Below are 576,716 nucleotides of genomic sequence, written 5' to 3' on the forward strand. Positions count from 1 at the left end.
TCAGCGAACACGACTGGGCGAGCCTGTGGTGTCTGTCATTCAGCATGGCAGCCTTTAACTCGTTTCAGCAATCACGAGAAAATGTAGAGTAACATGGAAAGGACACATGCTCCCACGTGCACTGCATGTAGAAGTGTACTATATTGCAGCACGTCTGTAAATACCCAACTTCAAATTTCGATTTAAAGCTTTCGTGACTGCAGGGATTCATCTCTTGGTTCTTTCGGTAAAGTCACGTAGAATGGAAATAATAAAATAAATAAAATAAAACATGATAAAATAATTCTCACGACGTTTCGGCCACAACGCAAGCAGCCGTCCTCAGGTGAAGAAAAGGTCTGTCGAGAAGACAGGGTCATTCAGACAGACATGTTCTTCACCTGAGGACGGCTGCTCAGGTGAAGAACAGGTCTGTCGAGAAGACAGAGTCATTCAGACAGACCTGTTCTTCACCTGAGGACGGCTGATTGCGCTGTGGCCGAAACGTCGTGAGAATTATTTTATTATGTTTATTTTTATTATGTTACCCTACTTCAATTGCAATGATAGTATTTCTCTAAGACATGCTTTATATAAGTCCAAGCAACCAATACTTATACAACGTGACCATCCTCTCCTTGTAGGTGGAAGTAATGCAAGTGTTTGTGGTGGTGGTGGTACTAGTGTGATACACAGTGGTTAGAGTATTGTCCTGTGATCCTTACAACGCTGGTTAAATTTCCGGTCCTGGATAACACCAGCAGCAAGTGATATGCAAATCTGGCATTGTGCACCCTTTCGGTCATGGATCGGCAACCAAAGTAAAAAAGAGCCATTCTTTGGAATTCGGTTTAAAAAAAAGTGATATTTAAAAAGCCGCAGTGCACGTGAATACGAGACGGTGGCCATTGAATAAGTAACGTCACGAGGCAGCAGCAGTCCCTGAAGAGCCGCATGCAACTCCGGAGCCACAGGGTCACCGACCCTTGCTCGAGGTTGACTGAGCATTATGCGAATGTCTGGCGGGGCATGTAAAACAAACATCAGCAATGGGGAAACAAAGACTGTTGGGCGTAGTGTTGGAGACACTGCACCACCTTGGGGTGCTGTGCTAATCCATACAGGATCTTGCAAACAGCACTTGCTCCATTCCTCTGGCTACACATGTGTTCTCTGCGGTGTGGAGAAGTCACCTGGCCTGTGTGGAATCTAAAAAACCCAACGATGCGGAAACTATTTTAGCTCACACCCTTGCAGCTTGCTATGGTAAACATTTCCACTTGTAGTTATTTTAATATAAAGGTGACAATTTGCAAATATTTGTTGGGCGGATATTTCTTCACGTTGAACGTAATTGCAAAGCACAATATTGACTCACTTGTTATTGAGAACAACTCAACCGTAAGCTCTGCTCGCCCTGTGCCCTTTAGAAACTTCACAAAGGTAAGTCACTTGTAAGCTGCTGATTTATAGGGCCAACGGATACCCATTGACATGTTTATGGTTTCTGAGTCATTCACGTTTATATTTGCACATACATGCACTTTTTTTCGGTGCGAGTCTTGCAACTTAGCTTTTGTTTATATACATAAAACTGCAAGCCTGCAATTTACATTCAAGTTTTCTTACACTTACCCTCATGTCACTCCACCAAAATAACTGCATTTCCATGGTCGACTTGTTTTCCACCTTAGTATGGCTATAATCTTCTCATGTGAATGCATTCTCACCTTTATCTGCGTTTGTTTCTATTGGAATTCCCGCATTTACATGATCAGATCTTTAAATTATCACTTTGTGGTAAATCAAGAATGGTCGTCTAATTAATGAACTCAACCGCACCAGAGCAATATAAAATTCACATGGCTGGATCAGAGGTGCCCCACCCCACGCTTGTTTAAAGAAGAAACCCAGACCTATCTCTTATTCAGTCCCTTAAAATGTCTAAAGCTTTATGTGACCCTATGAGATATAAGCAATGATATGAAACACGCTCGCACAATTCACACACATTTACGAGAATGCGTACACGTGTACAACTGCATCGCGAACTACTGTGCGATAACAAACACAACAGGGATATTAAAAGCGAGTGAAACGTCGATGCATCGTAACTACTCGTAGCAACAAACTAACTGAGATGAATGTTGACTTAAAGCTTTCGTGACTGCAGAAATTCCTATTCTTTGGGTCTTTCGGCAAAGTCACGCCGATAGGTTCAAAGAAAATAAAAAATATATTTATTGATAATTTTGTAAAAATGTATTTATATTTATAAATATTTCTTTATTTTGTGTTATTTTCTTTGAACATATCTATATATTTTTTTGTTGAACCTATCTACGTGACCTTGCCGAAAGACGCAAAGAATAACCGAGACGAGCTTGCACTGTTTGCAGGAGCTCGGTGGATTGTTGCATCGCGTGACAGTGATGGGCGGCGGCTGCTGAAAGGAGGGGCTTCATCCAACAGTGGAGAGATGATGGCCGATGATAATGATGATGAATCATAGCGAAGCAATCTTAGGGGAAGCATGCTTAGAGAGGTAAACAAATGCATGTGTCTGTGTCATGCCTCATGAGACGTGACGATATAAAAGTTGCCATGGGTTGGGAGGCGGTCGTCAATTTAACAACGTTGTTAAAGAGTAAACACTTTGCCAACATATATAAAACGAACCAAGCAAAGTATGGTCATGGTTGCTAAAATAAAACAAAGGCTTTTGTCCGTGCGCATGTTCTCCTGGGAGGGTATTGGCAGCTAAGTAAGTTCACATTGTGAAATAACTCGAAACGATTATTCTGAAGACATTGGGCATTGACGTGCAGTGGTAAGACGAGGTTTCAGGTTTATGCAAAATAGTACCATTGTGCATTATATACCTAAAAGGGACTCAGTGTTGTCAATGTGAATTTGGTGTCGTGTCGAAGCGACTGTATGTGTAGTCCACTAAATGAATTATGTGTTTGATACTCTTGTTAAGAGGTTCACGGACGTTTTAGCTTCAGCTCAAGAGTTTTATTGGAATTGGACTCACCAACTATTAAGCTTGCTATATTCACGTAACTCTATTGCATTATCCTCTGATACAATATATTAAAAGCATTAGCTGTCAGGTAAGGCTTGCATTTGAAATCCCTACTTTGTAGGGTCAGATAATTCCCCGGAAGAGTTCATCAGGATACAATTGTGTTGAGCCACGGTGCAAACGCCTACTCATGCACATTTACCAGTTTTTCACGATTATACTGCCCATTGCATTCCAGATACGTGTGTGGTTCAAAGTAATCTGATTGTGAAGCAATGCCTACGAAAAGCCAAAATTGCTGATGCTTCATTTAAAATATATATATATATGTGTTCATAGGCGTAGCCCTCCATGGCTCATGGCATCTCAAATGTTATCTTAAAAAATGTGAGGTTGTATTTTCCATTAAACAATACCGAATGGCATTCTTAAGCTGACTCACGCAAGGGCATACCGAACAAAGGGTCGTTCACTTGTGGTGCAAAACAGACTCGCTAGTTTTGCATATGTATTTAACTCTAATGAATAAAGACATAGCTGCAATTGTTGGATTGTGAAATTATACAAATGAGCGAAGACAATAACAGCACACCATTCTATTGCAACACAATGCATTACAACGAGAGTACATTTCCAACAGATCCGGTTCTCATCTTGAATTAGGAGCTTGGTGTCCATTCAATGCCATTTAGCAGAGTTTGTTTAAATTAAATACACAGCAAAACGTATTTTTTTGGTCCAGAAATAAATGCGCGGTGGGTTAACACACTGCACTTAGAACCAGCCGATCTTAGTTTGATACCTGGCCACTGATCACGTCATTGGGGAATGATATCTGAACTGGTCCTGAACTCCACCCTATCAACCTGCATGAACGAGTGTGCTACAGCATGCTTTACAACAACAGCCGCCAGTCGCCACGAAGTGGCGGTGACATCACCACGGCGCTTGTGCCAGGCTATGTGCACTTTAAGGACACGTGAAGTGTCGAACGCCCGCTGGCAGGAGGTCACGAGAGAGACCCAGGTACCATGGGGTTGATTGACTGAGACGACTGGCTGTTGCACAACCTGTGCCCCCTACTGTGCCAACTTGCTGTGCTTTAGGCGCCCGGCGCTCGTTGTTGTGAGCGTCGCTCCTCTCTCCTCCGTTGTTGCTGGAGGGCGACTGCCTCCAACTGCACAGGAACGTCATTCACGAACCTTCTGCACACAAGCCCCATGATGGACATGGCACGAGGAAGTATTTATCAAGCAATTATTTCACAATGGAAAAGGAGATGGGTGGGCCAGGGGGGTTGGAGTAAGTGGGGTTATCACCGGGTGATGAACCTGCACGTCTCAGTTACTTTCCTGGTCGAGGCCAGCGTGTGGAAGTATGGCCAAACAACCTCAACAGTTGACACGATGCGGGGGGAGGGGGGGGGCATTAATCCAGCAATGAATTAAAATAGAAATGTCAATTATCACCACAAAATTACATTATTACTATTACCCAAACGGTATAGGCAGCCGTTGCCTGTCTCGCGATCCAGATGTTGCTGTTATCCAGGCGTGCTGTCTTTTCAGCGTGCAAAGATGTATTTGATGACGTGCTTTGGTCTCTCTCTCCCAGTGCCCCCTCTGCCAGTGCCCCCTCTGCAAGTGCTCCCTCTGCAAGTGCTCTCTCTCAATTTTAGTTTTACATTCGCACCAGACACCAGTGTTGGGCCACCCAGTGAAGTCCAGCCTTCCACCTCTGCTTCATGTTGACGATCAATGACTAGGCTTAAACTAAACAGTGGATATGCTAAAGTGATATTATCCTGTTAATTGTGATTAAATTATAAATATTTAGTTACAGCAATTGTTATTACGTGTTTACACATTAGTTAGCGGCAGGTGTTATTTTTTTCCAAATTGAATTTTTATTTAATAATCATGTATGGTTGGATGGTTCATAAATACGGTCTTTAACAAAGATAAATTACTTAAAACTTAAAAATGTGCAAAGAAACGTGGCGAAATGCACGCTTGGAATTACATTGCGAGAAAAAAAGTGGAACACGTGGATTAGAAGATCCGTAGGATAAGAAGAGTGGGCATGGGCAGGATATGCTATGAGAAGGAATGATGGCAAATGTACGTATGTTCAACTTCTTTTGCACCGTATGTAGCCAACCGTGTTAATTGGAGGTGTGGGGGAAGGACATCAAACTAAAAAAGCAGTTTAAAAAATTAGTTTTCAATTTAGATTTAAAAGTGCATAGCTCCAATGGATTCCGAATAGTGTAAAGAAGAGCGTTCCAGACTGCTGCAGAACTGCATCTGAAAGTGCGCGATGCAGTGACCGTTTTTCTTCGATGGCCAGCCAAAAGCCGCTGCGAGGACGACCGGAGTTTGCGTGATGATTTTATGCTCCTTGACGAGATCAGCAAGGTATTGTGGTTCGTTTGCGGCAAGCACTTTGTGTGTAATGAGTGCGACCTTCAATGGTCAAGAATTATAACAGTGGCAAGCCAAGGAAAATAATGCACTCACCAAAGGGATGGAGCGATGAAATCAGCTAATGTGCAGGTACTTGTTGGATTATTACATCCCTGGATCATGAGAGATGGTGGCATATTACAGAGGCCTTCATACAGCAGTGGCTTTACCATGATGCATTATTGATGATGAAGAATTTGCATTATTTAATTACTTGCAGTATGCCAGACATCCCCTGTGACGAGTGCTTTCCCAAGAACTTTTTGCGGGACAAGATCCACGATGTTTCAAGTTGTTTTTTTGTTGCACGACGGGGTGCGTGTGTTAGATTTTAATTTTTGGAGTAAAAATGCCATCATGGGCATTGCATACTATATCTCAGTTACTATATCAACACAACATATTCGTGTTCCATAATACAAATGCCATACCTACAAGAAAAACACGTTACCTTCTTATTCTTAGGTTTTTGTTCGGTAAAGTCACGTAGGTAAAACATTAAAATTAAAAAAAGTAAAACAAAATAAAAAAAATAAAATCACGACGTTTCGGAGGCAACACAAGCTTCCGTCTTCAGGTGGAACCGTCACAGCCACGACAGCTGTATCAAGTAAATGAGAGATTGCAAGAGCTACCACTCCGTATATATAATGGTTGTAGAACTCATTCTGACAATAAACATCATTCCCGAAGTTACAGGTCATACGTGGCGTTAATTGCAGAGCCTATGGGTAGAATATTACACGGATGGTTATGGGTAAAAAAATGAACCCAGGAGCGTTGAGGTAGACGAAAGGAAAGTGTTGGAAGTAGCCAACAGATGAGTGGGGGTTGAGAGGGGTCTCATACAATTGACGAGGTGGGGAACGCATTAATATATTTGTTTTAACATCCCTTGCATGTACTGCATTCCCATTGACAGGAGACGCCAACCAACGGGGAAGCTAATCAATGAGAAACTTTCTATGATGGCACTTTGCCTGCAATTACGTTTTGATTTTCCTGACAGTTCGCTTTTGTGTTGCACCTATCATTAACTCTCAACAGCCTTCATAAATGCAGACTTGGACGTAGTTATTCTCGTGAATTAGTTTCAAGATGAATTAATGTTCATGGTGCTTGATATGAAGTATATTCAGTGACTCACGGTGCACACATCTTTAGTGAAATACTCTCTGCTTCTGTTACCTCTATCTCAAAGAGATTAGAATTGTATAAAATGTAAATGCGTTGTTGTTGTTGTAATCATAAAGGCTGATATGACAGCATGGCCTATTAAATATCATCATCATAATCATCATCATCATCCACTTTCAAATCACGGCTAAATGAAAAGTTTAATATAGGTTACTTATTAAACATTTATCTTTAACTTTAAAAGTGTGTGAGCTACCGTATGTGTAATACTTTAAACTGAGTAGCATATAAACTGCATGCTTGATAGTACGCTTTCCAACGAGTCACTCATGCACATTATTTATATTTTTTTTCTTCAAGGTTATGTTAAACATGTGAATGTTACGCTAAACCCATTAGAATGTATTTAAACAAATAGAGTAACAGGGTTTGGTGCAGTTCTATCATGAAAGAAATATACAAAAAATATCCATGGTTGACAACAAACACGTTATGACGTGCTCTTTATTTAATGGTAAAGTTCTCCGTAGCAAAACATTACGTGATTTAAATCGGCTAAAACTTGTGCAAGGCACATTATTTTTACGTAGAATTGTTGAATGAATACACAAAAAAACTCAAAAATGCTAGCAAGTCCATTCATTGTGACTGTATACAGGGGGATGTAAAAAAAAAGTTCAGTAAACATAAACCCTTGTAGCCTAGATGGGAAAAAAAATCTATGTTAATAGAGACATAATGCCATAGAAATTCATCGACGCATATCTGCAGCCCTGTCAATCTGTTAGCTTGTGTTGAGATGTTAAAAGTTCCCAATTTCAGCTTTTCCTTTGATTTAAAAAAAGTAATTTTCGATTTCCCTATGAGTTTATGTATATATCCCTTTAAGTGCAATTTTATAATCTACGGCTAAAGATCAGTATGCAGAGCTAGTATGTTCAAATGGTGAAAACCCCCCACCAATTATGCTATGTGTTAACGTCAATTGCACAACAAGTTCGTAATCTGATCTAACTTTTGAAAAACAATGTGCCGTCTGTCTATATAAAGGGGATTCCTTCTCTGCTCACAACACCCTCTTGCAGTGACCGGCCGTCACCAGAGTGCTGTGGCAAAGGGTGTGATCTCAGAGGCTTGAGTAAGTCCCTCGGTGGTGCGGAGAAGATGAAGCAAATCTACTTGCTGGTTTGTTGTCTTTCATTCATCCAAGCTGCCAGCACAAATGAAGGTGGGCAGAAAATGTCTCAAATCTGAGAATTCGTATTTTTGCAATATTTACATGGTAAACATCTTTCTCATAATTGTGATTAAGTTACTTGTTTTAATGGTAACAACGGTTAACAGTTTGAGTTGTGGGATTTCACAGCCGAACAATACAGACATTAGCAATTGCTATATTCATGTATATAACACCGTTCACTTGCATTTGTGGGGAAATTAAAGAGCCGAATCGGTGTTGAGCAATTGTTGAATTGTGATTATAGCGATTGATAGAAAGTTTAAAAATGCAACTTCTGCTAGAATGCAAATGAAAAAAAAGCAATTACTGTAAGTGTAATACCTCTACAATTTAGAATTTCTGCAGGTAGAATAATATCGGTCAGTATTTTTTTAATCAAAGTTTATCTTTTCAAACAATGGCGTTTTGTATATATATATAAAGCGATTGTTATACTTATTGAGAATGTGAGAATTTTTGTTAATATGAACATCTTGGCATACATACGTACATACATACATTTATAATTAAAACAATGGAAAAAATAAAAAAAAACTAACACAGTTTTGGGTTTCCATCAGTTTTATTTTTCAGTATTTACCGGTACTTTTTCTATTTTTATTGTTATTCTGGATATTGTTAAATAATTCCTGGTAATACAATTTGCATAATGTTAAATGTAAAGTATACCTTAAACAAATAATTATATTAAGTATGCGGGCTTATGCATCAATATGACTAACATCACACAATTATCACATTTCATTGATACATTTAAATGAGTAATATCACATATTCCAGCAATGACTCTTGAAAATACATTTTGCATATACTACTTTTTCCAATAATGTCCAAGATGCTTACCTACAAAGGTTATATTTGTCTGAGGATTTACCTTGACACAATGCAATGCCAAAAGTAGGTTATGGATGCCTTGGCTCAACAGTTTCACTTATCCATCTCCAAGCAGGGCTCAGCATTGTGACTCTTCACTCATCTGAGACGTACCTAACAACATAGTGTTGCAGGCAAAACTGAAATACATTCGATTTTTTTAAGGCAGTCAAGTGCTTTCTTTTTTTTAAATAGACCATGCTCGTCCTATAAAGGGGCTTTTAGAATATATTAAATAATGAATTTGCAAGAAACATGAGGAAGATTCCTTGACAGGATTAGGGCTCACTCACACTGCATAACTGACGGTTAATCGGGCGTTCAGTCTAAGCAGGTAGAACAAGTTCTCTCCAGCTCAATCTGCCCATTGAAATATATCTATCTGCAGGTTATTTTTTAAAAAATCGTATTTCAGCTTTGGTTCAAATATGTAAATGGCGAGAAAAGCCATCACAACATGAAAACAACAAATGTCAACTTTGTGTACACGCAGTGCATACTTTAATTCATGGTTGAAACCTTTAGCTTTGCCGTCGCAATAAATTGTGCAACGATTTGTGCGACTGACCGTATTAACTCGAGGTCCCGACTGACCGCAAGATTTGCAATCTGCTCCTGAGGTTCCATAAAACCTCAATAAAACTGCGTTTTAACGGGGGGACGAAACAAACAAAAGTTAACATGGTTTAGACCGCACCCAGGCATCAGATACCCACATTACCAGCACGGTGGGCTTTTGAGGGCATTTTTGTGAATGGAAGAAACATTCTAGATTTGAAGCTTTCGTGACTTCAAGGATTCATATTCTTGGGTTTTTTCGGTAAAGTCACGTAGGTTAAAATTTTTAATAAATAAAAGTTTTTTTGTAAAATTACTTTACTTTGATTAATTTTAATTTTTTACCTACGTGACTTTACCGAAAAAAACCTAAGAATATGGAAGAAACATGTTGAGGTGAGGAGCACAAGTCACCTGTTGTTGAGCCACCCTGACCCAATAATCTCCCTTGCAAAATATAAAAATAAGACAATGTTCACATTAGTTAGCAGAACACCGTTCAGTTAAGCAAATATGCTACCACACATTGCACTATATGGTACCTTATTTATTTCCTTATTTTACTTACATTTAAGCTTCATTTTGTTTTCACCTACGTGACTTTACTGAGAAAAAAAACCAAAGAGTATGGATCCTTGCAGTCAGGAAAACTTCAAATCTAGAATTATCATTTCATCCTTAGTCTCAACCAGTGACCATCATCTCTCCAAGAGACTTGCCCTACCCATCCTGCTTGCTCTCCTTAAAATTAAAACATATTGATTATTCCCTGATCCACGTGTTTCCACTTTGAATGTGAATGGAAATTGCAGCTAGAAACAATTAATAGCAGAAATGAAAACTTTTATTTATGTGACAAGAAGCTAATGGGTCTGTAATTATTCAAGTTAGTTGCATCACCATTGTTTATCCTCATGGTTACATTTGATTTTGCAGAACATGCCACAAAAATTAAGAAAACATTACTTGCTACTGTTCATTTGCATTTATAACATACCCATTTAATGTTGTCGACAAAGTATTGATTATGTTATTAACCATGGACATCAATGCTATTTTGTTTTTTCTAGATGATATATCATCCGAAGAGCTTATTCCTCAACAACGTAAGTGAGCAAATGATGTATTTGTGTATGTAACACTTGGTAATGCTAATTTATGAAATCATCAAAAGTTTTTAACTTAAAGTGTGTTATAAATTAGTTCTGCGAAGGAATGCCTGTTTCACGTGAAATTCTGGTGTGCGGAAAAATTACTTTTACACACAAAGTTTTTAGTAAACATGGTCATATCTTAATAATAGGGTTTTTCCCCTTTTTTCTGGCAACAAAACTGAAACCTTTTTACAAGGATTCATGTCTGCATTAACCATAATACTTGCAGTCAAAATGCAAAAAAACCACTATGATAATATATGCACGGTCAGTTTCAAGGACAATGCATATTTTATCATAGTGTGTTTTTTGTTTGCATTTTGACTGCAAGTATTGTGGTTAATGCAGACGTGAATCCTCGTAAAAATGTTTCAGTTTTGTTGCCAGAAAAAAGGGGAAAACCCCTATTATTATATTTTGGTACTGGGAAAGGAGGTCTAATGATGGTCATATCTATTGTATGTTTAACGACTACATTTGAGCTAACTCAGCATAAATGCAGCACGTGTTATACTCATGTATCTTTATTAGCTATTTCCATCACCAGAAAATAATGTGCATATTGGTATTTTACTATTTTCTGTGTCACAGTTCAAGCACACGCTGCTAAAAAAATAATTGTCTGGCTAGTTATTTTTGTATTATTTTTTGAGCAACCACAGCTTTCAATGATTAAAATGTACAAAGCAATTTATTCAGAAAGCCAATTAGAAAGATACAATGTACTTAATTATCCAGTAAGTGGTAATGTCATGCTGTTTAGAGTTCACTCACTTGAAAAGCAATCACTAAAGGGGCACTGCTTGAAGTCACGTAAACTTAATAATCTATTTAAATGACTCATGTGAAGTGCTGATTTTGGTTCATTATCAAATCTGAACACAATTGTTATCCCTATTTACTTTTTTCAGCTTTTGTGGCACAAGGGAAACGATCTATACTGGGATATCAGAAAGCACGTTCTCAATCCGACTTTATTGACCCCGATAAATTGGAATCCGATTTAAAGCGGTTGAGCCTCTATGTCATGTCGCGAACAACAACAACCCCTGTTAGAGTTGTGCCACCAAAGCCACACCTTGTGGTCCAGAGCTCGGAGAAAAACAAGAAAGAACCCCACGAATCCAAGGAAGAGTCTGATGAGCAGTCCGGCAAAGGTAGAAAAGATAAAAAGCCCAAGAACAAAGGCCCTGGCAAAGAGGACTCGTCTGAAGAGGTCAAGCAATCCCACGAATCCAAGGAAGAGTCTGATGAGCCATCCGGCAAAGGTAGAAAAGATAAAAAGCCCAAGAACAAAGGCCCTGGCAAAGAGGACTCGTCTGAAGAGGTCAAGCAATCCCACGAATCCAAGGAAGAGTCTGATGAGCCATCCGGCAAAGGTAGAAAAGATAAAAAGCCCAAGAACAAAGGCCCTGGCAAAGGGCACTCATCTGAAGAGTCCAAGCAATCCCACGAATCCAAGGAAGAATCTGGTGAGTCGGCAAGCAAAGGCAGCAAGAAGAAAATGAAGGACTCCAATGAATCTACCGGTACAGGCTCCAAGAACGATCCAGCGAAAGAAGACAGCAGCTCTGATAAAGATGATAATGATGTTGATGCGGTTGAAGGATCGGGACATTACACTCCAGCTCCAGACGGCTTTGGTGAATTTGATGGTTCTGGCAGTGGTCACTATGATGGATTGAGCACAGTTCGTCCGACAACAGAAGGAAGCGGTGAAGACGGGGGTTCTGGTGATTTTTTCACAACACATTCTCCTTCAAGAACTACAACAGCAACTCCCGTGGTGACACCACCGATAATAATCCGTGAGTTATGCTCACCCACAATTAACATGTTGTTCTTATTTCTGCTGCAGCATTAAAATTATGGACATTTTAGCCGTTGTTGCTTGGCAACAAGAGTGATTTTTTTAAATCGTAAAATTATGGAATTGAGATTAAAATATTTACTATCATAGAGGAGCGGTGCTACAGTGATTCGTGTACTGTGTTACGACCCCAGAAACTTGAGTTTGATTTCTGACCATGGCTAACAACAGTGGCGAGTGATATCTAAACTGGTGATGCTCCCTCCCTTCACCACATTCACCAACTTGCACTGACCATTGTGGTGAAGTATGGTTAAAACAACACCCATGACTGACACGTCGTGGGGGAGATCTTCATGCAGCAGTGGATTGCCAAAGGCTGTTCGAAAGAATATTTAGAATGTTTACTCTTAGTAACCACCTTAATTGCTGCATATCATCTCCGTCATTGTGATGTTCGTACTATGCAATTCTGTTAACTTGCTTGTATTTAGGCATTTAAACCTATAAACGAACATATACACATTTCCAAAACAATTACATTTTCTGAAAAGCTTATATTTCTGTGCTTCTGTCTTGTTTGAAGATGAGGTCGCTTATCATTGTAGTGCACAATCATCTGATGATGTTGTTGTTGTTTGTCTGCAGCTCCGATACAGACCCCTGTCTGCAGTACCTGGGGACAAAATCACTTCAAAACATTTGATGGGAAGTTTTTTGACCTCGGCATTAGCTGCAACTACCTCTTCGCTTCGAACTGCAAGGACAACACGCCAAATTTCAACGTTATAATTCGGCGATCCGTGAACAACCCTCAAATAATTAGCAGCATCAACATATCGATCATTGATATCAACATTGATTTGTCTGCAGAGGGGGCGGCTGTAAACAAAGAGAGGTAATCAGTGCAGTTGTGGGATGCTGTTGGCATGAATTACGCTATATAACACGAAAGTAGTATAATTAGTTATAACCATTAAAGATGTTACATGCAATTCAGGAGTTTAAGTTCGATTGGTAATAGCTCACAGTGCCCACATAATATCCATTAAGAGTCACCCCATGATCACCATCAGTGATCATGATCTGTCCACTGGTAGATGAAGGCCCCCCTACACTGTCCCCATCTCTCACGGTCGTGTATTGGCATGATTCAACCTTCTAACTGCACATTAGCTAATCTCATCATTCTATTTCGGTGGCAGTCACCCTCTTAGGCGTATTCTCTCCTTTGGGTGCCATTCCATCAGCAATCTCGTCCATCAAAGAAGATGCATTGCAGTGATGCATCCAGCACGAGCCCTCCCCCCTCCCTTTCCTTCACTGTCAAGTCTCTAATTGTACTTCATCTCTGATTTATGTTCCTTTTTCTATCAGTGTCCCCTTTTTTGCCAGTGTCCTGTTTCTAATCCATGTCATTTCCCTTTTGCTTTTTATTATAAAATATAATTTTACAAACTCTGTTCTCCCTCACCTCTTTGTTTCTTTATTTTGATCTCCGCCCTGCCTCAATAACTACCCTAGGTATTCATACTCTGCTGTGTTTTCCAGGGGAGCCACTCCAACAATACTTTTGTTCAGCAGACATGTTGTACCTTACTTTCGTTTTGCGCATATTTATCCCGAGTCCAGCTTTTCATCTTGGTTTTGTAAAGTTTTTCCTGCAGTTAATTTACATCGATCTAAACAAATCCAAGACAGTTCATACTTTCTCCATATATTTTAATGCCTTTATTTCTTCAATAAGATTTTCCAAAATTATATCTTATACTATTGCTATGAATAGTTCATTTTGTGCTCTCACTGGCAATGTTGAAGGTAGCAAGCATGACAACAGTAATACAGTCACCCGGGACTCCTTGTTATGCAAGCCCATTGTAACTGACATTTTATGTACAGATACATTAGTTGCGTTTGAACTGCTCATGTTTTGAATGTATTACATTATTTTTCTCCATATTCTATTTCAGACAAGAACTTCCTTTTAACCAGTATGGAATTCAAATAATAGCGCTGGGTGATGACGTTAAAATAGCAGCTACCAATATTGGCTTCAAACTTTTTTGGAACAAGAAAGATTCTCTACTGGTACGAGCACATCATGCCTTTTGCACATTCATACTGTATCCACATATATGATTTCATGTTCACGCATCGGTGTGTGTCTTTGTTCGGACAGTTACAGATTTTACAATAAAAATATAATTTCCCAGTTGTCTGTATAGGAATTGGCAAGTCATACCGTAAATATAATGTTTTTGTAATAAATCACTTTAAATAAATGCACGTTTAGAGAAGGCAAAACACAACTGCGATAAAATATCTACTCTACATGGATGCAATGCTAAAATAAGTAATTTATAAAAAAAAATAAACACTCATATTTTAAAATATTTTATTTGTGTTTGTTTTACACGTAGTAAAAACAAGTTATGAGGACGACGTAAAAATTCCATTTCACACAAACAGTAAAAAGTGGCATGTTGTTGCTGGTTTATTAGTTGACACATTCCCCCGCCCTGTGCCTTTGCTGCAAATGCAATAAATAGGTGGAGGAGAGCAACATTTAAATTTAACGTTTGGCATTTTATGTTTTAGCTACAAGTCACGGAGTCCTACAGAAACAAAACATGCGGGCTGTGCGGAGACTACAACGGCGATGCAGAATATCACGAATTTAAAGGTGAGAATCATTTTAATCTGTCCCTTCAACCACCAGCGAATTGATGATGGTTGATGATGATGATCGTTTTTACAAACGTGATTTCCTCCCCTGAAAAGTCCATGTTTACAGACACAAATTTTATGAAGCATTGTGGTGGTTTTCATGCTCTTTTTTTTGTTCAGGTGGAATTCTCTCCGTGGCTGAATATGCACTGAATAATAAATACTATGATCCAATGGTGCAGTGCGACCAAGTAGAACAGCCGCCAACTCCTGATGACTGCAGCATGCACGTACGTCTGGCGTCAATCGCTTAGCTAACATTTTACTGTTTAAAGTGTGGGGGTACCTGGAAAATCCAGGCTCTTCAAACCCCAACCTCCCAAATCCCTCCCCCCGCGCATTCCTGCTGACCAGCTTCAAATAAAATGAAGCCAGAAGAAGAAGAATATTATGATTACAGCTTTGTAGTAATTGTGAAATAATAATGCACAGCCCTCTGTCAAGCCAGTGCTGCATAAATGTTTATTCATGCCATGTCATTAATACGGGTTGAATTTCGATTTAAAGCTTTCGTGACTGCAGGGATTCATCTTCTTGGTTCTTTCGGTAAAGGCAAGTAGAAGGGAAATAATAAAATAAAATAAATTAAACATAATAAAATAATTCTCACGACGTTTCGGAGGCAACACAAGCTTCCGTCTTCAGGTGGAACCGTCACAGCACGATATCTGTATCAAGTAAGTACTTGATCAAGCAAGTACTTGATACAGCTATCGTGCTGTGACAGTTCCTCCTGAAGACGAAAGCTTGTGTTGCCTCCGAAACGTCGTGGGAATTATTTATTATGTTAATTAAAATAAAACATAATAAAATCATTCTCACGACGTTTCGGAGGCAACACAAGCTTCCGTCTTCAGGTGTGTGACGGTTCCACCTGAAGACGGAAGCTTGTGTTGCCTCCGAAACGTCGTGAGAATTATTTTATTATGTTTTATTTTTATTATTTTATTATTTCCCTTCTACGTGACTTTACCGAAAGAACCAAGAAGATAATACGGGTTGCTTAACCAATCTTCCACCATGCAGGTTAGCACAGGTTATAACTTTCCACTTGTGTTATCCATGGCCAGGAATTAAACTCCAGTCCTCGGCTTCATAGTGCAGTGTGCTAACAACCGTGCCACTATTCCCTCCTTGTATACATATCTGTAATTATTGTATAAATATTACGTTATTATTATAATTTTAAAAATACAGAAGGGCAATTATGCCCTTCGTCGAGTGAAGATCTGTTAACAGATGTGTACAACGTTTATTATCCAATTTCCAAGTTAATGGAGAAGAGTGGTTAATGTGGAAGATTGTTCGTATCATGGGGCTTCAAAGTGACCATGTAATGAACATGTATCTGCAGGAAATGTACGATATTATACACATTTTTGTACATCTTTTTACTTTTATTTTTAAAAAGCAACTGTAAGTTTTCATTCCTTGGCAAATATATTTGGCTTCAATAATATTACATATTACGTGCTTTTGTCATTGCCAAAATATCGTCAAGTTGCTAAGCCGGAGGCGACCTTAAGAGCAGCGATCAGTGGCATACCATATTTCACGTGATATTATCTCTGAATTTCAAACCAAAGCAGTGTGCACCAAGGGGAAATTTCACTTGGGGAATGTTGTACAATTGGCCAGAGGCCTTGGAGGACAGGTGTCAACTTGCAACAGCTGTGGAATCTTGCGCGGGGATCTTTGCAGGAAGTGATGGCTGGGTGTGTGGTGGCATCAACGGTGACATCTCGACTGGACCTGTTACTCGACTGTGCACCTTTATTTTTTGTTGTTAGGAATCTCTGTGCGAGTTAGTCCTGAACACGCCAGAGTTCGCTGACTGCCATGCACGGCTTGACGTTCGCCCGTACATCGGGGCATGCATCGTCGATCAGTGCAGCTGCACATCTGATTGCCCAGACTTTGGCACAGTGGAGGAGTACTCCAGAGAGTGCAGGAGCATCGGCGGGACACCTGGGAACTGGAGAAACACAAGTGAGTTACGTTTCTGTGCAGCGCAACTTTGCGCTGTGAAAACAAGCTGGCATAAGTGAGTATTTCTGTAGGATACATTTGGACGTCTCTATAACCTTAGCAACATCTATGTTTTCCAGGAAATGTGGTTTTCATTCGGCCAAACATGCCAAAAGCAGAACCCTTTAGAGTTTAGAGCCAAGAAACTCAGTGTGGTTTATATATAATTGTATATATATTTAAACCACACTAATACATTACTACATCGTCATATATATAGTTACGTGCAATTAATGCACACATTAAGAATATTAATTTGTGATCATTTCCCCTAAAGTTTAAAGAAGCCCACAGGTTATTAAAGAATTGTTCTCTTGACCCAACTGTGTCTTACTGAACGAACAACTAACCTAAAAAATTTATTGCATTGCTTGGGATGGAGTTTATCCATTTGAGTCATCACAGTTATTTATCCAACTAAAATAGACATGTACATCGCAATGTACATACGCACCATATTTCACATCATAAATGGCCTGTAAGTAATGCAAATGTAAAATCACTGGGATCTTTGTTGCTTGTCTGACTTGTGGTGCAGCACCTGAGTGTCTTCCTGGGAAGATCTACCAGGAGTGTGGCATTCCATGTCCCAACAGCTGCTCTCAGCCAAGCCTAAGCAACATGTGCTTCGACGAATGTGTGCCAGGCTGCTTCTGTCCAAGAGGTATGCTTCCCTGCACGTTCATTCATTTATGTATTGTTTCCCATTCAGTTAATATGCGGTGAATAGCACGGACGTTTCAGATATTTTCTGCTATAAAAAGTATGCATGCAACGTAAGACAGTTTGTGAGTTATTGTGTAATTGGTTAGTTATTCACACATGATCGCAATGTTAAAATATCAATCTTCTTATTAAATGAGCTCCCTATGATGGTGAAAACTGAAATTAATGCCAACTACTTGAAATGTATCTGAATTTTTTACGCAATAAAATAACTAACATCTTATGAAATGGCAACAATGCCCCAACAGATCCACAGCATTGATATTAACTTTAAACTTTATTACATAACAGCATAGTTCACAAAGCAAAGAGTAATTATTTTACATTTTCCAATTACAGGATATTACGATTTCCAAAAAAAGACTTCCCACTTAAAAAAACAAGCACGTAAGCTAGTTCTAAAGAATTCTCAAGAGGTATATAATACATTTCGAAGACAAAATTAAATGACAATCTTGATATGACCTCTCCAGGACTCGAGGTGACTGCCTATTATTATGACACAATGACAAATTGTTTACCTTCGTTTTCTATGCAAGGAACAATATGGGATGACTTGACTGGCAAGGGCTGCATACCACTGGAAGAATGTTCCTGTGTGTTTAACAAACACACCTATAATGCTGGTGAAATACTGCACCAGGATTGCCAGGACTGGTGAGTGAGATCATTTTGTCTTTTCCCAAAATGCATCGGTGTCAAGTCTCGAGATGCAATAACCATTTCTAACTCTCGCAGAGCAAGCATCACCGCCCATGTGTTAGGGAACAGCATGCAGAACCAGATTTTCTAGAATGGCTTCTGAGATCCCTTCCAGTGACATTTATTTCATCGAAACAAGATGTGGCTGCAGTTGTCTTTGTGCCCTGCTGCAGAGATAACTTTATTTCATGACAGTGAATCCTTTCATAACACCAAATAATACATATAATTTGAAATTAGGAAGGCTGGAACGTTATAAAAATGTAGTCTAAAATCTAAATCAATGTATTGGTTTGTTTTGTATAGTTCTGTTTGACTAGGCTGATGCGATTGAAGCACGTTATTAAATATCCCAGTTTAATCAGTGGTGACGGCACAGACTTGAATGTAGGATCTCAGCAGTTCTGTCTCAATGCTATGACCCCTGAGCCATCCAACCACCTATTATATCTATTTTCCATCAACCCTAAATGTATATTTGAGAATGTGAAGATTTTACAGTACGGCAATTGGTTCACAAAACACATGTACGTGAAGATTTGTTTTAAAAAAACCTGCACTATTTAATACATCTAATCTTTCCAACATGTTAAATTAATAAATTGTTAACGCCTTACTTCTACATTAATGTATTGTCTGTGTTTTTCTTTCCTTAAAGCGTCTGCCGCGGAGGAGTTTGGAACTGCGAGGAGCAGCCTTGTCCACGAACGTGTGCATTGGAAGGAGGCTCACACATCAAAACGTTTGATCAAAATCATTTCACATTCCACGGAGACTGCTACTACTTCATGGCAATGGTGAGTAGGACTTGTCAACAACCTTCGGCATTCTACTTTGTATGTTTTCACAGTTGTGCTGTGTAGCTGTCCGATGTAATTTGCTGTTATGCTGCGTATTGTTCAGTGTGATGTTCTGAATTTTTTCTCCACATGCTTGGAGATTATCTAGGACCTGATTCAGTTCCAAATTGTAAGGATATTTTTTCAGGGAAATTTGAGTGTAATGTGAGAAGCGTCTTGCCAAACAACACACCCGCCTGAAAACAAATCAGAGAGGCTGTGACAACAGTTCCCAAAATAAACACGTTCTCTTCGGGAACATGTGTCACAATGTGTTGGTACCTGACAATGATGATATATCACTTAGCAAAGTTAAACACTCTTGATGATGACCATGCCTTCCAAAAATTAAAACATCAGAAAGTAAAAACATAAATTAACTGTTTCCTTTTTGAAAACCGTCGAAGGGGTTCAATCAGAAACTATAAACGACCCTGATCATAGGTTTACAAGCACAACGTAACGTCTTTTTACCTCTTTGTATTCATGCTGTCGACAACGCTCTGTCATTTGTTTCCAGGACTGTAGAACACATCTCTTCAATCTGATGGTCAAACTCAAACCCTGTGAAACCAAGAACACCTGTTTGAAGTCACTGGCCCTGATTCTGGGGAGAAATGACCTGGTGAGAGAATCTCTAGTCACTATTATAAGTGCACATTTTTCTTATTTTAGCTATAGAGCAGTTCATGTAAAATGTTTTTTTAAACGTACTCGTGGTTTATTTTGTTATATACAAATGTACAAATGAGTCGACGTAATGCTCATGCAATTTGTTATTATTTCTTTATTTTAGAAAATAATGATCTCCGATTCCGGAGAGGTTTCTGTAAATGATGTTGAAGTCAATCTGCCGTATGATTCCAGTAAGTAATGCCATGGCTAATAAAACACACACACTACGATATATATATACAATTATTATGTATGCATAATGCTATTATAGGGAAGGTAGTGGCATAGTAGTTGGTACACTGTTATGAACTCCCCCCTCTGAGTAGCACGGTTGGCTACGTACTGTGCGAAAGAAATTAATACTGTACAACCCGACAACCTGAGTTTGTTTTCCTTCCACGGCTAGCATCGGTGGAAAGTGACATCTAAACAGTCCTAGGACTCCTTCACAAACCTACACCACGACCAGTGGGGTGAAGTATGGTCAAACAACCTTTCCATAGCCAACATGTCCTGGAGAGGGCCTTATCCAACATTGGATTGACAAAGGTCCATCGATTGTTATAGTTATTAATTTCACTCCATCATACTGACAGTAAGGGATACTTAGCCAGTAGATTCACTCATTTATTCCTGGCAAGAAAGCATAAACTAGTGAAGTAAATAGTTTAATAAATGTACAAATGTGTGCCAGTCAGAATTCAATATGTTCATCAAGTGAAGCACAGTACATCCATGTAGCAACGTCAAAACTAGTTTGAAATTGAATACTGCACATTAAACTCTGCTTATTAAACTCTGCATATTAAAATGATGCACGAACAACTATTGCCTGATGTCATTTGCTTTGTTTATTCACAAATATGTTCCTCTGCATCACAGTATTTTAACAAACGTTTATGCATAATTTTCTTTCCATTTTAAATGTGTAAATGTTACCTGATATTAAGAACTTGCAATATAATTTATTAGTGATAATGTGCAAATGTTTATATATATATGTTTTGGTACAACAGGTGCATGTACATGTTATATCTGTTTAAGAATAACATAAAATGTTAAAATGTGGGATTGCAGGCAACAGTGACCTACTTTTCTATTCAAACAACATGTTTTATACGGTGTACATTGTGACAGTTCTGAATATTTTCATACCAATTTTGTTGCTAACAAATAACTTACTCTGTATATATAATTATCGTTTTTCTTTGTGCCAGACGCCATCACAATATTTTATCAATCGTCATTCTACATCCATCTGCACACGAGTATCGGGGTGAATTTGCTCGTTCAGCTTTCTCCAGTGATGCAGGTGTATCTCACACTGGATCCTTCATTCCAGACGGCCACCTGTGGTACGCACGAAGAATGCTTCAGCAACACTGAGAACACTTTGTCGTGCGCAAAAAACCCCTCCCGGATGACTTCGAACGCTATGTGGAACATCTTGTACTGGGCTTTAACCTGCAGAAACAGCTGCGAACACTTAGTTTTTCAAAGTAGCCTTTTAAATGCTTTTTAACTAAGCTTGAAAGCGTTCACGCATTAGCTCTGTCCACCCCGTCTGTAACACGGGGTAACAATAACTTTTTTTAAATTATGATCCAATATAAATGTAATTTCAGCATAACTTTGTTCTGACACCTTATAGACAACTGGCCAAATTGATAAAAGGATTGTCTTACATTTTACAGTCACAAACTAGTACAAGTACTCTATGCAAATATGCAAATGATTTTTACACTGATTGCTTAGCCAATGGCTTACTTATTGATAATAATAATACAAATTCCGAGGACAAACGTATGCTGGAAGGCATTACAGAACCCATATATATGCGTGATTGTTGCCCCTTGTTCATTTTAACTTTGGCTGCTAGCTACGATAAAGAGACCAGGACTGAGCATTGTATTGCAAATATTCACACGATGATGTGCATGGCAAACATATCCGTGTAACAGTTGTGGCGTTTCAGGTCTCTGTGGAGATTACAATGGCATACAATGCGACGACTTCAAGACGAGCAATGGGTTGATTGAAGGCACAGCCATTTCTTTTGCAAACTCATGGAAAGCCCAGAACACTTGCCCATCCCCGACTGAGAGCACAGAGGAACCCTGCATGCTCAGCCTAAACCACAGTGAGTAAACCACACCTAGAAAAGTCAATCCTACGTTGTTGATGTTTTGGACAGCTGACTTTGCGCGTATTCACACGTTGCTAATGACCCGTGTCCTGCTGGACTCAGTGCATTCTTTAAAAAAACGTTGTTGTTTACTTTAAAAAGTGAAAAATTCAGTCCAGTCTATTTGTTTGAGTTATTTTTTTCTCAACTCGTTTATTTTAACTTGACGTACAAGCCAGCCGTGAACCAAGGGTATTTGTGCAACACCTTGATTTACTGGATTCTGCAGAATTACGATTACTCATGCACACAGTGAACAATTGTTGGTCAGTACAGATAATAGTGGTTGTGAAACCAGTGTCCTAATGTGCCACACCAGTATCCAAAGCCATACGATATGGTATTTACAAAAAAGGCTGGGTACAGCTGGTTCAACCAGTGATAGTAATTTGATAAATGGATGATATTTGGTTGCTTTAACTGACCAATACTTTCATTTAAAAAAAAACGGTGTTGCCTCATGTAGAACATTTGTTTCACATTGTGCACTTTCCTTTAAGTGAAAATAGGCTTCACATTAGGCCAACTTCCACCACTTCATGCAATTTGTAAAATGTACGTATGAATTAAGTATAAGTTACACAAATCCATTGCACAAAGGAAGAAGAGTAGGGGTTATTAAAATCGGCTGATTACAGTATTGTCATTACTCATTTGAATGTGTTTTATTTCTCCTTTCATCAGAGCAATATGCTGAAGACATGTGCTCAAATATGAAGACACCTGATGGGCCCTTCTCTGCATGCCATGGGACGGTCAGCCCTGAAGCCTTCTACAAGGTCAGACACACATCTGAATTCAGGGGGGCTGATGTAAGTTAACGAGGCATTAGAGTTTGTCCAGTCTCATTAAACGAAAAGCACACAAGTTGTATGCATTGGAAAATGTTACCCAAACAAGGATAATAACTGGCGGTGCGTCATCCGGTTCAGTTTGGAAATCAGATCTACTCACTTTTTCCAAAATATCAGAAGCCAACAAATTATATAATCGGACCAAATTAGCATGGTTCAGAATGTAAGCCAAACAAAATCGAGTCACGTCCTTATTGCCAGATCAGATAGTTACTTTTTTTTTTTATTGAAATCAGATTCTGTAGAATTCTGAGTGGCTGTAGGAGTTATGAGGTTTTGTAACATCAGACTCAATAGCAATTGGAGCAATCATGATTCGATTGATGAATAATAGTTTTTCTTTAACCATATTTTACCGAGTAGATTCTGGAATAATTGCAATAGTCATCGTTTTATTCACGATTAAAATATTATCAATATAAGACAGTGGTGCACGCCTGTGATCCAGTGCTTTTGGCAGCAAGTGTTAATGGACCACGTGCATTGTGAATTTCTGAAACCCACTGGACTGTGAAGTGGTGAAAAGTAATTGCAGTTGGTAGCTTTAGTGTCCCTATGTTTGTGGACCATTGAGTGTTACCTCCCTCCATGTATCGGCTTTCTGCAGGTACTCCAATTTCTTCCCACATGCCAAACCCTCCTTAAAAGAATTTGGCTAAACCTCACAATGCAGCACCCACCTGAAATAAACATATCTTTTTTCTCTGCATACATTACTTCATTACTTTTATAACAGCAAATGTATCTCATGCGAGTCTATGGTTGTTTATTGTTACTTAAGTTCATAAGTATTACATAATGGTGATTTTGCAATTATTAAAATCCGATTTAATTTTATACAGATTAGATCCATGGAAATGTTCGCGTCTATGTAATATGCATCGTAGCATAATACTATTAAGCTAATTAAACAACATAACTGCTGATGCAAACAAAAAGCATAAGCTTATTTACACAGCTTTCAACAATGTTTAATTCTTGCAAAATCTTTATGCTTAGTTATTCAGTCTGGTTTTGTTCCAATATGACCAAGCTCTTTACATGTTTCACATGTTTAAGCATCTCCCTATAGACACGACTCACACATGTGTAAACCAAAAATATGTTGACTACAATTAGTTATACTTAATGGGTCTTTCGGTAAAGTACCGTAGATAGATAATTAAAAAAACAAGTACAATTATTTACACAATAGTGAATTTTAGGAACTCACAATGGAAATTTTAAAAACGTTCAAGAGCAAAGGACATCAATCATGGCAGAACATAAAGCGTGAAAAAAAAATCTAATTACCATTTTGATTTCAATACTCTTATTCATATCCATCGCAAATGCACAGGCAGTGCTACTGCTAAGACACTCGCCAACCTAAATAATGAGATATTTGTAGCGTAAAAATGGTCGACAATGTTTACAAAGTGCGATGGAAAAGGAGGATGATTTCTTGTGTTGCAATCGAAACGTCGTGAGAATTCTATTGTTTTATTATTTATTATTTTTTTATTTCCCTTCTACGTGACTTTACCGAAAGAAACAAGAATATGAATATTAAAATATATACTTTAAATAATATTTAGAGCATTTGTTAAATGACAGTGGAGCAAGTATACATTTACAATTTTGCCGAATGAATGTTAACAACTATTATTGTAAGTAAAACATTTAATTTTTCTATAACATACGAAGAAATGTTATCTTTACGTGCAGTTGTATTACTAACTCAGAACACTGAACTGGGTTCTCAAATGTAGTGACTTAATGGTCTCAGCCTAATGACGATAGACTGCACACACACACACAAAACCCCATTCATATTAAACTAGGATTTCCACTTTATTAGAAAACATTCAAATTTAGAAACATTTTTTAAATACTCTTTGGTTCTTTCGGTAAAGTCACGTAGGTAGAAAAATAATAGATCACGACGTTTCGATCGCAACACAAGCAATCGTCATCAGGTGGGACAACTACAGCAATAAAAAAAACTGCTGAAGTAGGCGAGATATCTGCCGTGGCACGAGGTTATATAGGTATCGGCGGTCGGGGGGAGAGAGAGGGCGGGGCAGAAAGTAGGACCCCGCAGCAGCACCTGAGTCACTGGGTGAGAGATCTGCCGAGAGACGCTGCAGTAGCACTTCATGTTGGATGTCATACACTAAATGTGTCTATGACAAGGCGTATTGGAAAGTACATTTCCCAAGCACGTCACTTCAATGCAGCTTAGAAGCAATTCTATAATATCACCTTCCACAGCTGGTCGTCAAACACAGCACGATGCACTTCTCTGTTCCGAAAGGACACTTAATCTCATGACACGATGCCAATAGCACAATGCCATTGATTAAGTAAAAAATATTACATACCGATTTTTTTAAATTTATCTTGACAATTTAGTCACTAATGGAACATTTGTCATTCCTCGGAGGGAAAGGCTATTTCTAACATTTACAACTGTATTAAATATTCTCGTAAATTTTATTACAAATCTTCTGCGAATATGTTCCCGTAAAATCCTGCTCCCTGCAGCACTGGAACTGAAAGTGCTCACCCATCCGCGTATCTCCACAGAGATGCCTCTACGACACGTGCAGCTGCCAGGATAGCGAGGCGTGCCTGTGCGCTGCACTGTCCTCTTATGCTCTGGCCTGTGCCTCCAAGCACGTTGTCCTGGAGGGATGGAGGGAGCACTTGTGCGGTACGTTTCCCTTCACGTTTGCATGCTCAGAGCCGCGTGGCCGTTGTTCCTCTGACCGGGCTTGCGAAGCAGAGTGCTGTGCTGGCTTAAGAAAGTAACATGCCAGCGATGTGATTTTTATTTTTATTTTATTTTTATTAATTTAATTTTTTTACCTACGTGACTTTACCGAAAAAAACCTAAGAATATGCCAGCAATGTTAAGATCTTCATGCAGCACCTCATCAGTATATGCTATTCATATACCACGTAGCAATACATTCGTATAAGTGAATATTTAAATCTCAAGTATAGCAGTATGTGTAAGCAATGACAGATTCTATATCAGTTTAACACGTAGCCTTTCGCGACCAATATTATCCATAAGTACGACGTTTTGCCAGTAATTACAACCAGCCTTTTCAGGCGACAGCCAGAATTGTAAATGTTGTGGGTTTACTTTCCATCACACCGGTGTGCTGAACTAACAACTAATTGGCATGTTTTGTTTACGTTACAAACATTACTATTGGCTGTGTCGGGTCGTAGTGGGTTTAACAACACAGTTTATTTATGCGATCTAACCCAACAAAAACATAGCCACCTCGGCACGCTCGCCGTGGAGGATCTTACATGAAGATGCTCATTTTTACCTGGCAGCCCTTTGATTGGTGGAAAACCCACCACTGCCGCAGTCACTGCCCACCACTTACATTAACATTGGCTGCTGAAATTTGGGCTACGCACATTTCAAACCTTTATAAGCAGTTTGTCTTTAGAAGCTAACCCCCCTTTTCCTGATGATGACCGCTTGTGTTGCAATCGAAACGTCGTAGTTTTTTTGTTATTTTTTGTTATTTTCTTTAAACCTATCTAAGTGAATATGAATTCCTGCAGTCACGAAAGCTTTAAGTCAAGAGTCAATAAAGATGTTATAAAACACCGGAGGAAATTAAACGTACTTTAGCTTGGGGAATTACATTGGTTTATTATTATTTTTGAGTTTACCAACCCAAAAAAACTCGATTGCACAACAGAATACAAAACTATATTACGGTGCACATTCCTCGGGAATCTACTTCATCTGGCTTTGTGCGAAACCATCCAACTGTTCAATGCAAGCGATCAGCATGATGGAAAGCACTGATAAACCTGACAAGTTTCTTAATCATTCTTGTATCACATTTCATCGCATCATTTACGCAACATCATGGGTGGAATCCTGGCTACCCGGTTTTATATACCATTTTGTACCAGGAAACATTATGAACGATAAGGCTGTTCTACAAGACTGAGTACTTTCTATTGTTACCACTTGTGAGTCTTATGATCATAAATGTCAGATAACATTGATCACCCTCAGATTCCAAAGAACACAGGATGAGATGTTACTATCCTTTGTGCAAGCACTTCCAAGAGTTCATGAACAGTGAGCCTGGTGAAATTTGGGGAGCGCATCGTCAGTAGTGACCCTTTGGTTCCTAGGGTGTTTCGGCCTTTCATACTATACACCCTCCCCAAAGGCGGCCAGCGACAGGGTGATCAATCCTACGCTTGCATCCCATTCCCAATTAGTCATAGGAGTTGCCTTGTTGTTGGTAGCCAACATCCCATGGGACTATGCATGGCAGGGGCGTCCTCCTCCCTGAGTCAAGCATTGTTGACTGCATACCTCCTGGCCCTCTCACTTTGGGGCCCAGCTGGGGTCTTTCCTCTTCATCCAGAGCCACTGACTGCTGCCTTCTGCCGCCTCCGATACAGCTTTGATTGCCGAACGCTGGCTCTGGCCCTTAATTCCCAGGTCTCTAAGCAGTCTGGTTGTAGATGTTGCCACAAAACCTCTGCAGCCCACCTCCACTGGTCGGACTTCTGTGTTCCAGCCATGATGCCGTGCTTCGGCAGCTAGATCGGCATAGCGCAGATGTTTTCGCTCATAAGCCTCATCTACTGAGTCCTCCCAGGGTACTGTGAGCTCAATGATGAAGACCTTCTTGAGCGAACGGGACCAGAGCACCATGTCAGGTCTTAGGGTGGTGGTTGCGATCTCCGGAGGAAACACAAGTTGCCGGCCAATGTCAGCTAGCATTTTCCAGTCGCGGGCCAAGCGCAGCTGGTCTCGCTCTATTGGTGTAGAACCGCTCTTCGGTGGTTTAGCCCCTTCGCGGACAAAGGTCGTCCGTAAGGGGTGTGATGCTGCTGGGGGTGGTAGGGAGTTGGTGGCAGCTCGCTTGTCCTCCAGGGCGGACGCAAGGTTTTTAAGGACTTGGTTGTGACGCCAAGTGTAGCGTCCTTGGGTGAGGCTTGTTTTACACCCTGTGAGAATGTGCCTGAGGTTGGCTGGCATGGAACAGAGGGCACAGTCCGGATCTTCACCATACCATTGGTGAAGATTAACTGGTGTTTGAAGGATGTCATATGTTGCTCTGATGGAAAAGCTCAACCGCCTCGCTTCCATGGCCCACAGATCCTTCCAGCTGATCTTCCTCTTCTCCACACTGTCCCATCGAGTCCACTGTCCTTGTTTGGCAAGAGAGACTGCCTTGGCCCACCTTGCAGCCTCCTCCTGATGGCGTACTTCCTGCACTACCATCTTCCGCCGCTCTGGTGCAGTGGCCTTACTCCAAGCAGCACGGCTAGTTAGCCCAAGGCCTCCTCTTCCTTGCTGAACATGACCCACAATGTCAGCATGTCTGAGGGCTGCTGTTGCCTCCTGGACTGCTTTTCCTGGCCTCCATTTGCGCCCAGTTGCCAAGGTCGGCGCGTTGTTGCTCACCACTAGGTCTCGAGATTCATTCAGTGTCATCTGGAGCCTGGTTTTTGCACACTTGAATTCCTCGGTTAGACTGGTGAGGGGCAGCTTGAGGACACCATCTCCATAGAGGCCTATGGTGGTAAGGCATCGTGGAACTCCGAGCCACTTCTTTAAGTAGCTCGTGGCTCCTCTTTCCATCTTCTCTACTGTTGAGATTGGAACCTCATACACTGCTAGGGGCCACAACACCCGGGGTAGGAGACCAAACTGCAGACACCAGGCCTTTAACTTTCCAGGTAGCTGGGTGTTGTCGATGGACTGTAGGCTACTACTGATGTCTTTGCGCAGCTGTTGCACCTGGTCTTTGTCCTTCAGGCTTGCATCATACCACCTTCCAAGGCTTTTTACCGGCTGCTCAGACACTGTAGGGATTTGGTCATCTCCGATGAAGAATTTCAGGTCACAGAGTACTCCCTTCACAATCGAGATGCTGCGTGACTTGGATGGTTTAATCTTCATACGGGCCCAGCTGATGTTCTCCTCGAGTTTTCTGAGCAGTCTCCTGGTGCATGGGACAGTGGTGGTCAATGTTGTAATGTCGTCCATGTAGGCTCTGAGTGGAGGGAGGCGAAAACCAGAGTCGACTCGCTGTCCACCAGCAACCCATTTTGAGGATCTGATGATAACCTCCATTGCCATTATGAATGCCAATGGAGAAATGGTACATCCCGCCATTATACCTACATTCAGGCATTGCCATGAGGTGGTGAACTCTGAGGTGGTGAAGCAGAACTGCAGATCCTGAAAGTACCTGAAAGTACGACTTCACCAGGGTTGTCAATGTATTGATCGAATTATACTCTATATATGTGGCATCCATATGTATATTATTATATAAAGCACAATATATATTGGCCAAATATTAAAAAGGTAAACTATTCTATTTAGCAGGTAAAGCCCACTGAGATATGAGCTCTTTTTCAGAGGCGACCTGGCCACGCATGCTAGCTCATCCAAGTGACTTGTCAAGTGGAAATTTATAGTATCAGCCAAATAATCGAAATGCGTATTTCGAAATGTGGACGAGAAACCCAGAGGACCCAGAGAAAAATCCATTCGGAGAGAGAGAACACGCAAACTCCAAATATACAGGCATCAGGGTCTGGAATTGAACCCACGGGCTCCTGCATACAAGGCTAGGGAGATAGCATCTCCCCAAGGCAGCGCCCCAAAGCCAAACACATTTTCGACTTTCTAACTTTGTATCCTCAGTCACCTCTTAGTTGTAATTGGTGATGGTACATTGAATGGATGGATTATAAAAAACAAACATTCACGACTTTATAACAGTACCATATTTGTATAACTCTCTGTGAACAAATGACCTGGAATGAATCCAATCTCGTCAAGAGCTCAGAAACTAAGCAGGCTTTGAGCATGAAGAGTGTATGAATGGCTGTGGCCACCATGTACGCCTGGTTGTCATAGGCTGTGGGGCTATTCTATATTGCGGGCAGCAGAGTGCAACAAAAATCCATTGTTTTACTGCGCTTCTGTGCTCCCTCGACTCTGCTCCCCGCCTTCACCAACCTGCGATAACCAGCATTGTCAAAGACACTCAAGACCCGTACGGCAGGGGAGGCCCTCATCCAGCAGTGGAATGACAAAAGGGCTGTGCACGTATATGCTTGCGTAATTATGGGGTGCAGCGGTGACGAGATGTTAACTACCACACTGGGTATGCAGGAGGTTTGTGAGTTCGATCCCGACCCTGATGCCTATATATTTGGAGTTTGCATGTTCTCCCCATGATCGCGTGGATTTTTATCTGGGTCCTCCGGTTTATCTCTCCACATTTAGAAAAATGCGTTTAGAGTATTTAGCTGCGACACGTTTCCGCGTGATAGGCTACTTCAGTGGGCTATCGTTTGTGGCCAGGTCGCTTCTAAAAAAGAGCTACATCAAATTATTTGTTTTCGTTGACATTCTAGCCACATGAATTCCTCTCGAGAAATGCTCGGTGGCTTTAAAACCTTCTCACCCTGTGCCAATGAAACAATTGCCACTATCAGTTTGTCCAAAAAGTGCTTTTGAAGCTCTAAACCAATATTTGGAAGACTTTAATTACTACAACAAGCACAACAAGAACAACAAAATCACCTTTGTGCCACTCGTGTGCTGTGCAGCAAAGTACACGGAGAACTGCCCTGGAAGCCAGGTGTACAGCTACAACGCTCTGCCCTGCGTGAACACCTGCCGAGTCCTGCAGGAGACGGGCTCGCAGTGCTTCTCGAACAGGGTGGCTGTGGACGGCTGCACCTGCCCCAAAGGAACCTACGACAGTGGCGGTGGCTTCTGCATGGCCCCCGAGGAGTGCCCGTGCTACTACAGAGGAAATGTCCTGCCTCTGGGGAACAGCGTTCAGCAGGGCAAGTACATCTGGTGAGTGGATGCAACGGCGGTGACGCCGGACCGAGTGAACGGCGGCGGAGGTGGTGGTGTGGCATTTTCACGCCGCTGCGCCGTAAACACATGGTAACTTTGTCTGAAATTAAGCCCTACGTATATATGCGGTAATAATTTGTTTGCCCATGTAACTGCAATTCGCCACCAGGCCTGTTACGCTTTAATAAATAAGACATCTCAATGACGTATAGCATAGATAAAGGACTGAATATACACGTGCTGGATGAGTTTATACTGATCAGTTTGATACATTGTTAAAATGCCACTTTAAACTGCTTTTTATTTTATATGATAGAATTACATTGCTGTCATATTGAATGTGTCACGCACGCAAATTGCTTCAATGCAATGTCCATGCTTCAATGTTCGTTTGTTCTTCATTCACAGTGAATGCCGCGCTGGGACCATGCTGTGCGCGAACCCACAGGGCCCAACACGTACGGTTCACAGCTACCGCACACGAGCACGCAGTTCATCACCTCGCCGGGGCATCACGTGCAACGAAATTGCAATGAACAATGCCTGTGATGAACGGCATTTTCCTTATCTCTGTGTGCATCATTTTCTGCCCACAGCGCAGCCGTGCCCACATCCAATGGTTTACTTTAACTGCAACCAATCCACCGCCAACGCCAATAGTTTCCCGTGCCATCAGACGTGTTCACTGCAGGAGTGTGTGAGTACTTCACCAGACACTGCCCCTGGTCGCAGTTTTTTTTTATTTACTTACGTTGCATCCAGCGTCTCACTTTGCAGCTTTTAAAGAATTGGATCAGAACGACTTTTTCTCCTGCCCGTGATACATCTGTTACTGCTGCATTGGCTCTGTCCCGTGATGTTCTCAACAGTACAACCCAGAGTGCAACTCGGGCTGCGTGTGCCCCGAAGGGCTGGTGTACTCAGACGATGGGACCTGTATTCAACCTGAGGCTTGTCCCTGTGAGCACAATGGTCAGAAAACGGCACCAGGAGAGAGCATTGAGGTTGACTGCAACACCTGGTAAATCCTGGAACGATGCGCAAAGGGACAGTTCCATGATATTGGACGTACATTTGTAATTGTGAAGTGGCTTTGTACTTGGGCATACTATTTCAACGAATTAGGACTGTAATTCAGATCGAACTAATTTGTGCACCTTTCTTGATAAGAGAAAGAATGCTCATAAATACCATCGTGTCTGCAGACATCCACGCTGGGATGGTGATTGGTGCATTCAGTCTCGCGTGTTTATCCACAAATTTATTACATAAACAAGCCATATTTTATATTTAAAAAATGACAGGCAATTGTCTTCAAAAGAACATGACATACGCATTACAATGATCATTTAAAAAATATGACTGTGAGGTCACCTAATTTTTGCAGCTCTGCCAAAGTAGTTTCTTTGCCCCAGATGTACATTTTGCAGAGCTGTGTGAATCCTCTCTTTCCTGGCAGGTGTACTACTCTAGAGGAGTAATGTTGGCAATTTTTTTTAAATGCATCTATACGTAATTTTTATTCTCTTTCATATATTTTTTCAGCACGTGCGTGAACAGGAATTGGGAGTGCACCAACAATACTTGTTTGAGCACATGCTCTCTCTATGGCCAAGGACATTATCGGACCTTTGATGGACAGCGCTTTTTGTTTGAGGGAAGCTGTACGTACGTCATTGCCCAGGTATGGAGCAGTTTGGATTTTCCGAAGCACCAACAGAATTTACAAAACAACATACACGTTCCTCTCCCTCCAGTGGCGGCCCTGCTACCAGTCGTGGTGTGTGAGCAAGCAAATGTTATGGCCGCACCATTACCTTTAACCACGTCCTGAAAATGCAGCATGGAACAATTGAAATCACATCTTGATTCGATGAATTGTCACAATTCAGTGTGTCATGATACCGTTCAAGAAACTTAGTTTTCACATAAATTTTGTTGTGAATGCATCACGTCCGATAAGCACGGGTGGCTATGTACAGGTGTGAAAGAAGTTCAACATACATACCCATATTGGCTGCACGGATCATGTGAACCAATAATATATAATATATGTAAATCAAACACCTAATCTGAGAAGCATGATTTGGTGCATGTATCATAAACTAAGAATATGTTTTAATCGATGCATCTGTGCATGCCTACTCAGCTTGTTCTTTATTATTAACTTCGTGTCGAAGCAATATTTCAGAGGCATGCAATGGAGTGACTTTTAAAGGCAGTGTGTTTGTGTTTATATTTTTCGCAGGACAACTGCCAAAATCCTAACCACGAAGGGACATTCAACATCACGACAGAAAATGTGCCCTGCGGTACCACTGGCACGACCTGTTCCCGCTCAATAAATGTGCAAGTCGGAGTGAGTACCTTTGTCTAATTATAGCTCAAGAATTATTTGATCAAATGCTGGATTTTCTCTGCAGGGAGAAGGTCCCCGTGTCAAATCTTACCTCGTGCTTTTGTTCTTTCTTGCAAAACAACGAGGCATTGCACCACGGTAGACTCGAACCTACAACAAAATGTGCTGAATAAAAGGCTGGAAGATATCCAATTACGTGTACAGCCGTTGGAATTTACAGAGCTATTATAAACGTGTGATTTCACAACAGTAAAACATACATTTTCTCTGCAAAATGACCAATAGTTGCAATTAACCATTTCACTTATCCATCGCTAAAAATATCGAAGGTCAATTGTTGACAGCACAATTGTGTCCGATTTACATGATATGTTGCCAAATTTTGGAATACAATATAACATGTAAAATTACACCACATAAGACTTAGCAGCATTTTGTTTAACATTTTCTGTAGGTACAATAATTAAAGTTATGCTCCTTTCATAATTGGCATTGCATCCATTATACGACTAAATGCTATATCTGCTTTGAACGATGCAAAAATATATATGCACATCCTCAAATAAAGTGTTTTTTTATGGAAGGAAATTGAATTATATAACTGCAAATAAATGACAATGTCGGTTTGTACGTGTAAATTAATCGTGCTCAATTTTCCTTCTTTCAGAACTGGGTAATCAAGCTTTTCCAGAAGAGCTACTCCATTGACTTCCTGGGCTCTGGTCCAGAAACAATAAATCCATTCCAGATTAAGCACAGGGGTCTGTACCTTGTTGTTGAGACGAGCAATCGCATCACTCTGACATGGGACAAGAACACAGGCGTATATGTCAGCTTGGGCCCAGAGTACAAGGTAACTTGAGATTCGTTTTCAACACTGAATGAACACAGCATGATCCATCTCCACTCTTTGGTTTTTTCGGTAAAGTCACGTAGGTAAAACATTTAAATAAATAAAATCACGACGTTTCGGGCGCAACACAAGCGTCCTTCTTCAGGTGGGTACAACTTAGCGATAGCACACCGCTTAAGCGGTGCGCCCGAAACGTCGTGATTTAATTTATTTTTATTTTTTACCTACGTGACTTTACCGAAAAAACCAAAGAGTATGAATCCTTGCAGTCACGAAAAACTTCAAATCTAGAATTGATCCATCTCTGTTTTTGTAACGTGCACATGTACCCTTTTCTTTAAGTGTATCTTACAATCTGTTATTAGTTGGGATATATTAACAGAGTGGATATTAATTTGCAGTCTTGCGTGTACATTTTCTTCACTTCGTCGAATTATTGGTATAAGGTACTTGCTATGAGACAAAGGCAGATACCACCCCTGTAGCTTTTCTACACGACTGGGGCAAGTTCTGTTAGCAAGCACATTTCTATTAAAACACAACCCTGCACACGCGTATGCAAAGCAGATGATGACATTCACATGCCCAGCCACAAATAATCCAGCTAGCTCACGGTAAGGGGCCCCCTATGCCAAGAGTGATGTCAGATCTGCCTTTGTGTGGGCCACTCGCCACCCCCCAGGGAACGGTGTGTGGGCTGTGCGGCAACTACGATGGCCGGGCAGCAAACGACCTCACGACGCGCACCCACATGGTGGTGGAGGACCCGCTGGAGTTCGGCAACAGCTGGAAGCTAAGCGGGCTGTGTGCCGATGCCAAGGAAACCAGCAGCCCCTGCGCACTCATGTCTCACCGCCTGCCCTGGGCACAGCAACGCTGTGGGATCCTCAAGAGCGACACCTTCGCATCATGCCACGCATTGGCAAGTACCCATTTCTTGTTTTCTTATGATTTTACCAAGTGTCACTCACTTGGTAGATTGTAGGGGTCTCCGTAGGCGCTCCCATAATGCAGGAATTCATTATATTACTTTCATTACATTGGTGAACTGGGAAAAAAACATCTCGTAACATCGGCCCCTGACTGACAAGACTAATGCCCATTTTCTGGCCGGTGATGCGAACAACTCGTAGCCGCAGAGAGACCGTTGTAAAAGTGCGTCCCCTCGGATAGACTACGCTAGGGGCATTGGAATTGTTGAATTGAGATCAAATGCAGGCGCATTCAGCTACTGAAGCATTTAAACATCCAATATATACGCACATCTTTATCCTTCGATGATTTGCTGATAGCCACCATGATAGAACGACGAATTGATGTAGAAACTTACTTAGCACATTATATTTTCATGAAAATAGACACGATGAGAAATGTATGGTTACACTCATTATTATACCTACTTTAATCACCCAGGAATGTCCTGGAGGTCGTCCTCCGATCTTACATTAACGTGCTAATTTCTCACATTAACATCAATAGCCCCGCCCACTTCGTTTATGACCCTTGGGCTAGACCCATTTCAAACCTTTACAACAGTCTGCCTCAGCAGCTTTCCTCTCTTTTTTCTTCCTGATGCGATCGAAACGTCGTTGTTATTTTATTTGAACCTATTTACGTGACTTTACCGAAAGACCCAAAGAATTTGAATTCCTGCAGTCACGAAAGCTTTAAGTCATCACGATTATTACTGGTATTTCTTCCTATTTTAATTCCTGACAATATATATATTTATGTATTAATAAATAAATATTTACTTATATTTATAGGTTACGTCCTCCACATGGACCTCCCCCCCCTCATTAATAATCATGAGCAGCTGACGTCCCTCCACATGGAGCACCCTCCCCCCTCATTAATAATCATGAGCAGGTGACATAACTCCACATCGAACAGCGCCCCTCATTAATAATCATTATAAGGTGACTTCCCCCTGCCATTCATAATAACTAGCGTCTGACATCACTCCACATGGGGGGGGCGAGGCGCCTCCTCCCCCCTCCTCAGCGTCAACTCACAACCCTCACTACAAAGGCAGAACCCTCACGTCATCACGCGATCTCCGCTATTGAGACATCAAAGTAAAAAGGACGTCATGATGAACAAGGGATTATAACCTTTAAATGAAATAAGTCTGTGTCACCGTGCCCTTACAAACTGCACACGCATTGATTCAATGGATATCACCTTGCGGTCTGCTTTTCACTTGAAAGTTTCAGATTTACTGCAATACACCCGTCCTTGGACGGGCAAAATTCTAGTGAATACATATTCTTCATTCAGGTACCTTCATTATGTGCCTAAATAATGATAAGATTTAATGAATAAATAAATAAATAACCCGTGCTAGATTATGTTTTACCATTAATGTTTAACATAAATGTTAGCTACCACAGTAACACAATTACAATTTGCAGCCCTTTGTCAATCCACTGCTGGATTAACGCCTCCTCGTGCCGTGTCAGTCATGGGAGATTGTTTCACCATGCTTAACCACACTGGTCAAGACGAATTGGTGAACGTAGTGGTACCAAAGTCAATTCAGACATCACTTGCCACTGACGTTAGCCATGGTTGGGAATCAATCTCGTTGCCAGGTTCATCTTGCAGTGCACTCATCACTGCTCAACAGTTACACACCTACTGACAGTAACTAGGAAACATTGCCATCGTAATTCATTACGTATTCAAACAGACAATTGTAAAGAATTGTAATGCAAATGTGTTACGGGAATGAACAATAAATGAGACGTGATATTTTTAGCATTTCCGTTTAAATGTTCCAAGGTTTGTCTTCAAGTAGAAAAGCAGCATTAATTTAAATGAACAAATATTTTGCACCCTGCTTCTCGTCTGTATGATTTGAACCTCGCAAAATTGTACCCAATTCGGTTGAATCATCAAAGCATGAAGCTCTAATTGATTTCAACGCATGAATTCCTTTGTGTGCCTTGCAGAAGGCAATTGCCCCTTTACGTTCGCAGTCTATCGTTCTCGGGAACATCAAGTCAATGCTAATCAACATTAAACACCAGTGGTGTGGAATAGACACGTCGCAATGCACTTTGATTAACAACTTAGAATTCTGGAGGCGAGAATGCATTCATTACGATTCGTGTGAATCGTATGCACAAGAATGTGCTAATAACCCACCTCGACTGGACATCTGTGAAAAAAAGCTCAATAGCTCATCGGATTCCTCCAGTATTAATAAAGATTCTAAATCAGAAAAAAATGCGTTTAGGCTAATGGAGCACACTGAACCGTACAAAATGAAATTATTATTTTTTTAAACAAAAGAGAGGGTAAAATGCGTCACTATTTAATTCAGTCTGAAAAAAAATCGCAACCTGAAAATGCAACATTTTGCCTGGGTGGTTACTGATTCATTGCCTGCCGAGTATAGAGAAGTGATTTCCATTCGTGTGCGTGGTTGCAGGTTGACGTGCTGCCCTTCCACGAGGCTTGCGTGCACGACGCTTGCGGCTGTGACACGGGCGGCGACTGCGAGTGCCTCTGCAACGCCGTGGCCGTCTACGCCAAGGCCTGCAATGAGGCCGGCCAGTGCATCAAGTGGCGCACGCCCGACCTGTGCCGTGAGTAAACGACAGTCGAGACGCGCGCACACGCACGCATGCCCGCACGCACGTACGCACACAGTTCAAGTTCATTTATTAGGTATAGCCCTGTGAGCCATTCGGCTCTTGAATCGGGTGCAACTGCAACAAACAAAGAACATGAACTAAAGACATCTTAAAGTGAATATGTGACTAAGTGCAAACAGAAAATCCAAGAAAAGACAGCAAAATATTGCAGAAAAAAATCACCGTACACCAACGCTGTGTGCAAATCCCAGTGGGATGCACAGGCTTGGCAGGTGTCACTCAAGGGGCAGCCTGCGTGTGTATAGTGTGTGTGGTGTGTGTGTGTGGTGGTGGAGTGTGTGTGGTGTGTGTGGTGGTGTGTGTCTTTGTTGACTGCCGTGGAGGCACACCGCGACCTGTGCCGTACGCAATGACAATCAAGACAAAGCTCCCCGTGTAGCCTTTATCGACTTCTGGGGGCAAGTGCTGTTAGCGAGCACCTATGAAAGCCGACAAGAAACACAAACACGCAATGCTGCAGCTTTAGCAACATCTTCCAAGTCTCTCTTAACGCTCACACCTTCACATTCTTGGTTCTTTCGGTAAAGTCACGTAGAAGGGAAACAATAAAATTATAAAAATATAAAAAATTCAATTCTCACGACGTTTCGACTACAACACAAGCAACCAAGAATATGAATCCCTGCGGTCACGAAAAGCTTTAAATCAAAAGCCCACACCTTCATTTATAATTCCACGATATTTAATGTTGAGGTTTCTTAAATACCCCCCTCCCACTTCCCCCCTGACTTTGTCCACCCGGCAGTATGAATGGGTATAGCGCAGTTAGTCGACTGGCAGGTTGCGTGTGGTGGGGTAAAATGTGGGTACTTCTACCGCTTTCAAGTGGAGGCAGCAGTGGGCCTGAGCAAGCAATTGCATGGCTCCGCTTGTGCCTCATTGCATGGTATTTGCAGCTCCCGCAGAAACTGACCGTAACGTAATTCTGGCAGATTTTAATTTCGGGAATGCTATTATACTAACCTTGTTTAAATACAGTAATCCATTATGCAAATGCGTTCAAGAGAATTTTAATTCGACAATATGTTTTTTGTATCGTACATTATTGTGTATTCAGCACCAAAGGTCAAAGATGTAGCCAGGACAACGTTGTAAAATAAGCACAGAGTCACGGTTGCTCAATCCCATTTTAATAAAATGATGAACTTGAATTTGATTTCCCGAGAGGGATATAAATGCTTGTCTAAAATTCCTGAGATGAGTACTATATGTTCATCATTTATTCAACTACTGGCTCAAGAACATATATTATTTCAACATGTATAAAATAACATTTTCACGTGGGTATTCAATTCACGTAACATTAATATATAAAATGGAATGTTAAACAGTTTTAATATAATGCAAAATGCAACAGATTTTAGTTTTTATTTGGTTTTTATCTTTCATCCGGTCTCCACAGCCCTATTTTGCGAGTATTACGACGCTCCGGACGACTGCACATGGCACTACCGCCCTTGTGGCCAAAGCTGCCCCAAGACCTGCCGGGATCCGCACGCGGAATGTCGCGAGGGAGTGCTACGATTCGAGGGTGAGCCCTCTCTCTCCGCCCTGTACCCAACTCCGCGTCTTCCCGAAGGCAACCACTCTGCAAGCCTTTAACTGTGATTTGTTTTGCATGTTGGTATTTTACCAAAATTCACGTAGACAACCACAAATGCGTTGACGAGCGACTTCACAGGCAAGTGATTTTCTGATTTGTGAAACCGATTTCAGCTACAATGCAATGGATGATTGTAATGCACACAAAAGTTCCTTTATAGACAGTTAAACGCATGACTATGACAATTATATCAGTCGTCCTTTTATCATATGGTGACAATTCCCCCTTTTTCTATCTAGAAATTACCTTCGTGGTGTATTGCTCCTCATTACTTTCCGACCTGCACACATTCTCGTCCGTCTGATAATTTAGTATTCTCATTGTCACCGTGTAACAATTGATTTGCGTTTGCTCAACGCTGCATGGATGCGCCGTAAACCATCGTGAAATATCTGTGGCACGTGTGGTGGGAACGTTCGTGTGTCTCCGTGCGATTGTGCTCCAGGATGCTACCCGAGATGCACGGAGTCCAAGCCTTACTTTGACGAGGACAACATGCTGTGCGTGAGCTGGGACTCCTGCGGCTGCTTCGACAACAGAGGCCAACGATACCAATTGGACCAACCAGTGCCCAGCGAGCATAAGTGTTACACTTGGTGAGACTCGTGGTGACTGTTTTGAAGTACTGTTAAGGACTGCCTATGACCAAATCACCTCGCATACCCCCCATCTGACAAGATCTCAGAAGCTTACGCATAGTTCAGCCTCGATGGTGCTCTGATGGGTGACCGCGATGTACAAACAGGTTGTCATAGTGCTGCACGGCGATGTGGTGGGCAGCCGAAAGATCCATTGTTGTACCGTACCTCTATGATGCGATTTCTAATATGTGCTTTTGTGTGTATTTAGCACGTGCTCTGAATCTGGAATCTCTTGCCATTACAATCGATCAGGTAAGCAGCAGTATTTTTTTCGAACATTATTCACTCAACATTATAACATCTTGTAGTGGTTAAGATACACTCACCATTATCTAATCTTTAAAAATGCACAATGTAAAATATAATGAAGTACGTTTCAAGAGACCTCACACTTTTCTTGAAATGATGCCTTGTTAACAGCTTCCTGAAAGATCACTCTTTTTCTTTTGTTGCAGTCTGCTTTTGCACGCACAACGGAATCAAGTATGCAGTCGGGGCACATATTGACCTGGGAGATGGCTGTAGCACCGCCATCTGTGAAGACGAAGCAGAGATTCTGTATCACTATGCCACCTGCCCGTCATCCCCAATCACCACCACGTCATCCCCAATCACCACCACGTCATCCCCAATCACCACCACCACCACCACAGTAACAACCACGACCCCTGTAATAACAACCAGCAGTCTCACCACAACAAGCAGTAGCCCTACTACAACATTTACCACCCCTCAACCAACAACCACCACTACCGTGAAACCTGTGATAACAACCACTTCACCATCAACGCCCCCATCTGATTGCATATACTTAAATCCCCCCCGAAAGGTAAAACCAAAAAGTGTGTTAAAAAAAACACACACACATTATTGACGTTTTTTGTTTGTTTTTGTTATCATTCAATAGTGCTGTTGTTGTTAATATTGAATTGCGGTGTTTAATTATAACAGGTTAACAGTTTGTCAACAAAGATAGCATTAATTTAAATATATATTGCATTTAATTGCAACCGTAACTTCAGACGCTTTACAAAGGTGAGGGTAGAAGGCAGGAGAGAAGGAAGGGTTGGGGGGGCGGTCAGGGCAGGGAAACACGGGAGGGAGACAATGCAGCACAGTCCAGGACCAAGCAATTGAGGCCCAGCAACAACAACGAGCCCCAGGTACAGGCAGGGCATGCGGGGCAGCCAGGGCAGCACTAACGAGTCCCAGAGCATCATAGTGAAGGGATGGAGCCCTTTACCAACGAAATTGGGTTTGAGGCTGTGCTCAGAAAACCCATGGGTATTTCCATCCATAGGGTTAGCACGGTTGGCTATGTATGGTGCGAAGGGATTTCAACATACGTACATACGTAGGGTTGGGAACCCATGCCCATGTATCTGACTGGCTCGAATTCATGCATTGGATTTAGGTAATTCAAAAAATGTTCACGAAGGCACTGAATGCATTTTGGACTTGATAGTTTGCGTTAGATGAATGCTGTATAAATACATCGATAATAGCTTTTGATTTATTAAGTAGCCTGATGTACTGTACATGTTAATTGTTTAACTTCCAAATGTTAAATGTGTTCATACATCGTAAGGCTCTGATATTCCCCACAAAATAGTGTTCGTAAATGTAGCAGAATATTCTACAAAGTGTTCATAAAAATTATATGTTCTTCCTTGTGTGTTGCAAAACACAATTTTATCATTTGAAATACATTGTACTCGAACAGCTTTATTTTTATCGTATATAAGTTCAGCACTAAACATGTGGTATAATAACTTTTCAAAACCCCCCTTGCTTTCCAGTATCTGGAGACTTGGAAAGTTGAATCCTGCACAATCGCAACGTGCAGGGGCGGCAGTAACGTTGAGATGGTGGCAGTCCCATGTCCAAGACAAATTAAGCCGCAATGTGTGAATGGTCACGAGCCAAAGCAGATCCGTGACGATGACGGCTGCTGCATCCGTTACGAATGTGAATGTAAGTTTGCAGCCAGGAAACAAACGTACATGTTATCATCATTACGAAGCCGTGCCCTATCTACTGCTGGATGAAGGCTTTCCCCCTCGCCATCGCTGTCCATCACGACAGTCTCGTAATGTCGCAATCCACCTTACTGAATCTCCACGGTGGCCGTGCTTCTGGGCATGTTCACTCGTTTGGCTGCCATTCCGTCACAAAGCTCATCTATTGGACGGCGTCCCATCGAGTGATGCATCCTCTGCCCAAGCCAAATTTCTTTTCTGACGAGTCAATCTGATCTCTCGAATTTTAGTTTGTTCTCTGCTCCATGTGTTTCCACTCAATATAATTTGCTGCAAGAAATAAATAATAAGTATTTTAACGTGCATTTGATTGCTTTTATGTACTGCAACCATCTGATAATTCTGTACAGAAACAACCATGTGAACATTAACGGAACTTATAGGCAAAATACGTTGGTAAAGGTGCAGTTCTGAAATGTCTTGCTCATGCCACTGCTGGAAGAACAGCCCCTCTAGAAAATGGCTACTTTTTACATTGGCTAGACAAATTTAAATCGGTGGTAGCACCTACACATTACCCCACTCGATGCAACGTGTTGAGCCGCTAAACTGTGGTATATCCATTTCTAACTGATTGGTGAACAGAATGCGGAGATTTAAGAAACTTGCCCATTGTTTCAGCTCTCATACAGCGTGGCAGCTTTTTTTGTATCAGTATAATACTTCCTGTGGCTGCTTCACATATTTATCAATTGATCTGATTAAAATGTCTGAAATGGATGAGCTCAATTCCACGTGCTTGCTCTCCTTCAGGCATCTGCTCAGCGTGGGGTGACCCACACTACACGACATTCGACGGCACGTACTACACCTTTACGGACGACTGCACGTACGTGCTGGTCGAACAGATCGTTCCCGTGCTGCCAGACTTCCGTGTCACCGTGAACAACTTCAGGGACTGCAGCGGGGGTGGGCCAGCCTGTCCTCGGAGCATCACGATCACCTACAACGGCACCAATGTCACCACGGAGACCGTGGAACGAAAAAAGCCCACGGTGAGCCCCCTACTTTCACAAATGCAGCGGTTAAGTTACTGTCCTTGCTGAGATGCGGCTCGTTGCCTTAAAGGGAGGGATGTGGGGGTGGTGGAATGTGATTTTGTTGTTCCTATTGCACAGGGGCACACGTTAGAAGTTGGGGAGGTGTCTGGCCAGCCAATACATTGTGGTGGTTATTGGTTAGAGCAGTGTTATTCACTAATTTTCAAAGGGGGACCACTTTTGCCCATAAGACATCAGTATGAAGGCCACCACACATTTCAAACCATTGGGGTTTGACAGCACGATGGGGGGTGTTGTCACGTGTTGCGTTTTGACGGGGGCCGCACTAAAGGCCACCAGGGGGACCGCCATTGGCCCGCGGGCCTTGCAATGAAGAACACTGGGTTCAAGGATGGTACCATGGGTTATAGAGGTCGTGGGCAATAGGGCCACAGACAAGTAGAGTTCTAGTGTCATATAATTTTGCTAAATCTACACAAATGATTGGTGTTGACTGAGCACTGAGCCTCCTGCACATGTTTGACTATGTATTTAAAGTTACATCACAAGTGTAATCGGCATTTGTGTCACCCTATTAAAAGAAAATCACAGGTCCAACATTTTGTGGGAATCTTTTGGCCAAATATAAACACGTGGTGCGTGTCCGGACATCCACAAACGCTGCACACCTGTGACAGCAGAGTGTAGCATTGACAACATTTACTTTAAAATAACCTTCATAAACTAAAGCATTCTCTCACTGGACGCTTGCCGTAATTATACATATAAAAATCATTCTAATTGTTATGTTACGTCTTGTCCTTCCCTTGTGTCATCCTTGAAGCGCATTTCCTCCGCTGCATTTAAGATAGTTTTTCGTTGATGTTCTAAACATCGGTTCTGGTCTCATGTAGCAACACTGTGCATTCTATCAAGGACATTTTACATATTAGTCTTACAGAAGTATTGATTTGTAAGAAATTGTGGAACTTGTTTCATAAATTGTTGATGATAAGCAATCGATTTACGAGTACGCCTGATTGCCCAACCTGAGTTGCGTTGTTCAGACCACGTGTGATTGTTTGAATTATGACAGTGTTATTAATTATGACAGTGTTAGTAATTAGCTGACCAAGATGTATGCCACTTGCGCAACGAAGCATATTGTCAGATTGTAAAGGAAGTTTGGCTCATCTTATCAGCATGTTCTGCATTTTCAAATGTCATTGAGGTTCATGATTTTGCGTGAATTATACCAATATATAAAATAAAATTATATTTTAGGCTATGCAATGCTTACTCATGGAGTTTCTCAACATTGGGTTTAGCAATCCAAAGGCACGGACATGAGCGATATGTTAACTTAGTACATTTTACTTTGCCTCATGGGTCTCACAGAAGGAAGAAGCTGAATTTAATCTCTTCACGAAATCTTCAAAAATGTACTCTTGCAACACAACATGAAAAGGAAGTGCTGCAATGATATGTTCTCATTCAATGAAGCCACAATCTTATTATCCTCACAGCAGTAGATCACACCCAGAAATGTGATGTTATGACATGTACGCTGAATCCTTTGCTTTGTCTTCAAAATATGCAAACACGAATCTATAAAAAGTGCAAAACCACACGCACAATCGCGGGACGTCTGGACGCAATTGTGTGTGCGTAGATATTCTGTTGTGTTCGTGAAAGCGAAATACAGCAAAATAGTGAATTTTCAATAAGACACACAATTATTTATACACGAAATATAGCCGCTTTAAATTAACATTTTTCATCAGTCGCATGAATTCAACTTGGTGATCAGAAAGAAGAAATATATCCGGAAATCTGCACTAAACAGTGGGGTGCAGTGGTGGCTATCCATTCCTAAAAATGATGTGAAGTGGGATGTGGACTTGTCTCTGAAGCTCTTGCAAAAACATGTGACAAAGACCTAATTTACAAAGGACATCTATGCATTAAAATACAACACAAATCAATATCTATACATGTAAAAACTATAACGTTGGAGTATTTTGACAACCTTGACGAAAGATAACCTGATAAGTATTGCACACTCGAAATGAAGGACTTGGGCAGATGCTCCAAATCGAGGGCAAACACATCTATTGTGGTAAATCTGTAAAATGCAACAGCACGTGTGTCACACACAGCAATCTTCACCGAGTCGCCATTAACCACGTGACTGATGTATAAGTCTGGTTAATCGATAACCCTGCCAGCCACCCACAGGCCCAACTCAGTCATCACATGCTGGTGTACACACGTGCATTGATGTATTGCACAGCACATAAGGACTTGTTAAAAGAGTAGTCCATTCCTAACGTGCCACGTAAGGAACTTAGATCAGATTTGCATAAAAGTAGCCATATTTATGCGGTGTTGAGGATCAGTTTACATGGTCATGGTCAGCCAATCACAGAACTGCTACCTTCTCACAAAAGTAAAAATGCAGTGTTATTTTTTTATATCTATAAATGTTATTTTAAAAATCAGGCTAGATTTTTATTTTTATATACATATGTGGAAAATATGTTTTGCTGCAAATGCAGATCAATTGCAAACTCGTGTTCGTAGGTCATTGGACTAAACATATTAAAACATCCTGTCTATTAGCCTATATGTAGTAAGAACATGCATACCTAGTTCACCAATGTAATGCGATCACCAGCAAATCTTCTTGATGCGTGTTAATAGCTGTTCTTCATTTTACATAGAGTAAGTAAACTGTCGTTGAAATATTTCATCATATCTTTTTTTTGCAGGTGACATTTAACGGAGTTGGTGTCACTCCTGTGTACTCTGAAAATGGAATGACTGTGACAAGCTCTGGCATATCGACTCGGGTAGATATCCCAGAAATCGAAGCTGTCATCACGTTTGAGTACTTGCGATTTTCTATCACACTCCCATACAAGATCTTCTTCAACAACACCCAGGGGCAGTGTGGTAGGTGTTTTTGTTGTTGTTATTGTTGTAATTCAGTGAATATTAAGTAGATTTTAAATATATTTTTCAAATGTGTTCATTCTAATTAGTCATAATGTGTAATGAAATATGAAATACATCATTTTTTCTTCATGCAACATTTTGAGTCATTACAAAATGTACAATACGATAATTTTGAGGAGTGGAATGGTTAGCGCACTGTGCTTTGAAACACGTGACTTGGGACACGTTTCTGGCCAAGGAAAACATTAGTGGCATGTGATAGTTGAACCCGTCTTACCTGCCAATCCCTCTACTCTCACCTTGCCTGCACTGACCAGTGTGGTGAAGTATGGTCAAACAATCCCCATGACCAACAGATGTGGGTAGGCCATCATCCAGCAGTCGATTGACAAAGGGCTGTACATTATTATTCGTTTATCTGTCCACGTGTACTTTTTCATGCTAGCTCAAACAATAAATGATTGTACACTTGAATGCGTAAACTAAGGGAATGTGAAAAATATCCAATAACATATTGTATTTCATTTTATTCGACACAGGAACATGCACCAACAACAGGCAGGACGATTGCAGAATGCGCAACGGAGTCGTCGACGCGTCTTGCATAAATATGGCACAGGATTGGAAAGTGCAATATCCTCCCTGCAAGACAAAGCCGAGCTCTTCACCTCCACCGGACGTTACCTGCCCTCCTCACCCACTCTGCAATCTCATCGGCAGCGAGTGAGTGCGCGAGTGTGCGCTGCGACGTGTAGTGGGGAATGCGAGGTAGAAGGGCTTGAGGAATGCCGCACGCATCAGATGCATGTTAGGGAGGAGAACCGCTCAAAAGGAAAGGGCAGAAAAGTCCGACGTGGCATAGTCATATATATATATATCTCTTTGGTTCTTTCGGTAAAGTCACGTAGGTATAAAATAAAATAAATCACGACGTTTCGGGCGCAACACAGGCGTCCATCATCAGGTGGGAAAGCATGGTCTGCTGTTGAGGCAGACTGTTTTAAAAGGTTTGAAATGGGTGTAGCTCAAGGGTTACAACAGTCTGCCTCAGCAGCAGACCACTGCTTTCCCACCTGATGATGGACGCTTGTGTTGCGCCCGAAACTTCGTGATTTATTTTTGTTTATACCTACGTGACTTAACCGAAAGAACCAAAGAGTATGGATTCCTGCAGTCACGAAAGATTAAAATCAAGATAGTCATATATGGTCACTTAGACTGGTGCATACTCAGTCCATATGTTTATGTATTTATATAAATACCAAGATAGTTATCTGAGTTTCAGACAGAGGAAGGAGACCAAGGGGAAAGCACCTCGGATTGGCACGGTTGGCTACATACGGTGCAAAAAGAAGTTCAATATACATACAAGAGAAGGAAGAGGTGGAAAGTTGATGTCCAAGGGTGGAATTAAATGTAGGGGTATTATGATATTCTCCCCTCCTGCAAAACTGGAAATTTTAATAATTATCAGTATTCTGGGTTTCCATTTGATTCAAGAATCCATTCTTTTTGGGCGCTACAGTGAGAAGCGGTGCTCTCGGTAGCACCACCTCTCACTGATGTGCGACTTATGACCTCAAAAATCGATAGTAAGTTTATATTCTATTCTCGCGAATGGCAATATGCTCAGGAGCGAAATGCCAATGTCGAGGCCAGCTAGCCACGAGAGGGTTTCATAATATAGTGTGTGTGGTTTTGATTTTCCTTAATTGAAGGAGTGGAGATTACAGCGGTTTACTATAGGGTACATAGTAGTAAGATAGTAAGTGATGCATCGACGCATAATTTTACCCATACATATATTTCAATATGTTTCCATGAAACATATTGTGTCTCTTATTCTTAAGCATACTTTTTGATGAAATGACATTGGCTTGCATCTGGTTATCCATTGCCAAGGAAATCGTTTTGCAGGGTTATGTAACACATCATCAATCTACAGCAATCATTGGAATGTAATAAAACTTAACAACACACAAACAAACACCCACATTCAGTGAATGGTAGCCAACTTTCTACGGTAACAAGAAACACAACTGTTTGCTTAAATGAGATAACATTTAGCCGTAACTTGACCTGTTTCTATTTATTTATTAAGATGCAGGCTGCTCCACACAGCAGCAATGCAGGCATTTTTCAGATAATGTTCAATGAATTCCTACATTGTACACACACATTGCCTATGGAGGCATCATTTGCCAATGATCTCGATGGTGCCCAGATATCAGTTTGACTTTATTGATATGAGTTTGAGATATTGATATCAGTATAGCATACACATTGACATGCAGTGAAGGCTCCGCCGCATTGCCCTGCAGATGGACGTATCAGGCGCACATTTTTTCACTCTGCGCGTAATCTGTTCATCCCCTTGCCCTTTCTCCGACATTGCAGCGTGTTTGCGGAATGCAAGCGAGTGATTGACCCACAACCGTTCATGATGGGATGTCAGTTCGACTGGTGTGCAACACGCAAGGACGACATTCCATGCCAGAGCATCCAGGCGTACGCCAGCCAGTGTCTTGACCGTGGCATCTGCATCCACTGGAGGAATTTCACCAACAACCGCTGCTGTCAGTATCCATGCTACGTGGTGTGCTGTTGATAGAACCCTTTCGGGTTATACCGCGCGTGGTCTGGCACGACGTCTGACGTTTTGTTCTATGAGCTCCCAGCACACGGGAGTTTTTTTACGTGGGGTATCACATAACTCTAACACTCACCCGAAAACGCGTCCAAAAATTATACAACACAACTGCGACAACATTTTGAGTAGCTGAACTGTTTCACGCAAAACTCCTAATCTTTGGAACATCTTCCACCCTAAGTAAAACCTGCCAATCCAGTGTACATTTTTAAACCACGCCTTAAGACAGATCCATTCCATAAGGCTTTTACTCACATATGTGTCAGCAAAGAATGTGGTTTTATTTGTCGATTTTCTCCTCTATTTGTTTTAAAGTTAATACATATATATTGAGGTATCTGGTAAGGCTTTTGTCCTGAAAGGTGCAATATAAATACATGTTGTTGTTGTGTCGAATGTGGTGTTCACTCACTCAGTATTTGGCTTTCCAGCCCATCCTCCGTGAAGTGGATATTTGTCTGGCAAGGAAGGGTATTGTGTGTGTTTGTGTGAACATGTGGGCCGGTGGTTCATTTGTTAGTGCACTGTGCTAAGAACCTGCTATTGATTCCCAGGTATGAGTGTATACTGAGGTATGGGCCTTCCATAATTTGACTGCCTTCAAGACGTGCCTGGTGAAGCTAAGCATTGGACCTTTGTGTGTGTGTGGGTGTGTCTACAATTAATATTCATCCCAGTTCATGTTCTCATCAGGATAGAATGTAGAATATCTCTGAGCTAACATTGTATATTTGAAATGGGTCAGGCCACTAAAGAGATATTTGTCTTTGCAGCCTACACGTGCCCCAAAGGGAAGGTGTACAATGCTTGTGGGCCCTCAATTCCACCCACTTGTGATACAAGGTAAGGTTTTATCCTTCATCCCTTTACCGCTACCACTAATACAATGTCTCACTTCCTAATATTTCCACCACGGTGTATGATTTGTACTTTGTAAACTCAGTATGTACATATTCTTGGATCTTTCGGTAAAGTCACGTAGAAGGGAAATAATAAAATAATAAAAGAAAACAATGTACGGTTAGCATGTTTGGCTACGTATGGTGCGAAAGAAGTTCATAGTGTGCACCCGTTTAAGTGTGCACATATTATTAAACACTGGACAGTTTTCTAAACATGATAATTATTGTTTTAAGTATGCATTCATTTATTTTGTAAGTAATATAGTAATTATTAGACATTTAAAATTGTTATTACAAGATATTGTACACTTACATATTGGGAATATTTGTATATCTCAGATTGGTATGGCAATCGTATTTGTGCTATTATAAAAAAAACTTTGTTTACTGGCTCACATGATTACCTAGAGACATAAATACAATTTGAGTAATGTGTTTTTTTTACCGGTTTTGTTTGTGATTTTACAAAAATAACATGGTGTACTTAGGTACAACATGGAGCTTAAGGATCTTAATAGGATGCAGGACGAGGGCTGCTATTGTCCAGAGGGAACGATACTCCACAACAGCCAGACGGGCATCTGCACGGCTAGCTGCGGTGAGGATATCACACCAAGAACTCCATAGGAGCAAACACGCCAACACAGTATAGCATCGGACCAGAGGTCACTTTAAGAGGATCTCAGAGGGAGCTCTGTGATGTTCACGACCGTGAGCTGTTCTCTCACATGAAGGAGTCTACTAATCTGTGAGAGATCCGAATGGATACTCTGTCTCATTAGACAATAGGGAAAAATATACAACAAATCTTTCAAACCCACATTATCCACATTTGAGGGAGTGTCCTGGGAAAACTTGATAAACCACAAAATGGAATGTCCACAAAGTATGCTTTTGTTCAGAGTAGGCAGATTAAATGGATGAAAGAAGTGAAATATCAAGTATGTCGTGTAGCCATCTGTGATGAGAAACAATAAAAAATAATATATAAATTTAAAAGGTGGAATTATATAGTGTTCCAACGAAGCTCGTTTGGGATATATTAAACATACATGCGGGTTATCAATTGGAGGACTCTCCTCACTGAATAATGTTGAGTGTTCACAGCAAGCATGGCATTGAAACAGATGAAACGCAACAGGCTAACTGTATCAGCGGAACAGGTGAATGTGCGCTTCCAAATGCTTAGCAACTGTAGTGTAAATTGTGTGCTATTTACATGCTGAAACGTAAAATAAATGTCATTACATAGAGACATATTTCATGGAGTGCACATGAGCAGTGTGATATTTATGAAGCCAATGATATAGAGAAATGAATGTCCAATGCAGCATGCATATGCAGATCACGTTGAACTATTGTAAATGTAATGGAAAATATCACATTGGGTTGCCATCTGGCCCTTAAGTGCTTGACTGAGAAAGATGGTGTACATTCTTAAGTTTGTTTTATTTTCTTGTGCTATGATTATCCTTGATAGGATGTACCGGTCCAAATGGATATCCGAAGCAGGTAATAAATGCAACTTCAATCGGCTATGCACTCACCGATTACAACATTACTTATTTATCACGGTCACGTGATCATCTCTAAACACAGATAATTGATGAGCAATGCAAAACAAAACCTTGAGGTTTTCATCCATCTGCAATATGGACGCACACACACAGCATTCCAAATAAAGCGTTAGGGTTTAATGTATGCTTCAAATATGACACGATGTGAGTAAATTGTACATTCAGGCGGTAAACTTTAACATGACCTTGAAGACATAAGTAATTTGAATAAATGCTATAGTATACTTACTTGTAACTTTTGGAGCATGATTTAACTAGCGCCTTACCTTTTATTTGCAACGTTACTTTGAAACGTAGTCTTATAATTACAAAAAACTGACCGTAGGTATTCTTTGTCATTTTAACTCAAGCTGTGCAGCAATATTGCTCTGTACATTTTAATGCATTAAGCTCGACACATCATTGATATGTTTCATGCATACAATTTCAAGGGGCAGCTTACGTAAAGTGCTGCATAAATGCATACGAAGAAACATGCATACATCCATATTCGTTCAACAAAGATGCAATCTATTACGTGCATAGGCGTATCAAGACACCGATAGAATGTAAATGTGCAGCTCTGCAATTGATCGCTGATACCAACTGCTTGTAGAAAGGGCCTCCATTTTAAGGAGCTGTAGAAGAAGAAAAAAACTCCTTCAACGTCCCCTCTCGAGCATATTTTGGGCCTACTCTTCCACGCTGGTGAGATGTCTCAAAGACGCATACCGTCCAATGAATCTGTACGCTAACACAATGCCGGGCGCACGCGGTGTGCACCACAGTACGGCGACAGGTGGATCAGCAACTGCCTGGACTGCGCTTGCGACGAGCACAGCAGCTCTGTGGTTTGCGTCAACCACAGCTGCCCGCCGGCGCACAAACCGCCGTGCAAGGGACAGGGGATGCACCTGGCGGAGGTGCAGGATCCCAGCGACGCCTGCTGCACACGCCTGCAATGCCGTACGAGACACCAGCAAACACGGTGTAGTCACAGGCCCTGCAGGGCAAATGGCGCGTGAACCCAGTTTGACCGCCGAGATTCCGTCCCGTCGAATTTGCCGGAGACACCGTGATCTGCGCCTCCTCAGAAGCCACTGATTCTGTTGTTGTTGTTGTTGTTGATTTGTCATTCTCAATAATTGCCAGACATGTAAATTAAATTGTAACAAATAATTTATATTTAACTAATGAGATATAGCATAAATTATGTAATTTCCATATTTTGATAAATACGCAAAGAGTATGCAGCAAATGCTTTTTTTAAAAAGAATTCGTTCCTATGCTGTCATCGGGGGTTGTTTGACCATACTTTACCGCCGTGAGCGGGAATCAAACTCGGGTGGTCGGGTTTATAGTGCAGCGTGCTAACCCCTACACTACCGCTCCCCATACATAGATAGAATACACACATGTACACACATTAAAATTTGTGTGAACACTACAACTGTCAAATGCAATGCATATTTCATATTTATTTTTAAATGCTTTACAAATGCTATAAAAAATATTGATTGAGTACTAAACATTGTATTTATTTTTTCATATCCAGAATGCAACAGTAATCTCTGCATTATTGAAGACATCGTATGTCCAGTGGGCTACAAGACAGTGGTGAAGATGGATAAGGAAGATTGCTGTCCTCTGACTGAGTGTGGTAAGTTGGTTGCGTTATCACAAGTGTCAACCAAGTGTGGATTAAGCACAATGGTGAAATTGACAATATTAGGGTGTAGGCGGTGTAATGGTTTCCATGGTCTCTAATCAGTGTCTTTATGTTATACGTGTCTATATTTTTAAATATATGAATTATCACAATAATTTTGTAAAATTTTTGACGACTGCTTCTCTCTTGCAGTGCAATTAAATGTTTGCGTGCTTCACTCATCAACCTACGAGGTAAGTGTCACACGAGGATTTCCCTAGTGCTCTAACAGTCCAGACGTAATAATTCTGGGTGCCCACAGAGGCATTATATCCAGTCTTGAAGACGTGTAATTAGATTGCGAAGATTGAAATGCGTGGTTGGAATGTTGGAGTTATGTGAAAGGTAAAGTATTTGCCAAAAAACTAAAATCTTGAGTAGATATCTACGCAAGAGAATAAATCAAAACAGCGACACCTAACATGTTAACGAAAGCCTGACATTCTTTGGGTCTTTCGGTAAAGTCACGTAGATAGGTTGAAAGAAAATAACAAAAAACTACGACGTTTCGATAACAACACAAGCGATTTTTTTTCCTCCTGATGACGATCGCGTGTGTTGTAATTTTTTGTTATTTTCTTTCAACCTACCTATGTGACTTTACCGAAAGATCCAAAGAATAGGAATTCCTGCAGTCACGAAAGCTTTAGGTCAAGAAAGCCTGACACTCTCTGAAATATGATACGACCTGAATCAACAACGACTTGGCAAATATATGGTCGTTGACAAATTAAGCTCATAGGATACAATGTTCTCTCAACTAAGCGTTTGCATCGTGTTATCAAACAAAGATCAAACTGCCGTCGATAAATATCCAATAATGTATGACGTCTCGTTAGACACCATGTAATAATGACCTTTATTTACTTACTGAATCTCAATACATATTCTGGTTGGAGGAGATTTAGAAACACTGAGGTATTTCTGGTCGTAGGTCATTTCCTCTTAATTCTTGCCTTTGGCCTCAGTCCATCCAGTGGTACAATTGTTTATAGTCCTTGGTGTTATAAGATACTGAGTGCCCCTTGCCCATCCAATACTTCACATGACATTACTTTTAACAAACAAAAAATTACTTTAAAATGACCGCAAACCTTTTCTATTGCGTCCAAATAATACCATATCACACATCTCACGTGAAGCGGAATGAGACACCTGGCTTTACCTCTGGCATAGAATTGTGTTTTAGAATTGAATATAATGTCTTTATCATTGCAGCAGCAGCAGCCACATCCCCCCCCCCCCCTTGGATAAGCATTTGGACGAGAAGCTGTACCACTTTGTGACACATTAAATAGCAATGCTGAAAGAATACTACAGGGGAGATGGTGCCGCGTGCAATGGTTGGCACATTGGACTTGCAATCCACAGGTCCTCGGTTTGATCTCCCATCGTGGCAGTTTCAACAATGGGCACGTTAGCTAATTTTCTCCCCATTTCTGTTCACTCAGCAGTGTAACTGCACCATGGTCAATCGATAGGTCAAATGTGGTGGGGTAAAGCGTGGGTACTCCCCCGTCTTCCAAAACATCTGGTCAGCATGGAAGAGTAGACTAAAATACCCTCTAAAGCGGCTCTCTATAGCAATGCATTGCAGGTCTGCCACCTTTTACCTTTTGTCTTTCATTACTGAAATGAAAGGTCTGCCCATTGGCGCGCGTTGCCCTGTTTGCGCAGGTTGGGGAGAGCATGCCGTCTGCCGATAAGTGCGAGACGTGCGTTTGTGGACACGGGAAGGACGTCACCAAATTTCACATTCCGGAGTGCACGCCCGTGCCCTGCAACACGCAGTGTGCGCTGGTAAGGACCTCTGCAAGTCTCACGGGCAACTTCTCTGCGGGGTTTATTTCACTCCCACAAGTAAAGAACAACGTCTGTGGGGACCACATGCTAAAACTGTCTCTCAAATTCTAGATTTGAAGCTTTCGTGACTGCAAGGATTCATATTCTTAGGTTTTTTTCGGTAAAGTCACGTAGGTTAAAAATAAAAATGAATAAAAGTAAAATAAAATAAAAATTAAATAAAAATCACGACGTTTCGGAGGCAACATAAGCTTCCGTCTTCAGGTGGGACCCTCACAGCACTGCTTGCTGTATCAAGTAAATGAGAAATTCCAAGAGATACTACCCCGTATCTATACTGGTTGAGGGGGGGGATGAGCCAGGACAGGCCCCCTTTTTTATTATGATGGTAAAGTTAGTGCGGCTTGAGACTACGGCTAGTCTACATAACACAGGACTGAGCCTTTGTTATGTAGACTGGCTGAGAGGGGGGGGGGGGGGTGCCAGAGTTGTTAAACCTAAGAATATGTCTCTCAAATATTTTGTTTCAAGATGGGTCAAAGTGGTTCTCTCCGTCCAGTCAGCAGAAAGTGGTAGTGCCTTCCTCCCCACTGTGGTATTGGCTGAGATCAGACAATTTATTTTGACAGAATAAGGACTTAACAGCTGGAAACTCATTTAAAGGCATCATCCACGGAGATGGGGAAAAAACACAAAACAAGTTGATGTTGCTGGCTTAAAACATAAATCTATAAAAAAATATATAAGTAGAACAATCCATCCGGTAATGACTGTTCTGTAAAGTGGAGAGAGAGGTTAGAAATATTGACCGACTCATAGTTGGAGGCCAAACTTTATCATGAAAACACTGGGAACCGAGTAATGTTGTTATATTGACATGTTTCTTTAATAGGTGAGCTGTTTTCAGTGTCCACACATATTGAATAGCAAACAAAAAACTTAAACCATTAAAATGAATGCGTTAACTTATATAAAAAGAAATATATATCAATTCTAGATTTGAAGTTTTCGTGACTGCAATTATTCATACTCTTTGTTTTTTTCGGTAAAGTCACGTAGGTAAATAATTTTTATTTAAATTAAATCACGACGTTTTGGGCGCAACACAAGCGTCCTTCTTCAGGTGGGGACAACTTAGCGAAAGCACAACCACTTAAGTGTGTTGCACTTAAGCGGTTGCGCCCGAAACTTCGTGATTTAATTTATTTTTATTTTTTTTACCTACGTGACTTTACCGAAAAAACCAAAGGGTATAAAATATCAATTGGACATTAGAGATCTGTATCATGTGGAGGCCAAAAGATAAGACCTATTTCGTTGGGTTGCATCACAATGGGATTTCATAACCCACATAGACAGCCTCGTCAAGTCGACAGCCATGCCAATATCATTTACCAAGATGATTTATTGCTCATCTGAGCACTGAGACAATGCTCATCTCCTGTTTTGTGGCCCTGAGTCAATGGTGGAAATTCCACATTTTTCTGGTAGGGGTGAGTCTAATGCATAGGACAACCACAGTTGAATTCCCCACAGTGGTACCGAGTTTATTGACCCCGGAGGGGTGATGGGCTGAGCTAACCCCCATCCAGGAATTGAACTCGCCAGTGTTCCAATTAAATGATACAATACCGGGTTCAGATTGCATCATTCGTTGTTTTGCTCAAAAAGCAAGTACTGTCCAAACCCAGTCATAGATTTATTCATAGATCCAGTCAAAGATGTATTTGAGTAATTTCTGGTTTAAATTGAGATCCCTTCCCTTAAAAACTCACTAATCCTCTGCCATTCCCAAGTCAAGGGTCGTATACACTGACCCAGCCGTATATCTGGAAAACTAGAGCCAATCAACAATTTTAAGCATCATTTTAATTTTCAGTGACCCAGAATTAGTAAAGTTGGACTACATTTATTTCAGAAGCATTTTGGCTGAAGCCATCTGTAGATCGAATTAAAGTTTGTATTGAGTCGCCCTTTTAAACACGCACCATCGATGTATTGTCCAAGTAATGTGGCCTAACAACACAACTTCATATTCTTGGTTCTTTCGGTAAAGTCACGTAGAAGGGAAATAATAAAAGAACGAAGAATATGAATCCCTGCAGTCACGAAAGCTTTTAATCGAAACACAACTTCAGTTCAAACAAAGTACATTATTTCTGTGTCTTGATATATTGGAGCATATGAAATTGTTTCAAATCTTATACATATCAACTTGACAGCCAGTATGTGAAACGGTTTGCATATTACTTAAGTCTTGTATACAACGACATTGCACATTTAAGACTTATGCTTTAAGGCTGACAGAGCTGGGATGTTTTTTTCCCTATTCCCTCAAAGTGATTAATTATGTATTGTTTTTCTCTTCAGGGCTATGAATATGTGGAAAATAGCGGAACGTGCTGTGGAACCTGCAACCAGACGAAATGCATTATTAATCTTCCTCAGCAGTCCAACATCATCCTGCAGGTGCTTGGCCATTAACCTTGTAATCTGCTCACCTGTTACATTCTGCAGAGACAGATGAAGGGAAGTGATTTATAGCAGGGTCCGTTTAAGTTGTCTTTCATTATAAACGAGGGAGATATTTAATGCACCGTCTCTGACAATTTCATGAGAACAGGCAACGTAATGAAAGCCCGTGTTACTACTGTAGCTTCTCTTTGTGAATATATTTGTGTTTTCAGGCATATCTAGTGAGAATATGAGTTTAAGAACACTGCTTGAATCTAAATAAATCAATAGGTTAATAGTTCACGTGTACACGTGACATTCTATTTCTGATGGTATACCAGAAAAAATAAATTTGGATGCTTAAAAGGGAAAGACCGCTTCTAACATATCAACGTCCCAAAAAATGTCACGTGTTATCCACATCGAAATTCCCCTACAGTTTGAGGAGATCTAAAGATGTTCACTGCTTTAAGCTTTGGTAGCATTTTAAATGTGTAACCATCAAGGAATGCAGTTTTAGTGTCACTGAGGGCGAGTGGCTTTAGATGCTTCAAAGGTCCCTTTCAGCGAATATTGCAAAAGACCCCAGTCAACCTCCGTTTAACGGGGCATTGCCCTTCACCAGATACTCCATATTATCTCTCTCTTCAAGTCGAGACGTAAGATTTAGTTTATGACCTACAATATCTGTCCATCGAACTTATCAGTAATTCAATTATTTTCACGCACCCCCATCTATTCCAATGTTCCTCAATCACGTTCGTAAAAAAACATTGTTTACCTTTTAACGTGATCTAATATCACACATGGCTTGCTCTTCTATGTGCAGCAACTCGAGGTGTGGTTGTAATTAAATGCTTTATCCATTCACATTGTAATCGTTACAATTGTAAATTATTCGGATTGGGACGGTGGTCTTCTCTGGAAAGTGCCGTATCTAGGAAAAGGTGGTAAGCCATAAGCTCTGTGTACCCCGTGGACAGTTTAAAGATCCCGTGATGCTCTTTGATAAGAGCTTTGTAATGTTCACCCTGGGATCCTGGCAAAACTCCCACTACCATTTATTCATGAGAAATATGACCCAGCCAAATTGCCCCCACATTGATAATTCATGTAATGCATTTAGCCATTCAGGGGACTCGAATTCTCTGTAAAAGACATTTAATTGATAATAACATTGATGACTCACTAAAATTACTGTTTTACAAGATCCCTTTTTTTATGTCATGCAGCCTTCAGAAAGTTGGTCTCCAGACAACTGCACGAAGTACACGTGTGAACGTATGTATACCGGGATTCTAATGACGACTGTGGCAAGCATCACGTGCCCAGACTTCGACCCCGACACATGTAAAGATGTAAGTGAAGCCAAGGTGTCGTATTCCTCACCTGATCTACATTGTGGGTTAACAATGTGGGCATTGCAAAATAACCTCCCGTTTTCTTTTACTGAGGATGCCTGTGATTAAATCATCTGGAATGCCCCTGATCTCATGACATCTCATAAGCAAAGTAGAATTAACCCAGGATATTGCTCGGATTGGAGTCCGCCATGCGTGAAGAACGGGTGTAATAGGTGCTATGGGCAGCAAAATACTTTGTCCTACACCCACTCTGCCTACACCAAGCTGCACTGACCGGCACAAAGCATGGGGAGGCTCTCATCCAGCAGTGGATTAACAAAAAAGGCCGTTCATGTACTGAGGAAACTAATAAATACATATATCAAACTTTTATTATTATTTTAGCAGGTAAGGCACACTGAGCTATATAGATATATATTTTTTCAGAAGCGACCTGGCCACAAATGATAGCTCAACGAAGTGGTTTACCATGTGGACATTTATAGCAGCCAAATACTCGAAACGCACTGTTTCTAAATGCATGTAATTGTAGCGCGCTCAGTTTTCATGAGATTCAGAGGTGCAGGAAACCTTCTACTAACAATTGCCCGTGCTTGGTGACTCTATACTTGAAATATTATGCCCTGTCCATCCATATATATATAAACTTCATATGCTATAACAAAATCTGCAAAACTCATAAGCCAGTTATGACCAAACTTACCACACAGCTTACAATCACCAATTTCTCAGATCTGTATAGTTCTGGGAAACATTGGCAACAAAATACTTTTCACATTATGTTACACAATGTATCGTTTAAATTAATCCCTGTTCCAAAGTGTGTGTTGTTGGAAGATTTGCGTGGCTAATCTGTATGCCAATTTGTGTATTTATGTATTTATGTGGACACATTTATTTTGCTAGAGCAAATTCCTCTGGCTTATATTGAAAATGTAACAAATGTTACATTTGCTGTTCCTTGCAGGGTACAATACGCCCGACTAAAGATGGCTGCTGTAAAGAATGTAAGTACCAAGTTATTATTAGCATGAGCTTCCATTGTTTTCCATGTTTCTACTCCGATAAAATAAATGCTCTCTTATTCTACTGTGTTTTTCACGTAATTTGTGTTTGTTTTCCTTTCCCAGGTGAAGCATCAAGTGGTGTTTGCAAAGCAATCGTTTCCAACGAGACGATCGAACGCGACGGCTGCAGGAGTATGGAGCCGATGCCGGTGATCGTGTGTGAGGGGGCATGCCCAACATCTTCTGTGTAAGGCCGCAGATACATATCACGTACACATACATCATCAGCGAGGAGTGATTGTACTTTCACGGACGCTGCCGTGGTCTAACGGCCAGCACACTAGACGTGTGATCCAGCCGCCGGTGCGATCTCCCAGCGTGGCGGATTAAATAACGGGAAAGTTTCTTAAACCTCTCCTGCCAATTCTCATCCAGCGGTGTAAATTGTTACACCATGGTTCAGTTGATCGGCAGGTCATGTGTGATGGGTTAAAGTGTGGGTACACTCACGTCTTCAAAGACGTCTCGGCATCGTTGAAGAGCAAGCTAAATGCCCATTAATGGGACTCTAGAGCTCCATCTGGTTGAGGGCCTACTACCAGCAGTTTACATTTACACACCACAAATAGGAGTGATCCAAAAGCCCGTAGAAAAATTAGGCATTTTCACTTGCTAATGTCTGTCAATGATGTAATTTTTTTTTGTTTGTTGGTGTATGCATTTTTGTTTGTGTTTCCATCAGCTACTCATCTAAGACCAACTCGATGATGCACACGTGCAACTGCTGTCAGGAGGCGAACACGGAGCATAGGGATGTGACCCTGATCTGCGGCGATAACACTGAGATTAATATTGCCTACCCATTCGTGACAAAATGCGCCTGCAAAGTCACCCGCTGCAGCCGCCCTTAGACCGCTGTGCATGCAGCTTCCACGCGCCCATTGGCATACAACTGATACAGATTACCTGGTGTATATACGACTAGTCCAGCGGTTCTCAATCTTTTTTGTATAGCAACCCCCCCCCCCCCAATTAAGGCCTCTGATCCTTATGTCCCCTGCCCATCCAGTCTCCATGACCCCCTCCCCCCAACCTGCCCAGGTTACTAAGGCCACAATACACAGATTGATCACATGTCACAATACACAGATTGATCACATGTCCATGCCTCTTAGTCACCGTGGTGTTAATGTATATTCATGTTCTGTGGCTCGCATGAGAATATTTTTTTCCTGCACGGTATCCATGCCGCAGGATGCAATTATCTCCTTCTCTCCTCCGCCACGCCCCGTGGAAGGCCGGGGGGGGGGGGGGTCCAGCTCATGGGTTGAGAACCACTGCACTAGACCATGGGAATATGATAGATGCTGGATTTAGAAGGCTTTGGATTATGTAGGTAGCTCATAGGTGACAAAATGACAATGCACTCTCACTTTGGGGCCAACAAAATTGTGCTTTACTTAACTTTTTTGGGGGGAAATTCATCGGAAATATTGCATAATAACAGGTGATTTTAGTGTTTAATTGCATTGGGTAATGATACATAAATGGCGATCTTAGAAGTGGAAAACATATTTTAATTATGCAATTGATATTGGGAATTGTGTGGAAATTTAATGGAAGTACTGTGTCATGTGAAACGTTTCAAAGCGATGCACAAATAAAGGTGTCGATTTAAGCAATTAAACGTGTATGAGATTTGTATTAATTGTGTTGACTCCATACATGTGATGTGAATCACCCTGCAATCCCTCATTCAACTCATATGTCCTAAGAGTCACACCTGGCTCTTTATAGTACAGAGTTAGACTGATGGCCTTAATCTAAGTTGTCTCGTGGTTGTTGTTGTTGTTTGACTTGCATCCCACTGGGATTTTTGCACACAGCGTTGGTGTACGGTGTTTTTTTCTGCAATATTTTGCTGTCTTTTCTCGGATGTTCTGTTTGCACTCAGTCACATATTCACTTTAAGATGTTTTTTTGTTCATGTTTTAGTTTTGCACCCTATTCAAGAGCCGAATGGCTCACCGGGCTATACCTAATAAATGAACTTGAACTATAAAGTACCCAATTCAGGGCAGTTCCAAGAATTAGGCAACCTCAGTCAACATTTCAAACATTATCCTAACACGTTTTGAAATACAATTTTTAAGGTAATTATTTTTAGTTTGTCAAATACAGCTTTTATACAATAATTAAAAACACGTTCCTTCGGAATGGGCAGTGAATTGGTTGGACAGCGCATTCGTGCACGACAGACAGACAAATAATCCCTGGTGGGCAGTGTGGAACCTGTTGTTCCTACCTGTACAATCAACATCCGAGTGTGGGATGAATCAGTTAATCTGAGTACATCCAATACGACAGCGTTTATGAGCATTTCTGCCATATAAATAATTAATACTACGCCCAAGTAAAGAAGTCACTGCATCATTTCACCATAAATCTTTCAAGTGTCTGTTTATGCATTAATTGCCTCAGTACACCCAGAACCATGGAACCGCCCACATGCAGGTTGTTCTTCCATCTGAACATTGCATGCCTTGACAGCTTTGAGTCTCGATTTAAAGCTTTCGTAACTGCAGGGATTCATCTTCTTGGTTCTTTCGGTAAAGTCACGTAGAATGGAAATAATAAATAATACAAATAAAACATAATAAAATAATTCTCACGACGTTTCGGCTGCTTGCGTTGTGGCCGAAACGTCGTGAGAATTATATAATATTTTTATTATTTTATTATTTCCATTCTACGTGACTTTACCGAAAGAACCAAGAAGAAAAAAAAGCTTTGAGTCTATAAAAAACTGCGGTTTCCACTCAGTGTGACAGACAGGACTTGGTCTGCACTTTGGCTCGTGACCAATATGTGGGAGGAGTCCATTCGATTTTGCAAGGGCGGTGGCAACTGTTGTGCAGTTTACCAACACACAAGTATTCTGCAACGTTCGTTATACGGTAAAAGCCCAATTCTAACGGGGCTCATTATGGGGCCGTCCATAAATGACGTCACGTGATTTTGGACGATTTTTGACCCCCCCCCCTCGTCACACGGCGTTACAAAAAGTCAGAACCCCCCTCAAATATTACGCCACAAATTTTTTTACATGCTTCAAACCGCTTTAAACTATTGACATTGTAGTGCGTATTTAATGTGCCGCTGCACTCTGATGTTGTAGGAGGAAACATTTATTAAAAAAAAGTATATTTAATTAAGTAGAACGTGTTGTCTATATTTATTTAAAGTTGTGCATTTTGATGTGACGTCACATTTCTCAACCCCCCCCCCGTCACACATCGTCACAAATGTCTGACCCCCCCCCCCCTAGGTGCGTGACGTCATTTATGGACGGCCCCTATGACCACGGGTCAAGGCATGTCCCCCAACAAACCCTTTAACTTCATGCTAACCAGGTGGCGATGATCGAAGCTGCATGCGAGGCAACGTGGTGACGAATTGCGCAGCATTGGGACAAAGATCCGAAGCAGGGCTTTTCTGATGACGCTCTTACTACGTTGTTGAATGTTTAAGATTACATTCGCAGCAGAGTAATACTTATTATTATTATCGCCACAGCATTGTTGTATAATATGCCTGCAGAGGAAAGCACGGCCAGGATTTCACTTGTGAGTTTGCGTTACCGGACCTATTGATAACTAAAGTACACGTCTCGTGCCATTTTTTCGACCACGCATCTCACAAATTGGTTACGTATTGGGGGCTATGGCGCTGTGCTGTAAATAACACTCGTGCAGTTCAGAAATCTTCCAGAGTGCATGTTGATATAACGTGGGTATGGCCTATAACGTGGGTGTTATTCATGTCCGCTGACGTTCTCGTTCTATCGGGCTTTAACTCTAACATTTTGGACAAAGCCAACTGTGTCCACCAGTCCCAGTGGGTCTGTGTGGGTTTTTTTTTAAAGGCTGATTTTTTTTGTTCATTAATCCTGGGCTTGAAATTTAAATGTCAACATTTTGTCAACCATGAATCCACGATTCATTCACACCTGAAAACACATTGCTCTGGTATTCCATGAATTATAAACAATCTTGAAGGCTTAACACACCCTTTTTGACATACTTTCTCGTGAACCAACTGGTTTTAAAGGGAAGAATGCATTTTGGCAAATATTCAAACATTAAAAAGACCTCTGGGGCAATCAGTGTAAATAAACAACCACTACAATGAGCACTTTCTTTTTAGTTATTTACTACTATATTTACCCAATAATGTCAGTGTGTAACGCGCGTGACGGCACTCCACGTCGACCAGCCCCCCTCATCAATAATCATGAACAGGTGATGCTCTCCACATGGACCCGCCCCTCATTAATAATCATGAGCGGGTGACGTCACTCCGCATGGAGAACCCCCCTCATTAATATTCATTAGAATGTGACGTCACTCCACATCGAACAGCCCCCCTCATTAATATTCATTAGAAGGTGACGTCACTCCACATCGAACAGCCCCCCTCATTAATAATCATGACCAGGTGACGTCACTCCACATCGAACAGCCCCCCTCATTAATAATCATGATCAGGTGACGTCACTCCACATCGAACAGCCCCCCTCATTAATAATCATGACCAGGTGACGTCACTCCACATCGAACAGCCCCCCTCATTAATATTCATTAGAAGGTGACGTCACTCCACATCGAACAGCCCCCCTCATTAATAATCATGACCAGGTGACGTCACTCCACATCGAACAGCCCCCCTCATTAATAATCATGACCAGGTGACGTCACTCCACATCGAACAGCCCCCCTCATTAATAATCATGACCAGGTGACGTCACTCCACATCGAACAGTCCCCCTCATTAATAATCATGACCAGGTTACGTCACTCCACATCGAACAGCCCCCCTCATTAATAATCATGACCAGGTGACGTCACTCCACATCGAACAGCCCCCCTCATTAATAATCATGACCAGGTGACGTCACTCCACATCGAACAGTCCCCCTCATTAATAATCATGACCAGGTGACGTCACTCCACATCGAACAGCCCCCCTCATTAATAATCATGACCAGGTGACGTCACTCCACATCGAACAGCCCCCCTCATTAATAATCATGATCAGGTGACGTCACTCCACATCGAACAGCCCCCCTCATTAATAATCATGACCAGGTGACGTCACTCCACATCGAACAGCCCCCCTCATTAATATTCATTAGAAGGTGACGTCACTCCACATCGAACAGCCCCCCTCATTAATAATCATGACCAGGTGACGTCACTCCACATCGAACAGCCCCCCTCAATAATCATGACCAGGTGACGTCACTCCACATCGAACAGCCCCCCTCATTAATAATCATGACCAGGTGACGTCACTCCACATCGAACAGTCCCCCTCATTAATAATCATGACCAGGTTACGTCACTCCACATCGAACAGCCCCCCTCATTAATAATCATGACCAGGTGACGTCACTCCACATCGAACAGCCCCCCTCATTAATAATCATGACCAGGTGACGTCACTCCACATCGAACAGTCCCCCTCATTAATAATCATGACCAGGTGACGTCACTCCACATCGAACAGCCCCCCTCATTAATAATCATGACCAGGTGACGTCACTCCACATCGAACAGCCCCCCTCATTAATAATCATGACCAGGTGACGTCACTCCACATCGAACAGCCCCCCTCATTAATAATCATGACCAGGTGACGTCACTCCACATCGAACAGCCCCCCTCATTAATAATCATGACCAGGTGACGTCACTCCACATCGAACAGCCCCCCTCATTAATAATCATGAGCAGGTGACGTCACTCCACATGGGGGGCCGAGGCGCCTCCTCCCCCCTCCTCAGTGTCAACTCACAACCCGCACTGCAAAGGCAGAACCCTCACGTCACGTGATCTCCGTCACGCTGTTGAGACATATTCTTGGGTTTTTCGGTAAAGTCACGTAGATAGGTTCAAAGAAAAAAATAACAAAAAGCTACGACGTTTTGATCGCAACACAAGCAATCGTCATCAGGAGAAAAAAAGAGTGGGAAAGCTGCTGAGGCAGGCTGTTTTAAAAGGTTTGAAATAGGTGTAGCCCAAGGGTCATAAACGAAGTGGGTGGGGCTAGTGACGTTAAAGTGAGAAATTTGCATGTCAATGTAAGATTGGAGAGCTACCTCCACGACGACGGTGCGGAGGTGGCCATTGTATTGTGAGAGATTAGCATGTCAATGTAAGAGATTAGCATGTCAATGTAAGATCGCAGAGCCACCACCGCCACATCGAGGACACGAGCGACGGTGGCTGTGTTAGTGAGACATTTAACCTGTTCACGTAAAACCAGCGAGTCGAAAATAACTACTAACATCGGAAGGTAGGATGGAAACAAAACAGCCAGTTAGGACTTATTGACGTCCTTCCAATGATTGCTCAGTGTGTACCCATCTTCTCGGTGGAAATTGTGTCCGTGTCTATGTATATGGATGGCTTCATGGACGAATATTTGTTGGTAGCCAGTGGGCTGTCATTGTGTGTTTATTCTCATTAGATAATGAACACAAACAATTATTTACGACCGTATAGGTATTCATATCGCATCCTAAAATGTAATTCTGAAATATGTATTGGATAAATGAGAACAGGGGTGGCATGGCAGCCACAGTGGTGAACACACTGCGCTATGAACCTGGTGACTTGAGTTGGATCCCCAGCCATGGATAACGTCAGTGGTGACTGATATCTGAACCGAAACGGCACTCTGCCCCTTTCACAAACCCAGCGTGGTAAATGATAGTCAAATACATCCTTTGACAAACACGTTATGGGAGGCCTTCATCCAGCAATGGATTAGCAATGAGCTCTACATTACTATTGTTCAGCATCATTCAGTCCTTGCAATGTGGTCACCATACTCGCTCCATTTTCCTTTGATATTGTGCGACTACTTTAGCCAGTGAATTGTTTTACAAAATCTAACAACAAAACAAGAGAGTTTAAATCCCATTTGGGGGTCAGTGCAGCCCTTAATTACCACGGGGTTCATAAAACGAGTACCAATCTGTGCATACAGCCAAATAGACATTTTGACCTCAAGGAAACATTTCTTCCAAAACATTTGGTTCCAAAGGGATAAAACGCAAACATGATTTCGATACCAAAAAAAAAACATATTATGGATGATTTCTATGTTGTGCGTAATTGTACATGCCCTTGTGCGGCTGTTTCGTCTTTCCATTGGCAAATAAAGTGGAGCTTTGCACTGCCACGGGAAAAAACGAACACACTGGGGACGAGTGTACACACTGTCAGTGGCTTTGTCCACTTTCTATAAAATTGTTCAATAAATCAACTACTGATCACCGTAATATGCAAACAGCATTTGCAACCTGCCAACTTAACTCATGCAGCTTTGACAGAAGGTCAGGTTTACATAATTGTGGTTAATGTGACTTTTGGGTGGTTGTACACATTTTATTCAACGTGGTGGAAATTTAGTCACGTGAATTTACTTTGAGGGCCGCATGCTGGGCCATGGCACCATAGTTGCCCTATTTGATCATTTTCTGTCATAAGTCAATCATTTGGAAATTGTAGTGAAGTATATTCGTATCTTATTGTAACCGTTTTTTTTACATTTTGTCTGTGAACTAAAATGTAACATTTGGCATTATTTTACACCGAGCAATTACCAGAAGCCACATGTTATAATACTTGGGTGGTAAAACGTGGTCTTCCATCCAAGAATCCTCAAAGTCCATTAGATAGAATCTGTTGAATTGCAACACAAACCTGTGCTTTGTTTTTATTTTACTTATCAAATGTGAAATGCAGAGATAGAAAAAAGTTAGGTTAAGTGAGTCAGTCAGTTCACTTGGACAGACGGCATCTGTTTTGTTGATCAGCAATGACTTCTGCATATGGCCTCCTCCAAAGTGATGGAAGTGCAAGCGATCGGTGATGCAAAGGGTTCAAGTTAAATGGAGGGCGACCGCAGTTCATCAGCCTGATCTTAGAGATGGCTGCCTGATATCCATGGCAAGCTCTAAGGCTTTACAAACAGGGGTGGATTCATTGAAGTGTCCAAGCTCTCCGAGGAGTACAATTCATTTATATCAGCTCAACACAACAAGATCCTTAAACCCCGTGACATGCTTGACATTTGTATTCCATAAATAAAATAAAGCCATATGACTTTATACCAAGCCAACATCATTGGCAATCCATGTGGAAAGTCTCAAATTTCTGTAAGTCACTTTTTAAATAAAATGTGAGCTTGCATATATAAACAAAATGTGTACCACAGTATATTTAAATAACAACACTAAACAAATCGGAACTGGCGATGCAAGTGTACAGGCGCCACCTGGTGTTCTGCTCCTGGTAATAACAATAACAATTGGCATCATCATTCATTATTCAAGAATACAAATTTAGACAGCAGTTTTACCTGGTGCTTGCATGCTGGGTCATGTGAACGATTAAAATGTACGCCAATATGTTTTGGAAACAATCGCCGCACCTCCGATTGTCATGTTTGACCGCGTACGGTGCGAAAGAAGTTGAACATACGAACATACACGAAAGATCAGATCTCAATGCGATGTGCGTCGCTCGCCACGGCGAACCTGTGGCGCATTTGACGGATGAGACTAATAAACACATCTTCATTCCACCGAGTGTGTGAGTGAGTGTCTGTGCTGTTTTGTCAACCGAGCTCACACTCTAGATTTGAAGTTTTCGTGACTGCAAGGATTCATACTCTTTGGTTTTTTCGGTAAAGTCACGTAGGTAAAAATTTTAATAAATTAACTCACGACGTTTCAGAAGCAACACAAGCCTAAAATTGCTGTAGCAATTTTACTGGAGCAGTTACACCTGATGACGGAGGCTTGTGTTGCTTCCGAAACGTCGTGAGTGAATTCATTTAATTTTTTTACCTACGTGACTTTACCGAAAAAACCAACGAGTACTAGCTCACACTGCTAACTGTTGATAATTGTTTAACCGAGTGTGTGAGTGAGTGTGCTGTTTTGTTAACCGAGCTCACACTGATAATTATTTGTAATTATTTAACCGAGTGTGTGAGTGAGTGGGCTGTTTTGTCAGCCTAGCTCACACTGCTAACTGTTTACAATTATTTAACAGCAGGCGACACAAACCACTCTGTACTTTCGATTGCTGCACATCGTGACCAATTTACACAGTGTGGTCAGAGCTCTCTGACTGCAAGTGCCGGTGCTGTCGAGTTACATTCAGCCTGAGCCAGAAAACACACCGTCTGTCCATGTCGACCAAGTAACCAGACCAGATTAGTTGTGTATTTCACATCCTTGCAATAGCTTTGGTCTAATTTGCACTTGAATAGAGCAGGATGGTTGACGTGGAGACATTGTGTCTGATCCAAAGAGTCTGAAGCTGCCCGCTTCCATATGTAACACCGAGTGTTTTGTACAGATTTGTGCAGGGTGGGATTAAACGGTCAAAACATGTAATGTATGTAATCGTTCCCTTGACAGACAGCCTCATTATGTTTTTTGCAGGAAAGCCTCAATGGGTCTCAAGACACTTATTCAAGAGGATCGTGCATTGGGGTTTTTGGCCAGTTACAATTATGAGTGGCATGCAGGAGCAGATCGTCATTCTCGGAGAAATCCCACACATACGGGGGGTTAACACTGAAAGCTCCACACGGATAGATTCAATGATTCATTACTGGACTTCTATCTTCTGGACACTCGCAGCCCAAGCATACAATACCTGTACAAGCCAGGAAATCTCCCATATTATAACCAAAAGCCAGACTCAACGCTGCTTAGCTTATGTGACCTAACAATAGTGGGCATGTTTAAGCTAGTTTGGTCATAGACAATTAGCCTAAGTTGTAGATTCCTGTGTTAGAAAAAGGATACATTGCAGAAAAAAATACATATTAAGATGCAACAGGCTGGCATTTGATGGGATTGTTTTCCTCATCACAATTGTATAAAAAAAAGAGTCATACTTAGATTTTTGATGCAACAATCATGAGAAACGCTTCTTCTTCGACTTCAGACAGACCAGCAAACCTGAATTGCACTCTCAGGAGAAAAATGTGCGTAACAAGCTGCAGTCAACCACCTTGGGAAGCATACAGCATCCATAATGCAATGTGTGTGATCCCCATTGAGTGTAATGCAGCTAATTACGTACGTGCAACAGCAGCACTTGAAAATCTAAAATGAATTGGTAATGCATTTTTCTTTCAATTAGAGTCACTTTAAGCTTCAAAATGAGACTGCATAAATTAGTTATGAAACCATGAGTTAAGGTCCTTTAAAAAAAAACCTTTGATGCCATTTTGAGATGTTTTTCGGGGCAAAAATGTAAAATATAATACCAGTTGTGATTTATTTGAAGTGCAAAATGTATGCAGCCACTTTTTGCAGTCTATAAAATGCCGACTACTCTTTGATAAAATACAGTGAATAATATATCTGTGTCACACACGAGTTTGGTATTTAGTATTTGATGTGAATTAAATTGGTCACACAGCGTTTCTGTTCTCACCTTGTCAACGCCATCGGTTGACACGGCTCAGCCGCTTTTTTGCAGACCTCCATGGTTCGATTTCGGTGGCCACCCCTGGTTATTCCTGCGGGAGTATTAGCAACAAGTAGGCACCATCCGCTTCTTCGCAGTGAACATTTAATATCCCCCCATGTCTCTTGAAAGAGTGCGCCATTGTGTGACCGTGTCATGGTCTAAATTGTCGCGTGAATCAAATGAGATTGTACTTGGGAAGTATCGTTTCCTGGAGCTGGGGGAACATTTCGCTCCGGTTTCACCTTGCAGCTTCTCTGTGGTTTCCCTTGCGTGCATTTGAAGACCCTGGGTATCACACATTTCTTGGTGAGCGTTGTGAGATGCAAATTAGCATGAATGATGCCGCTATATATACAAAAAATAAGACATTACATTGATGAGCAATGTTGTTCTAACCCATCAGTGTATTCAGTTAAACAAGATGTAATTAAATTAGACGCGGGGTTTTTGTGTATCCAGCAAGACACTTTATGTATGTATGTTGTATGTATGTTGTATGTATGTTGTATGTATGTTGAACTTATTTCACACCGTACGTAGCCAACCGTGCTAATCGGAGGTGCGGGGAAGGACAACAAACTAAACACAAAAACTCGATTTATTGATTTTATGAAACATTCTGCTGCACATAACCTAAAGCTCTTTGTGGTCAGCAAGTCATCTGTCTGGGCGCTTCTGTGCAAGTGAACTTTTGATTTCATATACCTTGAGTCTGTAGCCAGAATGCGACAACCTTAAACTTGTTTTCTGTGTGGATTTGACCAGAATGATAGCAGTCGGCTTTAACATACCCATATTTGCAATCCATGGCATCCAATTTCATGCACATGCAAATAAGCGAGGCTTTTTCACCTGTATTTCACAGAACATCTGCTGACTTTTTAAAGCCCCTGCTTTCAATAAAATAATGAATGCGCTGAAGAGGATTATCTGATATGCACGGCATTTTTCATAGCTAGATTGTGCACTCCAAAATGAAAAATGAGGGGAATGCATATTCATAATGCAGTATACATATTGTGGAAAAGGCATGTTTATCAAGTATGCGTTTTAGCACAGTGCATCAGTGTCTAGACCTGCACATAACCAGAATGGTTGAGAAGAGAGTCTCATCATTTCTTCATCATCATCATCATCATAATCTGCATTGATCTATCAACCCTGTTGCACGAATGCCTTTCAAGCCATTTTACTCTAATGGTCTCATATCTCTCTCCCGAATACAAGTTTATTGTATCGCTCCCTCTCCACAGTGGCCATGCTCTTGGGACTGTTCCCTTCTTCAACTGCCACTTAATTTGACCTTTTGACCGCTGGTTTTCACCCCTCCTCGCGTCGTGTTCTGCCCAAGCCCACTTACCTTGATTCATAGTCAATACGTCTCTAACCTGTGTATGTTGTCTCATTCATGTTTTTTTGTTTAAACCAAGATACCTTCGTGACTTTTACCGATGATACATGCAACCTGAAAAAATGTCAAACTGGAGACAAAACCGATCGATATACATTAGTTGGCCTCGGTGAAGTGAAAAGAATAAGAGGATAACTGCATACTTCAGAGAGTAGAAACCCTTTTATGTAATAGAGGAAGGCATGACAGTAATTGTAGATGAGTGGGATTTTGAGCCTCTGGGAATAAAACATAGAGTTTAAGTTTCAAGACTGTATCGAATAAGGTGTCCAGCTAACACAAAGGCTCTCAAACCACGACAAGTTGTAGATGATTTAAATACACGCTTCAGCAACAAGCTGTGACGATCAAGTAGTAGATGGAATATTTAAAGAAATTGACCAACTACTGAATGAGAATAATGTGGATCATCCCCATGCACAACTTTCATGCAAAAGTAGACAGTCTGCAGAGAAATTCATAAGTTTGGCATTGGCACGATGAATGAAAGGTGAGTGTCCACTCAAATTCACAGCCAGTAAAGACGTGAAAATAAATCCACTTTTTAAAAAAATAAGAAAGCTAGGAAATGGACATAGAGGAGGCCAAATGGTGAAATTAAAAAATACTTCAATTGATTCTCGTGGACAAACCCCAGATTGTCGGAGACGTCTCTTTATCCTCGACGTAATTATTGAATGCAGTGATTAGAGGCTATGGTGATGCAAGGTGCACTTCAGCATCGTCAAAGTAATGGCCAAAGCTAATTACATCAAACATCTAGGTCAAAAGGTATCGATATTTTGTACTGAGTCGAGGCAACATGCAATTGTCTAGGGGAGTAAAATGATGAAATTTATGTAATCACATTAAATAATGCAATAAAACTAGCATAGTAATGGGTACTTAATTGAAAGTGTGTGGAAATGTTTAAAACAAATGCAAAACCAATTATTTGAAACCACAAGACACGTTAAAAAAGAGGAGAGATATTAAATGACAGAGTTGATAAAAACAAATGGAATGCAGAAAGCTCTGAGACATGGTTAGGAATTAATAAAAAAAATACATTTCGATTTAAAGCTTTCGTGACTGCAGGGTTTCATCTTCTTGGTTCTTTCGGTAAAGTCACGTAGAAGGGAAATAATAAAATAATAAAAATAAAACATTATAAAATAAAATTCTCACAAATTATTATGTTTTATTTTTATTATTTTATTATTTCCCTTCTACGTGACTTTACCGAAAGAACCAAGAAGAAGAAAATAATCTTAAGAGGACAATAACCATGTATATGGACAGAGCAGGCAGTTCTCACGAGTTGGCCGAATTAGAGGCATAGATACTGGGACTTCAAAGGGCACCCTGGGGCTCTGGCTTAGCAAACATTTAATTGCCATGCCACATTGGTCTGATGCAGTGTCCTTTATTAGTAGCATTCTTGGGCACCACCAGACTCCAAAATTTCGTCTTGTTTGGAAAACCAGTCACGGCAAATAATTCGCATGCAGAATTCCCAATGTCTATTTTTCACACAACGAACTTTGCACATCAATGCCAAAGCCAAAGGCCGTTTGGCTTTGCTATATTTACACTGTTGGACATGTACATATGTATAGTATGACCTATGTCGACCTATGTTATTTACTATAAGGTTGCTATCTGCTTCACTTTTGGACCGAACTTTCCTTATCGTTAATAACATTGTTCCTACAACAGTACAACAGTACTGCTCGTTTTTTAGTGGCCCACTCCAAATTGTGTGTTCAACTTTTAAGCAATAAGAACAAAGTAAAATACAAATGTCAAGCCATGCTTTCAAACAACAGTGTCTAAGTCTACAGTTTGCAAAACACGCCGGCAAAAGTGCTTCATGGCAAAAAAAGGACAAGGGAAAAAAGGACAAAATCCATGCTTTGCTCATTCAGTATGCGAAACTTCATTTTGAATGTAAAATATAGTACAGCTACAAAAATTAGCTTATAGTTTACACAAACCAGAACTTTAAAGCGTGTTCTTTGTTCCAAGTGCCTATTGAGACCTCCACGAGTTACATTACACTCGGTTACGTCGTCTCGAATGAATTCAAAATTACACCAAAGTTGCCGCAATGAAGTCACCCAACAAAACTTAAACAAAAGTGACCGTTTGCCTTTCCAAATTGTCGCTAAAACGAAGGAAACAATTATCAGACCAATTATTGTACCGTTGCCACTGCAGACTGTCAGAGCAGTGTGCGTATGTGTGTTTGCGCGCGTGTGTGCACGTGCCTGTGTGCGTGCGTGTGCCGTAACGCCCTTCTTGCCAAAATGTGTGGCCGAAGGGGTTTTGTTTTTGTTCCAGCTGCCGGACTGCAGAGCCTTTAGCCTGACTCACTCGACGAATCCATCCGCCCAGTCTCTCCTCATCGCTCACAGAGACCAAATCAATATCAAGGTGGCGCCAGTGTTGTTTTGCTAAATAAAGGCAGCGGTCTCTACTGAGAGCAACAACAAAAAAAGGACTCAAGAACAGATGACTTACATGGAATGATAATTACAGGATTGGAAACAATCATACAATACATTCAAAGGGCTAGATATAGCTGGAGGGCATTCCCGGATGCAGCTTGGCTTTGAAATAAAGTGTAAATGCCCGCGATTTGTAATGCCACGGACTTAGATCTAGTGCTGAAAATGAAGTACGTGAGTGTCAATTGAAGAGATGCTCCTCTGATGTGCGTAACACGCACAGATGTCAATTACAGTTGGGGAAAATCGTGCGATTTCAAAGAGACTGATGTCAAAAATAACCACCACGTAGGACGATTGGATGCGACCGAGGCTCGGCTACGCATCTGCACAAATAATTTCACATCAACCTTTAAATTTTGAACCAACGTCAAAAGAATGTATAATCAGTTTGTCGGCAACAGATGAATGACAATTAAAGCGTAAAGGACCTACATGTCGTTGAAGTGTCTCTTTAAAAAAAAAGAAGTGCCTGGTCTGAATGGGCTCTCTTCTGGCAGTATGAAGGTTACTGAACTTTGTTATGCTGCGTATTTCCATGACGTCAATGTTTCAAAAATACATCAAATAGGGGGGGGGGGAGGAGGACTTACATGCGATTTTCTTTTTTGTTGTTTGAATTATTCGTGTTTTAAAGCGTAACTTTAAGAAGATACAGCATTTGTTTTATTGTATTCTTTGTTTGGAATCAGTATTCGTATGATAATGACTAAACTGTGACGTTTTCTACGGATGCTGATGAAGACACTGAAGGACAAAGTAATGATCACTCCCAAGAGTTGGTGGCCCTCGTGTGCCAGAGTGAGAACCCAACACCACACATTTAAACACTTAAAGTACAGTAATTTGTAAAATAAAGTACAGGTCTCCCTTAACAAAGCAAGTATCATTGGTGTCTCACGTTGTTTTATAAATAAAATCTGTCAAATTTCGATTTAAAGCTTTCGTGACTGCAGGGATTCATCATCTTGGTTCTTTCGGTAAAGTCACGTAGAAGGGAATAATAAATTAATAAAAATAAAACATAATAAAATAATTCTCACGACGTTTCGGCCACAACGCAAGCAGCCGTCCTCAGGTGAAGAACAGCGTCATTCAGACGCTGTCTTTCCGACAGACCTGTTCTTCACCTGAGGACGGCTGCTTGCGTTGTGGCCAAAACGTCGTGAGAATAATTTTCCTATGTTTTATTTTTATTATTTTAATATTTCCCTTCTACGCGACTTTACCGAAAGAACCAAGAGAGAAAAATCTGTCAAGTTGACATTAATGCACTGCTCTCTATCAACCAACTGCAGGATGAAGACCTCTTTCCGCTGTCAATCGTGGGGATTACTTGGCCATACCTCACCATCTTGGTGAAGGCAGGTAGGGGACCAGGAGCATCTCACTCGCCACCGGTGTTAGCCATGGCTGAGAATCCAATGATGATCGCCATGCCCAAACCGCTGTACCCGCCACTCTTAATGCATCTTACATTGTGTCCGTGTTGCTGTGATGTACGTTCATTTAACGTGAGAATACCCATGAGATAGTGAATATGTTTTTTCTGGCCAATTGATGCAGCTCTTCAAAATCGGTACACCACGCAAAAACAAGGTCTTGCTACTAAATGCAAACGCGATGAGACATAATAAATGTATCTCTGTTGAGCAGAGTTTTTGTGCATGCATCATCAGTCTGCCATGGCCAGTCAGCAACCAGTTTTATCTGCACAAATTTACTGTTACTGAGCACGGCAGAGGCTGCTCAGCCACTCGGCCCAAGCGGGTTGTAGCTCACATCTCATACAAACATAAGACTTAACACAGGCGATTGTGAAACATCTCATTTGAGAACGTGTACAAATGCCTTTGAAGGCAATTTTATTGACGCATTTCAGCCCCTCTGTTGCAGCATCACCGAACAATTCGCTTCATTTTAGAATAGGCAGCTCAAAAACGAAACAAGCTCAGATAGTAAAGTCACGTAAATAGATAGAAAAAACAATAAAAATAAAGTGAATACAAATATCACGACGTTTCGATCGCAACACAAGCGGTCGTCAGTAGTGTGGTGTGTGGAGCGGGGTGATTTCCTGGTGGCCCTTTTGCTGCATTGGCATTGCTGCTGCATTGGCATTGCTGCTGCATTGGCATTGCTGCTGCATTGGCATTGCTGCTGCATTGGCATTGCTGCTGCATTGGCATTGCTGCTGCATTGGCATTGTTGCTGCATTGGCATTGTTGCTGCATTGTTGCTGCATTGGCATTGCTGCTGCATTGGCATTGCTGCTGCATTGGCATTGCTGCTGCATTGGCATTGTTGCTGCATTGGCATTGTAACCTCGCCCATGCTGCTGGTGCTGCTGATACACTTGGGCTAGGCCCATCTCCAAACCTTTATAAACAGTTTGCCTTTAGAGGATAACCTCTTTTCCTGATGGTTACCGCTTGTGTTGCGATCGAAACGTCGTGATATTTTTATTCACTTTATTTTCATTTTTTTTCCTATCTATTTACGTGACTTTACCGAAAGAACCAAAGAATGTGAATTCCTGCAGTCACGAAAGTTTTCAATCAAAATTTAAGCTCAGATAGCTGTATGTATGTACGTTGAACTTCTTTCGCATCATACACAGCTCACCGTGCTCATCGTAGGTGCGGGGGAAAGACAACAAACTGAACACAAAAAACAGTTCGAAAGAAACGAGTTTTCAATGTAGATGCATAGCTCAGTGGCTTTCTAATATCGGAAGGAAGAGCATTCCAGACGGCTGCAAAAGCGCACATCTGAAAGCATGTGATGCAGTGACCGTCTTTGTAATGACACATTGACGCAATATTATAAATGTTCAAACAATCGTTTTGTTAAGTAAATTTAAGACAAAAATGCTCTTCACTATCCACAGTATGCCACATTAATAAGTATAATTTTCAACGCCGAGCCTGTAATTTGAATGTATGAATGTTTTGTATGCTTGCATTACGTCTACTTTAAAATAGACTATAAAATAAATATATACTTGATTAATGTGCATAGTGCATACAGCAGAGGTACATTTATTTATACAGGGATGTAACAAAAAGAGTAAGGAACGAAAAAGAAACGTGCTAACCCAATGTCACATCTGAATATAAATTTACAATCTCACCCTCAATTATTTTGACCACTCTTCCTACATTTATACCTCTTAAGGTCCCTCCTGTTGACACAATTTCCTGCACAAATGGCACATTCATTTTACTTGTCGGTGGCCAAATGAAAAGACTTCGTACAATGACTTGGGTTATAAAGAGGTCGTGAGTAAAAAAAAAATATTAGTAAGCGTGCCTGTAATAAGATGTATTCTCCCAGCCGCCCTTGGATTGTATGTGTCCAAGGTGAGTTAGGGACCATGCTATTAGACGGGGCTGTGTCTGTGACGATCCAACTGAACATTATGCTCCTGGCAGTGTCGTAAGAAAACCGGCCAGAGCTCAATCAATCAAATCCCCGTAAAGACACCACTTACAATTTATAGAGACACCAAGCTGCTCTTACGCAATTTGCATGCAGAGCATACTGAGATGGAATCACAAAATCAATTCGAAGTTTAAACCGAGGTCACATTAAAATATGTTCTCAGTCCAGGCTTGCTCCTTGCAACGAAAAAAAAAACATTTTTGCTGGTTATGGATTCAAATATAGATTACCATATTTTGTTTCTTTATTATTGGGAACGCGCCTGATGAATTATACATTAGACTTATTCAAGGAAACATTGTCTTATAAATAAGTAAATGATTGTGTATTTATATATTCTGTATTTCCAAAACACGTGCTCTACGTAAACAATAAGAAACAATTCACCGTTATCGTAAGAGCGTACTCTTAGTTTTTTCGGTAAAGTCACGTAGGTAAAAAATGAAATTAAAGTTAATAAAAATAAAATAATAAAAATCACGACGTTTCGGAGGCAAGACAAGTCTCTGTCATCAGGTGGGACCGTCATAGCCAGATTTGCTGTATGTATGTAATCCTTGCAGTCACGAAAGCTTCAAATCTAGAATCGTAAGAGCGGTTTGTTGTGTTTGCTAAAATATTGCTCCGCATGAATGCAGTGCGGCAATGGCACTAGTGCACGTGCTTTATTGTGCCGTACTGATGCCACTGTTACTATAGTCCACCTCCTCCGTCCACAAACTTCGGCTTCTATTCTCAGAGATGGGGGAACAAAACGGGGGCACAAAGGCAGTTGTGCCCAGGGGAAACCATATGTTCTGCTCCCCCCACCACCCCGATCCTCATAACCATTATGGGACCTCTACGGCTACTTGCCTCCTCTTTGTCGAAATCATTCCCCAAAACCAACCGTAACCACTTCCACCACCACATCAACCACCGCTGGGTGGGCATCAATTATTTGCCATATAGCGGCAGTGATATCCTCGAGCGTATGGCTCCACCATAATAATGTGGAATTGCCACCACTGTCGGCAGTGGTGCTCATTTGGACGCAGATACATAGTTGATGTTTACCTTCACAGGAGCAACCCCACTTCTTATTATGCTTCTCTTAACCGATTTGGTAGAGGATACTATTTTATTTACACCTCATACTGTTCAAAAACAGTTTTCTATCCCTTGCAAAAATTTATCTTTGCAGTAATCTCTTCCTCCTCTTCTATATTTATTTTGCCTTTCATTGGGGTCTGCGCCCTCTATTAATTTTGCATGGACATTCCTAATGTTTAAGCTTCGTCGTTGTTCAAGTATATGCCGCGGTATTCTATTCTGGACCTTTGCGCCCCTTTCATTTCAAGCCTTTATACAGTAAAACTGAAGATATAATTCAGGCATTAGCAGATGTTTCAACCATTTGCTCAGCTTAAGCACCATCTGCAAGTCCACTGGAATGCAATTAAATGCACCATCCCTAAAAACGAATAAAAAAACATCACACGGGATAAAATTATTAACCCCAAACCTTTGTGCTTTTTACTAAGATATAATAATGGAGGGGACGTGCAGCACACATATACAGTACCTGCAGTCATGAAATAAGCATGTGCAGTGAGCTCCCCCTACAGAGATAATTTACAAGGGATGCAGCCAATGTTGAAATGTCCTTCAAAAAATATTATTTCATTTGAAAGCTCTTTTCATAAATAACACTGAAAACGTATGGTGCAGAGCTTTCTCTGACGATTGGGACGTTTAAAAACGCGACATACAGAACTCTGCGAATGCACGATTTATTTACCAATCCCACGGATGAGATTCCGTGACAACTGTGCACAATTCCCAATGTATACGTGTAAACTCAACATAATTTTTCTATTTTTCGCTCGCAATTGATACGTATTTTATTAACACACCTGCTAAAATGATCATAACTGTGGCCATTCATTATGGAATTATTTTCCACATACTCTAGACGATGCTGGTAAGTTTGCTGAATATATATTTTTGGGAGGCACTTAATCAATTTAAGACCATCATTTTTAGAATAACATTTAATAATGTATGCTTAGTTTATAACTAGACTGTATTCATAAGGCATGTGATTTACACCGTGTGTTTGCATTGGCATGATGGCATCATTAAGTCATCATTCACAGCACCGTCCAGCCTGGAAATGGAATTGATGACAAGATTAACGACCTCATTGTAAAGTATAATTACCCGAGTGACCAGACTTGGATATTTAGGTCCCGGCCAGGGTTTGTGAATTCCCAAATAACAGTTCAACATTCAACGGCATGTGAGCAGCATCTTGAATGTAACACGTGGAAGGCAGCCATGTGGATAATTTCGTGAAACTCGTAGTGCAAGGGCATGTCTTCCCATCTGGAATCCCATAGGTTTGACAGCCCTAAAAGCAGCACAATTCTGGACCTTGGTGCCCCATCAGGATTTACTGTTGATGATGAAATCGGGGGGGGGGGGCGGCTGAATCAATTCCAAAAGGAATCCCCTCAACGAGAAGGCACGACGGTTGGGAATTTACATCATAAATGTAAAAAGAGCCTCTGTCAAAATGGAATGTATGGGTGATATACTCACATAGACTATACGTGGTAGTTTTGTCGGGCAGGACCGCTTCTGTGAGTTTCTTATTAAGAGATAAGATTTTGTAATGTAACTACACAACTTTACAAACATGTAAACTGCAATCTCTGCCACCAGAGGCTCTTAATAATTGCACGGCTAACCGTTTCCATTTTGTCAGGCAGGTGCTGCCAAGTGCATTTTTGGATTATTATTTAATTGTATCTACATTAACTGTCGATACGCAACGAAACGGCTCCAGCAAAATTACTCCAGGTCAATAACGGACGTGTGCGATGCATCATAAGTACGGGTGCACGTGAATGTTCACATTATCCTTGCTCACAATTATTTTCTCTACTCTTTCATGCAAACAAAAAATCGGTTGCCAATGTATTCGTAACAGCTGGCAGGGGAGACTGAAATGCATTGGTATTCACGAAAGTCAGAAATGCAAAGGTGACAATTGTGAGTAAATATTATTATTATTAATGAAAACCCATCCCCTGTTTCTGTCCTGTGTAGCATCCCTTTGTATATTTCTGTGCAAGTGAACTCCAGGGTCAATTAAGGACTCCCACTGTCAGTTAGGTTTATTTATGTTATGCTGTGGAGTGAAGATGGCAAGACCATGCAGCAAAGAAAGTAGACTATTTCAAAATGCTTTTGATCGAGAAGCATACATATACATTTTTTCATGGGTTACATATAGCTTACACAATTTATTTACGATACATGTAGAATAAAAAGCAAAACATGTATGTGAGATATGAATCAAATTCACTTTTCCAAATGTGTGCCAGTCCATCAAACTAAAGTAATAGATTATGTTAATTTAACCATAATGAGAGTTTGAAAAACACACCTCCAGCACACGTATTTATTAATTATTTAAGCTTGTGCATGTTAATCTGGCGATATGGGTTTTTTCTGCGAAATGTGATTCTACCACCAGAGAGTTGTTTAATCGGTTTTGAAATCTGTGTAATTAATCTAGATGCAATTATCAAGGCAGCTGGCATCAAATGTGGGCACATTTTCTTATAGCTGCCATGTGGTACCTGCTGATGAATGTGCACAAATAGAAACTGATGGACGGTGATCCAATGTGCGGCAAAAATATTTACGCATTATGCACAAGGTTAATAATGTTGGAAATATAAGAGTTCTTCGAAAAATGAAACTTCATTTTTAAGTCGTAATGTATAATTACTCTAATTAGGCACAGAATGCAGACACGCGCACACATATTTTTTGTTTACTCACTTTTAAATATTAATGTGCCGGAGAGCTAGTGCGATACTGTAAATGCACTGTGAGCGGAAAACAAGTTTATACACCGGGAACATTGGCGCCGTAAAAATATATAAACCAATTATTTGGTGATGCTGCATTGGTAGTGGTGCAAAAGCACACGTCTTGAGCAATGGCTCTTCTCAATAGCACACATCTTGGGCAATGTCTCTTCTCCATGGTACACGTCTTGGGCAATGTCTCTTCTCAATAGCACACATCTTGGGCAATGTCTCTTCTCAATAGCACACATCTTGGGCAATGTCTCTTCTCCATGGCACACGTCTGGGGCAATGGTTCTTCTCCATGGCACACGTCTTGAGCAATGGTTCTTCCCCATGGCACGCGTCTTGAGCAATGGTTCTTCCCCATGGCACACGTCTTGAGCAATGGTTCTTCCCCATGGCACGTGTCTTGGGCAATGGTTCTTTTCCATGGCACACGTCTGGGGCAATGTCTCTTCTCCATGGCACGTGTCTTGAGCAATGTCTCTTCTCCATGGCACACATCTTGAACAATGTCTCTTCCCCATGGCACACGTCTTGGGCAATGGTTCTTCTCCATGCCATGCGTCTTGGGCAATGTCTCTTCTCCATGGCACACGTCTGGGGCTATGGTTCTTCTCCATGGCACGCATCTTGAGCAATGGTTCTTCCCCATGGCACGTGTCTTGGGCAATGGTTCTTTTCCATGGCACACGTCTGGGGCAATGTCTCTTCTCCATGGCACGTGTCTTGAGCAATGTCTCTTCTCCATGGCACACATCTTGAACAATGTCTCTTCCCCTTGGCACACGTCTTCGGGAAATGGTTCTTCTCCATGCCATGCGTCTTGGGCAATGTCTCTTCTCCATGGCACACGTCTGGGGCTATGGTTCTTCTCCATGGCACGCATCTTGAGCAATGGTTCTTCTCCATGGCACACGTCTGGGGCAATGTCTCTTCTCCATGGCACACGTCTGGGGCAATGTCTCTTCTCCATGGCACACGTCTGGGGCTATGGTTCTTTGGACATTGCCCAAAACGTCCTATTGAGAAGACCATTGCCCCAAACATCGCGGATGATGTATATTTATATTAAACCGGTGTTGTTGACGAGTGTGTCGGACTTTTAAAAAAAATAAAAGTATATCTATGATAATTAAATGAATAAATAACATGGCATACCATCATATGGATATTTCAATGAATTACAGCACAGGGTTGTGCAATGAGCCATTGAGGTTATGCAGATTTTGTTTAAAAGCGGGGTAGACCTGAAGCGAATGCCTCCACGCACACACCGACGCATTTCACGGAGACCTGCATTGCAGGTCCACGGGATGATTTATCGCGAAGGAGTGTGGAGCCTTGCATTGACGACGTGTGGAGGGAATATAGGAGGCAAGCGGCTGAAGTGGGGGTGATGGGGGGGGGGGCAATGTGCAGTGAAAAAAAATCAACGATTTGCTGAGCTCATCAAGAGCCTGCCATGGTAGGGTTATTCATCACATCTCTTAATACCAATACTGCTCCTCTAGATACTATATGCACAGTGCATTGAGCTGTGTTATGGCAACAGTCCAACGTGGGCTCTTTCAAATGCCTTTTCCATTACAATCCAATCTTGTTCAAGTGTAAATTCGAGCACCATTTCATAGTTTGGAATGTTACGTGCTCAACGTTAATAATTAATGGTATAATTATTAATTCAACAACCCCTACAGGCTTTAGTTGAATAAGACTTATATGCTACTGGATGATAATAAAAAAAACCCCAAGCCTTCAATTTCAAGTCGATAATTGATGTATCATCTGGGTTCCTTAATAGAATGGAATTTTTGTTCATCTTACTTTACTACGCTGGTCAGTGTGGACTGGCAAAGGAGAGGAGAGGGCAGGACCCGTTCTGATATCACTTCCCACCAGAGGTGGGACAAAGTCATTGTTATGCAAGTCCAAGTCGAGTCTGAAGTCATCAAATTCATGACTCGAGTCTGACTCGAGTCCAAGTCACATGACTCGAGTCCACACCTCAGAGGTGGGACAAAGTCATTGTTATGCAAGTCCAAGTCGAGTCTGAAGTCATCAAATTCATGACTCGAGTCTGACTCGAGTCCAAGTCACATGACTCGAGTCCACACCAGTCAGAGGTGGGACAAAGTCATTGTTATGCAAGTCCAAGTCGAGTCTGAAGTCATCAAATTCATGACTCGAGTCTGACTCGAGTCCAAGTCACATGACTCGAGTCCACACCTCAGAGGTGGGACAAAGTCATTGTTATGCAAGTCCAAGTCGAGTCTGAAGTCATCAAATTCATGACTCGAGTCTGACTCGAGTCCAAGTCACATGACTCGAGTCCACACCAGTCAGAGGTGGGACAAAGTCATTGTTATGCAAGTCCAAGTCGAGTCTGAAGTCATCAAATTCATGACTCGAGTCTGACTCGAGTCCAAGTCACATGACTCGAGTCCACACCTCAGAGGTGGGACAAAGTCATTGTTATGCAAGTCCAAGTCGAGTCTGAAGTCATCAAATTCATGACTCGAGTCTGACTCGAGTCCAAGTCACATGACTCGAGTCCACACCAGTCAGAGGTGGGACAAAGTCATTGTTATGCAAGTCCAAGTCGAGTCTGAAGTCATCAAATTCATGACTCGAGTCTGACTCGAGTCCAAGTCACATGACTCGAGTCCACACCTCTGCTTCCCACCCACATTAGCAGTGGCCGGGATTGAACGCGGGTGACCGCGGGTCACCGCGTTCAAAGCGTCGTGTGCCAACCGTTTTTCCACCGTTTCACCCCTCACCAACTGTTTAGTGCGTGTAACATTCTGCCCGACCAGTATGATAGATGCATCGTAATTTAAGAGGAATGAAATTTAAACTTTGGTAGACATATGACAGACATAACACAAAGTGGTAATAGTGACAGGACCGAATTAAAGAGGCTAATATAACAATCCACGCACTGATTATATTAAACTTAAACAGAAGTGCCAGAGCATGTCAAAGAAAGACCGTTATTAAATTGAAGTTCTTCTCGTGAAGGATGTAGCAATGACAATACGATGCTGTGCATTACAGGTTAATTCAGTGTTTTAACCGATAAAACCCCAACACGAATGTTTTAAGTGGATCATCATAGGGTGAGCGATCGCGCAGTTGTTAGGGCACTGCGCTACGAATCCGAAAAGCCCAGTTAGATGTATGGACATGCCCCACCCCCCTCTCCACCCCCTCTCCACCCCCCCTTCTCCACCTCCCCCTCTCCATCCCCCCCCCTCTCCACCCCCCCCCCCTTTCAACCCCCCTCACCATCCCCCCTCCACCCCCCAACACCCCTCTTCTCCCCCCCCCCTCTCCACCCCCCTCCACCCCCCTCTCCACCCCCCCCCCTCTCCACCTCTCCACCCCCCCTTCCACCCACCTCTCCACCCCCCTCTCCACCCCCCCTCTCCACCGCCCACCTTCTCCACCCCCTCTCCACTCCCCTCTCCACCCCCCCCCTCCACCCCCGACCCTCCAGTGGGCTTTGCCTGCGAGGATGGGGATGCATATTCTATGGGGATGGTTGTGTTTTGTTTGTATATGTTTGGGTAATTTGTTTACCTTTCTTGTACTTTGCACTCCTAGCATGTGTATTGCACTGTTTTCTTGTTTTAACGTTCTTACCCGCCCCTACAGTACATCTGTGATCAAAAAAGTTTTATAGCTAATCGGATTCCTCCAGTATAATTAATTATTGATTCACCAACCTGACCAGCCTGGTGAATTATGATTAAACAACTCCCATGACTGACAGTGTGTGGAGGCCTTCATCCAGCAGCAGATTGAGAAAGGGCTGTACAGCTGCGTGCTAATGCATATTGATAAGAAACATGGACACTGATAAGTCAATTGAAACAAAATATTAAAGATGTGCAAAGAAGTTTAGCACGTGTGCCGAGATCCCACATGGACTCGCCCCTTCCTACTTCAGTGCCTCGTATCTCTCTGCTACAGGAACCAACAACGCCTTCCACTCAGTTGTTGCTCCCTGAGAGGTTGCTCCTTCTTCTCTGCTGCCTCTGTAATTCAAAACGTTCTCACTGGCCATCCATGTTATTTGCCCCCTGCCCCTGTTCAAGCCCAGGCCCAAGACCTTCATCTTCTCCTTTGGCTACAACTGTGCCGTCCCTTAAAATATACACATCTCAACCCCCACACAGATGCCTTCTTTTTCCTCACGATATGCCTCTTCCCATTGTTTTGGAGTGCGCATTGAGATGCCGTTGCATTCATAATTTACACACATTGCTGTCAATGCAACCTAGGGGTTGTTTTAGACTGGGAGAGAAGAGCACGTGGATTAGAGAGCTCAAATTAAAGGCATCAACACTGGCTCTCAAAGGACAATTAAGGGAGCTTGGGTGGAGTACATCACGAGGAAGGATGACGAAAGCCGATGAAAGAGACGGTTGATGCAATGGCAGTCAAATGAGGCAACGCCACCGAGATAGAGCTATGAAATTGGATGATGTGCAGGAGTGAACAATAGTGTTGCATCGCAAGCCTCAGGGACAGCAACGACGTGAAGAGGCTTTCATCCAGCCATAAATCATGCTAAATACGATGATGGAAATAATGTAGTGAAAATGCTCTATTTTAAGCTGGCAAGGTCCCCCCTAAAACGTTGCGGTATCTGTTGCACGTCTAAATATGCTTTGGAGAAAGTTTATGAAAGCATTTCCGTTCATGTACTTCCTCTGGTAATTATTCCCGTGATTTACAAGCGTCGTTATTTTCCATAAATTGACTCCTCTTGTTTATTGCGCCTTGTTATAATCGCGGTGGGTTTCAAGGAAATAAATAAATGCTCCTCTCTCTCATTAATTGCCCACATTGATATCTTCAGTAATAGCCTCTATACAGACACAACCGCATATTTCTCACACACCTCGGCCACATGCGGCTACACAAGCCAGCACGAGGGCCCATGATGCCGCATTTGAAATATGCAACATTCATGCCACCTCTTTTTTGCCAGTCCACTCGAGTAAAATAGGATCGCTGAGAGTCCTCCACAAGGGATTTGTAAGAGCTAATGCTCCATAGCTTCCATTTCGTGGTTCCTCTCACTTGGCACGGTGAGGATTTCTCCAGCAGAATGGGTGCCTTGGGAGGAATTGCACTACCACTGAGTGTTCTAATGAGCCACAGAGTGCTCAGGGAGAAAATGAGTGGGATGAAAAATGCATGCATTGCAACAGGAAACTCATCAAATGTGATGATTCCTCAGGGTTGCCCGTCTTCCTGCCGGCGAAGAATGTGAGCAGAACTGTCCTGAGATCTGGGTGGCATTTAATTAATTATTTTCCAAACGGAAAATGACTCCCTAGAAGAGCATGAGAGGGAAAAAAGTGCTCTCAACTGCTTTGGAATGTACATGCCATGCCAGCGAAAATATATGCGAAAATATTAATCAGTCCTCATGCATGAGATGGCTACATGTAAGCGGCCATCTATTTAGTACGTACGCATGGAGGGGGGAGGGGGGGTTAACCCAAATGCGTACGGTGGCGTATGTATGGGGGGGGGGGGTCTACTGACAATGTACGCATAGCAAACGGGGGAGGAGGGGGGGTGTAGCCTCGATAATAATTTGTCTACATTGGCCTTCAAATGAGCCATAGTTCAGTTTCTTCAGCTGTCAGACAACAAGTACTGCCGGGAGAAGTGGCACTGTGGCACTGTGGGAGAGGTGTCACTCGTGTGCCACCGTGCCCCTGACTGCAGCTATCACGCAGCTCAGTGGCCAAGGTACGCAACTTAATTATTTAATGCAGCAGGCGGTGGACTGTCCGTTTGCTTCAACACGTTAATAGTATTAATCCTTGATCGTTTCTGCGTGGATTAAATGTCGGCCGTTCTATAGGATTCGGTGGGTGGGGGGGTGCGTCAAGAGTACGTACGCAGGTGGGGGTGGGTGGGTGTAAAAAGTCCGCGTGCGTACAGGGAGGGGGGGAGGGGTCAAGTTTTGACAGATTTTTGCGTACCTACTAAATGGATGGCCCCTAAGGGGGAAAACATGCTTTGGGACATGATTAGTTATGAAGCTTTGGTTTAATATTCCAGAGGATAGTACATTCACTTTCGTTTGAAGCAAAGGCAGTGCCTTGCGAGTGTTCATTCCCAACAGCGTGTCTGCCTCCCCGGACAATACTATATAACCAGCAGCAGTTGTTTAACGGGAGGTAGTGGATTATACAAGTGTAATGATACATCGATTAACATTGACTCTTAAGGCTCACAAAGAGAGGGCTGAGTAGCTTCGAGGTCAGAGTGCTGAACTGGCACTAATGAGATCCTGGGTTTGAATCTGGGCAGACAACCGATGGTGAGTTCAAACAAAAACTATGCAACTAAACTATTTTTATTTTACCAGGTAAGGCACACTGAGCTATATATCTGATTTTCAGAAGCGATCTGGCCCCAAATGATAATTCAACGAAGTGGCTTATCATGCGGAATCATTTTTAGCAGCCAAATACTCGAAACGCATGTTTCTCAATGTGGAGGGAAAAACCAGAGAGCCCGGAGAACTTGCAAACTCCAAATATACGGGAGTCAGGGTCGGGATCGAACCAATAACTTCCTGTATACCAGGCGAGGGAGTTAACATCTCGCCACCGAGTTGATGGATTCAGCCTTGTCACCGATAACTGCCCCAAAAACCCGCCATAATATTACTTATTTTTCTTTACGAAGTTAGAATTATTTCTAGATATGTGAATATGAGTGTTGGATTAAATGACATACATTATACATCTTTGTACATTTGTACGTTGAACTTCTTTCGCACCGTATGTAGCCAACCGTGCAGATCGGAGGTGCGGGGCATCGAACAAATGCATCACTCTTGTAAATTGATAGGCCTATTGAAGTGACTTCATAACAAATTGGTGACCTCATCTTCTTATGCTGTTCTCTACACAGGGTGATGCACTGCTAGCTGTTGAATTCCGAATGGAAATCCCCTCAACTCATGATTCCAACCACAATGGGAAAATATAATTGGGAAAAAATATTTTAAAATGTCAGTGACGAGTGTTGGATACATGAATTATAATGTGTATGTTCTCGTTAAATGTAGGCTAGGAGACACAGAAAACAAGAAACAATACAATGGATTCTTAAATCGTAGTCCGGAATTGAAACAATAGATTACATCTTTAGTATCGGGGTGGTGGGGTTGGTGAGGGATGGTCTTTTGGCATCATCTGGTCCAACACCATGTGAGACTAGGCTCTAAGAAAAGCTGTCTCGGGTGTGGACCAATCAATTTCAAGGACAGTGCACACATTATCAGAGTTGTGTTTTTTGTTTGCGTTCCGACCGCAGGTATTGTGATCAATGCAAACGCGACTCCTTGTAAAAAAAATTTGTCAGTTTTGTTGGCAGATAAAAGGGTAAAAAATAAACAATTATCATATTTTGTTACCGTCAAAGGAGGTTCCAATGGTGATGGTGAGTTGTTACATCCAGAATTGATTATGGACAATTGGAAAGGGCGGTGGAGGGGTTGGCAGATAGGAACGCTCTCCGTCCGCTACTGGAATCTCACCAGCAACAGTGCAGCTCATCATCATATCTGGCTCAGTGGAGCAGACGAGTGCCAAACCATCACACGCCATAGGTCACGTTGATATGCGGGTTTTGACCAAACTTCTGCCCCACACCATTTTATATTTCACACCAGCGCGACACATACATCTCTGCTCTTGCTGCAGAAACACAATAAGCACCGCTGTAAATTAACTGCTGCAAAAAATAGCCATTTTTTTCACACATTCAATAAAATTTAAGCAGTTATATATAACAGCTCATGTCACATATTATTTTAGCACCTTAACAGATGAATTTTTTGTTCATCAAAATAACACCGATACATATAAACTATCGACGTAAAGATAAACCATGAATTGTTGAGCTGCTTGGCCATTGTTTATGGTGTAATTTTTCATTGGTATGAGACGAGGCTCAAAAGAAAGCTGTCTCTGGTGTGGACCAATCAATTTGAAGGACAATGCATATATTTTCAGAGTATGTTTTTGTTTGCATTCTGACCACAAGCATTGTTGTTAATGCAGACATGATTCCTCGTAAAAGGTTTCAGTTTGGTGTTCTAACATCTTCACACCTGTTTTGTTGCCAGAAAAAAACGGGAAAACCTATTATCAACAGAAATAATGTATTTATAGTTGTCTTCTGGAAGAGAAAATTACTTATTCACTTCCTTATTTAATAACATTTTAGGGGCTATCCACAAGGGAACAGAATTCAGACGCCCACACACAAACACCAACAAGGGCATTTAAAGGACAGATTATAGATAGGCTCTCTGAGACTTTATGCACAAAACACAAGACACCCAACATTCATCAATCTTGCAGATTGTATAACCAGGACAAAGCAAACGACCAAGATGGAAATGTGAGCAATTGACCAATTTGTCCAAACACGGCATCCCAAAGGGCAAGCCTTCACTTTCAGCCTCAAGACAAATGCAGATCACAATCAGATGCGCACATTGACGTTTGCATTGGAGGCTTTACAAAAGGATCGTAAACTTCTATGGCATTAATAATGAGGGAGAGTTGCTCACGATTTTTTTTTCCACAGGAGCCAAATTTATATTTTATATTGGGACATTTATAGATGGGAGTTTAATTGAACCATTGTTGGGGGGGAAGGGAGAGCAGAGGGCGGAGAGTTTATACTGTATATCCTTATCGAACTTTAAAACATGCTCTTTCAAAACAAAAATATAGTAATGTTGTATCATATTTTCTTCATTGGCATTATTTATGCCTAGATACATTCCAAATGAGACATTTTCATTTACAATTCATATGTTTTATTTTTCACCAGCTGTAAGCCCCAATAAAGATTTCACAACTGTCCCATAGACCCACAGTTAATTGACTGGCAGGTCACGTGGTTAGGGTAAAGTGTGGGTACCTCCAACCTCTGCAAAGATGTCTCACCAGAATGGAAATACCCTCCACGGTTCTTCTCCAGAGCAGCCACTCGTGCAAGCCCTTCTGCCAGCAGTGGCATGAGAAATAAATTGCAGGGCTGCACCAATCACCCTTAAATTTATGTTTCCAACGTTTGCTTTTGACCTGATTTCTGGATACCGGATTATAAGTCGCACGGGGAAACAAGGTTCGCGTCGTCAATTGAGTAATCGGGATTGGGTAGAAAAATGTGCTTCTCGGAAAGCAGCAACAACAATAGGAACATTAAAAGTGTGTTGTTCGGGAAAAATAGAAGGAACTGGAAAGACAGGAAGACCTAAAATAGAATGGCGACATAAGATATCAGTGCTAGAAAGATGTTGCACTACTTGAGCATACGGCCACGAGACAGAGGAGTGTGGAAACAAATGACGAAATGTGCAGTGAGGGCACCTACGGGCTGTCTGCCCATGGGTGGTGATGATCATGATGCTGCTTACTTAGCATTAGCAGTGAGTTTTTACCTCTCCACACGTAGAGGAACTCACTTCACAGCAAAGAGTGGGGTGGAGGTAGTGGGGTGGAGGTAGTGGGGTGGGGGGTAAAAAGAGGGCAGCTGCATTCACCCAGAGAAAATTCCTCCTATCTTCCTCCCCCTTGCACCCTCTGGACCTCCACTCCTCGTGCCGCTGCCCACAAGAGATTTCAGCGGCGAGGTTGAGATTTAATGCAGTGTTTACCGGAGTAAAGAGGGGTTATGCCCCACATAAAATTAGCTCTGCCCCTTGGCCTCTTTCAAATGGAGATTTTAGATAGGGGGTTTAATGTTTTGGTGGAAAGGCTAATCCACGTCCCAAAAATTACGCGCAAATTTTCAACCGTTCGTACACATGAACATCTCTTAGGGTGACATTCCGCATGGCAAAATAGGGCCAGAATTCTGCCTGAATCTTGATTTCGTCAGTCTGTGAGCAGCATCAAAGCATTAATTTGGCCCAATGCACGATGACCACCCTGGGTGCGAGAGATGGTTATTGCTTGATACATGATGATAAATTGCAGGGATAAATGTAAACAAAACTCACCTTTGTATCTAAGCGCTGCACTAATTGATAGCAGTACAGGTAGACGGATACAAGTAAACATAACAGTGACTGAAATATACGACGATGGTTAATAGAACGGCGATGAGGAGGATGAGGAAAATGAGGACCTTTTATATTTATTTCTCAGCAGTGTCAGTAACTGTTCGTGTGAACCACCCATCAACCTAGGGATGCGTGGGAGATGGCTAAATCATGTTTAGTTCCTCCCCAGTGGCTTGGGCAGCTTGCTGGATTGCAGCCAGAGAATGAAATAGTAACAGCCATGTCGCGGCAGCTGATAGGATCCATCTCACGAAGGCGTTGTGTTATCCCGGCGATTGCAGCCTGCCTGGAAATGTCCCACGAGAATTTCAGATCCATGCAAATCCTGCAGGGGAAGTCAGAAATCCGCACCGTGTACACAAATGTACACAATATTTTAAGTTTTACACAAAAGCACTTTTAAAAATGCCATTGAAAAGCAAACTATGATTATGCTCGAGCACTCTCACCAAAGTCTACGTGATTATCTGCATCCCTCTCATCCTATTATAGAAATAAACAAGTTATTCCTCACATAGGTTCTAAAACTTTGGTCCTGTGGGTCCGCTGTGATCCGTATTTGCACATTCATATGCAAATGAAGTTTCATATGCACGCGCAGAGGCCTGAAAAGCATACGATTTGCATATCTCAAAGTCAGGAGTGATATGTAGGCCTACAACATGTAATAGGCGGGGGGGGGGGGGATAAGATCTGTATGTGGTGTCCAGTTTGTTTAATTTATCATGCCGGGTGTGGACAATAAAGTGCATGAGCAATAAAGAGTTTAGTTCGACTCTTTTAGTAGCGATTAATGTTGACTCGTATTGTACCTATGCCAACAAAAAGCATCGTATTTAGGCATGAAATGGCACATTGTGGGTGAAGCTGTCAAATGACGATGACAAAACTTTGGCTGTGGAGGGCACCGATAGCCAATGATTTCGGTGTAGGGCACTTCTAATAAACGTACTCATAATCATCACCATTGGGCTGAGTGCTTTTTTTCACGTAATTTTAAAGGAGAGATGCGTTACAATCCAATCATGGGGAATCAAGCCCTTGTAAGAATTCAGCAAGGGATTATTGAAATCTCAATAGTATTTTTTGGATAATTCAACAAATTTGACCAAAGCACCCAACCAAAAGATATTTTTCGTGTCCACAAAAAAATAGCAGATGGTGCACTTCGACACGGATAATTGTAGCATATTATTACTAGGAAAATGATTAAAAACTGGTTAACCCTGAACTTGAATGCAATCATACTGAAAACTAAGTAATTGATAACGGACATATCAGCTACGTTATTGATTCTCTAATGTTGGTTCAGCGAGACGGTGGTGGGACACCCCTGTAATCGAGCACCACTGTGGAGGCGAGGGTTAGTGGATCGCACAAATGCTGTGATAATGCCCTTTTCATGAGTGTCAAGGTGTCATACTCTGGATTGCCAGTGGAAGGCAGTACATCGAGTGTTGACTCCACCTGTCCCTTCTGTGTGGGATAGCATTGCCCCCCCCCCCCCCCAAGCACGCGCTGGTTTTCTCTGGGTGCTCCGATTTTCTTCCACTCATTCATTGACCGATTACACCTTAATATATCGAGGACGACAGAGCTTGGGGAGGAATTTGGCGCCCGCTCACTGCCCGACAGATGCCTCGTGTCCTCTGGGTCGATCTCTATCTCACATTGTGTTCATTGGACATGGCGATGAATTTGATCACTGTTCATGGAGAAGCTTCCAGCACGTGGAGTGAAACGTCAGGTGTTGTGCCAAACAACAGCAATGCAGTACAACCTGAAACCATGTCAGAACGCTTAACAGCACGAACGCATGAAGGCATGCCTTAGTGAACACTCTCAGTATTTGAGAATATCAAACAAATCTTTGTTGTACACGCTGAATTGTGTAGCTGCAGTTAAAAAAAAATTCAAATCGACATTCAGGCCATTCTCATTAGGATATTTTTATCTTTCACAGATTGTTACCAAACTTGTGTTATTTTGTATGACCACACAGATGAATTCAACCAATTTTTGTTCTTTCTTCATCATTACATTCTATCAGCTAATTTTGTACTTTCTAGTGCTAGAAGCACACCATGGGCGAATTGATGTTTTATTGGAAACCAGAGGGCTCCATTTAATACATATTCCTCTATAATCGCCCCAAAAAGGTGCTTTTTATTTAATGTCTGATAAATTTAATATGACATATCAATCTTTTTTTACCCCATTATCTGTATTTCTTGTTCTGATAATAGGCAATTTTCAGCTAGATGTGTCATGTTGGATTTTTAGAAGCTTCAAATATGAACCCCTGTAAGATTTGCACGGGTTATTATTCAGGGTTTCGCACTACTCTGCTGTTGTGAGGTTTTATTTCTTTTTTAAATTGTCAGTGCACTGAACATCTTTAAATACTTTATAGGCATGCATCAGCCTCTCTTGTGTCCTACAGAATTATTACTAAAATTTAGTAATGTTGATTAAATCTAACACATTATCAATTGTTTGTTACATGCAAACGCAGCTTCTGTTTACCATCCTGCGTGTCAGAAATTTTAGGGTGCTGCATCATTGTAATGTAAAAATATACCCATAAGAAATGCTACATTGTTAAACATGAACAAAGGATACCTTATAGGATTAGACATTGTGTGCAATGAATTGATACAGACATTATCACACCACATTCATTTTCAATTGCAGCAACGAGCCTATTCTAAAAATGACTGAGACACGATGGTAAAGCTTCTGCGGTTATTAAAATACCGTGCAAATGTCCTTACATGTACAGTTGATCTGATTTAAACGAAGTTTCTTACAGAAGAAAATGCCTGTCCTGAAAAAAAAAATTGGGCATTTTAACGTACACTTCACTGTACCAGTAAAGCATGTGCAAGACATTTTTGCGTTGAAAAATGAAAATCAATTCCAGAATTTGCCCAAGCAGCCTCGCAGAGAGGTCTTCTGCTTGCCCCTTTGTCCAGATTTTTAAAAGAAATTGTGCCACAACTTGGAAATCGTCCACTTGAATGTGGCAGCTGGACCAGCAGTGCATACAGAAAAGGCTGCAATTATCCAATGGGCTAATGCGATAACCCAACCGAAGGGTTATCTAATCTTCTTTTAAAAAAAGAACATCCCTCCATGCCAAATTTGTAGAATTGTGATTACGCTCAAATAATTTTAGATTACACGATGGTGCTGTTTATGCAGCGCCTGACAGCTCTACAGCTCACACGGCCTTTGCTAGCAATGTCAATAACAAGTGAACATTACCAGTTTATATGTATATTAGTAGCCCAGGGGAAAAAAGGCTATAAAATGCAAACATTAAGAATTACAACCATGAGAAGCAACATCTGAGTTGGAGTACTGTGGCATATGATGGATGGCTTTCGATGGCTTATTTCCATATATTTTTTACAACATAAAATACATTTACATGAAATACAAGTACGTTTGCCTACAACTGTAATTAAGAACGTGTTTAGTTGTTAAAAGATGCTTAAACAAAATGACATCTTACTTCAGCCATTGGGTTGTAAACATATTTGCATGATGAACAAAAATATACACGTTTTATTTCTTTGTCATTGAGATAGATGTTATTTGCGTTAAGATAGTAACTTTATAATTTTTACTGCAAAGATTTTGTACTGTGCAGCTCCCGCATGTTTATCGGCATGACGTCTGACGTTTTGCACTGCTGGAAAGAAGCTTCTTCAGGAGCTTGACATTTCAGTTGCTGAAGAAGCTTCCAGCAACTGCACACTTAATTTCCATAAGAGGAATATCAATGAGCTTGATGAATACTATTTTGAAAAAATAAACACGATGAAACATTTAAGATATGACTAGAGTGTTCCATATCCGTGAATGTGTCTGATGGCACAAACATTATACAATCTAAGAAGTACAAATCATCTTGACCGCAAGTGTCAAATTCGATACAAGGTCACGTCACACTGATGCCATTAGACCTTTCTGCGTGTGCTGCTATTAAACAGCAGGCATGGCCTTTCATACAAATGATGCGACTACGTCTCTGCTGAAAAACAGACGTAAGAATAATGCAGTTTCTCCAAAAATTGTGTTCTTAAAGATAATAAACTGATAAAGTATTAGCAGAATCCGTTGAACAATAAACAAGCAACATTCGCTTTTTTTTTTCTTAATGAATTTATTGAACATAAAAAAGGAATGCGAGTGGTATGGACCAAAGGCTCGCGTCATGCCGGGCCAGTAAAACAGCACACATTGATGCACAGTACTTTACTCACTTACCCATGGCTGCATTTTCAAACATGCCTGCCTAATTCTTTAGATAAGCAAGTCCACTGCCTCAGTGCATTTCTCCTAACTTCGCTAATTGCAATACTAGCCGAACTCAAAACACAAGTGATAATAACGCATACCGCAGCATGCAAGATGGTATACAGTGCATCCCACCAGTCCGTCGGAATTCCAAAGGGGCTTGCGGAATACCCAAAAAGGCGGTAGTTGACAAAACGTAATCTCAAAATGACTGTAGCGGGAATGCAAACTGCAACCAAAGGGGATTGGCAGTAGCCCAGAATATGGCAACGCCATTTGCATTTTGTGGTTTTGTCATTTCAAGGTCATCTTTAATCGACTCAATTGTGATGATCCCATGAGATGTTGCATAACCTAGAAATGCCAAGGCATGCAACAATCCAAACACCGAGCGAAGCTCACAACGATAGCAAAAAAAAACGTGGAAGGTGCTGTGGTTTGCAAACGTTGAGCCATTTATGCTCGATTAAGTTGTTAGGATAATAAGAAATGCATTGCTTAAAAAAATAGAATAAAGCAATGAGGGTAACAAAAACACGTTGTTTTAAGACATCTATTGTATTGTACACTGCTTTGTGAAACAAAATACTTTACATACATGTCAAATTTGGATTTCATAGTACAGTACTATTTACAGCATGGATTTACATTGGATAATACACAAGGGGAATGCGCTCTTTAATTCATGCTTAAGTTCATGCTTAAGCTCTCGATCTATGTGCTATTTTACCTTTAGTCATCATTTGAACTTTACAAAAACAAGTATTGCAGTAAAACATTAAAGTGAATGCTAAATATAAGCAAATGTGAAATACTGCTAAATGTAAATATGTTTAAATGCTGACCAGAAATGTACAGGGTTTAATTTCACCTATCAGCAAGATTTCACAATCATACCAAATGTCAAAAAACATCGCTTTAAGGAGCCAAATAAGTAAAGATCGTTCACAACGTTTCCAATTCAATTTAATTATGCTTAAATGCTGTTAAATATCATGACAAGGAAACTAAACATTCTATTATATTAGCAATATAAAAAAATAACATTTTATTTTAAGCAAATAATGCTATAAATACATCAAAACTGCTGTTTATTACATTTGGGTTGGGTAATATTAATCGGCTGCAATTAATTCTGATTCTATAGCATTCTCCCAGGCAAGGTGTGTTCAACAGAGTTAATTGAAACTGATACTTAATTATCGTGCATTTAAATTAACTCTATCGTCAACACATGGCAAAAGCCACTTCAATTGATGATTCGGTCCAATTAACCAATAAGCATACACTATGGTGGAATAACATAACAGAGGGGTCACACACCTCAATGTCGCAAGCCTAACAAGGCTCAATCATATTTGTCAAGTTATAAGCAGCCTCGATGGACAGTTGTGCTGTAAATTACATAAACATGTCAAATGTCTACGACAGGTGCCCAAGAAGGACATGAGCGTTTTCAGTTGAGGCTTCAATTTGCCTTGCACCAGGAATAACAAGATCAAAAGTTGAGGGCCCGTCACTGTCTGTCTCTTTGGGTGTTATCCCGAGCAGAGATGTGATTCCATCATATCATTGCCATGGCAGGCGGATCGCACTACCCAACATCCAAGCTTTTTGCAGAGAAGGGGGCAGAAGGGTGTGAAAAGAACTAGAAGCAAAACTGCTCATTGACTGTGGATGTTGCCAGACCACAAGCAGCAGAATGTGAAGGCAAACTGATTCAGTCGTCTTTTAACTCCACCGTTTATTCGTGGGAAATGAAAAGTTGTGTTTGCAAATCACGTAATTGTACCATAACCGATTTAAAACTGAAAACCAACCATGGGGAAACGTGTTCTACGATATATATATATATATTTTATGCAAGACACGTGTGTACACTTAAAGAAGATGCTAGCAAAAAGCCAAAGCCACGTGTTGCAACACTGTCTCAATTCAACTGACCATGTGCATAAAACGAACAGCAATGGTTGTACAACCAGCATGGCACTAATATTTAAAATAAACGAAGCCCTGCAAAAATGTGTGCGAGCGTGGGACGTTTCTACTTGTCCTAACAAACTCACTTAAAAGTCCTAAAATTCCAAAGCCACCGTATTACAAGAGGTTAATTTGGCATGAACTAATACAATGGATAACCAGATAACTTTAATATACTGTATATGCTATTGCACAATGCACATCACAATCTAATTCTGCATTTCGGCTGAAAATATGCAAGAAACAACATTTAAAAGAGCTGACCTATTTTACATTTTAAAAGCGTGACTTGAGTCTGTTTTTAATTACTCAGTGCAGGGTTAGTTGTACTTTGTTGATAAGGTGCTTCATGAAGTAATGTTGGCGTCCCGAAGACAGTGAGTCCGTAACGAGCCAAATCAAGTTGAAGCCATGCAGCATGGTTGCGACTTAACGCATCGAAGCATTATCGGGCAGACTGATGGACATTACAGCCAAAACAACAAAATCAGCGTGCCTGTCAAAACACCGACCGGCGTGTGATGTGTACACACCGATACACACTCAAGTGGCAGCTTTCTAGAAAGCACTCCCCCATGATGCACAGATTTGTCACGAGGGAATAAGTGAGATATAATGGTTGGGGGGGGGGGCGGGGGAGGGGGTGTTTGATGGAGGCTTGCTCAGAATTTAAAAAAGGCTCCCGTCTCCACTTCACGCCACGATTTTTCCTCCCGAGCAAAAAAAACATTGCTGGACCTGCTCAGTCTTTGGCGGTGGCGACGTATGTGTGTGCTTCAAAAAAATGTCTCGGTCGCAGCATTTATAGTTGGGGGATCAAGCATTATCTTTTTTTACACAAGGAAAAGTGTCCGTGGTCTTGGAAAGCGTACGTAAGTAAGCAGTATATTGAAGAAGAGAAGAGGGAATACAGCTGAACGCTACTCTGAACACGCTGCGGCCCTCTTGAAAGCAGAGCTGTTTGGGAAGGGCACATCAGTCGTAGAACTTGCTCTCACTCCTCAGTTGGCAGTACATGATCATGGCAAATGCCATGCCAAGGACCTAAAATGCACAAATACACATTGGACAATTAGAATGGAACAGTCTGAAAATGTTGTTTAAATATGTATTTCGTCAACGCAGTCATGTATAGCTGGGCAAAGTCCTGTAATGATTCTACCATTCCACCCAAACCCTACCATTCATGCAGGAAACATGGTTCTTCTATGGGTGATTTAATGTAAAAAAAATCTCCATCTGAATGATATTATAATCGGGATTCTGCCATGGAAACTTCATATCACAGAATTAAATATCGAAAATTGAGCTTAGGTTATGTTGGGTTATTCTCAGCACAGCTAGCTTAACTAAGCACACCAGATTCCAGCCAGCCATAATGCTGAATCTGGCAGATTCCATGTGGTTAGAATTGGTCAGGATTGCCATTCATATGTATTGCCGATACCTTTCCATTGAATTAACAGCTTTGTGTAAAGCCAATGCTTTACGTACAAATAGCCGCATCATGTATTTGCCCAGCCATATACAAGCACTACGTGTCAGCTATTCGTTTCAATGGAAATTCTTCTAGGATGGGCAGGCCCCAAAGGCCCTCTCTTGTTGCCTAAACACCACCAATGGGCTTCACACAGTCTGGCCCCCACAGTTCTATAATTTTGCTGACTCCATCCTGTTAGGAATCGTATTCAGTTCAAATCAGAAATTATGATTCATAATAAAAGCCCAGCTCTACAGCAATTTAAGCTGACAATTTATGGATTACACTTCACAATAACAGAACAAGAGGCCTGCATTTTTTATTTTTAAAAAGTCAGGCAATTAAATATATCTGCATTAGGATAACGTTTGGTTATTTTTCACTCGTTTAGTGAGTAAATCCTCAGTCTCAAAAACTCTTTTTCGGGAGGGTCTGATGAAGTTTTTGCAGTCAGTGTTAGTTTGCGGGTAGTTTTCAGCATTGGCATGTTTGGCCTACACTAGTTATAGCGCATGTTTTGAAAAATATCCCTACCTGAATCAAAGCGATGCACAGGCCAAATATGCCAACAACCATGAGGTGCTCCTGCAGCCACACTTTCACTTTGTCGTAACAACCCTGGACACACGCACACAGAAAACATCCGAGTAAATTAGCTTGGAAATCCTCTTTTGGTGCAAGCCAATTGCCTGCCAGCCAGTAAGTCGGTCATTCACAGAGTGCTGACACATGACCCACGTGGCTTGCTGTGGACAGAACAGCATGAACAGATGCTTGCGATTTTCATGAAGCTCATCAAGTACCCGGGATCAAAGGGCTGGCATCTGGCCGTCTCATGCCGCTGCCCAAGAGATGAACGCTTTATCAAAGGAGGCATGCGCACGGCTGGCTCGGCAATGATGGATGATGCTCACTGACGAAGATCCTCATGACGTGTTCATTAGGGCTTCCAAAGGGACACCAGCTGAGAAAAGCAGAGCGCTGATCCAAAACTAATCACCATGTGCCGCGACAAAAAATAAAAGAAAATCATCAAAAGGTTAGCAAGGCAATGCCAATATATCTTTCTACTGTAACATAAAAGGCATGTATAGTGTTAAAAATATCAATGAGAATCTTTAACCAGAAGGTATCAAGTAATTTAAAAACCTACATGAAATGTAAGTGACACAAATCACGTTCAACAGAGGGCATTTGCAGTGTCCTTGACTGATGAAAATGCCAGCCACAGACAGTTGAGGCTTTTTGCTTTGTCTTTTGAATATAAAACTTTTTTTTATGTTAAAGACTACTAGATATTAGGCTTTTATTGATGCCATAAAGCCATGCGTTAAAATAAATTATTATGCCCAGAATAGATGCATTAACTCATTTGCGCAAGAATAAATTTGCGATTCATCTAAATAATATCATATTTAGGCCAACGGACCAAACAACTCTAAACAAACAAAGAACATGAGAAACAATACAAACGAGATGGTAAAAATGAGGAAAAAATAATCAACTCTTGAATCAAATCATAACCAGGCATTGTGGAAAATAATCCAATCACTGGTGGAGGAGGGTGGGGGGGGGGGGGCGCAGAGGGAGAATCATTTACATTCCCATTAAACGTACCATACATGCATACGGTGACAAAAATAGGACAATGGAGTCACCTCTCTTAACTTCCTGTTAAAACATTTGACCTTTTTGGGAGAAAATTACAAGCTTTGCTGAGCGAAAATCAATGACCGAGGAGTTGGTCCTCTCTCCATCATGTGACACCCAGGGTCATGTTGAATAGCTCACGCAATCAATCAATAGGGCTGCACTTTTCTGCAGCAGCCAGCGCTGTTTCCAGACTCCCATTTATATCCAAGCAGGATGCCCTCAATAATTATGAGCCCTTTGTCAATCCACCGTCAGTGATTGGGGGTTGTTTTGACCATACTTCACCACTCTTGGTTAATGGATTTTAGTGAATGGAGGGAGGCTGGGGGAGGGGAAAGACCAGTTCAGATGAAACTCATCGCTGGGATGTGAAATGCTAAAGTATGGCCTGAAAAGAGTTTTGTTATTTGAAATGTTTAACATTTGTTCAAGGCAATATTTGAGAAATGTAACGTAATGTATGACATTCAAACGGGCTTACGGAGAACTACTGCAATTGCATACTAGCGAATTTACAGTAAAAAAAAACGGCAAGATACTTGCACATTGAGGTCTTGAAACAATTTATACGGCCGTACTGGATATGCGGACTTTTTTCAAATAATCAGAAAACAGTAAAAATATATGTGTATTATAAAAATAATCTATTCTGGTTAGAGACCATTTTTTTAGATTGCAGTTGAGAATGAAAATCAATGACTGTCGAAGTAAGTCCTCTTGGCTCTGTCACCAGTTCCATTTTTCACAGGAATGCATGCCCAGCAAATGAGATTGATCAGAATTCCATCACAGTTAGACAAATACTGCATGCCCTCGCTGATTTTTTCAATCGTATTCACAACAGTTGTGGCCAATATAGTTAATTGGACTATTGAAGGTATCCTGTGCACATCACGTTATTTTGCCATTTTTTGTAAAGACTTCCATAGTCCTGTCACTGATAGTATTACATATGTTTGTATGGTGGGTGTATGTGCAGATAGGGTAGAGCAGTAGACAGTGGCTAGCTCAGAGAGCAGGGTTTTATTCCCACTAATGACCAATAACAGTGGTGAATATTTTAATCGGTCCCACGCCTCCCCCAAGTCGACTCAGCCATAAATGAGTTCCTGGTACAGTATGTAAACATCAGCACTGTGAAAACAAAGGCGGCCAGGCGTGGTGTTGGACCACCAACCCCCTTGTGTGCCATGCAGATCTACAAAGGTGTTCGCTAAGGGCGCTTGCACCAACAGTCTGTTGGTGTACGTGCAGATATACGGTACAGTGGTGCACCTTATGAGTGCATTACACTTGTAAATCGTTGTTGGTGATGGAGTGGTTTGCACAATGCAATGCAAACCCTGCAACCTCAGTTCAATTCCCTGTCACAATTATCAGGCCTGGGGGCCTGCCTTAGATCCTCAAATGAGAACCCGGTGTAGCATGCACACATCAGTACTCGGGTAGACAAAGGCAGTTTGGTGTCATGCTGGCTATGCCATCCTCTCTTTCGCTATGCAGGCCTTAATAGGTGCTCGCTAACAGCATTTTCCCCAACACTCTGTTAAAGGCTATACAGGGAACCTCTGTATAATGTGGAGATAAACCACACGCACGGGTAGAGATGATCATTCTTTTCAAAGTGGCTCTATTCGTTGAGGGGTGCCTACTTATTTATTTATAGTGCAATAGTCACATGAAGCGCAAGCACACAGGTTGCGGAGACGCGTTTCCAGTGTGAGTGAACCGAAAGATGTTGCAAAATGGAGTGGGGGAATTGGGTCTGAAGCTTCGGTCCTCACCGAGTTGATGTTGGTGATGGAGGTTAAGATGCTCCCACAGCCGTTGCTGTACTCCAGGCAGCAGGAGTCAGGGACCTGTTTTTTCTTAAAAACGTCGAACCAGTCCGTGTAGTTGCCCACGCCACAGCAATGGAACTGCGAGAGAAACACGGTCCATGTGAGGGCATGTTGGGAGGGGAGAAGACGAATAGTGAATCGAGAAGGTGATGAGGGTGGGGGGAAGGTGAAGGAAGAGGTTGATGATAGGGTTGCCAACTATATTGGTTTTCTGAGGACGTCCTCCTTGTGACATAGCCGTCCTGGGAAATCTGCGACTCTTCCCGGGACATTAAAGGCCCCATTTTTCTGTGAGTTGCGTAACAATAAACCACTCAATACAACACCATTCGTACATTTAACACGTAGGCGTTCACGACCAATATTATCCATAATAGGGGTTTTTGTTGGTTAGATTGTGTAAATATTAATGTGTCGTTAAATCCGCTACCACCCGACAGCCAATCAGTGTGTCAGGTAAACAAAACATGCCAATTCGTTATTAGCTCAGCACACTGGTGTGTGGGAGAAAAAACCCACAACATTTACAATTCGAGTACAACGTTTTATCGAAATACGCCTGATCAGGCGTAGTTCGTAGTTCCTCCTTATTCTGGTATTGTGAGAGACTCTTATTCCTCATGATATGTCCCAGCTTTTTGTTTGTGCCTTGAGAGGTGAAAATGGCTTGGTGTGCTTTTTTTTGTGCAAGCAGACTGGATGGGTTTGGTTGCCTCGCCTGGATGACCACATTGTTCTGTAAATTGAAATGTGTACACTTTATGCTTACATCAAGTTTTCAAAGTGCTTTCCTATTTATAACTAGCAGACCCGCCCATCTCTCGGACGTAACGATTGTCCCTCCATCCCTCCCGCCTGATGTCACGTCTTGCTAGCCAGCAAAAAAAAATCTAAAATAGTATATGAAATAGTCAGGCTTCTTAATTACTTTATGCATTCACCTTTACGTAACATTTACACATGATTGATTTAACTCCATACATCCCGCACCTCCGATTATCACAGTCGGCTGCGTATGGTGCAAAAGAAGTTCGACATACATACGTACAGCACCGGCCGCACGTCTGCGTGGGATACAAAGCCAAGGAGTTGGGGGGCGTGACGTCGGTGAAACGCACGAACCCGGCTCAACGCTGAGAGATGCATCCATCTACCATGCACGGACACTTGCGAGCCAGCCAGCCAGGAACCCAGGGAGGCAGCAACGTTTTTTTTTCTTTCAAATATGGTTTAATGTTACGCTGGAAATGCCAAACTAGAACCAGCATGATGCGGAATGTTCAAAGGTTGCAAAAAAGAAATGAATTTGCAATTCATGTCACACATTCAAAGTTTATCGACAGTTAACACAAATTTACGGTGGAAAGTTAAAACCTAAGGCAGTCATTTATTATTTTAAAAAATCGTTGCTATAACTTATTTGTGCTTAATGATCTAACGGCTGCTCATGTGCAAGTGTTAAATGGCCTATTAAGCCCCATTCACTCTGCAGTGTCCCTCAGCAGCGTCTGCATAAAGGCCCGTGTAAGTGAATTGAGACTGGAGTGGAATGGGAGTTGGCTAATGCAATATGCTTAGCGAGTCACATTAAAAACGTCACAAATTTGGTTCCACGCCAGCGAGTGTAACAACAAGTATCACCCTAGTAAGTTTACATGACCAGCATGTTAACGTGCTATTATAGCTTTTTTTTTTACAAATTATTTATGACGGAGAGCTTAATTGATAAACTGCCTTGGTGTGATCGTTAGCACACTTGGATATGCAATCCAGAGGTGGCCAGTCCAATCACCCAGCGCGGCAGTGAAAACAATGAGGCAAGCCGCGTTTTGTCTCCCCAGTACTAATTTTGACATCGCATCAGGTCATGTACACAATGTACTCACTTCAGGCTAAGTCGACCTAGAGGAGTCTCAGGATCGGTTCAGACATTCGCCACTGGTGTCAGCCATGAGTGGGAATGGAACACAGGCCCCACTGGGTTCGCAGTGCAGTGTGCTAACAACTGCGCTACTGCAACACGCATGCCACACACACGTTCCATTCTTAAACTAAGAATTAACTTAATAATTAAATGTCTTATATCCATACTATATAGTATTTTTTGGATACAGTACATGGACGATATATACTCTACTTTAGTATTTACTGCACATGCATAATATGTACTATACATTCAATATGCAGAACACATAATAGTGCAGTATATATATTAAACCTGCAGTCGATACTATACAGAGGATATGCTCTACATATACTCTTGGTATACCCTGTATATCAAGATCAAGATGGTGTCATGCGTAAAGTCATTGATGCCGCCACACCTCGCCAATGCGTTCTAACCTCTGCCAAATCCCGCAACGGCTGCACAGTGGATACACGACCTCCAAGATCTGCTCTAGTAGTATCCCAACATCTACTCTTAAGACTGACAGAGAAACCAACAGGCCCACACAGAGGCCCAAAGATCTGCCCTAACAATATCCCACCATCTGATCTGAGGTTTTCCCTTTCGTCGCCACCTGTCTCGGCAATTGACTCTCCCCCAGACCCTGCACACCCACATCTGCTCAATAATATCACACTGTATAGGAAGCGTTCTATCCGTCACGTATGTAGAGCTATATATAGATAAGTCCTGAGCCCCGTAAATCTCGCAAGATTTCGCCAGTGACATTGGGCGAGGGCGACGGTATTTCACGGCGACGTGAACGTGAGCCTCTGCACACACGAGTGCCTGAGCCGATATCGGCCCGCGTCTACCGTTTTCTGGACATCTGTGAAAAACAGCTTCACAGCTCATCGGATTTCTTCCAGGATAAATAAAGATTCCGATTCAGAATTTTCCTCCGCCTCTCTTGAGCAGGAGGCACGCGTCGACAAGTCACGTCGACAAAGCCTTTTCGCGTGGCAGTTAAGGAGACAGAAATCGTCTCGACACTCATGTTGACATTAAACCTGCATGAGAAAAACCGCCATTGAGTGATTCGCGAACATCACAAAAAGCTATTAGCAAGGTGCTGTTAATGCTATAATGTGATGTAGTAATGACCTTGGCTGAAAGCCATTGCAATAACCAAGAGGGTATAAAAAATATACAAGTCCATCCAATATAAAATGAAATGAAAATGTTAATTCTGTACGTTCTTTCGCCACATTGTAATCACAAAACTGTAATTCAATACATTTAAAGTTTTATCATTTTTCTCCTGCCATCTTTTGGCACGTATTAATTTTAAATATGCATATAATACATTTAATATTTATGTCTTCTTCGCTTAAAATACGTTTCAAATTGATATTTTTCACTCTTTCGGGTAACAGAATTGAAAATGCAAATACGGTTTATTTTGAATACTCAAGCACGAGATTAAAAATCCCAGGTGGATGCTTACATGATGTAACTGAACGTTCCAGCTAAATAATAATAATAAAAATACTTGGATAGCCTGTAGCCACATGCTGTATCATTTTAATAGCAAAGCAATAATCCCTAGAACCACTTTCCAATTACTCTGGCATGAATTTTTGAAGGGTGAAAAATTAAACTGGGACGCATAACATCCACCTGCCAATTGCCCGAGATACTCACATCCGTCTGCACGATGTTCCATGCGTTGGTGAGCCCAACGTTGCCTTGTTGGCCGTACAGCTTAAGGCCATGAATCAGGTCCTTTTGTGCATACGAGTCAATCTGTAGAAGAGAAAATATACAAATCAGTCAACAAATAAATAAAGAGATGGGTAATTGCTATCGCTCTATCGGTTTTTTGTGAGCCACGCACAGTCCATCCTTCCACATCACCCGATCCTATGCATTCACTCGTTAACTTGACGATAAGTAATACACGTGTGTTGATGAGTTTGATGGTGAAGGAGTGGGTCTAGCCAACAGTGGGGTCTGGAATGCTTGACATTGATGTAAATGGTGATGCCTTGCAGGATATGGCAAAAAAAAATCCCCAATGACATCTCTGTGACATAAATATTTCACTTTAATGTGTATTATTTGACATTTCGGAGCCCTGCACATCGCTCATCCCATAAAGATGCAGGACAGCGAAGTGGAGTCGGACATTGCCCATGCTTGATGTATATCGTGCAGAGCCTATGCAGGATTGTGCCATCAATGTTTATAGGTATTGGGGTTGTGGGCAACCTGACCTTTATATTGGGGTTGTCGAGACAACACGAATAACTTAGGAATCACCCCCTGGTGATAAAGAAGCCAAGAGCAGGCTGGCTATTTATTATTCATGATCTGTAAACCTATAAGTCTTAATTGTACAGTGTAAAATATCAACTCGATGAGTCTACTATACTTCGGCAAAGTTTAATTTTTTTACAATAAGGCAAGAATGGGAAAACAGAAGTTAGGTTTGGAATGTAATCATTACCATGCAAAGTTTGTGTTGAAAGTGTAGCATGAGTCGATATAAAAAGTGTAACCAATATTAAACACTTTAAGAAATGCTAATCTCTGAACAGATTTTAATTCAGAAAACGCCACAACTCGGTTTCAATGTTTTGAGAACATTCCAATTGTTTATTAATTCTGCTGTGACCTTAACATTGATTCCTAAGGCCAGTACACACTGCTAAATCTGATTGCGCTGGTATTATATTCTTAAAGGTCAAAATAAGGAGATAATTTTTTTACTTAAAATGCCTATATGCTACTGCTTTATTTTCTCTTCTCGTGTGGCACATTTTTCAAGGCTTAGTCACATAGACCATTGCCATTTTTATTGAAATATTAGCATAGGTTGTAATAATATTTTGATTTAAAGCTTTCGTGACTGCAGGGATTCATCTTCTTGGTTCTTTCGGTAAAGTCACGTAGAAGGGAAGTAATAAAATAATAAAAAATAAATTTAATTTTATTATGTTTTATTTTTATTATTTTATTACTTCGCTTCTACGTGACTTTACCGAAAGAACCAAGAAGTTGTAATAATATTTTAAGTCTTTGCTGCGCATGAGCACATACTACATGGACACGCTAGCCTTGCAAATTAGACAATGTACCTTGCACACGACTAGCAAATTGGCAGGTGGAAGTACTGTACGTCTGTGTGTGGAGCTGTGAAGGACAGGCTTTGAGTGACTCATCAGAGGTGAGTCACCGTAAACTAACAAAACCTGGATGTGGGACACATTTAGGTGAGATGGGATGATATCAAGATTGGCTTATTAGTATGGGCCGATTAATTACAATCATCATCGCTACTATAGTTATGTCATACTCCCAATATATCTTCTTTAGAATTAAGCATGCAAGCTAATGTTATGCAGATACAGTAATAGGAATTCAATGCAGGATTCACTACACCGGCAACATTATTGCTAATTATTTTGATGTAATATAACCCTCAATATATAACTGCATCATAAACTGCTGCCCCATTTAAATAAAAAAACGTATACGTTGTTGCATTTTATTTTTAATTTCCTAATATCACAAGCTATATTTATTCATGTGTTCTATTGTAGCTTAATTTAGCTTCGTTTTGCTTGCACTTTGAATCTGCAAAGCTTAATGTGTTATTTTATTATAGGATTCGTCCTCTTTAAGTTTGTCCAAATATGCGTCTATGTGTTGTAAAAATCGGCTCGATCTCAACGGGCTCTTAGTTACAACATACAGCTGGCGGCCTCCATACACCACGTCAGCCACGTAGGGTTGTGTGCCCATACTTCACAATGCTGGTCAATGCGGTGTGAGCCTTCCCGGTTGTAAATAAAAGTTTCCGTCTATACGTCTGTCTGTCCGTAATGCATTGGTAATGTGCCTGCCTGGATTTCAGTCTTTTTTCACAGCTGTTGCCAATGTATTAAGAGTATTCGATCACATTCGATGGGCAATAGCTAGTCATCATTACTTCAGAATTCATTCAAATAAGAAAAACAAGTAAAGTGGATACAAATCATCGTCTGCAATAAATAAAATTAGCGTAGTTTTGCACAGTCATTTCAGAATCGTGTTTACCTTAAAAGTTGACAATGCCTTTCATTATCTTGTGTACTCATGTAGAAACCGTTGCTTGTAATGGTTTAAATCAAGGAACCTCAACGGCCCATCCAAAATTCTCCTGCAATCGATCCCTGCAATCAACCTGCCAACTAATCCTTCAGGCTCACAATCCCCAGTGGCTTCAGTGTTTGCTATTAGCACTTGTTTATTGGGAGATAACAGAGGTAAAGTGTGGTCAATTGCTATTGGGAGACATGTTATTTGCTAAATTGAAAACCAAATTAAAACTGCCGGTCATTTGTCTACAGTGTTGGCTCCATGGCCCTTAATTAGGCATGACACACACGCACACACAGAGAGTGCAGTCAGGTAAGGGACACTGTGTTCCATTCTTTAGTCAATGCTGACCAGGCCACGTTCAACATGCTGGTGTTTCTGGAAGCGAGAGTAAATCTCTTGGACTCGGCCCAGCGGAAGCACGTTCACCGCTTGTTGCAGAAGTTCCCGATTCGAATCCGGTAGCTGCTCTGGTATTTACCGCGAGTTTATTAAACACATTCCTGCGGAGGGAGCTGGTAGGAACGTTAGGTTCCTCGGTCAATGGCCAGGGTCAACGGCGGCGTGGTGTATTCCGCAAATATGCCCGACTGCGAGGGCGGGCACAAGCCGGCGTGAGTAGGTTAAACGTTGAGTTTTATAAGGGCACCACGGGGTGACCAGCCCCTCCCCACCCAGCACCACTCCTCCCACCACCCACCCAGCCACACCCTCCCCACCCAGCCCCTCCCTGCACGACGGACGGACACAATAATCCCCTGTGGGCTGGTGTAACCAGGAGGTTCCTACCAGTATCATAATAATGCACACAGTCTGCTTCAGAGTGGACGTTAACGATCCCGTGATGTGGTTCGCGAGAGAAAGCCGTTGTATCCAGCATCACGTGCCCAGATTTACCAAACTATGGAAATTATCTTCTTGGTTCTTTCGGTAAAGTCACGTAGAAGGGAAGTAATAAAATAATAAAAATAAAACATAATAAAATTATTCTCACGACGTTTTGGCCACAACGCAAGCAGCCAAGCTCGTGTGCTGTTTCATTCAGACTCTGTCGCCTCGACGGACCTGGTTTTCACCTGAGGACGGCTGCTTGCGTTGTGGCCGAAACGTCGTGAGAATAATTTTATGATGTTTTATTTTTATTTTTTTATTACTTCCCTTCTACGTGACTTTACCGAAAGAACCAAGAAGATGAATCCCTGCAGTCACGAAAGCTTTAAATCATATGGAAATTACTTCAATTGCACGTTACACAAGCGTTGCCGAACTGCTGGACCATCCTGAAAAAGTATTCATGGGACTCAGCGAGGCATTTCTGGGTAAGGAATCGCAATAATAATAATCGTGACCTCCTTTATGGGACAAAGCAGGTCAAACCAGCAAGTTTGTAGTTTATTTGGACAAGCCAATAAGTGGGATCTACTATTTCATGGGTTATTGCCGTTGTTCCGATGCTTTTTGGATTGTACCCATGTGTTGTTCGGCACGATGTCTGATGTTTTGCTCCACGTGCCCTTTCTAAAGAAGCTTCCAGCAAGCAAAACATCAGCCATCATGCCAGACAATATGCAGTAAAACAAAAATCAAGCCATGGATCCATAGAATGGGATCTGACACAATGAATCAACCACCTACAATTGGACATCGGGCTTCGCAAATAATAAGGCTTCGTGGACTCTGGTGGGAAGCACCCTGCTGAGAAAACAATTACTGGATGCCATTTAATTTACAACAGTCAGATCTCTTATTAATTGCAGACATTCGTGGCTGTCTACTTAATTAAGCTGTTACCACTTTCTCAGTGAAGAGAGCTGTAATGTGTGCAGGATGTACTTCGTATAGGAAAACTGTTACATCATTGTGTGCAGATTTCAAAGTCATGAATTAAAAGAATTTTTTGCAATAGCACTAATGATTTTATATATAATACATGTACTAACATACTTTTTGTATGTTTATATTGACAATTATTCTTCATCAAAAGCGTGCTTAATCTTTCAGCAAATGTGTTACCGACTTGTTATAAAACGGCAATGTTGTGACACACTGATAGGCAAAAAAATACACTTTATAGTGCAAGATTAGTGAGTAAAACTCGTGCATGCTAATGATGCAATACGCTCTATTTAAAACCGGGTACGTTTCCTTCATTTTTCCTTTTGTGTTTTTTGTGAGATGATGTGCCGCCAACGATGTCCGCGAGCCATTTATTTGTGAACACTCCTCGGAGAAGCTGGCATTCGAAGTAAAAAAAGACTGCGGCTGTGATTTTTCACACGCGTGGCATACTGACAAAAAACATACGCGTGTTTGTTTGCTGCCAGTGTGGGGCCATTGGGAATATTGACGGCAGAGCACAATAGGAAACTGGTTTGCACCGGCCGCTTCAGTCATACTTTGTCAAACAGATATCACAGCATTCCCCTTGGATTAATTATTTGTAATTATTTAAGCAGCGCAACATGCCAGGTTTTTAGCAGCGGGAGAAGTTCGGAGCTTACTTTCAAACAATGACTGTACCACTCACAACATTCATTTGTTAGTTATAAGCTGTGGTTTGAAGCCAAGGTCAATACATTCAGAAATGTAATGCATTCTAGTTTATTGTAAAACTGCGTGCAATATAATACGTGCTTCATGATTATTTATTATTTCCCACTTGCGTGAAAATTATATGTAATACCATAGTGACAATGCACGTTCCTCATACGTATCATGGTAAAATATTCTGTAGCTAACACGGCATGCTCATGAGCTTAGAAATATATTGCATTCAATACCACACTTGTCATTTGATATACAAGGATTCTCAGTTGACCACAACTAAGCCTTGATTATCAACAATGCGGGCAAGTCCTCACACTCACATCAAATAATTATATAAAATATTTCACTTGACTGTTGCAACATTCCACTATTCATATATGTCGCGACAAATTGTATATTTTTTACTTTCAGTGTGACAATACAGTTTTTGCTACCAGAGCACTCACCCCACCAATGTGTTCCACTGCTGACATGAAGCAGAGTTACAGAAATCAAACCCTCCCACGGGACATGTGTTGGCAATACAAGACTAAGAAGATAAAGGGGGAAATTGCCAGCAGTGAACAAAACAGTCACCTTGAATTTCCAAGGTGAGGCGGCCTCCTCCGAGGCTGAATGGACAACTTAGATAAAAAAAACGTACAAAATGCAGTTTTCAACTGAAACACCCCATTCTTTTGCAACCGTGGGAAATGTCACTGTTTTATAGAGAGTGACAGAGGCAATAACAAAGCGATTGATGAACAAACAAAAAAGATGCGTAACATACCACATCCTCGTAAACGATGAACAAGATGCCCCCAATCAGCTGCAGCGTGAAGATGATCAGGAGCAGGATGAAAAACTGTGGAGATTGGAAGACAACATTCAACAAATATACAAGGTGTAAATAAAGGCATTTTCGATTAATAAGGAATTATAATTAGACAGTAGTTTTAAAAGCATGGTTGAAACATCACCGATGTATTCATTCTCTGTTTTGAAGTGTATGCCAAAAAGCTGAAATGCTTGAGTGAACTTTAACAGCAGATAAAGTGGAAGTTTTCAAAATAATTGTGCTCAAGAAGTTGAACATCTGGGACTCCCTTCAACGTCAATACTACGTGTGTCATTGACACCATGGTGGATATGTGTCAGTTTAGAGGGATGAATTTCATACGATGAAACCCTCATACGAAAGAGAGTGTGGATGTGTGTGCGTGTATAGTTCTATATACTATACAGTGGTTAGCGCGCTGTGTAACGAATCTGGTGAATTCCTGCTCACGGCAAACACCAGTGACAATTATATGAATAGGTCCTGCGCCTCCCCTAGATCGACGCAGCCTCAAATGAGTACCTGGTTTCGTGTGTAAAAATCGCCACTAATAAAACAAAGGCGGCCGGGCGTGGTGGTGGCCACCCGCCCCTTGTGTACCGTGCCAGCCTTCTTCGGTGCCCTAAAAAGTGTGTAAGGTTTTACGTGGGATCTTTGTATAGTTGTATCAACCAAGCTAAAACTGCAAATTGTAATTCTTTAATATTGCACGGTACCTTTATGGATATGCTGTAAGTTATGTTTATAATTACTGAGCAAAACAAAAAAAGGCTTAATTTGGATTCTTGTACGTTTCTGGTCGATAATTTTTATTACCAGACAAATCCGAGGCTCTAATTTTCTACAAAATTGCCGAAAAACATACGAGTAAGTGTGTTGACTAATAGGCATGTGGCCCACGTGCATATTTATAGAGCATGGCTGAAAGCATTAAAAGTGTATCCACGCAGGCTGAGATAATATGCAATAGGAGCTAAGATGGTAATGCGGCAAGGAGAAATGAGCTATTTGTATGGTCTCATTGAGTGAATATGTTTACACATTAAGCAAGGTACTTTCTCATTGCTGAATAAGCGAGCCTGTCGTGATGAATTAAATTTACAATCCTGAACTAATTTCTTTTTCGAAATATTGCTGGAGCTCAAACACCTTGAAGCACATTTTTCTCTCATTCATTTAGTTTATATTCTAGTACTTTACGTGAATTTTTGTAAAGCGGTCATTGCACCCAGCGTCTAATTTCTCATGGAATATTTTCTGAGGCACCCCCACATAACTGAAATTAAGCCCCAATTATACATTTTACCACAAATGTTTTTAATCTCATTTTAAAACATGACAACCGTGTTGAGTAATTACATAGTTTCGGTGAAAATTACATCCAGAAAATATGTAAACTAGGATTCGTAAAAAATACTGCCAATTTAAAATAAAGAGCTTGACATCATTGTCTCTAAAGCCTTTATTGTGCACGAGTGTGCATATTTTACAGGCCCTTAATTCCCACAATTATTTCAAATTGAATGCGATTCCGTTGGAGGGGCGTTCACTCTTTCCGCAAACAAGCGCCCTTTGCAGAGCCGTCATTTGGGCCGTCGTTTTGGTGGTCTCCTTCGAGAATCAAAATCCATGCGAGCGACAGAAGGTGAGTGCGTTTACAAGCGTGGCACCGGGGGCGCGAGGGGAAAGGGCGTACTGTGAGCAGCAGGGCACGGTTTTCTTTGATGGCTCCCAGGCAGCCGAGAAAGCCCACAATCATCATGATGGTTCCACCAGCAATAAGAAGGTTGGCAGCCGTGAGGAGTGGGAAGGCCGGCGAGAGGGTCGCAAAATTCCCTTGAGTGACCGACAGCCAAATGCCCACACCCAGGATGCCACAGCCACCGAGCTGCAAGAGAGACGTGCACAAAAGCACCACATTTTATTGTATCCACCTCCTTTCATGACCGGAAGAGGCTCATTAGTTTGGTGACATTGTGAACGTTAATTAATAACCACTGTACCACAATGTGTCCCGCTGAGAGCGAGACGGAGCAATATATTACGTGTAAACAGCTCACGTTATTATTCCTCGAACACGTGAATGTAGTTTGCCATCAACAAATACAGATTACACTGATAAAGAGCACAACTTGCACTGTAAGTTGTGTGTGGCTGCTGATGACGATTGCAAATATGTGGCACTGATGATGCTCACGTTGATGCAATGAAAATAACATCAATGTGATAAAACATTTGCAATTCATATCCATGATTACAACGTCCACAAGATGTGCTGTTACCCTTCAATTACCCATTTGAAATTATGAAGACATGAACCAAATTGGAAGTCATCCGTGTATATAAACAGTGTTTGTGCCTGGCACATATAAATTCTGGTCATTGGAGATGACCTAAACTCACAAATTATGGTTTAAATTTAACTGCATTGCCAACTAGAGATGCTCACTGTTCATAACAGATGGGCAGGACATATACCATGAAGCATATTACACCATTTTCAGGAGCGTAGATGACAAAATTAATCTCTTTTTATTCGAAAGTAATAAAATCAGGTCGTTTTTACTTTGTTCCAAAGTCAGTGGGAGCAGGAAACTCCCCTTGGCAGAGCTAAAGAGCTCCGCAGAGTGCAAGACCCATTCACACTGGGTCCACGCTTCTCCTTTGCCCATAACAGCCTCCATATTGCGGAATGTTTGCTAACGGCAGACACAGGCGAGAGAAAGAAGGGCCCCTCCCTCCCCGTGCGAGGGCTGCCTGACACGGATGACGCGAACGATCAAAAAAAAAACACCACCCCATGCATCCTCGTCGCAATTAACGCCAAGGTCGCAGAGGCACAGATCGGCTACCTGGGCGGCAAACAAGCAGACGTGCACCACCACCACAATTCCCATTCTCGTACCGCCACCACACTCTTCAGTGCCATTTCTAGCCCACGGGAAGTGCAATCGTTTTTTTTGCTTTTACTGCACAGCTGGAGTCCTAAGTCACGCGTTAACGATAAATGCAATTAAGACTTCCTTGAGTGATAACAGGTGCGGTGAAGTGAGTTGATATTCGGAAAGCAGGTGGCAAGCAGAGTTTGAGGTCCCCCGCCCCCCAAACCACCCCTCTTCTTCGAGCCTGTCCATCCACCATGGGAAAGGGGGCCTTGAGCCTGCGATAACGCGAATTCACGCCGGCACAGACGTGGCATAAACGCAGCGCCTGAGCCATTTGTCCCGTTGATAGCAGTGGATGTAATCGACAGGTCTTGACCAAAATCACATGCAAATTCACTTTCGTCAAGATTTTGACTAAAAACTTTCGTGACGGCAAGAATTCATATTCTTGGTTCTTTCGGTAAAGTCACGTAGATAGAAAATAAAAATAATAAAATACAATTTAAAATAATTAAATAAAAAATACTATTCTATATAATTTTAAATTTTTTTCTTTTTATTTTCTATCTACGTGACTTTACCGAAAGACCCAAGAATATTTCGTCAAGATGTGGAGTGGGCGCGATGTGTGGGATATTCCCTTATTTGTTTGTTTTTTTACAACAGAATTAAGGATGCTGTCGCAGTGTAATGGTAGGCACACACTCAACCTGAAATCATGGTCACCAGCTCGATCTCCCAACGTGGCATTTAACACAATGGCCAGGTGAATTAAATCCGCCCTCGCCTCTGTCCACCCAGCAGTATGAATGACTACACCACAGTTAGTTGATCGGCAGGCCATGTGTAGTGGGCATAGAGTATGTGTATTCCCACCTCTTCCAATCTATCTGGTCAGCGTGGAAGAGTTGGCCAAGTACTTCAACAGGGGCTCTCTAGAGCTCCCTCGAGTGGAGGCCCTTCAGCGAACAGTGGCGTGAACTACAAATTGCAGAACTGCGCCTCTACCTTTTACACAAGGATTGTGGGGGGTGAAAGGACATAAGGCATGGCTATGTGATATCTAGCTCCACACAATCCCTGCAGGGATTATTAGTGCAAACTGCCAAGGGGTGGCCAAATGGTTAGGTTCCTCTGTCCTTTATTTATGAGCCAGCCAGAATACCATTATAATACATCAGTGTGAGCTACCACTGCACTCTCCATGTTGCCAGACTTTGATAATGCTGATTTACCATGACAGCTAAAATACGCACAAAGGAAAACAAAATCCTTAAAAATTCCAAAGAAATAAAATTAGGTTCCAAACATGACAAGAATAATGATTTTTCTGCATATATATTTTTTGCGGCAAAAAGACCATCGCAGAAGACATTACTGTAGTTGAAACAAAAAAACCTCACATTTAAATGCTAAAAAGACCGAAATTCAGTGTGAATTAAATTAAAGACAAACAGGTACATTAAGTAATCTTAAAAAGTTGACTATTTTTTCACTTAGCAACTCCACATTGAAGTGGACAACCAAGTTTATTTGAAAACTTCCTTGGTGCACCTTCAAAATTGTACAAAACTATAAATCAGATAGAAAGCACACAAGCAATTCCACAAAATGCCTCTGTTAAAGAGATTTGTTAGGGAGCCCATGGCAGTCCCAGACAAATGGATTAGAAGCTGAACTGAACTAGGTAACATTCTGGCAATCGGTGAACAAGCAGCAAGTCAAGATGTCATCGATCGACGCGGCCAAAATTTCAGACCGCCACTGTGTGACTGGATGGACAAAAGAGGTGTCTGAGAAGCGAGTGCCATTTTTTGTTGTCATTCATTGCACAAATTGGCAGCTGTGAACATTTGAATAATCCGAGCTTTTCTTCCTTCCCTTCAAGTTTATTGCAAATAGAATGTATATATGTGTATGTATGCTGAACTCCTTTCGCATGGTGCGTTGCCAACCATGATCATTTACTCAGAGGTGTGGGGGAAGGACAACAAACTAAACCAAAATGCACTTAAAAAAAAAAGAACCGGGTTATCAATTTAGTTTGCATGGAACAATATTAACGATATTAACATTGACGGTTCTGCAATCACTTTTAATCTGAGCAAAAAACTCCCGAAGATTCCTGCAGCAGTAGCGTGTGGTGAAAGCTGGAGGGAATAAATGTTCAACACGCAGCCCAAGCCCAACAAAATACGCTTGGAATATTAACGTGTAGCAATGTATAAGCTCTACCTCCTAAATCCATTTCCTAATTTGTGCGTATTGACCTATCAAAAAGGTATTATGCATATTTTAGTGGGCTCATTACCGAGACCTATATTATTAAATAACATGGTGGATGACAGCAGCTTGGATTAATAAAATTATGTTTCAGGAAATAAAACTAATATACGTACAACTATAACATTACCGAATAGAAAATTGCGCATTCAACAACTGGTGCAAGCCCTCCGCACCATAAAAACAATTTATAATAATGTCATTTATCACCATCAGCATGCTGTCCATTACTGATAACATTTCACCAAACTTTTCACTGTGAAAAAAAACACGAGCAATGTAATAACAAAGCCGTAATGTTATTCTGCATCAAAAGAGCAAACAAAAAAGAGATGAGGGGAAGATACGTTTGGGGAGTGAAGCAGAGAAATATGAAAGAGGAAAAGTAAAAAAGGATAAAAATGATATGGATCGAAACAAACACAAGCAAATATTGAGATAGTGAGAAAGTGAAAGATCCTTCATATCGTAACACACTGCAGCTTATTACTGGGATATGAGAAAGAGATATAGATAAAGAGATTTAAAAAATATGATACACAAATAAACCAGGATTCATAAGAACATGTATTACCTCTGTTTAACACGTAGGCTTTCGCGACCAATATTATTCCTAATCAACGTTTTTGGGTTTAGATCGCGTTATTTATAAATGTGTCATAACCCTCCACCACCCTACACGGCCAATCAGTAAAAAAGTGTCACGTTGACAAAAGACAGTGAACTATTTGTCTTTTGTCAACGTGACACTTTTTTACTGATTGGCCGTGTCGGGTGGTGGAGGGTTACGACACATTTATAAATAACGCGATCTAAACCCAAAAACGTTGATTATGAATGTATTACCTCTACATGTGAGCACAGTAGGAGAAAAAGCTACGGAACTTCACAGAAAAACACTGAAAATCTATTACATAAAATACAGATATATAAATACAGGGTTATAAAAAAGCTCAATAATACATTTAACAATGAAAATAGATAAATATGTACAAAGCAAAAAATGGAATGACACGAACGCATACAGATCAAGACAGAGGGACCTGACACCAGCGATAAACAAAAGCGGTCCTGAGAATGACAAGGCGTGAGTGCAAGCGATAAACACAGAGCACGGGTCTCTCCAAGGTGACTTCCTCCAAACAAAGCACACAGCATGCAGAGTGAGTGGAGCTCTTCTCACAACTCCAGCTGTGAGACAAGGCACCGAGGATCAAACAACTCGCTCTACCGCACCTCCTAATGACGCCTGCAAAGGACGACACTGGAGTTCAACAAAGGCGCATGAGCAAAACCCCTTGTGAATCAAGGCTTGGGGGGGGGGGACGCACATTTTGATAAAAAACAGAAGTCACGATCCCAGTTAAAAAAAAAAAGTTTACACACGCAAAAAAGGACCAGCATAATTGCTTCTCAGCACCCAAACTGCATATAGTTAATTGCCAATGCGGTAAAACTGCTATGCTGTAAAATACTTGACGTTGGTGATGTTGGCAAGTGTGCATGCAACTACTCAAAGAAGTAGCTCTAATTAAATAAAACAGAACACAAATGGGAAGCTGCAGTAATCCTCTGGACTACGTAATTTCATAGACGGCCATCGACCCTATTACATACGAGTAACACGATGTGGATAAATACCTGATGAATGTTAACATCATTGTGCCTAGCCTTTACGTGGCCTCAACGTGCACATAGGCTGGCACAAGCGTCGTGGTGTTGTCACCGCCACTTAGTGGCGAATGGCGGTTGTTGTTGTAATTGCCTAGCCTTTGTAGACTATGAAATCGCATTCAATACTGACAGTCATCCAAGCTCTCAAAAACCAAGGCCTAAATAATATATTTTCCAAATGGAGACAATATTAACCATCCTAGATTTGCTGATGGAATCGTGATTGTAACATCGAAAATGGGGAGAACCTACAGGAAATGTCAGAGGAACTTAATAGGGAAGGCTGTAAAGCTGGGCTCAGGATAAATGAGCAAAAACAAAGATCATTTACAACAAGTTCGCGAAATAATTGTGTCAGAGGGACACGGCTGAAGCTCACAGCAGCATATGTACATATCTAGGGCAGCCTTTGAAGGTGGAGCCAGACGTAAATTAGAAAATAGAAAGGTGGATTAGAGCAGATTGGATATCTTCCAAAAAGCCAAACTTATATGCTTAGTTATTTCGGGAAAGTCACATAGAAGGGAAATAATAAAATATAAAACAATAAAAATTCTCACGACGTTTCGACTGCAACACAGGCAATCATCATCAACTTCGACTGTGTTTCAGTCGAAACGTCGTGAGAATTTTTATTATTTTATATTTTATTATTTCCCTTCTACGTGACTTTACAGAAATAACCAAGAATATGAATCCCTGCAGTCACGAAAGCTTTAAATTGTTTATGCAAAGCAACAGACGAATATGTCTAAGTAACATTATTATTGTTGTATTGAATATACTACCGGCTATGACATGAAGATAAGAGAAAATATTTTAAAATAAATTATTTAAATAAGCTTTTTTGTGTTACGTTTGTTGTCCTTTCCCCACGCCTCCAATTAGCACGGTTGTCTCCGTACGTTGTGAAAGATGTTCAACATACATGTCAAATTGGGCAGGATACGTCACTTGGAATGATGATGGCCAATTGTCAAGAATAGCCAAGGCAGGGAAGGTGCCCGAGAGGATGTCCACTGCTGATATGGAGCAATGCAATCGCTCAAGTGCAGTTGTCATGAGGATTGTTGTGGTACAGGACCATGCGAGATGGTGGGGGCTTAGGAAGGGCCCTCATCAAACGCTGGGCTGATTATGGCTGATGATGATGATGGTCATGATGATCTCGGGTCATTCAAGAAAACCAATGTTTAACTGCAAAATTTCCGAATCAACTTAGAATAAAGGAGTTGTGCGAATTCATAACAATTCCACAAAATGCCTCCAATTATTTATTTTGTTACAGATTCCTTTGCAATGTTTCCACTTTCAATCGGAATGAAAATGGCAGATTTTTTTCGATTCACTATGTGTTTACATATATGTTTCTATTAAAACATTGTGTTAAGCAACAGTAATGAAAATTATGGCGTTACATTTCTGCAACCCCTAGCCTTATAAATATTAATGAACTTTCGACGAAGTTTACCCACTGAAATGTGTTGACAGCAACAAAATATGCTTGGCTGAAAGTTTAATTAGTAAGTAACACATCATCTATAGCATTATAATCTGTGGGATGTTCTTTTTTTATCCACACTGGTTAGAGAGTGTTTTTTCATTAAAGATGACCTATCTTCTCTCTGGTACCAAGCTTACACACTAGAAACTGCTGAGAACCACATTGAGTGTAATACCCGAGGATCCTGAATTTACATTAGACCTCAGCTACTTGATAAATGTCTCGATTAATGCTGACAAAAAGTAAGGCCTGCAAATATTATACAAGTTAAGACCAAAATGCATTTGTAGATGTGTATTTTGTAATCCATGTCTAGGAAAGGTAAATACAATTGTGTGATGGCTGTAATTAAATTCATTTCCAATGTTGCATTTTCATGACATACAATACAATGACAATATACACGATACGAGAAATGATATGATTTATAAAGAATGGCAAAAAATGGTATTGCAATGAGTGTGCTTAATTTTCGACATTATTCTTAAATGTCATAGCTTTTGCAAAATCAAAGGTGACAAGCCCAAGAAGATCACGGATATTCTTTGCTTGCCCAGCCTTGGGGCTTGAACCCATGATCAGACCTAACTCTAAGTGACGAGCAACACCCTGTCATGGAGAGTTGGATACTGCGCCCCAACAGCATATCAAAGAGCCCTGAAGGATACGTGTCCTGGTTTACCAGCTTTATCTCATCAGTGATAAATTCACTGCCCACCGACTTCGGCAACTTTTGACCAGTTCATAATGCATTGTATGCTGTATACCTTATAGAAATTATTTAATTTTGATGCCATGCAATGTAACATCTTTAAATGCTAATTGGTGTGGTAGCCCAACAAACAGATGGATTGAGTTAAATTATGCAGAGTTCAGTCTGCACGTGAACAAAAACCAGCAGCTTGCTTATCTGTGACTAATTCATCAAAACAATTGCACTCGTTCTAGGGATTTTCCTCAATTCTAAGACAACATTCTCAAAAAAAGAAGTGTAATGATAGATTAAATGATTGATACAGAGGCATTTTTTATTTGACGCAGACCTTTTGAACATTATTCATAAACGGTCCACAGTTAAGGAAAAGTGGCATTCAAAACGAGTGCAAAGAAGCTCACAGTGATTTAGTAAACACCACATTGCAATTCAAGTAAGAGTACAATATTTTTATTTTCACTGGCTCCAATGCAGTATGAGATGTTGTAAATTAATTTATCATTGCCACAAAAATTAGATTTACCCTGCTAATGAGCATTGTATTCCAACAGCAAGTGACCTGAGACTCCGGTGTAGGTTACATGGAATCCCAGTGGACATTTGATTACACGCACTGCTGCCTTTTTGGGGAAAAATGCGAGAGTTGCATTGTCAATTCCATTTGCATGAGACAAAGAATTGCCCAGTGTAAATACTGTAAAAGTCATTATTCTTACGATTCGTTTAATTTTGTTCATTGTAGGCAAGAGGGGCAAATGTTTCTGTATTCTTGTGTGTATTATATGCGGCACACGAAGCATTTTAAAACATTTTACCTGTTCAATTAAATACGCAATTAATTAGAGAGACGATGACCGCTACATTTTTAGTTGTTGTAGTGTATGTATTGTACAGGGAAAATTTGAGTTAACGCACACGACATACAATTTTACTATCAAATTAATCATCGCAATTATGGACATTAATACTAAATGCATTTGGCAAGCGAATGAGATTTACAACCTGGTAAAATAGGGCTAGACTTCAGTATACTCACTGGTACTATATATAATTAATGCACAATATTAAATACACTGCAATTAAATTGCATTGTGAGAAATGAATTCGCATAACCAAATTGTGCTTTCAATTGTAATGCAAAATTACACCACAGTGCAAAAGGCAACACTAAATGATACATATTAGCAATATTTCAAGTGGGAGATTTTTTTTAATTGGAAAGATATGATTACAACCATGTTAATGTAACACTTTGAAATGGCAGATGACAGAAACAGACTGTAATGCAAACATCAAGGGGTAGTTATTATAATTGTATGTTCGATATTTTGCTTGCATTAAACACATTTCTGTAAAATTTTCGTGGATTACCAATTCAAATATTAATCTTTTTAATTATCACCAGCATCTGCTTTTAATTAATGAAACCCAACTGGAAGTATGGAAAATTGTTTTAAAATATTGCCAGCAACTAATGAGTCATTGTAAAACATTTATCATGTTATAGAGGTCTCATAATCATGCACTGTTTCTGACAACCATCAATTAAGTTCATATTTATGGGACATCTGTGCACTAATTATAAAACATCAAATTCAAATTTAGTTAATGCATCCCTGCATAGAAACCATGTACTTGCAAGCTGTATTTAAGAAGCATTTAAAATACAAAGGAAAAAGCCAATGTTCTAAGCTGACTGAAAATATAGATTGGACACTGTGGATGTAATTTGTTTTGGTTCTCACAGACAACAGCTGGGCCAGAATTTTAGGAGACAACTCTACGGCAATGTCCCAAGCTTTACAGCAATTTATATCAGCTTAAGACTTTATCATAATAAGCATCGCAAATGGCCTGCTGAAGGATTGACAAGTGAGAATCAATCAAAATCTGGGCTCACGCACGAACTAAGCAGATGCCAATGAATGAATATGTGGGAGCAGCTCAGAGGCAGCTGTGGAAGGCGAGAACAGGGTCCCGTAGGGAAGGTGGTTAGAGGCATCGATAGCCCCCCCACTCCTAACCCAACAGACCGTGGTATGACCCTCAGCTAATTACCCACATAATCAGACCTTCCGAAGCATGGCTGGCTTGGACGTGCACATGTGAGCAATGATTACACGACAATTCACATGTTGGCGACGTTTGTTCTGCTTGGAGCCATTCCCCACCCCCCTGCGGACCTTTCCTGCTGTGTAAAGTGCACAGGGTGTGCACGTCAGAGCGGCCAGTTTTCACACGCCGCCGCCGCAGTGCAACACGCGGCATCAATTCCGTACGATCAATTCCCTGACATTTTCCAAAGCAACCATACATTCGTTGACATCCACCGCCTTCATTTATTGAGCCTGAATGTCTAATTTGCCACGCTCCCGTGGGATTCCCTGCAAAAAAACTAATCCAGGGGCCTTTGGAGATGTTTGTCCAATATTGAGCACTTGAATGTTGGTCTTAATACCAACACAAACATTTTTTCCCCACGTATTTATTTAATACAAGAGAAAATGCTTCAGGTATACACCATAGTGCAAACATTAGCAACCCCCTTCACAATAGTTACTGCTTTTTTGAAGGGGCTCTGCCACTGATTCACTTGTTTAATGAGAGTTCAAGGAGCTTGTATTTAAGGAAAAGGTTAAATCAATCAACTGCAACAATCTTAATAGTGTTCATAAATAGGTTACTGACTGCAATGGAGAGAATTTTGTTTTACAATCGGTGCAAAAGTTCAATTATATTTCAAATGGCCACTAAATTCGCATTATTTATTTTCTATAAATTACTTTATATCGTCTTAATAAAGTGAGGAAAATGAAAAAAATTAATGGTATTTCTAAGCTTCAGTGTGTTTTTAAGAATTGCATCAGTTCAGGTTTGGTAATCAAGCAAGGTAATGTTTTCAGTGCAAACGGTAGCTGCCTTCAGTAATTTAAATGTATCATCTGTATACAAGAAGTGCTATTATAAATATTTAATTTCCACCACACCTCTGCGAGGTTTAATGTCTAGAAGTACATCATTACGTGCAGCATGTGCGAGGGCAGGTACATTTCAGAGAAGAGTTGACATTCAGCGGAAGCTGGTCCTTCATTTCACCGATCAAATAGGCGCAGATTCTTCTGTTTAACGGACATTGAGGTAGAACACAGAGAAAGGTGAACAGGACAATGACTCTTCCCTCCTTTTCTCATCTGCAGTTCACACCAGCCACTGTATTCCCCAAACCCTTAATCTCATTCAGGGCTAGTTGCAATTTTGGGTCACTAAATCCCTGTCGTGTGCCGACTGCAGAGACAGAAATTAACCAGCAAGCACAGAATGAACAAAACCTGCTGCGTGATTTTACTGAGAGAGAGAGTTGGAGTTATGGGACCCACACATGCGAAAGTGTTTATGGCGAGTCTCTTAAGCCTATTTTTTCATGTCGCTTCACTGTATAATTCATGGGGCTTGTAGGCAGTGGATATTGTATAGGGCACAGCGGGGAAAAGCGAGGAAACAAGAGCAGTGGCACCACATCATTATGTGGGTGGGAAAGGCAAATCTACACGGCACGCGTTGATTCACGCCGATGCAATTCAGTGAATCGGCTTCATTTGGGGTCGCCATTTGATTCAATAATCGATTCCATGTTTTTGTTGTTTTAATCGTCTCGTACACAAATGGTTTCACGTTTGAACAGCTTTTTGTTCGCTCCGCCAGTCTGCACGCAACGTGGACACGTAATTTGCGCGATTTGTAAACACTGTAATCGAGTCTTACAGTTTGATGTATGTATTGTGCGAGTTACGATCGATTCCAATATTCGAATCGTTTAATTGTTAACTATCTCAAGGTAAAACTCCACCAGACCAAACATTACTTGTATATATCAGTAAAGACTAAAGAGCACTGTATTAAACGTTATAAAGAGAAGACTGTGCGATGGAGAAGTAGTATCAGCATCACTATGCGGGTCAGAGAGCTGAAATTGAACAAAAGAACTGAAACAATTCACGTATATTTTGAATTAGATATATGAAGATGCCAATGAAAATATCACCGCATTCGAAATGCAAGCAGTAGTGGAAAGCGAGCGTTGTAGATGCAATTGCGCCTCAGGGAAGCTGCCTTCGGGCAAGTGAAAATTGTGCGCGTTACAAATTAGCATCATTATTATTAATCAGGAGGAAGAGGCGGATAGGACAGTGGGTTACGTGTGCCCAGAGAGACAGGTCACTGAGACGGGCACCACTGGATGATACATTCAGGGGTCAACGACCAAAGGGACTAAATATGAGGCCAGATGTTGGGACGCTGTCAAGAAGTCTTTGGAGGCTGGCTGTTGACTTTGCAATAGCTGTGTGACCCAGCAGAAATAAGGAAGCGACCGCGATGGCTGGGTGTGGGTGACACCAACAGCATTTGCTGCGATGACCTCAATAGCCTAAACACGCGTTCATCCTCCCCAGCCATTCAGAGGCACTGTCTCCGAATTGAAGGGACTCTGGGTGGTGGGGGAGGAGACTGCTGGTCATTGCAGAAGCACGGGCTTTCGCAGTCTCCCACAAGAAATGTGAATACGTCAATAGCTTGCATACGCCAAATATAAGCTATCAACACCTTGTGCGTTAGAGTTAAAAGTTAACACGTGATTGGGGACATATCTCTTGTTATGATCGAAACACTTGGATGGATGTTATTAAGGACTGAACCTCGATAAAAAAAACACATTGCATTGAGAGTCATGTTAAAATTCACTTTGTTCCCACTTTCACAGCTATGCAATTAAGGAAATAATAAAATGATTTTCGGAGTCCTTTGTCAATCCATTGGAGGATGAACCCTACGAAAAGCTTTGCGGTCATGGGAGTTGTTTGACCATACCTCACCATGCTGGTCAGTATGGGTTGGTGACTGGAGAGCCCAGGACCGTTTCAGATTTGACTCATTACTGACTCATGCTAGTCATGGCTGGAAATCAAACTCAGGTCACTGGGTTCGTAGTCCAGTGAACTAACTATTGCACCAGAATTGACAATGCTGCTGGAATTCGGCAGACATTGCGAACATTTAAAATCTCAGCTATGCCTCCTTTCCAAAAGGTGTAATTTACAAAAGTAATTTGGTGGATAATGTACATATTTATTTGTTTGTTATTTTATCATTTGTATTTCAGTATCCAATAATTTTGACCAGCTAGTTAAGCACACATATTAATCTATAAAGACATATAGGAAACTCTCTCACCACACACACATAGCTATTGTCATGAGGCTATACTGCTTGATACATTGAACATGACAGGAAAAACAATCTGAAATTATTTGTACAAGAATGATTTAAATAGCTGTTGAAACTCTTAGAGAAAATCAAAAGTCACAAAATCACCAGAAACATACATCTTATGTTACGTGTAAGGCAAGGGGTACAATTTACACGTCAAAGATGACAGTTACCAGCATTACGCGTATGTGCGACACCATGTCATACAGACATAAAAGACAATTGGGTATCCAATAATAATAAAAAGCAATTCCATTTAAATCCCTCGTGTTTCTCAGGCTGCATTGAGAAGCGTAAATACCATTGTTAATTGTTTTTTTTTTACTCGAAACACTAATGAAGATGTCCCTTGAATTTTAATTACAAAATAATATTGTCATGCTGTGGGGGAAAATTCGCAATCGAGCTTGTGGTTGGGGGTTCTGTTGCGAGCATTCTGTAGGTAATGGAGCATGATAACAGTGCTGTTGTTTTAGCTCAGGAGGGCATACTCGCGCAGCCACAGACGCGCACAGCACGCACGCTGCCTCTGCACTCGACAGTGGCACGGCTTGCCGCGAGCTATAAACTCCGATCCTCTCCTCGTCCCCGAGCATAAAAAAAACAAGCATGCGAACAAATATATCTCAAATGAAGCAGAGACGAGCAGAGACCAATGATCAAATAGCATTGCCATCCCTCTGTCAAGATGCCAAATGCGCTTGAGAGCAAATCGAACGTCTGTGGAATTTTATTTGGGTCGGGGAATGCGCTCCGAGTCTAGAGCAGAAAATCAGAATTCATCCACTGCCATGCTGGAGACAAAAATCTTTGACGGAATACGAATAAAAAAAAGATCACTCAGGGAGTATCTTCCACGCTCGATGGCAAATTGATCAACAGGACACAAACAAGCTGGCGCGTTGATTTGAAGCGATGGCTGGCATGGCATCAAGACGCCCATTAGTTGGCCCCTAAACATCCGCAGTGTTGCCGAATGGAGGAGGACGACCGTGAAACCCTTCCACTGGTCAGACACACGGGCGTGAGCGGCCCACAGTCACTTCCAATCGCTCACTCCAAATAAAGCAAGAGCCCCCCCCCTTAGCTAAATTACTTTCCCTCCCCTTTTCTGTAGCCCTCAATCCAAGCTCAATCAAATAGTAAGGTCTCATATTGAATAATTATTTATCGTGACAAATTGCAACATAAAAAATATGACGTCAATATTATGTCTTACAGTAAGCGGTTTTTATAATTCATAATAAAGTTGTTTGGGTTAGATCGCGTAAGTATAAATGTGTCGTAAACCTCCACCACCCGGCACGGCCAATAAGGAAGGGATTTGTCACGTAAACAAAACGCCAATTAGTTATTACTTCTGCCCCACCGGTTTGTTGGAGAGTAAATCCACAACATTTACAATTTAAGTACGATGTTTCGCTGGTAATTACATCAACCAGCATCATCGGGCGATTTGCCAGAAGTAGAAGTAACTAATTGGCGTTTTGTTGACGTGACAAATCCCTTACTTATTGGCCGTGTCGCGTGGGAGGGTTACGACGCATTTATATCTTCTTGGTTCTTTCGGTAAAGTCACGTAGAAGGGAAGTGATAAAATAATAAAAATAAAACATAATAAAATCAAATAAATTCTCACGACGTTTCGGCTACAACGCAAGCTGCCAAAACGTCGTGAGAATTTATTTGATTTTATTATGTTTTATTTTTATTATTTTATCACTTCCCTTCTACGTGACTTTACCGAAAGAACCAAGAAGATGAATCCCTGCAGTCACGAAAGCTTTAAATCGAGACGCATTTATACTTACGCGATCTAACCCAAAAACCTTTATTATGAATAATATTGGTCGCGAAAGCCTACGTGTTAAACTGGTTTTAATAATCTGCCCCAAAGTTTGAACACATCAGCGGTGGTCTAAGATACTGTAGACCCCTGAAGCCTCTCAGCTGAAAGCTATTAACTATGACACAATTCATTATTACACAATATGATATATGTACTGTAGTGCGGTCGAAGCCGGATATTAGGAATCTCCACTTGGGAGCAAGGCCAAAAGTAGGATGTTTGTATTTTACGTTTCCCTTCTCTTTCCCCCTACCGAGGTAATGTGTTGCTTAAATCAGAACTGTGCTTTTTTTACGGTATGCTCATAATCCAGCTTCCGTTGTAGTTTGCAAAATGATCAATATTTGGGATATTCCGTACTGTGATCGCTAAAATCGCAAATTGTAAAACACATACTAGTGATGGAAAGTATTGTGAAAGTTTAACCTATGCAGTGAAAAGGATTACACAAGTCTGTGCTTTGTAGGTTACAATGTTCATACAGCCACATGAAGGCTTTGATGATATATGAATTTGAGGCTACTTGTTAGTCATGTAAGCTCACATAAAAGCCCACTGGCTCGGCATAAAGTGCTTTCCTTTTTTCAACCTGAGCACACATGCCTTATGATTTACTTATGACACGATACCCTTGCTGCTGTATTTATCAGTGTTTAATTACACAATTCCAAATTATGAGAAGATTCAAACAAGCCCTTGGGATAAGTGAGTGCGAGGAGATTATTTAAGAAGAAGCTGCAAGTCTATCGGACTTAACAAGTGCCTCTAATACAGGAAAGCATTAAACAACATTCACCGTTCATATCCACCCACATGAAAGCTTCACATTTTGCTGGACTGGAAAAAATGCTTTGTAGTTCTGCATCAATGTTAAAAATTAGTCGTGGATTCAGCACAAAAAAAACACAAAGGTATGTTTTAGTAGAAGAATAATTTAAAATTGATAGCGCATTTAAACATGGATACTTAACTATGCTGATCAGAGCAGGTTGGTTAAGGAGGGGGGGGGGGGGAGTCTAGGACTCGTTTATATATCACTCGCCACTGATATTAGCCATGGCCAGGAATAGAACCCAGGTCATCGGGTTCGTGGCTTAGTGTGGTAACAACTGTGCCATTGCTCCCTTCTCAGAACATAAATGGGTTTGAAAGATTTGGTTCAAACAGACTCAAAGTTGGGCAGATATTTGTCATGCCATCTTTATGGAATAATCATATACTGTGTTACATTATAATGCATGAACATGAGCATTACATCTATTGACGAAACACTTGGAATGTCAGCCTTATATGTTTTTTCATTGCCAAGCATGTACATATATAAAATAAAAAGATTATCATAAGACCAAAAGATGAGTCATCTTTGAGCATTATCGATAAAAACTCTCTACATTGCCTTTCTCTCATTTTGCAAGTATAGCTCTGCGCTTATACAGCTGATGACAATCTATAGTGTACGATGTATGAGAAATCTTAAAAGAGACATTAAACTGACATAGTGGAGAAATGTGCGACACTCCATCATGCTGTTTCTTGACAAGGTCCCTGCTTGTCAACAAACTGTGTCCAAGTTGAGCACACAGCCTGAAATCATGAGACATCGCTGGAATACATCATCTCTTTCAAACAGGTCACTGCAGGTCACAGGGTAACCTGCCCAGAAATGGATCATTGCCGGCAGCTGAACATGTATTCCTCGGTACGCTTCATATTTTTTTATATTCCACACAAAGGATGTCAGTCCTGCAGGTTTATGTGTCGCTACGTCAATGTGTACACAAATGTGCAATGGCCGTTAAACGGACAATGTATGAATGTTTCTTTAAGGATAAGGATTGTCATTCACAGGGCACAAAGTGCCTTACATAACTTCACGTGAAATTTTATAAATCGAATGGGATGCTCTTCGTGTGTGGTAACACAAATTATAACCATCCACTAACAGGTGTTTGCATATGCAATAGCTGTTTGCGGCTTCTTCTTTGTAACCCAAACAGAAAATGGTAAACATGGCCTTGAGCGTCTAGCAATGTTCATTGATTGACTTTTTTTCACTGGACCTAAACACACAACTCGAGTGAGTTTTCTGGGAGGGCAGACAGCATGATGTTTAATTGAACTGCGCCTTTATTTAGACATGAAGTGTCCGTTCTGTTCTAGCAGCCCACTTCCAGGTTATCCATCCATTACATTCAATGCCCGTTTTATCACTTCCTCAGGCCAAGACTCAGCTGTTATTACCGAGATCTAGCCGAGTGGCTGGGTCCTGGCCTTGAAAAAATCCAACAACAGTGAATGAATGCCAGCTCCGTTGATCGGAATAAGTATGAACGGCTGGCTGTAACTTACCACGTCTGTATGTTGCCACGGCTGACACATTTTCAAGCAACTTAGAATTCTGCACGAGGGCATCACACGGCGGTGCGTATTCATTATAATGACAGAAACGCTTCAAAAACACAATGTACTATTGATAAGCACATTGAAAAAAAACTCTGTTTCTTATCATTGTGTTCCAAAGAATTTAGTATAATGGTTCAGTAAACACACCAAAACAGAAAGTTGTTTTTGTATAAGTTTAGAAAGAAGCAGAAACCAAAATTGATTTACTGTATCTGAAAAAGTAGCAAGTTTGTTTTATATAAATAATGTATTTAGTATGTCTTCAATTTGTGACAGAAAAATGACATTACTTCCAATGCCATTCCGTTTACATATCAGGCGTGTCTAGTTTTAAAAAGCACGTTTTAAAAATGTTTAGTTTTGGCTCCGTTCTGAAAAAAATGCTCGCTTTCTAAATATACATTTTTATTTTTTAACACGGTGCTAACGACACAATGCTAGGCATATTTCTGATGATGTTTATTGGCTTGTGGACATTATAGAGTGCTGCTTATTTTTAATAAGCATTATCGCCATGAAATCGTTTAAAATGTTTAAAATGTTACCAATTTTCCATAGAGCTCATAAATTAAGAAATGCCCAGTGTCTGCAACTGGCCAATAGAGAAGTGCTTTGGTTAAACAGATGCTAGTATATTGATCGTATACTGAGGAATGTTGAGAATTCAGGCATTTTTTTAACTGATTTGAATGCAAAATCCTGGTCATAAAAATGCTTGAGATTTTACTCGGCTATTGTGAGATCATGATAAATGTGCCGAAATTAAATCAATTGAGTTCCAAATGTGTGAGGCTTGAGAGCTTCGCATTCTTGATGGAAAACCTTGCAGTGGAGTTTACCCCTTGACTGTTGGCAATGAACAGCACAAACATACTTCATTTAAAGCTAGCATATGGTAGGATTTATTATGGCAAGTATAATCACTCAACTTCTTGGGACACAATTATATTTATACGCTATATGAATCCAAATTCCATGGCACTCACAAGTGTTCAAAAAAAACCTGACAAGATGCCAAAAAACACGGCAACAAATGCACCAAACGACAATATGAACAACAGTTATGAGAGCAAACAAAAGACCACCTTGCTCAGTTTCATTTCTGAATACGTAGCGGGAAGTCTTTTGAGATTCGAAGGCAAAAAAAAACTTTTCACTAGGAGCATTTGTCTATGTTTGCGGTGTGAGAGGAAGTGATACGATGTGCACATTCACGATGATTTCACTGCACATGTTCGTGGAAGATATGTACGTGTTCGCAAGCAATAGGCGTGTGCGGGGATACATCTGTACGTATGTATATAGCACCGTACGTTGCCAACAGTACTAATTGGAGGTGCAATACATTGTATGATATCGAAAGAGAGCTCGTTCAATACAGATGGTTATTGTAAATATGCTAGAGCAGATAAGCAGTACCCAGTCCAATAATTATCTGAACTGACTGAATTTGAAGACGAAAGGTTTTTTTTCTTCATAATTGCAACTGTTGCTTTAAAATAACGCCTCATTCATCGAAATTTCCGTAAACATTTTCGAGGATATTTTGGATATGTATGAATTACAGACTAGCAATGCAATCTGCATAACGTTGTAGGTATATTAAACTTCTTTTGCACCGTATGCAGCCAACCATGCTAATCACATATGCAGCATGTCTTTTTGTTTCAGCAATGACAGAATACTGTTCCGTTATTCATTTCAATAATACGTTCTGAATCCCTTCTGATATGACCAATCCCATTGCATCCCAATTTACGTCACTTAAACCATTTTCCAATTCCATTCCCGTGTCTTCATTTGACAGTGATCTCACACTTAGCATTTCAACATGCATTAGAATTTCTGTCGGAATACCATGTTTAGCACAGTCGCTCCCCACGTCAATTGTGCTCGTGTCTCCTGGCAGTATTAGGCCTTTGTACACAGAATATTGATGGCACATATTTTCGTGTCTGTCCATGGGATTGGGGAGGGGGGGAGGGGAAGATTTGGGACTTCTTCATCAGGAGTGGACAAAGGCACGTCCACTACACCCCCACACACCGGAGGGGCAATGGCAGCCGTTATGCCCCATTAGGGTCCCTGCCAGCGTAACCCAATAAAGATCAAGATTCTCTCCCATGGTGACCCAAACCAGATTGGGAGACAGCAATCTTAAATCAGAGCAGGGAAAATCCTATCACGTGGCTTTCGGAGATCGTCTTATGATTAGCAGAGATTCAACATTTAGCCGTGCAATAGAAGTGAGGAGCTGAACTGTATTACCCACCCCAGAACCCACACCAGGCTGCTTTGAAAAATTCTGATTTATAGCACCGGGACTTGGGGGAGCTGCAGCGGCGGTGCAAAGGGCCAGATAGAGGTGGTACGCCATCTGCGCCGGAGTCCTGTTGAGTGTGCAGCAAGACTACACAGTATAAATTCATCACGTAAAAATGTTCGGATTAAAAGGGAGCTTTGTGTTTTTTTTTCTGTATCGGGATCATGGCTACGTGGAGGCAGGCTTCCGTTGAACAAAGCTAAAGGCACATTTTGGACTCAAGATACGTAAGAAAAAAGGGATCACAGAAACTATAGAGTTAAAGCTGACATTACAGAGTTTTGCCTTGATAAGCCATCATGTTTTCTCAGACGCATGGCCGCAATTTGAAAGGAGCCAGTGCTTGTGATTAATGGCATGTTGGGGCATTGGGGAACATGGAAAGACACAAGGTTACTTCTGGGGTCACAAAATAACATGTTCGGTCACAATTCCCACTGTTATTGTATAATGCCATATGCTGTGGTGCAAGTGTACAAGTTAGATAACAAAGCTGTATATCACAACATAACAGGCAAATTATGGCATATAATCACACCACAAGGCATAATGGCCAACAGCAATTGGAAAGTAAGGTAAAAGAGCTGAAATCCAGTGCCCATGAGTTTGAAATTCAGTAAGCATGCTTAGTAAGCAGGCTGAGAGTGGCTGTGCAAGATTTCAAGGTAAGGTTTAGAGGATTAGGTACATTTGCAAACCTCGCAAACCCACTGGCTTGCGAGGTGGCCAGGAGATGACGGTACAGAAAATAGGTTCATTAATGTGTGTGTGTCACATATAATCACAGGATAAAAACAAAACAACCCTTAAATTTCGATTTAAAGCTTTCGTGACTGCAGGGATTCATTTTCTTGGTTCTTTCGGTATTTCCATTCTATGTGACTTTACCGAAAGAACCAAGAAGATGAAAACAACCCTTGAGAACTTTGTGTCAGCTTTGCTTTAAAAACAAAAGGCCGTGGCTTAAAACGTGAACAAGCTCTATTATGGTACAATATTCTATCTACGATCCGAAAAAAATTTTAGCATGCAAAAGCCCTGTAATGGTGCAGCCTCCAATAAGGTCATTAGCAATGTATTCACAGGCATTGAAACTTTTTCTGAGAACACTCACGTATGCATTTATGGATAAGTGAAAATAAAATGCCCTTGGTTGGCAATGTGCAAAATGAAAGGTTATCGTGAACAAAAATAAGCCATCAAAGTAAATGTTTATTTATGATAGCTGTGGGGCGCAGGAAGAAGGGTCATATCAGAGCTATCACGCATGGAGGCATAATGCAATTTGACATACATCTCACCATCCAAGGTCACAAAAGAGGTGCTGAGAACATCTGAGGATGGCATAGCAAAGGGTCACTGAAGGCAACACTGTAATTAGAGACATCTGCAATGGCAACACTCACTGTTATGCAAGTGCGAGCACTGAAAAGGTGTCAGAGATAAAGTAATGTCTCGTATGCCTCGTCTGCCAAGGAGACAGATGCTACACATTGATTTTTTTCTTGAATAATTATTTTGCAGCCTTGCAGGACATCAGCCAAGGAACAACAGTCAACCCTCTCACATCAACAGGGTGTACTTTCCATCCATCACATCATATCAAGCTATGGAGAAATCCTACCAGCCCATTGTATAGCACATGTATTTTCACATAAAGCCTGGAGAATATAATGTGTCTATTTTAACGTGCGGTAAACAATATACCTGTAAAAATGTTTCGAGACACATTTTTCATAACACTATATTCTTTCTTTGTTGCGTATTTTGTGATAACCAAACACGTAGAGACAATAAACAGCAAAATTAAAGGTTCATTAAATTTATGTTTTAATGTTGCACTATAGAGAATACATGCCGCATTTTGATGTGGTTTAACGTTGGTCCTCTAAGGTCATGTTCGTGACCAAGGTCACTAGCTAATGAGACTATGCTGATCACTTGGGTTCTCACAAGGTTAAACAAATATATACTTGATGACTAATATCCAGATGCAGGCAATATGCTCAACATGAAAAGTAAACTAAAGCAGACCATAATGTCAATTAGAGTTTAAGAATATGACCACTTTCCACAAAATCCATTAAGCGGTCAGATATTAAATGCAGTGTACAGCCGGATTACATCAGAACATGCAGAGGAAAGCACCCTCAATTTGCGGGGGGATGAAGATAACACCGTTTAACTGAAGCAACGCTTAGAGGGAGCTCTTTAACAAGCTGCAAAATGGTGAGTTGCCACAAGCACGTGCACATCCATGTCCATACGCAGGTGCGTGAGCGTGCCACACACACAGACAGACGTCCGTTTTCCATTTAAGCTGCTTACTTTCCAGGCTTGAACCGAGTGCTGAAAGCAAAGCATTAAACATGTCCCCCAATAATGCCTGTGCAATAAGGCGTACTGCTCTAAGAAGAGTACAGCTATGAAATCATGTAACTGTTCTCAAATGGAATTTCTACGGATTTCCATGAACCCTTAAATCTACAAAAGCACGAACAGGCGGATTATGTAAAATTGTGCACATAAAAGATGTACCCTTTGCTTTTCCTCTGCTTAATTTGTCTGGATCTTCAAGCTGAAATGCAACTATTATCACATTCAGTATAGTAGTGCAATAATTTACAGCCCTTTGCCAATCCACTGCTGGATGAAGGCCTACACTGTTGGTCATGGGGGTTGTTTGGCCACAGTTCACCATGCTGGTCAGTGTGGATTGGGGAAGGGGGGCCAGGACACGTCCAGATCTCACTCGCCACTGGTGTTAGCAGTGCACTAACCACTGTGCCATCACTCTCCTCGTAGTTGTAGAATAAGTTAATATCTTTTCCATTTTCTTAAAAAAAAAAATCAAATTTACCAAAAAATGCAACACGTGAAGTATTTGATGCATACGTTCTGTTACATCACACCCTAAAGGGAAAGGTTATGAGGCCATTACTTAACTCGTGCCAAGATACAGAGAAACGGGTAACACTAGCCAATAAGAACAAGAGAGAGAGAGCAACATAAGCAACCCTGTGCAATGTGATGAACATCTCGCTTCAAGGTAAATTCCATCTTTATGCTGAGCACATTACACGTACTGCTTTTTTTGTCACAGATCTATGGTCGTGAGTGAGCCGGTGAATTTAAATTTACCATTCTTTTTTTCTTACACCAAGTTAATATATGTGGGACAGATATTCTCGTTTTAGTAAAGTACAGAATCATTTTAAAACAAAATATGCCATGGATTTTAGAATATATTTTTTGTACTGAATAATCTTGTCACTTAGACTAGAGATTGCTCATTTCTAAATCATATACCTATTGGATTATGTTAAACTTTACCATGTTAGCATTGTGTTCTCATGTTTAACATTTTAGCTAAATTTGGATTTAAATACATTCATTAAAAACATAACCACAATATACTCCGTGAATGAGTGTTGTATACAGGACATGTACATACCCACACATGGCAATATTAGGAGCACGTTGAAAACAAGTTAGTCCCCAATAAGACAAATAATGAAATGTCAATGAACACTTTCCCCGAAGACGTTTTAGTGACATTATCAATACTTCAAATTAAATGATTATTTAATGAACAATTTACGGCATATTTAATTTGAATTGGCAAGCCTTTACACAAAATAGCATGTCCGTACTGCAGGTTAGCCAATAGAGTGAGTCAACGCACACTTAACAAGACTTCATTGGCTGCTAAACATATGAAAGATGGGGTTATTAACTGAAATACTTTGCCAAGTTCGTACATTATAGCACAAATACAATTCGCTATCTTCACATAACAAAATCACTTATTCACTGTGACTTATGAACTGTCTTTATATTGTATGTACAAAGATGTGCACTTAAAATCCATTTGACCAAAAGAACACGAGCTTAGTGTCAGAGTCTATGCGGTAATTTTGTACATGTTGGACAAATGTAAATAGACACAATGTCAAACTGCATCTTAATATGCAGCATTTGTAAATGATAAAAGCAAAACAACTTGAATACTACAATATTTATGTTCATAAATATATAATTATTTAATCTATCTTTCGGGAATCAAATGCCTCAAAGTCAAAACATGCACACTTTTTTTGTTAAACAGTGCCACGCTTACCCAGAAGACCAGGTTGAAGATGAACATGAGATACTTGAGGCAGTAGATACAGCTCTGAGCCATGTTGCAGCGCTTGAACTCTAGGAGAAACACAAAGGAGAGGTCCAGGTAAAAGACGACGTACTTGCTGGGTCCCTTCGCGAGGCCACGGCCGGTCTCCTTTGCCCCAGCACCCGTGCCAGCTCTGACCCCGGCGAAAGTGGAGCCCGCCGGGCACTGTGCACCGGCCGCGTAGAAGCCGCTGTATCGGTGGAACGAGCCTCCGTCCCCGTCCACTTCCCCATCGCCGCCTCCCCCGCGCTCATCAAAGTCCTGGCTGTCCAGGGAAGGGCTATCACTTGGCGTGCCGGCAGAGTCGGCGCTATCCGAGTGATTCATGCCTCGACCGCCGTTCCCACTGCTCCCTCAAGCCTCGCACCAGAGAGCTGGTTCCATCATCATCACCATCATCGTGGGTCAAGCGGCCACACGAACCCCTCCTCAGCCTCCAGCTGGGGTCGCCTTCACGGCCGGCCCCGAGGACGCTCGGGACCGGCGGCACCTGGCGTGAAAATGCGGATGGCACGGCGATTCGGCACTCCGCATTCCTCCCCTCCCCCCCCGGCTCCCGGAGCAGCACCTACAGCCCCTTAAACACAGCACACACTTGGCCACTCCTGATGTCACTTTGCAGAAGTGCACACGACGAGCAGATAATCCATCGCAGCGGACCTCCACAGATAGACAGTCTCACGTCCCATTCTTGGTCATTCCGTTTGCTTCTGCTTTAGGTAGACCACCGCGGCTTGCGCAAACGTGGGAAAGATAACACCGCTACATCAGTGAGCAGCATATCCGCGCCAGCAAAGCGAGCATCGCTGCATGTGTCCTTTCACAGCGCCAGAGGGCCACCACTAAAGAGCTCGCAGCTTTTGCTCATTACTAAGTCTGCGTCTCCACCGATCCACTGCTCAGCCGGCGAGGCAAGCATCACTCCCAGAAGGGGGATCTCACTCGCAGGCGCAGAGGATTCTCTCGTGCCTCCCTCCCCCCTCCCCTCCCCTACCTTTTCACACAGTCCTCCTCCTCCTCCCCACCCACTACCCACACCCAATTCATCCCACGCTCTCCTCCTTGCTCCTGCCTCTGGTGCTTCACACAAGAGCGAGCGCGCGCGCGCGCGCAGAGCGGAGCGGAGCTGCGCTGCTCCGCTCCGTCGCGGCTCCTCCCTCGCCTTGCGCAGAGCCAACCGGTGACACATCGACCAAGGGCGGTCGACCCAAGGGTGGCACAGTCGGTTTTTTTTTTACAATCGGGTTTAATCGTCTTTTTTATATTAAACCCGATCATCTGAGATTGGGAGAAATCCGGGTTAATTGGTTCTAATTGCAGAACCGCACTTCGCCAACTTCTCAACGATGGGCTTCTCATCCATTCCAAGCGAAGGAACTCATTGGCGCCCACGATTGTGGAGAAGCTCGTGTTCATCACGACCAACCTGCCCGCCGCATTCTACGACTATCCCGTGCCCGACGGCCCCGAGTACGATAGCAGCACCGACGAGGAAGCAGCCTAAGCCTATCAGAGTTTCGTATTCATTAAACCAGGTTTTAATTCCCCGAAATCGGGTTTAATTGTATTAAAGAAAAAACCCGATGCCTGCCGCTGGAAATAATCGGGTTTTTTCCACTCATGGGCCGACCTAATCGTCCCGAAACTGTCTCGTTGCCCACCACCTTCGGTTGGGAAGTCGTTCCATGCGGCCGCCGTTTATCACAGGATGAGGTTGAGAGACATTCTGGCCACGTTGATTATTAAGTGTTGCGTAAACCTACCCGAAAGTTACATTTCCATTTTTCGTTCATCCCACGCAGTGGTTTAATGTTTGCCGATTTATTACAATTAGAGGGCATGTGAGGTTTATTGTACGGTAATATATCATGATTAAATTAATGTTTAACTTTATTTGATATATTTTAGACGATACGAGGTTCGTTGCTGAAGTGTGCTTTTCATAGAGCATATGTCTGAACACTGAAATGAAATACGAAATTGCTAGAAATCTATAACAGAATGACCTTTTACGAAAACAGTACTGTACGAGCAGATTCCAGTGAAGTATTTTTTTTTTACCACGGCTATATAAATCCATTTAAACTCATTTGAAATGCGTTTGCTCAGTACTTTCCAATATAACGGATCGTAAGATGGTACATTGGCTTTTCTTCTGTCTAAATATTTGATCACTAATTTTTAAATCGATGCAATGTTTCTAGGTTGAGTTTTTGCTTGTATACGTCTGTAGACACAAGGTTATCTGTAAAGCACACTTAAGCCACACAGATCAATGGTTCAATCCACCCACTGAGGGTCCCAGAACTACTGTGTTCAGAATGAAATATCCAGGTAAGCCTCTATTTGTATTAGAAAAAAGTATTTTATAAGAAAAGAATATAGCCCAGTGTTGTCTGCTCTTGTTAATCCACTGCTGGGTAAAGGTCTCCCTTCTCACAATATTCTGGTTATGAGGTTTTTATTTATTAACAAACTTCACAATGGTTGTAGTAGTAGGTTTTTACCCTTTCAACTGGTACAAAAACTGACACCTTTATACAAGGCATCATGTTTGCAATAACCACAACACAAGCAGTCAAAATGCAAACAAAAAGAAACAACTCTGATAATGATAATAATATGCACTGTCCTTGAAGTTGATTGGTCCACACCCGAGACAGCTTTCCTTAGAGCCTAGTCTCCATTGGTGTTGGACCAGATGACGCCAAAAGGCGTACAACTCAAAAATAGCGCAATATCAGAGTATTGAGAGCTCGGAGTAAGCATTTACACTATGAGACCTCCTTTACCAGTGGCAAAATATAGTAGTAGGTTTTTACCCTTTCAACTGGTACAAAAACTGACACCTTTAAAGGAGGTCTCATAGTGTTCACAATGGTTGTCAGTGCAGGTTGGTGAAATGATACGACTCTCCGCTGATGTTAGTCGTAGCCAGGAATCAACTCAGGCCACCAGATGCAGGCCACTAATGCCATCACTCCAACCCCAGGATGTATTTCATTGGTAGAAATTTTACTTTGTTCTAATCGCATGAAAAATAAAACAATGCATGCACGTACGTATGTATATGTATGTTGAACTTATTTTGCACCGTACGTAGCCAACCGTGCTAATCGGAGGTGCGTGCATTGAGGATTCTCCCTGTTTCTGTGTGTGCATATACATGTGTTGGAGCCAACATTTTATAGTTCCTCACATACGAATTGCAAACGAGACAGTAATTGCCCCTACATTGTTATGAACTTCATTGCAAAATGGGTAATATAATTTAATTGGTCCTTGAATGCCATTGCATCACAATTCATATAAGAATGTATAAACTGCACATAACGGTTTGTCATCAGGCTATGATAATGATAACACATACTAAGAAGGCTACAATGATCTAATGCTAGGCTTGTTATGAAGACAAATGTTATAATCTATCATAGGCGTCAATATTGATGTATTACCATGTATAGTTAATATATGGTAATTAATCGACATGGGTGCCTCTGTTGAAAACAAATGAGTACATTTGGAATTCAATTCTTGCCATTTTTTTTATTTCCCCATGTGACTAGATTGTGTTACCCCAACATAACATTCCTCTAAAATGTTCCAAAGAGTACTAAAAAAAAATGGGTACAGTTTTAATATTGCTTGTATGAAGGCATCAACCTTTTTAACACAAGAATAATTAATAGCAAATTAGAAAGAGAATGCCATCAGCTGCCATTATGCAGCAACCATTCATGTACAGCTTCTCTTGCAGAATCCGATGACGAATGCTCATCGCTGTCATTATCCTCAAGGACTTTGTCCTCCCAGGTGCAAGAATGCGCACCGTGACATATCCTGCAAATACCCCCCTTTGTCTTTGTCTGTGGTCGCACTGTATTCATATTGAGACAATGCCAAAGCTGGGGGTTGGCAGTTGACTGTCATTTTGCACCTAAGTCCTTCATTTCAAATCAGCAATTTCTATTAGTGTACTTTTTCATTCCCATTTCCCCATAAAAAAAGAGATACATTTATTTTAAATAAAAATGGCAATATTCCTTATTGTGCTCTTTTCTGACTGCATAGGGATTGATCATGAATGGCATGGAATCATAAAATCATGGTTACGCGCAATAGAGTACAATAAAGTCTTATTTTAAAATGTTCATGACAAAACAAGAACGCTGCTGAAATGCAGATAATAACAAATTGTAGCCCTTTCGTCAGTCCCACTGCTGTGTAAAGGTCTCTCCATGACATTAACTTGTAACGCTGTTCCGCTGTTGTATACCAGCCAAGTTGCCCTTGAATAAGAGCTGGGTAGCTCAATGGGCTTCACTCGGGAAATACACTTCTGACATTTTAGGCATGGGGGGGTTTCACCCACAATTCACCACACTGGTCAGTGTGAGTTGCTGGGGTGGAGGGGTAGAACTCTAATTGCCACTTATGTCAGCCACGGCCAGGAAAATAACTCAGGTTTCCAGGGTCGTACTGCAGTGCTCCCTCAAGATATATGTTTAAGCAAAGGGCAATTAGCCTACCGAACATAGTCCAGAAGGAGAGGATGACATACATTTGTCAACATCAGTTAATTTGTCCCCATTCTCAAGTGATCAAGAATCACATCATATCCATATTGTCAACCTATACAAAACAATGATACATCAGTCCTCGCGACTTACGATCACAATTAGTTCCTGAGATTTGAAGTTTTCGTGACTGCAAGGATCCATACTCTTTGGTTCTTTCGGTAAAGTCACGAAGGTAAAAAAAAAATATTTTTTATTTTATTTTCTTTACCTACGTGACTTTACCAAAAGAACCAAAGAGTATAGTTCCTGAGACCCGTTCGTAAGCCGGAACACGGTAATCCACTGTATATTTAAATGCAGACACGCACAAAACACTCACTCCCAGCACGAGATTGACTCATTACATCTCGCGGAGGATTGATCATCGGAACAAAATAGTGCTGTGGTTTAATTTGCGTGAGAGTTCGCGTTTTAAGTCAATGTAAAAAAAAACAAATCTTTCATGGAAGCAGGTTCGTAAGTGCGGTTAGTCGAGTGTTCGTAAGTCGAAGACTGCCTTACAATACAATTTGGCTTTATAAAATGTCTAAATGCAACCGCATCTCAAGACGCTTATGATGAATCATACTTGCAGTGTATGGGCATTTAATGTATGAAACAAAACACCTCTGCTAAAAACATGGACAACATATGAGCAATTGTAAATTTTATTATCTTCTGAGCCTCAACAGAATGTACATAGAAACAAGTATAAATGGATATGATGTATTAACTTAAGGCCCCCACAGTTGGTGGCCACTGCATGGCTCTATATTCCAATGCATTGTATTTGAGCACAATTCTCTGAATGAAATATTTGTAATTGTGTGTTTTCATGGTTGGCATGCATAATTTCATCTCGAACATCATGGACACCGTTCCGGAAATTATCTTGGCACGCAACATCCATCTGACTGTCTCTTGTCCTTTTGGATACTGCAGTGGTGTGTGTGGTGATTTAACAACAAGAAATGTACATGGGTACTGTTTCGCATTACCAGATGTTCTTAGGGACAGTATGGGGATTATTATGGATAGGCGTAACTTTTATTCTCGTGGTAGTAGTGCCTTACGCAGATAATCCCTACTCGAAACCATCCTAGCAACATCCGAGAAATTGTTAGGTGAGAAATTAAGCCTTGACGTGATAACTCATGCCTGTCCAGCTAAGGTATGAAAATACTGGATGAAACTGTGCCAATGGACGGTCATAGAGTGCAGCTTACAGAATTGAAATCATTTTGGATTACGTTTGGCACAACAGCACAGATTTTATATTTCCCTTGAGTACACCACAAAGGTCCCTGCTTTCATTTGGTGTAATTGCAGGCTCAATGACTGGCAATTTTTACCTACATTCAAGAACAATGCTTGTGAATATTAATGCACAGACTGTTCTTATTAACATCAGCAAATCAGCTCTACCTTTGATTCGTTGTGATATAAATGCAATTTAAGTTTACATTTATACTCGTTGAAGAGATCAAATATGATTTTAAAGGCCTAAAATACAATTATGTAATTGCAAATACTGTATTACAAATGCAGTAGCTTATATTCCCCGTAATTTCAATTCGCTAAAACAACATTACAATTTGTTTAAAGACAATTAAAACAAATGTACAATTAGCACACGGTATGCACTGGTGGATACAAACCATTCTACAAGAATTTCATTTCGCTTATACAGGTCACCTGCTGAGAACACAATGAAGGCACTAATGAAGTTGCCTGCTGGCTTAATATGCTGTAGGCAATGAAAAGTTGATCAATGTGCACTTTCAAATGTGAAGAAGTTATATTTACAAATGGTGTAAAGCATCACTGAAAGAATCAGTGGCACCAATACTACAGTTTTAAAGAGTTTCGTTGTTTACTTTGTGCTTTTTCTATCTCAATCATATACCAATTATACCAGTGCATCGTATCAAGAGGTGAAAACACATCTTCTGTACAACTCGTGTAGCAAACAGGACAGCACCTCTGATCAAAATGGTTCTCGAATATGACATCAGAAGTACTTTGAAGTTACCTCAAGACTCGTAATTAGCTACACTGGGAGCAAACCCTTTTATACTAGCCTTTTGCCCGTCCAATGACGGGTGTATTGCAGTAAATCTGAAACTTGCAAGCGAAAAGCAGACCGCGACGTGATATTCATTGAATCAATTTGTGTGCAATTTGTAAGGGCGCGGTGACACAGACTTATTTCATTTAACGGTTATAATCCCTTGTTCACCATGACGTCCTTTTTACTTTGATGTCTCAACAGCGTTACGGAGATCACGTGACGTGAGGGTTCTGCCTTTGTAGTGAGGGTTGTAAGTTGACGCCGAGGAGGGGGGAGGAGGCGCCTCGCCCCCCCCAATGTGGAGTGACGTCATCCGCTAATTATTATGAATGGGGGGGGGGATGTCCATTTGGAGGACGTCACCTGCTCATGATTATTAATGAGGGGGGCTGTTCGATGTGGAGTGACGTCACTTGCTCATGATTATTAGTTAGGGCGGGGGGGGGGTAACTCCATATTGAGTGACGTGTCCCGCTCATGATTATGAATGAGGATGGGTGGGGAGGTGGCAATTTGGAGGACGTCACCTGCTCATGAATATTAATGAGGGGGGCTGGTCGATGTGGAGTGACGTCACCTGCTCATGAATATTAATTAGGGGGGCTGGTCGATGTGGAGTGACGTCACGAGCGTTAAGGACAGACATTCCTGGGTGATTATAGTCGGTATGCAGTACCCTACAAATGATTATCGCATAGCAACACAACTGCTTCGTTATCACTCTCAGAATTGGAAGCAGCCTAATCTGATGGTACATTTGAGCCCGGATGCAAACCCATGTTCTCAGGAGTTAGTGGCTAAGTGATCTGACATGGTATTATTCTTCTGAGCCACCAGGCCACTTATTTAATTAAATACTGTGGTTGTTTTAAACAATTAACAAATGCAAATTGCAATAATGTAAATGCAATTACGTTACAGCAATTCAGTTACAGTACAGCACTCATATGAAACAAATCATTCCGCTAGATTGTTTTTATTTATAACATGGGCATATGCAAATCATTCGATGGTTGGGTAATTCTATTTTTATTGGAATTTTTCTGTTGCTTATAAGGACCTATGCGATTGAAGACACTTACTTGTATGTGATATCGATTCCATTTCAATTTGCAGGGCGATGTATATCACTGCTTGCATTACACTTAAACAAGCAGCAGCAGCAGCCTGATTCAATTATGCATAGAGAAAATAATCCGGAAATGTGCCCGCAGGAGCTAAACTCTGAATTTGAAGCAGCTGCTTTGGGTTAGCTGCGATATCCAAAAACTTCCAGACATATTGGAGCACACATGTATGGACAATGCAATCATGATCCTCCCATATATCACAAATTAACATGAAGACGACTGCTTGGTGTCACCAAAAAATTGCCGCTGACAATTTTTGTCACTGACAATTTTTGTTCAGTGAACGCCATTCGAATGTTCGGCACGGTTTGTATGTTGTGTGTGTTTTTTTTACGCAGTAAATTTTGATCATGCCATCGTGGTGGTCACAGAGGTAATTTAAATTTGTGACAGGGTCATGAATTCTGTCAGGAACCCATTTTCTATGGCAGTATGAATTCCGGATTCCCAATATAATCAACTACACAGAAACACATTCTCACTCTTCCTAACACTGCTTCCACAGTTCCCTAAACTAGAGATGCCTCCTTGTGTGTTTTATTATTGGGTACTGCTACAATAAATAGCACAACCACACACAATTTAAACCCATATTTATTTTACTTTTGTTTGCAAATAGTTTATGTTTTGTGTTGTATCTTGTTACATTATCACACATTGCTTTTCAGTGACACAGCAAAGTTTGAAATCTATATAATGAACTGTTTTACTTGCCATCATTTCATGCATTCACATTTTGAATGCAATATATATTACACGAGTAAAATGAAACACGAGAATATAACCATGTTTAAGTCGTGACACGTATTTCATTAAAATGTGATCGTTTTCAGTTTGCCGTGTTTTTAAAAGTGCAGCATGACCCAATTCGGGGGGAAAAAAACTGGACAGCTAGCTTTCTTCGCTGTATATAATGCTAGCGTGGTATAGATTTTGTTGGCCACATAAGCCTGTGGAAAGCATTTACTCCTTGGGCTGCCTGCACCTATCACTGCAAGTTTTTATAATAATCCTTTCCATGGCGGGTCTCAGAAGTGCATCCCAGTGACAATGCATCTGCACCAATTCAATTTCCTCGGGGCAGTCACTCATGAAGGTCTCACTGAGTGCTAGCACAGTAAGCCTGCAATACTCTATCCCACCCCCCAGTTCATCCTCAACTCTGTGTTGCATGAGGATGATCAATGCAAACAATAATTAAATGATGAATATTCATACGTACATCACAAAGCTTTGAGGTAAAAAAATAAATCACAAATGGCATAAACTTTTAAATAAACCCCAGAGATGGTCCTGTCTGCATGCTACTTGATGTGTTGTTATGGATTTAATAATTTAGTCTTTTTTTTCATGTGTTCGACCAGGTAAGCATTTATTTATTTATAGGCATTTAGCAATTTCCCACTTCCCCACTTCCGAGTTCGAAGACTTGCACAGAATTCGGGGTCGCAACTCGATTTAAGAATTGATTCCCTTTTCTCATATTGTTTCCATCCTGCTTTTATTGTTTAACATTTTCTCTCTCCTTTGTGTTGACTCTTTCATGCATCTAGATTAGCATGTTATTTACATAAATCGAAAATATTGATTATTGTATGCATGACTCCACATACGTACCATGGACGTAAAAAACGTTATTGTTCCACTCACATTGTATGCACACTCAGTGCAGGCATACAACAATTATTTTAAAACTAAAACCATTTGCATTCATGAAGAACAAACAAAACAATAAAGCACTTTGTAAGTACATCATAAACTTTGCAAGAGGCGGTTGGGACAGCATTTGAATTCGAATTTTTGAAATTGCTCTGCATTAGATATAAATTTAGCGGTGTATATTGGCAGATGGTATCTTAGTTTTGGAATTTTTTTAGACAACTAATTCAGTGGATATATAATTTACTAAATTGCTCAGATGTATATTGTTCAATTCAAAAGATGTTTGGAAAATTGATTTAGAGTGATACATAATTATACGTAATTTTAAAACATCTATCCTGCTGAAGATGAACATTCAAACCTACTTTTTTTAGTAAATGTGTAGTGACATCGTTGGATGTCACTGTGTGTGTTACTGTGTGCGATGTACTGACATCGCAAACACCACTGAGGGTGGATGCAGTACCGGCCCTAGCGGGCACTGACTGGCAGCAGTTTCAGTTTTTCAGTTTCAGTTTTCAGTTTATTTGGTATAGTCCTGTGAGCTATTCGGCTCTTGAATCAGGTGCAACCGCAACAAAACAAAAAACAAAAACATGAACAAGAAAACATCTTAAAGTGATTATGCACAAACAGAAAAATCCAGCAATGGATGGCACCACACGCTGCGTGCAGTGCGAGCCCCTACAGGATAGGGTATGAGGGTGCTGGCACAATAAGCGATATAACTCTTTTTCAGAAGCGACCTGGCCACAAATGATAGCTCAGTGGAGTGGGTTATCATGTGGACATCTACAGCAGTCAAATACTTCAAAACGAATGTTTCTAAATGTGGAGGGAAAAACCGGAGGACCCGGAAAAAAATCCACACAACCACAGGGAGAACATGCAAACTCCAAACATACAATAGGTGTCAGGGTCGGGGATCGAGGCAGATGACATCTCACCACCGATGGAGACTGACAAAGAAAATGGAACATAAACCTGCAAGTACACAAAGAAGAATGGAGAGATGCACATTTGGGTTTGCATTGACAAACAGAAACAGCAATATGTGGATCAAGGAACAAGTACAAAGTAGAGAAACATTATCAATTGTTAAGCGTAGTAAGTGGACCTGGGCAGGACATATTGCTAGCAATGATGATGGCCATTTGATGAGACTGGTGATGAAATGGCAGCCAAGGAATAGAAAGCTCCTCAGAGGACAATCACCACAAGAGATTGAGCAATGAGGTTATCTAATGTGCAGCAGTGAAATGGATTCTGGCATCACCAGACGGTAAGCGATGGCTATGACAGGGGGAGGCCTTAATTTAGCAGTGGACAGAAACTGACTGAAGGGAGAAATGATGATCGTGGAAAACCCAAGATATGAATAATTTAAGTATGCCTAGACAAACAAATATTTACATACAAGCATAATGTATGTACATAGGCTTGTACCTACATACGGACTGATATTTTCACTTCCTGCCCATGTGATAATAATCAAACTGAAAAAAATGTATATACAGTACAATAGTTTAAATTTATGTCCAAAAACGACAGATTAAAACTCAACGGCCGTGGTGCCCTTTATGCCCAAATGCGAGCACAAGCAGGGTGGACTGTCAGTGTTCAGTGTTTATTTGCAGCAATAATCATGGGCATGAAATCATCATTTGTGTCGCTGCCCAAGTTGTCAGAATCCAGATGTAACTTTCAATTATCCAGTGAGGTTACCAAAGTCCTCTTCACAGAGTACACAACAAACAAGAATTAAAAACGCTGTACAATACTTTGATTTACCAGCAGTAGCATATACGGACCATAGTTTCTAATCGTCAAAATATAACATGTGTGTCCGTACATGTGCACGGCACTAACACTTTAACCTTACCGAACGCACTTGCACAGAAGTATTATTATTGTATTATACAAATAAAAATATTCTGCTTACATTATCATGTACTGCAATAAGTTTTACCGCGTGCCGCTAATAATGCAGAATCTTCAAATATTTTACAAATATCGTCAAATATGTTATTTCTGCAGCTGAAAACATACCATGTACACACGGTATAATCTGCAGTTCTGAAAAACAATTTTACGCACGAACAAGCTGTGTGCATTTCACCGCACAAGTTATACAGAGTGCAATGGAAGTTATATTTAAACTATAAAGGGCAATAACTTTCTCTGTGAATGATAACTTGCAAAGAGGCACAATGACACAACAAATATAATTACAGATCTCTAATCCACCCCCCTATTACCCGCGACTACTATTCTCCTCTGGAACTGTAGGGTCCGTGCAAACTCTTATTATTGGTGACCCTATTCCTCCTATTATCCACAATTATCTGTGCTTTTTCCTATCCTATTTTTCAGAACCGCTTCCTATTATATACGACACCTTCATGGACAAAGAGGTGTTCATCAGCAAAATCATCTTATTATCCGCAATTATCCGTGATAATTTTTTTCGCCACGGATAAGTGGCATATATTTAGGAATACAGTAATAAGATCCTTGATGTTTGCGTCCCACATTAACACACAATAAGGAGATCTCCACTACAGAATGCAGCTCTGTTCAAACACATGTGATGCCACGACCACGACCATTCACAGTGGCAACATTCTACATCGCAATTGGAAAGTTGACGCAGCACTTTCATGTCATTAATAACATTGAGGGAAACATAGGAAGATTGCTGCACATGGAGAAATCTAATTGAGTGTAATAAATGTCACGAGAGTATGGGTGCAGTTTCTATAAATGATCACCATTCCTCTAACAATAACTTTCACCAATACCAATGCAATGTTGGCACATTTTATGATAAAGAGCAAGTCTAACTTATCCCGAGGCTTGAAAATGACACGAAGTAAAATAACGTATAATTAAAATGTATCCATTCACAATATTTTTTATCCGGTAACTTCAAACAACTGCTGCATTGCCCTCAAGCCACCTTGGCGCTGTGCATATGGATGTCTCACGTGCACGATATCTGTGTGATCCATAAACATTTCCTCCATCATCATCATCCTCATCAGCCATAACTAGTACACTGCTCGATTAAGACTTCCCCAAGCCTCCGCCATCTCTCTCAACTATTCATCTCATACCACCACATGAGCGGAATGCATCACTCCTTCTCCACAGCCTTATGGGCACGTTCCTTACCTTAGCTACCACTCCTTTGTTAGCTTCGACCACCAGCCATTCTCCTTTCCACCAACCACCTCCTCCACGGCTCCGAATTACAGGCTTGCACCACCAGACCATGTCGTCTGGAATGCTCTTCCGATATTAGGAAGCCACTGAAGCTATGCACTTTTAAATCATTGAGATTTAAAACTAATTTCTTTCAAATTACTTTTGTGTTCAGTTTGTTGTCCTTCCCCCGCACATCCAATTACCACGGTTGGCTACGTACAGTGCAAAAGAAGTTCAACATACATACATACACACAGTGTTAAAATACTGGCCATATAAAATCTGGACGACGCTCCAGAAAACAGCAATTAAATATCCGACTGCATGGGCAACGACTTCTTCAACGACATATACCGCCCCCCTCCCCCCACTGCACCATGTCTCCATTAGTTTAACATTGCCTTCCCATGGCGTGAACACAAGCTTGACCCTCCATGAACAAAGTGTCATCGAATGACAAGAGACAAAAAATTGCATAAACGGAACATGTCAACCTGAGCCCTCTTTCATAACCTGGACCCCAATGCTGGACTGCGGAGAGAATTTGTACAGCACTTAATGTATAAAACTAGCCAAGTAAATGTGCGGCATTTCATTTGACACCAACAACGTTAACTGTTTCCGTGCATTGTGACTCGCAAAATGCCTCATCATATCCTCGCCCGTGACTCGATGCTGACAAATGTTATGGGTTATGCGTCAATTTTTTTAAATTAAAGCCAAATAAACAAGCATGGAGTTATGGTAATTAATAAATAGGCCTCCATCTGTCAGCCTATCCAACCTCCTGCATTCCCTGGCAACTGCTAATTCCCCACATCAGACATGGCCAAAATGCAAATGATTAAAGTACGCTCACTCCTGTTTCGCAGTTGGCAGCTAAATGAAACACCACATGTGAATACATCCGGAATCCTTCTTTTCTAAGCAGCATGCCCGTCTTTATTACACGCGTGGTTGGCAGCCACATCCAAACCTCTTTCTGGCACGAGAGAATAAGAAATGCTATATGCATCCATGCGCAATTTGATGACTTAACATGAAAATTACAGTGTGCCGGGAAATGCTTTATCGTTTGGTTTTAATCTTGTTGTAATTATAGTATTTTAAAATGTGAAGTAGTTTTATTACAGTGCATAAAACACTAATTTGTACATTTGTACTTTTTTTCCTCGTGCAGCGTATTTATCTTAGGAGGCATAGAGTCATATTTGAAATACACACGAGATAAATATTGCAGTTTGCTGCACCCTCTGTTTCAAAGTATAGATGTAATGTACTTGCATGCACATGGATTATTGGCTTGCGTGTGATATTAATATCCTGCTCTTAAAGCACTTAGGATGCAATTATGTATTAATCAAAGTGCAGTCTGATGCTCAGTGCCAATCAAATACAGTTATATCCCAAATTGTACTCAAAAATTTCAAATCCGAAATGTCAAATGTAGCTAGAAAATGCATAGTAAGTATTAATATCCACACCTATGTTAACACAATGAACAAGTCATATTCTTCAACAGAATCTAACCTCTTTCACTTCTGAAATAGATACACCGTCAAACTCTGTTTATCTGTGACCGGGTTATCCGTGAATTTATTTTCCAGATGACGGTTAAACGGAGTTAATTTGGCAAATTCTTCCAAATATCCGAGTTAGCATACCCTCGGATTGTCTCCTGCTACCAAAGCAAGTGTGGGTGCAAATGCCGATGCAGCCCTTTCTGCAACGCACTGTTGAGGTCCTCGTTCTTCGGCGTCTCTCCCTAACACGATGGCAATCGAGCTCCCTTGTCATACCCATCCCTGGGAAGCAATTTTCCACTTGCAGCAGCAGCAGCGCTTGCATAGCATTGCATGCAGTGCTGCATTCACTCGACATGAAATGCGAGAGCTGCTGCAATTGGGTATTGACTTCCGATGGATGGGTATGGGAAGGGAGCTCGCTTGCCATCGTGTTCGGGAGAGACATCCCTTGAGATTGGTGCCCCGGGAGTAAACAGCTGGCGAATGTGACCTCGTTCTGTGACGTAAGCTTCGTCGTTCTGTGACGTACACTTCGTCACAGAATGCGCTCGAGGATCACGTGCAGCTTTGAAATCTGGACACGCCCCATTTGGTGACGTTTTTGTTGACGTCACAGGTGGGCGGGTTCTCTTCCAATTATCTCGGCTGTGGATAAAAGGAGTCCAATTATCAAGGGTTATCCGTGATCATCCCACTCCCTTGGACATTTGTAACCGGGGTACCCATCCTCCCATTTGCCCAGAATAAATGGAGCTTGACTATGGGTCAATCCTTCAACATGGACATTATACAATAGAAGCACTGTCTGATAATTTATGAGAACATGAAACAAAATCACACGGCACTGTTCACATGAGCAGGTCACTGCGTATATTCTATTGAAATGCCGTGCTTACATATATAAACCACTCTTCACAGTTTACACATAAGCATGACCCATCTTTTCACTTGACTTGGGTAAGTGGAAGTAGGAGTTCTCGAATGCACGGGAGCTCAAGTGGAACAATGGATTATCGCAACATTTTGGCGGCGCGGTTTTAAGGCACTGACAAGCAGTGGCTTTCGTGTACAGCTGCAAGAGGCATAAGATAATCGCTTTGCGATTCAACTCTGTTGGAATGGTCCAGGTGATAGCTAAAAAGGCAGGTGTGAATTGCACATCGTCACGCATCCTACGCAAGCAGTGGTAACCGTGACAAAACACAGCACACTCAGCGTGTGTGGAATTCTTTCCGTCAAATTGAACCACTGTGGCGCCAAGAAGATTGACAAAACGGCAAAGTTTTATCGGCACTCTCAACCCCCAAGCAACGAATATTCTAGGCATGTCCAAAGACGAATTAAAAACCACACACACACACCGCTGAAGCATGCTCATGCAATAATGTAGGAGCATATATCGCACGGTATGGCCTGTGATGTGACACTGGGTTCACAATCACACTCTCGATCAAGGCGTCCCTTGCTGCTGGCAGCATGCATAATCCCTGTCGGAAAAAACAAAGATCCAGCCACTAATTGGCAAAGTGATGACAACTTTTCTTTGAACCTTCATCGTGTTACAAAAAGCAATATTTAGAGTCAAATCATTTGAAATGACACTGGACAATTACAGTGCTAGAACAGAATTTTACTCAGTGTGGCAACGCTTTGTGATTACGTGCTGATGTGTTTCACAGTCATCAAATATGAAAGATAAATTAGTTAATTAAAACATCAATGTGTTTTGTTTTTATCCACAATTTTATCCTGATTATGCTACCAGCGTCATGTCACGAGACAAATAATCCGTTCCCAAATCTTGCAGAGAAGTACATATCCAATGTTAGAGAATCGCTTGAAAAAATGAGGCATCGAATTAAATTCTGAACTCTCTGCAAGAGACGTCTTATCCACACGAGCGGACAGCAATTTCTCATACACTCTACTTCACAGAGTAATGCTCATCTACCACAATCATGACAAGTGGCATTTGAGAACTTGGTCTAATCGTGGGTGGGCTGCCAGGATTCCATACCAGGATCTCAGCGGTATCAACTCAGTGTGAGGACCTCTAAGCCACCCAGCACCTTCTGGAAATGGATACATTTAGAACATCAACGTCTCTCAATCTCTTAATGCCAGAGACGATTATGTATACTCAGTTTGATCTTGACACGCCAAAGACATGCATTCAGCCCAACATACAGACAACCAAAATCTGTGTCACACGTGAAACATCAGATCACATATTCCTATTTTTATCAGCTGATAAAGCTATGATACCTCACCCTTATTGTATACCAATGCCTGAGGAGATATTTTAATCCATGTGATGCCCAGGTACAAAGTACATTCCAACCACTTTTTTTCATGAGAATATTGTTAAGAGCCATTGTCTACCCACTGCTGGATGAAGGCCTCCATCCAATAGCACCATCTTTTAAATCCGAAATTGCCTTTTAAAAGTAACCCACAAATTACTCAATTGGGATAATACGTAACAAGCATCACCCTGTATTGGCAGGCTAATGCCCCAGGTCACTCTTGCATATGAAACATCCTGGTCTCTTGAGTTCTAACCTGATTAAACAAAAATAAACTTAAACTTGAAAGGCATTGTCTTATGGTGCCCTAATTAATTTCATTCCTGCCCATGAGATGATCCTACTGATCCATCTCCACGGTGGTTGTCCTCTTCAGCCCATTCTCTCCTTTGGGTTACATTCCATCATCACTTTTAACAATATATGCCCCTGCCCAAGTGAACTTATATTACGTAACAGTTGATATGATGTCTGTAATTTGCATTTATCACTGATCTGTGTGCTCCTCTTTGTGTCTCCCAGTGCAATCCCAAACACACATCTCTCTCCATGCTTATGTTTGCACTTTCAGCCTTTTAATATTCTTTGTCAGTGCCCATGCTTCTGATCCATGCATCATGGTGGATAATATACACCGATTGAAAACTTTCTTATTCACACAAGGCAGTGTGTTGGTTTTCATTCTCAAATTGAGTTGACAAAAGCACCCATCCAGTTCCCATTCGCTTCTTTATTTGATAATTTTGTTCCTGAACTCTATTAACGAAATGTCCTCTGAATATATGGTGTTTGTGATTCGCATGAAACACAAACATTATTAGAGATAGAATGACTTGGCCCATGAGAAATTAAAATATCCGCTATCTGATGCAGGTCCATCTTAAACAAATTATTGTCAGAGCAGCAGTTATATGAGATTGGCCATTTGAAGCCAAATTCCCAAAAATAGCTATCACTCTAAAACGCATCCTTATGAAAGCTGTCCTCTGGCTTATGTCAAGATTGAATGAGTGGATGTACATGTCTTTGTCTCTGCAAAAGTTGTGTGTTACATACATAATTAGAAAACTGTTCCATCAAACATATTGCCTAAGTGTGTCATTAATTTAGTCTGAGTTTCACTTGGCCTCGTCTTGCAAATAACGTCACTTCCTTCAACTCCAACTGGGTTGGTTTGTTCTAAGCATAAAAATTGGCTGGGCAAGTCGGTTGCCTGCAACATGCCTCCCAGCTGCTGACAAATTGGGTCACATCTCACCAACTGTGTTTATGTGACTGCTCTACGAGGCTGCCTTGCCAGTTCGTGCAGTGGGAAGACGACTCTGCCTCTTTGACGACACACGAACACTGTCCGTCACGATTGCTATCAGGCACGTCAAGAGGCCAGTTCCATCACCGCCGCGAGCAGGAGAGATCCAGCTTGATGTCCCTGGAGCTCAATATTGCATGAACAGCATGTCACAATTATAATTTTGTACTGCCAGGCTACCTTTAGTTGGCTCTCCGAGCTCACTGCCGTCTTTGATGTATTCTAATATTAATATAAATATTAAATTACATAAGACTTCAATGACAGATGGCCTCCTCTATCCAATTTACATAGCAGTTCATCATTCCTAGCACAGAATGATAATTATTAATAAAAGGAATTAATTAAAAAATATTAGGATATTGACCATTTGAATCGGTAACACACAGATATTAATTGGGATAATCCAAGCTTGTTACGCACAATTGCGATGCTTACATTGTGTAAAATCGCAACACAAGTGAGATATTTCTTTCTTTCCGTACAGCATATCCATGTTTATAGATCCTTTTTTTTCATTCACGAGTGTGTAAAACGTTAATAACATTTCCTCTAATAACTTACAAAACAATAAAACAGTGATCAATATCGGCCTAAGGTGCACTGCATGATATTGAGCAGTTTACATTTTTTTTTAAGTTATCTAATTTACAAGTTTGTGAAATATGTTTTAGACATTCGATACAATCAAACGGTGCTTTTTGACAAGGTCACTCACTTTTCATACATTCAGGCAACAGACTCTTGTGATGTAAACACACTGCATGGATCTTGCATGGGGAAACCCTATGAAGGTAAACTACAGACAGCTACAGTGTACGTGCTCTGAATGTGTAACACATTTATCTATTGTGCACATATTTATTAATTTGCAATAGAAAATGTTCAATATCGAATTTGCAATTTTAAGATATTCAAAACACCCATTCAATTGTGAACTAAACTCTGACTCAGCCAAAATCAGCAGTTGTTAACAATACGATCCAACATGAACATCTTACAAAACGTGCACTGCAGGAGATGAAACTACCTGCCTGATAGAACAAAGAGCTTTTATATATTTAAATTTAACATTGTACTGTGCATATATATAGACTAGTCTTCATCCGTCGCTGTGAGCCATCTATGTTTACCATTGCTCCCCGTTCCATTGTAAATTGTGTGATCGTACAGCGTGTTGATCTGACGAAGAGTAAAAATGATAATGTGGACCACAGGGAAGCAAAGGGTCTGGACATCATGAACCCCTCTGCCTTGGAAAGAGAATTGGTTATAGAGCTTGCTAATGTTTTCAGGGATTCATCACTGCCCTTCCAAGGCCCCTTTAGAATCTGCCAGAGTGGTATTGAATCCAGGATTTGGTGTCACGCTCTCCAGGATCCCATCACACGATGCAATGGGGAAGTTCATAAAATGTCCACATACCAGGTGTTGTTTACTTTTGTGGGTTCATGCAGATTGCTCTGTCTGACCCCTCTTTAGTTCCAGATGATAACGCTGATATAACCCCATTTGATTTCACATATCCTGTGCAACAAATGAACAACTGACCCACCAGTTGTGAATATAAGCAGCGTATTTTTTTTATGTATTTCCCGTTTCACAAGTACTGCAGAATACGTGGATTGTGCCCTCTAGTGGATATAAGTCAACGTTAAGCGAAACAACTGACAAATGGGCATTGCTGGCTTTGTGTCTCTTGGAAAGAACATTACTGTAGTTACACACTCCGTATGGCAGAGCACTTTATAACACGTCGAAAATACATGCGGATATATGTATAGTTATATTCATAGTGTTTTGTTCATGAAGATATCCTCCGAGTAAACATGGCACGTTGGTCTAACGGTTCAAACCACGAGCGAAAGTTTGCCCCCAAGTTACATATTTATTGGGCTATATTATTAAAGGCAATACAATGAAAAATGTAGTTCTGTGTTGCTACATTAAATATATGTTGTAGTCTAACAGCCTATTGGCTACGTGTGTGTCTCTCTCTGTGTGTCTCTCTCTGCTTGAGTGTCTGTCTGTGTGTCTCCGTGTCTGTGTTTTGTCTCTCTCAAATTTAGCAATCTTTGGAAGAACGTACAGTAATCATTCAGGTAGGGTGTTGACTGTTGTGTTAGCCGACTCTCTGTGTTGTATTGCATTATATTTCTAAGTTTACTGTGTTTGTTTTCTCATTCATTCTTGCTTGTGTTGCAATCGAATCGTCGTATTCTATTATTATTTAATGTATTTTCCTCATACGTGACTTTACCGAAAGAACCAAAGGCTCTTATAGACTTATCTGAACCAGCAGAATGTATTGTTTTCGATGTAAAGCTTTCGTGACTGCAGGGATTCATCTTCTTGGTTCTTTCGGTAAAGTCACGTAGAATGGAAATAATAGAATAATAAAATAAAACATAATAAAATAATTATCACGACGTTTTGGCCACAACGCAAGCAGCCGTCCTCAGGTGGTGACTGTCATTCAGACGCTGTCTTCCCGACAGACCTGTTCTCCACCTGAGGACGGCTGCTTGCGTTGTGGCCGAAACGTCGTGATACTTATTTTATTATGTTTTATTTTTATTATTTTATTATTTCCATTCTACGTGACTTTACCGAAAGAACCAAGAAGATGTATTGTTTTGTTAAGGAAACTCTAGACTGTTTAACATGTAGGCTTTCGCAACCAATATTACCCAAAAAAAACCTATATTACACAGACTCTAAACTGGTAACAGCCTTATGGGTCTCACTAGCAGTCCGATTGGCTAAATACTGCTGGTTTATCAGATGTTATTGATAAGAGCATTCCCTATAAACAATGGGGGCTGGTCAGCACACAAAACAGAATTGTATAACACCTCACAATGCAAGAATTATTATTGTAACTGGGACGCATTGATCAAATACACTGAGGCTTTAAAAGCAACGTTACATAATAGGTTGATGATTTGCACAATGGCCCTTCCTCATAGTACACACATAGAGAGGCTCGAGAGAGGGGATAATATGAGTTATTTTATTTTATACCTACGTGACTTTACCGAAAGAACCAAAGAGTATGGATTCCTGCAGTCACGAAAGCTTCAAATCAAGATGGATAATATCGAGTCGGAGGCCACACTCTCCACCATGTGGTCAGATGGGAAAATATTGTTGTTGTTATTATTATAGGTTATTATAAGTATCATTATCATAATACGTATATTACTTTAAGTATTGTTAAAGTTGTGTGATTACATTGTGCCATTTGCGAATGTTGTTTAAAGTTACCCAGGGCGTCGATAGACACACCGGAGTAGAGTCCTGCATGTCTCTTTTGACGACACACATTCACTATTTATTGCACAGCTGCATCGAGCATGATTTAACATTACAAGTACAAAGAACACTTCTTAAAGCACACGTACGTGCCAACACGTGTTATTTTCTTTAAAATTACACGTTTTTATTATGCTGCTTTGGCAGTCGTGCAATAAGAAAAAACTCACATTCATTGATAACCCTGCCCTAAAAAGGGAACCAAGGAGGAATCCATACTCTTTGATTCTTTCAGGAAAGTCACGTAGGTATAAAATAAAATAAATTACGACGTTTCGGGCGCAACACAAGCGTCCGTCATCCCACCTGATGACGGTATGGATTCCTGCAGTCACGAAAGCTTCAAATCAAGATTGAAGGAGGATACCATAGGCCCCGCACCTCCAATTCGCACAGTTGGCTACGTGCAAAAGAAATTCAACATACATTGGGGACATTTCGGAAAATATATTTTTTAGGGTAGTTTTATTGCCAGATGCATCTAACCTATGTTATTCTATACATCGCAACACATTAGTCAGTAATATAACAAAGGGTACATATATGATAGGTGACGTTTCAGGCAACGAGCCTTCTTCATAGCACATAATGAAGAAAGTCCATCACCTGAAACGTCACCTATTATGCAGTGTTATTGACAAATGTGTGGAGGTTTTAGCTAGTTTTGCTTGTGCACAACTTCCTATGCAGCATTACCAAGTCATGTTAGTTATTTTATGGAGGCTTGGATAAATTAAAAACAATGATTTTTACGATTATAATGCAGTTTACTTGTTAATCACCAGGTGGCAGAACGCACCCACTACTTAAAATCATGCTATGGTACCGTAATTCCTCCCATTTACGATCTTCAATGTTATAAAGTCCCATCCAAGAAATGTGATTACGGTATAAACAAAATGGTGTGCCTGCCATCATAATGAATTTACCACAATATTAACAATACTACATTGGGCAAATATTTGTATTCTGCTGACGTATCTAACTAAAAGATATCTTAGCAAAGCATAATTACATTATTAGCATTTGTTTGGATACCAAATGAAACAAATTATTAACAAATACCGCCCAATACATCCCATGGGGTGGGGTGGAGTGAGGGCGCAGAAGTTAGCGCACTCCACGCTGAACCTGGTGACCTGTGAGTGCAATTCTCGGCCATGACGAACATTAGTGTGGCTAGTGCCATCTCAACTGGTCTGCCTTCACCAACCCGCCCTGACCAGCATGGTCACACTCATTACACACACAAATTGACCACAATACGTGACCGATCTCGTCAAGGAATATGAACTATCAAGTGAACTCCGGTCATCCTCGTAAGCAGCAGCGGTTTTTAGCAAGCCTTCGAACAAAAACGGTGACTGCATCGCACGCATTCAGATGTACTTCTGCGGCAGTCTGGAATGCTCTTCCATCCGATATTAGGAAGCCAATGGAGCTATGCACTTTTAAATCTAGATTGAAAACAAATGTATTTAGAACAGTTTTTTTGTGTTTAGCTTGTCGTCCTTCCTCCACACCTCCGATTAGCACAGTTGGCTATGTACTGTGCAAAAGAAATTCAACATAATTATGACCGAAAGGCATGGGGAGGTCTTCATCCAGCACCAAACTGGCCAAATTAATAATACATTCCCCATGTACTATTCCAGGCATAGAACCATGTTTCTATTTTATATATATATATACCGTACATTCAACGTTTCAGTGTAAATACTTGCACATGTGAATTGCAATTGTCAGTTGAAGATTGTTGAACAGCAGATAACACACATTTAAAATGTATAAACAGCCATGAATAATTATCAGCATAGCGTATATAACTGCTGACAAATTAGTGGCTAAACATGGGAATGGAAAAACGAGTCTGGATTATTTCTCATTGTGAACAGATTTTTAACTGTTACTTTTGCCATTTTCTCCAGTGTACCGGATAATGAAACGTGGGAGACATTTGTGACTCACATACATTGTGCCCTGCTCAGTGCTAAACTTTAAACGCCATTTCCTGCCCTCCCTCGGATATTTTCCAAACAGCCATCATGTGAAAAAAGACACTCATTGAGTTATGTTTACAGTGAAAATAATGAATGCTTTGAAACGTATCTCTTGTGGGCAGTGGTTGCTTTTCATGGCTGTTTGTTCCATTCGCGGTTACCCTACAAACGTCATATCCCTGAAGCAATGGAAATACCACCAGTCAAGCTACGTCCACGAAAAAATAAAACTTACCCATCTTTTAACATTTACGAGACTTGCGTTTGTAAGCCCTAAACTGATGGATATCGTTTGGCTTTTTTATCCAAAACCATAAATTTAATCAAATGTGCCTTTGTTTCCAATTTCATAAACTATCCTTGTGTTGTAAGCATTTAAGAAACAAGGCCTTGCCTTCATGTTTTAGCATTGAGACAAATGTGTTTTTTGTATCTTCAACCCGTGTGCGGTTTGCCGATTTGGAAAATCAGCCATAAACATCTTAAACAGGACCCCTTATAGCCATGAATGGAACGTTCTGCATTATTTTCTACCTACGTGACTTTACCGAAAGAACCAAAGAGTATGGATCCCTGCAGTCACGAAAACTTCAAATCTAGAATGGATGGAATGGGTGGAAGAAAGTGGATGGTGGAAGAGAGATGTCTCCGTTGGATAGCGTCAACGATAACACATTATCTCTCCCAAAACGGACATGCAACTGTTTGCATGCAGCAGAAGATGAAGGTAAATGCTGTGACTTTGCACAAAAACAAACACCAGTGACACTGGGTACTCACTCATTCCATGCTGATTAAATAAATATCAACACATTCGTCACTTGAACTGCCTCAACATGAAAACATTCATAATAGCACAATGTATAATTCGAATACATCATATATAATGGCCCTTCTTCATAGCACATCTGCTATGAAAGAAGGCCATTGCCTGAAATATGATGCGCAGAAATGTTTTTCCTTTTAAGGCAGTGTTATTGAAGAATGTGTTGATTTTGTTTTGTTATTTTTGGTTGTGTACCACTACCCGCACAGCATCATCAAATAATCTGTTTGATGCAGATTCAGCGTAATTAATCCATGATGGCACGGTATGCTGAACTTCTTTTGCACCGTACGTTGCCAACCGTGCTAATCGGAGGTGATGGAAGTCAAAGGTGAAAAAGTTAATCCGTGCAATTGACATTTTTTTTAGAATCTTAGGACATCCGGAGAACACAAAGTACACGAACCTGAATGCTAAGACCCTAAGTACCACGCACTTGACTGTGAGTATAGAGTAGTAATTATCGTCCTCGGTGTGGTGGCGCGGCATTTAGGACACTGCCGGCTTGAGTTCTATTCAATGCGACGGATAATATCAGTGGCGAGTGATAACAGGTCCCAATTCCACCCCACCACCAACAACCCTCCACCACCTCCCCGATGCCTTCACCAAGCCATACTGACCAGCGTCGCGAAGTAATCTAAATCAAATACCATGACCGACATGGCATGGAAATACATTCATCCAGCAGTGGATTTATAATGGGCTGCAAAGGTCATGATCAGAGGGTGCTGCATAGCTGAATAAATACGAAACAATGGCTAAATATTTGCACAAAGAACTGCTTTGTATGGACTACAGTGGGGTCATGTGTGTCAATGTCATGTTACACAAATGTGTCCAGATAGCTTAACGTGCTTTAAATTCCTCATTAAAAACATAACAAATGTACTTTGACTCTTCTTGCCATGTTGTGTAGACATGAAAACTAAAATAATGAACTGCTTTGCATGTAATGGCATAAAAATGTCAACATATTCCTCAAGTCTGGTAATTACTAAGCGTTAATACAGCTGCAAATGTTATACTCGACGTGAGATTTATGTTCATATATAAACACTCGTGTTGCTATTTACTATTCATTTGTAAACCAAAAAAAATCTGTGTATATGTATTGTTCCACCCATAATTTCAAAATCTGCGTGTCAAACCACAAGACCTCCACTATTAAGAACGTTCTGCATAAAAAAAACATTTAAAAATAAATATGGTCAGCACACTGCTCGCTTTAAGAAATTCGGCTGAATGACATCATCAGCAAAACATTCCCTAAAAAGTTGCTTTGAATATAGGGCGTAAATGGTTAAAAATAGTCAATCTTGCTTTGACTGCCTCTGATGTTTCCATAACGGTCAAATGCATTTTCTATCCGTACATTTATTTTAAAACATTGTTACATAGGCTTCTTGAGCTAATATGTGTAGTTTTTTTTTATTTGCTGCGTAGTTGTAGGGTGTGCCTATATGCTATATTTAAACGAGTGATGGCAACTCTGCCCATAGGATGGGCAACGGCTTCTTTCTATAGCAGTCAGATCTTTTAAATACAATTCAATTTTTTGTCAATCTGATGTTAAGAGCAAAAAGTAGCACTTTTATTTTTACCCTACTCTCACGTATAAACCTCTTCGGATGCTTTTGTATAGTTGTAAGAGTACACCAACCGTCAAAAAATGTGTTCATACCATTTAGTGCGATTCCTTCAATAATATCCTGAGTGGGCTTTCATTGTGACGTCACGAGATGAAGTATCCATTCAAATCTCTTGCAGAGCAGTGCAACCCTTTGTTAGAAACTGTCTGTGGAAGTGGACAGAGTCACCTCCAAGATCCCTTTCAGTGACCCCTGGTCCACACGTTACAGAGCAGGACTTCCCTACATACTATACGATACATATACGTGTAATGTTGTTGTGATGCTTTCGTGATTGCAGGAAATCTTTCCAAAGAATATACGTGTAATGTTGTAATGTTGTTGCATGACATTCAAAGTGATATTTTACATTCTCAGAGCTGTAATTTAACCAAATTCATTTCAGAACCAAATCTAACGTTATTTTCTTTGTACAGTTACTGGTTACCAGGATGATAATATCAGAGCTCTGACCTCTGAGCCGCTCAACATTATACAATATAAATGCAATTTTTTATTTAAATTGTTAATTCCGTTAACAAGCAATTATATCAGCATTCTCGTTAAATTGTCGACCCTGGGAAGTTGGCCGAGAAACTTTACCAATGTAATTCATGAAGGCATGGTACCAGCTGAACGAGCAATTATATATAGTGCTAAAACACTGTAATTTAGACACAGCATAGGCTGTATTTAATTTAGTTAAACCTTGTACAAATAACAATACAACCATGGGTGCATGGAAATGCACAATACGAACCCCAAGCGAGGGACAAACACAAGCGTCAAACTTCAGGCATTGCTGCTGTTTTTTCGACGTTTTGTCGTGTGCTCAGTGTTGGTCGTGACATCATTATTCCACAGACCTCATTAACTCCATTTTCACACGGGAAGGAAGTCCCCCCCCCCCCCCCCCCCCATGAAACTTTCCACAGCCATCTTATGCACAGCAACATTCTGGATTGAGGCACATCTAATTGAGATATGATCTTACGCAGAGTACGCCTGGTTCTGGAAGTTTAAAAAAACCGCCTTGTTTTTGGTGCGTTTGAGCTTGTGTTCTCAAATAAAGTACTAAATCCAAACTACAGTACACAACATTTCAAACATTTGTAAAAATGCAAGATAAAGTAATACACTACACTATTGTTATTTCTCGGAGGAACTTTGAAAAGGGAAGAAATATTTTGACTATATAATACACTACAGTACACCATTTAAAATTACTGTATTATAATGGGGAGCAGTGGCATACTGGTCACTGTTTTATGTTAATCTAGTGCCCACTCCATATCATCAACCCGCACCGACCCATCGTGGGGAAGTATGGTCAAAACAACCCTTATGACGACACGGCGTGGGGAGACCTCCACATCCAACAGTGGCTTGATGAAGGGATAACACCGTTTGTAGTCACAGTATTTTATTATCAAGCACTTCACCTACTTGATGATAGTCAGTGGGTAGTTGGGGGAGAGCAATATATTTACACACAAAAAGCCCACAATTTGCAAGTGTACTGTGTAATAAGATATTTTTCTTATCCAGATTTTGTATGCATTCCACAAAACCCAACTACAAAGCAGAAAATGTACGTTCCAAGGAACTCAAGGCACATTCTGAGAAGTTTGGCAAGGCATCTGGGCACAACGTGGGCCTCACAACGCAGGCAGTTAACTTTTGCAGGCGTGGCTCTGAGGCTCGTGATCTTTCGAGAGAAAATTACTTTCAGATGCGCTCTAAATGCAATTGTGCTCCGTGATGCTATATACAAGGGCAATTTAGCTGACGCTACAACAGATACCTACAAATTGGGATGCTGCCGCGGTGCAATTGTGAGCACGCTGGATTTGCAGTTGGAACGATGGGGCAAATATCTTGCCTCTTCACGTCTCCTCTGTGTGTAGTTGATGGACAGGTCGAGTGTGGTGGAGTGAGGCGTGGGTATTCTCATCATCATCCCCAAGTCTGCTGGCCAGTGTGGCTGAGCAGACACACACACCCTCGAGAGAGGGCTCTCTAGAGCTCCCTCTAGTGGGAGCCCTTCCGCAAGCTGTGGCGTGAGCAAGAACTTGCAGGGGCTGCGCCTTCACACATACTCTTGTAAAGTGTTGCGATCGAAACGTCGTGGGTTTTTTGCTTTTACTTTAGATTTTTTTTTCTATCTACGTGACTTTAACGAAAGAACCAAGAATATAGCAAGATACAAAGTTGGGGTTTTACGTTTTGCTAATACAGTAGTTTAATTACATGTTCCGGACGTACCGCATAGTACTTTACACATCAAACATATACTGCTTATATATAAATATAAGTGTCGAGACAGTATTTTATTTACTGCATATACATTGTTTTGCTGTGATGAATGAGTAACATATACAAAGGTTGTGTAAAGTTACAGAAAGTTAAACTAAAGTCAGACTCTACAGTATAAAAAAAACAACTTTGACATAATTCCAACATAACGGAACAAATATTACAGCTTGTCTCGGCAGCCAACTTAAACCATATGTCTGCTGCACCGTAGGTGCACTCCGTGGTAAACAATTCACTCCACACTATAAGCATCTCACCTGGCTGACAGAGGAGCAGTGTTGCTAACTGAGATCTGAGCGAAGTTTTGGGTTTCCCGAGTGATTTTTTTCTTCTGTACAAAAGATACCTACGGATAATCTAACTTACGGTACTGTACTCTTTGCAACGAGGGCATTGTACAGATTTAGGATCGATTCCAGTTATGCATTACGTACCCTGTATCATGTTACTGTGTAAATTGGGATATTTTTGACTTTAGAAAAGGCTATCTTGTGACTTTTAAAGTTAGTTTGACGACTTTTCACTTTCCGAAGTTGGGACATCGCAAGATACCATCTCACTACACAGGATAAATAATTCCCAGTGTAAACTATCTCGTAGATGGAGTAACCGTATGAATACGACAGCCTTCGTTGACACATTCTTGAGCCAAACATTTTTGTAGTTTTTTACAGAACTGTACATGGTGGTCCAGATGTCTTGTGACCCCAACTTAATTTACTCCTAAGCTTTTTTTCCCTCCTTTACATATTCACTTATGTTTTGAATAAACCTTACTTACATTTTAATTATTACGTTTTGGAGAATTAAATGGGGGGGGGGGGGGGTCACAAGACTATCTGGACCACCCTCTAACTCCCGTTACGTGCGACAGCATTCACTCTGCAGTGACGATGGCTCAGGACGACGATGCTGACTCGTTATGTCCAATAAGCCGCGATCGCACTCGGCTGCTAATGTCTATTCCCGACATTAAATTTATCGGGAAATCGTTCAAATAACTGAACCGCACGCACCACACGGGACAACATCACGTGACAACAATGAACAATGGGCACTCACAATCACGGTGATGATGAAGATTGTGCTGCTCGCTCGCTCTCTCTCTCGCTCGCTGTCCACACCGGCGTAGAGTGAATTCACGCAGTTTTCTGGCTCTGCGCTACGAGGACTCTTCTTGGCTTCGGGACTCGGGGTTGTGGGGGCCTCTTCTAGGTAGACGCAACTCGTGCCGGACGGGCGGAGCCCCAAGCCGCCCCCTCGCTCGCCCCGGGCTGGTGGGGGACGTAACCCAGGCAGGGGGCTGCTCCTCCTCATCCGTGCTGCCAGGAGGAGGAAGGGAACTTTCCTCGACTTTCCACGCAACACGGATTTTTATTACGCACTATCAGTTTCAGTTTCGAGTGTCTGTTAATGCCCTGCAGGGTCCAGCTGGACGCTTCTAATGACTGCACCTCATTGATCACCTGATTGATGAGACAATTGCCGTACACAGCAGCACTCTTAAAGGAGCGGTTAAGGGTGTCGTCTTGATTTTTGTCGAATTCTTTCTCCGTGTCACGCTGTGTCTCTCTCCATGTCGCTCCATGTCTGTGTGTCTCTGTCGCCTCTGCGAAGACTGTCTTCTATGAATCTCATGGTCTGTGCTTGACCTCCCTATTGCCACTGAGCATCGCCCTTTAAAGTCGTGTCGTTCCCGCGTGTCACTTCAACTTCACTGGATTGCTGCATTCTAACAACATGCAGCATTCTAATAATAATGTCAAAAGTGCAGTCGGCACATATATGGCATTATAGTGATCAGTGCAAGCGGCATACGAATGGCATTGTGGTGATCAACAGTGCAATGGCCAAAAAGATGGGATTGTTATCAATAGTGCAATAGGCATACGAATTGGATTGTGATGATTATTAGTGCAATAGGCACATAGATGGGATTTTTGTGATCAACAATACACTAGGCATACGGATGGGATTGTGTGTTCATCAACAGTGCAATCGGCACGTGGATGGGATTGTGTGTTCATCAACAATACACTCGGCACCTGGATGGGATTGTATGTTCATCAACAGTACACTAGGCAAAAACATTAAAAAGTAAAATAAGATAAAATACTTTTTAATGTTTTTACCTACGTGACTTTACCGAAAAAACCTAAGAATATGAATCATTGCAGTCACGAAAGCTTTAAATCTAGAAGTACACTAGGCACCTGGATGGGATTGTGTGTTTATCAACAGTACACTAGGCACCTGGATGGGATTGTGTTCATCAACAGTACACTAGGCACCTGGATGGGTCTGTGTTCATCAACAGTGCAATCGGCACCTGGATGGGTCTGTGTGTTCATCAACAGTGCAATCGGCACCTGGATGGGTCTGTGTGTTCATCAACAGTGCAATCGGCACCTGGATGGGTTTGTGTGTTCATCAACAGTGCAATCGGCACCTGGATGGGATTATTGTTATCAATAGTGCAATATGCATACGAATTGGATTGTGGTGGTCAACAGTGTAATAGGCATACTAATTAGATTGTGATGATTATTAGTGCAATATGCACATAGATGGGATTTTTGTGATCGGCATACGGATGTGATTGTGTGTTCATCAGCAGTGCAATCGGCACGTGGCTGTGACTGCGGTGATCGATGGACATCGATGTGGCCACGTGCGAGGCTGCCCGCTGCACGTGGGCGGGGCGAGCGCTCGCGCGTCGCTAAGTTTCCGATGACGGATCCCGCGTGAGCGCAGCCCCAGCCAGCAGCCAGCCTCTGAGCGTGTGGCGAAGCGTTTCGCCGGTAAACGTATTCAATTGTATTTAGTTTTTAGTTAACCCTGTAAAGTTTGTTGTTGTCTGATGGGGGGTTTGCTGCTGCTGCTTGTTCTTCGTGGTCGTTATTTTTGTAATATGATAATAGTAACGTTAACTTTGCCGCGAAGTTTGTTGTTGCTATTGCAGCCTGCGGAGCTAGGCCCGGGTTGGTGCGGCCTAGGCCTCGTGTCGCTGCGAGATGAGAGAATTGTTACTCCTTAGACTCGTACAGAGCTACTTTGTTACTCCTTAGACTCATACAGAGCGAGATGAGAGAATTGTTACTCCTTAGACTTACAGAGCGACATGAGAGAATTGTTACTGCTTAGACTCGTACAGAGCTACATTGTTACTCCTTAGACTCGTACAGAACGAGATGAGAGAACTGTTACTACTTAGACTCTTACAGAGCGAGATGATAATTGTTACTGCTTAGACTCGTACAGAGCGAGATGAGAGAAGTGTTACTCCTTAGACTCGTACAGAGCGAGATTAGATAATTGTTACTCCTTAGACTCGTACAGAGCGAGATGAGAGAATTGTTACTCCTTAGACTCGTACAGAGCGAGATGAGAGAATTGTTACTCCTTAGACTCGTACAGAGCGAGATGATAATTGTTACTCCTTAGACTCGTACAGAGCGAGATGAGAGAATTGTTACTCCTTAGACTCTTACAGAGCGAGATGAGAGAATTGTTACTCCTTAGACTCGTACAGAGCTACATTGTTACTCCTTAGACTCGTACAGAGCGAGATGAGAGAATTGTTACTCCTTAGACTCGTACAGAGCGAGATGAGAGAATTGTTACTCCTTAGACTCGTACAGAGCGAGATGAGAGAATTGTTACTCCTTAGACACGTGCAGAGCGAGGAGAGACAGACTGACAAATACATAGACCGACAGGGGAGAAACGGTGAGAGACGAGATAACGACACGTACAACTGGAACGAGAGCGAGACAGACGAGGGGGTTACACTCTGATACATGGACAGCAGGGCACGGACACTGAGACATACACGGAGACTTGAGACAACAGCTAGACAGAGACCACGAGTGAGACAACAGGCGAGGAGACTAGGGCCCAATGCGACAGGGAACGAGACGGCGAGACGAGGACGTGTACATGTACAAGCAGAGAGAGAGAGAGACGAGGAGATGCAATCACAGAGGCAGGCATCTATGGGATAGATACAGAGACAAGAAAGGACATACACAGGACACGTGGAATTATACGCAGACTGAGAAAAAGGCAGATCTTGTACAGAGGCAGGTATTCCAGATATAGTTTAACACGTAGGCTTTCGCGACCAATGTTATTCATAATCAACGATTTTTGGGTTTAGATCGCGTTTATTTATAAATGTGTCGTAACCCTCCACCACCCGACACGGCCAATCAGTAAAAAATGTGTCACGTTGACAAAGACAAATAGTTCACTGCTTTAGCCCACCGGTGTGTTGAAGCAACAACATTCACAATTTGAGTAACGTAATACTCAAATTGTGCATGTTGTTGCTTCAACACACCGGTGGGCTAAAGCAGTGAACTATTTGTCTTTGTCAACGTGACACATTTTTTACTGATTGGCCGTGTCGGGTGGTGGAGGGTTACGACACATTTATAAATAAACGCGATCTAAACCCAAAAATCGTTGATTATGTATTCCAGATATAGACAGTGCGCTACAAAGACTTGGAATGTAGATACGTAGACATGGACATTGAATACAAAGACATTGAGTACAAAGACGTGGTCTCATATGGCCCCTGAATTCCTGCTTCGGGAGCACCCTTGCAAAGGTTTAAATATTACAAAACTGCGCTGTGTAAAACGGTTCATAGTACAACTGCACCTTTCTTAATTTTCCATGTGAAATGAATGAAACTATGTTTCGAGTTATTCTCCTGAAACACGTACGCATTTTCTCCATCGGCCTTGTTAACACCTTGATGTCGTGGACTTTTGTTTGAGGATTACGATAACCTCTGTTACAACGCGTTTTCTGTATAACGCGGTTCACTCATTAGAGAACACTTCGCACAACGCGGAACGCGCCTGTTATAACGCGGCTTCTGAGTCGACTCCGAACTTTCTTGGGCTCTGCGGCTAAGCAGTATGATACAGTACTCGGCAGCGTATCCTCGATTATTTGTCTTGCCATCTTACTGTGTGAGTACAGTACATCTTATCTCGCCAGACTTTATCGTTACATTATTTTTCGGAGGAAATCTAAAATGGCTTAACGCATAACTTTTCAGGAAAGCATTAACCACGTTAAACAATGACTTACACCGCTGTTGCAGGGCTTATTATATTCATGTCATCACTTTCAACTTTTATTTTTATATTTTGCACTAGATATGGCGTCAAACTTTATTGCAAACTTGTACATTTCGGTTGGTTTAATTTTTTTGCACTGGAAATTAATTGCGCAAAGCTGTCATTGTACATAACACACTATTTGCCCCCATGTTGGAAATACCCAGAATGCGTTGTGCATCTCTACCATACCTTCACACGGGCATTGCAAGATCTTGACCCCACCATGCCAAACGTTTCGCGATTATCTAGAATAGAGTGGCAGGTTTGGATGCTGTTATGGTGTTCCACATTTAACTCCTGTAGTGTCCGTGAGCTTATTACTCAATTATATCACACTAATTACTTTTTTCCAAGTCAAGGTGTGCCAATTTAACTCCCGCCTCCCCTAGCATAACTGCAATACCATTTAATTCCAAGCACGATAGTGCATTCTCATGTGGTGTCCGTCTAACCTACCCAGCGATGATGGTGACGGTGATTGGGCTGGTGACCCTTGGCCGATATGTAAACCCGCATATTTGTGTTGTGGTAGCGACCCCAGTACACTTGTAGTGGGTTCAACTGAGTCACAGACGTACTCTTTGGAGGCAACACATTAGCACCAACACACGGGGTAAATGCCCCTTAACAGGATAACAACTTGTGGTGGGGACCACCAGGCTAACTACACTAATTACACCGTAACTAGCTACAACGAACCAGACCACAGCTTGGGTCCAGGTCCATGTGTTGGAGACTCTGTAGGACGTAGGCGAAGGTATCTTCAGGTTGAACAACAGCGCCGGGCTCTCTGGGGGACCCGGCTTATATCCTCTGGTGTGGCTGGCTCCGCCCTTGGCCACGACCACCTTCTAGAATCCTTGAGCAGGATCTCGACCCTGACACGTGACCACCCCTTGCCCCCACTTGGAGCCCCTGTGTAGACTTAACTGGTCACGTGTCCTCTGGGGTCAACCAGAGTGCCATGGCCTATAGTAACCCCATTTCCATGGCCAGGACTCCCACACCCTATCCTGTAGGGGCCGGAACTGCACGCCAAGCATGGTACCATCCAGCGCTATCGATCAGAGCTCACCGAGTCCCTTTAGGGCCGGTACTGCACCCACATCCAAGTGGTGTCCGCGATGTCAATACACGGCACGCTGTGCGTCTCTAGGGCCGGCACCGCACAGTGACATCGTGCGATGTCACTACATACTTAACAGATATCCTTTGATGTTTTCAATAAAACAGGAATTTGTACTGCACTTAAATGCAACGACTGTACATTTAAATTTGCTATATAAATTGGGATATGCACATTTTGAGGCAAGGTGGATTTTTAAGGTTGTTTATGGGCAGGTGGTGAGTCGTAAGTTAAGAGAAAACAGCCCCCATCAGAGGTAAAACTATATGTACCATCTATTTATGAACATGAAGTGCTATTACCCTGTCATACCAACTCTTGCACTTTAGTGATATTTAAAGTTGAGCAGCTCTGATAAAAAATAGTTTATCTTGTAGTACTGCAGGGCATCTTTAAACATGAGCCACGTTTTTATTTCCCTTGGAATGGCAGCAGCAGCAGCAGAACAAGATGATTATCCCGGTGCGGTGCTTCACGTGCGGGAAGGTGGTCGGCAATAAGTGGGAAGCCTACTTGGGTCTGTTGCAGGCCGAATACACAGAAGGGTACGTTGACTAAGTGTTGTGCGTTCATATATGATCCATGGTTAAATGTATTCATACATCATTTGGTTTTCACTTTGTGCAAGTCATCTCGTGACCGTGCCTTCCTGACTCGTGTGTGCAGAGATGCGCTGGATGCCCTGGGACTGAAGAGATACTGCTGTCGCCGCATGCTGCTCTCTCATGTCGACCTGATTGAAAAACTACTCAACTACGCACCTTTGGAGAAATAACTTTGCTACACAAGGCCTGAACGTTTTTTCCCCATGGCAAAGAATGATAAAAGATTGGGCATATATTCGGCCACATTTTCATTACTTTCCTCAATCGGCTGAAAAATTACATGAGCGAAAATGGCAACCGCAATCATTGCATTACAGAATACAAAATCTCTTTTTTTGTTTTCCGTGAGAATTATTACATGTTCATTCCACCAGTATTTAAGTTAAAGTTTTGCATTGTACATTTAAAGTTTAATAAAATGTTTGTTGCTCATTTTGTTGATTTCCTATATTTGCTGTAACATGCTTTGTTTAAAAGTATATGGTCATATGCAAATACTTTTAAAAAACTTTATTAAATGAATATGCAGTTTAACAGTTAATTGTATCCATCTCTATGCTGCTGGATATTATTTGGTGACATCTACCAATGATTAAGGCACATTTAAACGATGTAGCTTTAACCTTTGCATTGTCCTGTTTTAATACAATCATGGTATATTAACATTAAACACAAACTACGAGTATAAACACAAAACTGACTGTAAATATACATTAAGTCAATGTTAATGTTTCAAATAGCTATTTCCTATGCAAGTTTTATAGTATACAGTGTGCTTAGTAGATTAATACTATAGGTACAGTTCAGTGGGTAAGAATTATGACATGTTTGATTCACAAAAATGTGTTATCAAAATGCAGGTTCCTGTCATTCTTTTAATAGTAGGGGTCTAACTTGATACTTCTGTATAAGCAGCAAGTCAGTATCATCCCCAGCACCTGAAAGAATATGTTGTGAGAATAGCAAACAGGTTATTATTTTGCTTGAGCAAAGCAATCTGGTTTCTTAAATCCGTTCAAGCAATATATAATCTATACAATTTAAGACACATGGTAACATCATTTGGCTATATACATTATTTGTTCTAGAGGTAGTATAGGCTGCTAAACAATAAGGGTTGTATCTTGACTTAAAGCTTTCGTGACTGCAGGAATTCATATTCTTGGGTCTTTCGGTAAAGTCACATAGATGGGTTCAAAGAAAACAAAACTGACGTTTCGATCGCAACACAAGCAATCGTCATGATGACGTTTTTATTATTTTCTTTGAACCTATCTACGTGACTTTACCGAAAGACCCAAGAGTATGAATAAAAGTTGTGATTCATATCGTTGTAGAGGGCTATTTAGACCCCAAGAGCAATTCAGTGAATAACCAAAACAATTATAGAATGTAATGTCTTGAACCTGCCAGTAGGGATTGTAATGCAAATTCACATAATGGACACATTTGTCTGCATAAGCAGCCTGAGATTTTTTTTATAATCTTGCCGCTGTGGGAGTGAAGGTTATGCTGTTGCTATATCCAAATACCATTTTCGATAAAGGCGAGTACACATTTTAGTTAAAACATGTTAAAGTATAATAAGCATGGAGAGTGCATGTTTGGAATTGCACGAATAATTAAAATCTAAATAATCAGAAAACCCTTCAACAATGCAGGATGGAAACCGGTTTAACAACTACAAAAGCTACAAGTCTTTTGAGTTGGTGGTCCAAGTAAGACTGGGTGATTTTGTACATCTCTGTATTGTTAAATCTATTGCACTAAGGAAGAGGAAGATTAATATTGAGAATCAAGAAATCGGACAAAATACTGTATAAACTTAAGCGAAAGAGGTGGGCTTGGCAGAACACAACTAGAAGGGATGGTGGACAAGACTAGTGATGACATGGAAGCCAAAGAAGGGAAAAAAACACCGATGTGGACCACCGCCGTAGAAATTGAGCACTCAGATCCGTTCATTTGCAGGATTGAGTTGACGGTGACCTCATGGAGAGGTTAAGCAGTTGAGAGAAAAAGATGGATTTAAAGCATCATTGGCAAAATGAAGGTTCCCCGCATGCAGCGATGTAGCTTCACATTCGGAAACCTGCTGATATCACTGCCACATGTAATTGGTGGATCCAGGAGTCTAGCTGCAAAGTGGCTTCGTGATATATGCAGAGTTAAGACCAATGAGAGAGAGCAGAGCTCTGGGGATCGGAGAGCAGATAGGCAGAGAGCAGACAGCGAAGCAGAGGAAAAATGGACACATTGGTATAAATAACGGCAACAGCAGCAAAATATGATTAGTGATGTGAAACGTATCTAAAGCATTAGCGTTCATGAGGTTAGGAGTAAATGTATCTGATATTGGGAAATTAAAATGCCTTAATAGGCAAATGCACCACCCCACTGGTGGTGCTATGCCACACATTGATACACGACAATATAATGAACTTAATTTGATATACTGTAGCTGACAAAGCCAATGCTGTCTCGCCAATGGCTCCTTATTGGTTGCAGCTACATTAGAAGACCTCTGCTGAACCTACCGAGTCTGCCCTAAATGTAAAAAAATGCGAATTTTACGCAGCAAACTTGGCAAATAGTCACTTTATGGAAAGTTACTTTAAAACACTGCTAATAAATATATGACTCGCAACCTCTTTAATACTTAGATTGGTTAATGTTGCACAGTTTGAAATTATGCACACTCATCAGTTTAATGGCGTTCCTCTTTAAAGCATTTATGCATTTTCTTGGTTCTTTCGGTAAAGTCACGTAGACGCTGTCTCCCCGACAGACCTGGTCTTCACCTGAGGACGGCTGCTTGCGTTGTGGCCGAAACGTCGTGAGAATTATTTTATTATGTTTTATTTTATTATTTCCATTCTACGTGACTTTACCGAAAGAACCAAGAAGATGAATCCCTGCAGTCACGAAAGCTTTAAATCGAAACATGCATTGTTGTGTTTTTATTTACGGAAAGTTGATGTTGGCCATTCTAACATGTAATAATGCAATGTTAATTATAAGAAATGCAAAGTTTTAACCTACTTAAAACCAATGTACAACAGCAAGTCGTATAAGTTACATTAAAGTACACATTTGAATACACTTGATAGCACATCACACCAAACGGGTAAGACATACAGTAATCTGTAAAAGGGAAATTGTTTAATGGTTAAAAATATTTTATGGGAGAAGATACTCTTCTGTGCTCACATATATTTTATGTTTGTAGTTTTATAAATACACAAGTAATACCCACCCCAACTAACTAGTCAGGGTGATGGGATATCGAGAGCAAAAGTTAAGAATAAACAGCAAACTTGCTACTGTAAAGCAATTTGGTAAAAATCACAAAAAGGTTTAACTTGAGTGCGTGCAGCCATATAAACTGGCAACCTGCCTTGCCCATCCTCCTAAAGCCCACATGGGACTTTCTGAAAGAACATTCCCGAATTAGGGAAGGAAGCAGCATGTGGGGCTGGGTCAGGAAATGGCTGTGTTTAAAGCACAACACAACCTACAGTAGAGGTTACAATGTAACCTGCTTTTTAGCTGTCAATTCATTTTCAGTTCCACTGCTACAGAAGTGACAAATACATATGGCAGCATTGTTCATATTTACTAGCATTTTACTGTCATTGTGGATAGTTATTGTGAATTTTCTATTTACGGTCAGGCATTGAACCATCAGCATTCTCCAACACGTTTTTGAACCTCGTGTTAACAGTCATAGTTTTAAACTTTCAATTATCCCAGTTTTATTAAGAAAAAAAATGTTGCTTTAATACTTATAGATTTTAAATTTTCTAAATGAAAGTTAACACATGGAATTGGTTTTATCTTATTGCCCTTAACTTTACATAAATATTGCGAACAGCAACAAAAATACAATTATATAATACTTGTTACTTGAAAATATGTCATACAATGATAAACACTGTCATTCTGCAATGATAAAACCATAAACAGGCAAAATATGCTTTATAAAAAAATATTGCATTGCTGTGAATATATTTTTCATAGACTAGCAATTATAATCTGAGGAAGAATTCTGAATTATTTTTCATACTGACCAGCATGGATAGGAATATTAAACAATATTCAAAAATCCTGTTAGGCCTGTCTTTTTTATTTATATACCCTTACACCATTATGGCACCAATCGAGAAGCACACCTTAAGGCTGGAAACAATAAGTGTGTTTATCAAATATGGTATTACTGCAATACTACTTTGTATCGCAATTAATGAGTTTTTTTAGTTAAAACACTTCTGGAGCCAGTAAGACAAACCATACTTTTCCTGTTTTTAACATTTGAATGTCAGGTTTTTGGAAAAAAATTATAATACGTTTAATATTTCATAAAGATAGCATTTAAAATAACTTGTACAATCTGACAAGGTAGGTTGGTTTGTAAAGAAAATATATTCCAACTGCTATTTTGATTATTCTCTAATAAAAGTGATTTATTAAAATGGCACTCACATTTTGACCATTTAATTTTTGGCCGTAGATGTTTGATAAAATTGCAAGAGTTTTTCCAATCCGAAGTTATTCATTATAAGTCTGAGAATGTTTTACATTACACATTCCTGCGGAGGGAGCTGGTAGGAACGTTGGGTTGCTCGGTCAATGGCCAGGGTCAATGGCGGCGTGGTGTATTCCGCAAATATGCCCGACTGTGAGGGTGGGCACAAGCCGGCGTGAGTAGGTTAAACGTTGAGTTTTATAAGGGCACCACGGGGTGACTAGCCCCTCCCCACCCAGCCCCACCCCTCCCACCCCCCACCCAGCCCCACCCAGCCCCTCCCTGCACGACGGACGGACACAATAATCCCCTGTGGGCTGGTGTAACCAGGAGGTTCCTACCAGTACAAGTGTGCAATGAACCACCCAGTCATACCCCTTTCCAGCTAACAACTGCTGTAACACTACGTATTTTTTAAACCACTTATAAAAAGCAATATACTCTGAACATCAATAAAAAACATACAAAACTTAAAAAACAAACAAAATATTGTATAGCTTTGGTTAACATTGAAGTCATTTGAAACAGATAAACTTACAATGCAATGCAACACCAGACTGTTCAAGTTGAATATTGATATATCTTTTTGTTATGGTAGCTATTTGCCTTTTTCATCACAGTAAAACGTAGAAAGAAAATGCGTATGAAATGAGCAAAATATGTAAAGCTATCTCAACTGAATATGAACCTGTATTACACAAATAACTGACACTATCCATCTCAAATGATCAAATAAAGGCTGGTCATACCTGCAGGCAGGCCACACAAATTCCCACCGCACCAATGAGCAGCAGATGTTCCTGCAATATCACTTCCAACTTCGTGATGCACCCACCCTGCAGCAGAGGCACAACACTTTTATATAAAAATCTAATAAAGGTACACAAAGGATCTGGTGCACTCAGATCATGTTCATTCAAACTCAAAGGACTCAAGTGTACCACAAAACTGAAACATGTGCATTGTTCAACCCTTGGCCAGACTTCTGTATTTCTTCTAAAATTATATGCCACTCATTCACATATTCCTTCTGTAACTGAAGCAATGCTCCAATATGATGCTGATTATTAAAAGTATATTCCCATAGAGTGAAAAACAAAAAGGAAAAAAAACTTAGTTCAGCCCAATGTCCATTTATTGCTGAATGAAGGCCTCTGCATATGGTATTAATCATGGGGGTTATTTGCCGATACTTCACCTCGCTGGTGAAAAGATGCACAGAACCGGTTCAGATATCAAATTCCATTCACGGTAATGTTGGTCAGGAATCAAACTCGAATGAATTAGTTATCACCACTGCACCACCATTCCCTTCATTATCCAAGAAGTAAACAAATACAGTATTAATAAAATAAATAGGCAAAAGCAATGTCATCGACAAAAGTATACTTAGAACATTTTCTACAAGCAATTCATTTAACTTCAATTGGTTTTGAGGATAAAAGTTGCGAATCACATTTACATATAATGTACACGTGTACATGTGTATTATAGCTGTTGAAATCAAATGGTAGATTAAAACTCCAAAACAGGTCATTAATGTGTAATTAAAATTACCCAAAAAAATCTACCAAAAGCAGCAGAGGTACACATGGAGTATCTTTTAAGACCAAACACTGCACACATGAGTGATCATTGCCATGTTGCTCACCTGGCTATAGCAACCCAATCCTGTAATGGCCACATTGTTGTCAGATCCACCATGCACGAAAGGATATTTGTTGTTGAAAATTTTAACCAAGTAAAACTATAATTTACTTTTGAAATAATCGATCTACCCATTGTTGTTTTGACTGAGCGTATACAATCGCGGGTTGAATGACACATATATGTACGCGATCTAACCCAAAAAAAACCTGTATTATATTGGTCGCGAAAGCCTACGTTAAACCAAAAATCTTCATATAGTTGAAATAAATTATTTCAACACGAGGCTAAGAGCATGTGTTTGAAGTACAGCCTTATTTTATTGATAATGGAACTGTCGTCATCACTAGTCATCACTGTTACTGTGCCACACGGGGTATGCACTATGTTGGGAGTTTCCCACGTTTCAAGGTGGATGCCCAGCGTCTACCATTTTCAAATGAATGCTGATTATTTAATAATGTATATAACCCTTTCATGGGTTATGCATTACAATCAAGTGTCGGAAAAAGATAAAGTGTGCAAAAGGGCCACCTCCACCCTGTTGATATTGGAGGGATGGTCACGGCGGCCACAATGTGTCGTCGGGGATTTGCAGCAACTGTCTGGCACCAGACGGCCTTCTGCTGCGGCCACCTTCACCCAGTCACTCCGCTGCCAATCATTCCAGTCGTGGCTCCCGCAGCACTTAAACTACCAGGGTTAATTAATAAACAAAACAAACAAAACATGACCATTCTCGGAATACATACATTTCTTTGTAAAATGTATATTTTTGTTATGTACTGTATACACAGTTTTTCTAAAGATTTTATAGTGAGAAGCGGACTAAATGCTGCATGCAAATTCTCTGTACCCGATTGCAATCTGAATGAGATTTAGAAACCTGAATTAAAGGCAGATTGTTTGCATGTGTAATCATAGATTTAGTTTGTAATGTGTAATGTTCTTCCAATGGCATATTATTGCTAGCCACATCAGCTTCTTTGTGAATTTTACGTAGGGAAACTCATTGGCCACTTTTCATGCATCATAGGTTACATTTACGAATATCATATGCACTTTTCAGTTTATATATGAAGGCAGTTTTTCAGGCTCTGTAAAGGGAGGCATAATCTGCCCATGAGTTGGGGGTCTTAGTGTTGATTATCGTCATTAAACTTTCCCAGAAAATTAAACGCTCCCGATGATCCAGGCGTTGTGAGCAAGCCGACTCTTGGAACGCCACGAATTATTGTCCAGCTGCTTTCACATACCCAGTCCATCCTCGTGGGATTGAAGAAAATATTTTCCTCCTCCAATGAAAACATTCCCTTTATTATACTGCCACCAACTGACCACGCATTTACAAGAATTTAGGAATTTCCTGTTTCATTCCATACAGATTGCACATGGTTGTTTTGTAACTAATGATCCTGATTTTTGCAAAGTATCAAATCGTAGATTCTTGCACAGTACTTTTTTCCTTCCCATAAACTTTGAAATAAACAGTATGTTAGAAAAAAGGAGCAAATGGAAACTTACACGGGTTGAGGAAACTGCCAGGGATTTGCGGAATTTATTGATATTCAGTTGTATATTTTTACAATGACGTGTTTTGAAGCAAAAGTTGAGATTACTTCTCTTAAATTAGGTGGCCATGTGCATCAGCTTGACTTTGGAGGGGGGGGGGGCTGAGTCAAGAATAGACCATATAGTCCTGCCAAACACATGATGGGTTTTCCATTTATATAACTCATGGGAGCCGTTAGCATGGTGTAATTAAATATACAAAAAATAAAAATCATAGAAGTCGGCCAAAAGCCAACATAAATGTAACCTATATACAGGATGAAATACATTTGTTTTATTTAAACTGGTTTCCTTTGTATTTTGCATTGTATATTGCAATGTACTAACATTGCAACTTTATATTTATAGCAGTGTTATGAATATGAATTTATCACCCTTCAGACTGAAGTAGCACAACTTTGTATGACGTCAACTGTGTCTTAAGGAGAGATTATTCTCTGCCTTTGGAATGTGGAATGTCTACCACTAACTCAGGACAGCCAATGCTGCAAAGCATGGCCCAATACTCAATTGAATATGGGACACAATTTAACACATTGCAGTACTATGTGTGTAATATGTAGATACACATTTAATATAAGAATGTTCCCAAACGTTCTGCACTGGTGCGTATAAAACTACAGCTTGAATAGTCTGTACAACAAAAAATAATTACTGAGAATACTTCCACATTTTGTATTATTTACTTAGCCAGAGAGCTTGGCATGCAGTCGAGGTTAAAGGGTCCTACCTCCTGTTGAAGTTTATCCATGGCATCAGTTACCCTCTGCTGGTCAGGCTGCCCATAGCTCTCCACAATTGTTTTGTTCATGTGGCTCTTTAACTCTTCACTCAACTAAAACAGCAGGATATAAAAACAATATTAGAACGTTACATTTTTGTTATTCAGTTAATAGTTGAAACCCAAAAAGTGGCAATAAAGCATATTATCACCCTCCACTCATTAAAGCAAGTGACCTTATTAAACTATTTAATGGTCCAAAAATATGAACATTCGTGGGATAAAAAGAAAACCCAAAAGTATTTTAATTCAAATAATACAGCTATTTAAGAATGTGTCAGTATTAAACCGACAGTGCTGTCACTTGTTATACTGGAAAATATGTAATGTCTATTCACTACAATTTTCAGATCTTGCTCTAATACAGAAATCCTCAATTATCAAGGACTGCCTTCATTTTATAAGATAATAGCGAAAATTCAGCATACAATTAGTACACAGATGCTGATGCCTAAAATATAAAGTACCCACATTAACAAGAATGACAAAATGTAAAAGTAAATTCAAAGGAAATAACAATTTAATTATAATGAAAAGCAGAGAATGACCAATGTGTGGTCCCTCAGGCAAATGCTGGACGATATTCTGTTACAAGCCATCATTTTGACTATTCTGGCCAATGCAAATCCTTGTTTTGTTAATCTTTCCCTTAACTGGAATGCTGGGAATTCAGTCCGATTAGTAGAATTTGCTTCAGGGCTACGTAAATGTATATGTAATGCTAAAATGAAACCAGATGTGATTTAAATCACCGTTGCATGCACAACTGCGTAACAACTGAGAAGCTTCTTCTTGGTTCTTTCGGTAAAGTCACGTAGAAGGGAAGTAATAAAATAATAAAAATAAAACATAATAAAATATAAAATAATTCTCACAACTGAGAAGCTGCTCTGAGCTACATTGTCAGCGATTGCTTTCACTATTGTAAGCATACCTGTTGCCTGTACAGGTAAGCAAGAATCCCGGCAATGACTTCCAGAAGGAAGATGAGCAACAGGAGGCCACAGTACTGAAAAAAAAAGAACGTTAATTCTCCTATGTTGCAGCAATACTTTTCTACATTTCTACATGCTTATCCAAACAAGAACCTGAAAACAACACACACGTTTGGTGATGTTAGGTTTACCAAATGAGGCTGCTGTGAACAATCTGTGAATGTTATTAATAGGCACAACCTATGAACAAATCACCCGGGATCTGCCCTATCTTACCAAATCTCAAAAGCTAAGCAAGCTGGAACCTGGATCATGCTCGAATGGGCCGATCGACATTCAGGAGCTATGCTGTCAGTGGTCAAGCAGGGTAGCAAAATCCATTGTTGTATTGTGTCATGCTACATTTCGTATCATGCCTTCACCAGCCCACACTGATCAGAGTGGTTGAAGTATGGTCAACACTCCCACAACTTTCACAACATGGGAATGCCCTCGTCCAGCAGTGGATTGACAAAAATGTACATTAACACACGCAACGTTATTAACAGGCTCAACAAAACCAAGGATTAGGAAGTGGGGCAGAGTGTGTGGCTTGAGTGTAGCATGCAAACAACTGCAGGACTGACGGCGGCAAGGCATCCGCGTCGTTCGCGCACCACCGCGCAGCATCCCAGCAGCCCCGTGAGCATGACCACGCTGCCAGCCAGAATGAGGATATAGGCAGTCGCCGCAAACGTGCTGGAGGCCAGCAGGCTGAGATAGTCACCCTTCTCCACCAATGTCCACACGCCCACCGCCATCACTCCAGCACCAGTCAACTGACCAGTCACACGAAATGTGATGCATTAACGCCATGGCAACATCTGTAACTACATTGTATATTGTACCGTGAATTAAAGCTTGGGCCGATTTGTCAAGTAAATCAATTAATCGACTAAACATTTTAATTCACGATATTTTGTGGTTGATAGCTTGGTGGCTTGCACATCCTGCATACCGAAGGCTGGAAACCTCCTTCACGCAATGCCCAGTGTGACGTGACCAATATCGACGACGTCACCAAACCCAACCCATCACCTCCCGTCCAGCGGCACAAGTGGGAAGAGGGGTGCGAATGTATTGTCAATGTTATGGAATTAGTTGCGCGTAATCAAACCGATAATTATCAGTGTAGTAATTTATTACAGCACATTTATTTATAAAAATAGCCCAGTCCTACTGTGAATCATATTAAGTTATTATTAAGTAGAAGTATTAGGAGTATAATAAACCATAAGTTTCCCACCCCAAAAAAACTTTTACGACGTGACTTTCAGCTAATTGTGAAGTTTGCTATTACCATTTTGAGTTATATAATTACGATTTTCAAATACAGAATGTCTCCAAGCGAATCTTGGCAGCCTTTGGTTGAGAAATGTCACCCTCATGACCAGAATGATTCTCCCCACCGCTGAACGTTTGCTCTTGACTTCTTCACATGGAGTGGTCGTAGACGATGCCAATAAACAAAATGCCACAACGAAAGGCCACAACCAACCCACCCAAAAGATTAAGTTGAACACGAGGAGCACGTATTTGAGACAGATGGTCCCACAGGCGTTGGGATGCTCATCCTCGTACATTCTGAAGCTTCCACTCATATTGCTGCCGAAGGAAAGGAAATAAAGCACAGCGTCATTTTATAGTTTGTGTTTATGTCACGGGGGAAACTAAAACAATAACTTTTAAAATACAACGGTACTGCAAGCAGCAATATAACGGAATTCACATCACCTGTTAACACAGTGGACAAAGCGAGCGTGTATTGTATAGACACCGTAAACAATGCATCAATGTGTTTACACAACAGAGCCGTTTGTGTGTTTTTTAAGTAAATTATGGAGCTGCGAGGTTAAAAACTTCGTTACAACATACATCAGCCGTTTTACAAAGTTGCATTTCGCAAACGTGAGCTGACCCAGACCGGCTGCGGCCTAGTGCACCCTGCCGGGTAAAGCATCAGGGAGCCCGTAGGAGCAACTAGTCGAGACCGCCCTAGCGAACGACGTCGTTCTATCATAATGGCACTTACTCCAGTTTAAAGGTCACAGTCCGTTTAAATTAACCAACATTTTTGTTTAACCAGTTAAGAGAGAATATGAACTAATTCTAAAACTCAAGACGAAAACATAGTCACACGTAAAATGCCACTAAAGTTCTTACTTGCTGCTGCGCTTGGGATGCAGAAGTCCAAAAAGCCGTGCCGGAGGAAGCACGGAGCGCGTCACGGTTTTAAATAACAAAAAAATTTGTGTTATAACGTCTCTGGCTCGTGTGATGAGTTAAACATGTGTTTCCTTTAGCCTTACAATTAATATATATATTTTAAAAGACTTCTTTTTGTGGCCTGGGTAAACAAATAAAAAACAGTTGCATGCCAATGGTTTTCCTCTTTGTCTGCATTGAGTGAATAAGTCAATGGCCCCCGTATGTATTGCAAAAGGTCAGTGAAACGACAACGTTTTAAGTTGTCCATTGTGGATCATTGTGGATCAGCTCTCCGGAATGATTGACCGAAACCGAGGTCCCTCGTTCACGACAAATCCGGGGAAATATTTTCCGGAGCACAGCACCGGGCAGCTCCGGGTGAACTGAAGCCCTGAATGTGAATTTTAAACGCAAAACGCCACTCACTTGTGCACTGCAAGTAATGTGGGGCTTCAATGTCCATGCACACAATGAGGTTCGATTTTTCGGAGTTGCTTCTGGACTTGTGCCCTTGGACGTGAGAAGAAATGTTCACTGCAGTGGGCTACACTCATTTACAAGGCCCTTGTTGGTGGATGTGCTCTTTATTTGTCTGACCTGCTATTACCATTAAACAATCGTAAAAGTCTGCGACGATCGTCTAATTGTCTATTCATCGTGTTAATATTTCCCTGATTTCGTCCAGAATTTAGAGCAAAGCATTTTATGTAGCTGCCCCAAAAGTTTTGTAACCATCTAGTTTCGTTAGCTTGGCTACTCCATTCTGCCCTCTCTGTCCTCATTTAAACTATTACAATCACTCAAGTTCAAGTATGAATGTCATTTTACAACATACATCTATAATTGTGGAATACTTTGATGTTTTATGCAGGCCCCAGTCAACCTTTAAAAATAACTTCTTAGCTCAAAGGGCTTTACTCGGGAAATATACTTCTAATTCTGACCACACGTGCTTTCACCTGAAGCCTATTCCACCATGATAGATATGGTAGACTTTACTGTTGCACTGATATATCATAACCCCACATGGCGTCGCTTACTCAGAATCAGAACAGAATCTGTATTTGCAGAATCTGTATTTGTGCTGGAGAAATCCGATGAGCTTCAAAACTCTCTTTCACAGATGTCCATTAATGCAGGTCAGAACGTCACAACAACAAGGAATACAAAAACGCAATAGGAGTGCGAAGTATAGGAAATGTAAGAAAATCACAAAAAAGCACATAAATTTTTTTTATTTTGCGAGGTAAAGCTTATTTTTCAGAATATATCTGGCCACAAATTATAGCTCAACACAGTGGCTTATCGTGTGGAAATGTATAGCAGCTAAATTATCTATACACACGTTTAGAGAGAGGCATGCAAACTCCAAATATACAGCCGCCCTGGTCGGGATCAAACCCATGACCACCTGCATCCCAGGCGAGGAAAAATACATCACACCACCGTGGTTTGCTCCATGAGTACATATTCTAGCGATGTGTATGGCAATGTGTTCAGGAGCAAAATGGCAATGTTGATTTGTTCCTGTAGTCGCAGTGCGAACATGGCAGATGGCCTGAAGGTATGCGTGTGTTTGATTTAGACAGCTCTGTTCTACACACGGCAGGATGAATTACATGGTGTAGATTAGAGATGGGCGCCCACACAACGCACACGGTTAGTTTTGTGCATAGCAGCATTGGCACGCACCTCTGATTAGCACGGTTGGCTAGGTAAGGTGCGAAAGAAGTTCAACATACGGTGCTTACATACAACCCATTGGCTACATTCAAAATGCTGTTGATGAGCACAAAGACTGACTAATGCTATGGGTATAGCAGATAGTGCATTGATTGTGCTGTGAACAGTTCATTGGAATGATGTGAATAATGAAGTAGTATTTGCACATGATAGATGATTGGCAAAGGAAAACTAATACTTTACTCATTCAAAGTTGGCCAACAGTTTTCTCCAAAGTAACATATAATGGTGTTCTCATGTTTGAACATGAATTGGCTGATTAATGATTGCGCCTATTTTCTTTCATAAGTATCTTGTGCAGTATCACAAAAGTGAATATGTTAAAGCAGTTAATGTTACCCTGTTGTAGTGTTTGTACTGTATTTATATCAATCGTCTTGACTGTTTGTCTATACTAAAGTACTTTCAGAATTTGTTTTGTGAAATACCAAAATTGTAATATGTGTACTAAATTTCGTTATTAACCCTGTGTTGTGACATTTATACATCTAATTTATTATCTGATATGCCATAAACACCTGGCAGCTTCATTTTGTAAGATTGGGCAACACTGTAGATCACTGCCATAGAAGATGATACATATAAATTCATAAATACCAATTGCAAGCAAACCTCACTGGCGATGGTGCAGTAAATGTGTATTTTCAAATTTCACGTATAATACACGTGAACACTTGTCAGTCGTGCACTTTCACATGGCTTACTGCCTCGTGTGTTATCAGCCACATTATCACATGCGAGAAGTGGGCATGTGGTTAGGTCCTCTTGCCCCTTTGAAATGTCGCCTCGTTTTATGAGTGGTGACGTACAGGCCGGCCACCCTTGTGTTGGTGACACATAAGTTATTCACGTGGGTGGGTATGGTTTTGACATTTCGTGTGTATTGGTGATAACACCATAAACGTCTCTCCTGAACGTTGTCGACCCCAACTCGTGCATGATGAAGGTGAGGTCCCTTTGTAATCAACATTGATTCAAGGCAGTAAATGTGCAGCCCTGCAATTACTTATGACGCTGCTGGCAGAAAGACCATCAATTAGACGAAACTCTGGAGAACCCATCTAGAGGATATGTTTTGCCTATTTATTCTCGCTGGGCAGATGTCTTAAAAGAAGTGAGAATACTCACACTTTACCCCACTACACGTGACCTACCAATCAAATAAGTTGTCCATCTCTGAACACTACTGGGTGGACAGAGACGGGGGCTGGGAAGGGTTAAGAGAATTGTCAATTGTTTCAACTGTAAATCCGAGAGATCGAATCGAGCTGGCAACCTCTGCATTGCCCAGTGTGATAACCATTCGTCACACAACAAAATCATCATCGTACTGCACCTTTATGTCAATAAATGAAAGTGTAATTGCCGAATAACAAACGTGTTATTGCTGTGTGCTCGTTACTAAAAGCCTGACTTTCCCAATTGTGATGCTTTTAGGAGATTGACTTACAAACAGTCAAGGTGAACAATTTGTCCTTCACCTCGCCATTTTGCCTGCTGCTGTTTACATCTATACCTCGTGGTGAGAAATATTTTAAAAAATGTACCCCGCGAAGTTGTACAAATCATATTTTAGCAATCAGACCTGACAGGATCTGGGATGATAAAGAGGCAGTGTAGCAAGCTTAAAAGTTCTACGAGTTAGCCTACCTGCTTATCAAAATATTACCTAATTTATTTGAATAGTACGTTGTACTTAAAAACGAATTGCAACATGTTACGTATAAAAAAAATGTAATTAAGTAATTTAGTACTGTATATCAACAAGCTGGCTTTCTTGCTTATGAGAGAATGTAATTCTTGAAACAGCTTAGGTTACCTGCAAAGTGCTGTGATTTAATGCCTCATAACGTTGCTTAACCGTGCATGCTGACAAATTGCTTTTGGCCAGCATATCACTCTCTTGAAACCCATTTCTTGTTAAAAGTCATGTTAAAGTTATCACACATTTGAGCCTACATATTTGAAGGGCAGAGGTAAAAGTGCAGCCCTGCAATTGCATGCTCACACCCCGGACGGGCCTACACCAGATGGACCTCTCAAGAGTGCCTCGAGACTATGTTGGCCTGATCTCGTGAACCTGGCCAGACGACTTGGAAGAGGTGCGTGTTCCAATATTTGACCCCACCACATGCAACTTTCCAAATGAACAACTGGTGTACCCCGTGGTGGTGGTCGCGACTAGCATGTAGGGCATCCAAGACATGGTTTTCTTGGAGCGTCAGGACATCAATATTATGGGTTTTCATTACGATGGCGAGATACTCTCACTTCGCCCGGAAAGAGTCCCTCAATGTTCATTTTGGAGGATCCTTGTCCCAGGGCCTTTCTGGCGTGTTGTTTGGTCCTGAAAAGGGCCGTTGTGGCTTGGCTTGTGTTGTTGCTCCGGAGACCGAGAGATCGATGTTTTTGGTCTCCGCATTGCCAGCATTCGTCGTGTCTTCTCACTTAACAGAATGGGCTGCGTGAAAGCTGTCATCTTCGACTCCAAGTTTATACTGCTGGGTGGACAGAGGCTGGGACATTAATAATTAAAAAAAACGTGGTCATTGTTTCAACTGCCGTTGAGTGTTTCATGTGTGTGTTTTGAATGTATACATGTTGTAGATGTGTTTACTCTAAGCTACCTTAAACAAGCCATCGCTAAGTAAACAGATTCAAAGGAAAAAGTAATGGCATGCGTGTACAAAACGCTACATCACGAAATGATGTGCAGCAGATGGCGCTATGGTATTAGACTCAATATTTTATATACATTTTATTGAATCTCTTGTGACTATTGCAATGTCTGCATATACGTATGTTTTATATTTGAACAGTACAGCGTATAATCCGTAATTGCAGTGACCAAGTTATGGAAACTGCAATGCAACGCAAGAGGAAGGTACAGATTTCAAACCATACGGCTTTTACACTATTCTATTGTTGCGTATGATGGCAACATGTTCAGGAGCTAAATGCCAATGTTGAGATGTGAGAGCTACGGGAGGGATTCAGGAAAGAGTTCCTCTAGTTTTGCTATCCCTCCTCCTGCTTTGAGTGCAGACTGCAGTGGTTTAATATATTGTCCATGGTTTGAGTTACATGGCCACAGTCGTACTGTGGCGTGCCTTTGATTGTCCATTTATGAAGATGTGCACAGCAGCCTGTTGATGTTCTATTGCGGTTGATGGTTACACCAGTGTCTTTGAGAAATCTCAAACCTTAGAAGGTGCGATGTTCGGGTTTGGAATGAGGGGTTTATTCTGGGTGTTATTCCACTCTGTTCGCCGGAGTTCTACCTGATCTGGGTGAGACTATTGGATGGTGACAGTACTGGAGTTGGGAGAGGGACATTGTTGAGGTCTTGGTTGATGGGTAGGTAGTTGTCACGTGTAAACTCCCTTTACAGTTTGCATGTCTCTGTGGATTTTTGGTGGTCGAATGTTCGCCGGAACAGGGAGTCAGGAGATTGATGTCAGTGTTCCAATAATGATGTGCATTGCGTTAATGAATTGTGCATCTCGCAGTTTTGTGTACGAGCTCTCAGATCAGGCAGGGGAACGATATTCTGAGTAGAGCAGTTTGCAGCACATCAGCTGAGATGCCCTAGGTCGTTCCTACAAGTTTTTTTTTTATATACCAAGGACATTATTGATTTGTTCTTTTTACAGATCTGTTTTATGTGGGGCTTGAAGATCAGGGTTCTATCCATGATAACCTATAGATATCTTGGGAGTGGGGTTATAGCAAACTGAGCTACCACAGAAGCACACATCAAGGGTGGAATTTGCTGTACGATTGTTCGTGTGGAAAGCGCGTATGGTGGTTTTAGAGGGATTTGGTTAGTATCCAGCAATAGAAGTATATGCCTTATACAAGATGCATTACAACGAGCTTTCTCAATGTTTATTGGCTAATGGTTTGGAGTGTGAGCAAAATATGGAAAATAAATTGTAACATGGACATACTTTCTCGCCAGAAATTGTATAATTCATGTTTCACATGGCTAAGAGTTATTTTTGTGAACTTTAAAATTGTTAATAATTTCATTGTTTAAATTTTTGTTCACGATGACTACATATAACCCATAATTTTTTGATAGTCTTGGATGGGTTCGTCGGGAGAGTGCTTAGATGGGTGACCACCAAACAGGTGTATGGTGGTCACTACCTCAATAACATCTCTCGTTATTGCTTGAAGTCACGCAAGCCCATTTGCACCCATGCGCTGAACCTTAAACAATGTGAATTCAACCCTGATTTAGCCTGGAGAACTGAATGGAGTTCAAAACAACTATACTCTTAGGATTTTTCGGTAAAGTCACGTAGGTAAAATAATAATAAAATAATGATAATAAATGAAAATAACTAAATTAAATCACGACGTTTCGGAAGCAACACAAGCCTCCGTCATCAGGTGTAACTGCTCCAGTAAAATTACTGTAACGTATTATTATTTTATTTGCATTATTTTACCTACGTGACTTTACCGAAAAAACCTAAGAGTATGAATCCTTGCGTCACGAAAGCTTCAAATCTAGAATTCAAAATAACTCACAAACACCTCTTGACAGAACAAACACAAAAGATCCTTGGGTTTAGGTCCACCCAAAATCGCATGTGCACTAACCAATGACAGATGCGGATACTTGATGCACAAATGGACATTTTAAAACTCTCCATTGTGCGACTGTGATCATCCAGAACAGACCATACAACATTAAACAACGCAATGCCCGATCTGCAAATACGATGGAGATACATTCCGCTGCTCCTGAAACAAATACTGTAATAGGCATTGTGGGCAGTAGGGGTCACTATATAAAAATCCACTGTTCTGCACTATCCCCACCGTCGCCAACCAACACTGACCAGCATGAACTATGGTGGTCAAACACCCCTCACGGCTGGCCCGCAAGGAATGGGGAGGCCCTCGTCTTAAAGTGGATTTTACAAAACAGGCTGAACATGTACAAAATTTGTTCAAGTAGATTTTAAACAAATATACACAAACACTGGTTACAACGCAAACCGGTAACATTGAGACAACAATATATCAACAAAATAGCAATTTGCAGTAATTTTCAGTCTCGATTTTTTAAAAATACATCTTGAATTTATCGTGCTGTTTTAGAGGAGAAACATTTTTTTTGTATTACATTGCATTGGACAAAACAACATTGACTTGAACCAGCAAGGCATGTGAATTAATACTGTGAGCAAACTACGTACAGTCCTGCACTAGCTGTGACTTCAGATGAATGCGAAACCGACTGTAAAGCGATACTTAACAAGCTTAATTTTAGTCAAAAAAATAAGTTAAACCTATGCTCAAACATTGCTTGCAGCAGAAATATGTTCTTTCTTGATCCTATGGCAAATATCAAAGGGTGTAACGATTCTCTCCCTTTACCCAGAAATTAAATTCATTGCAATCTCATAATTTAATTTAAGGATCAATTTGTTTTTGAAGAGTGCTATTAATGTAAATGCCTCGAGTGATTGCAGAGGTTCGCAATAACTAATTTAAGCATATACAAATAAAAATACTGTACAGTAAAACTGCTGTCTGCAGACCTGTTACCCTCTGTAAAGTTGCCAGTAGCTCCTATAATTGGAACGCCTTCCAATTAACATTTTCATGGATGGAGTCATACAGCAGATTTATAATATTGTTCATACATCGTTACAACCCTATCACGTACTGCACCGGCGCACGCCACCAATACTTGAGCGGTATTTGTTCCATTATTGACACATGCATATGTGCGCTATCATATGACATTATACGTACCTTGCACTTAAACACCCGTAGCTAGAACATTTGCGTTTAATTTACTGTTAACCCCATGAATAAACAGCAGCTGCACACACTGGGGGTTTGTTCAGCCACATTTTCACGCCGGATGCAACTGCCAGAGTTGCTTGCTAAGCACAGCACTGGTTTTTCCTCTCACTTTGCCTCCTCACTCCGGAAAACTTTTCTGGCAGGTGCAGCACCTTCTCCTTGTGCCTGTCCTCCTGTTCCGTAAGTAACCTGTAGGGAGAGCAAGGCACATAATGAATCAAACAAAAATAATTTAAAAGGCATGGACTGAGAACCATCTGAAGAAATGTATGAAATAAAGTGTTGAAACTACCGTGTGTATCTTTGTGTAACACATCGATATACATGAAAGGAAAATGTAAAATGCTCTGCGATAGAGATTTTGTATTCACAGATTTGAAGCTCCAACGCACACCTGTTTACCCATAGCAAAATTTGATTAGGCTCTGAATCATTTGCGTCATGATCCCATTTATATAAGAATATTAATAATGATAAAATATTAATTTACAGTGCGTTGTCAAAACACTTGCAGGAATACTTCCACGCACGGCGTCGCTCAAGGAGGTTGTTTGACCCCCATACTTCCAGTTGGTCAGTGTGGGTTGGTGAAGCAAGAGGAGAGAGCCAGAGCCAGTTCAAATATCATTGATTGTAGCCATGGACATGAATTGAGCTAAGATCGCCGTTCCCCGAAATGTCACCTATTATATAATTTTATTTTTAAGGCAGCGCCAAATGACCAATGTGTTTCGATCGCAGAGTTTGTGGTAGAGTGCGCAAACCACTGTGCCACCACTCCACCCTAATGCACATGTCCTATGTTTATCACAAAGGACAACCTCTGGGCCAGTGTTATGTACTATAAAGGGTAATTGCTAAGGGCCAGACTAATGCTGAATCTTTTCTATTGCAAGAACAAGCCAAGGCCATAACTGTTCAATTAATCGGGACAGAGCCGCAATTTGGTCTTCATATAATTGGCTTGTGGCTTTGGCAATCCAAGTAGTCATGACATTGGAACCTTTAAATAATGAAGGTAGGTTTTTAAAACTGGTATAGAAACGGGGGTTAATATTTATTATTTTACGTGACATTCTGCCAATTTCCCAATGGCAAGCAGTTAAATTTATGTCACTATTGTAATAGTAATAGGCTTCACAAAGCCTACTCTTTGCAATGGCAATGATGATTGATATTGGTTATTCAGTGATCACCATTGTCTCGTTAATGGGGCTATGTGAAAATTCCACTGCAGTGTGTGTGTGTGTGCATATGGCTAATTTCAGGTTAACATATTTTAACAACGTAGGAAATATGAATCATTATTTTTTTTTATTCATGTATAATTACTCAGGAAAGCCTCAAAAGTATCTGAGCTGCTTGGGAATTTACCAAACTTAGCGACAAAGAGATATCACTCGAATTCTCAAGGCTGACAACCGACTTACTGTACTTCCCTCTATGCATGCCACCTTGTAGCATGCAATTGTAGGACCACCTCAGCACATTATCGTCTATACAGTACAAGCCATGTTCATGCCTGTTAGTTTGTTTCACCTGGCCATGTGCGCGATGGGTTCCTCTATGTTCAGTGCCAGTCTCGCGCTGCACTCGTAAAACACTGCTCCGTACTCCTGGAAGGTAAACGGATTCAACAAGAACCCACGATCGGCATTGGACAGGGAAATTGCACACTCAGCTACTGCGGCATCCCATAAAACATGCAACGTTGGGCCAACATTGGTAATGTGGTTTAATTGTTGGGCCACCATTGGTCCAACGTTAATCCAATGGTCCACGTTCACTAAATACCATCTAAAGCGCTTCCCAAGTTTTAAATACCATGTCAGAAGGGTGAACCACAGTGTTCTAGAACAGGCCTAAGAGGAGGAAAGACTAATTATAACACTGCATAAAAGGAACTGTATGTGGATTGGGCACATTTTTAGAGGTGAAAGTTTAAAGAAGGGGCTTCTGGGAGAACGGATGACGTGAAAGAGGCCAAATGTAAAAAAGGCAAAAGGCTGTTCTATGACTTGAAGGAATGGAGTACGTACAGTGAAATTAATAAGGAAGCTCAAGATCAGAGAAGTGCATCTGAGCCCTGCCAATATTGACCACGAGTCCCCACCATCAGTAATCATCATTTCAGTGTAAAATCATGCAGAGTATGAAAAAATAAGCATGGACAAATTTCTACGTGTTAAATGGACAAATTTCATTAATGTCAGTTAACAGTCTCTCTCAATGTGGACTTTTATATTCTTGCAATTCAACATGAGGGGTAAAAGTGACCATGCTCTGTTTAAAAAAGATGTTTTTTTACGTATAATTACCATTTGCCCTCAACATTGTTTTACATCAAGAACATAAATAAATGAAGTGACAGCATACATCTTCATGAGGGCAAGGTGACATTGGTGCTTGACATCGAGAGTAGGCTAAGATATATATAACTCTTGCTTGTAAGTCATTGGCTGGTTATAAATAATGCCCTCAATTATACGTACACAATAAATTGGATAATTGGTTCTTTACCCTTCTATCTGGCAACAAAACTGACACCTTTTTGCAAGGAGTCATGTTTGCATAGACCGCAATACCTGCAGTCATAATACAAACAAAAGAACATAACTCTGATAATGTGCACTGTCCTTGAAGTTGATTGGTCCACACCCGAGACAGCTTTCCTTCGAGCCTAGTCTCATATGGGTTGGACCAGATGACGCCAAAAGGCGCACAACTCAAGGACAATGCACCATCAGAGTATGAGAGCTCGGGGCAAGCATCTACACTATGGGGACCTCATTTGCCAGTAAAAATATGATAATTGGTTCTTTACCCTTCTATCTGGCAACAAAACTGACACCTTTTTGCAAGGAGTCATGTTTGCATAGACCGCAATACCTGCAGTCATAATACAAACAAAAGAACATAACTCTGATAATGTGCACTGTCCTTGAAGTTGATTGGTCCACACCCGAGACAGCTTTCCTTCGAGCCTAGTCTCATATGGGTTGGACCAGATGACGCCAAAAGGCGCACAACTCAAGGACAATGCACCATCAGAGTATGAGAGCTCGGGGCAAGCATCTACACTATGGGGACCTCATTTGCCAGTAAAAATATGATAATTGGTTCTTTACCCTTCTATCTGGCAACAAAACTGACACCTTTTTGCAAGGAGTCATGTTTGCATAGACCGCAATACCTGCAGTCATAATACAAACAAAAGAACATAACTCTGATAATGTGCACTGTCCTTGAAGTTGATTGGTCCACACCCGAGACAGCTTTCCTTCGAGCCTAGTCTCATATGGGTTGGACCAGATGACGCCAAAAGGCGCACAACTCAAGGGCAATGCACCATCAGAGTATGAGAGCTCGGGGCAAGCATCTACACTATGGGGACCTCATTTTCCAGTAAAAATATGATAATTGGTTCTTTACCCTTCTATCTGGCAACAAAACTGACACCTTTTTGCAAGGAGTCATGTTTGCATAGACCGCAATACCTGCAGTCATAATACAAACAAAAGAACATAACTCTGATAATGTGCACTGTCCTTGAAGTTGATTGGTCCACACCCGAGACAGCTTTCCTTCGAGCCTAGTCTCATATGGGTTGGACCAGATGACGCCAAAAGGCGCACAACTCAAGGACAATGCACCATCAGAGTATGAGAGCTCGGGGCAAGCATCTACACTATGGGGACCTCATTTGCCAGTAAAAATATGATAATTGGTTCTTTACCCTTCTATCTGGCAACAAAACTGACACCTTTTTGCAAGGAGTCATGTTTGCATAGACCACAATACCTGCAGTCATAATACAAACAAAAGAACATAACTCTGATAATGTGCACTGTCCTTGAAGTTGATTGGTCCACACCCGAGACAGCTTTCCTTCGAGCCTAGTCTCATATGGGTTGGACCAGATGACGCCAAAAGGCGCACAACTCAAGGACAATGCACCATCAGAGTATGAGAGCTCGGGGCAAGCATCTACACTATGGGGACCTCATTTGCCAGTAAAAATATGATAATTGGTTCTTTACCCTTCTATCTGGCAACAAAACTGACACTTTTTTGCAAGGAGTCATGTTTGCATAGACCGCAATACCTGCAGTCATAATACAAACAAAAGAACATAACTCTGATAATGTGCACTGTCCTTGAAGTTGATTGGTCCACACCCGAGACAGCTTTCCTTCGAGCCTAGTCTCATATGGGTTGGACCAGATGACGCCAAAAGGCGCACAACTCAAGGGCAATGCACCATCAGAGTATGAGAGCTCGGGGCAAGCATCTACACTATGGGGACCTCATTTTCCAGTAAAAATATGATAATTGGTTCTTTACCCTTCTATCTGGCAACAAAACTGACACCTTTTTGCAAGGAGTCATGTTTGCATAGACCGCAATACCTGCAGTCATAATACAAACAAAATAACATAACTCTGATAATGTGCACTGTCCTTGAAGTTGATTGGTCCACACCCGAGACAGCTTTCCTTCGAGCCTAGTCTCATATGGGTTGGACCAGATGACGCCAAAAGGCGCACAACTCAAGGACAATGCACCATCAGAGTATGAGAGCTCGGGGCAAGCATCTACACTATGAGGACCTCATTTGCCAGTAAAAATATGATAATTGGTTCTTTACCCTTCTATCTGGCAACAAAACTGACACTTTTTTGCAAGGAGTCATGTTTGCATAGACCGCAATACCTGCAGTCATAATACAAACAAAAGAACATAACTCTGATAATGTGCACTGTCCTTGAAGTTGATTGGTCCACACCCGAGACAGCTTTCCTTCGAGCCTAGTCTCATATGGGTTGGACCAGATGACGCCAAAAGGCGCACAACTCAAGGACAATGCACCATCAGAGTATGAGAGCTCGGGGCAAGCATCTACACTATGGGGACCTCATTTGCCAGTAAAAATATGATAATTGGTTCTTTACCCTTCTATCTGGCAACAAAACTGACACCTTTTTGCAAGGAGTCATGTTTGCATAGACCGCAATACCTGCAGTCATAATACAAACAAAAGAACATAACTCTGATAATGTGCACTGTCCTTGAAGTTGATTGGTCCACACCCGAGACAGCTTTCCTTCGAGCCTAGTCTCATATGGGTTGGACCAGATGACGCCAAAAGGCGCACAACTCAAGGACAATGCACCATCAGAGTATGAGAGCTCGGGGCAAGCATCTACACTATGGGGACCTCATTTGCCAGTAAAAATATGATAATTGGTTCTTTACCCTTCTATCTGGCAACAAAACTGACACCTTTTTGCAAGGAGTCATGTTTGCATAGACCGCAATACCTGCAGTCATAATACAAACAAAAGAACATAACTCTGATAATGTGCACTGTCCTTGAAGTTGATTGGTCCACACCCGAGACAGCTTTCCTTCGAGCCTAGTCTCATATGGGTTGGACCAGATGACGCCAAAAGGCGCACAACTCAAGGACAATGCACCATCAGAGTATGAGAGCTCGGGGCAAGCATCTACACTATGGGGACCTCATTTGCCAGTAAAAATATGATAATTGGTTCTTTACCCTTCTATCTGGCAACAAAACTGACACCTTTTTGCAAGGAGTCATGTTTGCATAGACCGCAATACCTGCAGTCATAATACAAACAAAAGAACATAACTCTGATAATGTGCACTGTCCTTGAAGTTGATTGGTCCACACCCGAGACAGCTTTCCTTCGAGCCTAGTCTCATATGGGTTGGACCAGATGACGCCAAAAGGCGCACAACTCAAGGGCAATGCACCATCAGAGTATGAGAGCTCGGGGCAAGCATCTACACTATGGGGACCTCATTTGCCAGTAAAAATATGATAATTGGTTCTTTACCCTTCTATCTGGCAACAAAACTGACACCTTTTTGCAAGGAGTCATGTTTGCATAGACCGCAATACCTGCAGTCATAATACAAACAAAATAACATAACTCTGATAATGTGCACTGTCCTTGAAGTTGATTGGTCCACACCCGAGACAGCTTTCCTTCGAGCCTAGTCTCATATGGGTTGGACCAGATGACGCCAAAAGGCGCACAACTCAAGGACAATGCACCATCAGAGTATGAGAGCTCGGGGCAAGCATCTACACTATGAGGACCTCATTTGCCAGTAAAAATATGATAATTGGTTCTTTACCCTTCTATCTGGCAACAAAACTGACACTTTTTTGCAAGGAGTCATGTTTGCATAGACCGCAATACCTGCAGTCATAATACAAACAAAAGAACATAACTCTGATAATGTGCACTGTCCTTGAAGTTGATTGGTCCACACCCGAGACAGCTTTCCTTCGAGCCTAGTCTCATATGGGTTGGACCAGATGACGCCAAAAGGCGCACAACTCAAGGACAATGCACCATCAGAGTATGAGAGCTCGGGGCAAGCATCTACACTATGGGGACCTCATTTGCCAGTAAAAAATATGATAATTGGTTCTTTACCCTTCTATCTGGCAACAAAACTGACACCTTTTTGCAAGGAGTCATGTTTGCATAGACCGCAATACCTGCAGTCATAATACAAACAAAAGAACATAACTCTGATAATGTGCACTGTCCTTGAAGTTGATTGGTCCACACCCGAGACAGCTTTCCTTCGAGCCTAGTCTCATATGGGTTGGACCAGATGACGCCAAAAGGCGCACAACTCAAGGACAATGCACCATCAGAGTATGAGAGCTCGGGGCAAGCATCTACACTATGGGGACCTCATTTGCCAGTAAAAATATGATAATTGGTTCTTTACCCTTCTATCTGGCAACAAAACTGACACCTTTTTGCAAGGAGTCATGTTTGCATAGACCGCAATACCTGCAGTCATAATACAAACAAAAGAACATAACTCTGATAATGTGCACTGTCCTTGAAGTTGATTGGTCCACACCCGAGACAGCTTTCCTTCGAGCCTAGTCTCATATGGGTTGGACCAGATGACGCCAAAAGGCGCACAACTCAAGGACAATGCACCATCAGAGTATGAGAGCTCGGGGCAAGCATCTACACTATGGGGACCTCATTTGCCAGTAAAAATATGATAATTGGTTCTTTACCCTTCTATCTGGCAACAAAACTGACACCTTTTTGCAAGGAGTCATGTTTGCATAGACCGCAATACCTGCAGTCATAATACAAACAAAAGAACATAACTCTGATAATGTGCACTGTCCTTGAAGTTGATTGGTCCACACCCGAGACAGCTTTCCTTCGAGCCTAGTCTCATATGGGTTGGACCAGATGACGCCAAAAGGCGCACAACTCAAGGGCAATGCACCATCAGAGTATGAGAGCTCGGGGCAAGCATCTACACTATGAGGACCTCATTTGCCAGTAAAAATATGATAATTGGTTCTTTACCCTTCTATCTGGCAACAAAACTGACACTTTTTTGCAAGGAGTCATGTTTGCATAGACCGCAATACCTGCAGTCATAATACAAACAAAAGAACATAACTCTGATAATGTGCACTGTCCTTGAAGTTGATTGGTCCACACCCGAGACAGCTTTCCTTCGAGCCTAGTCTCATATGGGTTGGACCAGATGACGCCAAAAGGCGCACAACTCAAGGACAATGCACCATCAGAGTATGAGAGCTCGGGGCAAGCATCTACACTATGGGGACCTCATTTTCCAGTAAAAATATGATAATTGGTTCTTTACCCTTCTATCTGGCAACAAAACTGACACCTTTTTGCAAGGAGTCATGTTTGCATAGACCGCAATACCTGCAGTCATAATACAAACAAAAGAACATAACTCTGATAATGTGCACTGTCCTTGAAGTTGATTGGTCCACACCCGAGACAGCTTTCCTTCGAGCCTAGTCTCATATGGGTTGGACCAGATGACGCCAAAAGGCGCACAACTCAAGGGCAATGCACCATCAGAGTATGAGAGCTCGGGGCAAGCATCTACACTATGGGGACCTAATTTTCCAGTAAAAATATGATAATTGGTTCTTTACCCTTCTATCTGGCAACAAAACTGACACCTTTTTGCAAGGAGTCATGTTTGCATAGACCGCAATACCTGCAGTCATAATACAAACAAAATAACATAACTCTGATAATGTGCACTGTCCTTGAAGTTGATTGGTCCACACCCGAGACAGCTTTCCTTCGAGCCTAGTCTCATATGGGTTGGACCAGATGACTGCCAAAAGGCGCACAACTCAAGGACAATGCACCATCAGAGTATGAGAGCTCGGGGCAAGCATCTACACTATGAGGACCTCATTTGCCAGTAAAAATATGATAATTGGTTCTTTACCCTTCTATCTGGCAACAAAACTGACACCTTTTTGCAAGGAGTCATGTTTGCATAGACCGCAATACCTGCAGTCATAATACAAACAAAAGAACATAACTCTGATAATGTGCACTGTCCTTGAAGTTGATTGGTCCACACCCGAGACAGCTTTCCTTCGAGCCTAGTCTCATATGGGTTGGACCAGATGACGCCAAAAGGCGCACAACTCAAGGACAATGCACCATCAGAGTATGAGAGCTCGGGGCAAGCATCTACACTATGGGGACCTCATTTTCCAGTAAAAATATGATAATTGGTTCTTTACCCTTCTATCTGGCAACAAAACTGACACCTTTTTGCAAGGAGTCATGTTTGCATAGACCGCAATACCTGCAGTCATAATACAAACAAAATAACATAACTCTGATAATGTGCACTGTCCTTGAAGTTGATTGGTCCACACCCGAGACAGCTTTCCTTCGAGCCTAGTCTCATATGGGTTGGACCAGATGACGCCAAAAGGCGCACAACTCAAGGACAATGCACCATCAGAGTATGAGAGCTCGGGGCAAGCATCTACACTATGGGGACCTCATTTGCCAGTAAAAATATGATAATTGGTTCTTTACCCTTCTATCTGGCAACAAAACTGACACCTTTTTGCAAGGAGTCATGTTTGCATAGACCGCAATACCTGCAGTCATAATACAAACAAAAGAACATAACTCTGATAATGTGCACTGTCCTTGAAGTTGATTGGTCCACACCCGAGACAGCTTTCCTTCGAGCCTAGTCTCATATGGGTTGGACCAGATGACGCCAAAAGGCGCACAACTCAAGGACAATGCACCATCAGAGTATGAGAGCTCGGGGCAAGCATCTACACTATGGGGACCTCATTTTCCAGTAAAAATATGATAATTGGTTCTTTACCCTTCTATCTGGCAACAAAACTGACACCTTTTTGCAAGGAGTCATGTTTGCATAGACCGCAATACCTGCAGTCATAATACAAACAAAAGAACATAACTCTGATAATGTGCACTGTCCTTGAAGTTGATTGGTCCACACCCGAGACAGCTTTCCTTCGAGCCTAGTCTCATATGGGTTGGACCAGATGACGCCAAAAGGCGCACAACTCAAGGGCAATGCACCATCAGAGTATGAGAGCTCGGGGCAAGCATCTACACTATGAGGACCTCATTTGCCAGTAAAAATATGATAATTGGTTCTTTACCCTTCTATCTGGCAACAAAACTGACACTTTTTTGCAAGGAGTCATGTTTGCATAGACCGCAATACCTGCAGTCATAATACAAACAAAAGAACATAACTCTGATAATGTGCACTGTCCTTGAAGTTGATTGGTCCACACCCGAGACAGCTTTCCTTCGAGCCTAGTCTCATATGGGTTGGACCAGATGACGCCAAAAGGCGCACAACTCAAGGACAATGCACCATCAGAGTATGAGAGCTCGGGGCAAGCATCTACACTATGGGGACCTCATTTTCCAGTAAAAATATGATAATTGGTTCTTTACCCTTCTATCTGGCAACAAAACTGACACCTTTTTGCAAGGAGTCATGTTTGCATAGACCGCAATACCTGCAGTCATAATACAAACAAAATAACATAACTCTGATAATGTGCACTGTCCTTGAAGTTGATTGGTCCACACCCGAGACAGCTTTCCTTCGAGCCTAGTCTCATATGGGTTGGACCAGATGACGCCAAAAGGCGCACAACTCAAGGGCAATGCACCATCAGAGTATGAGAGCTCGGGGCAAGCATCTACACTATGGGGACCTAATTTTCCAGTAAAAATATGATAATTGGTTCTTTACCCTTCTATCTGGCAACAAAACTGACACCTTTTTGCAAGGAGTCATGTTTGCATAGACCGCAATACCTGCAGTCATAATACAAACAAAATAACATAACTCTGATAATGTGCACTGTCCTTGAAGTTGATTGGTCCACACCCGAGACAGCTTTCCTTCGAGCCTAGTCTCATATGGGTTGGACCAGATGATGCCAAAAGGCGCACAACTCAAGGACAATGCACCATCAGAGTATGAGAGCTCGGGGCAAGCATCTACACTATGAGGACCTCATTTGCCAGTAAAAATATGATAATTGGTTCTTTACCCTTCTATCTGGCAACAAAACTGACACTTTTTTGCAAGGAGTCATGTTTGCATAGACCGCAATACCTGCAGTCATAATACAAACAAAAGAACATAACTCTGATAATGTGCACTGTCCTTGAAGTTGATTGGTCCACACCCGAGACAGCTTTCCTTCGAGCCTAGTCTCATATGGGTTGGACCAGATGACGCCAAAAGGCGCACAACTCAAGGACAATGCACCATCAGAGTATGAGAGCTCGGGGCAAGCATCTACACTATGGGGACCTCATTTTCCAGTAAAAATATGATAATTGGTTCTTTACCCTTCTATCTGGCAACAAAACTGACACCTTTTTGCAAGGAGTCATGTTTGCATAGACCGCAATACCTGCAGTCATAATACAAACAAAATAACATAACTCTGATAATGTGCACTGTCCTTGAAGTTGATTGGTCCACACCCGAGACAGCTTTCCTTCGAGCCTAGTCTCATATGGGTTGGACCAGATGACGCCAAAAGGCGCACAACTCAAGGACAATGCACCATCAGAGTATGAGAGCTCGGGGCAAGCATCTACACTATGGGGACCTCATTTGCCAGTAAAAATATGATAATTGGTTCTTTACCCTTCTATCTGGCAACAAAACTGACACCTTTTTGCAAGGAGTCATGTTTGCATAGACCGCAATACCTGCAGTCATAATACAAACAAAAGAACATAACTCTGATAATGTGCACTGTCCTTGAAGTTGATTGGTCCACACCCGAGACAGCTTTCCTTCGAGCCTAGTCTCATATGGGTTGGACCAGATGACGCCAAAAGGCGCACAACTCAAGGACAATGCACCATCAGAGTATGAGAGCTCGGGGTAAGCATCTACACTATGGGGACCTCATTTTCCAGTAAAAATATGATAATTGGTTCTTTACCCTTCTATCTGGCAACAAAACTGACACCTTTTTGCAAGGAGTCATGTTTGCATAGACCGCAATACCTGCAGTCATAATACAAACAAAATAACATAACTCTGATAATGTGCACTGTCCTTGAAGTTGATTGGTCCACACCCGAGACAGCTTTCCTTCGAGCCTAGTCTCATATGGGTTGGACCAGATGACGCCAAAAGGCGCACAACTCAAGGACAATGCACCATCAGAGTATGAGAGCTCGGGGCAAGCATCTACACATTATCAGAGTTATGTTCTTTTGTTTGTATTATGACTGCAGGTATTGCGGTCTATGCAAACATGACTCCTTGCAAAAAGGTGTCAGTTTTGTTGCCAGATAGAAGGGTAAAGAACCAATTATCATATTTTTACTGGCAAATGAGGTCCCCATAGTGTAGATGCTTGCCCCGAGCTCTCATACTCTGATGGTGCATTGTCCTTGAGTTGTGCGCCTTTTGGCGTCATCTGGTCCAACCCATATGAGACTAGGCTCGAAGGAAAGCTGTCTCGGGTGTGGACCAATCAACTTCAAGGACAGTGCACATTATCAGAGTTATGTTCTTTTGTTTGTATTATGACTGCAGGTATTGCGGTCTATGCAAACATGACTCCTTGCAAAAAGGTGTCAGTTTTGTTGCCAGATAGAAGGGTAAAGAACCAATTATCATATTTTTACTGGCAAATGAGGTCCCTATAGTGTAGATGCTTGCCCCGAGCTCTCATACTCTGATGGTGCATTGTCCTTGAGTTGTGCGCCTTTTGGCGTCATCTGGTCCAACCCATATGAGACTAGGCTCGAAGGAAAGCTGTCTCGGGTGTGGACCAATCAACTTCAAGGACAGTGCACATTATCAGAGTTATGTTCTTTTGTTTGTATTATGACTGCAGGTATTGCGGTCTATGCAAACATGACTCCTTGCAAAAAGGTGTCAGTTTTGTTGCCAGATAGAAGGGTAAAGAACCAATTATCATATTTTTTACTGGCAAATGAGGTCCCCATAGTGTAGATGCTTGCCCCGAGCTCTCATACTCTGATGGTGCATTGTCCTTGAGTTGTGCGCCTTTTGGCGTCATCTGGTCCAACCCATATGAGACTAGGCTCGAAGGAAAGCTGTCTCGGGTGTGGACCAATCAACTTCAAGGACAGTGCACATTATCAGAGTTATGTTCTTTTGTTTGTATTATGACTGCAGGTATTGCGGTCTATGCAAACATGACTCCTTGCAAAAAGGTGTCAGTTTTGTTGCCAGATAGAAGGGTAAAGAACCAATTATCATATTTTTACTGGCAAATGAGGTCCCCATAGAATAAATTGGATACTTTTTCGTCAATTTAATACAAAAATAACAATGATAATTGATCGTGTACAACATTTTTTTAAACAAAGATACAGACGTTGAACTAAGTCAGGAGAGACTGAATGTGCACTCGGGTTTCAGTTAGTGTTTGTGATTTGCACTCTGGTTGTGTAAGAAGCGATCGAATTTTCGCTGTTTTGGCAGATTGAGCATCTACCTACCTCAGCGAGCCTCTTGCCCTCCGCGGTGCTTACGAGACGGCCCTCATCCTCCACCGCGTCCGTTTTGTTGCCGAGCAAAAACACGACCACGTCATCCTCCACCTTCTCCTGCAAGACGCAAGGTAAAGGTGTCACTCAGCTGGCGATCGAGCACCAGCAGCACGGACTGAGCTCACCAGTAAACATGGAACGTTGTACCAACGTTGGCCCAATGGAATTGAGTGCTAAAGTCGATGAAGCAGGGTCCATTTATTCCAACTGTTGCACACTCAAAATGAAGGACATGGGCAGGTACTCCAAATCGGGGGCAAACACAGTTATTGTGGTAATCTGTATAATGCAACAGCACGTGTGTCACACAGCAATCCTCAACCGAGTCGCCATTAACCACGTGACTGGTGTACAAGTCAGGTTACTCAATAACCCTGCCAGCCACCTACAGGCCCTACTCAGTATCGCATGCTAGTGAACACACGTGCATTGATGTACTGCACAGTCATAAGGACCTTCACAAAAGCACACTTTATTTCTGCATCAGGAAATAATTAAAAGAGTGTTTTAATGAGATACACATCCAGCATGGACGGAGGGTGGGTGGGGAGGTGGTGTGTGACGTCAACATGATGCACAAACCCGCTCAAGCCTGTGGGATGCTGGTGACATCATCATGCAGGTGTGAGCAGTGACGTCACCCATGCATCAGCCAGCCAGGTAACCAGGCAACCAGGAAACCAGCAAAACTTTTGTTGTAATATAGTACTATAGTCTTTGTATACTCAACGACAACCTGTGGAATTTTTGTCACATTTTAAATCTGTGGCTTTAATTTAGTCATTCAGTCTTTCTCTTCATGTCGTCGAAGAAAACGGGCGAAGAAAGGTCCACTTCATGAAATGTTTGTGTGAGGGACACACAGTTCACCACCTCTCCCACAGTACTACCAAGTAAACCACTCAGTGAATTTGGAAAATCTGTGGTTGTAACTGCACCGTGTAGCTACTTTTCCCACTTCCTTAGCCTGCATCTTCATCCAGTATTACGCAAGTAGCTGGAATTTAAAATGTGTTCTACGCATTTTTCATGCAACATTTTAACAGTTGAAATACAGAAAATGGCCAATTAAAAAGGAAAACATCTTCTATATTTGACTTGTAAAATTCGACAAGAGCTAAAAATAATTGTACATGTTAACTCATATTAGCTTTTTACGCAATGAAGGTGAATTACATGTCACTTGAAGGGATCTCAGAGGTAGCTCTGTGATGTCCACTTCTGCAGACCGTTCTCTAACACATGGCCTGCACTCCTCTTTGAGAAATCTGAGTGGATAATTAGTCTTGTGACGTGACACCGATAGCTGGGGAAATGACAAAATGTGCAACTAAAACGTACCTGAAGGCTGATGATCCAGTTCCGTACGGATTTAAAGGTAAACTCGTTGGTGATGTCGTACATCACCAGCACACCATCTGCTTTGCGGAAGTACTGCTTGGTGATACTGCGGAACCTGCAAAGAGCAACAACAAATAATGGGCAGATGAAGATAAAAGAGCTCAAGTGACTCACAGTAAGTGGCAGAAAAGAGGCACAAAAGAGAAAGAACCCCAGAAGGGCAGTTACCCGACGTTATTATGGAAGGGGACTCCCCTTCCAAACAATAACACCACCACCTCCTCCTCACCACCTTCCACTCAAGCCATCAACTCTCCTTACTAGAGGTAAAGTGACGTTCAATGGTAATTTATTTCATTTATTCCATATATGTATTCATATATTCCATTTATTTCTTGTGTTTCTTGTTTTTTGTATGATTTTATGCATGTAATCACTGTAAACTTCGTGTAAAATGCTTTATAATGAGAGATTTCTTGAGTCTGGAACCAATTAATGTCATTTACATTAATTCTTATGAGGAAAATTAATTCGGTGTTCGAACAAATCGGTGTTCGAATGGCCTTCTGGAACGAATTAAGTTCGATCTCCGAGGTACCACTGCAGTGCTAAAAGGTACAGCCCTGCAAATTTGCGAGCTCTCGCCACAAGTCGCAGAAGGGCCTCCATTAAACTGAGCTATTGAGAACCCCTCTTGAGGTTATCGTGGCCTAATCTTCCACACTGGTTAGACATCTTGGAAGAAGTCGCAGTATCCATACTTTACCTCACCACACGCACGTGCTGCCGATCGACTCTGGTGTATTAATTGAAACAACTGCATGGACAGAGGTGCGAGGATTCGTTTTAATTTCTGAGCTGGGAGATCGAATCAGCGACTTCTGGAATGCAAATCTTGAGTGCTAACAATTACACTCTGTCAGATTCCATCACCTTTTCATAGCCTGTGTAAATATTTAAAAATGTGAGGCTATTAAAGTAATGATTGTTCCGACTCGCGAGGGACTGGGATATAGGCGGATGTGTGTCAAAAGGTTCAATAATTGAACATCCATAGAAAATTACAGTTAGACCATGCGGAAATAGGTTACTGGACTAAAATAAACTGCTTTAAACATGAGACAAATGCTCTCCTATATGTTAGACGTAAGTTAATGTATGCAAGATTAAGATTACATTACTGCATGTGAAGGGGCCCGATGTGTAAAGATCTGTAGAAATTGGCAATTGCACTATACAAAAATACCGTACCGGGCGGTTAAATTGGTCACGGTGGATATGTGACAGTCGGATATGCGACGTTGTATTGAGCTGGCAGAGCCATCGACTTACCTCTCCTGCCCTGCTGTGTCCCAAAGCTGCAAAGCGATACGAAAATCTCCCACAGTGAGGGTCTTGATGTGGTAATCCACTCCTGCCGAGCACGAGGAATGTTTTTGGCATGAAAAATTAACCAAAGTCGGTTAGTGGCCAACGTAACATCGTCTAAACAAGCACTATCCACTAAAAAAAATTCCCTGTGACAATGTAAAACAAGGAGAGCATACATTTTCCCAAAAATTTACAATTGAGTGAAATTTGCTGTGAAATTAAATTGACAAGGCATGTTTATTACAGTTTAAATGAAGATCAAAAGGGTAATTAGTCATTCGTTTGCTCATAATATGCGTAGCACATCGTATGCATACACGTACCCACATGTTCATTTTTATTTGAATTGATTTATTTTTAAACGACAGTTTCAAACACTTCACATCTATGGCAACAAAAACATAAATCAATATGTATTGATGTTCACACAGAATTTTACATGGTCCTGTCAGCATTTATTTTAGAGAAAATGACTGTAATACTACTGAAATATATCCAACTGAAAGCCCTTCTCTTTTTCAAAATATCTCAGCTTGATAAATGTACAAGCCCTTGTCAATCCACTGCTGGATGCAGACCTCCCCAAGCACTCTTCGTCATAGGGGTTGTTTGACGATACGTCGCGACTGTGTGATTGGTAAGGGAAAGTTGGGCCACTACCAGTCCAAATATCGCTCACCACTGATATCAGCCATGGCTGGCAATGAAACCCGGGTCGCTGGGTTCACTGCATGGTGCACTAACCACTGCGTCACAACCTCACCTTCAAGTCAAAAAAAAATTAACCCGTAAAAACAACATTTTTCACTATAAATCCTTTATATGCGTGGCATCGGTTTTATTTTATTATTCATTTCTGTTTTTCTTGAGTAAGAGTTTCATTTTTATCACATTGGTATTTTAAATTAAATATGAAAAAAAAAATTCCTAAAAAGTGGAACATTTAGGGAAAATTTTTTCACGATACTAAATTGTCACGCACAACGAGTCTGTGTGCAAAATGTCAGCTCGATTGGATCACGGGAAGTGGGTTAAAAAACGACCGAAAGATTTGCACGGTCGTAAGCACGCAAGCAAGCAAGCAAGTGAACTTAATATAAAGGATTTAAAAATGCAATGAATCAGGCTGCTGAACTTTACGTTTGAGCAATTTTATATTAACATCTGATAACGTTCGCAAGTGTTTTATGGAGTTATCGTATTTATTTTATTATTTCTTTACCATGCATGAGGGTGATTTCGAAATCCATTTAAAGTAACACTCCAATTGCTCTAAAAGCCCCTTCATGTCTGCCCTGCATGTGGAATGCGTAGGGCAATGGGTTCAGCAGAGTAGCAGTGAGCTCAAAATCCATACACAGGCTTCTGTGCTGACATGAAAAGGACTCTTTGACCCGTTGTAAAGTTTTTGAAGTAAAGCTTTCCATAGGAGGCTGGTAAGCAGCAAATATACGGTGATAGCATAAATACATGAATAAACACTTTTGTTTTCTAACAGTGAAGGTCTACTATTTAAATCTTGACTTAAAGCTTTCGTGACTGCAGGAATTCATATTCTTTGGGTCTTTCGGTAAAGCCATGTAGATAGAAAAAATTACAAAAATCTAAATCACGACGTTTTGATCGCAACACAAGCAATCGTCTTCAGGTGAAAAAAAACAAAACGGTGGTTGTGTTGCGATCGAAACGTCGTGATTTAGATTTTTGTAATTGTTTCTATCTACGTGGCTTTACCGACAGACCCAATGAATATGGTCTACTATTCAGTTGCGTCAGTTGGCAATCGATAGCATTCAGTAAGTGGCGTGACATCAGAATGTTTATTGATGCAGATGGCCTTACCAATAGTGGCACAGATGCCGGGAAGAAAGCGCTTCTGGCAGAGCTGCTGGATGAAGCAACTCTTCCCGACGCCAGACTCACCAACAAGAACAACCTTGAAAATCCGGTCGGGTGGCATCTGTCCACACCCCAATTCCTGTGAAACCGAAGGATTGCACCTTTTGTTTACTATTTGACGTTTCAATTAATCCTTGTGCGTGTGTTTTCGTTATACTTTTTTTTGTTACGTATGTAGTAACATAGAATCGGTCACGTAGCAGCATAGCGCTGGCTGCTGGCAGGGAAGGGGATCTGCAGATTAAAGCAGCCCTGACTGACAGCAGGCCACGTGATAGACCAGCGAGGGATCTAGGGAAAGTTACGGAAGGGGCCCATTGGGAACCCGCTCGTAGGTTCCAGAAGGGGGCGTGGCCGGGGCGGAGCCAGGCCACGCTGAGAGTATAAGAGGGGTCCCGGGAGGGGACCTCAGGGCTGTCGTTTGGAGTGGGATCTCCGTCGTTGCTGCTGAAGATCATCACCGTCATCGCTGTCGTCTCGCCGCCTTCGTCGCTGTCGTCATCTGATATTGCGCTGCTAGATGGTAGTTGGCTGCCTTAGTTCAGCGCCGTCAATGTCAGACGGCTAGCGTTGTGTGTAGGCTAGAAACCAGCGTAGAGTTGTGTATAAGCGAGAGACAGAGGAGAGTGTGTAACAGTGTCGGGTGTGTATTGTACAAAGTGTGCACGGTGTTAATTAGAGAACTGCCTCCAAGAACTTACATCTCCAAGCCAGTCACTACACATATACTGTACAGTATACGAGATGTTTGATCTTGTTTTTATATTATTTAAAGATGCTAAGAGGAGTGTAATGTTGTTAAAACATAAACATGTGTTTGTTGGTCTATCTCTCATTGTCTAAAATGTTTTATTATATTTACGACATCTATTGAGTCCTGCAGTTTCGCTATTTTTGTGAGTGTGTGTGTACATTTCAAGGCCTGTGGACACATGGTGCCTAAAGACAGCCTAGTTTTGCCACCTCTGAGGTACAAAAAAAACAACAATTATCACATCAAGATAATCTCACAATAATACCAGAACATGGCGATAACTACACCAACATGGGTTGTCTTGAGTGGCAATGTCCTGTTTAACTGCCAAAAAACGGAGGCATTTCATTTTTCCCAGGTCAGCTACCGGAAAGAGTGTTGATGCGAGAACAACCAGGACAAGTGAGCTTTTGTGGCACCTGGTGTTCTTTGCCTGCTGGACATCCGCGCGGTGTCCCTGGCAGGCCTCCAGTGTACTCCACGTCATCTTCCTCCTCCTCATCGTCCTCTACCTGGACCTGAGACTCAATGGCAGCTGTAGATGAATCTTCACTGCACTGGTTAACATTCTGCGCCGCTGTTTGTCGGCAAAGAATGCTTCTGTGGAGATGGACAAGGTGCGGTGATGGCACAGGAGAAATGTCATTGGCATGAGTTGGCTGCATCAATTCGTGAGCAGGCAAGGTTGTTATGGTTGACAGTCTGGCCAAACTTGGGATATACATGATTAAAGAATGTGTTGAATATGATAGCGTTTTAACCAAGTCTTGCCTTGGCAAGTTTTCTATTGGAAATTGGTGCTGGCAACAAAAGTGCTTGAAGAACAAAAACATTACAATGTTAACAAAACGCACAGGATTGCACCAAAAACAAATGAGGTAATAAATGGTTGCTGTGCCTCCCTTAGTTGGTGCTTAAAGCATTTCCCAAAGTCTATAACTTGACATTTCTGAAGAATAAAAATTACACTATATTCTTGGGTCTTTCGGTAAAGTCATGTAGATAGGTTCAAAGAAAATAACAAAAAGTGACAAAAAACTACGACGTTTCGATCGCAACACAAGCGGTCATCTTCAGGAAAAGGGGGGTTAGTTTCCAAGGCAAACTGTTTATAAGGGTTTGAAATGGGGGAAACCCAAATGTCAGCAGCCAATGACAATGTAAGTGGTGGACAGCCAACCCGACGGTGGTTGTTTTTCCACCAATCAAAGGGCTGCCAGGTGACAATTAGCATGTTAAAGAGAGGGGAGGGAAGTGTGTTTAAGAGACTACGGGGACTACTTAATGTAAAGCTTATGTCCCTGATTATTCAAATTCTGGATTTATAAGGACAGACTCAAAGGGCCAAAATACCAAACGATCAGCAGCAAACAGCACTATTGAGGGTGTAATAGATTAATTAAATACGTTTCTTGAATATACCAAGGTTAAAACAGCTTGGGAAAAGAGATAAAGGTGCCGTGCTGGCTTTTAAAGGTGCTTGCTAACAGCACTTGCCCCAACAGTCTGGTGCAGGCTATAGGGGGGATCTTCGTCTTTATATATGTATAATTGTATGTAATTGGGGTGTGTTTTGGGTTGGTTTTGTGTGTATATGTAATGTGGTTAACATTAGCCTGTGACTTAAAGTTAATTCCTTGCCATGGCTACCATTGGCTCAGGGTTCCCATCATCGGTGGTGATGGGAACACCGAGCCTCTCCTAGGGAAACTCAGCCTTAAATTGGTACCTGATGCAGTGTACACATGTAGGCCAAAATAGTTATGTCAATTTGCATTAAATCATACATCCCAGCACTGTGACAAACGATATAATGTGACAGTGCGTCCAAATGCGTTATAAATAGTCGTGACAAGACAGGCACAGGGCATGATTCATGGGCCATCGATTAGAAATCTTTAATTGCCAAAGGTGAAAGGAGTTAGCTCCATGAGTCAACGTGAACATGATGTCTTTACGAAGCTCAAAGAGTACATGTGATACAGCCCCTCTTATGTTCCAACAATGCTATCTTGAAAAAGCAGCACTGAACAGCTGATTTCCATTAAAGGGTTGTGATGAAGACATGATAGAACATCATGTTGTTCACTTTTGCATTGTGTGGCTGGGTAATGGCTTCGTATCATGATGCCCAAGGCACTGTGCATTATTTACTGCATTGCTAGAAAAGTTAAGTAATAGATGGATTGGGATTATTTAAACACATATTTGAATTGTGCATGATTAAAATTGATGTTCGGATTTACTTATGTGAAAAGTATTTTTCTTCAGAATTGAGTACATCAGCGACGAAAATACAATAAGTGGCGAGGCATGGTGCTAATTGCACCATGCCTTCGTGCGTCGCGCGTGCAGCACTTTCCACCAGAAAGCTCTGTGGTTATCTGCATGTGTGTGTGCTCACCTCTGAGTGCATGCGAGCACACATGTTACACACACTCTCAGCCAGTTAGTCTATAAAACCTGGCTCTGTCCCACGACCTTCAGCCAGCAAGCCTGCGGCACTTTACGTCGCATCAGAGAGCACCTACATACTGGCAAGATATCCAGATGTTCACTGCACTGTACATTATCTACTGTATTGCTTGAAGAAGGTGAAGTAATACATGGACTAAATACTCTTTGGTTCTTTCGGTAAAGTCACGTAGATAGAAAAATAAAACAAAATAAAAATTATATATCACGACGTTTCGATCGCAACGCAAGCGGTCGTCCTTAGGAGGGAAAAATAATCCAGCAGTGGAACTGCTGAACCTACCTACGTGACTTTACCGAAAGAACCAAAGAGTATGGATTCCTACAGTCACGCAAGCTTCAAATCAAGATTAATACATGGATTGACATTTGTTCCAACATATTTGAATTGTACATTATTGAAACTGACATTTGGGATTCGTGCGCCATGGCGACATCGCGTAATTTTGTATAGAATGGCGTTTGTTGTTTGTTATTGCGCAGGGATTGGTGGTTGTTAAGTTTCTCACCTTCGTGGAGACTTGCTGTCTTGCAGGTAGTCTCCAATGACGGAGCCCTCGCGCACAAGAGGAGCATGGTTTCCCATGGGTGCGGCAGGTTTGGTCCCTGATTGGCACGTGCAGCGGCCCTGCTTTGGGATAAAACAAGTATAACCCGTAAAAACAAAGTTTTTCACTATAAATCCTTTATATGCGTGGCGGCTAGAGTCCTCTCGTCCTCTGGCTTGAGATGGCTGCCACCTATGGGTCAGATGATTGCATGGCAGCATTAAGCAATTGGTAATTAAATATAATATTTTTGTCCTAAAAAGTGTAAAATTTTGGGAAAAAAATTACACGAACATTAATTGTCACACACAACGAGTCTGTGTGGAAGATGTCAGCTCGATTGGATCACGGGAAGTGGGTTAAAAAACGACCGAAAGATTTGCACGGTCCTAAACAAGCAATGCAAGCGAACTTAATATAAAGGATTTAAAAACATCGTGGTCCAGCACTTTCTGATCACATAATTTACTCTATTCAGATAAATCTAACCCATTCACTGCATGCCACTTAGCCAACCCAAATCGGCCCAAGCAAACCTTTCTACTTCCATCTATTGATCCAACGTACGCATTACCCGACCCGTCTAAAGCATGGGATCAGTGTCTTTCCACAGGTTAATTTGAAAAATATATTTCTTCAATGAAAGCTGTTTCTTTACAGTTATATAGGGCACTTTTTTGTGAATGGGATTTTAATGTGTGTATTGTGCGATACAATAGCAGACAATTGTTTTTTCTTACCTTGCAATTTTCAAAAGAATCCTTTTCATCTCTCAGATATCTATTCATGTCTCTGTTAAATAAAAAATAGTCACAGAGTAAAGTCTTGACAAAAGATTGATAACGATGTTGCAAAGCAAAAGCCACTCATCATCGAGGTATTGACCTGCCGTTGACTCAAATAATGCCCTTCACATTGAACATTTGTACGCACCACAAATAACCGCTGATTTTGAACAATAAACGTGATGCTCATGGAAGATAGCGGCCGGTGCCAAAAATAGCACATGGGATGTGAGCCTATGGAAGGGTAGTATTGATTTGTTGTTTTCGTTTTGTTGAGGTGACGAGAGGGGAGTGATCAATTGAATTTGTTTTTTTTTAATTCACGTGTTAATCAACGATCGAACGCATCCCTTCCTTGGCACAAATGAATAATTAAAATACTATACGCACGTAAAGTCGTACAGATCAGTGAGGCCGATTTGAAAACTTGCATTTTGAAGCATGGGTTTGCATTTGTCTTTTAAGCAAGCCAATAAAAGGAGCTTGTTTTTAGCGATTGGTGCCTTGACTAAAACAAAGTAACAATAAAAATATATGATTGCTGCTATCTACGATGTCAGTTATATTGAATGCTTGCTATTTTCTTCATGGTTCTTTCAGTAAAGTCACGTAGAAGGGAAGTAATAAAATAATAAAACATAATAAAGGGAAGTAATAAAATAATAAAACATAATAAAATAATTCTCACGACGTTTCGGCTACAACACAAGCAGCCATCCTCAGGTCTATCGAGGCGACAGACCTGGTCTTCACCTACGTGACGTTACCGAAAGAACCAAGAAGATGAATCCCTGCAGTCACGAAAGCTTTAAATCGAAATGCTTGCTATTTGGCTGGCATACCATTTCAGCAACATATACTCTAAAGTACCTACATAGCACATGAAAGCAATACCGTATTTAATCTTGATTTGACACGTATATAACCTCTTGTTGTAACAGCTCTCTCGCTGTGTTCTTCCTGGTTCAGCAGTTCCACTGCTGGATTATTTTTCCGCCTGATGACGACCGCTTGTGTTGCGATCTGAACGTCGTGAAAAATTATTTTGTATTTTATTTTATTTTTCTACCTACGTGACTTTACCGAAAGAACCAAAGAGTAATGCAGTATTTCTTCATCTCAAACTCTACAATAATAGCCATACCTATTTAATTGTAACGGAAATGCATATTCTTTGACGTAATGCTTTTATTTATTGCATGTCGGGATTTTCAAGCGGCAAAGGTAAAATGTGCAGCCCTGCAATTGCTTGCTCAAACCACTGCTGGTGGATGGGCCTTGACGAGAGCGAGCTCTCCACAGCCCCTCGGAGAAGCTATGTTAGTCTACTCCAGACTGGCCAGAAGTCTTGGAAGTTGTGAAAGTACCCGCAGCTTACCGCACCACCTTACAATTAAATACATTTTATATATTTCAGTTAGGTAACCGTTGTGTATCCATTTATACTCCTAGGTGCATAGAGAGAGACGGGAAGGTTTAAGAAGTGTGGACATTGTTTTAACTGCTTCGTCAGGGTATCGAACCGGCAACCTCTGGATTGCAAAGTTCACTGTCCGAGCCGTCACACCATGGCAGCATCCCATTTCACACAGCGACGTGTGCTTAATTCTGCAGGCATAGATGGCATCAGCTTGTATAATAGACGACGTTTGACATCGGCTGTGTCACTCGCACGTCAGCAATCATTCATTCGCATGCGCTGTTTGCGTAATAAATTATCCAGCGAGTGATGTGCTGTCATGGAAACGTGGTGGGCAGAGTAAAAAATATTACGCACTTAATTACATTTTAATCAATATGCCATTTAGCTAGCACTTCAAAGAAAAAGATAAATGTAACAGGCAGACTGGAGTCGGCAGTGTTGTTAAACATAATGTGGAACACAGGAATACATTAGCAGTGAATTGCGTTTGCCTGTGTGAATTAATGTAAAGGTTTTGGAGCTGAGCTTTTCTGCTGGCTTCTGTGTGCAACTGGAGTGGTTTTCCAATAAGTCCCGGTGTGCAGTATTAGATGGTGAAGAGGTCCAGCACAATACTGGACCTCTGTTAATATCAGTAATGGGAACGACATAAATCCTTCCAATGTGTGCTATGAGCAAAAGGCTGGGCGTTAGGAGAAAGGGAGTTTGCATGATGTTCCCTCCTATTTTTAAATCCTTTATATTAAGTTCGCTTGCTTGCTTGCTTGCGTGCTTGCTTGCTTGCTTACGACCATGCAAATCTTTCGGTCGTTTTTTAACCCACTTCCCGTGATCCAATGGAGCTGACATTTTCCACACAGACTCGTTGTGCGTGACAATAAATTTTCGTGAAATTTTTTTTTCAAAATTTTACACTGTTTAGAGAATTTTTTAAAAATATTTAATTACCAATTGCTTAATGCTGGCAGACAATCATCTGACCCATAGGTGGCAGCCATCTCAAGCCAGAGGACGAGAGGACTCTAGCCGCCACGCATATAAAGGATTTAGAGTGAAAAACTTTGTTTTTACGGGTTAATTTTTTACATTGCCAATTACAAATAACATCAGTTATTTCTGTATTAGGAGGAGCGGTGGTGCAGTGGTTAGCACACAGCGCAATTAACGTTCAAGGAGCTTCTTCGGTTGATGAAGAATTCATAATAATCATGCCGAACATCACGTGGTACAACTACTGGCAAGATGTTAACTACCTCACCTAGTATGGAGGAGATCGTGGGTTCGATCCCGACTCTGACGCTTGTATATTTGGAGTTTGCTTGTTCTCCCCCGTGGTTGCATGGATTTTTCTAGGGGTCCTCAGGTTTTTTCCCCCTCCACATTTAGAAACAAGCGTTGAAGAGTATTTGGCTGCTATCAATTTCCACATGATAAGCCACTTCCATGAGCTGCCATTTGTGATAGCCAGGTTGCTTCTGAAAAAGAGCTAGATAGCTCAGTGGGCCTCAACTGATGAGCAATATCTTAACTGGTTCTGGGCGCCCCCCCCAATCCACATTCACAACACCACAAACCGACCGGGCATGGGGAGGCCTCCATGCTTCAGGCAACTGACAACGAGTTCGAAGTTGTGATCGTCATTCTTTAATGCTAACAACATTTTAAAAATGTGAGATCTCTAAAACCTATAGGGTTTTGATGAAAAATAAACGTTTCTCAAGGAATACTGGTGCTCCAAGTACGTAAGAGCTGGAGCAAAATAAATGATTAATCGGCTCCATGGCAGATTCATTAGGAAAGCGCATAGACAATTGTAAAAAAAATACGGTCTGAACATCGTAATTAGAAATGATGCTGAATCAGTAGTTCAACAAATTATAAATGCATTCACCGAGTGCCATAGCAACTTCATAATAGAAGTGCTTTTTACGTATGAAAGCCGTATCACCCGACAATGACATTTTCATAATTTATAAAGAACAGCAAGCGGTAGTGAAGTGTCAGCTCAAGCATTGATTTTACATTCTCTTTGCAAACCCAGAATAGTACATTATGTATGCGCATGCGCATTTTGTACGTTGACTCATTAACCCCCCCCCCCCCACCACTTTGCGCAAGAGCGCAGAAGTGTGGTCACCACATCTGCGCCTCTATATATAAGGAACGAAACAGGTGGACTTCTCCACAAATCTGGCTGTCGCCTGATGAAGCTAGTTGTAATTACTGGCGAAACGTCGTACTCAGTTTGTAAATGTTGTGGCTTGGCTCTCCATCACACCGTTGTGCTGTACTAGTGACGAATTGGCACGTTCTGTTTACGTGACAACCCTTGCTAGTTGGCTGTGTCGGGTGGTGGCGGGTTTTAATGACACATTTATATATTTACGCGATCTAACCCAAAAAAAACTTTTATTATGGACTAACCACGTATTTTTTGGCATTACAATGAGTATGTACATAGATACGTATACAAGTCTATGGTGCATCCCTCAAAATTTGAGCTCACAGCGCCTAAAGCCCCTGTATTAAATCTGGGCCTGTCCACATGGGCCAACATCACCGCAGGGTAGATCCATGAGACGACTCTCCACAGGTCTTACCGGAGCATGTCAAGCTGCTTGAGGAGAATGGACGTCTCGCTCTGCACTGTCACGGAAGCGGACGAGCTCGCCTCCCTGCGGAGACACCAACAATCACTTTGACGGCGGCTTGAAAGATGACATTTCAGAGAGACCAAAGCAAGAATATGAATGGTGTTTTACAGTTGAACGTTTCCTGTTTACTCTGGTGTCGATTATTTGGTCAAAGTTGAGAAGTGACATGAAAACATACGCATTACACTTTTTATTTCACCAGGTTAGGCCCACTGAGCTATATAAATATTTTTTTCAGACAAGGCCCACTGAACTCAAGGAAGCGGCTTATCATGTGTACATTTATAGCAGTCAAAATACTCTCAACGCATGTTGATTCTAAATGTGGAAGGAAAACCTGAAGTACCCGGAGAAAAATCCACGCGACTACGGGGAGAACATGCAAACTCCAAATATACAGGCATCAGGTTCCGGATCGAAACCACGACCTCCTGAAAAGCAGGCAAGGTAGTTAATTTTAAAAAAATAGGTTTTTGGGTTAGATCGCGTAAGTATAAATGTGTCGTAACCCTCTACCACCCGACAGAGACAATTAGGGATTTGTAACGTAAACAAAAGCCAATTAGTTACTACTTCAGCCCACCGGTGTGTTGGAGAGTAAATCCACAACATGTACAATTTGAGTACGCCGTTTCGTGGGGAATTACATCCAGCATCATCAGGCGATTTGCCAGAATATTCTGGCGTGATCTAACCCAAAAACCTTTATTATGAATAATATTGGTCATGAAAACCTATGTGTTAAAAGGTAGTTAATATCTAGTCATTATGGTTAACATCTAGTTACCATGGCGCCCCTCATGACTTTGAGGATGATAGGAATTGCACAATCCAGTGTCGTAAATAGGTATTCAAATGTAAATAGGTTTACAATTAACTTAAATAATTACAACTAGGCGAAAATATAACGTGTCTGTTTTGAACGGCAAAGTGACCAGTGGATATCAGAAAAGTAATGGATTCTTGAATCCATCTGTACAGAGTTATGAGTGTTATTTCTTCATATGTGTGATTTTCTCTCGGTGCTCTAGTTTTCAGCCCACATTCCAAACATTCAGTCATGGAATTGACAACACATCTCAATGTAGGACCATCTTGAAGAGAGTTGAGAGACTCGGTGAGGCTTTACTGGACAAAGGGCGTGACGGTATTATTATTATTATTGATCTAAACTTAATTTATATTGATGGTTCACCTTCGCTCGAGGCACTTGCCAATGCCTCCAAAATGGCGACGGAATAAAATGATTTAGATGGTAGGGGCGTACAAGTGTAGAGGTGATACGCGCTGGGATTAGGGATCGTATGCCAGCGCGTAATGATTGGCTGTGTAGGTGGTGACGCGCGCTGACGGTGGAGGATCAGGGGTCAGCGCGGGGTCGTGGGTTACGGGGTACTGATTGGCTGTGGGCCCGTGCCGCGCTGAGAGGGAGTGATCGGGTGGCAGCGCGGTGTGATTGGTAGAGTGTTAACACGCGCTGGGGAAAACGGATCGTAGAGAGAGTGCGTCGTGATTGGTTCACTAGGGAACGATGCTCACGTCGACGTCCGGATCAGCTCCGTCTCTCGTGAGCAGGATCTATAAAAGGGGATGCACACAGGCGTAAGGGCAGTATGTAACCAGCGAAGAATGAAGACGGGGATGAAGACCTAGGGCCCTGCGGTACCTAGTCCCGCTGTCCTAACGGGACCGGGACTCTGTGTAACCCAGAGGCGAGTGTAGTGTGTGTAGCCATAGGCATAGAGTCTACACGAGCCGAATGTATTGTGTGTAGCCAGAGGCATAGGGTCTACACGAGTCAAGTGTATTGTGTGTAGCCAGAGGCATAGGGTCTACACGAGTCAAGTGTATTGTGTGTAGCCAGAGGCATAGGGTCTACACGAGTCAAGTGTATTGTGTGTAGCCAGAGGCATAGGGTCTACACGAGTCAAGTGTATTGGGTGTAGTCAGAACCATAGAGTCTACACGAGTTAAGTGGAGTGTGTAGTCGGAAGAAAAGAGACCACACGTTGTATTGTGAACGTAAAGATTTAATAAAAGTGTGTTACCCGTCAAGAAGTTCCTGCCGTCAATTCCAATACTTCAACTGGCGTCAGAAGTGAAACGGTCTTCCAAGCATGGAGACAAGGAAGACCCGTCGGACCCACGGGATTGACCGCGGGGACAACCTCGACGACTCAGGCCAGCTGGCATCGGGGGGTGAGGACGAGGAATTGCCCACGCTGCAGGATCCGCCGACGGCGCCGGACGAGCGACGGGGGACCGACGCCGTGCTCCGCGAGGCGCACTCCCGCCTGAAGGAGCTGCTGCTCGCCGCCGCGTCCATCCTGGCGGAGATCAGCTCGTCGGGAGGAGCGGGGACGGCGGCGGACGTTCTACAGGGTCGCCCCGCAGATTCCCGCCAAAACGACTTGGCGATTCCCGCCATTTCATCTGCGCCGACTTTTGGCGGGAACGGCCATCACCACGTGGCAGCGGTTCTCCAAGCGCGCCCGCTTACGTCACCAACGCGCGCTGCGGACCGCCATCAGACACCCGCCACTGGGGCCGCCATCTTACACACCGACGGGGCGGCGGAGAGGAAGCACGAGGAGGAGGACGACTTCATCTTTCAACAGCGCCTTCCCACGTTGTCAGCCTTCAAGGCGGAAGGCGGGGATTGGAGCCAATTTCAGCGCAGGTTTTTGGCGCATCAGGAGATGTCTGCCTGGTCCGACGCTACGGCACTGCGGGCACTGCCTGCCATGCTGGACGACAACGCGCTCGCGGCCTTCACGTCCGCACGCAGGTCGGACCGCTCCACGCTCAAGGATGCGCTGGCTCTCATGGCCAAGGTCTATGGTCCTCCCTCGGCGTGCCGCCATCATTTTTATGCAAGACGGAAGGCGGACACGGAGACCGTGCTCGCCTACCGCACGGCGTTGCTTGCTCTCGCCGACGCCGCGTTCCCTCGTATGGACGAGGAGGGCCAAATGCGATGGTTTTGGAGCAACTGCTCAAGTTGGCGCATGACCTGGGGGTCCCCATCAACACGGCCGACGAGACCGATATTTCTTCCTTACGGGTCGCTACGAGCATACAAGCGCACGAGGTCCTCCAACGTAAACAGGGGGTCGTCTGCAACGCTGCCGTGGCCTCAGCTCCGGGCCCGGTAGTCACCGTGCCCCAAGTCGTCAGCCCACGAGAGGAGGCGTTCATCGCGGGACGACTGGGGGACTGGAGGTCGGGGGGTCGTTCGCCTCTGCGATCGGCCCGCAAGCTGGAGCAACCGAGATCTCCGACGACCCTCATCACGTGTTATAACTGCGGCCTCCGGGGCCACGTGGCGTCTGGCTGCCGCGCCCCACGTCAGCGCACCATGGGACCTCGGCTGGACGACGAACAAGGCCCCAAGTCATCCCTACAAACCCCGGCGAGTCGCGGCACCTCACATGCTCGGCCTGCATACTCGACACGCATGGTCCGTCGTGTTGCGGCGGAGGAGAGCCGGTTAGGGTTCGGGGATTCGGTTCGGCGAGGGGGGTTCAGCCGGGTCCGGGGAGACATTAAATGGTCGGAGTTGGGGCACAGAATAGTGGCTGCCAGAGCGGGTTCATCCGTCGTTACGGGATCTATTGATGGGGTCGAGGTCAGGGTGTTAGTGGACACGGGGGCATCGGCGACTATTATATCGGACCTCATTTATAACATTCTCCCTGTACAATGTCGTCCGCTTCTTCCGGTGGATGTGCCATTTTACGCCGCTAACGGGGGATCGTTGGGCATTATCGGTCAGATTAGGGCGTCCATTTGCATTGGTGATATCAAATTGTCGGGACCCGTTTTCGTTTCGTCCTCCCTGGCGGTTCCTTGTCTATTGGGCACTGATTTTTTGGCAAAAATGCCCATCAAAATTCTCATTGATCAGCGTTGCATTGAACTACCATCGGGTCGCCGTATTTCATTTTTGACGAACCCTACTGAAATTCGGACGGCGTGCGCTACGATACAAGCGTTAGCAACACAGACCGTGCACGTGCCCCCGGGTTCACAAATGTTAATTCCCCTCCGGTTGCGGAAACCATGGGTGAGGGAGACCTCGGATCAAGGCACGCTTTTGGGTCCTTCAAATAGGGCTGTTGGAGGTCTCGATTTGTCGGTGGCTCACCCTTTGGTTGGGGCTGACAGGGATCCGTTTGCCATGGGTTTACACGCTGGGTCGCGGCCGGCCGTCATTCAGCAGGGCACCGTGCTAGCTCACGCGGCACGGGTCCCTGCGGAAGAGCGGCTGGTTGCGCAGGCTGATCCGAGCCCCACGCAAAACGTTAATCCGAAGGAGGACCTCGAAGGGGTCGATTCGCTGTGCGTGCGACACACAAATGCCGATGCCCTGTCGCGGTTGTTGCCTTGTCACAAATGTGCGTGCTTGTCGGGATCGGCGCGCTGTAAACCGCCAGTTACGGAAGGTATGGAGGAGTTGGTTGCGACCGCGGGCACACCAATTGGGGATGTTCCCGCTACCCCAGGGGGTCAGGACTCGCTGCTCTCACTGTCGTTGATTGAGTGGGGCCGTCTCCAAATGGCGGACAGCTCCCTGCTAGCATTGCGCCGCAAGACGGGGGGTTCCGAAGGGGACCATGAACGAACTGGCTCCTACGTGCTTAAGCAGGGCCTGTTAATGAGATGGGACAGTTTGTCCCGGCGGCACGCGATTGTGGTGCCTTCTGCTGTGAGGGGGAAGGTTGTCTTGGCCGCACACGAACGCCTCTTGCATTTGGGAGTTAACAAAACGCTTGCCCTGCTTCAGCGTGACTATTATTGGCCGGGAATGGGGGGTGACGTGGTGAATATTCTGAAGGGTTGTGTTGAGTGCGCCAGACGGAAACCACCGCCTGTGGCAGCTAATCCACCGCTGCAATCTATTCAGGTCTCGCGCACTAACGAGCTCGTTGCACTCGATATTCTGGGGCCTTTTCCAGTCACGCCTAGGGGTAATAAGTACCTGTTGGTGGGGGTCGAATATTTCACCCGGTGGCCTATGGCGTGGCCACTCGCCAACCAGTCGGTGGCGGCTGTGACGGACGCCTTTGTCCAGGGCTACGTCCTGGACAAGGGGGCTCCCGAACGCTTGCTGACCGACCAAGGGAAAAATTTTTCGAGTAAATTACTGCAAGAGGTGTGCGACCTGTTGGGTACTAAGAAGGTGCGTACCTCCCCGTACCACCCGCAGATGGACGGGATGGTTGAGAGGCTCAACAGGACATTGACTTCTATGCTGTGCCAGCAGGTGTGTGAGGCACATGTTGATTGGGACCTGCAGGTTCCTGGGGTCCTCGCCGCGTATAGAATGGCCCCCCATGCAGCTACGGGATTTTCCCCGTTTTATCTGATGTACGGTCGGGAAGCCGACCCGCCCATGGAAACGCAGCTGGGTCTGCCCGCACCACGGACTAATTCGAAATTGGCAGAGCATATTAAATTTAACATTCATAAGCTGACAGAGGCAAGGGAGGCCGCATGGCTTAATTCGCGGGCTCGCCAAATTGCAAACGAGCGGTTGCGTGCACGGAAGGTGTCCGTGCACAACTGGGAACCAGGTGACAGGGCCTGGCTGCATTGCCCTCAGGCACCTTTGGCTACGTCGCCTAAATTGTTGAAGCCATGGCGGGGACCCGTGGAGGTCGTGCGGGTTGCACGCCCCCAGTGCGTTCAGATAAAATGGGGAAAACGCCGTTGGTACGTCCACCCCTCCTGACTGAAACCGTTCTCGCCTCCATATGGCCTCCCCTTGTGTCGTGAGGGCCGAGCATGTGACGTGACCGACGACCCTAAGGGGGAATTGTCTTTGCCTGCTCCTCACATGTCTCCGCCTGATCCGCTCCCAGGTGTCTCGGAACTGACAGCTGCCGACCACCGGCGGCCGGATCTTCGCGGCGGGGCCGGTCCTTCCAGGCCCGATCCGCGCCGTCTAGAGCTGCCGGAACCACCGGACGTATGCCAGCGTCCCGTCCCATACGACGGACCGGCCAGACGGACTCGCGCTAGGTCGCGCTACTTTGTGTGACCTACCATGTGAGGAGTCGAGGCAGACGGAGCGCCTCGGCACTGCGTTTAGTCACAGAGACACGTGGCGCGTTCGTTTTCGGGTGTTCGCTCTTATTGTGTTGTTCGTCGGGCTGTATATTGCTTCATATTTAAGTGTTGTGTTGTGTTGTTGTTGTTGCGTTACGGGGCACACTGGGAGGTGGAGTTTCTTTATTACTGCGTTGACGTTAGGTTGTGTTGTTGGTTAACAGCCGGGCCGGCTGCAAGCTATGTGGGAGGGGGTGATGTAGAGGTGATACGCGCTGGGATTAGGGATCGTATGCCAGCGCGTAATGATTGGCTGTGTAGGTGGTGACGCGCGCTGACGGTGGAGGATCAGGGGTCAGCGCGGGGTCGTGGGTTACGGGGTACTGATTGGCTGTGGGCCCGTGACGCGCTGAGAGGGAGTGATCGGGTGGCAGCGCGGTGTGATTGGTAGAGGAGTGTTAACACGCGCTGGGGAAAACGGATCGTAGAGAGAGTGCGTCGTGATTGGTTCACTAGGGAACGATGCTCACGTCGACGTCCGGATCAGCTCCGTCTCTCGTGAGCAGGGGCTATAAAAGGGGATGCACACAGGCGTAAGGGCAGTATGTAACCAGCGAAGAATGAAGACGGGGATGAAGACCTAGGGCCCTGCGGTACCTAGTCCCGCTGTCCTAACGGGACCGGGACTCTGTGTAACCCAGAGGCGAGTGTAGTGTGTGTAGCCATAGGCATAGAGTCTACACGAGCCGAATGTATTGTGTGTAGCCAGAGGCATAGGGTCTACACGAGTCAAGTGTATTGTGTGTAGCCAGAGGCATAGGGTCTACACGAGTCAAGTGTATTGTGTGTAGCCAGAGGCATAGGGTCTACACGAGTCAAGTGTATTGTGTGTAGCCAGAGGCATAGGGTCTACACGAGTCAAGTGTATTGGGTGTAGTCAGAACCATATAGTCTACACGAGTTAAGTGGAGTGTGTAGTCGGAAGAAAGGAGACCACACGTTGTATTGTGAACGTAAAGATTTAATAAAAGTGTGTTACCCGTCAAGAAGTTCCTGCCGTCAATTCCAATACTTCACAAGGATTGAGAAACGAGGGACAGGGATGAGGGTAGAAAATGTATAGATCACGACGTTTCTCCTGCTGTGTTTGTTTCACCTGATGACGGTTGCTTGGTGTTGCAATTGAAACGTCGTGATCTATTGATTTTCTATCTACTTGACTTTACCAAAAGAACCAAAGAGTAGGGATAAGGGTGTACTCAGGGATCACAAAAGGGCAGGGGAAGGACGGGAAATGGTGGATGGGGCGAGGGGAGGGAAGAGGAAGAAAATGGGCAATAGAGAAGAGGGGAAGCTTCACGAGAGGGACTGAAGGAGGTTAAAGAGGGGGACTGCCTATTAACAAGAACGCACCTATTTCCGTCTGAAGATTTCTGACCGACAGAACATGCTTTGTTTTGCACAAACACATGTACGTGTGCTGTTTTTGTGTCATTTATTAATTTACTCACTCGCAAGGGAGCAGCTGTGCATTGCTTGTTTTTGCCACAATGGGTCCGGATTGAATGAGAAAATGAAATTAAAGGTGAGATTGGGGTTACTTTGTTGTTTCACTTCCAGATGGAAAAATTGAGCATTTATGTAAACAAATGCCATGGCACCAGCCACGTGTCCAGGTGTGTAGTTAAATTACCTTTGGACGTTGCTGTTTATGGTTCACAATCAGATAGTACACATTCGGAATGTGTTTCCAATACGGTTTCTGCAATATGGAAATGCTAGCATACACCGAGCAATGTAAGAACGACGAGGTCTTATATTCCTTTCCTACGCTCCTTCTCACCCGCTCCGTTCACAATCCCAGCTGCCGCTCTGTCTCTATCCCCCCTCCTCCTTGTGCTCAATCACGATTCAGCTCTTTGTCGCTTCTGGCCCCCTACACGTCAAACAATCAGCTTTCACCGTCCAGTTTTAGTTCTACCCTTAAAACTCACTTGTGACCCTGCACAGCATGCGCCACATGCCCTTCTTTACTGTGACACCATCGTAACGTCCGCATGTCACCAAAACACCCGGCATGCGTTTAGATTTAAAGCTGTCGTGACTGCAGGGATTCATCTTCTTGGTTCTTTCGGTAAAGTCACGTAGAAGGGAAATAATAAAATAATAAAAATAAAACGTAATAAAATAATTCTCACGACTTTTCGGCCACAACGCAAGCAGCCGTCCTCAGTTGAAGAACAGGTCTGTCGGAAAGACAGCGTCTGAAGACCTGTTCTTCATCTGATGACAGCTGCTTGCGTTGTGGCCGAAACGTCGTGAGAATTATTTTATTATGTTTTATTTTTATTATTTTATTATTTCCATTCTACGTGACTTTACCAAAAGAACCAAGAAGATGAACCCGGCATGTGGCCAAACTCGTCGGTTTTGGAAGCTAAGCGGGGTTTTAGCCTTGCGTTCTGTGACCACCATGCACGCCAGGTCGTCATTCGGTGGCTGTGCGGCTGTGCTACATCGTGGGGCAGCGGGGCAAACAACATTGTTGTACTGTGCTTCTACGCTCTCACGCCTACGCTTCCCCGCCTTCACCAACCCCGCACCGACCAGCGTAGTGAAGAATGGTCAAATAACCCCCGTCACCTGCACAGTGTGGGGAGGCCCTCATCCAGCAGGGAATTGACAAAAAGGTTGTATGCATGCATGTGTACGTAGAGTAGTACGTAGCAATACTGCGTTTTACAAGTGATGGTGGCATTATCAGAGTGCTGCTTTGAATATACTTGATGGTGCTAATGACACTACTCCCATTGTTCTAATGAACTTTGGGTTCAGTCCAAGCAAAGCTTAATCAGGTCAGCTTCCCCACTGAGCGTGTTGTCTGTGTTTAGGCAGCCAGTTAATATTTTACAGAGAATCCTCAATGTTACACTGTATATTCTAAGTAATTAAAATGTATATCAAATATCAAATGCTCGTTCAGGGAAGGATAAATGTGTACTGGGTTTGTGGGAGACAAACATTTAATTGGTAGTCTGGTCCTATCAGAGGAAAATGAAATATCCATCATGGTCACAGGACCCCCAATTGTAATAAACACGATTTAATGTTCATTTCAGCACGACGGTGTATATTATGGACAGGAAGATGTCTCATAAACCACAATCATTTATCAGACTGCCGAACATCTGTGACCAGCTGCCTTGTTAGGCTCTACCCTTCACTGCCCGGTCACATTGTTCATTGAGTGTCACTCATTGCGACTAACTGGCAAACACTTTGAGACACATTTTTAACCAATGCGGTCATAGCGTCATAAAGAGCTCTTCATCAATACTTTATATCCCTAGGTCTTTCCGCTAAAACTGATCTCTGATTCAACTCTGTACGACAAGAAACGTGCTGTGACTGGCTGACATACGGACAGATCACTAAAGTTTGCGATAGCTCTCTGATATCGACTAAAACGAAACGAAACTATTTTTTTCATTTTACTCGGTAAGACCCACTGAGCTATTTAGCTATTTTTCAGAAGTGACTTGGCCACAAATGATAGCTCAACGTAGTGCCTTAACATGTGGGAATTTATCGCAGCCAAATATTCTAAACGCGTGTCGCTAAATGTGGAGGGAAAAACCGGGGAAACTGGAGAAAAATCCACGCGACCACGGGGAGAACTCGCAAACTCCAAATATCCAGGCGTCAGGGTCGGAATCGAACCCACGACCTTCTGCATATCAGGCGAGGTAGTTAACATCTCGACAGTAGTTAACATCTTAAGTTGTACCCGCATGATGTTCGGCGTGATTATTATGAACTATGAATTCTTCAGTAATCAAAGAAGCTCCTGGAAGCGTGGTGTCGAATGTGGAGTGAAACGTCGGACAACATGTGGGTCAACCCGACAACACGCTGGAGTGCTGTGCGGTACGAACCACAAAAAAACCGACGCAGAAACTAAGTTTCTTAGAAATAACTATTTAAATTTAATTTTTTCTTCGTAATTGCTATACTCTCTTTAACCTTTAAATTGTTTACATACAAAAACATTAAATATAAATGACTATGAGCCTTTAGGAGCAGAACACAATAGTACATTGTTAAAGGGTTAAGGTGTTTGGAATAGATAGTCCATGCACGCCTACACCCAATGCTCATTCCCTTTGCAAGGATAGCTGCTCATGAAAGACTCACTAGAATCCCCATTATTAAATTCAGCATAACCCCCCCCCTACATTAATGGCTGCAAATGCAGTGATGACATCTCAATGAAAAACGAGTTGTCAAGGAGACGCACAATGAAAAGAGACCCCTATGCAATTTTTTTTCTCTGAAACTGCACGATCGAGTGCATTGCTGTAAGCTGCTGGGCACGTCTCATTAAATGTGCAAAAAATAAATGTGCGTGTTTCACCGGCACGCACGGAACGGGTTTGTTTTTACGGGTAGCCGGTCGTGTTGGCTCCCCGCGATTCTGTCGCTTTTGCGCAAAAGCGGTCGTGCTCTTCCGACGTCGCAATCCATCCCCCCCACCACCCCCCCAGGCTCACGTCCAGATTTGTATGACATCAAAAACAGTGTGCTTAAGTACATTGCTAAATCAATTAAATAGCACTTCACTATATTCACGCAATAATGGTGCATAACCATAACCTGATGCAACTTAGCAGGTGGGGGAAGGGGTCTGATAGTGATTAGCGCACTGCACTCTAAATCGATCATCCACAATTAAATTCCCAGCGACGGCTAACGTCATCTCATCGCATAAACAGCTTGTTGTTGTTGCGTTTAGTTTGTTGTCCTTCCCCCGCAACTCCGATCAGCACGGTTGGCCAACGTACGGTGCGAAAGAAGTTCATCGTACATGCAGTACACAATGGCGAGTAATAATCTGGAGTGGTCCTGGCACCCCCCCCCACCCCCTTCACCAACCCATAACGACCGGCGTGGTGAAGTATGGTCAAACAACTCCCATGGCAAGACACCGCATGGCAAAGCTCTCATCCCTCAGTCAATTGACTAATGGCTATAAAAAATAATAATGATATCGACGTAGCGTTTAAGTCTACGTTTCAAGGCACGTGTGACTTTGCACGTTCAGCATGCGCTACTCACGTGTAATACGTATAACCCGTAAAAACAAAGTTTTTCACTATAAATCCTTTATATGCGTGGCGGCTCGAGTGCTCTCGTCCTCTGGCTTGAGATGGCTGCCACCTATGGGTCAGATGATTGTCTGCCAATATTAAACAATTGGTAATTAAATATTGAATTTGTTTTCCCTAAACAGTGTAAAATCTTGGAAATGTTTTTTTCACGAACATTAATTGTCTCGCACAACGAGTCTGTGTGCAAAATGTCAGCTCGATTGGATCACGGGAAGTGGGTTAAAAAACGACCGAAAGATTTGCACGGTCGTAAGCAAGCACGCAAGCAAGCAAGCGAACTTAATATAAAGGATTTAAAAACAATAAATTTCTAACACCATTCTCACGTGCACAATTTGTAGCATAAATAACAGAGATTATATCATGTCGGTCGCGCGTGAGGTTTAAGTGAGATAAATGTCGCCACGATGTATTTATATATATAAAAACATTCTTATATAACTAAGTGAAAATAAACCATATTGAGATGCAACAGCCCTTCGAGATAAACATCTTCATTTCCAAAGAGACCTGCATAAAGTGAATCCCATCAAGGACAGACATTGTCAAGGCAGCCGCTAGCTTTTTTAAAATACACAAAGGAAGCCCGCATGTGTAACAATGGATCTCTCCAGCTGAGCAGCATTCACTGGGGTATGAATCACAAAGCCTCACATATGCACACAAGTGTTCATGCTGCAATGGCCCTTTGCTCAACCACCGAGATACCAAATTCAACGTCCTTTTTGTCATTAATGTATTTGGTTAATGAAATATTTCTCATTCCTGCTGCTCTACATATCCGAAGACCAGATCTCTCAACTCGATGTGTATTTATATATATACTATACTAGCAGAAGTACCCGGCGTTGCCTGGGTGAAAAATATATTTCTTAATAACCTTACATATATACACAGATGGGCTGCTACCCCTGCCCCCCCCCCCCCCCAGCCACGATCTCCTCGGCCGCTGTGCAGTAATATGTACGGCCTATAGTGTGGTGGGGTGTCGAGGCCTAGTACCGTGCAGAGCCTCCGGCCTCGCCTAAATTGCCCACCCGGCTGAGGCTGGGTACTGGGGTCGTTACCCCCCCCCCCCCCCGCGCTACAATAATACTGTCTAATCGCTATAATTTTATTATCTACCGACCCTATAATAGTAATTGCACACATTGGGGTGGGGGGGGAGTGAAGAGGACGTGAAACTTTGATGAATTTACCTCAGAGTCGCGTGTTAATGCGTGCGCATATTTTTAACGGGAATTAAAAATGGCGTCCACCCCGCAGCGAATGCGTCGCTACCCGTTGCCAGGGGCAACCGCCGTGGAAAACCAAACGGACCAATCGTGTCTCGCAAATCCCTCACATTTCGTCCAATGAATGGAAACATTCCTATGTTCGTCCACTCCACAAAGGGGGCCCTAAAGATGATCCAAATAACTACCAAACCTATCTCAATTTTATCCCCGTTGATGAAAGATTTGGAAAAAAATTTGAACTACCAAATTAGCAGTTTCCTGTCCGATAACAATCTCTTACATCTAAACCAATCTGGGTTACGAAAAAATACAGTACCACATCTGCTGCATTTAACTCTATAAATCACATTTACAGTAGCCTTGATAATAAGCAGTACTGCGCCAGTCTTTTTCTTGACTTGTCCAAAGCCTTTGATACAGTCGACCACAACACACTGCTTAGTAAACTAAATTGCCTCCATTTCTCCAAACACGCAGTGGAATGGTTAAAAAATTACCTCTCAAACTGTAATCATAGATGGTTGGAGGTCAAACAGCGTTAAGATAACAAAAGGGGTTCCACAGGGTTCCATCCTCGGCCCCCTCTTGTTCTCTCTTTATGTCAATGACTTGGGCACTGACCTGGATCATTCCAGGGTAAATCTATTTGCAGATGACACGATACTGATTACTGCTGGCCGCTCTCCGGATGGCGTGATTGCTAAGCTCCAGGCTGATTTCAACAAACTACACCATCAGCTAGATGCTCTTAAACTAGTCCTGAATACCTCCAAAACCAAGGTGCTATGCTTCTCACCAGGCCTAAAGCAGGACGTTATTTTCCCCCAATTACATTTCTTAAATAATTATCAAATAGAGCAAGTCAAGATCTATAAGTATCTTGGGGTCATCTTTGATTCAAAACTGAATTTTCAAGATCACATTGATTATATTGGTAAACATACAAAATTAAAATTTTGTTTTCTGTATCGACACAAGCACTGCTTCCCCCCTATGTTCCGTTTGGAATTGATAAAAGCTGCCATACTGCCTCTACTTGATTACTGTGACATCGTATATAAATCAGCCCCCAGTACTATACTGAAGAAGCTTGACTCAATTTATCACTCGGCCTTAAGATTTGCATTGAACTGCCCATATAGGACCCACCACTGCGATCTCTACATTGGGTCAAACTTAACATATTTTAATGATCGACGGCTTGTGCATCAGATCTTATTTATTCACGATGTACTTACAAAAAAATCAGCAGACTACCTGCTGGATCTCCTCATTGTTTCGAAGAACAAAAGACCTAAGGTCTTCATGAGTTTTGATAATAGTGTGCTGATCTTAAAATGTGCATTGAAAATTTTTTATACTCCTACTGATACTCCTGCTGTTATGGAGTGACTCATGCTGCCAGCTATGGCTGCAAAGATTGGTCGCACATGTTATGTATATCGTTTATTGTAAAATTTTAATCACAGTTCTTATGATCACTATTACATTGTTTTTATAGCTTTATTTTGGTGATTTCGAAAACGTTTGGTTTAGCCATGTTTGTTTGTTGAAGTACAGAGTTAGCCTGATAACTTTTTTTTTATTGTCTTATGGTTATTGTTTGACTTGCATCCCACTGGGTTTTTTGCACACAGCGTGGAAATACGGTGTTTTTTCTGAAGACTTTGTTGTTTTTTCCTGGATTTTTCTGTTGTGCGTAGTCACTTTAAGATGTTCTTTGTTCATGTTTTTGTTTGTTGCGGTTGCACCCGAGTCAAGAGCCGCATGGCTCACAGGGCTATACCTAATAAATGAAACTGAAAAAAAAACTGATTCCAGGGCCCTGTGAGCAGTCTTGGCTGGGTGCTTGCCTTAGTTCACCAGTCTCAATTGGGCTCATTAAATTTTTATTATTCCTCCCCTCATGTCACAAGACGAATGGATTGGCAATGATTTTGTTTTACTTTGGAACTCTGCAGCTAGCAGTGCATGTATGTACGTTTGTTGAACATAGCCACCCACACTAATTGGAGGTGCGGGGGAAGGACAACTGCATAAACACAAAAAGGCTGTTGAATGTTTTTCAGAGGTAGCTCTGTGATGTAATTCTATCCATCGAACAAAGAGGGTCACTCCATCGCGCACTTTCAGATGCGCTTCTGCGGCCGTCTGGAATGCTCTTCCTTCCGATATTAGGAAGCCACTGGAGCTATGCACTTGAAAATCTAGATTGAAAACTAATTTCTTTAGAACTGCTTTTCGTGTTAACTTTATTGTGCTTCTCCCGCACCGGTTAGTGCGGTTGGCTGCGTATGGTGTGAAAGAAGTTCAACACAAATACGTATATTGTTGGAAGCAGGCACACGACGGGACGGGGGACAAAGACGCGCGCTTGCTCCCCGCGTGCCTCCCGCACTCACTGGGTGTCGCGTGGAGCCACAGGTGGCGATGCGACCGTCGAAGGCTTTGCCGGTAGCTGCTCCATGAGGGTCAGGGCGTCACTCAGCTCCCGCCGCACCTGCGCCAGCCGCTCCTCCAGCTCCTCGTTGCTCTGCCGCAAGCGATCGTTCTGCTGCCGCGTCTCCGACTGCTCCGAGTTCAGCTCGGTCAGCGCCCGTTCCAGCTGCAAGCACTCGGTGTGGGAGCCACGGCGCCTGGTCAACAGCAGCGCCCAGCGGTGATCGCTGCGACGGCTTGATTTCTCATTGACTATATTCCGGGTCGCTGGTAGACTGCAGTCGACCCGTAAGTAGTAAGCACAGCCATAACCAGATGTATACTGGATGTGGTGTGCTGAGCGCAGTTATATTTTCCTGGTCGCTGGCCTGAACAGCAGTGGTCAAAATTAAATCGTTGGGTGCATTCATGCCGGAGGACTGTGAGTAAGAGCTATTGTGCCCATATGGGGTAAACTCATATATGAGTGCCCCGTGGATAGTGTAATACATGTTGCTAAAAACGTTGGCAACCCAGCAGCGATTGCTTAACAGACCACACTCTGCTTCTGAGATTCATAAGTTTCCGGATTAAACATATTCTGGCGAAAGGCATTCATTAGGACAGCCCAACAGACTGGTGGTTATTTTTTTACACGATGGAACATGTTTAATAATTGTCTGTTTAATTATTTAGAAATTGTTTTAAAGTTAATTATATTGGCTCCCTGAACCTTAGGCGTGACCGAAGAAGAAGAATACTAATAATAAGTGGTGACACGTTGAGAAAGAGCTGCGTCATCCCCACCTGTTCTTGCTGAGTCCGGATATTCTTCACCTCCTGTTCCTTCGCGTCCAACTCGGCCTCGAGTTCTTGGCTACGGCACAGAAGCCTCCGAGCATCCTTCAGCGAGCGCATCGAAAGTCCAACAGAGCAAGTTCTTTATTGACCTCCTCGTGAGCGTAGCTTTGATCCGCACCGGCAAGTCAACGTGTCTCAGAGCTCAACGAGCATTGCTACGGCGCTCTTCTCCATTGCTGGTACTGAGCCAGTGGTGGAAACTCTACATTATCGTGGTGGAAGCAAGTCTCTCCACAGCATGGCCACTATTTGTTTTCGACGAAGTGGTACTCATTTTTCGATTTAAAACTTTCGTGACTGCAGGGATTCATCTTCTTGGTTCTTTCGGTAAAGTCACGTAGAATGGAAATAATAAAATAATGAAACAGAAAATAATTAAATATTTTTACGACGTTTCGGCCACAACGCAAGACCTGTTCTCCACCTGAGGACGGCTGCTTGCGTTGTGGACGAAACGTCGTGAGAATTATTTTATTGGTTTATTTTTTATTATTTTTTTTTTCCATTCTACGTGACTTTACCGAAAGAACCAAGAAGATGAAGTGGTACTCATTGTATCCCCTCTAAATAGAGCATAGGCTGAGTCCGAGTGTGCCAATAGCCCAGTGGTGCCAACAGCACCACTGGGCCAGATACACCGATACAGGGAGTGCGCACATATATGTCAATATGAACGAGTTTCTCAACGATTGCAGATATCTGTCAGAGGGACATAACTGGAAACACATCGGACTAGGGAAGTTTCTGAACGCCGGACCAAGATCAACATTATTAAATAAATAGGTGGATGAGAGCATGTTGGATCACTTTGAGAGGGAGAATACCAATTTGTCTCAAGAAGAAAGTGTTTTATGAGTGTATCACCTGCGTAGTGACACATGGATCAGAAACATGGAGGAGAGGTGCATGCTTTGAATTACACTGACAGACAGGGAAAGACATGCATGCATTGGGGAACAAAGCAAATGAAAGGTATGGTATTATATTAAATATTTATCAAAAAGTAAGTGGGCTTGGGCAGGACACGTTGCTAGAAGGGATGATTGCCGTTGGTTGAGACCAACGTCTAACGATAGAGTGGCAGCCAAGGGAGGAAACGTGCTGCAGAGGACATCCACTGCAGAGACAGATTAATGATTACATCCCTGGACCGTGATGGATGGCAGCAGATTAGGGAGGCCTTCACCGAGCAGCGGAAAAATCAAAGCTACTGCTGATGATAATGCTGCTCGTGATACGTAAATAAAGAGGAAATATAAAGCTTGCGGACCTTCTGAAACGGCATGCAGCTGTGGTGAATACCTGGCTGGAGAGCTTCTCCTTCTCACTCTTCATCTGCTGCTCCATCTCCTCGTACAGGTGCTGCACCTCGCGGTCATGGTCGCCATTCCTCCTGTCCGCCAGCATGCCGGAGCGCCGGGTCAAAGTGGACGGGGCGGCGGGGGGTGTTAAGTCTCTTGTGAAGCTGTTAGTGCAGCCCGTCTGATCAATAATAATAATTTCCAAAGAGTTTTGGCGCTAATGGATGTCACATGGTGGGTGGCCACTCGGCGACAATGGTGACAATGGTGACAATGGTGACAATCTTCTTGGTTATTTCGGTAAAGTCACGTAGAATGGAAATAATAAAATAATAAAAATAAAACATAATAAAATAATTCTCACGACGTTTCGGCCACAACGCAAGCAGCCGTCCTCAGGTGAAGCACAGGTCTGTCGATAAGACAGAGTCTTATCGACAGAGTCTTATCGACAGACCTGTTCGATAAGACAGAGTCTCACTCTGTCGTTATCTGAAAAAAGAAATATTAAATGTATCCCTGGGGGATATTTATATATCACATACAGACTATATCGTGAGTGTATGACGATATATATGTTTAATAAAGTAATGCTAACATTAATATTTTTGTTCTATAAATATACAACCTACTCTATGCTTTCTTTTGATGAGAAAAATCTAAATACATATACATTAATTAATCATTCACGTGTCATCTCACACTGATATCAACAGACTATTTATATTGTAACATTAATTACGAAATATTTAATTATACATTGATGACATATATGTCATACTTGTGCAGGGCACTTTTATATTTCACAAAAATAGTACCATAGTGTGTCAAGAAGCAATCCAGGGTTAAAGCAACTTCTGGAAAGTATTGAATCAACACATTGCAAAAGGGGTGGAGTGGTAGTGCAGTGTTAAGTGCATTGCATTCTCAACCCAGCCACCTGAGTCCGATTCTTGACCACACCATCAGTTTCAGTTTCATTTATTTGGTATAGGCCTGGGAGCCATTCGGCTATTGAATCGGGTGCAACCGCAACAAATAAAAGACAAAAACATGAAGAAGGAAACATCTTAAAGTGACTATGTGACTAAGTGCAAACTGAAAATCCATGAAAAAACAGCAACATATTCCAGAAAAAGCACCGTACACCAACGCTGTGTGCAAAAATCCCAGTGGGATGCAAGTCAAACAACAACCACAACACAACTTATATTAAGGCCATCCGTACTACAACAAACAAACATGGCCAAACCAAAAAACTTTTCGAAATCTCCCAAATAAAGCCATACAAGCAATGTAACAGTGATCATAGGAACTGTGACCGAATTTTCACCTCACATGAGTGGTGAGTAATGCCTGCACTGGTCCTGTGCACCCCCTTAACGAAGCTGTACTGATCAGCACAGGAAAATATGGTTACACAACCCCTATAACCAATAGCATTAAGAGGCCTTCATCCAGCTGGGGATTGCATATTGCACTTGGCAGCCCAACAAATGTATGCAGTGAACTACTAATTTTTTAACCTTCAAAGTTCACCGTACCATTTAATACAAATTTTATTTCCATTAATTATGAAATGCAATTTTTGCTTTTAGAATCACTGATCCTATGCGGTAAAGGGTTTAAAAATGGACAAGGGGCTTTCAATTATAATTATGTTTACATATGTAATTTGAACACATTTTAATAATTTAAATTTAGTAGATTCGAATTTATAAACTCCTACAGGGGGAAATAAAATAATGACGTACTGTGTTCTTGTATTTGTGCCCTTTAAACTGCAACTCGAGAAAATTGCAATTCTAAATGTGCAACTGGAATTGCAGAAACTAAATTGGTTCTGTTCATGACGCACATTATTCTCTATAAGCCATTTTGTGCAACTAGAGTACAAAATGTTCTCTTAATATTTCAAACGGTGCATTAGTCATAAGTGTTGCTCTGTTGAGTGGAACGTATTCTACAAAATATGGATGCTTTTATAAAAGTAGATACGGTAGTTTCATTTGTCGTAGCAAAATTATGAATTTCATAAAAGTTTGATGCATTATTATATACTTCTACACTTTTTGTGACGTAAAATATAATCAAGTAATCTTCTGTCAAATATCAACTACTGCTGACTCATTAAGATGGTTAGAAACACATTCCATACAGGTAATCCAGAATACAGAACTCGTACAAGCATGGGGATAACATTTTACCCTGCCTGGGTTGTCTCGACGACTTTTATATAAAAAAGGGGGGATAGCTAGAACGTTGCAATGTATTACATCTTGAAATTAAACTTTCATCCAATATTATGTTAACATTGTTCTGGCCTTAAGTCTCTAAATTATTCTTTATTGAAATATATTATTTTTAGTGACGTGAACTTTTGAACACCGATAGGTCTGTCCACAATAGAGTGAGAATGTGATTTGTAAATTGAAAGTTGGGCATTAGTAGTGAGTGGGCCTGCATCGCAGCAGCATCAGCAGGGAGTAGGCGCTCAGTAACTATCGATTGAAATGTACCAGTGCCATCACGTTAAGCAGCGCGAGACGCAGTAAAACTCGGGAACGAGGCTCAGAGGCACACGCACAGGGACGATGGTTTTCAGAAGAAAGTGTGAGGCTATATAAGTAAGCAAGTAATGAAGAAATAAATAGACAGATGTCCGTTTTCGAATCATAAATATTTACAGATGCATGGTTTGGGTCGATAAATTGATCCATATTTGTTTATGGGTTAGGCCACGTAGTAGTGTTGTACCAAAATTAATCGTACACTATCCAACAAGATTATCCCGTTTACAAAGATGTGATTGGTATCGATCAAATTCTCATAATTTTACTTCGCTCAAGCTGCTTTCAGCTTCATCATGTAGTGAACTTGGAAATCAAGTGGGTTTCATCATCTGTCTATGCTCTTTTAGTCCATATGTTGGGATTCATAGTTTGCTTGCTTGAACAAATGCTGCTGGAATATATTGGTTCAGAAGGCCCATAGGCAGATGGACCAAAATTATGTGTATTTGGTCGTAAAAAAGACTTGTTTAATTTGATGTATTATTAATAGATTATAATGCATGTCATAGCTACCTATATCATTCATGAATGGAACTGGCCAATTACCTTTTTGAAAGGAAGAATTGACACTCAATGAGATTTTGCTGAGTATAAACATGGCATTATCATAATTTATTGTTTTGCTATTGGCCGATTTGAGAAATAATTGAAATATATTGAAAGAAAAATGCAGTTCAAAAGAAACATTGGTACCTATGAGCAATAATTAATTCCAGACTTGAAATCAAATATGGGAAATGGTTAAAGTTTGAGATATGAACCACTAGATGGATGGCTTTAACGCAACTGGATATCTAAGGACTAATGTACTTCATAGCAGGTGATTTGCTAATTCCCATTATAGTCACTATGGGGACCTCATTTGCCAGTAAAAATATGATAATTGGTTCTTTACCCTTCTATCTGGCAACAAAACTGACACCTTTTTGCAAGGAGTCATGTTTGCATAGACCGCAATACCTGCAGTCATAAATACAAACAAAAGACATAACTCTGATAATGTGCACTGTCCTTGAAGTTGATTGGTCCACACCTGAGACAGCTTTCCTTCGAGCCTAGTCTCATATGGGTTTGACCAGATGACGCCAAAAGGCGCACAACTCAAGGACAATGCACCATCAGAGTATGAGAGCTCGGGGCAAGCATCTACATTATGGGGACCTCATTTGCCAGTAAAAATATGATAATTGGTTCTTTACCCTTCTATCTGGCAACAAAACTGACACCTTTTTGCAAGGAGTCATGTTTGCATAGACCGCAATACCTGCAGTCATAAATACAAACAAAAGACAGTGCACATTATCAAGGACAGTGCACATTATCAGAGTTATGTCTTTTGTTTGTATTTATGACTGCAGGTATTGCGGTCTATGCAAACATGACTCCTTGCAAAAAGGTGTCAGTTTTGTTGCCAGATAGAAGGGTAAAGAACCAATTATCATATTTTTACTGGCAAATGAGGTCCCCATAATGTAGATGCTTGCCCCGAGCTCTCATACTCTGATGGTGCATTGTCCTTGAGTTGTGCGCCTTTTGGCGTCATCTGGTCCAACCCATATGATACTAGGCTCGAAGGAAAGCTGTCTCGGGTGTGGACCAATCAACTTCAAGGACAGTGCACATTATCAGAGTTATGTCTTTTGTTTGTATTTATGACTGCAGGTATTGCGGTCTATGCAAACATGACTCCTTGCAAAAAGGTGTCAGTTTTGTTGCCAGATAGAAGGGTAAAGAACCAATTATCATATTTTTACTGGCAAATGAGGTCCCCATAGTGTAGATGCTTGCCCCGAGCTCTCATACTCTGATGGTGCATTGTCCTTGAGTTGTGCGCCTTTTGGCGTCATCTGGTCCAACCCATATGAGACTAGGCTCGAAGGAAAGCTGTCTCGGGTGTGGACCAATCAACTTCAAGGACAGTGCACATTATCAGAGTTATGTCTTTTGTTTGTATTTATGACTGCAGGTATTGCGGTCTATGCAAACATGACTCCTTGCAAAAAGGTGTCAGTTTTGTTGCCAGATAGAAGGGTAAAGAACCAATTATCCCATTATAGTATTTTGCAGTTGTGTTAAGTATTTTACATATTCAATTCAAAATAACTCTGTGGTTGGCATACCGATCTCCAGGATACTAAATAAATGTGGTCGAACAAAATAACAAAGATGCATTACATGCTTCATCTGATGATTGATTCTACCACATACTGTTTAATACATTCACCCCCTTTGCTTTTTCTAACGAAAAATTGTATCCTCCATTGAGACCATAAATATATATTTTTAATTATTTTAGATATTTTAATGATTTCAGACAAGCGATAATAAAGTCGACTTATATGGCTGGGACGTGTTGGACGAAGAGAAGGAAACCGCGTTGGAAGAAGAAGTAAGAAAGGTGACAACATGGAAGTTCCAGGGTGGAGACTGTGATGCAGGGCCTCGAAAGAGGTGGTTTTAAGTGGTGATAACGATGATTTGATGGAACTGTGGCGGTGTGGACGTGGAGATGGCCCAGGATAGAGAGACGGGGAGAGATGAGTAGAGAGAGAGAATGAGGAAGGCAGACCCCACACAAGCGATCAAAATCCACAAAATACGAAGTTGTATTCAACCAAACTATTCTTTCTCATAACATTTTCTGGGTAATGTTGGTGTTTTCATGAAGCTAATTACTTTTCCCTCTATTTCAATTTTCTTACAAAACACAATGGGCCACAATGAAGTCCAAATCCCACAGAAGCTTTCCAAACTCAAAAAGAATGTTTGACAGTACAGCAATTAGGCACACAATTAAATTTTTTATTAATTCGGTTACACAATTTTATTTTCTTACATTCATTTGGGGGAGGTGTGGTACAGTGGTTTGTGCACTGCACCGAGTTTATAATTCTTGCTTTGGCTAACATCAGTGGCGAGTGGTATTTGATCCAGTACTGGTGCTTCAACTCTTGAACAACCCAAAGTGTGGTGAAGGTATGGCCTGACAATTACCAACAAGGCATTGGGAGTGCTCCAGCCAGCAGTGGATATATATGAATATGGCTTTAATGAAGAAAATACGAAGATTTTCAGCTTTTTTGTTCTCTTAGCTTTGCAAGTGAAATAATATATGCCCTGGAAATGGAAAGGCGGTGGAAATACATTTGAAGTTTGGAGAAGTCAAGTAACCAAGGTAGCTGATAAAGCCTCTTTATCATGGGATCGCAACATTTGACTTTCCAGGCCCCTGTTCTCTGTGATGAATAATTTAGTCATCGTCTTCGTCTGGTCGATGACATTGTGATATTTTAGCCAAATCTTCATCCGTGGCTTTCATTTACAGTAGTTAATTATCATAGTCTGTTGACGTAAGCAGTCAAAAATGTAGTGCACTATTGGCTATTAAAGGTTGATGTGAGGGTCTTTCTCCAAGCACTGCTGCTGTCTCTAATGATGGTCCTAAATTACTTTGGTCTGCATCTTCGATCGACTAGTTAATTTCACAAGTCATGATTTTTCTCTGGTAGGCAATTGAAGACATCGTCACGCTTGATGAATTTCATCGACTTGTGATCACCGTTGATGGACAACAACAACAAAACACCCCACTTACCGTAGTTGACGGTTATAGTCGTAAATAATTTCCATCACGGAATTAGCACTGCGATTGAGCGCGGAGTACGTACTTTTGGAGTACACGTTCCACAGTGGCTTTCTCCTGCTTGGCCTGCAGGATCTGCAGGGACACCCTGGAGAGGAAGCCTTCAAAATTGTTCAGAAGCTCCGGCTCATCTCTGCGTAAGCGGGTCCACAAGGCGCGCACCTCATCCTGCCTGCAACACCGGGCACATTCAAGAGAAGGACGTGGCACATTAAAACCAGTACATTTTCGCAGCTGCTTGTAATCCAAGTGTGGATTTCCGGGTCAGGCTGTTCGTCGAGCATTTCTTCTCTCGAGCTATTGCCATGACTACTGCGGCCATCGATTCAACTGCAGCCTAACCCACAAAATAACACTTGGATGAATGTAGGCAAGTGAGCTTGTTCAGACAATTAATGTACAATGTTTAGCACTAGCTTTATTCATGAGCGTAATACGAAGGAAAGTGTTATTTAGTTGAATGAAACCCACGTAAACAAGGTGGGGTGCATATTCGATGGGAAATTAATCTAATCTTTAAAACACGGATGCTTTGTCAAAGCACGTAAAATAAATGTATGAAAAAAATGAACAGATTTTTTTCCATTCATGAATTCTTGAAATAAAAAAGGTATTATTTTATAAATTACGTCAGTGTGATTAAATGCTCATGTCTGATTATGTTTTTCTATTTAAAATGCATCTGTGTAGAGTGTCATCATGATGTAGCAATGTTTGAGACGACCACTTACAAATATAGAGAGAGGCTGTGTTATATTAAGAAGATACATTCTGTCTTGTCTTTTTTTATGGAACACTAATGGATCCTGATTACAATATTGTCCTATTCAGGTGGAATTGGATCATAATGTGCAACAGATGTGCTGGCACAGAGTGCCCAGTGACACAGGGGATCCAGGTCTCCTAACTCCGCTCATTATCATGAGGCCAAAGCAACACCAAAGACCAGACAGAGTCTCATCTATCAGAGTCCAATTAACTAATCTAATTACAATAATGAATAATTTACAGCCTTTTTTCAATCCAATGCTGGATGAAGGCCTCCGCATGCCGTGTCAGTCGTAGGGGTCGTTTGACCATATGCCGCCAAGCTGTTCAGTCCAAGTTAGTGAAAGGGGCACCTCACTGCTGGTTCAAATATCACTTGCCATTGATGTTTTCCGTGGCCAGGAATTGAACTCAAGTTTGCCGGGTTCATGGCGCAATACCACTGTGCCAACATGTCTCACAATTAACCAGTCCACCAAGATTTAATTAACCAATCCACCAAAGTCTAATTAACCCATCAAATAAGTTCAAATGAACCAAGTAGATTTTATTATTCCATGAGCCTATGGTGTTCCGCAGTTCAACATAGATTTCTGAAAGGGTATATTGTGGGGAAAGAAAGCCAAACATTCTAATAACTAATACGATATTTATACACTCACCTGAGTCAGATTGCTGCCACAAAACCAAAGAAATATGGTCAGTTTGTGAGGTATGCACTCGATTTTAAACGTCTGTCGGATGCCGGGCTAACAACTGAAGCCTGCGAGACAAGTGGCTTCAAGCCTGGGCAGCTACTCCATTCCTGACAACGCGTGGCGCCTCGTAGATGACTCCAAACCACTGTTTACATCAGCACCTATGCGTGCTATGGCAGGGGAGCAGTCAAGATGAGCGAGTTGAGGGTGCCTTACCAAAGAACTGTTCTCGGTGGTTTTTGGTTACATTACAGATAGGATCCCAGAATTCATGTTTGATTATTGGGTTAGGCCACGTAATGATCAGGACCAAATCTATAATTTAAAAAAACACTCAACACATTCATCAATAACACTGCCTTGAAAGGAAAAATATATATTTGGTGACATTTCAGGCAATGTCATTGTTGAGGGTTTATGTTATAGTTGTGCTCATGCGACACTGTCAATGCACCATCACCAAATAATATATTTAATTTTTACCAAATCTTTGTCATTAAGATCCTCCACCACCCCAAACAAACAAATTAATTGTCACGTGTACAAGGATATATTATTGTTTCAGCTCACCGGTAAATTGAAGAACAATCCTCACAGGAATGAGATACTATCTCATTGGATCTAAAGGCTACATGGCATCATGACGATTGTTTAAATTGCCCGATCTCAAAACATCAATCACGAATCATAATATTGTATGTGAAAACTCAAACCTGAAGTTCGACCCCACGTCATTGAGTATAAGGTGAATTCTACTGCACTCTGGTTTGATCAAATCCACAGAACTACTGGCTGCTGACTGTATTAGCCTACTATCTGTGCGCTAATGTGTATATAAAGGCTCTGTCACGGGCATAATCAGCAATTATGTTGAGGTCAGGAAAGCGTAGACCCAAACTACCATGTGTCTCTTAGCCACATATATAAATTCCAGGGGTGTAAAAACACCTTCGACAGCCACAATAGCTGCACCCCTGACCTATGGACAGCACTGTAGGTAGTAAGATCCTTGGCTGGCCCAAGTGCCCAAATGTAGAGTCTCATACGAATTAATGAATGTGTGTAATGAGACACCAGTAAATAGATCAAGTTACTTGTGAAATATTGGAGGCAGCATTCCACGTTTGCCCCTACATATGAAAAAAGGGGCATGTGTGTCATAAGTCATGACTCACCAGAGGATCTGGGAAAGAAAGAGGCATAATATATAAATATAACCTCGGATAGGCCAGCAGATGTGCTCCTATTGAGCGGGAGAGAACACACTCTGAACCTCAGCTTTTGGCCATCTTGGTGAATTAAATTGATGCTTTTATGTGCTTTTATGTCTCCTATCTGCACTTGAAAATGCCGCAGTCTCTCTGCTTTGCTTTCATATGTAGATGTCATACCATTCAGGGTCACACATCATGCATGCCTTCCCAATTTTCCATCACGCATGCACGTCACCACAATGAATGCCCCCTGCTCCAACGTGTTTATTTTAACAGGCACCTTTATCCCAAATAATTTAATAAATTTATTGTCGCCACTGGCCCTAACGTGCACTGTCACTGAAACATTGTTCCAGCGCGGATTAAATTATTGCCCAGCCACTCCTGTGGTTGGTTATATTAAGACATGCAAAAATACTATGATTCGCACAATTAAATAACATGCTGCAATCACACGTTGCCATTTTATTAATCAAATCGGTGACTGTCGAATTTCTGTGTATTATCAACCATAATCAGATGTGAAACATTTAAAATATGTGGTAATTAAAGGAGGTATTTCAAAATGTGATTAATTATGATGTACATTTAGAATGGTTTTCATTTAAAAAAAAACACTTATCCACGTATATTATGGAAATCTGTCACGGCTTATTTCAATGAGTTTTGTTATAGTTCATAAAGGACTTTTTTTCCCTCCAATTGAACCTGTTATTTATTGTGTTATAGTTAAGATGCTTAACGTATTGCACTCTGCAAATTGCCCATGGATGGGGTACACGGCTCACAAACAAAGGGTTGCGAGTTGCAATCCCAGTCAGGGGAAGATAACGCTTTAGTTGGCGAGAGGTCAAAGACAAGAATTAATTTCTGGACAAGTCTCCAGTCGTCGTTTTAAGCAATTACTTGACCTGAGTCATGACCAATTACATTTACACGGTCGTCTCTGAAGTGTAACGATGTCGTTCAGTGTGAGTGTATTTACAAGTTTTAGAAATAATTGTGACGTTTTAATATTGAGGTTCAAGGTTTGAAACACCACATAGTCTTGTACTCTCAATTCAATGAATGGCTGCGGGACAGGGCTGCCTTTGAAGGCAGCTGCTCATGCAATCCGACCTTCACTTTCCACCAATGCATGGAAAACCGTGCAGATGCATTCGTCCACAGCCATCGTCATTGAAATAATCAACTGGAAATGTTTTTTCTTCACTTTTGTTAAAGAATGCAAACTGGATTGCAATAATGCACATCAGTGTGCGTCAACATCAGTTAAGCGATGGGCATATGTACAAAGTGAACTCTGATTAATTTTGTTTTAATCATGCACATGCTTGACTTAAAGCTTTCGTGACTGCAGGAATTCATATTCTTGGGTCTTTCGGTACAAGCCACGTAGATAGGTTCGAAGAAATGTTTTGGATATTTTTGTTATTTTCTTTGAACCTATCTATGTGACTATACAGAAAGACCCAAGAATATACACATACTACGCTCATGTGCCTATGTACATGAGTGTAGCATGATTGGCATAGGCCCTCGTGCAAAGAATAAACTTGGGACCCCTTGTCCAATATCCCCTCTTCGTGGGTGCTTGGGCTCTCCTGGTCCATTGACACGGGTGCAGTTGCACCGACTACACACTCGATAGTTAGCCAAGCCACTGCATGTGCGTGCATGTGTGTGCATGTGTGTGCGCACGTGTGTGGGGGAATATGTGCTCGCTAACAGCACTTGTCCCAATAGTCTGTCTGAGGCAATACGGGGAAACTTTGTCTTCGCCTGGAGGTTTTCCATGGAGCCGACACAAAGGGGGTGTTGTTGTACTTGTGCAGCCGGCTGCAGTTGACTCACTCGCCAAAGACGTTGCGAGCGCCCAAGCTGTCCATGAGGCGAGAGAAATGGAGCTCATCTTCTTGGCAGAGGTCGCTCTCACTGTCGCCCCACGTCAGGATGGGAAGATGTTTTTCAGCAAATTGAGGGACCTGCTCTCCCTTAGTCACGAGGCTTTGCAGGCCCAGATACTGACCTGCGTTGAGAATAACACAGTATTATAAAAAAGATTAACAGGTAAAGGTGCAGCCCTGCAATTGCTGGCTCATGCCACTGCTGGCAGAAAGTCTTCCACAAGAGGGAGCTCTATAAAGCTCCTCTTAAAGGTATTTGTCCTACTCTTCCACGCTAGCCAGACGACCTTTTTTATTTTTTATAGTTATGAATATTTACACTGGTGGGATATCATGCACCTCTGACCATATTACTCGAAATTGCACATCGTCCTATCAGACCTCGGAATCTAAGCAAATTTGAGCCTGGATAGGCAGTAGAAGGCAGTGCAGCAGCAACCTTACATTCATGTTTTGTGCTCCACCAACCTTTACCAACCTGCACTTACTAGCACGGTGAGAAATGGTCAAACAACCCGCAGGACCAACACCGTGTGGAGAGGCCATCATTTAGCAGTGGATTGACCGGTGGGCTGTACATACACGTGGGACATTGGGCAACTGAATGCAAAACGCTAACAGCAACACAACCTCGCTGTCATGTTGCCCGGCTACGTCACTGAGCAAAGTGAGGCCGGCACGGTACAGGCGACTCTTTGCTACTTCTGGGGACTTTCCTGAATTTCCCAGGACCCCCCTCCCCCAAATCCACAGGCTGCACCGACGTCGCTTGCCAGCCCCGAGCATTCGGTTAAGTGGGCCCATGTGTGCATGGCTTACCCAGGCCATGGGTGAACTCGGCCAGGGTGAGGTATCCCTGCATGTGGCAGTCCAGCTTCTCAAAGACGTCCTCCAGCTGCTCGGGGTTCAGGGGCAGCTCGGCCTCAAGTCTCTACGAAACGCAGCGCAGCACGCAAGCAGCCGCGCGTGCAGAGTGCGGTTACCGGCACACCGCAACACGTCATTTACCGATCAACTCCAGCACTTCCTGTGAATGATTTTAAACTCGTCGAACAGAACAAGCGTGCTCACAGTCTTCAATTAGATATGGTTAATTGTATGCGTACACGCAACAGGTAAATTATTTGTTATATATACGGCAAGAGGCACGAATTTGACAATTTGGATTGGTTCTCCTATCACGCCTTGCATGTCACTTGACATGCCACGTGCGTATAATGCACACAGCCTTGTTGTAGACCACCACAAAATTTGTTTAATAAATTGGCCCACGCTATTTTAGACAATAGCAGGATAAAATGACAACTGTATAGCGGCGCTGTTTATACGACACGTGGGTTACGGGTGACAGCACATCATTTGTCCGTCGTGTGTGCACGCGGATGAATGAAGATCAGAACGGCCAACGGCATGCCATGAATTTGCCAAACTGTTGCGCGAGTGGTGGAGTTTCAGTGGGGAGTGTGCTCCGTTATGTTTGGGTGAAAGACCCAACGCAGAAGATCCCTGGTGTTCATCCTCCATAGTCCACCCTAAACCACATTCGCACAAACCATGGCAGATGCGGATATTGGATACACAAACGGAAAATTTAAAACTCTCCCATGTGCGACTGTGGTCATCCAGAACGGACTACATGTTGTTTATGCCATTTATTGTGAAAATTCCGTCACAGTTCCTATGATCACTGTTTCATTGCTTTCATGGCTTTATTTTGGTGATTTCGAAAAGTGTATTACTTTAGCCATGTTTGTTTGTTGTAGTACAGAGTTAGACTGATGGCCTTAATCTAAGTTGTCTTGTGGTTGTTGTTGGTTGTTTGACTTGCATCCCACTGGGATTTTTGCACACATCGTTGGTGTACGGTGATTTTTTTCCTGCAATATTTTGCTGTCTTTTCTTGGATTTTCTGTTTGCACTTAGTCACATATTCACTTTAAGATATTTTTTGTTCATGTTTTTGTTTTTTGTTTGTTGCGGTTGCACCCGATTCAAGAACCGAATGGCTCACAGGGCTATTCCTAATAAATGCACTTGAACTTGAACCACACAACATATACCGATAATTGGTTCTATACCCTTCTATCTGGCAACAAAACTGACACCTTTTTGTCAGTTTTGTTGCCAGATAGAAGGGTAAAGAACCAATTATCATATTTTTACTGGCAAATGAGGTCCCCATAGAACATATAACGACACAATGCCCGATTCACAAATACGGAGGAGACATCACAGCGATACACACACTCTTCTGCTCCTGGCGCCGTTGTCTGGGTTTGACCACGTGAATGTGAAATTGTTATTGTTGCTCTGCATCTACATGAGCAGCCGTACGAAAGAATAAGTTTGGGTATGACTGTTGATCGAAGCTACACAAAGACGCGCGGCACCGATTACCAATGCACAGTCTACATGTTCCTCACATTGACAGCACTTTCTGTGCTTTGGTTCCTTAAATTAATCAAGGTTTAATGAACACTCGGAAAAAAATTAATATCCGCATTTTTCGACCACATGGAATGCTGATAACATGTTCTACCTCTCTTTAATTAAAATGACCATGTCATCAGCAAATCTGAGATGGTTAATATTTTCCCGATTTATGTTCACGCATTTTTTCTCAAATCCAATTTTCACAATTTATCTTCCAATGTTTCTGCGAAAAACTTTGGTGAAAGCACGTTGCCTTGTCTGACACCCCTTATGATGTTTTTTTTGTTGGTTTGAAGATGTCAACTCGGTGTAGTTGTTCCGTTTAGCAAATTGTATTTTATTATTTATTAATATCTTATATTTAAGCCTTGGCTTATGACAGCCGCATCAATTTGTCAAATACCTTTTCATCGTCCACAAAGACGAGGCACAATGGTATTTGGTATTCATTAGTCTTTGTCGGAATATGTTTCATAGTGTGTATGTGGTTGACGCAAGAGAAACCTTTGCTGTCAATGGCCTGGGTCAACGGCGGCGTGGTGTCTTCCGCAAATATGCCTGACTGTGAGGGCGGGCACAAGCCGGCGTGAGTAGGTTAAACGTTGAGTTTTATAAGGGCACCACGGGGTGACCAGCTCCTCCGCACCCAGCCCCACCCTCCCCACCCAGCCCCTCCCCACCCTCCCCACCCTCCCCACCCAGCCCCTCCCCACCCAGCCCCTCCCCACCCTCCCCACCCAGCCCCTCCCCTCCCCACCCTCCCCTCCCCACCCAGCCCCACCCTCCTCACCCAGCCCCTCCCCACCCTCCCCTCCCCACCCAGCCCCTCCCCACCCTTCCCGCTCCACCCAGCCCCACCCTCCCCACCCAGCTCATCCCCACCCTCCCCACTCAGCCCCTCCCTCCCCACCCAGCCCCTCCCCACCCTCCCCTCTCCACCCAGCCCCACCCCTCCCATTTTTGGATGTACGATGGACGGACGGACACAATAATCCCCTGTCGGCTGGTGTAACCAGGAGGTTCCTACCAGTATAAGGATGCAAAGTTAGGCTCAATATGTCATAAATATGAAACAAATGTAAGTTATGTAGAGCAAGCTGGCTAAACAAGTGAAGACAATTATTGGAGTGACGCAGCTGAAAAACTCATCAGAGTATGCATACCAAGGATCGTTATTAAAGGCACATTGGGATCAAACTGGTTAAATTAATATGTGGACAATATCACGTTAGAATGCTTTTGAGAAACTGAACTTAATCATAAAAAGCAACATACCAGCGTGCTGAAAGCAATTGTTTTTTAATAAGTGAATATTACCTGCTGTGACGACGTATCGATTGGAAGGATCAACATTGACAAAGAAAATGGAACAAAAGCTGAAATGTGCGGAAAGAGGCATTGATTCGTGCATGCTTGTAATCACACCGACCAACAGAAAGAGAAACACATGGATTAGAGAACACATGCAAGTTACCGACATTGCATTGACCGTCAAGGAAAGTAAGTGGGTTTGGGCAGTACACTTGGTTAGAAGGGATGATGGTTGCTAATTCGGACGAACGATCAATTGGCAAGCGAAGGAGTGAAGTCATGCGAGAGGATGTATACCCCAGAGATGGAGTGATGGAATCAGCTCCTGTGCCACAGTTAGATGGATTGTTACACTGTGTGACCATCAGATATGGTTACGGGGAGGCCTTCATCCAGGACTGGATAGATCATGGCTCATGACGTCCTTTATGAGAACGCATTCTGCTCAACCAAAATGCATGTTGAAATGTATTAAAACACCTGTTAATTTCTAGATTTGAAGCTTTCGTGACTGCAAGGATTCATACTCTTTTTTTGGTAACGTCACGTAGGTAAAAAATCAAATAAAACCAATGAAAACAACTAAATTACCTACGTGACTTTACCGAAAAACCCAAAGAGTAAACGTGTTTATTTTAAAGTTTTAGATTGCAATATATAAGTAGAGGTGTTAGGAGGAACAGGGAGTCGCCGAATATGTAGTTAGCATAATGTAGCACATCTAAATGAACGATTTGACAAAAGAAAAAACAAGTCTCTGACTGCCTTCTATAATTTCCATTAACAAAAAATAAACTCTACTTTGCCAGTAAGTGATTTTAATGGCACTGATATTTAACGATCCTTATGCTAGTAGTTTCAGCTGTTCGGCAAACTCTTTAAACGTGAACGTTTGCAACACACGGCCAAGTGCAATTATCATTCACACATTAAACAATCGTTTAATAATTCCAATTCGTTATCGTGACACTTTAGTTAAATATACTGACATATGCTGAGGTTTAAAGCTTTCGTGACTGCAGGGATTCATATTCTTGGTTCTTTCGGTAAAGTCACGTAGAAGGGAAATAATAAAATAATACGTGACTTTACCGAAAGAACCAATAATATATATGCTGAGGTGTGCCGTAACTGTAATGCATATTAAGTGCAAAACCATGGTTCACTATTTACACTGCAGTTAACTGCAACAACAGTGCTAAACACATAATTACATTCTGTGATGTCACTATGCACGGTTCAGATGTCACTAGCAACAGATAGAAATTATAAGTTGTAGTCAACAGTCCTTATATACCTTCGTGCTGCCTTACATTGCATGTGGCATTGTTTCTTTTTTTTTCCAAAGCGAGGGCGAAGGAATCATCACCGTCACCACCGCTTTCCTACATTGCTCACCCACAAAGCCCCCGTGTCAGTCCGTACCTGCATGTCCCTTTTGGTGATGAAGCCTTTGTCCTCCTTGTCGCAGAGAAGGAAGAGCTCTCGGACCTTGTCCCTCATTTCGTCCGGCTCCAGGTTCCACAGCAGACTCGGCCGCCGATTCCACGGAGGGGTCTCGCACATGGAACCCCCCGTTGCTCTCGTTAGTGCTCTGCACGACGTACTGACAGCGCCGCCACTGCCACCACTACCGCCTCCACCAAGTCCGCCTGCCGCCACAACCGCAGCTCCTGTCACCACCCCCTCGTCTGCGGCGGCCAGGCTCGCCATCGACCAGGAATCACAGCCCACGCAACACTCGGAGAGAGGTTCAAGCGCGCACGTGTGGTGGTGGTGGTGGGGCTTCTTCGGTGCGCTCGGGAGGCAGCAGAAATCGGCGCCGTGTGAATTCGTGCACTTGGTTTCCCAGAACTTGTCGTTAGGCGCTCGCTTGTCCGCTCAATGCAAAGCATCACCTAGCAACATACGATTTAATTGGGCTGTGGGGGGGAAACATGGAAAATGAGGTTATTGTGTGAGCCTCGTCATGTTTTGAGATGCGAACAAGGGCGGAGCTGCGCCAGAGTCAAGAGCATTCCCTTCATCCACTCGCAGGTAACCCTTCAACACAATCACTTTTCGCAGTGTCACAGTGCCTTGTTCGATTCTGGTTGGAGGAAGATATAACCAAGTCACCTCCTGGTTATGTTAAATACAAGTGTTTCATCTTCCTACTTGAGGCCACATCATGAGGACGGCTCAACCCTGTGGAATGACGCCACACACAAAATGCAAAAGTTAATGTGCACGTGGAATTTTAAAAACGACATTGGAGCCGTGCCCAATGTGGCATTGTGCATTGCCGAGTCGAGGATATTCGCGCAAATGGTTGCTGCTCGAGTGTTGCAATCAGGTGTGGGCATTTACCATGTCTTTCAAAGAATCGTTATGGCTCTGCTTTTTGCACAGGGATCAGCTCTTGAAAGCTATTATTCCATGCTTGGGTTGGGTTTAAAATGAAAGTAGGAAAAAATGAGGCCGCCCTAGACAAACTCGTCCTCGTGCACTTTTTACAAATCTCAATTTTTCCCACTACTCTATAAGCTTTGTACTTACACAGCATAATAATTTTCAAACCATCATCATACATTAGCTATATTGACCAAGAAATTAAATATTCTTAAATGGTAATAGGTTTACTCACAACAATGCTTACAATGTGTACATATGAACGTTAACGCATGCAAAAAAATCTGTATGCTGTAGTTGTAAATGAAATACAATTCATGTTTAAAAAATACATATACACACAAACGCAACTACGGTCACACTTTGCAGGAATAACAACCAAAATATCTGGTACCTGCAGACGCGTAGACACTTTTGAGAGTGTGAGAAACACCAGATGGTTGATCATTTGTATTCATGTATGCTGGACTTCTTTCGCACCGTACACAACAAACCGTGCTAATCGGGGGTGCGTTGAAAGGACAACAAACAAACACAAATTCACGACGAGAGACGCATCCAGCGATGCGTGTGCTCTAAGCCTTTCTTGTGCCTCTAACTGTTGATTTCACAGTGGCTGCTTCAGCACACTGTTGCAACAGGAAGTTCTTGCTACAGGCAACAACAAGAACACACACATACGAAGGAAATAAAATTCACACGGGCACAAAAAAGCACCCCCACCCCTCTCGCCCCCCCTTCTAACCGCACGGACACCGCGGGTGGAGTGGCCCTCGACGTTTTGGTTTCTGCTGCCGCGTTCGTGATAGGGGAGTTGTGGTCATAGCTCGTGCTCACGGACCTACTGGCATCACGCAAACTCCACGGGTACTTTGCATTTCTGCACGTATTTTTTATTTTCTCGGAAACGTCCTAGGAATGCGTACATTACACTTCGATTGCCTTTGGGCGACGCTTGTGTTTTACCTGAAAGATTGCATACTGACCAGATGCATATGTGTTTGCTTGTCTCTGTCTGCCATAGGTTTATACTTTATTGTAAACCACGAACTTGAAGCAAAAGTGGTTGCTGAGCAACCAAAATGTTTACAGATAATAAGGAACAAAGGCCATTTCTTAAATGGGCTCAGCACATGCTACTGTGGAGGTCTTCCGCAATTGTGCTGGATGTATGAATTCAGCTCCTGAAGAAGCTCCCATGCATGCGGAGCGAAACGTCAGACATCGTGCCGAACAACGCGCACTCGAAGCTGAAAACACGTTGGAGTGCTGGCTCGGCACATGTGAGGTCATAATCATAACAACACAATGACGTGACATTCTAATAGAGGCTTTTACATGAGCACATCTTCTAACAGAGCTATTACATTAGTTTTGTGATCCTAAAAAATATAACAAGTCGTCACATAGCGTCTAAGATCAGAAAAAGTGCATTTCAAGCACACTACTCAAACCTCAATTTTCAGAATTACCACAATTGCGAACACAGAAAAAGTACCGCATGACGATTGATGAAATTGTTCGCTTCTGAGAAATGACTTGAAGCTAAACACGACCTTCCCCACGTTGAGTACTTCGCAGCATTATTGACTACAACAGTACACTCCGTTTTGATATACAGCAATTGCAGCTTAAACAATGTATCCACTTATTGTAGATGCATGTAACTCAATTTAAACGTTTTACAATTATAACAGGTTGATTGAATTTGGTGTGAATGATTTTTGTTTGCATCCAAATTTACTTAATTTTATGGTAACAGTTTTCAGTTTAACACGTAGGCCTTTCGCGACCAATATTATTCATAATCAACGTTTTTGGGTTTAGATCGCGTTATTTATAAATGTGTCGTAACCCTCCACCACCCGACACGGCCAATCAGTAAAAAAGTGTCACGTTGACAAAAGACAAATAGTTCACTGCTTTAGCCCACCGGTGTGTTGAAGCGGGCTAAAGCAGTGAACTATTTGTCTTTTGTCAACGTGACACTTTTTTACTGATTGGCCGTGTCGGGTGGTGGAGGGTTACGACACATTTATAAATAACGCGATCTAACCCAAAAACGTTGATTATGAATAACAGTTTTCTATCTGTGTTTTGGTCGAGTCACCCTTGATACAGCGCTGTACTGTATAGCTCAGCGGACTAATTAGGGCAACACCTTCTGATTCTCCTCCTAAAAATGTTGGCGAGAGTGTGCCTATATTGAAGTGGCCCGATAACCAGCAACTCCTGGATAGGCGTATTGAATGTTCACGTTTTTTCCTCGTGAACTTTTTAAGTGATGTGACCATTGTATGAACTCTTCCTTCTGGGATTTTTATGGTGTTTAATTTAATTGTGGTGCACTTTGCATACATTTAGAGTTTGCTTTTCAGGAATACACACGGATGAGAATACCATCACATCAACACACCGTGTCTGATTTGACGACTGTTATTTGTTAACGCACTGCAAAGGCATCGGAGTTCGGATTTAATGGATTTTTTTTATCGTTGCGTGGGTAGCAAGCACATTACTGCTCCATCAGCAAACAGTTATTTGGAAATGCTAAAACTAGCAGCTGAAGGACGGTGGTCACCGGTGTCAGGATAGGCGATAACAGGCACACAGTCAGTTTGTGAAAAACACATTGGAAACACGAAGTGTTAGGACTCGGTGCGTGATGTTTATTACGGGCTGTACGTGAAATAAATGGCGCAGGCATTACGCAATTGCCTTGTGTCAACTGCCCATTGATCAGACAGATAAGCCTGCAGATTTATTTCTGAATTTAATTCCATGAATGCACACGTGATCTTTTTGAGGTTTGTTTTACTTTGTGTTAGTCGGGTCTTTTGTGCATTGCAGTAATTGAGCAAGAAAAGTTCTAAAGCAACGTTGCATGGCATTCACAAGAGGATGGCCTTGGTAACTCATAATAGTGCAGCCCACATTCTCTCCTGTCTTCGAATTTCAATGGATTTGTTACACCCACCTTGAATAATAAATCATTTTAGAAATGTACGTATCATTCTGCCAAATCAGACACGACATCTCTGAAAGAAAAAACATGGTAATTGAACCACTCCCATAAATGACTGTAGTATAAGCCCCTTTTCATGTGAGGATTACATTTTCCTCTTTGCGAAAGTTAAATGTCACATTATGATTGCAAACATTGTCTTTGCAATGGACAAATGATGGGGAAGTCTGGAGGGAAGAGATAAAAGTGGGACACATGACATGGCGTGCATAAAACACATCCTCTGTTGTTCCTGATTCCGTGTTAAATCACAAGACTGTATCTTTCTCTGAATGCAAGCTTGTTAGGTTGGCCGAGAGAAGGTTCAGGCAGTAGTTATAAAAAACTGCTGGTGTATGGCCAAGAACCAGTTGATTAGGATGCTAACACTAATCCAACCCTACTTACTACAAGGTTTTGATGTCAGATAAAAAACACATTTCCCAATTTAGCCGTATATATTATATCATAAAACTTTATATCATATAATTTTAATGTATATATAATCTCCATAAAGACTCTTTGGGAAAATGCTGTAAGTATATAAGGGTAGCACGGCACATGAGGTGGTCATGTGGCCATTGCATTTAACAATAAAAATGTGTATTGCATGCACAAAGGCTCTCAACAGCCTTACGCATTATGCACAACCGCCAGCTCATAAGAACTCCATTGTGTTAAGTGTTAACTTTGTCTGAGACCACCATCAATAAATTGAGAAAATGTGGCCAACAGGCAACAGTGATAGAAAGAGACAACAGTAGAGAGAGGATGTATTATTATTATGACTCATCAGTGCAGTCTAATCATCAATCTTCACGGCTGCCACTGCATTACGGTCATGAATGTTCACTTCTGTTGTCATGGATTTTCTCATCTTTTACAGATTATGAGGGCAGTGATCGTCTCCCCAGTGCCGATGTTGCCCAGACTGAGTCAGCCCTGGAGAATTCCAGATCAGATTTAGATACGTACGAGTTATGTGGGGTGTTGTGCATGGCTTCATATGGAATCTGGGTGGCTGAGATAACCAACACTAGTCCAGTACGCCCCAGTAATATACCAGCAACCCTTATCTATTTGCTCGAATGACTTGTTCCACTTTGTGAATAATAAGACGTTGGCCCCTTTTACGAACAGTTGAATGGTGCATTGCGAAATGTTGCAAAATAAATGTGTGCAACCAGGCAAAAAAGGAAAATGCCAATGCTGCAATTTAATGTCTTAGAACACCAACAAGGTGTGCTTTATAGAATGTTGCTAAAAAAAACACGCATTTAAATACATTTTTATTGTTAAATATATATTTTTCCCTTCTACGTGACTTTACCGAAATAACCAAGAATACACATTTAAATAGTTGAAGAGGCTCAGCAAGACCCAAGTATGTGGCAGAGGAAGACGTAAGATTGGAACGTGCTGAGATTTGGCCATGGCAATGGATAATATCAGTTGATTTGAACAAAAGCGTGATGAAGTTCTGGAATAGGTTCAGAAGTGTGGAAATCTACGTACTTTGAACCATGAATAAAAGGCCACAGATGTGGATTGTGCTCATTCTCATATGTGAAAGCTCGATGAAGGACGTTCTGGTAAAGAAGGACATTTTTTTTTATAAATAAAAATCTGAAGGGTGTGCCGTCGAGTGAAACGAAGAAGCTCAAGATCGGGCGGGATGGAATTTGAGCCAAATAGATACCATTTGACACAGATAACATGAGATAAATAAAGTTCTCAATTTCACCCAATCGAATATAAAACGTCGTGCAATTTGTACACATGAAGCATGTTAATGGACTGTTGGGGAGAATTCTATCATCAACCTCTCTATACCGTCTTGTACTTGAGCAGTTTAATCTCTGCTTGTTGGATCTTGACCTGAAACCCAGGATCTCGGCGTGTTGACTCAGCGTTGATCAAATGGTGGTACTAATGATGCCCTAAGCCCTCTGGACATTCACGCTTAAACGCAGTTTGAGTATGTCGCATGCACACAACACATATAAGAACAGAAACATATACAGTACAAAAATACGAGACAAAGATCCCCCCTTATAGCCTGTAACAGACTGTTGGGACAAGTGCTGTTAGCGAGCACCTATGGAGGCCGGCACGTCACACGAGGGGGTGGGTGGTCAGCACCATGCCCTGCGGAATTTTTCTCCCCGTGGCGAAATGTAAACATCGTACCAGGTATTTATTTTAAGGCTCAGTCGACCTAGGGGAGGCCCGGCACCGGTTGAGACATTCGTCACCAATGTTGGCCGTGAGCGGGAATCGAATTGGGGTCGCCGGGTTCGTAGCGCAAGTGCGCGCTAACCATTGCGCCACCGCTCCTTATCACAAAGCCAAAGAACCCCCGTATAGCTCCTTAACAGACGTTTGGGGAAAGTGCTGTAAGCGAGCACTTAAAATGAAGACCAGCACGGCATACGCGGTGGGGGGGGGGGGGGGTGTTAGTGTCCAGCACCACGCCCGACCGCCTTTGTCTCCCCAAGTACTGATGTTTACACACAGGCACCCTTACCTGTCAACCCCTTATCAGTGCCCTAGTTATTACAGACCTCATTGGTCACCCCGTGCCCCTTTAAAATCTCAACGTTCATCCTACAAAGCCCCATCACAACGGAGAAACACAGACACATTTTTCTCTCCCCCGCATCGTAACGGCTGCACGCCGGTGCGGATCTGACAACGCAATTTCCCTGCACAACAAGAAGACGGCGTGAACCCTGCGGGTTGACATCTATGCACGGAGTGAGTCAGTGAGTGGGAGCTTGTGACGATCTCCTCCTGTGAGTGTGTTGGTGGGGGGTGGAGGTGGGGGGTGGTGGAGGTGGGGGGTGGAGGTGGGGGGGGGGGTGGAGGTGGGGGGGTGGAGGTGGGGTGGTGGAGGTGGAGGGGTGGAGGTGGGGGGTGCAGGTGGGGGGTGGAGGTGGGGGGGTGGAGGTAGGGGGGTGGAGGTGGGGGGGGTGGAGGTAGGTGGAGGTGGGGGATGGAGGTGGGCGGGTGGGGGGGGGAGGTGGAGGTGGGGGGGGGGAGGTGGGCGGGTGGGGGGGGGAGGTGGGCGGGTGGGGGTGGAGGTGGGGGGGTGGAGGTGGGGGGGGGGGTGGAAGTGGGGGGTGGAGGTGGGGGGGGGGGTAGAGGTGGGGGAGGTGGGGGGGGGGGGTGGAGGTGGGAGGGGGGTTCGTCGCAGCCGTGGCAAAGCGAATTGGAGCTCGCTAACCATCGGAGCCACCGCTCCCCCCCGCCCACTAGCACCATCAGCATCACCGCGACCCACGTGGCGTGCCGCTCCTCCGCTTGAACTCCTCCCCCACCGCCACCGAAACGCCGCCAGGAAGTCGTCCTGGGTGAAGAAGAGGAGGAGGAGAGGTGGGTGGGTGGGGTGTGTTTGATGTTGTTACACCTCGCCAACAGGTAAAGCGAAGGCGGGCTCGTAGTCGTCGTTCGTTCGCTCGGCATCTGCGGCTTCTCGTCCGTTCACACGACGCGAGAACGACGCACGCAGCTCCCCCCCCCCCACCACAGCAGCAGCAGCAACAAGGCGGAGCGCACTGCTACGGATCTCCGTTCATTGTCTCCCAGCGAGCCATCGGTGAAGTGTGTTTTGTTGTTGTTGTCGTCGTTAACGAGTGGCGAGCACAACACGTGCTCCGTGTTTTCTGCGCGTGACGTTGGCTGGAGGTGAGACAAAGGCGGTCGTGCGTGGGGGTCCTGCAAAGCCACGTTCATCGTAGAGCAAAAAAACACTCAAGCCCCGGCAGTCTTGTGAAGGGCTCCTACGTGGAGAGCACTGCAGTTGTTGTTGTTGTTTAGGCAATGTGCGTGTGTGTGGGGGTGGCTACTAGAACCTCGACAGAAGACGTCTTCTGTCCCCGTGGGATCCGTCCCGTCCGTCTTTGTCTCACGCAGAGTTCATCCCGTGGGGTTTCGCGACTGTGCGTCCGTCACAATCGATTCATTGAATTTGGTTTTCGGTGTTGGGGCACCCAAAGCCCGTGGCCTCGCCCGGCTTTGCGGCAATTCAACCGTGTCATCTCGACTCTGTGACTATTGATGGGTTTGTATTCGGCAGTAATTGTTGGTAGTATAAATGGAGGCCCTGCGTTTAAATACCACCGGTGGTTTACTTGCATCAATTTGCACGTGAAGTCGGTTTCGTTTTCGGCAAAGGCTTAGGGCGTGAGATAACTACTTCGTGTGCAAGTAAGTCTATGACCATGTCGCTCAGAAAGCACCCCCAAGCAGACGGAATATTGCCTGGGCAGGTGATAGCTGCTGTGGTGATGCGTTGTGGGGTGAGCGGATGGCATTGGCATAATCCATGGTGGTACAATACTTCCCTGTAGTACTGTGACGTCTCTCTGCCCCACCCCCTTTGCCTTCACCAATCCACACTGACCAGCGTGAATTGTGTTGTATGGAGAAGGGCCGTTGCCCGAAACGTCACCGATTATATTTATACTAAAGGGGCCGTACATAAATGACGTCACGCGATTTTGGCCGATTTTTTACCCCCCCTCCCCTCCCTCGTCACACGGCGTCAGAAAAAGTCAGACCCCCCTCAAATATGACGTCACAAAGCTCTGCCCCCCCCCCCCAAACCATATTTCCATTTTGAAAATAGAACATGCTTCAAATCACTTTAAACTATTGTCATTGTGCGTATTTAATGTGGCGCTGCACTTGGATGTTGTAGGAGAAAAAGAGGCGTTGGAAAGCTGAAATTTAGTATAAAATTCACTTGAAAATATTAAACGTCTAACTAAAACTGCAGTGGTTCAGAATATTATATTGAAATTCTCTTTTAATTATAAAATATCAAAAGTAATTATAACTATAAAAAATACTTAACTGAGTAGTAGAACGAAGCAAAAAGGAGAGTACAATTATAACAATCACATTCATTTCACAGAATGAAAAGCCCTGGTAGAATCATTAGAATCAAAATGTTTAATAACAATCATTCAAAAATTTAACAAAATTTATGCTTCTCCATTCTCCCATGGAGAAGCAAAATGCTCCTTCATGGAATAAATAAAATGTGACCCTGGTTAAATTGAAATATTCAAATAGTTAATAATGAAAACTAATTAAAAAAGATGTGTTATAAAAATTATATTTAATTAATATTATTTAAAGTTGCGCATTTTGATGTGACGTCACATTTCTCAAACCCCCCCTCCCCCCCTCGTTACACATCGTCACAAATGTCTGACCCCCCTCCCCCCCACTAGGTGCGTGACGTCATTTATGGACGGCCCCAAAGCCTCGTTTTGTTATCTTTGCTTGTGCACTACTGCCAACGCAGCAGCAGCATCAAAGCATTTGTCTAAGCGTGAATTATGGTCAAATATCCCACATGACCCACACCGCAGGGACTTGCGGTGTCATGTATTTTTTCAGAACCCGTCCGATGGTATGGAACCTGAATCTGGCATGCTCAATGATCTCTTTCGAACAAAGACGGTCACTGCATCTGGAACGCGCTTCCTTCCGATAGGTGGAAGCCACTGGAGCTATGCACTTTAAATCTTCCTTTCTAGATTTGAAATTTTCGTGACTGCAAGGATCCATACTCTTTGGTTCTTTCGGTAAAGTCACGTAGGAATTTTTTTTTTTTAATCACGACGTTTCGGAAGCAACACATGATGACGGTTGCTTGTGTTGCTTCCGAAACGTCGTGATTTACATTTTTTTTCTTTGTTGCCTACGTGACTTTACCGAAAGAACCAAAGAGTACTTTAAATCTTAATTGAAGAATCGTTTCTATAGAACTTATTTTTGTGTTTAATCTGTTGTCCTCCCCCCGCACCTCCGATAAGCAAAACAAGTTCAACATACATAAATTCGTGACATGAGAAAAATATGAAAGAAAGGCATAACTGTACAGGTACTTTGAGAAATGTTAACGAACAGCATATTAGCAAATGACATGTATCACTTTATGGAAATTGACCACAGTAAATGGAGGAACAAAGGTGGAAGTGTATCCGAATACAACAACAACCGCCATTCGCCACTAAGTGGCGGTGACGTCACCACGACGCTTGTGCCAGGCCATGTGCACCTTGAGGCCACGTGAATTGTCGAACGCCCGCTGGCAGGAGGTCACGGGGCAGACCCAGGTGCCACGGGTCGACTGACCGAGATGACCGAGATGACTGGCTGATGCACCACCTGTGCCCCTACTGTGCCAACATGCTGTGCTTTAGCCACCCAGCACTCCGCTCGTTGTTGTGAGCGTCGCTCCTCCGCCCTCCATTGTTGTTGGAGGGCGACTGCCTCCAACTGCCCAGTAGCGTCCTTCACGAGCCTCCACAGTGGCCGATCTTGACACCGCTGGTACCAGTCATCGGCAAGTCCACTCAGCTCCACGTCCTCCTGTACCACATCACTCCATCTCTTCTCTAGCCCATGCCGCGCCCGTTTAGCCCCCTCGATCCGGCCGAACAAAAGCTGTTTAGGCATGCGGTGACTGGGCATGCGGGCTACATGACCCAGCCAACGCAGCCTTGCCTGCCGGAGGAGCTCACCGATGGGACTTTGCCCAGATCTTTCAAGGATTTGTGAGCTCACACAATCCAGCCTGGTTAAACCCAGGATGGATCGTAGGCAGGCCAGCCTAAATGTTTCCAACTGGCGAAGATGCTCCATTAGGGGGTCCACGTTTCGCAAGCGTAGAGAAGGGAGGGAATGACTGTGGCCGAGAAGACCTGAAGCTTCGTGCGGAGCGACAGACCAGGTAGCTTCCACACAGCGTTACGCAACCGATGAAAAGATATTGCCGCTCGATTGATTCGGAGTGAGACCTCTGCTGTTAAACTGGAGCCGGTCATAAGCACACTGCCCAAGTATGGGAAACTCTCCACTCTCTCCACTACTGCCCCATCGCTGATTGGGAGTTGTGGGGGTGGAGTGTCCGATGGTACAAAATACCCAGGCAGGTGCTTAGTTTTGGTGGGGTTGATGGTAAGGCCCCACCTCTTAGTGGCACGCTCCAGTCTCAGCAGCAGCATCTCCAACTCCTCTTCTGAATGAGTAGCTATTACCAAATCATCAGCATACATAACGTGGTTGACCAATAGGGAGCCATCCCTTGATCGCACCCGGGCGTCGATCAGCTTCCCATTATATCTGTACCAGATGGAAATTCCCCCGGTACAGCTAATGAAGGCTTCACGAACTACGCGGTCAAAATAGATGTTAAATAATGTGGGAGCCAGAGGACATCCCTGTTGCACCCCAAGGTGTACAGGGAAAGGCTCTGACTCCCGGCCACGTAGTTTTACCCAGGCCCGCTCACCATCATGAAGGTCCTTAATGATCGTGAGCAGATGGTCCGGGACTCCGAAAGCACGAAGAACAACCCAGAGCCCAGGCCTACTGATGGTATCATAGGCCTTGACCAGGTCAATAAAGCAGAGATGTAGGTCTTGTTGGAATTCCCTACACCTCTGCTGTAGCAGACGGACAGAAAATATGGCATCTGTGCAGGGCCGCCCTTTCCTGAAACCGCATTGGGGCTCCGTAAGCCTCTCCTCAGCGTGCCTAGCAAGGCGATGTTGAATAATCCTTGCCAGAACCTTTCCAGGCACACTGAGGAGTGAGATTCCCCTGTAGTTGTTACAGTCTGTGCGGTCCCCCTTCTTAAAGAGGGGGACCACCAGGGAATCCTTCCAATCCTGTGGAACTCGTCCAGTGGTCCAGACTTGTTATGATGTCATATAGGACAGTCTGTGCACAAACGCCACCCTTCCTGAGCATTTCGCTTTGGAGATCATCTCTATCCGAGTACGAGCACACAGGCACAGGCACGGACGCCCTGAACTAGGTAGAATACATTACCAAAGGCAGTTAATTAATGCAAACACAGATCAGAATATTGAAATAAAGAGTTGGATGAGATCATGTTGGATTGTTTCGCAAATCTGAACTCAAGAATGAACGCAATATACCAATGTGCATAAAGAAGGTCATGTTTAAACAGTGTGTAGTATCCACTTGAAAATGTATCAGAAATGTGGATGTTTACAAAACAGAATCTGATAAATACGTGGAGAGATGCATCGGCTGAATGACAGAGAAGAGGTGCGTTTGGATTGTAGATCACACCATGCGCACTGTTATCTCCCTCGCCTGCTATGCAGGAGGCTGTGGGTTCAATCCCGACCCTGACGCCTGTTTATCTGGAGTTTGCGTCTTCTCTCTCCCAGTGGTCGTGTAGATTTTGCTCCAGGTTCTCCGGTTTTGCCCTCCACATATATAAACATGTGTTTAGATGATTTGGCTCAACTCTAAATTCTCACTTCATAAGCGACTGCGTAGAGCTATCATGTGTGGCCAGGACACCTCTGAAGAAGAGAAAATATTGTAGGACAGTGGGCTTTACTTGGAAAATAAAATTGTTTCGTTTAAGAAGATTACATGCCCTTTGGCAGGACACATTTATAGAAGGGACAGTGGCCAGTCGTCAAGAATAAGGATAAAGTGGCAATCCAGTGGAGTCATTTGAATTAGTTTCATGTACAGGAGCCATGTGGATTGTTTCATCGTAATGCCCTGAGAGAGCGTGATGTCCTGGGGAAGCCAGCAACCAGTAGTGGATACATTTTGGTTGAATATGTTTCCTTATTTTCTCACGGAATATTAGAGGGTGTTTGCATAACTGTGTGTTTGTGTTTTCTCCCCATTTGAATGGATGTTCACCAGGTACTCTATATAACCCGTTTTTTCTCACACAAGCATTTAGGAATAGGACATTTACATATTCTCATAACATAAACACATATCTGGTTAATGTTTGGGCATTATTTTGAAATAATTCGTTTGCACCGTATCAAGCAGTACCTTATAGTTGGGCTTTTTTAAATACATTTGACACGCATCTCAATATTGGAACTGTCTGGCGTTTCCAGACTTGTGGGATGTTATCACGGCTATGACATTTTTGAGCATCGGAATAAACTGGAGAAAACCCACGTAACCCGGTGCCAGTCCACTTCTGGATGACATCCTCCCCTCGCCTTTAGCATGTCGCACAGTCCTGCGATGCCACCATTTATTTCCTTCAAACAAACATGTTATCTCTCAATGTCCATGGTGGTATTCATCCCAGGCACGTTCTCTCCTTTGGGTGCCATCTCATCACAAGTCTTGTCCATCGGCCATCATTCCTTCCAGCTACGATGCTTCCTTAACAGTCAATATGATATGCCTGCTTTTATTTTGTTGCCTGATCCATGCGCTGCTCTTCCTGTTTCTCAGTGTAATTACAAACATGCATACTTTCCTTTCTTTTTCAGTGTCCATATTTCTGTCACATATGCCGTGGATGGTAAATACGAATTGATTATTAACGTTCTTCTTCAGGCACATTGGTACCCCGCTTTTCATTATGAAGGTAACCTTTCCTCATCATCATCGTCATCAGGTATGATCAGTTCACCGTTGGATGAATGTCTCCCCAAGCCATTGCTATCCCACACAGGCCCGCAATGCAACAATCCATCCAGCACCTTGCACAGCAGCTCATCTCATTAACTCCATATGTGCGTTGGACGTGCTCTCGTATGTGTCCCCTCTTATAGCTGCCACACTTTCGTTAGTCTTGACCACCGACTCTCAATGTCTTCTCGTGTCGTATATTATTCTACCTGTCTGTGCAGTGGTGTTTGCATTATTATTGTTGTTGGGAAACGTAGTGCAATGGTTAGCTCATTGCACTACAAACCCGGCCACCCGAGTTTGATTCACGCTCACGGCCACCTGTGCCGCCCCTAGGTCGACTCAGCCTCAAACTGAGTACTTAGTGCGATGTGTAAACATCACAACTTTGGAAACAAAGGCAGCTGGGCGTGGAGGCTGGCCACCCACCTCCTCGTGTGTTTTGTTGGCCTTCATAGGTGCTAGCTCACAGCACTTCCCACAACAGTCTGATCAAGGCTATATGGGGAATCGTTGTCTTTGTGTTATTTAAATTATACTGCACATATAGTTTTCCATACAATTTAATATCTCACATACACGATGACACCATTTCTGCATGGTCCAGAAATCCTCCCTTCGAGCCATGACATGTTTTGGAAAAATAATCAAATGTGCATTAGCCCAATTGGCCATACCTGAAGCAATTGCTCTGAGCAGCTCATATGTGATTTTTTTTGCTGAAATTTGAACCTGTGAGTATAATAGCATGTACCACGTGTTGGTCTGCATCTACCGTGAAGGCGGAACAATGGCTTTTTTGTGAAACTCCAACCATCTGTATATGCTAGTTTCAAACTATCCATGGGCAAAGCCTTTTCAAGGAGCATCTGTAATCCTAAACATTATATTCATTACACTACTACAGACCACTCGAGACATTAACATCGTTCAAGAACAACTATTGATTTGGCGAAATATATTCGTCCACCATTGTGTGAATAGCTCGAGAGCCAAAGTAGTTGCCATTGTGGTGAGATGTTAACTACCTTGCCTGGTATGCAGGAGGTTGTGGATTCTATCCCAACCCTAATGCCTGTATATTTGGAGTTTGCATATTCTCCCCGCGGTTGCGTGCTTGTTTCTCCAGGTCTTCTAGTTTTTTTCCCTGCACATTTATCAACGTAAGTATAGTGTATTTGGCTGCTATAAATTTGCACGTGATAAGCCACTTCGTTGAGCTGTTATTTGTGGCCAGGTCGCGTCTGAAAAAGAGCTATATAGCTCAGTGGGCCTTACCTGGTAAAATAAAAAAAATGGTTTAGAGTTTTTATAATCCAAGGATGAGGAATAACCCAAAAATCTGAAGAATACAAACTATGGAAAATCAAAATGTGTTTTTGAGAGGATATAGCCTACCCTGGAGAGCAGACAAAATATTGAATGCAGAGAATGAGATACTCAGCGACCTCCACTTCACTGCCATCTGTGCGTCACGAAGTGGGAGACATTGATTACCAGAGAGTGCACAGCAGAGCACGTTTGGACGAGGTGAAGAGAGGGGGGTGGGGATTGCATGCCATTTGTCTACCCATTTTTCTACCCATTTGTCTACCCATTGCCACGAACAGATGACATTAGCGGACCAGGGACAAAGATAAAAACCAAGGCTATTCAACCTTAAACACGTGTGTGAAAAGTCGAATTTGTCATTCTTTTGGCCAACATGTTATTGCAAACACTGAAAATCTTCACTTACAACTTTTTCAATGTTTTACAACGTTCGCCACCCTCTGATTTGTACTGAAAGCTCTGGTATCCAAAAACGTCCCAAGAATTTCCAAGACAATTCCATTTTTGGCCGGGCAGCTGCAGGCACAGGTCTAATTTTAGAGCGGAGCATCCCCTCTGCCACGAAAGTAAACAATTTGCCTTTGTGTGTCATTCATTTATGGACAGGCGAAACCTCCAAGTGACTTAATGCTCCACTATACAAACATTCACTGCTTCGTAAAATCGGCAATGTGCTGGAGGGGGGTCACCTTACTCGGTGTTTCTCAGTCTCCAGTCCTCATAACCCCCCCCTCCCCACACCAAAAAGTGAATGCAACGTTCCTTTCTAACCTTTTGTTTTCCATTCATATATGTAAATAAAGCCACTACGTGGTTAATTTACCTGATCGTTGGCAATCACTGAATGCTGCACAATGTAGGATGGCAGGGGGCGGTGTTTGCAAGGCTTGGAGTTGCAAAACACTACCTGAACGTGTCCCAGTACCCCCGCAGAGATGATTTTTTTTGGGGGAAGAAACTTGAGAAGAGATATTGTGTGGGGTTTTCTTTCCTCTTCCACTTAGTACGGTATTTCGTTTTGGCACAGTGGTTCGCGTGCTGCACTCTGAACCAAAAGACCTGAGCTTCATTTCGGACCCTGGATTACACTAGTGGCGAGGGGTATCGCAACTGGTTCTGGGTCACCCCCTGAGTCGGGGTGGAGGCTGGATTGTGTAGAGATGGGGGGCCATTGTGCATCAAAGCCGGCATTCAAGGCTGCTACTTGGCTACATGGTGGGCAGCAGAGGACAGTGCAGCAGACACCATTGCCGTGCTCTTTCTTTGCTCCTACGCCTCCACTCCTAGCCTTCAGCAACCCACGATGACCAGCATAGTTAAGTAGGGTCAGATAAACCCCATGGATTGAAGGCATGGGGTGGCCTTCATCCAGCAGTGGATTGATAAAGGACCGCACATATTCATGCATATGCCCCATACTCTTTGGTTCTTTCGGTAAAGTCACATAGGTATAAAATAAATCACGACGTTTCGGGCGCAACACAAGCGTCCGTCAGGTGGGAAAGCATGGTCTGCTGCTGAGGCAGACTGTTTTAAAAGGTTTGAAATGGGTGTAGCCCGAGGGTCATAAAGAAGTGGCCGGGGCTAGTGATGTTTACGTAAGAAATTAGTGCAATCCAAAGGCATGAGAGTGCAATGAAAAGGACATGTGAGCATGTCCTTTGCTGTGGGCTCACACGAAGTTGATTTTTCCAAGACGGAGGTACTCTGCAAACCTTCTGGCTACCTTCAGAGATTTGTTCATGAAGCCATCCAGATATATAAACACAGACACAACTTCAATCGAGAGGATGGGTACAAACTGAGCAATCATTGGAAGGACGTTATTAACCAGGTAAAGTCTTAACTGACTGTGATGTTTCCATCCTTCCTGCCGATGTCAGCTGTTATTTCCAACTCTGTGTCTCTCTATGCCGTTCTCTTAGATATATCATGCTCTCATGTCCTTTGCATTGCACTCTCATACCTTTGGATTGCACTCATGCTCACATGTCCTTTGGATTGCACCCGGTTGGGTTGCACTCCCTCGTCGAGGAGGCCGCTCTCCTTCTATCTTACATGCTAATTTCTCACATTAACATCACGAACCCCGGCCACTTCTTTATGACCCTTGGGCTACACCCATTTCAAACCTTTTAAAACAATCTGCCTAAGCAACAGACCATGCTTTCCCACCTGATGACGGACGCTTGTGTTGTGCCCGAAACGTCGTGATTTATTTTATTTTTTACCTACGTGACTTTACCGAAAGAACCAAAGATTATGGACTGACTCATGCAGTCACGAAAGCTTCAAATCAAGACCATATGGCCCCATGTTTTCTCTTCAAGGCATAGATATTTGACCATCAATTATAACCGGGTAACAGTTCACTGAGACGAGAAGCTTCCCTTTCAGGATATGCCCCATTGGTGAAACTGCTTCATAGGTTTTGCCAGCACGAGTCCAGGGTGAGGATGTGGTTAGAGAGGTCTGTATGTAATATAGCCATTTACTAGGAGCGTTCCTCTGCCATTGTGCATTTAAATAAATAATGAAGGCAGGGTATTTTTTTACATTCCTAAATAAATAATCAGACTATTCTCATGTAACATACCAAAAGGTATTGTCCAGTAAAATGTACGAAATCGTTTTCACGTGTTTGTAAATCCACTGCTGGATGAAGGCCTCCCAAGTCACGTTGGTCATGTTCAAGGGCTCACCTTTGAGAAATGTCCCATCATTTCCATACGCTGAACTGTATTTTATATCAATGCAAGTAAGTTGAATGAGTGTTGTATCCCGTTGTGAGAAGGGCATGCCAATTTGTTTGACAGGCGTTTTCACAGAAACCTCATGTATTTTGTGTGTGTGTTGCGGTAGGTGCTTCGTTGGTGTCGTTAAATAATGCCTTTGGGAAGGAGGAAAACCAATCAGTACCTGGAGTTGGAGGAATCCAATGATGTCAGCTCGATCACTAAGCCAGGTAATGTAAAATGCAAGCATCAATTTGTTGCGCCTCATTAATAATGCAGTAAATGTTTTACTGTGTAGACTTTTTTTGCGGTTGTGCTCTATAGCTCCCCGATGAATTTTCGGGTTCGTAGCTCGTGTTGTTCGCCGAGATGTTCCGACGTTTCCCTCCGTGTGCCGAAAAATTCTTCCAAGAACTGAATTTCTTTGGGTTGTACCACTTGATTTTTCCTGAACTTTTCACTTCCTTAAGAAGCTTCCAGCATGTGAAGAAAAACATCGAAGATCCCGACGAGCAGGATAATGCTGTCTGGTCCTCTGCAACTGAATGTGGTCCGTTCTAGCCCATGTGGTGTTAGCCGGTTGTGCATCTCCATCTGCTGGAGGTCATGTGGCGCTGATTCCAAATGATTAAAAAAGTTAAATAACCACATACGCCACCTGCTGGATTAGGAATGCAACTGCCGGCAACTTTGGAGGTCATTCCGGTGCGCAGCAGAGTTTAAGCAGTGTTGCAGCTTAGTGCTAATCATGATTAAAGCAATAGGAAGCATCTGTTACTCTAGTACGGTGTGTCTCAACTCCAGTCCTCGCTGCCTTCACGGTCTGCCTTTGAGTAAAAACTAATCTTTTCCATTCATACGCCAGTTAAGCCACAGCACATGATATATATTTGGTAGCTTGTGTTGCCTCCGAAACGTCGTGATTTTTATTTTACTTTTATTAATTTTAATTTTTTACCTACGTGACTTTACCGAAAAAACCTAAGAATATGAATCCTTGCAGTCACGAAAGCTTCAAATCTAGAATATATTTGGTAGTTTGTGATCATGAAACGCTGTACCTGGGGGTGGTTGGCGGTGTTTCAGGGACTGGAATTGAGAACCACTGATCGAGTGAACGTGTCCGTGTACAGCCATCTTAGTCAATCCAGCGTTGAACACGAGGGCCACCCCATGCCTATGCGGTTCGTGGGGGGTTATTGGATCTTCACCGTGCTGGTCTGTGTGAGTTGGTGCAGCTTCTAATGATCAATCAGAAACAGTGGCGGCTCTTGGGCAGTTGGAGGAGGTTAACAAAAGATTGATTGAAATTCAGTGGCATTGGCTTCTTCAGCACTTTCGCAGCCAAACGGACTCGGGCAGATTTTATACGTAGGCTTTATTGTTCAATAAGATTCATGCTTAGTTTTGAGTTAGATCGTATCGGTATAAACTCTCCGCCCAAAATACTGTCACTTGAGCGTTAATAATATGCTATCTAGGCGTACGTATGACTGACGGCTGCAGCGAGTGGACATCTAGATGCACGCGACAATGTGCCAACGTGTGTGTTGTGCGTAAACTTGTCGACGACTGTGTGTGTTGCATTATCACATGCAAATAAACACAAAAAATGCACGAAATGACATACGTGGTAATTTAATTGTTCTCACAGTTGATTCGTTCACACCAGAGTACCTTCCAACGCATGCACCGCTCTCACCTAACGACTATTTTTGTAAAAAGCATAGTAACGTCAAAGCGCATATCGCCAAAACATCACTCCCATGTTCTTGAAAACAGACCTCGTTAAGTAAACAGTGTGTAGCCGAAACACACATTCCATAAAACCAAATTCTACGAGGTTTTCTAGTAATTTCATTTTTTATTATGACCACCACGCGTCATTGAGCATCATCAGCTGTTAACAAAAGCGCCGCTCTTTACGCGAGATCAGCTTTGATGTCATTGCCAGGTAAAACGTCTATAATTATTGTCAAAAATGTTGCTTGCTTTTCAACATTTAAATTCTGCTGATGAACAACATCAATTGGCGTGACAACTCGAATTGATTGGCTCTGTCGATGGTGGACAGTTATCGGTACAATAATTTACGTGTTTACTTTTTTCGCATCGTACGTAGCCAACCAAAACTATACCTACGTGATCTAACCCAAAATAAACTAATTATGAAATGGAGCACGGGCAAGTCCTTTCAGTTTTCCAGAAAATCTCATGTGATGGCCACCCAACACCATTATCTTACAATGCTTTTGCATTTAAATTATCAATAAATTCATAATAATGTTTTACCTTATGCTGAAATAACTAAGGAATATTTTTTTTTGCCTGATCCATGTTATCCATATTTGATTATAAACGTACATTTTAATCTCTTTGTTTATGTTATCAGTTAAATCCCACTGAGCTATTAGCTCTTTTTCAGAGGTGACCTGGCCATAAATCATAGCTCAACGAAGTGGCTTATCATATGAAAATGTATAGAAGCCAAATAATGTAAACACATGTTTCTAAATAAGCGTAAAAACAGGAGAAAAATCCACGCGACCACAGGAAGAACAAGCACACTCCAAATACACAGGCGTCAGTGTACGGGAACGAACCCACAACCTCCTGTATACCAGGCGAGGCAGAACTTGAATAAAGGAAACGGTTTAGTCTGTGGACTTAAGCCAATGATGACTGTCTGAAAAAAAAACATGCCCTGAAATTTTCCAACTGTTTTGTCAGCAGCACAAAATGTGGAACCAAAGACATTCTCAGTGGAGCAGGCCGTGGAGCACATGGGGTTTGGCCGCTTCCACATCTTGCTACTCTTCATCATGGGCAGCACCACGGTAAGCCTGGCTCTGCTTGTGGAAATCCTGCCCGGGCTTTTGTGAAGACCGTATTCTCCGCATCGTAAGACTCTCAAGGAGAGTAAGATGCACCCCCCTCGACTTGTGGTGGGTGTCAATAAAGTTATACAATTGTGGTCTCATACACACATACACACAGACCTACTTACTGGATTAAAAAAGGCACTCGCAACCCACTTTAAAATTTAGGGAGAGGGGGGGGCGGGTGTATCTTATAATCTGCAGAAGTTTATATCTTGAGGTCCATTCAAATGGCCTCTTGTTGTCTAGGTTAGGAGGTGCATTCTCACTGTTCTTCTAAATAAATCAGAGCCAGAATTTTTAAGTCACAGAGCCGGATTTTCTACAAATTAAGTGACATACAAAGTTGTACATGATGTAGTGACTGGACTTAGGCCATCAGCTGTGGCTACACTTGAGAACCCAGTTTATTTATGACGGTTATGTGGATTCAAACCCAGGGTGACAGCAGTGGCATCTAAATTATCCCTGAGCCACCTAACCACATGCAGGTTCGGGGATGTTTTTTTAAAATAAATCGCCTTAATTAGTGCACGCTTACATACGGAGTGTCACATTAGATCTTAAAATGTCTTTTAAAGAAAGAAATACAAAAAATATATACATGGTCAATGGCCCTTTTTCATGGTGCATGATTTACGTACCAGGAAGAATGACCATTGCCTGGAAAATTGCCGATTTTATATATTGCATTTTTTTAAGGCAGCTTTGTTGACGACCATGTTGAGTTATTTCGTCCAACTTTAGTGTTGTTTGACATCTCAAATAACTTGGCAAATGGCTGTCTGACGTACTTTCGGGTTGTAATTGTACGCGCATGCTATGACACGCGGTACGATCCAAAAAACACGTCGGAGAGCTGTACAGCATAGCCAAAAAAACCTACGCAGTAGAGCTAAGAAAATGGCACTTTTGTCCACACAATTTATTTATATCTCTGATTTTAATTGGTCTTTATTTTTTTTACTAACTTGGTGTTCATACAACCACATTTTTAGTCACAATTTACAGAAATGATTAATTCTCAAGGCTTCATACCAGCTATGTCTTTCTGAGATATTTCTTGGCATGAATTAATACAGTATGTACATACATTCATTTTGGTTAGGTCCACGGGTGTTTAGTAACCTGTGCTTATTTTAATTAAAAGGGGTGGCATTCAGTTTGTATGACTCAAGGCTGAATATTCTGGTACACAGTGACGGATGGAATGTGTATGTTGTGGTATATTTTAATATATACATATCTAAAGCATCATTTTTATCCTGAGATGTAGATGTTCCTTCAAAGCTGTCTTTTTTTAAACCCATCGAAATGCTGCATCTGTTGGGCGCATGCAAAAATGTGGTATGTGTATAATCAGATTCAGCAGCACATTCAATGACATAAATGTATACGGTTACTTATAAACAAGCATGCCGTCATGGTGTCATGGTTAGCACATTGGACACTAGCCCTCCAGAGGTCGCCGATTCGATATCCCAGCGCGGCAGGTGAAACAATGGTGCCAGTTTTTTTTATCTCATCGCCTTTGTCCACCCAGCATTATAAATTTGTACACCACAGTTTACCGGCAGGTTGCGTGTGGTGGGGTAAAGTGTGGATACTCCCCCAACTGTTCTGAGATGTCTAACCAGCGTAGAAGAGTAGTCCAATACCTTCAGAGTGGCTATCTATATAGCTATACTCTTAGTTTTTTCGATAAAGTCACGTAGGTAAAAAATGAAATTAAAATTAATAAAAAATAAAATAATAAAAATCACGACGTTTCGGAGGCAACACAAGTCTCCGTCATCAGGTGGGACCATCACAGCCAGATTTTCTGTATCAAGTGAGGCAGGGATTCCAAGATGCAAGTTCTTGAATACAAGTTAAGGGGGAGGAGAGGGGGCGAGCTTATCAGAATGTGGTAGCCAATGAATGGAACGTATTGGAAGGGGGGGGGGGCTAAAAGAGAGCACGAGGTGTACATGGACATGTTTGTGCACAAGCACCTGTTGGTGCACATGATGGAAGAGAACGAAAATGCCCATGTTGTTTTTACTAGTGTTGGCTGACAAATACGAAAAAGGAGAGTACTGTTAAATGCTGGGGATGTTAACACTCGGTAAAGTACAATAGTGCCTGTCAAATAAGATGGTCCAAAAATGTGTAGTTAAATCTTTTTTGCATGGTTAATAACACCTTTAGTGGAGTCCTGTTAGCAGTGGTGTGAGCAAGTAATTACACGGCTGCATCTTTTATGTCAATATGTTACCATGGTTTTTTGTTTAGTGTCTTTAAGTCTGAAATACATTTTATATATAAAGTAATCAGCTGTGAGCTCATTTAGGTCCCTCCCTTGTGATTGTTTTGAAACCAGCATACGCTGGCACATATCAAATTAAACTTGCCATTCAAATCCATAACATGCCCTTTCTGCTGTAGCATTAAAATGGTAGACGTTTATAATTATTTTTAGAATGTCACATCTTTTGATGCGACGTAATTATCAGCTTCTAGTGCTTATATCAGAGACTCTTTCATTGGGGATATTTTTTATAAGTTCCAGTATGTGGTGGACATTGGTGTACGTGTACAGCCCTTTGTCGATAAACACTGGATTAAGGAATCCCTGCGCTGTAGAGATCACGGGGGTTATTTGGCCATACATCATCATGTGGTCAATGCATGCTTTTGAAGTTGGGGTGCATCGATGTGGGGGCATTTTAGTCATTTCTGGTTTAAATTGAAATCCCTTCCCTTTATAACTCACTAATCCTCCGCCATTCCCAAGTCAAGGGTCGTATACACTGACCCAGTAGCATATCTTGAAAACTAGAGCCAATCAACAATTTCAAGGATCATTTTCATTATCAGTGAACCAGAATTAGTAAAGTTGGGTTATATTTATTTCGGAAGTATTTTGGCTGTTAAAGGAAGTGACCATGGGCAGGGCACGTTGGTGATGATTGAGGACAGTGGATGGATGAGACTGGTGATCGAATAGCAGCCAATGGAGCGAACGTGCCCGTGAGGATATCCACTGCAGATATATTTTGTTTAATCTCAGGGCTACGATAATTATTATTGCTAACAAATTAACCAGGCTGGTGACACAGTCCTTCACCTCCTCCGGGGTCAATAAAATGAGTACCATTTTTTGGGAAAGTCAGTCATGGTTGCCCTCTGTCTTGTCCCCGCCGTAAACAGGCGATTGGCACCGCCCTGAGTTCAAACGAGTAGGAAACTACTTTGACCTATTTGCGAGGCGTGTCGATATAAAGAGATAATTTGTGATGCAGAGTTTCGTATATGTGTACTGTATATGGGTACATTTATTTATTTGTAATACTTTGCTTTATGTTCATTTAAAGCCCTGCAATTATTTTCTTTATTTTGCCTCAGGGATATGGAGCTGTCAGATCCTCATAAATCTGGAATATGTATTCAATTTCCTCCAATATTTATTGCTATGATTGGTGGGAATAAACACTGGCTTCACTTTTTCCAACTGCCACCACAGGTTGCAAAAGATCATATTCCCTGGCTCTTCACATAAACCGGTTTGGTTCTTCTTGCTGACCCAGTTGTGGGAACCTCCCAGGATTGTGTCTGAACCTACACTTCAATATACGATCGCAACATATTATCTATTGGCCACAGCAAAAAATCGGTGCCAGGTATGGGAAGCAAAACTTTAGTAGCCACGATTTATTCGCACGTCTCGATGAGAGTGATTTATTTTTCGATTTAAAGCTTTCGTGACTGCAGGGATTCATCTTCTTGGTTCTTTCGGTAAAGTCACGTAGAAGGGAAATAATAAAATAATAAAAATAAAACATAAAATAATTGAAGACCAGGTCTGTCGCTGTCTCCCCGACAGACCTGGTCTTCACCTGAGGACGGCTGCTTGCGTTGTGGCCGAAACGTCGTGAGAATTATTTTATTATGTTTTATTTGTATTATTTTATTATTTCCCTTCTACGTGACTTTACCGAAAGAACCAAGAAGTTGCCTGATCATGTCAATTTAAGTCACCGCCGGAGATGCTGTCATCGACGGGCTTCGCTGTTGATGATGTTCTCACTGTAGTGGATGGTTATCACAGAATTCACTTCTATTGGCCATAAGGAAATTGAAACCACTAAAGCGGTCATATTACTTCAGGTGGTGCCGACAAGTCTGATATCTTGTCTGGGCTCGTGGACTAATTATCATCAGGCCTGATGGTTTCGATTTAAAGCTTTCGTGACTGCAGGGATTCATCTTCTGGGTTCTTTCGGTAAAGTCACAATTCCTCTTGATATGCAAATTTCTTTGTCAAGGCGCCCCTTCCCCCCTCCAACCCAGCTTAAATATACACTGCCAAGCCTAGTGGTGCCCATTCAGATTCTGTCTTTCCGACAGACCTGTTCTTCACCTGAGGACGGCTGCTTGCATTGTGGCCGAAACGTCGTGAGAATGATTTTATTATGTTTTATTTTTATTATTTTATTATTTTCCTTCTACGTGACTTTACCGAAAGAACCAAGAAGAGGCCTGATGGTGTAAAGTAGTTTCCAACTCTTATTATCCCTGCTGTCTCTAGCCTCTCTGTGTGCTATGAAGAGAAGGGCCTTATGCCCAAAACATCACCTATTTGATATTTTTTTTTATTTTAAGGCAGGGTTGTTGGCGATTGTGAACTTGTTTTGTTAATTTAGGGAAGGCACTGCCTGGATTAACTTACGTCAATAATTTATTAGCTGCAGGGATGGAGCCAAATATTTTACGTTATTAGTTTTATCTACCATAATGTTTTTTTAAGCGAATGCATTGACAGTTTAAGTAGTCTTAGGATTTATAGTGCCTGTCATCAAGTTGCTCGGAATGTACCCAATGTTGTCATATTTTAGAAGCTAAGCAGCTTTGAGCCTGGATCATGCTTGGATGGGCAACGACATTCCTAAAACAGGTGTCAGGCTCCTGTTGGGCTAAGCTGTCTGGACAAAGCAGTGCAGCAACATCTGTTCTTGCTACAATGGGGGAATTTGGCATCTATTCTGGTTCTCGATTTGAAGTTTTCGTGGCTCCAAGGATTCATACTCTTAGTTTTTTCGGTAAAGTCACGTAGGTAAAAAATGAAATTAAAATTAAAAAAAATATTTATTACTTTATTATCATTTTTATTATTTTATTTTTTTATTAATTTTAATTAAATTTTTTACCTACGTGACTTTACCGAAAAAACCAAGATTATATATCTATTCTGGTGGCAGGAATTAATGTATTCAGAGATCTGGTACTTGTGTACACAACACTTGTATCGGGTTAAACGGTAATACCAGTGCACTGCACAGTTTTGACAGACCTACACTGAGAAATATGTCTATGTTTGGTCTGTGCCTCCTCATCTTCACAAAGCAATACTGACTAATTTTGGTCAAATCGCCCCATGGCCTGCGATACAAAAAGCGGTATGCGTGCATCACGGGCAGAAGAAGAGGTGTTAACAGTATGTATTACATATGGTAGATTTTATGTAACTTTATCGATATGAGGACAGGGAGTCAGAGGAGAAGATGTTTTTATTGCCCGGCTCTAACAGTGGCAGGGAGTTGGCATAACGGGTGGCCAGAGGGTGGAGATTTCAGACCGTGGGCAGCAGCAGAAAAGGAGTGACCTCCCATTTAGTGGACATTTGTGGATTTTCCTTGAACGCTTTGGTGTTCATGTGAATAGCACGTGAAGGAGAGTAGAGTAAGAAAATACAGAGGTTACTGTACTTTAAGTCCTCGCCTAATGCGTTTTGACACAACGCATTTTTTTGCTATAACACGGTTCTTCTATTTTGCAACACTTCTTCGGTTTTTCCCTCCACGTTTATAAACATACATTCAGATTACTTGGTTACTATACATTTCCATCTGATGAGCCACTTTGTTGAGCTATCATTTGTTCCAAGGTCGCCTCTGAAAAATAAATATATAGCTCAGTAGGCCGTACCTGGTAAAATAAAAAAATAAAGTTTAGTTTCTTGGACAATTCGGGACACGCCTGCTTTAATGCGGTTTCTGAGCAGTTCAAGACATTATTTTCTCGACTTGTGTAGCTGAGCGGTGTTGGAATTCCGGATATACATGCGGAATGATTCAGTATTTGACGTACCCTCAGCTCAGTTTTTTGTCTCACCATGGGATGACTGCAGGCTGATTGTATAGTGCAAATATGATTCAAGTTTGAGTTGCTTTGTTTATGTATGTCCTGTAATGTATATACAGATCTTCCAATAAACGTGGCACTTTTTAGAAAAGAATCTACCGCGTGAAACGAGGATTTACAGTCGTGAGAATGTCAATATGTCGCATCTGAAAAAGCCGTAATCCACCTGTGGCATTAGTGAGACATTAATGGAATCCACATCTCTGTTTAATCAAGTTGGCAAGCCAGCTTCCTCACTGTTAACGTGTGGATACTGGGTAGCAATCCTGCAGTCAAACTATGGCCTCACGGTGGGCACAGGGGAAGCCTGATATAAGCGCAATCCTTGCGAGCAAGGCCAGCTGTACTTGTATAATAATCATTATTACAGCTAATATATAAACTTTTATAAAATCTTAGTGATGATGGGGCGGGTGTTGTCTAAGCAAGCGTTGCTTATATGAGAACTGTGCTTATGTAAGGTGTGCTTATGTTCAACTTTTACTGAATGAATACAATGGTGAACGAATCTTCAACCCTGAGCAGTACGCTGGGCGCGACTCGTACACTGGCCACATTGCCGTTGTTGAAGTTAACGGTCGGCGCGTGGACTTCCTGTGCAGATTGCCGAGTCGATGGAGATCATGTTGCTGTCGGTCATCTCCCCCACAATCCAGTGCGAGTGGCGGCTGCAGCAATGGCAGGTGGCTTTAGTGACCACGGTGAGTGTGCGGCACCTCCACTGGACTTGCCACCCAAGTTGCTCACATGCACACGGTTGTTATAAGTGTACTGATAAAATGACAGCGCATTCCTTTGATGTCTCCGTCACCAGCCATGATTATATACCACTGCTGGACGAAGGCTTCCTCCAGTCATTGCCATCTTTCACAATCCTGTGATGTATTAATCCATCCAGCACGTACACCGAGGTGGACTTCCTTTCGGAGGTGTTCCATGCCTTAGCTCCCACTGTAATTATCCTTGACCATCGGCCATCATATCTCCAACCCAAGCCCACTTGCTTTTCTTAATTTTTGGAATTATGTCTTTAACATGTTCTTCTTCGTGTCTATCATTGTATGTCCAAGTCTATTTCTCTCCATGCATTTTTGTACATGTACGTTTCAGCTTTTTCCCTTTGTTTGTAAATCACCGTCGTCATGAACCATATATATGTAGACAATTGACTTATGCTGTAAGAACCTGATGGGCTTTGAAGCTCTTTGCCACTGGTGTCCAGCCCAAAGCTGGTCAGCAATGGTGGAAAGTAAGGAAGGATGTTACATAGGTAGATAAGTTGAGCAATCCAACATACACTTGAACAATTCATCCGAATAATATGCAGAGAAATATATATATATATCAGCAACAGTGTAAAATCATCATAGGCGGTGGTACTCTTTTTATACAGGCTCTATATCTCGATTTAAAGCTTTCGTGACTGCAGGGATTCATCTTCTTGGTTCTTTCGGTAAAGTCACGTAGAATGGAAATAATAAAATAATAAAAATAAAACATATTAAAATAATTCTCACGACGTTTCGGCCACAACGCAAGTAGCCGTCCTCAGGTGGAGAACAGGTCTGTCGAGAAGACAGAGTCTGAATGACAGACTCTGTCTTCTCGAGAAGAGGCTCTATATCCTTTAAATATAGTGTTGTTTATCTAACCGATTCTAAACCATTATTTTTCTCAAACATGTAGAGATGTGCTCAGGTGATACATTTCACATCAGGATCTAAATACACACCTTGATGCACTCCACTGCTCCTTGATGAACATGACTTCTACTATTCTGTTGAGATTTGTTTAGATTTTGTCGTCGAGTGAATTAATGATCAGTCTCAAGCCACCTAATTGCATTTGCGAAGGTGATGAGAACATTAAAATGGCATTCACAACATCTTACAGTTTAATTTCCAATCCGTTGCTATGTAACAAATCCTCTATTCATTTATTTAAATGCACTCTATAGGTTATTGAACTATTGTTTCCTTGCTTCATAGTCGACATTTAAATGTTAGTCGGTACAATAATGAATGGATAAGGGTATTTTTCACGATGTACAAAATAAACCCAAATTAAAATGTAGTCAGAACAATGCTTTTCAGCACCATATGTTTCAGCAGGCCAACTCTACACTGACCTTTGACCTATTCGAGCCATTAACCTGCCTTGTGTTCAACTGGTGTGAACCGTGCCAAAAATAACCCAGACATGAAATGTGGCCTTGATGGTAGCCACGAGTCTCATTTGCAGCTGAGCACTCAGCATTGCTTTTATGCTTCATATTACACCTGCCCAAAACTGATGTTTGCCTCAACCCAATCACGTCCTCCACTCTACTTACAGAAGATGATTTTTTTTGCCAGTATATAATTCACTGTGTTTCATTGGATAATATTAACTATTGATGGCTTAAACGCTATCCTGGTAATTTCCGACAAATTAAAATATTGAAAAGGCAACACCGTGAACGTTTGTGGCTATTGTCATTGGTGGCCGTTGCAGGTAAAGGTCAAAAGTGCAGCCCCACAATTGCTCACCCATGCCACTGCTGGCTGAAGGGCCCTCATTAGAGGGAGCCCTAGAGAGCCCCTCTAGAAGTAATTTTATCAACTCTTCCACAGCTGACCAGATGTCTTGAAGGAGGTGGGAGTTAGCCATACTTTATTGTAGATCGTAGACGTGGATAATTTCCGGTTATTGTAACGTTGGCCAATGGTTGTGCTGTTAATTGACTGAAGGTGACAAGGGGCAAGATTTGATTAGAGTGCCTTTTCTGTAGATGGTGTTTTTCGGATTCATGCTGTCAAGTGGACCGTGCGGTTTTCTGGCTGATCGCTACGGCCGTTGGAAGGTTGGTTTGAACATTACTTCCCACATAAGTCACTGACTTTCTGCCTCTTAAAATAAGCCACTGGGGAAATCGTGGCAGATTTTTCCAAAATGTAAACTGACTGTTAAAGAAACAAATGGTTATGGTGCAAGTCCCTCTTGTCTGTTTCAGTGTGTAACCAAAGCGGACTTGACAGCAGCCATTGTTCTGTTTGTTGGTAAGGTTTTAAGTGTTCATGCAAAGCTCGATAAGCCACAATCACTGTGCACATACAGGGGTAACCCAAAAGTTAGTTTACCGAGAAAATAATAATCTGTCTATTTCTCAGTAAACTAACGTTTGGGCCACCCACTCGTCTATAAGAGTGCCATCACTCGTGTTTAACATTGGTGGTCGTTTATTAATTATTACATTGGCACCATGTTTCATTCTTTGCCAATATGATCAAAGTCAAACAGCGATTCGGCAGCCAAGTAATTGAGTGTATTGAGGTAATAAGCATTGGTAATTGTAATTACATGTGTAGTGACATGGAATGGATCACTACGAAGCATAGCGTGGGTTGCTGGCAGAGAAGGGGATCTGCAGTTGCAGCAGCCCTGTCTGTCAGCAGGTCACGTGATAAGCCAGAGAGAGGGATGTAGGGGAAATGTTACAGAAGGGGCACGTGAGGGAATCCCGGGAACCCGCTAGTAGGTTCTAGAAGGGGGGTGTGGCCGGGGCGGAGCGAGGCCACGCTGGGATGATAAAAGGGGACCCCGAGCGGAGACTCGGGGCTGTTGCCTGGAGTGGGATCCCGCCGTGCTGCTGGAGTCTTCGCCGCCATCAACGTCTTCACCATCTCGGCGTCGTCAGTCAGGCAGTCTGCCAGCAGTCCTGACTGGGAGCTGTGGTTACCTTTGTGAACTGTGAAGGCTGTTAATAAATAGAGTGCCTCCTCCTCCTAGTGTCTCTGAGTCAGTCACTACACATGTTTACATCTGCACCAAATTTTTATTATGGCCAGTATGACCCAAGTCAAAGAGTGATGTGGCAGCTAAACAATTGGTTGTATTGAGCCAAAAAAAAAGCAATAAAGTGACATTTGCACTGACCTGATAAAGTTGCGTGAGAAAGTCTTCACATTTGACGCATGGGAATGGCTGAATGTGACACTGGCAACAACTCGTGTGTGCAATGTGGAGAGTCACATGTGGCGTGTGCACCTTTATTCTCCCTCAGTTATGTCCCCAAGGGAAAGTAGGATTCGGAAGGTATTTTTAACGCAACTTGATTGAAATGGATGGGTTGCGTGGGTTCCTGGTTTGTATGTTGACCAGATAATGTGCGGTTGTTGAACTGCTTGCAGGAGAAAAAAAAAAGTCATTTTGAAATTTGATTAAAAAAATCTTGAATGACCATTATGTTCAGGTATTGGGCATTTTTTTAGTACAGCGATTTTAAATCATGTCTGTGCATGCCATTATATATTTATTTCATCATAACCAGTCAAATATATTTTCAGAACATAGTTTCCTAGCTCTCTCGCCTACTTCAGCATTTTCTTGCTGTGGTTATTCCACCTGATGAAGATTGCTTGTGTTGCGATCGAAACGTCGTGATTTGTTTTATTTTATTTCTACCTACACTTTACGTGACTTTACCGAAAGAACCAAAGAGTATGGATTCCTGCAGTCATGAAAGCTTCAAATCAAGATTAGTTTCCTGCTTGTTAACATTTTAAAATAGTTATTTTATCTTTTCTTATTTCTATGTATGTGTCTTTCAATAGTCTCTGTCACATGGTACGCTAGTCAAATGTCATGTTTGACTATGACGTTTGCTAGTCTTGTACTGCGTCTGATTAGTTATATTTTGAGTTTGCCATTTACTCTCTATCCTTGAGATGTTTTAACAATGATCTCACCTGCTATTTACTAAACCTGAAGGACTGTTTTGATTAACATTAAACCATCCCATACCTGGGGGGGAGCATTTTGCGCAATTACATTGCATGAGACTCTGTAGTGTATGAGGTACATGGCGTGTGTCTAAGCTTATCATGTAGCTTTTGTGCCACCAGTCCCAATTTTAAATATTTTTTCCAAAGTTCTCAGAAACCATTTGACGTGTAAGACTATCTTGTCTGGATAAAATCACGTACAACAAAAAAAGCATTACACGTACACCTAAAAAAGCAACGTGACATTTAACAATATGAATGAAAATGTATTGTCCGTCACATTATTGCATGATAACTTCTGTAGCGTGATCTTTTGAACATGACAAACAAATATATTATAAAATCATATTTTGTACTGTGTAATGTTTAACAACTGTATAAGGCTAAATATATGCCTACTTAATATAAATATTTCCCCGTAAATCGACACCTCAAATATAATTTGAAGTTTTGTGACAAATTTACGTTTATTTAGGCTTAAAATAATTTCACTCAATTTAATAGAACAGTTTCCCATCCTGTGGAAGTGCATTGTTGGTTTTTGTATAATGCACAAAGGCCGTGAGCTTTTTGCACGTTTTTGTGTGTTGTTTGAAAAGTGGTTTTCTGGCCTACACAATTTTTCTGTTACGATTTGATTGTTTAATGTTTTACAAATTTTATTTCATGCCAGCTGTTCGTAAGGCAAAGCATGCTCAAAGAACACTCCCAAAAATTTCGATTTAAAGCTTTCGTGACTGCAGGGCTTCATCTTCTTGGTTTTTTCGGTAAAGTCACGTAGAAGGGAAATAATAAAATAATAAAAATGAAACATAATAAAATAATTCTCATGACGTTTCGGCCACAACGCAAGCAGCCGTCCTCAGGTGAAGAACAGGTCTGTCGGGAAGACAGCCTCTAATTCAGACGCTGTCTTCTCTCGACGGCTGCTTGCGATGTGAGAATTATTTTATTATGTTTTATTTTTATTATTTTATTATTTCCCTTCTACGTGACTTTACCGAAAGAGCCAAATAGAACACTCCTAAACTTTGGAGGTGGCCGTCTGGCTCAGGAGTCATAGTGCTGAGCCTTTAATTGGGATTTTGGGTTTGAATCCGTGTTTCAGCCAAAGGTTATTAACATCGGGTTCTTAAGTATCGCAAATGTAGTGACGTTCCCATAATATTAAGGTATTTTTTTTATGTCGTTTAGCTACATTTCAGCTCTAAGTTTTAAATTTCGATTTAAAGCTTTCGTGACTGTGCAGGGATTCATCTTCTTGGTTCTTTTGGTAGAGTCACGTAGAAGGGAAATAATAAAATAATAGAAATAAAGACAGCGTCTTTCCGACAGACCTGTTCTTCACCTGAGGACGGCTGCTTGCGTTGTGGCCGAAACGTCGTGAGAATTTGATTATGTTTTATTTTTATTATTTTATTATTTCCCTTCTACGTGACTTTACCGAAAGAACCAAGAAGATGAAACTCTTAAGTTTTAATTTATATTTGTTCGAGTCTTGCCATTTTTTTAATGTTTTTGTAGCAGGGCATTTGTTAAAGTGTACCCCGAGTGTGTGACATTTGAAGGGATCTCATGAGTAGCTCTGCGATGGCTCCTTCCTTAGCTTTCTCTATCACATTGGGGTGATGCACAATACTACGAAACTTGGAAATGGACACTGAAGCTCATGACATGATTAATTTAGAGGAAAAAACACAAACAATCAAAATTACAACTGAACCTGTTTTATCAAAAAAGAGTAATCCCAACACAGAAGATCCCTGGGTTTGATCTTCCATGAATCTTATTGTCCACCCTCAACTGCATCCGCACAAACCATGGCAGATGCGGATATCTGATGCACAAATGAAAAATTAATGACTCTCCAGTGGGCAACTGGTCATCCAGAATAAACCATACAACATTTATTGACGCAATGCCCCATCCACAAATACAAAGGAGACATCACAGCTGTACCCTCTGCTGCTCCTGACGCGGTTATCTGGCTTGACCACCTGAATTATAAATTGTAGTTGCTGCTCTGCATCTACTACATCAGCCATATAAAAGAATAAAAATGATCATTCAAATGCACGAAGAAAGTTGCCGCTAAGTGTTTTCTTCTCAACCTTTTGTACTTGTCACAAAACTGCATGGCCTGTCATTGGCTAAATAAACCGACACTCGCATCCACACCTCTCAGTTGCCTGACACACCGCTCTGGTCTTACACTGGATGCAACAGCGTAACATGCTACATCACGCGACATCGGTCTGCAGCTCTGATCCATATGTCCCATCGTGCCCTAATGCTTTACAAAATACTGTATAATGCGGATTGACATATTCCCTTAGGCTGGACACTTATCCTGGTGCCCTGGCTTGTCTCATATTTTCACGGACGTGTCGGTTACTCCTCTCTCGAGCACGCGGTCTCATGCGCTGACATTTGCTTCACTTGTTTCGGCGAACGTGTCTCCCGTGACCGTGACAAGCTCTCCAGACAGTTTTTTTTTGGTCTGAGCCTTAAAAAAATGAAATATTTGTATGCCTTTTTCATAAAAAAACAATCGGCAGCTCCAAAGTTTTGTGCGGGCTTTCAGCTGCGGCCAGCAAGAGGCGAAAAAACCCTCAGGTGCTTTTGTAAGAGGAGTGGCTGTTTTATGGAAGGATTCATAAATCAGAATTTTGGGGCGTTCTTGCATCATCTCACCACTCAATCATGAGCACAGCTCCAGCAAAGTGGCGTTTGCGTGCTAGGACCTGAAACAGTTTGCTGGTTGTCAACCTTTTCACTGCACCCTTCCCATGGTTGGAAATAGCACTTAATAGCCTGGGAAAACTGAGCACCTGCGTTTTGCAGGTTATTGAAAGCTAAGCAATACAGATTGGGTTATGCTGAACTATTAAATAAAAGTTTCCAAATGCTGCGTTTTATTTAGAAAACTACAGTGTTTGAAGATAAAGATCGAGGTTTTGTGACCCTTTTGTTCAGCTTTTAACATTGAAAATTAAAACGTGATCAGTATAGGCCAATATGATAACGTTTACTCTGCTAAGGACAATGCTTTAAGGGAAAAGCGATATCAATGTGAATATTGAAATGATGACGGCATATTTAACATAAGCCTCATCAGACAGTCATCGATTTATGAACACAATTCGCTCCTGAGACCTGTTCATAAATCGAACAGTTCATAAGTCGGAACACAATAATGCACTGTATTTAAATGCCCATAGGTCAGTGTTATGAAAAGCATTGTTAAACTCGTAAATAAGAATAAATAGTATAATGTTGCATCTAACACTGTAAAAAAAGATGCTGTATAGTAAATAAAACATAAAGTAACATAAATAGAAAAAAAATCTGTTTATTTTCACTTGCCTTGAGTTCTATGTTGGCTTGCTTGTTGGAAGGGGTGCAATGAGTCCTCACAATTGCACACACACACGAAGGCACTCGCGCACAACAACAACAACCGCCATTCGCCACTAAGTGGCGGTGACATCACCACGACGCTTGTGCCAGGCGATGTGCACCTTGAGGCCACGTGAAGTGTCGAACGCCCGCTGGCAGGAGGTCACGGGCCAGACCCAGATGCCACAGGTTGACTAAGACGACTGGCTGATGCAACACATGTGCCCCCTACTGTGCCAACTTGTTGTGCTTTAGCCACCTGGCGCTCCGCTCGTTGTTGTGAGCGTCGCTCCTCCGCCCTCCGTTGTTGTTGTAGGGCGACTGCCTCCAACTGCCCAGTAGCGTCCTTCACGAGCCTCCTCCACAGGGGCCACTCTTGACACCACTGGTATCAGTCATCGGCAAGTCCACTCAGCTCCACGTCCTCCTGTACCACATCACTCCATCTCTGCTCTAGCCCCTGCCGCGCCCGTTTAACCCTCTCTAATTGGCCGAACAAAAGCTGTTTAGGCATGCGGTGGCTGGGCATGTGGGCTACATGACCCGGCCAACGCAGCCTTGCCTGCTGGAGGAGCTCACCGATGGGACTTTGCCCAGATCTTTCAAGGATTTGTGAGCTCCTCACTGGTTAAACCCAGGATTGATTGTAGACAGGCCAGCATTAATGTTTCTAACCGGCGAAGATGTTCCGTTAGGGGTGTCCACGTTTCGCAAGCGTAGAGAAGCGAGGGAATGGCCGTGGCTGAGAAGACCTGAAGCTTCGTGTGGAGCGATAGACTAGGTGGCTTCCACACAGCGTTACACAACCGATGAAAAGATAATGCCACTTGACTGATTCGGAGTGAGACCTCTGTTGTTAAACTGGAGCCGGTCATGAGCACACTGCCAAGGTATGGGGAACTCTCCACTCTCTCCACAACTGTCCTATCACCAATTGGGATTTGTGGGGGTGGAGTATCCTATGGTACAAAATACCTAGGCAGGTGCTTAGTTTGGTGGGGCTGATGGTAAGGCCCCACCTCTTAGTGGCACGCTCCAGTCTCAGCAGCAGCATCTCCAACTCCTCCTCTGAATGAGCAGCAATTACCAAATCATTGGCATACATAACATGGTTGACCAATGGGGAGCTATCCCTTAACCGCACCCGGGCATCGATCAGCCTCCCACGTAGTTTTACCCGGGCCTGCTCACCATCATGAAGGTCCTTATTGATCGTGAGCAGAGTGTCAGGGACTCCGAAAGCACGAAGAACAACCCAGAACCCAGGCCTACTGATGGTATCATAGGCCTTGACCAGGTCAATAAAGAAGAGATGTAGGTCTTGTTGGAATTCCCTACACCTCTGCTGTAGCAGACGACAGAAAATATGGCATTTGTGCAGGACCGCCCTTTCCTGAAACCGCATTGAGGCTCCGTAAGCCTCTCCTCAGCGTGCCTAGCAAGGCGATGTTGAATAATCCTTGCCCAGAACCTTTCCCGGCACACTGAGGAGTGAGATGCCCCTGTAGTTGTTACAGTCTGTGCGGTCCCCCTTCTTAAAGAGGGGGACCACCAGGGCATCCTTCCAATCCTGCGGAACCCGTCGAGTGGTCCTGACTGTTATGATGTCATGTAGAGCAGTCTGTGTACAAACGCACCCTCCCTCAGCATTTCGCTTGGGAGATCATTCTGCCCAGTGCCTTTCCTGGTCTCAGAGTCTGGATTGCCTTCAGTACTTTTTCAACAGATGGCACCTCAGCCAGCCACTCACAAGGGGTGACTTCCTCCAATATTTGAGGCACCGCAGCCTCGGCAGGGTCCTCCCCACTTTGTGCCACGTTGTTTTCCTGGCTGAGGGATTTCCCCTCCCCCAGGACCTCACAGAAATGCTCAGCAAATCTGCAAACCTGTTCCTGGGGGTTGGAGATTGGATCACCGTTTTTTTCCCCTAATAGTTGTGGTGCTGCAGGTTACTTTTTTGATGGAGTTAAATAGGGATTTGTGATCGCGGGCCACTGAGGCAGACTCCATCTCCTCAGCAACCCGCAACCACCACCCATCCTTGCAGCACCTCATGGCTCTCCGAACCTCCGAGCGAAGGCTGCGGTACGCCTCCTCATTCTCTGACGTGGGATGCTGTAGACGATTAGAGTGGGCCTGTCGCTTTTTCTCAACCATCCCGAACACCTCCTCTATCAGCCAAGGTCTCTGGGGAGGTCTGGACCGCGTACCCAAAGCGGCCATTGCAGCTGCATGAGTCACAGTCCTAAACCTCGCCCATTTACCCTCGACATCAGGAGGAGTGGGGGACGATGCCAACCCCAGCTGCAAGCGATGATTAAATTCTCGCTTGCAACTTTCATCAGCTAACTGAGACCAGGCCACCTTAGGTTGGAATGGGGTCCTGGGTGTGTACACCCACCACCGGAGTGGAAGAATGGCAGGCGCATCTTACAGATGACTAGTCGATGGTCAGAGGGCACATCAGCTCCACGGTTGGTCCTGGTGTCAAGGACATGGGCTCGCATCCGCTGGTCCATCACTATGTAGTCCAGCAGATGTTCTTGCTTGGACCCAGCATGCATCCATGATGTTGTGTGGATGCGCTGATTCCGGAACAGCATGTTGGTAATTACAAGCCCATGGGCTGCACAAAAATCTAGCAGCCTCCTACCGTTGTTATTGAGCTGATCTGGCCAATGCCTTTCAATCATTACAGACCAGGTGCCAGCATCATGACCAACTCAGGCATTGAAGTCAATCAACAAGATGACTCTATCCCGAGGGGCCACGTTAGCCACCTGTGACAGGAGGTGATAGAAGGCATCTGACTCATCGGCCTTGCCTGCATCCCTCCACGGATGTTCGTCTTCGGTGGGGGCATAAGTAACCACGACCACCACTCCTCGCCTCCGGTTATTGGGAAGGCGAGCCCAAAGTAGCCTGGGGCTTACAGCTTCCCACACCTCACTGCCACGCTCCCACGCCCCCTTCATTCTTTTGTTCTGAAGAAGAGCCACACCCTGTTGTTTGGCAGTCTCTTGCCCCGAGTAGAGAACTGTCCACCCCTCATGGTGGCAGGAGCCAGAGCCGGTCCACCGGTCCACCGGACCTGAATGTTATAGAGATTCAGGCGGTACCGGTCCAGCTCCCGACAGAGGAGTAGCAGCCTCTCCTCCGCAGTAAGCATTCGAACATTGAACGTGGCCATCCGTAGTGGCTTTTTGTTGTTTCTGGAGGAGACCTGAGGGTAAAGATTCAATCTCCTGGCTCCGCCAAATGGGGTTTGGCCAGGAGACGTCATAGACGCCTGTCCCCCCGGGGCCTCCGGCACAAGCTTATTAATTAGATATTTTAGTCGTGGTTTAGTAGTAATTTATTGAAGGTGGAGGGGTTACCAGCCCCTCACACTCGTCCAGAGCCCCCATTTAGCCGCTGTGATGGTTACAGATGCCCTGAGGGGAAAGGCCAATCAGAATTGGCCCTCCCCCCACGGCATTGTCCACAACAACGTTGCCCATCTGGCACCACGAGGAGGTAGGGGGTTGTTTTGTCACACTCACGCACACACACAGACACACCAACGATCCTTTGTGTCACCTTAGCAGGCTGTTGGGGCAAGTACTGTTAGCAAGCACCCCTGTGAAGGCCGGCACGGCACATAAGGGGGTGAGTGGCCAGCACCAACCCCAACTGCCGTTGTCTCCCCATTAGCGATATTTACACAATGCGCCAGGTACTCATTTGAGGCTGAGTCGACCTAGGGGAGGCCCAGGATCCAGTCAGATAATCGTCACTGGTGTTGGTCGTGAGCGGAAATTGAACTCGGGTAGCCAGGTTGGTAGTACAGCGCGCTATCGCTAACTGCTACACTACCGCTCCCCCACACACTCACTTTCATACAAACTTACACGCATATACACATGCTCGAGCACACACCCACAAACCCTGCCAGCGTGAGGATCGCTCCACTGAATAAAATAGTTCCGCGATTCAGTTTGCAAAATGTTTTAATATTTCATGGAAAAATGGTTTGTAAGTGTTGTGGTTTCGTAAGTCGGGTGTTCGTAAGTCGATGACTGACTATAATACAAACCAGAGCTGACCAAGAGCATGTTGGAGTGCTTTGGGGATTTTTTTTTATAAAACCGCATGGACCAGTGTCATTGAAGAAGCAAGTTGTTTTTTTCCGTGTATGTTGCTCTCTATCACATGGATTGTAAAACAACATGTGGGCACTTAGAAATGAACTATAACAAAAGCTAAAACGTGTGCAAAATCAGCATGGATAGATGCATGCTTCAAGTGACACTTGAGATGTATGTATGTTGAACTTCTTTCACACCGTCCGTAGCCAGCCGTGATAATCGTAGGTGCTTGCGAACAGGTGAGAGACCGGAATAGGAACCTGTGGATCAGGATAAAATCAACACAAATCAGAAAAATCACATTGACTGTTGAGGAAAGAAAGTAAGTGAGTGAGTGGGCTTGGCCAGGACACATCAATAGAGACGGTGTGATGGCCGACAGATGAGACTAGTGATGGAATGGTAGCCAAACCAGGGGACACACCCGAGTTGACGATCACCATGGAGATGGAGCCATGAGATTAGTTTACATACAGGAGTGAGACGCTTTGTGTTACTGCGGGCACGAGGAATGGCGACAGAGTAGTAGGGGGTGGGGGGCCTTTGCCCATGCACCGGCTAAACAGTGGCTAATGATTGTGATAATGATGGTGGTGATAGGCTACTTCGTGCTTGTGTCCATGTGTATGAAGTGTGGTGGTTAACGCTCTGCTCTATGAACCCGGCACTCCAGAGTTCGATTCCCGCTCACGGCCAACACCAGTGATGATTATCTTAACCCGTCCAGGGCCTCCCCTAGGGGTGTAAAATTATTGCCACTGGAGAGACAAAGGCGGTCGGGCGTGGTGCTGGCAACCCTCCGCCCCGTGTACCGTGCCGGCCTTCATAGGTGCTCACGAATAGCACTTGCCCCAACAGTCTGTTAAAGGCTATACGGGGGATCTTTGTCTTTGTAGGTGCTACTGCTGGTGACCATATGGGGCAGCTATTGGTCTGGAATATCGTCCTTCTCCCCAACCTATGGCTGGTTTGTCTTTCTCCGCTTCCTCATGGGCTGTGGCATCGGTGGCCAATCCCAGGGGTGAGTGAGGCACGGTTCTGTGAACGCACTCTCGAGAAAAAATTCTGCACACAATTGTTAAAATGTCTTACTTTGTACTCGTCATGAGCGGTCATTGGCATTGTTTAATACAATGTCTCATTAAATACCATATATTTACTGCAGTCGATTATAAATTACATTTCTCAGATCGATTTTTAACCGCAAAGGGCTAAAACACCAAGAGGCTAGCATCACAACACTAAATAACTACGTAAAGGATTTTACATTCCCTTTGTGATAATATCCATTTACTGCCCATGCATTGCTGATATATCGTAAGCGGTTTTAACAGATAACAGAGATGAGCCACAATACAGAAAGAGGCTTTAACCGTGCATCTGTGGTCTTGCCCTGTGTCTGCAGGTTTGTGCTGATGTCTGAGTTCATGCCATCCACTGCCAGAGGAAAAGTTCTTCCAATGAGCCAGGTCAACCATGGAATACGTGTGCATGTTTAAGGTCCACTGCTTTACAGCTGCCTCTGCATTTGAGAGGTTGTCATTGTTAAATATAATATTCTGATTGTACTTGAACTATTTACATTTTAATTAAATAGTTCAGTACATTTAAACAACGTCATTATGTATTACCGCAAGCATAACCCCAATGATAACACATCTGCCATATGTAAAACTTCGAAATAATAGAAAAAATGACAAAACATTGAAAGACTGATGACCAGTGCTGTCTAAACCCTGCATTGCACAGGGAGAGCTGCCACTGGGCACCCCCATGGTTTGACTGCAGCAGGGGTGGGGGGCCTTTGCCTATGCACTAACATGGGCAAAGGCCCCCCATAGATGAGATGATGCAAGGTGCTTTGAGTTGCCGAAGTTTGCAAGCTCTCAAAAAAAATGCAGATCTTTAAATCCTTATAAAATATGGGGTGGTGATGCTAGAATACTCGAACCGTGTCATACACAGATATTTTCTGGGAATCTTCTGTCAAATACGGGTGTGTAAATACGTGTGAAATATTGACAGTCTGTGGGAACTCATGTGTTGTGATGTATCCTTAAATCATGTTTAATGCCACCTGAAAAAACACGGATCATTGGTGTGTGAGCAGCACATGCATGCTGACTTCCACGTCTTATTTTTTTCCATGTAAATATTGTTGATAGATGTGGAAGTCGGAGATTTAAACTAGAGGGTTGATATTTATCCTCTTGGATTTTTAACCAGCATCGGCTATGGGCCACATGAGTAAACACAGACACAAACACAACTATAATAGAGGTTTTTGTGGGTTATATTGCGTAAATATATAAATGTGTCGTTAAACCCACCACTACCCGACACAGCCAACTAGTAAGGGTTGTCACGGAAACAGAACATGCCAATTCGTCACTAGTATAGTACGCCGGTGTGTTGGAGAGCCAAGCCACAACATTTACAATCGGAGTGCGACGTTTTGCCGTAATTACAACTATCTTCATCAGGCGACAGCCAGATTTGTGGAGAAGTCCACCTGTTTCATTCCTTATATAGAGGCCTAGATGTGGTGACCAAACACTCTTGAGTCAATGCACATTATGCATGCGCATTATACGGGCCCTCTATTATGGATGATATTGGCCGTGAAAGCCTACGTGTTAAATTGACAAACGCAACTGTGTGCGTGATCAGGTGTTCTGGGTGCTGGGCTCCCTGCTGGAGGTGGTGCTGGCGTATCTTATCCTGCCTACCCTGGGCTGGGCCTGGCTCATCCGCATCTCCACCATCCCCAGCTTCGTCCTTCTCATTGCCTTTAAGGTGCTCATCGGGACGTGCTCGTTGTACGGCAGCGGCAATATGGTAGCCACCTGTCCAGGTTTTCCTCGGATTGTCCTCTCTTTAGTGTAGCTGCTGTCCTCGGAATGATGTCGTCTCGGTAAATTCAAAGTCCCGGTGTTATCGTTTGTCAAATAATACACCATACCAGAGAATGCGTTTAATGCAGATATTCTCTCCTTTCCATAAAATGTCCCCGTGTTTTGTACACCAAAGATGACAATCATGTGTGGCACATGCCCACTGAGATGTGGGTAACCCTGGCAGTGAAGAACATTATTTGGCGGTACTGCATTGGTTGTGCAAGCATGGCCCCATCACAGCCTTTGTATCAGCCACGTCCACTCGTGAATGCTCCATGAATAGTGACATTCGTTCACATTTTAATTAAGGTCAAGGCTTTGCTGTGGAGATGTTTCCTTTTTGAAATATCACAACTATTAACTTTTAGACATCTGGTAGCGTTACTCCAAGTCTTTATTGAGGTCACATTAAACTGTATCATACTTGAGTAAACAATTACATCTTATGGGTGTTTTTTACTGGCTAACCGCTGGTAAATATATATTTTTAATTGTCATACAAATGAATGTGATTAATATATTTTTTATGAGGTGTAGCAGCAACACAATGATTTGCACACTACGCTGTGAATGCGACCACATGGCCATGTCTAACATCAATGGGGAGTGATACTGGTAGGAACCTCCTGGTTAAACCAGCCCACAGGGGATTATTGTGTCCGTCCTTCGTGCAGGGAGGGGCTGGGTGGGGAGGGTGGGAAGGGTGGGGGGTGGGAGGGGTGGGGCTGGGTGGGGAGGGGCTGGTCACCCCGTGGTGCCCTTATAAAACTCAACGTTTAACCCACTCACGCCGGCTTGTGCCCGCCCTCACAGTCGGGCATATTTGCGGAATACACCACGCCGCCGTTCACCCTGGCCATTGACCGAGCAACCCAACGTTCCTACCAGCTCCCTCCGCAGGAATGTGTTATCTGAACCAGGTTCTGGCCTCCACCCCCACTCCTTGACCCCAAGCTGAACCAAACAGCTTTGTGACCTGCGGTCAAACATCCACCATGACCGAGAGGATTGGGTAGGCGGTCATCAAGCAGTGGATGAAAAATGGGCAGTAACATTATTCTGATATCTATTTTTTAACCATGAGCTACACATCAAACATTATTAGTGTTGTGTTTTATAGATAGGTCAGATAAACAACCTCAAATATATAACAATTCATAAGGACCCATAAGAAGTCGGGGTAACACTGTGATGTCATGGTATAAACATCGTTCTTTCATGTGTTCATTTTTAATTAATATATTTTGAAAGCACTTAAGTGTTTTTTTATGGTTGGGAGTGTGAACATGTTTGATAAAAATTGCTTTCAATTACAACCGGTTTGTTGGGTGTACGCCTGTGGTTTATTTGTATTTTTTTTGTCAGTTTATCCCAGAGTCTGCACGATACCTGGTGTCTGCTGCAAAACCGGACAAGGCCCTTATGACTCTTGCAAAGATCGCAAAGATGAACAAGACCACTCTACCCCAGGGCACATTGGTGGAACCTCCAGCAGTAAGCTACAATTTAAATTTAATTACCTCCTTGCATTTTGAAAACTATCTGCCTAATCTGCCCTTTCATTACATTTTTATTCTACCAGTTGAGTGAATCGTTTTTTTCAAAGTCATTATCATGCCACAAAATGTCTCTTCTTGAAAATTCCACAATATGGTGATCATATTCACGTGCAAAAATGGATGGTTGATTGTGTAGACATGCAGCAAGCAAGGGCAGAGCATTGTGATGGTAGCGTGTGAGTGTGATAATAGTTGTATGAGTTGATACAAGATTACTCTTTTCCATGGCGGGGTAATATACGGTGACCTAGAAGGTGACATCATGGGGACTGGAGCACCACACCCAAAGAAGCTGACATTCATCACGATTTGTGGAGAGGTGATGTTTCGTCTGGTGAACACATTGGATAGAAGAAGACAATAATAATGACTGACTTCTCTCTTTTTTTGTTGTCACTCCAGTGTCGTTTTGCCAAGGGCTGTTTGAGCTCAAATGCCTGACAAAACGTGAGACTGTTCATTTTCAAATACATATCATCTCCACAATAGGACGGGTCCAAAGAAGTGAAGTTGCGTTATTATTAGTGTCAGTTCTATCGTGATCCATGCCATGTATGCACTCTCAGGGCAGCAAGATGTCTTACTGATTATTGAGCAGAGGTCGCAACCGGGTACCCGATACCCGTACCTTACCCGATACCCGGCTACCCGTACCCAGCCGGGTACGGGTACGGGTAGACCGTGAGTCACTGGTGAGTAACTGTTTGTCACTCATTTCCCAACGTCTTGTCTCTTCTCACAATTCAAGTTCCTAGAATCAACCCACCCGCGCCTGCAACATGGCTTCATCCCAGAGGTCGCAATCAGGTACCCTGCCCATACCCGGCCGGGTACGGGTAGGGTACTGGTACGGCCGGGTACCGGTACCTGTTTGCGACCCTGGTGCGGCTGGGTACGGGTACGGGTAAGGAATCAAAACCCGTTTGCGACCTCTGTTATTGAGTGTATCCATTTTTTTTTATTCTAGAAAACCATTCTGACACGTTGACCTTATCATCTTTTCATCCATTACTTGTTCTCTTCTGCTCATAGTATGATCTACTTCTGCGCTGGTAATATTATTATTTATTACAAGCAGAGAGTAACAGGCTTTCAGCTGCCCAGAATATGGAAAGTTCACATCAATCACTACTGATGTAAAAACACTGGGGTATGAACCTCGTCACTTTCACCTCAAAGACAAACCAGTCAAAGGTTATCAATAATACCACGGTTCCTGCAGTCACATTTACTAAAGTTAATCTTATCTGTAGCGAGTCAATCTGCTCAGCATGAGCATTTCATGTTACTTGTCATGGAAAGGCAACATTCCAAATTGGCCAATGAAGAGTAAATACTGCTGGTTTACCAGATGTTATGTTGGGATGCTACGTGATAAACAGCTATCTTCGTTTTGATGATGACAAAGTTGTTATCTATCATTGAGAATGGAATACATTTAATCATCCACGGCTGACATGAGTGGTGAATTATATCTGAACCGGTCCTACACTGGATTATGGACAAATAACTCCCATTGCTCCCCTGTCATGGGGAGGCCTTCATCCAGCAGTGCATTGACAAAAGGCTTTAAGGTATCATTATTACTGTACAGAGTAGAGACGTGGACACTGACAACAACAGCAACAAAAAGGCTCGAAGCTTTCGAGATGTGGCTGTATCGAAGAATGCTGAAAATCCCATGGACAGCCAAAACCACCAATACACAAGTTCTGCAAGATATGGGCACTGACAGGCAACTGCTGAAGACCATCATTAGCAGGAAGTGTTACTACCTAGGCCACATTGCCCGAAACGACCACAAATACCAGCTATTAAAGCAAATCCTGGAAGGAAAAATCGAAGGGAAAAAACGACCAGGACGGACAAAAACGACATGGATCAGTAACATCAAAACATGGCTACAATTAACAACAGCAGCACAAACTCTACACGCCGTGCTAGACCGGGACCAATATCATCGTGAAGTCGCACACGCCGTTAGGCAGCACTAAAGAAGAAGAAGATTACTGTTGAATAATTGTGTTTAAATTGTCGTATTCTTTTTGAATAAACCCAAGAATTACATTAAAATGTTTTCCTCTAAGGGGTATCACCCTGTGCACGTTATAGAAAAGTACCAACTGAACTTGCCCGCTTTAATAAATAAGTAAACAGTTTTTTGCTTGCGTGAAATTCCAAGTGTCCCGCTGATGGTGAGGCTAAAAAGATGTAACCGTGTTTTCATTGTGTCTGACTTTTCACACAGGAGAGAAGGGGGAACATATGGGACTTGCTTGATAGGCAGTACTTGAGGACTACACTGCAAACGTGGCCAATATGGTACAAGCTTTTCATCTCCAACAAATGTTGCCCTTCATGATCAAATGACATTTTGCAAAAAGCATTCCAACCCTGAATTTTAGCGCACGTTAAACACGGCGGCTCGTAATACACGACGGTCCATAACATACGTGTTTTTTTGTTTGCCCAGGTTTGGAACCACGCTGACTTACTACGGTCTGATCCTCGTGAGCTCCGAGCTGCTGGAGAGGAACCAGATGTGCGGGGATGACAGTGGAACGGCGATCGAGGACCATATCGCTTTCTCTGAGCAGGAGTCGCCGTGCTTCTGCAAGCAGTTTAAATCCGAGGACTACAAGACACTACTCCTGAGCAGCTTCGGCGAGTTCCTGGGTATGAGATGTAATGTACTCCAGCATTCTCTCGTTTTTTGCGAGGGATACGTTCTAGAGATGCCTGCGCAGCACGACTCACGACCCTCCTCTTGATACCAAGATCCAGGATGGTCATGTCTATGCGCAGATTCTCGGTGGCAGCCCCAACAGTCTGGAACGATATCCCTCTGCACATTCGCAGCATCACCTCAATCGCCTCCTTCAAGAGACACTTAAAAACTCACCTCTACAATCATGCTTTTGAGCGACTCTGAGCTTGGCTCCGTGCCTCTGAGTTGCGGCCACTACGTCTGCAAATTTGCGCGAGTTACAAATTTAACTATTATTATTATTAATAGCAAATTTCGCGGATAATGATATTGGCTTACGAAAACCTTTTTTATGATTTATCTTAAATAAATACATAAATAAGCTATTAAATACATTAAAATGATCATAATAACATCACTTTATCTGTCATCACATTATCTCTCATCACTTTATCTCATTTTCTCGCATCACATTCTCATAATTTTATCTCATCACTTTCTCTATCTCTCGATGCAGTCGTATAGAGCTCCAGATGCGATTCACGGATAGCCAAAATCGTGGGTAGCAAGTTCGTGAATAACGAAGGAATGCTGTATGGTATATTTTGTGTCAAAGTCAACGGAGATTTCCTGCTCATAATCATACGCCAGTGGTGGAAATTCCTCATTCCCATGGCGAGGGTGAGCATGCATAGGAGAACCACTATTGACTGCCCCACAAAGTGGTCTTTCATTTTTGACCCCGAAAGGATAATAGGCCGATTCAACCCCCAACCATGATTTGAAATCGCAACCTCCCGATTTAGAGCCACTGGGCCACCTGGTTGGATTGCCAGTTGCATTTGTGCTTTTAACGTCAAGGTACAGGACAAGGACCATTCCATTTTGGGTCCCCGTACAGTAACGCCAAATCACGTGGAATGTGCCCGATCCGATCATATCTCAGAAGCTAAGCGGGTTTGAGCCTGGTTAGTGCTTGGGTGGGTGACCATGATGCCTAAAAAGAAATAGGTGGAGTAGAGTTCTTGGGCAGTAGAGGACAGTGCAGCACAGTCGAGTGGTGTTCTCTACTCTCGCTACCGCTCTTACAAACACGCACTCATCAGTGTGGTGAAGTATGGTCATATAACCCTCACGGTCTACAGAGAATGGGGAGTCCCTCATCCAGTAGTAGATTGCCAAAATGAGCTGCACACGTACACAAGTACACGTACAATAATACAGGTCGTCTGGAAGTAATGCAAACATTTTAACACGTAGGCTTTCGCGACCAATGTTATTCATAATCAACGATTTTTGGGTTTAGATCGCGTTTATTTATAAATGTGTCGTAACCCTCCACCACCCTGACACGGCCAATCAGTAAAAAATGTGTCACGTTGACAAAGACAAATAGTTCACTGCTTTAGCCCACCGGTGTGTTGAAGCAACAACATTCACAATTTGAGTACGACGTTTCGCTGGTAATTACAACCAGCATCATCGGGCAATTCGCCAGAATGGTGAGGCTCTCCTGTGTCTCCCGTTCTTATATAGAGCAGCAGCAGGATGACGTCATCAATAACTCATTAACTCATCAGGTGCAAAGATTCAAGGGGGGAGTGATTGTAATTATATACTAGATTAGTAATCAGGCTATTGTTACGATGCGAGTTGTAGATTAGTAATCATTTGGAATGTGTTTTATTGTGATTATGCTACATTAGTAATCTGTTAGTGGTTGTTTCCCTTATAAGTAATTGTAATGTATCTTATTTAATAATACGCTTCCAGGCCGCACTAAGCCTGTAGCTGTCTGAGCGATTAAAGTTATTTCTGTTTCTCTCAATTTCAATCGATTCTCTAATTAGTCTTTGCCAGTAGTAACTAGTTTTACACAACACTTCCACGTTGTCAAAATCAATTGAGTGTCCCTGTTGGCATGCATGTTCTGCTACTGCCGACAGTTGTGTTTGTGATAGTTTAATATTTCTCTGGTGTTCTTTAAGTCTTACACTAACGTTACGCCCTGTCTGTCCAATATAGCATCTGCCACATACACAATTAATCCGATATACACCTTCTGTTGATAATTTAGGTAATTCGTCTTTAGTGCACGTTACTAGTTGTTGAATTTTGTGTACTGTACCAAATCTTACTGTAATGTTTTGCTTTTGCAAAACACGGGCTAATTTATCAGTTACTCCTGAGATAAATGGTATTTTTATTGTTTTAATAATCTGATCGCTTTCAGCAGTGTTGCTTTGCGATCGTGATTTGGCTTTTAGTGCTCTGTTAATTTGAGCATTATTGTAGCCATTCTGTCTTAGTGCTTCTTTAACATGTTTAATCTCTCTCACTAGACTTTCACCATCTGACACTGTTTTAGCCCGATGTATGAGCGTCTTGATAAGAGAGGATTTCTGAGCAGATTCGCATCATCACCCAGCTCAGAAATCCTCTCTTATCAAGACGCTCATACATCGGGCTAAAACAGTGTCAGATGGTGAAAGTCTAGTGAGAGAGATTAAACATGTTAAAGAAGCACTAAGACAGAATGGCTACAATAATGCTCAAATTAACAGAGCACTAAAAGCCAAATCACGATCGCAAAGCAACACTGCTGAAAGCGATCAGATTATTAAAACAATAAAAATACCATTTATCTCAGGAGTAACTGATAAATTAGCCCGTGTTTTGCAAAAGCAAAACATTACAGTAAGATTTGGTACAGTACACAAAATTCAACAACTAGTAACGTGCACTAAAGACGAATTACCTAAATTATCAACAGAAGGTGTATATCGGATTAATTGTGTATGTGGCAGATGCTATATTGGACAGACAGGGCGTAACGTTAGTGTAAGACTTAAGAACACCAGAGAAATATTAAACTATCACAAACACAACTGTCGGCAGTAGCAGAACATGCATGCCAACAGGGACACTCAATTGATTTTGACAACGTGGAAGTGTTGTGTAAAACTAGTTACTACTGGCAAAGACTAATTAGAGAATCGATTGAAATTGAGAGAAACAGAAATAACTTTAATCGCTCAGACAGCTACAGGCTTAGTGCGGCCTGGAAGCGTATTATTAAATAAGATACATTACAATTACTTATAAGGGAAACAACCACTAACAGATTACTAATGTAGCATAATCACAATGAAACACATTCCAAATGATTACTAATCTACAACTCGCATCGTAACAATAGTCCTGATTACTAATCTAGTATATAATTACAATCACTCCCCCCTTGAATCTTTGCACCTGATGAGTTAATGAGTTATTGATGACGTCATCCTGCTGCTGCTCTATATAAGAACGGGAGACACAGGAGAGCCTCACCATTCTGGCGAATTGCCCGATGATGCTGGTTGTAATTACCAGCGAAACGTCGTACTCAAATTGTGAATGTTGTTGCTTCAACACACCGGTGGGCTAAAGCAGTGAACTATTTGTCTTTGTCAACGTGACACATTTTTTACTGATTGGCCGTGTCGGGTGGTGGAGGGTTACGACACATTTATAAATAAACGCGATCTAAACCCAAAAATCGTTGATTATGAATAATGCAAACATGTTCGTTCACCCGGTTAACGCTAATTGCTCATCATTGGTATTTTGTGTGTAGCCAAACAAATTTTAGCTAAAGAGACATTGAAGAAGGTTAGGCTGCCTATCCGTGCCATCGCCCTCTTCACATTAATATATTCTACTGCTGCACACGAAACACAAGTTGAGTCGAGGTTGTATTACTGCCGTCACATCTACAGCAGAGTTCTGAGTTCCAACCAGACTGCTCAATATAAACCAACATATACAATTTTGGTTGATGAATGATCTTGCACTTACTGATTCACGTCAATCAGTCATCATTGACGTTCATTCGGTTCCTCATTAATCTCTTACTGCTGCTACCACAATCGTTGTTCCCATGAATGATGCCTCTGCACATACCAATGATTCATTTTACCGGATTGTTTTCTCTTATCCGTATTGTGAACTACCATTTTGTTTGAAGCAACATGTCTCTTCTTTCACCACACTGTTCTACTTTGGGTTTTCGTCCAATTTTTTTACTCCCAAGTTTCTGTTACCCCCCTTACCCAACTCAAAAAACATGTTCGTACTTATATTCTGTGCTATTAATTAGTGCTCTTGATTAATGATTGCTCTGCATTTACGTATTTTGGCCTGCCTTCAGCAACTCAATGACAACAACCAGTAGCATATAACTTGCTCAGAGGCATGACAACCTGTTTTTTTATCATGTCCCAATCCAATATTTGGAAATCTAGCAACCCTCACCGTCTAATTACAAAAGAGTAGAGCTGGGATATGGAATTGTTTTAAATAATCGATTACTCTACTGATTATAATCGGTGTGCAATGAACGGGGGGGGGGGCGGGTGATGAGCCCAGCTTGGTGACGTCATTGGCATCTTCAGCCGTGTCGTGCTGGACGTGGCTTGTCGGGGTTTCCTGCCTTCAGGAGGCAGGGGGTGTCTACGGCGCCGCCATCTTCAAAGGAGCCCGAGTAATCGACCAGAATGGATTAGTCGATTTTAATTTTTAGTTCCTTTATCACCTTACTTGAATAAATGTCCCAGCTCTAAAAACATTATTAATAAATAAAGGTACATTTATTTTTGTTAAGTGTAAAATCTGAAGACAAACTCCCTTTTAACACAAACAAAGAATGTCATAATGACAATTAAAACTATTTGCCGAGTAGCATTTTTAGCGATGCAGAACAAGAGCACGGAGTGTTCCAATATTAAAATAAATTCCGACCTGATGTTTTTTTTACATGCGAGCACGTCAAGAATGAATCTACACTGACAACAAACAAGGGTCTCCTGAGTGGGTTTCATTTATTCTAGCACCAGAACGTGTCCAATTTTAGCCAATTTCGTGGTTAAATTCGCATGTGCCCTTAATCCATTTAAGGACTGCAGAGGTGAGGGTTGCAAATTTATTTGTCTAAAATGTACCAAATGTAATTGTGTTTTTGGGGATTATTGGAAACTACATTATTACATTGATTCAGGGCGTACTCTTCATGGCCTTAATCTCAAAACGTGTTAACACCTCACATGAGACCCATCGGGAGCTTATGACAGCTGGCATGAATCATGGGGAGGGGTTGGTGAGGGAGTGATTGTGAGAACCTAATCAAGAAAGCTTGCACAGTGGGGCTTAGAATAAATACGAGCAAAATACAAATCATGCACTCCAACTTTTCTTAACGACTGAAGGTATCTTTCAGAGGGACACAACTAGAACACAGAAATTGTTTACCTGGGGTAATCATTGAAGGCGACTCAAGGATAAACAAATTTAAATCGAGCCACACGACAGCAGGATGGAGTGATTTTGGAAAAAACGGAACTTAATCATAAATAGCATTCCAAAGAACACAGGATGAGATGTTACTATCCTTTGTGCAAGCACTTCCAAGAGTTCATGAACAGTGAGCCTGGTGAAATTTGGGGAGCGCATCGTCAGTAGTGACCCTTTGGTTCCTAGGGTGTTTCGGCCTTTCATACTATACACCCTCCCCAAAGGCGGCCAGCGACAGGGTGATCAATCCTACGCTTGCGTCCCATTCCCAATTGGTCATAGGAGTTGCCTTGTTGTTGGTAGCCAACATCCCATGGGACTATGCATGGCAGGGGCGTCCTCCTCCCTGAGTCAAGCATTGTTGACTGCATACCTCCTGGCCCTCTCACTTTGGGGCCCAGCTGGGGTCTTTCCTCTTCATCCAGAGCCACTGACTGCTGCCTTCTGCCGCCTCCGATACAGCTTTGATTGCCGAACGCTGGCTCTGGCCCTTAATTCCCAGGTCTCTAAGCAGTCTGGTTGTAGATGAAACGTGCCTTGAAGGAAAGTGTTTAAACGGTGCAGATTACCTGATATGAGATGCGTCAAGAAGCTGGTCTTTGACAAGGACAATAGAGCAAATGGTGAAAAGTGTACAAAGACGAATGGAGAGATAAATTATTGAAATTATATAGAAACAAAGTAAATAGCGCGGATTATAAAATAAACACAGATGACGCATCATATTGACTGTCAAGAAATGTAAGTGGGCTCTGTGTATGCTTATGGTGAACTTCTTTCTTACCGTACATAGCCAACTGTGCTAAGTGGAGGTGCAGGGGAAGGACAACAAACTAAACACAAGAAGGGGGATGACGGCAGTTGGGCAAGGCTAACGACGGAGTGGCAGCCAAAGGAGGGAACGCACTTGAGAGCACGTCCGCCATGGAGATGGAGGGGACGATAGCATACTCTTAGTTTTTTCGGTAAAGTCACGTAGGTAAAAAAATGAAATAAAAATTAATCCCTGCCTCACTTGATACAGCAAATCTGGCTGTGACGGTCCCACCTGATGACGGAGGCTTGTGTTGCCTCCCAAACGTCGTGATTTTTATTATTTTATTTTTATAAATTTTTATTTCATTTTTTACCTACGTGACTTTACCGAAAAAACTAAGAGTATGAATCCTTGCAGTCACGAAAGCTTCAAATCTGGGACGATAGCAGCTCATGTGCAGATGCTAAGATGGATTGTGTTGTCGCAGGACAATGAGAGATGGTGGCGGATTGGGAAGGTCTTCAGCCAGTCTTGTATGATGATGCATGATGGTGATAGCACTAATCAGAGGGCTTGTCTTTCAGCGGGTCGTTACTTAATACGAGCCACACCTAACGCCGATTAAAGGTTACGTATGTTACGTGTGACTTTGACGAGGTGTCTATGAAAGTCACTTTCTGTATCTCACGGCTGTCTTAAGAGTATATGTAAGACAACAGCTTCTTTTATACAAAAAAAGTTACACTCGCAGGCAGTCGTAGCAAGGCGTGTTTCTTATGGCGTTTATAGCGTGCATGCATTTATAACACATAACAACGCCCTGTTCTTCATTATGATACTGCATCGTCAGGGCCGTGGTATGCATGAATGTGAGGTGTGTGCATCTGCGTTACCATGCATTTGTTATTGGTGACTGAGCATGGTTGAGAATTTGCCTCCGTCACCCTGGCCTCTTGAGCCATGGCACCTTCTGGGTCAGTTTTGTGACCTGTCCACAAGCTGGAATGATTCCACGCAGCCACAAAAGTGCACCAAGCCTGGCATAGGCACCACCCCTTTGTGGCAAATTATGGCAGCTGGTGCCATCATTTATCACAGATCCATATTTATAGTGTTTATGTCATTAATGTAAGTTAAGAACAATGATTTAAGAGTTGTATGGTTTATGTTGTGATATGTACTTGGGTGGCCCTTATGTCAGTCCACTACTGGATGAAGAACTCCCCACATTGTACAGGTCATGGAGTTAATTGATTGTACTTTACCATGTTGGTCAGTATGGGTTTGGTGAATTGAGTGCAAAATATAATTCAAGATAAGATGAAAAGTGCACAAAGAAGTGTGGAGAGAAACATTCTAGGAATTGCACGGAGAAGTGGGATGTCTACCGCCGAGATGGAGAGATGAGATCCGCACACATGCAGGAATGAGATGGATTGTGGCATCAGAGAACAGCTGTGGATAGCATCAGCTTTGAGAGATCCTTCATCCAGCAGTGGATAGATTGGGGCTGATGCTAGTGCTTGTGAACTAAGGAATACATTTTAATTAGTTACTCATAAAATTCTTATGTGCCTATTTACATGACTTACTATGCATCTTATGTGCGTTTATGGTATTTATATAAATATATAGTATCGTTTTGCTTCGGGCATGATATAAATGATTGTTTCTTTTTTGTAAAACGATCCACCTGCTTCCAAGCCAGACTTGTCTTCAAGATTTGCTTTGGGATATTTTTTGTTTGTTTGAAGATGATAAAAGTTGGCAAACTTGTGAATGTATAGATTAATGTTGCTGCAACATTATCAACTTTCACTTGGAATCATAAATGTACGTAAATGTTGGGCTGAATTAAATACTACAGCAGCGATCAACTTTGATATGGGGGAGGGACCACATCGCAGATTCTGTAATCCACGGAGGTTAATCTCAAGATATCCGCGAAATTATTTTCCCACTAGAGCCGTGTGCGGCTCATTCCTCGGAGTCCCGCGCGTCTTGTAGTCCCCTAAAAGCGAGTGGTTTGCTACAAGGGAAGCACGGCGCAGTGACGAGAGACACGTGTGTCTCTGTGTGTCTCTCTGCTTGTGTCTCTCTCCCATGTGCGTCTCTTTTTCTGTGTGTCTCTCTCTCTCTGTGTATGTGTCTCTCTCTGTCTGTCTCTCTCCGAGCTTGCATTCATTCACACGATTGCTTGTGTTGCAATCGAAATTTTGTATTCTATTATTCACTCATTCATTGGCCGATAATACCTCAATATATAGAGGACCACAGAGCTTGCAGGGGGGGGGGGGTGGGATTTGATGCCTGCTCACTGACTGACTGCTTGTCTGTGGTTCCTCGCGCCTCTGAAGTCGTTCTGTCTCTTTGACAGTGAGCGAATACTATGCAGCGCTTTACAAATTAAAAAATACTTTTGGACTTAAGATTTATCCATCAAATTATGCGCATATCAATCAAGCATTTACGATTCAAAACAATGATATGCAAGTGTAATGTAGCTCTCAGAGACACCGTCTTGTTCAGTTATGTATATATTTATACTGGTAGGAACCTCCTGGTTACACCAGCCCACAGGGGGTTATTGTGTCCGTCCGTCGTGCAGGGAGGGGCTGGGTGGGGAGGGATGGGCTGGGTGGGGAGGGGAGGGTGGGGAGGGGCTGGGTGGGGAGGGTGGGGCTGGGTGGGGAGGGTAGGGAGGGGCTGGGCGGGGAGGGTGGGGCTGGGTGGGTGGGAGGGCTGGGGCTGGGTGGGGAGGGGAGGGCTGATCACCCCATGGTACCCTTATAAAACTCAACGTTTAACCTACTCACGCCAGCTTGTGCCCGCCCTAACAGTCGGGCACATTTGCGGAATACACCACGCCGCCGTTGCCCTGGCCATTGACCGAGCAACCTAACGTTCCTACCAGCTCCCTCCGCAGGAATGTGTTGAATAAAGTCTGCCGACTCACTGAAAATTTTAACGGGTAACCGCGAGTTGACTAAAGACCGCTGGGTAATTTCTGTGACTCTACGCGACGCTCCCTATGGAGTTGGCTGACAACATAGGAGTGGATGCATAGCAGTCATGGAGACCAGACTATAAGGTGCCCGATCCAACATGATGAAGACGACCCACTCCAAGACGACGACGGTTTCTTGATCCCTCCACTGCTGCAGCCCAGAGCCCTGCTCCATGCCGGCTTTTATCACACTCCCGGACCCGGTCACGCCTCTTTTCTCGAACTCTCTCTCTCTCTCACCTCGTCTGGGCCTCTCTGTCACTGTCTCAATTGTTATTTACGACCACTTCGGTCACGTGCTATTCTTACGGTGCTCGTCGCGTCAATTATTAACCACGGCCACCAGGCACCGGTACTGTCCTTACACAAGTATTACCTTGAGGAAAATAATTCAAAAGAGGCAGACCAAGCAGGGCAGAACAAGAGAAACAATCACTGCAAACTGGTCGGTACAAATGAGACAAAATAATGTATTCTTACAACAAAATCGTGCTCCTGAATCGTGGCAATTTATCTTGCGTTTGATTATTTACAGGGGGAGTAATTAAGAGGTGTGTACTTGGAATTACATTGAGAAACAGAAATATAAATGCACCATGTATTAGAAGACAGACAAGTGATAGATATAGATTATATCGATTGTTAATAAATATATGTGGGCTTGGGCAGAATACTTCACCGTAAGGGTTAATTGTCGGTGGCCGAGACTCATGGTGGAGTGGCAGCTAAAGGAGGGAAAACGCCAGAGAGTACGACCACTGCAGAGATGAAGCGATAAAATTGGCTCGTGAAGGAGCTAGATGGACGGTTCCATGACGACTCCTTGAGGGATAACGACAGTTTGAGGAGATCTTCATCAGAAGTCGATGGATCATGTTTGATCATGATTGTTTGTCTTTCTGCAGCGATCCCATTCACGACACTGACCATCGACACTCTGGGCCGACGGAGGAGCATGGCCCTCTCGATGGCCCTGTGTGGACTCTTATACTACCTCCTCAACATCTGCACCACGCGGTGATGCTTCCTCCTCCTCATTATTGAGACTTCTGGACAGTGTCAAGTGTGGCTTGATAGTGACGCAGATACATTTGTAACATTTCAATATACTTGAACTTCATTTGAAGCTGAAAATATCTGGTACTTGCCCCTGGCAGCAGAGCCAGACAATTACTCTCGCAGAGCTTACACGGATTTTTAAATTCACTCAAAACTACAGAACCTACTGGCACGAGCGAAACAGCCGCGTGACAACCTCACGTGGCCACCCCACATGAGCACTTGTGGCTTGTGCCATGTGAAGATTTTGGTTTTTGGCTTGAAGAATCGGGAAGTTTTTTGCTGATGGTGAATGCGTTGCTAGTAACAATTACTGGCAACGATTACCCTAAAATTGCCCACGGCCATATATTGCCCTCACCTGTTCCCCAGCAGGTGCCTGGCGCTGCCACATCAGCACGTTAGTGAATGTGTGGAAAATAAAACAATGCCGAAGTTGTAATTCTCAGCTCGCCTTTCATCTCTTTGGATACTCCTGTGGCTTAATAATAGGCTCTGCTTGCTGTTCGTGACTGGTAAAAGGTTTGTTTGTGTATTTTGTATCTTAATTAATTTACCTCAAGGGGCTCATTATTGTGTGTGTGTGCATGGATAAAAGGTGAATATCTGTACGCTTGGTACTACCCCTTCTTTAACTGCTGTCACTATCGGACGTAATAATTAGCTTGTTTAATCGCATATACAACTGCATGTATAGTACATAAAGGGTTGTATTGATGCAGTGTTTGTGCTGCTCATGGAATTTGCTGCTGCTGCCCCTCACCTTAACCACATGCATTCTTAAAACCAAAAAGCAAATAGCTTTTCAAAGGTATTATTTAGGAGATGCACGTTGTGTGCTTCTAGCCTGCAACTTAGTGAAAATAGACCTTACATTTAGAGTTTGAGGTGCTCTTGCAACCTTACTGCAACATCACTTGCTGCGTTACAAATTCTAATCACTTGCTGCGTTACAAATTCTAATCGATATATTTTCATGAATGAAGCTTCGGCTGCTATGTTTTCCTCGTACACACTGCTTTATTATGTAACAATTAGATGATTACTTGAAATACGTTAATACTGTATAAGCCCCTTTCTGTAATGTTTAAAATATTTAATTTTACAGTGCTCTGTGTGCTTACGATGATCAAAGTAGAAAAGCAGAGTTTGCATTTTCTCTTTATGTTTAATTGCAGGATGGGACTTACGGTATTGCTCTTCTTTCTTCGTGCTGTGGCCTCTACCAACTTCAACATCATCTACATCTACACAGTCGAGGTCAGATTATCATGGTCTTTAGCTCTCATTTTCCCCAACACTGTCCATCTGTAAGTCAGCCACAGCATTTACATGAGAAGGTTTTTTGTTTTACGATTATTGTAACTTATCCCGAGCCCCGATAAAAAGCGCTGATCACCTGATGGAAAGGGGAAAATAAATGTTGTGAACAGCAGCCCGAGTTCAATGCAATAGGGGCTAATGAAGGGACAAAATTGGGCTCACTGCCTCATACATGAGGAAGTTTTATCGTCGAAGGTCGATTGAGAGCTCGTTCTGATGGAAAGAAACCAGGGGACATGGTATCTGATTTAACAAAGCATTTTTTATTGTGTATGATGCCCTGCTATTTTTTGCTCATACCACTGCTCACGGAAGAGCCTCCACGAAAGGGAACACTGTAGAGCCCCTCTAGAGCAGTACTTCACAACCGGAATAACAGAAAAGGAAAGAACCACAAGCCCCCATGCCCCACCTGACACAGAGACACACAGATCCGAATACACTGAAGTAATTGGGAAATTCTTGTCACAGATTTGGTGCCACTTGATTTCCTAGGTCTCAATGACATAAGTCTAGTGACATAGAATGGGTCACTACGGCACGTAGCGCTGGTTACTGGTAGAGAGCGGGATCGTGGGTGTAGTAGCCTGGTCTACCAGCAGGGCAGGCGAAGTGTGCCACTGGAGCGCGCAGCGCCGGTTGCTGGCAGTGAAGGGCATTTGAGGATACAGCGGCCGGTCTGCCAGTAGGGCACGTGACAGGCACGGATGTAGGGTAAAGGTGACAACGTGGGGCAGAGCCCAGAACCTTGTGGTAGGTTCCTGAAGGAGGTGTGGCCGAGGGCGGAGCCAGGCCACGCTGGGGAGGATAAAAGGTAGGCCCCGACGCTGGGTCGGGGCTTCTGCGGTTTGGAAATGGAGCCCACCGTCCACAAAGTCTTCGTCCTCCTCGTTGGTGTTGGGTCAGGCAGTGTGCCGGCTGTCCTGACCCGTATATAGTTATCCCCTATACTGTGGAAAGTGTCGAATAAACGTATATGCCTCCTACTATTAGTGTCTCTGAAGTGACTCACTATAGTACTATAATTTTTGCCCGTCCAAGGACGGGTGTGTATTGCAGTAAATCTGAAATATTCAATTGAAAAATTGTTCAGCTCATGATTATTAATGAGGGGAGGGGTGCGGCATGTGGAGTGACGTCACCCTCTCATGGTTATTGTGGATCCACCCACTCATGAATATTAATGAGGGGGGTGGGCCTCATGTGGAGTGACATCACGCGGGGGGGTGGGTGGGCCTCATGTGGAGTGATGTCACGTGCGGGACGGACAGACATTTTTGGGTGACAGTTAAATTTCGATTTAAAGCTTTCGTGACTGCAGGGATTCATCTTCTTGGTTCTTTCGGTAAAGTCACGTATACGTGACTTTACCGAAAGAACCAAGAAGATTTCTGGGTGATTATAGTAGGTAATAATCAAGGGGTTGTGAATTATCTCTCAGCTACAACGCATTCTCACCCAGCTATCCGGGGCACATAGTGATGTATTTAGCTTTGGTGTGCCGCCAAGATCCAGCATCCTAGAGAGTGCTGTGGAGTAAAAAAGTTAGAGGAACACTGCTCCAGAGAATATGTGGCTGCACACAGTACATGCCTGAAGTCAACCCAGACTGCTAGGACAAAGAGCCTTGTGGCATAATATACTGCATCTTGCGACCAACCCTCGGATCGGGGAAGGCGAGGATATACAAAAGGATATGATATATGTGATGCTTAATTTGTCATTCACTGGTGAATTGTGAGTGTCTCTGGTGAGTGTGAGTGGTTGTCAGATGAGTGGTGAGAGTTGGGTAAACCTCAGGGGAGTGATACGTGTTAAGGTTTGCCGAGTGTAGTTGTCGGGTAAGTGATGTGTGTATGTCGACTGTTGCAAATGGCGAGTTATAGTGATGTGTGTCAGGTAATTGGTGGGTGTAGGGTAAAGGTGTCCAAACCTGATTAACAAATCTTGCTAGATTGGCTGCTTGCTGCTATGGATAAAATGGTCCGATGCCTGCAACATGAAAGGCGCAGAGTTTTGTCTGTTTATTTAATAATTCATTTGCCACAATTAATCCTACTCAAGTGGCTAATAATGGCTGTGTACACATTGTATTTCGTTTATACAAACATACACAAGCAGCACCCCACTTTGACACCCCCCCACTGTAAATATATTAATCTCCTCTATTGGCAGCATGTTTAATAAGCTTCACTCTGATGATGAGACTCGGCAGGTCAAAGCCAGCTAAAGTTTGCTTGCCTAAACCAGGGGTCGGCAACCTACGGCTCCGGAGCCGCATGTGGCTCTTTACGGGCTGCTTCTTGACGATATGTACGTATGTACATAGATGCATTGCGGCTCTTGAAATACTGAATTTTGTACCGAATTGGAAAGAAATGGCTCTTCTTGTTATTTTGGTTGCCGACCCCTGGCCTAAACAGATCTTGCTGAATAATGTAGAAATGTTCAACCTCTTTCGCACCGTACGTAGCCAACCATGCTAATCGGTTGTCGAATAAAATAATAGTTTTTTACAACTATTAGTTTGGAAAGCCAATGGACCACTGGAGTCAAACTATATTTTGTGTATGTGGAGACACAGAACGGAGGTCTGCATTTATATATATACATTTATACTTCGAACTAAGAACACGGGAGTTGGTTGAGACGGACTTGATCTCCTCCCTGTTTGTTCAGCGGTCGTTGACTGTGCCCCGAATAGCCTGCGAGATTGACTACGGCAAATGTCGAAGTACTAAAGAGTCATCGCATACCCAAAGGGCAAGACTGGTGTCAAGTCGTGACTCGTGAGAGGGTGTGTGTCCTTTGACCACACCTTGTGAATGTACACTTGCGTAGAGGCTTACCTAAAGAAAAACAAATCCCGCGCTGAGTTTTTGGCTTTAATTGACGTGATCAGTTCAAATGCACCGAAGGGAATGTGACCATCCCCTACTTGTCATCAGGGTGTGGAGCAGTCGGTGCAATATTAATCTTAATGCAATTTCAAATAGAGATTTTTTAAACCAAACGGTTAGGTAATACTGTAGAGCAAGACAGATGTGTCGTGTCTATGAAGGATATTGAAGCGTGTGCACACATTTCTCCACGGCATCATCATCAGCCTTGTATCCACTTCCCCATGAAGGACCTCCCGCATCTTCGCCACTCCACCATGGTTCCACGATGCCAGAATCCATCTCTCGCATGTGGGCTAATTTCGTTACTCCATATCCACTGCGTTCATATATTCTCAGGCGCGGTCCCTCCTCCTGGCTGCCACTCTATCACCAGTCTCGATCACCGGCCATCAACCCTTCCCGCGTCCTGTCCTATCCAAGCCCACTTTTATAAATAGTCACGATGACCATCTATGATTTTGTACATACTCTTAGTTCTTTCGGTAAAGTCACGTAGGTAAAAAATGAATTAAAATTAATAAAAAAAATAAAAATCACGACGTTTCGGAGGCAACACAAGCTTCCGTCTTCAGGTGAAACTGTCACAGCAAAAAATCTGATACAGATTTTTTTCATGAATTTTAATTTCATTTTTTACCTACGTGACTTTACCGAAAGAACTAAGAGTATGAATCCTTGCAGTCACGAAAGCTTCAAATCTATGATTTTGTACATGTTCTCCGATCTACGTGTTCCTCTTTTATTCCCTCATCGCAATCCCCATCCATTCTTGTGTTTGTGTGCTTTACAGCTTAGTTTCATAGTTTCATTTCTCATTGTAATTATTCCATATTCCCATACCGTGTTTTAACAGAGGTATTATGCACCGAGTCAAAGGACTCCTCTTTTTGGCACATTGGTATGTTGCTTTTGAGTGTCAAATTACAAATGCACTCTTGCATGCTCATGTCACAATTTTATCTTGGTCTGCCATCAATAACAGCTCCGCTATATAAATAAATATTCTGATATCTATACTGGATGTTGTGTTTTACAACTGTATCCCTCAAACTGTTATTTTATTTTGTTAAGCGACGTTATCGGCCTACCTTTGCAGTCTTCTTTGATACGTTCTTGAATCTTTGCCTGTAGTTCATCTTCATTGGTTTTACAATGACGATGTCATAATAACATCTGAGATAATGCAATCTGGGGCATGTATTTTTGCAATCCAAAGTTTGGAAAATGTCTTATAAGGTTGTGGATATCCTTCGTGAGAGTGTACACCTTTGCTTGACTTCTGATTTGTATTTTGTTGATGTAATTTCACCTTCGCCAGTCCGTCTTTATAAATACTATTGTTCGTTTCCAGATAGTTTTCGTGAAGGCCTTGGATGATAGCATTAGCTTCCACTGAATGAAATACCTTTTCATATTCTACAATAGATTGCTACAATGGCCTTTGATGTGCATTAGTGTTTTAAAGAATGTGATTGGAAAACGAAGCAGTCACCTTTTCTACATCCAGATTACTCGCATGATTGGTTGGCCTCTAATGTGTCCAGTATATTCGTACGTACGTATGTTGCACTTATTTCTTACCGTACGTAGTCAACTGTGTAAATCGTAGGTGTGAATTCAGTTCTCTTTGATCTTCGTGAACTGTTTATTTCGGTGAGCTAAGAGGCTAATAGATCTGTAATTCTTCAATTCAGTTTTGTCTCCCTTTTTCAATCGATGAATAACTCATGCATCGTTGCATGCTTTTACGTATTTCATTTTTGCATGAGCATTTAGTAATAATTCTGCCAACTTTGATCCAGCAGCTGGTCCTACTTCTCTGATAATATCCACGATTATTCCATCTGATCTGGGAGCTATATTTTTACGTTGTAACGGACAGTGTTCTGACAGTATAGGACAGAAAAAAAAACCAAGTTATATGAAACCACAAAAAGCATGCTAAATAAAAATAGAGATATGTAAATGCCAAACAAAAGATAGAACAAAAATACTCTCCTGAGAAAAAAAAAAGCAAGAGGTGGCGGAGTGCTTAGCGTGATGAAATACGAACACGGTGACGTCACGTATATTCCTGTCCGTAGCACGCGTCAGTGCCGAGTGATCGTCAAACAGACACCTCCCGTGAGCGACGACACAGTATAGGGGGACCTTCCATCCAGCAGTAGATTGACTCAAAAGCACACAAACCAGAGCCCGCATCAGCGAGGGAAACCTGCAGAGCGACACATGATCAGTTATTGCCAGGGGACGTGTGCGTGTACAGCGAGAAAAGCCCTTAAGCGCATTCAGTTTGCCTCCCTTCATGACGTTGATTGACGTAAATGTTGTACATTCTTTTAGTAGACAGTCTACACACATCACGTGACTGTAAAAAGTATTAGAAATTCAAAAATAATCACAAAACTGTATATTTGATATGTGTCAAATAGTTTTTAATGTGGGTACCATGGACTCAACTTAGATCATCTTCATAGCTGAAGTAAAGCTGACTATTTGAACAAATACAAAATAATATTACAATAAAATTCTATACGTAAGGGAAAAATCAATTGAGAGGGAGTGATGGCGCATTGGTTAACACAGAACACTTTTAACCCAGTGACCAGAGTTTCATTCCGGACCAGGACCAACATCCACTGGTAAATGTTATCTGAACCGGTGCTTCCACACCCTCTTTTCCAACCTACAGTGACCAGAATGGTGAAGATGTCAAACAACCACCATGACCAAGAAGGCATGGGGGAAGGCTTTCAATCCAGCAGCGGTTGTAAAGTCTAAATTCAAATTACAGGCAAAAAATATATAAAACATTCTCGCACTTTTTTAAGGCCTCGTCACAGAAACGACCTCTCTCTTTCTGCCGATACGTGTTCTCTCTCTGTGTGTCTGTGTGATGTCTGTCTGCTTGTGTGTCTGTCTATAGTTTTCTGGTTAGATTTTTGTTGCTATTTCTTTTATACCTGATGATGATTGCTTGTGTTGCAATCGAAACGTCGTAGTATGCTATTATTTAATGTATTATTTTATCTTTATACGTGACTTAACCGAAAGAACCAAAGAATAATTCCTGCAGTCACGAAAGCTCCAAAATTGAGATTCTAGCACTGTTATATAGCATAACTATTCACAAGTTGTAAAAACACTTCTTTTTATCAAATCTAATTTTTTGTCACGGGAATGCCTGAGAATGTCTCCGCAGCTTCGTCAGTGGGGAAACCACAGACCAGATCTGTTTATATCGATAAGGTTCATGTCACAGAGTAATGTTGTCTACGAAGAAAACTGTGAGTTTATATATATATAGCTTCGTTTCTCATCCCTCGCCTCTCCCTGCTTCTCCCATCCCCTCCTGCCCTCTTGTGGGTCAAGGTTTACCCGACGAACATCCGCTCCCTCGGCCTTGGCTCGTGCAGCTCGACGGCGCGCATCGGGGCCATGATCGCACCGTTCGTGGCGCAGGTACGCAAGCGGAGTGGCGCTCCTTGCCCCACCCTTGTACACAGACAGCCCCAGGGCAGGGCTGGTTGCTCACGACTGGCGCTCTCGCTCGCTATAGCCGTGACTCAAGATCAGAGATTTTTCACGGTCACCTTTCATGTTTGATTATAGCAACGGTTAGGTGATGCACAAACGACAACTGAGCTTAATGCAAAATTTGTTGCCTTTTTTAGTTTTTACACTTTTGAATCGTTATTTTTGCACAGCTTGGGATTGTACATTGGCAGAGCCCAAGACAGTTTTTAGAGTCGCTCTCTGGGGTTTTATTGTTGGGTTGTTGCAGGCGTTGTTGTTGAACATGGCATCCCAAGCAACTCCCCAGCACGTAGAGTGAAATGTAAGACGTCACGCCAAACAACACGCACTGTAAATTTGTCCTGGAGTGTGTTCAATGCTAAAATCTTACTTTGGTGGGTACATAGATTAAGCAGCGGAAAATAATTAGTTTGACCACGACGCTAAATGTAAAAGCCATTTCGTACACATGAACACGTTCCTTTATGTTTTAACATCCTTTAAACAATAAAACCTGGTTAACTACACCTTGTGTGCTAGGTCAAAGTAAAACAGTATACAAAAGGCATCACTGGAACATACTCTGTGCCTTCACTCACATCATAATGTATTCGTTATCTTGCAGCTTTTACACCTGCTACCAGCAGAATCGGCAGCAACTCATGTGCCGTGATCACCACCATTAATCACAACATCTGAGATATTGAAAATAGGTGCAGTGGGTCCCCTAGGCAGTTCTGATCACGTCATTTGTATTAGGAAACAATTGCGAGTCCCGTGCCCTTATACCACATTTACATCACCACTAGAAAAGGGTGCTGGCAGGTTTCTCACGGCAACCCTACCAGGCCAACCCAAACATCAATGTGGGGCCTTGGGAGGCTCGCCTTTCGAAGAGAGAGCTGCATGCTTTGGGCTGCGCTCGGAACTGGTCACGTGTCAATGCAGAAATTGAATGCACAGCCCATGATCTCCAGGTTCATAGGTCACTTAGTCTGACTTCAGGTGCATTTTTACAAATAGTATGGCAGAAAGATTATTCAAATAATAGGGCCTAATGTAAAGCTTCATTAAACATTAGCTAATACACATTTTTATAAAGGTTGCTTCTCAAGCCTCATGTGGATAGTCGGGTTGCCAGCAGTCCCTGGTGTTCCCAGGATTATCCACATTTTGAGGTATCTGCCATCCTGAACATTCTCTAACTCTTCCTAGGATGTTAAAATAAATTTGCGTAAGCACACACCGCCCAAGACAACACATTTACATGTGGTCGTCCCCTTTTCTGGTATCGTGAGATGTTCTTTCCATGACATGTCCCAGTTTTTCTGTACCTCAGAGGTGGCAACCATAGAATACGGGGGTGGAGTGGACCAAGCGCACGAAGCCAAAAGGGGCAAAGTTTGGTGACGCACGGGCTTGTGCCGTGCTGCTAATATTAATAATAGTAACTTTATTTCACCAGGTGAGGCCCACTGAACTTTTTGCTCTTATAGTGGAACACAGCTGGGCTGCTCTTAGGCAACCAAGCCTAGCTGCCTGTGGCAATGGAAACAAAGCACTAGAAATCCTTGGCTTTTTAAAATATTACCGTGAGGTACTCTAACCGATGGGACAAAATGCTGGCAATGGAGGCAAAAGCTTATGGAAAGGTGACGCAATGAAATCTGGACACGTACATGTGATGTTTTGTCCGCGTCCACAGGTGATAAACCAGTGACGAGCTTGCTAGAGGTTTACCGTATCAACCCACCTGGCAGCCATGGGCTGCCATCACACTGATCATTTACTCAAACATTTGTATTCGTTTGTCGGAAATGGCTACGCACATGTACTTCTACGTGGTATATGCTCGTCATTTCGTTTATGTTAAACTGAATTGCGTGACGCAAAACCTTAACTATTTTTACCCTTTACATAATTAGTGCAGTCTTGGCGTGCTTGTACGAGGTGTTGCCTTGGACTGCCCTGAAATTAACCTTAACACAAATAACTGAATACAATGTTTGGAATGCTGTGACTTACTCTTTAAATTAAAAGTTAATGTCTTGTGACTATTTTGTTACCGATGAGAGTAATACCATTTTTTAAGGTAGTGCTGATAAAAAATGGCCACAATAATCAACATTTTAGATATTTTGAGTTCCGTCGATTCCTACATAAATAATATTGCACACAGTATGATGATGTGTAGCTTTTTAAATGGCAAAATTATTGTCAAGGCAAAACAACACTGAATATATACATATTTAATGGTGAAACAAATATTGAGAAATACACATGGGTTGAATAAAATGCTTCATTTTAAAATGGTAGCGGTGAATAGATAATCACAATTAGCGCTCTTGAGGTGCTTTCAGGCAGGACCGCGTGCCGTTTGGAATGATGTCCTAGGTTTCACTCCGTATATTGGGAGCTTCTTTATGAACTGAATTCCTTTTCTTGCACTGAATAATTTAGTTTCTCAAGATGCTTCCAGCATGTGGATCAAAACGTCGAACAACATGCGGTAGAACCAAGGAAGACACAATGGCGAGAACCTATACGATAGCTTGGCACGTAGTTCACGCTGATAGCCATGTAAAGAAATCAGTAGCACTAAGTGAGCCATGGATTAAATATTCACTAATGAGGTTTTGTGTCCTACAGGTGATCCTTGATATTTCTCTGCCCCTGGCTCTGTGTCTGTTCGGGAGCGTGTGCGTCATATGTTCTGTCTTGGCGTTCACCCTCCCGATTGAGACAATGGGTCGAGAAATGAAGGTACGTTCTCATTGTGAATGTTTTGTGTGTTGTTCATCATACGGGGAGCGGCATTGCAGTAGTTAGCGCACTGCACCTAGGAATCCAGCAACCTAAGAATTAGAATGGTTTAACATGTAGGCTTTCGCAACCAATATTATTCATAATCAACGTTTTTGGGTCTAATCGCGTTATTTATAAATTTGTCGTAACCCTCCACCATCCGACACGGCCAATCAGCAAAAAAGTGTCACGTTGACAAAAGAAAAATATATCACTACTTTAGCCCACCGGTGTGTTGAAGCGTGAAACCACGACATTTACAAGTACTCAAACTTTGTAAATGTCGTGGTTTCACGCTTCAACACACCGGTGGGCTAGAGCAGTGAACTATTTGTCTATTGTCAACGGGACACTTTTTTGCTGATTGGCCGTGTCGGGTGGTGGAGGGTTACGACACATGTATAAATAACGCGATCTAACCCAAAAACGTTGATTATGAATAAGAATTAGAAGAATTAGAATACTAAAAAAGTAATGTTTACTGACGTTGATTGTTAGAGAGTAGGAGAAAACTAAGTTTAAATTTACGAAAGAATACACGTGCGTTTTATCAAATATCTCTGAAGCATGTTAAAAGCTTAATGGTATATTGTGCGTGATGAAAAACAAGTGAGGAATGTATAAACTTCAACACAAATGTGAGTGAAATGTTTTGCTTGCAACAGTGCACTGTGTTTGTGCATCTTCATGGAGGCTTCTGTTTCAGTCACAGCAAACCAGCTTCGCTTAAACCGCACTTTCGTCGCGACCACTGCTGCTGGACTTCTCGCCACGGAGACATGCCGTGGACGCTGCTAAAGTCGGAATGGAAGACCTCGCACCCTCATGGTTGCAACGCAGACATTTAACACTAAAAGTGACGCGTATCCATGCGCGTCGGGTACAGTGGTATATGGTGCTCTGCACATTCGGCGGCGTTATATCCTCTCTCTAAAACGGAACGACGGAATTGGCGATGGTGCAGTATGGCTTGGACGTCTTGGGAACTGGATAAAAAATCATGATCTGCGGCTCGTGTTTGTGGACACGTAAATGCTGTTGCTGATAAGTTCAAGAAGAGTAGTACTGCCCTGTTCCTGGCAGGTTTAGCCTATGCTAACAGCCGTTGCGTATGGGCACACATGGGATATTAAATTTACGTTCGTGGAAGGTTTTTTTTATTGCACGCTTGGTCGCCAGCACTTGCCTTTAAACTATTAACCTGGCAATGATCCATGAGCATAGTTATGCTGTGTTTTCACAAAGCGAGTTGAGCCAGCCTGGTTTGTAATTGGGAATGTGGCCTTGGCCCAGATCACCACAACTGCCTTAAGGGCCATCCGTTTAGTACGTATGCATGGAGGGGGGTTAACCCAAATGTGTACGCTTGCGTATGGGGGGTCTACTGACAATGTACGTACGTATAGGAAACGGGGGGGAGAGGGGGGTGAAGCCTCGATAATAATTTGTCTACGTTGGCCTTAAGGTGAGTTAGATAGTCCAGCGGTGGATTATCTGTTTGCTTCGACACGTTAATATTATTAATCCTTGATCGTTTCTGCGTGGATTAAATATCGGGGGGTTCTATAGGATTCGGGGGAAGGGGGGTGTGTCAAGCGTACTTACGCAGGTGGGGGGAGGTGTAACAAGTATTCGTGCGTACAGGGAGGGAGGGTGGGGTCAAATTTTGACAGATTTTTGCGTACGTACTAAATGGATGGCCCTTTATGACGGTGCTGACTTGTCACCAAACCGTCTGCTTCACCAAATTGCATTACCAAGCCCCATTTGAAGTGTGACACGATTTTTTCCCAGGTCATCCTCAGAACAAGCTCCAATGCCACAGGATCAATGTAGAAACAGGATGTTTAACCAATGGTGTTCCTCATCGAGGACCCACGCTGCCACAGAGTTTGTTGCATGACAGTCACATGTCTATACTCTTTGGTTCTTTCAGTAAAGTCACGTAGGTAGAAAATAAAATAAATCACGACATTTCGGGCGCAACACAAACGGACGCTTGTGTTGCGCCCGAAATGTCGTGATTTATTTTATTTTCTACCTACGTGACTTTACCGAAAGAACCAAAGAGTATGGATTCCTTTAGTCGCGGAAGCTTAAAATCAATCACATTTCTATTTTAATCGTCAATGCCAGAATTTATGACAGTTAGAATGAAAACCAAAATGTCATCTTTTTTTTGTGTGTGTAGACATTGGTGACCGAATTCAGACCGACAGTTCAGGACACTTGAGAAATGGCTTTCATCTTGGATGGCTGAAACCTGGATGCAAACCCAGCTTCTCAGCAGTGCTGGCTGAACAATTTTGCCTCAGTCACCTGGCTACCTATAGGGCTTTAATTAACAAAAAAATGTTGCCCAATTTAAGTATACTTTAAAGCTTGTTCGTAAAGCAAATTTATTTTGTGATGACTGCTTCCCTCCTGCTGTGGAGAAACGGGATGGGGGGGGGCATGGTGTGGTGGAGATGTAACCCGTGGAGCCAGCCATCTCAAAACGCTTTGGCACGCAAGAGTTGTCGTTATGAGGACCCTGGGACTCTCCGATTATTTAAGTAATTGCTTTCTATCAATTATTGGTTCTATTACTCGACTAATGGGATAGCAAATCGGGAAAATGAAAGCCTCACCTTTGTTTGCATACTTGTCGTTGGACGAGTGGTGATGGGCGTGGCTTGAAGGGGGTTTCCTGCCTTCGGAATGCAGGATATCTGTGGGCGCAATTTTTAAGGGGGCCAGAGTAATTTATTACAAAGATAGTAATGGATTCAAATGTTTAGTTTAATTTACTTAATTGACTAATCATTGCAGCTCTAGTTACACGCATTGGAACAATTCATTACTTTTTTTCTGAGTTTTATTATTTAAAGTTGTTAATTCACTAAAGTAAATGTATTCATTATTTAAGATGAAACATATCCCCATAGTTATGCACTGAACAAATGGAATTTACATAAACAATTATTCTAATGCATGTATATGCACAATTGTTACTTAACAGTGGGTTATTGTACCCTTTCATGATGGTAAAATTTGGATGGTTCCTTTCCTCGTATGTATGTATGTTGAACTTTTGAATTTACGTAGCCAACCGAGCTAATCGGAGGTGCGGAGAGTGACAGCAGTACATTAATTGAAACATTTACACGATATTCTTTGGGTCTTTCGGTAAAAAAAAGAAAATAACAAAAACTACGACGTTTCGATCGCAACAAAAGCATTCGTCATCAGGAAGAGGGGGTTAGCTTCTAAAGGCAAACTGTTTGTAAAGGTTTGAAATGGGCGTAGCCCAAATGTAAGTAGCCAATGATAATGTAAGTGGTGGGCAGCAACCGCGACGGTGGTGGGTTTTCCACCAATCAAAGGGCTGCCAAGTAAAAATTTGCATGTTAACATCGCCACCTCAGGGCGCTGGCCGTGGAGGCCACTCAACGATCTTGCATCTTCCTGTGGACGACCGCTTGTGTTGCGATCGAAACGTCGTAGTTTGTTATTTTCTTTGAACCTATCTACGTGACTTTACCGAAAGACCCAAAAAATATGAATTCCTGCAGTCACGCAAGCTTTAAGTCAAGAATTGACATCATAATTATACTGGGCATTGGTGAGAGGATGACAATCGAGTATATATTTTTTTATAAAATACTTGTGTGGATGTCTCATGAGCTAATTTCCAGAGCCACTCCTACTAGTATGAGGGATTTACAATAAACCCCACACAATGAATAATGTACACGTACAGCACTTTTGAAAAGTAATCATACGTAGAGCCACAAGCACACCGCATGCGCCTGATACGATGGTTGGCAATCTTGCAACGGTCTCCTCCGGGAAGGGCGTCGTGGTGGTTTGGTCCCCAGGACCTGGAGTGGAGAAACAACGCGCGAGTGAACGAGTTACATGTGCAGCCATTTCGTAACTCCACAATCCACGACTGGCTTTCCCCAAGCCAGGCGGATTGTTTGATGATTCTTCACCAAGCTGGCCAGTGCGGGTTGGTGAAGGAAAGGTAGCATGGATTTAGAAGTTGTAGATAGTACGATGCAACAGTTTTTTTTATGCACTACCCCCTCTTGCCAGACACCATGTCGTGCCGCAATCCCTGTGACAAACTCAATCAGCCGCCCAGGAACTTTCCAGGCCCATCGGGCATCCTAGTGATTTGGACAAAGGTCAATTCATACCAGTTTCAATAATAGAAAGGCCTTTGTAAATTTACTGCTGGATGAAAGCCCCCCCCCCCCCCCCCGCCATGCTGTGTTTGATATGGTAGTTGTTTGACTTCACAGGTTCAAATTTGACTCGACAAATGATGGTAGCCATGGCTGAAAATTGAGCCATTGTTGTCCGGTTCACAGCGCAGTGTGAACCAAAACTGACCAATGTTACGTACTTTTTAATAATAATAATAAACTCACTTAATTATTTTTTTAAACGGTTTTATTCACAACTTCGTTTAACTCACCCTCGAGAAGTACGTGAATGATGCGGCGCCTGCTCCCACATCAACGCTTACTTGAAATAATTGGTTATTTTATAAATTAATCTTCAATGTACTACTTTTTTTGGTGTGGAGTGATGGTGCCCGTAACTCGTTCACACGGAGCAGGCGCGCCTGAGACACGCGGTACCTGCCAATTAACTAATGAATTGATGTCGATTTTGATACAGGCATGCATTGTCTCCTGGATCTGAGTACGTGTGCAAAATTTGTAATTGATTGGACAACATGAAATAGACTAACTTTCCATTACAAGATTTGACCACGACAAACAGGAGTGAAGTTAAATAAAACCGTTGAAAAATAATATTGCCGTGTGTTTTTTTATGCCGGCACCATATCTCTGAGCGTGGAGATGATATCTACTGCATTTGTACCACGTATTGGTAACGTAATTCCAAATACTGTAGTTGAGGATACGCATTTTGACCCACCATTAGAATAGAATGAAATTGTAGCATCTTGAAATATGTCTTGATCAACTAAAATGCGCACTTGGGAGCCGCTTGAAGAGAATGCTTTTTTTATCAGCTTTATCAGTCATTCTAAAAATGGGTGCATGCAGAGGAGGTTGTTTTATCATCATCGATGACCTAAGAAATTTGCACAATATACGTTTGTTTAAAAATAATGTACATAGAGCCAGCTGTGTAATTTGTGAAGTTTATTAACAGGAGTGTGTTTCAATTAGTCTTTGTTAAATGGGTTGTAAAATAGCATTAATCGGTGTTGGTGTCATGTGAAGCAGATGAAATGTTAATTAACTTGCGTTCACCACACTTAACTTATGTGTGTTTTTGTTGTTGTAAAAGTTATATTTCCTACTGTCGGGCGTTTGCACACGATTTACCTTTCATATGTTTCTAATTGTCAGAATTCTGAAGTGCCTTTTGTCTGAAAGAACTGAATAATCACTATTCGATGTAAAGCTTGTATGACTGCAGGGATTCCTATTCTTGGATCTTTCGGTAAAGTCACGTAGAAGGGAAATAATACAATAATAAAATTCTCACGACGTTTCGGCCACAACACAAGCAGCCGTCCTCAGGTGAACAGAGCTGTCGGGAAGACAGCGTCCTAATGAGCGTCCTCATTAGGACGCTGTCTTTCCCACAGCTCATTAGGATGCTGTCTTTCTGACAGCTCTGTTCTTCACCTGAGGACAGCTGCTTGTGTTGTGGCCGAAACGTCGTGAGAATTATAAAATGTTTTATTTTTATTATTTTATTATTTCCCTTCGACGTGAACTTACCGAAAGATCCAAGAATATGAATAATCACTATCAAAGTCATAAACCAATGTTTGTGAAAAGTGTACACGTTGACCACATTTGTGTAAAAGAAGCTCCTTCGGAGGTTACATTTTTTAGATTTATTTCACGATAACGTATTTACAAGGTACTCGAGCCCAATAACTCCTCGAACTTTAAACTCTTGCATGGAAAAAAAATACAAATTAACGTTTTATTCGGTGGTTACTCGTCATAGACACGGATATGAGTAATGGAGGGATGATAGGGGTGGCAGAAAGGTCATAGGTTATACATTCCGGTCATCCATGCAAATTGAACTGTCTTAATTTCCGTCATTCACGAGTTAACGTGACCACCACGTTATTTATTACAATTTTAAGATGACGGGGAAGTAAATGTAGACATGTACTATTATGCTGTTAATTACATTTAACAAGCTTTACCATTATATCATAATTTCTTCTAAACCTTTCTCATTTTGAAAATATTGTAATTTTTGAATAGGAATGTGTCCATTTTTATCAGCATTACATAACGTCTAGATCACAAGCACTAATGAAGAATATCTAGTCTTATGCTGTGAGATCACTCCCACCAACAAACACTTCCATGTCTGCTTCGAATGTTTACTTATTGTAAATGTGAAGTGTGTATGCGTGTGAGACTCTTAAACGTGTCGTTACAGAATGGAATCAACAAATTGCTGTTAATTTACGTTTGTGCTATTTTGAGTGTTTCATCATTTGCACACGTGGATGTCAAATGTTCGGACTTGCAAAAAGTAAATAAAATCATTGTGATGGAACATCCCAAGTTACTTTTGAATTTTGTTCCTCGTGCGGACACTTTATCATCACCGATAAAAAAAAAATATGTCTAACGCATTGCTACTGTGCTGCATTGAATGCGTGTTTGTTTATGGATACCCAGAGTTTGCTTTTATTGATCTCATTAAACGTGCACGCATGAGATTCTATTCTGAGTGCCTTTCGCGTACTTCGGCCCGCTTCGTGACGTACTGCGTGCGAGTCAGTGGGCGGTGTGCGTGCGTGTGCGCGTGCTTCGGTGTACGACATCGGAAGGCGAGGCATCGTTATAAGGGCAAGGAGGGGAAAGGCTAGCCATAGTAAGCTCTGCATTCGGCGCCTCAGCTCACAATCCTCAACACGTCCACGGCTGCTGCTGCTTCGAGTCTTGAGGAGCCGCAACAAGAATGCAGAGATTTATTTTGGGTGGAAGCCTTATTTGCTTGTGGTTAATTTCATTTCCACTTGAATCGCGCTCGGCAAACATAGGTAAGCTATGTGCAATGGTTTACTTTTATATGGGTTTTTTAAATTTTCGTACAGGTATTTTTTTATGCTTTAAATTGAGTGACAATTTTGATGTTAACTTTACCAAATAAAAATAACCTTTGAATTAATATCGCAATGCTTGTTTTGAGTACAGGTATAACAAATGTAAATACTTTATCACATGTTTAATGTGTACTCTTCTCAAGTTCATTTCAAGTCCTGTAAAACAAAATTAATCTGCTCTTGACACCAATAGTTTGGTTGTGTGGTTTTTAGTGTGCATTTTTTTAACCATGAATCTCGGGTCCAAAGCTAATTCATCCAAAAGAAAGCTGCTGTTTTCTAAAACATTGAACTTGAGCCGTGTGTTTTTATGATACAGCAGCTTCAGTAAATAGTTGATTTTGAGCAGGAATATGTAACATAAAGAGGCTCCCTCGATTTGAAGTTTGCTGTGTTGTTGAGGGCAAATCTGGTTTTAGGATTTTATTGTATTATGCCATTGGGGTGTTAATTATCAATTTGTGAGCCGTTTCACAAACTGTATGAATGCAAAAAACATCGTATCACTGTTCATAATAGTGGATGATCGCATACTTCTGTCAAACACATTTTTTTTTTGTAAACTAGTGACCGAATTTCCACATTCCGCGTGTGTCTTTTGCGCCCACAGACCCATGCTCTGTGGCACACTACGTCAAAACCAACACGACATGGAGGAAGAACACAGACTACAACATTATTCCCAACACCACCACCGCACCGTTCAACAACGACAACACCCTTAACAGCGAGTGGATACGCTACGTGTACGGGGCGGGCGTCCAACTGATCCAATCCTTCCCGGGATTGTTTCGCTGTGGCACTCGGCGACCCGTGTGGCTGACGGGCACTCCGCCGACCGTCATCAACACCACAGACGAGGTGCAGGCGTGCGTGCCCTCCTACAACGTGGCCACTGCCACTCCAGACTGCGACACGCAGCTGTACGTCTCCATCCGCCTCTGCCAAATTCCCAACACGGCCGAAACCTTTTACGTCTACAAGCTTCCCACCACGCCTCTGGACGCAGCCTACTGCACAGGTAAGCTTCGTCGTGGTTGTTCTTTGTTCGAACCTAACAAAGATCATCTTTTCCGCCTCGTAAAAATGTTATCGTGCTCAATATCCCATGTCATGAGATCCATTCGGATCTCTGGCAAATCAGTGCCACGCTCCGTGTTAGATAATTGGTTGTTGAAGCAAACATCGAAGAGCTACTTCTGAGATCCCTTGAAGTGATCTGTTGCGTTTTGTGTCTTCTACGCAATTTTTTAATGTTCAGTACTCTGCCAGTTCGTTTTTTTTGCAGTAATTCTATCGGAAGCATCACTGCTAAAGAAATTGTTTCCATAAAAGTACATTGGCTCCATCCCGGGTGTTGCATATTAAAATAAAGCCAGATAATTGTATTTTTTCCTTGCAAGGGGTTCATTGTAAGTCCTGACTGAATTATATACAGTGCACAATTGAAATTTATCTTTATTTTTGAGGGCAGTGCCATAGATGTTTTTTTTCATGGCTTCTACACCTTGTATCAAGACAGCTCCAGTGTCAAATTAAAAAAATTGGGTGTGGTCCTTGCCTGTCCATTGTACTGCATGTGTTTCAGCTCTAATACGAGCTCTGAAACATAACAAACAGTAGTTTCTGCTAAAACTTTGTATAATATAATTGCTATTAGTGTTTGGCATGGCTTTACGTGTATATGTGTCTGTCAAATGCTAGTGTTCATCAATTCGACCTCCAGACTTCCGTTTGAGATATTTGGCCAATTTCAGCCAAATAACCCGGAGATAACCCATCATGTGCATAACACTCGCAACCTTGCTCACACGTATTCAAGATCCATTTTCTAAGCCAACTTGCAGAAATGGTGTTACGTGCCAACTATTATTTGCCTCATTAAAAACTTGAATTTAATTACTCCCCCCACCCCGGAGATAATAGGCGGTATGCTCACATCCAACAACAATGTAATGGGGAGGAACACATTCTTGGTGCGAACATTGCGTGATTAGCCCCAGGCTGTTTGTGGTTTACAGGGGGTACTTATTCAGGAGTCTGGGACAAATAATATATATGGATTTTTTTTATTTCAAATGTCAAATATACATTCGTACTGCAATGTTAGGCTGTTGTTTATATTACACACCCTTTAACATCATGGGAGGGTTAAAATTGTCAATGAACCATTTGCGTTGGGTATTTTTGCTGGAGTAAGTAAAGGATTTAATGTAACGCTTCGTAATACAGGGTGAGGCGTAACTGTGTGTCTGTTGTTTTGCACGCACAGAGGGCGACAGAAACGAGTGCTTGGAGAAAACCGATTGCGACCTCCTCACGTCCACGTGCGTGGACATCGTTTACAACACGCTCAACAACTCCGGATTTTACTGCCAGTGCAAGCCTGGGTTTGCCAAAAATCCAACAACAGGAAAATGTGAAGGTCAGCAAAATGCCATGAGCAGATATCCCAGAGCTACTTTACAAGATCACTTTTAAGTAACCTCTTATAACCTCGTATGCACGCGTTCCCGCATGCCTTGATACAGAGATAAGTTCGTTAATATCAGTGAAACTAATGTTACTCTTAATTCTGTGAGCTAGAATCTAGCCAAGTCAAGTGACGAAAAAAACAATTTTAATGCAATTTATTGTTTTTGTTTCGCCCTTGGTCACAGGACTGAGACCATAAACCTGCTCCACTTGATAACCCATTGTTCCATTTAACCAGCCGTGTTCTGATTTGAGTGTAGCTTCAATGCATTTCAATAAGGTTTTGTATATTTTTTAAAGCAGGCTCTGTTGAAGAATTAGTTGGTATTCAGTGCAGCATTGTTGTTTTTTCTTTTTCAGATGTCAACGAGTGTCTCTCACCGCAGCAGTGCCAATTGTCGGCGCATTGCGTCAACACCTATGGGTCTTTCACATGTGCTTGTAATGCAGGCTTCACAGGCAATGGATACAACTGCCAAGGTAGGCACTGCACAAGTAGCCTGTTTTATGAGTTTGTGTCGGTAGAAATTTAGAGTAAAAGACATTACTCATAACGAAAGCACTTCCTTTTTAACATGGCACGGTTTGTGCCTATGCTGTTCATACAATAATAAAGTCGGCCGAGCAGTGGCCCGGTGATTGGCATACTGCGCGATGAAACTGGTGACATTAGTATGTCATTTATGAACAGCTCTGGCAGCCAACACGAATTTTTTTTTATTTTAGCAGGTAAGGTCCACTGAGCTATATAGCTCTTTTTCAGAAGTGACTTGGTCACAAATTATAGCTCAATGAAGTGGATCATCGTGTGGATTGTTTTTATAGCAGCTAAATACTCGAAACGCATTTAAAAATGTGGAGGGGAAAAACCAGAGGACCCGGTGAAAAATACAATCGACCACAGGGAGAATGTGCAAACTCTACATATACAGGTGCCATGGTCGGGATCGAACCTACGGCCTCCTGTATACCAGGCGAGGCAGTTCACATCTCCTAGCCACCGTGGTGTCCGCGACGTGGGTAGGCATTCATACGGCAGTGGATCTACAACAGGCTATATATTACAATTGTAACTTTTATGTACGTGAAATTTGTAAAAGTTATCATTATTCAGCATATATGCATATATATATATATTACCTATCTGCATATGCAATTCTACCTGCATAGCTAATGAAGCTCACTCTTTGCCGTAATCTTAAAATATCAGACGTCTGTATAAGCTACTGTGACATTCACTGTTGTAAAAACCAGCGTCGCTAATTCCAAACCATCACTTATGTGACAGCAGCCAAAGGGCTGCAAATACACGGGAGTGACATTGAGAAGGGTAGACGGGCGGGGTGGCACACAATGTGTCCGGCAGCACTTCTCCACTCACTGAGCACAGCTACACATAGAGAGCTTAGGATCCGGCCTAAGCTCTGACCGTTAATCGAAGCCCTTCTAAAAACATTTTTTTTTTTACCAGGTAAAGCCCACTGAGCTGTATAGCTCTTTTTCAACTTGGAAATAAATTATAGCTCAACGAAGTGGTTTATCACGTGGAAATTTATAGCAGCTGATTACTCAACGCAGGTTTCTAAATGTGGAGTGGAAAACTTGAGGACCTGGAGAAAAATTCATGGGGAGAACGTGCAATTCATGGGGAGAACGTGCAATATTCCAAATTTATAGGCGTCAGGCTCGGGATCGAATCCACTACCTCCTGTATACCAAGCGAGGTAGTTAATATCTTTCCACTGCGGCACCCCCCCCCCCTCTGCACTACCGACAGACATCAACGAGTGCTTGAACAGAAATGGAAACTGTAGCGACATCTGCGTGAATGATCAGGGCGGCTACCACTGCGCCTGCCCGGTTGGGTACACGCTGGACCCCATCAATCATGCGTCCTGCTTTGGTAAGCGAAGCCCTGCGGCAGGGACCCCCAAATCTGACTTGGTGACGCAAAGTCGACCTTGACTTTATGTTTCCTCTACACGTTTCAAAAACATAATTTTTTTTTATGAGCAGAGCAGGTACCTGGTATGGTTGCCGTCTGTCCATGTTTTTTCCAGGATCCGTAGTCATCTTTTTGAAGTAGTCTTACTGCAGAACCAACCTGCAAGTTTTCCGGGACAAGTGAATGTTTTGTCAAGACAATGCATTGGCATGGTGTTTTCCCATCTTCTGGTTTTGTGAGCTATCATTCAATGCCGAGATATGTCTTGAATTTTTTTGTACCTTAAAAGTGGCAACCATCGTACCAGGTAATACGTGTATTTGCCAACGCGCGTGGGGAACAAATGTCGATTGATTAACGTTGAATGCGGGACCCATGAAATGGAAAAGGTCTGGCTTATGTTGTATGCTCATTACACAAGGCTCGGTGAAAACGCATTTCCAGTCAAGCTTGCTTCCACCATCTGTTCTGTGTTACAGTAAAATGTGATGCTGTGTATAGCTGGTGATGAAAAAAGTTAAGAATTGTGTTCGCTCAAATGGGTGTATTTGTGCATGTATCTTGTGTATGTGTTTATATACCTAATTATGTATGCAAGCAGGCTCGGAAGTTATGTATTGTAATTGTTTTTGGTTAAAACTGGTCGAACTCCCTTGCGAACTGAGTGGTATCAACTCACCCCAAACTACCTTCTGGATCTGGACTTGTGTACCGTAATGTCCAGTACCGTATATCAATAGAATCAAAAGTAAGCGGCTACTTATGCATAATACGGGTTTTGCTGCAAATGTGTTTCCATCACGATCATAATCACTATTAATATTCTCAATTATTTATTCCTCCTACTAAAGACATAAACGAGTGCATGGTGAACAAAGCGAACTGCTCGCAGAACTGTCAGAATACAGAGGGCAGCTTCGCCTGCACCTGCTGGTCGGGCTACACCATGAACACCACCACCAAGACGTGTGTCGGTAAGCAGTCCTTCCAACGCGCTCCGAGCCGCCCCACAGTTTCCACAAAACGCAAACGTCTCACCCGCACCCATGAACGCATCCGTCTTTTAAGATCCTCGCCCCTCTCCATCTCTCCTGTCTTATCTCATTGTACCTCTCGACACATACACACACTCTGCTCCAGCAACAAAAGCTTTCTGCTGAGGCCCTCGGTCAACCTTCAGTCAGTGGGACATCGCTCATTCTCCTCTGCTGCTCCCACATTCTGGAACTCCTTTAGCCATCAGTGCTGTTAATTTCCCCTTGAAGTCCAGGATCACAACCTTTTTCCATTCTGCCTTTGATGGACTGCCCCTCTCTGAAACAAGTATACCCACTGTTTCTGTACAGCAGTACAGAAGTAGTCGCATTCAGATGCTATATCAATTCAAATTGTATGATATTCTGTTATTTGTTGCAGAGAGCAAAATTGTTCATGGACAAAAGGGCTTACATTGTGAACCATCGCTTTTGTGACTTAGGAAAATGATTTCATTCTCAGTAAAGTTGCTTGGGTCAACACTTGGGTTTGTTTCAATCAAAACTAGTTTTCAGTATTTCTTGTTGATGTCTGTGTGTTTGTGTTTATCTTAGACATAAATGAATGCCTAAACAATCCATGTGGAAGTAGTGGATCATGCTCGAACATTGATGGATCTTACGTCTGCAACTGCTTAAGAGGCTTTCAGCTGAACTCTGCAAGGATCTGTGAAAGTATGACATACAACATGTATACATAACACTCTTCTGAATTCTAATCGAATCCGCTGTGTCCTTAACCACGTATAAAATGAGTAATTCGAATTGCAACCGACTGTTTACAATTGAAACATGCGTTGCTGAATTTCCGATTATTTTGTGCCGTCATAAATGTACATGAACCATTACGCATGCTTGACAAAGTAACCAAAGCACTCAACAATGCAGCAATGTGTAACTTCAACATAATTATCAACATATACCATATATCGGTGAAAATAAATTAACTTGACTGTCATTATAACAGAGAATACATGAACAAAGATTTACGCTCCGTTTGTTTTTCAGACATTAATGAATGTTTGACGAGTGCCTGTGGCCCCAACGCAATCTGCACTGACCTCATCGGGTCATTCACCTGCCAGTGCCAACCCGGATACTCCTCAAATGGAACAATGTGCCTCGGTAAGATCACCGTCAGCCCACAATCCACTTGTGCTTTCCGTAACATTTGAATACAATTCAACTTTGACTTAACGGGGGGGGGGGGGGGGGGGTGCTTCACTCTCTGCTCGTAAAACAGATTTACGGTTGTTGAGCATGCAACGTTTGATGCTTTTTACTGCATTCATTACGCCTTGTAGACATCAACGAGTGCGCCAACACTGCCAGTCCCATGTGCCCCATCGGAACGTGCGAAAACCTCCCCGGATCTTATCGCTGCAACTGCCCCTCCGGTTACACCGCAGCCAACAACACCTGCAGAGGTTGGTGATGGAGCCCCTTTTTTATTTTATTGACATTCACGTCTGCAGACACCAACAGTGGCTGAATATATGAATAGGGTTTTTCCCCTTTTCTCTGGCAACAAAACTGACACCTTTTGCCAGAGAAAATGGGAAAAACCCGATTAGTATATTTTGGTACTGGCAAAGGAGGCCTCATGAAGTGGCTGAGTAGTTTTTAAATGTAAATGTGTGATTTTTTTTCAGCCATGTGCTCTTCTCACTGTGACATTAGGTAGTTGTAGGTATCACTATTCTTTGTTTTCGAATTCCTCATGAGGTGTCGGGAATCTTGGGAATGACGTTTGATCGCTCGTCTGTGGGTTCACTCGTTTGGCCAGGAAGGACCTCACGCATTTTTTTTTTGCTCACATTTCATGTTGCTTTGGTTGCAGATGTGAACGAGTGCCTGATATCCGCCTGTGGATCCAACTCGATCTGCCAAAACACTCCTGGCTCCTACACCTGTCTGTGCAACAATGGCTTCACGAGCGTATCGGGCGTCTGCCAAGGTGAGGAGGCCACGTAACGCAGCAAGCAGACAGGGCCCCAATTGCGGCTTGTTGCTGAATGTTCGTGTCACCAATAATGGGGCAAATTGGCAAGCGATGAGTTGCGTGCCATTTTGTCAGAATGTGAATCAAGCACACAGCATGTAACATAGTGTAAGTGGTCAAACACATTTTGTCTTACAACTTTTCTTAATTGTTGTTAATCTTCTCTCCTTTCTGCTCCTCCGATTGGCACGGGTTGGCTACATGCGGTGCGAAAGAAGTTCAACATACCGAAGTCAATTTACGCGAAACTGAATGTTAATTCCTAAATGTATATGTATATGAGTCGCATCCTTTTTTGTATATGTACGAATAAAAACAACATTTGTCATTTAACACTGCCTTGCAACAGATACCTGAATAATATTCTAACATTTTTGGCAATGGTTCTTCCTTCTGTAATATGTACCGTAATATACCTATATGTATTGCCTGCCGCTCTCTTTGATTTTTCTTGATATATATGAAACACTCAAAACAAACATGATGTTACGTTTGTGCACCGCTTCAACAGACATCAACGAATGCCTAGCGAATCCCTGCGCAGCTCCAGCGTCGTGCATCAACACCGCAGGTGGCTTCCAGTGCAACTGCCCCCTAGATTACCAGCTCAATGGAAACATTTGTGAAGGTCAGTAGCAAGCACTAACCCACTCAAGCTACAACAAAAGTTACATTTCACATTGATCTCTTAGAACTATTTTTCGGTTCATTGTATTTTGTACGTGTAATTTGCACGTCACTGCTTTTACTTCGTTTACCTATTCTCCATTTGGCAAGATTTTTCTTGTTTTTTAAAGTTGTGTTTTCATTGGCAGGTCCGTATTGTCCTGTCAATGGAGTGTGCAATTATCCCAATGGCTACATCGCTTACCTCAACTACAGCAACAACGCGGACGCGCACTGGAACTTCAACTACAGCGCGAGCAGCGGCATCAGTGGTAGGCGGTTCGCATCTATACACTGGTCACCGTGTATGCACACTAGGACCAAATGTGAGCTGACGTGCATAGCGATCGCTGTCGTGGTGGAGTTGACCATATTTTTCTGGGATAATCCCTTTGGACTCCACTACAAGCTGTGTCTTTTTGTGTCATGCATAAGGTGCTCCATTCGTGAACTAATGCAATGAAAATCAGGTTAATTCACAAGAATAGCATGTTCTTTTCTGCCATAACAGAGGAAGAATGTATATAACGTGACATATTGTGCAGCCTGGCCCAACTTTATTTATGCCCATGTTTTTGTTCTCCCCTATGGGCAGGTTACTAATATGCTTGAGTTTATTTTTACGGCTCATTTTGCCACTTGATTATTCACAGCAATGAGTTCACACCCACGTTGATTTCTTCTTCCGTCCGCGGGGAAAACACAGGTGTGACGCTGACTGTGGAAAAGTTCTGCACCCAGAAAAACCAGGACTATCTGGATTTGGGCCTCGGAAGCAACTACCTTGATCAGACCACGATCAAACAGTCGCTTTCAGGCAACAAGACGGCAGGCGAGACAATCTCGCTGCCGTTTATCCCCGGCACGCCGGCCTACATGCACTTCACGTCCGACCGCGACATCAACTGCACAGGCTTCAAGTTTCGCTTCACAACAGGCAAGCTTTCTTTTGAAGATGATTGTAAAATTCGTACGTAAAGCAACATAGTGCATGAATGCATTTTTTCTTGTAGAAGAGTTTGCAACGTGCGCTGTTTTGAACAAATCATTGCTCCTTGACAGCCGCGTATTCCAGGTAAAATGTTTGTAAAATTGGAAGCTAGCACGCATATGAATGCAAGCCGTGAAGTCGCTTACATTATTTTAGGTGTAACAGTACCACAGCAGTTCCAGAATTGCGCTATGAACCTAGCAAACCTGAGTTTGATTCCCGACCTCGAGTAACATCGGTAGCGAGTGATGTGTGAACCTGTCCTGGGCTCCCCTTCACCAAACCCACAAAGACCAACGTGGTGAAGTATTGTAGAAAAAAAATCCCCGTGACTAAAAGGCACGGATCGACCTTCATCCAGTGGTGGATTAACAAAGGTCTGCAAATTATCATTATTTTATTATAAATGTGATATATTTCAGGGTTTACAGTAGCTAATAGAGAATCTTCATTGGCTAATGAAAGATAATACATAAGAATAGGGTAAAACCTATTCTTATATTTTGATACTGGCAAGGGAGGTCCCAAAGACAATGCAGCCGGTATATATTTTAAATGTGTCAAAGAAATTAAACTTTTCATCTTCATGCGCACATGTATTGCAGCGGTCAACCAGTGCACAGTACCTGGCCAGAAACTCTGCAGTGAAAATGCGGTGTGCATCAGCACGCTGGGGACATCGGCCTACACGTGCCAGTGCAAGGCTGGCTACGCAGGAAATGGCACCGTCTGCACGGGTATGCGGTCCAGCTGCCGTGAAGGCACTGACATCACTACAGTCACTTCAGTCACTCGCTCTTATCCGTAGCAATTCGAGGGAGCTACTATTTATGGCTCCCAATATCCACATTTTATGATGATACTTTTTAATGGCGTCGTTTATGCAAATTGTATATCACAATCGCCGAGAAACCAAAGACAAGGCAGCCAGGTGGTGAGCCGGTGCCAATAATTGACCAAGCTCTGCCATCCGCTAAATATAAAGGTGTTTCAGCCCATTGGGTATCAGGCCCATGTAGCATCACCTAGTGCTGCACAGGGGCAGCTGTCATTGGGGGTCCACTAGGTTACAAAAAGAGAAATCACAGGTGGGCATATAAGGTGCTTTGAAATGCTGGGTCATTTAAGTTCCCAATAAATACGAATCGTAATCGGGTAAATTACTGCCGAGTGTTTTGGCAGCAGGATTTAAATGTTAGATCGAGATAATGTGTGTAAACCCCTTATCTGCAAGCCAATAACGTCCATGTTGGAGGTAGTACAGCAAATATAATTTGCAGGCTGTCTGTACGTGGACATTTACTGGGCTTACTCTGAGCACACTACATTTGCGTTCATTGCTAAAACGCTTGGAAATGATTTTGACAAACTTTCCAGAGCAGGAGCCCCCTGATACGAGTCTCTAAGGCCCAGTGAGGCCAACCTGTGAAAGTTAAATTGTTAAAGGTGCAGCCCTGCAATTCCTTGCTCACGCCACGAGAGGGAGCGCTCTGCTTCAGCAGACACTGAGCATGGACACTTTGTTCGTACATGTCAATCTGTGAGGCCAATGCAGGCCGAGTCTGTATAAAAATTAACCCGTAAAAACAAAGTTTTTCACTATAAATCCTTTATATGCGTGGCATCGGTTTTATTTTATTATTCATTTCTGTTTTTCTTGAGTAAGAGTTTAATTTTTATCACATTGGTATTTTAAATTAAATATGAAAAAAAAAAATCCTAAAAAGTGGAAAAGTTTGGAAAAAAATTTCACGAAAATAAATTGTCACGCACAACGAGTCTGTGTGCAAAATGTCAGCTCGATTGGATCACTAATATAAAGGATTTAAATAAAAAACGACCGAAAGATTTGCACGGTCGTAAGCGCGCAAGCAAGCAAGTGAACTTAATATAAAGGATTTAAATAGTCACAGAGTGTGGGCCCATACAGAGTGCGCGTGTGTCCCCTTGCCCCTATTTGAATTTCCTCAGACGTGGATGAGTGCCTGACTCTGAACAGGTGCGGAGCTAACCAGGTGTGCAGCAACAATGTCGGCTCCTACAGTTGCATCTGCATCGCAGGATTCAACACAGTTGGAGGCACCTGCCAGGGTAAATCCACCCACACACCAGAGATGAGGAAGGCAAAGAAGCTAACCAACCCCCACCTCCACCCCCCCTCCCCCACAAATATGAATCAAATTAATTTTCAGAATTTGGGAGTGTGATTAAAATTAAGAGTTTATAAATTGTTGTCTTGTTTTGTTTCTGTGTCAATTTGCTGGTTCCCCCACCCCTCCCCATATCCCATTTGTGCAGCTTTGTTTTCTGCATTATCTAGCCACATTCACCAGCCACGTGCCATGGGCATAATTTCCATGCATTTTAAGTCCCCTGCGACCACCATCACCCTTTGTTGCATGCATCGTGAGCATAGGGATCGATGATTTTCTTCCGCCATCGCTCACGTGTTGTTGTTGCGCTGCGGCGTTGGTGGCTGTGTGCAGACGTGGATGAATGCGTAAGAAAGCCTTGCCCAGTGAACACCGTATGCCTCAACACGTTCGGCAGCTACACCTGCCAGTGTGCCGCAGGCTACATCTACCTGAACAACACATGCACCGGTGAGGATACCAATACAACGGCGATTTGTAATTACTGCACATGGCATCGTAATTCAACTTTGTTTTTACAAGACGCTGCGGTATGCGTGCATAGCTTTCAAATTCGACGTGATAATACTGGCAATGGGAAGCGGTCAGCGAGACTACGCTGCTGACCTGGCCTCTGAATGTGCTTCTCTCTCTCGTTGCAGACCTCAACGAATGCAGCAGCGTGAACCTCTTCTCTTGCCCACCGAACTCGAAATGCGTGAATGCAATCGGCTCCTACAGCTGCCAGTGCACGCCTGGCTACCAGGACGTGAAGGGCGCGTGCCAAGGTGAATGCCTCCTCTGCACTATTCAAGCAGCAGCAGCTAGCGGCGGATATTAAGAGTGTGAATGTGTGAATAATGTCACTGACACTTGTCTATGCAATGAAACCACATCATCGGGCATTAATTGTGTTGATGGGTAATTTTACATCGGCTCAACACTTCTGTGAATGTTTCTCTTGACTGTGTTCTTGTCCTGTTTCACACGAAGGCAATAGTTGATGTGTCATTGGATGTACAACACACCCTAACCTGCATGTATACATCAAAATGTATCTGCTCATGGTGTCTCCTGAAAAAACACTGTTGAAGAAGGCCAGGGGAAGCTATCTCAACTATCCTTCCCTAGTTATTGCTCAGAAACTCTAGCTGTATTGAGGTGAAGAGATAGAGAGAGTGGGATTGGCTGAGATGGATAGAACTTGTGGCCATGAACCTGTCTTTGGGTAGAATGTGTGTTTGATGTCGGAGGCGTGCCCCTGCTGTTTGTATCCTGAGCTGCTCCTGTTACTGAATGCAATCGGTGACGACAGCAACAAACTTGCAATCACTTCTCGCCCATGCCCGTGTACCCCCCCCCCCCCCAAAACACAGATGTGGATGAGTGCCTTCGCGACAACGGGGGCTGCCAGCATATCTGCTTCAACAATGTGGGCAGCTACCGCTGCGGATGCCGCCCCGGTTACCTGAGCGTCGGGCTCAACGGCTACATGTGCCTCGGTGAGTGCCGGAGCTTCGCGCTCCCGTCTGCAAACGCGACACCTGCGGCACAAGCTGCGGTGTGAACGTAACCATTGCTGGGGCAAGCAGGCGCTTGCCCAGCCGCAGTTTTTGATGAATGTTTAGTTCATGGTTTCCACGGTAAGTTTGTTTACTTTTGTCCCCCACCCAGTTACTTAATGTTTTCTTTTTGGAGAAAATGTAAATGGAGTTGTTGTGTTTTCTCCGCCAAAAATTATCTGATTGTGGGTTTTTTAGGTTTTGATGTCAGGTGCTTTTTGAGATGCCGTGTAATTTAATCGCCTATAAATGAAAATCTGTTTATTTTTTATTTTTTGGATGAAAATAACCCTTTGAGTGGAACATACAATGCATTGATCACTGTAAGTAAGCACGTTTTTTGTGGTCATTGCCAAAAAACTCGGGGTTCCCTGGGTGATTTTCTGGGCGATGCTCATGATGGGCACATGTTGTCCATATTTCCACAGACATTGATGAGTGCCAGAACCCAACGCTGAACAACTGTAATCAGAACGCCATCTGTACCAACACACGTGGGTCCTTCAAGTGTGACTGCAAACCCTACTTCAAAGGGGATGGCATCACTTGCAATGGTATGTCACACGTGAAACGGAATCCACCACCACCATCCCTGCACACATGAAAACGTCGTTTCATCTTAATAAGTCTGATATACATGTCTCCCTAATCAAGAAAGGTGGATAAATTATTTTGCTCTGAATTGCAGTTGCAATTAATTGAAATACTTTGCCAAACTAAAAAGCCATGTCACGTTTACACTTTTGATTACCCGCGTTTATTAAAATATCTGAAATGTACGTCCAAAATGGTGAAATGGCCCAGCAGTTTTTTTCACGTGCTGTGTATCGCTCTTCCATCCTAGGCTGCTACTGCCCTTCCCAGGACCTTGCCACAAACAGTCTCGAAGTGCCTGCGAAGCATGCATGCCCCTGCTTTACGGGCTACATCACGAGCCCAAACTACCCTGGAAACTATTCCCTCAACAGCAACTCATACTGGTTCTTCGACAGTGCACAGTTCAACAATGACTCCGTTGCTTTCAATGGTGAGTGAGGCTTAAACAAACATTTTCAAAGCATTTTTTTCCCAATTATAGCGTTTGTGAAAGTGTGCTGCTAGCTTTTACTCTACACTGTGAATCTCGTGACCTGAGTTTGATTCCCAGCCACAGCTAAAACTATTGATATCTGAACCAGTTCTTGGGTCTCCCCCTCTTCACCACCCTGCATTGACCAGCCTGACAAAGCACGGTCAAACAACCCTAAAGACCAACACGACTACATTGGCGTGGAAACTTTTCACCTGGAAGGGAATTGACATTGGGCCGTACATTGTGATTGTAATTATTTTCGCATATGCCCACCACAGGACTGAGCTTCAAAATTTGGAACATGTCGTTGGAGAAGACGGACGACTACGTGGACTACGGCTGCGGCATGGATCCACCGCAGTTGCGCCAGGGCAGGCTCACGGGGGAGAAGATTGACCTCAGCTCCTTCGTCTTCTACTCCCTCAACTGCAGCAGCACCAGCACCTGGGTCCAGTTCCACTCGGACGCCAATGAGCCCCGCACCGGCTTCAACATCGAGTTTGAGTACAGTGAGTCGCTGCCCGCTCGAGCATGCCACATTCACGGCCGTAGGTTCCTCTTGGTGCCGTTGGTCAAGTTGATTTGCCTCACTGTGACATTGGCAGATGCAGATACCTGATGTACAAAAGGAAAAATTAGAAACTCTCCAATGTGCGACTGCGATTGTCCAGAACGGACCGTACAACATGCAACTATGCAAAATGCCCAACCCACAAGGTGATAGTTTGGCTTGACCATCTGAAAGTGAAATTGTAGTTGTTGCTCTGTATGTATGTCGAACTTATTTCACACCGTACGAAGTCAAACTTGCTAATTGCAGGTGCTCTGCATCGACATCAGCCATACGAAAGAAGGAGACTGACATTTCAATCTGCCTCTCTGTCTGTGCTATTTTCCCTCTCTCCCTCTCCAGTTATCAACCCCTGCAAAAACAGCTGCGACCCCAACGCCATCTGCGACATCAGCAACCCTCGGGCCCCACGCTGCGTCTGCCCCAGTGGATGGGTGGGCACTGGGAAAAAATGCTATGGTGGGTATTGCTACGATTATTTTCACAACCTTCATTTACCTGTGGTCAGCAAGTCAGTGCATGTAAAAGGAAGGGGCTCTGAAGCCTGAACACTGCCTCCGTGTTTGTTGTGCGCGTGACAGATGTGAACGAATGCCTAAACCCTTGCACCTGCCCCGCATCCACAACGTGCATGGACTTGGATGGTGGATTCAAATGCATCTGCCCTCCCGGTTACGTCTTCTCCAACAACGTGTGTGTGGGTAAGTGAACGCAAAACATCAAATATTTTCCAAGAAAGTGTGGCTTTCTGAGAGTAGATAGCTCAAGCGGAAAGAAACAGTCCATTGTGAAGCAAATGTTCTCGTCAGTCTGAGGAGAGCTGATATAGTGGGTTTTTTTCAAGCTACCAAAAGTGCACGGGTCATAGGCTACATACGGTGCCAAAGAAGTTCAAGATACATCCATATATGTTGACTACGTACGGTGCAAAATAAGTTCCACATCCATAACAAGGAGACTCCGCATTTGTCTGCGTCCTCATTAAGTAACATTTTCTCACGGGTTTATCCACAGAGGACACCTGCCCTTTCACGGAGATCCTGAACGAGAAGAACTACACGGTCACGTTCTGTAACCGATCGTCGGGCTTCTTGCGGTCCCCGCGATGGCCCGGCGAATACCGGCCTGAGGAGAACGTGGCCTGGTTTTTCAACCTCACCAACTACTCGGGTACGATGAGATCACGTCTTCGGCGACACTTGGACCGTTGTTGTTGTTGTTTCCTCCATCCATATTTGAGGACTCGGCCCAACACACTGACTGTTTAAACTTCTCCATTCTGTGTTCAACCACCACGCTGCAGGTCACAACAGGGTGCCACGGTGGCGAGGTGTTAAATACCTCGGCAGGTATACAGGAGGTCGTGGGTTCGATCCTGACCCTGACGTCTGTATATTTGGAGTTTGCATGTTCTCCCCGTGGTCGCGTGGATTTTTGCATGCACATTTAGAAACATGTGTTTCGAGTGTTTGGCTGCTATAAATGTCCATGTGATAAGCCACTTCGTTGAGCTATCATTTGTGGCCAGGTCGCTTCTGAAAAAGGGCTATATAGCTCAGTGCCTTAGTTTTTAATTATCTTTCTGCTTCTTTTCTAATGCTGCTCCACTTTAAAATTTCTGCCCATTACCTGTTCTATGAAGTTTTTTATACCCTTGCTTCATTCAAGAAACGAATTTACTCGTATCGATTGCACCTTCATAATTTATGCTTTTTGCTGGCCGCTTGGCTTGTTAGGCCTTTGGGCCTGTGCTCAGGAACTTTGGTTACAAAAAACACAAAGACACAATGAGGTGGCAATTCATGGCATTGGGCTTTTTTTTACCTTAATTGAGATGTTTGTCTCTTTCCCCCCAGGCATCTCCTACAAGTTTGTCAATTTCAGCACTGAGACTAAAGAAGACTTCTTTGACATTTTCAAGACGACACAAATTAACCTCAATGACCAGGTCCTGCAGATTTCTGGAAAGACAGGTAAGGTTGCAACAGCAGTAGCCGTGTCATGATTAACAATTTGTGCTAAACCAAATATAATCATCGCCTAAAAGTGTAATTATTCTGCTTATCCACAACATGACCGACCACATGAATTACATCTGTAACTGCAGTGTAAAATGTAACAACCAACAGGGCCACAAGCGATGATATCTCCATTGTAATTTTTGTGCATTTAGTCAGGGTGAGATCATAGAATGTTGTACTCTGGAGAACACATGAAGTTGTTTCAGATGTGATCAGTCCATCATCGTTACTAATGAAGCACTATGTATCAGCCTTGTGCTACCGAGCCGCGTCTGTCGCAGCTGTGTGTATTCATGGTCGTTTCACTGCCTCGCAGGATCCCTGCAAGAAACGTACAAGCAAACCGTCTCGGACAACATTCCGGACAACTTCACTCTCACTAAAGCCAACGTCAGCGACTTAATTTGCAACAGATTCATATCCGACCGTCAGAACAATGGATACGTCAAGGTTCAGTTCATGAAAGGTAGAGAAGGGTGGCTCACCTACATCATAAGCTATGAATGCATTCATCATCATCATCAATACATGTAAAACCTGCTCACAACTTTGTCAAACTACTTTGCTAATCTCGCCGAGGAGATCATAAACTATCACAGCGGCTTTTGGCTAGCCATCGCGCACTTTCAGATCCACTTCTGCGACCGTCTGGAACGCTCTTCCTTCCGATGTTAAGAAGCCGGTGGAGCTATGCACTTTTAAATATAGATTGAAAACTAATTTCTTTAGAACTGTTCTTTGTGTTTAGTATGTTACCCTTCCCCTACACCTTCGATTATCGCGGCTGGCTACGTACGGTGCAAAATAAGTTCTACATTCATACATACATTAACATTGGTCGACGCATGCTTACGACATGACTGGGCAATTAATCTGCATTGTTTCCATCTCTCCAGTCGGGAACAACTGTGCAAGCAACCCCTGCCAGCACAACGCGAAGTGCACAGAGAACGACAATGGCTTCAGCTGCTCCTGTGTGACCGGCTACACGGGCACCTACTGTGAAGAAGGTGACGCATCTCACCGCACGCTCACTTGAACCCAGCGCTCTAGACGTGCCATGTAACCAGGAGATTTATGCATTAAAAATGTTTTTATTACATACCATATTTTTTTTTTACGAAATACAACTCTGTGAAACTCGAAATTCCATATTCACAGCAACAACAATAGTCCACCATCTTCATAAACTTAATTAGAGATTAATGACCAATACATTTAAGTAAGGTTTTTAGTTTCTTGTTGTATTAACAATCCCATTTTGTCAACATTGGAGAATATATTACTCAAAGACCCAAAAACCTTACCTTGCAGCATTGTTTGAACCTCAATAACATCGCACAACCTCCAAACTGCAAGGACATCGATCTCCATGGAGCCATTCATTCATTAACTTGTTTTGCCTCGCCACTGCCGCTCCTGCTGTGTTCGCAGAGGTGACCCAGGTGTTGAGGTTGGAGTGCACCGTCAACTGCCGCTCGGTGACCGTCACGTGGGCCCTCAACTCGCGCGGGGCGCCCGTTCAGGGGCTCCTCTTCCGCCAGGGGCTCACGAGCGGCCAGACCGTGGTAACCAGTCACGTGCCCTACCAGCTGACGAGCCGCGTGGTGGACAACCTGGAGCCCTTCACGGAGTACGTCATCGACATTCTGCCCGTTGTCTACACGGGCCAGAGCAAAGGCAGCAGCTGCTTCGTGACCACCCTCTGCTACTCCGGTAAGGGGCATGACCACTCGAAAGGGCTCCATGTAACAAAGGCAAAGATTCCATGTTTTGCCACGACGGACTTTTGGGGCAAGTGCTGTTTGCGAGCACCTAATGAAGGCCGGAACGGCACACGACGGGGGTGGGTGGCCAGCACCACTCTCAGTCACCTTTGTCTTCCCAGTGGCGATGTTTACACTTCACACCAGGTACTCGCTTGAGTCAACTAGGACCCGTACTCCACGTAGTATAATAAGAGCAATTTCCTGGCCTTTGTCAATCCACTGCTGGATGAAGGCCTCCCCATGCCGCGTCGGTCATGTAGGGTTTGTTTGGCCACGCTTGTTCACGCATTGCACTGTGAACCCGGTGACCTGAGTTGGATTTCCGGCTATCATCAGTAGTGAGTGATATAAGGACCGGTCCTGGGGCACCCCTTCACCCACCTGCACTGACCAGCATGGCCAAGCGCATGCTTAAACACTCCCCCCACTCCTCCCAACCGTGACGGGACTGCACGAGAAGGCTTTCATCCATCAGTGGGTTGACAGAGAGGTGAAAAGGGCCGACTGGCACAGCCCTTGCGGGGACAATTTAAAGCTCGTGCCTCTGTTTCCCTTCCGTGTGCTCTCTGCGTCTCCAGACTGCCTAAAGTTTCAGACGGGGCTGCAGGCGGTGGCGCTCACCGCCTCCTCCGTGGAGCTGCAGTGGAGCCCCACTCAGGAGACACCAGCTGCATTCAAGGCCGTCTACTACACGGAGCCCTACAACTCGCTTGAAGTGAACAGCATGCCCGTCCAGCGAACATCCACCAAACTCCCGCTCACCAGTAAGCATGCTCGCCTTCGCTTTGTGCCTTGTCTTGCCACTTATCGGCCGTCCTTGGATTTTTCGTCCGTTGCTTTTCTGGGGGTTGTGATTCACACCGAGGTGTCGTGTTTCCAAGTACTGGAAAGAAAATGCCGAAGTGCATGTTTTTGTGCGTACAATGTTTTGTAAATTCTGACCTGTTTTCCGTTTTGCAGATTTGAAACCGGGTTCAAGTTACCGCGTCTGCTTCAGGCTGGTGACTTCCGACAATAGTTGCACGATAAACGACGGAATCTCGTTCATGACACGGCCAGGTACAGTACAACATCCCGGTACCTTAGGTCATGTTCAACTTCACTCTGACTTTCAGCGTTTTGGTACACAGTGAAAACACATCAGGGAGATATACAACAGAACTTGAAAAACACACATGGTAACCTTCAACGAAATGTTATGTTTTTTTTCAAATCCACCAACACGAAATAAAATCTGTAAATCACGAGAAAATCCAACGGAACAATGAGTGCTCAGCAGCAAAACGAAAAGTTTCAACAACACACAGAGAGGAGAACACATCGTCAGAAAACTGAAATCCACCTCACTCATCGAAACTCATGATGTTTCGTTGGTTTATTCCCCACCTAACAGACCCGGCATCTGCCATCGGCAACTTCTCCGCGGTGAGCATCAACCCGAATGGGGGGACCTTCTCGTGGGACTCCAACGCCCCGGCTCCTCTCAAAGTCACCGGATTCGACCTCGTCGGGAACTGCAGCACAGCCGCTGGCGACCAGGTCATCCGCACGGTGCATCTGTCGGCCAGCGATCGCAACGGCACGTTGACGAGTAAGTCACCCCGCTCACCCCCAAAGAGGGCTTCGCGAGCGCATCGGTCGCAGCGGTTGCTTTGATAGTTCGGGAACATCTGTGAAAAAGAGCTTTGGAGCAGATCGGATTCCTCCAGTATATATACTTATTCGGATTCTGATTCTGAACACAGCAGCCAGTTGCTGTTAGCTCACAGCTGCACACAATGCTCATTGCTCGGCATGCAATGGTGTATCAGTTCATCGATTGTTTGTGTGAAATTAATTTATTGAAGATATATTCCTGTTATTTGCTAATGTTACATTTAAGCTAATGGAGTGAGCTATATTGTGCGAACGAAACAAACGAAGACAAGAAACAATACAAACGGGATGGTAAAAATGAGATGTAAAATAATGTATATTTTTTATCGAATTGTGACCTTGTATTTTCATAATTCATAAAATTGCCCAGGGGGTGAACTGAGATGTGCCTACATACCACAACAGGTTGATATCCTCAAGTAATTGAGGCCGCTTTTCCCCGTGATGAGTGAGAAATTATGTTGCACAATGTGGCCATCTTACAAACCTGCCAGCGACAGCAGTAGATGGAGACAGCTTGCTGAAGCTTGCTGATGGATTAAAATATCTTCAACATGTGTTGAATGTGGTAACCCCCGATGGGAGTTCATTGTTCCAGATGTGTGCACTCACACAATGTTGTAAAAATCGTTCACATTCAAGCAAACTGTTGCACATAACAGGGCAAAGTGCATGCGATAACCCTGTTCACACCCATCTGTTAATCCCGTCTATTTGTTGTCTGCAGACTTCCCTTCGTTGTCCAACTGCAAGGCTGTGCTCATCGTGAACACAAGTAAAGATGGGTTGGCCTCAAGCCCACCCATTGATTTCACCACCAGCATCGGTAAGCAACCACGTTGGCGAGCGGTGCGGTCTCGTGCAACCAGAAGAGTACAACGGAAAGCAAGTGTGGATTGTGTAAAAGTTGTAAACGTTCAGTTTGGCAAAACAGCGTGGACGGATTTGTCGTATCGAGCCACGCTCTATGGCCCATGTCTTTCTCTCTGCAGGGGCGGCGAACGTGCGCGCAGTGTCGGTGAGCAACATCACCGAGACCTCGGCCATCGTGTCCTGGCAGTCATTGACTCCCAACGTTCCGGGAAAGTTCTCCACGGTGTACTACACGCAGATCGCCAACAACACGCCTGTCGGAATGCTGATGAGCACGCACACCAACGGGACGACAGTCGACCTCCTGGGCCTGAAACCCGGGGTGGTGTACAACGTCAGCATCGTCGAGTCCATCTATGAGACGCGCAGCAGCAACTCCACCCCCTACTCCTTCCGCACCGTGCCCGAGCCCGGTACAACAACCGCTCCCTACTCGCGTGGTGTCAGAAACGCTCGGCCGTTTTACTCCGAATGAAAATAATGCAATTTGTGCGCACGTTTGTGTGACTTTCTAAGGGTTTGTTGCTAAAGTATCAACGAATGAGTAATTGTTCATAAGTCAACACCGCTCATCTTGAAACTTCTTTACAAATTACATTTCTATCAGGGCCCATTGTTTTGTAGTGCAGTCTCCAAATAATATTCACTCAAGCTCTTACTATGAAGGTCCATTGCCCTGAAACATTGCCTAAATAGATGTAGTTTTGTTCCTCCTTTGAGCAGCATTGTTGAAGAATGTGTTGCGTTTTAGGCAACAAGATGGGTCTTCGGTTAATGACGCGACCTTCGATGTATGACATAATCTTCGGTGCAGAAACAGTGTCAAGATAGGTAACGAGATAGCTCCCGCCGTCACATGCTAAATTGCGTTCCTTCCCTCTCTCTACTGCCCGGCCCAGTGCTGCCGCTGCCCAGCGTTGTCGCCGTGAGCCGCCAGAGCCCCACGACGGCGCTCATCGCGTGGTCTCCGCCCATCGTGACGGATGGCGTCGACCCCGTCTACTCGCTTCACTACACCAACCTCAACTCGAGCGACCTGCCCGAGACGGTGGTGCCCCTCAACGGGACGGTTGGCGAAGTCCTGCTCAGTGGTCTCACGCCCGGCAACACCTACTCGGCTTATCTGCAGTGCCAGAAGGCACTGGGCCCACAGAAGAACACCGGCCCCATGTACTTTACCACTCAACGTAGGTTTATATTTTATTTGTCATCTACATCTTCATAAACAATTTGTATGGCCACGATTTGTGCAAATGTATTCATTTCATGATGGAATGTTACAAATAAAGTTATACTCTGGGATTATACTGGGTTTAAACAATATCGCGTCTCGTCTGGCACAGTGTTGGAAAAGTAGGCCGACACATTTTTGTTGAGGGGCTCGCTCCAGCTAATATTTGTGTTTGCTCTTCCACCAGTAATGGCATGAGAAAGCAATTGCACGACCGCGCCTTTACCAGCATTTATACAGATTGAAGCCACGCGGGTTGCAAAAGTGTGTGTGTGTGCGCACGCGTGTCCTTCGTGCAGCCGCACAGAAGGTGTCCGACGTGCAGGTGTCGAACGTGACGATGTACGCGGCGAACCTGCTGTGGGCGGCACCGGCGAACAACAGCTTGGACCCCGTGGTGTTCTACAACGTGAGCGTGTTTCCCGAGGGTTCCAGCACCCCCATCGCGGCCGTCATCCTCCCCGACAACAGCACCTCCCTGCCTCTCGTCGGTGAGGTGGACGCAAATGAACGCAAATGGGCAAAGGCACTCCGCTAGCAAGAGCCACAAAAATAAAAATAAAGTAGTGTAACGAAGCTGTAACGTGGGCGGTAGAACGGGGGCTGTCTTCAGTGCCTAGGAAGTAACGGCTTAATTCTGGCATGGAAAATTGTGTTTCACGAGCGGGGTGTTGTATTTGACTTTCATGTTACGTCTTGGCTCCTCGAGATGTACTGCTTGGGAGGAGCGGTATAAATAGCAAACGACGATGGTGGCCATTCATGTTTTACGGATTGTTTTTATGATTTACCAATGCAGATTGTTCAGGTAGACCCAGTCGATAAACGCCTGTGTGTGTATGTATTCGAGCTTGTCTCTTGAACACAGAGTCGGTTGCTCGTTAGAGCATGGATGTACAACGGTGCGTGCAGGATATAACACAACTAATTTTATTTTGTTTTTAAACAGGTCTGGTGCCATCCACCAATTACATTGCTTACGTCACAGCAGTGACAAAAGCCGGCTACGTGTATTCAAGCGACCCAATGCCTTTTACAACGGACAGCGGTGAGTCATGCTACGTAGCCATGCCATGAGGACAGTGCTGCATTATCCATCGTTGTGCTGTACTATCTATGATGAGGTCCTCGTACAGCAGTGGATCGACAACACGAGAGTTGTATTAACTCGTATATCTAAAATGTACGCATCAAATATCATTGGCTTTGACAATGCTTGCGATTTAACATCCCATGAGGGAGTTTCTATTAGGGTGAGCAATGAAGATGAACAGCATACGGTGCAATAGGTGTTGAGGATCATGAGCATAATGCGTGACGAAGAATACAAAATTATCAAATTAGGCAATGAATTATTTTAATATCGCAGTGTCTAGAGGCGTACAACAATGGATAAACCAGTGTGTCAAAAGCATTGATATGTAGCCGCTTGTCCATTCGGAACATGAGTGCATGTAACAATCCACCTCTTAGATATCCGGTTAAATTCCATCATTCGGGATCACGCTTTGATTCACAATCCTAAATGTAACAGCGCATAATTTGCACAATATGCATACATCGTGAAAAAATCAATTCTCACGCGCACGATTTTATTTACGTGTCATGAGTGAAAGAATTTATATTGAATTGATTTAGTGATGCATTGTCACATGTCTAATAAAACCTACCAGTTTCTGAATGAACAAGATTGTCTCCTACATGTAAAGGTTATTCATTCAGCACTGCAATGGCTCCAAATTAATCGTTGTTTCTGCTCCACTTTGTTTTTTTTTGCAGAAATTCAACTGGTGCAAGAGACAAGCTCGCCGACGAATGCGTTCATCGACTGGGACTACAAGAACCAGGCCGATAACATCACGTCCTGGCAGGTGCAGGTTATCGATGACCTCACCAAGCAGACGACTAATTTCACACGGTCATCCTCCGATCTCAACCTTCAGGACCTGCTGCCCGGCACCAACTACACAATTATCGTCACCCCCATCACCGCCGCGGGCCCGAAACCCTCGCGCACGCTGCATTTGACAACCCAGCCCGGTCAGTTCCGCTCCTGTCGCTCACATAAAAGCGCACGTCAAACCTTGGCGGCCATGAGAAATGTATACTTGACTTAAAGCTTTCGTGACTGCAGGAATTCATATTATTTGGGTCTTTCGGTAAAGTCACGTAGGTAGAACAATAAAATAATAGAAATAAAAATAAAGTGAATAAAAAATAATAAAAATATTATGACGTTTCGATCGCAACACAAGCAATCGTTATCAGGAGATGCAATCTTCCCCCTTTTGATGACGATTGCTTGTGTTGCGATCGAAACGTCGTGATATTTTTTTTATATTTGTTATATATTTTTTTCACTTTATTTTAATTTTTATTATTTTATTGTTCTATCTACGTGACCTTACCGAAAGACCCAAAGAATATAAATGTATACTTGATTTAAAAATGTTGTTGCTGGTGTTACATTGTTGTGTACGTATGTATTTCATTGCAGATCCTCTGAATCTGCCATCCAGAATAAGGAACTTGAATAAAATTGAGAGTGAAATTGATGCAATCTTCCTTGCTTGGGACAAGCCTGAAAGGAGTGGAAATAACTTGACTTACAAGGTAGATCCTCCTGCACCCGCCAAATCTGCCAGGGCTGACTCCTTACCTTCAGCTGAAGTGGTCACCACTTGGGTTTTCTGACGGCACTAGGATTCCATGAATAATGCGCAAAACTCGGTTAATTGTATAAGGCAATCTATCACCGTTTCTTTTTATGTTCGTGCTTGGTCATAAAAATCGGGAAAACATTATGAGCAGCTAGGGACTCCATAAATATGTCCTGCCCCTGCACTTGTTATACCAGTGCCTCCGTATAAAACAATTGCACCCCCTTATAGAGAAAGTAATTTTTTTAAATCAATATCATTGAGAGATTAGTAAAGTTTTTTTCCCCTCATGAAGTCCTGTGTTCGCTTGATGACATTGATGTTTTGTTGTTTTCTCTGACATGATTAGTCTGTTATTTTTTCAAACGTGACAGAAATATTATTATTCTAAATATATAATTAACCAAATCTACTCGCTTGATCGAGTAAATGTGTAATTGCTGTGAGCTTTTGTCTTAATTTTACAAATTGTACATACTCCTGGTAAGTCGAAATCATTTTTAAGAGAACGCCGTTAGGTATAAATTGTGCTCCTCGAATGTCACAACGATGTTCAAGGGCCAAATGATAATTTAGCTGCTACTTGTCGGTCAAGATTCTGGAGGGACAGAGCTGCTCCTGCTACAACCTCTGGTCCTCCAAGCAACCCTTAAGGTTGAGAAGCAAAATTACAATGCCACATGTGTTGCGTTTCTATCCTAAAGGTCCGAGTGGAATCGTTCAGTGACGTTCGGGAGAGCGTGACCGCGAGCAACTTCATCACGCTCTCGGGCCTGCTCGACGGCGTGGCTTACAACATCAGCGTAGTTCCGGTGGACGACAATGGGACAGGGTTCCCGAATACATTCTCCTACAGCAAGCCCGCGAAGAACAAGAGTGACGTCCTGGACGGTCAGTGCTCAAACGGACAGAGCACCCCCCCCCCCCCCTGCACACTCCACGGCTCATTCGAGCCCGAATATTAAAATTGGCAGAGTTTAATTGGCGGTTCTCTATGATGGACGTGCAAAGATGCACTGATCGATTCGGTGCCTAAAATGGGTTTTTGCTCTCACGATACAAACGTGGAATCGATATGTGTGTGGTAAAAGTAGAAGGTAGAGCGAAGCTTTTGGGTGCTCATCCGACTGCCGGTGGAATGGCCTCCACTAGAGGGAACAACGGAGAGCCACTCTCCACTCGAAAACTCTTAACTCCTTCCTGTATAATACAATGGGAAACAACTGTACCATTGAGTGGGTGCAGTAGCTAATACATTTACGACCAAGGGTACTTATCATAAGAGTCTCGATCTTGCATTTAAACACATGCCTAATGATTCTGTGGTGTTGTCAGTTGTGATGTGGATATCAAAAACCCCAGTTTACTATTTTACAAGAATATACCATTATGTTTCCATAACATAACCCAAGAGGGTAGATTATTTGTGCAGTAAATAGTCCACTGCTATAAAGACCATTACCTGAATTAAATCCTAAACACAGCTAATATGTGTGGCGACCGCTATCCTCTACACCGGTCCTGGCCTCACTCCCCACCACCCACCTCATTCACCAACCTGAACTGACCAGCATGGTGAAGTATGATCAAACAACTCCCCACGACCCACACAGCATGGGCAGACCTTCCTCCGGCAACAGGATTGACAAGGGGCTGTAATTTGATTGACGCTGCCCAATTGTCACAAATTTGGTCCAGAAGAAAAAAAAACTCCACAAATGACAGAAATTGCCTTTGTCGACGACAGCTTCGGGGTCAGAGCTGCGGTTGGAGCCCGTTGTCCTCAGCAACGTGGTGGCGGCCGTGCGTCAGCATTCCATCATCATGCAGCTGCCGCGCTGTGATTACTTCAAGAACATCACGCTCGTGGCCAATAAGAAGCTGGAGGACGCCTTCGTCGTCGTGATAATCGCCGAGAGCGCAAGTGAGTGTTTGTCCGCTGGTGTGGGGGAAAATTCACGGTCGCAGCCACCTGAAGCTGATGCGTGACCCAGTGCCGTGGTCGCCGAATCTGTTTGGGGAATTTGTTGCGAGCAGCTGGGCTGGATGCAGCTAAAACAAGGTCTTATACATCAAGGTACATTGTTATTCATTCGGAAATTATAAATGATGCTGTCAACATAACACTAAACTGCACTTTATAATAAAAAAAAGAGACTTTGAAATACCAAATTTCAAATAATAATTCCATAAATATTTTTTTCAAAATTATGTTAAATAAACTAAGCCTCATCTGAATCTCGAGATTATATTTCGGGAGAGTCCTGTTTCTGATAGCACCACTAATTTTCTATGACGTTAGTATTATTGTTCGCAGCTTTAGTGGATACATGATTTAATTTCATCCAGGTATCTACACTCGGCAAACCGCAGTTAGAACCGTTCGCTATGAACTCTGACCACTTATTCACATCTACTCCAGACTACCGGTGACTGGGAAAATATTCAGTGAGAAATGAACTGATCGTTTGTTTTTTCGCCTGTTCGTCCCACACAGAGGCGAGCGAGAGTTACAAGCCTCCTTCAGACTGGATCAACCAGACGTACTTCGAAACGGACAAGGGCAGCTTGCGTCCGTACGTGGCCGCCAATCTGACCCTGAACGATTGCCGTGGCACCAACGCCCGGCGAAAGCGGGAAGCCATCGTGGACATAGCCGGCATCGACGCCTTCCGCGTCGGAACGGAAGAAGCGTGTCCAACCAACACCTTCTGCAATGGGCAACTGCGCGACAACATCAACTACAGGTGCATGCCAGGGTCAACCGTCACTGTGCCCGTCAACAGCGTGATGAAATGGGTTTCCTTTTACAATGTCAGCAGCGCACTTGTACCGCGTGATCAAGCGGTCGATTGTTTCTGGATAGGTTTGCCGTGTGTAATCTTAAATGCCTCTCCCTTTTTCTGTGATTTCAGCACCCAATATGTCCTCATGAATCTAAATGAGCCAATATCCCAGAGCAACTGGTCTGCACCCATACACACCCGAGCAGGTAACAACCCCTTGAAAATTCTGGCCTCTATAGTATATTTGACGTATATAATTTCACACATATATATAAAACACACTAAGAAATAGCCAGTTAAAATTCAAATTGTATCAAATAAAATAGTTTTTAAAAAAATGTGCCATAAATTATTATAATGTTTAACGCCATTTGGTTTTCTTTTCTTTGTTTTAAATGACTACTCCTTTGTTGAGGAAAGTCAACAGTGGTTGTCTTATGGCCAGAATGGCCCCGCCATAGAAATGTGGCATTTCCACTACTGGCGCAGGTCTGTAAAGAGTAAATGAGCACTGCCTAAATGCTCGTTTTCAGCACGAAATCACTTTTGACGTTATTTTCTACTTGTTGTTAAGCGTCCGAGTACGATGCCATCGACACGAACTTCATGCCGCACTCGGGCGGCATGATCGCCCTCACCACGATCCTCGCGATCCTCCTCGCCTTGCTGCTGCTCGCCTTGCTGCTGGTCTGCTGCTTCTGCAATCGGTGAGCAGCTACGCACCATCTCACACCTCGACACGACTACTTATTTACTTATTTCTTAGGTTTTTTCGGTAAAGTCACTTGATACAGCTATCGTGCTGTGACGGTTCCACCTGAAGACGGAAGCTTGTGTTGCCTCCGAAACGTCGTGATTTTTCTTTTCTTTTTATTTTACTTTTATTAATTTTAATTTTTTACCTACGTGACTTTACCGAAAAACCCTAAGAATACGAATCCTTGCAGTCACGAAAGCTTAAAATCTAGAAATACTTATTTACTTACTTGTAACCATCTGGAGAGGTTGCGGTGGCGAGATGTTAGATCCCACGCCTGGTATGCAGGAGTTCATGGGTTTGATCCAAGGTTATGCCCTCCACATTTAGAAACATGCGTTGTGATTATTTGGCTGCTACTTGAACATCCCACATGACAATATAAGCCACTTCGATGAGTTTTCATGTGTGGCAAATAGCTCCGTTGGCTTTACCTGGTAAATAAAATCGTTTAGTTTTTTTGTTTAATTTCGTGCATGAATTATTAAAAGTTAAAGCAAATAACTTGACTCAAACGAACACTAGAATGTGAGCATTTTTCATTCTTTCACAGCAGTTTTTTTTACATATATTAGCAGTCCACTGCCGTGGACATGATATATGAGAGGGTTATATTGCCCACTTCGCCATGCGTATGGGTGGTGGTGGCCGGAAATCATACACGTATGGTGACCTTTGAATTCTCAGCGCCGATTTTGGCACAACGCACCAGGTGCTTAAATTTAGGCAACGCCAGCATGGGGAAGGCCCTCGTGTACAGCAGCAAGTGCCTGATGTGCCACTACATCCACAGCAGACTAAGCGCATACCACACTTAAAAGCATAACACACACAAACGCACACAAACGCACACATCCACACATCTCTGTGACAATGGTGTGCTCTGACGGGTTTGGCCACGGTGTTGGACTTATCTTCTCCGAAGCTCTTGTCGCGCACTACTTGCGGGCATCTTTCAGGCGTTGAAGTGAGGGTGCCGCAGTCGATGAAGATGCCCGTACGTGGTGCGTCGAGTGAGCATGAAAGAAGAAAAGCTCAAAGCGCAGCCAATCTAGGAGTCCACACTATGGTTACGAGTGGCAGAAAAAAACCTACGTAGGCTAAATCTCTTCGCTACTTTAGATTTCATAGAAGAAGAAAACCACTCCAGCCGCAGCTGCGAGTCTTTCCAGAGTTGAGTGCAGGATTGTGCGTGAGCAGCCAGCCTATGTTACCTCTGCAGGCGCCGGGAGAAGACCCTGCCCTCTCTGAAGACCTATAACCCGCACTTCGGCAGCAAGGTGAGCCACGGGAGCACCCTGTACCACGAGGGGCCCGTCCCAGCGCAAGTCAACGAGCTGCACCCCCAGGACCTGAGCAAACCAGTCGCCGGCGATCCCAACAGGGCGTTCATGTGAGTCCCATGCAAAGCTTCGCTCTACACTCTGTTGTGGCTTCATCATGTGTGTAAATCTGACCACATCTAACGATGCTGTACAGCTATTAGGTTTTAGTATAAAGTTGATTTATGTAGGCTTTGGTAGTGCTCGGGTCAGTTACTGATGAGTAAATCAGAATAAGGAATCCGATGAGCTATGAAGCTCTTTTTCAAATGCTCTGATAACAACTATGTAAAGCCAATGCCTTGTGCGGCTGCCTTCTCGTATTCCTCTCCCATACCTACTATCAAAGAGGAGAGGGCTGAGAGAGAGAGCAGAAGAGCAGTAGCACCCTCCCTTTCACTGAAGGTAGCCTGAGGGGTTTGACGAAGGCCCTTGTTGTTGGAGCAGAGGACATATGAAAGGGAGTAGAGATGAGAGGGTACAAATAGACAGTGGTCAGTCCTTGGAGACAATGGTGAAGGCAGTTGGCGGGGGGTGGTTGTGTATTTTGACCTGTGCCAATGCGAGACCATCAAACAATGGTCTGCGGAGTGACTCTGGTAAATGGCAATTGCTGCTCGCTGCTTTGTTTAATATTCTTCACGACACTTTTGCTCGGCAGGTTCAACCGTATCATCACTGATGGCACCAACCGTCTGGAGGGGGCGTACGGAGGAGACAAGTCGGCCCTAATGGGGGGAGAGTTGTGAGTACAGCACCAGGCAGCAATGAAAGCCACGTGTACCCCTCGGACACTGCATCCCACTCGTCATACTTCCAAGTTTACTATCGTGTGCATTAGATAATTTTATTTTTATAGCTGCACTCGCAATGTTTACAAATTATAATTGGACATTTTTCTTAGACTGTTGCAGTCTGAATAGCTATTAGATTATATTAAACATCTATTTTCATTTTTGAAAAATATATATATTTGGTAGATTGAGCATTAGTATAGTCACAAATAAGTATTTGTGATTTTGTTTTGTTTATTGTGAGTGGGCATGTAATGATGCATTGATTCATCGATTCAAACCAATTCTTGCACTCATGATACGTGCATTAAAATTGTGCATGTGGGAATAGGTAATACGATTTATGCATACAAAATGCTAATTATATATACACCTTTTTTTATTCATGCCAATGGTGTGAACATGCCTGCACAAGCGAGACACCAAACAAAAAACAATACAAGCCAGACATATCGTATTACAACTACAACATTTACAAAATCAATGCGTGCCTAATTGCGAGGTTTTCTCTGCCTTCGTTTCTCATGGGCAGCTTGCCGGGCGCACATACGCCGCCCAACACCATGAAGCCCCAAACCTACGTGGTCCAGCAGCCCCACGAAGTGCTTCCGTCAGCCCCCAACGTCACCAGCATGAAATCGAACGTGGTGAACCAGCAGCCCAAAGACGTCCAGCAGGGACCTGTTGGCGTCACCTACGTACTCGGCCAGCCTCAAGAGGAATCCCTCTACTCCATCGTGCAGCAGCGCCCCACCAGGACCGCTGAGCCGTGAGTTCACAGAGCACCCAGGACAAACTCTGCATCTCCATATCTTTCGTACAATACACAGAGAGCCCATCTTTATTACTCAGTGATCAGTTATCCTGTATTAATTCTAGATTTGAAGCTTTCGTGACTGCAAGGATTCATATTCATCATTTTTTTTCGGTAAAGTCACGTAGATAAAAAATTAAAATTAATAAAAGTAAAATAAAATAAAAATAATAATAATTGTATTTTTATTTTATTTTACTTTTATTAATTTTAATTTTAATTTTTTACCTACGTGACTTTACCGAAAAAACCTATAAATAGCATCCTGTATTGTTTTGTCATTTTACATTCGAGGCTGTGGTCTTGAATATAACATTCCTTTGACTTTTGAATGACGTTGAAGTGATTCCTATGGTGTTATAGCTTTAGAATTGTAACCTATTTATTTAACTGTAAACTTGCAGACACATATGTCGCTATACGCTTAAACATATAATGTAAAGGAATCTTGTATATTTGATGTGAAAGTCAAAATGCCATGCCAGATGGCTTCTCAACCCATTTTAAACAGAGGAATCCTTTACAGCTATTATAAAATGTCACAGATCCCAATTATAATGAGTGGTTCTGTGTGTAGTCCTAGCAGACAAACATGTACAAAATCCATCATTTCTTGAAGCGGGGAATCTTATGGATGCCACTGGACTTGCTTGACCTCTCCAAGTGGTGAACCCATTTTTTTTATCGTGTCCTTCATGGCATGAACTCCTCTATGTGCCATATGCAGGACTCTGCAAAATCAGCAGTCTTCTGAAGGCGATCTCCCTCCATACATCTCACCAGACTACCCAACCAAATAAGCCCTGGACCTGCTACAGCGACAGAGTGAGTCTCATTCACTCTATGTTTTGATGCATTCATTTAAAAATGCACATTTTTTTTATATCAAAATTAACTTGCAATTTGCATCAGAGTGATATTTGCTTAGGTTTTCGAAGGAGAGGCTGTATGGGCTATCCGATGTATTTCCTGGTTGTCTCGTGCGTTTGTTCGGCATGATGCCCGACGTTTCGCTCCATGTGGTGGGAGCTTCAGAAACGTTGGGCAATGTGCGGTACAACCAGGAACACAAAGGAGGGCTTTGCATCAGAATATATTATTTTAATAAAGGACATAAACAGTGTAATAAATCATGATATAACTTAAGAAATAATAATGGTGCACGCTTATCACAAAAAATTGTGATGCACGTGTGAATCCTACTTGTGGAATTTTTACACAAAAAAAATCGTATTTTGATTAATATTTTTCATGTTTTTTTTAGAAAACCTGAACATTGTGGTGCTGGAGGAAATCACCCACCTTCACAACACTGATCATTCTATAGCCTTCAGCACGTGGTTCACAGCATACATTTATCTTCATAATAAATAATATTAATAGTAGGTTACATTCCTTTGTCAGTCCACTCCTGGATGAAGACCTCAACATGTTGTGTTGATCATAACGGTGTTTCACATACCTCACCACGCTGGTTGGTTGAATTATTTTTACACAAACGATAGTTATCAAAATGTACTGCTTATTTGGGTGTGCACTAAATCACCTTTTGATGGAAACTAACAATATCAAGTGCAGTTATGTTTTATTAATTATAACATTGGTATTAGTCCTGGCACTGATTATAGTGATACTTTTTATATGCTGTTATACAAAAAAGGAAAGATAATGGTATTGTCAGGATCTCAATTATTATATTCCACCAAGATGCAAAATATAATAGTCAAATATATATAGTTTTATTATAAAATGTCAAATCTTCATTGAATAAACTCCCATACAGATTCCTAGAAATCAATTAATTAGAATTTATATAGAGTAAATTATTGGTTAAATCAACCAAATTTCAAGGGCAAGCAGCATGTACTTGCCCTGATTTTGCATGGGTAATGTTATAAATGCAACCATTATTCACTTTGTGGTCGTAATTCGTCTTTTTCATATACCCCATCTATCGCTCTTCCTACATGGGTTCCCATGCACATTTGTCGTTGAAAAATAACTGGCGTCATTACGGATGGAAAGCAACTTTGAGTACCATTCAGACGTGCAGTGCTACCTGGTGGCTGCTTCTGGAAACTCCGAATCACTCAAATGTGGAATGGCGTGTCTCTAACGTGGCTCCTTAACTTCACAGTTATTCCGATTGCCATTGTCCAATTATTTTACACCTATACAAGCACGTAACAGCATTATGTAAGCATTTTACCAGAAGCCGTGTTTACCTAATCCATTTACGTTATTGTCGCATGCTGCACAAAATCACATGCTGAAAATGAAACACATATCCAACATTTGAAATTGGCGTTCACGTCTCATACCATTCAGCTGTTTTTTTTGTTACAATTACGAAACAAGCCTTCGTCTATTAATTATGACTCTTGGACATCCTCTGGAAATATGTAAATATGGTTTAAAACAAATATTTGTGAACAAAAGGAACTTTTACAGTCAAAACATAATTTGCAGCGATTTCCTAATCCACTGCTGGATAAACAAGGCTTTCCCATACTGTGTCAGTCATGGGGGTTGTTTGACCATACTTCACCACACTGGTCAGTACGGCATGGTGAAGGGAGACCAAGGACGGTTCAAATATCACTTGCTGATGTTAGTCGCAGTTGGGATTTACACTCAAGGCACCAGGTCTCCCACTGTGCTCCGCCCAACTTTTCCAGCTAATGTATATACTCAACTAGACTCTACGTTGTTTCTGAAATGTAATTCTAAACTTTTGTTGGACCTTGGGATCTGGGATGTTATTTGGAAGCACTTTAAATAAATGGACAAAATAATGTAATTATCGCAAATTCTCACGTGTGTCTGTACAAAACTCTGGAAGGTAGTGTGTAATGTGTGAACATGATTCACCAATAATATGAAGTATGTGCGGTAGTTACAATTACTCTGTAATCGAGGGTACTTACACTATCAAACTGTCCATGAAATTTAAGTGCTGTTCATTCTTTGTTGTTTAACGGATACATGTATGTTTTCTATGGGTTCTGTGTCTTTCGTTTATTGAAATCCTATAATGCAGCACTCAATGGATTAAACATCAATGTTTACATCTTGTCTAAAGCCTTTCTCCTATGGATGCACCATGTCTGTAATGTTCTTTAAAATGTATTTAAAATAAATATAGGAATGTGTACCTACTTGTAACCTTGTGATGGGTATCAATAATAATCGTCACACATTTCTGCATTGTGCCTATTTTGATTCAAATAACCTTAAAATGCACCTGATCATGTCAAATTTTGAAAGCTATGCAATGTTTAGCCTGGTAACTACTTGAATAAGGGACCTCCAGAACTTGCCAGGGACTCTGTTTTTTCCCCCACATTAAAGCCACACTCATGAATGGTATTTGCCAACCATTCCATTGCAGGACTCTCCTGAAAAAGTGTATTGAGACTTTAGGCTTTCCTGAGGAAATAATTGTTATTTTATTTAATTGACTATTTTTGTAATGACTCATTGTATTCATGATTCATCATTGCCTTCCTTAGTATTTGTTAATGGCAACATGATTTGAAAGCTCGCGCTAAGACCAGGAATAAGAATACACACGTACATGGGGTCCATTCCTAAACTTTAGAACAGTCTTAACTACCTAAGCCCAGAACGGCAATAACCTGGCCAACCCCCTCCCCCGCCTGCTCTGACGAGTCCGATGTGCCTGATACCGTCAATGCAACTGGTAATGCCGTCCAGAATTTCAGGATGTTGCAATGTATGATGTGAGGATGTGGAATAAAAATATTTTATGTATATAAAAAAAAGAAAGCTCGTGCTATATGTGATAAAATATTTGCAATTAACTATGCGAATATTCCTTCTCACAAGGCATTGCAATAAGAAGCTGGCCTCACTATCCTATCTAAAATGTATATAAATGTATCCCTTTAATCCACTTGAATGCACGCCTCCCCATGTGAAATATGGTTGTTGACCACACTTCACCATGCGAGTCATTGCGAGTTGGTAAATGGGCTGGGCAGGCCCAATTAGTATCACTCGCCACTGATGTCAGCCATGTGTAAGAATCGGTTATTGAGCTCATACCACAGTGCACTAACCATTACACCACCGCTCCACTTCCAACAAAGTGTATTCTAACCACTCTATATACGACAGTTTAATTGCCCATTATGATTGACATGAAAGACATTCGGCATCGCACAAGTTGAAAAACAACGCCTGGGGCAACACAAAAGAGTTGTGAACGCCTGTTTTTGTTCACTGGGATTTGTACATTTCGCGTCAAGTTGCTCATTGGTGCGTTGAGCAGCAACACGCTCGGGGCTAAACTTGAGGTTGAGCAAATGTACACAGAGCTCTTGGTAGGCAATTCTCATCGCCATTATATAACATGTGATGAAATCCTCTGGCAACAATAACGATGTATAAATGTCTACTAGTAATTGTACATTGACATGAGAGCAATGTAAGTGGTGAGGTGCATCTTCTTGGTTCTTTCGGTAAAGTCACGTAGAAAGAACCAAGAAGATGAATCCCTGCAGTCACGAAAGCTTTAAATCGAAATTTATGGTGGAGTGCAGTAATCTGTTTGTTCGTTTATTTCTCAATCCGCGTGTCCTGGTGAGGGTCACAGCGGTAGCATGTTGAGTAGGGCGGTCCAGACCTCCCTTTCCCTGGCGATGGACTCTTAACTCTTCCTGGGGGATTCCCAGGTTCCCAGGCCAGCTGAGCGACATAGTCCCACCAGCGTGTCTTGTGCAGGCCCCGGGGTCTTCGCCAAGTGAGACATGCCTGGTGGAATTCGAAGGGGAGTCTACCGGGGGACATCCTTACCAGGTGCCCGAACCACCTTATCTGGCTCCTCTCAATCCGGAGGAGCAACAGTTTGACTCTGGGGCTCTCCCGGATTACCGAGCTCCTCACCCGATCACGAAGAGTGAGTCTGGCAACCCTGCGGAGAAACCTCATTTCGGCACCTTGTACCCACAATCTTATTCTTTCGGTCATCACCCAAAGTTCGACCTGTTAACCAAGAGCTTTATTCGACAACTCAGCACCCGCTTCACTACCATGGAATGGTACAGCGCCCATATCACTGCGGACACCGCAACGATCCACTGGCCAATCTCTTGTTCCCACTTACCATCACTCGTGAAAGAGACCCCGAGCTACTTAAACTCCTCCACTAAGGACAGCTATTTTCCCCTCACCTGGAGAGCAGACTCCACCATCTCCTGGGAGTGAACTATGACCTCAGCTTTGGAGGTGCTGATCTTCATCCGAGCCGCTTTACACTCCGCAATCAAACCGTTCAAGTGCATGCTGGAGATTACAGACTGCAAAAAGCAGCTACGCCACCTCCATGCCCCCACACTGGGTACTCTCCATACTTCGGCTGTGCCTTGATATCCTGTCCATGAAAATCACAAACAGGAGTGGAGACAAGACGCACCCTTGGCAGAGTCCAACACCCACAGTGAACGACTTTGATTTAACACCAAGAATATGGAGGGACTGAATAGAGGGACTGGATAGCCCACAAAAGCGGCACCTCCGACAAGACATTCTGGTGAACATGGTCATATGCCTACAAAGCAGAGGTAGGTTGGAGAGGCATACTCCCATGACCCCTAAAATATCTGTGAGAGGGAAAAGAGCTGGTCCATTGTTCCACGGCCCTGACAGAATCCGCATTATTTATTCTGAATCTGAGGCTCAACCACCGGGCTCAGCCTCCTCTCCAGCACTCTGGCATAGTCTTTACCTGGGATGCTGAGGAGTGTGGTCCCTCTGTAGTTGGATCACACCCTCTGGTTTCCAGTTTGCCAATCTAGAGGTACTGTACCCGCCTTTCATGCAACATTGAAGAGGCGTGTTAACCACGACACTCCTACACTGTCCAGCACTTTCAACAACTCTGGGTGAATCTCGTCTACCCCAGCAGCTTTTCCGCTACGAAGGTCCTCGACCTCCGCAGCGACTTCAGCAGCCATGATGGACACCCCCCCCCCCCCCCCCGCTGTTTCCAGGGCTGCCTCCTGAGTGGAGGGCATATCCACTGGGTTGAGGAGCTCCTCAAAGCGTTCGTTCCATCTCTCGACTATCTCCTGAGTTGAGTTCAATGTTACGCCACCCTTACTGGGAACAGCCTGGGCCACGTCCCGTTGACCCCTCCTAAGGCGTCAGATGGTTTACCAGAATATCTTTGAGGTTGCCTGGTAGTCCCTCTCCAAACTCCTCACACGCCTGGGCTTTCGCTTCAGCAACTGCTACCACTGCTGCCCCCTTGGCAAGCCGGTACCTCTCAATTGAGTCGGGAAACCTTTTTTCGAGCATAGCTCGGAAAGCCTCCTTCTTCAAATTGACAGATTCCCTCATCACTGGTGTCCACCAGCAGGTCCTAGGGTTGCCGCCATGACAGGCACCAACTGCCTTCAGGCCACAGCTTTTCAGAGCTCCATTGACAATCGAGGTGCTGAACATCATCCACTTGGACTCAATGTACATAACCTCCCATGGAGTGTACAAGAAGTTAAAATCTTTCTGCACTGGGTCTTCTGCCAGAAGTTCTCAGAAATCAGAGAGGTTCTCTGATTTTGATATTTCAGAACCATTCATGAGGGGCTTTTGTTTGGAGCATTATTTGTCTGGAATCTCCCCCCAGACATGTTTGCCAAGGGAGACCCTACCAGGAGTACAAGACTCTAGGTGACATAACTCTGAGGGTCATTGGAACACACAAACCCCACCACCACGATAAGGTTACGATTATTTGGTGCAGTAATCTGAATAGTGGAAACTATCAACGTGGATAACGAGTAGAACAGGTGAGTTCGTATGTATGTACCGTATGTTGAACTTCTTTCGCACCGCACATAGTCAACCATGCTAATCGTAGGTGCGGGGGAAGGACAACAAACTAAACACAAAACGCAGTTCTAAATAAATGAGTGTCTGCACTGATCACAGATAGACGGGCGTGTAGTGGAAATGACATTAAGGATAGCGATGGTGAATGAGGCATCAGCATTAACGATGAGTGAAATGGGGCCTCTCTTCACCAAACTGCACAAGCCAGCGTGGTGAAGTATAATTGGCACGGTGGCGAGATGTTATCTTTCTCACCTGATATGCAGGAGATCATGGGTTTGATCCTGACCCTGACACCTATATATTTGGAGTTTGCACGTTCTCCCCATGGTCGCGTGGATTTTTCTCCAAGTCCTCCGGTATTTTACCTCCCTATTTAGAAACATGTGTAGTGACATAAGAAGGGAGGGGCTGCTGTAGGCTCTGGGTTCCCAGGGGATCCAGACGCTTTTAAGCCTTTGGGCGCCAGGCGTTGGGTTCCCAGGCGCTTAAGCCTTTTTGGCGCCGCCAACGGTGGGGGGGCTGTGTGTGCTCTGTGGGATGTCTGGTGGCGCACAAGACCCACCCCTCGTCGGACCAGGCATAAAAGGAGAGCTCCCTGGACGATCGGCCCAGTTGTAACTCAAGACCCAAGACCCACGACCAGCCATCTGAAGACCCTGGGATGCTGTGAGGGCCAGCGCTGGGACTCTGGAACTCCCGACGCTACGACCTTGTGAGGGCGAGTCCAGAGCGTAGCCAGAGTAGAGTATCTAGGCTGTGTAGCTAGGCTGTGTACCTAGGCTGTAACAGAGTATCAGGACTGTTGGAGTGTTGTATTGTAATAAAGAAGTTACATCTACAAGTGTCTCCGGAACCCATTACACATGCGTTTATATTATTTGGCTGCTATACAGTTCCATATAAGCCACTTCGTTGAGCGATCATTTGTGGCCAGTTCGCTTCTGAAAACGAGCTGTATAGCTTAGTGGGCCTTACCTGATTAAATAACAAGTTAGTTTCGTTTTAAAATAGTGTAATAGTTTAAACAATAATCCCCTATGACCAATTTGGTGTGGGGAGACCTTCAAGGCCTGTATCTGTACTATCCAAATCATTGAAAAAAAATCATAAGAGTTGCTAAAATGCCCCAAGCCTTGCTGAGGTCTTAGTTTACCAAATATTATTGATAATTGTGTGTTTAATGCATTTCAAATATTCAATGCATCCACAACAGCAATAAATAATTTCTGAAAAAAGAATGAACATTTCTAGTATGTGTAATATATTTACATCCTTGGCATCCACACCCTGCAAATATTTACACTTTTTCTTTATCAGCCAAGGAGCATCATGGTTTAGGAATACATCACGTGATGCTGTCTCGAGATACACACTGGTGGAACCAGCCAAACAATCCATTCATCAATTGAGAACCCAATAAGATAAATTGTCTCTTGAGCATAGAGGTAAAACTGGTTACAGTACTGGTAATAATTCCAAGCAGTGATTCTTAACCTGAGGTGCAAGATAACCTTTCTGGGGGTGGGAGACATACCAGTTTTTTTTAGAAGGTAAATCATTCAAGCACAAATTAAGCACGGGCACGTAAGTACAACTTCGTTGTTTCAACATAGCCACCTCAGCACGCTAGCAGTGGAGGCCGCTCACCGATCTTATATTAACATGCAAATTTTTACCTGGCAGCCCTATAATTGGTGGAAAACCCACCACCATCGCGGTCGCTGCCCACCACTTACATTAACATTCCCTGCCCTGCTCATGCTGCTGACATTTGGGCTACGCCCATTTCAAACTTTTATTAACAGTTTTCCTTTTCCTGATGACGAGTGCTTGTGTTGCGATCGAAACGTCATAGTTTTTATTTTATTTGAACCTATCTTTACCGAAAGATCAAAAGAATATAACATTATACATTGTTTAACGATTGAGAACCAAAGGAGTGCAAGGCTGGAGTAAAAATTAAGAATAATTGGTTTAAGGTGAGCTGATTAATATTGTTAGTGGTGGATTCATGGATTTGGTAGAGTGTATGCCATTGGCATCATATGATGAATATTTTTCCATATGATGGAAAGTGATGTTCAACATAAAATTTAGAGTTGGCAGAAGAAAATGTGTGATTATGTTTTCATGGAAGTTAACGCATATCGGTGTAGTGTAAATCACAAAACCAAATAAAATGTGGAAGTCACAAGTTTGTATCATGCATGATCTCATCGTGGTGATTTAGTGGGCCCGAGCTTGGTAAATAGGCGTTGCACATTTTCATGAGAAAATAAACTGGAACCTTTACTGCTGCTCCTGGGAAATTTCAAAAGACATACATTCTTTAGTAGTAGGTTTTTACCGTTTTAAACTGGTACAAAACTGACACCTTTATTCAAGGCATCATGTTTGCAATAACCACAACACAAGTAGTCAAAAAAGCAAACAAAAAGAAGCAACTCTGATAATGATAATAATATGCACTGTCCTTGAAGTTGATTGGTCCACACCCGAGACGGCTTTCTTTAGAGCCTAGTCCCCATTGGTGTTGGACCAGATGACACCAGAAAGCGTACAACTCAAACACAGTGCAATATCAGAGTATAGAGAGCTCGGGGTAAGCATTTACACTATGAGATCTCTTTTACCAGTGGCAAAATATAGTAGTAGGTTTTTACCCTTTTAAATTAAGCCGTCTCGGGTGTGGACCAATCAACTTCAAGGACAGTGCATATTATTATCATTATCAGAGTTGCTTCTTTTTGTTTGCTTTTTTGACTACTTGTGTTGTGGTTATTGCAAACATGATGCCTTGAATAAAGGTGTCAGTTTTGTACCAGTTTAAAAGGGTAAAACCCTACTACTATATTTTGCCACTGGTAAAAGAGATCTCATAACATAAACCCTTTGTCAAACATATTTTACAAAGGGTTCATATTTTTGAAAGCTCGCCGAAGCAAATGGCTTAATTAAGTGTAAATAGTATTTAATTCACAGTGAGTCGAGCGGTGTAGGTGTAAGACTATACATGAGGTTACATTGACCCCCTGTATCTCAGTGACCATAGGGAGCACACATGCGCTGGATGTGTATGGTCAGTGATTAACAAAACACCCGAATGCCACTCTTCATCGCATATTCTGCTGCCACGTACGCTGTGCTTAAACATCCCGGCGATGAAATGAATGTGGCGCATCGAGTAAACTGCAGTGCAAGTCCCCCGAATGTAAACCGAGCAGATTGACGGTGAACACAGCGTACCCGTGAAAGTGCGGGAAGTGTGGTGGTTAGATTGGAGGATAACGCTTATTTAATCCGTTGCGTTTCCTGCGGGGGTGACTTGTATCCTGTGCAATGCCCTTCCCCTTCTCTGTGATTCGCCGTGATCCTCTTGAGCAGCTGCGCTGCAATGAAAATTAAAACTCCAAGCAGCTGAACAGGGGCGGGGTGGTGGGTGGTGTGTACCTCCTGACTTGAGCATCCTCACTCGCCCCATTACTCACACCAAGCCCATATAATCACCCGAGCCCCAACTCGCCCATCCCTTCTCAGTTCCCAGTGCCATCACCACAACCCCCCACCACCACTCCACTCTCTCTCTTTTTCTAAAAATAACCCGTGGCGACTGGCTCACCCCTCGGCTTCTCTCTTTCGCATGCGGGCCCCGCAGTCGGCAACGTTATTGGGAGATTGAACGTCAGCCGCTCTTATTTTCCCCGTCGCCCGTTGTGAATTTGAAGGTAAACTGTTGTCGCGAGTGTCCACTGAGAGTTGAGTGAACTTTGTCGGTCAGCCTCTGTGAGTGCCATTGGAAGAGGGCGAGAGAGTGCGTAGAGATACGAGGCTGGGTTGGAGCGCATGTATTTGAGCGGCACGTGTTTCGTTCATTGCGAGTAGCCACAGATGTTAATGAGCGAGTGCTTAAGGGTTGGCAATGAGTAAATGTCGTCCTGTGCGTCAATGTGTACTGGTGCCAAACGGTCATGTCTTTTTCGTGTGATAAATTACATCAGCGATTGCATAATACTACAGCTCGTCATCGTGAATGGTGCTTGTGTTAACGTCGTTTGTTCGAACTCCTGTCACTGCCACCTTCCCTCCATTGCCACATCTCAAAGCGTTAATACAAGTCTGCACAACTGCGGCGAAGCAGCTTAGTTTTCAAGTGCAGTAATCTCTCAATGTCCCCGAGAACATAATTACGGCAAGGGATACGTTACCTCGTCAACTGGTATGGAACAGGGCTTATATAAGTCACGCAAGTCAATGCAATGCAATTTAAACCATAACCCTACTGATATTGAGTCATGTAAAGATGTTTCCTTTTTAGAAACTTGGTTTAGAACTTGAAAACCAAGAGTAGTACGTGGATAATAATGAATACACAAACATCCGCATACATAAAAAAAAATCCCTCTTTCCAAAATGCACGTTTTTTTTTGAGATCACAGTTTGCAAAAGACCACCGGACTGCAATCTGCGAATCACGAAGCAATGGATATTGAGGAAACACCAGAGACTATGCCACTGCATGTTTGTAAAAGGCAAAGCTGGAGAGTGGGCATTGTATGCCATTTATCATCCATCCATTGAACTAAATATACAGTAGCCATAGTAGCAAGGTGGTGCTAAAACCCAAAGGCATGTCTGAAGTTAATTGAATAAAAACTACAATAATTCACGTCATTGGTACTGGATATGTGCTTTTTATTTGCCAGCTCGAAATTCTTAAAATTCCTGCTGTGTGTGTGTGTTTTTAATTACCGATACAGGTACAGCAACTATTTTGCATCAATAAACAGGTGAACTTTAGGAGGAATTGGCAGCACCTGCCATTTTAAGCTGCCTGGGTGAAGGATGCCTCTTTCCTTCTGCGGAAGTGACAACAGCTCCGCTTACAGCGTGGACAAGGGCGTCCTCAAAAATGCCTGCTTTGTGGATGCTCTCAACCTGGTGCCTCACGTCTTCCTGCTCTTCATCACGTGCCCCATCCTCTTCATAGGCAAGAGATGACACCACCGATGGTGTTCATACCACGCCAGGCACTGCGATCTGCCACTCTGCTTCACCTTGTTACAGTGGGTCTTAGAATTGACGGGCTAATTCAGGTGTGGAGTGGCCCTTAGTGTGTTCGTTTCCTTGAAAAAAAACCTCTTGTTATTTCCAGGAAGACTTATTTAGTTCATTTATAGAATGTCATGTTATATAGATATTGTCTATCTATATAGAATACATCTTTACAAACGATTTAAAATGTATAAACGAACATCACAGCCCATTCTTGAATGAACAATCATACGCTGTCGTTACAGGATATAATTATACTGGGACTCCCTGTTTAACACGGAGGCTTTCGCGAGCGATATTAACCATAACAGAGGTTTTTTGGGTTAAATCGCGTTAATATAAATGTGTCGTTAAACCTGCCACCACCCGACACAGCCAATTAGTAAGGTTTGTCACGCGAAACAAAACATGGCAATTCGTTACTAGTACAGCACACCGGTGTGTTTGAGAGTAAACCCACAGCATTTACAATCTGAGTACGACGTTTCGCCAGTAATTACACTAACATCACCAGGCGACAGCCAGGTTTGTGGAGAAATCCTCCTGTTTCGTTCTTAAATAGAGGGATAAATGTGATGTCGTCACTCAGGAACGAAGGCCGGGGGGGGGGGTTAATGCATGCATATAAATAACAATGCCTGGCCCGTGACGTTAATGTGCAGTTTGTATACAAAGCTAAATGCAAGTCAGCATTTCTTATTCAGCTTTTGCACTGTGTTATATTTTCCCCAATAAGGACAAGGGTCTCCCAATGTGCCTACAATTATATGGGAGATATAGTATGTCTGCTGATGTCATTTCTAAGATACACTGTAGAATCGTATAATAGGACATTGTTTTGGCAACGCTAAACGACTCTGCAAATATCAGTATGTTGCACATCCCCATTGGGCACAATCACAAGCATTCGGTGAGTATTCATTGGCAATGTCCTGGTGCGTGACTGTTGTGACAGAGAAGACTAATCTTGCGGGAATCTCAGGGCCATCTGTGGCAAAACCCGTCAGAAACGAAGGCCCATTGGCCGGTGAAAGATTTGCTCGGGAAAATATCAACCGTGCTCGAATGCCTTTGCGAATTTGTGCGTGTCAGTTTCAGTGCACTCAGAGCAGGGGCCAGAGGACACTGAGTCACTGTCATGCTACTGTCGTATTGAACTTTATTGAGCATTATTATAAATGTACAATTAAGTAAAAAAGTGTTTTTTGGGATGTGCGCATTTAAGTTAATACAGTATCGCATGCACACATTTCTGCTCCAATTTTTTTTAATCAAATTAAATATGACAGAATTTGATGAGCAGCCAACAAGCAAAATGAGTCATGCTTTTATTACAAAGTGATCTGTTGGGTAATTATGAATTGTCATGATTTAGGGTGATGATGTTGTTAAAATACGTAGGTGAATGCAACGCCGCTAGTGGCTGCAGATGTCAAATCAACACGTAATATTTAGTCGATATGTAAACTATTCTCATGTGCACAATTCGATTCCTCTTTTGCGAGTGTAAGTATCCTTTGTAATATATCAATTTATATAATACCACATGCCTACTGTTAGTTTAGGGGCCCAACTGTGCAGGTTTTGTTTTTCGCTACCGCTTGAGGAACTAATGTTTCACGAATACACATTACATTTTTTGATATGGACCAATAAAACATGTTAATTAGCAATCGCATTTTAGTAATTCACTTTAATTGGTCACGTAAAGACATCAGTACCACTAGTTTTGCCACTTGAGGTAACACTGACTACTGATGTGACCCAAGGACTAAATGTCCATTCATTAAAAATGAAACTGATGCCATTTATTTATTGAGGTCTCAAGACTATTTTGTATGTGAGAAGAAACCTGTGGACCCAGAGAAGTCCAATGCACGCTAGAGGATAACGCTCAAAGGTTCACACAGACGGGTTCATGATCACAATTGCCGTACTGCCATTTTCTAGCCACCTTACAGCAAGCAGCGTGTGGGAGAGACTCAAATACCTGCGTGATTCACCAACCCTTGTCTCCTAAGCGCAAGATTTCTTGTGTGTGCCATGATCATACCCGGTTCATGACCTCGGTGTGAGTCTGTGTAAATGTGTATGTTCTGGGAGAAAAACGAGGATAATGTAATGGCAAGATTGAATCTGCAGATATATTCTTTGGGGTCTGATTTGGTCCACAGATAATGGGAGTCACAGGTAAAACTGCTTCAGATAAGTGTCTACATGTGTAAAGGTTTTGGGATTAAGTTTTGATTTAAAGCTTCCGTGACTGCAGGGATTCATATTCTTGGTTATTTCGGTGAAGTCACGTAGAAGGGAAATAATAAAATAATAAATTTTCTTGCTGTGGATTTCACACCTGATGATGATTGCTTGTGTTGCAGTCGCAACATCGTGAAAATGTTATTGTTTTATATTTTTATTATTTTATTATTTCCCTTCTACGTGACTTTACCAAAAGAATCAAGAATATGTCGTGAGAATTATTTTATGTTTTATTTTTATTATTTTATTATTTCCATTCTACGTGACTTTACCGAAAGAACCAAGAAGATGAACCAAGAATATGTTTTGGGATTAAGTTACATTTCCCATTGCGGCACTGGCTCATGTGACAGTGCTGGACTATGCTCTTTGTTGTTGTTGTTGTCTATTGACTGCGGTGCAGGCTGGGGCAGCCAGAGCTCCAAGGTGCAGATCCACCACAGCACCTGGCTACACTTCCCGGGGCACAGCCTGCGCTGGGTCCTCACGTTCACCCTCTTCTTTGTGGGCTTCTGCGAGATTGCCGAGGGCATGGTCTCGGACAGGTGAGCAGCGTTTCCTCGACCGGTACTGCGAGATCCGACCGTGTTTGTCCAGTGCTCGCCGAGCTGCATTGGCTTACGGTTTTGCCGAACAAATAAGTTACAAGGTCGCACTCGTTGCACACAAAGTGCTTTGCCGCAAATCAAGCACAATACCTCGCTGATCTCGCCAAGGTGCATACACCATCACGCGAACTCCGGTCATCCTCGCAGCGGATTTTGACTGGCCATCGAACTAAGACGGTCACCGCATCGCGCGCTTTCAGATGCGCTTCTGCGGCCGTCTGGAACGCTCTTCCTTCCGATATTAGCAAGCCACTGGAGCAATGCACTTTTCAGTCTAGATTGCAAACTAATTTCTTTAGAACCACTTTTTGTGTTTAATTTGTTGTCCTTCCCCGCACCTCCAATCAGCACGGTTGTCTACGTACGGTACAAAAGAAGTTCAACATACATAAGAGGAGCAGTGTCCTTTTTCCTGGTGGTCACCCATCCAAACAGTGTCCAAACCTACTTGGTTGGCTTCCGAGACGGGACGCGATCAATCACATCCCCCACGCGATTCGGTCGGACAGTTGTAGGCTGTTGCCGGGGTTGTGCTGTCAACAGAGGGCAGTGCAGCAGAATCCATGGTACTGCCCTATGCTCCGTCTACGCTTGCTTCCTGCCTGTCCTGCACCAACCCACGCTGACCAGCATGGTGAAGTATGGTCAAATAACCCCCGTTGCGAAGTAAAGCCATTGAGAGGCCTTCATCCAGCAGTGGATCGAATGCTCACTAATAGAACACGAGCAGACACCTCGGATTAGCACGGCTGGCTATGCACGATGTGAAAGAAGTTCAGCATACATACAGAACGCCGTATGGATTGTAATGATACCGAATATACAATATGTTCCACCTGCTGCCAGATTTATCTTTGAACCACCTGACGACCTCTTCCATCATTGCTCCACCTCCTGCCTGTTGTTAACAAACGTCTGCCACCAATTCAGGCTTAACAAAGACTCACACACCCCCGACAGCCAAGTAGACTGTAAGTGCTGTTCGCGAGACACCCATATCAGCTGGTCTGACGCACACAAGAGTAAAGGTGGCCAATACCACGCGCAACCACCTTTGTCTCCCCCTGTGCTGATGGTCACACTTGGCATTTAAGGCTGAATTAATCGTCATAATTTTTATTTTATTTTTATTTTACTTTTATTAATTAAAAATTTTTACCTACGTGACTTTACCGAAACAACCCAAGAATATGAATCCTTGCAGTCACGAAAGCTTCAAATCTAGAACTGAATTAATCCACAGGATGGATGCCCAAGAACAGACAGGTTCTGAAAGTACACTATTGACCACTTGTGTTATCCGTGGCCGGGTATGAAACTCACGTGCGCAATTGAAAGGGATAACCACTGAACCACTATATCCACTCGAAGAGATCTTCAGCTTCGCCAACATAGGATATTGAGCCATGCCCTGTTAGCGAGCACCCGTTAAGGCCAGCACAGTGCACGCCAGCATGGTGTCAACAGTACCACACTCGGTGGTGAGGTCACCTTTGTCTCCTCAGTGCTGGTGTTTATGTATTGCTCTCCACACACATACACGGACACACTGCCAAGCGCATACAGATTAAATTTTTGCCATGATGCTTGTTGGAGTAGGTGCCAGCAAGCTCCTGTTATATGCCAAGGCTCTAATGAGTGGATGAATTACGTTACAGTATTATTTTTGGAAATGATACTTCAAATTAATTGAATTATTTTTTTATTTGCCTTCACAGTTTTCTAAACTGATTACTTAACAAAAATTGATGCTGGCAGTTTGTGCAAAACTTTGGTTATGAAAGCATCACTGGTGCGCTGTCTTCTTTGTCAGTGTCATTAGGATTTAATTAGCTTTTAACAAGCTATTCAGAAACACTCACGCTGCACAGATTGCCACATTTTCTTCAGGGGTTTTTGCCAGCGCACAAGTCAGACGTTGCATGTTCATTCGTGCCTGTCGAATGAAAACATATTGAACTTGGGACATTTCCCTTGATCACCAAATTATGTTACCCTATTTGTATTTTTGTGTTTTAGGATTGTATATTACGGCTAGTTTACATTTTATATTGTATACTTTTTCAAAATTTTACATACTTTAGCCCCTGAGTATAGACTTTTTAGTATAGTTAGACTGTATACCACTTATTTAAGTTTTAAGATTCTGACATGTTGAATGTATGCACCTTCCTGCCATAGTAAATTCCTTGTTTGTGCTAACTTTCATGGCGAATAAAACCCTTTCTGATTCTGATTAAAGCCAAATGAATGCCTCACGTGAGTAAGCCTCGTTACCGAAACACACACACCACCACCGCCACATGTACAAACCCGATATTGCACTCTTCTGGATTTGATTGCAGCTTCCTGCCAACGAGCCACCTCCACCTCTACATGCCACCCATGATGGGGTTCATCGCTGGCTTGGCCTCCATCGTCTATTACCACAACATCGAGACGTCCAACTTCCCGAAGCTCTTGCTGGGTAAGCCATGTATCTTACATTCCTGTCTGTGCACTGTTTTATTTAGCTATTAATTGTATACTTAGAGCAGGGCTGCGTTATTGGCAAGCAGAGCTCAGGGCAGCACAATCAATTGTTTTGTACTTCTATATTCCTAACATCCATGCTGCCCACCTTTGCCGACCCCTACTGACCGGCGTGGTGAATTCTGCTCAGATAATTTCAATGATCTGCACAGCGTGGGGAGGCCCTTATCCAGGAGTGGATTCACAATGGGCTCTTCATGTGCATGCTGTGGTGTGGGCCAGGGAATACATTACTTTTAAGACATGCTTCGAGATCAAAGGAAAACAGAACACAGTTATAATTATATCAGTTGTAATTTTGATTTGAATAATTAATCGTCTCAAATTAACTTAATACATCTTGTAAAAAATCTAATGGTGGTCTGTTAAGCAAACATAACATGCTCATGGGTTCAATTATTAAACCCATTTTTTGTATTTCATTTGCAGCTGTATTTTGACATTTTAATAGAGGAATACATTTCAAATTTTTATTCTGTCGTATACGACATTTTCAGAAAATCTATTTCCATCTCTAGTAATTAAATACAGATGATTCATTGAAGATGACAAAAAGTTGTATTTTTACCAATGACATACGTGGCTCGTGATGAAGAAAACTGATATTGACAACAAGTGCTGGAAGCAGAAGTAGGCCATGGGGAGATGGGAGGCAAGCGGGGTTGAAAAGATAACAAAAGGAGGAATTGATTAAAGACAAGAGGACAGGGAGAGGTGTGATACAGTCTGTAGTAGGGAAGGGAAAGAGTACAGAGAAAGGGAAGGACACAGGGAAGAGACAGTGCCATCTCAGAAAGTAATTCTGCTGGATTCTAGATTTTAAGCTTTCGTGACTGCAAGGATTCATATTTTTAGGTTTTTTCGGTAAAGTCACGTAGGTAAAAAATAAAAATTAATAAAAGTAAAATAAAAGTTAAATAAATAAATAAATCACGGCGTTTCGGAGGCAACACAAGCTTCCGTCTTCAGGTGGAACCGTCACAACCGTTACACGAGGGTTAGCATTACACCCTTGATGTGACGGTTCCACCTGAAGACGGAAGCTTGTGTTGCCTCCGAAACGTCGTGATTTTTATTTTAATTTTATTTTAATTTTACTTTTAGGAATTTTAATTTTAACTTTTTACCTACGTGACTTTACCGAAAAAACCTAAGAATATAATTCTGCTGGGTCTGTGTCTTCGGCAGCCCTGCTGGGATACTGGCTGTTGGCCTTCACCATGAAGCTGCTGAAGCTGGTTCAGTTCTGCCAGCACAGCGTGGGGCCCAGCGAGCTACGCTTCTGCATCACCGCGTTGCTCGTCTTAATCTATGCCCTCTTCCTCTGCTTGGAGGTTAACATCATCCGACTCCGGGTGAGTCAGCCTCTTTGTCTGTCAGACAGTGATTCTTATTCCCACGTGTCCATATGTCTTTCTGCCTGGCTGCCAATTGTCAATCTTAATTCCATATCCCGATTTGCACAGTGCTATTGTATTATGTTGTATTTTTATTCTTTTATTATTTCATTCTACGTGACTTTACCGAAAGAACCAAGAAGATGAATCTCTGCAGTCACGAAAGCTTTAAATCGAAATTTAATGCTACGGAGGGCGGAGGGTATTTTAGCGTGAGGCCTCGTGAAAATGCAAACCTCCAAATGTCTATCCAACTGAATCGATGAAAGACAAACAAAATCACCATAGAAACAACCTCTATATGCCACCATATTTGTTTTGTAACAGCATTTTATTGAACAGCCTTTTATACTGACAATATCAAACCGATCGGTGTGATGCCAATGGCAAGATGCTTGTTAATTGCAGAGCTGCCAATGATACTATTATCGTTGCATCTGTGCATGCCACAACAGCACAGTGATATGCTTTAACATGTGCCAAAGAGTAAATAATACCTCATATTGGCAGAAATCGAGTGTGCAAGCTGGGCAAATTCACCAAGGCCCACGGGCAAAAGGGCCCAGGTGCTATGTTACAAAGAGGTAGGAGGAAATTGCACAAGGGCCCTAAGTCATTCCTTGCACCACGGTCCAGGTCAACCATGCTACACAACTCAATATTGGCTATTTCATTATTTTAACTGCTACTCGCCCCAAGGGCAATTCTGGTCTCCACAGATGGTGGAGTGTTTATTGTATCCTTGGGTGCATCTTCCCATTGCTCCCCCATTGGGATCTGTGCATCTGTTAAACTAACCCTTCCAGCACACCACCTGACCCAGACATAATTACACAAGCTACACCACCTTTCCCGTTTGCTGATTTCAAGCCTCATTTCAAACACTGACACTGCCATTTTCCAGTCCTTGTACTCCTTGCTGTTACATCTGAGAGTTGCATTTACAACCGTGGCTAATTTTACACGAGGGTTAGCATTACACCCTTTGTCCATTTTATTATGTAATTCTTCCGAGCCTATTTTTGGGCTGGCACCAGTGCTGCTCACTGTAATTGGGAGGTAACCACGTGTCAGCCACCATTGGTGGATCCAATGGCGCCATGACAAGGATGTCTACAATTCTAATTTCACAACTGCATGCTCATATATTCTTCTGTCACAAATGCCAGTGTCACGTGTATGGCTGTTTGATTCCTATATGTATTTACTATATATACTGGGTAGAAAAAAATACACGTTCACATTCATTCACGTGTTTATTTTTAATGTTGCGTTTTCATTGCTGTACTGAAAGATTTCATGCTGCCATGGTATAATGGTTAACACACAGAGGTGGCAAGATGTTAACTACCTTGCCTGGTATATTGGAGGTCGTGGGTTTTATATAGTTGGAATTTGAATGTTCTCCCTGTGGTCGTGTGGATTTTTCACGAGGTCGTCCGGTTTTTCCCTTCACATTTAGAAAGATGCATTTTGCGTATTTGGCTGTGATAAATTTCCACATGATAAGCCACTTCGTTGAGCTATCATTTGTGGCGAGCTCGTTTCTGCAAAAAAGCGCTACACAGCTCAGTGGGTCTTACCTGGTAATATATTTTAAAAAATCGTTGATAGTTTCAGGCTGCCAGCCCAATCTCCAGGCCTGGAAGTTGCAACAATGGAAAAGTGTCTTAAATCCCTCCGCCCTTGTCCACCAATCAGGATAAATGGATACACCACAGTTTGGGTATTCTCACCTCCTCTGGGATGTCTGGCCAATGTGGAGAAGTAGACCAAATCTCCTTTAGAGCAGCTCTCTAGACCTCACCACAGTCAGTGGATCGATCGGCAGGCCATGTGTGGTTGGGATAAAGTTTGGGTATTCTCACCTCTTCTGGGATGTCTGGCCAATGTGGAGAAGTAGACCAAATCCCCTTTAGAGCAGCTCTCTAGACCACTCTTTAGCAGAGGCTCTTCCATCCGTGGTGGCATAAACAAGCAGTTGCATGGGCGGCACCTTTACAGTTTATCCGTTGATTAATCCAAGAGGATTCCTGACTCATGTGGGCCTAATGCCTGAAAGGTGACGATCAGAGTCTGTGAAACCAAATGTAATATTATAAAATCTGCCTTTTTTTACAATTTCACGTACCACTTAATTTTGATGACGCATTGGTTAGCGAACTGCACTTTGAAACCAGCGACCTGACTTCCATTCCTAGTCACAGCAAACATTGGCGGAGAGTGATATTTGAACCGGTCCATTCCTCTGTCCCCTTTACTAACCTGCACTGACCAGCATGGGTGAATTATGGTCACACAAACTTCATAACTAACGTGGCATGGATAGGCCTTCACCCAGAAATGGATTCTAAGTTATTGTTACCACTCGATTGTCACTGACTTGGCACATTCATAGCAACCACCTGTCCAATAGCACATGAGAACCCTCAGCAATAAGGGCCGACAATGTTCTATCTTCTCACGTGACCCAATGGGATGGAGATCCTCGGTGTCAGATTTTAGAGAATGTGAATAAGTGCTTAGTCAGAAACTATAAATACTTGAGTGGTTCCTCACATACATCCTTCCCCACCTCATCGGATGTGAATATCGCACGCATCGGTGTCCCTCTGCTCTGTTTACACACATATATACCAACAGCCACTAAGTTGGCGGTGACGTCACCAGAGCACTTGTGCCAGGCTGGGTACACTTCGAGGCTACGTGAAGTGTGGAATTCTCACTGGCAAGAGGTGACATGGCAGACCCAAGTCTTATGGGTTAACTGCCCGAGATGACTGTACCATCTGCGCCACCCACTTTGCCGCACACACAAACGTGTTTTTCTTGCCCCCCCCACTTTGCCGTGTGTGTTTTTCTTGCCTCCTATTTAATGGCAAATAGTGTTGCACTATGCACGACTCTGCAATCATCTCTCTACATTGGTTTTCAATTTACTTGTTTGTTCAAATAAGTGACATTTATTCGAGTGAAAATGGTTACGAAAATTAACAAGGGGTAAAACAAAATAATCGTCGCAATAAAGACCAGAAAGTAATGTTGTATACTTACACATCTTGTATTGAATACATTTAGCGAGTGTGCACTTAATGAGAAGGATACATATTCACACACGTCAAGTGATTTCTCCTTCTACTTATTGGAAACCAAGTGACTATGGCAGTTTATGGGGATCCTGCCAGGATAAATAAAGATGCTGATTCTGGCAACATTTGCAATAGAATGCAGAATTTATTTTGCATCCTAATGCAACGGCATCTCGAGGTGTTGTAGAAAAACGGTGAGCATATTAAATTTTGTAGCGAGAAAGAGACAGTCACTTATAGGACGCCAATGAATTGGATGACAACAGCATGCAATGAAAATTGAACATATCTAGAATCTACATTCCAAGCGTCTCACAATGATATACAAATAGCAGGATGCACATTAAGAGCAAACGGAGGAATACAGTGATAGACGTGGGTAGGAGAGAAAAAGATGGTCTTGAGCCTGGGCTTGGGCCGAGGCTTGAACATGGAATCTACAGCACAGACAGCTGGGGAGGTGGGGGGGGTTAGACTATGGGGTGCAGCATAGGAGAACGAGCTACCTCCCAATCAGCAAAGGTTGACTGGGGGCTTCAACAGAAAGCATTGCTCGCTGTCGCAGAGAATGTGTAGACGGGAGTGGAGTGAGATATGATGGGAGTGATAGACATGGGCGAGTTCATGGGCGATCTTAAATAAAGGTAAGTGCCCTCTTTTACATTGATCAGTAACTGAATTGGGAGCCAGTGGGAAGGACTGGCATATCGAGGTGGTGTGGTAACATTTACGGGTGTCGGTGGGAGGTCTGGAAGTGGCATCGATGTCGTCGAGCCGAGATGTGCTTGAAGGCATGGATTGGGGGTGTCAAAGGCAGCTGGAGTAAGGAATGCCAGATGCAAGATATATTCTTGGGTTTTTTCGGTAAAGTCACGTAGGTAAAAAATTAAAATTAATAAAAGTAAAATAAAAAATAAAATAAAAATCACGACGTTTCGGAGGCAACACAAGTCTCCGTCTTCAGGTGGAACAGTCACAGCACGATAGCTGTATCAAGATTTTATTTTACTTTTATTAATTTAAATTTTTTTACCTACGTGACTTTACCTGAAAAAACCTAAGAATATGAATCCTTGCAGTCACGAAAGCTTAACATCTGGAATAGATGCAAGATATGTTGCATAGATGGAAGTATGAAGTCCTGCAGAGCTGGGATATGTGGCACGAGAGTGAGCGCTTGGGATTAATGAACATAGAAGGACATCATTGCTGTGTCTTTATTTGGATAATAAATACTGAACGGCTACTGTATAGGCACTGTAGTTTGGAGTTTAGTGTTAATCATAAAATTGGTTTCACGTATGCTGCTTTCACCAAATGTCTCTGTTCTATAAATCAGACAAAACACATTACAAAAAAATAAAAGTACACAGGTCTCTCCTTCCAACTAAAAAACATAAATCAACATTATATTTGTCCATCGACCTAATGGGCCTTCTGGACCAATGCTTTCTAGGCAGCGTTGTCCCGGGAGGCAAATTGTGGACCGGTTTCGATTTTCTGAACCTCGTCAGCAGAGGAGATCCTGTTGAACAAATATTATTGGGTTGCCTGAAGTAATGTGGCCCATGAACACACCAGTGCTGAAAGGTACACTGTCCCAAGGTGACTGTCTGTTTGCTAACTCTCTAGTATTGTACTGTAGACACTACCTACGTGCACAGATGCCCAGTCACTCAAGCTTTGCTATATCTATTCATCCCCATGGATCTCTTGACATGCATAGAGAGCCTTTGCTGCATCTCATGTCTGCTGAGTGAAGCCAAAAAGTGGCAAACGATGCTCCAATATGGCTATCAAGTGATCGTCCACGAGGTTATCTTAAGCCACGCATTCAAAAAAACACCTCCTCAGCTGCCTGCATCAACGTGGCCCACAATTTCAGCTGACAAATTCTTGTTGAGTCTGCAGTAGGGGCTCCAAACACTCCCACAATTAGCGTTTAATTCCTGAACAGCCACACACTACCTCCCCAGAATCACTGCATGTGAAATGCAGAGCAGAGGTGGATATGTGGGAGAGCTGGGGAGATACATTGTTTTGCCATAGACTCAGCTGGCATTCAGTTTTATGCGCTAAATTACAAGAAATTAAAAATAAACTAGTGAGGATTTGTCCCTCATTTACACGAAGACCAGAAATAAAATCCACAGATGTATGTAGATCTTCTTCAATGCTTGTAGTTATTGTTTTTTTCCCGTTACATGCTCAAGTTCAAGTTCATTTATTAGGTATAGCCCTGTGAGCCATTCGGCTCTTGAATCGGGTGCAACCGCAACAAAAAAAAACATGAACAAAAAAAAACATCTTAAAGTGAATGTGACTGAGTGCAAACAGAAAATACAAGAAAAGACAGCAAAATATTGCAGAAAAAACACCGTACACCAACGCTGTGTGCAAAAATCCCAGTGGGATGCAAGTCAAACAACCAACAACAACCACAAGACAACTTAGATTAAGGCCATCAGTCTAACTATGTACTACAACAAACAAACATGGCCAAACCAATACACTTTTCGATGCACCTATGACATGAATTGACACGCCTCATTTAATCCTCAAACACAGCGGGCACGGCACGCCAATGTTCACCACTGAGCCAACAGCGACAACAACACCTCCTTGACGTGCTTGTATGTTTTTCACAGAGGTACATATTCTTTCGGAAGCCGCTGAAGGTGAACCCTCCGGATGACCTCCTGGACCTGGGTGTGCGATTTATGCACCCGTTCGTGAACCTGCTCTCGCAGTCCACTTACTGGTGGCTCGGCAACCTCATCAGCCTGGCCCAGAAACGACTCATAGACCTGGAAGACATCGGCAAACTGCCCATCGGCATGCGAGCTCTCAGCAACTACATCCTTCTGCAAAATTCCTTCCAGGAACACAAGGTGGCGTCGTATGCAACTGTGGATGTTCACATGAGGGGTTGTCGTGATGTGGCGATATTGCGATATGGTTTATGCTCTAAGAGGTATGGTAATTGTTTCGCCCCTTTTGGAGAATGTCGTTATGTCGTGGTTGTTCTTGCCAATGTTATGTTTCTTAAGTGTTTTATTTCCTGAAAAAATATGTATAAAGTATCAAACGCAATAATAAAAGTTATAAATAGAAGGTTATTATTCACTAACTTAATAATTATAGAATGGGCTTATTAAAAATATATCATTGGTAGTATGCCAATTATATGACCTCATAATTTTCTTAGTTCATTTACTAAACTGTAAAAAAAATTATTTACAACTTGTTTGCTACTGACTGGACTGCTTTTTGGTTCAGCAATTTAAGAGTAAAACAATACATTTAATAAAACAAAAAATATATGCTGAGACAATGTAAATAATTGATACTAGTTTTTACATATCCCATCAGCCAGTCAGCATTCTGGGAGCACGCATTCGTTCAATAAAGCAAACTCAGGACCGGTTTTGACAATAAGCAGAGTTAGGCAAAAAAAACTGTGCTGGTGAATTGATAAATGTGTATTGGCAAAGACCACCTTCTGTTAGATAAGCTTCCTCGTTCAATGCAAAACCACACGATACGCAACAACAATAACGACTGGCATTGTTTGAAAATGTATTGGGATTTGGTAAAGTTTTTTACATTAATCAGTCCCCTATTCTGACAAAATAAATGTTGCAACAATGCTCCGTGTGCCGATAGCGCGAGTGCGAGGCGCGACAGGAGGTTGTGCCTTCGCTCTGGCGCTCGGTGTTCCGCACCTTTGGCCGTCCCATCCTCGTGAGCAGCGTGCTGCGCTACATGGCCGACCTGCTGGCCTTCACTGGGCCCCTCTGCATATACGGCATCGTGCACCACCTCAACAATGACGAGCAGCAGCTGAAGCCACAGGTTATTACTGCGGATGTAGTAACCATGCAAATACCATTCTACACAACAGAGACTCATTTCCTGGCAGCGATTTCAGCCGCACCACCTCTACATAATCATAGGCTCAGTCAACCATTCTACACAACAAAGACTCATTTCCTGGCAGCGATTTCAGCTGCATCATCTCTACATAACAAAAAGGCTCAGTCCCTTTTACACGCACCTTTACATCATCCGCACCTAGTTTACACAACAAAGACTCATTCCTAACAGCGTGCTTCAGCCGCACCGAACCTCACAATAATAATATTCAGGGCCTACCTTGGCTCCTCCCACCCTCAACCAGTATATTTACAAATACTGTTTTCTTGGAATTTCTCTCACTTGATACAGCTATCGTGCTGTGACGGTTCCACCTGCAGACGGAAGCTTGTGTTGCCTCCGAAACGTCGTGATTTTTATTTTATTTTTATTTAACTTTTATTAATTTAAGTTTTTACCTACGTGACTTTACCGAAAAAACCTAAGAATATTAATCCTTGCAGTCACGAAAGCTTCAAATCTAGAATGCAAATACGAGGCCGTCTGCTTCACAGTGGACCGATGGAGATCCCCTGACCTCATTCAGGGGATCTCTTCCATCCATGGTCCAAATTTGTCAATTGGGAAAATTACTCACAAATTCTCAAATCGGATTACATATGTATATATTTCGATTTAAAGCTTTCGTGACTGCAGTGATTCATCTTCTTGGTTCTTTCGGTAAAGTCACGTAGAAGGGAAATAATAAAATAATCTTTCCGACAGACCTGTTCTTCACCTGAGGACGGCTGCTTGCGTTGTGGCCGAAACGTCGTGAGAATAATTTTATTATGTTTTATTTTAATTATTTTATTATTTCCCTTCTACGTGACTTTACCGAAAGAACCAAGAAGATATGTATATATGTTGAACTTTTTTCGCACCGTACGTTGCCACCCGTGATAATCGGAGGTGCAATATTGGTCTCTGCTGGAAGACTATATCTGTCTGAAGCATAGCCTTCGTAATAGCCCTGCGGTATGTTAATGCAACGAATACCAAATGCACCAAATTATTTAGATTTCACGTGAACATTCACTCGCACATGTATGCAATGGTTGCTACTTCTGAGGTAACAAAAAAAAACCCAAGACGTATCATGGGAATATCTCACAGATACCAGAAGAGGGGGGGGACTTCACGTGTATGCAATGCATTGAGTGGTATAATATTACGCAAATTGACAAAAACCAGGACTTGTAATGTCTCGGGTAGATTTACAAATTTCCATCGAAGTCCACCTCAAAAAGGGGATGGTGCTGGGAAAATCAGGACCGATGGAGGCCCTAATGCAAGCATGCTTTCATTGGCAAAGAGAGCCAACCCATGTTCTCTATAGATGTCCTTTTCACCCCAATGCAGCTAGCTATTAAACCACCACTTATCCAGTGTTTATCTCTTAAGTGGCCCAATACCAAACATAGGTAGAGTGGTGGGGCAGTAGTTAGCCCACTATTAAGCGACCACTTTCTACTAATAATCTAGTGTTTATCTTTTAGTGACTTCATATCAAACAGGGGTAGAGTGCTATTGGAGTGAATAGGTCACTGGGCAATGAACCCGGCGACATGAGTTTGATTCCTGGCCAAGGCTAACATCAGTGGTGAGTAATATCACCAATCAACACTGACCAGCAAAGATTGATGTGATCAAACATTTCTCATGAAAGACATGGCATGGGGAGGCCTTCATCCAACAGCGGATTAACAAAGAGCTTAAATTATTAATTCCAGACTGTAACAGAGCAAAAAACTGGTGTGTAAAAATATATGTACCGTGTTTTTTCATGGCTTGTTTATCCTCAAAAACAATTTCATAACCAATTGACCCTGAATACGTCCAATCTTATCAGATCTCGGAAGCTAAGTGGAGCTGACCCTTGTGGGTATTTGGATGGGTCACTCGGGTTTGCCAAGTGTCGTAAAATTGGGGCTACAAAGTGGTCAACTGACTGCAGTGTTCAGTGTTATCCTTTAATATGCGTATGCTTTCTCTGGATATTTCAACTTCTTCGCAAACGGAATTGGCCAAACATCGCAATGACGGACCCTCCTAAAATAGAGTTGTGAGACTCATTGCGGCTTCGCTGATGAAATATTTTTCACCATCGTTATTTTTGAGAGCCCTAATAATGCATAGCCTGTTTGGCTCCTCAATATGTTTTAGGCCTCAGGACACCAGTCAAGACAGACCCCTCCCTTTGACAACCCTGATACATTCTACAGCTGACGTTATTATAGTGTGGCAACTGAAACAAATCTCAATAACAATTCATTCTTTTTTTGAAATTTAATAATCAATCGTTATTATTAATACTTCCAAATGTTGCTCGTGGCAGAGCACACAGGTGTGGCCACCTGCCATTGCCAGAGGGCCCTGACGAACAGGGCCACCCGCTTTTGCCTGGCCAGGTGCACCAGCTTGGCGTGTACTTCATCTCCTCGCGCGAGTTCCTGGCCAACGCGTACGTGCTGTCCGTGCTGCTCTTCTTCTCGCTGGTGCTGCAGCGCACCCTGCTGCAGGCCTCCTACTACAAGGCCATCGAGACGGGCATCAAGTTCCGTGCGGCGGTGCAGGTTCGGTTTTGTGGGTCCCCCCCCTCCTCCCCCCCCCCCCAAGTAACATCCATTATTGTTTGCCTACACGAGGGGGCACAGTTTGGAAATGCCCTGAACAAAGTGTTCTTTTTCGATTTAAAGCTTTCGTGACTGCAGGGATTCATCTTCTTGGTTCTTTCGGTAAAGTCACGTAGAATGGAAATAATAAAATAATAAAAATGAAACATAATAAAATAAAATACTTTTCATTATTTTATTATTTCCATTCTACGTGACTTTACCGAAAGAACCAAGAAGATGAAAGTGTTCTTTCCATGAAAAAAACTATATTTTCCAGTTTCAGAGGTTCAGTTAAGTTCAATGTCAAATGTAACGATATTATTTTGTGCAGAAATTGTTGATACGGCTGAAGCTGTTAACTTGCTTGACTTCTGAATGCAGTTTAATTATGTGTGGCTGCCTAGAGTCATCCCCAGAATATCAGGGGCACCAGCTAAGTGCTCTGACATTTGACTTACCCTCTGAACAAGCCATCCACCTCTAGCAGTACACATCTATTGCTCCCCTGCTATGGTCATTACACGTTCTCATGTTATAGAACAACGCTTCGTATTTCTCTCAACCCAGAGTTTTAGAAAGTCCAGGTTTTCCATGTGCATAATCCACCTTCTCTTTAAGAGCTGATCACAATATATAACATACCCGATCTCAATTAATCGCAGACTTTGAGTGAATGAGTGCTTCAGATTAGAATTGCCACAGAACAGAATATGTTGTGCTCAACTAATTCAATTTTATTAAGCAAGTTATTCTCATTTGTCCAATTTGTAACCAAACAGGACATTCTTATAAGGAAGGGCCTTATGATTAGGAAGACCTTGGCTAGAAAGTGCTTTTCATTTATACCCTAATTGCAGAATTAAATGAAAATCTTCACCTTTGAAATTCGAAAAGAAAATATTTGTAATGCATTGAGTGAGGCTTAAATAAATACTGCCACTAATATTTGTAACACTTACACTGCAGTAGTCAATTAAATACCATTTATCCACTGCTCGATGAATACCTGCCTACGTCATCCCTCATGGTCTTGCAATTATATAATCTATCTAATTCCTGCGCATAAGCTAGCCCCATCGCTCCATCTCTGTGGTGGTCGCCCTGCTAGCACTTCATCACCATGCTTGTCAGTTCGTTATGACCCCTTCGAGGAATGTATCCTTCCTTATTCCACTCACATTCGTGAACAGTCTATGTGATGTCTGTAATTGGCATTTGTTCTCAGATCCAGATGTTCCTCTCTTTCTCAGTGTAATTCCCAGCATGCATTCTCAATTTTTGTTACATTTTCTTTGTCAGTGTCCAGGTTTCCAATCCATGTCGAAGCAGGCAATATACACTAAAAACATTCCTCTACAGGAACGTTGATGTGTTACTTACCATTATCAAATTCACATTAGCATTCCAACCTGCTCTGGCCTGCCTCTCTATTGTATATGTTGATCCCAGTCTGCTTTCAATAATTATAATTAAAAAACAAATATTTTGAATAATTTTCCTTTACTCTTGTATGTTAAAATAATTACATAAAAATGCCTTGTTACATGCTTATTTCAATTGTTAGCACAGTGCATTGTGCAATATATTGAATGTTGATATTCACCAGTGCTACATATAGGCACAATCATAGCTTTTTCTGCTATGTCAGCACATAGCACACACATGGAATCTTATTTAATGAAATTGCTCGGTTCAGGTCTCAATATTTGACCTAATTTGAAATCCCTGGATGGTGCAGGTGGCCAAATTCCAATATCCGACCGCAGTTTCCAACACCTCTGGATTCCTGAATTAAAATCTAACCCTGACTGGGGTGAACAATAACTCTCCTCACATCACTAGCTGCCAAAGTGGTCATGGCATAGGCTGGCTGGGAGGATCATAGCTCAGTCGTTTATGGACATTTGGCCACAAACACAAAACGGTCAACAGAATCTTATGACGGGCATTTTATCTGGAATTCACAAGTAAAAGAAGATGACGGAGAAAAAGTGGACCTTCTTCGTTCGTATTGTCTCGCTTGAGCTTATATTACACCACCATTTATAGTATTTTAAATTTGTGACAATTTCTGTACTGTAAGAATAAATCATAATTTAGAGACCATAATAGAGGGTTTTGTGGGTTAGATCGCAGTAAATATAAATGTGTCGTAACACCTGCCACCACCCGACACAGTCAATTAGTAAGGTTTGTCAGGTAAACAGAAAATGCCAATTCCGTACTAGTTCAGCACACTGGTGTGTTGGAGAGTAAACCGACAACATACATTTTTTTTTCAATTTTTGTAAATGTTGTGGTGGCAGATTTAACGACGGAATTTTATTTACACAATCTCACCAAAAAACCCTCTTATGGTTAATATTGGCTGCGAAAGTCTACTACATGTTAAATGTGAATTTAGAGACCTTTGCCAATCCATGTCGGCCATGGAGATTGTTTGACCGTACTCCAGCCTGCTAAGTGCAATTGATTGAAAAGGGCGTCCAGTACCAGTTCAGATTCCAGCTTGCTACTGATATTGGCACTGGCCGAGGATTGAACTCAAGTCCAAGGGTCCGTAACACATTGCATTACCACTCCCCTGATACAGCAACTCCAATTGGCGGAGTTGGCTACGTACGATGTGAAATAAGTTCAACATATGTACTGTATTACTCGACATTACAATATCCCAATTTAAAAAGCATTCAATATTATAAATAAAATTCACTACTGTCAAGTCTAAGACCACACTATTTACAAATATAAAAATGGGTATCCATTAAAATGTATTGTACATTGTGTTCTTTCGCAGGTAACGTCTATCACACATTGCTATGTTGAATACATGTAAAAAAATATTAATTCTATATTATATGTAAACTCTTCAATGTTTTCCAGACGATGATTTATGACAAGATTCTACACCTCTCCACGTCCAGCGTGTCTCGTGGGAAGATGACCTCAAGATACATCTCCAACGTCGTGACTGTCGACTCCAATCAGCTCATGTGGTTCCTCTTCCTGTGCCCCAACCTCTGGGCTCTGCCTGTGCAGGTTTGCAACGAGATGTCAGTCTGAGAGACGCGACTCACAATCACCTTTGTTCCAACAACAAAAGCCCTTTCACAAAGATATCCTCATCTCCAGCTGCTGTGACGAGACTTGTGATCCGGCCTTTTACAAGTCAGACGCCTGGTATCACTTCGTTCATAATTATGATGCGAGCATTCTTAAAGTGTGGACATTTGAAGACATGGACAGTTGGGAGTGTGACTGGGTCATTTTGACCCCACAATGAGAACCACTGCCCTCGTACACATCGTTACTGGATTACCTATCATTGTTACAAAGTCGAGAGCAGTGTATTGTCAAAGTACGGTAAAGTTAGTAAAATTTACAGAAGTCGACAGACCATGCATGTCTTGTACAATAATCTAAGCTATTCATTTATTTATCTCAGATGTATTCACTTTGAAATGTCGTTATCTTTTTAATTGCCTTTAAATTCAAAATAGTAGCAGGTGCTTTCCCTGATGAAAAGTCAGCAATGACTAATATGGTGTTGTTGGCTTCAACAATATAAATGTGGAATATCCACCACTGGCTTACGGACCGCAAACTAAGAACAGCAACTACTCCAAGCTCGTCTCAGCATGGAGTAGAGAGCTGGGACTAGTAGTGTGATGAAGTCAATTCCATAGCTGTGAACCCACACGGTTTCCCGTATTCTTGTGCAGGGAAATTGAGCTTTCAGGTCCATACGGCGTAAAGCCGTTTCAATACGAGCAAACATTTTTGTGTCTAATTGTTTGAGTTTCTCCCTTGTGATGGGACTTTGTAGGACGAACGTTGAGATTTATAAGGGCACGGGGTGACCAATAAGGTCTGATTAGGTCTGTAATAAGGTAGGCACTGATAAGAGGTTGACAGGTATGGAATCAATCGAATAAATGTTGTAATTGACCAATTTACTTTGTGGTGGATTACTCAGCCAAAAAATGGTTGCCGCTCTGACATCCTGCCTCCAAAAGGTGGGAAACTCCCCACCAGCCGACCCCTACTTGACACGGCCCATGATGCCGATGATATCATGAAGTCTTGTCCGTCACCCCCTGTGGCACATGTGCGAACGGAGACGAGACTTTTTTTCTCTCGCAGCTATTTGCGCGTTATCCGATGTATTGTAGTGATCGCACCAATAAATGGGCGAAGGAAAAATCGATTGCTGAAACAACGCGAGATCCCAGCGCTAGGAGTGACCTTTCACTCCCGTGTCCTCTCCGGCGCTTTGCCCGGCAGATCATCGTGGGGGTGTCGCTGCTCTACTCCCTGCTCGGGGTGAGTGCCCTCATCGGCGCCGCCGTCATCGCCCTGCTTGCTCCGCTGCAGTACTGCATCGCCACGAAGCTTGCCCGCGCACAGAAGCTCACGCTGGTGAGCACAACTACCTACCCGAGGTCATGGGACCTCCTTGTGCCAGTACCAAAATATGAGAATAGGTTATCCCCTTTTATCTGGCAACAAAACAGCTGTGTTAAGTTCTTCTTGGTTCTTTCGGTAAAGTCACGTAGAAGGGAAATAATAAAATAATAAAAATAAAAGATAATAAAATACAATTCTCACGACGTTTCGGCCACAACGCAAGCATATAAGGGAAATAATAAAATAATAAAAATAGAACATAATAAAATAATTCTCACGATGTTTCGGCCACAACGGCTGCTTGCGTTGTGGCCGAAACATCGTGAGAATTATTTTATAATATTTAATTTTTATTATTTTATTATTTCCCTTCTACGTGACTTTACCGAAAGAACCAAGAAGATGAATCCCTGCAGTCACGAAAGCTTTAAATCGAAATTTAGGTGTTAAGTTGTTAAAACACCGAACTGAAACCTTTTTCAAAGAATCATGTCTGCATTAACAACAATGCTTGTGGTCAGAATGCAAACAAAAAACATCCTCTGATAATATATGCATTGTCTTTTAAACTGATTGGTCCACACCAGAGACAGCTTTCTTTGGAGCCTAGTCTCAAACGGTGTTAGACCAGAGGACGCCAAAAGGCGAACAGCACAAAGACAACGCACTACCCGTGACTTCGTCGTGTTCAGTGATGGACTCGTACCCCTCCATCCCTCCACTCCCCAAGCCCCCCCCCCCCCACCCCCTTAAGCCCCCCACCTCCACCCCCTCTTTTTTTTCTTCCCATTCTGTTACCCAGATGGAAGTTCTGTTGCGTAAATTTTTTCTCCGTGTTGGAATATATTGCACTAATTGTTGCCAATTAATGAAGTGACTCATCGTATTTGTTATTTAATGTATGCTTTATTTAAATGCTGCTTTAAGATGATCGTGATGTACAAACCACACGGGGCACAGGTTAAATGTATGTTTGTCGTGGTGTCCATGTATTTGATTGCAAAAATATATTATGTGCACATGTAATGTTTTATATCTGGTTCATCTTTTCATCTCTACACCTACGTATAACGCTGCACATGTATTTAATATATACACATGTTACTGATTGTATTATCTCGTATACTGAATGTGTTACATATGAAGCTCTAATCATTATTCTGAAGAATAAAATTGGGAGATGATTGACTGGTTAGCAATGCGCTTCCGCTGCATTGTATTGATCCAATAGGCACATTTTGGATTGTTGTGGCAAGCTTAATTGAACAACGTAATTTTTGTTATCGTGAAAAATAGTCGCACAATTCACTAAGAAAAGTAAATTGTTACGGTCGCTTCGAGACAGGGTCTGTACATTTCTGAGTGGGGTCAGGTGCTCACAATGGGGCCTATTGGTGTTCGTATTACTGCACGTGTGCGTGTGTGTGTGCGTGTGTGTGCATTCGGTTGTGTTTTTGTGATGAAGAGTGGCACAATGGTTAGGGCAACGTGCAATGAAATCTGCAACCGATACTCGACCACGGTCAACATCAGCTGCCAGTGGTATTAGAACTGTTCACGGGCTTCTACTAGGTCGACCCAGCCTCAAATGGGTACCTGGTGCAGTGTGTAAACATCAGCACTGGGGGGAACAACGGTGGCTGGGAGTGGTGCTGGCCATGCCTGCCTTCATAGGTGATCGATAGCACCACTTGCTATGCAGAGAATCTTTGTTCTTTTATTTGTATCTACATGCATGTCTTTGTGCGTGATGGGTGGAATGTTAACGTAGTGGTTAGCGCACTGCTCTATGAACTGCCACCACCTAGGTTCAATTCCCGGCCACGGCTAACATCAACGGCAAGTGCAATCTATACTGGTCCTGGGCCACGCCTAGATCTACTCAGCCTTAAATGAGTACCTGGTGCAGTGTCGGAACATCAGCGCTGTCGAGATGAAGGTAGCCATTGTGTATGCCCCTGTTCGTGCCATGCCGGCCTTCACGCCTACTCGCTGACAGAGATTGTCCCAACAGTCTTTTGAAGGCTGCATCGGGGACCGTTGTCTTTTGTGCGTATGCGCGATGCATTGCAGGAGCACAGCAGCTCGCGGATTAAGCAGACGAGCGAGCTGGTGCACGGCATCAAGCTGCTGAAGCTGTACGCCTGGGAGCAGGTGTTCTGCAGCACCGTGGAGGAGACGCGCTCCAAGGAGCTGCGCAGCCTCTCCACCTTCGCCATCTACACCGCCCTGTCCAGTGAGACGAGCACGGGGGGCACATGGCTCAAGGGCACATGGCTCAAGGGCATGGGTCAATGAGCATAAGCCATCACGCGAACTCCGATCATCTTCGAGGTGGCTTTTGGCTAGCTATTGAACAAAGGCGGTCACTGCATCGCGCACTTATGCAAACATCTGGAATGCTCTTCCTTCCGATATTAGAAAGCCACTAGAGCAATGCACTTTCAGATCTAGATTGAAAACTCATTTCTTTAGAACTGCTTTTTGTGTTTAGTTTGTTGTTCTTCCCCCGCACCTCCGATTAGCACGGTCGGCTGCGTACGTTGCGAAAGAAGATCAACATATGAGAATAGGTTTCCCCCTTTTTTCTGGCAACAAAACAGGTGTTAAGATGTTAAAACACCAAACTGAAACCTTTTACAAGGAATCATGTCTGCATTAACCACAATACTTGTGGTCAGAATGCAAACAAAAAACACACTGTGATAATATATGCATTGTCTTTGAAACTGATTGGTCCACACCAGAGACAGCTTTCTTTCGAGCCTCGTCTCAAACGGTGTTAGACCAGGGGACGCCCCAGTCTCAAATGGTTTTGGCGTCCTCTGGTTCTCATGAACGTAATGTAGGTATTCATGTGATTCAAGTGTAGTTTTATTATTCTAATTTTGTTCACTCGCAAAAACTATCTCATGTTTTATAGAGTTTTTTTGCTAGGATTGCACTCTCCATTTCCCCCAACCCTGCCGCCACCTAACAACCCTTGTGCCTTACAAAAAGGAATGCCGTTGAATTCATACCGCATGTCCACCCTGCAATAGGGATTCATTGTCTCAATGGGCTTTTGCCTGATTACACATGAAGCGCCTGAACAAGATGAATAAATGAATCATTCATACTTTTTTTGGACCAATCACTGTACCGACAATCGAGCGGCCAATGCTGACGAATGGGTTGGACTCTTGGTCGTTTATTCCCACCCCCAGTGGCAATGAATGTTTGTTTCAAGGCTGTGTTGACAGCTCGTAAATAAATATGGCTTTGGAATCGCCAATGAAGGTCTTGGAATCAATCTTCTTTTGTTCGACCCACATATGGTTAATTCACTGAACGTGTCACTTCAGGAAAACTCGAAATGCAAATGTAATAACAAGATTCAAGAAAGCTGCGATTACAATATTCCTTACCTAATGCTTGTTTCAGACAAGCCAGAGGGCAATTTGTGCTTAAGAGATACTGAACGGCTTCAATCAATTTACTGCACAGTAATATAAAACAAAAACAATCATTTCATTACTGTATTATGATTTATTTCAATGTTTCCAAGCATACGGTTTTACAATCATCCCTCCTTTTCAAATTTGGTAAATGACAAATGAATGATTCATGGTTTTCAAATGAATGCACAATAAGGAGTTGTCACAGTTGATTCAGATCACTGGAGCCTGCACCAGACACTCATCCATGTGTGGTATTTTATTGATTTTATTTCTCCATGCTTGCCATAGATATCTGAGCACCAAGAAACTTCCAAAGTCATGGTCTACACATTATTGTGATGATGATGGTGGTAAAAGTATTATTGCAGCCCTGTGATTGTGTTCTTACACCCATGTTGGCAGAAAGGCTTCCACTTCAAGAAGCTCAAGTGAGCTCCTCTAGAGGGTAGAGAGTATTTTGGCCTACTCTGTCACACTGGTCAAATGTCTTGGAAGTGGTGGGAGTTACCCACACTTTGTCCCACCATCCACTGCTTTCTGATTCACTCACTGTGGTGTACCCATAAACACTGCTGAGTGGACAATGGCGGAGGGATTAAAGAAATTTGCCAAATGTTTAAACTGCTGCCCAAGGAGATCTAATCGAACTGGTGACCTCTGGATTGCAAGTCCCGTCTGCTAATCATTACAGCATGGCAGCATCAATGATGATGATGATTTTATTCCACCAGTTTTATGTGATATTGAAGCAAAGTATATTTGTTAGTGATATTTGTATTGTTTTAAGGGTTAAATTTTTTAACGTGCAATGCTTACTTTTATGGATATAGGAAGTACCTTAAATTATGTTTGTGTTTTATTGAATGCAGCCTTCATGAACGCGGCCATACCGATTGCGGCTGTCATGGCGGTGAGTCCATTCCTGTTTCCTGCTTGAGCAAAATCAAAATAACTGTTCATGATGGATTTCAACAGCCGTCACTCATTAAGTACTGTGTGTGTGTATGTATACCACTGAATGCGCGGAGCAGTCGACTGCGGCGTTGGAGTCTCAGTCGGACTTAGGACTCTTATATTATTGAGTTTTATTTGAACCTCATTCCACGCGACCTGTGCCTCATAGCTTACTTGTTTGTTAGTAAACCAAAGGTGAAATGTTTAGTTTTTTTCTTTAGATTACCCCAGCAGGCATTGCTGAGTGTGTCCACATCTAACACCTAACAGGTCGGCATTGAATCGCCTTGCTATAAATTGAGGTCGCAGCATCTTGAATTGGTCAACTTCCACGTAACAGGCTGGGCAGTAGTTGTCATGACCCAAAGGCGTTTGGTTACATTGGTGAGCTGTCTACGTTCGTGCGTGGTTCCCCGTGCATTGTGAGCCTGCTGTCCCATCAGTGGCAGTACTAAGCAGCCAGTTTATTTATTAGAATGTGTCCCCAGGAGAGCACTTCGGAGCCATCTATCCACTTATTATCCTCGTGGGACAGCCTGCTCCATCATTGCAGTGATTAGATACATTTATTCACATCCGGACGTATGGAAAATTCGATTAACATTTACTGTCAATAAAGAAAGGCTGTTGCGATAATAAATGGATGCCCTGCTGAGCAATGTAGCAAAAGAGATAATGTTGCAGAAAGTTGCAGGCTCAACTTGTGAATGTCACCCAAATGTAATCAACAAGGCATGTTTGCCATTTTCATATCTGCTCAATTTTTTTTAAATCTGCATTATTGTATTCACATTTATAATTTCAAAGAAGTTTTATCAAATGTGCCATTTTCTTATTCTGATCATTTAGAAAAAGTAGTTTAACTCACTAAAGTTGACAGATACAATTAAATATGTTCCGTGGGAAAATGGATGCACGTTTAACTCATCTCCCTAAATTGAAACCATTCGGCAAAAATGCCAAGGATGCAGACAGAATTAACACAATACATTATATTTTCATGTCTTAACTTGTTATGATTTGGGGAAGATTGCCCATGCAGCAACAAATGTAATTAATTGTATTTAAATAGGTAAATTAGTGTAATTCATTTGTGCGTGGCTTTTAAAATGTTTGAGCTAGTTTCTAGCAGTTGCGGCACTGGGCAGTCAGTTTATTTATGAGAATGCCTCCCCATGGGAGCACCATGGAGCTGCTTGATTACTTCAAATGCCGCTTGATGACGTGAAGGAAAGTGATCCACAGAGTGAAATGAAGAAGAATTTTCAAGATGGGGGGAGCTTGAGCCAAAGACCTGCCATCCTATTTTTATTAATTGGCTTTTCCTGTAATTTGATTGGAGTGTAATTATTATTACTGACTTTCATGCTGTGTAATTAGTTTGCATTCCATATATATAGCAATTTTAGTCATTGTTTTTTTTTCTATTCGTTTTCAGCAATACTTGAGAGTGTTATTTTCAACTACAGTAATACCCCGATTTACGTCTTCCCCTTTTTACGTAGTTTTGCAAATATGTCGTCACTGTTGATACCACGAGCTGATTGCGTGGCCTCAACCCACACGTACGTCGCTGACAGCATCGTCTGTCCTTTCTCGTGTCCGTTGCCTCACCCTTCGCCTCCACTTACCCTGTAAATCGCTTTGATTTACGTCGTTTGGATATTCGTCGTTGGATATTCCTTTCAGGAACGCATCCCCAACGTAAACCGGAGTATTACTGTATATTCATGTAATTATTGTCCGGAGCTTTGAGATATTTCCATATTAAAGGCGTTTAATAAAAAAATATTCTTATTATAATTTGCCAGAGATACTAAAGAATTTATGTTTGTTTTACAGATCCCGGCCAAACGTTAATGTAACACTTTTTTACATCGTGCGTTTGTGTCGCTGTTCACCGTCTAGACATTCGTGACCTACGTGCACTTGAGCTCGCCTGACATAACCTTGTCACCGGCGGTGGCATTTGCGTCGCTGGCTCTCTTCCACATCCTCGTCACTCCCCTCTTCCTCCTCTCGACCGTCGTACGCTTTGCCGTCAAAGCTCTCATCAGGTGGCTTTCCACACCAGCATCCTACACACCAGGTGCTACTGTGGTCATGGTTAGCACGCTGGACCTACAAACCAAGATTTAATGTCCCGGGTGTGGCATTTGAAACTATTGGAAAGTGTTTGTAATATCCCTTGCATCTGTCCAACCAGCGGTACACCACAGTTAGTTGATCGACAGGTCTTGTGCGGTTGGATAAAGTGGGGCTACTCCCACCTATTCGAAAATGCTTGGCCATTGTGGAAGAGTAGGCACAAATATCCTCAAGAGGGGCTCTCTAGAGCTCCCTCCAGAGGAGGAGGCCCCCTTCCTTCCTCCAAGACGGGGTGTGAGCAAGAAATTGGAGGGCTTCACCTTTACCATTTTGTTTTTACTGTCCTCATGCCTATGATCATATCAGCCAGAGAGTTGAGCAGGCGGGGGCCTGTATCCTACTTAGATGGGGTGACCACCAAGCTGTAAACAGGTGTTGTAGGCAGCTGTGGGAGGGGGGGGGCCTGCTATGTTGTGGACAGCGCAGAGCTGAGCAGTCGTTCTGTACGTCCATGCCCCCACATCTGTGCTCCCTGTCTGACCCGCACCTCTTATTAGCACGGTTGCCTACGTACGGTGCGAAAGAAGTTCAACATTCCTGCATACATACATACGACCAACGTGGTGAAGTGTGGTCAAATAACCGCTGTGACCCGCACAGCTCGTGAGGAGGTCCTCATCCATCAGTGTATTCACAGAAGGGCTGTAAATGTACACACACATTTGTGCTATACGCTTTGGATTCCAATTTAACCCTTGTTGTACAGGTGTCCCGCGCATGCTCAAATTGGGTTTGCAGTTGCTCATTAATATAAAGCACATTCACCTTATGTCTCTATATATGTGTATGTAGAACTTATTTCGCTCCGTATGTAGCCAATTATGCTTATCGGAGGTCTATGTGTCTACATGTGTGTGTGTGTGGGGAGCGGTAGTGTAGCGGTTAGCGCGCTGCGTTTTGAACCCAGTGATCCGCGTTCGATTCCCGCTCACGGCCAACACCGGTGACGATAATCTGAACCAGTCCTGGGCCTCCCCTAGGTCGACTCAGACTCAAATGAGTACCTGGTGCGGTGTGTAAACATCGCCACTGGGGAGACAAAGGTGGTCGGGCGTGATGCTGGCCACCCACCCCCTCGTGTACCATTCCGGCCCTCATAGGTGTTTGCTATCAGCACTTGCCCCTACAGTCTGTTAAGGCTATATGGGGGGTCTTTGTTTGTGTGTGTGAGAGAGGTGCTCGCTAACAGCACTTGCCCCTACAGTCTGTTAAGGCTATATGGGGGGTCTTTGTTTGTGTGTGTGAGAGAGGTGCTCGCTAACAGCACTTGCCCCTACAGTCTGTTAAGGCTATATGGGGGATCGTTGTCTTTGTTTGTGTGTGTGTGTGAGAGAGGTGCTCGCTAACAGCACTTGCCCCTACAGTCTGTTAAGGCTATATGGGGGGTCTTTGTTTGTGTGTGTGAGAGAGGTGCTCGCTACCCGCACCTGCCCCAACAGTCTGCTGAGGCTAACCTGGGGGATCTTTGTCTTTGTGTGCACAATGCAGCATGCAAAAGCTGACCGAGTTCCTCGCCACCAGTGAAATTGGTGACGAACCCAACACGATGGACGTGGAGCCTCGGCCAAAAAGAAGTAGCAACACCGATGGGGTGGTGAGATACGTCTAACTAGCACGCGTTGAGAGCTTCCTCACACGCCCATTCCTCATACCCGTCATGGTCTGTCCACTCGTTCTTCTTCATGCAAATGCGGTCATTACACTGCCAACAGCAGCGGGGTTGAACTTGTCATTGCACAGCTGCTCCTTCATTTATTTATTTATTTTTACAAATTATTTTGATTATTTAAAATGGAAACGCCATCTACATCTTAGAAGGTTAAACAGCGTTTATACATGTATATCAATAACCTATTACCAACTTAGTAAGCTATGTTTGTGGTAATTGGAATATTATGTAACTATTTTTATTTGCATACCCTGAATGGATTTTCCAAGTCATCTGCTCTGATATATACTTCTAGATTTGAAGTTTTTGTGACTGCAAGGATTCATACTCTTTGTTTTTTTCGGTAAAGTCACATAGGTAAAAAAATTAAATAAATTAAATCAGACTTAAGCGGTGTGCTTTCACTAAGTTGTACCCACCTGAAGAAGGACGCTTGTGTTGCGCCCGAAACGTCGTGATTTAATTGATTTGAATTTTTTACCTACGTGACCTTACCGAAAAAAACAAAGAGTACAGATATAGGCTGTGCTATTCTGACCTTTTGCTTTGATTGGATCATGCTAATTAATTCACTTTGACATGTTTGATCATCTTAAATGGTGTGTGTCTCGCTTGGTGTGTCTTTGTGTCTCTCTCTCTCTCTGCACGTGTGTCTGCCTGTGCTGTTCCCGTGTCTGTTTTATCATTCATTTTTACCTGACGATGATTGCTTGTGTTGCAACCGAAACGTCGTCTTTTATTGTTTAATTTTATTTTCTACGTGACTTTACCGAAAGAACCAAAGAGTAATCTTAAATATACTGCATATATTACATCTGAAAAGGATTGCCAGTCATAAACAAGGGGAATTGCGCTACAATCTTCGAAATTACATGAGCAAAACATTACAGCTGTGTCGATAAATGTGCGTAGTTTATGTAAACAATATATATGTGATGTCAAATATAAACGTACAGTGCGAGCCTTGTATATCCCAATATACGGTAATGGTATGTTGGATGAGTGCATACATGTATTGTATATTTATGAATGCATTTATGAATGCATAAATATACGTGTATGCATATATATGCATTTATGTCTAGTCTGTTGAGACATTCTACACGGAAATCATGTTTTCCGAGGGACACAATTTTACTACAACCTTTTGCTATTTTCCACAACGGAATGCAGCGTTAAGGGATCGGACACATTGTTTTGCTTACCAGCGCTTTCAATGTTTCAGGCAAGTTTAATTTCCTCGACGGCCAACTACAACGCATCTGGGAATGGATCTGTGTCCGTGTGCAGCGTCAGCATCGTCAGTCGTGCTGCACAAATAGGGCTCCCTTGTGTGTTCTCCCACAGCAAATGATGGTGGTGAATCGAAAGCAACCGCAGACGCCCGTGTGGGATGATTTCGAGCCACAGGACTGGAGGCAGTTTGAATTCACCGATGGATCAGTGGACTTTGCCATTAAGGTGACATAGAAGCCCTGGAAGCAGAACTTCACAGTTTGTGGGGTGAATTAACGATTGAACGCGGTGGTCGGGTGTCTCCGTGGGCCAATCTCGAACGCGAAGGGTTGCGCTCTTCTGTGGGAGAAATCCGAATAGTCGGTGTCATGACATGATACCGATGGCACAATCATGATTCTTTTTATAATTCTATGGGAAAGGCAAAAAAACCACAGTTAACATTGAGACGAAGCTGAAATAAAATAAGGTAAAAATGTAACGAACAATATCCAACAGCTTTTCCGAAGTGTATTGTTGAGCCGTGCCATGTGTTGGGTTTGCGTGGAGCACGTGGTGAAGCCTAACTTGCTGTCGGTGGTGCTGCAGGTGACCGCTGGGGTGTTTACGTGGGCGTCCAGCGAGCCAGCCCTCCTCACCGACATCAACATTTGTATTCCACACGGTCGGTTTTACGAGTGACCCTTTGATAATCATTATTTTATAATCTGAATGTAAGCTTGCAGTTTATCGCTAATGTGGTCACGCCGTTGACTCTTAGTAGCGGCTATTACGGTGATGCTGTCCTACAATCACATTGTGTGTGTGTATGTATCATCCCAAGCATTGCCAATCCTACCAGTGTAAGCAGCAGGCTGCCGATTATTGAACACTTTTACTGCATTACCGATTCTCAAAGCAAAGATACAATATTTTGTTCGAACGTTTCATGATATCAGAATGGCTTCTTTTTTCCATCATTCTTTTCTGAAACCACATTCATCTCTTGTTTACCCATTCTGTACAAGTCAACCACACACAAAATATCTACACTAGGCTGGGGTTTCGCTGAGGTTGACTTTGTGCGTGCACCCCGTTGTCATGCAGCAATGTAAGCAATGGGAAGACGAACACATCCATGAATGTTTATGCCTATCCTGGTCTGCACAGGGCAGCTCACAATGGTCGTGGGTCAGATTGGATGTGGGAAGTCGTCCCTGCTGAGTGCGACGCTGGGAGAGATGCATCTTGTCAGCGGCTCGGTCTACTGGAACAGGTCAGGCCGTGCCGAGCAGCTCTCCCGTGGGTTGATTGTAATTCTGTTTAGCTTTGTCATTGTACGAGCTTAGCTGCATACAACATGCTGTCTCTTGCAGCCTATTTGAAGTACAGAAAAAATATAGAGGCATTGGAGATCAGCGCTGGCGCAACAGGTTTGCGCGATGAATTATGAACCCTGTCACCCTGATTCTAGATTTGAAGCTTTTGTTACTGCAAGGATTCATATTCTTAGGGTTTTTCGGTAAAGTCACGTAGGTAAAAAAATATTAAAATTAATATAAGTAAAATAAAAAATAAAATAAAAATCACGACATTTCGGAGGCAACACAAGCTTCCGTCTTCAGGTGGAACCGTCACAGCACGCTTGCTGTATCAAGTAAATGAGTTTGACTCCCGGCCGTGGCTAACATCGGTGGCGAGTAATATCTGAAACCAGCCCTCGGCATCACCCTTTACAAGCCACACTGGCCAGTGTGGTGATAGATGGTGTGAAACAACCGCCATGACCGGCACGGCATGGAGAGGCCTTCATCCGGCAGTGGATTGATGAAGTGCTTTACATATAATTACATTGCATATATATAAAGGCATTGCATTTTTTTCACTTAATATTCAGTACATTTTGTCACAGTTCATCGACATGCCATTATTTTATTAATCAATTTTTACATTATTTAATTTGATTATTGCATTTCTTATTTATCATGCTTGCTATTATAATCAACATTGTTGGCAAAGTGTAAACACAAAAAATACTCTGTACATTTCGTCAAGTGCGAAGAGAGAGCCTCAACATTTTGTAAAATGTTCGAAAAATTCTCAAACGTGAGCATAGTTTTTTTATTATTTCTCTTCCACAGTTCATCCCGATAGCCAACACGCACTGTTCTAATCATGTCGCATGCCTCCTGATTGACGGCGATTGTTCCCGCTTGGTGTTGCACCTCGCATTTGGCAGGCGACGAGGTTCCGTGGCATACGCAGCTCAAAAACCCTGGATCCTAAACTCCAACGTGCTGGAGAACATCACCTTTGGGAGCCCCTTCGATGAAGAAAGGTTCAACTTTGTTCACCTCATTACGTCTCCATCGAGCTGTAACTCTCATTGCTTCGTGGATTAAGGACATTATTTTGTCGCAGGATCGTGAGAGATGCCAGCAGCTTGGGGAGGACATCATCCAACAGTGGATTGACCATGGCTGATGATGATGATGATCTCATTGCTTATCACATTGCACTGCTAAGTTCTCTTTCACAAGCGGTAGTGGAGCTGAGACTATGGTATAACAGAAAAATGGCACTTCTCATCAGTACGCGGCTGATACGTATATGGATATTTTATCTATTTATCTGCAATTGTGGTGAAGCGTTGATTTTTGTGAGATGTAGTCTATGATGAAGTGAACACTGTAATGAAAACTACTTTAGATGTGCTCTGGATGCATGCCGTGTCAATCCAGTGGAGGCTTTTGGCACCATTAGAAAGAGAAAACTGATAAGCAATACACGGACGGCCGTAAACATCTTATCCCTTCACATTCTGAGCAATGTGGAAAAGTGGTGGAACCAAGGAATAATTTATCATGGAATATTTTCCAGGGCCCTCTAACCCCCCCCCCTGCCTCCCCAGGGTCCTGGCTTGCCTGATAGCCAAGGGCAGTGGAGGGCAGGAAAATATATTCCAGAACTCAGCCCTGGTCAACTCTATCTGAAATTAATCCCTGGGTGAAACGCTTCACCCCACCCAAGCAATGTGATGAATTATTGAGAGTTTAGGTCTCAATGCAATTCAAAAATCGATTCTTATTTTGTTACATTGTGAATGGTCGTGCCTCTATTGTCTACAGGGTTTACGTGCACCCATCCCATACAGCATTAACAGTACAAATCTAAAAACATTGATTCTTTCACATATGATTCGATACATGCATTATTCGTTTAGTAATAGACATTGAGAGACATTGAGGTAGTGTCACAGCTGTGAAATGTATTATAATACATTATGATTACAAATGCATTGAAATATTTGAAACAAATACCCACTATATAACCCCCTTTAGTAAAGGCATGAGGTCGGTCACCGAAGTATGTATGTTTAATTTTATCATTACCGTATGTGGCCAACCACGCTAATTGGACACACAGTAGAAGCTGTTTAGAATTTTATTGCGAATGGTAAATAGCTGGAACCATTTCCCACGGAACATCTCGACGAGGCTGTGACCAATTCAACGGATTAGTAATTTTCCTCGATTAAACATGTGGATTGTGGGCGTCATCTGATATGTATTACCAACAAATTATAGACCGCCACTCCATATTCCTGCATGGGCAATCATTTGCGCTGTCACCAAGGGAACCGGAAGCCTCTTAATTTAGAATCGTGGATACGGTGATCAATGCAGCTGACAATGTGGGGTTTATAAATGAGTGACGGATTCCCGAGAGGTCTTAACCATTTCCAATGCCGTGCAGGTACAAAGCAGTGATCAACACGTGCTCGCTTCAGCCTGACATTGACATCCTGCCCCAAGGGGACCGGACCCATATTGGAGAGAAGGTCAGTTGAAAATTGATTGACAAAACAGATTCAATGTAACAACACGAGATCATGAGACATTTAACGACAACAAAAACAGGGCTGTCCCAAGCGCCTGTTCGATATCGCCTCTAACTCTTTGTTGAAAGTTACAATTTCCGTGATTATATAGACCGTAGCGGATACCTCTGAATTATACTGATAAATACATGGTTGGTCGATGTTCAAAGTTGAGTGGATTGTATGTGCTGGTGATGTTGCTGACGCCAGGAATAGTGGTTGTGCTGTTGGTGCTGCTGTTGATAGCGATGCTGCTGGTGGGTAGTGCTAATTGAGTTTATATACCATTCAATTAAACGTGCGCAAATTAGGCAATTACATCTTACAACCTCTGTTGATTGGATAGGTTATATTTTTTTCCTGGTTATTTAGGAAAGCCTCGCTTAGTTTGAAAGCTCTTGCTAAGGAGGGTCCTGATCGTAATGTGTTTCCAACCGTAGATTTGAAGCTTTCGTGACTGCAAGGATTCATACTCTTAGGTTTTTTTCGGTAAAGTCACGTAGGTAAAAAAAATTAATTAATAAAAGTAAAATAAAACAAATTAAAAAAATTCACGACGTTTCGGAGGCAACACAAGCCTGAAGACGGAGGCTTGTGTTGCCTCCGAAACGTCGTGAATTTTTTTTTTTGTTTTATTTTACTTTTATTAATTTAAAAAGTTTTACCTACGTGACTTTACCGAAAAAACCTAAGAGTATGTTTCCAACCGGGTTATGATAGTGCACGTCAGTAACCCAGCACTTCGTGGATCGCACAGATTTGTGAAGCTTCCAAACTCGCTGGGCTGCAAAGGTGGCCAGGAGATGACAGATCCGCAAATGGATTAAATCCACCTGTGCCTGCAAATTGGAGTGTTATTCCCTTTGGTATTGGTTTTTTTCTCTCTGGGTATTTAAATTTTTACCCATACATCAAGACTTCATTCCAATGCAGGACTCTCCTAAAAATATTTATTGAGACTCAGTAGGGCTTTCCTGGATAACCAAAGGCCCTTATTGCAATTATTATATTTGCATGTGAGTGGAAACGAGCATGCCTGGAGAAAACCCATGCAAATGAGGGGATGATACTCCTCGGTTGTGTTGCTTGTGTGGGGGGGGGGGGCGGGGGGGCATAGTGCTGGGTCACTCAGTTCATGTTGTGCCTGCAGGGGATCAACTTGAGTGCCGGGCAGAGACAACGGATCAGCGTGGCTCGGGCTTTGTACCAACAAACGAACGTTGTGTTCCTGGTGAGAAAACACATTCCGAGGACAGACGTGCCAGGATGGGACATGACTTTAAAACGAGGACACACGGTGTCCACTTAAAGGGTTGGATTAAACACGTGGTATTGACCGAATGAATGGATGGGGATATGTCCCCGTGGTACAATGGATATTGCACTGGACTTTGTATTCCAGAGGTTGCTGGTTAAATCTCCCATCGCGGCACTCGAAAAATTTGGAAGTTTCTTGAATTCCTCTTTCCACCCGGCAGTAGTCAATCAGCAGGTCACTTGTGATTGGGTAAAATGTGGGTAATTGCCACCTCTTCCAAGGCATCTTTCCAGCGTGGAAGAATCGGCTAAAATACATTCTAGAAAGCTTTATGTATTTAATGCGTGGCACACACTAAATAGCGGATTTAAACACACTATTGTGGCGTGTATTGATGATGCAAACGTGCAGCATTTGTGCAATCGTAGGCTGATGCAAATTGCTCATTTTCAAAAATATTAAAATGACACAGAAATAAACCCACCTCTAATCAGATGGAAGAGTGTGGAATATTCAGCAACCCGCAGCTGTGGTGGTAAAACCATTGGAATACAAGCAACAGCAGCCATGCGGTCCCTATAACGTACATTTTTCTGAGAGAATATTCGCATGTTAGTTTTAATGAGCCAAAATTAGTCTGACAAATTGGGGCAAAAATGTCTTGTTATTGGTTGTAGAGAGAGCAATGCGAATACAATGAATGACAATGTTGGACAGAGGCCTTATTTAACAACAGTAGGAACAGCTGCATTAACAGAAGTAAAAGCAAGAGCATTAATAATGGTACGATGCATTCAAAGAGATGCATTGAGCCAGATATAATGGCTCAACTGAATATTGAATGAGAGATAAAATTATCCTCTAACTACAGCTTGCATCCTACAATTATTACATACCCTGCCAGGAGAAAATTAGATGCATGTTTTCCTATGTCTGCAATAATGCAGGCAACCCATCCTACGTGTTTTACCTGTGCACTTGTTTTTGTAAAGAGTATATATTTTTATTTAAATGTTGATATTTAGCAACATTGGTAACGCTGTTAAACATTCATACTGACAACTTGATAGTCATTCATATAGGTCCCATTTTCACTCAGAGATATGAACCTTAAAAAGGCTTTGGGAACAACACATCAATATTAGCGGCTTGATTCAACACTGAGATTGATCCAAATCTGTTTAGTCCGCGTGTCCCATAATATAGAGATCATTCATACCACTGCTCACATACCTGTTACAGCGAGTGTGAGTAAATAAAGATTATGCCGTTACACGGAGCTTGTATTATTTCCAATGTGATTGATTTATTCTGCTGTGATGCAACGTGCCTTCTCACACATCAGTGTTTGTTCATAACATTCTGCATTATGCACGTTGATACAAAGTAATTGCCAAGCTTGGTGGCACAGTGGTAACGTAACATTACAAAGTTCAATTCCAAATCAAGGGTTGGCTCAACCCTTTATTTCTATGGAAGCAATCATATCGACACCTTTTTGCGTAAAGTCTGCTCTGGTTTAATTATATGTGACTAAGTCCTGCCATAGAAATGTGGAAAGTATAGCCCAACCACAGCTTCGTGTCCTTTGTCCTCAACACAATCGCCCACCCCAAAATGTTTGTCCTGTCCACCGCGTTACCGCATGTGAAGGTTTGTAATTCTTCTTCTTGTTGCTGGTGATGTCAGGACGACCCGTTCACAGCCCTGGACATCCACCTCAGTGACCATCTGATGCACAGCGGCATCCTGGGCCTACTGCACAACGACACGCGCACGGTCGTGCTGGTGACGCACAAGCTGCAGTACCTCACTCACGCAGACTGGGTGAGTGCCCCCAGCCTTCACGTCAGGGCTACCACCTGTTCTGGTTTTCCCAGGATGTCCTCTTTTTAAATCCTTTATATTAAGTTCGCTTGCTTGCTTGCTTGCGTGCTTGCTTGCTTGCTTACGACCGTGCAAATCTTTCGGTCGTTTTTTAACCCACTTCCCGTGATCCAATCGAGCTGACATTTTCCACACAGACTCGTTGTGCGAGACAATTAATTTTCGTGAAAAAAAATTTCCAAAATTTTACACTGTTTAGGGAAAACAAATTAAAGATTTAATTACCAATTGCTTAATACTGGCAGACAATCATCTGACCCATAGGTGGCAGCCATCTCAAGCCAGAGGACGAGAGGACTCTAGCCGCCACGCATATAAAGGATTTATAGTGAAAAACTTTGTTTTTACGGGTTTACTTGTTTTGGAGCCAGCCATCCAGGCTCACACGTAGAGTCTTCTCGGAATATTCTCGTCCAATGTTTTGGCAATTGTATAGTCACACGCACAGGGCTTAATTCCTAATTATGTGACCCTGCTAGGCTGATTTAGAGGAGGGATTGTTGGCGTAAAGAGCGACCACTATCATTCATGGTACGCCCATCCATTTAATCCTGTATTACTGTTCGCTGTGTTCCTATAATCCGACACACATGTTATCAGTATCACGAGGACAATAAAATACAAGATGGATGTCATGTAGCAAAATAATTCCCAGAACAGCGTTCTCATTGTTCTGGCTGAAATAAACCTCGGAATACACTAAAAACAATGCATTTGCATGCTGTCATTCCCCCTTCCAGAATTGTGAAATATTCATCTTTCTATGATATGTCCGAGTTTTTTTCCGAGGTGGCAATCCGAATTCTCACTTGCTCACTTATTCACTCAGTTCAATCAATCAAACAGTGAAGCAGGCAGAGATCCTGCAATCAGTGATTCAGTCATCCATCATCAAACAGTCAGTATAGCAAGTCAATCAATTATCCAGCAGTCTCTGAACAGGAACAAAGTATAATTGATCGTTAATCATTTGTTTAGTAAGTAAAACAAAATTAACAATGGACGCAAATATACAGATACAATAATCATTTTCTTTGCAAGAAATTAAATTATTATCAATAATGTGCATAATTTTACTCCAATTTGTTTCTGATATATTTAATTAGGTTAAGGTGTCAAACAATATGGCGAGTGTGGGTATATTCAGTGCAGGAGATGCATAGGGTTTTTTCCCCCCTAATATTGCAGGCAGTCATCTCAAACCCTGTATTAAGGTAAGCTCATATTCTAATTACAGCTCAAGACAATATTCACATGAAAGGCTCATTACTCGTTCATTAGTGCTAATGAGATTCGATCAGGCAAACCATGGGCAAGCTTATCATGCATTAAATTTTATTTTTGTAACTGGTTTATACACTGCTATCTAAACCCAGCAACCTGTCTTAATACCCGGCCATAGCGAACAGTAGTGAATGGTATGGCAACCAATCCAACTAATTCACCAATCTTTGCTGACAGGTTAGGTGAAGTATGCTCAGATAACCCCCATGACCATTATGGCATGGAAAACCCTTCTTCCTGGAGTGAATTGACAAAGCTGAAAATTAGTATGTGTTGTTATTTTGCTTTCAGAAATGTGTAATGTGAGGTTATAACCGGATCGTTGACGGATTACAACTCGTCATGACGATTGGCTCTGCCGGTCCTGGTTCATAGCCAATGGGAGGAAGCCTAGGGGCGTGGCCCTGACATAATGGAAAGGTGACAGCTGGTTGTAGAGGATTGGTTCTGCTTGCTTTAGCCACAGCCAATGGGGAGACGAGTCAGGGGCGTGGTCCCGGGAGCCTCTGGAATATTCCATAGAGGCTAACCAGGATTGGTGGAAACGTACCACGTGACCCGGGTATTAAATAGGGGTGGAGACGTATGACACGTGGTCAGAACGGGAACGAACAGAGGAAGGGGGCCACGCGGGAGCGGGGCTCCGGGTTGCCACGTGGCTGTGTTTCTCTCTCTCTATCTGTCCCTCTCACGCTGTCTGTCAGCAGCGTGAAGGAAAGCTGTAATGCAAAGTTGAATAAAAGACCGGATTCCAGAAGTCACCTCAACGACCTTTATTACAAATGTATAATGCATAGTGGCCGGATGGCTAAGGGGTCCGAGCACTGGGCCAGCACGACTGACATTCTGTCTTACAATCTGGGTTTGCAAGTCTTCTTCTTTCGTATGTTGGGAAAAGCTTACAATGGGACATCTAGTTTGGCGATCCACTCAATGGCTTTCTGAGATGTATGTACGTAGCCAACCGTGATAATCGGAGGTGTGGATGCTATGTGTAAGTGTCTGCAGCAACAAATCTCAGTGGGCAGGTTGATCCGATATGCTCCATGGTCTGGGACTCATGGCTCCAGTCCCATTTGGGGTAACATCCCTGATCTTCCACTCGTGAAGCAGATGGCTGTGTCATCGCCCACGTCCAAGCACGTTGATGATCTCAGCCTGTCACCAATAACTGCACAAACATCCCGTATATTAAGTTTGGCTTTCATGAAATTCAGCAATTTCAACATATATGTTTTGGCTTTACTGCCATGTAACAAACAATACTTTCGCAGGGTTCTTGGGAAAGTGCAACACCCCTAGAGTAATCAAGGTCACTTAAACATATCTCAGAAGTAATTTTGATATTACCTTTCACGGGATATTTTTGCACACATTGTGATCCACATCTCGGCAAGAGTTCTGAATGAGTATTCTTGTCATTACATGGCACTTCTTTGTTTTGTCACGTGTGCATTTGTGCCGGGCCAGGCGGCAAATTTATCATTTGCATAATGCGGTGCCACTAAGCTTGGTTATCAGACAATAATGTTTTCAACAATGTGTCTCACCGTCTATCTTGCACCACAGCTACAGTTCAGGTTGTCGTGTAAGCCCCACCTTAGCAGGCTTGTTGCGCATAGGAAACCTTGGCCAGTTTGGGAACACTTGATCAAAAGTAGGACTGCCAGAACGCGGTGTCATCCACGAGGGATGGGTTCCTTGTTGACTATGAGAGCCACTCCTCCATGCCACGGTGACTCTGCTAACACATCCTGGCGTGGCATGTTGATCCAGAGTGAATGCCGTGATGGCAGATGGGCAGGAAACAGGCGAAAGAGGCCATGACATGGCACTGAAAGCACAATCGGAATAAATGTGGGGAAAAGACAATGAATGAAAATTATAATGCAGCAATTACATACGTAAAATGAATCTGAATTGGTATTTCTGTCATAGTGAGTTACATGGATTCGCAATGTGTGTAAGTGTCATATTTCCCTGCAGCAGTTTGATCCAGAGAAGTTTGTGGAAGCAGAGCACAAAGGGTAAAAGTCTAAATGTAACTCGCCAAACAGTTATGATTGTTTAATCATTATTAAATGTAAACTCGCCGTGTGCTTGCAAGAAATGCGAACCAATTTCTCTATTTTTCTTAATTTTCACAAAAGTATTGATTTGTACGGAATTATTGAATGCTTCATGTTTTTATCGAGCCTGTTAGCAGGCACCGGTAGCACAACAAGGAGTAGTGTGCCCAGCACCTTTTTTCAGATTCCAAAGAACACAGGATGAGATGTTACTATCCTTTGTGCAAGCACTTCCAAGAGTTCATGAACAGTGAGCCTGGTGAAATTTGGGGAGCGCATCGTCAGTAGTGACCCCCGGTTGTAATGTTGGCAGCCAAATGCCAGATGCACAATGTAGGCTGTATTGACTTAATGGGTGCTCCGGGTGAGATTAAGATTCCAATTCCGTTAGTTGTACATAAACAGAATTGTTAGTTGTGGCATCTGTTCAAGCAATCCATACTCAAGTACAACGGAAAAACGATGAGGGAGACTAATAATGGATCTATTGATACGATTATCCAATAACTTAATGCATGCATATTTGATTTTGGAAGAGTTTGTCTGTTACTAAATATATCTATCTCTCTGCTACGAACAAGGGTAATTACCCCAACACTTTTTCTATTATATAGATAAAGCAGAAATATGTATTGTTTTCCTTTTAGGGCGGTGTCAATAACGAACAAGGAACAACACAGAGGTGTTCTTGCGTACGTATTTGTTTCTGTCATTCCAGATCGTTGCGATGAAGGACGGGACGGTGCAGAGGGAAGGCACCCTCAAGGACATCCAGACGTCAGACCCTGAGCTCTACGAGATGTGGAAGGAGCTCATGAATAAGCAGGACGAGGAGCTACAGAAGGTGTGTGGACGTTTACACCATTGGAACTTCATTTGCCAGTAAAAAATATGATGATTGGTTTTGCGCCTTTTGCGGTCATCTGGTCCAACCCATGTGAGACTAGGCTCTAAGGAAAGCTGTCTCGGGTGTGGACCAATCAACTTCAAGGACAGTGCACATTATCAGAGTTATGTTTTTTGTTTGCATTATGACTGCAGGTATTGTGGTCTATGCAAACATGACTCCTTGTAAAAAAAGGTGTCAGTTTTGTTGCCAGATAGAAGGGTAAAAAAAACAATTATCGTGTGTGGACGTGTCTGCTCACTTCCCTGCACTCAAAACGGACCATCCCAGTTCAATTTCCCTGTCGGTGGTGAATATATCCTCATCGGTGCTGGACCACATTCCCAGACCAAATGTCTACTTAGCCTTACATGAGTTCCGAGTGCAATCTGTAAATATCGCATTGGGCGGAAAAAGATTTCCAGCTGCAGGGCCTGCCGCGCGTACGCCGTGCTGGCCTGAGCAGCTGCTCGCTTAGAGAATTTGCTCAAACGGCCTGGACGTTATCTTCTTGGTTCTTTCGGTAAAGTCACGTAGAAGGGAAATAATAAAATAATAAAAATTTAAACACTATAAAATTAAATTCTCACGACGTTTCGGCCACAACGCAAGCAGCCGTGTTTAATTTTTATTATTGTGTTTTATTTTTATTATTTTATTATTTCCCTTCTACGTGACTTTACCGAAAGAACCAAGAATATGAATCCCTGCAGTCACGAAAGCTTTAAATCGAAAAAAAGCCTGGATGTTGGCAATGTCGACCCATCATCACATACCCCAGCAAGACGAGCCAGACAGTCCACTCTTGCAAGAAAATCACACCCACTCTGCTTGTGCAATAAAGGTCTGCCAAGGGCACTGTGAAAGCGGCAGAGTAAATGTGAACGATTCAAAGCGCTCGGCTCTGAAGTGCATTGTAATTTTGCACACTGAACTGAGTTGGATTTTTCCCAATGATGGCCCATATTGATAGTGCCTTTTGATATCTTTCCCAGGAGACTATTATTCAGAGCAGAACAGTTTTGGAGCGAAAGAACCTTCGGCGTGCGATGTACTCCAAAGAAGTGCTCGTAAAAACGTCGTTTGAGGATGAAGAAAACGGTAATATTGCCTGCCACCTTGTCATGAGTCCTGCACAAGGCCAAACTATAAAGTGTCTCATTTTCATATGCGAGGGTAAAAGGCCAGCTCCATTAATTGTGGCTTTTGTTTTGTCCTGAACTTGGCTCCAGGTGAAGTGCTGCACATTCATGAAAATGCAAATGTGTGTTTCGTTTAAACCTGCAGTGGTTGGTGTGTGACGGTAACACGGATCGCGCTGTCTTGTGCACCACTCCCGCTTGCTCAGATCTGATGGCCATTCATGTGATATTTCGCAGGGGCAAGTATCCGTGTGGGTTTGTCCTAAGAATTGTGCGTGTGATTTGTCATCTGACACGAGATTCTCCTACTTGGCTGCATTTAGAAAGGGCAACCAGACGCGCAGATGCCGCAGAGAGTTGTTTTGAACGTTTTTAGGGCGTTGAACACAAGTAATTTGGAGCATAAATCTTCATAAAGGCAGAGTTGTCGCCCTTTAACTAGATGCAGCCAACTGCAGTGTGGGAAAAAGTTTCCCAATTTCGCGAGAGGAAAACGTTCTAACGGCTTTTATATCTCTAATATTGTGACACTGTGCTCGGCACAGATGGTGAATGGGGGGGCAGGGTGTGTGTGTGTGTTTGTGTTTGTTTGTTGGTCTGGCTGCCACAGCATATCATGATTTTTGTTCAGAGGCAGAGTTAACACAACCCCCTACAAATTGTTTTTGAACCACTCATAACAAGCGAGTGTTTGACTTAACAATGACTTCACATGTTCTGCCGTGCGTATAACCGAGGCCATTTACTTCAAAGGAGTGCACATGCACTCCGCTTCATTCTGCAGGGATGGACACTTCTATTGCTTCCGCCCAACCTTAGTTCCATCACCACAGTTTTGTTCTCATCAGCTATGACGACAACGGTCACTTAAGCAATAGGTCACGCTGTCGACACAGAAGGTCTAGAATATGTTTAAGCGAATTCCACACATCACGATTTATTATTGCCTTCCACATTGGATAGTAGCGATTCCAGTTCAGTGTTGATAGCTTTGGCTTCAATTTCACATTTTATGATATTTTTCTGCAGACTCAAACTTGCATTCTATTTAAAAACCCTAACCGACTTAAAAAAAATAATCGTAGCAGTTTCATGCACAAAAGATGAAAGCCAAATGACTTTGACACCGCAAAAATATGAAAAGTGATGTTTTGTTATTGTATGTATATCACTGGTCAACACACTTTTTCTGGAATAAGGTATTCCAACGGTTTTAAGGTAATTTTGGGGTGCTGATTCACATCAGGTTTTTGAGATATCGAATATTGCATTTTCAATAAAAACTGCAGAAGAAAAATATTAATTAAATGTGGATATCAACATTAAATGATATTATAAAAACACTATCCTAAAAATACAGCACCATATTTTAACACGAAAGCAGTCACTGACTCGCAACAACTTGCAATCATAAGTGACAGAGTTAATTTCGGGTAAAATCAATGAAAATGGGGTATGCCGATAGCATAAAAATGAGATGTGATAGAGCAAATCTGAGATCAGATTTGGAATCAGCACCCTGAAATTAGTCTAGAACAGCTGCAAAAGTCCAGGCCAGAATTTTTTTTTTTGTTGACCAGTGTATTATAAGTACAATATAGCGCAACGGTTATTGTATATTTAATAATGTAATGAACCGTTTTCAGACACCAAAGTCATTCAGCAATTTGGAAGCAAGGTTTGGTAGATCGTGCATTTTATCCCAAAGTCACTGGACTTCACAATCACTGGGAAATGGCAGTGAGTTGGACTCCATCTGTGCAAAGGTTTGAGTCTTACTTCCTAGTATGCTAGGATTTATGTGGGTAATTCAGTTCGCTCCCATGTGCCAAACACTAATTACTAGAATTGGCCAAACATCCCAAAGCAACACTCTGCAGAAACACAATCTTGAGACTACCCTGAGGATTTTCTTGATGAATAAAGAGCATTAACTCAGAGCATGTGAGCTGTCAACAATCGTATATGCACATATAGTGAAGGATACTGAGACAGTGAGTGTAATGGTTAGCACACACGACTTGCAATCCAGAGGTCACCAGTTCGATTCGATGTACCATTTAAATAATGGCCAAGGTTATTAAATCCCACCTCTGTCCACCCACCAGTATACACGAGCACACCGCACTCAGTCAAACATCAGGTTGCGTGTGGCTAATACTCCCACCTCATGCAAGACGTTTGGCCAGCTTGGAAGAATAGGCCAAATACCCTCTTGAGAAAGGCTCTCTCGAGATCCCTCTAATAGAAGCCCATCTGTGAGAAGTGGCACAAGCAAGCAATTTACCTTTTCATTCAACTGAAATTCATGATGATGGTAACGATTGCGATCACGGTAATAATAGTGGTGGTAACGATGCTGCTGCTGCTGCGATGCTGGTGTTGTATGTTGTGTAAGACGCTTGCCGTGGCATGTAATGCACACACAGAGGAGGAGCTGGAAGTACACACGCAGGCCCGGGAGACGGCCACTAATCGCCAGCTGCCGGGACTGCCTCTGGGCGAGTGGCGGTCATACCTGGCGGCCAGCGGGTGGCCCCTGCTGCTGCTCATCGTCCTGTCTCAGCTTTGCAAGCACGTCTCCATGGCCGCGCCAGACTTCTGGCTCGCCGTGTGGACCAGCCGCGCCCTCAATGTCACAGCTCAGAACCACAGCTGCACCAGTGACCTGCTACCCGAGGTGCCGACGCGGCGGCTGTAGAACTGAGGTCCCATGTAGAGGTAGAGGTCATGAGTAGAACTCAGGTCCCATGTAGAGCCGAGGTCCCATGTAGAGGTAGAGGTCTCATGCCGAGCTGAGGTCATGAGTAGAACTCAGGTCCCATCTAGAGCCGAGGTCCCATGTAGAGGTAGAGGTCTCATGCCGAGCTGAGGTCATGAGTAGAACTCAGGTCCCATCTAGAGCCGAGGTCCCATGTAGAGGTAGAGGTCTCATGCCGAGCTGAGGTCATGGGTAGAACTCAGGTCCCATGTAGAGCCGAGGTCCCATGTAGAGGTAGAGGTCTCATGCCGAGCTGAGGTCATGAGTAGAACTCAGGTCCCATCTAGAGCCGAGGTCCCATGTAGAGATAGAGGTCTCATGCCGAGCTGAGGTCATGAGTAGAACTCAGGTCCCATGTAGAGCCGAGGTCCCATGTAGAGGTAGAGGTCTCATACCGAGCTGAGGTCATGGGTAGAACTCAGGTCCCATCTAGAGCCGAGGTCACATGTAGAGGTAGAGGTCTCATGCCGAGCTGAGGTCATGAGTAGAACTCAGGTCCCATGTAGAGCCGAGGTCCTATTTAGAGTTAGAGGTCTCATGCCGAGCTGAGGTCATGAGTAGAACTCAGGTCCCATCTAGAGCCGAGGTCACATGTAGAGGTAGAGGTCTCATGCCAAGCTGAGGTCATGAGTAGAACTCAGGTCCCATGTAGAGCCGAGGTCCTATTTAGAGTTAGAGGTCTCATGCCGAGCTGAGGTCATGAGTAGAACTCAGGTCCCATGTAGAGCCGAGGTCCCATGTAGAGTTAGAGGTCTCATGCCGAGCTGAGGTCATGAGTAGAACTCAGGTCCCATGTAGAGCCGAGGTCCCATGTAGAGTTAGAGGTCTCATGCCGAGCTGAGGTCATGAGTAGAACTCAGGTCCCATGTAGAGCCGAGGTCCCATGTAGAGTTAGAGGTCTCATGCCGAGCTGAGGTCATGAGTAGAACTCAGGTCCCATGTAGAGCCGAGGTCCCATGTAGAGTTAGAGGTCTCATGCCAAGCTGAGGTCATGGGTAGAACTCAGGTCCCATGTAGAGCTGAGGTCCTGGGTAGAGATTCCTGCAGGAATGATATGCTGAATCTCATGATTCCTCGAGCGGTGATTAAATTCAAGAAAGTGATTCCTATAGGTGATTAGATTAATTGGGGGAAGGGAGGGAGAAGGAGGGTTATGGAGCTGTCTATGCAAACTAGGTGCTTCGTATTTAAATTGTTTTGTCATTGACTCTATCTCTCAATATATTCATTATGCCAAGAAAAATAAGAACATTTCTTAAATGATCCACTTGGTTTACTTAAACTTGGTTTTTATATTTAAAAAAATACATTATTACTATGTTTATGAAGGAAAAAAAAAGTTCAAACAGAGTTATAAGTGGGACACTGTGCCACCATATTCCATGACCTTGCTGTGATATTGATTTTTTTCCTGCACCTCGGCCATGAATTTTACAAAAAATGACCGTGACAAAATCATAGCCTTCCCCATCGGTAATCGGTGTGACACCCCCCCCCCCCGACTTCCCTCAAACCATGACAAAATGACTTTCAAACGGGTAAACAACAGCGTGGTGAAGTATGGTGAAACGATTGCTGTATCCCATCAGTGGATTTGACAAAGCTGATGTAAATGTCGCTTTTAATATTGCTGAAATTTAACTGACCATAAACATTAGTACATGGTTCATGCCCAAAAAACATTTGTGGTGAGACAAAAGTAACCCCCATCATACTCTTACGTGCCTTATTGGCATTAATATTCAGGGCGATCAATGTATACATACCCCACTAAAATGATGAGGAGATAGAGGGAGAACAACATTTGATATCAAAGCCTCTTAATGTCTCAAATCAATCTCAGTACAAATATGAAATATTTAACACTGTTCTTTGTAAGAGATCGAGCCATCACTGTCACAATATTTAATCACTTTCTGGGAAAAACGTAAGATGATAATTAGAATTCAGCATGGTATTGATGGATAGATCATGTTATTTAATATCCTGAAGACTGACACTGCGCTTGTGCAAATGATTCATGTCTGTTTGTCCTTGTCTCTGTGTTGCCCATATCCCTGTGTATTTGAGCAGCCCTGATTGGTTTGTCATTGTCTCTGTGCCTTCAATCACTGTTGGTAAGCGTTTGTCTCTTTGTTACTCTCCAGCTGCTCTGTGTCTTCGAGCACCCTTGATGGTGTTTGTCTGTGTGTCGCCCATAGTCCTGTGTCTTTGAACATCATTGATTGGTGTTTGTCTCTGTGTGTCGCCCGTAGGACTGTGCCTTCGAGCACCGCTGGTATGCGTCCATCTTCGCCGTACTCTGCTGCCTGGCCGTGATCATGTGTCTCATCTCGTCGCTCGCCGTCGAGTGGGTGGGACTCAAAGCGGCACGGGGCCTGCACAAGAGGCTGCTGGGGCGCATCGTGCGCGCTCCTTTGAGGTGCAGGCCTCTTTCGCTTACATATCATCGTCGTCGTTATTATCGTCATCAGCAGCATTGCCTCCATAATCATCATTTTCATCATCAGCAGCATCTTCATTACTATCGTCATCACTAGTAGGAGCATCTTCATTACTATTTTCATCAGCAGCAGCTTTCTCTTCATTATTTCCAACAGCAGCAACTTCATCGTCACTTTTTGGTCATTATCATCAGCAGACGCTGCATTTTCTTATATTTTGTCCTGGTCATCATTATCAGCAGCATTGTCTTCATCATTGGTGTTACCATCATGATTGTTACTTGTACTACGTCAGACCAAAAGTGCCAGTGTTGTTGATCATGAAGATTATTGTTGTATTGGCAGATTGATTTACCAATATCTGACGTTGATTGAAATGCCTTGTGATAACGTGTGTATATGCATTGCAGGTTCTTTGACACTACACCTCTGGGAAGCATTCTAAATAGATTCTCTGCTGACTTACACATGATTGATCAGGTCAGTGGGAAGTGTGAGTAATAGTGAAATGGAATGTGTGTGTATATATATACATATTCCTCAAAGTTTACCTAGCCTGACACAAGAGCCGTGATAATGCCACCACCACCTGTATGTGTGCAAGTAAAATATATTTCAAACTTAATTTGGAGCTTTCGTGACTGCAGGAATTACTCTTTGGTTCTTTCGGTAAAGTGACTTTACCGAAAGAACCAAAGAGTTAAATATATTTCGCGCCATGCATAGCCAATCATGCTAATGGGATGTGCAGGGGAAGGACAAGAAACTAAACACAACAACAAGCAGTTCTAAATAACTGCGTTTTCAATTTAGATTTAAAACTGCATAAAATTGTAACGACCAAAATTAAAAAGCACCAAAACTGTATTTCAAAAGTAGGCCAAGGCCTCCTATTGGCGGAAAGAGGCCTCCGCGATGATTGGTCCGGGAGGCAGGGGTTTGAAAAGGTTGGAGGAAAGATTGAAACGGACGAAAAAGCGAGAAACAGAGCGGAACCCGGAGGCGACGGTTGGGAACCGTTGGAGGAGAAGGACGGTGATTGGCTACGGTAAAAAACATTGAGGGGGAGAGTCTGAGAAAGGGGGCTCGAGAAGGATAAAAAATTAACCCGTAAAAACAAAGTTTTTCACTATAAATCCTTTATATGCGTGGCATCGGTTTTATTTTATTATTCATTTCGGTTTTTCTTGAGTAAGAGTTTCATTTTTATCACATTGGTATTTAAAATGAAATATGAAAAAAAATCCTAAAAAGTGGAAAATTTTGGAAAAAAAATTTCACGACAATAAATTGTCACGCACAACGAGTCTGTGTGCAAAATGTCGGCTCGATTGGATCACGGGAAGTGGGTTAAAAAACGACCGAAAGATCTGCACGGTCGTAAGCGCGCAAGCAATCAAGTGAACTTAATATAAAAGATTTAAAAAGGGGAGAGCACGAGGAGAGGCGGCGTTCGAGGGAAGGGACGAGCTTCGAGACCGAGAATGAAGCCCGGGCCTAGTGTTGTCGCTGTGTCCATAATTAAGAGGCTCCCAGTGTACAGTCGTCGGTGTCATTACTAAGTTACTATTATCTCTTGGCGAACAGCGGCTGTTGTTGTTGTTGCTAAATGCACCAGTCACATTGGTTTTGTGCTCAAATGAGCACATGGCCATGCTTTTCACCTGTCTACAGCTGATAAATGGTAATGTCGAGGTGCATTAGCCACGAGGGGATTTACAAATACAAATAATAATTTGCAGACATTCGTCAATTTACTGCTGGACGAAAGCCTTCCCACACTGTGCAAGCCAAGTCATGGGGCTTGCTTGACCATACTTGGCCACACTCGTGAGTGCAGGTGCAGACATCACTTGCCACTGATGTTTGCCATGGCCAGAAATCAAGCTCAGGAAGTCAGATTTAGAGTGCAAATGTACTAACCACTGCATCACCGCTACACCCCCCCACCCTCCACCACAAAAACAGCACATTTCCCAGTTCAAATAAAATCAGTGGTGTTGTAGATCACTTGTCTCTGTAACCTTCACAGCTCATCCCGTCCAGCACCGAGAGCCTCGTGCGCTCATCCCTCTTCTCTCTGTCGGCCGTGAGCGTCATCGCGTACGTGACGCCCATTTTCCTGGTGGCGCTCGTGCCTCTGGCGCTCATCCACTACTTCATACAGAAGCACTTCCGCATCGCGTCCAAGTGAGCCTCACCAGCGGTTGCGGTGCCAAATATCTGGCGCATACGGGTGTCCCTATCCCCGTTGAGCTGCTCACGTCTGCAGGTGACTCTACCTAATTCTAGATTTGAAGCTTTCGTGACTGCAAGGATTCATATTCTTGGGTTTTTTCTGTAAAGTCACGTGACTTTACCGAAAAAACCTAAGCATATGACTCTACCTACTCCGCCAACGTCAAGGGCAGTGCCCCGTGGAAGACAGTTACAGAAGATGCTGATAAAGCGTAGAGTGTATCTGGTCGTGGCCAAACGTTCGTCTTGCCCCACGGAGTGTCCGTTGATCAGAGTTCAACAGACATGTAATTCTGCATCTACTTCAAGACAATTTCGCACACACCTAATTGCCGGTGAAATGTTCACGATGAACACATATGCCAATGTGGTTGTTGCATTGTGATTGATAGAATTAGGCACTTTTCTTGCTGTGTGTATTCCCACAACGTAGTCAAGTAGAGAATTGGCAAAGGCTGGCGGCACTGCTTGTTCCAATGGTATAGTAATGTTATCTGGTATGGTTGGAAGTCAGGGTAGTGAGCCCAATAGAAGGCTTAAGGAGTAACCTGGTAAATATCTGAAATGCCGCCAGCGAATGGTCGACTCGAGCAGTGGTGTACCACCTATGTGTTCCACTTTTATAAAATTGATGACCACAGTTACAATGTGGGCCATTCTTGATTGTCAACTGGTGTATGAGATGGCCAAAAGCAATGTAAGACCGTCTTGATGCTTGACACGACTGCACGTGGCGTGCGATGGGTGGACGATGATGTATGATCCTGTGGCTGTGAACAGAGACCTGCAGGAAATGGATGAAAACACCAAACTGCCTCTCCTCCTGCACATCATGGAGACGGTGGATGGCATTGCAACCATCCGAGCATTCCGGTGAGTTCTGCTCGCAGCTGGGCTGGCTGGTGCACATTCAGGGGCTTCTCATCCTCATGTTGTCTCACCTCTCGCTGAATACAGAATTCCCTCGTTATTCAGGAACTTGCTCTCCGCGATTCTGGTGATCTGCGAATCGCATTTGGAACTCTAAAGAGAAATAAAGTGATGAGATTAAAGTGATGAGAGAGAATGGGTTAAACGAATATTTTTGTGTTATTATGCAACTGTGCATGTATTTAATAGCTCATTTATGTATGTTTAAGGTCATTGGCCAATATCATGCTCAGGTCTGCGAGGAACTCGTTCTTCTCCACCGGATCAGAGCAATGCGCCGTGGGAAAAAAAAACAATGCTAAAATAGAAACTTACATTGCAAATGATATCGGCCAAACATTCCAGTGCTACAATATATCTGATCAAATATACCTGACCAAATATACCTGATGAAATATACCTCATAGAATATACCTCATAAAATATACCTCATAAAATATACCTCATAGAATATACCTCAAAGAATATACCTCATAGAATATACCTCATAGAATATACCTGATAAAATATACCTCATAGAATATACCTCATAAAATATACCTGCAAATGACTCATTATGGATTGCACATGACAACATTGTCCCCCAAATGCAAGCGTAATATCAATATAAACGGGGACTTCTCACGAACAATATTTTCAGAGGTCCCTTGTAAAGATCTTAATGAATTTGATAAAAGCTGTCAATTTGAGCAGCATGCCATCAATTCCAATCAAGCCATCAATCTGTAGGGTTGAGTCAATTCGGGTGATGATCTCCTTTGCAGTGAATACTCGAGAAGGTATACTATCGATGTAAAATGATCATTTTCATGTCAGAAAAGGAAATAAGATGCAGTGATCAAATGTAAAACTAAATATTATCATTGATCAAAATACAATTATGTGCTATAATCATAATATTCAATATCTAATCCAAAACACCCTTTTCACAAACTTATTATGATGCTCATGTTTTCCTGTGTAATTATCACAGTGTCTGTCCTCTGATGTAGTGTTTTCAATTCAAATTAATAATCCATTTGAGAGTACATATGTTTCAAATCCTTTCCAAACACTTGTTTTCATGAAAATGAAATTCTGTAATATTAGCCTCATCTCATTGTACTTATCTTCGTGCATAAATTGATCACAAACTCTGTGGAGCTTATGCAAATGTAATCAGATTGGAACACCAGCTGCTACACAGTATTATTATTATTGCACAACAGAGTTTGTCATTAGCATAAGATTTGGCCACTGTGTGTTGGAATCACGGACTCATTAGGATAACTATACAATGGGCAGATTGTCCTTTGGTGACCAATAACTAGAAATAAATGTCCCATGAGAAATGTCCAATTATACTGGTAGGAACCTCCTGGTTACACCAGCCCACAGGAGATTATTGTGTCTGTCCGTCCGTCGTGCAGGGAGGGGCTGGGTGGGGAGGGAGGGGCTGGGTGGGGAGGGGAGGGTGGGGGGGGGCTGGGTGGGGAGGGTGGGGAGGAGAGGGTGGGGAGGGGCTGGGTGGGGAGGGAGGGGCTGGGTGGGGAGGGAGGGGCTGGGTGGGGCTGGGGGGTGGGGGGGGGGGGGGCTGGGTGGGGAGGGTGGGGAGGAGAGGGTGGGGAGGGGCTGGGTGGGGAGGGAGGGGCTGGGTGGGGAGGGTGGGGCTGGGTGGGGGGTGGGAGGGGTGGGGCTGGGTGGGGAGGGGCTGGTCACCCCGTGGTGCCCTTATAAAACTCAACGTTTAACCTACTCACGCCGGCATGTGCCCGCCCTCACAGTCGGGCATATTTGCGGAATACACCACGCCGCCGTTGACCCTGGCCATTGACCGAGCAACCCAACGTTCCTACCAGCTCCCTCCGCAGGAATGCGTTTGTTTATACTGGGTAGTTACATCCAACATATGATGATGACGGTAATAATAATTGTCATTGATTTTACATTATCAGTGATTTTACATTATCAGTGATTGTTCTTTCTTAAGATATTGTTCATTTGTCTGAGCTGTTGTTGCATAATAAGTCCCTTCTGAGACTGTCCTTGTCAGGCATGAAAGCCAGTTCCGGCAGAGGATCTTCGAACTCATCGATGCCAACAACGTCCCATTCCTGTTCCTCTCAGCTGCTAACCGGTGGCTTGAAGTGCGCATGGTACGCCGGCCGCGTTCGCTTGTTTTATAAACTCGCACTCACAATGGGTTCCATTAAGAAGTAGCAGAATTAACTCAATTTATTAAAATTAAAGTTGCCCTCTTTTTTTATACAACAAGTTGAGCAAACTGACCATTTTCCATACCATCATTGTTTTTCTTTAATTGATTCTGCTAGCAAACGGTACTGTGACTACAAATGCATAGTTTTTTTACAGCATGGTTCTGAAAAGAACTTAGTGGATGGAATCCATCAGGTGTAGTTTAGCAAATTGTATCCATTTCTTCTTTTCTTTAACGTTTTCGTATTTTCTCCAACTTCATCCCAATTGTCTATTGGTATCATCTTGGCCCACAGAGGTAGATACTCCAGAGCTACCTCTGAAAGTGTTTCAAGTGGCCTCTGCTAAAATGTGTGTTCGTTGCATGACAGTACAACCAATATTCTAACTCTCAAAGTTGGAATTTTACCAAATTAAGTGCAAAACCATTAAATTAAATGTTTTTATGCAGTCATTGGTGATTGGCTGAGACCATCAACTCACTGAACTTCAAATCCAAATCCAACATTTTTATTGAGTAACTTAAAGTCATCCAAAATATACTTAACTTAAAATGAACTCACTGTATCCTAAATATATTTACTTGGTAAAATATGATGCTCGTATAATAAATGTTTTCATCCTTATTTGAATAAATAGCATGAATACAGATAAAAAAAAGTTAAATTGTAACTCAGTGGCATGCTCAGACTCGTTTAACTGCTGACAAAGGCAATTTTTAAAATTAGTATTCAATCCACAACGGCAAATCAATGTAATAACTCGTCCCATTTATCATTTGTATTTATAGGTTAAGAAAAGTTTATTTTAAAAATGCATAATAAATACTCACATTAATGGTGATGCCTTTAGATTGTTTCATATTTCGCACATAACGAGTAAGTAACACCGGTTTGAACAACATCGACAGCTGTCGACAGTTCTTGTTAGGTTTTCTCACTGCACTGGACTATTTTGTACCATATTTATCATTCCATGACAATGAATTGTACACAATATAGTGTGAGTAACAGGTTTACACGTGTTACTTAAGTAATGGACTATCCTGATTGGCAGTGTATGAGCACCGCTCTGGCTAAAAGGTGACCTTTGATGTTGTTCAAAGTCACCTTGGAGCTATACACATTTAATCAAAAAGCACTTTTGGAACACGTTGACATTTCGCCCAACGCTCCTAGCTTGGTGTTTGGCATACGATTTGCTTTGACGAGTGTAATGCTCAATTGGATGGAGCCAAGATAAGGTTTTCAAGTGGTGCTCCGGAATAACCAGTAATGCACTGCAGGGTGATTATACATTCATAAATAGCCAATTATACAATCAACAAATATCTTGATCATATTTGTAGTTTAGGTTTAATTAGGAAATGCACATAATCAACTGAGTTCAGTGTTTGATGGGCATTGCCTGTACCTTTCAGCTCTGCCTGTACACGCAATTACAGTGAATGCTGTGCTTACCAGTAACCACCTTACCATCCCATCATACCATACCCTACCCTACCGTCATCTCTTAAATGGCAAGTCTCACCCTGTGTCGGCCATAGCATTGGCTACACACATCACATCGAGAGAGAGAGAGTCTCAGGCGTTCACCAGCATCTCTACGAACGCTCCTCTCGTCAGCTGTTGAAGATCACTCGAGATTTTTGGTTTGAAAAAATTAGGCGTGTACAAAATATGTTGGCAACATTTCAACCGTGCAGCTTATGTTGCCGTATAATTATAACACGCTACTTGTACTTTAATTAGATTGGGGCTTGCCCGTGTGTGAGATTTGCTGGTCGGCATGACAACCCTTAATTTCACTTGCTTGGTGTGGCAGTCGCTGACCACAAAGTATACGACGTCCGTGAGTTCACTTGTCGGCGAGCTGAAGTGCCGCGTGTCACACGGAACAATAGATGAGACTTGACTGCCCTGCAAAAATAACATTTGTAGCAGGGTTAATAGGTTTGTGCAGGGGCAATGCGATGATTTCACCAATCCATGAATAAACAGATACACGAGGACCATGGCATTGATTTTTAATTAAAGAGGCAGCAGGCAGGCACACCGTACTTAAAGCTGAACTTTGCCTGTAATTAAATGTGATGTCTCCACGGTGCAGTAACGCCATTGAACGTTTGTTCGAGTGCGTGCCATTGCTCTGTAGCCTTTATGGAGTGGCTGCTGTTGCATGAACAATGTTATTAAAGTGTGCTTCTAAAATTGTAGCCTGTGGAAAAAGCATGCGACATTTTGGACGTCCTTTGAGAAGGAAAAATTTCTGAGGTATGGTCCCAGGGTTATTCATGAAGCCACATTTATTAACGGATCTTCAGACGGAACTAATTCAGGGATTACTCCTGTATTTCGAAAAGTAACTGGATCTGTGGGATTTAATTTGCTAATTAATATAACGATTTCAAATGGCTGTTGTGGATGTTTATGGCAAAAAGATAACCCTAAAACCTTTTAATATTTATTAAAAAAATAACTAATGTTGCGTTTTCACAAATTGTAGCAAGCAGAGTTGTAACTTTCATATATTTCAATGCGGCATTAAAATACGTCATATTATTCGATAGTTATGCTGCACATCAATTATGACGAAACCCAAGTAACCTTTCACTAATTGACCCTGTGCAGAGCATTAACATGTCTGCATTATAAATAGAATGAAAGTAGTTTTTTTCCCGAAAAAATTTCACTTTTTTTTTCTATGTTCAGTGCAGCTTCCCCATGCATTTTATGAAGGTCACCATCTCCACACGTTCTCTCGACATTTAAAGTTCAAAAGCATGACGTAATCAGACTCACGGTGGGGTGGTAGGCTGCCCAGCTGTTGCTTCCTAAAATGGTGCTTCATTGACGTTTTCCATTGCAGTATAATCCAGGGCAAGAGCCAATGCCACCCGCGTGCCACATCACTTGGCTCCAACTCGATGGGCCTTGTGCTACCCTGAGCTCACAAAATATATAAATAATGAACCCCTTGTTTTATTTTCGTTTTACACATCCCTCCTGGTTCAGCAATGTGTACCGACGAGCTGGTTAATGGGTTATAACAACAACTAATTGCAGCGATCTGCTGCACGAGGAGCAATTCTGATGCTTCGAGGTGCTCGCCAATTATCAGGCGCTTGCTGCTGGTGTGCACCTCTGGGAGTACGTTGCCCACGATGAGCCGTGAGGCAGGGTGACCCCGTGCGTCTGTGCCATGCTGTCTTTCACAGGACTACATCGGAGCGTCCATCGTGCTCGCCACGGCCATGGCGTCCATAACGAGGTCCTTTTACTCAGGGCTCGACTCCGGCCTGGTGGGCCTGGGGCTCACCTACGCCCTGCTGGTCAGAAACGACCTCCTGTGGACGTTCATATTGTTCTTACCATGATGAATCACGGTCTATCCCCCTGCTAGATGAAGGTCTCCCCAAGTCCTCGACATCTTACGCAATCCTGCAATGTGATTTAATCCACCTAACACCGACACACGCTCCATCTCAGAGGACATCCTCTTGGAAACGTTCCATTTTATTCAAGTCGGTTTCATATTATGGGACTTTTGTTTTGTTTGAACTGAGATAGCAAAGAGTGGGATTAGCAAGAGTGGACGGACTCGAGATAATTTATCCAACAGTGATCATTTTTTTGGTGTTTATTAATATTTACTGGCAATGTTATATAGAATAACAATATTTAAACGCCAATATTTGTCACTTATCAAAAGATGCATTCTCAATTCAATGTGATTCATGTAGTGATGCATTGCCCATAATCTACAACAACCTATTTTTCTACGTGACTTGTCATCTTGGTCTATTGGAGACCAACATCATGCGTTCATGAAGTGTTGAATATAACCATAGACCTGGGGCCTCCTGCTATTTCTTAATTACGACCACACACTGTGTTTGATTCAATTTCCAAGCAGAGTAATTAGGTTCGACTGTTATATTATGTGTATGACATTTTGACATTGTGGAACCCACTGGGACATTGTGCCAGAATATGCCAATGGGATTCCATCCCGTGTGTCCATCGATACAGGAGTCATGTCAAAAAACGTTACGTGGTTGTATTACAATAGTTGATTGCAAGTACATTAATAAATGGCATTAAAAAGGCTACCCTCATTGACATTCATGGGAGATTGCTAATGAATGCGATGGCAAAGGAGGTTACGCATTTCGCGAGTTGTAATGAAATCCTTAGAGTGTGGCTGTTTACTTCGTGCCTAGAGCATGAATTTGCAATGGATAAACCGGACTCCCATCTGTGAACACCAAAATAATGAATCCGCAAGGATTGCCCAGCGAACAAATCACTCGCCCACGCGCGTACAATCACACGCTCACTTCCACCCGGCACACAGCGTTTGTCATTTCACGTTCATCATTTTCAAATGTGAACGGTAAGTAAATGTTTGTGGAGATGCCTGCATAACTGTTAAACGTATTTCCTGTGAGAAGTTACCTGTTACTATAGATGGAATTTGACCACTATATTTGGCGGGGGGGGGGGGTTCGCTTTGTCCCCTACATTAGGAATCGTGAGCGAAATTAATTAATTATTTTATCTTAATTGTAAACTACTGGAAATCAATAATAAAGTTGCCCAGTTTGGGCATGGCATTGCCTCCCCTACAAACTGCACCCATGTCGGTAACCTACACATTTATTTCTCAAACTCTTCCCAAACCATGGATTTGGAAATATTGCACTTTGTTAGATTTAATATTCAATATTTTGTATTCACAAAGGGTTTGTTTTAGCCCCAGTTGAGTCTGTGGTTTTGGTCCTCAAGAACAAGATGCCACCTTTTAAAATTGTCAGGCCCACTGTTATTTAATAATCACATCGCACTTTGCATTACTATATGGCTCGTAGCATTATGTTGTAATAGGAATGTATCACTCACTTATTAATTAAATCTGTACTTTCTGGTACTCGCAGAATTTAACATTCGCGGCCGGATACATTTCAAAACATGCATCTTTGGAACAATTTTGAAATTACTGGCCTACTTTCATCCGCACTGCTGATATGTCCAAGGATAATACTGACCCTTTCTTTTAACCAGGTGTCCATCTACCTGAACTGGGTGGTAAGAAACCTGGCTGACATTGAGGTGCAGCTGCAGGCCATAAAGAGAGTCAACAACCTAATGAAGGTGGAGATCGAGGACAATGAGCGAAGCCCAGGTAACTCGCAAGTTTAAGTTTTAATTTTGTTTAACCTATTTGGCTTGACTTTTATATACTTTTAAGCACTGGGAATTCGCGTACATGTTCCTTTACATATTAGGCTTTTAAAACATCTGTATTGAGGTGAAGTGTGGGGCCGTCCATAAATGACGTCACGCGATTTTGGACGATTTTTGACCCCCTCCCCCCCTCGTCACACGGCGTCACAAAAATTCAGACCCCCCCCTCAAATATGACGTCACAAAGCTCTGCCCCCCCCCCCAAAACCATATTTCCATTTTGAAAATAAAACGTGCTTCAAATCGCTTGAAACTATTGTCATTGTAGTGCGTATTTAATGTGGCGCTGCACTCTGATGTTGTAGGAGTGTTGTTATAACAATTAGTGTTGTTATAACAATTCTATATTTATTTAAAGTTGCGCATTTTGATGTGACGTCACATTTTCCAAACCCCCCCCCCCCCTCTCGTCACACTTCGTCACAAAAATCTGACCCCCTCCCCCCCAGGTGCGTTACGTCATTTATGGACGGGCCCTGTGTTGCGATAAGCTAATCAGTCATTCGTGAACTTGTATTCATGTCGATGGACCAACGCCAGCAACTGACTAGTGTGGCGAAGTATGACTAGTGTGGCGAAGTATGACTAGTGTGGTGAAGTATGACTAGTGTGGTGAAGTATGACTAGTGTGGTGAAGTATGACTAGTGTGGTGAAGTATGACTAGTGTGGTGAAGTATGACTAGTGTGGTGAAGTATGACTAGTGTGGCGAAGTATGACTAGTGTGGCAAAGTATGGTTAAGCAACTGACACATCATGGGGAGGCCTTCATCCAACGGTGGATTGACAAAGAGGTCAACATTGAAATTATCTTTTACCAAATTAGATGTCCACAAGTAACAATCACACTGCTATCCTTTTCAAGAAAGAGTTATTAATCGTTTGCACAAGCGAAACGGATAATTGCAGTTTGACATTTGATTCGTTTGTCTGGCTTTTCATTAGTTTAATGTACATTTGTTGTCATATCTATTTAAGTTTCACGTTCGAGGTTTCTTTTGTAGCAAAACGTTGTGCATTTCTATTTTTTGTGTATGTTGTTACATTCACGCTGTTCTTTTCACTGCTCCATGGCCGTCTAATAAACTATGAATGTCAATGCATAAATAGTGCATTCCAGAATAATACGCCCGATAAATAAAATGAGTATATATATTTTTCTCTTCTTGGTTCTTTCGGTAAAGTCACATAGAAGGGAAGTAATAAAATAATAAAAATAAAACATAATAAAATAATTCTCACGACGTTTCGGCCACAACACAAGCAGCCGTCCTCAGGTAAAGACCAGGTCTGTCGAGGCGACAGCGTCTAAAAGGCCCTTCTACGTGACTTTACCGAAAGAACCAAGAAGATGAATCCCTGCAGTCACGAAAGCTTTAAATTGAAATTTTATATATATATTTTTTATGTCCAAGATTTTGTGCCCTTTGCATAGACACTTTCGACAGACACTGAACATCCGGTAAAGCAATTCGTCACAGCGAGAAGTAACATTTGCTGACTCTTGCTCTTTCTCATTCAAGGGGAAAATAGTTTTATTACAATTTCCGATATAACACCTATACAGGCTGCCCCAGAACCGTATTATCGCCTTGCCTCCTGGGAAACTCAAAGCTCAACCCGTAAGGGTAAAGAGAATCAGAGCTCAAATGAATTGAACATTTAAAGAGCACACAAATGTCAACGGCATACCTTCACAGGTGGCATCTGTATGGAAAGTAAGAGTTTCGATTTAAAGTTTTCGTGACTGCAGGGATTCATCTTCTTGGTTCTTTCGGTAAAGTCACGTAGAAGGGAAATAATAAGGTAATAAAAATAAAACATAATAAAATATTATAATAAAATATCATTTTATTATGTTTTATTTTTATTATTTTATTATTTCCCTTCTACGTGACTTTACCGAAAGAACCAAGAAGACAAAAAGTAAGAGTTGTCGAGTCTCCGAGGCTTGACTAAAAAAAAACCAAAGTAACAAGAATGACACCAACGTGTGTCGGTGTTGGTGGGTGTGCCGTATCGCTCCGCTTTGTCGTTGACTTGCACTGAATTGTTCGGAGGGAAATAAACGTTCACATGTTCTTATATAACAGCTGTAGACAACCCCTATGCACGTGTTATATACTCTATACGAAAGCCTTCGTTGGGAACTAGAATGTTCATATCCTGAAGGAGCTCTCGGCGCGTGGGGCGAAATGTCAGAACATTTTTTCCGAGCAGCACAGGGTACCACCCGGGAACACATCGGGGAGCTAAAGAGGATGCCTACACCTTAGTAGGGAGTGACGCGTCTTGCAACCACATTTATACTGTATATGCTGCCTGAAATATTGAAGCAAATATTCAATACAAGCAAATGGAACCTATTGCTACAGGGTTTTGGATTGGAGAATGAACTATGGACAGAAATAAGAAATTGCATGTGCGGTCTTATACTACAGCCAATTTGGCTGTTGATATCACACGAATGCCGATACATTCACAACTTTGTCATGTTAAAATGAGGGACAAAAGCACCGACTAATCAGTGCGAACAACAGCATGGCCAATACCTAACATGATCAATGAATCAATTAGACTATTCCAGAAAGAGATTTACGACACACTAAAAGCTCTAATCAATAAAGGCCTCCTCCAATCAGCAAAGAAATATATTTTACTGCGACAGTCCACTAAAATAAATGCCCGCTTCATCACACAGGGCAAATGAGAGGTGACATTGGTTCCCACTTAACTTCACTCTCGAGCGATGACAAGCGTGCACAACATGTAAAATGAGAAATGTTATGGACAAGTCGGTGTCACTACACCGAACGGTGTGCAGAAAATAAAACGAAATTTATTTTCAAATTGACAATATTTTAATGCCTGAGGCCGCCAATATATTGCTTACCGCTCCATAACTGGCTCATAAACTGCATCCTCATTAACTCACGTTGAGATTTGCACATCACAAATTGCCCTGAAGTGCTCTGATATAAACGGTAGTTTTACTGGATGTGGCCAGATCACTGCACGCATCGTGGTTATTGACCACCTTTGTGTGCCTGGATTCAAGCAGGAGAGGTGCACCCGTGAAAAATGAACATTGATTTGTGATATTGGTAGAGTGCTTACATGCAGAGAGTTCATGCTCTTAGCTCAGGCGTCAGTGAGGATTTAAACTTTTTCCAAAAAGTGTATGCTCCTCTGTCATAAGCAGCCCTGAGCACAATTTGTGTGACATTTTAAAAAATATATATTTTTTTCATTTTTGGAATGCACTCCCAAGGATCAGAGGGTTACTTGTCTCTAATCCCCTGATGTTTTCATGACCAGTAGTTCTGTTTCTATTAAAGATCAAACTCTGGCTTCGAGCAGACAACACAGTCCCCAAACATGCGAGCATAATTGTAAAACACCTCTTAATCTCAACTGTGTTTATTTTGGCCAGAAACTCCATGAAGGACAATGTTAAGGTAATGCAACTGTACTTTTGTTGATATTATTTCTTGGATATTTTGAATATATGATAATGTGCACAGCCTAGACTGAAGTGTAACATATTTCCCATAGCGTTATGACTTTGGCGATGTAAATTTGATAGGTCCTTTTAATAAAGTAGTCTACCGACAGAAAATTCAATGTTGTATAGATCAATGACTTGGTATCAGTCGTATATACAAATACGGTTTTCTTGGAATTTCTCTCACTTGATACAGCTATCGTGCTGTGACTGTTCCACCTGAAGACGGAAGCTTATGTTGCCTCCGAAACGTCGTGATTTTTATTTTATTTTTATTTTACTTTTATTAATTTAAATTTTGTATCTACGTGACTTTACCGAAAAAAGCTAAGAATATGAATCCTTGTAGTCACGAAAGCTTCAAATCTAGAATCAGTCGTGTACTTTTATAACGCGATTTGTGCTTGAGTTTAGACCTCTGACATGGACTTTTACCAAAGGCATTGGTGCATTTTCTATTCATTTACTGGAAAATGGGATGCAAATCTACATTTCTGAATGCATTCCTGACCTTTTCTTGCATTGTAAAAATTACATTAATAAAAACATGTAACACATTCCAATGCAGCGGAAGAATAACAACACTCGAACGTTCAAATGGAATATTGAACGGGTTTAAATTATGTCGTTGTTGCATTTGGAAATTTAATAAAACATCCCTGTTTCATTATTTAAGAAAGACCTCGAGCAACGGTGCTTGTCTTTTGCGTCCAAAGTCAGCGGGGAGATTGTGTGTCAGCTTTTACCCAGCGCACTCTGTACTCAATCTCACTTGGCAGAGCAGAGAGTTTGCCACTTGAAACCCAGTGAGTTTTCAGCTTAAATTAGACTCCCACCCCCACTCAACAAGCCAATGTCTTTGCACAGGATTTAATTCATAATACAGGGCGCACACACATCACATTGGGATGCCGCCGTGCTGTCATGGTGAGCACACCAGACTTTGTGCCCGGAGGTCGTAACATTCCATGTTCCGGGGGTGGCAGTTGAAGTAGTGGGAACATGAAATCGCCCACCGTCTCTGTCCATCCAGCAGTATTAATAGGTTCACTGGTTAGTCAAATGGCAGTTGGCGCGTGGAAGGGTAAAGTGTGGGTCGGCCCATCTCTTCCAAGACATCTGGCCACTGTGGAAAATAGGTCAAATGAAAGCAAAATGTTGGCAATAATTAATGATTTTACCGTGATTCGCAACCACGGTCATACAATCTTGCATGCTGCATCAAAATCAGTTCTCGTGATGTCGAAGCAGTCGACAGACGAATGTTACGAGCATCTGAACACGAAGATTCACAGTCTGTTGCCGTATAGTACCCAACCTGATGACAATGAGCTCCGTGTTCCAAAGGCAGATTTGTCTCCTGTCCTATACTTGGTCGGATGGTTCCTCGATTCAACGGACCCAAATCAATGGTCAATTTTGAAAAAAAAATGAAAGTCTGAATAAACCTTCGAATCGTGTCAAACTTGGCAACGGGGTCAATTAAAGACTGACAAAACAGATTTGGATTTCGATTTAAAGATTTCGCGACTGCAGGGATTCATATGCTTGGTTCTTTCGGTAAAGTCACGTAGAAGGGAAATAATAATAAAATAATAAAAATAAAACAACAAAATTCTCACGACGATTTGGTTATTCAAATTTCGATTCTTAGACTGTTCTATGAGAACCGGTTTATTATGCTGCACCGGCGTACCGCCAATATGTCCAAATACCCTCTTCATGTCCCCCCGCATATGACCCCACCTGAGTGGGGCAGTGAGCCCAAATGTCCTCCCTTTTGTTGGGCACCTGTCGCACCGAGATCGGGCTGCTGCCGTTCGCGGAGTTTCTGATCCCCCCCTCCCCTCCATTCTGTGATAGGCGATTTGTGCCAGGCTCGCGTTGAGTTGTAATAAAAACTATTGTCAACGATTTAAAGCTCTCTATCCTGGAGGTCTTTCCGCCAGCGGTGGTATGAGCAAGTAATTTCAGGGCTGCACTTTTACCTTTTACGGGTCACGTGACTACATTGAGTGTGATTTGAGGATTACATTTTGGCCATGCTACTGAACATGACAACTGTTTGTGAGTCCTACTGTATTGGCATGTAAGTGACACTATATAAAGATACCCTCATTTCTCTTAGAGGGCATGCATTTGGCAGTGTTATATAAACCGAGTTTACAGTCCTGGACAGGAACATGGAAGCGGTAAATAATGATGGAATAAATCCCCGTTGGCACTCTCACTGCTAATTTAAGTGTGCACGTGTACATCTACAGCCTCTTTATCAATCCACTGCTGGAATAGTGCCTCCGTATGCCATGCGCAGCATTGGGGATACATGACCATAGCTCACCCACACTGGTCAGTGCGAGTCGATAAAGGCTGGGTTCATGGATGCAGGAGCATAGAAGTACAGTAGAACAATGAATGTTGCTGCTGCACTGCCCTCTGCTGCCCACCACTTTCCGCCCCCATCCCCGGCAACCTTGACTATCCTGCTGTGCGTGGTGGTCACCTATCTAAGCCATATCCAAGCTCAACCCTACCTCGCTTCCGAGATTTGACGCGATCAGAGACGTTGAAGGTGATTTGGTCAAAGGTGTACAATACGAACACTGCCGAAATATCAACCGTTGTTTCAAGAGAAAAAAAAAACTTTTACTCGTTCCAAAAGAACTTATACTTCTTTTTTCCTTAGCAATGTGAGTTGAGCAGTGCGCGTTCAGCTGCCATGGAGCCAGCAGAACTGTGGCTCAGTAAAACAAAGGCGCTGCCTTCACGTTCTCATCACTGGCCTTCGAGGGCAATTCTGCTCTATGCTGTATTCGACTGCTGCTGTGTACGTTATGTATGGCCAAATCACCCAGAGATCACCCGATCGCATGAAATACAGGAACGTAAGCAGGGATGTCGGCTGAAAAGTTGTGCGATGGACGCGTGACCACCATGCGTACAATAGGTGTTGCTGGCTTTGTTGGGTGCAGCAGAGGGTAGTGTAATCAAAATCCATTATATTCTTAGGTGTTTTCGGTAAAGTCACGTAGGTAAAACATCAAAATTAATAAAAATAATAAAATAAAATAAAGATCACGACGTTTCGGAGGCAACCCAAGTCTCCGTCATCAGGTTTGACAGTCACAGCCAGATTAACTGTCCCACCTGATGACGGAGACTTGTGTTGCCTCCGAAACGTCGTGATCTTTATTTTATTTTATTATTTTTATTACTTTTGATGTTTTACCTACGTGACTTTACCGAAAACACCTAAGAATATGATTCCTTGCAGTCACGAAAGCTTCAAGTCTAGAAACAAAATCCATTATTCTATTGCTCCTCACCTTTTCCAACCTGGACTGACCAGTGCAGTGAAGTATGGTCAATTGACCCCTTGAACCTGTAGGATATAGGGAGGCCCCTCATTCAGCAGTAGATTGATAAAAGTCAAGATAGGGTCATACCTGTTTCAAAATTGCCCTCGTGCTACGGCTCTTGCTAAGCACAGGAGCATAGTTCTCCGGAATGAAGTTCATCTGGGTCTGTCCAGGTTATACTTCTTCTCCCAGAACACCACATCCAGTATACTTCTCATTATAGCTGTTGCTAATGGTCAAATTCCACCTCCAGTTATACCAGTGACCTGGAAAATATATCCACAAAGAAATTAACCTCTGGCTGTGCCACCGTGGGTCTGACAGTCGCAAGATGTTAACTACCTCACCTGGTATACGTGAGGTTGTGGGTTCTATCCCGACCCTGATGCCTGTATATTTGGAAGTTGCGTGGCTCTCTCCCCGCAGTTGCATAGATTTTTTCCTCGGTTCTCCGGTTTTTCCTTCCACATTTTTCCTTCCACATTTAGAATCAACATGCGATTGGAGTATTTGACTGTGATACATTTCCACGTGATAAGCCACTTCGTTGAGCTATCATTTGTGGCCACGTCTCTTCTGTAAAAGAGCTATATAGCTCAGTGGGCCTTGCCTTATCTGGTAAAAAAAACAAAAAAGTTTAGTTTATCATTGATGTATGAAACCTGGCAGCTGAGTTCAAGCCGTCCCTTGTTGCAGACCCGCACGCGGTGCCAGAGGACTGGCCACACCGAGGGGAGATCAAGATCAATCGGCTGTCCGCTCGCTATGACGCCTCCCTCAAGCCTGTCCTCAAGAACCTCAGCGCAGTCATCCAGCCAGGGCAGAAGGTGAGCGAGCGTCACACCATGTGTGAATTCACACTCACCACCGATTATATTAAAATATTTAAATGCTCTCACAGACACCCTGCAGCTGACCTTGTCGACAACGGAGGGGGTGGCGTGTCGCCGTCAATGTTGAACAAACGTCAAATGAATGTTGAATGCTCAACGGAATAAACAATGATAGGATGTACTTTTGTCTATCACCCTTTCTCCTCAAGCTACCCCCCCCCCCGCTATATATATGAGGAAAGGTTGAATATAGTTATGGGTTTCGATTTAAAGCTTTCGTGACTGCAGGGATTCATCAGGGAAATAATAAAAAGAAAACACAATAAAAAATATTTAATTTTTATTATTTTATTATTTTTCGTCTACGTGACTTTACTGAAAGAACCAAGAAGATGGTTATGGGTGTTCGTTGAAGTGACGTGGCGAACTTTTAAGAGAATCTGCGACTGTTTTGAAACCTGCGCTGGGGCTTCGGCACCAGCGTTATCGCAGTGATGTGAACAGTACGCACCAGCGAGTTCTCATTACCAGTGCGAAACTTAACACGTTTCGTCGCCGGTAAAATTCTATTTTAATACTGACATTGAAAGGTAAAACAAAATCTATTAAAGGGCAATGTAAATGGGAACATTTTCATTAAAAAAATTTGAACGTGAACTCATCTGCAATTGAGAATTCAGTTATTAACTCTCTGGCATGAGCGTCTCTGCAGTCTATCCTATTACAATGATGTAATTCAGTTTCACGGCACATGATTCGTATTAGTGTTACACTGATTTCCGCCGAAACATCTTAAATACAACGAATAATAATGACAAGATCAGTGTGCAGCACCGGTGCCTCTTACAGCAGTGACAAATACAAAAAGAGGTTTCACCCCCCCCCCCCCCCAGCACATGTAACATACCGAGGTCATGTGAGGAGTGTGGACTCCAAGGCACGCATGCATGCGCGCCACCTCCAGCAGCGAGACTTGCGATGCAAGCTGCCTCCTACCCCACTCCACGTCCTCAGAAAAGGGTCTTGCGCCCTCCAGATGGACATTTTAGTGCACAGTCAACATTGACAATAGATTTCATTTGAGAACCGCTACAGTGGCACTTTAAAACGAATGTGAACCCATAGGAGCAGGACGATTGCAAGATGCAGACACACCTCTTAAAACATACGCGCACAAAAGATCCCACACATACCCATTATAATACTGTTGTGGCATACGCTGTGTAGCGAGCACCTATTAAGATATGCACAGAGCATGAGGGTGTGGTGTGACTGGAACTATGCCCATAAATCGTTGTCTCTTCAGTGCATACATACGTATACAAAAATCCCCCATATAGCCTTTAACAGACGTTTGGGGTAAGGGCTCTGAGTGAGCACCTATCAAGGCCGGAACGGCACACGATAGGATGGATGACCAGCACCACGCCTGGTCGCCGTTGTATCCCCAGTGGCGACGTTTACACACCGCACCAAGTACTCATTTGCGGCTGAGTCAACCTAGGAGAGGCCCAGAACCAATTTAGATAATCGTCACTGGTGTTTGCGCATGAGCAGGAATCAAACTCAACTCATAATATAGTTTTTTGGGTCAGATCGCGTTATTTATAAATGTGTCGTAACCCTCCACCACCCGACACGGCCAAACAGTAAAAAATGTGTCACGTTTCCAAAGGACAAATTAATTGACTTCTTTAGCCCACCGTTCCTTTGAAAACGTGATACATTTTTTACTGTTTGGCCGTGTCGGGTGGTGTAGGGTTACGACACATTTATGAATAACGCAATCTGACCCAAAAATCTATATTATGAATAATATTGGTCGCGAAAGCCTACGTGTTAAAATAAACTCAACTCACTGGGTTCATAGCGCAGCGCACTAACCACTGCACTACCGCTCCCCACATACGCACACACATACAAACACATGCACGCATGCTGCTCTTCATACCTAGAGGACATCCCGTGTACTTTGCTGGGTGAAATAATAAACGCAGCACAACCTTCCGGCGTCCGTACCATATAGCCTCTGGTATTTTATTGCAAAGTGCAGCTCTCTGGTGGAATACTGCATCGACTTACCCTTGGCATTATTGAATATTGACGCTTGTGTTCTCAATTCGATCTTTGTGGCCTCTCATATGTTGCTTGCCTTGCTGATATAGAAAAACACGATTTTAAACTCTTTTTTTTTGGGTAACCAGAATGCAGAATGGTGACGGTGCTGTGCATAATATTAAGCAGCTCATATTTAAACCAGCTGATTAATTATTATTTGCATTAATTTAGTTGTTAGGTAATTGATGGTAAGGAAAATGTAAAAATATATATTTACAGCCCTTCCACTGCTGGAGGAAGGCTTCCCCCCCACACGCCGTGTCGGTCATTGGGTTTGTTTGAACATATTTCCTCACGTTGGTCAGTGCGGGTTGGTGAAGGTCGTGGCCAAGAATGGTTTAGATGTCGCTCGTCTTTCACGTTAGACGTGGCTGGGAAATGGACGTCGGGTGATCAGGTTCAAGCGCATTTGATATTTTATTTGTAACTCTGTACATAAACTTTTGCCACTACATATTGTATGTGGTAATATGCAGAACCTTTGTGAAATACGATGGATTATCGTGAATGTGAAAAGTGTAATTGGGATCACTGGACACTCACAAATTTGAACTGAGTTATCTATTGTACAGTGTATAATCCGTCCGTGATGAAAATGTGTTTTTTTTTATCTAATCCAGGTTGGGATTTGTGGGCGGACCGGCAGCGGCAAGTCCTCTCTGTCGCTGGCTCTCTTCCGAATGCTGGATATCTTTGACGGTGAGAGGTGACCCATATCACCGTTATTATCAGCCTCTCTCTGACGACTGGTGAAAATGTCTCCGTGTTCCACGTGTCCACCTCTGTATTTAGTCTTCGTGACTTATAGCACAGCCAATGTGTGTTCAGAGGGAAGCCGACTTGAAATTACTTTGGACTCTCCTCCATCCATATGCAGCAGCTCTTGCTGAGTCGTATCCAGATAAATATGTAACTGCTCACAGAGTCTTGAGCAAACCTTAAAAGCAACTGAAAATGCCTTGCCCAGTGGGCATGAAATAACGTTACCTGCCACTGCTTGCATGACTACATAGCGGGCTTTAAAACATAAAACATTTGTTTTGTTCCATTATTAAATTGATCTCAAAGGAGAGACCCCGCAAACAATAGGTGACCCAGTAAAGCACTGAGCCAGTGTAAAGGTTAGCCGTGCACCTGTGGGTAATGTGAACACGATAGAAACACGTCACGAAGCATAAAAATAACGGCCTGTCATGTGGCAATCGCAAACCCAATTCCATTCTCAGCTTGCCACGCATTCTCGTTTCGACTATGCACAATTTGGACTTGGAAATTGGAACGCTTTTAAAATATATATATAACGAGTCGGTAGGTGACAGCAGCACACCCGGCCGCCTCTATCTCCCCAGTGGCAATGTTCACACACCACAGCAGTTACTCGTTTGAGGCTGAGTCGACCTAGGGGAGGCCCAGGACCGGTTCAAATAATCGTCACTGGTGGTGGCCGTGAGCGGGAATCGAACTCGGGTCGCCGGGTTCGTAGCGCAGCGCGCTAACCACTACACTACAATGCGTTACGCTTCCACGTGCGCGGGTCACGTGACAGATTTGACGTCACAGCTCACTTGCCGTGCCAAAAATATATGCATGGTGTACAGTCTGGAAAGTACCCACATGGCAAATTTGCAGTTTGTTGCATGTCGGGAAGTACGCTAAACATTTTGAACAGACACATTCACAACTTTGCCTTTTATATATATGGAGATTCTAAAGTATAAACTCGATAGAAGGTCTAAAAAAAAGAATAGTTGTGTAAAAACTCACCCTTCCCCAGCGGCGTCATGGATTGTCGTGAATCAGGGTTGTGATTTAATTCACGAACTAAGTATTTGTCTAACATGGCATATTCAGGGGTCACTAGACCCCATTACATACAACATGTATAAATCTACACACATTGATTCTTACACGCATGATTAATTGCATGTATCGTGAGCTTAAGTATCAATGTTAATATTGATGCATCATTACGCCATCATAAACAAGCTCTCATTTTTTATTTAAAGCTTTCGTGACTGCAGGGATTCATATTCTTGGTTCTTTCGATAAAGTCACGTAGAAGGGAAATAATTAAATAATACGGTATATTAAACAATAAAATTCTCACGACGTTTCGACTGCAACGCAAGCAATCGTCATCAGGTGTGAAATCCACGGCAAGAAAATTTGAAAAAAGGTAAATTTGAAAAAATGCTAATTTCCTTGCCGTGGATTTCACACCTGATGATGATTGCTTGTGTTGCAGTCGAAACGTCATGATAATTTTATTGTTTTATATTTTTATCATTTTATTATTTCCCTTCTGCGTGCCTTTACCGAAAGAACCAAGAATATAAGCTCTCCTTTTGTCAAATGCTTCGATTTTGTCATCACCAGTTGTTCAGAATTTGAGTTCCCGTATTCTTCGGTTTATAAGGCAAAATTTCCCTTCTGTATTAAACATCAAGAGTTGGGGTGCATCTTATTATCCAGTGTGCGTGCAGAAAATTATATTTACATAAGTTTATTGAGACTGGGCACAAATTTCAGGTGCATCTTACTTTTCCAGCCTATCTTAAAATCTGGATAACATGGTATTTAAATGTTACAACTATGTTACCATTTTCGTTTAAGGTTTATATGTATGCACATGTACTCTCTATGATGTAAGGATATATCAGTCGTACATTGCAGCTTGTGTTACATGCTTTATGGACATTGATTTTATCAGGGCTCTGAGTCACAAATTGGTGAGCTCAGCTTTTGAAGGCGGTTGATTAATGAGTGGTCAGTGCGTCACACGTAAGAAAAAGTGAAAACTAAAGGCAACAGTTTGTATTGAAAAGGAAATCATCAAGATGTATTTTACCTCTCTGCCTCTTAAACGTCGGTTTGTTATTTCCTATAACCGTTCTGTTGAGTGGGCAAAACGGGATTTAGATTGATTTTATTTACTCTTGGAGATTACTTCTTACATCAATGCTCTCTCCACTGTGTCCGGCTTTGGTTTACGCTTTAAAAACGAGATGTGTCTTTAGACCAGAAATTACATTATGGTCTTTTATGTATTACTCGTACATTTACCTGTCTTCGTCAGGAAAAAGTTTTCAAAAAATATAATAAGTAAGCTGATATGATCAGACACTAACAACTACTACAAAAATGTGTATTTTTCCACAAAAAAACACAAATTGTTGATGACTTGATTCAAATTGTTATATTGAAAGACGTACCCATCAGAAACCACTAAATTTTTTATGAGAAAGAACAAAAATGTATGAACGTAATACTCTATGAGGGGAAACTCATATCTTTTACCGTTTTCGAATTATACTGATTTGAACATCATAAAATGTATATTTTTTCATTTAAACCCACTTTAATCCGAAATATCTCAAAAACAATAAAATATAGAACAATGATACTCGCTTTCATTGTATTTACTGTTTAACGTTCTATAAAACTAAAATGACGCAATCTTATATTTTGAACTCACAAACATGTTTATATTAAAATCGAGATTTTGGGGCCTTAAAATAAAAATCTCAAATTTTCAGATTTTTCCTGTTGTTTGTATCCTAAAATCTACTTGTGTACCACACTTCAGCTTTCTACCTTGTCGGGAAGTACCCTAGAGGTATTTAAGACATACAGATGAAGGTCTTTATTTATAAAGATTATTATCATAGTTACTGGGCAACATGGCCCACAGACTAAAATGCCAGGCTTCCAGCAACAAACAGCACTCTTAATGTTGTAATAGATAACAGTTGCCGACTATTCTAGAATTAAGCAAGGTTATGAGAATTTAGGAAACGAGATGATGGGAGAAGGCACTCCCCAAGTGGAGCAGCAGAGAGAGAGAAGCATTGTGGTCTACACAGTGGCTGAACAATCAGTCAGTCTGACATGCGGGGGTTCTCAACATGGGTGGAGGCGAATATAACATTACTGAAAATTTCCATTGTTTATTTTATTGTGTTCGGATATATCAAGAATAATATAGAACAGAAACATGACTCCTGAAATGTTACAAGTGGGTCATAATTAGCATTTTCTACCTTCTCAAATATTAAAATGAACCTGATTTATTAAAAGAAAACGTTTACATTTTTTTCACGTTCTCACAGGCAAGATTTCAAAATCTGGTTTTTAAAAAACCCAGCCTTTTTTCCCCCTTCAGTTGTGTAACACTGTAACTAATACATCAAGTGACATTGACTCTCCCTTGCATAACAATAACATGTTATCGATGTGCTTGCTGCTCTTAAAATAAATAAGTAAATAACCTACAGCTCATTACATCTAGCAGAAGGTCATCGAATCTGCTGCCTTATCGCTCTAAATGCAAGCACTGCTGCCACAACTGTTTGGGCTAATTTTATGGGACACAGTATTTGCATTTTTACCCGCAGAGGATTTCAGTGGATGGACGTTACGATTACTCGCAACAGACCGTTGGTTACGGATGTTCTTTAATGCATGTTCTTTGCATGAGTAATCAGTGCGTCGGGCGCATTTTCCTTGTTGGATTAGGATCAGGCCACATGGAATCCATTCGCCTGCATTAATCACGGTAGGCTATTCGCTTTGACTGCGGTAACAATTCAGCGTCAACTCGACACGCAAGCAGCAGGCACGCAATGCATTTCGTAGCTCGGTAATTGCTGTAATTACATCAACAAAGGCGTTGTGTAACTCTTGGCACCAGGATGGACTTGCTCATCAGAGGTCGCCAATTAATTTCGATCTCCCGACACGGGAGTAGAAACAAGGGACAAGTTTCTTATTCCCCTCCCCCTCTCCCTCTAACAGTATAAATTGGTACACCACAGTCAGATGATCGGCAGTGCACGTGTGGTGGCATAAATTGCCGCTAATCCAACCTCTTCCAAGATGTCTAGATAGTGTGGAAGAGTCGGAGAAAAATATCCTTTAGATGGGCTCTCTTGGGGGGCTTCCTCAAGCGGAGGTCCTTCTGCGAGTAATGGCGTGATCAAGACAATGGCAAGGGCTGTACTTTTACCTTCTACAACGTCTCAAGGCCATTCCCAACTCTGACCGGAGTGAACATTTTATTGCCATTTGGGTACGTGTATCAATGGCAAGCAATAGCTGCTGAACGACGTAATGATACAATCAGAATCGGAGTATATATTTATCCTGGAAGAATCTGATGGGCTTTCGATTTAAAGCTTTCGTGACTGCAGGGATTCATCTTCTTGGTTCTTTCGGTAAAGTCACGTAGAAGGGAAGTAATAAAATAATAAATTATGTTTTATTTTTAAATCCTTTATATTAAGTTCACTTGCTTGCTTGCTTGCGCGCTTACGACCGTGCAAATCTTTCGGTCGTTTTTTAACCCACTTCCCGTGATCCAATCGAGCTGACATTTTGCACACAGACTCGTTGTGCGTGACAATTTATTTTCGTGAAAATTTTTTTCCAAAATGTTACACTTTTTAGGTAAAAAAAAAATTATATTTAATGACCAATTGCTTAATGATGGCAGGTAATCATCTGACCCATAGGTGGCAGCCATCTCAAGCCAGAGGACGAGAGGACTCTAGCCGCCCGTTTCAAAGACCAATGTGGGCTGGGTTGTGGCCCATTGAACACGCATATGAAGGATTTATAGTGAAAAACTTTGTTTTTACGGGTTAATTTTTTATTATTGTATTACTTCCCTTCTACGTGACTTTACCGGAAGAACCAAGAAGATGAATCTGATGTGCTTTAAAGCTTTTTTTCACAGTTGCCCAGTAGGGGCAGGTAAGAAGGTTACAACAACAAACGGTCCATAACACGATAGGGAGTGCAAAGTACACAAAAAGATAAACAAATCACCCAAACACATGGAAATAAAACGAAACCATCCCCACCCTATAGTAATAGGTTTTTACCCTTTCAACTGGTACAAATACTGACACCTTTATACAAGGCATCATGTTTGCAATAACCACAACACAAGCAGTCAAAATGCAAACAAAAAGAAACAACTCTGATGATGATAATGATATGCACTGTCCTTGAAGTTGATTGGTCCACACCCAAGACAACTTTTCTTAGAGCCCAGCCTCCATTGGTTTTGGACCAGATGACGCCATAAGGCGTACAACTCAAAAACAGTACACTATCACAGTATACCTTGTATAAAGGTGTCAGTTTTTGTACCAGTTGAAAGGGTAAAACCCTATCACTATATTTCGCCACTGGTAAAGGAGATGTCTCATAGTGTAAATACATCCCCACCCTATCAGGCAAAGCCCAATGAACGCTGCCGGGGCAAAAGTAAGACATCTCAAGGCTGCACCTTCACGTAAACAAATTCTTCCGCTTCTTCCGCAGGAAGCATCACCATCGACGACGTCGACATCTCCAAGATCCCGCTTTCCCTGCTGCGTTCGAGGCTTTCCATCATCCTGCAGGACCCCGTGCTGTTCAGCGGCTCGATACGGTGCGTGTGCGTGCGTGCACGCTCGCTCGCCCCCAACCCCCCTCTCCCACTCCCCCTCCCTGGGGGACAGCTTCCTGAACGCGGTGGAATTCTCATTACATCACAGCGATCCAATTCGTACAGCCCTTCGTGTAACCTCACACAAAAATAAAATACCAGGCACCCGAACGCTTTTCCTTCGCAACGCATAATGTTACGCAACGTTTGTCTCGTATTTTATCGTTATCGCCATCGGTGATTCCTGGATTTTTCTGTTTTTCTGTTGCGTGTAGTCACTTTAAGATGTTTCTTGTTCATGGTTTTGTTTTTTGCGTTTGCACCCGAGCCAAGGGCCGCATGGCTCGCAGGGTTCTACCTAATAAATGAAACTGAAAATTCCTACTGCTTCATGAAAGCTTCTCCAAGTTGTTGCCATCTCTCAAGGTCCTGTGATGTAACAATCCATCTAACGCATGCACAGGAGCTGATAGCATCACTCACCCTCTTGGCTGTGTTTCCTTCCTATGGCTATCACTCCATCCTGAGTCGAGCACCACTGCCCACCGTCCTTTCTCGTGCCATGTCCTGCACAGGTCCTTCACGTAAATAAGATGTTTACTTGCGTATGCGAAATAATCCACGTGTTCCGCTTCTGTTTCAGTGCAATTGCAAGCATGCACCTCGAACCATTTTCGAACGCACTTTTCCGCTTGAGTTTGGTTTTCATTTTCAGTGCCCAAGTTTCTGATTCTCATTCTGTACGCAAACCACAGGATGTCCTTTTTTCGTAGAGATATGCCGTAGTAATTATAGTAGGGAAATGAATGATATGCATTAAGAATGCTTAATATTATGCAGTATATGTCCGGTTTTAATTTGAAAATAATTAGATATAGGAGATATAATCCGTATATAATGACAACATGGAGGGGTGCTGCTTGAGAAGTGAGGCCCAATCTTTATTCATCTTCATGCGGGAGATTATTAACTATGCCATCAGAACTGATGGAGCGGCTCGCACAATGTGCCATTGATCCAGAGGAACTATGTTCAGTTCCCAGCCATGGCTAACGTCAGTGGGGCCCTTCCAATTCACCAACCCACATTGGCCATCACGGTGAGGTATGTTTATGCAATGACTGAACACGGCATGGGGAGGCCTCAATCCAGCATTTGATTGTGGATTGGCAAGGGGCTGTAAATAATATTACTGGTAGGAACCTCCTGGATACACCAGCACACAGGGGATTATTGTGTCCGTCGTGCAGGGAGGGGCTGGGTGGGGAGGGAGGGGCTGGGTGGGGAGGGGCTGGGTGGGGAGGGGCTGGTCACCCCATGGTGCCCTTATAAAACTCAATGTTTAACCTACTCACGCCGGCTTGTGCCCGCCCTCACAGTCGGGCATATTTGCGGAATACACCACGCCGCTGTTGACCCTGGCCATTGACCGAGCAACCCAACGTTCCTACCAGCTTCCTCCGCAGGAATGTGTTAATTATCATGACTACTACTTTTTATGCATTGGTGTCTCAGGAGGAGGGGGCGTAGCTCCCCATGTCCTCTTTCCCCACCCCCACCCCTCACCTGAAATCTTTAGACAGCTATTGTATATCATATGCGATCAATTTTGTTTCCCAAAATGATTTGTCCCCTCCGACACATTTGGCTGGGTGTGCCAATGTCCTGAATATCGTTGAAGAGATTAATTTTTGGTTTTTTAAATGATATTACGTGTTTTTTCTTCGTAAATACGGTAATCTTTGTGTGTTTGTGCGTGCTGCATTTGTGTTGTCCTTCCCCCGATTAGCACGGTTGGCTACGTATGGTTCGAAAGAAGTTTAACACACGTACATACATTGTGTGCATGTACACTCTCGCGTGTTCGCGTGTGCATCACATTCGTCAGCCTAGCCACATCTCAACGAAGGAATCACCTTTAAATTGCTATATTGCAATTTGCAGCATTGCCATTGATTAAATGCGCACGCCTCACCTAATGGAGCAGTGGCAGAGCAGGCAATATTAATGAAACATATTTCAGAATGTACAATCTTGGTATAGATATTCTCATTAAATGCACATGCATACATCACTTACGTCATTGGTTTGTGTATATTGCTGTGTGCAAGTTTGTGTCTTTGTGTGTCTATGTGTTGTGTGGGAAGGAGTTGTGTTGCGGTTTGTGCACTGCCTACAAACCCAGAGACCTGAGTTCGAATTCCGCTCATAGCCAAAATATCTAAACCAGTCTTGGGCCTCCTTTAGGTCGACTTGGCCTTAAATGAGTACATGGTCATCAGCACTAGAGAAACGTAAGTGGTCGGTCGGTCATGGTCCATGTTCGCCACACCACCCCTTGTGTGTCGCGCCAGTCGATTAGAATGGCGCTCTATTACAGCGCTTGTCCCAACAGCCTAAGTAGGCTTCGCAGGGGATCTTTATCTTTTGTGTGTGTGTGTATGGGTGTGTTTGTAAACATGAATATGTTGGCGTTAGCTGGTAATCGCATGCATTAATGAGGATATTTTCTGGGCTGGGCAAGCTGGAGGAACATGCCAATGCTAAGATGCAGTGTATTGCCCTTGTAACCCTGGCTGCCGATATTTACCATAGGAACAAGTTAATCAATTATTCATTTTCAAAAGCTCCACAGAGGTGACACGAATCCCCGTAATTGACGGTTTCCTTTGTTGGTTTGGTTGGTAATTAACTAAGTCCAAATTGAAATTGAGATGTTGCTAGAACTGGACATGTGTCCATTTGTTTGTTCTTTGTGATTGCTGAAAATCCATCCCATGGTTTCTCCCCTCAATGAAGGCATTTTAAAATAAAACAACATCGCACCACACGTTTACGTCCACCACGATGCAGGATGTGCTGGGTGAGGGGAGGAGGCTGAGTACCCCCCCCCCCCCCCCCCCCCCACTAAATGCTCAGGTGTCCTTCAATATTCCACCAAAATGCCCAGCTTACCAATGGGCATCCGCAGCCTTTACTCGTAACACAGGAGGTGAGAGAGTTAGACCAGAATGTACAAAAGACAAGAAAACAGATCGTATCGTTCCTCAGTCTGTTCAAGTGTTTTAATATTAGTTTCACATTTGTTTAACATTGCATGTTCCCACTGTATGTGATGAATGCCTTCTTTTTAACAAAATCGGGCTGCAGTTTTTTTGCCGGCTGCACCTTCACGCCCCGCAGGATAACTGGCTTCCTGCGAGTGGCCGTGTCACAGTGTAATTCTTGAGGTCGTTTTGCTAAAATCCCTTCCTAATTGCAGGATGATGAATCTCTTGGCACCCCAGGTTTAATCTGGACCCCGAGGCTCGCAGCACGGACTCCATGCTTTGGGATGCTCTGGAGATTGCTCAGCTCAAGTGTGTGGTGAAGGCATTGCCGGGAGGGCTGGGTAAGGCTTCACAACGGCACGGAACCTCTGGCCAGGGTTCACATTAGAGCTGAGCGACCCAATCGTTTAAGTAAGCTGTTGCTCGGCCCAGTTACTCAAATAATCGGATATCACGAACATACATAGTTGGGAGAAAGAAACCCCTCAATCTTGTTTCCACGTGTGCCGCTAATCTAAAGGGGAGGTGATGGACGTGGATTGCTGATATCATCGGCATCATCAGCCTCAACACATCGGGCGTGGCTTGTAGGAGGTTTCCCACCTTCAGGTGGCAGGTTTTGGGGAACAGTCGCCATTTTTAAAGGGCCCAAATACATTCACCACGAAAAAATTGGCAATGACAATTTTCAGTAAATTAATTGACTCAATTGACTAATTGTTCCAGCTCCAGTTGTCTTCACTTCCCAGACCTAGAGAGCCTTCTAAAGGCCAGGAGAAGCTGATGCGTTCTCATTGACATCCTTACTAGCCCCTTTGAAGTATCCATGACACGAGGTTCTCCATGACATAGGGGCCATACCTCCAATGGCCCACGGCAGCATATAGCAGTGTTCTCTGCTGCTCAGAGTGATGATGGAGGCCAGGCCGCAATCCCGAAGAGGATTGCGACAATTCATGGATTATCAGTTCTACTCAATGCATGTAATTGTGTATGTTAGATGAATTTACAATTTATTCCAATGATATAAACGTTCTATGCAATTACTACCACTGCATAGCTTTTAGTTGTGTAGAGTACAGCTCCCTGGGCTCCCAGCACGTGAAGTGAAACGTAGTAAGCTGTCGAATAACACGTGGTACAACCAGAAAACTCATCAGAGAATGTATGCAATTACAATGTTTATAAAAACACATTCGTCAGTATAAGCATGTTAAAGTAAAATAATATGCAATAAATTTCGATTTAAAGCTTTCGTGACTGCAGGGATTAATATTCTTGGTTCTTTCGGTAAAGTCACGTAGAAGAGGAATAATAAAATAATAAAAATAAAACATAATAAAATTTAATTCTCACGACGTTTCGGCCACAACGCAAGCAGCCGTCCTCAGGTGAAAACCCTGGTGAAAAACCTGAGGACGGCTGCTTGCGTTGTGGCTGAAACGCCGTGAGAATTTTATTTTATTATGTTTTATTTTTATTATTTTATTATTTCCCTTCTACGTGATTTTACCGAAAGAACCAAGAATATAATATACAATAGGCAATATTTCGAGCAATGGCCCTTTTTCATAGACTATAAATTGCCATGAAATTTAGATAAAGGAAGCAAACGAGACTGTCCAAATAATATGAACCAGATGATATCCTGAAGTGAAGAGACAAATTGGAAACTTGGGTGAAATCACGACCCCCACATCATGAACCTCCGAGCAGACCCTGCCCATGTTAGTCACGTGTCCTTCCCATCCCAGGCCTGGTTCCCAACAGGCAGAGCAAGCGTAGCCCCATGGAACCGCAGAGAGGGGTTGACAAATGTGGTGCTGGTACTGCTTGTATGTGTGTAGGTTATGTTATCAGTAAAAGAAACAGATTTTATTTTGTGAATGAAGAAGAGTAGCAAATGGGAATGAATATATTTATAAAAGCTTTACCATTATTTTCGCTTAGCCACCACTGCCTCATATGTGAAGATTATTTGAGTAGAGTAATCTCAACCCATGTTTCTATAATCCTGGCAACAGGATGTATGAAATAGAATTGGAAATTGAGAAAAAAATAATCTTATAGTTCGTGTATAAATGAATAGATTCAAAAAATATTTTAATAATTGATGGACTTTGTGTATTCCCCAGTAAATCCTCTTGTGTTTTTTAATCCACGATAGTCTTCCATGCACTGCATTGTGTGAGATCACATTCCTTTATAGATATAATTAAATGCATTCGAATCATATGACACTTTGTAACGTAAGGCTCATTATTAAAAACCCTCTTTGTTGAAGCAAAGCTATCGAAATTGTAATGATATGAAACCTTACTCTCAAAGGCCAATTACCCAGACACACCATTTACTGGACTCCATTTACCCATCATAAATCACCTGAGCCAGCCTTGTCACATTCGAACAAGTAGCTCGCTCATTAAACTTCCTCCGCTTGACACATAAGACATTTGGGATTAAAAAAAAATTATCACTTGTACGCGCATCGTGCGAGCAGTGGCGGCAGCAGCAGTGGCAGAGGTGAGAAACGGAGATGGTTGACGAGGCAGTAAACGCGGCACCTAATGAGGCTTCCGTCTGCTCAGACGCCACGGTGAGGGAAGGCGGAGAGAACTTCAGCGTGGGACAGCGGCAGCTGTTCTGCCTGGCCCGGGCCTTCGTCAGGCGGACTGCCGTCCTCATCATGGACGAGGCCACAGCAGCGCTTGACATGGCTACGGTGAGCAACGCTGATTTTTCATCGATCCAACCGGGCCTTTCGTTCTGCATCGCGCGCTTCTGCTGTGCCTCGTACAGTTACACACAAGAATTGTATCTTACTACCAGGGGACTTTTTAATGGGTTTTTTTTTACTTTAGGTTTTTCTGGATATTTGCTTGCATTTAGAGCAAGAAAATAATACAGCTGAAAAAAAACACAGTTAAAACAACAGAGTCATTTGAAGCTGCCTTAAAATTACTAAAGGCATGTGTCGTGACAGAATGTGTCACATACATGCAGTCGTCTTACCAGAGTAGCACGCATTGGACATCCAGCTGAATAACAAAATCATAGACACAGAGCTTAATCATAATCTCATAACTATTACACACTGCTGCTCATATTGACAAAAAAGAGAAGAGCCATCCTTCTAGAATTGCCCAAAAACCCAAAGAGACAAATATAGTAAAAAAAAACTCCCTCCAAAACAAGTAGGAGAGGCAAATCAAAGGGTGGAGAATTAACCACAGCGTTCAGCAAGCTTACACTTGCGTATAATGAGCTGTGCCATCATGCTTGAATAAGTGCGTGCTGGAGCATAGATAAGCAGAATCACACACTGAATCGATGCGTCGACTAATAAGGAATAATGTACATTAATGAGCTTATGAAACAAATCACTGAATTGCATTCGTAAGCATTGATAAGCATTGAGCAAATCTGTCTGTCCGCCTGATGATGCTCGTTGTAATTACTGGCAAAACGTCGTACTCGGATTGTAAATGTTGTGGATTTGCTCTCCAACTAGTAACGAATTGGCATGTTCTGTTTACGTGACAAACCTTACTAATTGGCTGTGTCGGGTGGTGGCGGATTTAACGACACATTTATATATTTACGCAATCTAATAACAAAAAACTATATTATGGATGATATTGATCGCGAAAACTGTACGCATTGATGTTTTTCCATTTTCTATTATGTAAGCAATGCCTTCATGTCACTCCAGCAGCCAGTAGAGGCACTACCATCCACGGGAATAAAAAAAAAACATATTTGTATACTTTAATTAAAGTGTGGCCCTATATTGTGAAAATTCATTGAATTGCCGTGGGTGGCGGTGAAGGGGGTGGGGGGGGGAGATGAAGAGGTGAATGATTTCAACCACCTCTTTAAGTCACTTTATACTTCAAGTGAAACATTCACATTTGATGGATGTGTACCTCATTTGCACTTTAGAAGGAGACTCATGATGCATTACAGACAGGCCAAATCCGTTTTGAGAATGGTGCACCACAGTGTGTGACGCCAACAATAACAGCCCCGTCTCTGAGTACTAATCACACTCTGTAATAAATAAGTGTACAGGTGGCACGGGAGTACTTATTATATAACAGGACCCTGCGGGGTGGGCTGGTAGGAAATAATACTTAGTACCGGTACAGAGATATCGACCAGGTATAGAGGAGTTAAAGAAAAAATTACTGTATTCTAGTGTAACGTTAATTAAAAGTGTTTGTTTTGACAAGAAACGCTGTGAGATTTAAAGACTCGTAGTCTTTCATTTCCAACACCACCCTCAACACCACCCCTCCCACGGACGGACGGACGGACGGACGGACGGACGGACGGACACATTAATCTATTGGTGGTCTGGTCCACTTCGTTCCTACCAGTATTAAACGAAAGAAATATGTGTGGGTCTGCATATTTCTAATATCCGTATGTCCACTTGTTTAGACCGCCCATTGTATATATGTTGGTCTTGTGATTTTTGTTGTCAATATATTATAAAGCTATATTGTGAGCGGTGGCTTTGCTGTCAAAAGTGGAAAAAAAGCATGTCACTCCATTGCACTGGGATTGCACGATAAGCTAATCAGGTTAACAGTCTCAGATATGGGGGTCATTGGGTGAAAGGTCTCTGTCCCTTATGGCCTCACTGACCGAAATTACGCAGCTTTGTATTCAGCATGGATTGGAGATCAGACAGTTAACAGGAACAGTGACGACTGCTTACAGCAGCAGCTGTATGCTATAATTAGACTCTCAAACATTGAGAAAAGTAATGTTCTCTAAAGCTTACAAGGCATAAACATAGCGCCTTCGTAACAGCCTTTGTGCAATAGGAATGGCGCAAACATCATATGTGCTCATACTACTGTTCTGTGTTTGCACATATAAATAAAATTGTTTTAATCGCTTTGCCAATTGGCTTTCCTGACCAATATTATCTAGTGGCATTTATTTAAGCAACAAAACTCTGGGCTTGTTTTGACCTTCATGGTCACATCAGCGGAGTCAGGCTTGTTAATTAAATGCTGTCAAATTACCAGATTCTATAGGGCTTCCGTAAAAGATTAGCAGAGCTGACAGAATCATGCATTTGTAATCGTTATCTAAAAACAAAGAAGCCTGTCAGGGTCAATAGGTATTGTTCAGTTGGACCAGCATAATGCTGCACCATCAAAATTTGAAAAACGCGCAGCCTTCATTGGTACTGACAAAACAAGAAGAGGTGAAGGTCTGACGCCTGTATACCAATTTATTTAGAGTGCAATGCCCGGCGAATGTCATAAGCTGATGTGATATGAGGCTTCAATATCAGAGGTGTCACATAAGATGAATCCTAGGTGATTTTGAATATATGAGTGAATATTCCACTGGGCGCATCAGTTTATTTATTTATTTATAAAATAACAGCATCACGTTTTGTTTATTATACTCCGAGTATATGGAGTGGTAAAGCTATATTCATTGGTTGTAATTTGGTAAACAAACACTTGTATGCCTGTGAGGTCATGACAGTTAGGCATTGTCAGCGAATTCAGTAACTTTTCAGGTTTATTTTCCTCGGCTCATGTTCAACTGACTGGGTGACCTAGCAATAAGGCACTCCACTCAGCCCATCATTCCTCCGGTGTCAATAAAATAAGCAACACTTTGTAGAAAAGGGAGGTCTGGGCCACCCTACTCAACACGCTGCCACCGCGACCCTCGCCAGGACAAGCGGACTGAGAAACGAACTTGTAGGAAGTGAACAATCTTCGTCCCGTGGATAGACTGGGTGCTACCAAAGGAGTTGATTTTTCTTCTTCTTGGTTCTTTCGGTAAAGTCACGTAGAAGGGAAGTAATGCAATAATAAAAATAAAACATAATAAAATAATTCTCACGACGTTTCGGCCACAACGCAAGCAGCCGTCCTCAGGTGAAGACCAGGTCTGTCGGGGAGACAACTTCAGACGCTGTCTCTCAGACACTGTCTCCCCGACAGACCTGGTCTTCACCTGAGGACGGCTGCTTGCGTTGTGGCCGAAACTTCGTGAGAATCATTTTATTATGTTTTATTTTTATTATTTTATTACTTCCCTTCTACGTGACTTTACCGAAAGAACCAAGAAGATGAATCCCTGCAGTCACGAAAGCTTTAAATCGAGTTGATTTTTCCCAAGCAGGGCTGCCCTTGGCGATGAGCACCATGTGATTGCTCGATTGAACATTGGGATACTCTGGCGTGTTATTCTTGGAATGCTTTGGAGTATACCAAAGTAAATGTGTACTTATTAAAGCATTGCGTATGTTATAATAAGGAATTCTCACTTTCTTTTTTTTTACATTCAGGAGAAAATCTTGCAAAAGGTTGTTATGACGGCTTTTGCTGACAGAACAGTGGTGATGATAGCGGTAAGTATACATAAAAAAAGCCTCCAAATGCATGCTTGCTACAAACTTAACGGTTAAAAAACACCATATAATTTTTATTGTGAACATTGTGGTTATGTGCTGGCTGTCAAAATGTGTTTTCATCCCGTCAAGCATGCATTCATTTGACAGCTATTGAACGTGTGAAACATATCAGGCGCGCTGGTGGTGCCGCTTCCAAACCTTTATTTAATTGGGAAATAAAATAAACCCGTTGAGACGCATGAAACACCACTGCCTGGTTTTGAAACGGTGACCTGGGTGACATCAGATCACTGCATCATTTTAAAAACATTTACATGTAACAAATCCCGACTAAATTTAACAATATTTTTTTGTATTGAATAAGGCTAAATAAAGAAGGTGAATTGCACGTTAAAATTCTACATTTACAAAATATGTAACACATTTTCCTGAAGGACAGTGACTAGATTAGGAAAATATAAGCAATGGTGAAAAAACTAAATGTGGTCAAACGAAAACAAATTGGCTTATGGCAGCCACACAATCTGAAAACGAACACGGTCTGATCAAAAACATTGCCAAAGTCACTGCATACATTTATTTCTAACCAAGTTTACAAAAGGAAGTGAAGTGATCTTGTGCATGTACAGCCCATTTGTCAATCCACTGCTGTGGATGTGGGCCTCCCCATACCGTGCGGGTCATGAGGGTCGTTTGACCATACTTCACCACGTGGGTCAGTGTGGGTTAGTGAAGGTAGGTGAACTATATAAACACAATGGGTTTATTGTGCCCTGCCCTCTACTGCCGACAACACCTACAACACCTGTTTTTTACACGTGGTGGTCACTCACCCAGACACTATCCGAGCTCAAAACTGGTTAGTTTCGGAGGTCTGCTGGTACTTTCTGGGTGATTGGGCCATAGGTGAAGCATTCTTACCCAATGCAACATTTTCATAGGATGCAGTGCAAGCTACAGAATACCTGAATACAAAGAGTTGAAGCGAGTGTTGCACTATGTCTCTACATGGTCTGGGAGCAGAACATCAATAGCCTCCTGTCAGCTCTATGACATTGTATAATCCTTTGTCATTTGTCAAATCAAAAATATTCTCCATCCGGCTGTCCGTTACTCTAAATCCAAGCAATGGCACTAAAATCATCCTTCACCTCTTCCTCCTGCACTGTCCCATATTTTTTTACATCAAATCTGAAGCACCATTGGAACCTCATTTGCCAGTAGCAAAATATGATAATTTTTTTTACCCTTTTATATGGCAACAAAACTGACACCTTTTTACAAGGAGTCATGTTTGCATTGACCACAATACCTGCAGTCAGAATGCAAACAAAAAACATAACTCTGATAATGAATGCACTGGCCTTGAAATTGATTGGTTCACACCCGAGACAGCTTTCTTTAGAGCCTAGTCTCACATGGTGTTGGACCAGATGATGCCAAAAGGCGCACAACTCAAGGACAATGCACCATCAGAGTATGAGAGCTCGGAGTAAGCATTTACACAATTGGAACCTCATTTGCTACTGGCAAATGAGGTTCCAATACTGGCAAATGAGGTTCCAATGGTGTAAATGTTTACCCCGAACTCTCATACCCTGATGGTGCATTGTCCTTGAGTTGTGCACCTTTTGGCATCATCTGGTCCAACACAATGTGAGACTAGGCTCTAAAGAAAGCTGTCTCGGGTGTGGACCAATCAACTTCAAGGACAGTGCATTCATTATCAGAGTTATGTTTTTTGTTTGCATTCCGACTGCAGGTATTGTGGTTAATGCAAACATGACTCCTTGTAAAAAATGTGTCAGTTTTGTTGCCAGATAAAAGGGTAAAAAAACAATTATCAAATCTAAAGCAGTTATTCTGGCTGATCTACCACCTCCTAAACCTTCTATACCTCTCAATTTCACTCTTACTCTTGCTCTCTTCACAATGGCCAGCACCGGGTGGCCAACATCCTCGATGCAGACGTGGTGCTGGTGCTGAATCAGGGCCTGCTGGAGGAGAACGACTCGCCTGCCAATCTGCTCGCCGACCCCGACACCATCTTCTCATCCCTCGTCAAGTCCAATAAGTGACACGGCGGACACGAGGTCGTGGGGAGCCGTGGACAAAATGAAGTCGGCAGGTAACTGAATTTTGACAACCCTTAATCCACTGCTGGATGAAGGCCTCCTCGTGCTATGTCATCCGTGGGGGGTTGTTTTGACAATACTTTACCGCACTGGCCGACACGTTTGGTGAAGTGGGCCACCTAAGAGAAGTTCAGATATCACCACTCATGTCAGCCGTGGCCGGGAATAAAACTCAGGTCGCCGGGTTCATAGCGCAGCGCAGTAACCAATACACCACCGCTTTCCCCAGGTGTCCGATTGTCACATATAAAACACACGTGGGGTTCATGAGTATCTGGAGTGACTTTTTCAAATCACTTCATTTTAATTATACTTCTCCTGATAACAATGGTAGCTACTAGCACTGCGACTACTATTGCACTTTACCGGCAAACAGTCGTGGCGTCCTCCATTCCAGACAGTCACTCGTTTGAATCCATGACACTAGAGTAGAGAGGCCCATGTCCACCTCAAACTGGCACGGTCGGCCATCTGGATGCTGTCAGCCGCCACTTGGTCTCACTTTGTCCCTTGACTATCGATACCCTAAGCTATGTGTCAAGTCAAGGGTAATGATAGCTGTTGTCCTAAAGTTATCCTTGACCCTGACTGTAACCGTAGCCCTCAATCTATCACAGCCATAATTTTCACTCTAATTCTGAACAGCATTCTAACCATTCTGTAAAATCCATATCTGACTGACGTTAAAACCAAAACATCAATCCCAATACAATACAATACACTACTGAACTTAACCCTTAACCTGTCTTCACCATCAATATATCGTCACCTTAAACCTATCTTCACCACAAATCTATCTTCGCAATGCTGATCGTTGTGAGTTGGTAGAGTGGGTGCCCAGGACTGGTCCATATTTCACTCACCGCTGACGTCAGCTGTGGCCAGGATTCTAACTCGGCGATGGCCGCGTTCGTAGAGCCATATGAGAACCACTGTAATCCGAACCAGGATCGTAATCTTAGCAATAAACGTAACCCTATGCCCTCCTGTAACCCTAACTACTCCATAGTGTGCAGTGAATTATTTAGTTACCCATAAACCTATCCTTAAATGTTTCCTTCGTCCTGACCGTGACCCGAGCATCAATCCTGAATTTATCACGCATGCAAACCCTGACAGTGGTCTTAAACCCTAAGCTTCTGTTGTGACTCTAAGCCTGGCTCCATTTCAGCAATCCTACTCAAAGCACAATTACTTAATTGCATATATCTACATTCCATGCAGCAAGAGCCTATATACCTCCTTGTGGTGTTCTTTCCATTGTCACACACATCAATGGATATTGCTTGGGTAAAGAAAACAGCTCTGTTTTATGTCATGGAAATGCCAATTTATAACTAATATTTAAAGTCTCGGTGACATATGGGTTGTTAAAATGCTTAAAATTCCAAGGACTAAGAGTACGTACTTCCAGGTAGGAAGATTAAATAGCATTTTCTGTAAACCGATTTCCCGAATTGGAAAAATATACAAATATGTGACCACTTCGATAGGCTTTATTATTCTGTACGATGACCTCTGTGTTGAAGCGTTGACAGATGGATAGGCTATTTCTGACAAGGAGTGCATATCCTTAGTTGAACCCAGGGTTCATTTCCTTTCGGAAAGCTGTTTGCCTCCCCCCTAAAAGGCACACATATTGTCTTAATGAGATCTTATCTCGTAACGTGAAGTTTATTTATTTTTAGATGCTCACTATTTGTTGGCACGTAGTGCAGCCCTCCATCAATCCACTGCTGGATGAAGCCCTCATCTCAATGCTATGTTGGTAACGAGAGTTGTTTGACCATACTTCACCTTGCTGGTCAGTGCAGGTTGGTGAAGGAGGTGCCGAAGACTGATGCAGATATCACTCATCACTGATGTTAGCCATGGCGAGAAATCGAACTCAGATGGCAGGGTTCATATCACAGTGCAAGGACCTTGATGTCCTGCCCATTACCTCCCGTCGAGTGTCACATGTGAGAACGTAGCCGAGACTTTTTTTCCTCAACTATTTTCGTGCTATCCGATGAGTTGAGTAATCCAACCGATTATAGGTAGAGTAATTGATCACATAAATAACTTGTCAATTGACATACGTTCTTTTTTTTATTGTCGTTATGAACAATTGTGTACAATTTTGCTATGTGTGGCCATTTTCCAAAATGGAGTCATGGTGCAGTGGTTCGTGCTCAGCACGAGGAACCCGCCAACCTGAGTGCCATAGTAGCCATGGCGAACATCAGCATCAAATCTTAACAAGTCCTGGGTCACTGCAACACCCCCCCCCCCCGGGTCACCCCCCCCCCCCCTTCACCAACCCGCACTAATCAGCAAGTTGAAGGTATGGCAAAACAAGTGGTCCAGATACAGTGGTGGAAAATCCTCATTCTTATGGCAGGGAGGGATGATGTTTGCCATAAGACAGTTCCCATAGACCTCCCCACAACTCTGGTTGGATGAAGGGCTGCGTGGACGACCCCTGGCCTGCATTTGAACTCGCGTCGTTCCGGTTGTGAGCCTTGCACATTACCGCTGCACAACCCACCTAGGTGAATATAATTCTGGCTATATTATAACAGAAAATTGCAATGTGCACGTGTTTGCGTGGGCTCAAAAGACGAGCTAAATTATGCAGTCATGGTCTCCAGTCCCCAACATTATATTCGGGAGGAAGCCTTTTGAGTCTTTAAAAGCATTCCATGTCTTCATGACAATTGATACCATCATGAGGTCATACCCATGTGAAACCCTCGCCGCTTAACGCAAGAATACCCTAATTGATACTATAACCAGCATGATTTATTTTGTAATGAATGGATGTTGTTTTAACCCCTTTTTCCTTAAATTCTTCATATGCAAAGTGACACTTCAGAATCTGAAAAAATTCTTGTTTTCCTGTTTTGTAATTTGTATAATAAAAGGAACTTGTCATGGTTGGTAGTATTTTATTAAAGCTATCTCTTACAATACACATTATGAACAAACACAACAGCCACTGAGCTCGTAAATCTGCCAGATAGAGATCTCCACGTTTCAGAATATCTGTGGAACGTCAAAAAAACAGCAGCAAAAAATGTGGTCTGTGCTCACAACAATGACCCTTCATTATTTTTCACAGAACATCGTGAACGGTAATTTGAATTCGTGTTGAATTCAAAATGTTTTATTCAGATTATCAAGTCAAACAATTCCAATGTGTAATGGAATAGTCAAAATAACCTTGAAGGGATTATATTTCTATGGCAAGTCATTTGTCGGTACCGTATGTTATTTGCTGCATTGTAAATACATTTGTAAGGTAGCACGTGTCTGTATAACCATTAACTAGCGTTTTCTCCAGATTTTAAGACGCAAATGTTATCTTATTCTAAAGCAGAAGTAGGAGGTGCTTCTTATAATGTGTGTAACCAGAATTGTATAACTTTATTTACACCAAGCACACATTTTGGAATGCATCCTCATTTCCAGAGCATCTTGTAATCCGCAGAATATGGCAGTTATAAACAAAGACCATTGTCAATATGCTATGCTAGCTTTATGATGTGATAAAAAACTAAATAATCTGTATTTTATGGCTATGTTTACAATCAATCTTAGCGTAGAAATTTTTTTGCAATTAATTTTTCTAGAAGTCCATACCTGGTTTTGCTCAGTGTAGTAATAAATTATATGCGTTGAAAAAAACACACGTTTAAATGTATTTCTTTTGTTTTCCCAGAATCCTCACCCAGCCAGGATGCTGTCATCATCTCCGGTTTTCAACTCAATTTCAGGCACGATTCTCATTTAAAAACACACAAGTAGACCGTTTAACACATGGGCTTTCGCGACCAAGCTTATCCATTCTAGATTTGAAGCTTTCGTGACTGCAAGGATTCATACTCTTAGGTTGTTTCGGTAAAGTCACGTAGGTAAAAAAATAAAATAAAAAATTACTAAATAAAAAATAACTAAAAGTATTAATAGAAATAAAATAAAAATAAAATTATATTTTTTCTATTATTACGTTTAGTAATTTTTATTTTACCTACGTGACTTTACCGAAAAAACCTAAGAATATTATCCATAATAAAGATGTTTTGGGTTCGATCACGTAAATATAAATGTGTCGTTTAACCCGCCACCACCCGACACAGCCAAATAGTGAGATTTGTCACGTAAACAAAACATGCCAATTAGTTAAACTTGTCATGGTGTGCTCAAATAGTAATTAATTGCCACGTTTTGTTTATATAACAAATCTTACTAAATGGCTTTGTAGTGGTGGGTTTAACAACATATTTATATACGCGATCTAACACAAAAAAACTTTATGTACACAAGTAATGCTCATTGTTGGGTTTACAATGATGGATTGTAAAGTCCATTAAGACAGCCCTGTGTTGTTTGCTAGTCTAGTTAGGATAATTTGGAAAAAAATATCAAGTACACGTATGCGTTTGTGAGGGCTTGGTGTTAATTCGATGCCACATGGAACAGTCCCATTTGAGAGCCACACAGCTGTGCATTCATGCTTATTTTTAGTCTGGCAGTGCAAATGCAATTGTGCAAATGCTGTATTTGTAGGATGATAATGAGCAGAATTGGTCTTAAGCCACGGACAACACGAGTTGACTGCGTGTACAAATTTGACACCTTTCCTGTATTTGCTGCTACGTTCACTGCAACCCCCATGATTGTATGATAATCGTTAATGCACTTTCCCAAATGAAGCTGCCATCAATGCAGCTTTAATTAATGCGTGGGTGCATTCATTTCCCATGTCTGAGCTTAATCGAATTCTGTTTCCGTGACATCCGAAAGTGTAAATGTTAGATGTGCACAAAATGTACGTAAATATTTTCATGAAATATCATGCATGTTAGTACAAGAAAGCACTTACTGCCTGGAAAAAGATCAATGTGTAGTCCTTTTTTTTAATCACTAAAATAATTTTTTAAATATATATTGAAGTATACGTTTTCTAGAATCTTGTTGCATATTTACAAATCATGGCCTTGAAAGGGATATATTCTGTGTGCATGTAGTGGGTTTCTGTCTGGTTCTCATTGTGTTAGCTTTATTTTGCAGATTTTTTTTGTACATTATTTGTTCTTACATTTGTTTATGATTCATGAAATGTGTATCTTTACTTTTCAATTATTTACAGTAATATCTATCCTCCAATTTTGTGATTTTATTTATAAAATGGGGCATACCGATATTAAAAATTATTAACAGACAATGCAGTTATTACCATGTCACAATAATTCAAAATGTCGAACGTGTTGGCTTTCATATGTAGTGACATAGAACGGTCACTACTGTGTTGGCCCGTACGAGGGCTGGGGGCCCCAAGGGGGTGCCTGGGGGGTCACGTTCTGGAGGGATCCGGACCTTCCCAGAGGTGGGGGAAGTGAGGCGTGGCCTGGGAAGGGAGGCGTGGCCTGGACAGCCAGCCACGCCTGGACGGAGCCGGCCACGCCAAAGCAGATATAAGCGTGGTGTGAACGCAGAGCAAGGCGGTTGTACTGTACTCCGAAGTGAAGACATCATCGGTCGTCAAGTCCCGAGTCGTCGTCCTGGGCCAGGCAGGCCGTTGCCTGCCTGGTCCAGTCTGTGTCGCGTTCCAGAGTGTTAGTGAGTTGAGGAAGGTGGTCACCACCTCATGTACAGTGTTATATTATTTACCGTTTAATAAATAGTGTTGCCTCCAAGCTGAGTGTGTGTGCACCTAATTCGAACCTACTACACATACACCACGCATATCATTGCTGAATATGCATAAGCCAAAATTTAACTGTTCTTTTGGTTTTGTAAAGAATTAAGCCAAAATAAATGGTTTCACCAAATAGGCTTCTACGTGTTGTTTTTCTTGTTGTCGTGCATCTTACATTTCGGCAGAAATACGTAATCTTTTTCACTCTATTTATAGCTTCTAATCTAATAACACTTCATAAATAGTGTATGTTTGTGTGCGCTTCATACTAATTTTTTACAAGTTCAATAGCTTTTACTGCTGCAACTTTCGTAGCGAAATGTTCCAGCAATGTCGAACAATATAACAACTTTCAATTCCTAATTTCAACGCTTCTTATTTACTCAGCTGTGTTATTCGTTTGAGTGTAGTCACATTCATGTCTCATACGAGATATCATGACATGTTTTTTTATCATCAATTCACAGCAACAGCCTTCATTAAGTTTATACCGCAAATATTTGACGTTAAAATAAAGATGCTGAATATATTTGCCAAAGCACGACACGGTCTGCATGATGTTTTTTTTGTTTAATTGCTGTGGAGTGTATGAAAAATACAATTTTACATGCACGGATGAAGGCGGGAAGCTGGGAGTGTTTAAAACCTCTTGTAAATGCACTGCTGGGTGAGAGGACCTACCCATGTTGTACGTGTCGTACGAATTATTTGACCATACCAGACACAGTTCACTGGCAGTTGGTGACAGTGGGGGATACACATGTGGGAGTGTTGACATAGAGTACAACAACAGCTTTTGTATGTCTGTACGTTGAACTTCTTTCGCACCTTACGTAGCCAACCGCACTAATCGCACTGCTGTCTGCTGCCCACAACAAAGCCGCTGTCCATCCAAGTGCTATGCAGCTCAGACCTGCAAAGCTTTCGAGATTTGATGAGGTCGGGCATGGGGACATCTCGAGTCATTTGGTCTTCTATTTTTTTAAACCAATAATGCATTGTGGATCATAAAGTGGTACGTCCAAAATTGGGCCGATGAACCATCAGTTTAAGTAGTTTCAACATTGGACATTAAATGAGACCATTTTCATATCACACCAAGAGCTATCAAAGTTAGGGTGTTTTAGCAACATCAATCAATAATGTGCTGTATCCCAGCCTTGAGAATCCCAGCTTTTCCCATGATTGCAGTGACACAATACTGGCTGGGTCCCTTCTACGAGAAATAGCCATCATCAAGCAGCTGTTTATTATCTGACACCAACAGTGGAATGGAAACATGAAACCACAGTGTGCAAGCACTATCTTCAGTCTTCCAAATTTAAAGATATAGGGAATTGCCAGATAAACATTTTGTCCAGTGTAAACAACGGTTTACACCTCATGATATTCGATCACAGGAACAACATCCGGACACATGTCCAGAGGAATATCATTAACAGTTATTGGCTATGAAGCTCTGGTCTGGCTGTACAAATCATACTTGAACATATTCACAGCCAGCATCTGCAGATAGATGAGATAAAGTGAATTGGTGCTTAAAATGATATTACGTGACTTTCAACCTCTTTAGCTTGGCCTTATGCTGAGAAGCCCACACAAGCCTGCTGGACAAAATAACGTGAAAAAAAAACAATTATTGTAATCCAATTATTTACATTCATTGAAATAAAAGTTTGAGCTATTGACACAAATGGGAAATTAAAATGTGCAGTGGAGGTGAGCGTTGCGACAGCGTTTAACACACTGTGTTATGAACTTAGAAATATGAGATTGATTATGAGTAGGTGGTGAGTGGTATTTGAATTAATACTGGGCCTTTCTCTTCACTAGCCCGCATTGTGTCAGCATGGTGAAGTATGCTCAAAACAATCCCCATTGCTGACACGGTGTGGTGAAGCCTTCATCCCGCTGTGAATTGACAGAAGGATGAACGTTGTTATCTACACAAAATATAACAGTATTAAAGAATGTGCATTCTGTATAATTGTTATTTGAATTTAATTCACAACATTTTCAAAAGATGTATTTTAATAAATGTTCACCTATTATGCATGGTTACTGCTTCAAGGTTGTGTTTTAAAAGTAGGTATAATGTGAAGCTCTCGTGGCTTTTTTTTTATTGCAGTCTCATTCGTAAATTGGTTGTAAGTACCGGTTATATATTTGTGTTCACACCACAGTGTTTACTGTTTTGTACGCAAGCCTATAAGTGTACATTTTAAATAAACCATCCAGTTTGTTTTAAATTGTACTGATATATTTCGAATTGAAATAACTGGCACTGAAATTGCCGTACATTATTTGTGCAAGGCACGGTTTTTTTACAGTCTCAATCACGGTAAGCAAATAACAGAAATGATCACGCTATAAACGCATCGTTATCCTTACATTGGCGAGCTGAAACACATTCTAAATACACTTTATGCACACTGCTCAAACATTCATCTTAAATGTAACTCTTTGATACATCGCAGGGAGCCCCCATCCCACGTGACATGATATAACTTTGAGTTAATGTTCAATGGCAGGGGTCCGCGCGTAATTTGCTTTTTTTTTCCACCTAACGCGCAAGACTGAAACATTGTTCTTGTGACCGGCAGGTGCTGTAGACGGGGCTCACCACGACCTGCCGTGTGCTCACAGACCCATCATTATCACGGGACAGAGCCCGCTGCAGCCTTGCAGTCAACCCCTGGAGAGATGTCTACTGGGCATCTGTGAAATAAGAGCTTTAGAACTCATCGGATTCCTCCAGTATAAATCAAGATTCTGAGATTGGTCTTGCTCCACAGTGCTACTGGCGAATTTGACAATTTGAACCCGGTGACAACATGTAGAATTGATCAAGGCTGAAGAAGGCAAATGCTTCAAGGGCTGAGGATTTGCCATCCGTCCTCATGCATCTACGTATGTTGAACTTCCGCACCGTATGTAGGCAATTGTGCGATTCGGAGGTGCGGGGGAACACAACAAACTAAACACACAAAGCAGCTCTAAATAAAGGAATTTTCAATCTAGATTTAAAAGTGCATAGCTCCTGTGGCTTCATAATATCGGAAGATAGACACCAGGGGCCACAGCCACTGTGGATGTCGTCGGTGTCCAGACATCTCTGCCATGTTTACGTATGGCTAAGAGACGGCCGCAAAATAATGGACAAAAATCATGGCGTATTTCAGTCTGCATTTTACTCCCTCTAACAAGGCGACATACGTGGTGATTATGCTGTTGACAATCTCTAAACGCACAGTAGGAACAGTAGGCTCGCAAATGCTAGCAGTTGTTTGGTTTTAATCAAATTTGGGTAAAGTACTGGCAAAGTAGGTCCCATGATGCTCACCCCGAGCTCTCATTACTCTGATAGTGCGTTGTCTTTGTGCTGTACGCCTTTTGGCGTCCTCTGGTCTAACACGGTTTGAGACGAGGCTCAAAAGAAAGATGTCTCTGGTGTGGACCAATCAGTTTCAAAGACAATGCATATATTATCAGAGTATGTGTTTTTTTTTTTGCATTTTAACCTACAAGTATTATGGTTAATGCAGACATGATTCCTTGTTAAAGGTTTCAGTTTGGTGTTTTAACAACTTAACACCTGTTTTGTTGACAGAAAAAAGGGAAAACCCTATTCTCATAAAGTACTGTTGTTTATTTGACTGTAGTTAAATTTTGACTGCAGTTTTTACGAGTTTTACTGAAATTCTACGACAAAAGTCTATTGTACTCTCATATTTGTTCCAAATATTGTGGAATAGTAACGCGTGTTCGTGTATTGCTTCATACTCCGTGTCGTGATATCGTCTATTAATTGGATGTACTTTTCATTTATAGGATACCCTAACAATATGTGGATCGGGTGTAAAATGACTATCGGCCGTAAAGGAAACACCAGCTTCAAATGTGTTATCCCTTCACTATCTTATATTGTGTGACAATACAACAGATATCCCAAAACTATCAGCCGTTTATCGTAAAATTGTAATTTGTTGGACCGGCATGTCTAAGACGTCCAATTATCATATCAGAATTCCACCCACATTTTGCGTGTTTTGTGCCATTACTCTCTAAACGTATGCATGCGGTTCATTACACAGCCCTTATCATCGTAGTCCCCAGGCACACACGACCGATGGGAGGCCTCAACTCTTTCCAGATAATCTCAGCTCAGCTGGGAAGCGATAATGTGTCCATGCAGAGAGGTCAGGGCGCGAGTGACTCAGTTGCGGGCAGAACACAATCCGAGGGGATTATACTTAAATGGGGCGAAATCAAGCGAAGACGGGGCAGGATCTGTCCTTGTTTGTTTGAATGTGCTGCATTTACGCCGTGGCTCGAGTGTGGTTGTCCTCGATCGGAGGCAGGAAAACGTCGTTGCCTCGCACAGTCCATCGTTTCTCACGTCACACAATCAGCTCCATTCACTTGCCAGTCGGATGACAAGCATCGCACCCAGCTCGCTGATTGATGGGTGAGCAGAGATGGCCTCTGTGTCGTCTGCAAAAGGTGTCGTTATCTGCGTGTACCAACCTGACGTCCATTTGCGTAAACCAACAATAACGGTGATTTTTCTTTTGCTAATATTTCAACACAATGGATCGCTGTATGAGTTGTTTTCTCACTTCGGTTTCCCTTGGAGGAAAACAAAAACTTCCTGGTCTCAATGGATTCTTACCTGGCAATAAATACAGGTGATATCTTTTCTGTGTATAATTACGTAATATATTATGTTTTTTTTTTCCCATCTGGAATATTGCGACCGTTGCCATCCATCAGTTTTATAAACGGACTGTATAACTCCATCAGCGTTTCATTAAATTGTAATCAACAAAACAAAATCAAAGTATAAAAACCAATGCAAAATAGTGTGCAAAAGCCAATGGCGAACATACTTAACGTTCAACATTCATCATCGCAATCATGAGCCATCGCCTCGACAATTTTGGATGAAGGCCTCCTCCCTGTGGCATCGCCACCCGTCACTGTTCTGCGATGCCACGAACCATCGCGAACACGATGCGATCTCCGTCGTGTGATGGTCCTCCTAGCGGAGACATTCTCCCTCTCGAGCGACGTGTCCTGCCCAAGGACACAAATCCATCGGAGCCTCGAATGCGTGTTTGTATCCCTGTCCACCGATGAAAGCGACCACAACCTAAAAAAAAGGCACATTGTGTTGTCTCCGGTACTATTGTGTGCGTGTATGTACACGCCTATATTTCCCCCCTTATTGGCATAGTAGCGGGCACAGATGGTGCATCGGTCACTCATCTCAGTCAGTCGACCCGTGTCACCTGCTGGGTCTGCGCCGTGACCTCCTGCCAGCGGGCGTTCGACACTTCACGTGGCCTCAACGTGCACATCGCCTGGCACGAGCGCCGTGGTAACGTCACCGTCACTTAGTTGTTGTTGCCCATATTTCGCATGGAACATGACTTTTGATTTACCTTCCCTCATTCACTTTCCTCGGTGTTTAGCTTACGGTGTATGCAGCTGTCTCGGCGCAACATACTGATTCACACTTTCTTTTTTTCTTTACTCTGAGTGCGTATAACTATTAGCAGCAACCGTTGGGGGCGTTGAGAGCTCATTCCTTGGCAACACGGACACAATCACTCTGCGGTGGAGGCTATTTTGAGTAGCGGCGGTAGTATTGGTATTTATTGTGAAAATTACAGGGCTTCCTCGCGCAGTGAACCTCGATTACAGTCAATATCACTTGCTCCCGTTACATAACCTTTAAAGCCACGGTGGCCTTCACAACTTAAAATGTGTATATGCGTAGAGCTAGGAATATTCCCCATGATTTTTGTCCGTGACACTTCATGTATCTGGAACAATCTCTTCTATGATCAACATTTGTTCCCTCTCAATTGGCCTTCGATTTGATAAGCTGGATTTATAGCTGGGAAAATGTAAGTGCCAATGCTTTTGATATTAGATTCAATCTCAGGCAGTATACTGTGTTTGCTACGTGTTAAACTGTTAGCCGATGTTCGAGGTTTTGTTTTGCTCACACATCCTAAGGGTTTTGTTTGACACTTTACACGTAAATAAAAATGTGGTAAAATGCCTTTTAACTCTTGTATTACCCAGTAGCCCATCGCCCTACCAATAAAATGAACCTTAACGCCTTGTGAGAAAGTCAACAGTTGTTGGCCATTGGAGAGCCTTTCGCCCATCATAGGAATGTGGAATTTCCACCAATGGCTCAGCACTGTAAACAGGAGATGAGCACTGCCTCGGTGCTCATTGTAGCAGAAAATTACTTCGCCTTAACTATTACCCTGTCACTCAGCTTTCTCCTGCTAAATATACTTGTAGTCTCACCCTGTTGGCATGAAGAAAATGAATAGAGTTTGGGTTTATAGAGCGTCTAAATGGGAGGTGAAGGCAGAGAATGCAAAAAATAGGCGAAATGTTGGGAATTCATGGTGTAAAATGTAAAAGCCAGGTGCACAGATAACAACTATTCCATCACCAATGCCAGAGGAGCATAATAATGGGTAGAACTCAGAGTGTGTGTGCCAAGTCTCAGAGAAACAGAATTGACCTGCTGAATATCCGAATGAAAAAAAATCTAAGAAGCAGAATAAATGCCGAGTATTTTAAGGTGAATGTTAATTAATATTTCATCACAATAACATGCAGCCTTTTGTCAATCGAGTAATGGATGAAGGTCTCCCCGCATAATGTCAGTCGTAGAGATTGTTTGACTACACGTCACCATGGTGATGAGCACGAGTAGATGGGCCTGGGACCACTTCTGATATTAGCCATGGCTGGGATTCAAATTCCGTATGCTGGGTTGGCAGTGCATTATGCAACCCACTGCAAAACCGCCCCACCCCACGGAGCTATCATTATATCTCTGATCAGCTTTTCCGTATTCTGGTGGTGTAAGTGAATTTTAGCTTTTGAAATTGCAGTTCTACTAAGTGTCCTTCCCATCAGCAAATGCCTTCAGGCATATTGAGAAAACATTCGCCACATGCATTGGTGTTCATGAGACAAAAGCTCACATCATTCATGCAGCTCCAGACACATCTTGCATGCACTTTTTTAACGACCATGTGAAATTGCAAATTGGAAAAATCACGAACAATCTTTTAGACAAATGCAACATCTGAATGATAGAGGTATTGCAATTCAAAGGCAAAGAAATAAGACCAAGGCATCCAGGGAGAGTGGTTATTAGTCATGCAACAATGCCCCCCTCCCTCCTGCCTTCAACAATTTGATGACATTTTACGATTGACAATTTCATTCAAAAAATCTATTGTTTTGTTTTTGCTTGTTCCATCTATCTCATCCGTACAATCTCATTCGTGCTGCCTGTCTAATCTGCACCATCTAGCCTGACGTGTACTGTCGTCTACACTTGCTACGTCTGGCCTGTCTCATGTGTACTGTCTGGCTCTTTACATCCAATTTGTTCTCTCTCTCTCATTTAGCCTATTAGCATAAAATTCACATTTTCAGAGGCATAAAATAATTGCATCTAACCTTCGCATGATTTGATCGGTGCACTGAGAAGCATAGTAATTGATTTTGATGAACGATTACATATCCAGAGATTACTCCAAGATTGTTTGGAAGAACTTTCTAATTTTAACATTCTGTTCTTGCTTTGGGATGTTTAGTATTCTCATTTTACACATAGAAGTCCGCCAGTGTCTGGTAAATGGATGTGCTCCAGACTTTTGGATCAATCCAAAAAGTGCAACATTTTGGTCGAGGTGTGATATTTCTGAAGATTTTGAAAAATAGAAATTGGTTCAAGATTGATCCAAATACCGGACGTGATGTCACTCATGTGACAGCATTGCTTGATGTCACTTACTGGCACAAAAACATTTTAAATGAGTACCAAATGGAAATTATTTGAAAATCTGAATTTTTTGTTATAAATATCTCTTAAAAGTTTTGAAAACGTATTTGTGTTTTAAACCGAAACTCACCTATAGTGCTCTCTGCCACCTCTAGTGCTTGGACAAAGCCTACACTTACTAGAGAAGAACAAGCAAAACGGCCAAGTACATCGAGCCTGCTTGCTGTACTGCCATATGGGCACCTGATTATACTGGTAGGAACCTCCTGGTTACACCAGCCCACAGGGGATTATTGTGTCCGTTCGTCCTGCACCCAAAAATGGGAGGGGTGGGGCTGGGTGGAGAGGGGAGGGTGGGGGGGGGGTGCGGAGGGTGAGGAGGGGTGGGGGGTGGGAGGGGTGGGGCTGGGTGGGGAGGGGCTAGGTGGGGAGGGTGGGGCTGAGTGGGGCTGGGAGGGGTGGGGCTGAGTGGGGAGGGGCTGGTCACCCCGTTGTGCCCTTATAAAACTCAACGTTTAACCTACTCACGCCAGCTTGTGCCCGCCCTCACAGTCGGCCATATTTGCGGAATACACCACGCCGCCGTTGACCCTGGCCATTGACCGAGCAACCCAACGTTCCTACCTGCTCCCTCCGCAGGAATGTGTTTGACTTGCAGTCTCTCGCATTCTCCATCTCGTGTAAAAGTCATGGCTCAATATCTTAACACAGGAGAGTAAGCAGATGATGTTGGCGGGAGACACGCAAGAGGCTTTCAGATAAGATGTTATTTTCGCTATAATTTCTCCCAATTATTTTAGTGGAGGTTTCTATAAACGGTCCATCCTGTGTGTCGCGTCATGTACAGTGTATTCTTGTCCAAGAAGTCTGGCCAGCATGTAGAAGTAGACCAAAAACACTCTCACGAGGGGGACTCTTGACCTCCCTCGAGTGAGCTCCTTCCATCAAAGCAGTGGCATTGGCAATTCTTGGCTGCGCCTTTAGCTTAATCGCTCCCTCTAGCGGGGCCCTTTTGCCAGCAGTGGCGTCAACGAGAGATAACTTTAGAGATGACTCGCGTGGTGGGGACTCTGCTGTCGGCACTGGCCTCGGCAAGCAACTTCAGGGCTGCAGCTTCACCTCTTCGCGTGTATTGGTCATGATGCCGTGCGTCTTGTAAGGCCGGCTCCTTCGTTTGATTCTGCATCTCCAAGACGCTTCCACTGAATCTGCGCAGATCCACCAAAATCACTTCAACGTCGCCCCCTCCTTCCCAGCATCCTCCCCAGTGACCCTACGACCTCCCGTCCGCACTAATCTCTCCAAGGCAGCGTGAACGGCGCGGTATCTAACCCGAAGCAGCCGACCCCTGCTGCCGACTCTCGCTGAAACAAAGCTGTATTCCCACCCCACGCGCAGGGGTTAGGGGCCGTCCATAAATGACGTCACGCGATTTTGGACGATTTTTGCCCCCCCCCCTCGTCACACGGCGTCACAAAAAGTCAGACCCCGCCTTAAATATGACGTCACAAAGCTCTGCCCCTCCCCCTAAAAAAATAAAACATGCTTCAAATCACTTTAAACTATTGTCATTGTAGTGCGTATTTAATGTGGCGCTGCACTCTGATGTTGTAGGAGAAAACATTCATTAGAAAGTCTATTTAATTAAGTAGAACGTGTTGTCTATATTTATTTAAAGTTGCGCATTTTGATGTGACGTCACATTTCTCACACCCCCCCCCTCGTCACACATCGTCACACATGTCTGACACCCCCCCCCCTCTAGGTGCGTGACGTCATTTATGGACGGCCCCTTAGCGCACTGCGCTACAACCCTGGTCGACCCGAGTTCGATTCCCGGCGACGGCGAACATCCGCGGTGTGTTATACGTGAACGCACCTCCGCTGTAGCACGCTTGGCTACGTGCAGTGCGAACCAAGTGCAACATACATAGTACACATTCTGAGCCTCATTTCACCAACCCACAGTAACCTTTGTGGTGTGAAATATGGACTTAACAACCTCCATGAATGGCACAGCATTGGGAAGCCCTTCGACAGTAAAGCGAAAAATGGCTATGCATGAGCTCTATCCATTGTTCATATTGCGTATATAAATGTAGCGTTCCTCTGGCAAATAGAGCATTTTATATATTCCTACACTAACTTGGGCATGATTGGGAACCCTTTGGGGACTTGGTTGACTTAGCATCTCCTAATCAGCTATCGCGCTCGCCGTATAAAAATAGCATTTACCCGTGCCCGCAAAGTGCCCGCGTGATTTTTCATCCGATGCACTTCGGACGGTGACACACCACTCGTGATCTCACGCCGTCGTGAATATACAGTAGAGCACACGACCGAGCTTGCAACGCGTTAGGGGCCGTCCATAAATGACGTCACGCGATTTTGGACGATTTTTGACCCCCCCCCCCCCCTATCGTCACACGGCGTCACAGAAAGTCAGACCCCCCCCCCTCAAATATGACGTCACAAAGCTCTGCTGCCCCCCCCCCCCCCAAATAAAAATAAAACATACTTCAAATCGCTTTCAACTATTGTCATTGTAGTGCGTATTTAATGTGGCGCTGCACTCTTATGTTGTAGGAGAAAACATGTTTTAAAAAGTCTATTTCATTAAGTAGAACGTGTTGTCTTTATTTATTTAAAGTTGCGCATTTTTATGTTACGTCAGATTTCTCAACCCCCCCCCCCCGTCACACATAGTCACAAATGTCTGACACCCCCTAGGTGCGTGACGTCATTTATGGACGGCCCCTTATGCGGATTACTGGGCGCCAAAAGTTGGGGGGTGCGTCTCTTAGTCAGTGTGGACCAGGTTTTGTCGATACGGTATCCGTTGGAACCTTATAACGCGGAGAATCCGGTAGAAGCATAGGTGTATCGGCCAACTCCCCTCTGCATTAACAATGGTCTCGGTGTAGCGGTGGCTATAGACTGCCTCTGTCTAAATCGTTTTGTGAAGACACGGCACTGCTGCTGCTGCTGCTTGCTGCACTCTTGCGCGTTAATTGTTGATGGCTTCAGTTCCTGGGCTGCTTGAGTCGCTGGTGCGCCACGGTGGCGAGATGTTAACTACCTCGCCCGGTGTACAGGGGGTAGTGGGTTCGATCCCGACCTTGACGCCTCTGTATTCGGAGTTTGCATGTTCTCCCCATACTCGTGTGGATTTTTCTCGGGGTCCTCCTGGTTTTTCCCTCCATATATAGAAACATGCATTTAGGGCAGCGGTCCACAACCTTTTTGGCACCAGGGACCGGTTTCGTGGAAGACAATTTTTTCACGAACCGGGGGGGGGGGGTGTCATCATTGGGTCTTTCCCCCTTTTCAAAGAAGCTCTCCAGCGACGTTTGTTTTTACTCATTTTGGCTACTAGGGGTTAGCAGCTTGTGGGCTTACCAACACTGTGACTGAGACAAAGGAGGCGCGGACTGACAGTGGTGAATAATAAAATCATGGGCGGGCCACGCGCGGACTCACCGCTCTCACCTCCTAGCTGTGGGGCCCGGTTCCTCACAGGCCACGGGCCGGTACCGGTACCGGTCCGTGGCCTGTTGGGGACCCCTGGTGTAGAGTGTGTGGCTGCTCGGAATCCCACGTCGTGATAAGCCCACTTCAGTTGAGCCATCATTTGTCGGCAGGTCACTTCTGAACGAAGATCTGTGTAGCTCAGCGGACCCTTTACCTGGTAAAACAACAACAAGAGTGAATGGCAATAGCCGCTTCTTATTCTGCGCCGCCTATTGCTCCTATTCTCGCCGGGTACACCGCTGATTTAATGTCTGCAGCTGCTGTTGCCGGCGGTTGTTATTGCATTGCAATTGTGGAGCGCAGGACGCAGTCCCAACTCGTGCTTGTTGTCAACGTAAGCGCTTGCAGAACGCGCATCCGTTCAAGTGTTTTTTTTGGTCTTGGGTAACGCTGTTGTTGTCGTCTTGGAAAATGTTCATTTGTTGCTCGCATGGAAGTGTTGGCTTGCCATTGTGGCCGCGAGAGACACGGGGAAGTGTCCTGTAAGAATCTAATTGAAAATCCACGCAGGCCAGACGATAGCTAAATAAATAACGGCGTGGAGCGGTGGTGCAGTGGTTAGCGCGCTCTGCAATAAGAACCACCCGGTAAAAACTGATTGATTTGACTAGCAGCTGTCTAACCACGGCCAACGTCAGTGGCGAGTGATATCAGAACTGGCCCCGCGCAACGCACCAAAGCGCACGGACCAGCGGGGTGAAGTATGGTCAAATAACTCAATGACCGACGAGAGGGTGCGAAGGCTGTCATCCCGTTGGTGGATTGAAAGTAACAGATATTTATTTATTTCACTTACAATTTAACTTAAATGACCCGGAACAAACCCAGATCATGCGAGATTGCAAATAAGGAGGACTGCTATGGCGAATTGCACGTGGCATGCCCCGCGCATTTTGCAACGCAATTTGTTTGTGTTTTCACTATTTATATCCCAGCTCGGGCTTGGCTAAGCCATTTTTATCGGGCGTTACAATCTCAGTTTGAAGTCTAGCGATATTGGGCTGCGTGCGGGGAATATGAAAACCCGAAGCTGTACTCCCGGATTTGTACTTGTGTAGTAGGTTCAAAGAGACTTGGACGACGTAGTCAGAGGCACACTTATTTATTAAACGTTCCACTCTATACAGGCCAAGGAATACAACACTCGAAGGGGTATCGGTACCCTTCACCCGTCTAACAGGGAGATCCCACGATCTCTATCCCGGCTAGCCTACTCCCAGGTCCTCCACTACAGAGCTAGGGGAGGCTAGCTGATCCAGCTCTGGCCAAGCTGGGATCACGGCACCCTGAGTCACCAGACCGGTTCTTACAAGAACATCGGCTCTGGGCTCTCGGTGCCACGCCACTGGCTTGCCCTGGTCGGTCCTTAGAAGGACAGCGATCCAGGGGAGTCCCAGGGCCTATCTAGCCGGTCTTCCTTCTTCACTGGTTTAAGCTAAACACTGAACCCCGAGCCCACCGGCTCACCGCCTTATATAGCAACTCCTCCCCCCCCGAGGGGTGGGGCCGTGGGGGATCACAGCGCCGTTTCAGCCCCCCAGGCTAAAAGATGCGGACGTGGATGTAAGCATAACCACCCCTGGTGTGTTTGTTCGCCCTCCCGTAACACCTCTACACTTGCACCGCATCCGGCTGAACTTGAGCCTGGCGGGGTCGCACTCTTTTCCGTTTCGTGCCGACGACATTCTCGTGTTTGTCACGAGAGCCACCGCGTTCGTTTATAATCCTGGAAGGTGACGCGACTCATTCTCGGGTTAAAATCCCCACCCGCTCGTGCGTGGGACGCCCTTGAGGAGAGAAATGCGTCTTCGAAAGCGGCGAGACTGCGATCTGACGTTGCTCCTTGCTTGCCTCCATTGTTCAATTTTAATGTGCGATTTTATTGAAGGGACTGTGTGTGGTCTTGGTGTGGTCTGGGACTATTTTTTTTGCTGCTTTACCCAAGACTGCATTTGTTTTTTTTAATAATAGGCAGCAATTCACGTACTTATGTAATTTGTCCTTTATTTATTTAGTGGCTTGCTTAGCTTTCATATACGTTGCACTCCTATCCGATTTTTGTATTGTCATTTTCTGACCCATCTGTGAAACAGAGCTTCATAGGGCATCGGATTCTTCGGGTCTAAATCAACATTCTGATTCTGTGTTCCTTCGCGTGGCGCCGTGAGAAATTGTCACGATTTCAGCGACCGTGGCAGCCTTCTGCCGATCTGCGTTCATGCCGAGGTCGGTGAGAGAGCCGGTGGGTGGCTTCAGGCGGAGCTGATGAATATCTATAATTCTCCCGACGGTGATCGAGGCGCGCAGCGAGTGGCGTTACAATGCGGTCCGTTGTTCGAGATCAGCGAATGCAATCGAACAACACGCGTGGCACTTAAAGCCCTCCTATAGCCTGCACACAGTGGGCGGATGAGCCACATTCTTTGTAAGATTCGACCTTGGTAGTGTATTCGTGACAGCGTCAGCTTCGCGTATTACGTAAACATTGGTGGCGGCGCAGCAGTTAATTTACTAACCACCCAAGGGTGTGGGATCACGTACGTGTACGCTTGCTTCTCACCTCTAATTCGTAAACTTGTGATTGATATAATTCCACGTGAATGTTGGTGAGTAGGTGGTGGTGGTGGTGGAAGGGCGCTGATTGAATCACCCCGCACAGCGCAATGCCCACGTGCTTGACCGCCACTCTGCACCTTCGGCGCTGATACGCGCACAGAACCGCGTGGGATCGGGTTTATGTTTCTACTCAGGCTGAACGATTAATCGATTTCGATTCGAAATGGCAATTTGAAACAATGCGATTAGCAAATCGCAAAGGCTGTGATTTTTTGCGATTTGAAAAGTCCTATTTCTTTCTTATTGGAATTGTTTTTGTATTATTATAACTTTATATATTTACCTTAACAATTGTTCTATGTTTGATTGTTCTATTTCAATTGAAACATTGTAATAAATACATGTTGGAAGCAAATAATTTATTTTAAGTTCTCATCCTTGCATTAGAATATATTGAGACGTACATATTTTGTTGGTATCATGTGGTCATGCTCCATCACATGTTTAAAATCTATTACACAGTCAATATTGAACTGAAGCTTGACTTAAACAAATTTGATCGCAACTCAAATCGCAATATCTGTCAGAAAAATCGCAATTAGATATTTTCCCCAAATCGTTCAGCCCGAGTTGATATCCCCCCCCCCCCGCCACCTCGTGTGGCTTCGGCGACTTCCATAGGCGCTCGCTCACAGCACTTGCTCCAACAGTCTGTAAAAAGCTACACGGAAGAATAGGCGGATCTTTGTGTGTGCTGAGCACTACGCGTTCATCTGCCTGAGCACCGCGTGTTGTTGTGCCCCCTCCCACATCCCCAGCGCGTCTTGCGCAAAGCCCATCCAGTGCGCGCAAGCATCACCCCCCCCCCACTACCCTCACTATCTCGCTCCCCTCCCTCGTCCACCCCGTCCCGACCCACCAACCTCCCCCTCCTCTGAGCCTCCCCTCTCTCTCTCTCTCCCTCATTGCTTCGATCATCCCACAAGCGGTCATTCCATATGCGGCTTCTCACGCGCCCGCACCATCTGAAGTCGGCGCTGGTGGGTGGGGGGAGGGAGGGAGGGCGAACGAAATCGTGCCACCACCACCATCGCAGCGGAGGAGGCACCAGTGACGGTCACTTGTCAAGAGGAGGTCTATTCCTGGAGAAACGCGACTCCGCCGCTGTCGGGCACATGACGCTCGCTCGAGTTCGCTTCGCCGTTGAGCCTTGGGGGGGTGCCGAGCATAGCAGGGTCCGACAGGGAGACGTCGCCACCACCACCACCCCGACGTGCGAGGAGGAGGAGGAGGCGCGCGTCCTCGCCGAGGGCTGCCGCCGCCGCTGCTGTGCCCGTTCACGATTCCCCAGCCGAGGACAAAGGAGGCACGAGGTCGTCTCGTTTCGCCGTCACCGACGACGCCTCCACCACCACCACCACCAGCCCCTCTGCTGCTCGCCGACAGCTGCAGCCGCCGGCAGAATTGGTGAGTGTGCGGAGTGGTCCGGACGAGTGTGTGAGCGCGTGCGTGTAGGTCGGCTCAGCCTCAAATGAGTACCTGGTGCGGTGTGTGGTAAATATCGTCACTGGGGGAGACAAAGGCGGCCGGGCGTGGTGTTGGCCGCCCACCCGCTCGTGTGCCGTGCCGGCCTTCATAGGTGCTCGCTAGCAGCACTTGCCCCAACAGTCTGTTAAGGCTACACGAGGGATCTTTGTTTGTGTGCGAGTGTTAGGTGCTCGCTAACAGCACTTGTCCCACCAGTCTCGTTACGGCTATTTACGGGGTACCTTTGTCCTGTTTGGAGAAAGCGGTGGTGATAGCGATTGGCGAATTACATTATGAATTCCATTTGACCTTCGTTCGATTCCAGGACACGCCTCTCGTCAGTGGCGAGTGATATCCAATTCGGTCCTGGGACTCCCCTAGGTCGACTCAGCCTTACATTGCTATCTGATGCGGTGTGTAAACATCGCCATCGGGAGACAAAGGCAGTCCGTCGTGGTGCTGGGCACCCACCCCCTCGTATACCATGCCGGCCGTCATAGGCTCCTCGTTAACAACACATCGCCCCAAAAGTACCTTAAGGGGGATATTTACCTTGTGTGTGTGTGAGCCCATACCTGTCCCTGTGTGTTAAGAGGAGGCGTGTGTGTGTGTGTGTACCCGCGGAATCTCGCAATTGATGCGCGGGTTTAATGTTTCCACGCGTGCATTGGTAGAGGGTGCATTGTCGTAATTTGCTCGATAGCATAATCGGGAGGACTCACACACGACACCGTTACAGTGGCACCTCACGAACGAATTCCGAATCGTGACCACGTGCGTGTCACGTTTTACGCATACATGCCTCGCGTGGGTGTCCGTGTGTGTGTGTGTGTGTGTCTCCGTCTTGTCGACAAACAATGGGATTACATCATTAGGCCTAATTACCTCGGGTGTGAATCAATTCATTATGTTTCTCTCTCGTAAGCCTGTCTCTCTTTGCGCGTGGCGCGGGACTTGATGCCTTGAGATCGCGCGTGCAATTGCGGAGCTGCTCGGTCAACCTTTTGTTTACCCGGCTGCAGGACTCCACCCCCCGTGCTTTCTCACGCGGTCCCAGTGGCCCCTCGATACGCTCGACACACAAGAAGGAACACGTTTGTGATGCGTCGTCGGCAGCTGTGCACAAGAACAACGAACAGCTCAGCACCCATGTCAATAACACTGCCCGAAGTTTATTTTTTTTAAATAAACCATCACGGGCGACGTTTCGGGAAAGGGCCCTTTTTCATAGCCAAAGCGAGTCGGTGGCATGGGGGGGTGGTGGGGATAGATATCTGATTATAACATTTCCTAGTGTAGATAGCGTCTCAGCTTGGCGAGCGGTGAAAGTGATTTGCGCCTGCTGTCCTCCCGCCTGTCGCTGTCAGGTCCAGCGGACGTGATGGTGCGGGCGAGAGCCGGCAGCAATGTTGGCTAGGAAGGGCCTCCTCGCCGAGGAGTACGTGCTCACCCGCCTCGCCGAGGACGAGGTGGGCCACCAGCCCAAGCAGCGACCGCGTCCTCGCAAGGCGCGCTTCGTGCGCAAGAACGGCGCCTGCAACGTGGCCCACAGGAACATCCGCGAGCAGGGCCGCTTCCTCCAGGACGTGTTCACCACACTCGTGGACCTCAAATGGCCACACACGCTCGTCATCTTCACCATGAGCTTCCTGTGCAGCTGGCTGCTCTTCGCCATCATCTGGTGGCTCATCGCCTTCTCGCACGGCGACCTGGACCGCGTGGAGAACGCGCCGAACCCGTGCGTCACGGCCGTGCACTCCTTCACCTCGGCCTTCCTCTTCTCCATCGAGGTGCAGGTGACCATCGGATTCGGGGGCCGCATGATCACGGAGGAGTGCCCGCTGGCCATCACGATGCTCATCGTGCAGAACATCGTGGGCCTCATCATCAACGCCATCATGCTGGGCTGCATCTTCATGAAGACAGCGCAGGCGCACCGGCGCGCCGAGACGCTCATCTTCAGCAAGCACGCCGTCATCGCCCCGCGCAACGGCAGGCTCTGCTTCATGTTCCGCGTGGGCGACCTGCGCAAGAGCATGATCATCGGCGCCAGCATCCACATGCAGGTGGTGAAGAAGACCACCACGCCCGAGGGTGAGGTGATACCCATCGACCAGGTCGACATTCAGATGGAGAACCCCATCGGCACCAACGGCATCTTCCTCGTGTCCCCGCTCATCATCTGCCACACGATAGACAGCAAGAGCCCCCTGTACCTGCTTACACCCAACTCCCTCCAGCACGAAAACATCGAGGTGGTCATCATCCTGGAGGGCGTTGTGGAGACCACGGGCATCACGACGCAGGCCAGGACGTCCTACCTGCCCGACGAGATCCTGTGGGGTCACCGATTCGTGTCTATCGTCACGGAGGAGGAGGGCAAGTTCTCGGTGGACTACTCAAAGTTCGGGAACACGACGCGCGTGGCCACGCCGCGGTGCAGCGCGCGGGACTTGGACGAGCAGCACGGAGCGCTGCCGGCGACGAGCTCACAGAGGGCCCAGAACGCCACACGCAGGAGGCACGCGGAGGAGCGGCGCGCGTCGGGGATTTTGGAGACGCAGCAACCTCGCTTTTCGTGATGCCAACCATGCCTCAGCACAAGTAAAAAGCCACTGTTGTTTTCCTAAAGGGAAAATGATCGTTAAATGGCATTTTATATATATGTGGAAAAAAAAACTAATTTACATCGGTATATTTTTGTTGCCTTGAACTTTTTTTCCGACAGTTGGCTTCGGCGTGAAAATGCCATTGCTTGTTCACTTTGAAATGCTGCTAAAACAATCCGAAGGCCAAGATGGAAACTGCAAAGAGTGTTGCTTGAATTTAAATGACACCGGCTCTATGGTTTGTTTGCTGAGTTTGAGCCTCTTGCTTTCAGTGTTGAGTAGAGTTCGGCGAGGTTCGTGTCTGCTCATTTTGTGTGGATGATTTAAATGTTTTTGGAAATCAGTACTCAACAGCCAATTTGAGCAAATTATTGTACTGGCCAGGCAAGGGCTAATTTAAGGAAGACGACAATGTTTTTGGACGCTGTATATTGCTGTATAAACTGTACACTTTTAAGCACAAAGAAGCAATATATATTGTGCATGGAAGTTGGATTTTTACAATTGATCTCAATAAAAGCGTAATATATCATTAATAGAATACTGTGCTCTCTTTTCGAAAGCCAAAACTTTAACAAACGTAGAGCCGCTGTATTTGACTGCCTGGGCAAGTGATTGATTGTGTAATACAATACGTAGACTCGCACCAAATGGAGCAGGGAAAGTCTTAAATGGATTACTCTAAGCCTGACTCCACTTGTCATGGAGTCAGTAGCTTCCAAGGGTTGAGGGCGTACAATGCAATTTGGATTTATATAGCGTCTAAATGCAGCCATATCTCAAGGCGCTGAACAAAAACAGTGGGAATATTTATTTTGTAGAGAAGCAGTCGGTCGATCATAGGCAGAGGCGAACAAGGAAGGTCTGAACCTTGGACTTGAACAGAGGCAGGGAATAAACTGCACGTACTGCTGGATGCAGGAAATTCCAGATTGCAGGGACAAAATTAGAGACCGACACCTTATTGAAGGTTGACTGGGGGCATCGATATAACTCCTTGGTTTCTGGAACCGAAAGTGCACAGTGGGGAGTGCAGTGAGACGAGAAGGGAGAGATAGGGGCAAGCCCGCTGAGGATCTTGAGTGCAATCTTGAAATTGAGTGTGGATTGGATTGGGAGCGAATGGAGGGATTGGAGTACTGAGTGGTCTCGTTTACTTATGGTTACGGGTGTGGGTGACAAATCTAACAGCGGCATTTTGGATCATCTACAGATTGTAGATGAGATATTTTGGAAGGACATAAAGGAGATAATTGCAATATTCCAGTCGGGAAGTGAATAAGGCATTGATGATGGTCTCGGCAGCAGTTTGGTTGAGGAGATGACAAATCTCACATTTTAAATATTGTGGGTGATGAATATTGTTAAAGACATGTTTTACGGCATATTCAATAATGTCATTGAGTGCTACTGTTCACTCAATTCAGTGTCCTTAAGTTAAACCTAGGTCATGACAAATTAAAAATAATCTGCATTTGCTATGTCATGGAAAAAGCATGTGCTTTATCTTTTCTCTTTCTCTTGCGTCCTTGCCAGGAACAAAGCTTTGCCACAACCTGAAAGAGTGTTTGTGCTATTTCACGTGTATACGGCTAACCGATTCCTACTCGAAATTCGCGATATACGGTTTGAAATCGCTCATGTGTGGTTACGGGGTCAGACGTGGGACGTCGTTGTGTAGTGTGGACTTTGTGCGCTACTCGTACGGGCAGCTGTCTCGTGCGGTCTCATTTTGTGCGCCACTTTCTTGGAACGCATCTGCAACCGCACACAGCGAGGGAAACCTGTCGACTGAACATTCACAAACAAATACCGGTAACACATCGATGAAAAGATACACCTCAATACAGAGAGAAGATTTCAACCTCTACATCTGTATAGTTCATATTTCAAGCAGCATATATACTGTTTGGTGAAAGTGGAAACCATAAATGTTGATAACGCACAAGACACACGCGGTGTGGGGAGGCCCTCGTGTAGCAGTGGACTGACAAAACACGCCGTACTTGTACATAATATAACTACATCCAACAGTACTGCAGCCACGCCATCAAGTACGTGTTTTTGGGGGGTTTATTTCAAACCTCGAATTAATGAAAGGACCGATGCAGCAATGGGCAAGGCCAAATCAGTGATTGCTAAATACACGATCTAGTCACTGGACTCTTGCACAGCCTTGCTGGGAGCTTTGTGCAGCACTGCGTACGGCAGGGCCCCCTCTGCCCTGTCCGTCGCCTCACTTCTGTCGAAGGCAAGTCTGGCGAAAAGGCCGTACCCATGCACGCTGAACTTCTTTCGCACGCCGCACGTAGCCAACCGCGCTAATCTTTGCTACGGGAGGGAACGAAGGGGCAGTTGGTGTCACCGCTTCACGCAAGCCAGGCATTGGCCGCATGAAATGGAGTACAGACACGCAGCCAGCCGTGAAAAGCGCAGGGGGGGTGAGCGTGCGCACGCATCCACGTGTGCACGCGCGCACGCACGCGCGCCACCTGTCACGGGCGACAGGGCACTTTATGACAGAGCGTCTTAATGGCCTTGCACTGTAAACGCAAGCCACCAAGTCCTACTTTTACGGTGGACAAGTTAAATACACCGTGGGCTTCCTCCCGTGACGAGCGGTGGTTCGTGCAACTCTACGGGTGAGCGCAGGTCTGCCTCTGGGTCCCTCTAGTGAGTCCATGAACCGGTGTCCTGCCACAGAGTTGGTCAAATTCCTCGTGGCAGGTGGTAACTAAGGGTGGCAATTAAATGATGACTGAATAACACAAATATTTAGTCGCATTTACTCTTAGCGGTGTCGATGTCTCATTTGACACCTTGCCACTGTGCCTCCAATTCCGAGTTTTGGTGTTTTTTTCCAGATTGACTTGGGGACCCCATGGGTTGGAGTTTGAGGCTTGCTTCGATTGAGATAATCCCTATGTCACGTGATGAACGCTGCTGCAAGACTGAGCACAGTAGCATTGGGTTTTTTTTAATATAATGACTCAGGGATTAATTTGGTTGCCATGGTGAGGAGTACGTGTGTTGAGGGGTGACATGATAACCCAGGCACTGCACCCAAAGCTGCTGATAATCAGGTTCGACGGCAGACTTTGAATTTGAAAATTCAAACAACCTCCGCTGATCCTGACAGCCCCCTATGCTTTGGGTCTAATCTGTTCGGAAATGACAACCCCCATGTTTTATTTGCAGAGCTGGAGAAGTCGGTTTTACCAGGATCATCATCTTTTTGCAATAGCCAATGGAAAAATGTGTAAGTCTTCACGGGACATCCAATGTCAATTGCGTAATAATACACACTCAAGACAATGCATTTGCACGTCATTCTTCCCTCTCCTAGTTTTGTGAGATATTTTTCTTCCGATGATATGTTCCGGTTTTTTTGTACCCTAGAGGTTGCAACCCCACGGGGGAGGCATGCGGTTGTGGAGTGAAGTGCACGCGAAGCTGCTGCTGCTGCACTCCCAAGAGCCGGCCTCAGCACAGAGTACTGGTGAGCAACACATCCACCCTTATTATGGCTTGCGTTTGATGGTGATACAAATGTGGGTGGAGCTGTAACGTAATGATTAGTGCACTCTGCTTTAAACCCTGGAGTACGATTCCTGGCCATGGCTAACTTCGGTGGTGAGTGATATGTCTTGCGTGATGAACCCCATCTGTCACAGACTCCTGCTGGCCAGCGTGGTGAAGTATGGTCAGACGACTTCCATGATCGACATGGCCTAGACCCAGCAGTGGATTGACAAAGGTCTATCATATTCTCGGTGTGGATTTCACACCTGATGATGATTGCTTGTGTTGCAGTCGAAACGTCGTGAGAATTGTTATTGGTTTATATTTGTATTATTTTATTATTTCCCTTCTATGTGACTTTACCGAAAGAACCAATAATATGAATCTCTGCAGTCACGAAAGCTTTAAATCAAAATTTAAAGGTCTATCAGTTAAAATGTATTTTTTATTAATAAGTATAGATCGATTCCATATTACTTCTTGGAGAAGGACCATTGCCTAAAACGTTAGCTTAACATTGAAAGTGGCCAACAGGTGGCAGTACAGCAAGTGGATTTAATCCATCCGTGCGGACCTGTGAGTGTTATTCACTCAAATGCGTTGGTTTTCTCTGGGTACTCCAGTTTCCTTCCACATGGAGCCAAACACCAATACATGAAATTGGCCACATATCTCTATGCAAGAACCCTGTTTAAATAAGTAATATAAAAAAAAGATTTTAAAAGACGCTTTAATGAAATGTACCGGACTAGTAATGGAAGAACTCCACGACTCCAGGAAGTGGCCCCGAAGCTTGCCATATCGTAAGGGACCGTGGTCAATTACAGCCAACGTCAGTTGACCGTGGACTATTAGACACAAGCCGAAACATAACATATAAAAAAGATTATTCAAAAATATTTGTATTTATTTTTTATGATAGAATATAGTATTGTCATCAGTATTACATAAGTATACCAAGTTTGCAGTCGATACCACATTTGGAAGTGGGTTAAAATTGAGTTACAATATTTGAGGATACAACAACAGACAGAGTGAGTTAAATAAAAGCGTGTAAAAAAAGAGTGTTACCACTCAGTTTGGCTTCCCTGTATAAAGAAGGATATTATTACACCACATGTTTCTTATCATATTTATCTTTAGGCCAACTTAGCAGTCACGTTTGTAAAGATATTTTACAATTTCCTGTAGTTGATTATCATTGCTCATTATATTGACGATGTTGTTAATTAATCTGAAATACAACAGTGAATACTTTCACCGTTTGTCCTTCTGCCTTGATGTCGCTAATTACATTTTCAGAAAATATATGCAAATGTCACTGGGAGAAATGAACTTGATAATGAAACATAACTTACCAATGTCCATAAACAAGATAGTTTTAACCGGTGCAAACTACCTTGCCGAGCCATGCGAAGGAATAATGGACATTAACAAAGTAAATGAAACAAAGGTAAAAAAAAGTGTGCACTGCATAATGAGATGCTTGGAATTGACATTGAGAGATTAGAAAGAGGAAGACGTGGATTATGGAACATAAGCAGATTAAAGACACAGTTCAAACTGCTAATAAAACTGAGTGTGCTTGCATGAAACCTGTCAACTCGAAAGCATGATGGCCAATGGTCAAGATTAATAAAGGAGTGGCAGCCAAGGAGTGGAACACGTCCACCAAGGAGACAGAGTGATGAAATCAGCTCGTGCGCAGGTCTTAGGGTGGATTAATACATCACAGATTGTGCGAGATGGTGACGGCTTACAGAGACTTCTATCCAGCAGTGGATTGATGGCGGCAGATAATGATGATTTGATAATTATCGGAATTGTTGAGCATGTGTTTCTTTTTGTAGCTATCTCTCTAGGCGAGCTTCATATTAAACTTACTCTTGGCAATGGGGAATACCCCATTAGTATTGAAACATTTCAGTGACATCTCTTATTAATAGAGGAGTGTAGTAATGCTTTGTGAGAGTGCATCACTGGATGTGCTTTATACATGTCCATTGCTCCTGTTCATACACAGGCGGATAAAATCTCGTGAAATGCACTCTGTTCATCTCAAGTGACTGGTGGTAATTGTTCGCATGAATGTATTTTAAAAAATGAAACGTGAAAATTGCCCATATATAGGTACAATTGAATTATGTTGCATAGTCGTGTTCATTCTCACACAAGTGATATCTTTGGCATCAATTATAAAATAGCAACTAATAATCAGGCTAGAATGTGCAATACTTTAAAAAGTATTTTTTATACTGTACCGTACTCACCACGACACATTGATTTTTTTTCTGAAATGGCCGGTTCGACTCCAGCGGCCGCCACTGGTTATTACGGTGGTTTTGTGTGTTAACCCTGAAAATACTCGCCGTCTGCTGTACAGTGGACAATACAGATCCCGTGATGTCGTTCGCAAGACGAGCCCACTGTTTTGCCGGCGTCACGGTCCAAATATTAATTTTTAAAAGGACACCGCAGATTACTCAAACGTTGTTCAAAACCTGGTAGGACCCTCCTGATAAAGAGTTCCGAGTTATGAAAAATAATTACGAGACTCGGCGAGGCTTTCCTTAGTAAACAAGTGTTATAATAGCAAAAACATTATGACTCTGCCTTTTCACACTTCCTTGCCTTCATCACTACATTTGTGTTTGTCGTACCAATGATTTTCTTTTCGACATAATCCGAGACGCATACAATGTTGGCAGTGCATTGGTGCAGTAATCAGGAAACAATAGCAGTGTTCTCGCAGCAGACTTTGATGTTTTACCTGATTGAAAATTGTATGTTTCAGTCTGATGTAGCATAATCGCACGCAGAATTGCCATCATCACTGTGGATATACTGAGGCAAGCCGTGCGGGTGCACTAGTGAGCTATGCAATAATTATTCATTATCACAGCATCCTGGATAGGTGATAATTGGGATATGACAAAGCAGACTAATTAACGATGAGCCTTTAATGTTTTCCTGCTGATTGGGGATGAATGCTGGTGTTAGTCACCTACTAATTGGTGAGGAATATTGAAACTCGTTATTACAAACATGCCTAAGGACTGTCCTTTATCGTCTTGGTTCTTTCGGTAAAGTCACGTAGAAGGGAAATAATAAAATAATAAAAAACATAATAAAATACAATTCTCATGCCGTTTCGGCCACAACGCAAGCAGCCGTCCTCATGTGAAGAACAGGTCTGTCGGAAAGACAGGGTGTGAAATGACGCTGTCTTTCCGACAGACCTGTTCCTTCTACGTGACTTTACCGAAAGAACCAAGAAGATGAATCCCTGCAGTCACGAAAGCTTTAAATCGAGACTGTCCTTTATTTTGTGACCTTTAAAATTAAACCACTCAAATTTTTCATTTTATAGTTTTTATGTGTGTCAGGTAATTGGTAAAACATAAAAAAAATTCTGAACGTGTTCTCTGTAAGTTTTATCTTTACTTTTTTAATATTTTATGAGAAAATTGTCTCCAGCTGTGTTCTCAACATCATGTCACAAGATGAAGAGATTACAATGCGGAACTCTTGCGGAGCAAATGCATCAACATGCTTTTGAGAGAGAACTACAGAAGGAGATATCACAATAGGGGGCATTTCGAGCAAAAATCCATCTTCGTAGCATGTCAATTGCATTTTGTTATATTCTATCTTTCCCTTTAAGACAGTGTTAATGATTAATGCGTTGAGTGTTGTGTTATTTGTGCTTGTGCACCAATGCCAATACATTATCACTAAATAGTTTGTTGTTATAGTAGTGTGCTGCATTCTCACGTGTGCCCTGTTACAGAGTTGTTCATCACGTGGAGTGGGACCATCGACTCTCTACACTCAACGACCCAGTTTCATTACGGGTGGCTGCCTGGATTCGAACCCAGGTTTCTTCAGTGGTGTCGGCTCATTGTTCTGATCAACTGAGCCACCCGGCCAACCAGATTGCATATTTTTGTTATTGTTAGTTTGTTTTATATCATTCTGTAAGTATAATCAATCCCATTCAAATGTTATTTTGACCTGAAGTTTTTGCATGTCTGTAGTTTTGGAAGATCAGGATGAATCCATGAAACTCATTGCACATGAGATAATCCATCCTAAGAGGTAAACTTCACATCCAATTTGTATACCTCAGAACTGTTTATATAATTCGTGAATTGACTCATTTATTAGACCAGACATTAAAACACTGAATCATATGTTTTTTTCAAAATGCTGCACTGGCAACACATTTGACGAGTGGTAGACTGTCAGAAACGCCATGATGTGATTAAACATGTGTGTTCTTCTCTTAACAGTTGACCCACTCTTCATCTGGGAGTTTAAAAAAAAATCGACAAAATATATCATTTAAACAGTGGCCAACGGGTGAAGTGGTCACGTGGCTGACATGGCCAGGACGTGGCGGTCTACAAGTTGCAGGGGTTTCCAAACTTCATGGTACGTCGTTCCGAGTTTACCAAATAACCTCCGTTCAAATCACAAATGTATTCATTACACACTGCACATGCGTGACGATTGATAAACATGTCCCACCTGACATAGAAGGTGCTGAGTTAAATCAGTCTATATGCCACTTGGGATGTATTTATCAATCATCAGGCATGTGCAGCATGTAATGACTGAATGTTTATATGAAAGGTAAATTTGTAAACTACATTTTTTGTGGACTGTAAGCATTGTGGTCCAGGAAACTGAGAGAATAACCTAACATTGTACAAAGTATTGTACGCAGTATATGTACAAAGTTGACTATAACTTACTAAATTGCTGTATTGCTGCATTTATTGATCACTATTTTGCCATGTGATCCTCACTATAATTCTCATGGCTGTCACACTGGTGTATAGTCTAAACCCATCCAATGTGCCAGCTCACAACCACAGAGCACCACAGTAAACCAGGACGATGGCACGCTTTACACGGCAACCCACACGACATTGGACACCTTTTTGTTGTCATACTGGTGTCCGAAAATAATTCGTCTTCAGAGCTCTTCCGTTTCACGTGGCAGGTGTAAATAATGGCAGCAGTATAATTTGTCGCCTGCATGAAATATTTATGATAGCTTCGTGCAGGCTGACAGCAACGTGACAGCATCGGGGTGTAAATTGGCCTGAAAACTATACGGGGTTCATAAACTGTGAGTGCAAAAACGATTATCCATTAGTTTTCAGGAAAGGGGGTAAAATTACCAGAAGTTAAAAGATGCTCGTAAAAACGTCCCAAGGAGACAATGCAAGTCGTGGAAATAAAGTCATCGGTGTTAAGTAATGGTGAGAGGCGTGAAATGTGATGAATCAGCTTTTCTACAGGGTTTGGAGTGGCACATACAAGTCAGAATATATATTTTTTCAGGTGCAGAATATTTATATTGGAGGAATCCGATGAGCTATGAAGCTCTTTGCCACAGATGTCGACACGGGGCGGGTGGTCAGAACGTTACAACAAATACAAAAACACGTTAGCTGTGCAAAGTATAGGAAAGGTAAACAAATCACTAAACAAATATCAACAAAACTAAGTGGGTTTATTTAGAGCCCAATAAAACCACAAAATCCACCATCATGAATTGCAGTGTATCTTTCATGAGGCATTTCCATGCAAAACACCAACATCGTATACGCTCATCCGCCAAGAAAGGCGACAGCCATAGATTGGTCGTGATGGAGGAAACATGCTGCTGGTGTCTGTCAGCGTTTTTTTTTATTGGCCTCTGTGTTTGACTAGATTAATCATTTGGTTTGGGTTTTAAACATGTCTCCTTATTGCATGTACATGCTTGTTTTCATTTTTGTTGTTGCCATAGTTTTATACATCTTATTGTATGTTTGTGTGTATTGATGTTATCGAAATGTGGATATATTGGGAGATGCATTCATAGATACCCCACTAAAATAATGACGACACATTAAAGGAAAGACAACATTGTGTATGTTAGCGCCTCTGCACATCCCCCGCCAATCTTCAGTACGCATTGGTAAATAGTTCTATGCCTCTTCTACCTAAGATATGGAGCCATTGCTTTTACAATGTTAAATCAGCTGTTGCAAAGAAAGAGGACCGTTAGAAATGTGTGGGGTATCTATAAAAGAATCACACTGTCGATGTTTTGCAGTGAGAATGTGATTGGTTTGCCTCATACCCAGGGATGTTAAACGGTATTTACATTGTCAACTTTTTTTTTATGTAGATGTTAATCGTAAGTAATCCTGAAGGCACACCCTGATACACATATCACATTATATTATAAATGATCAATTAAGTCCAAGCCAATTAAATGGCCAGTGACCAAATGCATTACAAGCTAATTAGACTTGACACATTTGGGAGGTTGATCCTTTATTCCAAAGTTGATGAAGATTTCTCTTTTGCACGCACATTCACTACGTTCATACGTTCATTTTTTTACATTGCACTTTAAAACCAAATGTGTTTTAGTCTATTTACAAGATTGGGTTCCTAGGATGGAATGCACATTATATTTTTTTATAATTCTAATTATAAAATTTAATTATTATCCAGCACTGTAGATGCATCGATTGGTGGATTGCACAATGTTCTGATTCTACCTTCCCATGTGCACGAAGGTGCCATACCCTGACTTGCCAGAGGAAGGTATTTTATTTCTATTATTACTTTTATTAATTTTATTTAATTTTTTACGTGACTTTACCTGAAAAAACTAAGAGTATGAAGGTAGAACAGCCAAGTATGGACTGTTCCTTTGTATGGGATAGAGTGTTGGCCACTCACATGCGTGGTTTTTTCTGCGAGTGCTCCGGTTTCCTCTCACATGTCTAAATACCAGAGGTCGCAACCGGGTACCCGATACCCGGCTACCCGTACCCGGCCGGGTACGGGTACGGGTACCCGTTTGCGACCCTGGTGCGACCGGGTACGGGTACGGGTAGGCCGTGAGTCACTGGTGAGTAACCGTTTGTCACTCATTTCCCAAGTTCCTAGAATCAACCCACCCGCGCCTGCAACATGGCTTCATCCCAGAGGTCACAATCAGGTACCCGATACCCGTACCCTATCCGTACCCGGCCGGGTACGGGTAGGGTACGGGTACGGCCGGGTACGGGTACCCGTTTGCGACCCTGGTGCGGCCGGGTACGGGTAAGGAATCAAAACCCGTTTGCGACCTCTGCTAAATACTCACTAATTGGCTGAAGACAACTTTATGGAAAGAGGACTGTAGCGCACATGCAATTGTTGCTGCCACCTCACTGTCTGGCTGCCTTCTAGCTTGTCTGTAGTCCCATCAGTCATTTGCATAAATGATGCTGTATGAAAGTAAAACATTAAAATGTGATGATTTCAAAGTCTTACCTTGGTTACTGCAGGTCAGTGTTTTCCTGCATACATTTTACTGCACAGAGAATGCAATCTTTGAAATGTTAACTTAATGGGGAATTTAAAGAATTGTATCACCAGCCAAAATAAAAAAATATATGCAAGTGTACAAATATTTGACTATTGCTTTGCAGGACTGTGATGCAATGGTAATGGCTTGGGGAGGCCTTCATCCAGCAGCGAATTAATCATGGCTCGTGATGATGGTATTTATTTACAAAAGGTATATCTATTTCACTTTTGTAGACCTGTAAATCAATGTTATTTACACATAGGATTTTGGCAACCATACAATTAATTATCGCTGGGTGTGTTTAGTTTAAGTGGCTCTGGTAATATATTTGTATCAGCTCTTGCAAACAATATGGAATGTTCCAAAGTTAACCCCCCCCCCCACCTGCATCCACCCATTCTGTGTAAACATTTATCTTTGTCGCACTGAATGTGGAATGCAACATTATTTTGCACCACATCTATTTTGATATGCGAATTATTTTACACAACTCTATATATCTGGCTCTCTAAGTATCAAATGATTGTTCCTCGGAAGTAAGTTTTACTGTTTATTTTAGCTTTCCGACTGTAAGATTATCCAATTGCATAGTGACATCCCAGAGCACATGGGATACATTTTTTCAGAAGCAGAGGACACACCAAACAGCTGTCCTCCGGTGCATTGTTCTCCGGTGCAGACGGTCCCCCTGGTGCCTCCGTCCCACAGCGGCGACCTTTGCAAAGTTGCCCCCCCCTGCCCCCCCTGCTCCCCCCCCCCCCCAGTCTTTTGCCTTAAGACGACCAACAGCTGATTCTGATCAAACGGAAAAGGCTCCGTGAGAGACAGGATGCGTGGAGTCCCATGTTCATGCATTAACCCCGCAGGAGCGAGGTCTCTCGCTAATTGCACCACAAACAATTCCGCAATCTTTTTTTTAGCACGCGGTGGGGGGTTGGGGAGTTGTGATGGTGGCTGCGATGAAAGTTTGCCTTGAAACATTTTCATCGGCGTTTTGTTGTCGCTGCTTAAAAGTCCGCCTGCAGTTAACATCTCCTTCGAGTGGGATGAATGCAAGGTTACAGTTTGTTTTGCAGTTATCGAGTCTTTGAAAAAATAATTTTACAAACAATCGTAACATGAAAAAACCCAACTGGATCAATTTAACCAGCTGAAATATAGAAGTCAGCGAAAAGACCGTTCATTGTAGAGTCTTAATTGTTTGGATAGAATTATCATGACCGTTGTTTGTACAAGCACCGATTTCAGCCAACGTGCCATTAAAAGCCACATTTATATTATTCTAATTGCAGGGTGTGTGCACATGCGCTTTCAAGGGCTTCCTGCAATTTTATTAATTTTAAACAATGGCTTGTGGTATTTCAATAATCAGTTACTGAATCTTCTTCCTCGTTGCCTATTTAATTATCACTCACAGAAGGCTACAGTGGGCAGGTTGTATTTGAAGCCAATATAATGGCTGGTTAACATGTAATGTGCCCCTTTGTAGCCTCATAGTCCAATAATGCAGATGTAGATTATCACAGTCTGCCTTTCATTACAAGGACAAAAGGAATCAAAGTTTGCACGTCATGTGGCTGTTGGCAAAGATAAATTTGGCAAGGGAATTCTTAAATGAATAATGTTTTATGTTCCATAAATATCAGCTAAACCTTCAAATTTTGGTAGACAAAGAAATCGCTTTTTCTGTTTAAACTGATGGTACAGTATGCAGCAAGCCCTCGTCAGCTAAACACTTTCACTGCACGTAAATAACACCATGGGAAAGTCATATTTACATTGTGTTTATCGACAAGCCTCGTGCTGTCATGACTGTATAGAATATGCATCAGGAACGAGTACAATACTACAATCATGAATTGACAGCCCTTCGTCCACCCACTGTTGGATAAAACTGCCCATCCCCATGCCGTGTCAATCATGGGGATTGTGGATATTACTTCACCACGCTGGTCACTGTGAATGAAGTTGGGTCGGGGGGCTCGGGACTTGTTCGGATATCATTCACCACTGATGGTCGAGTGGTCTGGAATCAAACTCAGGTCATCGGTTTAACAAGCGCAGTGAGTTAACCACGGTGCCACTGCTCTCTCGATTACAATGCTCCATTTATTACCGAAAATTACTGCAGATAACAGGAATTGACAATACTCTATGCATTTAATTTTCTCTACTGCAAAACCTTTTCGGTGAATAAACGAAGCACGGTGTGCGATGCACCTAAGAATTGAATACACAAGCAAGTGTGGCAGGCGGTGGAGATTGTAAAGGATTTCATATTCTTGACATTTGTCGAACACTGACAAGGAAATAATTCAGGAACGTCAAACCTCGAGCAAGGCTGCGAATGAAAATTTCTCTCTTAAGGATCGAACCTCCCCAGTAGAAACAGTCAATTAAAACTCCATCTGTTGCACAGTCAATGCAAGCGACAGTGATAAATGTCAATTTGCTTGCCACGTGGAGGCATTGCATGCTTTGGGGAGGGGAACTCCTAGACTGGAAAGGAGATTAAGGAGTGTAGAGGGCCAAGAAGGTTAGAGAGGTAGGAGGGAGCAAATGGACGCCACGCTGGCGAGATGTTAACTGCCTCGCCTGGTATACAGGAGGTCGTGGGTTCAATCCCAACACTGATGCCTGTGTATTTGGAGTTTGCATGTTCTCCCCGTGGTCACATTGATTTTTCTCCGGTTTTTCCCATTCAGAAACATGCATTTAGAGTATTTTGCTACTGTATATATCCACGTGATAAGCCACTTTGTTAAACTATTATTTGTGGGCAGGTCGCTTCTGAAAAAGAGCTATATATCTCAGTGGGCTTTACCTGGTAAAATAAAAATAAAATAGTTAAATTTACAATGGCTTTTCAGACATAGGGTCTGTTATTAACCATCGTTGTCTGTATTCTAAATGCAAGCGTTGTACGTGTTGGTGGGATGAAATAGATGCCAGTAATAGCTCTCTCTGTGTGATCTTATGACCTCTGGTCATTCAGGCCAGCAGTGTTTTATAGGCTTCTGAGAACCTGGGCAAGTGTTTTAGTGGAGTGCCTCGCCAACATTGACTGTTGCCGTGTTTGCTCGCTCTCGGCCTTCCTTCCTGACTTTGTGTGTTTCAAAGACGTTGTGTGTGTGACGCACGAAAAAGCATTCGGAACTCAATCTGTGACCCCTCGCACCCAGTTACGTAAGAGAAATGTAAAAAATATTTCGACGTAATAATATGCGTTCTTTTTTTATTTATCATAGGAAATAAGTGGATAATTGGTGCACTAAATCAGTCCCATTTGAATTCCATTCCAGGATTAAAACATGCATTAATGATACACAACATTGCCCAACTGTGATTTCATGAACATATTTGGTGGGGTTTTTTTTTTGCTTACACAATTTCCAAGTGTAATAAAAAGCAGGTGAACCCATTTATAATCTCGCCTGTTCGGAATAAGCCCCAAAACATTCGACATTCTTCATGTTGAGATTACAAGCGCTCGCCCTGCTCGTACGCAATCTAGATTGAATGTGCGCGTGCTTGCTCGGTGTGCTGACGACGACCCAGGAAAAGCCACTGCAACATCTGTGACGCGACACGTGGTCTGAGTGACATGGCTTCGTGGCCGTAGTCAGGAAGCATCCAAGCTCCAGAATACTTGTTAAATAAGAACACTGCGTAAAGGCCATAGCATATCCTCTTGACCCTAATGAAGCAAAGAGGATGTCCATTGCTGTCAGCTTTTGCTCGCTTGGCCTTTCATATATGTGGAGTTTTTTTTCCATGACATCTGCATAGCTGCGTTTAGCCTACATAAATAAATAAACAAGCACTCACGTTATATTTTCCAATATAAAGTCCTGCTGTAAACATTTGATATATAAAGTATATTTCTGAAAATGTCCTTCTGGTACTGACCAATGAATGTGTGGTATTATGTAGGTCCTTTGTTCGGAACAATAAACTGTGTAATTTATGTACCATGTGTATATGTCTATATGTGTGTGTGTGAAATCGTGTACTGGTCTCCCTGTGCAGGCTCTAACAGTAAAACATTATATTGTATATATACATCTACAGTGTTGTATATTTCGGGCAGAACAAATATTTTAACTGGTGCAGCTGTGCAATGTAATTCAGCGTTTCTTTCCTGTGTTTTGCCAGTTACATTTGTGCTACAAACGGCCTTTGTGAAACAAAATTACAAAATGCACACTGTACAGCGCACGTTTAGAGTCCTAAAATACTACTTTATTGTAACATTGGAAATTGTTTTTTATTTGTCCAACAGGAATGTGCTGTGTCAACGTGCTAATAAATTAAATAAATAAACAAACACTTCTGTTTAAATTCAAAGTTATTAAACGCAAACACCGCTACGTGTAATACGAAATTTATTGGTTCATTGCAACGTGTTTACTTACCTGCATGATACCAAAAACAAGCACCTGCCACCAATTCCCATTGAAACGTGGCGTTAAATATCGATGGTGGGGGGGGGGGGGATGAGTAGCTTCTCCATTGATCAACGTCGCTCTAATAATGAACTCACTCGAGTAAAAAGGACGAGGGGAGGACTCCCCCCTAAGGGACTCCCCATGAAAGCGTCCAATCTCTCTCTCTGGGTATGACGGTGATTGAGCCCAGAGGCAGTGCGCTGTCCCAGTGGTGCTTAGTGGTGGGCCGTTGTCACCCCTCACACAACCCGGCAGTTTCAGAGATCCCCTGGGATCCTTGGTGTTGATACTGTGCGTATTGTTGAACTTCTTTCGCACCGTACGTGGCCAACTGTGCTAATCGGAGGTGCGGGGGAAGGACAACAAACTGAACAGCTAAAAAGCATTTATCAAGAAATTAGTTCTCAATCTCGAGTATTTAAAATGGCATAAGCTCCAGTGGCTTCCTAATGTCGGAAGGAAAAGCGTGCCAGACGGCTGCATCATCAACATCACCACCATCCCCCACTTCCTCATGATGCAGGTACCTCCTCAACATCACCAGACATCTTTCTGATTGAGAGGGGGTCAAATACTTATTTCCCTCATTAAAATGCAAATCAATTGATAGCAATTTTTACATGCGTTTTTCTGGATTTTGTTGTTGTTATTCTGTCTCTCACTGTTCAAATGAATCTACCATTAAAATTATAGGACTGATCATTTCTTTGTCAGTGGGCAAACGTACAAAATCAGCAGGGGATCAAATACTTTTTTCCATCACTGTATGTTGAACTTCTTTTCCACCGTACATGGCCAACCGTGCGGGCGAAGTACAACTCGACACAAAAAGCAGTTCTAAAGAAATACGTTTTCAATCTAGATTTAAAGGGGGCAAAGCTACTACAGTGGCTTCCTAATATGGGAAGGAAGAGCATTCCAGACGGCCACAGAAGCACATCTGAAAGCACGCGATGTTCGATGGCTGAGCCAAAAGCCGCTGCGAGGATGACGGAGTTCGCGTGGCGGTTTATGCTCCTTGGACGAGATCAGCGAGGGGTTGTGGTGCATTTGTTGCAATCACTTTGTTTGCAATGAGTACGACCTTATGGTGAGGGGCAATGGGGTTCCTGAAGGACATGTCGGTCTAAAACAGGCATGTCCAAAGTCCGGCCCGCGGGCCAATCACGGCCCGCGGGCAGATTTCATACGGCCCTGCAGCTTCGGTCTTATAATGTGTTATTTATGGCTCGCCAGCTCTGTCAGAATAAATACATCATAAAACTCATGGAAATGTAAGGTATTCTATACAGTTTGTTCAATGTTATCTGACTGAATGAAAGGCAGAATTGCGTTTTAGAGTTGTTCACGTCTGCCTGAGTGGCTTATATTTGGTTACATTGTCATTTGAAAAATAAAGGTAATTGTGACAATGAAAATTGTTTTATAACAGTGTGTATTCCACGTAACTTTTGTGGTTAAAAAAATGTCAAAAGGAACTATTGACCCCCGGGCATCTTCACTTTATCAAATGTGGCCCTCTTTGCAAAAAGTTTGGACACCCCTGGTCTAAAATAACAACAACTTATATTCGTAATTCAAACATAACGTGACAAACGTATCAGAGCACCTAATATTGCCCTTTTAATGCTCTTCAACTAAGGTTGAACGCATTCATGCATTAGCTCTGTCCGTCAGTCTGTGTCCATCTGTCTGTAACAGGGAGGCACGATAACTACCTGTACATGATCCAATGTGAATGATGCGTGAGTATAAAGTTGTGTTGCTAGTAGCGACGTACCCTTATGGAAATCAGTCAAACTGATTACAGAGTTACCCTCCCTGGCAGACCCGCTATCCGAACACCGTGGTCTCATCGCCGCCACCAGAGGCCTTCATCTAGCGGTGGATTGACAAAGAGCTGTACATTCTTATCGTGAATATTCATGTTTGCATCATTAAAGCAGCACACGATGAATACATCCAAACACGTTCACGCATACCGAATGAACAGTGTAAGTTTCATTGCAACGTGGTGCCACGGGGGCGAGATGTTTTCCACCTCGCCTGGTATGCAGGAGGTCGTTGGCTCGATCTTGACCCTGACGCCTGTACATTTGGAGTCTGCGTGTTCTCCCCGTATTTTCCTCCGAGTCCTCCGGTTTTTCCCTCCGCATTTACAAACATACGCTTAGAGTATTTGGCTGCTATACATTTCCACATGAGAAGCCACTTCGTTGAGCTAACTTATTTAGCAAGGTCGCTTCTCAAAAAGAGCTATATAGCTCAGTGGGTCTTACCTAGCAAAATATATTTTTAAAATAGTTTATAGTAGTTAAGTGCGCATGGACACCTATTAGATGCAAACAATCCAAAGGCAGCTCATGGCCCCATATCATTGCATTCCACTGGGGATCCTTACAAACCCAAGCACCATCCATGCTCATTAACTGAGTGAATTTCCAGACAGGGGATGATGCAGGCATTGACAAATCTTTGCAGACCACACTGGGCCACTTTGTCGTCCGGTGTGCGTTGGTCTCATCATCTATTTAATCCAATTGTCTAACACGGCACCGCCTTTGTCAACGAAGAACGTCGATTTTTCCCATTGGTCTTAGCCTTCCAGTAGCCGATTATTCAGAGTGATGGATGTTCTGATCTCTACCCATTGCTTTTTATTCAGATAATCTCAAAGCAAAACATGAATGTAACGATATAAGTCAGATGTTGCTTTGGCAACCATGCCCTAATATAACATGTACTGCCTTTTTGTCAATCCACTGCTGGATGAGGGTCTACCTATGCCGTGCGTGTCGTGATAGTTGTTTGAATAAACTTCACTTCGCTGGTCAGTGCGGATTGGTGAAGGTGGGGAAGATAGATGTGGTATCGTGGGGGCTGTGTAGTTTTTTGTGGCTCTGCTGGAAATGCCCCGATGTTTTTAGGTGTAATGCTTGGTGTTCGGCATGATGCCCAGCGTCTCACTCCATGTACTTGGAGATTTCACACATGGGAGTGTGACCATAGTCCGGTACAAAAATGTATTTTTTTTTGTTCAATGCCCTCTTGTTACATCAGTATAATAATTATAATAATAATATTTGGTTCTTTCGCTAAAGTCACGTAGGTATAAAATAAAATAAATTAAATCACGACGTTTCGATCGCAACACAAGCAATCATCATGAGGTGAGAAAACCACAGCAATACATTTTTGGCTGCAAAACAGCAAAAAAAATTGCTGCAAAACAGCAAAAATTTTCTTGCTGTGGTTTTCCCACCTGATGATGATTGCTTGTGTTGCGATCGAAACGTCGTGATTGAATTTATTTTATTTTATACCTACGTGACTTTACCGAAAGAACCAAAGAGTATGGATCCCTGCAGTCACGAAAACTTCTAATTTAAATTCTGATAATATACAGTCCTTTGTCAATCCAAGGAATTGCCCTGTTGTATCAGTGACCAACGTAGAAGTAAGAAAAAGGTCACACGTAGAAGAAGACAACCTGATGATGATGCAGGCAGTGATGAGAAGGAAACCGACACTATTTGGTCACATATGTAGGATGGACAACAACAGGATTAATAAAAGTGTGCTGTTCGAAAAAATGGAAGGAACCGGAAAAAGGAAGAACTAACAGAAAATGGCTTGACGACATAAGACATTGGTTCCAGAAAGATTTGTGCACTACTTGAGCATATGGGCACAAGACAAAGGAAGGCGGAAACAAATGATAAAATGTGCAGTGGACACGTACGAGCTATATGCCCATTGATTGCGATGATGATGATCACTCATGGGTGTTTTACTATACTTCAGCACACTGGTCAGTGCGAGTTGGTAAAGGAGAGGCCCAGGTGCAGTTCAGATACCACTCCTCACTGATGTTAGCCATGGCTGCATGGTAATCACAAATTGTTCGCGGCACCAACGATAAATGGGTGTACAATGGATTGCTATTTTACAGTAATGGCACTAACTTGGTTTGTCGTGTGCCTTTCAGAACAACCACTCTGTTCCTTGGCAACCAACTTCCCATTAAACTTGTGCTGCACTGAAGGCACGTCTTATCCTGGAAAATGACCCAGTAAATTAACACCCTGGGCCTTCCTGGTCTACCACACATATTTCATGGGAAAGTGACGCCAAGAAAATGGGGAGTTCGAAAAAAAAGGAGGTTTTGTGATCGATACAAGATCCAGTGTTAGGAATTATGGCATTGATTTAAGGCCGAGTAACTGAAAAAATAACTGACAAAAAAGGAACGGACACATTTGGCACAAAATGGGTGATTGTTACTGCTGCATTGACAGTGATTATAGGGTCCATCTAAGTGGCGTGAACTGCCGAGGATCATTCATCTCCAAGTGCACCGTGTCGGATGGGTGGAGCTGATGACAAAATCGAGCTCCAACCAGGAACTCAAAGTAATGAAAATAGAACTCTATAGAAATCTTGAGTGGCTTTAATTGTACAGTTGTGACATTGAAACTGATTGTACCAGTCAATATTATGTTTGAGAGATTAGGGGTGGAGTGTTTAGCCTGCTGTGCTGTAAACCTGGTGACCTGTGTTTGATTACTCTTAGTTCTTTCGGTAAAGTCACGTAGGTAAAAAATGAAATTAAAATTAATAAAAAATAAAAACAATAAAATCACGACGTTTCGGAGGCAACACAAACTCCCGTCTTCAGGTGAAACTGTCACAGCAAAAATCTGTACCCACTTGATACAGATTTTTGCTGTGACAGTTTCACCTGAAGACGGAAGCTTGTGTTGCCTCCGAAACGTCGTGATTTTATTGTTTTTATTTTTTATTAATTTTAATTTCATTTTTTACCTACGTGACTTTACCGAAAGAACTAAGAGTATAAATCCTTGCAGTCACGAAAGCTTCAAATCAAGAACTGTGTTTGATTCTCAATTATGGCCCAAATTCAATGGAAAATTATGGCTAAGCAGCCCCTTTCATTAATTTAACAATGACCAGCAATGTAATTGACAAAGGGCTTTACATTCTAAGAAATTAATTAATTTTAAACCTCTTCTTGGTTCTTTCGGTAAAGTCACGTAGAATGGAAATAATAAAATAATAAAATATTAAAACTAATAAAATAATTCTCACGATGTTTCGGCCACAACGCAAACAGCCGTCCTCAGGTGGAGAACAGGTTTGTCGAGAAGACTCTGTCTTCTTTATTATTTCCATTCTACGTGACTTTACCGAAAAAACCAAGAAGATGAATCCCTGCAGTCACGAAAGCTTTAAATCGAAATTTAATTTAAAACAGTCAATTACTGTAATTTAAATTCTCCACTTCAAATTCGATCCGAAACTAAATAAAAACAGTATCCAGATATGAGAGGCAGCAAACATGATTTGAAAATGATACCCTAAAAATGGTCACCATCTTAATTTACTCTTTTTTTAATCATATCGTAATGCATTAGTCCTGCTGTATCATAGTTTAACATCTTATAGGCTGCTATTGAGAATGATAGCAATAGTTGTAAATTATTATATGTTTAGTTTTCATTAAAGTTTTTTCAGCCTTAATTATAATTCATATTCTAACCTTATTCAGCTATGAGTGTGTGTCGTACCCGATTACAGTCAGACTATTATGCTTATAACACCTTATTTTGATACTTTATTCATGAAAAGAAAATTAAAATCTAGAAAATGTGTTTTTCATCTATTGTTATTTAAATGTATTCATAAATCTATATTTTTGTGCATAGCCTTGCTGATAGCCTGACTCCGATTATGATTTGCATTTTACAACTCTCTTAATGTTATTATCCCAATGTATCGGTTCATTCTTGATAAATGGTTATGATTGTGTATATTTGTATATTTTGTATTAAGACGTTGGCATATAGGAGCTTGCATGACTTCATTAGTTTCCCCGAGTCAATAAAAGCCAAGACATAGAAATCATAACAAACAATGAACATGCATTACAGGAAATTATGTTAGCACTTTGCACAGAAGGCTATAAAAATGTTTACTTCAGATAAATATGACAAAAACAAAAGTTACGTACAACTGGTTTACCAATCAAAACATAGTAGTTGGAGGTGCATGAATGAAAAACATAATAGTGTGTATATATACTGTGTACTTAGGGCACTTAATTAAAACTCATTGGGATCAAAATAATGAAATAAATAGACAAAGAAGAGTGGGGCGGAGTGCTTTTGAAATCCTGACATTCATTTAAAAAAAATCACCATACAAATGTGACCGAGGAGGAGAGTTTTCAGTGCGTATTGCCACCTTGAAGCATTGAACCGAAACACGGACACTTACAAAGAAAAAATTAAACACTGAAAAGTGTGTAAAACATGGAGCTATGCATGATTGTAATTACACTCGGATACATAAAGTGCAACTCATGGGTCAGAGAACAACCCCAAATCAGAGACATGCTGTTGGCTACTGAAACAAAGAAACAAATAAATTACGAAGGAGGTCGCATGTCTCCTAAGTGGCAGCTGCGGGATCTGGCGGAGGATAAAAGTCATGGGCGAGGTGTGGTGACACCAATGGCTTCGGTAATGATTATATGTTGATATTTACTGTTGAGAAAAGTAAGTGGACTTGAGCAGGACACACTGCTAGCAGGCCTCATCAATGAGACTGTTGACAGAATGGCAGGCAAAGGATAGAACGTGCATGAGAGGAGGGCCCAATGTGGAGATGAGGAAATGGGATAAGTTGATGAGGCAATGGGATACGTTGATGAGGCAATGGGATAAGTTCAAGCACAGGATAGAGAAGGTTCGTGGCAGTGTACTATTACAAGAGAAGAATATGGCATGGTGATGCCTTCATCCAGTGGAATTATAATGGCTGTCATGGGACAAATACATTTCCATTTTGGACTCACACAGATAAACAGTGCATCGCCCCGTGTTAGAGAACAGCAGGAGGAAGGTTGCACAACAAAAATACCTCTTAGATCCCATTAATTGGGATTTAGTTTAATACCCTGAAATTGAAATACTCAAAATGAAGAGAAAACCTATTTAATGTGATGGGGTTTTTGCATTCATTGGTAACCAGGCTGAGACCATCAACTGCATATATTTGACAACTCAGTGAAGTTCTGGTTGGCTGAAACCCAGGTTCAGTCCTATGACCCCAGCAGCTCAGTACTCTGACATGGTGGTATAAGCCCATCTGAGCCACACAGTCAGCACATAAAAACACACATTTTCACACATTGTATCATTTCCTCAGGAAGGCAACTCGTGTTCTAAAAAATATTGTTGAAAAATCATAATTAAATAACAATAACAGTGCTTAGGTAATCAGAAAGCAATGTAAGTCAAACATCAAACAGTATAAAATGCTCTTATATGCACGGAGATATACTATATATTTGAGACTCATTACACACTTTAATTTCCATACAAACCCACAGAAGACACAACCAAAAAATTAACCCGTAAAAACAAAGTTTTTCACTCTAAATCTTTTATATGCGTGGCGGCTAGAGTCCTCTTGTCCTCTGGCTTGAGATGGCTGCCACCTATGGGTCAGATGATTGCCTGCCACCATTAAGCAATTGGTAATTAAATATAATTTATTTTTTCCTAAAAAGTGTAAAGTTATGGAATTTTTTTTTCACGAAAATAAATTGTCACGCACAACGAGTCTGTGTGCAAAATGTCAGCTCGATTGGATCACGGGAAGTGGGTTAAAAAACGACCGAAAGATTTGCACGGTCGTAAGCGCGCAAGCAAGCAAGCAAGTGAACTTAATATAAAGGATTTTTTAAAAACCTGCGTGTGACTGTTACTAGTCACGTGTCACGCACACAATGACATCATACCATTCACAACGCGCTGCACGTGACAAGCGAGGAGGTGTCTCCTTTCTGCCTTTTTCATTCTGCCTTCCGGTCAAACGACCCCTGTTTGGGTCGTTATGGTAGTTAAATTAGATTTATCCAGCTCAGTCTTCACTCGATACCTCGGGGTTGCAAACGCTCCGACCCCGCACATGGTGTGGTCTTGCGCGACTTCGTGACGGATGAAGCACGCACTCAGCAGAGACGTGAGCCGGAATAGCAACAGTGTGTCATGCGTGCCGGCATGCAAAGTGTCTCTGTCACACAGAGGGACGCAGATCTTGGCCTCTCGCTAATTGAAAGCGTCAGGAGCCAAGCATCGTCCACACTGCCCGGATGTGCGGTTATCACACCAGGGGGGGGGTTTATATGTTTCAGATAACTGTATAAAAAAAAATGTGTTGCTGAGTGAAGATGTTTTAATATTTCTAGATTTTTTACAAAAACTCATGACTTGTATTGTCCCAGAAGTAAGGCTTTATTCCAAGCATCCGAGGTCGACACTTTCAACGAATGAAATGTGACTTTGAGCACACGGTGAGGAGTGTCCGCACGGCGAGCTAAGACTCAACAGAGGGCCCACTGGGTGCCTAATTTGGCAGTGGCGAAGGCGAAAAAAAGAGAGGCCACGTGTTCGCTATTGACACTCGAGCTTTTGAAATAAGATCGGCAAGGTCAAGTGTGCATCTCTCGTGAATGCAAATCATCAGCTGAGATAGTTGGCTGCCTTCCTCGCGTTTTTTTTCCCGATTAAATCGGGCTGACTTTCCCCACCTAGGCTCTTCTCGAATGTAAATGTGGCTGAGCAATTCCTGTGCGAACATCACTGCCATGTCCAGGTGACCGTGAAAGAGAATAAACAGACGGTGAAAGGTGAGTGGGGAGCTCTCGCGGGCTGCGTTGAAGCCAGCTGCTCTTATTGACCTGCACATTTTGCTCTTAAGGGCTCTGGTTGTTGGTAAGGGAAGGGGCGTCAACGCTGGGCATTCATAAGGGTCATTGTTTGTATTCACCCACGGTGCATCACCGTAGTTACAGCAATTACGTGCAGCTGTCAACGTTTATTTTAAAACGTGATGTTGTGCGACGCTGCTTTGAAATGTTTACACAAGGCAAGTGGGCTAAATAGTAGAATGAAATGGGTGATGGTGATAATAATGATTATTATAACACCTAATCTATTTATTTAAAGTTATCATTATTAACTTTGCATGTAAGTAGTATACAGTAATGTACAATACATTCGAGTGGGCATTGCTTAACATTCAATTTTTCCTCATGGCTTTACCTCTCTGTGTGCATTATATGCTCAATATATTGTGTACATCAGGGACTGCCCAGAGAAAATTGAGAAACTTTGATGCATTTTGGCATCATTGTAAACCTGTTATCAGTAGCTCACACTAAAATGCCTTCTTTGCCTTCTCAACAATCACTTTACAGGAGCTGTAGGAATCAACAATTGCATCAGAAGCATTAAAGACATTCAAAGCGGCAAGTCATTGTAATATAAATGCAGTTGCTAACCCATGTATCTAATTCAAGTTAATCATAACTTGGGGAAATGTTAATTTAAAACAACATAATGTAGCATTTTACAACAAATGCTACATTATGCTGCACTAATATTCAAGTAGCAGCATTACTCCGGTAAATTAGTGTGCCTATCTCGCACATCTTGTGCCAGTTTTATAACCACGAACATTAGACCATTACCGAGTTTCCTATTCAGTCTTTTATCCAGTAAAATGTTATATTTATTATAATGAACAAAAAATTTCTGAAAATCTGTTGGGTGACTACAAATATAACCTCTATGTCCTGCCAATAAACGTATCCTCCTTGAGAACAGGATGGAAATGTATTCTTCATATGTTACTCTTTGGTTCTTTCGGTAAAGTCACGTAGAAAGAAAATAAATTAAATAATAGAGTACGACGTTTCGATTGCAACACAAGCAATCGTCATCAGGTAGAACTCAATTTGAGAGAGAAACAAAACACAGACACAGAGACACACAGAGAGACACACAAGCAGAGAGAGACAACACAGACACAAAGAGAGAGACACACAACATAGACACAGATACACAACGTAGACACACAGAGACACAACATAGACACACAGACAGACACACAAGCAGAGAGAGACAACACAGACACACAGGGAGAGACACACAACATAGACACACAGAGACACAACATAGACACACAGACAGACATACAAGCAGAGAGAGACAACACAGACACACAGAGAGAGACACACAACATAGACACACAGAGACACAACATAGACACACAGACAGACACAGAAGCAGGGAGAGGCAACACATACACACAGAGAGAGACACACAACATAGACACACAGAGACACAACATAGACACACAGACAGACACACAAGCAGAGAGAGACAACACAGACACACAGAGAGAGACACACAACATAGACACACAGAGACACAACATAGACACACAGACAGACACACAAGCAGAGAGAGACAACACAGACACACAGAGAGAGATAACACATAGACACACAAAGTCATATGTTGTCATATCCATCTCTGATGCAGTGAATGAGTCAACAAAATCAGCTACAAATTACAGATGTTGTCAAACTACATTTATAATCAGGAACAAACTAAAATGATGCATACAAAAAACACAGTGCAAGACTCCGGTAGTAGCCCTGAAACATAAATTATACCACTTTCCAAAACTGTAAATGTCGCTCAGATAAAAGAGATGTGTTTCCCCAACTTCTTGGAAACAATGTGAAAAGCGAATTGAATGACATCTGAAAATATCATCGCCATATTAATGGCAGGAAAACGGGATTACATTTTGGATTTTCACAAAAAATAAATGAGGAATGTTGCTTATGTAGTCTCTTCTAAATAATGCATGCAGTGCACTATATGTATTGATGTACAAGGCACAGAATATGTGCAGTTTATTTTTGTGCATTATTAAATCCTTTATATTAAGTTCGCTTGCTTGCTTGCTTACGACCGTGCAAATCTTTCGGTCGTTTTTTAACCCACTTCCCGTGCTCCAATCGAGCTGACATTTTGCCCACAGACTCGTTGTGCGTGACGATTTATTTTCGTGAAAAAAAATCCAAAATTTTCCACTTTTTAGGAAAAAAAAATTCTTATTTAATTTAAAATACCAACGTGATAAAAATGAAACTCTTACTCAAGAAAAACAGAAATGAATAATAAAATAAAACCGATGCCACGCATATAAAGGATTTATAGTGAAAAACTTTGTTTTACGGGTTAATTTTTAGGAATAATAGTTTAATGGAGACATGACATATAAATATAGATATTTCCATCATATGAAAACATATACGATATATGTAATCAACCTAAATGTGAGTGTACTATGTGACAATATGTACACTCATATATGAATACAAACACATGTAAAACTATCTTGGCAGGGCCAGCAATGCAAATGTTCACTGTCATATGTTCATGCATTCTACAAGGTAGTCTTTCACCCGGCGACGTGAGACCGAGACAGTATCTGAGGAGCCTTTTTTGGTCCTTGCAAATAGGCCCTCCTGCACGTGGGCTATAAATAATCTACTGCCACAACAGACGAGCGCTTGTAAGTCATGCAAGCGTGCATGCCGGGGCTGTGCCAGGGTTACATTTGTGTTTTCTCTCTCTCTTCTAGCCCAGAGGCCATATGTTACGTCTGCTCCTGCGTTTATTAACATTTAGATTTGGGTTTTTTTAAGACAAAGTAACGGCATGGATAACATCTTCTTCTTGGGATTCTTAATATTTTTTTCTGTACACAGCCAATATAAGCGTTTGTGAACGCCAGAGGAAAATGTATTGGAGATATAAAAATCAGCTCTGCGTTTGTGCCCTCCAATACTGCCACCTCTTGGCGGCTGCTCGAGCAGCCATGCTTGAGAGACTGCCACATTTTACTTTGGTTTTGGTAGAAGCTTTTCAGATTCATCTAAAATTCTAACGTATATTTTTGGCATAACCTATACAGTACATTGAGGTAGTGGGGATAAAATGCACTGTTATAATTGTGATATGACCACTATTCCTATATGAAACAAATTATTTGGTGGTGTTGTGTTGGCAATGGTGCACAAGTCCAACTAACGAAAAACTGATCACGTTCGTCAATAACTGTCTTAAAATAAAGATATGTAATCGGCGACGTTTTGGGCACTGGCCCTTCTTAATTGCATATAAATTATTTACGTACTGAGTTTTTTTCTTGTAACTGGCTACATGCAAGTTCATCTACACGATTGGCCCATGCATGAATAAAATAAAATGTATACATTTTAGAGGAACCCACATTTTACTTCAAAGCCTCTGCGTCTTCCACCAATGTCAATACGCTTCTTATATATTTGAACACGTCCCTAGTATAACGTAGCTGCTCTATTGAACATGTTCAAAAGAAAGATTATAGGGTCAGTAGAAATCATTGGGGTATCTATATCTACATTTTACTGCCTTAAAATCTGTGTCTGGGAAGGATGTCCCCTAACACTTAGGCTCTAACTGGCCCTGTGTTTGTCATAGTGTTGGCTAATATCAAATTGGTAGGGAGTAGTGACACAGTGGTTTACACACTTCCTCCATGAATCCGGCAACCTGAGTTGGATTTTCAGCAACAGCTACCATGAACGGCAAATCATATCTGAAAGGGTATTGGATTCCCCATTCACCACCCTCCACCACGAACTCACCAGTGTGGTGAAGTATGGAGCCATATTATAACGTAGATATACAATGCAACCCCCATGACCAATACGATATTGGGAGGCCTTTATCCAGCAGTGGATTAACATATGGGATGTAAATATATTTTTATTATTGGCATCAAATTACAATGTTATCTATATATTGTTGAATTGCCAGGTAATTATCAAACACTTGACACTATAAACACATGATTTTAACATTGAAAACATAAAGTTTAATTGTTTTTTTTATACCACCAGCCATTATCAAGCCACTGCTGGATGAAGGCCTCCACCACTCGTGATTCTGAAATGTAATAATCCACCTAGCGTCTGCACAAGAACTGATTCAATCTCTCCATCATCTCCGACGCGTTCCATTCCTTGGCCGCCACTCCCGTTGTTACTTTTGAACGCCGCTCCTATTCGCAACACTGTACAGTACACAAAAAAAATAAGAAAGTTCATTTTTTTCCTCGACAGTGATATCTGTCTGCTTATATGTCTGTCTATAGTTTTCTGGTTAGATTTTATGTCGCTATTTCATTATACCTGATGATGATTGCTTGTGTTGCAATCGAAACGTCGTATGCTATTATTTAATTTATTATTTTATCTTTATACGTGACTTTACCGAAAGAACCAAAGAATAATTCCTGCAGTCACGAAAGCTCCAAAATTAAGAGTGTGGATGCTTTGGTTGGTGTCCACGTGTTTGTTTCAATGCGGTAAGCAGCACTTTCGCCTCCACGTGTTAAATTATTATCAGTGCTGGGGGTCAATGGGAGTGGCAGCCGCGTCTGAAGAATGTTGTGGTTTGAGGCGATTCCTGAGACATGATGGATCGTCTCATTTCGCAAAACCCCACGCCCAGAAGGGAGGAATTACTTTTCATTCATTCTTCCTGGGAGCGCATTAGCATTGAATAGACACTGTAGTGAAAAAGAAGCTTCTGTCTGGCCCTGTGATAAGAAACTCAGGGGAGTGGGGTGCATGACACAATTGGTGTTAAACACATGTTAAACGCTAAACAGAATGAGTCACGATATGATCGGCAGTTTAACACGTAGGCTTTCGCGACCAATATCATCCATAATATAGGTTTGTTGAGTTAGATCGCGTAAATATAAATGTGTCGTTAAACCCGTCACCACCCGACACAGCCAATTAGTAGGGGTTTGCCACGTAAACAGTACATGCCAATTCGTTACTAGTACAGCACACCGGTGTGTTGTTACATATGTACGCGATCTAACCCTAAACACCTATATGGGTGATATAATCTGTTTTTGTTTATCATACAGTCTGCTCTAGACGCCAGTCCCATGTATATGCGTGGCCCACCACTTAATTTGACTAATTTTGTATCAGCGTTTTTTTTTTGCTTAATTCAACATTGCTCTCCTGTAAAATCCCTTGAGATGGAAAATTCCGTTTGGAAGATGTCCAGTGTGTCGATTGATGCATACATAGAACACACGTAAATGACACGTACACATTTTCAATCAAAAAAATTGTTACAGTTGCAGTGAATATTACACACAAACACGTAATAGACACGTACATTACGAAATATTGAACACTATTCTTATAAAATGCATCCTATGCATTCCGGTGCGAGTGTTTTAAATAAAGTTGTAATTGGGTCTGCTGACAAGCGAGTGAGTCTGGGAGATCGTTCCATGTTGAAGAAAATCCCCCAAAATACGCCCGATCCCATCAGATCTCATAAGATAAGCATAGTTGAGCCTGGATATTACTTGGATGGAAGACCACAATCCAAAAAAACAGGGTGCTGCCTTGTGTGCAGCAGAGGACGGTGCACCAAAATACATTGTTGTACTGTCCTGTGCCCCCTTGCCTTCATCAAGCTCCTATAAACGGTGCTTAATTGACATCTATACTTGGCGTGTACCATTCAAAGGTCATTCCCCTGGTAGATGGGGGGGGGGGGAGGTTATCTGACCACACTTCACCACGCTGGTCAATGCTTCACGGGTTGGTGAAGGCGGGGAGCATAGATATGTAGGAGCACAGAAGCGCAGTCCCGCCTCTACTGGACATCTGTGAAAAAGAGTTTCATAACTCATCGAATTCCTCCTCCAGAATCAATAAATATCAGTGGTGGCTCGTCACATTTCCTGAAAATATGGTGTTTTAATTCAGAAAAACCTTGTCATGTTTATTATTGGCCTTCCTGTGAAAGTGATATCACTGTCTTATAAACCGACGGTAGGCAATTTATAAACAATACGAAACAAAACAACAAAGCACTCAAATGCTATCCCCATGACCATCAAAGTCCACACTACACAACCCCTTTGACACAGCCAAAAGCCGTGACCTGCTATACAGGGTGCTTTAAAAAATGTGTAACATTTATGAGAATTTGCAACAGTACCACAAGAAATGTGCCCCCGGGCTCTGGAGACCACCTGGAGAAGATTCCAGGCACGCGTTGACAATGATGGCGAACAAGTGGGGACTTTTTGACTTTTTGAAGCTATTAACATACATTTGTTATCATATCACATTGGATTATCCGTTCTTTTTGTCATTAAAAACGAGAGTCCCATATAAGTGTTGACATTTTTCTTGAAGCACCCTGTATTTGCACAGTGCAACCTACCGTTGTAACATCGCCATTACACTCATGAGCGCCTTTTTCACTGCCTTGAATGATTCTCAAACGGCGTGGCTAAAATGCAAAGCCTGATCGCAATGAATGAAGGAGGACATCTCTCGTTCAGACGCCTTCACAGCCATCCCGAGACCTCCCCGAGGCACAAACCAGATTGTGGTGTCGCGGCGGTTTCTAATACGAACAACTTCATTAGGCAATTCGCGTTGAAAAAATCATTACATATTTAAAATATATTGAACAAAACAAATTTTTTATAGAAAAGTATTTTTATTCGAAAAATAATTTCTCATCTCCAGCTGCTTGGTGGGACAGCGCCCCAACAACTACCCTAGTGGATGAACCGCGCCTGATGAAGATTCCGATTCATCTATTTTCATCTGCAGTAGGAGGACGTGTCTGTTTAATCATCTTGGCATTCTTGGAAATAGTCGTGAATTAATGAGAGGTAACAATGTGTCGGAATAGCATACAGTGAACTTCCTCGGTTTGTTTCATTACGTTTAGTTTTTTTGTTTGCTTTTGACCTTGAAGACGTTGTTTTTGTTAAGCAGTGATGTGTAGGCGATGACTGGACCAGTTGGCTCTGCGAGCCTAAATAAAGATCCAGAATAGATTCTGATGCAGCGCTCTCTTGGCTTTTGCTCTGCTGCCCTCTGCTGCCCCCTGCTGCACCGAGCACTATCCACGCTCAAATCCGCTCAAATCTGCTCAGCTTCCCAACATTTTGGGGTCACATTCCGCGTGATTGTGTCACAGGTCTCATAGGCGCACATACGCACACACACACGGATGGTTGGGTAATTCGGCATTATGCTGTTTCGATTTAAAGCTTTCGTGACTGCAGGGATTCATTTTCTTGGTTCTTTCGGTAAAGTCACGTAGAAGGGAAATAATAAAATAATAAATTATAAATACATAGTAAAATGTATTTTATTACCAAAAGAACCAAGAAGCTTATGCTGTTTGCGAGCATCGATTATAAATCATCGCGTGCACAATTTCCGCAGCTATGTCGCCTGCCAATAGGAGGCGAAACTTGCTACGCGCGAATCGTGGTGGCTATTTGGCCATACTTTACCACGCTGGTCAGTGTAGGTCAGAGGTCGCAAAAGGGTTTTGATTCCTTACCCGTACCCGGCCGCACCAGGGTCGCAAATAGGTACCCGTACTCGACCGGGTAGCCGTTCCCTACCCGTACCCTGCCCGAAATGAGTGACAAACGACTACTCACCAGTGACTCACGGCCTACCCGTACCCGTACCCGGCCGCACCAGGGTCGCAAACAGCTACCCGTACCCGTACCCGGCCGGGTATCGGGTAGGGTACGGGTATCGGGTACCCGGTTGCGACCTCTGGTCTAGGTTGGTTAAAGCGTAGCGTATGGACACATAGCATGTGTTTTTTATCCGGGTTCCTCCAGTTGTTCCCCTACACATTTATAATCGACATGCATTTAGAGTAATGTGGCTGCTATAAATGTCTACATTGACAGGCCACTTCGTTGAGCTGTCATTTGTGGGCAGGTCGCTTCTGAATAAGAGTTCTTTATAGCTCAGTGGGCCTTTACCTGATAAAATAAAAGAAATATTCCTGCAGTCACGAAAGTTTTAAGTAAAAAAAATAGTTTGTTGGCTCCCACTATAACACCTGGTATGCACTATCTAGACTAAACATGCTTAGTGTCCGATGGAGACGCAGACGGGATCTGGTGCATTTCTGGCGATTTTGTCTGAGCCTCAACACGAGGACGAGGCTGAATCTCGGGATGACATGAAGAATCGGGTAAGAATGAGAAATCTACAAAAAAATATCGCCTGCCTGCTCCCATCATTGCAAGCTCCTTCCCGTACGTGACACCACACGCCTTTTGACATCAATACCCAATCGGTAAATTACATCCCACAAACCCTGGCCCTGACTGATATGGCATCGTGTCGTGAGATAAACGTATCCATCCGGATATTCTGCTACAGAGCAGAACATTCCATCGCGTTAGGTGACGGGCTCGTGGAAGATGTTCATGCACTAGAGGGCAGCACTTTTACATCAGCTCTGCCACTGTTACATAACCGCGAAACTAACATATCATCGCTGGCATTTGGCCAATCATCGAACCTAATTTAATGCTGTTCGTGCATTTCTTTGGTGACTGAGTTGAGACCATCAAACTCACTACACTTGATAAAAAATGTTTTATCACAGGCAGCTATCTGGATTCAAACCCAGGATTGAAGTCGTGCCAGCTTTGCACTCTGACCTCTGGGCGACGATGAAACACAAGTACGGTACTATGGTTGTAATCTCCACAGTATACATCCATCATTGATCCAATTATTTCATCAACAACAGCCCTCCGCTGTACACCGTACCTTAGACTCCACCACTAAGCTTGCCCATCCACACCACGCCTCGCCCCATGAGACAACTGAACCACGCACCTCATGGCTAAGTCAAACTAACGATGATAAATAAATATATTAAATAATAAAAATAAAACATAATACAAATTATTTTATTATGTTTTATTTTTATTATTTTATTATTTCCCTTCTACGCGACTTTACCGAAAGAACCAAGAAGATGAATCCCTGCAGTCACGAAAGCTTTAAATCGAAATTTACCGATGCTCTCTACATCTCCCACACTATCTCCAACGTGAATCGATTAACTTCACATTGCACGCACTGGCAACTTGCAGTTTTACGCATATACAGTCAAACCTTGGATTGCGAGTAACTTGGTCTGCGAGTGTTTTGCAAGACGAGCAAAGTTTTTAAATAAATATGAATTTGATAAACGAGCGAGATCTTGCAATACGAGTAGTACATATACGCTTTGTCTGCCGAGCGTCACGTGATCACAACTGATATACGGGTGCTTTGATATACGAATGCTTTGGATTACAAGCATGTTTCCGGAACGAATTATGCTCGCAATCCAAGGTTTTACTGTATGTCTATATTCACATTGTAGCTGGCAAGTGGAAAATTATTTTTATACTAATGCCCATTCATTATTTATCCAGCAAAGACTCACTGATTCCCTAGACTATATTTTAGGAGCGTCCTGCATTGATATGTTTGGCCAATATCCTGAGTGTGTGGCTTTATGTGGGTGAAACTCGGAGTAAAGCCAGCACACACACACGATGGGTGATGTTCAGCACTGCCATCTCGTGGCAACACATCGCAGCTCCACGCCTGCATCACATGGAAAGCCCTGGTGGCAAACCCATCCAGTTATTAATCAGTCTTCAGTCTGCTTAGCTTTCGAGATGTGATGAAATTTGGAATGATGATAATTATGATTGTGGTACTGATAATTGTGATGGTGATGTTTGTGATTATGTTCATGGTGATGATTATAATATTGTTGATTTTGATTGAGATCATAATTGTTCTCATGCTAATGAAAATGATCATGATTGTGATCATAATCAATTACACATTTTCAAACTTAAGACATGTAGCAAAGACATTTACAAACGTTGAGAGACAAAAATAGATTTACATAAAGTCCTCATCCTGCTGGCCGTACAAAGTTAAATCATACGTTTGTATCAAGTTTGCGATGGTGGACAGGACGGTAAAAGTGCGTGGTCAGGAGTCAGAGCCATTTCCTGTTCACCTTGGGGTGTTCTCTGGCCCTACACTATTTAATACACTTTTTGACCACGTAGTTCAAGAAGCTTTCCATGGCTGTACCTGAAGAGGTTCCATCTAGCATAGATACAATGGGAGGCTGATTGATGCCTAGGTACGGTCAAGTGATGGACTCTTCTTGGTCAACCATGTTATGTATGCGGACGACCTGGCAATTGCTGCTCACTCTGAAGAGCAGTTGTAGACTCTACTGCTGAACCTGGAGCATGCCAGAAAGAGATTGGGGTCATAATGGTGTAATGACAAATTCGTTAAGGGGTAAAAATGCATTACTGTAAATTTCGATTTAAAGCTTTCATGACTGCAGGGATTCATCTTCTTGGTTCTTTCGGTAAAGTCACGTAGAAGGGAAGTAATAAAATAATATGTTTTATTTTTTATTATTTTATTACTTCCCCTCTACGTGACTTTACCGAAAGAACCAAGACAATGCATTACTGTATATAGAACTGATGGGATGTGGGTAATAGGTGTGTGTGGCTTTGGATGGTGCAGTCAGGTTCGTTCGTGGGGTGGTTGATGTCCGTTGGATGGATTGCTTTGCCACCATTTCATGTATTTGACAGTGTTGGTGGATTGGTGTGAACGGTTGGTAAATAGCGGTAATTTTTTGGTGCGCAGGTGTCTGTTAGGTTTAGAATTGTGTAAAGAGGAGAGATGGCTGCAGGTGAAGGAGTATGTATGTTAGCAGATAAGAGATGCATGATAGAAGACCCAAGGAGCAATATCGGCTCGAGTCTGTTATAATAAGGGTGAGTGTATATCTGTGTATAAATATACATGCCACGATGTGTATGTGTAAGAGTGATTTATTTTGCATTATGTTGTGTAAATAAAAGCCATTTGAAGTTAAGTCTTGCGTCCGTCCACCTGTCATTCCAAAATAAATGAGTAATGTATTCAATATGGAGGGCTCCAGTTGGAAGTGCCCAAGAGCCTTATCTCTAAACAAAGCCATTGCTTTGTTACATGGGATCCCATCATTTAAATGGAATGCTCGTGCCAAAAATATATGGTACTGCAGCTGCATTAAAAATATTAGATTGACCGATGAGACCCAGAAAATCGAAACAGGTCCAGAGTTTGCTTTCTTAAAGAAATACTACATTATAATATTGATTGCTAAAGCCATAGGCTGATGGGATTTTAAAAAAAATGTATTCATATGTGGATAGATGATTGCTTATGTGCGCTTTCAACTCAACAGCTCACTCATCAGCTGATCCATCTCATTTCACAACAATTCACCACGCAGACATTTCACGTTCGATTCCTAATTTTTTTTATTTACACATATCCCCGACAACCACATTGCTGTTGAGCGTCACATCCAACCGAAACAAATTCGCATTTAATTAAATTAATCCGATCAAAGCACAGCAAATAATCAGCCGAGACACCCAACAGCAACACACACACACGCGTGTAACTTGACTCATCACATCCCCACCACGATCCGATTCCTCTCGACTCCACTAAGAATCGATTATTCTCACCACCGCACCACGACGTGCAGTCGAATCGGCGCGCTAATCGATCCAGCCCGTAATCGACACACGCACATGAAAGTGTGGTGGAATCGATTCCGCAGGTGGCGCGTGTGTGAGCAGTCAGCCCCCGGGGTCGTCTCGGCACCACCACCGCCGCCGCCGCCGCCGTGTCCGTGTCGCCACCTCGCGTCTCTTCTCTCATTGCGTCCCTCCCCTCCCCCTCGCTTGACATGGAGGGAGCCCCCCGCAGGCGCCAGGCGAGGAGGGAGCACGCCGAGGCGGTGGGGAACGGCAGCTGCCCCCCTCCGGGTGGGGAGAGCGGGCGAGTCGGGGGCGCCCCGGGGCCTGCCGGCTCGTCGGGGTCCCGGTGCCGCCGCTCGACAGAGTCCGAGGTCTACGACGATGGCACCAACACGTTCTTCTGGTGCGTGCACGTCTCTGTGTGTGTGTAGGGGGCTGTGTGTGTGTAGGGGGCTGTGTGTGTGTAGGGGCTGTGTGTTTGTAGGGGCTGTGTGTGTAGGGGGCTGTGTGTGTGTGTGTAGGGGGCTGTGTGTGTGTGTGTAGGGGGCTGTGTGTGTGTGTAGGGGGCTGTGTGTGTGTAGGAGGTGCATTGTGTAGGGGGCTGTGGGTGTAGAGGGGGGTTGTGTGTCAGTAGGGGGCTGTGTGTGTGTAGGGGGCTGTGTGTGTGTAGGAGGTGCATTGTGTAGGGAGCTGTGTGTGTGGAGGGGGGTGCATTGTGTAGGGGGCTGTGTGTGTGTGGAGAGGGGGTGGGGTTCAGGGCGTGCATTGTTTAGGGGGCTGTGTGTGTATGGGGGGCTGCTGCTGTGTGCGGGGGGCTGGCTGTGTGAGTGGGGTGGGGACACGTGTGGGATATTTGTGTGTGTGGAGGTGGTAGTAGGTTTATGGGAGCTGCTGGGGGGTATGGAGGGCTGTCAGAGTTAGTGGGGGGCAGTGGATGTTTGGGGGTGCGTATCGGGCTGTATATATGGGTGGTGTGTGGATGTATGGTATATGGGTTACTGTTAATGGGGTTTTCTGAGGGTATGTGTTGAATGTGTATGGCGTGTTTAGCGGGCGGTTCACATAGAACTGTGTGTCATGCTGTGTGCCAATATCGTATGCAATGTGTATTGTAGCCTGTAGAGTTTTCTTGAAAGAGCTGCGTGTGTGGACATGACATCTGTTAGGGGTGTATAGGCAGCTGCTCGGTTACGTTGCCAGCAGAGGGCAGTGTAGCAAACTCTATTGTACTGTACTACGCTCCGACATCCATGCTCCCCGAATATCAGTGGCGAGTGAACTGGAATTATCAGTGGTGCTCTCCTTCCTAATGGGCTGGGCATCGCTGCTGAGTGAATGACAACGCTCACGGCTGCCCTGCCATGCCTCGGTGTGTGGACACTGCTACTGTACGCATGTGTCTGCTTTGTGACCTTGCATGCTGTGTCATTCCATTGCACCACGTGGCGCGTGGTGCCGATAATCGCACACCACTCTGTGGACCCTCTCTTTCGTAAGAGTCCGTGGTTAGATTCCTGTGCCAATTTTTTTCATGTATAAAATACTCGCACTGGAGAATTTACACATTGAGTTTCTCCTAATCAAATTAGCACCAACGTAATGATAACAAAAACAATGTATTGGCCGTGTATGCATCCTGCTGCACGCTTTATCCCCATAACCAAGCTGCACCGACACACGTGGTGGAATTTGGTACCAAAACAGCCCCATGACCGACATGGCTTGGGGGAGGCCTTCATACATTGGTGAATTGTGACTGGCTGGAATTAATTGATGTGCTTTGTGCAATCGACTTCTACCAAATTAGTTCGAATACATTCCATTAATTTCAAGCACACGAGGAATAATTCATGCAATACTGTACTGTATGCCTTGTTTTTAAATACAGCTTTGCCAGGTTAGATTTGAAGATATTAACTATTATCTCAATCTGGCCTGGGCCTCCTCAATCTAAAATAATTCCCATGTGCATTTGTGTCAACACCAGCACTGATGAGGCATTGGTGGCTCCATGTGCTTCATCCCCAGGTGTGATATGCTGGCCTTAATAGGTGCTCGCAAAATGTCTTTCTCCAATAGTCTTAAGATTTAAAAAAAAAATGTGGACTAGGAGATGGCAGTACAGCAATGGATTCTTGAATCTATCTGTGCATAGAATTAAGTGATATGCGGGGGGGGGGGCGGTTTCACCAGGTACTCCAGATTCTGCTTATATAAACTAGTTAATCGAATTGGCCAAATATCCTAATTAGTGACCCTCCTGAACAATAGAGCTCTGAAACTCCGTAACGTATTCATCAGTAAATAAAGAACATTATGTTTGGACGTATGTTGAAATTTCCCACACAGCTGACTACAATATAGTACAAGTAAAAGTGCTTTTATATATTGCTTGCAATTCTAAATAGGGCTTAATAGGAATCTTTGTGTGAACATTTTAATACAAATTCGTTGGTATTTGTCACATTGATAGCAGTGTCAGTGACACTTTGTATGGATGGAGGGTCAGCATCTGCTGCAGTGGGTGAGAGGTCGCTGGGGCAGATTATAGGAGGACATAACTGCAGCAGCTGTTAGGCAATTGTGCATCAAGATTGAGCATTGTCACTCAAGGCAAGACGGAGACAAACTAATGGCCATGTGATTTTGACAGGCAGCAGCCATTATAGCTGCTTCCAAATATAATTTGATCCTCCACTATCCATGCTTCTGAAATCAATGCCAGTTAGGTAGCGTATAGCTCTGCTGCCAGCGAAATAATTCCTAAGGCTATAAAACCAGTCCTAATCCGATCATGTTATTGCTAAAAGCTACCAATGGCATCTTCTCCCATTAACTCAAACCATGTCCAAAACTACTCATGGCATGAGCCCAGTTACACTTTGCCGATCCCCCGGTTTTGTTGCTCGCAAGTAGCTTGTGTTCTGTATTGGGCTCTTGTGTAACAACAAAAAACTGTGCTCATGGCATCTTCTTTAGCATAATGGGGAGTTGAACAGCAACATTTATAAATTCATTTGATGTTAGTAAATTAGCCAGTGGATGGCTTCATGAGTAACCTGGTGAATATCTGAAGTGCTAGCCTGTGACTGGTCAAAGCAGGCAGTAGTGCTATTATGTGGTCCCTGGCTTGATATTGATGACCAACAATCGCACTGGAAACTATTCTTAATTGTCCATTGTGTTCTTGACCTGGCACCAAGAGTCTATAAAGTTTAAGTCATTAGGTTTGCTGCTTGATCTAAGTGATTAAAACAATCAGCTCATCCATAAACCCACACCACCAGTGTGGTGAAATATTGTCAAATAAAACCCCCCTTTATCCACACAGCGTGGGTAGGCCCTTCTCCACCATTGAATTGGCTAAGGGGTTAATTGACCAAAGGGTAATTTAAATGTACGTGTTCACGGTGTGCATTTTCCACAATGTACAGGACAGTATACTCTCGTATGAATAAAACATATTTTTTGTGCTGGATGAACAATTTATTTATCCACTTTTTGTTTGCCACCGAATCCTATTTTCACATAACATCGAAAGTTCGGGTTTATAAACCCTTGGCAAAATGTCATGGAAAGTTCACCTGAAGTTCACTGGCAAGTGATTGCGTCTTCACTTTGGGAGTGTTATAGAGTTCACGGCTTGCCACGTGCGTGGTTTGCGACCAACCCCCTTGGTAAAACAACTGAGAAAGGAACTTCAACCTCGTGCCTTTTACGTCAATTAGGTGAGGGGTCGTGTCATTTTAAATGCCTTTTTATGGTATCAAAGCTCATTCTTGAGTTAAAAATAGCCAATTCATGTTTTGAATATTAAGTCTCATTCTGTTGGCCAGTGGAGTTAAATGAGTGTTTTGATGTTTTCTAAATGATGTCTGAAATCAAACAAATCCCCTCTCTACTGACCCGACCCATGCTTGACATCTGTGAAAAAGAGCTTCATTGCTCATCGGATTCTTCCAGTCTAAATAAAGATTCTGATTCTGACTTTCTCCTCTGCTGATTCTATAAATGTTTACCATCTTTTTAAAATGTACATATTGAACTTGCCTCTTTCATTCTAGACTAAAAACTAAGACTACCGTTTCATAACCGGGATCGCAGTTTGATTCATGAATCTGTTATATATAGTTATTTGCTGTTTTATTTTCATTTCCTCATGCGGTGTCTCGTACTTTATTGTTCCATTGCCTTGTAACGTTTGCATGCATCTTAAGGAATTGGTTGTCTGTAAAAGTTTATTGTGTGTGGAAGGAACCAGGAGTACCTGGGAAAAAGCCATGCATACAGAGGGATTACACTGCAAGTCAAGCGCAAATGGGGTCGCGATTCCATTTCCCATGCGGCCATCTCATGGCCACCTCACGACCCATCAGCAGATTTTTCAGTTTAACAAATCTACATATATCGCCAACCCTTGTCTTCTCTAAAAAATGTTGGCTTACAGGCTCAAGATTGCGCTGCAATAAATCGTGTTGATTATGTAATGTTAATGCATACATCTTTTTTTTAGCACATTGTAAAGTCTGTAAATACTTGTGTACTGCTGCTGTTCTTGTTGATTTAACAGTGATTGTGTGTGCGCGCGTGTTGCCTTTCAACAGGAGAGCACACACTCTCACCGTGCTGTTCGTTCTCATCTGCACGCTGGTCTATGTCACCCTCATAGAGGAGACCCCGCAAGACACAAACTACAACACCAAACGGTAACAGTTGATTTGTGTGTGGGCACATGCATCTGTTCGTATTCCTTAATTTTAGAAAAATGTGCTCTAAGCAGAAATAAGTCAGCCTGGCTATTTCTGTATCCAGCATGTGTCTGCATCTGTCTGAATGCACGCTGCTCTTTAGTTTCCTCCAGTGTGTGCCAATACAAGTTGGCCTGGCTCATTTTTGCCTCGGTTGCATACTGATAGTGTGCCTCTGTGTATGTGGGGTGGGCAGAAATGTGGTGTGCTGGTTAGTGAAATGCGCTACAAACATGGTGATCTGAATACAATTTCCAGCCACTTCTAACTCGGTTGCAAATATAGGAACCGTTCCTGGGCATTCCCTTGGCTTTCAGCCTTAACTGAGTAAGTAGCTGGTGTGTTATGTAAACATCAGCGTTGGGGAGACAAAGGCGTGGTACTGGTCACACCACCACCCCCTTTCTGCGCCATTCCAGCCTTCATAGGTACTAGCAAATAGCATTTGCCCCAACAGTCAGCATAGGCTGCACAGGGGTTCTTTTGTATATTTGGAATGCTTATGTGGGTGAGTGAGTGTAAGGGTGTATGAGTGTGTGTTGGACAAAGTATTGTAATTCAAACTTTGCAAAAAAACAGATGCCGTGCGTGGCTTCTGGTATCTGTAACTGTTATGCTCTTTCTCAAGGTCATCTCAGTCTTATATGAATGAGTGTTCCGTGCTGTTTTGAGCTTCTAATTTGAAGAAGTCTACATTGGCTTTGGGTGCCTGGTTCCCCCACTTAGCTTTTGTGTCACCGTTTGCCCAATAGACGCTCGCCAGCAACGTATCCCAGCATTGCAACATAGCTGCCCAAGGATAGCAGAGGAAGAGCAACCTTTTCATGCTGTCACATCTATGAGCTGGCAGGCATTACACGTCATAACAGTACTTTACAATAGCAGTCCTTTGTGTCCAGAAGTCAGGGCAGCTTGAGCAGCTACTGTGAGTCATTCATAGTGAGAAACAGCTGCTATATATTGGCTCAGCCATGTCTGGATTTACCTTGCACGATATTTTTTCCTAAGCATCGTACAGTTGTAACACTTTATGTCAAATGATGAGAAACTCATGAGACAGAAGAAGTGCATGCAGCATGGAAACAGACAAGAGTAATATCACGTGCAAAAGATGACTTCGAGACTGCAAGAGGCACAAATGTTACCATTTTATCGGCCTTGCCATCATCTTTTGCGCGTCACATGACATCACCACACCGTGTGTCTATGCACACAGCCCTGTCCTTGATAACCAAATCTGTCAAAATTGTGGCCATTTAATGAGGAAGCTTCATGACAATTAAACAACTGTTTTGGTTTCATCATTTTTTGGATTCACTACAGTTTTCACAACTTTGATGCTTTTGGGTTGGTGGTCTTGAATAAGGCTGTGTGAATATACACGCAGTATGGTGATATCACATGACATGTAAGACGTGATGGAAAGACTGAACGTTTGTCACAAGTCTGCCTTTTTTATTTATATTTTTTGTTTACGTAAAGGTAATTTTTAATGAATAAAATAGCAAAAATTTAAACAAAAATCAGACTCCTGCACTTTTATAATCGACACGACCATGCTGAGAATAGGCAGGAAAGATGTATTATTCGTTTCATCCCTGCTACAGCTCAATGGAGAGTGATACATGCTCCAGATCATGAGATTAAAGAGATAATACATTTGATACAATCAGAAATCATCTTCTTGGTTCTTTCGGTAAAGTCACGTAGAAGGGAAGTAATAAAATAATAAAAACAAAACACAATAAAATAATTCTCACGACGTTTTGGCCACAACGCAAGCAGCCGTCCTCAGGTGAAAACCAGGTCTGTATTATTTTATTACTTCCCTTCTACGTGGCTTTACCGAAAGAACCAAGAAGATGAATCCCTGCAGTCACGAAAGCTTTAAATAGAAATCAGAAAGCAATTGAAGTAAATTCCTGAAAAAAAGATTTTCATTGTGTTTCCATGTTTTTTATTGTGTTTACTCATTTCATAATAATCATGGGTACATTTTATCTTATACAATTCGTTTTTGCGATGACATTTACCAAGGTCACAGTGAAAGATCACATCATCGTACAGATGGAGACAATTGCAGGGTTCACTGCACACAGCCCTGCTTCTCAGTTAGATGTAAAACTAATGTCAAGGGGACAATGGCTGATGAAATATGAATGAGCTGCCGTGAGGTTTAGTGAGGCCGAGATGTTGGGGGAAAAAGACATGAGGCAAAAAAAATTGAAGACACTACTTGGCAACTTGAAGGAGGTAAATAGAAAAATATGGCTTAAGGACCCAACGGGATTTTGGAAGTTTGAGCAAAAGAGCCGTCATTGGGCAGAGGAGTGGAGAGAGATACAGAGCCAGGGTCATAGTAATTGTTTTATACATGGTGGGGGGAAGTACGGCAAAACACCACCTTACTCCAGCAGTAACTGAATTAATTTCAGCATTTCCACAGCCCTTCGTCGAGACATTGCATGGTGATGGCCTCACCACGCCATGTCGGTCGTGGAGGTTGTTTTGACCATACTTCACCACGCTGGTCAGTGCGGGTTGGTGAAGGGGGATGCCCAGGACCAGTTCAGATCACTGATGTTGGTCCTGTTCTTCACTGATGACACTGACGTTAGCCCTCCCCCGCCCCCCTTATCAGCAAATTGTAAACTGTTGTGTGTTCACTAAATTTGGGGTGATGTGATATGTATTGTCTCTGCGTGTTTGCTGGGAGATGACGTCCCTGGCCTAGCCTGGGAGGAATGTTTCCAACTGAAACACTTTGGAGGCATTCTCAAGCATACAGATAAATAAGAATGTTATTTTCACGATAAATGTGAACTTTCAAAAGTTGATGTTAATTGGGTCTAGTGTCTGCTACAATGTCATAATACTTATAGATTATTCAACGTTAACTCAAGTGATAGTGATGATTTACAAATTAAACTCTTAGCTGGCTTAAATGTTTCACTACTAAAGCACAGGTGTATTAAAATCTGAAATCACAAAGATGTTCATAATCTCATCCCAGCATTATTAAGAGGATATGCTTGGGGTGTATTGATACATCGATTCATCAGTTTCTGCAATGTTGATTCTTAAGTTCACAATACATTCATTGCATTGCATGCCTAGGTATTGATTGTTTGATACTTACTTGAGATGTATGAATATGAATAATGTTCCCCAAAATTAAGCTTTAAATTTTTTTTGCAAAAAACAAGTGAGTTAATTAACTTGGGACTGATGCTTGACTTGCAGGGGCATAATAGCCAGCATCCTGGTGTTCCTGTGCTTTGGGGTGACGCAAACAAAGGATGGACCCTTCACTCGACCTCATCCAGGTAACTACACCTCTGTGTTTTTTACTGTTTCATTAAAATAGTGCAACCAGAAAAGGTGGCCCATTTTACTTATCTCCAGCTCATTGCAGTTCCAATCGAGCCTGGTTACAGTTACGTTTTCTGCGAGATGGCTGGGTTTCGTCATTCAACGAGTGCGTAATCGCCGAGCCATGCGATAGCGTCCTCGGTGGTCATGTTTAGTTGTCGTAGACCTCCGTTGAACTTGATCACTGGACAGTTATCGACAATATGCAACATTGTTTGTATAGTGCCACAGCTGTAGTGTGGGTTGTCAAGAAGACCCCAACTGTGGAGGTTGGCTGCACAAAGGCCTTACTTACCCTGTCTGGAACCTGCTCAGCAAGGGCCACTGACAGTGGCTGAAGGTCACAGTGCTGGGTTGAAGAAGCTGATGTGCAGGATTGGAATCTGGGCAGAGGCCTCTCATTTAAACCAAGTTTTCAGGGTTTGTGAGATGATGTTTAGCCTGGTGGTCAGCAATGACGTTGTGCATACTGGCATGTGAAAAATTGGACTTTCACTTCATTTGGCTACAGGTGACCGCCGCACCTACGACCCAAGTGGTTCCTGGACGACTCTCGAACGTCGAACCCTTATTTCCCATAGGGTGCAATGCTATAAATTGGGGTTCCGTTTCTGGAAATCCATTACATACCATTAAAAATACCAAAATTTACCACGGAAATAAATTAAAATAACCCTCACAAACATTTATTGTAACTTAACATAACTTCTACAAACATTTTTTTTAAGTAAAAACAAACACTTATATTTGAACATTCTTAAGTACTTTTCTGCACGTGCATCACATTTCCTCTTCTCAGACATAGCTAAAGGCAAAAAAAAATCTACATTTTAAGAAAAATTGCAAATTTTATAAAAATTACAAATTTTATTAAAAAATTCCAATTTCTTGCATCAAACCCTCCTTGGGCACAGCGCGCAGGGTCACACTGCACTTGGAGATTTCCAAATAGATTCTTTGTCTGTGACATTATGGCATTTGCACACCAGGAATAATATTTGCAAAAAGACAATATCTTTACTGAAAAGTACAAATGCATTTTAATTATTTTACCTAAGACCAGGTAACAAGAAGCCATTGATACCAGAAATCTCTTTTGTAAGGGAAACCTAGGTAAAATATATATTGCAAAAGCAAGGGTTCTCCTGCAACAACTTTAACAGAGATAGACATCTTCTTGGTTCTTTCGGTAAAGTCACGTAGAAGGGAAATAATAAAATAATAAAAATGAAACATAAAATACAATTCTCACGACGTTTCGGCCACAACGCAAGCAGCCGTCCTCAGGTGAAGAACAGGTCTGTCGGAAAGTCTGTCGGAAAGACAGACCTGTTCTTCACCTGAGGACGGCTGCTTGAGTTGTGGCCGAAACGTCGTGAGAATTGTATTTTATTATGTTTTATTTGTATTATTTCCCTTCTACGTGACTTTACCAAAGAACCAAGAAGATGAATCCCTGCAGTCACGAAAGCTTTAAATCGAAATTTAGAGATAGACATATTAACAGTAAATGGTATGACAGTATATCATTCTAGAGTGCTATCATTTTTAAAAAAATTGCCTGAAACATTGTAGCAAAGAGCAGACGCCATGGCGTAACAAAATAATGTACGCTGCTTAGGATACCAAATGTACTCAATTGAGCTGAGAAGTAACATCATTGGTACATCGATTTTGTGGACCAGGAATACAATTGAGCATGTAGTAAATCATGGGTTCTTGTTTGACCATATTATTATATGGTCAAACAACTCCCTGTGACTAACTAGGCATGAAGATTGTTGGTAGACCTTCATCCAGCATTGAATTGTGACAGACGGTTGTAACCTAACTATACTGTACATTTAGACTAATGAACAATAAACACTAAACATTACAAACATGCAGACAACGGTCACGTGATTTCCCTCTTGCCCCTCTGTTAACATGCTTACATAATGCGTGTGACATTACAGCAGGGAGTGATGCTGATAAGTGTGACTTTGATCAAGGCAGGACTGGGAGGAACTGTGGCAGCCTATCGCATGTAAACACTCCACTAGATATGCCTTGGGAATAATGGAATGGTTTATTCATGCACCTGTCCCATTTGCTCTTCACACATTAAAGCCTAAAGGGGTACCGTTGTATGAAAAGTTAACTGCTGGGTCCTGGCTGAAATCCAGCCCATGTCCATCTGAATAATTTTCTAAGATCAACGTTTCCTTTAGTGCACATGGACCTGATGTTATTTTCAATATATGAGTAAATATAATTAATAGCCATTTTAAAATCCACTGCTGGATGAAGGTCTCCCCCACACCATGTCAGTCACGGGGGTTGAGTCACCATACTTTACCATGATGAGTCATCCGGATTCGTGAAAGAGACACCCAAAACCGATTCCGAATTCACTCGCCACTGATGTTAGCTGTGGCGGTGAATCCAACTCTTGGTGTCGGCGCGCAGTGCACTAACCACTGTGCCACCGCTCCAGCTTAGTCGATGTAGAGTATAACGCGTTACATTTAGAATATTTGAAGGTCAACTTCCATAAACACATTGGAAGATTAAAGCGAGTATGAAAACTGAAAGCTGGTTTTGTATTTGAAGAGTACTGTACAACATGAAAGAGCGACTGTTGATACATGCACACGCATTATACGTCAAGGTAGGCAGTTCATCCAGTTATGTGAGCTGTGTTTGTACCCTTGACTGATTTGCCACAATTCATTACTCAGCTCATCAAACAACATAAAATTACATGGAGCACCTGTTAACATATTTAAAGTAAAAAAAAACATTCAGCTGTGCTTATTTATATTAATTGAATCGTGAAGTCGTGCATCTGTTTAACTCATAATAAGCGTTTGCTAATTTCACAAGGACACTTGAACTGGCATATTTGACAGTGCAGGGGGGATGGGCGTCTGTGCCTTTGCAATCATGACGCAATCTTCTTTCTCATAAATTATAAAATGGATGTTTTGTCAAGGCCTGGGAATTGCTGTCTGATTGATTGCAATGCGATATTTGGCCGTGTATAATTCATCGTAAATTGTGCACCCAATCCAGCACAGCAACAGCATAGCCAGTAAATAAAGAGACCCTTTGTAATGCACAGAAATTGTCGTGAAAGTCAACATTGCTTGTGCAGTATTTGTTTGGGTGATCATGTTGCTTGGTTGAGGGCTCTTTTCGAATAATTTAATTACATTTTTCACGTGTTCTCTATTGTAATTCTTCCAGCGTATTATCTTAACAAATGAATATTCCTCTAATTGTAAAATCTGTCTGTTTTGCATTGTTCTCTAATTTGCACGTATTCGTGTTAATTTCACTTCACTGGAATTACTAATATTTTTTGTATACATTTTAGAAAATGCTGTTCGTGTAAACTAATGTCCAAGTAATAAATACTTTGGATGAAGTGGCGGTACAGAGGATATAGTGAATAATACAAGGGTATACATTTATAACAAACAAAACCATTTTAATTACATTTTATAAACTGTACATTTCAAAAACACTTTTTACATGGCAACTTAGAGATCCAATCTTGTTTTCTTGACCACTGTGCAGACTTCCATAAAATAGAATATGTTGTAAAACATTGTTTCACTCGAGTAATTTTCATAGGTTAGAGTTTATTTATTGCTAGGCTTTAAAATGTCACAAGAATGCTTATAAACAGCAGCATCCGCTAATGTGGTTTGTGGAAAGGGATGAGAGTCTTGGCAGGACCTAATGCCATAAATAGTCATCCATTTATTCTGCCTCTGCACATATTGTGGGCACATATGTCGGATGGGCAACAACAGGAAAAGTAAAAGTCTGTTGTTTGGAAAAATAGAAAGACCTGGGAAGAGAGGAAGACCGAAAAGAGAATGGCATGACGACTTAAGAGTTTGGTGGCAAAAAGCTGTGGCACTACTTGAGCATATTGGCACAGGGCAGGAATGTGGAAATGTGCAGTGGACACCTACAGTCTGTATGCCCATGGATTGTGATGATGTACGGATTTATATCAACCCTTACAAAAAGAACTCAGCCTCTAATTCATTGCCATTTATATCTCAAACTTATTTAATTTTGTAAATATGCTGTATCATTCAACATATCCTGCATCTTTGTTTGGATAAGAAACACAGATCTAGTGATGGCATGTCTTTACAAAACGGGGAGTACAATTGAGGGCACATGATGGGGATGGCAGCACGATTATAGCCACTGGAGCAAGACATTATGGTTACAGTTTAACACGTAGGCTTTCGCGACCAATATTTTTCATAATCAACGTTTTTGGGTTTAGATCGCGTTATTTATAAATGTGTCGTAACCCTCCACCACCCGACACGGCCAATCAGTAAAAAAGTGTCACGTTGACAAAAGACAATTAGTTCACTGCTTTAGCCCACCGGTGTGTTGAAGTGTGAAACCACAACAATTTACAATTTGAGTACGACGTTTCGCTGGTAATTGCATCCAGCATCATCGGGCAATTCGCCAGAATGGTGAGGCTCTGCTGTCTCCCGTTCTTATATAGAGCAGCAGCAAGGTGACGTCATCATTAACTCATCTTTGCACCTGATGAGTTAATGATGACGTCACCCTGCTGCGGCTCTATATAAGAACGGGAGACACGGCAGAGCCTCACCATTCTGGCGAATTGCCCGATGATGCTGGATGCAATTACCAGCGAAACGTCGTACTCAAATTGTAAATTGTTGTGGTTTCACACTTCAACACACCGGTGGGCTAAAGCAGTGAACTAATTGTCTTTTGTCAACGTGACACTTTTTTACTGATTGGCCGTGTCAGGTGGTGGAGGGTTACGACACATTTATAAATGACGCGATCTAAACCCAAAAACGTTGATTATGAATTATGGTTACAGTTGGCACAAACATAGAAACACCTTCATCTGGCAGTGGAAGGATATTTGCTGCTGCTGCTGCTGCTGCTGCTGTTGTTGTTGATGATGATACTGATGATGGTCGTTATTGATGATGTTTGTGTCCATGGCAGCGTACTGGAGATTCTGGCTTTGTGTCAGCGTCGTCTATGAACTTTGTCTCATCTTCATCCTCTTTCAGGTAATCTCATACTTCACCAAGATGGAGCAGTTAGCAAATGTAGACCCATATCCCACATTTGCTGCTTCTGCCAAACCATTATCAGAAATGGTAAAGTGTTAGTTCCCATTGCATTTGCAATGCACCTCGCACATTACAAACATATGCATTTGTGGGGAGGGTCATCTCGTGCATGACAGCTACAAAGGCTTTGTCAATCTGCTTTCCTGCAGGGTGCTACTGTCCACCTGCACACCGGTCAATAATAACAATGTGCAGTGATATCTGCGTAATTTGTATTCATGAAAACAGTCAGTTGTAATCACTTCTATGGCTCCAAGATGCGCCTCAGGTTACACATGAAAATTGTGATAAATGCATTCGCCACCCTGAAAAGCATATTTGGCTCAAAAGTTTAATGTGCGACTGTGTGCAATGCACTGTGTCCCTGAGTGTTCGTTATAAGATGCCCATCATTGGGGCCCAAATATACAATAAACACCTACGGCATCTGACTGTGAGCCCCTGCCGACAGTAAGTTTAAACATATATATGTTACATGGATGATCTTGTTTAGCCAGTTTCCGGGCTTTTTACAAGGGAGATCAATGGTGCGTAAGCACAGCAGCAACAAGACAAAGACATAAATATTGCAGAGAACTAGTACAGGTTCCTGTAGGAATATTTTGAAACTTACAAATGAGGTATTTAAACAAGCTCGGGGCCCATAAGAGATTAAGAGGCCCTGGATATATGATGAAATTGGTTTGCGCCAAGACGAACTGAGATTCTTAAAATATTTTTAAAAAGTTCGTAATTATAATAACACCATTAAAATTATTGTAATTTTAATTAGCCTATTCACTAAGAATCAGAATATTTATACTGGAGGAATCCGATGAGATGTAAAGCTCTTTTCACAGATGTCCAGTTGGGTCCCCATACAGCTTTGGTATACTGTAATTAATTATATTATGTAGCTTGTCCATCATATAATGTTTATAGTCTTGAGAAATACTGAGAAGGTTATTTTTTCACGAACTCCAATGGGCAAGCACTGGTTTCAGCCCACGCCTTTATTATTTCAATAATGACACCGAGTCTCAGGGTAAGGCTTACTGGTTAGAGCTTAACTCTGATGTTACGGTGACTGCTCATAATGACCGCTCATAATGACGCTCTTCCCAAAAAACGACAAATGCACACGGTTTAAAAGCATGGCAGGCACTTAAGGGTGAATACTGCCTACATTGGTTTATTGATGCTATTGATCCTTTGTTGTGTTCATCCAAACGTAAGGTCTAAAAAATTAGTGCTACGAGCTTGCTTTTGAAAAATGACAGCGAAAAGCCTGATTGAACGCGTGCATTTACTACCACTTACACGTTTGTCAGAAGACCAATGTTTACTTGTGGAAGTTTTTTGTGGCCAAACTCTTATCAACATTTGTTGATTATTTTTGTTTTCTAAATTGCATTTATGCTATCAACTAATGTATTTTCTGTGCAGACATCGATGACTGTACTGAAGCTCTACACTTGAAACCCCAATTTAATAATGGGGTAGCTGCCTAGATTCAGCACCATGATCTCCGTGCTCTAACCCATGAGCCACCCAGCCACCTCTACTGTAATGATTTTATGCTTTTAACAATTAATTGGGGCCCTGACTCATATGTAGTGGCATACTCTTAATATTTCATTACAGGACTTCCTTTACACCTAGATGACCTTTGACTACCTGACCCTCATGGCAAGTCAGCTGGGTCTCAGTACAACATTACCCCATCGGCAACCTTTCCTTGTAGTAGCGGTTCGATCAAAGGCTCGGCAACTGCTTGTGTGACACATCTAAAATCAAGCTGGTGATATTTCCAACTGCCAGTCTCCACCATGTGTCAGAAAATATCAACTCGGTTAACCCCTGCGTACGTGGAATTTTCAACGTGTAGACTGGGTCCCACCGTTGAGTACAGCTTGTGCCTCCATGTGTCTGGATGCACAACAGTTTATTTTTAAATCCCTTTTACGGTCACCGCTTGTATGCATGGTGTTCGTGCTGTTTTGGCAGCGTTTGGTCGACAGCAGCTCTTGCTGGGTAAATTGTGCCTTGTGAAGTCCGTACCTTTCGCAGAAAAAGGGGCCTTTAATGTTGATGAGACATTGTGCTTCATAAATAATTCACGCTCTTTCCTACACTCTGGTTTAAACTGCCTTGAGACCAATTTTCCTCGCTCCATCTATCATCCCCTGCTTCCTGTAGGCAGCATGTTACCTGCAGATATGCCTGCAACGTGTTTACGTTTGCCTTATTTTTAAACGATATATATGATCTTGTTCATTCTTGTGAATCACAAATAAATTGCACTCGACTTGCTGAAGGCTAAAACTCGTGTTATAAACGACGATTGATAACTAAATGACATGCGTAACGCCTTTTCTTGCATTTGCCATTCCAGCTTTGATAATTATCTGACTGCCCTTCATAAAACATGTCAAGGGCACATTCACCGGTTGACAAATCTGCCCAATGTTTAGGAAACAGTTTCTGGATGAACTCACCCAGATTCACGTGATGGCATGAATGGACAATTGAGTCACTTTTCATCACTTTTCTCCAAAAATGTTTTTTACATAAAAAAGACGGCTTTACCAAGAGATAATCTACAGTTGTGGCGGCACACGTGGATCTGCAGATCTCTCCACATCGTTGCTCTTTGCAACGTCACTGCCTGCAGCCCACATTCAGGTGGCGTCGGGGTTTTTTTTCCACGTGGAAATATTTTAAAACGTTAACACAGTCCCTCTCATGTCATTATTATTTTATTTTCATCACAGTTTCTGGGTACAGTCCCACAGGCCCAAAACACCAAGTGGTCAGCAACTAACGGCTCTATCAAAGTTATAATAGAAACGACATAATGTGTTTGTTGAATGAAGCAAGGTTATATGAACTTGGGAAATTGGTATTCTTAGGTTTTTTCGGTAAAATCACATAGGTAAAAAATTAAAATTAATAAAATTAAAATAAAATAAAAAAATAATATATTTTTTATTATATTATATTACTTTCTTTTTATTAAACTTTTATTAATTTTAATTTTTTACCTACGTGACTTTACCAAAAAAACCTAAGAATATGAATCCTTGCAGTCACGAAAGCTTCAAATCTAGAATTGGGAAATTGGCTCTCTGGCAATTGCACAGGACAGCACTGAACTTCAGGTTATATTTTTTCATCTAATCTTATTTCTGTGCTTCAAATTAGTGCCTTTTTATTCCTAAATAAACTTGTTTAGGAATATTTTGACCAGTCAGCCAGGTGATTCTAAAAGAAAACCTGACATTCTTGGTGATTACCTCTTCAGTTGCTGCCAAGCATCTAAGGTCAGTCAAGGTCAAGTTTCATATTCATGTGCAGGTGATGTTTGTGTGCTTTCTGATTGTGGTTTGTGCCTGCTGCTCTCTTCCAGTCGGTGAATGACGGCCGGCAGTTCATGAAGTTTATTGACCCACGGCTGGGAGTGCCTCTGCCAGAGCGGGATTATGGTGGAAACTGCCTCATTTATGACCCAGAGAATGAAGAAGATCCCTGGCATAACATCTGGGTGAGGCTTGGAGAGATAAACTCACCAAATTCTCTGCTTTAATAAATTATCTGCTTTTATAGTGGGACACATTTTAATCTGCTTCACGACATTACCCGTAAACCACTGGGATGATTTTGAAAATGTCCAATGCTTTCAAAAAATATCTTTGCTTTTTTAGGGATATTGCATAACCTGGCATTTTTTTGTAAAATGGATTTTTATAAAATATCCATCACGTGACTGTGCTCTGCAATATTTAGCGTTCACGCTCAAACCAGATGAAATAATGAACATTTTTTGGTGATACTGCATTGGCAGTGGTGCACAAGCAAAAATAGAAAAAAAACATAATTCAGTCATTTGTTCATAACATGGCCTTAAAAAGGAAAAGTACATAAGTGGCGATGTTTCGGGCAATGGACCTTCTTCACAGCACATGGAGAGGCCACTCCACCACTCCACCGCTCGATCTCTCTGCCCTCTGTGCATGCTGTAAAGAAGGACCATTGCCCAAAATGTCACCTCGTATATTCTTTTTGTCTTTTAATGCGGTGTTATTGATGAATGTGGTGAAATAAAATAGGCATTTTAAGAGAGCAGCCCCTTTTGAATGAAGACCTTTTTCACGTTGATTTACAGGGAAAACGTGCTGCATCTAAAATGCAATTATACGAATTAAATATCAAGTGCTAATTAATTTGGCAGCTTTGACATCATGTAAAGAAAATGTTTTGAATAATCATTGAAAGGAATTATGATGATGTTTGTTTTTATGCAGGACAAGTTGGATGGCTTTGTACCTGCTCATTTCATCGGCTGGTGCTTCAAGGTGGGTCAATCGCAGCTCACATCCAATGGGCGGATCTCGTAAAGGGGTTGACGTTGCATTTCTGTACAGACTCACGTACGCACCCTGTGCCTCTCATCTCGCACAGACGGTGATGATCCGCGACTGGTGGATGTGCATGATCGTGAGCGTCATGTTCGAGTTCCTGGAGTACTCTCTGGAGCACCAGCTGCCCAACTTCAGCGAGTGCTGGTGGGACCACGTATGTACCGACCACAAGTAGTACCTCTTGTTTAACACGTGTTCTGTTTTTAGCCCATAATCATATATTTACTGAATGCATTTGCAAAGCACCCTTTGGCCTTCCCATCTGTGCAGATTTGGCAGTTGTGGATTATGATGTCGGTGTGCATGTACACACCTTTTGTCAATCCACTGCTAAATGAGGACCTCCTCCCCAAGCCGTCATCTCTCGTGGTCTCACGATGTAAAAATCCACATGGCACCTGTACATCCTTGAGGCGGACGTCCCCTCAAGTACACACATGTCCCCCCTTCCTTGACCGCCACTCCTTCATCATTCCCAACCAGATTGCATGCATTACCACGCTTTAAATGCGTGCTCTGTTTTTACTGAAATGGACTCCTTTGCTAAGCTCTTTCGCAAGGCAAGCCTCAAGCCTTGTCATCTATGGAAAATTGACAGTTGTGGATTTTCTACCTGTACAGCCGTTTTGGCAATCCACTACTTAGTTGAGGGCTTGCGCACACCGTGCACGTCGTAGATATTATATGACCATACTTCACCACGCTGGTCAGTGTGGGTTGGTGAAGGTTGGGGGGGTATCATGGACATGGGAGTAAATAAGTACAGTAGAGCAATACATGTTGCTGCACTGCCCTCTGCTGTGGATAATTGTGTAATAGGGACGTGTGGATATAGTTGTCACACAATGATCATCTCTTGTCAATTATATATCTGAATCTTTGACTGTATTGACATACCAAGCATTGATTTGGATGACAATATAAATTGGCCACTTTACTACCTATGTTAACGCGCAACATTTGTTTTCAGCAGGCAAACTTTGGACCGATTTTCACGTTTTGGGGTCTCATCACAGTTATGAATGTTACAGCCTGATACAGAAAAGAGGGAGATCTGTTTACTTAATTATTTACCAAAAATGTTCCACCAAAACGCATTATTTTTTGATAATACATATGTAGCGGCAGGGTGTCGGGTGGAAGGGGCCGATACCCCTTTGTGCCAGGGACCTTGTGTTACTGTTGTTATAAATGCACGTGTTGCCTCCAGAGAAGACTTGGTTTCCATCCTTACCCACTACACATGTAAAATATTGCTTTATAAACTGACGGCCGCCCCCCCGTGAAGGTGGAGTGCTTTTTCTGATCGCATCTGGAGAGCCAACAGTGCTCGTTTAACAAACCTGACTGCTGATGAGACCCAAAAATATTGAAACCAGTGGAGGCAATCGTTTCCTTTCTTCAACCAATGCTGATGGTTAATATATGACTGGAATGCCAGAAGAGGGTTAGACTGAAACATATTTTATTTCTGTGTGGAGATAACTGCGGTAAATTACACATGTTTACGCTCCGCATCAGTGCGTGATGAGTTTTTTTGATTGTAGTTAGTTTCATGTCTTTAATAATGTTCCAAAAGGTTATTATTGTGCTAAACATCAGACCTGTAAGTTTCCTGGGCAGAAGGGGGAGTTGGTTGATACATTAATTGCTCTGTGGAAAACAACAAGCTGAAATTTCACTCAGTTGGGCACTTATGAAGAAATGTCTTTTAAAATAGAAAAATTAATGACCAAAAACATTTTCAATTGTAATTTTTATTTTATTAATTTTCTGGTACAAAGATAAAATACTTATACATCAAGTAAAATACAGCTTCTATTGTTGCCAAAGAATGTATGTTTTTTTCCAGTCTCATCACCGATTGTATTAACTTTCTGACCTGTACCTCCTGGATTCCACCAAGATAAATACATATTCTGATTAATAGATTGCCATTTGCAACAGTAGGACATGTGTCTGTTTAATCAACTTGGCATTCTTGGAAATAGTTGTTCTTAAATGGAAGGTACAATGTGTCTAAATAATATAATCAGCTTCCTTGGCTTGTTTCAGTACATTAAGTTTTTTTTACCATTCATTTTGAAGACGTTTTTAATCAGTGATGTGTAGAGGGTGACTGAACCATTGTCTATGTGAGTGATGTGAGTGGAGTCTCTCTCTTGTCAGTGGATCATGGATGTGATTCTGTGCAATGGGCTGGGCATCTACTGCGGGATGAAGATTTTGGAGTGGCTGTCCATGAAGACATACTCTTGGCAGGGGCTCTGGTGCATTCCGACCTACAAGTGAGCTCTTGCCACAATGTGATTTACGTGTTTGTGTACGTGCGGAGCAGTGGCGTAGTGATTAATGCCCCGCACTACAAACCCAGCGACCTGAGCTCGATTTCCATGGCTAATTTAAGTGGTGAATATTTTAACTGGTCCTGGATCTCCCCTAGGTCGACTCAACCTTGATTGAGTATCATAGGGGCGCCACGGTGGCGAGATATTTACTACCTCACCTGGTATATAGGAGGTCGTGGGTTCGATTCCGACCTTGAAGTCGATATATTTGGAGTTTACATGTTTTCCCTGGGGTCGTGAGAATTTTTCTCCAGGTACTCCGGTTTTTCCCCCCACATTTAGAAACATGTGTTTTAGAGTATGTGGCTTCTATACATTTCCACATGATAAGCCACTTTGTTGAGCTATCATTTGTGGCCAGGTCGCTTGTGAAAATGAGCTATATAGCTCAGTGGGCCTTTCCTGGTCAATTAAAAGTTTTAATGATTTATAGTTTTTCAGTTTCTATACATGGTGCTGCCCCCACTGCCCCCATTTATGCTGTCCTCACCAACAAGACTTGCCCTAACATGCAATACAGACATACGAAGCAAAGATTCTTTGTGTGTAGAAGATGAGCATGTGCATTGGCAGCCAAAATAGTCGGTAAAAAAGTGGCATTTCTGTGACTTTTCCAAGTTACTCGAGTTATCCAAAAAATACTTTCCCAGATATAATTCTGATTAAAGTTGAAGACCGAGTTACAGAATTAAAGGTGTAATGTTAAATGTCAGGTTGAAATGGAAAATAATATGGTCCTTTCACCATCGACATTTTTTATTGTGACAAGGTTTTAGTCATGTATTTCCACTCGGCCTGTATGTATGTATGTTGAACTTCTTTCGCACCATATATAGCCAACCATGCTAATCGGAGGTGTAATGTGTGAAATTCAGGTCAGCCCACGGACAAAAATGTAACTGGTATATTCAGGCTGCAGCTTGAAATGACAGCCAACTCGAATCAGTCATAAACATGGAAACGTGGTGCTGTGGTGAGGCGGGCGGGGGGGGGCAGCAACTCGAGTACCTAAATGGAGTTCCGTGGCTCGCACGGGAATGCGGTACAACAAGTGCAGCACGCGCATGTGCGCCCGCGTGTGTGCCGCTGCGGGTCGTGTACGTTCTGCTGCCGGCGCGTGTGTGCTCGCACAGGGGTAAAATCAAGCGCATGGCGTTCCAGTTCACGCCATACAGCTGGGTTCGCTTCGAGTGGAAGCCGGCCTCAAGCCTGCAACGCTGGCTCGCTGTGTGCGGCCTCATCTTCATGGTGAGCCAGTGCCTGTCCACGTGCATTCTGTCACCGCCGAGTTGTAAACAACAATACCAGGGCTGCCGGGTGGCCCAGCGCTTCCTGCATTCACCCTTGACCTCACGGTCGAGACGGAGGTTCAAATGCAAATCCAACGTCTGTCTCCACTCCAATCTCAACGTTCAGTTCTGCTCAGTGGGTGGTCGTCATTTATTTGTTTCAGCTCCCAAAGTCCGGCCCTGCCTTGCGCCAGCCAGCCGTATCACTGACTGCCTTATCTTGTACATATGTGCGTGTTCATTTGTGTGTTTATGTGCATGTGTCTGTCTGTGTGTGTGTCTGTAACTATGACCAGTGATATCTGAACCGGTTCCGAGCCTCCCCTAGGTCAAATCAGTGTTAAATTAGTACCGAGTATATAAACATCAGCACTGGCCCCTGATCGGTGCTCGCTAACAACACTTATCCCAGCAGTCTATAAATCTGCACGGAGAATCGTTGTCATCTGCGTTTGCGTGCACGGATTGCCGCAGTTCCTTCTCGCTGAACTCAACACGTTCTACCTCAAGTTCGTGATGTGGATGCCTCCCGAGCACTACCTGGTGCTGCTGCGCCTCATCTTCTTTGTCAACGTGGGCGGCGTCGCCATGCGCGAGGTCTACGACTTCATGGATGATCCGTGAGTCCACGCCACACCGTGGGCCTCTTGTCCTCCACTCTCTTGTCCTCCACTCTGACATTCTTTATCCTGCTCACTGTATTGATGCACACAACAGTATTGTTTGTTGGGTCAGGTTGCGCACAGTCGGATGACTGTCGCTTAAATTTGGCACTGTCGTGATGGATGGCACACGTTCCGTGGCTTTGAATTCAGTGTCCGATTCGCTCACGAGTGTGGCATTTGGGGGCTCGTGCCAACGCTTTCTTTTGAGGGCAGTTTCTCGCCATAACCGCAAGCTGTGTGGTGAAATACAAGTGCAATGTGGGGTTTTTTTGTATAGGATTTATACACTTTGTAAATTTGACCGCATATCAAGACGCCATACGGAAATAGTCGGCGTAGTCATTTTTCTATGGAGATGGCAATGCGTCGTAGAAAAAGAAGGTATTCAGCCTTGAACAGAGACAGCGAGTTGACGGCATGGATGCTTGGGAATGGAGTTTCGGACTATTGGGGTAGCAGAAGTGAATGAATGACCTCCAACAGGGAAACTTTTACTCGGGGCTTCAATGGAAGGACTTGGTTTGCTGGACTGTTGAGTACGTGGAGGGAGCTAGATTGAGATGAATAGGAGATTACCAGGAGAGTGAGTCCATTGAGGATCGTGAATACAGTGACTGTGATCTTGAACTTTATTAGGGATTGGATTGGAAGTCAGTGGAGGGATTGGAATATTGTGGCCATGCTTACGGGTGCGAGTGAGAAGTCTGGCAGTGTCACCATGCCCTTCCACGTCCTTCCCCCCCCACCCCCAGGAGATTCAACAAGAAGCTTGGCCAGCAGGCGTGGCTGGTAGCTGCCATCATCGTCACCGAGTTCCTCATCGTGCTTAAGTACGACACAGTCACAATCCTGAAGCCACTGCCCTTCTACGTGTCGCAGCTGTGGGTGTGCGGCCTTCTCGGTATCCTCGCCTGGACCGTATGGCGTTTCTTCATCAGGTGCGGGAACGCACGCGTGAACGCATCAGCACCCACGCCATCTCACGTATTCGGGCCACGTGACGTTCACCTGTGACCGCGTGGGTTGGGGCATCCTCTGGAAAGGACAGGCCAGTGATCGACTGGCCGTGTTTCTTAATGTCAACAAGTGATGTGCGGCAATCAGTTTAGCTTTGACTTGCATGGGTAGGACTGTCCACGTACGGAGTTTCTACCAAGTCCCATTACACTTAACAGGATGTTGCTCCAACAGCCGCCTCGAACCGTGTTGCACAATGAGACCCCAAACTACGGTTTAGTATTCAGCTCTGCCACGACAATAACGGAATACACATAGACATCCTTACTATTTAGCGTTGGACAGATGCTGTTAATTATATTTGGACTCGGAAAAGTCTTTGCACGTGTCAATTCATTGCTGGATGGTGGCCTAGCCACACAATGCAAGTCCTGGAGAGTTCTTTGACTACGCCACCATGCTGGCCAGTGCAGGCTGCTGAAGGCAGGGAGCCATTGACATTGGAACATTGGATGTGGCCGCACTGCCCTCTGCTGGCAACGTATGTGACCATCATTTTCCCGCCTCTACTGGACATCTGTGACCCACCCCTACTGGACCTGTGTTTAAAAGAGCTTTATAGCTCGTCATGGGGGACCTCCTTTGCCAGTACCAAAATATGAGAATAGGTTTTCCCCTTTTTTTGGCAACAAAACAGGTGTTAAGATGTTAAAACACCAAACTGAAATCTTTTACAAGGAATCAAGTCTGCATTAACCACAATACTTGTGGTCAGAATGCAAGCAAAACACATACCCTGATAATATATGCATTGTCTTTGAAACTGATTGGTCCACACCTTTGCCAGTACCAAAATATGAGAATATATCTTGGTACTGGCAAAGGAGGTCCCATGATGTAGCTGCTTTACCCGAGCTCTCATTACTCTGATAGTGGATTGTCTTTGTGATGTACGCCTTTTGGCGTTCTCTGGTCTCACACCTTTTGAGATGAGGCTCCAAAGAAAGCTGTCTGGTGTGGACCAATCAGTTTCAAAGACAGTGCATATATTTTCAGAGTATGTTTTTTGTTTGCATTCTGACCACAAATATTGTGGTTAATGCAGACATGATTCCTTGTAAAAGGTTTCAGTTTGGTGTTTTAACATCTTAACACCAGTTTTGTTGCCAGAAAAAAGGAGAAATCCTATTCTCCAGTCTAAATAATAATGTTCAAACACTACGTGAATGTTTAACATATAGGCTTTTCGCGACCAATATCCATAATAGAGGTTTATTGGTTACATAGCGTAACTATAAATGTGTCGTTAAACCCGCCACCATCCGACACAGCCAATTAGTAAGGTTTGTCATGTAATCAAAACATGCCTCTAAGACCGAAACAGGGGGATTTCTCCACAACTCTGGCTGTCACTTGGCGATGCTAGGTGTAATTACTGGCGAAACGTCGTACTCGATTTGTAAATGTTGTGGGTTTACTCTCGAATACACCGGTGTGCTGTACTAGAAACGAATTGGCATCTTTTGTTTACATGGCAAACCTTACTAATTGGCTGTGTCGGGTGGTGGCGGGTTTAAAGACATATTTATAGTTACGCGATCCACACCAAAAATCTCTATTGAGGACCATGTGAATGTAATATAATGCTCGCCTTGATACTGCAAGTGTAAAGTGAAAGCTTTGTCATAATATTTGTCCATCGCATAAATATGTAACTTACATATCAGAAAAAATTATATTCCCATAGTTGCTTCATCTTTCTGTTGAGGTTATAATTGGAGTAAAACTGCATTGGAACAAGAAAGCTATATCTTCTTGGTTCTTTCGGTAAAGTCACGTATAAGGGAGATAATAAAATAATAAAAATAAAACATAATAAGATAATACAATTCTCACGAGATAATTGTATCACTAGAGAATTGTATTATTTTATTATGTTTTATTTGTATTATTTTATTATCTCCCTTCTACGTGACTTTACCGAAAGAACCAAGAAGATGAATCCCTGCAGTCACGAAAGCTTTAAATCGAAAAAAGGAAATTTTTTAAAATGTTTTATTTTTATTATTTTATTATTTCCATTCTACGTGACTTTACCGAAAGAACCAAGAAGACGAAAAAAGGAAAGCTACATTTGGTGGAATAAACAGTCGGCATTAATGGACAGAAAGTGGCAGGATATGTCACGCATTCAATGACAATGGTGATGGTATTGAGTACTGGTCCTTTATTCTTCTTCACTCAAAGGGACGTGAAAATGAAATGCCAGGAGATCCGGGCGCAGCACGAAGAGACTCTGAGGAAGCAGGAACGAGGGGAGCTCAACGCCAGCGACACCGCGAGGAGCAGTGCCGCTTCCCTTCCCGTCGACTTCTCCCAAGCGGAGCGCCGGGCGGCCACTGCTATGCAGACGGCCACCACCACGACCACCACAGTCAGCCGGCGACGGAAATAGAACACTGGGACAGAAACGTAGCTTCCTGCGTGGCTGGGCCCCAGCTCTGCTCTTTCCGTGGAGCTCCTTGTATGAGCAGCTTTTGTGTAGAGAAATTGCCCAGAAACAACAAGAAATTTAAATTGGTCTTCCCCAAATACTGTTGCAGTTTTACGAATCGTGAACGTGAGTTTGTGAACCGCCAAGTGTGGCCGTGATCGTTGGGTCGCACTCTTGTGACTGCACGTGTGCTACTAGCGGCCTTGTGTACATGAAGCTTGCGACTTGCGTTGCCCGGTAGCTTTCGCTGTTTGCTGCCGCCGAGGGCTACAAGCTCAGGAATGAGCAGTTGTTTCGTTGAAGCCATGGCAGGTTGCCACAGCTCGTGTTTTCATTCGCCACTCGCCCCACATGATGGCTGCGAGCGTGACTTGGTCAGGTGGACTTAGCTGTTGGCCTCACTACAGGTGCCCTCAGAGAAAACAAAAGTATTGGCGTTGTTATTGAGTCAGAGCAAAATTAACGGTTTGCTCGAATCCTTTAACGGTCACTGATCAAGTTAATTGTATTACAGCACGTGATTGTTGATTATGAATGTCGATGTTAGCTGTGTGCTTGGTATAGTTTTAAATAATATCTGGTGCCGTAATTCAATATCGTTTTAGGCCACAACCTGTGGATTTGCTTTACCGTTGGTAATGTACAGCAGTGATGTGCAGCAGGAACTTTGCATTAGAGTCATGTGATCATACAGCAGTGTATTTCCAATTAGCTTGTGCCTCACACTTGGATATGGTTATATATCGACATGTGAGGCTTTCACATTTAATTCATGTATTCATAGTCAAACAACTGTAATTGGTTTTATGTTTCTTTCGAAGCAAACACTGGGGAGCATGGGTTAATATGTCATTGCAAATGCTTGTGTGGCATTACCAGATGTGTCCTTGATTGTTAAGAGAGTGAGACATTACATAACTGCAGAGATTGCAGTTGATTCAGTGTGCTGATTTTAAATAATTGAGTTATGAATTTATGATTGGCCCCTGTGCAAATAGGCATGTGGCTGTACTCTGTCTCTATTGGAGATCTTGAACCAGTGTTTGAAATTCCATATATACATGGCAGGAATCGTAGAATACCCACTGTAGGCTTCCCAATGGGTAGTTAGCGCCGGACTCCAGGTGGCGTGTATTGCACTCACCCCAGATCGACGATGATGTTGATGATAGCCGAGACAAACATTGCAATTACAAATACCTTGATATTCACAGAAGTATTTTTTGTTATCAAAATATTTCCTGTGTAGTGGTAGTACAGTGATTAGCATACTTCACAGAACTTGGAAACCTGAGTGCACAGCGGTGGCGAGGGATATTTGAACCAATCCTGTCCCACGCCAAACTCCCTCCCTTCAAACTGCACTGACCGGCGTGGTGAAGTATGGTTAAAAAAACTTCCATGACCAAAATGCATGGGGAGGACCTTTTTCAACAGTAGGTTGACAAAGGACTGTACATTATTATTGTTAATATTCTGTAACAGTTAAATGTAACGGATGTCAATGGGCAGAGACTCGCTCACGGTTTTAAATGCAATGCAATTAAAACTCTTGTTCATAGTGGACATCGCAAAAACGAATACCAAGCCATCAGTGTTATTAGGGGCGCCACGGTGGCGAGATGTTAACTACCTCAGCTGGTATACAGGAGGTCGTGGGTTGGTTCCCGATCCTGATGCCTGCTGCTGTATATTTGGAGTTTGCATGTTCTCCCCGTGGTCGCATGGGTTTTTTCTCCCGAGTCTTCTGTTTTTTCTCTCCACATTTAGAGACATGCTTTTAGAGTATTTGGCTCCTTCAAAATTCTACGTGATGAGCCACTTCGTTGAGCTGAAAAAGAGCTATTTAACTCAGTGGGCCTTACCTGGTAAGATAAAAAATAATAGTTTAGTTTTAGTTCACTTGTTAGTCACCTGAATTCCATTGAAAGCCATGGAGAATTATTACAACGACATGCAAACCTTCTAAATTGGACTCAAACATATATAAACCAAATTCTTGAAAAGTTTAGTTTTCCTGGAGATTATATGAATGAGAAGAGTGAAACGAGTTCTGTTTTAGGAGTGTGACTTAGCAACCAGAGGCTGGTGCTGTTGTGTGGGCCAAGCATCGAATCACCACAGCGTCTATTCAACAGGGGGCGTTGAGCTTCATTGAATTATGTTCACCTGTTCCAATTTCCACAGCGGTCGGTCACCATCATCTTAATGACCTCCGAATAGAGGGCCCTCATCTCCTTTCACAAATCTTGATGCCGATGGAGCCAGCTTTCTGAATCTTGAGTATTTTACTGAATTATTATTTACGGTAATATTCTGAATGCTGCTGTGGTGTAATCGTGAGCACACATCTGGTCTCCCAGCATGGCAGTTGAAGCAATGGAAACATTGTTTTAAATCGTTCCACCTTTGTCCACCGACAGACAGGTCGAGTGCGGTTGGTTAAAGTGTGGGTATCTCCACCTCCTCTAAAATGTCCAGCCAGCATGGAAGAGTAGACACAAGTATAACCCGTAAAAACAAAGTTTTTCACTATAAATCCTTTATATGCGTGGCGACTAGAGTCCTCTCGTCCTCTGGCTTGAGATGGCTGCCACCTATGGGTCAGAAGATTGTCTGGCAGCATTAAACAATTGGTAATTAAATATTTTTTTTAATTCCCTAAACAGTGTAAAATTTTGGAAACATTTTTTCACGAAAATGCATTGTCACGCACAACGAGTCTGTGTGCAAAATGTCAGCTCGATTGGATCACGGGAAGTGGGTTAAAAAATTACCGAAAGATTTGCACGGTCCTAAGCAAGCAAGCGAACTTAATATAAAGGATTTCAAAATAAGAGATTATCTGCAGAGATCCCTTGAGAGGAGATCGATATATCCCCTAGAGTGGCGTGAGAAAGCAATGGCAGCCCTGCACCTTTACCTTTTTACAGTAATAGTTTCACCTTAACTTTCAGTACCCATTTCAAAGAAAATTAAACATTTTAATTGGGTGGTGGCTATGCACTCCTGTAATCCAGCACTGTGGAGGCAAGTGTTGGTGGATCGCTCGCATGTTATGAAACTCCTTTTCTGTGGGCATTGAGGTGTCGTACCCTGGAGGCAGTAAAGCAAGTGGACTATTCTCCATTTGTTTCATCTCTACGTAGATAGTGTTTCCCCCTCGCACAAGTGGGGTTTCTCCGAGTGCTCTGGTTTACTCCCACGTGTATGAACATTCATTGGTTGAAAACCTCTTACATTAAAAAAACAATGCAGGACCCTCCTGAAAATGAGTCCTATGACTCGGTGGCTTTCCTGGATAAATAAGTATTCAAATATTAGCTTTCCATTTGTATGCATTGGATAACTGGTACAATGTGTTTACTTGGGGTATAACGATGCATCGATTAGTTGATTAATGTTGAGTGTTAAGCTCACGATACACTATTTTAATCGGTATGTGTTGTATACAATGGATTCACGTGACCCCAAAGTTTTTCACTATAAATCCTTTATATGCGTGGCGGCTAGAGTCCTCTCGTCCTCTGGCTTGAGATGGCTGCCACCTATGGGTCAGATGATTGCTTTGCACCATTAAGCAATTGGTAATTAAATATAATATTTTTGTCCTAAAAAGTGTAAAATTTGGAAAAAAAAATTCACGAACATTAATTGTCACGCACAACGAGTCTGTGTGGAAAATGTCAGCTCGATTGGATCACGAGAAGTGGGTTAAAAAACGACCTTCAGATTCCCATGGGGGGGAGTGCGTGTGAATCGTTGCACTCGGGAATTTTACCACACAAATTCACACCTGTTGAAAGATAATTTGACCAAACACTATTGAAGATATTAACTGCCAATGCACATGATAATTGGTTCTTTACCCTTCTATCTGGCAACAAAACCAATTATCATATTTTTACTGGCAAATGAGGTCCCCATAGTGCCAATGCACAGGTAATATATTTCTAAAAATGTGTTGGCCTACTATAATTTTAACTTGTGAAATCTTTGTTTGGTAAAAACACATTGATGCAGCAATTGGCGGGTGATAACCTGCAATTATGATGCAGAATTGATGGGGCTTGCATTTCGTGTGCTTCGTTACCTTCATCACATGCGTCTGCAAATTCACACTTCGAACGATGCCTATGAATTACCGTGTAATGACTAGGCAAATATATATTTTGACTGTCCAGATGTTGCCTTGTAGCAGTTATAATTGTTTGATTTAAGAACAGAAAATGTACCCAGTAATCATTGTTTAATGTTTCTGTTATTAATTCTGTTATTGTCTGCATCAGTGTTGGCCTCAAAAGTCCCTATCCCTGTTATGTGTTGAACTATTTACATTTAGAAAAAAAAATATTGGTAGACTTTATTAGAGCAATTCCGATGCAGGTCATTGCGTAACATATTGGTAATATATTTATCATTCGGTAAGTTTGAAAAGAAATTGCAATGACGAATATTAAGTCCTTAAATTATGCATATTTTATGTTTGGCACCAAAACATAATTTTTTGACTTTTCAGCCATGTGCAGTTTATTTGTTTTGAGCAAGTGTACACGTACTTTGATGTGAACGCAGTGTAATTATTTGGGTACGATCAGCTCTCAGTCACGATAGATGTGGGCACTCATAAAAATATGTAATTGACCATTATGTACACGCGTTGCCCCACATTGTGTTGAATTTGTTGATGTGCAACTCCAAGCCGCTGGGGCTAAAACCAGTCAGAATTTTGCCTATTAAATAAATGGGCACTCCGTTTGAAATGTTGTTTTGAACACTTGGATATTAAGACAACAAATCGGGAACCATACGTTTGTATGGTAAATTCACGAACTCTGTAACGTTTTGCTTGGACACAAAGTGTCTAAATGTGGTTCATACTGGATGCTTTAACATTCCTCAACATGTCCACATTGATCGTCGTGCGCGCTCAGACGTTACATACACAGGATGATTCTAAAATCAGTATGATTTCTGACTTTTGCTGCACCGGATGTGTTATTGGAAACCCCTACAAGCCCTAAATTGGCCTTGACAGTCCTGCCAGGTTCTGTATTTGCGATTTGAAAAAGTGTTTTTTTAGTTGCAAATGCATTTAATGTGGTTGAACACTTGAATCTCAAGCTGTGCCACCTCTACATTGTTAATGTTTTTTGAGATCGAAAAAATAAAGAGAATTAATCTTAAATCTCATGGTTCCTTGCTGGTGGTCAATGATTTGTCTTTACCCTGCAATTGCTATCATGATATTGACATGTCGTGATATGAAGAAATCCATTCGAAAATCTCAGCGTGCGGTCGATCTGATAATAAACATCCCACCGAATAGATTTTTTTCACAGAACTGAAAAATCATACATATGGTACTGTACAGAATGTTTTTTTTATATATTTGACCTGGAATTTAGGCAAATCAAGTCCAAACCATAATTAAACATGGTATGAGCTGGATATAAGCACACCCCTTGGGAACAAGTATAGGTCCAATCTGAAGTGTGCTCGCAACATGTTGCCCGTCACCTTCCTCCCCACCAGCGTAATGACATAATTAGTTGTTTATACCAGAGCTATGCTTATTCTTGGTTCTTTCGGTAAAGTCACGTAGAAGGGAAATAATACAATAATATTAATATATTAATATTAAGAATATGAATCCCTGCAGTCACAAAATCTTTAAATCAAGAGCTATGCTTGTTTAAGTCGTGATAATATCAAGATATCCAGCGTCGACTGCATTATGGGGTTTTGTGTGCAGTGATTAGTGATGTGGCTTGAGACCATCAACAGGAGGTGACTTGCCAGGGATGGAAATGGGAAAACTTAATTCAAATTCATACATTATTTTTCCCCCAGCACTAGACCTGTGGGCGTCTGTGCGTGTCTGTGGGTATCTGTGGGTGTCTGTGGGTGTCTGAGCGTGTCTGTGGGTCTCTGTTAGTCAAGGGGTATAGTTGGGAGTCAAATACATTTTAAAAAGTGAATGATTCCTACCAGAACGCAGTCTGGTTCAAAATGTTCACTCCCATCACGACGTTCCGGCCCATTTCTACTACTGGCGGCTGCCCCAATTCGGATTCAGAATCTTGGCGGCCCACGGCTCTGCGCTTCCAAAACTGTCATCCAATCACCTCCTCCATCGTCGGTGCTGTTTTAACACGGTTTGGTTAAGTCAGGGATTGGCAACCTGCTGCTTCGGAGCCGCATGCGGCCCTTTAAGGGCTGCTTCGTGACGTTATTTATTGAGGACCGTCTCGTATTCAGACGCATTGCCGCTCTTGAAATATGGAGCGTTTTACCGAATTGCTGACCCCTCGGTTAAGTCATTAGGACAAGCCGCAATAACTTGAAATGACCCAATGTTGCAATAGGTCCCGCATTTACACACTGACTCAATATGTAGTGCGTTGCATCGTGATGCAAAGTTGTAGAAGGAAAATTAAGATCCCCTCCCCCCCCCCATACTGAATTGGCATCAGTGGCGAGTGATGCCGAAACTGGTCCAAAGCCTCATCCACCCTCGCTTCACCAACCGGCACTGACCAGCGTGGTGAAGTGTGGTTAAACAACCCCGATGCCCGACACGGTGCAAGGAGGAGGCCTTTTCATTCAAGTGGACTGCACGTACATATTGGATTTTCGAAAAAACATTGACAGGTTTTACACCACCCTGGTAAACGTAAAGTCCTATTCCACCCAAACCGTTTGCCATGGGTAGAGAAAGTGGCATCCAAGGTCATCAGATGCATGAATTATTTGTTTATCAAAATGGCATTGGGATTCATTTAAAATCTCATTGTGTTGGTCAGGGGCTGGGAAACGGGAAACCCACGGGCCGTGACTGAATTGTGTCTGCCCTGCAGCCACATTCGACCTATCTACCACTTAGAAACGCACCGCCAACAATATTTATCTGTCACCGCAAGCATATTAGCCATACCAATAAAGCATTAGACTCAAATAGTTTTGACCTGGTAAAAGTGTTCTCATTTTTGCGCGCTAAGTCACTTATCACTGCAAGTGTAGTGGTGCGCCAAAGGTATATGAAAGCCCTATGCCGCCCTCAGGAAGATAAATACTCCACACAGCAGCTTTATGCATGTTGAACTTTTTTCGCACCGTACGTAGCCAACCGTGCTAATCGGAGCACGAGTGCTGGAAGAGAGGACTCGGGATGTCAGCCTCCTGGGAACAACTTGGCAGAAGTTCTTCGTGAACCTCCTGCTTGTTAGCAAGGGCCTGCTGTTGCTTTACGACAAGGCTATAGGTAAGGTTTTTATTACGAGGCAGCATTTGTTGGCTCGTACTGAAAAAGTCGTACTGAAATGTGCAGGTTCCAAAGTAAAAAAAAACGTGCACATTGCTGAGCAGAAACAGAATGTGCCCTGGCATCAGTGGTTGTAGGTGTGGTTGGCATGGACCCTGGCGCAAGGAATGAGATGGGGCCCCCCAATCCAGTTCCGACGCCCATGTAGACCAATGCCTGGACCCCTCTAGCCCATGGGCCCTGGTGCAGTTGCACCGCCTGTACACTCGAGAGCTATGCCACTGATTTGTTTATGAGTATGTTTAGGTGCCTACAAGCATTTCCAGTGGATTCAATCCACTCGAGTTTTAAGCCAAAAAATGCATGCTGACTGTTCGATTGGTTTTAATATTGGGAGTTGACGAACACAGGGAGATTTAGCGTTGTCAAATGTAATGCACAATAAGGAAGCCAAAATATTCAGACTTCCCTTACAGAGACGTTTTTGGAACCTTAAAATATGCAGACACGTTACTTTGTTTCAGTTTTTCATTTATTTGGTAGAGCCCTGTGAGCCATTCGGCTCTTGAATCGGGTGCAACCGCAACAAACCAAAAACAAAAACATGAACAAGAAAACATCTTAAAGTGACTATGTGACTATGTGGAAACAGAAAATCCAGGAAAAGACGGCAACATGTTCAGAAAAGGCACCGTACACCAACGCTGCGTGCAAAAATCCCAGTGGGATTTTAGTCAAACAACATTACAGTAATTCATTCTTGTCATTGGGAAAGTTGCATGTCAATATTGAGAGCATTGTACATCCATTACCAACTCCCCACTGTTGGCGACAGTCCACTTTAAGTTGTCACCATCATCAATTCCATTCTATTCAACAATGACATTAATCATCCGTGTTGTTCGTCTGACGTTTAAACGCTCCATGCAATGGGAGCTGCTATAAGAAGTGAATTGAATTCCGGAGAAAAAAAGAGACACAACTGCAAAACCACTTCGGAGAGCGACACAGCACAGCTGCAAAAGCCTACACCGGTAGCATTGCAATTAACTTGCCAACCGTGAGTGTTTTAGTTGTATCCATGAGAAGCAGTGGTCGGATTTAACCCAATGTAACCTTGTACTGTACACTATCAGTGGCAAGTGCATTAATCACTTCATCACTAGGCCATCCAGCCATGCCTGTTTGTACAGTGTGCGGTTTAAAAGGCAAGCATTGTCAGTGCCCTGTAGCGTTTGATGTGGGATGATGAAACACAACTTCAGATACAACCTCAGCCGCCGTCAATATTTCTGACCACACTGCCATTTAGAAAACGTCGGGTGTCCATAAGGGCATCATCCGCTATGAAATAAATATGATGAGCAGTTAAAACTGGGTTGTTGAAATGTTGAAACCATTTTCCTTATGTACTTGTGACTTTTATTTTTTAAACAAAACAAAAACGTGAGGGAACAATGTAACAGTGATCATAGGAACTGTGATTCAAATTTAACAATAAACGATATACACAGTAACATGTACGACCAAACTTTGCAGCCATAGCTGGCATCATGAGTCACTCCATAACAGCAGGAGTATCAGTAGGAGTATCAAAAATTTTCAATGCACCTTTAAAGATCAGCACACTATAATCGAAACTCTAAATCATACTTTGCAGCGGACATCCAGGAGCAGGGCATTTGATTTAAAGCCACTCTGTATAGCAGTGGCGGCGGGGATGCCCAGCTCCTCAAGAGCAGTTTTGAGTGCAGAAATTAGGAAATAACACTTACTACCCAGGGACACCTAAAACAATTCATCTTCTTGGTTCTTTCGGTAAAGTCACGTAGAAGGGAAATAATAAAATAATAAAACTAAAACATTATAATATAATATATTTTATTATGTTTTATTTTTTATAAAATAATATAATATACTTTATTATGTTTTATTTTTATAGTTTAATTTTTATAGTTTTATTATTTTATTATTTCCCTTCTACGTGACTTTACCGAAAGAACCAAGAAGATGAATCCCTGCAGTCACGAAAGCTTTAAATAGAAACCAAAAAAATTGTTACACAGTGATAATACTCTCACGCGAGCAGCAGAACTGGAGAATAAACACCTTTTTCTATTCATGTAATAAAACTCAACACGTAATCAGTGACATTTTGGGCAATAATTATGCATAGCACATATGAGGCGAGGTAGATCATAGTTTGTGGGTTGGAGATCGCACAGCAACATGGTGCCTGATGAAAATTTGATGTGATTTTTTTCTGATAACCAGTTTTTAAGTTGGAACATGAATTGTTACCTAATATTAGCTATTGACGCCCAGACAAACCTTTCAGTAAAAAAAAACGCATTGCGACACGAACGAATTTCTTTCAAAAGTAAAAGTACATGTATGAAAAAAAATGCCAGCACAACGCAATGTGAGAAGGTTAGTTTTTGTTCCTTGTTGACCGCTGCCAACGCAACATCACCAAATTATTTCTGTCTAATCCGTACATAGTTCAGCAAGGTGAAGGACGCACGCCTTTTGCACATTCACCACTTGGTGGTGTAGTGTTCTCAGTGCATTGTTTAGCACCCTCACCGAGGCACTGTATATAGGGACACGTGTGGCCAATAAGTGACCCCCACATGAGGACCTTGTGTTGCAGCAGCAGCAGCTGTGTGGCCCATATTTGGCGGCTTGCAACAATGCGCGCTTGCATTGCTTGCGCACTGGCCAATTCGGTGCCCCCCCCCCACCACCTCCTCGTTGACAGACGCTTCGTTCAGGGGGGGGGGGGGCTCAACGTGTGCTCGGTATGCACCGCTTGCCCCTGCACTCTCCAAGCGCCCTCGGGCTGCCCTCGCTCAAACTATTTCAAACACACCCTCCTCGCACGCTCAGGAATGGCAGAGGGAAAGAGGTGGGGTGAAGGGCAGGGGGGGTGGTGAGGAAACACTGACTACCGTGCCCCGCAGACGACTCAAACAAAATAATGTCACGGTGTTCGAAATTAATTCGTAGTTTTTTTTTCGTAAGCGTCGCGAACGAGATGATGATGATAATAACGCATCACCGCGGCCGCGGAGTAAACACGCGTGTTGTGCCAGCTGTGAGTATTTTTTGTTGTGCAGCCGCGTGTGGCGTGGTGGTGTTTGGGTTGATGGTTTTTGAGTGACGCCCCCCCCATTCCATCCCCACCCCACACACACCCCACCCCACGCCCCCCAATCCCATCCCACCCCATGCCCCCCCATCTGATCCCACCCCACGCCCCCCCCCCCATCCCATGTCCCCCCATCCCATTCCACCCCATGCCCCCCACCCCACGCCCCCCAATCCCATTCCACCCCATGGCCCCCCCCCCATCCCATACCCCCCATCCCATTCCACCCCATGCCCCCCCACCATCCCATGCCCCCCCATCCCATCCCATCCCACGTCCCCCAATCCCACCCCATCCCACCCCATGCCCCCCACCCCATGCCCCCCCCCCCATCCCATGCCCCCCCACCCCATACCACCCCATGCACCCCACCCCCATCACCCCGCCTCCTGCACCATCGCTGTGCGAACTCACGCACAGAGAAGATCACAGCAGCAAGTGGCAGCGGCAGCAGCAGCGGCAGCGTCTGGTGGTGGTGGTGGTGGTGCTGTGGAGGAGGAGGTGTGCGCGCGCGTTCTCACCGCCGTGGTTCCACGACCATCTTCTCAACGCCACCATGGAGGGGACACACTCAGGTGGGTTCCGTCCCTCTCCAGGGGGAGGTTTGCTCGCCTCTTGCGCCGTGAGAAGCTACCAACCCCGAGGTTGCTCAGGATGGGATCTTTTTTTTTAGGAGCGCTCTTGTCAACCAAACGCAAGTTGTTCCGGCGACGTTCGAGTTGATAGGTTTTTTCACGTCTCCTGCGGTGTGGTTTTTTTATTGACCTCTCCCGGATTCTTTAGTCGCTGCCTTCAAAGGTTGTTCTTCCTTTCATGCAAGCAGCTGTCCGGCTTTACTGCTAGTGTTATCAGGTGTCCGCTTTCGCGAGTTATTTTCTGTGAATTATTCAGTGCAGAACATGTGGTTTTGGGCGCACTTCGTTTGAACGACGTCAACCTGAACGTGTACGATATTCATTTTGTGTTACCACGTTTAGATATAATTGGATGCTGTGCAGTGTCACTTCCCATTCTTTGTTTAGTCCATTATTTCCAAAGTTTAGCGTTATTAAACAAGATGATGAACACATTTGGAACTATCCCTGAAAATGCAAAATATCGTATTTGTATACCACATCTTCAGCTTCCTAGCTCATTGTTTTTACGTGCTATGAAGAAGGGCCGTTGCCCGAAACGTCTGATGTTAGTGTTTTTAATACGGTGTAATTGACGAATGCATTGAGTTCCTAGTTCATTGCTGCGTTCTTACGCCATGCCAGTGATCAGATAGATAAGCACAGGTGTTTGACTATTTACCTCGCCATTATGACACCCTTTAGACTTATAAATTATATTTAAATATCTCCAATGTATCTGATTGTCTCTGAATAGTTGATTTAAATATAAATGTTTAGTACAGTGTCGTGCTATAATGATTGCTTATTAGACTGCCTCGCCACAGGACTGCTCGGGCTCTTTCTGCTTAACTGGTTTTCAGAAGCCATTCCACAACTTACCCGTACAGTGTGTCTAGTTTTATGCAATTGTACATATGCTACGCGTGCAAACATGTTTGTCGATCAACTGCTGGATGAAAGTCCTCTCCACACCAGTGCAAGTCATCGGAGAAATATGGCCATACTTCACCACGCTGGTCGGTGCAGATCGGTAAATGTGCTTGCTGCTTAGTAGTTGGAGAGCATGAACCACGGTGGATTTTGCTCCACTGCCACCCGCTGACAAGTTAGCCCCACAAGCAGCCTACTACACCTTTGATCTGCTATGTCCACCGTGGTCACCCATTCAAGAAGCATTGACCATGACCAGGCTTCACTCCCAAAATCTGACAAGGTTGGGGGGAGGGATGCATTCCAGACAATTTAGTCATAGAATTATGTTTAAGCAATACAAATAACTGAAAGGCCTACACGTTTTGAAACTCTGGTAAAATGTTTATGCCCATAGGAATACACAGAATGTGTTTCATTATCAAATTCCAAAAACGTATGTTTGGTCGCGTGATGGCGAGAAATTTGAGGCATTTTCTTCAGGTAGCCTGGGAGGGGTCAGACAACAAGGAATGCTGTTGCTAGGAGAGCTGCGGCTTCTCCGTTGGATAATTATCACCTCAAGTCATCAAATCCCTCTTGAGTCAGCAATGATTGTATATTTACTCATTCCCTGGCATCGAACACGGCTGTGTTAATCTACATGTGACACAAGGGGAGTGCTGTGGTCCGTTTCTCTGAGGAACACACCCATGGTGCATGCGTATGCTTTAGAAGGCCACATATCATCATAGTCTGCCATGATCAATCCACTGCTGGATTAACGTATCCCCAAGCTACCGCCATCTCTCGTGATGCTGTGGTGTAACAATCCCTACCTATCGCCTGCACACGAGCAGATTTAATCGGCTGCATCCCATCGGTGGACGTCCTGGCAGGTGTGTAAATATGTTTTGGCTGCCACTCCATTATTATTATTGATCATCGGTCATCATTTCTCAGGGACGTGTCCTGCCCGATGGCGGTACAGGCCAAAAGCTGTTCGTGTTTCATGGAAAAGTGTTCACAGCTCTAAAATGCTCAATTTCCCAGTCTCAGAAGTCCGTACCGGGCATGGTTGGAAAATTCTCACCCAATAAGAGCCGTAAGCATGTCCGACCGCCAGCTGCTACTTGGAACGGAAAATGTTATTCGCAGTGTGCACTGCTCGTGTGTGAGACGTTGCACCATCCACAGACCATGGCCTGGACTCACGGATGCCTTCCCTATGATGATTATAAGGTCTCCGATATCAAATACTAAACATAAACCAGAGGCTCGTGATGCTGGTCCTCAATGGCTGCCACCCTGGCAGGTTTAATAGATCACTTGAAATATCCAAGTGCTTAAGGGCTGAGCACAGTGGCAAATGACTAATGAACCGTTTGGGTTCACTTAAGAACTACTATAATTGAGTGCCGAGTTAGAAGGAAAATCAGAAGCCACTTCAACTTTGGAGGACCTTGCAAAATCAACCAGCTTAGCAAAGATGTGTAGCATTTTTTCAAACGTAGTCTTTTTTTTCTGTCTAACAATAACTTGCTTTTGTTTACTGATGGAGATGAAGGACGTTCATAATAATGTTGTTTTCAACATGTGTGTCCTGTAATGACTCCGTGATTACATGCGCGCCATTATGCAGTCGGGGTGTATTTATGTTGCCCAGTTTATACGATGCACACTCTCGCCGTGGTATGACGCGTGCAATTAAAACTTAATGGCAGGGCGAGTTTAACGCTAATTAAGAGCTTTACATATTACGTCAATGTTGTCATGTTGGAAACTCCCTTGCAGCGCTTTATATAAATGTTAGTCACTCTTTTAAACGGCTAAACTTGTATACAGTACAAAGAAAAGTTTTCATGCGGGTTTACACCATGTATTTTCAACAACACAATGTGTATACTTCGTTATTTACAGTACTACCAATGTACAGCCCTTTGTTAATCCACTGCCAAATGAGGCCACTGGCTGATGGTGCAATGTTTTTTCACGATATTTTACAGGAGGGCCCTGCTTGATACACACAGTACAAGGGAAATACAAACGCCGGGATGAGGCCCTCATCCAGCAGTGGATTGGCACAAGTGTTGTATGTCTACAAGGGAAATCAATCAATCTGCTTTCAGTTGGAGCTCTACCCACGTGACACCTGTAGATGCCAAATCCTTCTGCACTGGTTGTTGGTTCCAGTTAACCAGCGTTCATCTCGTTCTTTGTTTACCATTTTCCAGGACCCGCGTAAATGGCTGCCACACCCTATTATCCAATGCCATGCCATATATGTCATCTAGCCAGTTCAGGCAGCGCTCTTTGTTGACTGATGTAATTTATAGTTTTGGTCAATTGACAGTTCTCCTTATATTCTTGGTTCTTTCGGTAAATTTACGTAGAAGGGAAATAATAAAATAATAAAAATAAAACAACAATTCATTTTTATTACTTTATTATTTCCCTTCTACGTGACTTTACCAAAAGAACCAAGAATAGGAATCCCCTGCAGTCACGAAAGCTTTAAATCGAAAGTTCTCCTTATATTTGTTATCACAAAAACAGCCAGTCTGACACAATTGCCCTGCATATAGGAGTCAATTATATATATACAAATTTAATAACGATAATTTACAAAGGCTTTGGTCAAGAATAATAATGGAGTGATGGCCACACAATGGAACACAACCAAGATCAAGAGGGTTCCCACGGAGGAGTTGGAGTGATGAAATCTGTGTGCAGGTGCCAGGTTGATTCCAGAATCGTGAGAGTTTGCGGCAGCTTGCTTGCGGAAGCCTTCATCTCGCAATGGATTAACCATGGCTGATGTGTCACCATACTTCACCGTGCTGGTCGGTGTGGATTGGTGACGTATAGTTGAGTGGTGCCCACTACCAGTTCAGATATTGAGATACGATATTTAAACCAGCTGAGACGTAAGTTTGACGTTCCAGAAGTGCATAATTTCAGCAGCACCGCTTCAATACACACAAACTCTGACAGTGTCCCACCAGCAGTGCTGGGTTTTCCCGAATCAATGTTGGTGAAATCCCTTTCTTCCAGGCAAGGATCTTCTCTTTAAGCTATTGGGTCCTTTTTCAAAGTAAAATTATAATACATTACCCCGTAGCGTAAAGAGAGGCCTGTAAGATTGGCAGTTATCTGAACAGGTCCCAGGCCTCTGCTGGATTGACTCATCCTCTAATGAGTACCTGGTGCAGTATTTAAACTAGGCATGGTGCTGGACACCTACTTCCTCATGTATAGTTTTGACCTGCATAGGTGCTCACAAACAGCACTTGCCCCAAAAGTATATATGGAACATTTTTGTCTTTGTGGGGACTGATCCAGCGTTCGCTTATGCACTTCCTTGAAGGCCGTGTGGCTGATGGGTTGTGTGGGAAATATTTAAGTGTTAACTTCGTCTAGCATTACAACTTTAAGTTAGATACTCTTTCCCCACACGGCACTCCCACTCAACTCCTTAACCCTCGTCCTCCCATCCCTTTCAAACAGGGAAACAAAACGTCGCCGTGAGCAGTACCGGGACCACCGAATACGATGACTACGGTATGGCCACGGGGGGCCAAATGGACGACCCGGATGAGCAGGAGAGCTGCCGAGCGGGGCACCTGGACCCGGAGCCTACTTTGAAACAGCGTGCGGGCCGGTGGCTGGGCTGGTGGAGCGGCTGGTGGGTCACCTGGTGGCTCGGGTGGGCGCTGGGCTACGTGGAGATAGGGCTCATGGTGGGCTGGTTCACGGGCGAGCTGGGCATGCAGGCTGGCACGTGCTTCGGAAGGCTCATCCCGGCCGACATGATGGTGTGGTGGCTTGGCCTGTGGGTGAGCGCGGCGGCCGGAGAGCTGGCGGGCTCCGTGCTGCCGCCGTGGGCCGCAAGGAGCGTGGTGGCGACGCTGGGCATCTTCGTGGTGGGCTCGGTGATTGCGCTGCTGCAGCGGGCGTTGGGGCACGCCGGGCAGCTCATCCGCGACACCGTGCGGAAATACGTGCGACACTCGGAGGTGGAGCTGGTGGTGGACGTGATGTTCGGCCTCGTGGTGGGCGTCGCCGTTTTCTTGTTTTCTGTCACGGTGATCGTCTTCGACATGATCTACGAGTACGTGGGGCTGAGCTGGCCGGCACTCGGAGGCGCCTCTCTCGGGTTCTTCTTCGGCTCTGTCTGCTTGGCTTTTTACCGGACCCTCGTCAGCCCCCCGTGCAGCCAAACCAAGCAGTGACCCACTGGGCCCCCGTCAGGCCATGATACACTAGAGAAGCAATTCCCACACTTTACTTGCTTGCATACTAACATTGAAAAAAATATATATAAAACTGGATGCACCACCAAAAAGCATTTTCACAATACCCACTGAAGAATGTATACTGAACTTAAAGAATGCAGTATTCCTAAAGCCAATGGTTACAACATTTGTTGCAGAATACAAATATACCGTAAAAATGTATACAATTATAAATAATGCATACATTAAGCATGTATATGCGCATATGCAATTACTGCTTACCCGACTACATTTGGACACGTAAAATCATATACATTCATACACAGCTTCCTGTGTATATACAGATGCATCCTCTGATGCTTACATACAATACATATGTACAATACTAACTTTTTGGCGTGCCAATGTCAAACTTTATGGTACGCATACCGCAGTTTAAGTTTAAGAACCACTCCACTGAGGCAATGTTGGGGCACTTGTCACTGACAACACATTCACTATGAGCTACTGATGCAACTTGTATGTCACTGGAATAGCATGACCAATCTCCGTCTAAAAAACTAAAATTTTATTTTGTAGTAACTACTGCCGTGAAGGCTGCTGGCGATGATTACCCTGCAATTGCCCTGATGTATCATGGCCTTTAATCGTTCATTTCTGAACAAGCCAGGACATTACTAACGATAGCTATTGATGTACCGTGATGGTGATTTTTCAAATGAACATCTAAATATTACTTGATGACACCTTGTGCTGTATTTTGTGTTGCTAACAAGAATTATTTTAAATAGAGCAAATGCAGCATTAGACTTGTTTTTCTTTAGATAATTTTAACTTGATATGCTGCAATGGATTTTTGTGCAACAAATGGCAATGTTAAATATGCCCCCTATTATGGAATGATCATGAAAGTGTAGATTTACTGTATATGTGTTTCAAGTACTGCAGTATATTCGAGCTATAAACACGTTTGGAGACAGTATTAACTTTCGAGCAGTCCGTATATGTTCTTGTTGCGTGGTGAGTCCAAGTACGGTACAGCGAAATCCATTGTTGTAATATACTACGCTCCCATATCTATACATTTTGCCTTCATCCCACACTCTCCATCTACCTACAATCATGGTGAAATAGCTGCCATGACCCACATGGCATACCAAGGCCCTCATTCAGCAGTGGATTTGACAATAATGGCTATACAGTGTATTTGTATATGTGTTTTGTACAGATACAAAAGCACCCATTTTTTTTTTCTCTTCGTGTGTCTAAAATCCAGGATTCATGTGGCAGAATATTCGTGCATGCATGCGCCACTACCTGAATAAACCAAATTTCTTCCGTCACAAGCTTCAACTAATTAAAGCCAACTCGAGCGAGCTTATTTTGTTTATATTGTTTTGTTGGTTAAAAATAGATGAAATAGATGTTTACCTTTTAAGGTAACATCTATTTACACAGTACGTATAGGTAACATTTACAAGTACTGTGTAGGTATTAAATGGGAACAATGATTCATAACAGTGGATTATTTTATTTTGGGGCTTTATTAACATTTAGATTTTAAAAGTGTTGTGTTGTTTAAGCAAGTTCTGCACCCGCAGTAATTATGATGTAGTCACTGCAAGAACACCAATGAAGTGTGTATCATGACACGTAGAGTACTTGTTTGCAATGGTTGATGTGTAGAATATTCGTTTGCATTGGTGTCGTTCAATAAAGATGGTGTTTCAGAATGTATGAGGCATGAGAGGCCGCTTCGTGAATTTGAGTTCAACCTCCGTGAGTGTCTGGAGGATGGTTGTCTATTTTTAAGCAGCAAATTATTAGGCTCTTACGCAGTCGATCCAATTTGGCTTTTCAACACCGTCTGGGCCAAGTGGGGCCTATTGAATTACAAGCACACCATTATTTGTATGCAATCTTGAGTTACCTCAATCAGCTGGTTCAGGCAATCTCAGAAGGCCACATTACTCTCCGCACAGTCTAGATATTTTCCACATTGTGTGTGGTCACGTGTTTATCCGCTCTTGATGTCCTATCTCCAAATAAACTTAACATCGTAACCGGCCTCTCCAAGTGCACTATATATCCTGTAGATACAATACAGAACAATTTGGATGTATGTGACATGAAAATCTGACCACATTTTACAGATGCAGAAATATAATGTGACCACATCTCAGGATACAGAAACGGCAGGCATATTTTGTGTAAAGAGGTAATCAGTCTTAAAATAGGAATGTGTTGAGCATGGACTTGGAAACGGAGTCAACAGCAGTTAATTATAAACTATTTTTATTTTAGCAGGTAAGGCCCACTGAGCAATATAACTTTCAGAAGTCACCTGGCCACAAATGATAGCTCCACGAGGTGGCTTTGCATGTGAAAATGTATAGCAGCCAAATACTCTAAACGCATGTTTCTAAATTTGGACGGAAACCCGGATTCAAATCCACACGACCATGGGGAGAACACGCAAACTCCAAATATGCAGGCGTCAGGGTCGGGATCGAACCCACAACATCCTGTATAGCAGGAGAGGTAGTTGAAATCTCGCCACCATGGCACATGATGGCTGGAAAAAGGGCAGTTCTACACTGGGGGCAGCAGAGGAGAATCAGTTTTGACCTAACCTGGACATCATCAGGGATATGAATGATGTTCTGCAGCTGCTTGGTACTGGATATAAATAATACTTGTATTTTTGCCTTGTGTCAACTCCTCACCGATGTCATTTTAATTCATAAGTGTGCGCAGCAGTTTCATGTTGCCGGTAGAGGGCAGCAGAGGTTTAGAAAAGCAAACGTGGCCACAGCCAAAAAGTGTAGGACAACACAACCCAAAAATCATTGCCGCGATTGAATATACTGAATGTGATCTTAACAGAGACGTTACTCGTCAAGAATTTGTCACATCTTAATTACCATGAAAATGTTAATACGCATTTTAAATACCTTTAATTTGTTGTGCAGTTAAAGATGTAATTGCATTAAATTTGGCATGTTAGATATTTTTTTGAAGGCAATGCTTTGGATTTTCCAATAAATGTTTCACATGTTTACACAATTGTAAATTATGAGTACTGTACTTCACAGTGAAATGGCAGAATAAACGAGTTTTCACAATGGCAACCCCTCTGTTTTCTTTAATGATCCCAATTAAAGACAATTTTTACCAACGCAATTTATGATTTTTAAAAGTAATCCAAGTATTCAATAGATAGCGTACAGGTGAGTGTCAGCCATTGGTGTAGCGTGGCTGGCATGGACCGGTGTAAGGCATGAAATCTGGCCCCCTGTTCAATTTCCTCCCTCTTCGTAGCCCAGTACTATACCGGCCCAAGGGCCCTGGTGCAGTTGCACGACCTGCACACTCGATAACGATGCCACTGTTTCGATTTAAAGCTTTCGTGACTGCAGGGATTCATCTTCTTGGTTATTTCGGTAAAGTCACGTAGAATGGAAATAATAAAATAATAAAAATAAAACATAATAAAATTTCGATTTAAAGCTTTCGTGACTGCAGGGATTCAACTTCTTGGTTCTTTCGGTAAAGTCACGTAGAATGGAAATAATAAAATAATAAAAATAAAATATAATAAAATATCGATTTAAAGCTTTCGTGACTGCAGGGATTCAGCTTCTTGGTTCTTTCGGTAAAGTCACGTAGAATGGAAATAATAAAATAATAAAAATAAAACATTATAAAATTATTCTCACGACGTTTCGGCCACAACGCAAGCAGCTGTCCTCAGGTGGAGAGCAGGTCTGTCGACGGCTGCTTGCGTTGTGGCCGAAACGTCGTGAGAATTATTTTATTATGTTTAATTTTTATTATTTTATTATTTCCATTCTACGTGACTTTACCGAAAGAACCAAGAAGATGCCACTGTTGCTAGTTCCATGCACAGCCAATTCAAACCATGCTTATTTGCACATCATCAAAGTCGCACGTACCAGCTATTGACACATCGCATTGCACTGACCACTGGTCTCAAGATCTCGATCACTCTGCCAGCTGCGCTTGTGTTGTTGCTGGAGGAGTCTTGTCAAATGTGTGTGCACACGTGGAGGCGGTTAGCATTCACAACAGTAAATGCCGGTCGAAAGTGGGAGAGAGAACCAAGACAAGGGAGACCTATGAGCTTATGTCACATGGTAGATCTTCGCCCACGGCCCTTATCCCTGGATAAAATACCTTATGGTAGAACGTCTCCCACTATGATAAAGCTTCTGCGTCCTGGTAGATTCACTTACTATTGTCTCCTATCCTCTGTATGGGAGGACATCTATCCCAACCCGAATATCCTCTCTTTTTCATTGCACGCTATAAAAACTACAGCGAAGTTCATGCGATTACAGATAAACATCTTGATTTGCTTCAACCAAGTGACTTTTATTTCCTAACACGCACATTTATTTTACAACCTATACCCTATAAAATAATAAGATTAATTAATTTAGGTTATAAAACACTTTCATGACAATATCATCTAAAATCACTCGACGATCACAGTTGTATTTTTCGATTTAAAGCTTTCGTGACTGCAGGGATTCATCTTCCTGGTTCTTTTGGTAAAGTCACGTAGAAGGGAAATAATAAATTAATAAAAATAAAACATAATAAAATAATTCTCACATCGTGAGAATTATTTTATTATGTTTTATTTTTATTTAGTTGTGATAAATGGAAAGACCTGGTAGGGTGGAAGATCTGCAATGGCCAGAAGAGATGACATGGAAGCGTATCCAGGTGGAAAGATCTACCATATGGTAGTTTGTGCAGGCGGATGAGGTGCCATGCAGAAGATGTGCCGTGGGGCACAGATTCGAGGGCACACTTCCAGCTGGATGGAGATCGACAGTGAAGACAACCACTGTTGCTTACGTGCCACCGCATCTTATGTGTGCAGCTCTACTATCACGGCATCTTAAAGAGTGTGCTTTAAACCCACTGCACTTATAAAGATACATGATGATAGCCAGGCGATGCATAAAACTCTAGGCAGGCACTTGACATTCATCAAGTAGAAGCATTTAGGTCCTGGGCAGGTCCTAATGGTCTTCCATGGAATTCGTTGTGATGCACAGTAGTGATAACTGAAGATACCAAATGAAATGTATACACTTATTTTTAAATCTGTAAAACATCGAAGACTTTGATCAGAGTTTGGAGAAGCTTGTGCGACTGTATGAATCTTAGTAGCTAATGCACATTTCAGGATGGAGCAGATGGTTTCCACACTGCACTCTGCACCTGGTGGCCTGAGTTTGATCGCCGGCCACAGCTAACGTGAGTGGAAAGTGATATGTTACACGGTCCTGAGCTTGCCAAAAAATGTTCGCCAACCTTACCTAACCAAATGGGACATTTTTTTCCAGTATCAAAGTATGAAAAATATATAAGAACAGGTTTGACCCTGTCCGACAATTAAACAGGTGTTAAGATGTCCAAACACCAAATAGAAACCTTTTGCAAAGAAGCAAGTCTGCATTAACCACACGTAAGTGTGGTGAACATGCAAACAAACATGCTCTGATAATTATATATGCATTGTCTTTGAAACTGATTGGCCTACATCACAGACAACCTTTTTTAAAGCCTAGTTTCACCAGTGTCAGACCAGAGAACGCCAAAAGGCGAACAGTATAAAGACATTGCACTATCAGAGCATTTTTAGCTCGGGGTCAGTAGCTACAAAATGGGACCTTTTTACCAGTATCAAAGTATGAAAAAATTCTGGCAATAAAACAGGTGTTAAGATGTTCAAACACCAAATAGAAACCTTTTGCAAGGAATCAAGTCTGCATTAACCACATGTACTTGTGGTGAACATTCAGAAGTGGATACGCAAAATTATGTATAATATTTATTTTAATGCACATTTTCAAAAACTTTGTTCATTAGTTCCCTACAGCCTTCATTCGATTTTTAACGAAGGAAAACATCTATCTGAGCTTTCACGTAGAAATATGTGATAATCTCACAGTTCAATGTGTGCATGTGAGCTGGGACATTTTCCAGAACTCAGCCCCGGACAACTCCGGAATTAAAACCCTCCGTGCGACCCGCACATGTACACACGTAGATGAGTCTTCGTACTACCCTGTAGTAATGACAGCCTGATAATATCTGTGTGAACAGACAACCAACCCAATCACACATCGGGTTTTTTTTTCAATATTGCAAATGCAGTTGTGAAACACAACCCCGAAAGCAGAGGTTGTGGAAGCACCGAGCAAGTTAACCTGCGATTAATTTGCTGTCCGCTAATAAGACGTCGCTATAACATGACCCAACCCCAAGCCTACTGACCCTGCCCGTCCGTTTAAATCAGATGGCCTGACGAAAACACCTGCGCGTGGTTTCATGCATCCCCATTCTACTGCGCCAACGGCTAAAATCACCCGGGATCAGGTGTCCGATCTCATCAGATTTCATAAGTCTAAGCAGGTTTGAGCTTGGATAGTGCTCGGATGGGTGACCAATAACATGGTACCAAAGGGCAGATGGAGTAGGCGGTGTGATCAGAAGAGGGCACTGCAGCAAATCAATTGTTCTGACCCCCCCCCCACCCTTCCTTCACCAACCTGCATCGATCATTGTGGGGAAGTATGGCCAGATAGTTATCATTGTCGATACGTTGTAGGGGGGGGGCCCACGTCCAGCAGGGGATGGACAAAACTGGCTGTACTTGTATATTGTGCCGCAAGGCCGTAATTATAATATATATTGGGAGGGACACCCCCCCCCCCAATATTCAAATATACTCAAAATGCCCCCCCCCCCCCCAATATATTGCTCTAAAAATATTTTAAAATAATAATTGTTATGCTATGTAAATAAAAACAACAATTTGCTTAACCTTGGCCACAATATCTGGACTTGTCTTCATATAACAATGCATAGATTTATGTTTATATTATTGTGGTTATGGTTGTACTTTATTAATCCCGATCTCTGCCATTACATATGAAGTACCGGTGAGGACGCTTGACACCGAGGTTGAGGCACACGTGTATTTATTTTACAAGTCGTCACGACAGGACAGCACTAGAGGGGGTATCGGCCCCCTCACCCGTATAACTGGGGATATACCGCTAGCTATCCCTGACCTACCCCCGAGTCCTCCACTAACGGGCTAGGGGAGGCTATCTGGCCCGACACTGGTGAGTCGGGCTACGGTACCCGGAGTCCCAGAGTGCTGACTCTGGTTCACGGGACCACGCCGCTGGCTCGGTCCTGCGCGGCCCTGACAAGGGCGGCGTCTCAGGGGAGTCCAGGGCTCTAGCTACCCGGGTCTTCAATCTTCCCTCCTTCGTTCTAATACTGCCCCGAGCTCTCTCTGTCATCCCCTTTTATACCCCCTCCAGGATCACAACCCCGGGCAGCCCCCAGGCTGCCCGATGCGGACGTCGTTGCGGGCACCCCCCCCCCCCGTTTACTCCCGGAGCTCCGCCCACTGTGTTTGTTCGCCGTTTGATCCTATGTACAAACAGCCCCTCCATAACAGCCCTACACATTCAATGAAACAAGAAAAGGTAAGAAAGAAAGAAACAGATTAATGTAATACAATACACTATTAGACATTATTGTAAAAAAATAAATAAAAAGTCCATCCCAGGAAATAGCAGGAAATACATTTTCAAATTTAGATTTTTTTTTCTGGGGGGAGACCCCCAGACCCCCTGGAAGATTTCGTCCCCGTCCCCCCAATGTTGGTTCCATGGCTACGGCCTTGTTGTGCCGTATTCACCGCATTTATAAGACGATCCTGATAGGAATACGCCAACCCATTAAGGTGCGGCCGTCGATCAGTAACGTTACACAAATCTGGTCAGGCAGCAGATCTGCCGGGATTATTCGACGCAACCCTTGAACATTGACTTGGAAAATAAATGCAAAAGAACGGGGAGAGTTTAACACGTAGGCTTTCGCGACCAACATCATCCACAATACAGGGTTTATTTGAGTGTTAGATCGCGTGAGTATTTAAATGTGTCGTTAAAACCACAGCGTTGACAATCTGAGCACGACGTCTCGCCAGAAATTACAACCGGCGTCATCAGGCGCTCAGCCACATTTGTGCATTATATTATTATATTATTATTAGATTATTATATTATCATTATATTATTATATTATCATTAGATTATTATATTTTCATTATATTATTATATTATCATTATATTATTATTTTTTCATTATATTATTATATTATCATTAGATTCTTATCATTATAGTATTATTATATTATTAGATTATTATATTATCATTAGATTATAATTTTTTCATTAGATCATTATATTATCATTAGATTATTATATTTTCATGAGATTATTATAATATCATTAGATTATTACATTTTCATTAGATCATTATATTATCATTATATTCTTATATTTTCATGAGATTATTATATTTTCATTAGATTATTATATTATCATTAGATCATTATATTATCATTAGATTATTATATTTTCATTATACAGTATTATTATATTATCAAGGGGAAGGGATTGCGCTCGACATTCCTTGATAGCCGATTACCAAACAAAAAACTCACCTTGATCACGTGACACGGCCCTCGACCAATCACTGGCCGAGGATTCCCCCCCCCACCTCCCAGCGTATCGTAACGTCTCAAGCGCTTGGCAAACCGTGGTGAGTGTTTATATTTTAAACAACAATAATCGCACGAATGTTTTCACCTAATGTCGCACGTTAAAAAAGTTGTACACAAATAAGCTGCGGTGTTTGTGTAACGAAACTTTTAGTTTATTTGTAAATTGAGCGTCTGATTTGGTTTTGGTACAATTGATACGTATGGGCCGAGGGGGTTGGGGTGTCGCGTATCCGTTGTACGGAATGTAAAAGGAGTAAATGTTCCAATTTAAACCACTTCGTATTGTATTGGAGGCTTAAACGATGATAACATTTTGTTGTAAGTTAAACAAAACGTGAACTTGAGCACCCAAATACAAAGAGATGCGTGCACAAACGCACACGATAGAATATGATAACGTTTTCCATATAAAAACCAATATAAACTCCATTAGTTTGAGGTTAACGATTCTGTGTACTTATACATGTGTATGAAGACCTCCCCATGCCGAGATCTGGCAAGATCCTGGCAAATAATCCACTACAATATTTCCATCAAATATACTAGTTAGAGGTTGAAGGTGCGAGTTTGAGCGGAGTGATGTTATAGCTTTTTCATGATAAATTTAAATATTTCCAATGCCATTGGAATATCGATGTACCACAACTGCCTCAGGAGAGTAGAATCATCTATAATTGGACTGGAGGAATCCGATGAGCTACGAGGCTATTTCACTCGTATCCAGTGTTTCACAGATGTCCTCAGTAGCGTCGCAATGGGGCACTTCGACATTTTCACGAGATCCTGCCATAGAAACGTGTTTTTGTCCTCATGGCTGAGGTCCAGCAATAAGGAACTATCACTCTCCCATAGCTCTTTTGCATGGGCACACCAGCTTTATAGAAATTCTATACCATTGTACTGTACTGTACCGTCATGCCCATTTTGCCATTGAAGGTATTTTGCCGAATGGTTACCACAAATAGCTTTTATTTTATACATTTCACTGTTTTAATTTTTATTGCAAAATGCATTTGCAGTATTGACCTGAGAAGTCGAAATTCTGAATTGCCCACAGAGACCAATTGCACATCAAATATGGGGCTTATTTGGCATCTTGAGAATCATAAGTCAATATTGATAATTGGATTCCAAATGTAAAAACATTTGTTTTATGTATACTTGGTTCTTTCGGTAAAGTCACGTAGAAGGGAATTAATAAAATAATATAAATATAAAACAATAAAAAATTCTCACGACGTTTCGACTGCAACACAAGCAATCATCATCAGGAGAATTTGTATTGTTTTATATTGTTTTCATTTCATTATTTCCCTTCTACGTGACTTTACCGAAAGAACCATGAATATGAATCCCTGCAGTCACGAAAGCTTTCAATCAAAACTTGTTTTATGCTCTAAATAAAGTTGCCTCTGATTTAGTGTAGTGGAAGAGTTATAAAAACATTGTAGTATTGAACCTTTTCAAACTTTCATACATCATGGTCAGAAAATAATAGCAATTGAGACATTGGTAATCATCCATGAAAGTTTTAATAAAGGTCATAGCTGCACTTTGAAACATTTCAGTAGCAGTTACTCATAATTAACATTTGGCTTATCTATAGTTTCAGCACGGAATATGTATGAAGACATTTAATGAACACTCAGATTAGACACACACCTGCCACTATCGAGGGATACTTGTACAAAGATTTATGTTGCACTGACATTTCTATTAGGTTTTTTTCTAAATTACATTTTCGTCTCGTGTTGGTACAATTTTGTTACGTGACTTGTGTGGAAGAAAAGCCAATACGACTTAATATACTTCACAAAATTAATGTACACCATAAAATAACAATCATGCTGGGCTTGTTTTGTTTTGGTGAAATTAACATTGTGTTAATAATGAAAAGTTTAATATGTCACCAAGAGCACTAGACTGGCTCGAAGATTGTATACTTTAATGTTTAATGGGGCAATACAGCGTGGGCACGCTACCCAAACAGACTTTTAAAAAAGTGACGTGCCGCATCCAACTCACCCCACAGGCTGTACTTTGTCCTCTCCAGTTAACAATGATGAGGAACCTTAATGATGGTGTATGAAGGAATAGCAACATTTGATTGTATAATGTTGAGTTTTAGTATCCAGTTGAGCTTCAGGAGACACGAAGATATTACCATGGAGTGATTGTAATGGACAGTTGCATACGATATGTTCCATCACTTGAAGTTGTTTACCACATTCGTACTGTGGAGTAAGGGACCGTAATGTGCGATTTTTTATGAAATTTACACATTGTAACTTGAGTGCAGAAACCGATAGCATCTCCAAATTCCATTTCAATCTTGCAATTTGGATACGATTTGCCTGCTCCCATGCCTCAGTAGGCAGAGAACCCAATCAATCAGATGCTATCTGTGTTGTCGTTGCAGAATGCTTGACAATCCTAGACTGGGGCCGCAAAATGGATCATACAAGCTCACTTGTGTCTGCATGGACCGCAATGGAACAACCCCATACTTGCCCAAGAGAGTCTCCTCATGGGGCTCATAAAGTTAAAGTATCTCAGGTCAGACCTTCTTTGCCTTTTTTTCTGTCCAAAATTCCTGGCATATGTTGGAGTCAAAGGTCAGGTGTTAGTCCTCCCAATTACTTTCCTTTCCTGCACACAAACAAGGCTGGTATCTGGCAACTGTCACAGGATGCAATTCATTATTAATCAAGGCCATATAATTTGGTGATTTCCCATGTTGCAATATGTGCATTTTTTTTACAGCAGCATCCATTTATTATATTGTCTATTTCATATAAAAGTTATATTTATTCACAGTTATCCAAAGTTTGTGTGGGAAATCACTAGGTATACTGATAAAAATGTATCATTCCTTGTATTTTACAACAATTATTTTATCCCCAAAATATTCCCTGCCCTATATTTTATAACCTCGGTATTTTTTTGTGCTTTCTTTAACCAATGTGAATGCCTTAACTACCCGGGAAGGTTGAGGGTGAACAGACCAGTGATAGGCTTGTGAACAACGGAGACCTGAGCTGTGCCCTTCGGGACCCCGAGCAGAGTCTGTTCAATTCCGTCCGTCAGCTGCACTTCAAGACCAGCCTGCTGGAGATGGTTGAGGAGCTGAGAATGCGGAGGGTGAGTTGGGCCGGCTCTGCGCTACGCGTCGCTGCACCGGGAGGTTACATTGGGTTCACGAACGGCAGACTTTTCTCAGGTCGTAATAAATGAACCAGCTGTGGTTTTTTATGCCCTATGGGCAGAGGCTAGAGTAGATTAGTGCTCTACGCAATAGGGGTGGTGGCCGTGAAGTCTTCTCATGTTTTTTACGTGACACGCGCTTTATCTTGCGCAAGGTGCAGGTTACAGATCTGCAGCTGCAGCCCAGAGGTGGTCCAAAAAATATGTTATTAACATTGTTATCGTGGGCCAGGGCAGCTGGCCATTACGGGCACTGGTACGGCGTGGGTTTGGGTTTTTGGGGCCGCTGTGCTCCGCTGAATTGGTGATAACTTGACAGCTCGCTTGTAGCAGCGCTTGGTATTTATCATGTGCACAGTGATGTGTCACACTTCAAATAAAGTAGAATGTGCATCTCATTCCATTCTGCATCTGTGTGGTTATCAATTTTGTGAACACCGGCTTGGCATTCACCTCTTGCGATTGTTAACGTCAAGATGGGTTATTTTGTAAAACCTTTCTTCTAGACCTTTTTCATTGGCAAAAATGTTGGCCTTATATCTTTGGTATTTTGTTTCTTCATATGTGCAAAATCAGTGTTTTTAGCAATATGCTTCAGTACTATGTTTCCATATTTTTTCATATTTTATTTTAAATAAATCACCGTATACTGATATCGTAGATTATGATATATACAGAATGGAACTTTAGATCCATGGTTACATGAATGTAATTTATCAAATAGGTAATGTTTTTTCTGGACCAACTAGTTATTTTAATAACTATCAGTCCAGTTTTTCTTTTTTTCAGCATATGCACAACTCATGTCATAAGTCATCGTCACATAAATGCAGAAGTTTTTGCTTTAGCAGGTTATCGAAAGTACTTGTTTTATTGCACATACATTGATATGTGCTTTTAAACAACATCTACAAATAGCCAAAGCAGTAATCCCCCATTTGTCAGCTTTATACGGCGTTTTATTGAGATGCGCTTCCCAGGACAGCTTTATTGCCACCATACATTACGTTGCAACACAGGAGGTTCCATATATGAGCACACGGGATGGACATTTGCTGCTTGATGCTGCACGAATATTGCTGTTAATCCATCCATAAAGCGTGGAGGAAACACTAAATATTTTGTCACCCTTGATATTATAAAACTTTTTATTGCTCTAAGTATGGTGATGTGCCGGAGCCCTTTTTGCTTTGGCTGAATAAAAGACCCATTCACTTGATGTATGCTCAGTGCATCTCAAATTGTGCAGCACAAAGAAAATGATGACCTATATTATCACGAGGAAGCATATTTTAATTGCTTGGTGTCATAACAGGTCACTTGCATCATTCATATATCTGGAGTCACTTGATGTATACGCCATGGGTCTCTGGCTACATGGAATATTATTTGAGCTATTAATGGTTTATCTACTGTGTAATTTTTCCTCCGTATGCCATGATCTCTGTTTCTCATTTCCCTTGATGGCCTGCAAAATGACAAAGGTTTCTAAATTTAATTTTCATGGTTGCAATAATTAACGTTCATAGGTCTTGTAAGTGTAACAGACATGTATTGTGTATATCATGAGTTGTGAACTTGGTACTTTTATAGGAGTTAAAATGAATGCACTTCAGGACTAATTTAATTTTTAAAAATTCTGCTGAAGATAATACTTTTGTGTGTGTGTCCCCCAAGGAATCCGAGCATCACTTTGAGGAGAAATTCAATCAAATGATTACAGAGAAGCAAGAATTAGAGTGGCAAAAGGTACACCAAGACGTTTGTGTCATTAACAAAACATCTTATAGACTCACGAGTAAGCTGGTACAATGTTCTCAGATTAATACCTGCCGATTGTAAACTAGGGGTGGGGAACCTTTCTTAACTGAGGGCCAATGGAACCTCATTTGCCAGTAAAAAATATGATAATTGTTTTTCACCCTTATATCTGGCAACAAAACTAACACTTATTTTTTACTGGCAAATGAGGTTCCAATGGTGTAAATGCTTACTCCGAGCTTTCATACTCTGATGGTGCATTGTCTTTGAGTTGTGCGCCTTTTGGCGTCATCTGGTCCAACCCATGTGAGACTAGGCTCTAAAGAAAGCTGTCTCGGGTGTGGACCAATCAACTTCAAAGACCATGCATATATTATCAGAGTTGTGTTTTTTGTTTGCATTATGACTGCAGGTATTGTGGTCTATGCAAACATGACTCCTTGTAAAAAAAGGTGTCAGTTTTGTTGCCAGATAGAAGGGTAAAAAACCAATTATCAACTGAGGGCCAATTAAGAATTTAAAATACCTTTGGCACGCCACACATTGGCACACAGCTCATCTGCTTCTGTCACTAAAATAGGCTTTTGCAGTGAGATAAGTCACCAAGTTTACTAAAATTACAAACAATGTTGTCAGGTACAAAATAAATACCCCTCTAGTTTCTGATAAGTGCAGCTAAGATGCTTCAAGTGATGGATACATATTTGTTGCAGCCTGTTTATAAGTAGTTGGCCTTGAGATCAGGGGACGTATTAATTTAAGTTTTGGAGCAGCCATGGCCCACATGCCATGCAATCCCAACCCCTGTTGTAAACTAGAGTATAACTATGGTGCATTAGGTGCAATGTAGCATCACTTAAGCTTACACGTGACAAAATATGGCAAACACGAATTAATTGACCAAACATCCCGATGCAGAATCTGTAAAAGAGTCTTGAGACTCAGTGAGGAGCTTATGGGTTAATAATGGGCATCATCATATGCAGTGAAACATCTTTCAAATTAAATTGCTCTTGCATTGTGCTTAACACAAGGTCTAAAATTAATCCTGAATGAATGTGATATTTTCATCTGTGTGCAGTTAGCACGTTAACTCATTTTGTCGATAAATTGGAGCGTTAGTGTCTTTCTAGACGTGCAGGAATTCTCGCTGACTTGAAGGGCTTGACTTTGAAAAAGTCAAGCTGATAAATGTCTTTGCCTTATAAAGGGTCTGGACTTTGTGGTGTGAAATTATCTATTAGCATTGATGGACAATAAAAAAGCAGTTAACAGCATTAATTACTGACCATAGATAACAATAACCTTTTACTTTAATTGCTCCGTGAAATTTTTATTTATGACAATAATCCATGTTTCTGAAATGTACCATGTGAAACATTTGAGAAATGATCAATAAGGTTAATTAAGTTTCATTAATATAATAGCTGGACTTGACCTGCAATCCTAACTACGTTTCATATAAATCCCAAAGGTATGTAGATTTTTTGTAATATTCTGTGTTTTAAAGCCCTTGTTTTTTGATAGAGATATTTCCAATGATATTGAACATGATGTTTATTCGGAGGCATTTTCAGGAAATATTTTTTTTATGAAGAGGGATTATATTTGGACAATAAGTGCATTTGATGATATGTATGTTCTGTATACTGTATACATTTTATGAAGTTGTCAGTCATTGCACATTTTAAGTTAAAACTATGAATTACCAGCTCCTCAATTTCTGTTAAACATATTGTAGACACCTCCCAGAGTAGCACCACAGTACATCACTGGAATTTGTATTTTATTTCAAATAATTTCATATTTAATTTGAACTTAAATTTGTGTTTGATAAAAACATGAACGTATGTGTGGCCCTTGATTATCAGATTGTTACTTAATGAATGTTATTATTTTCTTGAGTTGTGCATTATTTGTTTTAAACTTTTGGAATTTTCACATTCGGATTAAATAGCAAAATCATATTACTGCACAGCCTATACTTGTGCAGTGGAAACACTGCATGCTTCATATATAAAGATTTATGATCAGGTATGTGTAGTTTGTATAATTGTTTAGCCTGATATATGCATGTGAAATTGCATGTAACTTGTGTTAATTAACAACACATAACCAACACTTTAATTATTATTTCTTATTATTTAACCAAGCAATGATTTGTATACTTGATATCAATTACACAAACCAATTTAGTATGTTTTTGCACTTTTTCAGGAGACACTGGCCAGTAAACGTGAAAGTTTGTTGACAGAGCATTTGGAGGAAATCTCAAAAATAAACAAGCAGGTTTGCAAGTGGCGATTGGGTGCTTGGTTTCCCACACGTCCCCCCCCCCAACACCCCTACCCCCAGTGACCCGCAATGTGTCAATGTCTTCCGTGCTTCATTAATTTGAGATGATCATGTAGCACCCTTGGTGCCCACAGCCTGTAATGACATATTGGAGGTGTCGTCAGTGTGAAGCATGTTTTCTTTTTCTCTTTTTCATCAGTTTAAATCAAAGCTCGAGAGCCTGGAGGCAGAGAAGGTATTGTGAAAATGCATGGGTTGTATTCATGGCAATGGGGACCATACATGATAAACATGGGAAGTGTGCGCTGGGTCTGTATTCTCCCTTGCCACCATAGCATTTCATTGTCACGGAACCTGTAATGTTCTCCGTGAAGCCCCGATCATTTTAGACAGACACGGAAATACTCTCTTAGTACCCCTCATGAGTAATGCATTCAGAATGCGCCATTCAATCTACTGCATTTACGCAACCTATTAATGCACCCGGACAGAAAAGTATTACTCATTTGATGAGGTCCCTCTTGCTGTGTAAACATATAGGTAAATAAATAGCAATCCGTAATGACTTAAAAAGAGTCGGTCACTTAACTAGGTCCAAATGAGACAAATTTGAGCCCCTTTTCCAATAACGTTTTACAGTGAAAATATATTTTCTGTTGATGTAATATTTTTATTAAATCCACAGAACAAATTTCAGTTCTTGTCTGAAGCTGCAGAGAGAGAGGTCAACATCCTGAAAGATAAAATTAAGGCACAAAATGTAAGCTTATTTGAAAAATTTACACAACATTTATTTATATTAAAACACAACTGTCATTTCAATCCTAATTTATACAGAATATAAACATAATTTTAGCTTTAAAAAATAGACGTGCATCTATTATATATCAAATTTTGTCACTAAACAAATTAAACAAATTCAACTCTTTTAATTGTTACAGTTATCTGTGCATTCTTTGGAAAAGAGGCTTGCTGACCAGGTATGTTGTATTTTTGTTTTAAGTACCTCAATGATTATCGTGAAAATATAGTTAATTTAGGTAATGTATACACGAGTCAAGAAAATAATAACGTTTAATAAAATGCACATATACAAATTTTACTTTGCATCACGATAAATTGTAGAATATCAAGTAAAAATAAAACAAATTGCTAAACAAAATGAAGACACTGGGAAAGCAGTCACGTAAAGCACATTAAACACACGAGTATTTAGCAATTTACTATACAAGCCACTATTTACTGTTTAATCAAGTAAGAATTAATTATGACTCATTGTCTTTCCAAAGGAGCACGAGTAATTAGTGACATAGGATCACCAATTATTGTATCTTCTAATGATGTAGCTGCAGGTACTACAACATCTCGACGGCAACATACTCTGATTAAACGGGAAACAAAATTGAACAAAGAACATGGAACAAAATCTGAAAAGTGCCCACAGAAACATGGGGAAATGCACACTGGTTGAGACATAGGGACATAATTGAGAGATCATATTGACTATGAATAAAATAAGGAAGATCGACATGTAAGGGATGATGGCCGGTTGTCAAGACTAAGGAGTCGCAGGATAGAACAAGCCAAAGGCAATCCACAGTGGATTGTAGGAGCTGCTAGGGATGATGATGATGGCTTGGGGAGGCCCTCATCCAACAGTGAATGGATAATGGATGAAGATGATGACTAACCTCTCCATTAGGAGTTAGACCATTGGTATTGCAGGATATATTTTGTATCAGGGGAAATTGTAACATTGTTAGACAGCGAAAGGTCAGTGCTTACATGAATGTTTTCCGTTTTATCTCGTATTTTCAAATCCTATTTAGGATCAAAAGCTTCAACTTCATATGCTTGGCAGAGAAAGGGTGGTCAGTCAGTTATCAGAGGTTGTAAACTTACATTCCAGCATCAGCAAACAGTGTGAGACCTACAGACAAACACAGGATATGCTGGAAAGGAATGGTGAGATTCAGCACCATTCTTTTCAATACCAAGATCACATTTTACAATAATTTTCTTTTGTGTATCTTCTCTGTAAAACTTTAGCCTTTTATATATATATTTGTAAACATTATAAACATATTCTGGATAATAAGACGCTATTCCTCCCTGTATTTTTTAAGCAAAACTTGGTGTATATTAAAATCTGGTAGGTGTATATTAAAATCTGGTAGGTGTGTATATGTGTGACCATAACTTTTGGATACATTTGTCGATAGTGAGTACAATTTTGGGGTGCGTCTTACTTTCTGGAGCGTCTTACTTTCCGGGGCATTACATAATCTACAGAATATGGTATTTGTGAAATGATTGTATTTGTTTGGCGTGCACAGTCCAAGAGTCCTTGAAATTAAACAAAAAACTGCTGTACACCAACAAGCATCAAGGATGCATAGAGGAGGGGCTCAAGCAGGTAAGCGTATAGTTGGCTGTGAGTTTCCTGAACATTCTAGATTTGATACAGCTATCGTCCTGTGACTGTTCCACCTGAAGACGGAAGCTTGTGTTGCCTCCGAAACATCGTGATTTTTATTTTATTTTTATTTTACTTTTATTAATTTTTTACCTACGTGACTTTACCGAAAAAACCTAAGAATATGTTTCCTAAACATCCCCGGTGCCAGTTTGTCTATTTCCGTTCCCGTAACATAAAGTGTGATGGACAAGCTCACAAAACAACAACAACGTATGTAACATAAGTACTCCCCTTGCAATCTCAGAGGCTGCATTGTGTGGGGGTGAGCTGTACTACATGGGTAAGGGTGTAATAGGCATATCTTTGTCTTAGCCCGCGGTGACAAACACTTGCAGAGCGCTGTTCGTCAGCCCCACCTGACTGCGTCTCGTCAACTGCTCTGCTGACCTTCTGTCAGCTCCCCTGCAAAGATTTTAAATCGTTTTTTTCCCCCCATCTCTGTCTTTCTATTTTTCGAGATTGCGTGCCCTCTCGGGGTGTTATTTTGATTCTTCTTGTGTGCCGCGAGGGATTGCTAACGTTTGAACGACGGCCCATGCGCAGGGCGTAACCATGCATGAAAAGCCCCATTAATCAAATGTAATTGAAAATCGGTAAAGTGGTGGAGATTTAAGTATTCTTTACTTGATTGTCTTTGTCATGCATCAGTACAAGCATGGTATTTTTAATGCATTTTCTTTAAAACAGTTTTGAATGTAATATGTCCTCTATCATTAATAACTGTCGTTGTACAATGTTTCCTTCTTTCTGGTTAAATATACGAACCAACATAAATGTGTCAACACACAGTAGTCTTAATATCCACTTCAAAGCCGATTGTAAGCTTTAATAAGTTCCGACAATAATTGCACCACAGTGCCTGTGTAACTGGTTCAATGGCAAGCACACTGACAATGACGACCTGGTCACTTCCAATGTAACAGTAATCGAGTATGTAGCCAAGGCATGGTGTAAAGAACATGATCTTGTTAAATATGTCATTTTGATTGGTAAGGAAAATAATTGGGCTAGTGCAAAAGACATTTCTCAAAGGGATAATGGCCAGTGATCGAGACTAACAATGGAGTGTCAGCCAAATGAGGGACATCTTATGAGAGGCAAGCCGCCGTGGAGATGGAGTGATGACATCAGGCCGTGTACAGGTATCAGGTGGATAATTGACTCATAGGATGATGAGAAGACGGTGACAGCTTGGGTAGGCCTTCATCCAGCAGTGGATTGACCGTGGCTGATGATGATGATGAATCATTGGTTTCTATGTTCAGAAACTGCAACAGGTATCTGCGGAATTGCTGCAGTTAAAGATTGACATTCGGACGAAGATGGAGGAGAAAAAGCGGGAGGTGATTCAAAGGCACCACAAACTGGAAGAGGCACAGCTTCAGATACAGAAGGTTCGACACACGTCAGTTTTTATCTTACTCTAAACTACGTGGTATGTTTCTATTTCAAGCTTTCGTGACTGCAGGGATTCGTCTTCTTGGTTCTTTCGGTAAAGTCACGTAGAAGGGAAATAAAAAAAAATAAAGAAATAAAAACATAATAAAATAAAGATTTTCTTTTATAACATAAAAAAAATTTAAACATAATAAAAAAATTACAAAATATTTTATAATAAAATAAAATAAAAAAATGTATTCTGTTTTATTGTTATTATTCTATTATTTCCCTTCTACGTGACTTTACTGAAAGAACCAAGAAGATGTGTTAAGTTTTGGGTACATTATGCTTTCTATTTCGTTCATTTATTTTGCTTTAAACCTGTAGAATGCGTGTGTGCCCTGATTCTGTACCGACGCAGATCTCTTGACTCTTCATCTCAATGGGCTCTCACCTGGTTTTAAATTAAGGTCTACTACTTTGTCTTTAACATATCGTCAGCAATTATATTTTCCAATAAATTGGGTTTATGAGGGATTGTTAATACCGTACATTTCACGTGCAAACAGAACAATTGATTTTAAGTACTGTAAAATATACTTTTTCATGATCTTTCTAATGTATGTGTCTGCTTTTTATTAAAGGAGATGGATCTAGGGAAACTTTTATCACAAACGATAACAGCATTACGACAGGAAAAACAGGTAATTAACATAATGATTTGCAATTAAATCTCAGCATTGCATTTATATTGTACGCCAATGTCTTCACTAGATGCTGATGAGGCGCATTTCATAATGGCATGTTTAAAACAGTGCTTTAATGAGTATTCTTTCCAGTTGAGAATGCCTGTCCTATGGCTATCCTGGTCATCATCACAGCAACTTGGAATTTCTACTACTGACTCAGCACTTACACCATTGGGACCTCATTTGCCAGTAGAAAAATATGATAATTATTTTTTTACCCTTTTATCTGGCAACAAAACTGACACCTTTTGGCGTCACCTTCTGGCGTCATCTGGTCCAACACCATGTGAGACTAGGCTTGAAGGAAAGCTGTCTCGGGCGTGGACCAATCAACTTCAAGAACAGTGCATACATTATCAGAGTTATGTTTTTTGTTTGCATTCCGACCGCAGGTATTGTGGTCTATGCAAACATGACTCCTTGTAAAAAAGGTGTCAGTTTTGTTGCCAGATAAAAGGGTAAAAAAACAATTATCATGGCTCAGCACTGTTGACAAAGATGAGCATCACCCCATGCTATTGAGAGCATGTGGACACCCGCTTGGCCACTTGACTTGGAACTGATCTAAACTCGTGTATCTTTAATAGGAAACGAACAAAGCACTTGAAGAATCACAAAGGCTCGTTGAGCGACAAAGTGTGCATGTGAACAGGACTAAAGAAGACAATGTTGCACTTTTACAAGAAAACCAGGTAGCAAATGGCTTGTAAACACAACAAAAGCTATTCCGTACTAATATACTCATTTGCTTGATTTCATTTCAGTGCAATAAACATAATATCTGTAGATTAATTGATCGCATATTGTAATATTACACGCGTAACTCTTTTGCAGTGAAATATTGTTATTAAAATGCTGTACTGTTTTTTTCCGGAAAGCCACGGTGAGTCAAAATATTGGAACAAGTCCTGTATTGGGATGATTGGCCAGTTTCCTTTTAGAGGAGTGTTTTAAATCTACTAGGTGAGGTGACTAGGAGCTGACATTGAACCTGTCTATGGAAATGTTGCTATTATAGCTTGCTTTATTGGGATTTCTCTAGCTACACTGTATTTCTCCACAAACATGACACTCATTAAACGTAATTGGGTAAATATTCTAATGCAAAACCCTCCTCAAAACAAACCTCGACATTTGAGGATTTCCTTGATCAAATAAATTGTTAATACCATTAAATGACTGCTCAATAAGTATTTTATTGAATGTTGTCAGGCTTTAAAGGGTGACAACGAAAAACTAAACGGACACATGATGGAGAAAGATGAAAATTGCAAGAGTATAAAAGGACGCTTTGAAAACACAAAAATCACCCTTGAAGAAGAGGTAACTGCTTGTAATCTATATGGCATATATCGGCTCAAACGCATCGATGTGTTTAACCAGTTTAGCGCATGGCGAGCAGATATCGCGTAGGAATACCTCGAGACGCGTTGGGTACTTGAGAAGTGGCGCATTGGTTAGTGTGACGTGCTTTTTTTTTACCAAGTAAGGTCCACTGAGCTATATAGCTCTTTTACAGAAGCAACCTAGCCCAAAATCATAACTCAACGAAGTGGATTATCACGTGGAAATTTATCGTAGCCAAATACTCTTAAACACATGTTTGTAATGTGGAGGGGAAAACCAGAGGACCCGGAGAAAAATCCACATTACCGAAGGGAGAACATGCAAACTCCAAATATACAGGTGTCAGGGTTTGGATCAAACACACGACCTCCTGCATACCAGGCGAGGTAGTTAACATCTGTGCACCGCGGCGCCCTGTGAACCCACCAGCCATGGAATCTGAAACGGTTCTTTGTACCCCCTTCACCAACCTGCAC

At 42.5% G+C, this 576,716-nt stretch overlaps 12 protein-coding genes and 1 long non-coding RNA gene across 31 annotated transcripts in view; 10 read left to right on the forward strand and 3 right to left on the reverse strand.

The window, feature by feature from the left end:
• The first annotated feature begins 7,694 nt into the window (after positions 1-7,694).
• Positions 7,695-61,076, forward strand: LOC133350273 (mucin-2-like). The gene is made up of 47 exons (XM_061564447.1): positions 7,695-7,837; positions 10,351-10,386; positions 11,346-12,242; positions 12,893-13,142; positions 14,215-14,332; positions 14,843-14,927; positions 15,092-15,201; positions 16,762-16,960; positions 17,538-17,663; positions 18,265-18,382; positions 19,086-19,224; positions 19,787-19,891; positions 20,063-20,132; positions 21,159-21,296; positions 21,917-22,081; positions 22,811-22,905; positions 25,549-25,675; positions 30,592-30,847; positions 31,259-31,308; positions 31,447-31,547; positions 31,720-31,871; positions 32,396-32,534; positions 33,099-33,209; positions 33,877-34,062; positions 34,745-34,984; positions 37,499-37,655; positions 39,127-39,255; positions 39,773-39,923; positions 40,177-40,220; positions 40,424-40,797; positions 41,768-41,942; positions 42,761-43,002; positions 45,759-45,942; positions 46,485-46,668; positions 48,343-48,521; positions 49,369-49,438; positions 49,986-50,095; positions 50,978-51,009; positions 51,842-52,019; positions 52,609-52,713; positions 52,915-52,955; positions 54,439-54,561; positions 56,935-57,033; positions 58,251-58,376; positions 59,350-59,389; positions 59,513-59,636; positions 60,132-61,076. Exons 1-47 carry the CDS (start codon positions 7,774-7,776, stop codon positions 60,298-60,300), a joined length of 7,113 nt encoding a protein of 2,370 aa, XP_061420431.1. The 5' UTR covers positions 7,695-7,773; the 3' UTR covers positions 60,301-61,076.
• A 34,349-nt stretch (positions 61,077-95,425) lies between these two features.
• On the reverse strand, positions 95,426-166,138 carry LOC133350289 (tetraspanin-4-like). 2 transcript variants are annotated; one of them, XM_061564474.1, is made up of 8 exons: positions 165,933-166,138; positions 136,962-137,041; positions 113,637-113,828; positions 111,893-111,967; positions 106,138-106,239; positions 102,489-102,623; positions 99,586-99,669; positions 95,428-98,615 (listed from the first exon to the last, which is right to left on the reverse strand). In XM_061564474.1, the coding sequence occupies exons 2-8, from the start codon at positions 137,022-137,024 to the stop codon at positions 98,547-98,549; spliced, it is 720 nt and encodes a 239-aa protein (XP_061420458.1). In that variant the 5' UTR covers positions 137,025-137,041; positions 165,933-166,138; the 3' UTR covers positions 95,428-98,546. The 2 variants fall into 2 exon arrangements, with proteins under 2 accessions (XP_061420457.1, XP_061420458.1); XM_061564473.1 differs by lacking the exon at positions 165,933-166,138 and having other exon boundaries at positions 95,426-98,615; positions 136,962-138,008.
• A 1,429-nt stretch (positions 166,139-167,567) lies between these two features.
• On the forward strand, positions 167,568-172,171 carry POLR2L (RNA polymerase II, I and III subunit L). Of its 4 annotated transcripts, none has more exons than XM_061564496.1 (3): positions 167,568-167,671; positions 171,573-171,679; positions 171,801-172,171. In XM_061564496.1, the coding sequence occupies exons 2-3, from the start codon at positions 171,585-171,587 to the stop codon at positions 171,907-171,909; spliced, it is 204 nt and encodes a 67-aa protein (XP_061420480.1). In that variant the 5' UTR covers positions 167,568-167,671; positions 171,573-171,584; the 3' UTR covers positions 171,910-172,171. The 4 variants fall into 4 exon arrangements, with proteins under 4 accessions (XP_061420480.1, XP_061420482.1, XP_061420481.1 ...); XM_061564498.1 differs by having other exon boundaries at positions 167,602-167,671; positions 171,570-171,679; XM_061564497.1 differs by having other exon boundaries at positions 167,609-167,671; positions 171,567-171,679.
• A 111-nt stretch (positions 172,172-172,282) lies between these two features.
• On the reverse strand, positions 172,283-183,602 carry LOC133350301 (CD151 antigen-like). The gene is made up of 8 exons (XM_061564495.1): positions 183,402-183,602; positions 182,741-182,843; positions 181,826-182,017; positions 181,199-181,273; positions 180,214-180,318; positions 178,446-178,604; positions 177,014-177,100; positions 172,283-172,677 (listed from the first exon to the last, which is right to left on the reverse strand). Exons 2-8 carry the CDS (start codon positions 182,837-182,839, stop codon positions 172,615-172,617), a joined length of 780 nt encoding a protein of 259 aa, XP_061420479.1. The 5' UTR covers positions 182,840-182,843; positions 183,402-183,602; the 3' UTR covers positions 172,283-172,614.
• Positions 183,603-190,011: 6,409 nt separating this feature from the next.
• LOC133350402 (EF-hand calcium-binding domain-containing protein 4B-like) lies at positions 190,012-251,831 on the reverse strand. Of its 4 annotated transcripts, none has more exons than XM_061564737.1 (18): positions 251,564-251,831; positions 250,204-250,700; positions 245,854-245,965; positions 244,982-245,156; positions 240,473-240,619; positions 234,233-234,323; positions 232,877-232,972; positions 232,054-232,256; positions 217,141-217,215; positions 213,073-213,124; positions 212,294-212,412; positions 209,729-209,909; positions 208,499-208,634; positions 206,618-206,699; positions 205,286-205,400; positions 203,894-204,001; positions 192,558-192,634; positions 190,012-191,207 (listed from the first exon to the last, which is right to left on the reverse strand). In XM_061564737.1, the coding sequence occupies exons 2-18, from the start codon at positions 250,489-250,491 to the stop codon at positions 191,099-191,101; spliced, it is 2,166 nt and encodes a 721-aa protein (XP_061420721.1). In that variant the 5' UTR covers positions 250,492-250,700; positions 251,564-251,831; the 3' UTR covers positions 190,012-191,098. The 4 variants fall into 4 exon arrangements, with proteins under 4 accessions (XP_061420721.1, XP_061420722.1, XP_061420719.1 ...); XM_061564738.1 differs by having other exon boundaries at positions 209,729-209,906; positions 212,294-212,415; XM_061564735.1 differs by having other exon boundaries at positions 212,294-212,415.
• Positions 251,832-257,437: 5,606 nt separating this feature from the next.
• Positions 257,438-318,458, forward strand: SVOPL (SVOP like). Of its 7 annotated transcripts, none has more exons than XM_061564506.1 (16): positions 257,438-257,548; positions 267,818-267,920; positions 270,424-270,527; positions 277,355-277,453; positions 279,523-279,594; positions 289,938-290,062; positions 290,447-290,510; positions 291,712-291,837; positions 293,304-293,432; positions 295,746-295,819; positions 295,971-296,173; positions 306,205-306,316; positions 307,537-307,618; positions 313,957-314,046; positions 316,750-316,863; positions 317,618-318,458. In XM_061564506.1, exons 2-16 carry the CDS (start codon positions 267,842-267,844, stop codon positions 317,633-317,635), a joined length of 1,491 nt encoding a protein of 496 aa, XP_061420490.1. In that variant the 5' UTR covers positions 257,438-257,548; positions 267,818-267,841; the 3' UTR covers positions 317,636-318,458. The 7 variants fall into 7 exon arrangements, with proteins under 7 accessions (XP_061420490.1, XP_061420485.1, XP_061420491.1 ...); XM_061564507.1 differs by lacking the exon at positions 257,438-257,548 and adding an exon at positions 257,566-257,593; XM_061564504.1 differs by lacking the exon at positions 257,438-257,548 and adding an exon at positions 257,600-257,771 and having other exon boundaries at positions 270,421-270,527.
• A 5,341-nt stretch (positions 318,459-323,799) lies between these two features.
• Positions 323,800-358,309, forward strand: LOC133350305 (uncharacterized). Its single transcript, XM_061564508.1, has 48 exons — positions 323,800-323,953; positions 324,627-325,037; positions 326,289-326,441; positions 326,852-326,971; positions 328,269-328,394; positions 329,288-329,410; positions 330,026-330,145; positions 330,479-330,595; positions 330,775-330,897; positions 331,311-331,427; positions 331,984-332,100; positions 332,288-332,410; positions 332,845-333,075; positions 333,735-333,866; positions 335,101-335,220; positions 335,616-335,732; positions 335,924-336,049; positions 336,638-336,763; positions 337,252-337,377; positions 337,668-337,850; positions 338,174-338,404; positions 338,809-338,925; positions 339,048-339,167; positions 339,481-339,636; positions 340,323-340,439; positions 340,804-340,953; positions 341,384-341,497; positions 341,922-342,203; positions 342,835-343,020; positions 343,217-343,315; positions 343,650-343,847; positions 344,640-344,738; positions 344,905-345,198; positions 345,685-345,972; positions 346,316-346,507; positions 346,966-347,064; positions 347,796-348,056; positions 348,514-348,629; positions 349,381-349,567; positions 350,424-350,600; positions 351,174-351,423; positions 351,592-351,668; positions 352,037-352,169; positions 353,442-353,612; positions 354,203-354,286; positions 354,868-355,104; positions 355,877-355,974; positions 356,414-358,309. Exons 1-47 carry the CDS (start codon positions 323,872-323,874, stop codon positions 355,947-355,949), a joined length of 7,401 nt encoding a protein of 2,466 aa, XP_061420492.1. The 5' UTR covers positions 323,800-323,871; the 3' UTR covers positions 355,950-355,974; positions 356,414-358,309.
• A 5,219-nt stretch (positions 358,310-363,528) lies between these two features.
• LOC133350306 (ATP-binding cassette sub-family C member 8-like) lies at positions 363,529-461,730 on the forward strand. Of its 2 annotated transcripts, XM_061564510.1 has the most exons (40): positions 363,529-363,591; positions 366,765-366,994; positions 369,722-369,863; positions 372,272-372,393; positions 373,647-373,813; positions 379,593-379,835; positions 380,611-380,799; positions 383,271-383,435; positions 386,361-386,516; positions 387,762-387,896; positions 389,958-390,120; positions 392,194-392,234; positions 394,187-394,335; positions 395,915-396,020; positions 397,443-397,556; positions 397,920-397,995; positions 398,481-398,586; positions 399,550-399,648; positions 401,067-401,151; positions 402,341-402,421; positions 404,138-404,275; positions 408,407-408,532; positions 409,570-409,675; positions 412,146-412,396; positions 414,733-414,899; positions 415,332-415,401; positions 416,954-417,111; positions 417,940-418,032; positions 420,122-420,224; positions 423,503-423,616; positions 425,349-425,469; positions 433,091-433,221; positions 435,966-436,044; positions 441,673-441,781; positions 445,066-445,169; positions 447,417-447,550; positions 451,154-451,216; positions 453,160-453,347; positions 457,058-457,112; positions 461,641-461,730. In XM_061564510.1, the coding sequence occupies exons 2-38, from the start codon at positions 366,850-366,852 to the stop codon at positions 453,295-453,297; spliced, it is 4,689 nt and encodes a 1,562-aa protein (XP_061420494.1). In that variant the 5' UTR covers positions 363,529-363,591; positions 366,765-366,849; the 3' UTR covers positions 453,298-453,347; positions 457,058-457,112; positions 461,641-461,730. The 2 variants fall into 2 exon arrangements, with proteins under 2 accessions (XP_061420494.1, XP_061420493.1); XM_061564509.1 differs by lacking the exons at positions 363,529-363,591; positions 461,641-461,730 and adding an exon at positions 365,653-365,732 and having other exon boundaries at positions 457,058-457,214.
• Positions 461,731-474,019: 12,289 nt separating this feature from the next.
• Positions 474,020-478,686, forward strand: KCNJ11 (potassium inwardly rectifying channel subfamily J member 11). The gene is made up of 2 exons (XM_061564511.1): positions 474,020-474,419; positions 475,847-478,686. Exon 2 carries the CDS (start codon positions 475,886-475,888, stop codon positions 477,059-477,061), a length of 1,176 nt encoding a protein of 391 aa, XP_061420495.1. The 5' UTR covers positions 474,020-474,419; positions 475,847-475,885; the 3' UTR covers positions 477,062-478,686.
• Positions 478,687-480,522: 1,836 nt separating this feature from the next.
• LOC133350308 (uncharacterized) lies at positions 480,523-488,702 on the forward strand. Of its 2 annotated transcripts, none has more exons than XR_009756041.1 (3): positions 480,523-480,587; positions 484,401-484,708; positions 484,903-487,123. It is a non-coding gene; the product is annotated as an uncharacterized LOC133350308 (long non-coding RNA). The 2 variants fall into 2 exon arrangements; XR_009756040.1 differs by lacking the exon at positions 480,523-480,587 and adding an exon at positions 488,098-488,702 and having other exon boundaries at positions 483,780-484,708; positions 484,903-485,044.
• A 24,180-nt stretch (positions 488,703-512,882) lies between these two features.
• On the forward strand, positions 512,883-543,764 carry LOC133350309 (phosphatidylserine synthase 2-like). Its single transcript, XM_061564513.1, has 12 exons — positions 512,883-513,215; positions 517,417-517,518; positions 520,804-520,886; positions 525,940-526,007; positions 529,459-529,593; positions 530,354-530,404; positions 530,511-530,624; positions 532,640-532,758; positions 533,952-534,066; positions 534,582-534,727; positions 535,525-535,710; positions 537,977-543,764. The coding sequence occupies exons 1-12, from the start codon at positions 513,022-513,024 to the stop codon at positions 538,182-538,184; spliced, it is 1,521 nt and encodes a 506-aa protein (XP_061420497.1). The 5' UTR covers positions 512,883-513,021; the 3' UTR covers positions 538,185-543,764.
• Positions 543,765-548,999: 5,235 nt separating this feature from the next.
• LOC133350432 (uncharacterized) lies at positions 549,000-556,144 on the forward strand. Its single transcript, XM_061564773.1, has 2 exons — positions 549,000-549,213; positions 553,672-556,144. The coding sequence occupies exons 1-2, from the start codon at positions 549,000-549,002 to the stop codon at positions 554,394-554,396; spliced, it is 939 nt and encodes a 312-aa protein (XP_061420757.1). The 3' UTR covers positions 554,397-556,144.
• Positions 556,145-563,002: 6,858 nt separating this feature from the next.
• CCDC73 (coiled-coil domain containing 73) overlaps positions 563,003-576,716 on the forward strand; it is a 19,284-nt gene continuing 5,570 nt past the window's right edge. For 3 of the 4 annotated variants that reach the window (XM_061564514.1, XM_061564515.1, XM_061564516.1), the window contains exons 1-14: positions 563,003-563,063; positions 565,445-565,581; positions 566,014-566,166; positions 567,907-567,978; positions 570,208-570,279; positions 570,485-570,520; positions 570,971-571,045; positions 571,227-571,265; positions 572,115-572,250; positions 572,622-572,701; positions 574,030-574,158; positions 574,789-574,848; positions 575,481-575,585; positions 576,106-576,216. In XM_061564514.1, the coding sequence (XP_061420498.1) occupies positions 565,477-565,581; positions 566,014-566,166; positions 567,907-567,978; positions 570,208-570,279; positions 570,485-570,520; positions 570,971-571,045; positions 571,227-571,265; positions 572,115-572,250; positions 572,622-572,701; positions 574,030-574,158; positions 574,789-574,848; positions 575,481-575,585; positions 576,106-576,216 (1,173 nt within the window). In that variant the 5' untranslated portion in view covers positions 563,003-563,063; positions 565,445-565,476. Of the gene's footprint in view, positions 563,064-565,444; positions 565,582-566,013; positions 566,167-567,906; positions 567,979-570,207; positions 570,280-570,484; positions 570,521-570,970; positions 571,046-571,226; positions 571,266-572,114; positions 572,251-572,621; positions 572,702-574,029; positions 574,159-574,788; positions 574,849-575,480; positions 575,586-576,105; positions 576,217-576,716 lie in introns of those variants that run through there. The other variant, XR_009756042.1, reaches the window with a different exon arrangement.

The sequence above is a fragment of the Lethenteron reissneri genome, chromosome 33 (genome assembly GCF_015708825.2).
Source record: "Lethenteron reissneri isolate LAM-NWPU_2019-01 chromosome 33, ASM1570882v1, whole genome shotgun sequence".
In the NCBI taxonomy this organism is placed as follows: Eukaryota; Metazoa; Chordata; class Hyperoartia; order Petromyzontiformes; family Petromyzontidae; genus Lethenteron; species Lethenteron reissneri.

Coding starts and splice junctions, on each gene's coding strand:
- LOC133350273 (XM_061564447.1), top strand. CDS start 7,774: ATGAAGCAAATCTACTTGCTGGTTTGTTGTCTTTCATTCATCCAAGCT. Junction 16,961..17,537: donor TGGGAACTGGAGAAACACAA/GTGAGTTACGTT, acceptor CTTGTGGTGCAG/CACCTGAGTGTCTTCCTGGG. Junction 52,020..52,608: donor CTGCACACGCCTGCAATGCC/GTACGAGACACC, acceptor TTTCATATCCAG/AATGCAACAGTAATCTCTGC.
- LOC133350289 (XM_061564473.1), bottom strand. CDS start 137,339: ATGAATCACTCGGATAGCGCCGACTCTGCCGGCACGCCAAGTGATAGC. Junction 111,968..113,636: donor ACCGTGCCCTGCTGCTCACA/GTACGCCCTTTC, acceptor CAATCTCCACAG/TTTTTCATCCTGCTCCTGAT. Junction 102,624..106,137: donor GGAACATCGTGCAGACGGAT/GTGAGTATCTCG, acceptor TTTCTCTCGCAG/TTCCATTGCTGTGGCGTGGG.
- POLR2L (XM_061564496.1), top strand. CDS start 171,585: ATGATTATCCCGGTGCGGTGCTTCACGTGCGGGAAGGTGGTCGGCAAT. Junction 171,680..171,800: donor CAGGCCGAATACACAGAAGG/GTACGTTGACTA, acceptor TCGTGTGTGCAG/AGATGCGCTGGATGCCCTGG.
- LOC133350301 (XM_061564495.1), bottom strand. CDS start 182,839: ATGAGTGGAAGCTTCAGAATGTACGAGGATGAGCATCCCAACGCCTGT. Junction 180,319..181,198: donor CTTACCTGTACAGGCAACAG/GTATGCTTACAA, acceptor CTGCTGTTTTAG/TTGAGTGAAGAGTTAAAGAG. Junction 177,101..178,445: donor CCAATATCAACAGGGTGGAG/GTGGCCCTTTTG, acceptor CCTCTGCTGCAG/GGTGGGTGCATCACGAAGTT.
- LOC133350402 (XM_061564735.1), bottom strand. CDS start 250,491: ATGGCGAGCCTGGCCGCCGCAGACGAGGGGGTGGTGACAGGAGCTGCG. Junction 245,966..250,203: donor TCACCAAAAGGGACATGCAG/GTACGGACTGAC, acceptor TGCGTTTCGTAG/AGACTTGAGGCCGAGCTGCC. Junction 234,324..240,472: donor GTGGAACGTGTACTCCAAAA/GTACGTACTCCG, acceptor GCTGGCGGACAG/GAGGAATGGCGACCATGACC.
- SVOPL (XM_061564501.1), top strand. CDS start 267,842: ATGCCTTTGGGAAGGAGGAAAACCAATCAGTACCTGGAGTTGGAGGAA. Junction 291,838..293,303: donor TCCTTCTCATTGCCTTTAAG/GTGCTCATCGGG, acceptor TTTTTTTGTCAG/TTTATCCCAGAGTCTGCACG. Junction 314,047..316,749: donor TCGCACCGTTCGTGGCGCAG/GTACGCAAGCGG, acceptor TGTGTCCTACAG/GTGATCCTTGATATTTCTCT.
- LOC133350305 (XM_061564508.1), top strand. CDS start 323,872: ATGCAGAGATTTATTTTGGGTGGAAGCCTTATTTGCTTGTGGTTAATT. Junction 333,076..333,734: donor CAAGTTTCGCTTCACAACAG/GCAAGCTTTCTT, acceptor CATGTATTGCAG/CGGTCAACCAGTGCACAGTA. Junction 337,378..337,667: donor GGATGGCATCACTTGCAATG/GTATGTCACACG, acceptor CTTCCATCCTAG/GCTGCTACTGCCCTTCCCAG.
- LOC133350306 (XM_061564510.1), top strand. CDS start 366,850: ATGCCTCTTTCCTTCTGCGGAAGTGACAACAGCTCCGCTTACAGCGTG. Junction 423,617..425,348: donor GGCTCACCTACGCCCTGCTG/GTCAGAAACGAC, acceptor TCTTTTAACCAG/GTGTCCATCTACCTGAACTG. Junction 425,470..433,090: donor GGACAATGAGCGAAGCCCAG/GTAACTCGCAAG, acceptor CCCTTGTTGCAG/ACCCGCACGCGGTGCCAGAG.
- KCNJ11 (XM_061564511.1), top strand. CDS start 475,886: ATGTTGGCTAGGAAGGGCCTCCTCGCCGAGGAGTACGTGCTCACCCGC.
- LOC133350309 (XM_061564513.1), top strand. CDS start 513,022: ATGGAGGGAGCCCCCCGCAGGCGCCAGGCGAGGAGGGAGCACGCCGAG. Junction 534,067..534,581: donor TGTGCGGCCTCATCTTCATG/GTGAGCCAGTGC, acceptor GGATTGCCGCAG/TTCCTTCTCGCTGAACTCAA. Junction 535,711..537,976: donor GTATGGCGTTTCTTCATCAG/GTGCGGGAACGC, acceptor CTTCACTCAAAG/GGACGTGAAAATGAAATGCC.
- LOC133350432 (XM_061564773.1), top strand. CDS start 549,000: ATGCACCCCACCCCCATCACCCCGCCTCCTGCACCATCGCTGTGCGAA. Junction 549,214..553,671: donor CATGGAGGGGACACACTCAG/GTGGGTTCCGTC, acceptor CCTTTCAAACAG/GGAAACAAAACGTCGCCGTG.